Genomic DNA, 553,032 nt, shown 5'->3' with positions numbered 1-553,032 from the left:
GTATCACCCTTCAAACCAAGAAAAAGTAGTTTCGGAACAATTGTAACTTAAGTTTAGTGAATTCATCCCAATTAGAAATGGTTGACTTCATTTCTATGTACCAGTGTACACTTAGATATATGCAGACTATGATAACAAAGAATGCATCTAGTATGTTCACATCCAATTTGTAGCAATCATTATAAAAGAAGATGCCAGTTCTAAAATTCATGGTACTACAAAGGACTGCGTATGATCAAAAGCCAGAATGTCTTTGATTCCAGTACTAGTGGCTCTCTCCTGAGCTGCATGATTTCAGGCAGATCAGTTAACACGTAACTATGAAAACAGGAATGGCTGGACGCTCCAGGGAAATTTAGGTTGCTGACGTAACTGCCAGTATCCTGGCCACAACTACAGGGTCTACTTAGAATTAAAATTATTCCCCTCAGTAATGTGGGAACATCAGCTGAAGGTGGTTTTTCAGCTTTGAGAAGGATCCTTAAGTACAAAAACTTTCTGAATGGCTAAAACATTATTCTTTTGGAACTGCATTTAGGGATATCCTGACGTAAGAGTTCCATTTTTTTTATCCAATGAGACATATCCACACAAGTATACAATTTTGAATATAGGATTTTTTTCTTCCTCTGAATGATCTCTTCAATATGTACATTTAGCAATTTTCAATACGTACAAGTGATTTCTAGTTGGCCACACCTGCTTCAAAAAAAAAAACAACAACAACAACTAGCTACTTTTTTCTTTTTCTCACTGAAGTGCTGCTTCACAAATCCCTGTACAGAAGTTTGCGCTATTATTTTCTGTAGTGGTTTGTTTTTGCAAAAACACAAGAGGATTCCCCCCCACTACCCCTGCCCTGCCTTTTAACCTCAGCAGTGCGTTTTGCTCATCTATTTACAGCTACATAAGATCCCAAGATTTAGTGTCCTAAAGCCTCGTGCTTGCTCTATATTTTTTTGCTTTAAATTTATGTCATTTAAATTGGCAGCCTTTGACTAATAGGTTAGACTAGATGAAAAACAGCCCTTTTTAGTCTTAAGTATCACGTATGAAACTCAGTAATGCCTTTGTTCTCTCTAGCACTTTGACTCATGTATATCACGTTTTTGTCCTCGAGAATTGAGTTTTAAAAAGTTGTTGCAGACTACATGATTGTTTTCACAGCTTAGTGGGTTGAAAGGCTACAAAAAAAGATTCTGTTCCCAACGTACTTAGTGTCCTTCTTCCCTAGCTCAAGGGTCACAAAAAAACCCTGCAAGTCTATGTTCCTTGTTGGTGTTTTACACAAGATAAATTTGCATCCAATTTTACATTATTTGTTCTAACAAATGTGGGTAAAACAATAGAGAACGGTATTTAATGAATCCCTTGGCATATTTGTTTAAACAAGGTACTTAATTTAACAACAACAATGGTCACTGATTATGAGTGTTTCATTTTACAGATAACTGAGAAACCGTATTCTGTTAAAGAATATAGATCATCCAAATCATTCTACCACCTATGTAAAAAAACAAGAGCTTGATTTCTCACCTACAGAGAAGCAAAACAGGTCTTTTGTTCCTATTGAGAGTGTCAAGCTTCTAAACAAAGGGTAAATCAGTTTTTGTTCAGACATAACAGCTAAGTATTAAGTTGCAAAAAATCTTATGTTAAATCTCTGCTGCTTGTAATTAACTAATGTTTAGGAAGTGTCCAATTGTCACTTACACATTAATTACCATGTTATTTAAGCCATCCTCTCTGTAAGCTTCTTCAAGGACTAATTCCTGATTCGTCCCCTCCCACCACCTTAAATATAAACACAACTATCAGCTCTACAACATATTCTTAGGAACAACATCAAGCTTCAATGGCATTTACTTACCAGGAGCATTACAACTGAGGTACAAAATGAAGGTACTCCAGAGTTCCACAGGAACTGCTTTTGAAACACCTGAGGCATACTTGAGCTTTCTCCTTCCCTTAGTTGTTTTTTCAGCTATCCTGCCTCACTGAGTTTGCAGTCATTTTTCTTAGCAGCTACTGTATCTTTCAGATATCTTCCAGAATCTCAACTACTGCTCTTTTCATGACATTTTGAGCACTGTGAATTAGGTTATAAAAAGAAATGAGTTAGAAATGCAAACCTCTTTAAGACACTAATTAATCACCTGATTGATGCCCTCAATATTTTGTACCGATTAGATTTATTTTTCTACTGTGCATTAGCATTTCTAAATACTTTTGCTGATCCCAATGCTATAAATGAACACGAATATCATGCCAACAGGAATTCGTGGGAAAATCTGAGTGATGCCTGCTCACACTATACCCACCCCATTACAAATTTTATTATTCATTTTGGTAAGCTCTAATCTAGGTTATTATGCCACACCTATCACCATGGGAACACGACTTAAAAGTACCAGAAATACGTTGCTATTCAGCTTTTCTCAGACTCTGCAGCGTGATATGATTGCAGTTTCAATATACAAAAACAATTTGAATAGCTGTACCTGAAAGATTAAAGAAACTCAGTAACTATAAACATCTTTAGTGCAGCAACAATATCTACTACTTGGTAAGAACAGCGAAAGTATAGATACATACTTTCAAGATCAAGATGCACTCTTTCCTAATAATGAGAGAAACAGCAGGGGTAACTCCCCATTCCAAATTAACTGTGTCTTATAGCACATAGCTCACTGTTTGCAAAAGGCTAAAGTCTTTCAATATGCTACAAACAAACAAAAAACAACAAAAGACTAAGGTTGTTAAATTAGAACAGTACTAACCGTAGGAATTTCAATTCAAATATGGTGTCTGTATACTTCCCTTTGTATCAGACTACAGGTGGAGAACAATATTTCCTGACTTGAACAACCAGTCAGGCCAGTCACTTTGCAAAAAATTCCAATGGATATAAACACGTGGCACCAAACGGAGTCCATCCCTGTCCCAAGCCTCCCAAGATAACATTTGCTTTAGATACCAGGAGACATCTTCCGAAAATGAAGTAGTTTTTGTCCAGTAACTAAAGGGTGCCCAGAGCAAAGTTCAAAACCTTGTAAAATAAAGCATTTAACATATTTAATCTAAAATTTAGTGTTACATTAAAAGCTGGGTTATCGAAATGACTTTGCTTTATCCTTACTCCAATTCCTTCAAGATAAAACTTGGAAGCAATGAAGTTAACAGCTAGTTTAGGTGTAAGTAAGAATTTGTAGAAACACAGAAGACTTAATTGATCAAAATAGGTAAGTGGAAGGGCAATTTATTATGAATTTATTGTGAACAGGAAGAATTAAGTATAGAACTAGAGAGTTCTATGCATATAATATGGAGATGATTTTCGTCTTGTGTCTGTGAGCTAGGCACAAACATGTAACTATCCCTGTGAAGTCTGTATGCCTTTCTAAAGGAGCATTTCAAAAGGGCTATTAAAAAAAGATCTTCTAAGGTGTGGAGAGAGAACTGCATGTTTAAAATATGAGCACCTCAACACACCCAAAAGGTGTGTACACTTGAAATCATTACCTCATGCCCTGCATCACATTATTACCCGCATGTGAATGATGCGGCACACAGCATATAATAGCTTGTGTCAGCTGTGATTACTGGCTTTTAAATTCTTGGGAGGAGGAGGCATGGAAAAAGCACAAAATCTGTATGTGATTCCCATTAGAGCTTTCTTTATGAAGTGCACAGAAGCTGGAAGCAACACTGCTTTCTGGGCCAGAAATTGAAAATACAATACTCTTAATTTTTCCTAGAAAAACTAAAAAAGCCTATCATTTTAGTTCATATGATAAATATTTTACCTGGACCTCTACTTTCCAAATGCAATGAGATAAACTGAACTGGTATATGCTGCAAACAGAACTTTTTCAGCCTCTCAGAAGACAAGTCGTTCACATATAAAGACACTTCAGGTTTCCCTTCCTGTAAAGTTTAGAGCAACAAAAGGAAAAAAATAAGCACTTTATCTGCAAAAGACTGGGCTTTTCTTAAGCATTCAAATACAGAGTGTAGTGATTTGATGCATTATAAGGACCTTTGGAAAATACCTGCAATCCGTAAAGCTGAGGTTTTTGAAGAATAGTTTGTCTCTGAAGTTATCTTATCAAACACATGCTGCAATGTCACTCCATCACAAGTGTTTTCTTAGATTCTTGAAAATATTTTGTTTTACTGTGCATCTCACATGGCTAGAAATACTTTTTCCCTGCATTTATATACGGACAAACAAATGCTTTACCAGCTTCAATGAATACTGTTAGACCAGACCAGTACTCCCTCTGCTGGCAATGCAAATGTACAGCCATTCCACCTATAAGTCGCTTTGCAGACAGTTGAAAGAAAGAGGAAAAAAAACCATTAAAACAATTAATAAGCAGAATTATAACACTTTTAAGCTTTGTCCTTTCAGAGGTTCTTCAGATAATGAGAACTGAGTGGTATGTGCAAGTTCTATTTTAAGTAGCTAAAATCATTTTAACAGCTTCTTGTTTATAAAAACTTGAACCCAACAGAAGTGACCTTTCCTAAAATAATCAACGCCATCCACCCTCATTTTAATCAGCTTCTTTTTCCTAATTGTCTTGATCAGCTCATTTCCAAAAGTCAGCAGTTTAATGGTTTAGGACTCCAATTAAAAAAATCTTTATAAAACCTCATTTATTAAACCTCTGTACATAAAAATGAACACGTATGTACAGCAAGTTTACATGAAGAAGGATGTTACAAAAGATACAGTGGTAATTAAAACCGACCCACATAAATAAAAACTTATAAAAATACTTGAAATGGTGAAGATAATGCTGGTAATCCCTGATCATTTTCATCCAATTTCCAAGATTTTGATGTGGGAAATCTTAACATTAGCACTTCTTAAAAACATTCTGAATATATTAAACTTATCTACAGGATAATTAGCAAAATCTATAAAGTATAGATTATTATACAAAGAACAGATATAAAAAAAATCACCAATCCACCTGAAACTCAAGGACAATATAATTCTTAGCCAAAGTAATGAACAGCAAAACAACAAATTCCTCTTTTTAGAGTTTCATGTATTGGCAAGAAAATTGTTCTTAACAGATCTATAGTCCTGTTATTTCTTAGTGGAAGGATGCAATTTGGGAAAATTCTTGTGTATTTTCTGGTCGCATTGGACCTGCTCAAGGCGGAAGTCCTGCATTAACTTCAGTTTCAAGGAAGAACGGGGCAGAGCTGTATTTGTTAAGATATTCTCCTTCCTAAAAAAGGATGAGGAAGGTTATCTGAGTTTGTAAAACTCAAGGAGTAGAGAAAAGGGTGCAGGAATTTGGACATAATGAAACAAAGGAAGACCAGTTAAAATCAAGTCTTTTTCTTTTGCTGGTTTCTTGGGGAGTTCTTTAACACACTTCTTATTCGAAGATACACACCTGTTGATTCCGCCATATTTTCAAATTCAAATGGTGTTATACCTACAGCAAACTTGCTCATATCAGGAACAGGACTTGAGTTTTTTGCCGATGATTCAGTGCTTGTCACCACCTTATTACCACCTGTATTTTCTCCATTGTTAACTTCACAGTTGGGAGCAGGTACGGTGTTATCCAGCATGCCTTCAGAGTCTGAATTATCAGGAATTTCCTTTAAATTAAGTAAATTACCTTCTGGATTAGGACCGGTTAAAGAATGTTCATTTTCTGATACCTGTTCGCTGATACTGGAAAGCTTAGTTTCCACTGTAACTATCTTTTCAGATGATCTTACTTCTGCAACAAGATCTATTTCGTTCCTAGATGGTGACGAGGTAACAGAATTTCCAGTTAAAGGTGTATCAACAGGGATATCAGAGTCACTGTTTGTGCTTTCTGCCTGCTCTAGTGCTGCCCAAATTAATCGCTGCTGTTCCTCTAGCTCTTCCAAGGTTAAAGTGTCTTCATCCATGGTTGAATCCACTATTTTTGGTTGAGGAACAACATCACTGGAAGGATTCAATGGTGGAGTAGTCTTAGGAAGAGGAGGGTGGGTGGGTGTTGGAGGTTGAGTTGGTGTAAGACTCTGTGGAGTAAGTGGAGGCGTGCCTTGTGGTAAAGGAGGAGGAGTTGAAATCAGTGGAGGTCCAGGTGGCAGTGGAGGTTGGAACTCAAAACTGTTATGAGCTTGAGATCTTTGAGACGCTTCCACATCTGTAAACAGATTAAAAACAGCTATTAGAATCTGAAACCTGACTAGGGCAAGATTCAAGTGTGCCAATACTCTGAATAACTAGCACAGTAATATAATCTCATATCTGGTTTTCAGCTGAGACAGAATAAACTTTTTGAAGGTTTGAACATCCACTGAAACTACCTGTTTTGGTATTTTAACTCCCAGCCATTCAAGGAAAAAAACAACAAAACATAAAAAGCCTCTTGAATTCATTCAACAAACTCTTTCCCAAACTTAAAACACACTGAAGTACCCTCCCTCATTCATAGGAAATCCAAAAGCAAAGCTAGGAGTTTCTCTACTTATTCTAACATTAAAACAACACCAAGTCCTCCTTTGAATTTGACTTTTTTTTTTTTTTTTTAAGAAGTGAGTTTGAAACTTCCTACAGTATTTCATCCAAATATTTTATGATTTGGAGGTCTTTAGAACAGAACTTTCTTTGGGATACACCAGAAATAGAGAGACCAAAATTGGTAATTCAACATTCAAATTTCTTTGAGCACATTTGAAATCTCCTGGTTGGTGATAGAAGATGTGACAATCACAGCAAAAGAAAACGCTCATTCTTGAAAGGCCCAAATGCAACAATAGTAGGACACTGCTAGCATATGTTAGCTGTTACCTTAAACATCACCATAAAAATACTAGAACATTGATTTCTCGTTATCAATGCTAACATTTCAATTCAGGGAAGTTACTTTGAAAATAAAAATTGAAACTAGGGAAGAAAAAAAAGCAGAATTACTATACCAGAATCTAGGTCCATGTCAGCTACTGTTACTTCCAGGTTGTCTTCTTTTAGTCGTTTTGAATGATGAGAACTTGATTTAGATGCAGGCCTTTTATTGCTAGATTTTGGACTTGGCTGAAAGGAAGTTATCCAGGAAAATTGAAGAAATTAGAATTAGATTATGCAATGTAATATGTCCAGCTATAAGAATGGGTTTAAAGCAACTTTGTAATTCTACAATTATTTGACTGAGTTTGTAAACTAGACACTGAAGTTTGAGAAATTTAATGCAACTGAACAGAACTGTAGTTTTGTTTAGGTTTACGTGGCAAAGGAAACGTTTTGTTTTCTCAAGTCACTATATTAAAATTACTGTATATCATGTCTACAGCAAGTAAGTTCTCTTATTAGGGAAGTCTGGAACTAAGACCATTTTTAAGCTGTAAAAGTTTACAGCTCCTTTTTCTCACAACCATTTTAAAAATACTGCACAACTGTGATCTGCCTATAAACACTGAAAAAACTGAATTTACTCTAAACATGAAGCTCTTTTTTTTTTTATTAGAACAGATAAGCCAAGATACTGACTATCTGACTGGTTCACTGTAGTGAAAAAAATCACTACAGTGTTACTGTAAAACTAACAAAAGTATCAGGATTTCACACCTGGTAGTTTCACTAAGAAAGTCTAAATGAAGACAAAGAGAATCATTGGCCTCACTAAATACGAGACTTTTTTTTTTTAAAATGAATAATATTAAAATATATTTACCGCATGAAAATTAGTCAGGTAGTTAGCAAAAACCTCCTTCTGTTGAGATGGCTGCATGGGAATGGAACCAAATATCTGCCATTCCTACAACAATAGAAGAGAGAAACAAGGCTGAATGTTGCATATGATTGGCTAAGAACATGACAGGAAAAACTTAACAGAAATGCTAAGACATTAAAAAGCCAAGACAAATTCATCATCTTGTCATAAACCTCATTTAGCAGAGGTAAATAGAACTTAAATAGGAACTTTTGGCAAACCAAAGCACTAACTGCAATGACTGTTACTCAGCACACTGTTCAGAAAGCAGGGGACAGTCACTTACATCTGGGATCCCACTTGGAGTGGAGATATTAAAGCCTGGATAGTTTATCAACTTAGAGACATCGTAAGTGACACGTTTTGGTTGACGAGATCCTTCATCTTCTGTTCCACCATCATCTGTAACAAAGTGCAATTATTATTGATGCTAATTAATGTTACTGAGGAAATCTACAGGATTAAGAACCCATGGTTGTTTTTTTTTTTTGGAATACAAGTATTAATAGAAGGCTTTGAAATCCACAGAGGCAGTAACAGAGACCAAACCTATCAGATACATGCGAGAAGCTACCCCATAAACCTGATTGGGTATTCATAATATTACTAACCTTTATCTAACATTACTAGCCTCAGAAACTGGCATCAGGACTGTTCTCCGAGATGTGGCATAATGTTGGTCATTAATAAAAACCTGGTAAATTACTCAGTAAATTGGGTTTTCAAAAACATGTTCTTTGCCTGCTGGTAGGCTTCTTAGACTTGTATCAAGGGTTGATTAAAGAGTGAAAATACATTGACAAAATTTCTTCATCCACTCAATCATTATAGAAGGAGCTGTTTCACTGCTACAGCACAACTAGATGAAAGTGGAGTATTTTTTATATGACTGTAGAAACAATGATTTACAACTTTTTCACTCTTCCATAAGGAAGATGGTGGTTTACAAACAAGGCACTTCGTCTTCTGAAAGGAATGCAGCAAGTATATAGCCCCCATATTGAAAAATGCATTCCCAAAGCACATTCCTTACCTTTACCATCATAAAGTGCAAGTCCTGAGTACTCCATTTCAGCCTCTTTGAGCCAACCTGGTGGATAACCCAGCTGCCGCATGCGATATATAAATGGAGGAAGACTCTTAGCTGTGACACCAAGCGCATCTTGAAGTTCCCCACTGAGTTTAAAATAAAAAAGAAGTCCATAACTGAGTTCTGACAAAAGAAAGTCCATATCCTGTTGAATTTTGAATTACCAAGTTGAAATAATTTAGCTCAAACTATTTTGTCAGTCAATCCCAGAAATAAAAACAAAACTCTAATGTCAAACAAAACATGTAACACGCCCATTTCTCATATGGTTAAATGTTCTATGAGAAGCGATGCTACTCTGAAAACTTAGCTCCTGACTTATTACATCTGGTTCACTGCCTTAACTGTAGCTATCAGGACAGGAAGGGTGGAACTTAATGCAATTCTAAATTTATTGATGATTTCTGTAGAGACTGCTATGGCCAAATTATGACTTTTTTTTTTTTTTAATATTTTGAATAGAGAGAAAAAGAGAGCAAGAGGCACTCCAAACTCAAAATGTTCAGATTCTTACATGTATTTTTAGTTTATCAGGAACCTAGAGTACTTGCAATTCTCCTTGTGAGAAGGAATTTGAATAGCCAAAGGGTAGAATTTGTCTCCCTACCTCAGGGAAAAGGTCATGGCAAAGGTCAGGATTATTAAATTAGCGGTAAGAGTTATGATTTGAAAAATGTGCAATTTGTTGAATAAAATTTTATTGGGCGAAGAAATTCAAACAAAATACCCACAGTTAAATAGGACTCTGGAGAGTAACATCTGACATTCCAAAGGAAGAAAAGTCATTTCAGAAAAGCATTGCAACAGTTAATGAAAGGAAAAGAGATACCTAATGACTCCTGGTTTAAATTTTCCAAACCTCTCTTCTACTTCTTCTGCATGGTAACGCTGCTGAAAATTCTGATTGCTTGCTTCACCACAAGCTTCCATATACTCCTTTCTCTTCTCACTTATACGAGCTGCATTTCGTGGCTTAAAGATAATATAATTGGGAAGTTTAGGTTTGAACAATTTACAATTTTTGTTTGCCTTTCACCCAACATAAAACTGGTACTCCTTGCCCTCAATAAGCTTATTTTTTTCTCCACATGGCTGAGTTATATCAACAGTTGTAATGAAAGCTACGTAACAAACAAAAGAAAGGAGTATTTGCATTTAATCTAATGGCAAACAGGAGGAAAGACTGTTCAAACAGAAAAATGTCCCTAGATAAAAGGAGACATTCAAATCATTATGCTATGAAAAATAACTTACATTCTGATTTAGTGTGTTAGAACTTAGATGTATGAACAGTATAATTTATTCAAAAGAGATGAATAACTATTCCTACATCCTGACCAGTGCATCTAATTTTTTTTTAACGGTACAGTTATACCAAAACATTTCTTGGAGAGAGGCAGTCTTTTCAAATATTGATATAGAGTTTACCTTTGGACAGTCTTTCATTTGATGCTCTTCAGAGCCACAATTGAAACAGTGCGGTTTTGGCCTGCTTAAAAAACGGAGAAGAAATTATTAAACCCCCAGATCATTATTCAATGTTAAATGCACTTAATTCTTTTTTTATTGGATTTTTAGTCTTAGACTTTGAAAGAAAAAAAAAAAGTACTGCTTGTTGATTTCATATGCTGTCTTCTGCTTTTCTTAAATGGACTGCTTAATATCAATCTTCAAAAGAGAGCAACAGAATTTTGTTTCGTGGTCCTAAGAAGAACTCAAGAATTGAGAAAACAGAAATACAGCATTGTAATAAATAATGCATGACAGCGTGTGGAGAAGAAAAAACTAAAATTATAGCAGAAAAGCAGTACTTCCAAGCAGAAATGAAGTTTTTATATTCCATTTAATAGAGATTTATTCCTTTAAGAGGGAATAAAATAGTAATAGAATAATTCAGGTTGGACCCCAGGAGGTCTACAACCCAGGTTCCTACTCAAAGCTAGGTCAGCTATGAGATCAGACCAGGCTGACAAAGGCTTTATCCAATCAGGTCTTGAAAATCTTCAAGAAGGGAGAATGCATAACCTTCCTGGGCTACGTGACCCAGCAGTTTACTCTCCTAATCATGAAAAAAGCTTTTCCTTTCATTATATTACAGATATAACTCACTGATGGTCTTCTGCTTCTGATTAAGTATGTAAACACTGCATTTATTTGCACTATTTAAGCAAACCAAAACATACATACTAAAGCTGATGATATGTCCAGAAGAAGGAAAGAGGATGTTAAAACAATAATTTTAAGTCTAGAATACAGGTAAGGAACCACTGAACTTAATACTATTGTGGTACAGCAATACCTGCATTTCTCTTTTCATTCTGGTATCATCAAAGGTCTGACAGTTTTTACAAAACCAAGAATCAGCATTGTAGAAACAAACAGAAGAGCATGACTACTACTTTGGAACATCCTGGTCCACAGTTTGAACAAGTTACACATATTGTGAAACTGTGCACTGAAAACCTGAAATGGAATTTCAACTGCCTTCAAGATTAATTTTCCTTGTAAATTCATACCATGGAAAATATTTTCCAATGTTATAGGAGGGAAGATCCCAATCTCTAAGATTTTAGAGAAAGACTTTTTACTGAACCTTTGTTTTACCAAATTAGGATGGGAACCAGAAGCAGAGATGAAAGGGTGACACAAGAATGAGCATCCAAAGTGACACCTGCCCTCCCTGTGAAGCACGCCTTCTGCTTCATCTTTACATAGTATTTGAACACAAACATTCTACAACGATTCAAGTATTTTATCACTATTCCGTATCACAAGAACAACCCTTCAATCTGCCTTCCCTTCAGGTGGTAGCATTTCTAAACCAAACACAGTTGAAGTCAACATTCCCCTTTGTCTTTGAAATTCCTGATGAAAGCTTGTATGGTTCTTGTTGCAGCTGAAATCAATGACTTCAGGTGCTACAAAGACCACACAAGCTTTCAAGTGGAAAGTCAGTTAACTTTACTTCTTATCCTCCCACAAAAGCTATGCAATCAACTCTTAGGATCCCTCTGTCTTCATAGCCTATAAACTAGAGTCAGATGGGGAAATTGTTCTACAACATAGTAGGAACAACAATAGTACACCAGTGCAAGGATGACAAAGCAATCGCTAAAGAGTCAAGCAACAGAAGAATAGACCACAAACAACTTTGGAAAGTTTTTGCACATCCATTACAGGCCCTTCCTAAATAAAGGCAGTAAACCACAGATACCCACTGACTGCAAAGCTCAGCACTGGTTTACTTAAATTCATTGCTCAAGTATGTTCAATGGTTTATCATATATGGGAACAAACAGTATACATCTGAACTTTTCAGCTCAAAACTTTATATTTAAGAATAATACAAACCTTTTTGGTTTTACTTGTATTTCTTGTCCATCTAGGGAGAGAATCTGGCTGAAAACTTGATGATATCTTTAGATTTCAATAAGGAACTGCTACTGGATGAAGCAAAATTTCAATCTCATTTAAAGTATCAATGGTAACCTAGTATTGCTTTGCATAGAATACTGACTCTTCTGGATTAAGTTACAGATGGATGCTTAAAGTCAATAATTTAGAAGTATAAACTATAAAGTTATATCCACTTTTAAGATGGGCTCATATTGTTTTCTACTAACCAGTTTCTATCCAACAACCTATTCTGTTCCTTATTAGCACTTGCTAAAACTAGAATCCTTTTGTTTATAGGCAAAAGTATCACACTAATGATTTTGATATACTTTACATCAATCTTATTAGTAATACATTTTAGTAGAGTCTCAAAAATATAACTTCTCAACTACATGTAGACAGGTCATGTCATATGCTACTTGTGTTTGCTTTTTGACTGCAATTTATCAGCTGCTCTGCCTATTTGTCTAGAAAATCATGAGGAGAGAAGAGGCTCCCAAGTGAACCAGCATGGAAAAGACTTAGGAGGTTCACTGAAGTTCAGAGGCATGGCAGTTTCCAGACTCTAACACTTGTTTTAAAAAAAAAAAAAAGCAGATGCTAGGTACTAATCAAACTGACATTAATTAATACTTCCATTATTTAGAACCATGGTACCTGATACACCATGTAACTCAGTATTTAGACTCAATGCCTGCGGGAGTTCTCGAGAAAGATACAGTAAGTACATTTAAGAAGTAACACCAAAGCAAAGCTGGCAGATATGAGAGTTTAGCCAAGCTTAACTTTGCATTTTAGGAGAAATTCCCATTAGGTACTTATTTCCTTGATTTGGAGGTTGGGAGATGGTACAAGTACCACTTGGAGTAGGATTGTCCTAATGCATTACAACAGAGGCAGCTTTCCGAACGTAAAATTATAGCGCAGTGCATACACAGTCAAAGGTAGGCACAAGAAAACCCAGGTTAGCTGGCTTATAAATTTCCAATTTTTGTTCAGGTACAAATAATTTTTTAACACTAGCAAGTGACCTTTATTCCAATTCTTGATTGCAGAAATGAACGGTGAAACTGTCTCCTCTCCTGACACTTTTGGGAGAGGAAGCAATATTGGGAAACTGGGGAGATGAGATTACTTGAACAAGCTATTTCCTCATTTTTAATCAATTACATTTTGTCATTTGACTACAATAAAAAAAATATTTTCTCCAGTATTTCCTTCAATCACACCGTTTAAATATTAGCTCTTGTACACAGCAGAGAACCAACTTTAAAATGGATGCAAGTTAAGAGCATTACATAATTAAATTTTATTTCAAAGACTTTCCCCCAGTTCCCAAGTTTGGCAAAAATCACCTTAGAGAATATTCAAGTTGGCTGAGCCCTTTTCTTCTCCTATAGAGGGAAAATGCTTATTCATATCTGGAATCAGCTTTCATTCCAAACCTGATTGCAGGCCGGCCCAGGAAAGTTCTAAATTCACATTATGTATTTACAGAGATATAGCATTCACTCTTCCCACACATAAGTCTTCTAAAAATCTGCGAGCCAATCATATCAAAATACATATATATTTTGAGAAAAAAATAATCCACTAATTCTTCATTAAACTTTTTCATCTCTAACAACTGATATAGTTTAGATAGCAATGTACTGAAGCGAATTTGAATTCAATTTACCAACTGGCATTCTTTGGCTTTGATAAACAGAAAAACCCCTTGTTTTAGGAAACAGGATACTTAGGTATTTCCCATCCTTCTGTCAGCTGTGGATTCTCATTTAATAAAGGCTGTCCCAGTTTATCGAGACAAAAATTGGTAAAATACAGAACACTTCCTACAACCTGTAGAAAAAAATTCAGAAAATTGTCAGAATGGTGTCAGTATTTAGGTCAGATTATTGGTAGCATTTCTAAAAATTTACACCACTTGAAATTCTTCCAGCTTTTTCACCCGCTCTGTAAGAATTTACAAATAATACACACCCACCTCTGTACAAATCAGCATTTTTTTCCACTGATATGGCCAAAACATGGTGAACTTAACCATTATTAAATAGATAAATGGAATTTAATGATGAGATCTTATTTAATGTCAGTGTATATTAAGTATGTAGAATGAAGACCTACCATTGAAGAGTATATAGTCAAAAACTTACACTAAAAGCTTCCTTAATTTTTTTAACAGAATTAGAGCTTGCTGTTTTATAGTCCTCTTCCAAAAGAACACTGGAGGGCTGACATAAAAAGTAAAAAAATGAAAACAATTAATTAGAAATAACAGTAAGAGAAGAGCTCCTAAATTAATCAAGTATATAATAGGCACAGAAGGTGGAGTACAGCTACTATTTTTTCATGACACATTAGTTAAATAGTAGGATAGAAATATTTATGTTAACGATAATGCTTTCCACAGTCCAAAATACCATACAAATCATTTCTTTGTATCTTTCTCTTAGCTTCTGAGATTAAAAAAAAAAAAGAAAAAGAAGATGAAGCTGGGCCAAACATTATCAGAAGAGTACACGCTTAGCTTGTACCTCAAGAACGTTTCTCAGTTATTTGAACCAACTTATCACCAAGCTTATACACAAATTTCAATGCAAACGACTTTAAGGAAGTTTTTTTTATAGACAGAAAGTTGTTGTTTTTTTTTTTTTGGAAGATCTACTGCACTTATTTGATGGTTACCTGATTTGCAACTATGTAGAAAAAAACATCTAGAATTCAGCTACTTAATATTGCAATTTTGAACTTTTACACTGCTACCACTATAAAGGCGTAACAGAAGGAATGCCTAGTCATAATTTGAGCTTTACAGTACCTGTGGTTTAACATTGAAGTGTGTTTTTTCTTGTTCACCTCTTTGTTGCTCTTCATACTTCTGAACCAAGTTAAAAACAAAATCTTCAATTTCTTGATGATACTGCCTGCGACAGAGTGAAGAATTATAAAAAGGTGAAGAAATAAGCAAGGCAGAAACATATACCAGATATCTTTTTCAAGAACCTGCCATTTACGACTTCTTGAGAATTTAGAATAGGAGCAGTGATCTCTCCCATACTGCTAAATGCCATCAACACAAATGCAATAACCTATTAGGAAGCACATCCTTATGTTAGTGTGGAAAAAATAAAAAAAATGAATACACAGGCAGGAAAAGTTAATTTGCTGTATTTACCAACAACACTCATGACATTCAAATTGTTATTCAGACTCACTTCAAGCTCCTGGAAGTCACACTTCATTTCATGCTACACACATTGCTAGTAAAAGCAGTAGACCTCGTCATATTGTTATCTTTTCTTCCCTGCAAGCTTACCAGGTTTATGTTACTGAATATGACACACATCCTTTGGGCAAACACTAATATACCCAAACAAAAAACAAATGTGGCTTCCTGTCAGGACTTCTTTAAAAGGTAAAAGTACTTACTTAGAAATGACATTGTTCATAAATAAAATCTGCAACAGAGGTCCATCGAGTTTAGAGCTGTCCACTGAAATTCCACTAGAAGAACGGAACAGATAAAAAATAATGGTTACTGTATTAGCTTTACTGGAAAAGTTCTCTATCCTATTATAACAAATACTCTGTATTCCGTACACAGAGGAATGTTTGGCTAATGCAAGTTCTATTATTTTAATAAGTTTCTGTTTTCATAAACAAAAATCCTCCTCCTACTCCAAGCAAATCATGCTACTTGTTGTGAGGTTGGAAAAAAAACAAGACAGAGTGCTAAACTACAGAAATTTTCTTCTAACAGCATGTAGCAATATGGAGTAGACTGCTGCAAGATCCATCCCACAGTGTCATTTAATGACCAGGCACTGCTTTGTAAACAACAAAATAATACTCTTATTTTACTGTTTTAGTGTACTTGTCCTTACTGCTAAACTCTACAAAAACCTGTTTCCCTAAAGGCCACATCAGTTTTATAAACAGACAGATCATAATGGCACGCATAGAAAAAGTTACAGCACTACAGACTAAGTTTTTGATACTAGAGTCTGAAGGACTTTTCAGGGATGACAACAGCATTTTAGAAGCCCAGTGTCTGAGCAGAGAGGGGGACACAGGCACAAGGTTTCCAGGAGATTTTGCAAAACACATTGTTAGCTCTGTGACAGGTAATAGTTTGTCTGAGTAGCACTACTGCAAACGTATACAAGTCATACAAAGCACTGCAAGTCAGCATTAACATACCTGGGACGAGTCAGAATGTTCAGCTTCCTTTTAAGTTCCTGATGTTAATTTCTTGTTAAGGAACACTACTTTCTTCACAAGACACAACCACACCTTAATTTACTGCAGAGTTAAACAAAACACCTAACAAAAAACCCACAGAACAACAAATCTTTCATCTCACTGCACAGAGGATTATTTACAAATCCACCTGTTGCTGAAAAAAAAAACATCATAAAATGCAAATGCAAGAAAATATTCGGTGTCCTGGTTTCGGCTAGGATAGAGTTAATTTTGGAAAATTAAGAAAAAAATGGTCTAGCTGTGTCAACCCAAAGAATTCATTACAGACACTATGCCTGAATTGTCAGATTACCGTTCTGTTTTTAAAATACCTATACTCATGACCAGAGTCAACAGTAAAATACACTCATAAATAGAAAATAAATAACTACATGAACAACTATGAATAACTAATAAAATGAGTATGAAGAAAGCACCTCAGATTCCTACCTGCTATCCTGCATACCTGCTAGCTATGTGACCTATCCTAAGAACCCTTTAAGGAAATAGTCACAAATTAACGGTTTCATATTATTTCTAACTAGGTTAAAAATGGATTTTCAAGGTGAACGTACGACTGTTTTCTCTAGAAAAGCAGGAAGGAGTCCAGCACTAAGTGCTTTAACAGCCATCCCAGAACAAAACTACCTCCTTTGCCAAGGAAAGTGCCGCTGGTATAGAGCTGAGAATCCTGAGGGTAAAAATCAGAAAAAACTCCACAGAAAACTCGGGTGAGAACTCCCTCCTCGGCGCCCTTCGGGAGGCGCAGAGCCCCGGCCCGGAGCAGGCCCAGCCGCTCCCGTCAGGATATTCTCCGCCCGGAGCCGCCGCACCGTCTCCTCACAGCCCTGCAGCCGCTCTCGCAGCTCGGCCAGAGCCCCGCCAGGTCCCTCCTCCTCCTCTTCCTCCTCCTCCGGGCTGAGGCGAGGCGGCGGCGGCCCGTCCTCTCCATCGAGCTGCTCGAACAGCTCGCGGTCGCCGAAATCCACCTCAGCCGCCATCTTGAGCCGCAGCAGGAAGGGCGGGGCTTGGCGGGAGCGATGGGCAAAGGGCAGGGGGAGCCGCCCTAGCGCGGGGCCGGACGACTACAACTCCCGGCATGCAACGGCGCCAGCCCGCCGCCACAGCGCCCAGCCCGGAGCGCTTTGCCTACTGGGAGATGTAGTCTCCCCTCACTTTGCGTTCCCGCGGCGCAGTGCACGCTTGAAGCTGTAGTTCTCCGCAGGGCGGGTTTCCCCAAAATGGGGACTCCGCCACCTGGAACGAGGTGTTGAACCCTTCTTTCGGCCCTGCTTTCCTACCCCGAACCCTTTTTTTTTTTTTTTTTTTTAAAAGGGGTGACTATGTGGAAGGTGTGTAGAGAAAAGAGTGCAGGAGCAGGGCGCAGAAACACATCCTGCCCTGGACCATGCCTTGCATATCTAACTTGCTCAGATTGAGGCATTCTTACAACACGCATTTACGTAACACAAAAAAAATTTATATAAAGTATTTTAAAAAAATTAACACTTCCCAGTACTTTCAAGTACCCTGAGCAGTACATAAAGTATTAGGAAAAGGGCTCCAGCACCTTGGCTTTCTCACCAGTGTTTTTTTGTCCCTTCTCTTTACCAAGAGGAAAGTAGTACCAAACTAACAGAGAACAGAAAAAAATCAGTTCAGCATTAATCACCAGGTTTGTGATCCGTATCACTAATCTCCTTAAGAAAAGTGTACTTCAAAACAGGCAAAGCAGAACAAATGCTCTATTTCTGACCTCTCCTAACTTTTCTGACATCTCTTACCTATAGGTTCCTTAGAATTCGGCCAAAAGACAACTAATTAACATAAAATAAGACCTTAGAGAAAAAACTTCTTTATTATTAACCAGGTTTTTTTTGCTGGATTATGTGCCTATTGGCCTGGACTGCTAAATAACATCTACACAATGTTTCTTTCATGTTTCAAGAATTGAAAATAACTGTACAAGGTTAAAGTACAAAAGTACACAAGACAGTGGACACGAAATATCCATGTATGAGTTCATCCCATCTGCTGCTCGGTTTGAAAAGTAGAACTTTAACTAAAAAATACTGTCCTTCTAAAGTTCTGTCAAGTTTAATGGAAGTGGGTATAACCTGATTACAACACTAACACCAGTATCACTGATCTGATATTTACAAAAAAAATTGTATTTATCAATAAATTAAAGTCAATGCAACACCCATGCAAGCTAGAATGCTAGCTTTTTGGTGAACAAGGACCCAACATTTGAACAAGAACCTTCCAAAGTCCCAAACTTTAAAATTGCTTGTTTTCAAACTGCATCCATTCCTCGCATTGAAGATGTAAACCCCAATCCCATTCCTCTTTGCGTATGCGTCTGTGATCTTGCCATTTCATACTGCGCATCTAGATTTCTGAAAACCTCTTCCTGTTGTTTCAGCGTTTTGTAACTCTCTTCATCAACTGAACTACAGCCAGCTTCATCCTCACTCTAGAAACCAGATAGAAGAAAATAAACATTAGCTTTGTAGAAGTGCTTTTCATACGCTACAGCTGTCCTAAACTCTTAGTAATTTTGTTTTCAAAAGCATAAGAATTCGAGCATCTGATTTTACTGCTGTAACATTCCAGCGTAGCTTTTGCTCTCAGTGACAAAGAAACATGTAGATTCCTTCACTAAATTCCTTTTTCTAACTCCTTCAAAATAAAAATCTCCATTCAACTATCTATACAGAGATAGCTACAAAATACGAACATCCCATTATGAATATTGAACTGGTTACAATTACCACTGTTGTCACAGATCTGAACAGATTCAAGAAACATGACTGAATTCTAAGACTTGAATTTAATTTAGATGTTGCTTGTAAACTTTAATAAGCAATACTGTAAGTATTTATTTATAACCACATACGAATAGGTTAACTTAGAGAGTACCTTAATAAGTAAGGATATACCTGATATCCTACAATTAATAAGTTTAATTATATATTCGTAACTCTTTACCTTAATGCCCATCAGTTTTCTGAACTTGACGTTTTGGTCCTTGTTTCCAAAATTTAATTTTTCCCATATTTCTGCAGACTGTGATTTATCCTGCACAAGATGAAAACAAACATCACCTTTTAACATACTCTGTTAATATCACAATATAATAGCAAACAAAGAAGAGCATCCCCAAAGAAACTTTTTGTGAGGAAAGTCTGCTTAACCACAGGTTTCAAAATGAGGTATAATCTTTTCTTGGACAGATGCACTTATTTTCATCAAGTTTGGGAACCTTGTCAGAACACAGGCCTTCAATTCCCCAGTTTTACCCTGGATGTATTTAATAGGGTAAACTCGTATGAAAGCATTTTAACTGAAAATAATGTTAATAAGCATTCCTGAACTACTGGTAAGATGTTTCCAAACAAGTTTTTATGAAAGTAAGACCTTACCCCTTCCTTTTTGCCTTGCCAAAGCATCTTCCGCTTTTTCTCTTGTTCAGCAAATTTCATGGGATTCACTGCTGCTGGGTTATAATAGCTAGGCACAGCTATTCCAGTCTCTGCTAGTGCTTTTGCTTGTAGTGCTGCCATTTGAGCTGCCATTGCTATTTGAGGAGTTACTTGTGTTCCCGATGCCAGAAGAGCAGCAACATTAATAACAGAACCTCCCGTGGCTGCAGCTGCTAAAGAACAGAACGGTAACTTGCTATCAGACAGTGAATTCACACTTTTTTTTTCCAAAGACAAATACTTCCCTTCATTAGCAATAAGATGAAAATAAGACATGCATGATAATTTATAAATGCCATGTTTATATTTTAATAAACAGTTCTCAAAGAGTTTTAATGAAAGTCAAAATAATGTACCTCATGCTTCCAAATACCCCTGAACTGGTAACAGCTTTCAAATTTTTGCTCAATGACACATACAGGAAGGGTCCAATGGACATCACAAAATTGTTTACCAGCCTAACATACAACATTTTTGACACCAAGTCATCAATACTGTAAGACAGTAAGAAACCCTAGTTTTCCCCCCCCCTCCCCCCTTTCTGTCTGATCCCCACTCCCTTTATTTCCTATTTCTACTTGTCATTCTTGGTGGACCAATTTAACAATTAACCAAAGGAAAGTCACGCTGCGCTCAGCACGTAAGCCTGCATTATGTTCCGCCCATGTTATTCTTCAGGATTTAATATAATAATCATAAGTTACCTGCAGCCATTTCCTGTTGCTTCTGTTTTTCAACCATTTCTTTCTCTCTCTGTTCTTGCAATTTCTTTGCTCTCTCCAACCTAGAAATAAATACATGAGTATAGAAGTATTTAGACATGCAAAAGTCATCAGCAGCAGCATATTTATACTACATTTCATTAAAATCATAACAATTTCTGACCTTCTGGCTAATGCTTCCTGTGCATCCATAGCTGTATTTCGTCCCCGAAAAGGTGGTGGACTTGGACTCCGGCTATGACTCCTGCTGAACCTTCGGGGCTTTTCAATTCTTTTCTTGCGCTCTCTGTAACCAAATTTAAGACATTTACTAGAACAATGAACGTATATATACAAATCTTAACATTACATAAAGTATTCAATTATGTCTCTCAAGAACTGTAGAAAGATTAATTTGCAGAGCTCTCAAAAACAGCTTTCACAGAGATTATACTAGAAGAGTGTAACAGTCACGCTTGCATTGTAACAAAGCAGAGTTAAAACTGAGTGTTTCCAACTGCAAGATCTAACAACATGTAATTCTGGGTATTCATTTACCCTTTTACTTAGTGTAAGATTTTTCATTCCAACTCCTGACAAGCAAAATTGTCATGTAACTTCTGGTGTGTCAACTGCAAGAAAACTAAAATAGATAAAGGCTCAAGAAGGCTTTAAAACAATTAAGACTTAACAGCACTATTATTATGTTAGGAATCAGCATTGTGAATAGGCCCAAGTCAAAAACTGGAATACTACTCAGGGAAATTACTGTTCTCCTCCTCTCTATACTTGTCACTAAATGTTCTCTGCACTACTTTTTGAGGGAGGATATCAAACTAGATGGGAGAGCTTATTTATACACTTAAAAAAAAAAAAGCTCTGAAGGACAGTACCTGTGCAGAGGACTGTGATGCATGCATTATCTGAAGGCTGACAAACTGAAAATAATCCAGCTTAAACTTATTTTTAATCACGACACCAAAACATCCAGTGCATCTATCATTTAGTAACCTCTCCTCCCAAGTATAAGTTGCTGTTATAGGATATAAATCTAGTTTATTTTAAGCAGCAGCTGCTAAAAATATACAAACTACCATTAGCAGTTATTTTTCTTTGCCAGGATGATTAATAACTACTTTACAAGAAATAAAGATTTATCCTTATTTAAGCCTCTGGTTCATGTTTTGAACAAAGTCATCAATTCTAGAAATTTCCAACAAAGCTTGAATTACAAGAGAATCACCAGATTTGCCATCAACAATAAGTTACGATGCACATTTGATGTTTCTGCAATTTGATACTTAAATGTTCTGAACCATCTGAGGTAATGACTAACTTGAGTACAGCCACTTTAAATGGCATTCAACTATTCAGTTTCTTCTGTTTGCAATTTGTGCAGCATCCACAAACATCATGAAATGCAGCCTGAAGTCACAAAACAGGTTCTTGTTTACATGACAAATCTGGTAGAATACAAAGGAGTCAAGACTTATCTTTTAATAGAAGATGGCAAGATGCAGATTCAGGCACTGGGAAGTGACAGATCTGCATTCCTGAGATAAGATGTAATGCATGTTTCAAAGATACCTTCATTTTTGCCGTGCTGACTATTGTAGTTTGGTCTTGTCTTTGGTCTGATGCTTTATTGCACTGGTAAACATCAAGGAAATAAATATTTGAGCTTTTGTATTCAAGTATTTTCATTTGAAATAAGCAGATGGTGTCATGTTTTCCATCTTTCATTTAATCAGAGCAACGCAACAGAAGAAAGGGTGTATGTGCTCACAGAACAAGAAGATTACTTTAAATGCTAGCGAGGACAGATCACTTGGTAACGTGAGTTTGAGGTTATGCAAAATTCACCGTGAGAAGGTCAAGCTCTACTGTTTACAAACACTACTGTCATAGCCTGTGAACTGCAACACAGCAAAACTGCATTTCATAACTAGGGGGAATTTATTAGTTTTAACAAGTTAGGTTTTCACATCTTGCTTATCTGGCTTGTGAAGAGCTTTTCTTGAAGTCTGCATCATAATTATCTTTCCAACAGCTTCACCTGAGCCCAGAAATGATTAACTGTTCTAGCTAGCTACTGTTAAAGACTCATGCCTTATTTACTCTCCCTTCCCTAGCATCTGAGAAACAAACAATACTTAAAAGAAATGAATTCTTGCAGTCTATCTATCACAGTTAAATTCTTAAGCTACGACTATCCCTTACTACTGCTTCCCACAACTGCTGTTCTGTTTCAGGTTATTTGAATTCTACTGCAGAAGTTAAAAAAAAAGGGAAAAAAAAGTTCTGAGACGGGAAGTTTTCATGGAGCCATTACACAAAGTGTTCAAAGTGACTTTTTAAGAACTTTAAATGCACGTAATTTATAATACCTGTGAACAATGGGAAACTGGAACCTTACACACCACACTAAAAGGTGGCTTAAGCAGCAGTAAGCACAAATAACGTGTGTATACCAATTGAAGACCCAGCTCTACTCACCCCAGCTGAAAGTTTGGTAGAAAGCGCATGCCAAAATAAATCGACACAAACCATGTAATTCAACATGTTCTTCAGAAACATAAGTCTTCTTAACAGTTTCTCAAGTGATGCTGTAGCGTTACATTCTTAAGTCTCCAATGGTCCACTGTAATATTGAGTAGTCATACCCAATATCTTCACCATTCAAATATGCAATTTAAAATATGCTAGTGAAAAATATTACTAAATGAACTGAACACTGACAACACTTTCTTGGGAGCTTTGAAGGGACATCAATTTGCATCCTAACTACTTGTTGTTACTTTAGACGAGCAGGGTGGAAAAATACACAGCTGTCCCCAAATGCAGTCATTATATCATATTTCAACCTACTCATTCAGAAAATCCTCCAGGACATTAAGAATGTGACACATGCAAATAGACTGACACATGCAATTAGACTGAGAACTCCACAACAAAACACTGAATGAATCATCGGCTGGAAAACATTAACTCCTGTGCAGGGAGGAAAACCTCAACTCCAGTATATTCCAGGTGAGGCACTGTTCTCAACTCCGTCAGACACACACACACAATAAGCTAGCATTTGTTCACCCGGATAGTTTCAACCTGCGCTTCTGGAATTTAAGTCTGAGGAACAAATGGAAGCACCCAAAATAGTGAGAAAAAGTAGTAATATTCTTTTTTGTAAAGCTCAACATGAAAGCTGGTAATGACTAACAAAGAGTAGTACACAGATCAAAAGTTGTCCATCTGATTCAGTTCATCTCAGCGCTACAACACTTGTGGTAGAAATATTTAAACAAATATTTGAACAGAACGTTGAACAGATCAGATTTAGCAAATGCTCTGTTCAGAAGGTCCACTTTCCTTTTATGATATAAACATAAAAACAGATAGTCTCTGCTAATCATACTACTCTCGCATAGAATACATGAAAATGTCAGTTGCATCTTATTGGGTTTTTTTCCTACATAAATATCCCTAATTTAAGATGGTAAATTCAGCTCTGACACAAGAAGCCCAAAGAGCTTGAACTGTGGTAATCATACCACTCGAAACATTATCTACTTTCCTTCTAAATTATCAGCCAGCTTTTTTAAAGTAGCAGTATTAGACAATACCCTCAAAGTAACCGATTAAGCTTTTCTAATTGCTAACATGAAAACATGCTGTGAAAAGCTGAGAACCTCAGACACGTAACCTGTCTAGCACAACTGTTTCCATCAACAGATGCACTACCCAGCACTTAACACACTGTGTTAATACAGTTAAGGGGACAAAAAAAAGTTATACTGAATAGGCGTTAACTGGCCGAACCCAGCATTCCTTTATACAACAGCACCCCACAGACTATTCAACCATCACCACTACGCGTACGTACACGTTAACACTTACCTGCTTCTACTCCTAGTTCTGCTTCTGCTTCTACTTCTATGTCTGTGTCTAGATCGTGATCTTGAACGAGATCTTACACGGCGCTTTCTCTCTCTGCTGCGAGATCGGGATTTTTTCCTATCACGACTTCTACTACGATGACGTCTGAAACAGAGGTCCCAAATTCCTCATGTTTAAATTCAGATTTTAGTTACGGACTTACATTCAAGTTTGTCACCACAGGCCAAAATGCATCAGGCAAGGTAGGGTGGACTGCAAATATCACTTGGAAAAGTTCATGCCTGAAAGAGCTTAGAACTAGGAGATGAAATGAGATAGGAATGAAACACTACCATCAGCCACCACTGATACGTGACTTAGGCAGAGTTTAAGTAAACTATCATACTGATCAACACAGCTATTTTTATTTGTTCACTGAAGTGCACACCTGCACTTTCAATGCCAGTAGGGAACATATCATATGCTCCATTGATAAATTTTCTACAATCTGTTTGTAAGTTATAAACTTGGGCTAGCATCGACATCACCTATACAAAAAACTTAGAGATACTTAGTAGCTTTACTCAGAAGTAATCTAGAAAAAGCAAGTAGCAAATGCACTATCCAATCAAATCTGGAACATACAATATAAACTGATACTTCAGAGTTAAATTAGGTCAGCAACAAAATTCAGTTGTACATCAAAGTCAACCCAAATTCTAAACACTGTTTTTGTGAATGTGTGTGTTTTTTTTTTTTTAAGAAAAAATAATCGTATAAAACAATTTACCTTTCACGAGACCTGGATCTTGAATGACTCCTCCCCCTTGACGATTTTCTCTCTTTCCGTTTATGTCTATCCTCACCATTTTCAGATGAGTTTAGGCTATCTCTGCCCTTGTCAGAAGAATGTTCTTTGTCATTGTGGTCTTCAGATTTGTGCTTCTTGGAGGACTTCTCTTTGGATTCGTGTCTTCTTGCCTGTTTTAAGAAGAAGTTGGTTCTTTCAGGAAAATAGTGCAACAAAGAGAGTTAGTATGGGTATCAGAAGATAAAAAATGATAAGTTGTGATGCAACATTAGTAACCTTAGGAGTGTGACTCAATCAAGAGTGATGGGCTACTTTACCTAATGCCACCATCTACCCAATGTTGCAAATGCACGCTATCATTTATCCCCATTTTCCCTCCTCCCCACTGTCTAAAGGAGTTTTGAAAACACCCATCAAGGTATCTTTACACAGCTTCCATGAGAGTTCACAGCATTATAACAAAAACAAACTGTCATTCTCAGTTTTTGTCCTAAATTCCAAACACATAGTATGTGCCTATCTGACAACTTACGGATATACATATATACACAATCACATTTCTAGTTAACATTTAAGTATTTGTCTAAGTCTACCATGTAGAAAGAATCATTAAAATCCATTCATACAGTTGCAGACATACACTATTTTGCTTTTGGAACTAAAATACTCCTCTATGCATCACTAGATAATTGTTTTTTAGAGCAAAACTCTCTTCAGTCAGTAACTTCCAACAGTTTGTAAAAAGCAAAATAGGAAGTTCTATGGTTGATCCCATTTTTAGTATATAAAACCAACATGCATTACTCCAGTACCTCCCACAGTAGATTTAAATTAAAGATTTGCTGCTCCACCATACCGCAATTTCTTCCTGCAGTGTCTCTTAAAAAAAGATTCCTTTTTATAGCTGCAATGCTAAAAATACTTAGCAAGGACAGGCCTGATTTTTGCCAGTGTTTTCCTTAGAGACTAAGTCATGACATCAACACCTTTTCTTAATATATCCAGTTTATTTTGTACTCTTTCTAGCATAGCCTGCTTAAGTCCTATACTTAACAATATTTTGCTTCAAGTCAAAATTTTATGATATAACCATTTTAGACTAAAACTCAGTTCTTCATTTTTTTTGCTTATCTGAATCTATTTTATGTTAAATACTCTTAAAATCTGTCCATAACCCTGTGTCAAAACAAACACGTCAGGAGGAGATGCTGTAACTAGCTTATACCCACTTATCCAAACATTTTTAACTCCTTATTAATGTATACCAGGTTCTAAATATATTCAACTATAATTCACGTATATTTGTGATGTGTTAAGATACTTCTTCCTGCTTTTACAGTATTTTAACTCCTTCAAGAATTACTTGGTACATAAAAACACAGTTGAATAGTTTAAGAAATTACTTGTACATTAATTTTAAAAATGCATTTATATAAGTAGCTGTTCTGATATATATATATATATTAAGAAGAATTATCGATATTCAGTATTTAGTCTACAGAAAATGATCTTGACCTTGCAAATTAACAAAAACAGTAAATCTACCATGGGACAGTTCATAATATGCTCACAGTGAAATTTAGAAAATGCTAAATACATTACAATTAGATGTAACAGAATGGTAAGAACACTGGACAATTTTAAGCAAGGAATTTTTTTTTCTGAACATGAAAACGACTTTTTTTTTTTTAATCAGTCTTCCAGGCACACACTTAGTAATAAACACCATTATATCCCATAACGGATTTAAGATACTTTTAAGGGAAATATGAGTTTGAATGACTAATAGTTACCTTATCATGAAGTAGGCTTATAATTTTGCTATCTGAGTCTGCAGCGTCTTCAGTTCAGTCTCTTCGCGCATTAGCACGCTGAGTATGATTTATTATAGAAATGTTATCATGTGAGCTAAACAATATATTCAATTTCACAAAAATTCTCCTAGATTATTTTTCCTTTTCCTTTCCTTTTTTTTTTTAAAAGAAAAAAACCAGAGCTTCCATTGGAATCGGGGAAAAAGTTCCTGACCCAGGTTAAAGTTAGAAGTCCCTCATCTGACCCAGCCTGCTATTGCCCCACATGGCTTAAGCTTCCTTTCTATTTTCATGTTCCTGGATTGTTCATTTCATCTCTTCTCTGGTGTGTAAGCCAGTTATTTCCAAAACATTACTGATGCTGTCTCTTCCACTGCCTTATTTATATATATATATATATATATATAATGAAAAAAAAGAAAGACAGCCTTCTGAAATTTTGCTGCTACTGTCATGTTTCCAGCTGACCTAGCTTGTTTGTCAAGCTATGACAGTCTTTACAATTAATAGATGCAATAGACAGAGCTCAGTCAGGTGGGTAATTGTTTTTAATGTATTTAAGTAGATTGATATGTATTGGAAGTCCTGAACATTGGCCAGGATTAAAGCCACCAAAGGCTTTTGGTTAATGGAAGCTCTGTGAAAGTCATCAAGAACACCATTCTACTTCTCCATATGAATCCTTTCACTTGGCTGTTTCCACAAAAAAAATAGAAAGAAATTAAAAATAAATTAAGTTACTAGTTTCTGAAAGCGATTTTCTATAAAACTATTACCTTGTCAACATGATGGCTGCAATCATGCTTCACTATGAAAGGATCTCCATATCCATTTTTAAGCTTAGAGTTTCCAATTTCTTGTACTTACCATAAAAGTCATTTACATAGGTTTACACATATGTGCATTACTACAAGGTACTTTTAAAGCTGTATTGTACAATTACCTAATCACTACAAAGTGTTAATTACCTCTTTGCTTCTGCTCCGGCTTCTGTGTTTTCTTCCTTCAGCATCTGGAGAAGAAGATATTTATTATCACTTACTAAGCGAAAGGGGAGATTAGCTGACTGATCTTTCAGTTTCTTTTAGTTATTCCACTACACAAAGCCAAGAACAGAGACTTAAAACACAAATGGTATTATTTGAATACATACTGCAGAACATGAACTCTAACCGTGAACAATTCATTCTTTGCATTTGTTTAAGCTCTGACAGCAAAAAATAAGTTTGCCATATTCGAGTCACATTGTACTTTTTCAGACAGTTAGCTTTGTTTTTGTTACAAACCATGCAAAAGTATCTCTTACTAACCAAACCTAATTAAAATAAAGAGAGTAGTATGTTTGTTTTTTCCTGGAACTATTTTTATTATTAGCCTCCCCATCAGATCCTCTGAAGACTAATAATGTAAGTCCTTAACATTTCTAACATTTAAATTGAAAAGAAGTTTAAATATAATGTATTTAAAGCTACTTATTTTGATTTTGCATCCTACTTTTTTCCCGTTTTATCAAGTTACTGGAGTTGTCTATGAAACAGCTTTAAAGACATTTCAGTTCTACAAGCATATACAATTTAATTATATCAAAGTAAAAAAAAAAAACAAACAGAACTTTATTAAGTATCTTTGCTTATATGAAGACCATACCTGATTTCCGTCTTCTTTCCCTTGACCGTGAGCGGGATCTTGAATAATGATGCTTTGATGTTCTGGGAGAACTAGAGGCATCTGATTGTTCCTTTTTCTTTTCTCTTTCTGGAGAGGACTTTTCTGGGGCTACTGCCTCTCGTTCTGTATCACTGCCCTACACATGAAAACAGAACGATTAAGAATCAAAAACTTCAGATTTCAAAACAATAAATAATTATTTACTTAGTACTTCCTTGGATGACACACTTAAAGTTGTTTTCTATGAAGACAAGCCTGTGAGTAGCCATCCCATTATTAGTTAGGCAAGAGCTGGACAGACTTGCAGCAAACTGTGTAACTGCATACAGACTGATTTTTCAAAACCTTATTACAGAACTAATATACAGCAAACATTTTGCTCTCTCATTACGTTAGAATGTGCTTTACTTTTTTTCCATGAGCTTTCAGTAAAAATACACTTTGAACCCCAGTTTTCATTACTTTTTTATTACTTTGAAAATAAGGCAGCTGATTTTTCTTAAACCACAACAGATACTATGAGTACTAGATTAGATCTCTTGATCATTGTGGTTAAAACAAGCGCATTAATGGTATTTTCTTAGTAACACGCTACAGCACATTACAAATACAAATCTATAGATTTATATTTCAGCTACTACCGTTCAGTCTGCCCAATTCTTTATTAATTTGCAAATGTACAGAGATTTATCTGTACATCCTTTAGAACGTAACAGAATCTCTAGAAGTTAGAGAGAAAGCAGATCTTTACCTCTTGTTTCACATAGCATGCCATATCTAGTTCAAACCAGATCAACATCTGGAGCACTAAACACTTCAGACTGCATCTGCAGCATAACTTTAACTACTGTCTCAGTGACCATTCTGAATACTAATACTCCACCCACTATCCTGAAACAGCAGGAACCAACTCCCTGATTTCTGATCTTAGCCATCACAATCCTCAGCATTCCTCATCTATCAGATGCTTCTCTACATTTCTTCCCCTTCTGCTCAGTCCCTCCTCTTTTTAATCTAAGGTTTCCAAAAGACTCAGCTCATAGAAATTTCAAAGAAACTTTGAGATCTATATTAAACAAAATTTTGAAGTTACTTAAGCAGGATAAGGAAAATACCAGCTAACTCTCTAAGTTAAATGTAGTAACCAACTGAATTGAGGACACTGCCACATCTTCCTAGTCCCATTACCCGTACACACTGCTGTTCATTAATGCCCTTGTGCTCTCTCAGCCTTAGAAAGCAAGAAAACTCTGACAGACTTCAGTGAAACTATTTTCAGTTCTTAAATTACTGGTGGATTGGCCATGGACTCAGGATTTACATCTCACCTAGTACTGCAGAAGAACCTCAAAGATAACGCTTGCAATTTAGATATAAAGCAAAAAGTCCATAATTAGTCTTCAAGCCTTTTTTACAGAAAAAAAAGCCTATTCTTAAAGAATTATGTAAACTGAGAAACCATCCTTTCCATGAAGAGAGTAAGTTTTCTCCAAAAGTTCTGTTATGCTACTGGTCAAGTTTCAAAACAAGGATTTACAATAGCAGATTCAACACCAAAAGCTACTTAAAAGTCCACATAAAAAAGCTTTACCATGTTAAGAGACTAGTTCTTCTGCACACTCGAGAGAATTATGCAACTTTTGAAAAAAAATTATTTGCATCAGTTTTAGAGAACGACTTCTGCATCATCCTTATGTGAAGCCCAACAATTTTTAATCAGGAACAAAACTAAACCCTCAGCCCGTGTACGAAGGGTGGTGATTCTTTTTGGACTCTGAGCAAAGATAACTCCAGCAGAGAAGTTTCCCAACAACGTTAACCATAAAAAGGGCCACAGATGCAACTAATTAACCACTAACCTCAACAAGACGGTAAAAATAGCGGGCCTGTGACCAACCACAAAGAAAAGTAAGAGGAAAGGGGGGGCCTGCATCAACGAGAACCGAACACGGCCCAACCGCCGGATCCTTCCCTCAGCTGCCTCGAAGCCTGCGCCCTGGGGAAGAGCCCTCTCCTACAACCCCAGCGCCCCTTTCCCAGCCTTGAAATGACAAGACTGAGGCCACGGGACCTCTCCGCTTCTCTCCAACCCCTGAGAGACGAGACAGAAACTTCTGGAAGCGGGGCGAGAAGCAAAGGGGGAGAGCGGCCCCCCCCTGCCCGCGGCCCATCATGGCGGCGGGGAGCCGCCGGGCGCCATTTTGTCTCTCCGCGCACACGGCTCCCCCGCTCACACCCTCCCGATCCCGCACTGCTCTCCCCTCCCGGCCCACCGCAGCCCCCGTTTCGGCTCCCTCCGCCGCTCCCCGGCGCCCAGCAGCCCCTCACCGCCATCTCCGTGCGCCCGGGCCGCCGCCGCTCCCCTCAGCAGCTCCTCGCCGCGACGCAGCCTCCCTCAGCAGCGAGGCGCCCGGCCCCGCCTCCTCGCCTTAGCCGCCAGGTGCCCGGATGTAACCGCGGGCGGGGCCCGGCGGCGAGCGGCGCTGCATTCTGGGGGGGGGGGGAGGAGGGCGAGGCCGTGTCCTAGCAACGGCGGGGCGGGAGGCGCTCGCGGTTGGCAGAAGCGTGGCCCACGCCGCGACCCGTAGCGGCAGGCAGCGCTCCCGCCAATTTGAAAGCCTGAGGTGGCGGAGGGGGGCGGCGGTGGCTTGGTGAGGGGACAGGGTGACAGGGGGGGTATGGGGACAGGGGGACATGGGGACAGGGGGACATGGGGCTGCTGTGGGGCAGGGGGTCTCTGCCTTTGGATTTTATCCACCTCACGGTGCGAAAACGCCCGTCCTGAGCTGCGTTCTTTGGGCAAGCCAGATCATCAGCTGGGATTCGTGGCTCTTAGCCTTATATTTTGCTCCTTATATTTTAATTCCTCTCACGTTTTAAGTTTTCTTCATTCCGTTTCTTCATTGCTCTCGAGACGCAAATTTTGTTTTTTCTATGCACACCTTTACAAGGTTTATTCCAATTCTCTTCCTCCTACAGGCAAAACAACAATAGAATAATAAAAATTATGATCTATATGTGTTCACGTCTTCTTAAAATTCCACTTTACAGCATGTTGCTTATATGTTTATCGCAGGTAAGAATGTGGAGTGACATTGAAATTCTTGCCAATGATGACACGGGAAGCGAGCAGCTGTCTGTGTGCATAGGGCAGGAATGTGGAAGCGCGTTGTACCAAGTGGATGCGCTACTTCAAATAACGTCTTCAGAAAAGGTAGAGTTCATTAAAACTGCATTTTTCTATTTCTTAATAATTATGACGACTTCTTTGACGTGTTTTGCAAAGTGTTTCAGTTATTATACGTAACAATCTTTTTCTTTTCAGGTCTTAGCTAATCCACAGTTGTACGCATGCAACTCGAGGGATGGCAGTATTATTGTTGTTGACAGATCAGTGGCTCTTCTTGACAGCACTGGGCAGTCTCTTCAGCTGCACATTCAATTTGGTAAGTTCACTACCTATAATTCAACTGAAAGTCAAAACTGACTTTTAAAGACAACTATTTTTGTATAACACAGCAAGTATCTTGCATATCTACCTACCCTGTAAGAGGAGGTATTACTAGTGAATAACTAAATAATAAAACATGATTCTGTATGTCATTAACAAGCTATTTCCTTAACAATTTAATTAGAATGCTTGTTAATTTTTCACTGCAATGGGAATACTGGATAGCAAAGCCACTCACTGTACGTCCTTTCCTGTACTTTGTTTTATCAAAGTAAGTAACTTTGAAGAAATCTGGAATACTGTATTGTCTAATTCCTATGTTTCAGATGTGAATGTCTACTAGTAAAAAAAAAAACTTAATAGTTAACATTCTGATATCTTTTTCAGACACTAATGTGGATGTAGTTGGTATGTGTCAAGAAAGACAATTTCTTGTCGTTGGTGAGAGAAGTGGTAATTTACATCTTATTCATATTCCATCAAAACAAACCTTGCTAACTAAGGTATGGTACTTGTTCTGTCCTAATTTTGCTGAAAGCCTAGAATTTCTTTGGATTTCTTTTTTTTTTTCTTTTTTTTTTCTTTCTCCAATATATCAAAATATAAATATTCCTGTGTTTTGAACACATCTTCTAGTTTGAACAAACAAACAGATTAAAAGGCCACTTTTGTTGCTATAAGTAACAAATTAGCAAATTATATTTAGGAATGGTATATGTAAACAATAAGTTTTTCATGAAAGAAAAAAGCTTAAAGTTTAAATTGATGATCAGTATTTCAAATAAAGGTGTTTTTTTGTTGTTATGGTGAGGTTTTTTTTGGTTGTTGTTTTTATTTTTTTCCCAGATAAGACACAATAATATTCTTTGTGTTGATTCCTTCTTAGATTTTGGTTGAATCATCTTCAAATGAAAAGACTTACTTAAATCTTTTTATTGAAAAAGATAAAGCAGATGCAGGTAAGCATTTGAATAATTTTTTTTCTTGTCTCTGTGTTTGTCATTTTGTTCCCATTTAATATTTCTTAAAGAAAGAAGCTACAAAACAAATCAGATGCAGCTTTAATTTGCATTTCAAACTTCAGATGTACTTTTAGCTCAGTGGGCCTTATCTACAGGTCCTTGAAAATATTGGAAGGACAATCACTTTTGGAAAGCTGAAAATTCAATTGCTTTTTCAGAACACTGTTTTTTGTTTGTTTGTTAACTGATCATTTTGTTTGGAGGTAAATCCAGTTGCCAAATCATCGACAAATCCTGCAATTCAGGTGACCCTGAACTTCATTCTGGCTGTCCATTGTCCCAGTCAATATGGTATTTGAATAGAAGTATCCAGACATTAATAGTTACATTTTATTTCTAGTAACATATTTGGAAAAAGCAAGTTACATTGTCTTTCTTTTTAGGTTTTAACTGCAGAGTACACTGCTTACATTTTCTTTTATTATATTTTATTATTTTATATGAGAGAATTATTTTCTTATTATATTTAGCTCTCATTACTTATTTTATAACTGGTATAAAAACCACCAAACATCCAGAACTCAGTACCTCTTTCTCTTAACTTGCTTTTGAGATTGTGTTAACCCTATGAAAATACTCAAGAAAGCAGGATTCTCTCTGCCTTCCTATCAGACGTCAGATTTTAGTAGTTCCTGTTCTATAAGCTCCCAGTCCCGTCTTTCATAATGTAGTGCATTTCAATGAAGTTTTGACATGAAAACAGAATTTACAGTCTGATGGGTGCATACAAAAATCATGATTTCAAATAAAACTCATAAGATGCATATACTTACTTTTTGAAAGTGACAAAATATTTGTTTCAAAATGTTTGGTCAGATTTTGTTTATTTTTTTCCAATTATTTCAGTTTTCCATCTTTAAGCAAGTAGTCTCCTTACAGTTACTGAATACTCCAGCTCAATATGTCTATTTTGTTGTTGGATTTTTTTTAGGTGTTTATCATATGTTCATTCTCACAAGGAAGGGTTTTTTTTGCATTATGTGTCTCCCACTTGCTAAAACACAAGAAGGTAAGATAACTACAAACCAATCTGGATTTCAATTTGAGAGGAAGAGCTGTGTTAAATAGCTTTTTCATGCATCTTTCTAAGGGATTAAGGTATTGACTTGGGATTTTCTGTGCAGCCTTGGTTGCTTTTTAAAGGGAATCCAATATACAATTAGTTCTATAATAAAATTATTTTTTCACTCTTCCAAAAATTCCTTTCGCTTGTGTTTCTATTATTGAGTGCTTTCGAGAAAGTACTGAATATTATGCAAAGAGGGTTTTAAGTTGCAATATCAATTTGAACTGTACTGAAGAGTATTGGGAATAACTAATTTAATGCTGTCTAGCTAAACATAGTTCAAATTTTCTGGAGCTCCATAATGTGATCAATAGAAGTAGAACCTGTCAAAGATAGTGGCTGAAGATTTTTTTTTTTTTAAATAGTCAAGTTAGGATAAACCATCTTACATGAAGTTTAGTAGTGTTTTTTTCAGTTTAAAAAACATTTAACATTGATTTGGTTTTATTTATGTTTTTTTTTTAATGTAGCAATTGACAAGATGGATATGATTGTGGCAAAGAAGGTAAGATGTACCTGCTAACATATAACATCTGTGTTAAAGTGCAAAGTTTGTAACACAAGTTTGTTCTTTATGTTCTATTGACTACTTACTTGTTCATTATTAACAATTCATAATTGTGGTGATTATTTTTTCTATTCATGGAGAAGCAAGAAGTTCAAAATTCACCCAGATTTTATACATAACTTTTTTCTTCTCTTTTGTTTGCTTTCCCTTCATCTTCTACCCCAATAGTTGCAAGGAGAGATAAAGACAGCTTTCATTGCCACACAAGAATACCATAGCCTTGGCTGTCAGAATTTTGTGATATGTAACTCGGTGAATAAAATCAATTTGATAATTGGGGTAAGTAGTAATAGTACGTTTATAATAATTGTTATGAGATCAATGATGGCATTTATTGATCTGCAACAAAATTTAGGTCTAGCTGGTTCAAAAAGGTCATAATTTTTTTTTTGCACTAAGATTTTTTGTCTTTAATTTCCTTCATTGTACATTTAAAGGTTATCGGTTTTGCAGTCTGTTTTTTCTAGTAAGAAAATAACTGTTATCACTACAGAACTGGCTCAGGTGTGAAGGATGGGGGGAAAACATTTTCACCCTGTCTGCATGACTTCAGTAAATCAGTGTAGTTCCTAGCTCATACAGGGCAGACTATTTACAGTCTTGCCCTTGGACTTAGAGAGAGATCCAAAATTGGCAAGAGGTTCACATTCAACAAAGGTTTGCCAAAATAACAATTAAGGTTATTACCAAATTTAAAAACAAACAAACAACAATAGCAAAAAAGGACACATTTCTAAATATCTGCATTTACTGACAATAAGGTTAATCTTGCAATTTTCAAGAGTTTTATAAGTAAAAGGTAAGCTGGAGAAGTAAACATGTCGATGAACAAATTTCTAACATGTAGCCCCATTTTACTTTCATTTACTAATAGGGTAAAGGTGATTATGTACTCTCCAAATGGGAGGTAGACACCACCAATAACCTGGTGTCTGTTCGAAGTTTTGCTGATTCAAGTCTGATCAAAGGTAAAAAAACAACATTTTTTTTCTTTTTATAGACAAGTGTAGAATTCATATTTAACTGCAGAAAATAAGGCATCTTCAGTTATCTTGCTGGTTTTCAGTGACAGTATACACATATACCAACTGGAATACCTCTTGTAAAGGTACAGCCAAAATTTATTTCAAAATTGTTGAGTTTATACACTTAAATCATGATTCTGTTTAAGCTAAAATGCTAATGGAACTTCTCAGTGAAGTTGTGGAGATAAACAGCTGCATGTTTCCAATGCTTGGTTGTACATTGTAAAATTTTTTTTGCTTCAAATACATTTTTCAAGAAAAATAGTAAATTTATATGAATACGTATTATTTCTTTTAGATGCAGTGAAACTTCAAGTTCTTGACAATCTGCTGTTTGTTTTAGATACAGAGGTATGTGCGACAGTTTGGTTTAGTCTTCATTTTACAATGTTCTTGAAAGAGCTTATAAAAATATTCTTTAAAATAATAACTTTAAATACATATTTCTATTAAATAAAGATGCTTATTTTTTGTGATCTTGATCTTACTGTTTTTGTTAACCTACTCCTAGTCATTATTTAAGCTTTAATATTCTACTCAATAAAGACCAAATATGAACTTCATATCTGATTTTTATTTTTTTTTAAATACAGAATATCTTAAGCATGTGGGATGTTTATTCTCTTACTTTAATTTGGGATTGGTCTTTAATACGTATTGAAGAATTTCTTCTCACTACAGAGTCGGATTCTTCTTCAGTCGTACAGTAAGTGTTATAGCATCAGCTTTGAAAAATCAAAAGTTGTCTATAGTTACAGGAAATGTGCAACAGATGCTTGATTTTCTATGGTAACAGAATTTATAGAAATCTGTGAAATCTTTCTATTCAGGACAAAATGTTGGACTTGTCAGTATTGTTAGCTTTGCTTGGCATTTTCTGCCTTTTTTTTTTTTAATCTATTTTTACTGGTAAGGAAGCTTGTATGTAACCTGTATCATCTTGGAAATGCCCATCTCAAATAAGGTGTAATAAGTTGTATAATATTGCCTGCAAGTCGTCTGATGTTTTGTTTGATGTTTGTCTTTCTTTGGGATGGATAAACAGTAAGATCTCATTCCACAGATGTAAAAATCAAAATCTGGAGGTATGTGTGTTGGATAAAATCCAAAATGAGTTAAAGGCAATCAAGGTTAGAAGACAAGACTCTTGACTTTTTCCATTACTTTGTGCCAATTTAAAAAAAAAGGACTGGATGCATTTGAAAAACTTTAAAACGTCATTAGTTGAATGCGTCCTCTACATTCTAAAAGACTGTTATTTTGGGATGAGCTATATGGTTTTAAAATGTACCAGTTTCAATAGAAAACTAAATTTTAGAAAACTCCCCAGTTTTAAATAAGAGTGATAAAATATTATTTGTTCTCTTCTTTTCCCCCGTCTTCTGTTCTATAGGCAAGGGCTTGCCAATGTTAAACTGATAGCCATGACAACACCCACTAACAAACAGGTAGATTATCTATATTTTGTTCCTCAGTTGTTAAGCACCTGTTCTCAAGAGGCCAAAGTTTAAAAAAAACTGAGATGTAACTAGCTGTTAGGATATAGTGGGGATTGTTGCAACGTCTTACCACGTTGACCAGGGCAAGCTATCCTGCTGGGTTTTTTTGGTGGTGGTGGGTTTTTTGGTGGTGGTATTTTTTTTGGTTTGTTTGTTTGTTTTTAGATAGTTTGGGGTTTTGATTGCTTTTTTAATAGTAGATCTTATTGTCTCATGTACCTTCACAGATTTCTTTAGAATAGTATCACTGCTGTATTCAGTATCTACCTCCATGTACAACTAAGATTGTTAATTGAAGTAGAAGGGCGGGATGAACATTATAGAAGATTTTCAATGAAGCCTAACTATTTATATATGACAAGACCTAAAACTTCATTAAACCTTCTCAAATTGTAGAGACCTGCTTTTTTCTTGCAGAAGTAGTGTCTTTAATTTAACTCCATAAGAATCTAGAAATAATTCTGCAAAAATCACTGTCACCAGTGTCTCAGAATCATTTATTTATGACGTTTTTGTCCTTTTTTTTTTTTTTTTTTCACATATAGATGAGAAGCTTAATGGTTTTTGCATTGCCTGCTATGCAACAGCTCTATTCTTTGGAAATATCTGTTGTTTCTTCACTTATTCAAAGTGGGATTGGTACAGTATGTTTTGATTTTTTGTTGTTGTTGCTTTTCTTTGAAGAAAGACAATTGTTCTAATAGGTAAAAGTATTAAAGAGTGTATTGTGTTATTCTTGTTTAGATTAGAACCAATTTGTGCTAGAAACTGTGCAGGAACTGTGTTTAAAAAAAAAAAAAAGATTAAATGATGTCCCCAAAGGATGAAGAAAAAGATAACACAGCGAACTGAACAGTTTAATTCTACGTCCTAGCCTATTAGAATGTTTAATACTACTGCCAGTTTTTCTTGCTGCTCTTACAGCTAAACACTGTATGAAGCCTTAAATTGTCTCAGCATAGAAAAATGCTCTGGGTTTACTTGGGATTTACCTAAGTTTAGATGACAGAACTACTTAGTTTCTATTTAAACTGCTTTCTTGTGAAAAGTTTAACGAAGCAAGAAGGGTGCAAAAGGACAGTGAGAACTTTATGAATTAGGAATGCTATAAAGACTGCTGAGGTGGAATGAGTTTGTGAGGATACCAAGTTGGAAGTCTAAGCAGTGCCTCTTAATTGGAATTGTGAAAGTGAATCTAGTAAGCTCTGGATCTGATAAGCAATAAAATAGAAAGCTGATGAAAGGCCCTCAGAAATTGTAGATGGTGGAAACCATCCAGGAATTAACGTGATAAACATAAAAGAAAAATACTTTTTCTGAGAGAAAAGCAGTAGGTTATTTCTGGATTAAAAGATTAAAGAACATCTTATGCATTACAGTTTGTTTCTCTCTTTTTTTTTTTTTTTGAGAATTGACTTCTTCTACCACCTAATGATTTCTGTTATTATATTGCTACAGGATACAATATACTTCTTGGAAGGAATTCATAAAAATCATCAGATGTAAGATAATGTTTTGTATATTACCAACTCACTGTTGCATAAAAATGCAGATTACTTCTACATCTAGTTGTTTTAGAGTTGAACTCACATAGTTCCCTCTCATCATCAGATCCACTGAAGGCCCGGTTTCTATTGTTGTGATGAGAAGTTTAACTGAAGCCTTGCCAGAAAACAGGTACTCTTTTCCTCGAAGCTTGTTTTTTCTCATCTGTAGTTTGGCATTTATATGAAATTTGTGTTTTACTTTTATCCCTCCCCCAGATTAAGTCGCTTACTTCACAAACACAAATTCACTGAGGCTGAGAATTTTGCAATTCAGTTCGGACTAGATGTTGAGGTAAGTTGTGCTTGATAAATACATTCGAAAATTGATTAGTGTAACTGAACTTATGAGTAAGTTTCTTACCCAATAGTACATCAGAAAGCACTAATAGATACATTTCTTCATAAGTCTATTGAATGTACCTTGAAGTGGAACATTTTCCTAAGAAATTGCAGATAACCAGAATTTATCTTAAAGCCACCATATTTAATAATAAATTAATGATCAAATAGAATTTAAAGCATTTCTATAGGGTCAACTTCATATTTTTATTTTATATATAGGCATTCTTACTAATTTAAGGTATTCTTTACAGGTTTTTGATCTATTTAAAATAGTATTTTTTTTCTACAGTCTTATAGACACTCAGAGCTGAAGGTAGAAGGTATAACTTTAAAAGATTGTGTATGAAGTATGTGTTCCCTCTGCTTTTAAAAAATTTTCAAAGCATTTAATGCATATGGACACTGAATCTCAAAAACAGTACGGAGGAAAGTGTAGAGTTCTCAGGTTAAGACAGAGGACTCTGCCTAAAGCTGAAGTGCGTCACATTTAAAACTGAGTCTGCTTTTTTGTTTCTGTTTTTATTTTTTTTAAACAGCTTGTATACAAAGTGAAAGCAAGCACTATTTTAGAGAAGCTAGCTTCCGCTTCTGTTGGGAGTTATGGGCAAGAAGTCTGGCTGGATCTTGTGAATGAAGCCAAAGAAAATCTGCATAAAATTCAGGTCTCCTTTAACTTTTATATATATGTATATATATATATATTAACCCTGATCTATTTCCCTAGCAGAGTAATTATAATGGAGCTTGGAATTAATTTCAGTTGTTTCCTTACTCAAACAGGATAGCCAATTTGTTGTGGATTACTGCATAAATGCTCCATGGCCACTATATGAAACCACTCAAGAAATGCTAAACTATGCTAAAGTCAGAGTAAGTGTTTTTTGCTTGTTTAAATTCGATTGCTTACTGTTGCCCATTGCTATTACATTCTCCTGTACATCTTGAGAGGGGGGACACCTTCAAACCAGTTACAGTCATTCAAAAAGCTGCATTATAAATTATGTTACGAAACGTGAAGAAGAATCAAGACTTGTTGCAACTTTATTCTTGCTATTGCTTAAAGGCAAAAAAGGGGTTACAGTTTTATTTTCACACCAGAAAGAGGGTTATAGTTTTGAGTAGTCTTTATAAGTTCCTTTTCAATACTAATTTCTGGAGTAAAATTTCAAAATATATCACATTTTTTGTTTTAATTATTTTAGTCTTTGTTAACTTAACAAACAGAATCAGAGAGGTGCTTGTTATCTGTCTGATCCTGCGTCCGTATTGGAATCCAATCAGAGTCTAACATTGTGGAATAAAGACTCCTGTTTACAGAGGAGTTCACGGATGTACTAAGTTTTTCTTAGTGTCTTCATTAAATTCGTAGTACTGTTTTTGGCATGTTCTGCACCGACAGAGTTGTCAGCCTAGCTACTTCATGTATTTGTTTCAGATCTTGAAGAAAGATGGTAAAACCATTGTTTCACCATCTGATGGGGCTCCAGTATCCATAACTGAGGTGAGGATGAATTTCTTGGCCTTGCACTATGAAATGGTAAACTATTATGATGCAGAGTTTTTAAAAATGTACTACTGTTTAACATTTTAAAAGTCTAAAAAAGATTATATTTTAAAGTATGAAAGAGAACCACAGCACTGACAAACTTCAGGGTTAAGCAATTCCTTCAGTCTTAGATTCATTTATGAGTGCTCTAGAAGACAGGCAGAAGCTTTCGTAGGTTCTTTTTTTAGGTATTTATTTTATTTCTTATTTAGTCCTATTGCATATTGGACAGCAATCATCCACCTTCAAAGAGAATCCATGTAAATTATTTGTGGAATTGAAATTTTGTATTAATGCTTTATTAAACAACCTTACATATGTTACACATGTAATTAACTGAAATTCTTGAGAAGTTGTCATTTTCTTCCATTCTTCCTCATATGGTAGTTATTCTAACCGTGTAATGGTTACTGTTTAGTAAGGCAAATACTGACCTTAAACCTTTTGTCTTCATTCAGGTATTGAGAGCTCAGGCAAGGCTTACAACTTTCTATGGAGCTTTTGGAGTAGAGAAATTCAGGTTTGCTTTTGTTAATTTACTTTAAATCTTAATAAATATATTTTAAATGGCAGATACTTAACCATTAAGATTTTTTTTTTTTTTAATTTGGGTTCATTCAACTTTAAATCCTTCCTTCTCTTCCTGAAGTTTCTAGACCTCCACTGCGGTGAAAGGAGATTGCAGAGAGGTTGAATCAGCCTATATGTTGTAATATATATTGTCTGTTGCACTATTTTGTCTAAATTTTTTTTTCAATTTATGTAGAAGGGGTGTGATTTTATACATGCATGCACACATGCACAATCTAACACTCCTTTTTTCTCTTAGAGCATACACTATGAGCTAGAAAAAGTTTGAGGTTCTCCATATCCTTTAATAGTGATACATAAAAGTAACAGATTTTCTTTTCCTCCTCTTGTTTCTAGCGGTATTGCTTGGACAGAATTCCTAAATAATGAAGACATTTTCAGGAATATCCTTTTTCAGCTAGAAGAAGGAAATTTATCTTGTGCACAGTACCTCTGGCTTAGACATCAGGTGAAATGGCATAAACCTGTCTTTGGTATTTACAGGGAATGTTAGTTACCTTAAGTCTTCCAGCCTTCTTTAACAGAATCCGACCGATGCTGTTACAAAACAGCTCCTCAAAGAAGCAAATTCAGAATCTCATCTGTTGTCACTATGATTCCATTTTCGTCTCACCCATTATAAGGCTGAATTTCCTATTGATTTAAGAATAAACTAGTATATATGATGTCAGAATAATATTTCTAGGTCTGAAGAACGACAGTCCTTGATTTATTCTGTGGCAATTATAATCTTCTATACGCCTTCTTGGGAGCACAGCTCTCATAGAATTTTTCAGTGGACACTTGCTGGCTAGCAAATCACATAGACTGTTACTCTGGATGACACATTCATAACAGTGCCTACATGTTGTTACATTCATTAGTGCAGAACTTTCACATATATATTGTTTTCTTAATAAGACAAAACTATAGGCCATATCTATAGTAAGTAAAAGACATGATCCTTACACCATAATGTGAAGAAAAAAAAAGAAAAAGTTTCAGTTCTTTCTTAAGATGAAACTCTAGTCTGTTTGAACAGCTATTTTTTTTAATCCTATCTGTGACTGCTGAGACTTTTCTTTTTATATTTGTGAATTCTATTGCTTCTTCCTATTAGTGAGGTGGTTTTACAAATTATCTGATTAACATATACTTCATAAATCTATAATTGTTCTGTTCTAAAATTTTAGGCAGATTTTGAAAGCAGCTTTGATGAGAAAATGCTGGAGAATTTACTTAATGCCATCCATGTCACTGTTCCTTTGGATGAACTATGTTTGTGGCTTAAAAATGTTGTGATTCCTTTCTTAAGAAGAGTTGTGCCAAAGGAACAGGTAAAACTCATTTAATAAATGTGAAATGTCATCTTCTCAAACTTATTTCATAGTCAGACTTACAGAAGTTTTATTTTTGAATGTCAGAACCTTGTTCTCCTCTCTTTCTTTACCCTACAGTCTTCCCTACAGTTAAAAATAATTTTAAATTATTTTTAAAACAAATTTATAATAGCAAATTTTGCTTTGGTAGGTGGTATAATTCTACCTGTAACTATATTTATTGCAGAAAATATTAGCAAAATGGCTGGAACAAGGCGCTCGAAACCTTGAATTAACTGATAAGGTAAGTTACGCTGCAGAAAGTTCATATATCTTGTATTTCTGTATGTATAATACAGTTTGCTAATATCAACTTTTTGGACAGGCAAATTGGCCAGAAAATGGACTCCAAATGGCAGAGGTTTTTTTTACAAGTAAAAATCGAGGTGAAATGGGACTGACAACTTTTGGCCAGTGGACTCCTTTGGTAAGAAACGTGGATTAAGGATTTGCTATTCAGAAACCTCAGAACATATGTTCTCTGCAAGAGTTAGAACCGATCAGAATTAGGTCACTATTGCTTTTGGTGAAAAATGAATGACTTCCATGAAAAGAAGGAACTGAGTTTCAATCATCTTCAGTTTAAAGAAGAGAGGGGGAAAAAAAAGTCAGTGCAACACTTATACCCTTTAACAGATGTATTAATAGTTTAAATACGAGTAATATTCTTGAATGTTCTGTAATGTGCTACAAAACACTTAAATTTCTATAAAGATACTTACGAACCTCAGTTAGAAACATGCCTCATTTCTGTCAGAATTTTTGGAAATTGATCACAATTAACTATGCGTTTTGGCCTGGAAAAAACATTAACATCAGCTAGCTCTAAGGTTATGAATACTGCATTTGTGTAAACAGATACAGATTCTGTATGTTGTATATCCTAGGTATACTAGCATCTGTAAAGGTGATACAATGAATGTGGAGAAAGATAAAGCTTTAAGCTAACCAGCTGTGCACTTTAAAAATTGAAAACATTGACATACTGTATTATTTAGATCTGTCTTAAACTTGTGAATCCTAGATTTGAAGCACATAATGGAAAGTAGGAAAGTTTACTCTGTTAAGTCCCACTTTCAACATGTACCTTATTTTTTCATTGCATGCCATACGAAGGTTCGGCATGTAGATCCATAAAATCTCCAAGATTATAAGGCATCAAAATATGGAAATTGGAGCAAGTCTTCTAATGTTTCAATTTCTAAACACTGTTTCAGAGATGTGGTGACTGTGAAGAAGTACATAGGTTAAAGAAGCTGGTAAATGATTTACAAGAACTGATAAATCTGTACAGAAAATACAACTGCAGGCTGGCACTCTGTGATTTTGAAAAGGTAATTCTGCAGACACTTTAAGAAGTGCTTTTGAGTACTGGGTTGTTCTGAGGAGAAAAATCCTATAGCAGACAATTTGAAGTTAGACAAGAGGAACCCTGAAATTTTGGTTGAATTAGTTCATAAGCTGCTAAGGCTATTTGATGTGTTTGTGTTTGTTTTAAATTTTTGTTTCAACAGTAGGTATAAATACATAATGTGACAAGAAACCATGAAAGGGTATGGCTTAAACACGATGATTGGCAGTTCAGTACAGGTCATATACACGGAGTTGTGAAGCAAGCATTAGCAACCAAGAAATTAAAAAGTACAACTGAACCACTACTTTGTAAAAGAAATATACTGGGTGTTTGTTTTTATATGAGTTAAATGGAAATGCTAGGTCCTGAAATCATTCAATTGATTTAAATGGGCACTGGATATTTAATTAGTCATTAGTGATATAAAAGATCATATACTGACATGTGATGTTCTAATATGGCATTTTTCTACTTGCTGCCTAGGAAAATGCAACCACTATTGTGTTTCGCATGTTTGATAAAATTTTGGCACCAGAGCTTGTCCCATCCATTTTGGATAAGTTTATAAAACCCTACCTCTGTGAACACAATCTACAAAAGGATGAACTTCTTTTGCAGTATATAAAGGTACCCGTATTTTCTTCCTTTTGAAGAAAGCTATTTAAAAATGATTAAGCAGAAAACAAATCTCATAGTTGTTTTTACTTATTTATACATGAATTTTAGAATCACTTTTCAAATTAGCTTACTGTCAACAAACTTACTGAAAGTTACTATTTCAGTAATAAGGCATTAACAGATACACAGGAAGATAGCCAAATCTGTCCTTTAATGTCCAAAAATGTTATAATTGTTATATTATAAAATATTCCTATTTTTCTGAATTTAAATATCCTAATAATTTTTATCAAAATCTACAGGATTTGCTTGAACGTTGTCGTACACGGTCTACATCAGTATTTGAAACCGCATGGGAGGCAAAGGCAATAGCTGTCATTGGCTGTATCTCCGATACAGATGTAAGTATCTTTAACAAAATAGGCATCAAGGGGCTGTAATACATCAATTCAGAATGGAACACACAATTTTTACATAAGTACATGAGTACATTTTTACATCAGTGGTATGAGGAGAAAATACTATGCTGTCTTTTTATTCTGTTAGTAATCTGCCATTTGATATTCTTTGCTTGAGAATCTAATTGTAGTTTTGATGTCATCACATAGAAAGCTCACCAACTTTGGTATGTCTGAAGCTGAAGTCCTACAGTGTCACAAATTACTATAACCATTTTCTAATCTAATTTGACACGTCTTATTATGATAATGAATACCCCTTATGCAAGTGGAGATTCAGCTAGGAAATAAAATGCTTACCTAAAGGAATCACGGGTGAACAATACTTCAAGAGATTATCTTGTAACTCGTTTTGAAAACTAAGCTCTTTATAGCTTATTTTTATATTATATTTATTTATTTATATATTTATATATTTATATATATATTATTTATTTATTTATATTTATATTTTATATTTTATTTTTATAGCTGAAATTTGATGCAGTTCTGCAGATAATGCATGGTGCTATGGTACCGTGGAGTGGAGCAGTGGAGCAGCTGGTAAAACAGCATTTGGAAATGGATCACGTCAAGTAAGGCAAAATCCCATAGTCTATGCCTCAGTTTTGTGTGCACGTTTCAGCTAGATTGAAAAATAAATTAAAAAGTGTGTCTGATGTATTAAGGTTATCAAATAATATAGCTGTAGGTAGCAAACACATTAATAGGAGTCTCATTTGTCCACAGAGTAAAGTTATTGCAGGAAAGTTACCGACTGATGGAGATGAAGAAGCTTTTGCGAGCTTATGGAATAAGAGATACTAATCTTTTAAAGGACAAGCAGATGATAATGGTAAATGATCATCACTTCTCTTATTTCTATTAAAGAAAAAAAATCCCTGCACTTACCTGCATGTATTTTTATTAGGTATTAGAAGCTAGATCTTGCAAAAGAGCTTGGAAATGGATAGCTCCCACTTGTTATCAATATCCACTTTTCTTGCTGTGTTCAGACTTTATAACTTCCTTGCACTTTGTTTTTCTTAATGAGGACCTGGATCTAAACTGATCAAAAAATTCTTAAATCCAGTCTCATGTCTATTTTCAAGAATTTTGTGTGATTTTTGGTTTGATTTCTTTCTACTTGAAATACATTCATTTTTTGCTTAGTTACTGCTTTTTTATGTGTTTTTATCTGTTTGTTTTTGTTAAGTTTTAGCAGCTTAGCTCAGACAGCCCAGATCGATTTGTACAGCACTGATAATATAGTTTTATAAAAATAATTTATAAAAATAAGAGAGAAGGGAGCTAACAAAATGGAAAAATAGTTCTCTCAGGTCTTCAGATCTGATTTTTGCTAAGGACATAAGCAATACCTGTTTTTTAGCATCTGCCCCTTTACTAGGTAGAAAACATGATCATTTCTAGAAAATGTCTTTGCCGTCATGTGGAGCCAGATAAGGTCCCTGAATTTTGAGCGTTCCAATGGTAATTCATATATCCATTCTAACTACATGATTCTCTTCCTCAAGCCCAATCTTCTCCCAGTTATGATTTAATCAAGTTTTATCTACAGATAGAATTTTTAAACTTCTAGATAACTTGCTTGGTATGAGCTGTACAATTACAATGTAGAGTGTGTAAGTGATTTCCCTTGTTATTGTATACATCAACAAATTAAATTCCCTATCTCTTCTCACAGAGGCTGGTGAAATACATTCTTAAACAAGATACTCCTACTTCTTTGGAGGATGCTTTGAAAATTGTATCAGCATATATGTTGCCCACCATGGAAGTCTACATTCTGAGGATGATAGACCTGATTGACAAAGAAAGGGTACTAAAACACTTCATGTCATTTGATCTCAATATTTAAAGACAACGCGGCTTATTTTCAAAATAGTACCAACAATTGCACTGCTTAGTGAAACCTTATACATAGCTTACATATTGGTATTTTATTACGGTTCTGTTAATTGCACAAATAGCTGCCTGTACTTAACACTAAAAATGCAACCATTCTCCAGTTTTAAATGAGTTTTAAACATCAAGAGCCATCCCTTATTTGTTGCAAAAAAAAAAAAAAAAAAGAAGACAAAAATAATGTCCCACATAGAGAAGACAAGCTTGGAATTGAAATCTCTACATGTATTTACATAATGTTTTGAAACATCTAACTTTACTTGCTGCATTATTGTAGGTGTAATTAATTTTGTACCCTGTGGTTATCTCTGGTTATTTTATTGGGATCTCCTCTACCCTGCAAAAAGGAGGCTATTTGGTTAAAGGAATCAAATTAACTCCGTTGCAAAGAGTTTCTCACGTTAACACTTCTTCTGTCTTCTTAGGTCATGGTATTCTTGATAACCAAAGCATGTTTTAAAAACACTGCGTAATTGCCAGTGAACAAAACTGCATATTAATTAGCCTGTTACAGCAAGTACCTTAGCAAGTAAACACATAGATTTTACTGAGAGACTTAAAATTTTACTAAAAAAACTACTCAGGGTGTTTAAGTAAATCATGTCATTGTAAATGTATTTTATTTGAAGTTTGTCAGCAGAAGATTAACTAAAGTAAAGAAGTACATAAAACAGCTTTTCCATAAGCAAATGATCTTCTGTTTTGATTATTTCTCTTACATTTTCTTTCTTTTTTGTTTCCAGGGAGAGGAATCTCTGACTTTGTTAAAATCTCTGACTCTTGCTGAAGCTGAGAAAGTTGCAGAGAGATTGACTGTATGGGGAACACTGGTATTACAGAATAAAGCAGATAATTCTGAAGAGGTACTACATCATTTCACACTGTAAAATGTATGCGCTAATTATTTTAAATATCATTCTTACCCAGGTGCTTAAAAAAAAGGTAGGAGATGACAATGTAAAAACTATCTGCCAGCAAAATGGGATCATGAACTGGTTCTGCTTTGAGCAGGAGGTCAGACTAGGTAACCTGTTGAAGTGTCTTCCAGCTTGAATTTATTCTGATTCTGGATATTTTACAATTATGTTATTTTTAAAGACATATCCACAAAGTGGCTTGGCTAACTGAATTCAGTTAATCATTTATAAATCCTGCTGCATTTTTATCCCTCAAATCCTCTGTGTCTTCCAGTTCTTTCTTTGATTGCTTGGAAAATACCTATTTAAAAATTGTAGACGTGGTTTTACCACACACCAAGGTGGTTCAAGGCTTCCAAGTTGACCGTACACATCATTGTCTTGTAACCACAGAAGAACATTTTTGTTAACAGTTGTTTTATGAAGTTATTCTGTTAAGACGGAAGAACAAAAGTAGAGTGGGGATTTCTCAAATCTTCTGTGAGAGCTAACAGAGAGCTTTGAAATATATGCTATTTCTATAAAGGATGCTTATTTACAGTAAATTTCTACTCCCCTGCTTTTCAACTAATAATATTTTAGAGCTGAAAATTGTTGCTAAGACATTGTAGAGCATTACATTACATACTATATTAATAGAGTGGTGGCCTGAGGGTCACCGTCTGTTACTGGCTGAGCAAAGTGTTAACCTCTCCCTTCCTTGCAGCACAAAAAACAAATGTTTATGACAAAAACACTTGTGGAAATCCTTAAATTCCTGTTCAGCATTCAAAAAGGTAAGCCATAACTTAAAAATCTTACGTTTTGTTTGTAAAAAGCAATCAGGAAGTAATGTTTTTTCTTCTCCAACAGACAATCCTCTGAAGAAGGATGAATGTGAAGCAAACCTAAAAATGTTTGAAACACTTGCTACCCTACAGGTAGGTATCTTTATAGTGTCAAACTGCTTTTGATTTAATGTAGTTATTTTTACCTGTTCTTCTAATATGGATAATGTTGAAAATTATTTGTATTCACAATTTATGTGCAAAGGTTGTTTTATTCAAAGAGATTCTGTAGCTTCAATAGACTTCAAAGAGATTCTATAGCCAAATTAAATAGTGCCTGGGAAAGTTCCCAAGCACTGGAACTCAGCTGGTCTCTTAAATTGTTAGCACAGTCTCTGGCATGCTGACTGGTACTGTCTGAGACCATAGCCAGGCACAGGCTGGAGTTGGAGATATTAATGTGAAAGGAGATTGAAGTCTGTGCTTTAAGTCCAGGTTGTCCAATGTACGATTTTTATTTATTTATTTATTTTTGAAATCTCTCTCTCTCCCCCTTTCTTTCATATTACTACATTAAAAGGTGAAGCAGTATCTAGTTGATAAAACACTCTTCATATTACTTTACAATGTTTTCTAACCTTAGTCTTTACCTTATTAGAAAGGTTGTGGCTAAAATTACTTACGTAAGTACATGTTCGTGGCTCTGGCAAGAAACAATAGAACCTCATAGTGTCTGTTTAAAGCAAAAGATTAGATACTCTCCCCAAAGTCTTAATTGTTAACACTTCAAAGTTTTCATGAGAGTACTGTAATATTTTATTAAGGTTTTATTATGGTTTGTAACCTTAATTTTTAATACAGTATTTGAGCAAGAAATATCCTTCAGGGTTTTTTGTTTATCCATTGCCTAGCAAAATTCTCTAATTTACTGCATGAATCAGTAACTGGCAGAAATTAAATAATAATAAGGTCACCTTCTTGCTGAAAATACTCCTCTAAGAATGAAGCAAGAAATAAAAATGTTTTAACAAGAAAAATTCTAAATGAAGTTACATGAATGCAAGTATATCATCTTATTTTTTGTTGCAGGAAGACTTTGATATCTTTCTTTCAGTTGAAGACTTTAGGAATCCTACGCTGATGTCTAGGCTTCTTGAGACGCACATCAAAGCTTATGAAACTGTCAGATCTCTGTCAAAGTCTAGAAAAGAACAGACAATGAATTGTAATTCGGAAGATGGTAAAATAAAGAACCGTTCTACTGAATCAAGGCTGTACAAACTAGCTTTGCTCCTGCAAAGGTCGGAGCAAGAACTGGGAGAAAAACTGGTCTTGAGAGCATTAGATGCTGGAAAAGTTGAAGATGCTGTAAAAATATGCAGGTAAAATTGCAGAGATTTTCAAGAGGCTAACTCTTTAATGGGCTTTTGTGTAGTATTTCTGATATTTTGTAAAAACAAGTAGATGTGTAGAGTAAAGGCAAGGGTTTTGTTTGTTTTGTTTTTCTAAAACTGAGTGTGTAAGCAATATGCTTATATTGCTTGTATGTAATAGGAATGTAAACTTTAGTATCTCAATACTGTCAATGTTTTTTGCCATAACATGTGATTGCTAAGTAAAAGATTCCCTACAGTTCTATGGTGAGATATAAGTAAGGCATAATATTAAAGAACCATTAGGAGAGCTCCTCAGCTTACATAAAAGAAAATTGTACACTGACCATACAGACCACTTCATGGTTTCTAACTGGTCTCTTCATCACGCTTAGGTTGTCAGATAATTTAAACTTACTGTTATCTTCCCCCAAAGAGGTCAGATGAAAATCTTAAATATATTTCTTATTATTATCATGTTATGTATCTCTCAGGATACATCTCTAAGGCAAGCTCCATTGTGTTTTTTTCACTTCAGTCACAGAAGCTTAATTGCAGTGAGTCACGTAGGTGAAATAAGTAAAAGAGAATTAAAGAATTAGAACAGAATGTCGCCTTAAGTAAAAGCCCTAGGGACTATTGGACTTTTTATTATTATTTATTTTTAACATCCATTTTTTAATAGGGACTTCTATGAAAATCACTGTAATGAAGAAACAGGGAAGCTACTGTTTTCAGCATGTCAGAGGCTTTGTCACATGTTGGGAGCTGATGTTCCAATGATCACTCCTAAAGATTTAAATCTTCCTGCAGTGATCTATGAAATGGCTTGTCAAGCAGCTACTGTATGTAGTCCAGGTAATTACTGTAATTACTGAACACTATTTATTTGTGTTCATATTGGAGAACCGACCAAAAGCAAAATTCTGTATAAATTATTTGTCCAAATAGGTGCTGCAAAATATGGTTTGCTTTTAATAGGGTATATGAGCCTTCCATTCATAGTATATTAATAATAATCTTAATATTTTTACAGATTTGCTACTAGATTCTCTGGAACTATGTAAATATACTTTGGCTGCCAAGGAAATTTACAGACAGTGCCAAATAGAAAACTATGGATTTACAGCAAAGGTAATTTCCTCTAATTTAAATTAGAATTTTTGAGTATATGTAATGACCTGATTGACTGAATAGAGTTCATTGTACGTGTATTTTTTCCCATTCCTTCAGCAATACTTAATTAGTTTGTTCAAAAAGAAACAAAGGCAAAACAAAGAAGCCCACAACTCTACAAATTAGGGTTTCCCTGAACATGCACATACTTCAGTGTAAGGAGTAGACGATTTGAGTACTGAAAGCAGTGCAGCAGTGGCACAAGTAATTCTCCACTTGTGTATTAATAAATCCTACTAGTGTGACTGAAAATAGTAGGGCTTTTACTGAGTAACTGCTGCCAAGACTGCCAGAGAGCATAGAAAGCTCTCTCTCTCTCTCTCTATATATATATATAAAAAAAAAAGACCTTTCTTAAAAAAAAAAAAAAAAAAAAAAAAAAACAATGGCAAGGAGGGGGGTGATTATTTATTTTACTTTATTTTATTTTTCTTAAATGCATGTATTATGTGAAAGCATTCCCAGCTATTTTGTAAAACTTAAGATGGATCAAGTTCTTGAATAGCATCTTTGTTTTTTGTTCAGGTCGAGTAATGCTTTGAGCTACTTGAAATGAATGGGCTCTTACAGTTTGAGTGGAATAGATCAAAGTGACTAGGCAAGCATATTTATGCACTGAATGTTATTTTTCTAAAAAATTATCCATTTGAAAAATGTTTGCTAAGAATGTTTATGAAAGCCTCCATTAAATTAATTGAGAATGAGTTTGGGCTGTGCAACTAAATAAATGCCACATGAAAGAGAAATGTGGCTGCTGCATAAGTAGGAAATATATTTAATGCTAGTGGACATTTAACAAAAAGTAGTGCAATAGAATCCATTTTCAAATATAAGATCATTTACTATTCCTGTGTTTATTAACTAATTTTTTGAAACATTTAGTTTGTGAGTAGACATACTCATTAGCTGTTCTTTTTATTGTGTGTAATTTTGACAATGTTTTTATTTAGACAACATCTTTTGGAGGAGATAAAGATCCTTATGAAGAGTGGACTTACAATGACTTCTTTAATGAAGATGGGATAGTCCTTGATCCACAGATAGCTCTTCCAGTTGCATATGAAACTATTTCTTCTCTTCTGCCTGTTTCTGGTAATCTCGCATTCCTGAACACTGAGTCAATATACAAGCTGTATTTCATAGTGATTTTTACCTAGGATAATTTGACACCTGTGCTTGTATAGAAATTAACACCTCAGAAATCTCAGTTAGACAAGCTCCTGGAAGAAATACACACAAAACAGTAACTGAAAACTATTGGTATATATTCCTTCCTGAATTTGAGAAGATATTCCCTTCTATGAAATAACTTCTGATGAAGCACAGTAAAAAATAAAAAAATGCAGTCCTGGCTCTTAGTATACATACGTCTTCTGTTCTTATCCAATTTGTATTTTATGTATTTTAGGTACTTGAAGTGCAGTATTTTTAAGGTACTTCGAGGCTTTACAGTGTTGCTGAGATCTTAGTACATTGCAAATGTGTATTTGTCTGTCTTCCAGAGAACAAGCTCTATCCTTTGGACTCTATCAGCCTGGCAAACTGCGCATTTATTAAAGGTATCATGGTGGCAGATTCACCAATTCAAAATATAAATCAGACAACCAAAAAATGCCAGATTTGAATTAAACCTATGCAGGAATGAATAATTTGTAGTTTTAAAATAGTTGCCTGGGAGTTCCTCTTAAAGCCATATGCTAGGGAGACAGCTTGGTTCAGCACAGATCACGCCTGGCTAGATTGCAATTGCTACCATTCATCCATGTAATTTTGGGCGTGTTGTCAAAGCCTGTACTTCACTATAGTTCTACCACTATGAGCATTAACTAGAGCCTTTCCAAGAAGATGGCAAACTTCTGTTATTTGAACTAAAATGGGAGTCTGAATTAAGTAAAAAACTCTGAAAATTTAAAGTTTCAAAAGAGGCTAAGGCTCATCTTGTGGCATATTAATTTTGATATTCTAAAAATAATATGCATATTTCATATATTCACTTTCTGAGATTATTTTTGTTTTTGAAATATATCAGGGCAGAACCTTTTGCTGCCAGCTAGAACTCCCATCTGCGCAGTGCTACAAAACCTCATGGAGTGCAGTCAGTGCGAGTTAGCTTTGCGGCTAATAGTCTGCTCATTTGGATCCTGTCTTCAACATGGTGTATCAAACAACATGGATTTGTCCCTGAGTGAGAAGGTATGACAAGGGCTATGCTGAATTTTTCTGAGAGTAAATCTTACAAGTATGCCAACTGTAAACAAGTTTAGTTTTATAAGTATTTGATAGGTTAGGGAGAGGCTATTGCCATGACCTTGTAAAAAATTACTACCACCTGATGAAATGTTCAGTCACTTTGTGAAAGGAGCTGGCAGTTTCTTCCCTATTTCTTGTGGTCTTCTGTTTCTCTTTACAAAGTAGATTCAAAACTACACTTCTAGCCCCTGCAGGGAGGCCAGGAGTAAAATGAAGGTTAATAATAGTTTATTATACCCTTTCACATTGTGTTATCATTGGTTAGACTGGGAAGAGTTGCAAGTAGAATATTGAATGTTGCAGAGTAGAATATTGAAGTCATGCTCCTCAGTTCAAAAGCACTGGGAAAATGAAATTCTTTTTCTAACTGGAAGAGATCCTTTTAAGACCTTAATTAAATCTGAAAATACAATTACTGCAGTACCTCTTAATATGCTATAAATGGTAAGAAGTTGAAGACTTGCAATTTATTTTTAAGTGTGTGCTGATTGTCTCTTTTTGTATTAGCTACATGATGTCAGTATGCTAGCTGAAACCAAAAGCTTTCTTATTGCAATGAAACAGAAGTCTACTTCAGTAATTATGACCACTATCCTGACCTTACTACACAAGGTAAGAATGGTCTGAAAGGGGTAAGAAAGAGCCCCTTTCTTCTGCCCTGTCAAAGAAGGGACTACCCTTCATATTACAGAAGCCCATTCTGAAATTGTCATGTGGCCAAATGCCACAAAATGCACGTGTTGGGGAAAAATCATGCACCCTGATGAAGATGAGGGGAAGCAGTGACAGTACTGAAGTGGTGAGAGGGGAGTGGGTGACAAAGCTTCGTGTTTCAGTTGGGCAGGGGTGAGCTGGATGGCCTAACAGGGTTGGCCCCTGCAATCCCAGCTTTCTGGGACTGTATTAAAATAATAATAATAATAAATTGTTATACTTTATACAAACAGACCTATTTAATCAAATTCCTAAAGTTTTGAACTTTTCTTTCCAAAACATAGGTCTTCAACTGTCGTCTGATAGATCAGAACCTGGCACTGGGATATTGCACAATTTTGCCTAAGGAAGATATGTTCAATAAGCTATGGGATGTCATAAACAATACATGGCAAAATTACAAAAAAATTCTGGTAAATTCACAAGCCAATATATTTCTTTAGCATATACAGAATGTTTAGGAATTTCTTCAAGATGTCAGCGATATCATAAAGAAATGCAATAGTTTGCCGTTATTAAGGGTATAGCTGTCTGAACAAGTTCCTTGTTCCAGGGAACCACTAAGAGACACGCTACTACTGTTTGCCAGAGAGTAAGATTGTTAATAAGCATGATGCACATCCAAGCATTTGCTTACCTCATTGTGACTTATTTCAAGGCTTGAAATTGGTTTTTTTTGGTGTTATTTTTTTTGTTTGTTTGCTTTTTCAGATCCCACCATAACTTACACCTACAGTATTTTGGAGAAATTGTTCTCTCATAGCAATTTTCACAAAAAGAATGAATAAATAAATACTCCTATTAAAACATAAAGGAAGCTGGGAAGTAAAGCATAACAAAGAAATAGGGAGGGAAAGTAACATAAATACGGAGAAGAGATGATGTCTAAAAACACCTTTTGTATTAATTGCACTTACGTCAGTGCAGTACTGTTAAAATATTTTTGAGAGAGAAACTGAATTTTAAAGTAGTTTTGAACTGCTAACTGAGCATGTGAGGGAATCCTGATAATATGTTCTGTGAAGATTGTTTCCATCGTACACAGTTGTGCGATCATCTGTGAAATTGTTTTAAGCTCCTCCAGAGATTTAGACCTTACGATTTTCAGTTTTCAGATTATTTACTATACTTTTATTCACTTCCTTTCTCACTTCTTTAAGGCAGTTGCTTTGGTTGGAGTACAGCTTGCTAACCAATGTGGTGAAGCAGAAGAAAAAAGAAAATTCCAAGAATTGGTTACTGATGCAGAATGGGGTATCCAGCTCGGTAAATTTGGCGTGAGTTTGATTTTTATCTACTATTTATTTATGCTAGGTTTTTATTAACTGATTAAATGTCAGTACATTCAGAGGATGTATTGCTTGTTGATTTTAAATAATTTTCCATTCAAACGTAAGGAAAGTTGAGTTTTGTTTTTGTTTTTTTTTTTTGTTCTTAACTTCTCATTCTGCCTACTTACTTAAATGAAGCTCAGAAAATGAGAATGTAATAACTGAGAGTGCTATAAAAGAACTTTGAGTGCTTAAGCATTATTTGGCACAGGGAATAGTCAGCAAATGTACTGCTTTTTCCTGCTCTAAAAATCTCTGGATTTAAACTAAAGAAAAAGGTTAACTATGTAAGGAATTAGTCTTGATATTGTCTGAAAGACTTCTTTGGGAAGAACATAAAATATTTCTTTATTTGTAGATTTCTTTTGAGACTGTGTTTAGACAACCCCCAATAAGAAAGAAGGAACTCATAAGAACACTGGTACAAAATCCAGAAGTAAACACGGATCTCATATTGAATTACTGCAGGTAATAATTGAAGCAAATCAATTGTGTCTAATTGCTGCTGTAATGATAACTGTGCCTATGGAAACCTATTTTTGTTTAAATAGATACTAATTTATGTAATATACAAATTGTTCTTTAAAAAATAGTATGCATCGGAATACATACTGGTCTCTGGTGAAGTTTTTCATAGGGAAATAAGCAGCTTGATGACATCACAGGTCACAAAGAAAATAATATTCTGTCCTCTTCTAGTACTTTCATGCTGGACAGTGATGCCGCACTGCAGCTTTGCATTGAAACACTTCTTCTCCAGAACACTAATACAAATCGTGTTGAAGATGACTCGGCAGAATACAGTGAGAAGCAACCTCATTCCACATTACTGGCTAGAGCACTAGAAATAATTCCTCTACTGAAAAGCACGAAAGAGCTGGTTACTAGCCTCAGTGGAATATTGCTCAAGGTAAAAATAAAATTAAAAAATTTTTAAAAATCCCGGAAGTATGCATTGAGTCTAATGCTGCACAACACTTGAGTGGCAGATTATTAATTCCATAGAAATTTCAAAAGACTATTTTTTCCAGTTGTGCTATAGAATGTAAATTTTCAGCTTTCTACTTTTCTAGAAAAAAAATAGAACAATAAGTCTAATTTTCTTTAAAAATAGTAGAGTTTTTCTTCACAGCTTCTCTTAAAAAAGCAATGGAAAGTAATCAAACAAAAAAGCCACTTCTAAAAATTAACCACACTGGAACTAATTAAAATTGCTACATTAAAGTAGATAGGGGCAAAACCCAATGTATATCTGGGTAGTTTTTCTTTTATCTTTTTAATCACTTAATGCCTGGTCTTTCTGCAATGCCGTGACAATTTATTTTTTTATGGTTATGAAGTACAAGTTTCTTGTTATAGAGATATATGTAGTGACGCTTATACTCTTTCTCCAATGTTATGTCAGTATAGTTGGTATTAAAATTGAAAAAAGTTAACTCAGTTTTATGTTTTGTAAGACAAATCACTATAAAATTGGTCATTATTTTGAACAGCTTGATCCTTATGACTATGAAACTATTGAAATTGTCCTGAAAGTAATGCAGAATGCTGATGAGAAGAACACCAATATCCAGATAAATCAGGTGTGTCCATATCTTGTTAATGGCTTCTGTATTCTGTTTTTTCCTGCTTATTAGTGTAGTTATTCAAGAGTGTTGAAATTAATTGAATAATTCTACTCCTGTCATTCAGAAAATAATATTCAAGAACTAGTGATCTCTAGCTGTTTCTCAGCAATGGTTTGTAAGAGGGATAAAACTCTACAGATATATATAGCAAATCTGCCCCAAAATAGTCTTCAGGCACATTTTATTGCCAGGGGGAGGGAGGCCAAGACAGAGTAGTCCTGTGGCTTTTTTTTTCTTCTTGCTCTTTCTTTTTTTTGTCTAATTATATTTTTCCCCTAGGCTTTAAGCCTTCTCAAACATCTGGAGTCTTATAAAAGAATTTCCCCACCTGTGGACCTGGAACACCAATATGTTGCAGAGCATGTGATTCCCTTATCTCCAGCTGCTGAAACCAGACTGCCTTTTCATTTGATATTCTTCAGAACTGCGCAGTGTTTCTGGAACGTTATATGTAAGTTCAGTATTTTTTCTGGTTATACAAATGTATGATTCCCTTTCTCTGCTATCTATGAACTTTAAAGTTCTACAGTATATATTTTATATTATCTGTATTTCTTTATTAATACAGTTATATTCCCAAGTGCTTCTGAAAGCACTTGTGGTCCCAAATTTCTTTCTAGTGAGGTAGCTGGCTTTCAGTGGAGCTGAGACAATAAATAAAATGCAGAATTCAATCCTCAGATGATTTTTTTTAGGGCCTCTCAAAGACCAAAATAACCCACATATCTGACAAGCTAGGCCAATTTATAATCTTATAAATTAAAATCTTTTGCTCCCAGTGGAGGCCTGCATCTAACAATAGACTGGAAGTGCTTAATTTCATAGAGAAAGCTGCAACTGGACTGTGACACTGTCATAAGCTGCTGTCTTTTTCCTTGCAGCTGCAGAGCTCAGTGAGGAAACCTTTCCAACACTTCTGTTAATTTCCAAACTAATGAAGGTAATGTTGCATCTTGAAAGGATTTATTTCAAAATTTTCCTTTTTTGCCCCTACACAAGAAATAGTACAAGCTTTCTTCTTTCTGTGTGATTTTGGTCTCGCTATAGACATTCTGACAATGTTTAATCTTCTTTAATGCTTTTCTAGGTTTCACTGGATACTTTACACATGTCTGCAGCTCAACATGTCTTTAAAAAAAAATTGAAACCAAAAATATATGAAATGAGAAACACTGGATATACATCAGTTGTTAACAAGGAAACAACTAAAACCGTGCAGACAATTCAGTCATATCTGCTGTCTATAATTAATCCAGAGTGGGCTGTAGCTATGGCTCACAAGATTGCACAAGAATTTCCAACAGGTAAAGTGCATATCTGATGACCTGAGGGGGAAAGTAATAGGAGGAGGAGCATACATTTGAAAAAAGAAAAGCTAGACTGTAACCAAACGTCTGTTCAGTATTCCAAGGTAAAACCTGAGGAAGCTGGAGAACAGAAACCATTTGTCTCCTACATCCAGTTTTGAAAAGTAGGCTAGAATGACACCCATTGTGTAACACTATCACTGTTAAATCCTTTTTTTCCTCTTTTAAGCCATGTTGCCTTGGTAAAAGTTCTTGCATGTTTAGCTTTCCCCAACGTACCATCTTCTGACAGACAAGCTTGCCAGCAAAAGCAAATATTTCAGCCAGATTTAAGCTATCTGCTCCCTTATCAGAATCCAAATAGATACATTTTAGGAACAAGAGCACTCCTAAACTCATTAGTAGCTTTATAAAAATAAAACAAATTAACAAACAAACACATTAAAATAAAATGGATATTCTGTGTAAGTTAGAGGAGATTCATGAAAGCTAACTCTTCACTTTTTCCCCCCCCTTTTTTTTTTCCTTAAAAAAAGGTCCTGACCAGATTCAAGCATTGAAATTTTGTCTCTTTCTGGCCGAGAAATGGTTAAAGAATACTACAGCTAAGGTAATGGCAAACATCTTGCAAAGCTCTTGTTGTATACTCAGGTATTTGCTAGCTCTTTGTCTCTTGGTGCTTTGGGCACTGATACATAAAATGTATCATAACCAACCCTGTTATGGGAAGTACTTTCTTCTGAGGAGTCCCTTCTGTTGTCATTCCCCCAAAGAACTGTCTCTTTCCGTTAACATTCTCCTCTGTTCATGACCTGGCAAAAAATAGGCTTACGGTTCTTGGAGGTTGAACAAATAAGTGTACAACTTGAAGGAAGAAGATGTTCTTTCTCCTCTTATGAGCATTTCTATTGCTGCGGAAGAATCAGATAGAGCCTGTTCCAGATGTTGGATCAGTAGCATTATTAATTTGTGTTTTGAGTTCCAAGACTCTTTAGCTATTTGTAGGAGCATATATATAAAAGTCTGCTTTGACTCTTTATCTTAGGCTGTTTTTTCATGGTTGGTAGGAAAAAGTGAATGAGAATCTCATCATTGCTTATAAATTTCAAATATGCTGTTGAGACATGGTGAACACTAAATAGTTCTCTGACACTTAGTCACACTTTTAAATAGAATTGTGCCAAAACTGAACTATAATTCCAGTAGATAAGATTTAATGTTAAATATTTCTTCTTTTCCATCTTACCTCCAAAATGTTTTAATTTTACATACTGGTGCATGTGGTACATATTTTATCTGACTTTTTCACAACATGACTTTGCTTACAATTTTTTTTTTTAATATTTTCTTGCTAGAGCAGCATGGCTAATATTATTAATACTAGTTCCCCAGTTGAATGTTCTGGACTATAAAAAGTTAATGATTTTTCTAGAGCTTTTGAGTAAAAGGAGATTGTTTTATTTAAAAACTATGTTTTGCTAAAGGATGATTCATGTGAAAAAGCAGAAGTCCTACAGAAGAAATTATGTATACAGTATAAGCGATCAGCAACAGAAAATGTTCTAATAACACACAAGCTGAACACCGCAGAGCATTTAAAGTCTATTGGGAAACCAGCAAATCTTATCATTCTGTTATATGAACACCACAGTATAGACCAAAGAATCCAAAATCCAACTGGCAGAGATTATCCGGGTGAGTATATGCTTAATCTAGTTTCGAAGAACCAAAAAGTAGTTATTTTCAAAAATGCTAAGCAATATAATGCTAGTCTGTAAATCTGTTGTCTCATTCTATTTATGTAGATATCCATACGGCAGCTAAGGAAATAGCTGACATTAACGACTTGGATATGAACAAAATTTGGGATAAGCTGCTGGATAAATGGCTGTGTCCAAGTGTACTGCCCTCAGAAGTAAGTCATCACTGAATATTTGGTTTTGGAGATAAATGGCCAGTTACGTAAAATATATCTATTTTTACCGTTTGCTCAAAAAACTAAGTTTTGTGCACAGTTCACCATTAGTACTTGTGAACCTATTTAAATTGCCTCTGGATTCAGACTACTAACAATTTTAATACTATTCTTATATTGTTGCAAGCCGCTGACTCTAGTGAGAATAATTTGAAATGCTTTCCCGTTTCTCTGTACAGAGATTAAAATCTCATCTTTGGTGCTACACTAATGTTGTGTAGCCAGTCAAAAGGAGTAAATGAGTGTTTAGAGTCACCAAGAGGGTGAATCTTGTCCTGTTGCAGCTTAGGAAATAGAGGGTTAATTGCTGTCTGTGCAGCATACAGCTGGGTGAAAAAGGGCAGAGAGCAGACATTGCTTCAAAATACCAGTTAGCAGGGTGAGAGATTAAAGAGTGGTGTTGACTGCCAAGCATATGGTTAAATAAAGAAAGGAATGATAAAATTAAAATTCCTTTCCTTGGCTGCATTAGCAGGGGTGCCCAGCTTTTACAACAGGGTTTAAGCAAGGATATGACCCAGTTATTTATAACGATTCAGATAACTCTCAAAACTACTCTTTCATGTCTTTTTAAAGAAAACTCAAGAAGTCTTCGGAGATGTACGGGAAGATGAAGAACTCCGAAGGTATATACTTCATCTTGCATATAATACAGCAAATTTTTCTTAACTTGCAAGTTTATCTGGCTTTTTCAAGAAACCTATCATAGTATGTGATTCAGAACTTGCTGCTGCAGCTTTGGATAAAATAAATTTTTTATCAACGGTGATGATAAAACAAGTTTAAGCCAGAAATGCCACGGTTGTCTTTTTGTGCTGATGTTCCTAAACTCAAAATTTTCCTATCATGTAAGTGGTGTTGTCTTTATTGATTATTTCTGCATCTTAACATTTATTAGAGCTGCATAAGAGATAGAGCTGCCCCAAACACAAGTTCTGCTCCTTTGTTAAAAGTGTAAGAGCTACACTTTAACACAATGCTGAAAAATAATTATTTAGAACTTCCACGTGTTGTCAGACATGTCGTTTGTTTCCTTCCCTAGAAGGTAATGGCACTAGATTCTATACAAATATCTTATGTTGCCTTCTGATTTTTATTTTGTGGTGACACCAGTCTTGAATCTTCAAATATTTACGTATACAGTGAAATGCTATTTGCAATAAATTCAAGATAAATGTTTTAACGGTAGTTATTTGAAGGTTTTCTCCTTATTTTCCTTTGAATCTCTTATCCACAAACTCTTTTTGACAGTGAAATATATTTAAATTTGAAGGAAAACTGCACTGTGTTTCAGTAGTTATACTGTACTTGTATTAAAAAGAAATGCGTTCTTGCAGAGTTCTGTATCTACTTCAGTCACGTCCAATGGATTACAGTTCCAGAATGCTTTTCGCAATTACAACATCTGCCACATCTGTAAGTTTCTAAATTTTAGTTTTAGCTTGCTACTTACGAAATTTTTATCTCTTATTAAAATCAAGTGTTGTCTGCTTAACTGTGTTGGTTTCATTCTAAGGGCTCTGCGTCTGTCTTTGGACGGTTTGTATGTCTGTGTGAGCTCTATGCTTCCCTACCTTCTCCCCTCCCTTTTGGAGTAAAATTGCGTTGAATTTTGCTGTTGACTGTCAAGAGCAGCCCTTGAACCCTGGGGTTTCTAAATTTATTATTGATAGTATGTGAAAATAGCTTCACTAAATATTTTCCAGAACATGCTTTAAACTAGTATAATAATATATTGGCTCACTTTGAGTGGAATTGAAACAGAGGGGAAATTATTTTAGCACAAACTTAACCTTCAGCCACTCACCTGTACTAAAGATATTTATGATACTATATATCACAAGTATTTTTCTTGCCTGTATGAATAGCCTTAAATCTATAAAAACAGCTGGTTTAGCAGTGTTCTTTGAAGTTGACATATTTCAACTAGGTAGTATAAAAGTTGGATGTAAACCAGTCTGTTACTTAGCATGTATTTCTGCTAAACGCATTTCTGCCACAAGTCTTAGAAAAAGCCTGCAACATAACCTGCTTTCCAGTTGTTCATCCAGTTATTGCAAACTTTCACTGTGTTTTTGTTGTTTTTTCTCCCCTTTCAGCCAATTGGTGTTAATCAGTTGACATTTGCTCACAGGAGCAGAGCGCTTAAGTGTCTGCTCTACTTGGCAGATACCAACACTGTGGAAACACTCTTCAAGAAACCCATTGAGAAAGTAAAGTAAGAGGAATTTTCCTTAAAGTGTTCCTTAATGATGATGTATTGTTAGTCTTTTAACAGACCTTGGAAAGAAATATGTATTTGCAAAATTATTCTTTTTAATAATTTTTTGAGCTTTTAAAATTTCTGACGAGCATAATTAGCTCTTTTAACTTCACTGTAATGCCGTCCAGTATATCAGATGCCTCATATGTGAACCTGAAAGTAACATAACATGTGGATAATATTTTCCAGATTGCAGTTACTTCTGTTGTAATTGAACGTTTTTACTTCAGTAAGATTTCATTAATTTCTTTCATAAGTATAAATACTGTCTACATTTTTTCCTTTTCTTTTTAAAGCAACAGAAGAATACTTTTCCAATAATCTCCTGAGTTTGATTATGTGAGTTATAATAATCACTATAAATATCATTAGCTTCTGGTTTTTGTGATTTTTTTTTTTCAGGTATTTTCTAAAATGCTGCATTTATCTGGCAGAGTTTGAAATCTTGAATATTCCATATACCTATGAATCATTTCATAAGAGTCCTAAGGAAGGAATGATAAAGGGGCTGTGGAAGAATCACAGCCATGAACCCACGGTATGCTTTTTAAATCCTTTGTGATTTTTTGTTTGTTTGTTATGCATTTGTGTGGAATGTACACCTTTCTACATAGTACATCTATTTCTAAACAGATGTTGCTCCAATATGCTCTGTCCTACTCATACACTACTCATGATACGCTACTCATAATTATTTAAAAGTACTGGTGGATATGTAGGAGTTACCCCAAAGACTCTCCTCTTTCAGAATACTAAAAAAAAAAAAAGGTTAATGTGCTGCATACTGCTCATCACATAATTATTTCCTGCTACTTACCTGAAATACAGACATGCTAGTCTAAAATTTGAAAACCACAGATGATAAAAGCTTTATTTAGCCTTTGTAAAATTAGAAAGTAAGTATCAAGTATAGGTGTTTCTTTGTTGTTGTGTTTGTTTGTTTAATTCTCTTTGCATGTTGAAAATTATTTTCCATGCGGCTTGGTTAAGACCTTTCAGGAGTTAAAGGTCCCTGTAATACCAATAAAATCTTAAATTATGCTGACAAACAGTAAAGATTTGAAGATGATGAATGTGTGTTTATTAAAATAAAGTGTATCCTTACTCTTCTTTAGGCTGTTAGGCTGGTGACAGAACTGAGTCTAGAATACAAAGTATATGATTCCCAGCTGTGGAATGGTCTACTACAGAAACTTATTGGTTTCAATATGGTAAGGAATTTTTAAGCATTAATTTCTGCAGTGATGTGAGGAAAAAGCCTTTTTTTCCATCACTGATTTCTAAAGAATGTGATTGCATAAATAGTAAACCTACTGTGAGCAGCTATCTTTATTTATAGTTCAGGTTGTTTGCATTAAACCGATGAAGCTTTGAGGAATTTGTATTTTACCAGTACTGCGTGAGAATGTTGATCTTAAATTATTATAGTTGTACTTTTTTTTTTTCTTTAAGGCACAAGGCCTTTCAGATGGCAAGACTAAATCCTATGATAACTTGAAAATTGTCTTAATATCATTAAAACTGTGTATTACTTTATAAAATTATAGTTGTATGTTAATGTATATACACAAACGTGCACAAACAGGTGTATATCTGTATGTGTATACATACATGCTCAAAAAATATTACCCCTGTAATTGATTATGATAATAATCCTGATTTTTGTCATTTATAATGTCAATTACCTCTTACTGTCAAACTGTACATTATGTTGCTACAACCTAAGGAGGAAATAGATGTACCTGGCAATATGGTTATATCAGGAGCCAGGTATTCAAGCTAGCTTTAATCTAGTAAGAATTTTGCAACAGTACCAAAGAAGATAGAATTTAAGTTTATGAAGTTTTAACTTTATGAAGTTTTCAGCACATTATATTAAGGCTACTGAAAATCTTGAGTATTTACTGAGACAACATATACTACTACTGCTGGTGATAATTTAATTTACATAAATCCTATTTCTGTGTGCATCAGTTACTCACCTCAAAGGAACAAAGGTGCCTTGAAGAACTGTTAATTTGCATTCTGCAGACAAGAAGAATAATCCAGTTCTGTACATTATTGACAGTTCTTCAAAATCACTGTGGCATTTTATAATGGGATATTTTTGTTTCAGATTCAGTATCTACGAAAAGTTTTGATAGCAATTACTGGGATTCATTCATTATGGGAGGTAAGCAAATATTCTTCAGCTCCTACTCTTCCCTTAGCAAGCGTTTATCGTTCTATTTGTGTGTTAGTGAATGGCAGCAATCTACTAAGAAGAGTGTTACTCATTGAAGAGATGCCTTTTGAATGAGTATTTTTGACACCTGCAATATGCAGATGAGTATAGTTATTAATGAGTAAAATAGTGTATTTTGCTCTTGAGGCTCCTTCAGTAAACACTTATTTGGACGTTTTTGTTGACAGAATAACTTAACCATCAGTCAAAATATAGCAAAATCTTAGATTACGCAATAAGGAAAGCAATGTTAGGGAATAATTCATCCAGTATACAAAAGAAAATCAGGCTTCTTCTACCTACAGTGGGTCAAGTCAAGATGTCTGTGTTTACATTTAGTAATAAGCAAACAAAGTTGTAACTTCTAAAACCTTTCTGTCAACAGATTCCCAACTTCAGTCGAGCTTGGCGAAGTGTGGTTCTGTCACCATTTCTCACAGGTAGGATTGTTATTAATTACCATGCTTGTATAGAAACTTAGTTATGTATTTACTTTATCATGGCTTCTTTATTCCTTAGCTTCATGTCCACCAAGTCCTAAACAGGTAGAGGAATGCTGTGAGTGTTTCGTGATTCTGCTCAAGTAAGTACATAATGCATACTGAATTTGGATTAATTTGAGTGGGAATGCCCTGTTTGTAATTTCTCTTCCAACAACCTGGCCTGGAACACGCAAAGGAGCTCTAAAAAACGGGGAACCTGAGGCGTGGGGAAGAACCTTTTGCCTGTTGTGGAAAGGGCAGAATCAGGGCACGTATTCAAACAGAAATTCTGTGCTTAGACTGTTCGCAGTGTATGCGGTAACTCAGTACCTTGGCTATCTAAACGGTGCTTGGAACAGGGACTTTGCGCAGACTGCTGAAAACCAATTTATCTGCCCCTCTCACTGTCCCCACAAGGGATATCTGTTCTTATCCTGACACTTTAAGACTCATGTTCAACCCAAAAAGCCCAGTTATCTTTTTTTTCTTAATATTTTGGGAAATAGGCTATATTATGGATTAAGCCAGAATATAAGAGAAAAAAATATTCATTTTCCTACAAAGAATAAACCTGACATGGTAAAAAAAAAAATAAAAATCTAGTATGCCTGTACACATGGTTAACCTATATTATATTAAGGTTCCAACCATCCTATACATGCAAACAGTTTTGCATTACCTTTGCAATGTATAAAAGCACAATAACCTTAGATTAGTAGTATTTCAACTAAAGAACAGATTACTCCCATTTCATGGCTATAAATCAAAGGTTGTAATGTTGAGAACTTTCCTCATCTTCTTCTGAAGGTGTCCTGTTTTGGCTGACTTGGACGTCATTGGAATAGCTAAACAATATGCACAGTTGGACCTTCCAGCTCTTGCCTTGGGATGCCTGTTGCTGATTCCTCAGTCTGAGAAGCGAGAGCAGCAAATTCAGGTAACCAAGAAGTTTTGTGTTGCAGCTGTGCAAAGGAAATGTCATTAAGCCTGTTGTATTCAATGGAGGCTGTGCAAGATGACAACTTCTAAACTCCAGCTTGTTTGAATATATCACTGCTGACAGCTGCTAGACATCTCCCACCCTCAGAGGCTACGGCCTCAGACTTCTCCTTCTGAAAGAGATCGTGTGAACACTTCCCTGTTTTTTTAAGTTTTGACTCATTCTCAGCAGCTTTTTGTCACATGACTTCGCCTTTTGTGGGTTAGAGAACATCTTAGGGGATCCCACCCTCAATCAGTTATGAAGTCAGTAATATCCAGCAGGGGGCTTTAGCAGCTGACTCATCCATTTACTTCCTGAAAACATGCACCAAAGTATCAGGTTCCCTGATAACGTGAACAGTCAGTATGCAGGGGGGGAAAACCAACAACCAACCCACACGCAAGTCATATGCCAAAGCAGTGTGTGAAGCTGGTGACAACACAGATAATTGCTGAGGTGCTAGCAGTAGGCCAGTTTAACAGCCGACCGACCATAAAAGTACAGAATCCTGCTCTGGAAAAGTGTTCAGACTTGAAAGCTCATATTTAGAAAAATGCTTGATACACATCACAAGTTCTGATGTAAACCTTCTCTCTTAAAGCCATTTCCTCATTATTTGCGTATCTAGTTTCCTTTCTCTTCTTATCTCTTTCCATTAATTTATGCTCTGCATCATTCTCACAGACGAAGCGTATAGGCTGTTCCCCTATCTGTCCTGAGCAAGCTGGCACTAGTAGAGGCACCTTAAATTCTTAGATTCCCATTCATTTCCATTTGAAGTTAAGCCAGGAACATTTTCCCAACTTACAGCACCAATGTAAGATGTAGTCTGCTGGCAATGAGTCAAAAGAATCTGTAACCACTACAGTGAGATACCTTTTGAAAGTTAACAGCGTTAGTAATTACTACTCTTTCAGTCAAATTGTACAGATCGTGGTTTGAGAATTTCATGTTTATACCTCGAATTTCATAACGTTAATTGTTTCTGAGTAAGTAAAATACTTGTTCTGAAGGGAAAGAGCTTATGCTTTATTCACAGAATGTTAAATTTATTATTTTTTTTTTCAAGGGTTTCTTATCGACATGTAACATGGAAACTGTGCTGCAACAAATAGATGAACATATGAACATTGGAGAAGTGGTGGCTTTTGCTTCTCAGGTAAATAAATAAAATTCACTTAATTTGCCTTTTACTTACAGGCTTTCTCAATGATAACTGTTTACAACCTTTTTTTTGTCTTATAGATTGCCCCTATTTGTAGGACAGCATTGTTTGCAGTAGCACTGTTTTATATTTCTTAACAAATGTTTCAAGCAAAAAGGCCAAATGGCTTATGAAATTGTACTCTCTTGTCTTGCCTTGTATTGCCTTCCTTAAAAGCATGTTTCTTAATTCATTCCTTTATTAGAATCTGAGATTAGTCTTGATAAAAAAGCTGACGTTTTGCAGCACTAAAAAAAAAAAAATAATCATCCTGCTTTTTGGGAGTCCAGTACTGCTCGTTTTATTCAAAGGTCACATTTCTTATTTATAAAGCATTCATATTTTTCCATTACTAAAACTTGAATCTACAGATTAGATCTTTGATTTTGGACAATATCATAAACGAGAAGCTATATGAAAAATTTGTGAGAACTAAGTATTTTCCACTGGTGAAGCAACAACTGATGAATACTCACCGAATGAAAGAACTGGTGGATTACTTTGCCAGCAAGAACTGGTAGGTTAACAAAAAGTAAAACGTGATGCATTGCATATGGAAACTGAATCTCTCCTTTACTTTAGTTTCATTTATTTGAAGTCCTGGAGATTCTCTAGTACTTGCTCTCCAAGTTTTTAAAGCATTGCTAAATTAAAGCAATGCCAATTAATGCCAAAATAGCAGCTTATTGCCCCTGGACTGTCGAGATCAAGCTCAGTTAAAACAGCGGAAATCTTGTCAGAAAAAGCAAACGTTTTTCCTTTGAGTAACTTCACCATACAGTCAGGTGAATTCAGCTCAGTTGCATTATGGAGGGACAGTTTCAGCCACGGTAATGCTCTGAAAACAATAAACAAACTGCCTGTGCTCAGGAATGAGTGGGTTTGCTGCAGTGTTCCAAAAGTTGGAAATACCTATTATATTTCACTTTAAACACCAGTTATCCTGCAGTCAAAATGGGAAACAATAAATAACTATTTAAAGTCTTTTATTTATTTAACAGCTATGGGTTAAATGCTAGGACCTATCTGACTTCAAAAACGTGGAGTTAGACCTGGGTTTATACTTCAGTGTATATAGCCTAAATTCTTGGCTTTTTAAGACAACTTCAGTTGACAAAGTTGATAAACTTTTTCCTCCTACAGCACTGATGATGCAACAGCCCTAATTCAAGAGTATCAAGAGAAATGTGGAAATCTTACTCTCGTAGATAAATCATCATCTGATATTCTGAAGGTAAAACAAAACACTTTGTACCTCATGCAGTATTTTTTCCTCTTTTTATAAACTAGGACTTCCACTCAACTTCTAGCAAAAATACTTGTTAGTGGATTTATTTTAGTAAAATATATTCTATATAATAAAATATCCCTTTAATTGACGCAAGTACATTTTAATTGAATCAAATATGAGCAGTGCTAAACCTTATGCTTTCAAGCTCTTTCACAGGTCTTAAATTATATCCTGTTTTCTAAACCCTTTTAATATTGTCCTCTTGCCCTCCAGGTGTGTATGAATGGACCAGAGGAGACTGGCAAACTAGAACAATCATCAATAAGGTGTTGATTTATCCTTTGTCTTTTCTCCCTCTGCTGGCAAGATAAGTGCTATGCATTAGGAATGTACTTACTGATCAAGTGAACATTGAACTAAAACCTCACTGCTCTTCTTCCAAAAGCTATTGCTAGTTTTCCACATTTTTTTTAACTGTTCTGTGCTGTTTCTACTCCCTACTCTGCCACAATTCATATTTATCGCTTTGATTTTAAGAAGGACTAAAACTGATTTCCTTTACTTTTGTATTATATCTCCGTGTTGAAGTCTGCTGTCAGGATCGCTCTAAGATTTCATTTGCACAAACATAATCTTGCATAACTGTAATAAAATTTTAAATTGGAAGTGTTACACTTCATGTAAAATATACCTTTTAGACAAATTGTAATTTTAATTAAAGCATGAGCACAAATAAACTGACATATCAATATTGACCTTCCAGTATTTTATAAACTTTATGAAGTGGCTGGTAAACTTACTTGTCAAGAAAGGCTATTGACTGAGTAGAACACATTTGGCAAAGTTTCTTTTTAACTTTGTTCTTTATCGTGGTGTAGACATTAAGAAAATGATAGGCATGTATTTCACTGCATAAAATTGCAGTTAGCCAAAGTTTCCTGAGATCCCAAGCTGAAATACTTCCTCTTTTTATAAGGTAAAAATAAGCCTGCTTTAATAGAAATAAGATTATGACACACAAGTAAATATTCTAGCTGATCCTTTAAGTTCTATGGATAACTCGTTAATTTAACTCAAGCCTCTATAACAAATACTACAGAGCTTTTTGCACAGATACTGCACTGAAGAAAATAGTGATACAAAGGACAATATATGCAAAGGAAGCAGGCCATTTTTCTAAATGTTGTACAGAAGACAACAGATAAAGCTCTTTATTTATATTGGAAAATTAGCAGTCATGAGAAGCGGTAGCTGTTAAAATACACGCAGTTCCCTGAGACTAGGGAAAAGTTCCAGTCTTCTTGAACAACCCATTTTTTAGGCTTCAACAGTAGTACAAGTGTTATATGGAATTACACTATTTAAAACCTTTATATGTGGAACAAATTATGTAGACATAATATCAGATATAAGCCATAGATAAAGGAAAGCTTCTCTTTACTGTTTACAGAATTAATGAGACTGTTATTCATTAAAGCATAGCGGTGTTTGGAATGGCTTTGAGTATAAAAAGACTGAAGTTCAACTTAGAATAGTGATTTCACAGTAGGAAGTTATGAAAGTGTTCGTTCTAATTTGTCAAAAATCAATCCAGTTTTTTCTTTTAGCTTAATTAGGAATGAAAAAAAATGCAAATATCAAACGGATTGTGAAGCAAACCTAACACGTCCCCAGTGCCCTTAACTGTTTTGTTCAAACCTTTTACGTTTTTCTTTTAGATGGCACTGAACCAGCACATCAAGCTCTTTGCTAAGCATTAGGTAGACAGTACTGCCAGCCATTAAAAAAAAAAAAAGCTGTTGCTTTTCTTTTTTTTCCAACAACAGTTCATAAAGCTTAGTTTTTCTATGAAGTGAAGTTTATTATAACATTAAGGAACAGTATTTAAACAGTTATTTTAATGGCATATTTTACAAATCAATTCATACAGAGAAAATAAGCAAACACAATGTTGTTTTAAAGTTATTACCAAGAAGCTACATTGTTAAGCTGTTAGCAAGTAAGTGAAGTAGTACTGTAAACTAACAATCAAGTATTGTAGTAACTTGCAGTTCCAGAATGAGATGGTAAAAATGCCAGACAAGCAAATATATTTTAAGATTTTTTGTACTCAATTCTTTCTACTTTCACATCATCTCCAATTAGTTGATAGACATACGTAACTACTGTAGAAGCCTGGATATCCATCAGCACAAATGAAGGAATGATATTGCTAGAAAGAGAGGAAAAAAAATCATATTGTTTGTATATAATAACCTCAGTAGTGTTTCATCATTAGACTTCTTAGCAAGATTCGCTCTCATTGATTCCAGTTTTGTAAGCACAGTACATCAGATCTGAAGCTTTATTCTCTCAGTGTTTCACTCCAGGACACTTAGCAATGACTATAAACCCCTCCTCTGCCTGACATTTAGAATGTAAATATTAACCTTCACAAGGAGTGTTGTTTGTAGTTTAGTTTTGTTATCAGAACAAAAACCCCCACAGGTAGTTCCCATACTCTACTTACTTTTCTAAGGCATGATAAGCTCCTGTAGCTGATCCTGGGTTGATATAGAATTTGTTTTCATGTTCAAATGCCTCAAATTTGTGTGTATGTCCTGAAATGAGGATGTCCACATCAAACTGCCTTTGTAGCAGTGCCAGGCTTGCCATATCACCCCAAGGAATGACCTGATGGCCGTGAATCAGCCCGATTTTGAACTGTCCAACAGTTACAACTTTCTGTTCAGGATAATTCAGGTTCTAAAAATCAAAAGTAAAAAAAAAAAAAACCAACAACACCATATTAGATTTCAGATTTATATTAAAAAGCTACACAAAACACAGAAATGTGGAAAGCCTATCGAAATACCTCGTGATTGGCTCTACCGCTACCAAACGAGAGTTGCAATACTGCTTTTATGAACACTGTCAAGAATTTGGTAAAGACGCAAGGAACTTCAAAGATCTGACAATGGGAGCTCCTCTTGGCTTGAGTCTTAGACTTAGCAGCTAAGTACATAAATTAGGTTTATTCATCCTGATGACAGAAGAGAACTTACTGTGCAATTCATATCAGTTGGAACTCCAACTCTTTTGCTCAGTTTGATTTTCACTCATAGTACTACGTAAGCTCAGTTTGCCAACTTTTACTTAAAGTACAAATAACACAAACATTGCTTTTAGGTAAGAGATTAACCAAATCTCAAGAGAAGCCACTACCTCATCAAAGTCCCCTCTGACAACATGAACATCCCCAGCCAGAGTCTTGAGGTAGTCATAAGTGTCCTTGGTGCAGAGATTTCCCGTGCAGAGAATGTGTTGGATCTTTCCTGGAACCAGCAGCTTTTTGAATTTGGCTGGGAGGCTGTTGCAGCGATGTGGAATGTGAAGATCTCCTAATACTAACACCAACTTACCAGGTGTCACGACAGGGAAGAAAAATCATTACAGATATTTAAGACAAGAATCACTACATAACAGAAAGCACTGCAATGTCATCAGTTTTGTAACTGCATTTTGATATAAAAGCTACTAAAATAAGAATGAAATGGTGATGGAATATTTCTGCATTTGGGTGAAAACAAGGGCCCTTACTAATCTCGAATGGTGTCAAGAGGAGGGCCTTATGAACTTAAGGGTCTACAGAGGTCTTTTTTTATTCTGTTGCTGAAAGCAAGCCACTGCAGAGTATAACAAAAGAACTGTATTAATACTTGATGTAATTTACACAAATTTGGGAACTACCATAAACTATCCCATATTCTGTTTTCACTTAAACATTAAAAAAAGGAAAAGAAAAGATAGAGGACATCTCTACCAGATGTTCTCAAGTACAGACCTGGCTAAACTGTAGTCAATTCCCTTAAACATCCTTCAACCCTGCTTCTTTCTACATTAACTAACTTCTGTGTTTTTATCAAGAAAAAAAAAAATAGCAAATTTGCAATGTGTGTTAATAGTTAACCCGAACAGGAAGCTTGTTCCAAGCCCATACTGTAGGAACCACTGAACAACAGCACAGTAAGACTAACAAAACAATGAAATGAAAAAAAAAAATAACACTGCAGCAGAGAAGGTAAGATAGATTATTGCATACAGTGTTTCTATTACCAGTTTTATCCATTCACAGTTTCATTACAAAATATGCAAGGAAAACAAATTTAATGGCAGCTTCGAAATTATGGGTTCAGATCAAGTAAGGCCATGGTTTGATATTTTAGGCCTTAGGTTGGCTAATAAAGAAGTAATTAATGCAAGCAAAGTAGTGATAAATTAATTTTGCAAGAAGGGCATGGAAAGCTCTATGAAGCATGGGTGTTATGCTTCTACACTGAAACCACTGGATTTAAAGCCAGGCATCCCTGTTAGCCTGATGGACACCTCCCAATTAACTGTGGCAGATTATCCTCCAATCCTAACACTTTGCTGGTAAGACTGTTCCTAAAACGACAGCCATCGAATCTGCGTAAAAGACACAGTCACAAATGTATATACGCCTACATACGTAAGCAATAGTAACCACATCAAGTCACCTTCCTTAATTTTTAGATTTTTAGGCCATGCAGCTATCTTCATGCTTACAGTCACCAGAAAGGCAAAGAGGACTTGGGTGTTTTTCTTTCCCCCTTTTCTAATTAAGAATGTTTTGATGGCCTCATGAAACCCATTCATCTTTAGAGAGCAGATAGTTGAAAATACTGGTAAACAATACAGGAATTCTTCAGTCTACAAACTACCAATTTGAAACCAATCCAGGAAAGAAATACAAAGACACGTCTTTTAATGGCCTTTCAAAAGTTCTCCGAAATACTAACTAGCTCCTTCTTGTGACGATGTACTGGAAAGCAGGTAAAAACGGGTAGCGAGTGATTCTGATCATTAAAGTGGCAATCGATGGGTTCTCTTACTGACACCTCGGGATTCAGGCACGCAGTCCCCGTTCTGCACGTGACGTTTAATCGCACCGCACTGCCGCTTACACGCAGCCCCACTGCAGTCAGCAGAGCTGCACCCAACAGAGATCACCTCCTTCGCTGGTGAGCAGGCAGGGCGCGCTCCCCCAAATCCCACCTGAGCTCCCATTACTTACATTAAAGCTTGGAAAGCCACCGTAACGACGAGTGAAGGCACCCAGGTGTGACTAGGGGCTGGGGTGCAGCCGGGGAGCGAGGAGCAGCGCCTGGGTGCCTCCTGTGTACTGGGGGTGCCTTCTGGGCGCCTCCTGACTTTCTTGGGTACCTCCTGGACGCTTCCTGCCTATCTTGGGTGCCTCCTGGGTGCCTCCTGTGTACTGGGGGTGCCTCTTGGGTGCCTTCTGCCTGCCCTGGGTGCCTCCTGCCTGCCCCTAGGTGGGTCCTGGGTGCCTCCTGCCTGCCCTGGGTGCCTCCTGCCTGCCCTGGGTGCCTCCTGCCTGCCCTGGGTGCCCGCTGGCCGCCCCCCGAGCCCGTTCGGCGCACTTACTCTGTGCCCGGCCTTAGGGGCGGCGGAGTTGATCGCAGACAGGGGAATGGAAAACGGGGTGAGACGCGACCAGCGTTAAACGAAAAGGAAGCAACAGAAAAGAGAAACACAGCCGGATGAACGGGGAGGGGGAAAAAAAAATAAAATAATTAAAATTAAAAAAAAATCACAATTAATGATTTGTCGGCGTTATGAGAGAAGCGTTAAAATAAAAATCATGAGGGGAAAAAATTAAAAACAAGCCGCTCCGAGCGCAGCCCCCCCCGCCCCTTCCCCTTCCCCAGGCCTAGCCTCCCCCCCTCCGCCTCCTCCCCCCCCCCGGGCGCCGGCTGACGGAGCCCCCCGGTAAGAAGCTGCCGGGAGCGGAGCGGAGCGGAGCGCCCCGACCGGGGGACGGGGGACCGGGGGCCGAGCTCCGGGGCCGTGCCCGCCGCCTCTCACCATCCTGCCCGCCGCCGCCCGCGCCTCCCCGCGGAAGCCAAGGCCCCGCCGCCGCTACGGCGCCTCCGCAGGGCCAAGCCGGCCCCGAACGCGTTTCTCCGCCGCCCGCCCCCCTGCGGCTGCATCCGGGGCCCGCCGTGAGGGGAAGGGCGCGGCCATGAGGGGGGTGCTCGGGGGGGCTCCCCTCAGAGGTACCGAGCGCGGGCAGGGTGCGGCGGGGGGGTCCCCTCAGGGCGCTGCCTCAGCGCGGGCACGCGACGAGACCCCCCTGCAGGGCCCTTGGGTGCCCCTCGGGGCGAGGTCCCCGCGCTCGTTGCCGCCGCAAAATGTCTTTTTTCTGACTAAAATGGTGGTCGGTGTGGCCGTGGGGAGCCCTCCGGGGGGACGCCAGGGCATGTCGGCGGCTGCTTGTGCAGGGGGGTGCAACACCTGAGGTGTGCCTCCGTGGGGCAGCCCTGGAAAGCACCGAGGTGCCGCTGCCACGGGAAAGGAAAGAGTAGTTTGCCATCGTGTCTGTTTTCTTGGAAACGTGTGGGAAATGTGGAATGTTCCCCCTTAAATTATCGTGGAGAGGATGCGGTATAACTCGTTTTAACTTAAAATGCACGTTGCACTGTTTTGTTTTGTTTTGTTTCCTGTTAGTGTTTGGAAAAGCAATACACGCCATAGCACGTATTAGCGATGAGTTTTGCTTTGACCCCTTAGAAAAAGGTGTAAGTAAATTTGATTAATTGTCAGTTTAAAATCTTTGTTGGGAATGTGGTTGTTCTGTTGGATATTGCTGTAGCTGTTTTTCTACAGGTACGCTTAAGTCTGAGTTAATTCCCTCTCAGCTCCCTCCACTTTCAACGTGGACAAATGCCATATTTTCTGCAATTGTAATTATGCAGATTATATCCTGGAAGATTCATACCTGCTCTGCACCTAATATTCTTGGAATTTGGTGTTACCCAAGGTGAAGCTTGTCCAGGACATCCGGATTAATACCAAGGGTTTTATTTCTATTGTCACGGGTCAAGAGGTTTATGTTTTGTACCACATCAGAAATTGCGTTTGAACAACATGTTTTTGTATTGGTATGACTCAACAGGAAGAATGCCTCCCATTAATCAAACACCGCTTCCCGCAGAATTAGGGTTTTCTCTAGAGGTTTCTGAGTTAAAAGCGATCGACTCAGCTTGCTGGGTGGCTGGCAGGTCACAAGGGGAGATCCTTTCTTTTCATGCATGAAGTATCCCGTAGGTGATGGTAAAGGCTTTGCTCGTTTGTGTGCCTTGTGTGGATGGGCGTACAGGAAGATTGTTTTAGAACAGGCTCCAGTCCTTCACATAGCTCAAACACAAGCTGGAGCTCTGAGTGATTAGGTAACTCACACTTCAAAGCTTAACTCACACACTTAAATATCCCGAGATTGGATTCCTGTGCCTGCATTACACCTGTGACTTCTGACCAGTAATAATAAAGGTGATAAGTCTGAACATGATAATATGCATGATCCATCTATATTTGTTCTGAGACGGACACATTTAAAGGTTTTGTGGCTTACGTATGTTCCTGAAGCACGGAGGTAGCTTTTTTTCTTTTTTTAAAGATTCAGTATATAGTATAGTATATTCAAACTATTCAGAAATAGTTTGGAGTTAATGATTTTACATTTCTTTTCAGCTTGCCTTAAGATCAGTGAATTCTTCAAGGTCAGCGTATGCGTACATCTTCTTCTCATCTATGTTTTTTCAACATTACTGCTGGACAGCTGTGTCTCAGCCATGTCAGAAAGAAAAACAGTTATCACTTCCATGTAAATTATTCATTAAGGTATGTTTTAACAGTTTGTTATGCCCAGCTTTGAAAGCAGCGAATTAGCTCAATTTCCAAATGAAATTATAGGGGGAGGAGGATCATACAGGCATGCAGATCACTCTGAACTTAAGTGCTTCTGAGCAATTCTGCGAAAGAGAGTATTCGTATTTAACTGTTTAAAAGGTGTACTTCTGAGCTGTGCCCAGCGGTTTCCAAAGCCTGAATCAGTTTAATCTTGGGGTGAAGGAATACTGCGTTTCTGGCTCTTGGGTGTTTCTCCTGTAGCCTTTGAGAACAGTACAGGCCAGGAGAGCTCTGACCAGTTGTTCAGCAAACAGCCCTGTCAGCCACGTACTGCAGTCGTGGGTGAGGCTGGCAAAGATCGGTTTCGGCTGCCTCCACGTCTGCTTACAAAGCAGTCTGGGGAAGCCATAAAAGCTCGAGATGAACTGCATGAGGCTGGGGAATAACGTTGCAAAACTTCTTGGTGAGTAACCTCTGCGCTGATCTTTTTTCTTCCCCAGTCAGTTCTTCCTGTATTTAGATGTGTAAATGTGCTGGAAAGGAATGTAGAGAAATGCAGCATTTATACAAATACTAATGAGCATCACATAACTTTTCAGCTTCTCTGCAGAAATGGTAGGTTACGCAAAAAGTCACTTTCCAGAAACAGAAGCAGTTTAAAACAGCAGGATAACATAATATTTAGTGTAATTACTAACTGAGTGTTGTTGATGGAACATTATGCCAAACACTTTCAGGCTCTTCACATCAAAATTTGTATTCAGCATGTACGTCACCTTGTTAAAAAAAAAAAGTTATGACAGGATTTATCAGACTAACTTTCTTCAGTTCAGTAGTTATGCATACTGTATATTAATTGTCAGTCCACAGCTTACACCATTTAGAATTAGGCTGGATTCAGTTCTGAAAAACACACTTTATGGAATTTAAAAGGTGAGGGAGGGAAGTCCTGCCTTGGCAGGTGTTTGAACTTGAGGATATAGTGGGTCTTTCTGCTAATAACACTGCAGCTCTTTAACGTGGTAGCAGGTCTGATACTCTAATTCCAGCAGAACAGCGTGAATGTCCATTGGCATTAGTCTCTGCAAAACTCATACAGAACCATAGCTTGCTGAGCCTGGCTGTGTTTTATATTATTAAACAAATCTAGCTTATATAAAGAGGTTATATATTGAATGAGGTCTCAAGACAAATAAGCTCACTTAGTTCACACATCAGCTCCTGCTTATCTAGAAACAGAGACCTGTAGGGTTTGCGTTATGTATTCCACCACCATTTATATTACTGTAACAGTTAAATATTGAAGATTTTTTTTTTCCTATGCATTTGTTGGACTTGTTGCTGTTCATTCATTTGCTGTGAATTCTTAAAAAACTCAGATGCTGGAGGGAATAACTAATAGGATGAAGGAAGTGTTAGATGGCATTTTAATTCAGTCTTCTATTTGTGGGTGAGTTACTGCTATAGTCAGTTACTTTCTCTATTGAGATGTCTTAAAAGAACAATTAATACTAAAAAAAAAAAATAGAATTTTAGACCCTTGATTTTTAGACTTTAATGTAAGCATTACAATTCTAACTATTGATTTTTGTTCATATGCTTTATACTTAGGTATTATAAAAACATATAATCTGACTTTCCAAGAATGTGATCCACTGCAGGCTGTTTTTGCAAAGCACATGTGTCCGAACATACTTAAAGTCCACTCCAGGTAATGAATAGAAAAGTATTTTTTCTGAAGAGAAATCATCCAGAAGACAGTACTGCTGTTATAGTTATTAACATAAACAAAATTTGGTTAGGGCCCGCAGTCAAAAATGGTGAGTTGCTAAATCCATTGTTCTAATACTTGATATGTCACATTACAGCTTCAGAAACAGGGATCATTCTGCCATGAATCCTGCTGCAACCTTGAGAAGTGTGTAGTGTATAATTTGAATTCACACCTTTGATCAGCTTCCACCTCCAGCAAATAAAAGGGTGCTTAAATTTTATGGGCAAAGAATCCAGTAATAAAAGTAGAAGGGTTTTTAATTGCCGTATGTACGCATATAGAAAGGTAGCAGCGCTATATGTGTACACGAGGCTGATTGGGCAACATACACAGGTATTAAATGTAAGCAAATCTGATTTCATAATTGCTAGTTGTATTTTTAGATTTCTTACATACCTAGTACTGTATAAATCAGCTTTAAAGCTACAGCATAACTTGAAGGGTTGCACATTTCAAAGGTGTTTTTTCCAACAATATTGCCAAGGAGCAATTTTAATTTCTAATGCCAGTAACAATTGCTAGATAATAACTTGTGTCATGTAAAATTATTTTAATACTAAATTAAATTTTATAGGCTGCTGGCTGATATAATGATCCACTTTCCAACCAGTCAAGAAGAAGTAACTTTATCGGTTACCCCAATGAAGGTTTGTTTCAGGAGTTATTACGCTGAGGAAGACGCTGGTAAGGAAATGCAAAATCCAAAGGGCTATTGGGACTACAGAACGGGTGAACTGCAGGAATAACAACCTGCAACAGAAATGGAAAATGCATTTCATGGCTGAATGAGATGGAGATAATTTTAAGTCTGACTGCCATCCTCTGGCTTAAGAAACGATGGTTTTAATAATATTTTCCTGGTATCGGTGGCAGATAGCAGACTGAGCAGCCAATTGAAATAAATTACACCATTTGCTGTAGGCTTCAACAGAGGTAATTACCATGCTGTAAGAGCAGAAGCATGGAAACAGACAGGGAAAAGGAGATAATATTAGGCTTTAAAATGAACTATTTAAATCAGAGTAACATAATTAGAGAACTGATACTGTTACAGAGTGTATCTAGCATGTTAGCTGGCCTAATACTGTTATGTTGTGTGTTGTTATTTTCGGATCTGAGATGGAGAACAGTCCAGATTCTTGGCGTGTGACTCAGACTAATTTTAATGTTATGATTGTGTTTTTGAAGTACAGGTTCTTGTGTATCATATAATAAAGGGATGCTTTTCATGCTTCTGACCAAAGCTGAGGATAATGACCTGGAAAAAGATGACTGCCTGGAGTGTAGGTGTGGGGATTGTGCTTAGAACAGGCTAAAACAGTGGAGAGCAAGAAGGATTAAGTGGTGGAAACTGACAGAAGTGAAACAGGAAAGAAATTACTGAAAATACTATAAAAAGATTACATTTTGAAGGAAAAAATATTATTTTAAAAACATACTTTTAAAAGCATTATTGTAAGAAGGAGAGTGAAAAAATAGTAGGTAGAAATGCAGTGGGATACCGAAAAAAAACAAACAATCAAACGGGAGAAAAAGAGGAATGACAGGTGCGGTTTTTGTTGCATAGCATGCGATGCAGAGTACTGCCTGCAGCAGATGTTCTGCGTGCTCTGAAACAAAGCGTGTCCTTTGAACATACCAGCTGCTGATGGATTGGGTTTTTCCACATTCAGGTTTAATTTTCAGAGACAGAAATTACAGCTTCTGCCTAGGCTTGTTTTCATTTGCACGTGGTAGGCTCTGCCTTGAAGTTGGCAGGTATGCTGTAAACATTTATTTTTGCAGTTCTAAGGAACTTAACAAGAGTGTATTTGACCATGCAGTAGGGCCTTGGTGAAGGCTGAGAAAAAAACTCTTCAGCAAAGAAAGAGGAGGCTGGGACTAGTTTAATACTTCCCTAGCAGCCTGGCTTTGGAAGAGAACTGCTTAAGCTGGTGTATTTTTCTGAATGCCTCTGAGACTGGGATGCATCATGGTAGTACCCTCTTATTTTCTTTTCACACACCTGATAATAGCTAGCGAGTAGTCAGATGACAGCAAGCAACAATTGAATACCTGATGCTGGAGAGCTTATTTTCCATCGTCATTTGCATAGTATCAGGAAAAGATGACGATTTGGAATAAGTAACCCAAGTCCGCTTTCATGGTCCTCTAATCACAATTGCTGACAACCATCAATCCGTTACAGTCATGCTGCATTTTGGTCTTCCCATCTCTGCAGCAGTAAGAAGCTGGCAATCGCATTTGTGATCAATGCCTGTAGATAAAGCAGATTTACAGGAACGACAGCAGGCATCAGGACTCCATCGCATAGCGGAACATGAAATAAGTTCTGTTAAAAGCTGTGTAAATCCCCATAATATGCTGTAAATAATTTCAGGAGTTTTTTATTTTATTTAAATATAAATTTAGATAAGCTAAACATCTATTATTGTTAGTCACCATTTGTTGAGACAGTGCTAACAAAAGCATCATGATTTAATTGTAGTTTTGAGTTCAAATCTCACTGTTCTGAATTCTCGACTTTATTTCAAACAGACTTTTCAAAGACAATGCTTACTGAAATACAGCTAAATCCAGATGAATTTGACTACTTCCAAGTTGGAGTAGACTCTGAAGTGACGTTTTGCCTTAAAGAATTGAGGGTAAGTTAAGGATTTGTCAATTTCCATTAATTTGCATGACTTGATGTGGGCAATGAAGAACAATTCCTCCTGTAAGTGTTGCACCAGGCCTCCTGGCTGGTAGCAGGATTTCACCAGCTGGTTAAGGATTGGCTTTAAAAACAGGCATCCTTAGGACACTGCAGAGTCCCTCACAGCAGCCTTTGAAAGGCAAAGCTTTTAAACCAGCAGAAAAGTAATTTCAGTGCTGGGCAGACACATAACTACTGGAGAAGGCATCATTGGCACAGTAGTTCTACTGCAGAGGTTTCTTAGGCAAAGCTCCAGGCGGAGAAGGCAGGAAATGCACTCTAGAAGCAGTAGACTTTTACTTTACTTTTTTTGCCAGTAAACAACAGCTGGAATAAACGTGTTCTCTAATGTTAATCTTCGTCTGTGTTTAAAATAGCACTTAACCACGCACCCCTTCTTTTCAGGGACTGCTGGCATTTTCCGAAGCTACCCATGGTCCTGTCTCAATCCATTTTGACGTATCTGGGAAGTACGTTCTGGAACTACCTATCTCGATATAGCACAGTTACAACTCTACAGCTGTTTTTTTTGACTGCAGGTCACTTGATACGTATTTAACTGTAAAAAAATGTTCACTTCAGAATAGAGGCTCTATTTCTAATTAATTTGCAATACAGGGTTAAGTAGTTTGTTACTGCGCATAAAGCATTTAACATGGACACCTGGATTACTAAACTAGCCATGCAGTCTAGCAAGCACCTACAAGCTGCCTGGACACTTCAGGTTCTCAAGCCTAATACATGCAGTTTTATTTAGTGGACAAAAGAAATAACACATTTTTAGTTTAAAATATAACTTTAGCAGTTTTTTTTTAAAACTACAATTTAACTAAGCATAATATTATGTAGTATTTGCTTGTTGATGTATTTATATCTAAAAGGAAGCCATCTTAGGTTCTTAAGCAGCAAATATTAATTTTTTCAGCTGGGTATTTTGTGATCTGCATGTATAGAATTGCACGAGCCGTGTTTCCTCCCAAAATGTAATGATGCATGCTGCTTCATCTCTGGATATTTGTGTTTAGACCAGTTGCTTTCAGCATGGAAGACATGGTGCTGGAAGCCAGCTTTATTTTGGCTACATTGTCTGACATCGACAAGGGGACAGCTTCCCAGGAGCCCCCGTGCTGTTCACGGATTCCAGAAAGGTAACAGTGGGATGAGGGAGGCAGGTTGACTTTGCAGGCTGAAAAGTTGAAGTTTTCCCGCTAAGTCAAAGTGATCTGTGTATTCTTGCAGGGTGTTCGTAAGCATTGTACTGATCCTGTAGCCTTTTTTCAGAGGAAAACTATGAACTAGATACATTCGGAAAAAGGTTGAAGTAGTTTGAGGCCCAGCCAGAGCATGACAGAGAGACCTCAGTCTCTTTCTCCACCTGTGGATTCTTTTCATCAAAGCACACGGCTACGGTGTGCTGTTTGTAAGGCAGTGCCACAGATCAGACAGCCACCGGGTGCTTGAGCAGCCCGAGTCACCTCACGGGTCTCTTACCATTAGCGAGCGTGCAAGGGAATGGTTTTAGCCACACAGACAAGTTCCATTATCTTGTACCACTGAGGAACCGTGGCTGTAGCAAAAGGTGAGCCAGCAGCCAAGCCTTTTGGCATTATTTCTTAATATCGTGAACAGCACTGAAGCTTCTGGCACAAAGGAGAGCATTTCCGCACTAGCCTCTCATTAGCTTTACCTCCATGGAGTTCTGTTGCTGTAAGAGGGGAAGATACTTGCTGAATCTGTTGTAAAGCTGTAATGCCTGCCATTAGCAGGCAAAGACACTTTAACAAAGACACGCAGAGGCCAATTACTAACCTGACCTACACTCTCTGATCTAGCTCAAAGGCGTACGTGGGCAAATCTGAAAACTCCTCCATGGGTAAGGACTGTAATGCAGAAGCAGTTGCTTCCAAAAAGCCACGGCAGAATGAAAACGAACAGAACACAGAGCTAGCAGCACCTGCAAGACCTGTGGCAAAACAGAATACGTGCAACTCGGGGAACGTTTTTAAAGATCTTGAGGGAACAGCCATGCCTGAGCCAGACGACCAAGCAGTGCTGGAAGCAGAGTCAAGAGAAGCTCATTATCACAAGGTAAGGACACTCCCAGTCATATTTATGTTGTATTATAAAACAGTGAAAACCTTAGCTGGCATTTAAAAGCTGGATGCTGTGTGTAGTCCAGGGGCTACAACTACATGGTGGTACTCAGTGTTCCACGTGGCATTTCAATGGAACCAGCTTTCATAGCAGCGTAGCTGACAAAAACACCATGTTTAGCTATAATGCTGAAAATAGTTTACTAGGAAACACCACCACAGACTGACAGAGACTTTAAAATGTATTTTAAAAATGGCAAAAGCATCAGAAATAATTAATTAACCCCCCAAATTCTGTATCACATGCATCACGTCTTACTCTTGTAAACGTTGCATTTTCCAGTTTCAGTTCTTGTTCTTTGGAGCAGTTTCTCCTAAGAAGGATGCCATCAATCACACCTCCCATAGTTTAGCAACAGCTAGTGACACTGAAGAGGATTTTGGCAACATGCAGAGCTCCCAAGTTCTCTAGTAACACGAGGTGTACGAATCCAAGACTAATGTGGACCGCCTTGAAAGACAGAAGCGTATTTGACATGGCGTAGAGCAGTTTCTGGCTTTAGAAAGTTTAATTCTGTTACAAAAATGTCCTGCAGTTCTTAGGCAAGCTGGAACTTCATGGAAGCTACTTGTTTGGTAAATTGCATTTCACTAACATCTATTGGGAAGTGGATGGAAATTCCACTCAAGTGTGTTTGTTTTTTTCCCCTCCAAGGGGAATGTACCAAAAAGGCAGAACTACTTGGTACAGAGTACTCTATCATTTCCTGCCGTGTCAGTACCGGTTAAATGTTTATTCTCTACATTAAGCACCAGTACTAATAATTTTAAAGCCGTAGCTGCTGTCATAATATAAATTTAGGTCGTTTAGATTTGTATATGATGTATTCTGTAGACACATTGCTTTGCATGTTCAGCTTTCCAGTCTCACAAGAGAATTCAAATTGCGTTAGCACTTCAGACAAATTAAGCTACTGTTGTAAAGTCGGAAGCACTGAATAGGAAACCCACCTACTGCAGCACAGCCAAATAAATACATTATTGCTACATAACAGCTGGCATTCTTACAGAAATCTTGTAGAAGTAGTATTTAGCTGAATAAATGCATTTCTATGACAACTTTGGTTAAAGAAATAAAAATTGTGATTAAAAAATGATTTGAAAACACGGCTTACGAGTTCTTGTGTTTCAGCCTTCAGTTGTTCTTTTCCCTTCCCTCACCTCCTCCAGCAGAAGTCAGTGACGGGGCTCTCTGGCCCTGGTCACTACATCTCAACAACAAGCCACAAAACTGCTTGCAGCCACTTTCCTGGGGAGAGAACATCCACAAATGCTTTTTGGTGCAGCAGGATAATGGATCGATGTGATTTATACTGAACAGAGCTGGAGATCTGTACAACAGCAGGGCACACGTTTGCTCACTGCTAAACAAGCTTGCAGAGAAAATTACCGTGTAGTATTTCCAAAGTCGCACTCAAAATACTGACATTTCCAATCTTTGGTTGATTTAAAAGACAGTTATTCTGCTTGCCAAAGCCTTACAGAGGAGTTCTGTGTAGTGGGGCATGGCATCACTTACAGACAGATTTGAGGACACCGCAGAGCTCTGAACGAGAGCCAGACACCTTAAGAAGTGGTGGCTGGGCAGCTCTGTGCTACCAGCAACGTCGCTGCAGCAACGAACAGAATTTTTGCAGTCAACTTTACTTTAAAAAACACATTTTAGTATAAATACTATATTTATTAAATATCTTTACAATTCATTTAAATGTATTTACAGAACTATTCCTGCATAAGTTATACCTCAGACATGAAATTCACATAATTGCCTCTTATGTAAGCATAGATGATAGTCTCATTTTAACAACAACAAAAAAGCATCCTCATTAGATACAGACTCAGATTTGCTTCATTATTTCAGCTATCTTTGCAAGAACTACTTCATACAGTCAGTTTCTACACACACACACAAAGTCCGATTCCTCCCTGGAGAGAGGATGTCCATTACAAGAGATGGAGATTCCATCACAAAATACTTTACAGCTTTGCTAGACCTTCACACCTCTCCCCTCTCCCTTACTCAGTCATAACTGTCTGGTCCCAAAATCTTTTTCTTCCCTTCTATTTATCTGCCGTACCTTCTTTAGAAACGCAAAGAAAGCAAATTTAGAGGGAAACTGTATGCTGTAGGTCTCCCAAAGATAGCCGTAAAAGTAGCGCAGAACCACAGAGTTTTCCAATTCACCACATCTTAGCCCTTTTTCACCCAAATACCCAGTAACACTGCTGCAGAAATCCCAACTCCCGCGAGCACTATTACCTGTCGTGGTACCGTAGGTTACTGGTATCTAAAAATCTCTTCCTTTTCCTTCAGATTACTGCTCCCTACCAACCACCTCCTGACAGCTAACAAAAACCTTCGGCAGCAGCTGCAATCAGCCTGCTCTCCCTTCAAGCGTTTCCATTACGCAGAACACCTTTCTTGTACGTTCCTCTCATGAATAGTCACAATAAACTAATTCCTAGGAAGTGTTACTGCTTCATGCATCATTTAAAGTTATTTTGATAGTATGGGCCCTGTCGTTCCCTCTTCCAAAAATTTGTTGTGCGCAGACAGCTTAAGTTCATAGGAAGAAATTAGGTTTGATATGTTTAGAGTGCACATCTTAAGAACAAAAACAAAAACAAGCATGTGATAAAAATATCGATTCTTTATAATACAGTATTGCTTTATAAACAGATGGAAAAGCTATAAGCTTTACTGGTCTTTGGTGTGTCCAGTGAGGGATAAACTCATGATTTGTAAATTAAAATCCAAATTTGTTCTTTATTAAAAAAAATCATGACGTGATATGAGGCAAATGGCTTTATAGATACTGCTTAGCTAAGAACTGCTTTAACACAGACAGCAAGGCGTAGACTCAAACCCACCAGGCGGCACAGTTTAGCTTCCGAGAAGGTGGCAGAATCTCCCCGATCCAGGGTTCCAGACCCCGGACCAGCAGAGGCAGAGTACAGCGCATGCAACATCTCACTCGGGGGTAAGCACCTTTGCCATACTCATTTATCTGATCCACAAACATTTCTCAATTTGTACTTCTAGAAAGTGAGGGGAAAAAAATAACGAAGGCTGGGCGCGAGCGTACTGAGAGCAAGGGGTCAGAGTGCAAAACGGTCAGGTCTACAAGGGCATTGTTTTAAGGTGAGTTCAAGGGAAAGAATAATTGATCAAATCAGCTCTAATAAAGAAACACGAGAGTAAATACTGGAGAATACAATGTAAAGATACCCAGATTTGAGAGAGCAGCACCCCTCCCAAATGCTAGAAAGAAAGCCCTATACTGCAGCATGAATACATTCCTTCTAACGAGACAGCTAGGTACAGCTTGTTCGGTTTTAGAAAACAAGGACTGACAATTTGTGCAAAGTTATTCACCACTCACTGCTCCGTGTATCGCGAAACTAAGTAATTTTTCTTCATTAATAGAATCCTCCCCGTACCCTCACCAAAATAGTATTTTGGTCAAGTTAGGGTAGTTAAGGCATTTTGACAAGTAATTACAAGGTGATTTAAAATAGAGAGCTAACATTACGCCAATTTAGGAATAGCAGATAAATTACCGAAGAGCTTCCAAATTAATCACTTATTCTTATTATAAATGAAATGCCTGTTACAAGCACGATGCATTGAAATATAGTAAAATGACATGTACATGGTACATGTTAAATGATCTTAAATAAAAGCTTGACATAGTTACGCAAATATACAGTACAAGTCCACAAAAATTCTTTAAACAAGTTGAGGTAACCTCAAACTTAAACAGTTTTAATACAATAAACCAGGTAGTAAAAATCTCCTTTTGAGAGCAGGTAAGATTACTTACTGACCAAGTTTAACTGCACTCACCTAAACATCAACATTACCCGACTTTTTATATATATAAAAACATGGCTTTAATTTATTTCTACATACTCTTCTACCAGCAAAAAAGTTAATGAAAAACTGACCAAAAATATATATATCTTTACAGCTATCAGCTATCTGTATGAACCTCGGAAAAGAAAGGAAAGCTTGCTGGAACAGGGGGAACAATTGTGAGCTACTGTAATTCAAAAGGAAATGTCATATTGCAAAGTGGCTGTTAGATAACTGTAAACATCATTAAGGTTCATTCTGAAAACCCTAAACTTTAGTTACTGAAATGTAAGTTTTGCTGATTATTCATTAATAGTTTCCATTTACGTACTTACTGCTGCTGCCACAGCATAAGCAAAGAGGCGCGTGGTTGAGAGCCAGAAATACAAGGGTCAGCTGGGCTTAGACTGGTCCAGCATGTGCTGTTCTACACAAGCAAGAGTGGCAATATTAACACAAATCACGTTTAGTTAACACCAAAGTTATCCACCAAAAGTGAAGATGTTCAGAGTTGAGGCTGATCTGTTCTTTGTGCAGCCTCCCATTGTAGCATTTACGCCATGTCATCCTGTGCTGGTGAGATGGGTTAAAATGCTCGAAGGATCTCAACTTTGACCATCTTGGCTTCTTGAGACAAGAGTTACAATTTTTCTTTAAAAAAAATAAAGTTATCCACAGCCAAAACATCCAGATATCAGGCCCATTATGGACGAATGATCTGCAGAACTTTTAAGATCACAGTTAAGCACCTGAAATCACAACACATTTGCATCCATATAACTTGACCTAAGTATGTTTTTGAAATTTTGTACTAGAAAAGGCTCCTAGGCTGACACCATGTATGGCAAGAGCAAGAAGTTTACAGCAGTTATAAATCTCCTGAAAACCAGAACTTAGAAACACGAAACCTCAGCTATCACTGTAACAAGACTATGCTTATGAAACTGTGTTCTGTAACATACCCTTTAATGAACAGTGAATGTTTCTAGTAGATAGAATAATATGCCCTCCTGTAGAGGTTTTTATCTATTGAATCTAATTTGAAAGATGATAAACCAATTCTACTCATCTGAAAGTAAGTCACATTTCAAATGCGGTAACAATATGGGATCGATCCTCCCCCTTTTACGGACAATTACTAAGCTCTGAAAGACATGCTTCAAGCCTTGAACTTCTTCATTTCTTGCTGGCAGACAAAGACCAGTGTACTACGAGTGGTTCTTAACAAGGATTTCAGTTGTGTCTCAAGACAGGCAACGAGCTCGAAAACTGGCTGCTGAGATCAGCTGCAAAGGAAGAAAGCAATCCTGCCAGCAGGAAACCGTACGTGTGAAGCGAGGAGCTCGGGGATAATGAAAACATCAGAAGCTGGCACTCGGCTGATCAGTCTGTGTACTCGGCTACAATAGAAAGAAGGACGGTGATGTCGTCTGGTTTTCCCCCTGCAACACGGAAAGAATAAAAACTATTACGTCAAACCACACGGGGTTGTCCTCCTAGAGCCTGTCATGTTCCCCCATAGAAAGGTCTTTTTAAACTGGTTTAAATATGCAAAAAATGTATTGTGCAGACACGAGAACTCTGCTTCCTCTCAGCTGTGCAACTAAGGGTGGCAATAGTGTTTAGTAAAAAAAGCCCTCTCCTTTTAAGCAACAGTGAGATCATAAACTAGTAGAAGTTACACAGAACCCTGAACATCGTTGGTAGCCAGTAGAGCAGAAAGCCTCTTTTTTTAATCATATGTGAGGAAAAAATCTACAAAAAGAAAGTCTTTGTTTTGTTACAGGCAAGCTGCAGTCAGGAAGCATCATCTCAGGAACTGACTGTAAAAATCAAACACCTCTAGCATCTCCTCCAGCCTGATCTCGGAGGTCTTCTCCAACCTTAATGATTCTACATCCTTCTAAAAGCTACTTAACCCTTTTGATAATCACTTCTCAAAACTCAGTAGCCACAGCAGTCAAATTCTACAGAAATAGCTCACAGGGGTATTTTGGTACCCAGAAGGTCAAACAAGGCCTCTGGATTCAGAGGATTCATCACTGAATGACTGGGCTTTGTAGCAACACGGAACCTGAGCTTTAAAACCACTATCTACCTTTATGAAAGATGTTCAGGGTGTTGCAGGAAATCCTACCCTCTTGATACAAAAATGGGAACATCTTATTTAAAAATAAAAATTAAAAAAAAGGTTGACAGGACTCTGAACTCTGCCAGCTGCTCGTATCTTTCTAGAGCACAGGAAATAGAACCAACAGAGATCAGGACTGACACATTAATGGTACAAGGGTCAGAAAGAACAACAAAAATCCAACAAACAGTGGGCAGAATCTCGACTAAAATGCATCAGGAATAGGAAACTTTAAAGAAAACACTAACAACAAAAAAACCCACACCCACACACAAATCCTAAGAACAGGTCAAGTGCAGTTCTGGAAGCCGGGAGAATTTGTATCAGGCTGGGTTCTCGGGCCAAGAGCATACGTATTAGATTAAACCGTAAAAAATAAAAATCAGCGCGCAGAGTTCTCCGCGTTCCAGCTACTTCCCCACAGGAGGCTTCTGATTAGCTGGGGCCTGGGATGACCTGCGTCAGGAGCTGGGGTCCTTGCCAAGCCAGGAGCGCTAGATTGGCGCTCTGCTGCCAACCGCATTTCTGAACGCTCTTCTCTTATCTGATTTGGGAACAGAACTTTGCTTAAGACTTCTTCAAGATAGCAAGAGTGGGAGGAGGAGGGAAAAAAATATCTTACCTCTCACATTCAATCCATTGTCACATGCGAACTGTGCAAACGGTGACATGTAAGTGGGATCATATGCCAGCTCGTGAGCTTGCTCAGCAATGCTTCTCGCAGTCTGCTGTATGCTCTCGTAGTTGGAGTTCTAAATTAATGAGAAACAAAGTTTATTCTTATAAGGAAATCTATCGCTAGTTGTTTCGCTGATGCATGTTGGTTTTGCAGATCCCTGACTGCCCTCTCTCGCAGATTAGGGCTCTGGTTATCACCTTCTGTCCCAAAGGGAAGCCTAACCACGTCTTAGGGTTAATAAACTTGGGTTAAAACTGCAAATCTTCACAACTGAAGCCTAGAGCAGCAGCTGTAAGACTCTCTTTTTTGAATGATTCGTAGCATTTAGAATTCAGAAGACTAATATTTAAAATAGACTAAACAGCCTCACCTTTGGGAACCAGATTTGATAGCTAATGCTAACAGTTCACCCTGAAAGAGCTGTTTTTTCCCCTCACAAAGTAGGCTCAGCTGAATTAAGTACGTTTTACACCTTGACTGGAAAGTCTTAGTTCTGAGTCTCCTGCCCAAATCAACAAGAGCATGCCTGGGGGAGAAGGAGCACTTTGAAAGACAGATGAGAAATAATTTAACGAGAGACAGAACTTTTTACAGATGGCATTTCACGCCTTTTTTTTTTCCCCAGTATCTCTTGCTTTACTCCAGTATTTTTCTTATTCAAGCCAACATGACACGCCATTGTCATTTCAGAAAATCTTCCCTGCAGCCCGGGGACTTAGCAGGCTCTTACACGATTAACTTTTGGCTGAACCTCCTACCCCACAGGGAACTTCGGTGCCTTTCCCGAACACACCAATAGGTGGAGCTCAATTTTTTTTTCCAGAAGAGAATTTAATCTCTAGTGTCTACGAGGCCACCCGGCTGTCTGCGCAGGGAAGGGAAGGTGGGCGTGCTGCAAGCAGAAGTGTGCTGCAGCTACAGCCTAAATAACAGCCCCACAGGTCACAGACAAGCGCACCGGTCCCTTCAAACCACGGCAGCACGCTGACACATCCTCGGCACTGCTGTTACCTTCGCTAACCAGGTTAAAGCCTGCGACAGCTTGTGCTGTGGCACGATCCCACGCTCCGCTCCACAGCACAGCGACACGCTTTTCAATGTCAGACCCGAGCATCGCACCAAGACAGAAAGCAGTAAGGGGCTGCAGAGAGGGGGAAACACAGGAGTCTACCTCGAACGCAGACAGAGGCCGCAGACATTTTGTCTGCAAAGACCCACTCCCTGTCTGACCCCACCTCTCGGTTACGTACCTGCAGGATAAGAGCAGGCAAAGTATTTTTAAAACCACACTGTAATTCTACACAGACTTATTTGCATTTCATAACATCAAAATAGTTTCCCCGGGGAGGTTATACATATTGATACCTCCTAAGTACGCTTTCCTTTCTGTAAGTAAATAGCCTTGAGCTAAATGCTCTCATCCCAACTAAAATAGTTTTATGTATTTTTACTATTTAAAACAAGTATTTGTGGTGACTAATCTGGAAAAGTCGCTGCGAATTTTTGTTATCAGAACGTTCAAAATGTTCCACGCACACACACACACACACAACCCACACTTCGGACAGCTCGGATTACTTTAGAATTGCTGTTTTGTAAGTCCTCAGAAAACCTCCGAATTATTTAAGTACATGCCTCACCCCACCCACCGAACGGCCCGAAAGAGAGAACGCTGTATTTTCACGTATGTAATCTACAACCTGCAAGCACAGATAAAATGCGGCGTGGGAGCAGTTGGCCAAGGGCAGTGCCCGCTGCTGAACACCTCTCCCTGTCCCCCCAGCGTCTCCCTCGCATCGCGCTCATCAGTGCCATGTTCCTGGCTGCTACTCTGGAAACTTCTGCCAACGTTGCTGCTTCTACATTCAGCCCGGGTGCGGGTTCAAGAGACAGCACTTCGGGGCCAACATCCCTGCTCACACGTGGTGTTAGCTGGTGAGCCTCCAAACGGCAGCACTTTGTGGTGGGTCTTTCACGCGTAACACAAAGCTATGCGCTCAGAAAGAACTGGTAGTAACAGCGAGGGACGACGAGGGCAAAAGACCTGAGGTTCAGAATATGCACGCGCACTTACTTTCAGCTTTTTTAATTCCTGCAGGATCATGTAGTCAGGCATGTTGTCAAACAGTCCGTCTGTCGCAGTCAAAATAATGTCTCCGAGTTGGACATCAAAGGAAGTACTATCAGCAGCATCAGGGCTGTGAAAATGACAGGTATGTCAACGAAATGGCCCCCAGCTTTCACTAAGGCACCAAGCAATGTCAGCCCAGCGCATTAACAGCTTCTGTAATTCGCTATTGTTACATGTTTTGCTAGAAAGGAAAGAAATAATCACCAACTGTGGAGCTTTTGCACCAGGATAGCTTGTCAAGAAAGCTACAACAAAAGATCTGTGATTGCAAACAGGTAATGTTCCAGCTATTACACAAAGGATTTGCATTTACAATTCCCAGATGAACAATCCTGCAAACTAAGCCGCTTCACAAGTGTATCTCCATGGAAACCATTAAGTGGAATGGCAGTTGAGGGCTTCCTTCTCGCCCATCTTAAACATGTACGAGGGCTGGACTTGAAAGGACAATTCCTAACAGAAGGGCCAAGCCACTTAAGGATTCTGAATCACTTTCTATTGCAGCGGAACATGAAGCACGTCTGGAAATCGCTACCAGGAGACCACAGCTGCTTGGTCTACTTACGTTTAATACATTACAGCAGAAAATATCCGTACTGGCCATGAATGCTGCTGCAGAGTCCAATTCTCAGAAGCAATGTAACTACAAAACCTTCGTTTTTAAGGATTCTTCACAGATCTTTAAAAGGCAGAAATGACTGCATGCCACGCCATTTGGCTATGCCAGAAATCAGCTGAGGAAAGCAGCCCTTTTGCTGTGCACCTTCAAGAAGGTTAGAGTTGAGATTGCCTGCCTATCCCCATATGTAGCCGAATTTAAGCATTTAACTGGGACAACGAATTAAAAAAAATACTGGAGAAGCATTTAGACAACAAGCACAAGTACTAATTAATGTCAAGAACAGCGCAGAAACTAGCCAGAAAGCTATAATCATGATTCAGAACTGAAGTGTGGGAGCTCATTTATCTTGCACTTTCCTTAATGTGGGATGACTCAGATTACTTTGCTTTCCTGACTTCCACTGGACGTTATCATGTTATCAACTACCCTTGTGCTATTTTTTGAACAAGACACAGAATTTCAGAACTATTAAGATTTTAATAGTTCTGGAACTCCAAACTATCATTTAATTTTAGCCTAATAAAGAGGCTAGATTATTTAAGGGTTCTCATTTCAGGGTTTTACACTGGTTTCCTCCCTGCAGCCTTAGGATGAAGTAACAAAACCACATGCAAGAATGATCAGGTGTTTCAACAGCTTTCAAGCAACATTTTCAAAAAGAGCTATTTTGGCATTAGAACTTACAACCCTTAAGGCATAAGCCTTGAGATTTAAAAATCAAAAATTTAAGTTGCTTTCTCTGTTTACTGTGGTCTCTCTTTTAAGATCCTTTTATCATCTTTCTGTATTTAGAAGAGGGATATCACCTTAATGACTGTATAACCATTGATTTGAGAGCTGTATTTTAATAGGTATTTGAAAGCTGGTTTTTTTTTTCTTCACTGTTATTTTATTTTACTGGTTAGACTTCACACAGTCACAGGATTTTATCAGCCTGACATTCTTAGGGGAAGACACAAGTACAAGCCTGTCTTTGAAACAACTCATTTCTGTGAACAGATTGTCCTTTCCTATTACTCTCATTTCCCAGCTTGGTGTTCCGCCAAACAAGAGTTTTGCTCGTTTTGGTCAAATACAATATGCTGCTGGAAACACGGCGGCTTGGAAACACGAGTTACAGTCACATGTCCCTCTGCTCTATTCTTCAAGCACTTGCTACCTCGCTGCCAAGATATCTAAATTAGCGTACTCCAAACCAGCCTCAAGAGAGCACAGACAGGGACTGGGAAGGAAAGCCGCTGATAAGACAAGCCACTCGTGCAGGACGGTCGGCGCAACCACCGGCTGCAGCCTTCGTTGTAGCAGCTCTATTGTGCAGCGTCGTTCCATGGATCTGAACACGCCTAGTGCACGCCACAAACTGCAGGAACACGCTACATCGAATGAATAAGCACAAACCCAATACATTTTGACTGTTGCAACAGCTTAAAAAATTTATTAAGTACACAGTAAGAAGTGATTACGGTACCTTAAAGACAGGAGGGCAGGTATAAGAACCTTTGCTTGGGCACATTTAAATCCCACATGCTATGCTGCATTACACAAGGAGCTCTGAGGCAGTACAAACACAGCCTTTTGGGAGCTGATCACATCCACAGATTAAAAATGTAAGGTCTTCTCCCTTCTTACCTGTCACTTAAGACAACTCCTTCCGCTTCTGGTGGAGCTATTGACAGTTGGAACGGAGTGTTGAAGTAATGCTGCTGTTCATCAGAACGATGTACTACTTCTCCTCCTCTGACTACCAAAAATCCAGAATCTCCCAAGTTGGCTGTATGTAAACGATGACTTGTTCTGTCCAGAACTACTATACAAGCTGTACTGCTTCCTGAAAGCAAACAGAATATGGTAACTGGAGCGAGCCTTACACACAGCCCATATTCTTTCACTGACTTCAGTCATAGTCCAACTATTCAGATATTTATCAAAGCTTAGAGATCAGGATAAATGGAAATTATTATCATTAATGCAAAAAAAAAAACAACACTAAAAACAACAAAATGCTAGAAATCTTTGCAACAAGCTATGATCTTCTATAGAACTTCCTTTTCTGGCTTTGATTTTGGTAAACACGTCATGCTGACAAATACCTGTTTTGTTCCACTTCATTTACACTTTTCCATCCCAACATATGTCAGCACGCTCTGCTATAAGACTGGATTTATAGAAATCACTTATAATACTGAAATCCTGCAAGCATTAAGAGAACAGAATTCCAGTAGCATCCACACAATGCTAGGTGTTCTCCGCACATCTTCACTCCCCCGCTGTAAATAAAGCACTCCAATTAAATACTTGGTTGCAAGCAGTTTCAGATAGCATTCCATTACTCTTGTCAGAACATGAACACACTTCTCACTACAGTCTGGCTCTGCAGAGCTACCTTCTTTGTTTGAAAAAATAATAATCCCGTCAAGCGTCCAGGACACTAACTCCACAAGTCTAAAGAAAACACGTTTTGGAGACAAATCCTGTTCCAGATTAAAGGAAGAATGGAAACGTGTCTACTTGTCAACCGTACCCCGTGTCACCCCAGCCACGCCTGCAGGCACCACAGCATTCTCAATTCCTTCACGGGGAGGTAGCCGCCAACTTTGGTGGCAAACCACAGAAATAACTGCACAGCAGAGATACCCAAACACTGACTAAGTCCTTCGCAGAAAACAGCGCTTGCTTAATTTCTGCCAACAGGAGCACTAGCACCAGAACTTTAATTCCTGAAGAGTTTGAAATACAGCTACAGCATTTCTTCCTGACTTCAGACTGCCTCCATCAGAAATCCCCATGCCACCTGCTAACAGTTTTCTGGTTCATCTTCTATCCTAATGCTCTTCCAGCAGAAGTTTCCAAGCACATCTGTGTCTTGGACAGACCACAGACTTATGATGAGCTAAACGTATGATCAGGCTTGCCTACAAGACGAGTCCAGCTGGCCCTAGGCATCACCTGTTCTGGATGTTTCACCTCCAGTCCAGGGAGTTCCCCGCAAAACCCTGCACTTAATTTGTTCTCTAGTGAATATACAGGACCTTCTCCACTCTTGGTGAATGGAGAGTCAAAGCAGTATTTAAGGAAAGATTCATATTTTATATATGACACCATCCAAGATTGCTCTGCGATGATAATAGCTTTTAAATAAATGGCACAATTTCCTCCCACTTCAGTCTTATTTTAAAAATAATTGGCTAGATTCAATTCTGATGAACTAAACATGAAGACAAAGCACAACAGGAAGGAAAAGTTCATGCCTAATGAATCCTCCCTAATGAAGTCCTCTCCCTCCACTTTATTTCAAATAAATTCTAACTGCTCGTTGCTGTGGTAGCTCCAGAGATGTGTTTTTTTTTTTCCCTACCTCTAAAAATACCGCACTTGGTAGCGGTACTTTCTTCCAGGAGAAGCACTGAGGATCATTAGTTTCACATTTTAACTGTATTAGCACAGTGTAACTAGGAGGCCACGTGTGGAATGCAGATCTTGTGACTCAGCATACGCCGCGTTTCAGACCTCGAAAGGTCAAGCAACGCGGGGCTGCCTCTGTCTGCAGGGAGCGCTGAGAGCTCTCACCAGCGGCCCGCTTTGGGGGTCGCTTCCAGCTGCGTCTGCCTTGCACAAAAGAGCACCAACAAACACGCAAAATCCTGATGGAATTAACGACCATCGCTATTTTGGTGACACGTAAGGTCACTTCTGAGATTTGAACCTATTCTTTGGGCATATAATGCAAGAACATCTGTTCCTGAGCTCAGCAGAGGAGCTAAATATAGCTCACGCAGCGCTCTTCTGGCGGAGAAGTTTAAGGTCAGGTGAGAAGCATGCATATCACACAGGGTAACACTTTCTTGGTGCGTAAGAGGTCACCCGCCCTTTAGAAACGTGTTCCGTTTTCAAGGTTGTCAGCTGAGGCCACGCTCTGCCTCCTTATCTATTCACCACTCCGAGGCAGCTGGAAGCACTGCCTAAAATCAAGTTTTGACACAGAACACGCTAAGCATCTACTTTTGTTTGCTTTCAGAAAAAATCTGTAATGATTCCCCTGCAGAGAATTATAAGAAATCCAGGGTATCAGTGATGATACGATATAAATTATTTAAGTCAAGCTGTTATGCTTAAAGTTCGTTGGACATAAAAGGCAATGGGAGCAGTAGGGCAAGGAGCGAGTAGAACTGCATCCAGCCATCATCAGAAAACATTTTTACTTGCACAGCTTAAACAAAAAGCCACGAACAACCCTTGCGAGGTTTCAATGGAGAAGAGCTATTTATACAAGGAGTGCGTGCCATAGCATGCTCTACTGCCAAACTCATTTTTCAAACTCTGCAAGCATTGCTGAATTGCCACCCTTCACACGCAAAGACTTTAATATTCTATATTTTATATACACGTATTTATATGCAGATATATTTGTAGATATTTAAGTACATGTCGAGGTAACACACAACACATCCAATTCACGTGTTTCTGCTCTCTTACCAAGCAAAGGTACTTTGTTCTGCAGCAGCTCACAATAACCTGCAGTGAGAATCCCGACAGGATTACTTGGTACAAACCGTCCTTCTTTCACTAAACGTTCACATGTTCGCATTAGAGTCCCTGAGAATTGAGAAGGGTCAACCCCGTAGTCTCTCCAGCCACCGACACCATCTGCTACCCCTAGAAAAACAAAACAAAAACCAGAAAACAGGAGTTACGTGAACAGAAATGGTTTCCAGAACGAGGTTTTTAATTTTTGACATCACTTATGACATCCAACATCTAAAAGGCAGAACACGGCACCTGCCTGAAAAAAATTGTGATTAAGGGAAATAAATTACTGAGCATTTTAAAGATAATTTCTGATGTCAGCTACTAGACAAAACCCTATAAACCGTCAGAATTGCTAAAGAGAAGGTGCAAGTCAAACGATGAGAACTTCACAAGGAGACGGGTGACTTCACTAGAGTTCGAAAACTGATGTGGAATTTTGGAAGGAATTCAAACATATTAACCTTTGGTTAGCCCATTAAAAGGGAAGAAAAGAGCAATGATTAGCTCTAAATGCGAAGGTCATTAAGATTTTTTAATAGGATTGAAACGATAAAGATCTTCCCCGCTATTCAACGCCCCAAAGTTTCTCCTCAAGCTACCGGCCCACAGGAGGAATGTTTTCCTACTTAGTAATATCCATTTCTGCAGAAACTAAATCTCCATTAAAATAAATAAACAAATAAATAAATAAAAGCAACAACAGACAAACCAACACAGTGCTAGGACCTGTGTCTGCAAGGACAGTTTGTAGCTTGAAACTTCAGCCAAGGAAGAGAATGAAAACTGATCGTGGTCCCACCGATTTCCGTTGTCATTCAAAACGGCGCAGACATCACAAAACTCGGCCAATTCTGCCAAAGTTTAGGGAGATTCTGAGCAGCCACGGAGGCAAATATTGAAGATGCACACAACACGGTTAGGATGAACAGTCGGATCGATCACCGTGCTCACGTTCATAGTGGTTTGATGCCATCACCAGTGGAAATAAGAGCAAGCAAAGCGCTTTTGCTGTCTCATACGCAGAGGAAAATGTTTGGGCATCTGTCAGACAAATATTACAACAGATGAAACTCCTGAACCGGGCTGGGAGCAACACAGTAGATGCTGCACATCAGACCCTCAGCACTCTGAGCTCTGTCCAGGCACACACCGCCTGGTTAGAACAACAGCAGTGCCCCCACTGCAGCTTCCTCAAGCACGGTTTAGCAGTTTTTCAGCCAACTGCAAAGTTTCCAGAGAAACTTTGACCCCTGGTGTCTCGGGGGGAATGTGTGCGTGGTGGCACTAACACCTATCAGGCTGCAGTCAGAGATCTTTTCAGGGCATAGCAAAAAAGAACTGGGCAAGCTAATGATAAAGGGCTAGGCAGCAGGAATGAAGAGACACTGATCCCAACAAAAACAGAGGGAAATGGATTTCTAAGCAAAAAGGGGAAAAAAATGCATCTAAAATCCCAATTGAGAAATGCTACAATTAATACGTGATACATTCACAAAGTTAGGAAAATTATCACTGACCTTTAAGTAATGAAAAGAGCTTTTAAATTTATTCTGAAGTAGGTGGGTAACAAAAAATGAAGGTAAGTGGCCATCAGAAAAAAATAGGGTTTAATTAACCTGTTCCAACACTTGTGGCAAGTATCGTGGGCTCGCATGGGGCTTTGTCTTCATTTTTATCTACTGTGACCAGTGACAGTAGATGATATTCTGCTGCCCATGTGGCTTCAAAGTATTTGAACTTCTTCAATCAGCTTTAATGCTAAAGTTAAAACGCCACTTTAAGATAAGTATTATTTATGTGAGCAAAACATTCCTACTCAGAATTCCTTCCAAAAATCTTTTTGATCTCCAGCATGTAAGGGGCTGGCCACTTCCAGCCCAGGTTTCTGCAGGGAAGTAAAGCTAAAACAGTGTGTTCGTGATAAAGGCGCGACGAGCCAGTCTCCGAGCTCAGATTGTGCTGAAGAAAGGTATCAGAAAGAAAACCACAGTTAGCAAAGGCGCAAAAATGTGACCGAAGTGGTCAAACTCAGCTTGCCTCATCTGCAAATGCCCTTCACGTTGGTCACCATCTGAAACTGAGACGGAAGGTTTAGAGCCGCCCTTGGCACGAACTCTGACAGGAGGTTACATCCAGATTCTCAGCAGCCTATCAACATTAATCAGATTTCTCCCAAAAATAGTGCACAACCTTTCGGACACCTGCTTTGTCCGGTCGCTTTCTTAGAAGAACAGAGCAGGGAGGCGGGTCCCTGAGCTCCCCTCTTCAGAGCAGTCCCTGGAACGAAGCCGGTGCTAAAGTTTCCTGGCTTCCCCGCGATGCTCGACCGAACCAGCCTGCCTTCCCTGGTCCCGCAGCTCCAGGTTAACGCTGGATTAAACCTTTGCTTTCTGCCGCCGCTCAAACAAGACTGGAGTAAGAGATCAACAAGAAAAGTGTTTCCTCTCTGACCCGCAACTTGAAATAGCAACCGAGCATCGGTTTGGGTGACAGTGCTTGCTTTACGTTAAGCTACCACACCAGCAGCTTTTTTCCCTTTGAAATGAGCCCAATCCTGCTGTAACTTTGCTGGCTGATTACAGCAAGCGTCGCTTCAGGGACAGGCTTCGCAGGGTTAACCAAAAGGGCAGTGTTTGACAGATACTGTCCAGACGCTGCTTTTGGTTCCTCAGGTGGTTACAGAACGAGCTCATGAGATGTTAGAGAGTCCCCTCAAACGCTCAGTATGCCATCTCGGCTTTAGTCTTCTTGGGAAATACTTCACAGAAACACCAGAGCATTGGTATTCAGAGCGGGGAAGCAAGTCACCAGAGAAAGCACCCGGTCAGGTTAATTACCAAAACCTACTTCAATTTTAAAGTGAAAATAAGAGCACGCCACTTTGTCTTCTTCGCTCACTTCTCACTTCAGGCAGGAAATCTGAATCCATACTCGTGGCAGCACATTTTAAGCTGTCCTGAGCCACGCAGCAGCTCTGCCTGCCTTCCTGCCTGCCTTCTGGAAGCTACCAACAGCCGGCAGAGCATCCTGACGCTGCCTTCCCAAACAGCCCTCCTCTAGGCGGCCCACCAGGAGGTCCTGACTTCGCTTCGCACCACTCTTAGGGGAGCAGAGCGTCCGTGTCAGAAGCACGGAGACAGTCGTGGCCGTGTTCCTTCCCCAGCACGGGAGCAGAGCAGGTCAGCGCTCGAGCTCTCGCCGCCTCCCCAGCACCTCACCGCCGCCATCGACTGCTCGTCCTCGCCCAAGTCGGCCGACGCGGAGTTCCTGCAGGTTGTTTTTTTTTTACTGCACTTCTAAAAGAAGACAGGTCGGTTCCTTTCATTTAAGCTGTGACCTTGCTGGCTCCCGGAGTGCGGTGCACGAACACCGCCCGAGCGGGCAGCTGCTTCCTCCCGCTCGGGCACCGGGCCAGGGATCGCCGCTGCCATCAGGACCTACCTGCAGCACGGTTCTTAAATAAAAAGAGTGTCTTTAAATTCTCAATATGAACTGATCGATTTTATGGGAAAGGAGGATGTGACTTTTAAACGAAGTGCTACCGAAAAACACGTAAATGAAAATACAGTTTGAAAAAAAAACTTTGTGAGATTTGACACACAGCAATCGCGGAGCAGAAGTACATGAGATGTTTCGAGCTCCAGAAACAGCAAAAACAGAAAGTGTGACTCACGAAAATGGACCAATTCCTACATCCTAGCTCGTTCTTTCTCTACCACCCAAGGGGAATTCACGGGTACTGAACACCAGCAGCATCACCAAGAAGAAATAATGCTAAGCTGTACTCATTTAGAGCAGCTTTGTGTTAATAGAAGGAAAAACAAAAAAGGAGAAATTTGAAATAGCTATTATTCTAACAAGTAAAAGAAGTTACTCGGGTTTTGATCTTAGATTTCACCACCAAAAATTAAGTATTGCCCTCCAGTATCCACGTTTAACTTACCCAGCTTAGGAAATACAGATCACCGGGTATTTAAAACAAACTGCATGGCTGACAGAAGAATTACTGAAATTGAACTGTGTAAAATCTTTGATTGTTCTAAGCCATTCGGTAGTCAGAAAATCCTATACAGAATGTATATTTGGATATTCCCTGCTTAAGCCTATGCAGAGAGTAAGTATGCAAACGTCCACATGAGATAGTGAAATGCCTGTGGCTAGATGAACAACCACGGTAAATAAAGCCATTGAAAATTTCACAATAAATTACTTCAAATGAGCTTCTCCAGTAGTTAACTAGATTACAGAGACCTCCCAGAGTCAGTGAGAGTTAACTCTACAACTCCATCGCCTTCTGCTGGAAAATACACAACCACTGCTGCCAGATTAAACACAGGCTGCACGCGTCAGCCCCAAAACCGGCTCCTGAGCCTCCTAAGGAGTCGTACGTGGGGACAGAGAGTTGTAAGGAAGCTTCACGACAAGGCATGCTGACTGATGCTGCAGCGCTGAAACTGAGCACGTGAAGATACCGGCATCGAAATTTGATAAAAAGGCTTTTGAAATGCTAAAAGCACCCGGGATAAAACGCCAGCTGAAATGCAAATTGAATGTTTTGACTGCCAGCCCCGTGCAGGGTTAGCTGCAGGAGCCCAGGAGCGGCCAGCGAGTGCTGAGACTGGCAACACGGGCTCTTCACTGCACGCTGACTTGTTTTATTTTCTGTCAGATCCAGATGTTCTGTCTCATTCAGAGCAAATAAAAACGCCACAAGCTTGCAGTTCAGAACAAAACCCTGACATTAATCAAACGGTTTAACAGAAAGAGCTTTACGAGGGGAAGTTCTGGCTGGCCGGCAAACTAAGCTGCCCACAGCCAGAAGCCAAAAGTTATCACCCTGTCCCAAAAATCTCTCAGAAGATTTCAAAATATTGCCTCTCAGCTAAGAAGAACGGGCACACGGAAGCACCAGGCAGGCACAAGTGTGCCATCGGGAGCTGCCTTTGCATGAAAAGACAATTAACTTTTTAAGATGTTCCACTCATCCTGCTGAACTTTAAGTTTCTTGAGAGCCTTACCTGAATTAGCGATGAATCACTGATAAAAGAACATCAAAAGGGCCTATTTCTGCAACTGGAATGATCTCGCACCAGATACAGAAGACAGACAAAAATGGTAACAAAGCCCAACCTGCTGCACTGCCCAAGTCTGAAATACAGCATCTAATATTTGTCAGCATATCAGAACCGAGATAACCCGGTAAGATTTCTGGTTTGATCGGTGACAGGTAAGTCCTGCAGCCAGACAGGCTCCCCATCCAAAGGCAGTCACACGTCAGACCCGGCGCTAACCTCCCCGGCAGTGTCACTGGCAGCGCGTACGGGATCACCGTGTTACAGCCAAGTGGTTATTCGCATTATATATTTTAAAAGTCATACCAGTCCTTAACCACCCTTGCATTAACTACAGAGGTACTGGAAGAATAAACGGCCCGGCAATTAGGAGGAACAAAAAGCAAGAGGCCAAGTGAGGAGCGTTGAAGCACAGACTGAAGGAGAAACTGAAAGCACTGCATTGTGCACCTATTTCCAAGACAAAGAGGCAGTTCCTTACATCTTTTTTTTTTCCTGCTGCAGTACACAGCTGTTCAGGAAACAGGTTTTTACCAGCCATCTCTCCCACCTGTTGTATTCGAGTCTGAGAAATCTGCTCAGTGGCTTTTGAGCATTGCAGTGGATCTGCTCAGTGGATTTTGAGAGTTAAAAACTTTTTTTTTTAATCTGAGAGTTCTGTAAAAACTTCCCTCCGCAGCCAGAGCTACTCGACCTCTCAGGGTGTTGAGCAACCCCAAAGCACTGCTTTGGAGCTGAAATGCTCCTGGCAGTTTGCATTTAAGTGCTGGAAAGGGACAGGTAGCGCAGCACAGACATCGGCCAGGCTCCAAAGCGCTCACAGCCCCGGTAATTTCAGGCTCACAGTATCAGCGGTGCAGATGAACCAAAGTAAAGTCATGGATTTTTGCAACGTTCGCTGCAGTTAATGCCTCACCTACTGTACTGCGTTCTGCTTTGCTTATTTCCTTCTGTGATCTCTGATAGAGCCTGCTTTTTCTTTCAAGCAGCAACCTCCGAGATCTGCTTTTGAATGGAAAAGTGACCACTATCAACGAGTACCAGGAGCCCTTACAATCAAAGCAAGCGTTCAGCTGTGAATTCCGATGAGAATACATCGTGTCCGAGGCCCATCCAGAAACTGGGGTACATAATCTGTTGGAATAATCGGATTTTCGTTTCATTCTCAGAAAGCGAGCTGCTGCATTTCTAAGAGGTTATGGTAAATGCTACTCAAGAACAGCTCTGCTGACATTTGGATTAGCTGCCCTGACAAGTGAATCAGTACGACTGTTAGTGGGGATGTTTCTCAACAACCTCCAGTTGCTCTACAAATGACAATATTTTTCCTCATGTTAAAAAAACACTTTGGACTATTATGACACATACAATTTTTTTTTCCAAATCACTGATTAAACCCTCTAAAATGTCTCGACTTCTCCCAAGAGAGGAGGTAAAACAGCACTCTGAAACAAGCAGGCCGCTTGCCTCCTTTAGCGTGCTAAGTTCAAGCAGCAATCTCTTTAATAGGTACGACACCAAATAAACCACTTAACGTAGTCTTACGCGACCTTCAGGCACCAGAGGAAGGATCCCTTCCTCCTCTGTAGTCGCCCGGACAACACTGACATTTCATCTACAAATCCTTTTACATTTTGCAGTTTACTTTTCTCAACGAGACTAAAAAAACATTCTGGGGGCTTCATCACTGTAGAGGTTTACATACCTCCCAGGGCAAACAATTTTCAAATACAGTGCCATTCCTTTCAGTTTAGAGTTGCTGCCCTCTATTTCCCCCTTCTCCCCCCCCCCTCCAAAAAAAACAAACTCACGATTTGCAGCAGATAGAACAGCCGCCAAATTTTAACTCGCGGTGGACAAACAGCACCCTGCTGCCAAAGAGTTTTTTTTCCTACTCCTGCAGGACAGAAATAGTTTGGAAGAGTCGTCAAGTCACACAGGCTACACCCAAACTCCTGCCCAGCAGACACTGCAGAAGTGATGCTGTCACGAGATGCACGCCGGTTGCTGTAACGTTTCAGTAATGAGTCACACACTTTGGAAAATCCATTAAAAAATAGTAAAGAGATCGGGAGCCTGATAAGGCAGGAATAAGCAAGAAAAGACAGATCCCAACAACGGAAAGAGATCATCAGCATGAAAGAGCTCAACATTTATTAACTGTCAGAGCTTGTTTTGTTAAGTAAGTGAAATGTTTTTTAAAGTTCATTTTCCAAAGTCACGTTTTACTCCCTGTGCACCAAGAACTCTACTCATACGCTAATTAGAAAGAAACAAAGGTGTCAGTTTCTGAAGAGTTTCGTTTTTCAGCTTTGAAAAACGCTGATATCCTTTGAAGTCACAGAGGCATGGTTCCAGATGTGAACAGGTACATAAATGTCTACCAGGTCAGCAAGATATTTCAATATTTTGATCTTGCCATCCTGTAGCTTTCTGAGGGTCTGGACGAGAAAGACACCAGCAGTGAACAAACAAAAAGGTGCAAGCAGCAGCAGGAAGCAAACACAGGCCTGAATCACGAAGCTCCAGAGATTAACATTAACAGTAAAGCTATTTCCTTTTCTTGGAGTGATCCCAAAGGAAACACCAGGGATTTGAGTTTCTTATTCCTCCCCAAGCTCAGGATGGGAAGAAACATGCAAATTGAGCAGGTACGTACCGGCCAGAAGTCGAAGAGACAAAGACCCAAGGCTTCAAGCACACCCCTAACAGGCCTTATCAAGCCTTTAGCAGCTACAGGAGGGTTGGAAATAACACGCACCTTCGTAAGTCTTCTAGTTTTCTTACAACGAAAGGCTAAGGACAGACTAGAAGACACTTGCATTTTCAACCTTCAGATCATGCAGTATACAGAAGACAAAAGAAGTTCTTGGCATTGTTGTATCTGCTATAAACAGGCTGCCTCTTGAGCCCTAGTCAACTTTTGTTTGACCTAAGAAAATGAATGCCCAAGCAAGCGCTCATGCCAAGTGGCTGGGAGTAGCTCTTTCGCTGGAACACCACACCCATAACCCATCCCACACAGGCATGCTTTCCATATATTGATTCTGGAAAAGACGGGCACAGAAGACTTTTAAATCCATTATCTGGTACAGCGTGGTCACTGATGACTACTAAGGCAGGCTACTCCAAGCGCTACGCCTGACATTTACTTTTCTCTACTGCACACAGCATTCACTTTCGCTAAAGCCACTTGACCTCTTCATTAAACTAATGCTGAAAAAAACGAAGCTTGTAAAGCTTCAGGGAGGTTCAGCCCAGGTAGTTTTGCTGAGGGGCAAAGTTAGGCAAGTATAAAGTTAGTACAGGATTTATGAGGCTCACACATACACACACACAAAAAAAACCTTAAGGAACCTCAGATTTGCAACGAGAGCAAGAGGAATCGAGGGCAGGAAAACACTGGTGCTGAAATTCCTTTGGTTGAAGATTTGGTGAGAAAGGGAGAGCAAAGAGCCGACAGCAATGCAGAAACAAGGGGAAAACTGCTACGTCCACGAGCTTAAGAACTACTGATGAAGAAAAATCATCAAGTTAGACTGCATCAGAAACCATCCTGAGCGTTAATGCTTGCAGAATACACAGTGGTTTGGGTTTAGTGGTACATATTAAGAGCAGAAAAGCAACAAGGAACGTGAAAATAGCTTCACAGGGGGAGGGCAGCTTTTCTGTTTAAACTCTCCTCTTGATACTAGACATCCTCGCCTGAAGCTGTCTTTGCTGTTTGAGCCTTTAGCGGAGTTATAACTGTTTGTTACCAAGTTGCCATGAAAATTAATGCAAAGACAAACTCAGCAATGCAACTCTCCGCTGATTCCAGCGGGAAGACATGACAAGTTGTAGGTCCACATATGGTAATTGCCAAATATGGCCAAAAACCCTAAATACCATGAGATGGATCTAAATCCACTCTCTTAACCATGCAAAGAGTCCATCTATGTGTAAAGCATGCTCTGCATTTCTTTTAAGGGCAGATACCAATTGCTGAGCTATTTATCAGGGCTGGCCTAGTAAGAGCTCTAAGGCAGCCAACCTCGGTCACATGCTGGAGTACGGCTGCCCAACAGCTGATTTTAATGGAAAAAGTTCCTTTGGGACGGGCACGAGAAAAGATGCAGGATGTCTACACGCACCGGGGGTTTCCCACACCTCCTGGAGAGCTGCAGCATCACCCTTAAGAGGATCAGCTCCCTTCAGAATAACCAGCAATACTGTTACCTAGCAGCCAGCTTCCTGACAAAAATGTTTCAGCTACATTAAATGGCAAGCAGGTTACAGTGACAGCACTGGGTTCCAGAGACTCACCAAGCACCCTCACATCAGGAGGCACTGCAGAGCAACCCCACCACTTTTTTAATTTAAAGTGACAGGAAAAAAAAAAAACTTTTTTATTTTAATGTCGAAATTGTGGTAAATTTACTCCTGCCACTGAAAAGCTAGCTTTTCCAGAGTGTCAGCCAAATTCAACCTTGACTACACAGGAGAAAGGTCAAGCACTGTCAAGGGCAACACCGCTCATAAACTACAGATTCCATTGATTATCTACTATTATCCACCACTTGTAAAAATTTGAACTGGTTAGGATTCATTCTACAGATGAGGCCAAACCAGAGCAAGCAATCAGGACACAACAAACACCGAAACTGAAGTTTGACATTTGAAACCAGTCTCAATGTCACTTTGCCTTTCACTTGACAAGGACACGGCACGCGCTGGAATAAGGAAGCTCATGATTCAGTGATCTTTTACATGGAAATGTAAATGCCTCATGGGGCTTGCCGAGGTTTTAGGGAGACAAAGAGAGTGAAAGGCACTGGAAGGAGTTTCTCTGGCCTTGGGAGCCACCAGGCCTGGCAGGCAGCTACAGGTGAAAGGCAGGGCCTAGGCTCCCGGCCTTCGCACCACCCCGTGCCAACGGCATGCTGAGAAAGGGGGCCATATAGCATGAGCCTAGAAAGAGAGAATGGGAAGAAAGGAGCGTGACCAGAAGCCTCATGCTTTCCTACGTTGCAGGATTCAGAAGCAAGCGTCCATTTAGGCAGCTCGATCAGGAGCACCTTTTTGGCAGGAACTGTGCAGACACCAAAGCACCTGATCCAAGCAGAAGAGGCTCGGCTCGCAAAAGGTGAGAGTCAGTAACACAGAGGTGGCAAGCGAGGCCGGGCTGCGTCCCTTTGTCCGCGGCCCGGCTGCGCCACGGCCGCCACGCGTGCGGCCGGGCCCGGTGCCCCCCCGGTACTCACCGAGCACATCGGCCGAGCGGTGCCTGGCCACGAAGCAGGCGTCATCCCCGTAGCACATGCCTTTCTTGAGGATGCCCTTGCGGAAATCTTTGCCGAAGCCGCAGCTGGCCGTCACCAGGCTGTAATCGCGGGAATCGGTCTGCGAGAGGCCGCCCAGCACCGCCCGGGCCACCAGCCTGCCGTAGGACAGCACCGAGAACATGGCGCGGGGCGCCCAGCAGCCCAGGGCCACCACGGCGGGGAGCCACCGGCGGAGCCGCCTCCTGCCCTGCGAGCGGCCGCCGCAGCGAGCCAGCCTGCCTTCCTGCCTTCCTTCCTTCCCCCGGCGGCCGGCTGGGCTCGGCCCGGCTCCGCTTACTCCTCGCTTCTCCTCACGCCGGCTTCTCCTCGCCTCGCCCCGGCTCTCCCGGGCCCGGCCCCTCACCCCCCCCCACCCCCCCCCCGGGGCCGGCCCCCGCCGCCCTCACGCCCCTCACGAGCCGGGGCGGCGCCCTCACGCCTTCCTCTCCTCGCCGTCTAACCCCCCGCGAGGGGGGGGGAGGGGGGGGGGACACACACGGGGACGCGGGCTCCGCCTCCTCCCGGTCAGAGCCGCCGGTGCCCGCAGCGCCGCCCCCGCGCCCCGCCGCCCGCCGCCGCCATCTTCCCTCCCGCGCGTGCTCGGGGCCGGGCGGCCTGAGGAGGGAAGGTCAACCCCGCCCCGCCGCACTGCGCATGCGCAACGCCCCCCCCCCGTCCCTCATTCCAGCTCCCCCCTCCCCTCCCCGTCTTCTTCCTCCTCCTCATTGGCTCCCCGCCGCGCCTCATTTGCATGCTGCGGGGCAATAACACCGCGCGCTTCCCGGCAGCCCCCGCGGCGCATCAGTGCGGGAGGGGGGGGGGCGTGAGGCGGGGGCGCTCCCTGTAATTCCCGTCATTACCTCAGGGCTGTTGTGCAGCCATGGGGCGAGAGGGCAGCTCCTCCTCGCTAAAATGGGCCCCACAAGGGCAGCTCCTCCTGCTTCCCCAGAGCCGCGGTGCCGCAGCACCCGAAATTTGTGATTTTGGGGGGATAATTGGCGAAAATGCGGGGAGCAGGTGCCAACGGAGCGCTGAGGATGAAGGCACAGCACACAGTCACCGCACACACACACACAAATGGGAGGCTTAGGTTGGAAATTAGGAGACATTTCTCCTCAGGAAGAGCAGTCAGGCATTGGGATGGGTTGCCCAGGGAGGTGGTGGAGTCACCGTCCCTGGGGGTGTTCAAGGAAAGGTGCTTAGAGACACGTTACTGGGTGACATCGGTGGTAGGGGAACGGTTGGACCAGATGGTCTCAAAGGTCTTTTCCAACCTCAGTCATTCTGTGATAATTGCACGTGAGAACGTGAGACAAAGGCACGGTCTGTCGGTGTCTCACAGCCTCAGGGATCGACACCTTCAGGAACCCAGGCCTGGGTCCTTACCTGCTGCAGCTCCGTCCTTCCTGAGCCTTTGGGCCTGCAAAATGCCACTTTGGAAGCTCCCAGCAGGCAGCTGTAAAAAACACACGCAAATTTATTTAATGCCTCTGCATGCACACGCATAACGAGGCCGCCACTATATTATATACCCAGATATATGTAAATAGCAAAACAATACACGGGCATACAGCCCGAGCAGGTGTGAAACCTGAATCCCAAGCTGACTCCAGTGAAAGGAAAAGCTGTGCGGTGTACAACACAGCCCAGCCCACTGGGAGCATTGCTGAAGCACTGTCATTATAATAACATTAACACACGCTACGTGTTTCAGCTGCTGTATATCTTGACAAAGACAATATTCCTCTCCTTTGAAGTGCTAAAGGCTGAAACAACACATGAAACATTTCAGCCTAAAGCTCAAATGGTATCCAAACTTATTAAAAAATAATCTGCCCGTTTGTAATTCAAAACGAGGAGAAGGAAAGCGCAGGGACCACAAAGACCGACCCAAGCCCAGCCTTGGTGAGTTAGGAAACTGCCGCATAGCTGATTTTCTAAGCATGCTGGATGGAGGGAAGGGTGTGCTGCTGCCGTGGCCCGTCAGGGTGTGTAAGATGACAAGAGTACTCGCAGGGCGGCTTTTCTCAGCGGCAAACCTTGCTGTCTCACCCCCTTCCATATCTACAGCAGGAAAAGGAAGCGCATATTTTCAGTTTCCTCCAGAGAGTCATTCTTTTCCTTCACTCATTCCTTCTTCCTCCTTCTTGTCCAGGTCCTTTCTAGGCTAAGTCCAATCTGACCTAGGCCCTTCTCCTTTAATGCACCAGATTTCAATACTGCCTACAGTGCTGGGTGCCTCGAGACAGCTCCGGATGGAGCAAGGTGTTCTGTCCTACACTGGCTGAGAGTGCATCCCTTCTCAATCTATAATCCCCCACCTTGCTTCCAACCAAACACGAGCTCCCCACGCCTCAACACGGTGTGTTTCTGAGCAGGATGGGACGCTCTCTGTAGCGCTGTGTCAACCAGCCATGCCTCACAGATTGAGAAACTTAGCGTGAGAGCAAGGCTGTCAAATACCTTGGCAGAGCATGACTCCATGTTTCAGCAAGGGCTCCTAGGCGTGCCATGAGCAGTTCATAATCCCTTGTCCCTGGTCACCCACTCAGGTTGGCCCACACAGCCGAGGAAGACAACATCATTGACGTAATAATTCTTAACATTTGTTGAACTCTTTCACTCCTGTGGTTCATCCAGATGAAAAACTGCTATTGGTTTTCATTCAGAAGATCGCTCAGCTCCTGTGAGGAAAAAAAAAAAAAAGAACCACCGTTTTAAATTAAATATGAGAGGATTGGTGTCTCCCACCGTTCACTAGCAGTGCCGATAGATATCCATGTAAATCCCTCCCAGTATGTGCCCTGCTGTCTCGCTCAGTATTATTCTTGTACCCTGAGGGCCGATATCCTGCCAAGTGGTATTTGTTTAAAATTCTCAAATGCACAAATTTGGCACAAAAACTGGAGCAAAGGGCATTCCCCTGGTTACAGCAGCTGGGTGGAATCTTCCCACCTCAAAGTCCAAGATCAATTTACATCAGTCCGTTTAAGCTGCAAAACAAAATGAACTCTTCCTGCTAGGCTTGCTCAGACAGACTAATAAGTGCAATGGGGAGCACTAAGCAGAAATGCTGTTCAATGTAATCAACTGTTGAAGGCGCAAGCAGTTTTTCAGCTTGTATTAAGACTGATTCACTTGTAGCTGACGTCAATACTCCCTCCCTACTATCTTAGCCTCGGGATTGGAGTATGATAAATATTACCTGTAATGCCATCTGCTGTACAGAGACAGCCCAGAGCTCCAAGGCTTCTCACTATTTATTTAAGAGCTAATGCTGCGCTAAACTAAAATGCAGTTTATTTCAGGCTTATTTGACTTTGTTTTGACTTTAATTAAAAATGCCTGTCCACTTGAATTTTTAAAGCGATCTGTCATAGAGCAAAAGCAATGTTAGCAATGTTTGCCTTGCAAAGAAGTTAAGAAAGCTTAGTTAATATCAAACAGGAAACCACTGTGAAAAGGACAACGTCACCAAACTTGGAAGATGCAGAGACAGAAGACCACCGTCTCCGGGTGGGCAACCAGGGCCTCCCAAATGTTAGCTGTCTGTGATACCTTGGGAGAGCTGATTTATTTTCTGTATCAGTCTCTCCATCAATTCCTTTAGAATCTCATCCAAGTTAACCAGCTTTGCTATAAAATACAGACTGTTGTAGTTTAATGGCGACTGTTGCTTTTCTCAGTGGTAAGATTGCTTTGAATGACGTCAAATTGAAAATACCTATTTAGAGTAGGTGTATTTAAATACATATTTAAAGTAATGCACATACAAAGGTGTTTTCTCAAAGGATTTTCGTCTAATGTTAAGTTTAAAGTACCAGGAATGATACCACTTCCTACAGAAGCTCCTTCACAATACATAGGTCTGTTGAGTAGTTTTTATCACTAAAACTTCCTTACACCAAAACCTAACCGAATCTGTTAAAACTGTAAAAAATTAAAGATTAAAAAATCTGTACATGGTGTGTTCAGAAAGAACAGCCCAGGTTCAGCCAACAGACAGCTTGAACGCTTCATCCTTTGTAATTTATGAAGACCATGGTTTTTAAGCTAATCCTACTCTGAGTTAGTTTAAATGTCCAAAAATAAAATTAAACTGTTTAATCAAAAGGATATGTGTGCATGAGCAGAACTTCTGTCATTGCCTCGCTGCAGAGAAACGTGTTGACTTCGCGGTTTGCTCACTTAGACTTGCATATTTTTAAGTACTTTCAGGACAGATATTGGTACGCTACTCTGAAAGCTCTAGTGTCTTCTTCCAAGGAACAGCAATAATTTTCTATGTGTAAAAGTAATTAAACTATCTAAATCTAAAATAATTTTAAAAGGAAGGGGCTATGGTGAAAGTTACATAGTTAAAAAATAATTTTACTGAATCACTAAAATATGCTTGGATGAGAGAAACTGAAATTTAGGTAATGCTTTTTGCTTCATCTTAGCATTTCATAAAAGATATCTGTGTTAATTTTGTTTGTGTATAATCAGTTATTTCCCCTGATTTTACCATGCTTGATGTGATTTAATTCCGCAACGTTTGGATTGCAAATGCCACACTGTAATGTTTAAACACACATCAAAGTCTTGCTGCTTAAAGTAAAATTAAGATAGTATTACAGTAAATCCCTTAACATGTTTTTTAATAGACAGCAATCTACCACATTTTAAACTGCTTGAATTTTCATTTCATAGGACTTCCCACATGGGTATCACAGTGTCCTTTTTAATTATTAATTAACTCATGTTGATAGGATAAATTAAAATCTCTGTGACGGAGAACATACATTATTTATTAATGTTCTGATCTTGCCCTACACATTTTGGGGTTTGCTTTTTGGAACCTGCTTCAGAAGTTTAATACAAGGGCATTTTTTGTGGTGGTAGGGTTTTTCAAATGGTTTCTCTTATACTTGGCTTTTGCTTTGCACTTTCTATGTCGAATATATATATTTTTTCTGTTTTCCTTATGTTTCTTTCTGCAGGAGCTTACTACATTCTGTTTGTGTGTACGTATTTCTGGAAGATCTTCATGACTATTGAACTATCACATCCCAGAGTCAGGGAATTCAGGGTTTGTCATTTACGCATAAATAAAGGGGAAACTGAAGTGACACAACAGCTGCATTCATCCCATTCTTCTTTTGCAGGCAGTATTGGCGATGGGGTTAGGGGAAATGTTGGTCTGAGTAAAGCCCTAACTTCTGAAGAAAAACATCATGAGAAAAATGGATTAATTACATTATACTTTCCTAATGAACGTTTGCCCAGATCTATTCTGTTTCAGTGGTAGATGCAGTAAGAAATGATAACCTCCTTACTCATCCAGCTCCTACCCACATGCAGTCGGGGTCCAATCTGTGCTTGGGATGAGCCCGCAGATTTCAGCAAGGCTTGGGTTTCACCCAGGAGTCTGGTCCGCTGTACACCATCAGCTTTGCAAAGTAAATCTGGATGCAAAAAGAATGTATTAAATTATATTTTCCCATGTGCGTTATCCATGGTCCTTCTTACTCATTTTAAATCCGTAAGAAATGCGTAAACTAGCAAGTGGAGGTGATTCATTAGTAATTATCTCAACTGATGACAATGCAGATGAACATGTGATACAGAAGACAGAATATGACCACTGATGATAAACAATAAACCACCACTTTCCCTCTAAGACCGCAAACTAAATTCCAAATTTCAAAATTTGCAGGACATACTGGTAGGAGAAACATCTTTATACTTGTTACCGGCCCACACGTCAGGTGGGAGCAGATCAGTCAAGGCAGTTGAGGGGACTGTAAACCCCTGAGTCTGACTCGTCCAAGAGACATCTGATCTCTGCCACATGGCAGTGAAGGAGAGAGCAGCCACGCGGTCAAACTGTTCCTTCCTCCCGGCTTGCCTCTCCCAGCCAGGAGAAGCACCACAGCAATTAGAAGTAAAACTTCAAAATCTGTTTTACTTTCCCTGAAGCAAGAGGATGCGGAAACTTCACTCCCTTAGCAGTGACAAAAGAAAAGAGCTTCACCCGCTTTTTAATAGGCAGGAAAACAACCCTCCTTTACATAGGGGACTGTTCCCTGCCTGAAGCCGCCCGCTTCTTGAAGCTGCAAGTCTTTTAACTCTGCTAGCGGCAAACAGGCCCTTGGCAGACTTCCACAACCTGTGCCCACTTGCTTTGTGAAGCAGGGCCCAAGACAATGGAGTTTTCAGAATAGCTCACCAGCATCTGTCCTGAATGTAGTTACAAACACACGAATCTAAGTGAGTAAACTGGCACGGTCAACATGCTTCTCTGCAGTATGTTTTTTAAAGATCCCGTAATTTCCCCACACCTAGGCAGACAGCCTCCATTATGGCTGCAGGCAGCCCTGGCAAGGCCTTTGTGGGACGCAAAAAGGAGTCCCACAATGTCACTAACAAGGTCGGTCTGCTGCAAGAACAAGTGTTGTTGACAGTTTTGATCAGACAATGTGGAAAACACACTTCAGAAAGTTTTAAAAAGTCCTCTCAGTTGGAAGCTAAGCCTGGATGTTAACATCTGTAAGGTAACTGTAAGGAACTTGGGTCATTTAATCACTCTGATTCAGCCTGTCCTACTGTCAAATCATTACAAAAACGCCTGCGTATATTACAAGCTTACTAACAAGATTAATTAATGAATGTGCACATTGAGCATTAAGAATTGAAAGGACCCATGGCATTTTCAAAAATAAATACTTCAGAAGTTAAAGGAAAGCAGATTATTAGAAAGAAAGTTGCAAAACTATACTAACCACGGGCCTTTATATTTCACAAGGAGCCATTCCCTACTTTTGTTTTTCGCATACAGCCTTCCAGTGGCATTTCTGCACAAATTACGTACATAGCTTATATTTAGTCCATTTACTTTACACCACTGCCCTCGGCTTGGTTCTGGCGGGCTCCCCTCAGGGCCTGACCCCGCCGCCGCCCGCCATAGCGCCCCCTCCCGCCCTGCCCCGGGGCTGCCGGGGCGCTGGCTCCGCCATGCCGCGCCGCTCCCATGATGCCCCGCGCTCCCTAGCAACCGCGCCGTTGCTAGGGGCGGCCTAGCGGCGGCCGCCATGATGGCGGAGCTGAGGCCCGCGGCCTTTCTCCTCCTCCTCCTCCTCCTTTTCCTCTTCTTCCTCCTCCTGCCTCCGCCGCTCCGGGCAGCGGAGCCCAGCCCCGAGCCCCCGGAGATCCGCGCTGCCGCCGGAGAGCGGCTCCGCAGCAGGCCGGCCCCGATCACGGACGGTGGGTGCGCGGCGGGGCGGGGGCCGCTCAGCACCGGCCTCCCAGGCCTGGGCCTGAGGGAAGCCCCGCTCGCGGCCTGGGCCCTTGGCTCCCCTCCGGCCCCCACTGCAGCCTCACGGGGCTGGGAGAAGCCTGCGCGGTGCTTGCCCGGCAGCTTCCCCACTCCACGTTCTCTCAGCATCCCTGTCAGCAGCGCCCCGTTCCAGCCGTGCCTCAGAACCCCCTCAGGGAGGCAGAATCACCAACCCCCTGCACAGTTTTCGGGCGCTGGGCACGCTCATCGCGGCACAGACAGTCCTATGAGCTGGCACTGAGGGCTCAGTGGGCTCGCCTGCCAGCCCAGCACCTTGCTCGGAGCCCCCAGGGCAGAGCCTGACCTCGCAGAGGAGCCCCAAGCTCACCCTGTGCTTGGAGAGCTCCGCGCACACACCAAGCTGGGTGCACCAAGCAGTTTGCACTAAGACTCCAAATTCAGCCCTGGCTGTGTGGATATATGGCGCTGTGACAATATAAATCACATTTTTTTGTAATTGTGCCATCGGAAAGTGTTGCCCACTGTTTTCTGATTGGCAGGTGTACTTTTATTTAACTTTATTTCCCGGTGGTGTTGTCATCAGCTCAGTTTCCCTAGATTACTTGCCAAATTAAACACGTTGTCCCAGTGCGTGCCTCCTTAGGGAAAAGGGACTTAAATCCCTGATCTCAGAGATACAGCCTCACAATCTAATCCATGTTTAAACTTCTCTTGTTTACAAGGTGATACAAAGATTCCAGTGCTAAACTCAGCTGACAGAACAGTCAGAACCTGAGAGGTTCCAGGAACTGCCTGGATACTGTTCAGATGGTCAGAGAGCATCCAGGAAGCTGTAGAGAAATGGGCAACAGTCAAGCTGAAATAGAAGCTGTAATTATGAAAATGAGCATTCTTTTAAAGTCGTGTCTGTGGAGTGCTGGTCTTAGTTTTCTACATTCTCTGCTATTCTTACGTCTAGATTTATTACGGAACAGCAAGTCTCAAAAACATTCAGTAAAAGTAAAGTACAAGTAAAAGTTCAGAGCATCAGATTTTGGTGTGCTCTTTTTTATTTTTTATTTTTATTTTATTTTGCTCCTAATAGATTTGCTAAGTGGCAGAAAAGGATTTTTAAAAATGACTTAACCAAATCAGATGAAGTTGGATGTAGACTTTTGAGCGTTTTCCCAAATAAAGCAAGATGACAAGCGGAAGTGTTAGGGAACGTGCTGTGGTGTGCAAAGTTCCAGACCTATTTCTAATTTAAGTCTTTTCCCCAGTTGCCAAGCTGTGCACTTGTGATCTGTCGGTGGCACAGTGTGATGTAAATTGCTGTTGTGACCCTGACTGCAGCGCAGCAGATTTCAGTCTCTTTACTACGTGTTCAGTTCCTATCGTCACGTAAGTGAATAAGCAGCTATCTGAAATCCAAAATCCTGTTTTATTTGCTGCATGTGTTTGTGCAGGCTCTGTCTTCTCCTCTCATACATTCCCAGGCCCTCTACGCCCCGCTATCCTAACCCCTACCTACCCTTCACCAGTCCCTGCAGCTCTAAGCCCCTAAACTTTTGGTTCCCAGCCAGGTAGAGCAGCAAATTGGCTTCCCAGTCCAGTTTCTTATTCCCTTTTTTCTAAATTCACGCTTCTTGCTTTTTTCTTGCGCTGTCCTATTGTGTGTGTGGGGGGGTGCTTAGCTGTTAAAGCCTTCTGTTAGGGAAAGAATGATGTATCATCAGCCTTTTGTCGATAGAATGCGGTGTCTGGAAGTTAGGAAAGCTGCTGCCGTGCGACCATCTGGCCACCTCCGTACGCCGCCAGCAGCTTCTCAGTAACCTCTTTCGTAAAGGTTTACAATATCAACGAGAAACATGATCAATTCAGGGCTTAATGAAGTAGTGTGAGCATTGCTCCGGTCCTGGTTTTACGGGTCGGTGTCCCAGCCTGCTGCCTCACCGCTGATCTTTAAAACCAGTAAAACGTAGGTAACATTATATCAACAAAGCAATGCTGATGGTGCTTTCCTTGCTGTTTCCAGTTTATTTGAAAACACCTTAGCCCATCTCCATCTTCTCAAAAAGGAACGAAGAAAGCTCACTTTAAAATCTTAACGCGAAATCTCTTGGCGACTTCTCAGAACAATAAGTGCAGCTCTTCAGCCCACCTTCAGCATAAATTATGCCGATCTGAATGCTGCGGTTTATTCTCGGTGCTTTGAAATTTGAATTAGCAGTCATCGCAGACTGCCATTTCTTATTGTTCTCGCACACAATGACTACTTCTACCCATTTATAGACATTTATATATATCAGAAAGGTCTAATCAACGCCTCCCTGAATGACAGTTTAATTGTCTTAGGTGACTGTTCTGTCTTTGTCAGCTAGAAAGGCATAAAATGGAGTTGTGGTTTTCCCCAAAAATTCTTTTCTGTAAAATGTTCATTTTGCATGAAAATTCCCAGTTACTGCAAGTATTGTGATCTCCGTATTTACATCTAGATTTATTTGTGTAATTGTGGTGGTCACCGAAAGGATTTTGGCCGATCACCAGTCAGAGGTTATCTGGTACCTGAAACGCTGAGGAAAACGGGCGTTTGTTGTAGGGTGTGATTCTGCTAACCAGTGCCTCGTAGAAAAATTTAACTCTGTGCTTAAGAGGTCATTTCTAGAAGTCATTTCTCAGTGTCTGCCCTTAACTGCTCTGACTCTGCCTAAGTACCCGTTTCCCATGAAATGCTGTGTTTTTTTAACACGTAGCACACACTGGTACGCTTCAGGGCAGGAACTGGCACATTCATTGCACAGCCTGTTGCAGTTCTGGGATGTTGGTGAACCCACTGCACATCCACAAGTACTTTTCCTGGGCTGCACTGGTTCCTTCACCTTCCTGGTTCTCACACCGCTGCTTCTCACACACGCATGTCAAGTGGGACCTCACCCCAAAGGTGCACATTATTCCAATAGTCATTAGACTAATATTGCTATCAGGCTATTCTCTTCCCTCAGTATGTCTCTTACCTTATTTCTTGTTGCTGCTCAGTTCCTCTGCTAGATAAAACATGTTGGAGAATTCTTTATTATTTAATAATTACTAACCACCCCATATAAAATAATATAAACCTCCTAAGGAGACACAGTTGCTATAAAAATGGTGTTAAAAAAAAATAATGCTTTTTTGATGCTTCCTCAGTACACAAAGATAACTCAAAAATACGGTCAATACCAACTCCAAACGTATCACGGCTTTTTTTATTGCTGTTTGCAGAGGTGATAGCCGCCTTTGTAGTCAGAAAGCTGCCGTGTATTCACTTGATGTTAAAGCAAATCCACCGGAAAGGGTATTTCAATTAATTGACCACGTCAATCCCAGTGTTTTCTGCATTCATGCTACAAACTGTAAGTAGTGTTGTTGCCAATGTTAAGCATTAAGCATTTATTTCTATAAGCTCTTTAGGTACCTGAAATAGACTAAAATTAGAAGTAACTAAACCTGTCAGAAAATTGATTATTCTCTGTGCTTGCAGTCCTTCTGTTGTAGTACTTTTATTTGTGAAACTGTCTCATACTCTAATTCTGTGTGTTTTCTGTTGGAAGTTTTCTGCCTCTAACGAGGCTTAGTTAAGTTTTTTCGTCTAGTTTTTTCTTTTCTTTTGGCAATTCAGAGGTTGAGAAGTGACATTTTCCTTAAAAAATAGAATTAAAAAATTACTGTTCTGTTTTGCTGAGGAATTTACTAACCCCAGTAAATCCCTGTTAAAAACTGTGATTTTGAAAGAAAGAAAGGACTTACTCTTTCCTTAAGTTTAAGTTTGTGCTGTCATGGATCAGGATGAAGCGGTGCGTTAAGACACCTCCTAGCTTTTCTCTTAAAGAAAAGCTGCATTGTTACTTTCTTCTGTCACTGGATTTGTACCAACTCCTGAGGGAAAAATTGTTACTAAATACTGTTCTGTATCTTTTACCCTAAAAGTCGTCTCAATCTTTAACGTGTTTTGGCAGATAAACAAGCACTGTACTTTCCTTCCCCTGAAATGCCTACTCCTGAAAATTTTGACGAACTGTTTAAAAAGTTTGGAAGTGCTGCTTTCAGTGCTGAACCTGAGAGCTGGACTCTGGACTCAGATGCTCCAAATCCTTCTGATGCAAACGAAACTTACAGATATGAGGTACGTAACTATCTGGTTCAATTAGTATTAAATTGCTTCATAAAAGACCAAGTGAGCGTTGTTTGCATTTGCTTGTAAAAAATTGCTGTTCTTCTGAAAACAATGTTTGCTGTTTCTTCTGAAAAAGAAAAACTGTATTTTGGTCTTTAAATACAGAAATGTAAAAATAAATGTAGCGTTTTGTGTTGGCTTACTTCACAAGTGAGCTAGATTTTTAAGATCTGTGAAAAATAAATAGCTGCTTTGCTATTGTAAACAGAAAGCTGTTGGTGGCTTAAGAATTGACGCACAAAGTGTTACACGATGTTGACAGATGCAGTGAAAATAAGGACTTCTGTTACACGGATTTGTTGTTCATCCAAATGCTCTGAAACCTTCAAAGAACCGAAATACATCTATCTGCTTGAACATGTCATTTTATTTGGCAGTACGGTGTTCCTATACAGACAGTGGATGGATTCCTGAGGCTGCCTAGTCCTGTTGTCTCCTCCTGGTGCTCTGATGCGAACCCTGCAGGTTGGAAAATGCATTTGAATTCCAGTTTGTTTGCTCTAGAATATTCTGTCCTGACTTGAGCGCAATCAGTCAGTGAACAGTCACACACACACCAGCATAAGTCAGGTAAAGATTTGTGAATTAATGTATTTCAAATAGCTGCTGTGTCTATGGATGGTTTCTTAGACACAGATTGGAAGTTGTGTTGCATCTAAATTAAACATTCACAGTTAGATACGTAAATCCCTGGTTGTTACGCCTTGCTAATGGGCTGTTTATCCAACAATAAAACATTCAATTTGGCTTAATTGATTTAACAAAATTGTACAAGGGTGACACCGTGAGGGTATTGCACCAAGCACGACCTAACTGGACAACCTTTGTAAGATATCCCTTTGGTAAAATGGTGTTCCTTTCACAGCCTGAATGCAACTCAAGTCAGACTTAAACTCTACATTTTCTTGAGAAATCTATGGAGGAAAAAAATAAAGACAAAAAGAAAAGACTGCATTTTCCAAGTCCCACTGTTATTATTAAATGTAGTATAATAGTGATAACGAGCGTAGGAAAACTGAAGTCTGTGAAAGAAAAGATCTTAAAATCTCAGAAATGACATCATAAATCCTGCAGCTATTATTAAGCTTTTAAGAAGTAATAGTTTGTCTCAGTATTTCAGGAGAACCTGAATGTCATTCTTTATAGCTCCCGTGGAACCTTATCTGCAACAGAAATTACATTTACCCTCACTGTTGCATTCATGTGATGTTCTCATATCGCTTTTTGTGCTTTCCATAATTACTCTTTAATTCCCTTCAGCAATATTTTGTGACTCTTTTCCAGGGTTTTTAGTAAGCCAGGCTACAAAATGCGTTAGATCAGTAAGTGTGGGAAAATGCAGCAACATTCAAGCGGTCAGTATGCTGTTCTATATCAACTCCAGCATTTTAGCAGTAAGTATTTTTTGAAACAATCACACAGCTGACTGTCGATATTACATAGCATTTTGCACCTCCAGAATTACGTAATTTCTATTTCCTAAAAGATAAGCGTGTTTCATCTGGATGTTTAAATTGGGTATTACGAAAAAAATCTTCCTATGCAACAAACTTTTATACAGAAAAATTTTAGAAAAGTTTTTTTTTTTTTTTTTCAAGCTGAGGTAACAGAAACATTTGCTCTTCTTTGCTTAGCCAACAAAAATAATGGTCTTGAAGATCCAAGCTTGTGTCACTGAGCTAACACTTAGTGCAATGGCAGCAGTTTTATGCATTTGTGCATGTTTAAGTTTTTCTAAGGAGCCTATTACAAGGGTTTGTAATTCTAGCAAGTCTGGGTTTTAAACCTTTGTACTTAAAGAACCTACGAGGCTGAATCTTCTGCAGATACAGCTTTCTTACACACCTGAACTTTTAATAGTGGCATTAATACAGAGGTATCACACATGTGGTAGGTCTTCCTGTCTCAAGGACTGTCACCTTATATCCCTCTGAGAGCAGATTTGTTCTTATCCAACCTACTACCAAATCCAGTCTCTAGCTATTTTTCAAAGCTAAGCTTACTTTTTCATTCTTTTTTGAACTGATGGACAATATCTTACTTATACATAAGTCTCCTATGCAGATGTTGAGGAAGACAAAAAAAAACACACAAAAAAACAACAAACGTGCATGCAAAATTGAAATTGAGCTATATAATACCTTAACCTGATAGCTCCTTCCAGAAGCTGGAGGTCATGAAGAAACACCATACTCTCTGCCATTAAAATGTGTTTTTTTTTTTAATTTATGTAATTATTTAAATTCATTTAATTAGTACCCTATATAAGCTTTCAGTCTCCTTTCAGTCTCTTCACTCAACACTGATAGCGGGTTCCCAAGCTATCAATAGTAAGGTGAAGCCCGTTAAGTAGTTCACACTCTCACAGGTGGGATCATTCTCCTGATATTTGAGGACATGATTGAAATCAGCCAAGGATTGCTCACAAATGTTAGCTTTTGATCATTCTACTGTGGAAGAGGTGGATAAAACTCTGCTTCAGAAGGGTGTTCAACGTTTCCACATGCACCCAACATTAGAGTTTTTGGTGGTTGCAGAGCCAGAAAAGAAAAAACATCCATCAGGATAAGCTCCAGGCAGTTGAATGTTTTAAATTAAAAGATTAATTCCCCTTCCTGACTAGAACAGTACATGACGTGTTACCCACATGCTGATTGCCAATTACTGTCCCAGCTTAATATAGTGCAGATTTATGTCTGAAATACATTGGACGTTGAAGGAGGAAGTGCAAGAACTGGAGAAGGTCAAAGAGACACTAAAGCTTGTCTGTAGGCATCTCCCCTTCTGAAAAGGAGCTGAAGATGTCAATAGAAAAGTGATTTTTCTTTGGGGACAGGATGGTCACAGGGCAGAGCAGGGAGCCTTTCCAGTGCCAGCAGGTGGAGCTGCTGGCAAAAGAAATGGCAAACTATTTCAAGCCAGGGAGGCTTGCTGGTGTGAGCCTCTGGTGAGAGGACTCATACAGGTGTTCCTGTCAGAAAAAAAAACAATTATGAGCCCATGCTCACTGCCAGGCCAACTTGAGTGATATGAAGGTCTCAGTAATTGTTGCAGTTCATCCCTGTTCTCTTCCCTGGCGTGTCCAACAGACCCAAGAAGCATTTCAGGTGGTTGGAGATGTCTAGCAAAATGCTCATAACCTTGTGATGCTTCGTGCTGTGGATAGCATGGTCAAAGTGCAATTTTTGGTCTCTTCCCAAGCATGGAAATCAAGCGCTCACTGGGAAGCCACAAAGTAAAACCTTTAACAAAATGGTGCTCTCTGTGAGTAGTTTGTAACCCTGATTGATGACCTGGGTCTGACGTTTCTGCCTTTCCATGAAAATTTGGTGGAAATTTTCCAACAGGGCAACTGCGCATAACCACACACTATAGAACGACACAGGAATACTTGCTTCTCATTTCTCTCCTTAGAGACCATGAAATTATGGACTCGTTACCATCAGAATGAGACAACAAAAGCTCTTCATTTCTTTGGGTATGAACAGCCTGGCAGACTTTCTAAATTGGCAGTCTATGAATAGTTACAAGTGTTTTTGCACAGATCTGTAATAGGAACAGCGTTCTCTGAGGTCCTCAATAGGCCAAACAAAATGATACACAGCAGCAGTCATGCCAAACTGAGATGCTTTTCTCCTTCCTGCTGCAAGCAAACTTTTCAAGTGTTTCTTAGTTCTGAGTTGCCGAGTGTCAAAGGGAACTACTAGATTTGTCTAGTACTTACTGAATGCCCTGCATATTTGTTGGGAGTGTTATCAAAGCTAGGCCTGGTGCAAAACTGATGGTAGTCACTATGAAATTTTCCCGTTACTGTCAGGGGAAGAAGAAGTTTGGACTGTTAAGATTTTTGCCTGTTAGCCCCAAATAGCAGTTATTTTCACACAGTCTGAATGCTGTAGTGTATATCCAGTGACTTGCACTGTGCAAAACTCATTGTAATGATAAACAGGCAAAGCAATTAAGCCTTAACTGCTACTTGCAATAGTTCATACCTTTGCTGTTGTTTGAAATTGTTCTTTTATTGTCCTCTAGGTGCCCAAATCAAGTCAGATGGTAAGTATCTTTCTAACTTAGTTGGAACAGCTGGGGGTAAAATTCTTGTTCTATTATAGTCAGTGGGAGTTTTTCACTGACTTCATCAGAACAGTGACTTTAGCCTTAATCTTTACATCAAAAAATAAAGCAAAAATCCCCTATAAAGACCTTAGGGCACAATTGCTGCATTTTTGAATCAGTAATGATACTGAGCAACTCCAAGATAATATGCTACCAGCAAGATAATATGCTGTCTGCAGACACTTAAGCCTGACGCATTGCCCCCATATACAACTCTATTAGCTAATTTTAGTTGCTTAAAAATAGAATCTTTTGTTGTAGAAACTTCAGCGATACATGTAACATAGCAATTGCTCAAAGGATTTTTGACTGCTGTCCCTGCAGAACAGTCACAAATAAAATGATACAGAAAAGGCCAAAAATAATTACACATAATATTCAGAAATTACATGAATTTGTTTTTCAGGTTAATATTACTGTCCAGTCCGTAGTCATCCAGTCTCTGAATGGAATGCGGACTTTACTTACCAGTAAGGATGTCCTCAGGCACCCCATGATTTTGGATGAACGGTGCATGAATGTAGTTCTTGGGGTGGGTACGACATTTCTTTTTCTCCCTTTTGTTTAATGGAAAGCACGTGTGCATCAAATCACTTCTGATTCACAAATTTCAAGGACATGAGAGAGGCCTTGCAGTTTCCATATATTGTGACATCTCCAAAGCAAATATTCACAGGGGAAACGCTGACTTTGGGATAAAAGAATGTGTTTTGCAACAAAATAATAACTATATGCAACATAATGTGCAGACGATGAAATCCTTTTCTATTACTGCTCTCTGTATATGACATAACAGACAATGAGTTTAGAATCCACGTTATGCTTGGGAGAAGATGACGAGGCACAGTGGTGGCGGAGACAGAGGAGTACACAGTGCAAATTGTCTCACCTTTCATCTTAAGTAGATGAACATTAGGATTCCACCTGGAAGAAGTCAGTTTTGAAGAGGCTCCAACCTTAGATCTGCTTTTGACCATTGCTAATCAGTGGCTTGATTTGGTAACAGTCACGTCCTCTACACTTAAATGTGCCAACACAGCTACTAACTTCTGTGCAAGTTTTGTCATGATCAGACCACAGCTTTTTTCATGGTCTTGAAAATGCCTCCCTTTGCAGGCAGGAAATGAAAAACAGAATAAATAAACAGTATTTCCAACCCATGCTTCTTAACTTTTAGGGGAAAGCTCCTCCTGTTCAGTTCCTCTGGTTTTCTGGGCCCATCCTTATTGCAACTGAGGATATGGTACATCTCTACAATGCGTTTGAGTGTCTCTTAAGCAAGGAAGAAAGAAAACAATACTCACGTGGTTTTAAATTCCTTTATTCTAGTTTCACACTCTTATCTACTTGTTCTAATTAATATCTAAAATGTTTAATTTTCAGGTGAGTTATCATATTACATACACAGATGCAGGAGAAATAATAGAAGCAGCTGCTTCTTTTGTCTTGGGGGCAATTAACAAAGAAGCACTTTCAGTACAACAGAGCTTTGAAATCAGCTTTACTCAGGTAACTGCTAGAGATGTTATGGATGACTTGTTGAAAGACATTTAATTACAAAACTTATTAAACTTCAGTCAGAACAATTGTTAGCAGCAGGGTAAAATGTAACTTGCCTTGGCTACACTGATGAGGCAGCATTTCAGAACTGGGCATTAAAGGCCTCCAAAGTTATTTTTACACTTTTAGAAGAGTCATCTTGTGATTCTGCACAAGTGTATCCAGTGAAAGCAAAGCCTGCCCCAGTATTAGAGAACTGCTGCAATCTTAAAGAGAAGCTACTGTCATTGTTCAAGACAGTTAATAACCCTAAGATAACTGTGATATTTCTGTGTTTTCCAAGCATTCCAGTACAGGATAAGAACTGATACTGTACATCTGTGTTGCAGGTAAATACAAAGCCAGTTCCTCTCAGTGGCAACCCTGGTTATGTTGCTGGACTGCCTGTAAGAGCAGGTTTCAGGCCACAAAGATATCCTTTCCTCATCGCAGTTTTGCTTTCATCACTTGTTCTGGTCTGTCTTCACAAAGACTTATTAGCTCAGACATCTAAAAATTTAATCTGTTCTTTACCGAAAGTGAACGTGTGTTTTGGCTGTGAAGTAGATTTTGATCTTCATTATGTACTCCAGTGCTTCTTCACATTGTAAGAGGAGTCTTAAGCTATTACAGCATTTTCAGATATGTTTTCAGATATATTTTAAGGATCTGACTGTGGATTCTTTCTTCACGATACACATCAAGTATTGAATTTCCCTTTAACTGTGTGTTACATCTGGCATCATTCAGAGTACCAACGCATACGGTCAACTCACCATTCTGCAAAGTGCATCCAACCAGGACTGCCTCACAGCACAGGGGGGCAGAACCCCAGTGCTATTTGGTTACAACATGATATCAGGCTGTAAGTTACGGTAAGAGGACTTTTTTTTTTTGATTCAGTGCTTTTAGCCCCATTAGGATCTGCTCAGATCCTGGGACGTTCATACAGCTGTAGGAGTACTTAATTATAAGAAACGTCATTTAATTAATAGTGTTCTTTCTCTCGAAGAGATTGTGTACATTAGCAACTGTAGCCAGAACGCTTGAACAGTGCGTGACAGCAAGGAGGAATTACTACTGTGCCAAACCAATGGATTTTGCTTTAACATTTTTTTTTTCCTCCTGGAAGAATTACAGCAGCTGTGAAATGCCAGCCCTTGACTCAGGCCCTCCTAGGTTTACTGAAGGGACAAAGCTTTCCTGAATACGTGGCCTCATTTGGAAATTCCCAAGCCCAGAACGTGCATGACTGGGTGCCAATAATTCACCTCCAAAACTCAGAACAGGTGAAAGTTAACTCTTCTCCCCTCTCCATCACTCTTACTGTCCTCTCTCCTAGGATCTGTACCTCTGCTGCACAATCAGCTTTGGCTTCTCAGACCTACAGGAAAAAAATGTAGAAACAAACTAGGGGACGGTCCTCCTGCAATAATCAAAAGTGAGGAATTTTACTCTTGCTGTAAAGGGAGAGTTGAAGTGCTGGTTAGAGTAGGCTGAATACCCCCTACATGACAGCTTGTGTAGAGGTTTCCTGCACGTTTTCGCAGCTAAACAGCAAATGATTTCTGTAAACAGAAACTCGACAGTTCAAAAAGAAGTACCTAAAAATATTTAAGGTTGTAGGCTTCAAAATTGTCTTGGTGGAGTTAAAGGTATTCTCCTGTGCCAACGGCATTACTGAAATGTCATCTCTTTTAGAGAAGCCTTGCTGCTAAAAAGAGCCAGCTCAGCACCGTCACTGAGAGCCAAAGTCCTGCACTGCTGGTGTAGAACAATCCTGCCTAACGTGCAGTTACAGAGTCAGTTGGTCGCCTGTGGCGAAAGTTCAGGGACAACCCTGGGCCAAGGCTGTAAACACCTGCGCTGCCTTCACAGGCAGTGGCTTAGGTGCCCTGGTAACCTCCTGGAGTAGGCTTTCTGGGGGCGTTCTGCCAAATTTAATAAGATGAGTAAGTAATGCGGTTACTCCTGTGCAAGTCAGACAATGAGAGAATTTATAACACTTTTCAGAGCTCCTGCCAAATACCAGTATCGCTTGAAATAGAAGTGAAGTGGACTAAATATGGATCCCTAGTCAATCCACAAGCCAGAATAGTAAATGTTACCGCAACAACCACTACCACCACATTGAAGCAGGTATGTAATTAAATTACAAGATTTAAGATAAAAAGAATGGCTTGTTTTGTTTAGCTATCAGCTGTGCAAGTGACCCAGTTAATCTCTTTATCTAAAAGTAGCACTTCATATTAGAATATTTGTACCTAACAGTTTCTGTTGCAACTCAAACACAACTGTGGGCTGTTTGCCAAATTTCTCAATAAAATTTATATATCAGTCGTGAAAAGAAATGTGGAACTATACATGAAAAAAAAATCTTATTACAAATAACAGCAAAAAAATATGACCCAGTTTCAACAAAGCAGTCACACAAAGAGAAGAGTGAAGCTAATGCCCATTTGTGTTTTCATTGCAGCTTTCCTCAGGAAGGGAAAGGACTATTCCTATACTAAGCTCTGTTGTTTTCACGGATATTTCTTCACCTGCAGAGCCAGGCTATAAAGCTTGGCCCACCATTAATGCCAAATTACCTTTTGATTTTTTCTTTCCATTTGTCTAAGGTAAGTATGCATGAAAAAAAAAAGGCAAAAAAGAAAAAGCTGCATTTCTGCTTTTTCTGATTTTTAATCCATTTCTTAAAGAAGCGAGGTTTATCCAGTCACTGTGTTGGCCCATCAGTTTCTTCCAAATTACAGGCATGCTGGGTCAAAAATGGCCAACAGAGAAAGGGTAAGCACTTGCAAGGGTTCTCAAAAGCTTCTGGGGTTGGGGAGAAAAGGGGAGGAAAAAACCAACAACAAAAAAAGGAATTAGTGCGAAGTTCCCAGTTACGCTTCTGCTGAGAGGGAAAAGGTTGCAGAATGAGCTGATGGCGGCTGCAGGCTGGCCAGTCGGTGCACGTAGAGCCACCAGCCTCCCATCGTGCTGGATGCTCTGACCTAGCGCCGGTCCAAGCTACCTGCCTCACAGCACGTGGGCAGAAGGGGGAAGAGCACAGGGACACAGCACAGCTCCGTAGGAAGCTAGGCTTCATTATTCTGCGAACAGCAGAGCTAAATTGTTAATTAAAGTAATCATGTGCTATTAGATAAGGCCTCTGCTTTATCTATTTCCATAGATGAATAAGCCACATATTTCTAGCTATTTTCCACTAATTAATTGCCTTTCTTTTAAAAATCTGAACAGTTAAGTGATGCTTTCAGAAGAGCTCAGTGACCCTTCCAGCTGGCACTGGCTGGAATCAATTGGAGACGCCTGCTGCAGTCAACACCTTTTGAAATTCCCACTCACTGAATCTCACTCTTCAACTCAAAAATACTCTCACCCCAGGGACTTTCTAGTACCTGAAAAAGTTCACAATGTGTTCAAACATCAGCCTAGTCCTTTAGAATTTGTTTTCTAATTTATTTCTTTTTCTGGAATCTTAACTGTTCCTAGCAGTCTACTTACCTACATCTGTTCTTACTATTCTAATTCTTTTAATGTGTTGATTTATGAGCTGTAGAAGGAGATGACTTTGTAGCTCAGCAGGCTGCAGATGAACACATAAATGGAAGAGGAGATAATACAGTATCAAAATTCAGATCTGCTGTTGAGAATCAGGTATTGTTTGACGTAAGATGGCATGCGCTTGCCTCTATTTTGGTGCTGATTTGACTGTCAGCTAAAGGAGTGGTCTGTTGGTATTTTTGGAAGTGAACGTTTTATAAATAATGAAGTGGCACAAGCATCAACAGAAATGAGGAAACTACCAACAACGTGAAACGAATGGTTGGCAAAGAAGAGACGTAGCGATGACCAGGCAGCTGGTGGAGAAGTGACCTTTTAAGCCCGGATTCATATCACTTGTACTACAAGTTTCTACAAGATGTTACAAACCAAGAACCTTATCACAAAAAAAAAGGAACTACTTGAAATGAGTGGTACTTCCTAGATGTATAGCTTGTAAAGATGTGTCTTTATTAAATTATTTTGCATTTTTTACTGTACAACTGTACAAAAAAGGTCTTATGAAATCATTGTTTACTGGGAGCGTGTGTTTCATTTTCCACTAAAGCTGTTTTTGCAATCCCAACATCTAATCAAAGTGTAGTCAAATAGGAAACGTTTATAGACAGTGCTATACAAGAGAAAGCAAGCAGATAGGAAAACCTTTCAGGTCAAACTGGTACGTTTCAACACTGCGCTCACAGACTTCCCTGCCTGGAAAACTGGCCTCCTATTTTTGTTCACTGATGAGTCCGTGCTGTTTTAGTATCTTGTTAAGCCTCTCGATTTCTCGCTCCTGTTGGAGACAAAAAGTCATGACAATATAGTTCTGACCTTAAAATAGTTTCCCAAGTTCCCACAGATCTTCACATTGCTGAAGCGTGTTTCACTGCAGCAAAACAGGACAACCTGGCTAAAGTAGGACAGAGGTAGCCGTCATTCCTTTGCAACAGAAGCAGCTCAGGGAAGTGCAGGCAGGACGGGCAAGGCTGCGGTTCCTCGGTCCAGCTTACCCCACAACTTGCTGATGAGGAAACCAAGCTGAGAGCAACAGGCTTGCAAAAGGATCCCAGGCCAACTTGTCCTTAAGAGCAGGTAAATCGCGGTTAAATTAAAAATGTTTTCTTACCTTCTCTGCACAGCTGTGCTCAAGTTGTTCCACCTTTGTCACAAGTTTCAGGTTTGCTTGCTTTAGCTTGGACACTTGTTGTTCAGAGCGGGTCTTTACGGATAAAATTATACCTGTGAGACAATTCACAGAGGATTCATTTTACAACGTAAAACAGCCACTAGCAGGAGGTTAGCAGTACACAGGGTCCGTGCTCAAGGAGTTAACCTTGTTCCTCTCAAGCTCTCATTCTGTTGTCTTTAAACCACCTTTCCCAAGTGCTTTCCTTAATGAGGAGGTTTTTAAATTAGCCACCCCAGGGATTCCGATACCGATACCCTGCTGGGAAGAGGCAGGCTGGCCTCAGAGCTGAATTAATCACTCAAACTGTCATTCAAACCCTGAATCTGAATTCGCTCCCTTGGCAGAGCCTGGGGGGGGGAGGGATGTAACCGGCGGCTTTGTTACAGCGAGGGGCCGCATTTTGGCAGCGGGGACCTGCTCCAACAGCAGCACACGGCTCAGCCCGGGGCTGAGGCTCCACCACCCGCGGGGGGCACGGGGACATCGCGCCCCCTCCAACCCACTCCTCACCGGGCCCCTACGGCTTTGGCTTCACCTTGTGCTGCTCTGCAGCAAGGGCAATGCAGCTTCACTGCGGTGAAGGTGTCACTTCTCTACCGCCTTACTGTTAGGTTATTACACGTGAACTCAACTCCCACAGTGAAAGCAATTTCTTCCCACCCTTTTCTGAGTGGGGGGGAAATTGCCTGGAAAGAGCATCGAGAACAGCGCGTTCCTCCTACCTGACAGCTCTCCTCTGGCTGTTTACAGAACAATACGCGTTAAAGCGGGCACCAGAAAGAAAGACCTGCCTGGGCTTCCAGTGCTACAGGCAGCAGGCCTGCGGTTTGGGGGTTCGTTTCTCCAGAGAAAGGGCTCAGGGCTACACTTGGACTGTGCTTTTATGCAGGAATTAGGGATAATCTCATAGCCATGTTATTTTTTTTGAATCCTCAAATAACCTTTTCATAGAAGGTAAGGTATGGTTCCAGCTACAGTAAATTCAGAAATGTCTGAATTTACAACTGCCCACAACCATTCACAATTACAACAGCGAAGCCTGATTTGGGGACATTTTGTATTCCTATTGTTATAGAGAGCGCTTTGAATCCAAGCGAGGAAGACCCAGAGTAAGATCAGGACGTTCCCTCCAGCATCCCTGGGGGGGATGACAGCCGCGGCAGAACGTCAGAGCACTCCAACCCACGCTCTGCCGCAGAAGTTCACCTTGCTCCCTGTTAAAACACAGCCAAGAGGATCCTACGATGCAAGGGCACGGCGTGCGTCATCCCCCTTCCGGAGGGCGCGATGCAAGAAGGGCGTCTGGGGCGCTCGTAGGGGAATGCACTGCTGGGTCAGAGCCGGGGCTCTCCGCGAGCCCGTCACCGAGGCATCGCGCCCACGCAAGCAGCAGGTTGCTGCTGCTCCAGAGAAGTCACAGCCCCACTGAGGCCACGCTCCAGCAATGAAATACGCCCAGGGAAAACCGGGAGTTCGCTGGGAGAACAGGGCCCTGCTCTCTCGCTTTGAGAGGGGAACGGAAAGGCGAGCCCGGGTAATTCAGACAAACCCAGCCCACGCGCCACGGCCGCCGCCGCGCGCCTACCGTTGATAATCCTGGCCACGCGCCACAGCCGCAGCAGTATCAGGAGCCCGACAGCTTCAAACTCGTGCTCCCGAAAGAGGAGGACGAGGTCGAGGATGAACGACACGATGACGACGACGCCGTCCAGCACTTCGAACTTGTGGTGGAAGAACTCCCGGCCGTAGACAAAGACCTTAAAGCCCACCTCGACCAGGAAGATGGTTAAAATGGAAAGGGAGAGGTAGTGAAAGACCTGGGAAGAGAGAGCACGGGTTTAGGGCTAGGAACCCCTTCCCACCTGCCTGTGAGTGGGGGAGGCTGGAAACACCTCTCGAGGGCCCCCAGCAGGCTTTGGACCACCGCAGAGAGGGAAATAGCAGCTCCCATCGCCTCTTCCTTGCGTTTTACCTTCGGGGCTATGTGATGTTTGTCCGGATGGATGATCTTCAAGTCCATAAGCAATTCCCCGAGGACCAGCAAGGCATCCACGATGACCAAGCAGACAACCAGGATCTGTTGGCGAAGAACTGATATGAACCCGTCCCGGTGCAGCAAATCGGCATGAGGAGCTGCCTTCAGCAAAACGTCCCCCAGAGCCACCCTCGCCCTGCACGTGTCTCCCCGGGGGGCCCAGCTGGACCCTGCCCCGTGTCCCTGTGCCACCACGAGGCTCATCGCCGCTCAGGGGACATCTGTGCTCACTCCAGTGCGTGGCACTCATGAGCTCAGCACCATTCCCAGCCCTTGGCCTCGTCCCACATCGGTTCTGCCCTCATGGGCACCTTTGGGCCGAGCCTCACCCTCTTTCCTACACTTGTCCTGCCTCACCTGAAACCTGTGCGAGCTGAAGAGCTTCTTCATCACATCCTGGAAGGAGACGTGGATCCGGGAGGGCTCCAGTTTGATCTCCGAGTCCGTCTGCTTCCCCCCATGCTCCTCTTCCTCCTCCTCCCATTTCTGATAGTCGTTGCTCCACTGCACGGGGTCGTCCCCCACCACCGTGAAGTGCTTCAGGTACCTGGACATGGCTCCGGCTCAAGCGGGCATCCCCCTGCCGGCACCTGCAGGACGAGAGCAGAGCCTTAGCTCCCCGGGGACAGCGGGGCTGGCCGGGGACACGAGATGTCCCCTGTGCCACCGCAGCGAGCGTGACAAGCGAGCGTGACACTTGGCTGAGAAGACGGAGCCCGTGGACTGGCCCTGCTGACGGGAAGTTGCTACATGGTGCTGCCGCTCGCTTTGCATCACCTCCCACGGTGCGAGCCTCCGCCGCCCTCCCCGGGGTGCTGAGCGCTGCGGAGCTTCCTCAGTGGCTATTTGCAAACATCCCCAAAACATCAATTGCAGGACGAAAACGCCGGCCCTTATCTCGCACCTCGTGATGCAAGAGGAGGCGGCTGTCGATTTTCTGTCGGAAGGAGCCGGCATGTTTGTGTTAGACGTGGATCGATGGAGGCTGGAGGCAGGCGGTTTCCCGGCCTCCGTTTGCTTCCTCAGCCACCGTGCTGCTGCTCGCGGCAGCTCCATGACCAACAAACCCCGAGCCACCACCCCACGCCAAGAGGCCTCCATTTCCCTTCCTTAACGTCGCAGCCCCCTGATTACCTCGGCCTTCGCAGCAGGGTTGTCAGGGCCCCCCTACCAGCCCAGCGGCAATGCTCCCCACCTCCTGCAGAAAACATCCCCACGCCCGATCTCCTCTTCCCCAGCTCATCCCCACGGGCACCCAGCGAGGGGCAGCTCCCACCCCAAACCCGCAGACGATTCAGCTGCGGCTCTCTGCTGAGAACAGCTGCGGGCGAGGCTCCATTCGCACCCGCGCTCCCCTTCCACAGCCCCACCGGCTTCCCCCTTCCTCTTCTGGGCAACCCGGCCACAAACCCTGCCCCAAAACCGCTCCCGACGCCAGCAGAGAACCACGGCCCCGTCCCGGCTCTCCCGGCACCGCTGAGCCGAGGCTGCCCAGGGGGCCCAGCTCCAGCCGCCCCCGCTCCTCGCTGCTCCTTCCCCGGCCACCGCTGCCCCCTGCCCGGGCCCCGCTCCCCCCGTGCCGACATTTTGCTGCTTGCGCAGCTTTTTCCCCAGCTCGGCTCCGACGTGTCCGTTAGTGGGAGCTGCCGGAACAGGAGACGCCGGCTGGATGTTAGCTTTGTTATTTTTTTTTATAGGCAAAAATCTGGGTTTGGTCAGTCCCGCACTGGCTTTGCGAGAAGCCGCCGTTCAGGGTGGGCGTGGAAGGGAAGCCTGAGATCAGAGCTCGGCCACGGAGCGGGGCACAGATCAGACCCTGTGAGCAGCAAAGGTCCCGGCTTCAGGATTACAGAGGTGGAAGCCTGAGAAATCAGGCCGCGATTAACCCGTCTCCGTCTATAGGCTCGTGTTCCAGCACAAGGCTTCCTATTCAGGGATCCCCTCCTTCCTTCAGACACGAGCTGTTTTGGGAAGTGCACTGAGCAAACTCCGCTGAAAAAAGGATCGGGGAGCTCTGCGCTGCGAGAAGCCTGAAACGTTTCCTGAAACCTTTCCAGCCCTTCCCTCCCGAAGGGCCGGCTCTTCGTTTTTACGCTTTTAAAGCCTAAAGATACCTGCTTCTTGAAAGGGATTTCCTCCTGGAAACTGCCTAAAACTTTTCCCGGAACAGGAAAGTTTTCTCGCCCCCAGCACCAAGGCCCACCCGCGCGCTCCTCTCGGGGGATGCGTGTGGGCAATGCCCACGCAGAGCCCCAGAGCCCCAACCCCAAAACCTTTCCCCAAGCACCTACTTGCAGAGCTCAGCCGGGCGCGGGCAGCGCGGGACAGCAGAGGAGCAAGGCTGCAGCAGGGCAGGGAGGAGGAGCTTTACGCTGGGAGTTTCCAGCTCATTTGGGCGTTTTGGCCTCAGCTGACTCCCGAAAACACCACCACCACCACCAGCTAGTGGAAGAAGGCACCAGCTCCGGCCTGGAATTGCGAACTGCAGAGCTCCCTGCTGAGAGCTCGGCAGCTTTTAAGCGAGCACGCAGCCAGCTGCTGCTCCCCGTGAGCTGGGTCAACTACGGGGGTGATCACAGATATGAAACCAGAACTCTCATAAATAAATAACCCAGAAACCAGTATGCTTACAAAGAGCTCCGGGGGCTGCACTGGAGGCCCGTCGATGCTGGAGGAGATGCTGCTGGCGGAAGCTCAGGCGAGGAGCCGGCTGGTGCCCATGCGCAGTGGCTTTTGTTGAAGGCAGTCACTCGAATAAATCGTGAGTTTCTTTACTGTTTCTCACGCCTCCTTTTATAGTAACAGAACGCTTTTCCGTAGGTTAATCGCAGTTATGAGCCTCTCAGCGCTGGGATGCTGGCGTCAGGGCGCTGTGTGCCAGCTACAGAAAGCCCAAGGCCCCTGGCAGAGCCGTGCCCCGAGGCAGGAGGCTGGCACCAGCCCCGGGCAGTGGTGTTCCAGCACCTGCAGGGCCGCTGCAGCTGGGTGTCGGCGCTGGCCACTTGCAAAGGGAACAGGGATAGAAAGTGGCCAGGGGAATGAGGAAGCCGCTGCACTGCATCTTACAAAGAAAAAGCTTTCTTAAACTTTAAAAGTAAGGGGCCTGAAAGCTGCTTAAAAATGTTTTCTGAGGACGAGGTGCAAGTCCCTCTTTTCAATAGAGATGGGAAGGTTTTTGTGGTTTTTTTTTTTTCAACCTGAGCAGTTGTAAAGAGCTCAAGCATCACCTTGTGAACCGAACAGCTGCCCCAAGTCCCCAAGGAGAACGTGCTTAGGGTCATACTTTGCAAGCCCCTGCTTTGAATAAGAGCTGCTTTACATGGCGCCTCGTGAGCCAACGGTGCAGCGCACGGGGAGCTCCTGCACCACTTCAGAAAATGAGGAACATCCACCCCACTGTCTAGAACAACATCCACACCAGAAGTGCCTGAGATGTTCCTGATTACCACTTAATTAATTAATGTATTTAAATTAAACTATACTGGCCTACTGCGAAAGGCACAAGCTGAGGATTCAAGAGAGCCTGGGCTCATTACAACTTTCCTGCTACCTTGTGTGATCTTCAGCAAGGTCTGGTACCCACCCTGCTCCAGCTCCCCCCTTGCAGCTTGCTCCAGAGGTAAGGGTGGATGGGCTGTGGGAAGGGCCTCACACGAAGTTTACGTTCTGTTAAATTTGGTGTGTAAACTGGATGTTCATACAAGTATCAATACGAAAAAACAATGGGATAGCAGCAGCTGCTGCTCATTCTCTCCCTCCAGTGATCAAAAAGCCCAGCCTGAACAGCAGGCCCAGAGCAACGGGCACGAAACACCCCGTGCCTGCGAAGTTTTGATCGCAGCCCGTAACAAGACCAGCACATTCTCTCCTCCCTGCCTCATGGCAGCGGTACAGGAACCTCTCTCCACCTCCAGTATCGTGCTGTGGGACTTCCTTTGCTCCGAGCAGCTGCTGAGCCCACGGTGCATGAAGCAGCGCGGAGGAATGCAGTCAAGCAGAAAACAGAGCCCAGAATAGGCAGCCGTGTTACTAAAACCACATCTGAGGGCAGAAAGAGGAAAAAGGTGTGACGCGGTGACACGCAGAATGGGTGGCTAACGAAGGCTGTTGCAGAGATGGGTTAGTGCATTCCTTTAGCTACGAGTCAAGTACGAGACCATAGGGAACCGGTTCTATTAACTAAATCAATAAAAGACATGCAGGTGACTATTTTACAAGGTGGCAGAAGAATATAAAGCTATAAAGAATACCACAAATGTGATTTAGGGGGGGGTGAAAGTAAATCTGTAAGAAAGCCGCGCACCAGGTAATCTGACACCTGATCTAATGAGCTCATCAAAACTTACCATGACATGGTTTGATTAATGTTTTAGAAGAAAAAGATCTGAGTAGAAAAAAGGTTTGGGTTTAGCAGAGAAATAAAATAAATGTAAAAAATCAATGGCTAGAAACTACCCAGATGAATTTTCATCGTGAAAACTCAGCTTACTCCAGAAGGGAAGAGAAAGTCATCTGCTAACTGAAGTGCCAGAACAGAGCTGGTTTATCTGGGCCAGACGTTTCAGTGACACAACTGAACGCTAACCAGACCCCGAGCACCTTGCAGCTCGTTACCGCAGCAGTTTTAGAACAGCCTGGTGATATGAAATAAGCCACTTCACTCACCTTCTAAAAATCTTGGCAGTATTTCCACAAGGTACACGAGAGGAGGTGGCAGGTGAAGGAACGTATACCAGCAGTGTATTCCTACCCAGGGCAGGACAGCCGTGTGCCCACAGCTGGCGTTATACCTTATGCATTCCCTCTAATTGCAAGCCGCTTTAGCTGACATGTATACCAAGTCTTGCTGAAGTAAGAAGAGCAGTGGTAAAGTTTACTGACCTTTCTTCACCAAGAATTTACAGTTCTTGAATTCAAGAACCAGAGGAAATTGGTCTCGTCCTCAACTACAACCTTCGTTAAGTCAATGGTCTCTACAAAACGGTACTTTTGTTCTAGGCTCAACTCACTCCAAACACGCAGCAGGACGATAAACACAAGCCAAGCTGAGCGAGTCCTCCCACGCACGCATCTCTGGGAACCGCTGCCCGGGCGCTTCTCAAAAGTCTTGACCCGCAGCTGCCCTGGTCAGAGGCTGCAAAAACCACAAGCACAGACAGCAGGATCGGTATATACCAGATGCTGAAACGCGGAGTTCTGGCTCGTCTGCTAGACAGTTGTGCAGACCCACAGCAGTGCTCGAAGCAGTCTGGGAGCTGAGTGCCTGTGCCCTCACCTCCCTCTGGTGGAAGGGTGCTGGTGTCTCAGGGCAGCACGCACATAAAAGCTTCGGAACCAGATCTGAATCCAACACTGTTTAAAAAGCACACCTCAAGTGCTTGCAGCTCAGACAAACCCAAACTGAGAATGTGTGGATTTCCAGACCGATTTATTTCTCTAAGTCAGGTCCTCTGATAGCAGGAGTGATAGTAGTTGCGATAAACCGACACAGAAGATTTAACAATTTCTTCATTTAATAAGTGATTTTCACTACATGGTATTGTACACTGTCATCTGTTCAAAAAAGATTAACAGTTTTTAAAAAACAAGATACCGTGAGAGATTTGTATAAACTGGTGCTCAAGATCAATGCCTCTGGTTGGCTCATCAAGCTGTTTTCTAGGCTTCTTTGTAAAACAAAGTCTCTAGGCCAAAATGCACAAAACCATTCAGGCAGATCTTAGAACCATTTCCTTAACTTCCAGCCTTCTGACCCTGGCTGCCACAGGACTGATGCAACTGTAAAAAGGTCCACTTGATAGAACGTACAGAAACTGTACAAAAATGTGTTTACTTTTGCCATGAACAGAACTAACAGCACAGCATTTCTACTTGCTATTTCAAGTCGAGACTTCCTTTTTATCTCCGAGAGGAAGGCATGAATGGAAGGCCCTGCCAGCTCAGAGTGGTGGGTTGTGTACGTACAGTTTTCTAAGCGAACTTTGGCTTCAGGAAGGAAACTTAAAATAATGGCTTTAATTGACATTTAAAGTATATGGAGAGGGAGGTGTGTTTTCATTAAATATACATCATACCAGTGATGCCGGGAAGGTTGAAGGTTATTTCTAATGTTGACAGCAATAAAACTAATGTGTACATGACAAGACATTAAAAGAAAAGCAATCCCTTTAAAACAAATTTCAACGTAAAAAAAGTTCACAGTGGTTTGTATAAACAGTATGTCATTTCCAACAGTAACAAATTTCTACTCTCACAGCACACTAGTGCCCTCTTTAGATCCTAAAGAAAACAAGCATTTACACTACTCATTGTACAGATTCAGAAAGTCAGTTGTACAATTACCCATAATGACAGGATAAGATGCTGCGGAGTGTACAGCTGTAACACCAACGAAAGGAAAGTTTAAAACCTTTTCTGGGAGGGAGAAAAATCTCTCATTTGCTGTTACAACCAGCAAATGCCATTCATCAAATCAAAAGGGAATCCACAAACACATTATCTATTTTGAGCAAGCTGAACGGTACACATTACAGTTTTAAAAATGGAGGTTATATACTATAATACAAGTCCGAACAAGGCAGTGCCACATTGACTATTTCTTTGCTTGTTTTGTGATCATACCCCTGGGAGGCGTTACAGGTCTGCTAGCATTGGGCTTCTTTTTCTCTGCAGGTTTCAAAATCTGAAAGAGATAATTCAGTCATTAAGCAAATAATTTAGTTTTCTTACCCTCAAACAATCCATTCAGTAGGATAAGGCATGACACAGATCAGCTGGACAGGTAATAAGGAAGCCAAGAAATAAATGAGTTTCCTGCTCAGAGCAGCTGATCTGAGAGCCCATGCCAACGGAAGCAGGAAAACAGCTGATAACTTTGCTTGGATGATTTAATTCCAAGGTAAAACAGTTCATCTACTCACATCAGTAAGGGCTTATCACGTTTTTAAAGACATGAATGCAAACAGCTCTGTCTACATTTAATAGCTGTGAAGATCTATTTGAAGCAAGCATTATGGTTTGTAACAGTACAGTATAAATCGAGAACAGGAACTTTAAAGTGTGACTGCACTAAGTAGGAGATAAAGTTGCCAGATACCGTACCTGAAAAGAGCACATTAAAGTTTCATCCACACTCATCATGGCACCTGCATTGTCAAATTCTCCACAGTAATTTGGGGCAGAAAAGAGAGTTACCAATTGCCTTTTTGCAAAAAACTCATATCCATCTTCAACAACCTTTGGAGACAAAAGCAGAAATTACACTGGGCAATTTCTTCCAGACAAGGTACAAAGCAGCTTTAATCGAAGCAGCAGCTGAAAAACTGGTTGCAGCTAAGGAGCACCAGCTCCAAACTTTTACCCCAAAAGAAGGAAGAGCATCACAGGATCCATTTTGGCAACAAGGTCCATTAACAATAAAACAGAATTACACTAAGTTCAAGACAACCTTGTTTAAGAATCAGACCCACGGTTTACACGTATTAAAAACACACGAGGGCTTTTAAACAGTGGGACAAGCTGCCCAGAGACGGTGGAATCTGCCCTTGTGGATATTTAAAGCCTGGCTGGACAAGATCCTAAGTGATTTGGTCTTATATTGGTTTGCCCTGTGTTGAGTACATGCGTAGAGACCAGATGACCACTTCAGGTCCCTTTCAACTTAAAATGTTCCTTGGTTTAAAGCACAAAATTAAAATACCTGATGAGCTCTACATATGAGATCCAAATCATGTTTGTGGAGAAACTTAGCAACCACTTCAGCACCAAATGTGAAGGACACTCCTCTGTCATTTTCACCCCATCCTAGGACATCTTTGTCAGGGTCGGACCACAGGAGATCACAAAGAAGACCTTGATCAGGTACATCAGTGGGGCGCATAATTCGTCTTATCTGTTCCATTGACTGAAGGTCTGGTGACAAACCTGGTCAGAGTAAAGACACACGCAGCTCACATTTCAGTCCAACTTCGCACTGTAAGATTGACACAACTCAAGACAAAAAAAATCCAAACACATTCACCACCACAATTTTATGTAGTACAATGGCAATGTTAACTGGTATTTTTTAATCCAGCACTTATTTTAAAGCTTGTATAAAAGACTTTTTAGAAGGTTTACCGGGAGCAAGATAAGCAAAGCCATTTCCCCGTTTTAGAGGATTACCACCTCAACAATTTGCAAGTGTCTGTTAAAAGAGCTATCAAGTAAAAGAGGCACCAATGCTAGAAATAACTGGACATGTTTATTTTAAAGATCAGGCCTAGTAAGATGAAATACAACATCACATAGATCTCATACCATTTTCTGCATTTCTCCAGTTGTCTGCATACAACTAAATGCAGACAATTTTATCTGCAGTCAAACTGCCAGCCCAACGATTCACAAAACTGACATTGATCAAGCTCTCAACCCTACCTCATACATGAACCGAGGCAGGGGAAAATCCCTAAAGTTTCAAAGCTTTGCTAAAGAAGTGCAAGACAAAAAAAATCAATGTTTTTCAGCAGCTGAAAAGCATACAAGATAAACATGAAATTGCCAATATTTATACCAGAGTGTTACATTTTCTTAAAATATCAACTAAAGAACTTACCTCCATGACAGCAGAATATTTTCTCATCCACAATAGCTGCAATTGGTAAACAGTTAAAACAGTCTGTGAAAGTTTTCCACAGCTTAATATTATATCTTCTCTTACCTAGAACAGATTTGGGGAGAAAAGAACAGTCAGTGTACTTCTCTAACACAACTACAGTCTACCATGGCTGCCTTGAACTTAGACTTGCAAGAACTCAGCAATAAGGCCTATACACATTTTATCTTCCCTGATACCCGCTGATGTACTTTACTGCTGATAAGAAAAGTTGCAAGGTCTTTTTCCATGTGACAGACGCAGCTTTGAAATGGCTCTGAGGATAGCATGCATCTGTTCAAGAGAATGACATTCTACTCTTGGCAGCCAGACCCTCCCGTCTCAACTCCCTTGGAGAATGTGATCCATTTCAGAAAATTATGCCATTTGCTGTTTTCTTCAGGGATAGACAGCATTTCCTGGAAAGCAGCTTTTCCTTAAATTTCTGCAAGTACTTCACTGCAGGCACAGAAACAGGCCTGAAAAAATGAAGCTGCTAGCTTCACTTTCCAAGCAACTCTCCCAACAGATATGAGCCCTGAACGTATCTGCGATATGTGACTAAGCCTGTGATTAATCTTAGAGGAGTCAAGTCAAATGCCGCACATCTTTGTTTCCTTGTTGAAAAAGGAGAATGAGACAGAGTACATTTTGTAAGGTACAAGCCAAGCATGTCCCACAGCAGAACTTGGGAGGATGCTTCAGTGCACAATCAACGTAATAGTTTAATCTCCTCCACACTATCTGGTTTAGCTCACATCCTTTGAAACATACAAACATTACACATCTACTTCACAGCAAAATTACTTATTATGATACTGTAAGGTCTACGTATAGCTTCCATCGCAGACCTTAATGCACTCTGCAGTGACAGAGCTGGTACACTAAGTGCATAGCAACGTTACGTTTGTTCAAAAGGAGCGCTTGTGATGCCAAATAAACACAAGCCTATTTCTTCATTAAAAGGCTGATGCACTGGTTCAAGTCACATTTACAGCTGAAACCACCTACTGAAAGAGCAAGTAGCTGGTATTTAATCCGATCACGTATCATACTGAAGGCTTCACATATGCTTTGCCCCATTTATTAAAGGAAGAAAGGAAATGCTGTTTTTGGCCAAAGCAGCAGGGCAAAATACTGTAGGACTGCATGCAGTCTCAGGTATTCCAGAGAAGGACAAACATTTGCCTCCCCCCCCCTTTTTTTTTAACATTACAAAGTTACAGGACTTAGTATGAACTAGACTGCAAGCACTGTAACAATCACAATAAAGACCAGTACAATCTCTAAGTTATAACACCGGTACACATTGTTACAGATGAAAGAAACATGCAAACTGTAAAGCAGAGTAAAATTCTCATCTGGTAAGACAACCGTAAGAACTTCACAAATGTGTACCAGTGACAACGTAACGCAGTGGCCAGTTAACAAAATTACCCATTTGCAGGCTGCTCTGTGAGGATCAGGCTGTAACAGAGTAAACAAAAACATTCCCCTTGCTAAAATAGGCCACAGGGCCGACTGAAGTGTGCAGAGATAACAGCAAGTTAGGAAAGAGTGATCCAATGCCAGAAGACATCAAACACCTGCTTTCCGAAGCCAAAAGACACTCACATTTGTCAGTAATTACTTACATTCATCATAAAACCCATAAATTCTATTAATGCTGGCACATTCATGGTTCCCTCGGAGAAGGAAAAAATTCTCTGGATATTTAATTTTGTAGGCCAGTAGAAGACAAATTGTTTCTAAAGACTGCTTTCCTCTGTCAACATAATCACCGAGGAACAGGTAGTTGCTTTCTGGTGGAAAGCCTCCGTATTCGAAGAGTCGAAGCAAGTCATAGTATTGTCCGTGGATGTCACCTGCAAAGAGTGTTCAGAAACAACACAAGTGACATTTCACAACATTTTTTGATTAATTCTAGAGAAACGGCAAATAAGTGAAGCATCAGAAAAAAACTGCAGATATTGCCTGCAACATTCTTGAAGATTACATAGTTTGTCTTAATACATACCAAATTATCACTCAAAATCTTGACCTCTATGCAATACAATGACTAAGTATGCATTAAGACTAAGTATCCATCTACTCAAAAATATTCCTACACATGTGAAACAAATCTAAGACTCCAAGGTATCAGCCCTGTGCTCGCACAACAATCTGGCATCCAGTTAATTCCTTTCCTTGACTGGTGGCTGTGACATTAGGGACTTTTACTTCATTCTCGATACCTTCACACATCAGTAGTGACACTGACTGAAAACCAGGGAATTTACTTTCCTCTGCACCAGCTCTGGTATTTTCTTGCCACACCCAGTATTTCAAATTATAACAGTGAAGTTGTACCAAAATAAATTTGTATTTCTGCCTTTGGTTTAAATCACAGTTTTGTTTCTGGCACGCAGAACACAATCTTGCTTTTAGTCTACCACGTTATAAATATTGAACAAACTACTTCAGTCTGAAGTAAATCCTCAGTGTTGGCGCAGGATTTATCGAGGGGTGTATTTTGACATTCTTCATTCTTTTAGCACAACTAGATATGCACATGCATGCAAAATCAGCACCACCACCAAGTGTGGTGAAACCAAACCAGAAAGTCAGTCCTGGGGATGGTACAGAAATTCAAGTTTCCAGCAAGATTTTAAAATGGTGTCAAAACCATGGTTCAACTCTGAATAGCAGCTACAAAAAAGCTACTGTGGTTCTTGGATTCTCCTTGATCAGGCTGAACATTCAATGATACAAAAACTCCTTTCCAAAACTTCTGAACCCTGGTCAAGAGACCTGATGAAACTAGACCAGTTACTTTTTGGTTCGGGATTTTTTGGTCCCAACTCCAATTCCCATGTTCAATGCCCCCTCCCCATTCCTCCACCCAAAACATTCAGCCCAACCTTATTTTCCCTTTCACTACGAACATTTGCCCATTTCATAGTAAGTGAAAGTAGCAACTGGCATTTGTTCTCTGCTTAACATCTGCAGATACTCAAAATCCACCCCCACACCCTGACCAAGCACCAAATCACCGCACTTACCACATATTTTCAGCGGAGCTTCAAGTTCTAGTAGAATAGGCTGACTGAGAAAGATCTCTCTGGATTTCAAGCACAGTCCTCTAATTTCGTTCTCTTGAAGTTGGACATTTTTACCTGGTTTCGATCCTCTCACTGTTGGAAGAAGTTACAAGTCAGTTACCCATGTCAACAGTATTCCTATTGTTACTTTAAGAGCCTGACTAAATGCCACTAACACGGAATTAAACTATAACAATTGTGCTATTAGGACTGAATAATATTTTAAAAGTATTCTGTTTACGCTGAGCTGTTAAACTGCCATTTGCTTTCTCCACCAAATGCCTCTAAACTCTTAAAATAAGTTTAAAGTAAAGCAGGATAAACGTACATGGGAATGTCAGCCACATAAAGACGCTTGTCATCACCTCACCACCACCACCCAGAGGTTAAGCTTATTATATTGACATGCTAAAGCGGTCAGGGCACAGATTAGGCTGAAAAGTAAAACAGCTTGAGCCCCAGAATTCATCAAAAAAAAATCCCTGTTCATCTAGGTGAGAAGTTCTCGGTTACAATGAACCTGAAGGTAGCACAGCATCTGCAGTCCCCTATCTGAAGGTGCCTCCACAAAGCAGGACCTGTCAAAATCTAATGGCCCAGCACATCCTTAACGGCTGTTTTACAACCTAAATAGGACAGTCAGACATACAACCTAAATAGGACAGTCAGACAAATAACTGCGTTCCTAAAAACTGCCTCAAAGTTACAGAGCACGCTGCAGAAATAATTAGTACCACAGAACAGTCACCAACATTTCAAGCCAGTACTTTACCTTTTTACTACTCTTTTTAACACCTCTTACCCCTCCCCGACAAGTTTCAGTTCCTCAGGAACACCCGAGCCAGAGGAACAGCTGAATACATTAAACATTTGACAACCAGAGGGAGAGGTGGGAACCCTCCAAATATACTTCCTATTCCATATGGATCAGGACTGTGACTACATTTATTTTAGAAGGTTCCTGTAAAACCCATCCTCAGGCTCTCCCACCTCTCCGCTATGCCAAATTGATGCTCATGGTGCCAATGAGGGTAAGAGGTGGTGCGGAATGACACGAGGAAAGGAGCGAGGAAAAAGGGGGCTGGAACAGCGACAGAACTTCCTCTCCCACCAGTTACGCTTGCACAGCAGAACTGGGAGCCCAAGTTAGAATGAGGACTCCAGAAGGAGTTCAGGAGAAGGCCCACATTAACACCACCAGGCTCTTTTTTGTCAAGTCTGTAAACAAAACTCAAAGCCTCATTACTAGGACTCTTCTTGGGAAGAATTTTTTAAATGCACTAAAACTGAAGCCACCAAATTGACAAATTTCACAACAAAGCATGTCTAATGTCTAACAATCTCCCCTTGTTCTTTTCTTAAAGCCATTACCCCTTGTCCTATCACTTGTAAAAAGCCGCTCTCCAGGTTCCTTTTAGGTGCCCTTTACAGAGGGAGAAGGACTGTCCCAAAGCTGCAAAGGATTTAATCGGGAAGGAAATCGCTCCTGTATTTCAGAAAGGGAGATTCTAGCTTTTTGTCTATTTTAACTGAGCTGTTTCATAAATTGCTGAGACAGAGCCCAAAGAAATTCACCTTACTAAACCATGTACCACTTTTTCTGGGTCCCTTCTCCACATCTTGTCATCCCCCCCCCGAACACAGCAAAAGACAAGCTGGTAGGAGATTTATCTCCCGGCTCAGACCACATTTCTTCAATCCTTCTCTTCTTCTACCGCCTCCACTGCAACAATTCTCAATGTTTGGTTCCCTTCACATCCTGTCAAAGCTTGGACACAGAACAAGGACACCAGCTTGGCCCAAACAAGTTTCTACAGCCATGGGAAGTTTCCCCTCCGTTCCCCATTTACTTGACACTAACACCCCCTTGCCCCCAATTTCTGTTGCCCAGAAAGACAAAAGGCCATTTCTACGGCAGCAATTCTGTTACTACAGCTAAATTGCACGCAGCAGCATTTGTGAGGGGTAGGTTAAGAGTAAATGGAAAAACCATTACGCTGTTACTGTCCCCGCAGACCCTGCAGTTCATGAAATCAAGAAGTGAGAATTCCAGTAGGGAAGAAGGCTTCGGAAGAGAAAAACAATCGTGTTGCAGAGGGCTCACAATTTCTTATTAGCACTTAAGTGTTCTTTTGTGCCTTTGATCGAGAGTAGACGGCATTGTTTGGTGTAATCTCTAGCCAAGAATAAACAGTGCTTGTGTAATATCCAGCCATAAAACCACGTGCCACTGGACTCCAGCTCCACTAGCACTTGGTGTCATCACCCAGCCAGTTCCCTGCTGCACACCAACTCCCATCGCAGAGACCCGAGCCGTGCTGGCACTGCCCGTACTGCAGAGCCACCGACAGCACCAAAAACCACGCAGCCTTTCTTCAAACAAGCTCCAATTCAAATTACAACCTGCAGTGACAGTGAGGTGCGCTGTCAGATGTCCCAGCTCTAGCACTGTTATCTCTCGGGCAATACTTGCTGCTGTTACCCGCAGCCATGTATTACCGCTCACCCTGGCATTCGTTCTGTGGTGACACAGAAATTACCACCAAACTTCAAGTATTCCATTAAAATATTAGAATTAATGAAGCACATAAATGGGAGTTAAATCTTTGTCACAGCAGTTTATCACGCTTGAGTCTTTTCATCTCTGCAGTCATTTTTTTCAGCCACCCGGTAATTTCCCTCATGCTTGCGAGCAATGAACAAGTTACTGAACACACCAAATATCCAGAAGCAGTAAAGAACAAATTTAGAGAAAAAAGTGATCAGCTGGTTAAATTATAAAGATCAATTTCTCCTCTCTTAAATATCAGAATTAGCTTTTTTTTTTTAAAAGAGGTACTATACTTGTGTTTAACCTTCTCAGATAGCAAAAACTCAACTTTCCGTGATTTGGTCTTGTTGGAAATTGCTAAAAATCAAACCCTGCATCTCACATCCATAAATTAAAAAGTATAAAAAAGTACACGAAATGTAAGCAATGCACTGAGTCACTCGAGCTCATGAATAAAGCATATGCATTCATTTCTGCTGAGGATTAAATGAAAATCTGAGAACCGACTGCTTCAGATTCAAGTTTCCTAGGTTTCTGATATATTTCCATTGAACCAGTATAATCTTCATGCAGTTTTAGTCATTTAGTTGTAGAAAACCTTGACATGATGAAATGATGCTTTGTTGCAGTTTACATAAACTCACTAGCAGGGATGTCAGAAAACAGGAAAATTTGGTTCAGTTCCGTATCACGCTGCCTGCCGGTGACATTTTGGCCACTTTCATCCAACACGGAACCAGCGCAGGAAAAAATGCGTGTTCCATTTCTTCTACCACTGACCTATATCCTGAAAAGCTGGAAAAAAATATTTTCGGCTTCAGAAGAATCAAATATGCAGGAGTGCACGGTGGTTTGAGAAATCTGTATTTTTAGTGCAAGGATTTTCTCATCCACAGTGAAAGAGCTGGCAAAGAAATGCAGGATACTCAGCCTGAATGAACACTTAGGAGGTTTCTCTGAGTCTCCAAATGACTTAGTCCCACTAAGAAGGGCAAAGATACTATGAAAAATGCGGTGTTTACAGTTTCTTTTCTCTGCTTTGGACCGAAACAAGGCAGCTTGTAGAGATCACACAGTACGATATTAATTGGCAGCTTGGTCAAAGTCAAAAGAGCAGCTCGATAGCACCGTACATGCACATTGGTTCTTTCAGTGCATAAAAAATAACCTCTCAGAAATGACAGGCTGGAACTGGCAGCGAAACAAGCTAAAGATTAATCAGTTGAGGGAAGAAGTCAGCCCATTTCAAATAATATTTTATTTATATCTCGTCTCAACATACTGCTGCACTGTTTCCAGACAGTAACATATTCCCTTCCTCCTTTAGGCAGAGCCGCTCTTGTTCTCTATCATTTTGAGAGCTTGAATTTCAACGGCCAGCCCAGACAGCCTTCTAACAAGTAAAACCTTCCTCCAGTGGGCAAGTGTAAGAAGTTTGGGGAAAAAGATTTCCACTGGCTGGAAAAGGCTACAGAAAAGATCTCCCCCTGAGGCCAGGATGATCTCTGAAGAGGTACTCTTCCAAGTCACAATGACCGAGCTAGAAAATATCCCAGCTTCTACAGCTATGCTCTGTAAAACCAGCGCAGGAAGCCTTTAAGGGAGAGCAATCCATCTGTTGTCCAGTCAAAAGCATAAAGCCTTTAGCCAGTATTGACAGAGCTTTTTGTTTTTTAAATACACTGAGCACGGGGCCAAGCCACAGCTCTGAGGCAATGACAACCACATGCTCTTATCTCTTCACGATGTGCTATTCCAGACCTTATTTCCGAGGGTTACAAGCTTCAATACAGATCCTTCACAGCCTGTCCAAAACACAAATCGATAGGTTTCAACTATTAAAATTAAATGCTGCACTTTCCAAGACAAGGAGAACTGCTAGAAAGCACCAACCCCAACCCCAGAGGACGTGAGCGCAGTACGACGGCCGCCCAGCAGAGGGAGAAAAAAGCATACAAGGAAGAGCAAGAATTTACCACCCCCAAATCATTTCGGTGCGAGCAAAAAGCCAGGACAAAGCATAGCTGCGGCTGCCAGGGCTTCCAACACAGCCTGACATTCAGGGTAACTTTCATGCAGTTCTGTCTGAAGGACAGATGGGTCAGAACTGTAGGATCCAGAACGTACAGGCTGTACAGCACGCTCCATCTCTAGCACCTTCCAGCGTTCGGTCTGGTGCAAAGCAACCCTTTCACAAAGGGAAAGGCTCTTACCAAAATGAGTGTATTACCTGTGAAAGGGAGCAACCCTTCCAAAAGGATATTCAGAAATAGAATACTCGAAGTGGTAGAAATTTCAGTGATCCATGCTTCAGTATTACCTTACAAATGCCGTCAGCTGAAGTGCTAGACTTGAGTTCTCGTACAGAAAATATTTTAAAGAAAATAGTCCATTGGCAGCTTGGTTGACTCCTAGCTTATTAAACAAGACTCTCAATTTTACCGTATTTTACGTTAAGATGCCTGCAATCCTAAAGGAGTTTCCAAAAATACCGCAGGTTGTTTTTATCTTGCTTTTGGCAGTTCCCGATGACAGTTTCGCATTCCATTTTACACCATAGACACAAAGGGAATAAATAACTTGGAAGTGGTTGATGTCAAAAAGGTTTTAGTTTACTTCAGGCAGCATCAACTTTGATCAGCTCCTTTCAAATTCAAAATCAAAACCGAAAAGCAACTCCTGAGCTACACTGAGCTACGCTAAGTAACGCTGCGCTACTGGAACGTACGTGGTTTGAGGTCAGTGAGTGCTACTTGTTTATTAGAAACATCCCAGCTCACCAAAAAGTGAAATCCAACCAAATTTCAGATTAGCATTTGTGACAATCAGCTAAACGGAAAGCAATCCTACAGATCCAATCAATGTTGTATTAAGCACAAAGGAATAGAAGTCAGAGAGCTGAATTTTAAGAAATATTTTTTCCTCTTTCCAGCAGCTTTATCTATACTCTTTGGCTTAACTAATTTTGATAACTGGATGATCTTTCACCATTTAATGCAAATTAAAGAGTATCTCCTCATCAGCTATACAACAAGCTTCACCAGGAATAGAAGTCTGTGGGTGTATAAACAGGGAAGTTTGAGGATTTAGAGTCTTTTTGCTGATTTTAGTGCACTAAACAGGATTTCAGCTTTCAAAAAGGCTATCACCACCCTGGCCTTGCATGGCTTTATCCAAAGAAGCCTCTCCTCATTACTCGTTTTCCTTTAATAGCAATTGCAGAGGCTGGAACACAGAAAAGATTTTCAGAAACTTACTTCAACTTGGGCTCCACTAACGTATGCTAGCTGTTATTTTACCCTGTTATTTGTTACCATGGTAAGGCTAGGACATTTCAATCTGCTTTTCCAGAGACATTACTATGCGCTCCAGTTTCAAATCAGACCCTATTTACATTATACACGAAAAGCTGCCAACAGTAGGTGAAGGAAACGGATACGGGGCTCTAGTTACAGGAACATCATCTGACATGGCACAAAAGGGAAGCCACTCTCACACCTGGGAATCTCAGGATTTCTCCTCACTGATCCTTTTTGCCTGGAGCTGAACAGGAATTCTGCCATTTCCTTTCCACGACTATACGGATGACACCGATTTTTCATCTTACAGGGAGCTTTTCCTGCATCTCATCTAGCAGCAGGTTTGGTTTAGCAGATAAAAAGCCCAGAATATTTAGCTATTGCTTACAACATCCCTTCTAGAAGAACAGCTTGCCCCTAAGTTTGCCCCTACTTATTCCTCGGTCAAGTTAGTCCTGTAAATATTTGGGCTTTTACCCACTATCAAATACACTTAGGAAACATCTCAATACTCACTGCAGGATACTGTCATTTGGTATACTTTAAAAGCCTTACTCTTGAGAAAATTGTTGTTAGGAAAATTACTATAAAAGCAACGAAATTAGACAACCTGTTCTCATGAAAATGTACAGCCCTCATTAGTAAAGAAGTCAAGCAAAACATAAGTTACGGAAAAAAAAATGGTATGCTCAATGTTTTCATTGAACTGCTCCCCAAGGTGGAGAACAATGTTACTGGAAAATGGTTTTTGTGACATTTCAAAGCCAAATGGCTCTGTACTATAAACACTTAGAGCAAGAAAGACTCTCCAAATATTTACTTAAGAACAAGAAGCTAAACATACACTTCTAGGCCTTTAAAGAATACTCTAATCATTTCAGCTAACTAGCTTAATGTGGGCTGGATTGCATCAACTCCTTGAGGGAAACAGTACGAATAACGTAATTTGATCAGAGCCATTACCTCAGTTGTCATAAAAGATGTCAAGACAGAAAGCAAGTACAACTCAATCACAATTACTTTACTGATACCCTGTATTAAGAACAAAAGGGAGAACAACTTATTTACCATTTCACCACTTCACCTTGACCATTAGACTAGATCCACTACCAGCACAGCTCACTTGGTCTCCTCCGACAGTGCAATGCTAAGGCTAATATAAAACACAGTTTATGAAATAAATTTGAAATAAATTAGTGTGAGAATATATTTAAAACTATCTCCATAATACCTTTTTTTACCCTTTAAAGGGGAAGAAGGCATAAAGCCATAGTACCAGTTTATATCCTTTGCATTATATTAGATGAATCACCTAAAATTAGCTGTTATAAAAATAAGTATGCATTTTAAAGATGTTTATAATAAAATATCAAATTGCTCTGAAAATTAAAACTTGCACAAAGATTTGGGCAATTCAGTTTGTTATTAAACTGATATTAAAGCAGATTGTGCTGTGTTGTAATGCTTGACTATGATTATAATCTGTGTGCAACCTTGCCTGAAAAGGTTATCACTTGAAACAATTCTGGTACAGACGCTTCAGGCTTCATATAACTAACATCCTGCAGTTGTTCTACCAGCACTGCACTGAAAACAATGCCACATAATGCAGAAATGCATCTTAAATTTCTTTGCTTGTTCCAAATCGGATGGGAAACCTCACACACACTTCGGATTCTACCCCCCAGTTTAATACCATGCAGATCCGCACTTCAGAAGTTCAGTCTTGTCACCTACCTACCTGCACCTTAATAATGCCAGGGAAAGGATGAGTCAAATTTTAAACCACCAGAGAACGGTGCCTGCACAGTAATTCACACAATTTATCACTCCACGCAAAATGCAGCGCTTGCAAAAATGCAGCATTGCTTTGCCCTTTCTGGGGAAAAAAAAAAGTAAAAAGACTACCACAAAGGTCAATCATCACTGTCTGAGAAAGAAGTTTAAAATGGACACTTAATAAGCAATACACAAAATACACCCTAGCACAGGCTACTAACATAGGTAATCATTTTAAAAACTGAAAGACGATCATTGCCTCAAGAAATCTGAAATCCCAGCTGAAATGTCAATAAAAAATTAATTTCAGCTCTGGCAGCTGATGCAACCTGAAGTAATAGCATCTTTAGCTACATGACCATCTCTTAAAAGATCTTGTCAGTAAGCCTTCTGAAGCCTGATTTACGAGCTCCCATCTCCTCCAAACGTGTAATACTGCTATAAGCCGGGTAAGACCATAACATATCAACATTGTACCTCTTATTACTTTCTGAAACTTTAAACAAGAATCGTCATTCAAAATCACTCGGATTTCTTTCCATGCTTACATTGTGCCATGTCTTTAATATTAGCGACTTATGCTGAGAAAACCGCATGAGTTGCACTAGATCTAATCAGGTACGAAATGTATTATCTGCAGTAAAACTGAGCATGTATTAATAAGGCACCAGACATATGACATATAGGACCTGACACCTACAAAGTGTGCTACTAGAGTTTCAGGAAAATCCTGGTCTAAATTTATGAAGGGAAGCCTTTAAATAATTTAAGCCAGGGTAGTTTAAATTGGTAACAGGCAAACCAAAACGGATCAGAGAAAAAGCCCTACTTACTTTTACTTATTCTAGCTCAGTAATCCCATAATACACCTATTGGATTTTTAATTCCGAGTAATTTCTGTGGTAGCACTACTGTCCCTCTGCCTGTCCTTTTGCTATCCAGGCCATTACACCAAGCAAAATTTTATAAGAAGGAAAAAGTGTAACATAGCTGAAAGACATTTCCTTACTGTTTGCTTCAACATCATCTTAGATGACTTTGTGCCAAATGGAAATAACGTTAAACCCCTGATCAACCTCTTCAAGTGCTTAAGAGATGCCTGCCCCAACACACATGAAATTCTGCTGGATCAGGCTAGCTCCCTTCCCTAAATAATTCCTTCCTTGATGCCTTAAGAAAATGTGTCACCAGCTACTTCCAACACGGATCAGATGACAACTGCAGCCTGGTGCTGACCCCTGCAACCAAAAGGAAGATGCTGAAGACACCCCCTGGAACTTGTAGGTTTCCCTTTGATTTAGGGGCTTCCATGCAATCTTTTTCAACCCTAGGTGCTAACATGACAATAAGCCCTTCCACGTACTGTCTGCAACAGCATAACCCAACCCTCAATTGAGACCAAAGTAAGCTACCATATGTTACAAACTCAGAGCCCAATGGTAGTATTAACGCAGCAGCTAATCAATGCTAAAGCCACGATGTCCTAAAGCCCGTGGAATTCCCCTGCAGACTTTCTGAGGAGCTGCCCCGACAGGCTCTTTAAACTCCCCAGCTCCGACTTCCAGAGCCCCACGACTGCCCAGCCAAGCGCAGCCCCCACGTGCGTGCAAGCGAAAAATGGGGGGGGGGGAAAAAAAAACAGAAAGAAAGGCCAGGAGCATCCTGAAACGCTCCCCCACGACGATAAGGAGCAGCCCCCCGCCAGCTGTAAGGGGAGGCCGGCAGGACCCCGCGCTGCTCGGGGGCCGGGGGCAGCGGAGCTCCAGGACCCGTGGGGACCCCCGGGAGGCCTCAGAGCCCCTCGCCCCCCAATTTTGGGTCCCCCCAAACCGCGGTCGTGGCCGAGCGGGGGACCGAGGGGGGCCCCGCCGGAGGCCGCTGCCGGGCGGGCTCGGGGGCCCGGTGCCGGCCGCCCCCCACCTCCTGTCCCCCCCCGCCGCCGCCGCCGCCCCTCACCCTCCAGCAGCCGTTGGATGATGCTGTCGATGTTGAGCTTGTCTATATCCGCCATCGCCTCGCAGCGGCCCGGCGGACCCCTCCCCGCCGCTCCCCTCCCTCCGCTCGCCGCTCGGCAGGGCCCGGCTCCTCCGCTCGCCCCGTGCCGCCGGTCTCTGCCCGCTCCCCCGCCTTCTTCTCCCCTCTCGGCTCCGAGCCCCCCGCCGCCGCCGCCGCCGCCTCCCCCCTCGGCAGAGCCCCGGCGCCCCACAAAATGGCCGCCGTCCCCTCAGCGGGCTCGGCCGGCGCACGGATACCGCGAGCGCGCGGCGGCTCACCGGAAGCCCTTTATAGGCCGGGCGGGAAGAGCGCGGCGGAGGCGGGGCGCGCACTGCGGCTCCGAGCCCGCCCTCGCCGGATCCTTCCGCCGGCGGGCGGGGAAATAGTGCGGGGCTGCAGCCCGTTCCCGGTGCTGTGGGGGCTGCCGTGAGCGGCCCGGCCTCGGTCTGTGGGAACCGGGCCGTGGTGGGGAGCTGCGGGCCGTTCTGTGTGTCCCGGTGGAGGGAGGTTGGGGTGTGTCTCCCGTCAGGGCTGCCGCCTCATGGCGCCACGTGCCCGTGACCCATGAGGGGTGCAGGTGCCTACCACGGACCAGCCGCTCCCGGGCCCTAAAATAGGATGAATGTCACCCAAAACACGCCGGCAGCTGGCATCTCCCCCGGCAGGTGCACCAGCCGACAGCTCTGTGTAACCTCAGACACGCCTCTCCCCATCCAACTCCAAAGTGCACACGTACAGCGCTTGGAAATTCATAGGGAGCCTGGCCGGAGAAATTGGCATGCTCCTTCAAGAGCGTCTGGCCATTTGATTTCACGTTTCTGTTATTATTTTGTCCTGAGTATAGCAAAGGCTTGGCTACAAGCAACTAAATGAGGCTCCTCTCATAAACTGGAATGCATCTGCAAGGGTGATGGGCTGTGCGGGCCTTTCCCCCTGTTTGGGTTGCATCTCTGATGGACTATTGTTTAATTGCTTTATTTCCTCCTGCTTTGACTTGCAGGGATGGCTGCGTCAACCTCTTCTCCCCTCCCTGCGCCAATTGCTGCCACCGTGCATGCCGGATGCCTCATGGTGACAGTTATATAACATCCATAACTGGCTGCCGTGGCGGCGCCGGAGCAGAGTTCAGGTCCCCGAGGGCGATAACACGAAGGAGTCGCCGTCTCAGCACACCTTAGGTCTGGCGGGAGGAAGGAGATAAGAGGACATGGCCAGACACTACCCGAAACTCAGGGGTTTTGTGCGCTGCAAAACGAAGCTTCGAAACGCCCAACTTCCCCGAGCCAACGCTTATCGTAATGAGCACGCCCCAGCCGATACGCTAATCTCAGTCACGCTGGTGTAAGCCCAAAGTAACCCCGTTGAAGACAATAGAGTTACTTCAGATTTACTTCAACGTGACAGCACTTGCAGATTTACATCTATTTTTGTGCTGCACCTTCCCCGGGAACGGCCTCCCAGCTCTTTTGCGCCGAATGCTTTCTTTCTCTTGCAAATCCTTTCAAATTCTGCAGAGCGAGTTATTCCCTTGGATTTAACTAAATTATTCAAAAGGGGAAATTGGTTCTGTGTTTCCCGAGAAACCTTCCCGTCCTTGTTTCCCTTGCTGGAAATGTCTTACATCTTATCGCGTCCGTCAGCTGTTGCCCCCACTCCCCTAGCACCCCTCCAGGGATGAGTCCTGCGAGGACCAGAGCACCTTTTGTGGGGTGCTGAGTCCCCTTCACTCCTGTTAACGCTCTGGGAAACAGGGTGGAGGGGGAGAGCTCAGCACCTTCCAGAATGCCACCCAGGACGTTTGCTCCTATAGGTATGGGAATTCACTGGATCATCATACATCTGAAAGGAGGGATCTGGCCCTTCAAACGAAACTGGTCAGGGCAAGGAATGCGTCTCACTTGACGAACCAAATCAAGCAAGGTCCAAAGCACCGCCAGTTCGCGTTAAAAGAGGCATAGCCGAGGGGAAAGGAGGGAAGTGACAGATGAAGGCAGATCTGTCAAGGCCCTGTCATCACCTCGATAACCAACCCGCCTCCCTGCGGCTCCGCGCCCAGGTCCCAGCGCTCGCTGCGAGTGCTTGGTGTCCTGCTCGGAGGGGGCCTGTGGGTTTTGCACACAGTTTTTTTGCGTTTACATTTTTGCTATGTAGACGTAAAAAATAAGGGCCCTTACCTAACAGCGGTAAACTCCGAGACAAGGCTGAGATGTTAAAATGCCACTGCAGAATTATCGTTTTCATAAGCTAATTTTTCTCTGCTGAAAATAACAAGCCTTGCCCCACAGCAGCTTCTCCGATTAGAAAAGGGACACAGCCAAGGTGTTATAAATAACCTGAAACTATTTTCTTCTCCAGTGTTGCTCACCATAATGATTTATTTCTAGAAGGGGAACAATCAGGGAAATCCCTTTGTCCTTAAACTCTGCGCACAGGCTTGAAGCGTTCAATAATTCTGAAGCTCACAGTTCGCATCTCCCCGCCCTTTCTGTGTTTCTCCACAGTTTGTGTTCTAGTTTGCTAAATACATGATGATGTACGATTTATCTTGCTCGCAGCTCTGAGACCTTTGTGTCTTTTCCTCCCTCCCCCCTGAAATTCCACAAATAAATCACAGCTTGGGTAACATTCCTTGGAAGCCTCAGTGTAAAATATCTTTCCCCACTGATCTGTCCTCACTATCTCTTGCGCATGCCACTTTGTTTATTGTACGGTTGCTCATAATCTGGCTATCTATAAAAATATAGATATCATATATATAATACCCACCTACATACAGTAGCAAAATAAGGAGCATTTCATAATTATTCTGTATATACATACCCATAATACATGCACATGCACATACATATACTATGTGTGTAACATGATGTGGAGACCCTATATATACATGCATATACATGTATATATATACAGCTAATGATGAAAAGCTCCTTATTTTATTCCTGTATGTAGGTGGATCCTAAGAAATGCAAGTCACCCACGCTTCCCCTTCTTTAGATTACATATTTGCTAAGTCCGTGAAATTCAGTGTGTTTGTGTACATTTCAGACAAAGATCTACACGGACTGTTCAACACTGGAAAAACAAAGATGGTGTGACTCGTGGGTCAGATGTTATTTTTCCTAACTAGATGCTCAGCCACGATTTCAATGTTCTCATAACTCCTACTGCGTGCATCCAGATATCAGGCTGTTACAATCAAGATAAACTTTGTACGCATGCTTCTTGCCTCTGATGGCTAAAATATTTTGCTGACCCCCGAATTTCAGCTGCTGCAGAGTTTTGGGGCAGGCAGCGGCGGTTTGTGAGATAAAAGAGCAGAAGGGCAAAGCCACGAGGCGGATCTGGAGACGCAGGGGTGCGTGCCCTGTTCGGCAGGGAGTCGATGACGCAGAGTCAGGTGTTTTCTTAGTGTTATGTTTTATTTACCAAACATGCAGTGCAGCGATCTCCCTTGAGCACCAAAACACGCAGACCGCCGGCAGGCAGCTCCGCCGTGCGGGACGTGGTGAGGAGCTCGGGGCTTTCTGCTGCTCCTCCAAGGACTCCGCCACGTGCGAAGCGCCATGCCCGGAGGGGCAGCGGCCGGACGCCTTCCAGAGAGCTCCTCACGCTCTCTTCTCATCCCCTCTACACCCTGCACGTGGGACCCAGGCCTTGATTTCCACCGAGCCAAACTTTTCACGCTCCCAACAGCTGGTTTCCATCTGCACCTCCCACCCAGGGAACCTATCAGCAACAATGACAAGTCCATCGCAAGTTTGTTAAAATCACTTTTTTTTGTTAAAATACGTTAAAGGATTCTGCTCAGAAAATCTCGAGACAGGCTATTTTGACACGAGAAAAATGTGATTTGCCGTTCTTCCCCTCCTACGTTTCTTCTTTTTTTTTTTTTTTTGGTCAAAGTTGACATACTTCATGGGTTTCTGCTGAAGGGCATTGTTGGACGGAAAAATCTTCAGCTGGTGAGTTTGGGGAGGTTCACAGTGGCAAAAACGCTACCAGTAAAATCCATCCCTTATAAAAATGTCTTAAATCACTTTTTTATTCTGATGTAGCAGAGACCACGGCAGGATTTTCCCTGCTGTAGCCATTCGGATTGAGACAACGCAGCACATTACACCCTGTCCGTGAGTTTTGTATCTGAATCCGACATTTCAGGCTGGGCCAGGCACGAAAGCCACTCGGGGAAGCAGCCGATCATCGGTGTGTCCTACCCGCACTGAGCACCCCTGGGCAAGTGTCTGCTCCATCTATCGCTCAGAAAAAGAGCCGAAACGGGGCTGAAGGAGGATTTGTCCTACTTTTAGCGGAGAGCAGCCGCAGCGGCTCGGTTGACGCTGCTTTGGCAGGGAGCGGAGCCCCTGTCTTCTTCCCTCGCCGGCCAGGAACCTCCACGCTCCGCCAGAGCCTGAGTTTCATAACCGGCTGGGAAGCTCGTGCAGGTCTCCGTGGGGTTCAGCTGAGCCATTCATGGAGGGGGAAAGGGAAAAACGTACGTGGCAGTCGGCTGCACAGCCAGCAAAGGGTTCGCAGCCCTTTATCAGCTGGTCCGTGGTGGGGTGAACACGGTTTGCTTTTTCTCTTCGCTTCCTCTTACCCCGGCAGAACTCGGCTTCATGGATGAGCTGCTTCTCTAATTAAAACCGGTGAGAAAGGAGGACCAGGAGAGCTGCCAGGGGAGCGGGAAAGTGGAAATAAGAAGAGGCTCTGCTGGTTTGTTCTTGGTCAAATGTCGGCTTTGCCTCTGTGGGCGACGCATCGCTGAACACGAGAGGCAGGAGCAAGGAAGAGACCCCCCCATGTCGGGTACCCCGCCTGCCCTGGGGCTTTAGAAACGCAGATGAAACGTGGGACATCCTCCCTGCAGGTGCCCGCAGGCTTCCCAACGGCTGGTGCTCCGAAGCCTCCCCAGGCCCAGGACAAACGACAGTCATTCAGAGGGCAGTCGGGGTACCTGACTTCATTTTCTGCTCTTTTTTGTTTCCCCCGATGGTCCTGAAAATCCCGAGCAGTCCCACTGCCTGCCGCCCTGCACCTGGCCTTTCTGCTTACGTGCGGCGTCTGGAAACGTGGTCTGCTGGGGAGGCAGCTGCCACGTGTGCTTATTTATTTGTTTCTCTTCTCACCTCCTCCTTTCTGCTCGCTTTGAGCGAGGCTGGCAGATTTTCAGGAGCCGGGCTGCTGTTACGTAAGGTTGCGCTAAAACCTGTGCAAAAGGATTTGGAGGAGAAGCGTGGCTGGAGCCAACTTTGATCCCTGGATGCCCTTCTGGTCTGTCCACACCGCTCGGACGTGCTGCTGCGAGCGGCTGCCTTGCCCCGGGGCTTCCTCTGCTGCCAGCATCCCTGGGGACCGGGGATGGACGAGGTCTGCAGCCGAGTGGTCCAGCGGGACGGCCGCTGGGGTGCCACGCAGCATCTCCCACCCCCCGGGCAGTTCAAGCCTGGATAATTAACGGTAATTATCCGGCTGAGGGAGTAGGTATGCATCCGATTTAATTCATTTGAAATCCTCAACTGGAGTTGTGCTGAGCCGTGGTCTTGTTGGCTCAACAGCCCCGCACCCGTGATGCGAGCGGCTCGAGGAATAAAAACCTCCTGCTCCTGGGTGGGAGCTCCGTGGCGTGGGCACCGGAGCTGGGCAGAGCCCCCGGCGCCCTTTGGGGGCTCAGCACCACGGGGAGGATGGAGACCTGGCAGCTCACAGCCCGCTGGCAGTGCTCACTGCAGCACCCACGGCGCTTTTGGTGCTGCTGCGACCTCGCTTTGCAGCCTGGGGAGCTGCGATCCCATCTCCAGCCTGCGGCACAAACCCAAAGCGGTGGAGCCAGGATCCCCCTGGGTTCCTCCGGTGCTAAATCACCGGAGTTTGGGTTCAGGTGAGGTGATAAATCCAAGGGCTGCGGACAGTCGTGTACACAATGGTGGTTGTTAGCCAATAAATCGGGCTTTTACGCAAATGCCTCCGTACAGACGTAGGCTGTGGGGCGGCAAGTGAGACCGGGGAGTCGGAAAAATTAATGTGTGGAGAAAGGGGGGACTTGGAAAGTTGCCACTGTTGTTCCAGTCCCTTCGGGAGCTCACTTTTCCCCTTCTTTCCCTCCGTGTTTTATACTCCACGTGATTTTTGCCTTTTAAAACTGGACGCCTTGTTTGCACTGGGGGCATGCTGTGTGGGTTTGAGCAGCAGGAGAAGCTCAGCCCTGCGCTCGAGGCCAGTTTGAGGCTGTAGCGAGGTGAGGCTTAAGGCTGGGGGTCTGCTTCTGCCCCACGACAAATGGCTCTGGGTGTAGGCAGTTTGTTTCCTGCATTGAAAAAGAAGAAGAAAAAAAGCAGAGGAAAGTGTTCACCCTGCAGCCAGAACAGCTTTGGTTGATTGAGGACGCAACTAAGGTTCAAACGTATCCTGTTCCCAAACTCACGTCCCTCCAGGGGATGCTCTCCGGGGCTCTGAGTTTGGTTGGGTCAGGTTTATTCCTCATGGGGGCTACAGAAATCAAGGTGGGTTTTGGAGAAGGGAGAGGGGCAGGGAGGGGAGGCTGTTGTTGCCTTGGGCAGTCGCGACGTGCTCACACCCGGCGAGGACCAGCCCGGCCTCTCCCCTGGCACCTCCCGGCGCTCGTGGGCTCAGCACTGCCCACGGGGTCGGGGCCGCAGGGCAGCCTTGGGGGAGAAGCAGATTTCGTGGCCAAGGGGCTGCATTTTAGAAGGGAGATGGTTTGTGGGAGGTTGTGCGTGGCTGAAGGTTTTGTCCGGGGGATGTACTCGAACCACCACAGCTTCTGTGGGTCTCCTGGGCAAGCACCTGGAGAAGATGCAAGAACAGAGGTGGAGAAACCCTTGTGGGGTCTGCCAAGCCCATGCACCCCCACGCTGCAGCCTCCAACGTCACTTCTCCCGAGGGTTTGCCCCTCGGTAGCATGTCGGTCAGCGGAGAGCCTCAGGGCCGCCAGCTGACATTCACCCTTCGCTTCGGATCCGTGCCTTCTGGAGGCAGTCGAAGGGCAGCTGCTGGTGGGACCGACCGCCTTTTGTGGTGCCACTTCAGTGAGATGTCTTGCTCAGTGTGGGATTCATGCCAGAGCTTTTTTTCTTTCTTTTTCTTTTTCTTTAAATAAGCGGTTTTATTTAGATATCTGTAGATAAAAAGTCCCACCTGGCCCTTCGGAAGGGTTTCAGCTGAAACGCAGCAGATTCTGGTCTTCTGTAAAAAGGTAAGCCGCGTTTCTCAGCCAGACTTTTCTCCCTTTTGTGGCCGCGGTTTTGGCTTTTCGTGGTCCTGCTCTGGGACCTTTCAGGCTGCGGGAGCACGGAGCGATGCCTTAAATCCTTCGCTGGCTGCAGCCGGGTCCTCTCGAGCACGGAGCGTTGGGCGTGTGATTAATTAATTAATGCTCTCCTGTTTCACCTGCTTGGCGATGCTACTCAGTGACGCGACTGAAACGTAACCTCCCGGGCTGGAGGCAGCCCCCTGCACCATAACGGGCTGGACGTGTATTTTTAGTAAAATGGTGTTTCCAGCTCAGGATTTGAGCTTTCTGGACATTTCCTCGTCCCTCTCTGAGTCACACACCAGCCCCTTCCTGCTGTTTCCTAAGGCTCATAGGAGGTGCTCTCCTTCCCGGGAGGTCACCCCCACGTGCCCAGCGTTGGGGACACTGATTTTTTTCCATAGCTGCGTGCAGGATGCCTTGCGGAGCCCGTAGGGATGCTCTCAACCCCCCCCAGGAGATTTCAGAGCCCATTAGACGGTTTTGCAACCCGAAGAGGATTTTCCACCAGCACGGATGCATCTAGCTACCTCCTTTCCTTCCTATGCAGGAGCAAGAATTTGATGATGAAAATGGAGCTGGCGACAGCGCTAATTGCTGGAGAGATGACGAGCCTCGTGGGGCCGGGGGACCGACGTCCCGTGCGGCCTTACGGCTGCAGGTGAGCGCCCGCTGGAGTATTTTTTCGGCTCCGGGGGAGGCAGGAGAGGGCTCTGTGCGGAACCAGGGAGCACAGGCGGGTTTCTAGAAGCAGCACAAGTTGAGCTGGTAAATTATAAAATGCCACACTCGAGGGCTGTTATATAATGTCCCTTTGCAGAAGCCGGTAGCTAAATATAAAACCGAGTTACATTTCGGGCTGGTGTAAAATGATGCAAGCAAGCGGCTTTGTGTGGGAAGGATGCTCTGCGGCGCTGCGAGAAGCGGAAAAGCTTTCGGGACCCTGGCTTGCTCCCTGCCTTCATCGCCCGCTTTCTCTGCACCCCTGTGAAATGCGTTTACGCCCCGTGTCTCAGTTTCCCCCTCTTTAAACCAGGAACAATAAAATCCCCGTTTCCTTGCAGCTGCGTTGTCAAGATTAATTCATGTTTGCGAAATGACCTGCGAATCTATAGAAACCCAAACAGCATATCATTATCCCCAGCTAAACTTGGCGTGTGATATCAGTGGGCCACATTCCCCTCCCGCCCCGGAGGAGAAGAGCTTGTGTCAGCGCTGCCAAGAGGAAAATTCCAGCCACTGTTCCTAGCGGAAAAAAAAAAAATAAAAAAAAAATCCAGAACAAAGCTTTGTCAGGCTGAGACCGCTTTGTTTTCTTCAAGGAACCTCACCCCTTCATTAGCTGCGAGCAGAACGAGCGGCTCCCACAAGAGTCAGCTAATGCCGAGGCACTGGGGGGGCGATGAGATTTTTGGATGCCTCATCCTGCCCCGACGGTGACGGTGAAGCCGGGCTCCTGCAGGACCTGCTGCCACCGCCACCGGCTCCTGACGCTGACGGGTGATAAAACTGGGAGCATCTCCCGGGGGAAAGGCAGTGCGGGGAGATGTGAGCCTCATCCTGCCTGCCTGGCCCGGCGCCGAGCCCGGTGGTCCTGCTGCGCGAGGGGGGTGCTGCCTCCCGGGGCTGGTCCCTGTGAAATGCCAGGGGCCACCTGGACCCGTCTCCTTTCTTCCTCCTCTCTGCGCACAGGCAAGCTGAGCAGAAGCAGGAATAAATCCTGGTCCCCCAGGTCCACAGCAGAATTGGTGCAGCACCCCCTGCAGCAGCCCCGAATCCAGCATCAGGGCGGGCAGGTCCTGAGCTGGCGTCAGCACCTCGTGGGTCGGGGGGCTGTATGGCCATTGATGGAGCTGTATGGCCACTGATGGGGCTGTATGGCCACTGATGGGGTTTTATGGCCACTGATGGGGCTGTATGGCCACTGATGGGGCTGTGTGGCCACTGATGGGGCTGTATGGCCACTGATGGGGCTGTGTGGCCACTGATGGGGTTTTATGGCCACTGATGGGGCTGTATGGCCACTGATGGGGCTGTGTGGCCACTGATGGGGCTGTATGGCCACTGATGGGGCTGTATGGCCACTGATGGGGTTTTATGGCCACTGATGGGGCTGTATGGCCACTGATGGGGCTGTATGGCCACTGATGGGGGTGTATGGCCACTGGTGGAGCTGTGTGGCCACTGATGGAGCTGTGTGGCCACTGATGGAGAGCTGGGGCTTTTCGGAAAGTGGAAGCGGAGACGTGAAGGAGGAGAAGCCTGGCGATGGAGCCTTCCCTCAAAGACTGCAGGTGCTGGGCAGTCCCAGCAGAGCGAGGTGGATTTTCAGGCCAGGTTTGACCAGTAACTTTGGAGGCTCGAGGAAGCCGGGTGCAGCTGGAAGGGCGGCTGAAGGATGGGGCATCGGTGATGGAGAAAAGGTTTTCTGGCAGGATGGATCTGCAGGGGAGTTGCCAAGCAACTGGTGCAGCTCTGCTGCCTCCTGCTCCTCTCCTCCCACCCGAGCAGGCATGGGGTGGCTGTGTCCTTGTGTCCTCGTGTCCCTGTGTCCCTGCATCCCCGTGTCCCTGTGCCCTGTCCAGCACAGCCCTCCCGGGCCGTGCCACCCTGCTGTCCCTGCGGGTCCCTCCTGGGGAAGGGCTGCTGTGAAAGCAGGGAGCACACGGGGCCGGTGGGGCAGGACGGTCCCGCACGCCCAGCCCAGGCGTGGGCAGGTCACTGTCAGCAGCAGGATGGGAAACCAGCTCTGTCTTCCAGCCTGACAGCAGCGGGATGAAAAACCAGCTCTGTCTTCCAGCCCGGTTCCAAGCTGTGCAGGTTCCTTCTGAACCAGCCCCATCGATGCGCACTAAGACACAAAGCAAAACACCCAGCAGGACTCCCCGTAACCCGGCTTCCATTAGCATCACTTCGGCCTTTCCTCAGGAGACACTCCAGACTTGCACTAGGAGAAATATTCAGCCTGAACCCTTGGGATTTGCTTAATAAAGCTTTGATTTAGACCAACTCTGAAGTAACAACCGCCTGTTACCAAAACCAGCCCATGTCCCACAAAAAGCCTTGGACTTGCGACAAGGGGCATGGAGCAAAGGCTGGCAGGAGGGGAGGCAGCCGATGGCTCCCGTCTTGCAAAAGATCAGCTGCTGAGTGAGCGGCAATAAACAGCAAGCCCAGCCAGCTCGTATAAATGGCAAATGGACCAGACTGTTCAGAACAATCTGTTCCTCCTTCGGGGAAGGGCTGAGGTGCCGGCGGTAGGCTGGGGAAGCGGCTATTCTCAGCGCGCGCGCGCTGCTCTGAAATATCGCCTCGGAAAAATGGAAGGGCTGAGGCAGGGTAATTACTAGGGGACACGTCCTAAATCAAAGCAAAAGGCTGCAGGCAGCTCTGCCGGGATGGTTTCTCTCCAGCGAGGCTTGTGCCGAGGGAGCCCTGCCTTGCCCTGCCACCGACCTGCTGCTGCTCTTGCCCTGGTTTTCTGCTCCTGCCACACGGCCGCCACGCCACGCTCAGGCAGGGGCAGCCCTGGTGATCCGTGGCTGTCGTTTGCCGGCTTTTGGCCACACTAATGCCTCGCACTGCCACCTATTTACATGGGCTTTAGCATCACCGAGCCAGAAGGAGAGCAGTCGGTGCACCCGGTTTCTTTCCTGGTGCCGCGGTTGCTGTCAGAAGGGAACACCCTGGGGTGCGCAAACCTCTCCCGTAAAGCCAAGGTCTTGGAGACAAAAAGGTCTGGGACTGTCCCAAAAAAACACGCCGGGCACGAGCAGGGCTATGGTTCCTCAAGGCAGGTTCACCCTGGCGTCCTGCTTTTTCTGGGGTTTGGGGGTCCCCCAGGATCCTTTCCTCCCGTGCCCATGCCCTACCCAGCAATCAAGCAGTCTTCACTTGATTTTGAAAAAAAATAAAATAAGAGAAACCAAATGCAGATGGTGCAGAACACCCATACAGCAGTTTAATTAATTGCTTTTAAATGTTAATTCAAAATAGTTTCCCTGAGTGATCTGATATAGGCCAATCCTCACTCGCCTTAAGCCACTTCCAGAGCACGCTCAACTAATACCGTGTTCTTAGTCCTGATCCAGAGCACTGCACGGGATGGTGATCAGCGGTGATTAATTGGAAATAGCTCTTCTAAAACCGGCTGTACCCGCTGCCTGCTGCCGGGCTGCCCGGCTCAGCCCCGAGCTGACACAAAGCCACGGGGATGGGCAGGGAACGGGCTTCCCTCTCCGACCCCACAGCAATGTCCTGCCGTCCTCAGACACCTCCTGCCCGTCTTCCTGGTGCTCTCCAGCCGGATCTGGCATCGAGGATTTCCAGATCTGCCGGCGGACTTCTCTGGGGAGACCTGCGAGGTCACGGAGGGGATTTATTAGGCTGAGTGTTTGACCTAGCCAAGCGTCCCGCCGGCATTTCAGAGCTCTTGCAGTGAGCATCCCAAACCCGGAGCAGGACTTGCCTCCTGCTCGGGTTTTATGCTGCAAAACGGCCGTGTCCCTCCGAAGCGGTTAGGGGTTCAGCAGCCCTGCTGAGAACCTTACTTGGTACGGCTTCGCCTGCGTCACAGCCAAAAAAAATCCCTGCAGGGAGAGCCTGGGGCCTGGGCAGGCAGGATCCCAAGCGACAGCAGCTTCTGCAAACCGCTCTGTCCTTGGCCTCTCCGATACCTCTTCTCTCCCACTGCTGCAGCTAAAATTTCCCGCAGCGTGTGAGCGCCTGCTGTGATGCCAGTTTGACCCAAGGGCAGTGAGATTTTCAGAGGGCTTTCACTGCTTTCAGACAGAGGTGGCTCAGACAGCGTGTCCCCAGCTGTTTTTATTCTGTGTCTGCCCACCTGCAGCAGCAGCCCCTGAGCAGCAATTCGGCTCGGCCACCTCTGCAGTCAGAGACGTCTGTAATTCAGCACGGCTGCCGAAGCAAATCCCTGTTATTAGGGCTGAGCCAGTGGTGGGAGAGAGCTTTGGTTTTTCAAAGTCAAGTCCCGGGGAACTAAAATCGCCCTATAAGAGCACGGAGGAATGTCACGAGGGAGTCAGCTCGCTGCTGGAAGCCGCGTTTCGCCCGGTGTCAGCAATTCGGAAGAAGCCCATCTGCAGGAAACGCTCGGTGACCGTTTCCTCCGAGCGGAGAGGGATGACAGCTGTGCGGCTGGCAGCCTCCTCTCCCCTCACTTCACACCGATTCCTCTTCAGACGCGGGGCCATGTGCCCGCACGGGGACGTCTCCCTCCCGTCCTGCTACCTACGTGACGTTTTGGCAGTAATGGACCTTGGGCGTCTGAATTCGGGGCTTGTTCTGCCGGGTTTTGTTATGGGGCTTCTGGCCGAGAAGCTAGCTCCCCATCCCGTGCTGCCTTAGTAATGCCAGCATCTTCCCGGTGCTCCCAGTGCTGCTGCTGGGAGTTTATGATTTAATACAGGCTTTTGGGGGGGGGGGAGGGAAAGAAAGTTTTGACAGTTCCATATATAGACCTCTGACTCACAGATTTCATGTGTCAAACACCGAAGATGGGTTAAGTAGAATTAAGTTCTGGATTTGTTATAAATAGGGATTAAGTAACACGAATATATTACATTTGCATGAAAATACGGGCCTGATTCTGCAGCTCACCCCAGAGATTTGCCCGGGCGTTGTAGGGCCGCCCGCGGGCAGGTGAGCTCAGACGAGAACCGGCCCAGCCTGGCAGCCCCCGCAGCCCCCATTTCACCGGACCGTGTGAAACGGGGAAATCTGTGCAAATAGCACCGAAATCAGGAAGGATTTACGCTGGCTGCACAGGTGAGAATACGGCCCTTAAAACAGTTCCAGCAGGCTTAATTAGACGCCAAATCTGCAGCTGAAGGAGTAATTTCTCCACGTCAGTTAACGCTAAGTGTATCTATTAAGTCAGGGAAGGTGGGTTAAAAGGAAAATTGCACCAAAAGTTACTTTTCTTTGGTTTCTTCCAGAAGATAGAGGTTCGTTGCGTTCAGATGCTACAGCTGATCTCGTCCTGCTCTAATTACCATTCTTCTCAGCCGCAGCCTGAAGGTCCGGCCAGACAATGAAGTCACGCTGGTTCAGAGGAGTCTGACAGCGAGCATTGTTTGGGTGAAAACAGTTCCTTTTAGTAAAACAAATGCTCCTGCAACGAGTGTGACAGATACAGACTCTACCAAATCAGATTGCTCCTCAGTAGTTTAATTTACTGACTTGCTCGTGGCTTAAACAATTGAGAGTTGGTCCATCGAGAAGGACCACGAGGATGGATGATATTTTGGGGCTGTATTTTGGGGCTGTATTTTGGGGCTGTATTTTGGGGCTGTATTTTGGGGCTGTATTTTGAGGCTGGACAAGGCCATGCCAAGGGAAACCAGGCTCTCTAGGACAGCTTTTGAGGCACTCAGCAGTGTTGTTTCGGGGAACATAATGCCCAGCCCTGCAGCTCTGCCTTTGTGCTGAACCAGAGGTTTGACTCTGCTGAGGGTGAAGGGAAACCAGCTGGAGAGAAGGAAGAACTGAGGCCACATGAGTGAGGATCTGATCCCCGAGATGCTGTCGTTACCGCCCCTCGGAGGTGTCCGTCATGCAGAAAGAGCACGAAAAGCTCAGCGAGCTTTCCCCGGACCCAGGGTGGCTGCACAGGCTCTGGTGCCTTCCCAGGGCTGCTCTGCCCGTGGTAGGGATTTTTGTTATCCAGTGCCACATTCTGCTTTCTTCTGTAAAAATAATTTCCAGTTAAACACATCCTCAGAGCCTACCTGTCGGTGAATTAGCCTGGAACTTGGTGGCCGGCTCATTAGCTCATCGAAGTCTCCGGGATGAAGGGCAGGCGCAGCCTCAGGAGCGATGAGCTGCTTGGGGGTTTTGTTCGTCACCTGAACTAACCGCACTGGCTGCAGATGTACGAACTGGGAAGCAGACGCCCTGCGCTCAGCTTCATCCCAGAGCTGAGCAACACCAGGGCTGCAAAAAACAGCGCTGCAATGCCCGGCTGCAGCCTCCGGTGCCATCTCGTGCTTCTGCCCCGGGGATCTGAGCCTCGCGAAGCAACCCAGCCGCCCTGGGAAGGAGCTGACCACGCTCTCCGTCTTACAGGGAAGGGATTTTTATGGTTTTTGTGAGTCAGGCTGTGTGCTTCCCTGCGCGGAAGGGAGAGGAGCAGGTGTGAATCCTGAATTTGTCCCCCGCATTGGCTGCCCCCAAGTCTCTGTCCCCAGGGTCCTTCCCCAGGTGTGTTGGCAGTGCCAGCTGTTGGGCTCTTTGGACAGGGGGTACCTCTGCCTTGGCGAGATGGTGGCTGCTGCCTCTCCAAGCAAAACTGGAAAGAAAAAAAAAAAATCAGGAAGAAAGCCCAGGGAGCTGCTGGGGACGGCCAGGCTCCAGGTGCTGCCCTCTGGTCGGAGCGAAAGGCTTCAAATTCCCAGGTAACGGGATAAAATTAAACACTTCAGAGGGAAACAGAGCAGGTAAATGAAGGTTTCTGCCTGCTGTGGACGCACGATCAGGAAGACATCAGAGCACCCGCTTCAGGGCTGCTTTCAGGGATGGTTTCCAAACCATCCACCTTGCCGGAGTCCCCGCGCGGTCCCCAGCCGCGCTCCGGTGCGGCGATGCCGCCGCGGCAACCAGGCCAGCACCGGTTCCAGGAGGCTCAGAACCGGCTGCTGGCCCTCCCCGCTCCGTGCTGGGTCTCATCCTTCCCGTGCTTCCCACTGGGAGCGAGGGATTTTCCCCAGGAAAACCCCAACTGCTTCCTTGGCTCTGGAGAGGAACCGCAGAGCCCTGCGGCAGGGTGAGCATCCGGGGGGGATGGACGGACAGGGGAGCACCCATGGGTGTCTGCCACAGCTGGGGGGCGAGGGTTTGCAGGATCAGCCCCTTGTGCCCTCCGTGGCAGCAGCCGTGCATGAGCCGATGGCCCCACGGGCTCCCCGGGGGCTCTGCCCACCGGCACGGAGGGGGGGGCCCAGCCTCAGTGGGATTTCTATGGAAACCCAGGTTCGGCTCGGGGTAGAACAGCTCGAACCATCTGTTCTCCCCCTGCTTATCCAGCGGGCGAGAGGAGCGTGTTTGGGGACGACATCAGTACAAAACTCTCCTTTATCCATCGCGCAGCCATCTGCGGCGGTTTCCTGGTGTGCCAAACATGCAAGCGGGTGCTCGGGGCTGGGCAGGGCAGCGCCGCCACGACCCTGAGCCGGCCCGTGGCATCAGTGTGACCGTCCTGTCCCCATCCCTGTCCCCAGGTTTCATTTCTCCCCTTGGAAACCAGGCTGGTCCCCGGGAAGGCTCCCCCGTCCCGCGTCGAGGTCTCTGCAGAGCGAACGGTGGAGTTAGACGGGAAAAATGAAGCGCTCGAAGGTAAAAACCGAAGCGCAACGGACTTTGCTCTGAAGAGGATCAGAAATACTCGCACAGTCTGCCTGGCTCGGGGCTTTGGGTGGCAACGAGTACATTAGGAGGAAGCAGCGGGGGTGTGCCACACCACTGGAGGTGTGGTGGCATTAACCTGCGCCCAGACGAGCTGCAGTGACCAAGCTTTCTTTTTTTTTTTTTATTTACATTTTTCCCTTTCTGTAGCAGCTGAGGGGGTCTGGGTTGAGGCGCACGCTCTCAGACTTCACCGCGAAGGAGAAGGAATGTCGCGTCGAGGCAGAGTTCAGCAGACTGCAGAAGCAGTTTCGGATCTCAGCGGAGAAGAGGAAATGTTTCGGTGCCAACGTGAGGCAGCAGATACACGCCCAGGAGTGAGCACAACCCCGCCGGGCTCCGTGGGGTTCATGCTGAGATCTCCGGTGCTGGGATGGAGAGGGGCGAGGACCTGCCCCAGCACTGCAGGAGGGATGTGCTTCATGCCGTTTGTCCTTCTTCTTCTGTAGGAAAGAAATAGAGTCGCTGAAGGAAGAACACAGGGGGATGTCGTTAACACTGAGCCAGATCAGCTCCCTGAGAAACGTGATGCAGGACGACAGAAATCGTATGGAGCTCAAGTGCCTCTTGCAGACCAAGGATCAGTACGACTGCCTGATCAGAGACAGAAAAGCCCTGCTAGCTGAGCAGGACAGCCAGGTAAGAGCGTCCGAACAGGTCCCCGGCCGAGCACGATACAGCAGAGCAGAGCCATGGAATGAATTTACTCCAGTACGTAAAAAGAATTTAATTCAGGCCCTGGAATATAAAGCTGCCTCTGCGCAAAGGAAACAGGACAGGGATGAGTGGATACAGCCAGGCTCCCACTCGAGTCAGCAGCGCTGGCTGGGAGACTGAGGTCCAGCTCCAGTCCTCGTTGTCCCTCCGGTGTCTGCAGCTCCCCTTGGATGGTCACACAACATCCCTGTGCATTCCCCTGCACTTTTTCCGTCCCCGAAAAAGAGGCAAAAAAAAAAAAGGAAGGGTTGGTTGAGCAGAATCTGAGAAGCCCTACAGCTTCTCCGAAGGACAGACTGCTTTGGTTTGGTCAACACTGGGGGGGGGGCCAGGGAAAATGGGGTGCTACAGAAGTGACAGGTTCCTGCAGCCCTCCGCCCCGAGCTAGTTCCCCGTGACAGAAGTCAGGGAACGCGCTCAGGGGATTCGCAGTTGCTGGAGATGCTGCAGAGCTTTCCATAACGGGGTTAGCTTTCGGTTCGGGACTTCAGGATTTCGTGGCTGAGTCACAGCTCTCCCACCTGCCCCCGGCTTCATTGTTCTCCAGCTGCTTCGTTCGCCTCGCGGATTTATTTCCGCTGGCAGCCCTCCAGTTCTGGCAAACATTTTCCTCCGCTCGTTCCCAGGGAGGACTGCGCAGATCGCTGTGTGGCCAGCATGGGAACCACCACCAAAAATCTGTCCTCGTTGCCTCTTCCACCCTACAAAGAGCGTTGCTGTGCCTTGCTCAACGCCCGCTGAATTTCCCTCTGGAGGCAGCTTCATTTCCTTGGTGACATGAGAATAAAGCGGTTCCCAGTCATTCTGCGTGTGCAGAATGGGATCCTTTGGGATTGTAGATACTTCCATAACTGTGAGCTCATTAATAACGTGGTTGCTGTAGCTCAGGTCAACAGAGGGTATTTTCTTTGGCTGAGTGTCCTGACAAGAATCCAGAATGCAGGGGTGGGGATTACGTATTTATTTTTTCTGTGTGTGTGCAGATCCTGGAGCTGCAAAAAAAGATTGTGAGGCAAAACCTGATAGCAACGAAGGTGAAGCAAGCAAACAGTAGCAAATGGCTGCAAAACCAGATTCAGACCCTGGAGATGCGTCTAAACAATGTAAGCAAACATTTTGCAAGGCTTTGGACACGACGTGGGGCCACGCTAGGGCCTGCGTGCAAAATGCTTCTTGATCAGGACGAAGGGTAACGACACGGATGCATTTGGTTCACGCAAACTGTGCGAAGGACTCGGCTTCTTCCCCTGCCCTGAATAATCCCAGAATATCTCAAAGGCTCCTTCAAGCTCCGTGACCCAAATGTAGCACGTGTTCCAAGCCAAGAAGCCCAAAGGTCTGCACCTGTTTAGTGACAAAACCGAGCTGCCTGGAGCCACTTTGCCCTGGACAATGCCAGCTCCAGCTCTCTGCTGAGATCATCCGTGGGAGGAGAACAGTGCAGGGCCTGCTTCAGATCTCTTGCGCCGTGTCTGTCCTAGCCCCGGTCAAGGTCTTTCAGCGCAGACCCAGCCCTGCACCAGCCGCAAACCTTTTGCTTCCCTCTCCCCAGGTCACCGTCCGTTTTGATACCATCCTGGCCGCCAATAACAAGCTCCGAGAAGAGATCGAAAACCTTCGAATCCAGAAAGCCATCCTGGACAACTTCTACGCGAAGCTCCGTAAGCATCTGGACCAGCAGAAGAGCAGGATGGACGCCGCCGTGGAGCAGTCCACGCAGGCATACGAGCAGCGGTGCGCGGCCTCGCGGGCCCTCTGAGGCCAGGGCAACTTCTGTGACTGGTGTCAGTGGGAAGAGAGATGGGTTACAGCCCCTCTTGTCTGGGACTGGGAGCTGCCTAAGGGCTAGGGGTCTCTGTGAAGGGAGATCGGTACTGCCAGGGTGTTCATTCCACCTACCCCGGATGTTTTTTGGGATGGGGGGCACTGCCCCTGCTTGGGGACCAGGAGCAGAGGTCAACCAGGCTGCGGTCTGAGTGACCCGGCTGCAATAATTTGGGTCAGGTGTACAAATCCTTCTACCCGTGCTGCTTTCCACCTGCGCACGGTGTAACTTAGAGCTCTCCACGTGCAGGGTGGAGGCTCTGGCGAGGATTTCAGCCATGAACGAAAGGCACAGCAAAGACACTGTCCAGTACAACGTCGAGCTGCAGGAGCGGGAGCGCATCTGTCACCAGGAGAACAAGCTGAAAACCTTTGTGCTCGCCAAATTCACGGATCGCTCTGAATTGGAGGAAGAGGCCAAAAAGAAAGAAGGTAGCACATGTGAGAAGCCCCCTGTAACTGAAACCGCAAACCAGGAGTCTGCAGGGTGGAAGGGGGCTGCTTACAGCAGCTCGTAGCACTGCAGCCCAAAGGCACGGCATCTCCCCTCCTCCTTCACCATCCTCAGGGCAGGGAAGCTCAGGGGAACGCTACCAGCCCCAAACGAGGTGAAAAGGATGAAGAGTGATATATGAGCACCGTGGTTTCCACAGCTTTAGGTCTTTTTTTTCCTCCTAGGGAATGTTCCTGATGAGTTTGCCCCATTCCTACACAGACTGTGAGCTCCCTGCTTAATTTCCTGGGGAAATTAGAAATTAGAGGAGCTCGTTGCCCCTCCAGCACTGCTCCCCCTTTGTCCCAAGGTCCCTGTTAAACCACTCCACACCCACAGACAAGAACTATACTGGTAGGGACATGCACGGCTCAGATTTTCTGTCTCCCCTCAGCCTTGAAGGCAGCCCGGAAGGCAAAGCGGAGGCAAGGGGAGAGCTTCGAGAGCCGGGAGGTGGCTTACAAGCGGCTGCTGGAGCTGGCGGAGAACGGGGACATCGACCAGCTGGCGAATGGGTTCATTGAAAAGGAAGGGAAGAACTTTGCCTACTTCAGCTACGCCACCGAGCTGAACAATGAGACGGAGAAGCTGCAGCAGAGGATCAAGGACCTGCAGGTTTGTTTCAGTCCTGCTCCGAGGCCCTTCATGCCTGCTTCGGAGAATACTTGGGGCTGGGGTGGGTTTTTCATCCTCTACGCATCCAGCATCAATCACACCAGGGCCTGGCTCACACGGGTGTGCTTAGGGGAAAGCAAAGGGTAGCCAAAAATACAACTCCAGCAGGCACAAAGCTGCCTGCTCGGAGCTAAAACTGTCTCAATGCTGCCACCGTGCACCCAGCAAAAATATTGCAAAAGAAAAGAGCTCCAGGAGAGCCAAGGGCCGCCTCAGCTGTGTGCAGGGCTGGCTGGAACAAGAAGAAATGCTGCCTGTTGTGGGGCGGTCCCCAGGGGGCTCAGGTGGGATGTCCCTGCTCCCAGGGCACAGGAATGGTCTCCAGCCTCTGTTGTGCACGTCTGTTGGGCCGTCAGCCACTAACCCTACCCTCTCCATGTGCTCGTGTTTACGCAGAACGAAACCATGCTCTTCACAACCGACCAGGACAATGCAGAGAGCAGCAGCCTTCATGTCCTGAAGGAGCTGGAGGTAGGATGGCTGGGTTTTCCCCCTGCAAGGGCGGCAGGCGCCTGTCGGTCCCAGCACGTGTCCTAGGGAGGCTGGTGCTGTCAGTGCTGCTCTGGCAAACGTCTGGAGAGGCATGGGAAGAGAAAGGCTCCTGCCAGCCCTGGTCTTTCAAAGCCTGGGGCCTCATCTGTGACATACGGAGCTTGGGATCCCCTTCATGGGGCCTTTTCCCTACAGGGCAGGAGCATCCCACAGCCACTCCTGGGATGTCTCCAGTGTCCGTACTGGAACTGGCCAGCACTGGGGTGGTGGGAGAGAGGAGGGGGCTGTTGTGACACCTAGCAGAGCCTATGCTGATAGGAGAAGCTAAGTCAAACGACTGAGAAAGCCAACGAGTACGAAGAGAGATGCAAAGAGAGCAGCAAAGTCCTGGGCCGGCTCAAATCTGCCATGGAGGTCCTGTTCAAAGAAATCGACTGTGAGGCCATGAAGATCAAGGAGCAGCTTGGCGATAATGGGCAGATCACGGACCTGAACCTGATGCAGTTTTTTGGTGGGTTGGGGCTGCCTCGCCATGCAGTGTGTGCCTGTTATGTCCACTTTTCCTTGATTTTTTTTAATTTTTAGCTGTTTTTTCCCCCCGACCCATCACGTGTGCGTGTCCCCTGCTGAGTGTGAATTTGGGATGTCAAATTCCCTGCCAATTCAGAAGCCAGCCTGGCTGCACAAACGTCCCCAAGCCCTTGTCTTGGCTCTGGGTATGGGATCCAGCCTTGGGACCCTTGTCCAACACCAGCTGAGGGAAATCCTGTCAGGGGAGCCCCATTTCTTGACACTCTCCTTCATCACCCTGTGCTCCCTCCCGCCCAGCTCTCGTGGAGAAGAAGACCAACGAGCTCCTGCTGAAGGAGTCCGTCCTGCTCTATCTGGAGGCTGACGGCTCGCTGACATCCCAGACCTTCACCAACCCGCTGCTGGGCGGCACCGAGCTCCTGCGGGGCACGGACCTGCCCCGCTTCTGCCCGCAGCCCCCCGCCCTGGAGGGCGCCGCCGATGCCACCGACGCCTGTGAGTGTGTGAGGTGGGGAAGGAGGGACCACGGCCTTGCCGCCAGCCAATCCGCAATGGCCTCCTGGCGGCCCAGCCAATCCCGGCTGACACCTGTGCCGCCCGACCAATCGCGGCCAGCCTGCCCCGCCCCGACAGGTATATAAGCGCCGTGGGGCGGTGTGTGAGGGAGGCGGCCATTTTCTCGGGCAGTCGAGGCGCCGCTGGACCACGCGCGGCTGCGCGAGCTGGTTCTCCAGAGCTGTGAGAGGGAGCGGGGCAGTGCCGGCGGCACGGGCAAGAAGGGACGAAACGACATCCAGGCGTGAAAGCCTGGTGGTGCTGGAATAAATAAAGTCTTGTCCCCAGACTCTGTGCCTGTGCCCATGCGGTGTCTGTCCTGCCACAGCTCCGGCTGCCGTCCCCTCTGGAAGGAACCCAACGCCTTCCGCAGGCTCCCAAAGCTCCACGGGTGATATTTCAGCACGGTTTCACCCACAGCTGGGGGAGGGAGCAGCTGCTCGCCTGCAGCCCACGGCTCCGGCAGCACCGGGGCAGGGCGGGCAGCGTGTGCTGAGGGGGAGCAGAGGCTGGGTCAGGTTCTCCTCACTGCACAACCCAACATGGTTTTGTCATGGGGGGGTTCTGGGTGATGATGTTCTGGATGATCCCGCTTGCTGGGTGCTCCCTGCTGTCCTGGGAGGGCACAGCATCATTCCAGCTCTGTCCACGCACCCATCACACCGCACAGACACACCATACATCCAGGCAAACCCAAGCACTGCTCACACCAGTGATTTCCTCTCACCAAAATACACTTTATTGTGGATGCTGTTCAGCGCTGTTTTCCCCACAATAAGCAAATCTCCGTCATGGAGAGGACCAGGGAGAGGGGCAAAGGGACCCCCGATGTGAGCTGGAGAGAGGTGATCCCGCAGAGCCAACCCCAGCACTGGCCATGTGCGTGGTCTAGTCCTTCTCCTCACCGTGTGTAATGACATGGACGAGGTTTTTGTAATCGAGGTTGCCAGAGACATCTGGAGGGAAGGCAGCGAACATCTGGTCAACCTGCCAGGAAGGAGACAGGGTGGAGAGGCAGCAGAGGAGGGGTTTGTGGCTGGGGCCAGGAGGAGAGCTGGGGCTGATGGGTTGCACAAGCTGTGGTGTGGCTTCAGCGCCGGTCCCCATCCCACAGCTGTGCTGACCGAGGAAATGAGAGGGGCAAAGAAGCCCCAGCTCTCTTGTGCCCTGCTGTGGGGTGAGAGGTGGCCAGTGGGGTTCTGGCAGGACGTCATTGCTTGCTGTAGTGGGATTTCATGGAAACTCGACTTTGCCTGCCCTGCCCTTCAGCTGCGTACCTCTCACACGGGAAACGGATGCGCGAGCAGATCCTGAACCGGGCAGTGGGACCCAGCAGGGAGAGGGAAGAGGACCCAGTACCAACCCACCTCGCTTCAACCCCCTGGGCACAAGCAGGGATTTTTTGGTGCATGGGGCTGGCGGAGGGGTGGCGGGGACACGTACCTCTTCCTGGGAAAACCTCTCGCCCTGCGTCATCAGCATTTCTTTGATGCTGCAAACAAGAGAGTGCAGTGAGCACCGGGCAGGTCTCGGTGCGAGCCATCCGCCCCCCCCCCCCGAGCACCACTGCACTCACTAGGCGGATTTCAGCCCTTTGCCCTCCGGATCAAACACCTTGAATGCGTTCAGGATCGTCTCCTCCGGGTCGGCACCTGAGGGCGACACGGCCGTGACCATTGGAAGCAGTGGAAGAAGCAGCCAGGTGGAGCCTCCTGCTTCCCATAGCCCCCCTGTGGAAACGCTGTGGGATTTGGGAAACGGGGGGGCTCTGCTGGAAAGCTGACGTCCTCCCCCCCCAGCCCTCTTGTGTTGGCCAGGATCCCCTGACACGGGGAGGAGCAGACAGACGCGTGGTCATGGTGTGCCCACCACGCAGGCTGTGTCGCCTCCGCCCCGGCATCCGGCGCATATCTAATCTTTTGGGTGTATTTATAGAGCTCCAGGAGGAGGCCCCTGGGGCCGCAGAGCCTCCAGGAGATCTGGGGGAAGGCTGCATGCCTCAGCTGCCGTAAGTGATAGGGGCTGCAGCCGGGCAGGGCGGGCAGGTCGCAGTCATGCTGTACCCAGTGTCCTTCCCCGCGTGGCCGCTGGTGCCACCTTTGGTGCTAGCAGGCTCGGAGGCACTGCAGGATCTGTCCCCTCTTTCCATGGGGACAAGAACATCACAGCTGCTTGCCTGTTGTAAATGGCTGGGGAAATTAAGGCACGGAGACCTGCTCCTGCCCTCCTGCAGGTGGGGGGAGAGTTGGGGTGAGGCCAGAAGTGCCTTTGCTCTGATCCCCTCTGTCCAGGCTCTGCACCAATATTGAGATCAGCCCCACCTGCCTTTCTTTGGCTGCTCCCACCTGAGACCTCCGAGGAGCCTCCGTGACCCTACAGGGTGATGGAGGCCCCAGGAGCTGGGTGGCCTCCCCAGGTGGGACAGGACGTTGGCGGCGGTGTGAGCCCACCCCCCCCAGCTCCCTGGGCACCCCCTCACCCTTGAGTTTCTCCCCAAACATGGTGAGGAACACGGTGAAGTTGATGGGGCCGGGCGCCTCCTTTATCATCTCGTCGATCTCCTCGTTTTTCACATTCAGGCGCCCTAGGGGAGAGCGGCGCTGGGTGAGCGGCACGTCCGGCTGCGAGCGCGCAGACCTCTGCTCCGCTCTGCGCATCGGGGGCTGAAGGACACCCACAGGAGCCTCTTCCCGGGGGAAAAAGCGGGGCATTCCCCTGCCCCGCTGCCCCACGGATCAGTCTGAGTCCTCATCAGATGTTTTTGGCCAAAGCCACCAGTTCTCCTGGCCCTGGTGACCCTGTCACTGGTGTCACGATCAGGCCAGTGGGAGCTGTACCCAGACAGCTACGTTTGTCAGGAATGAAGGGGACTGAAAGCCTACATCCTTTTGCCTGAGTTCGGGTGATCTTTGGGATTCCCCAGACCCATCGCTGGCTTGTGCTGGCCTCAGCGGTGAGAGAGCCAAGCTTGCGACTTCACAGCTCCCCACAGGTCCTGCAAATCCCCCTCACGCCCATAAACCCAGGGATGCTGCCGGATGGCAACATCCAGGTGCTGCCCAGCAGCGGGGAACAAAGGGAGCATTTGGCTCGGGATAATCCAGGAGCGGGTCCTCTCTAGTACCTATGGGATTAAACACCAGCTGCTCCGTGAGCCGCTCTCATTCACCACACGTATGACCACGCTGTCTGACAGAAGTGGTTTGGGGTCAGGTTTTCAGCAAAGCAGACACGAGGTCCAGTTAACCACTGGAGCCCAAGTGGGGGCTCCCGGCTGGTTTCTCACTTAGCGGGTCTAATGCTGTCAGAGGCGCTGGGGAGGGGATGTTCCTAACGGGGGCTCACCGAGCGCAGCAAACGTATCTCTCAGATCCGCCTTGTCGATGAAGCCGTCCCGGTTCTGGTCCATGATGGTGAACGCCTGGGAGTAGAGGAGGAGGGCAGGGGGCACAGGCAGAGGGAGAGCCGTCAGCCTTGGCAAAGGTGCTAGTGCCCTCCTCCTCCTCCTCCTCCTTCTCCTCCTCCTCCTCCTCCCATCGAGCTGGGTAGGAGCAGGACGCCTTGAGCCCTGCACGGGATGGGGCTCTGGGGGTCATCACCCGGCGAGGGAACAATCCTGGCCCCTGCACCCTGGGGTGATGCCCCCCCGCAGCAGCCCGACCCTGATGCCACGCGCACCCTACACCTTGGCCACAACCCTCTCGCCCCAGGATGAGACCAAGCAGGGAGGAGAGCCTGAGCCACCAGCATGGGACCGGTTATCCCCGTCCCGGGGTGCTGCACGTGCCCGGGTGCCAGCCGGGCAGGGGTAGGTCTCGAAGAGCTCCAGTGGGAGCTAGCTGGAACGATGTCCCCCAGACCCCCTGGATGCCTCCGGCTTCTCTGCGGGGCACGGGCTCCCAGGAAGCTCTGAGACGATCCCACGTTTAACGGTGTCGCTGAGTTGTTTTCTCACTTATAGAAAAAAAACTAAAAACGGGCACGCTGCCTCTCGTTGCAAAGCAGCTGTCACCGAGCTGGAAGCACGCAGGAAGGAGCTGAAGGTCACACCACGTCGAGGCCCCTCGGTCATTTCCACCAAATCCACCTACCTCTTTGAATTCCTGGATCTGGGCCTGCTCGAACATGGAGAAGACGTTGGAATTAGCACCTTCGATCCTCTTCTTGGCTTTCTTGGGTGCCTGCAGGGTTCAAGTATGTCTCACGAACCCGCTGCCTTTTTATGGCGTGGAATAAAAGCCTGAATCTACCCTGTGCTTAGTCACAAGTCCTTCCTGGTAGCTCCGGGCTTTAGTCCCTGGGTGCTCGGTGGTTTCCCCCCGTGCTGCTCAGGAGCTGGGGGCACCTGCAGTTCTCTGAGATGCTGCGGAGCTGTAAGAGTCCTGCTTCAAGTACAGCTCCCTCTTTGCCTTCCTGATGAATTTTGCCAAATAGGTCAGAGCAAAGAGGAGCTGGGAAATCGCTTTCCCAGGAAAGGCAGCAGTGGGTGAACTGGCCGGGATCTGCTCAGGTGCAGGGTCAGGAGCGTGCTGTAATTTTTAGGTGTCTCCTGACCGCTCTGGGCCTCTCACTAAGAACAAAGCACTTATTAACACATTTGCTTATTAAAAAATCCGCCTCCTCCCGCACAGGGGTTTGAGACAACCAGAAATGCCTTTGGCTGGTCCTTTAGGGAGATGAGGACAGAGTTGCTCCCTGCCCGACCCTGCTGGCCCACCGAGCATCCCCTCCCTTTGGTCACGCTCACCCCTGCGGCCTCCCCCTTCCAAAACGAGATTCTGCCAAGAGGGAACGGAGCGGGAGGGATTCGGGGGGCAGAACTGCCCTTCCCCTTGCTGCGCAGAGGAAAGGAAAGAGAAAAGCTGATGCTTGCACCCCCAAAGCCCCGGCTAGAAAGCTCTGCTGCCTGCAGCTGACGTGGGAAGCGCCTCCCTGCCCTCTCCTCTCCCCGCTGATCCCTGCAGGATGCCCCCCTGCTCATCCCCTCGGCGGGGCAGGAGGGATCCTTGGACCCCCGCCGCCTCCACCACTCCCTGCCCCTTGGAGCCATCCCGGTGCAGAGCCAACACCGCAGCTTCTGCCCCTGCCCGCCGCAGCTCGGAGCTCACCATGGCTTCGCCCGGGCGCTGGTGGTGCCGCAGGAGGAACCTCAGAGGCAGTCCCTCCTCTCCCCTGGGCCCAAACAATAAATACGGCTCACTCCAGGCTAAAAATAACCCCCTGCCCACTTTTGGCTGTAATAGGTAAACCAGCCGCCCCCGACCCTCTTGTCTCTGACTTTCTCTCTGCCTCCCTCTCTAATCTGGAGTAACAGCTTGTTGTTGTCACCGCTTGGCGTGACATGCGAGACACGGAGGCTCTCAAGGTTAGCGGGGTGCCGGGAGGCCCCGCAGCTCCCACACTGGGATGCTGACCCGCTGGCGCTCACACGGGGACCGGACCCACCTGTGTTTGTCACTCGGGGAGGGCAGGGGCTCTGCTTTTCCCCTCTGCTGGGCTCTTTTGGGGGGATTTGGCCCGGGGAACGAGGCTCAGTGCTGTGCTCCCATGCCCTGCTAGCACGCCTTCCCTCCGAGGGACATTTTCTTTGGGGTGGAAAGCTGTTGAGGTCCCCATGCTGCTCACAACGGGGGGACCACCTTGGCTACAGCCCCCCCATGCCCAGGGGGTGGAGGATATTTCTGCCAGAAATGGAGCTTTTGTGCCTCGTTAACGCGTCTGCATGGCAAAACCGGGTCCTGCTCGGCAGCTAGAGAAGGAGCAGCGGGGCCCCATCATTTGTGGTGCCCAAAGAGCCAGAAGCAGCAAGACCAGCTGCCCGGCCACCCAGTGTCTCCAGCTCGAGGGGACCCTCCCTGCCACCCTGCCACCTTGCCACCTTGTCACCCTGCGACCCTGCCACCCTGCCAGCTGAGACGCAGCACCCATCCCAAAGGGTCAGGATGAGGCCGGCGGAGGATGCTGAGCTCCCACAGAGCCAGGCAGGAGGAGCGCAGGGCTCCTGGCTGTGTCCCCCCCGCCCCGGGGCACCTGCCCCTCGCTGAAGCCAAACACTTGCTCAGCCCTGACCCCACAACCCATTAACTTTTCCCGTCCCGGCCGCTGGTGGCTTGGGGCCCTGCCTTTTCCTTCGGTATTTTTAGGCACGCTGAGGCCGGTGGGAGGGCTGGGGCACGGCTGGGAACAAAAGGGACTTGTGAAAGCGGATCCCAGATCTGCGGGCTCTGCCCAGACGCTGCCCGTGTTCCCCAGAGGGCGTGAATGCCGCCGCTGATCCCTGGCACTCGCCCCCTCCGATCCGCTCCAGCAGCAATCGTCTGGCCTGGATGAGGCTTCGGCTGAGGCTGAGATGGATTTCAGGGCGGGTTTTTGGGGTCTGTGCGAACCAAAAGGCAAGGGAAAGAGCGGAGAGGGGCCGAGCTGGGTGAGGAGCAGCCCAGGGCACGCAGGCACGGCGGGGACGAGCAGGATCAATCATGGCACGGGCGCTCCCTCCCCTGCCAACTTGAGCTGAATCCATCGGCCAGCCGAGCCCAATTACCTTAATTTGTGGCATTAAGGAAAAATCCATAAGCATCAGGGAAGTGATGCGCAGTGGTTTAACGGGACCGGTCGCCTGCGGAGCCTCCAGCGCCGCTTGGGTGCTGCCCATCCCTGTCTCTGCAACCCTTCTGGGGCATCCCTGGTCAGCCCCAGAGCCACGGAGAGTCCCCAAAATATATTTGGGGTGTGCGTGGGAAGCGCCTTTTGTGCCTGCCCAGCCTGGAAGGGGCCAGACCCCGTCGGGACAGGTGGGGGACATGCTGGTGGGTGTCCAGAGGGTGGCGGGGGGCTTTGAAGGGACACTGCAGGCACAGGGCTGAGCACAGCGCAGAAACCCTGGCTGGGGACGGGGTGCAGATGGCTGGGCACGCTTCTGCCGTGATTTGTAAGACGGTGCATCTGCTCCGCTGCTCACTTCTCGCTGCCAGACGTCGTCCCCTGTGCTGCACGGGCCACATCCTGCCCCGCCAGCGGGGAGCAGGGTCCTGCCTGGGGACGGAGCCAGCTCCAGGCACCTCTGTTCCTTCCCCTGCTGGGGGTATTGGGGGACTTACCAGGAAAAACGGAGTCCTTTAAATATATGTGTATATGCATTTACACATATAGTGCTCTGTTGTGAACAAAAGAGCTACGGGAAAGTGGTTGCAGCCTGTGAATGGGTGTCGGGGAATAATGCACCTATCCGTGCCATGGCAAAATCAAGCATCGCCCCTGCTTATCTGCAAAGGAGCCTGTGTTTTACATGAGAAAGCCTTGCTAATTAATAGGACAGCCCCTCTTGAGCTCGATAAAAAATGGAGTCAAAAGGATTTGATTAACCCCCCGCGCCTCGCACGGCGCGAGCGCCGCCTGAGCGAGACGCGTGCCTGCGCCCCGGCCAAGTCCTGCCCGCGACCGATAACGGGGAGCCCCCGGTCCTGGGGACCCCAGACACCGGGGGAGCCGATTTGGGGGGTGCCCAGAGGCTGAGGGCACCCCGAAGCCAGCCCGTGCCCCGCCGTCGCGGTTCCCTTGTGGATATCTTTTGCTCCAACCGCTATTTTGCTCCTGCAGTCGGATAGATTTGACTAACCTAATACATATGTATACACACCGGTACATTCCCATTCAAACCAATGTAAATTACCTCTGACCAATACATTTTCCTGGGAAATCAATGCATTTTAACACTGGATAATATTTATGAAATTGAATTTTTCATTGAAGCTAATGCAATTCTCTTCTATTTTATGCATTTTTATTAAACTAATGCATTTTAAATTAAACTGTTGTATATTAACTACAATGGCTGTTGGTACTTACAGTAAAATAATATATGCTCGCCGAAATCAATACATATTCCAAACCTAGGATTTTCCAGTTAACAAGGCTATATCAAATATAACAAATGCTTGTAGCTACTTAATTTGATGCTTATATACACCGCCCGGTATGTTTGTTTATTGGTAATGATTATTTTTAAAGGGAGAAAGCTTCTTAAAGGTAGAAAGACGGATTTTTGTGCAGCTCAGTGCTTCAGCGTGAGGCTGTTGGTGGTGGCCACCGCTTGCCTGGTGCTGGCCACCAAAGGGGACAGGGAGGGCGGTGGCCTGTGCGTCCTGGTGCTGGCTGGTGACAGAGCCCAGCTGCTGTGCCACTGAGCGTCCCCATGCCCTTGGCTACCCCCCAGCGTCCTTTGGAGCAGGGCCAAGCAGCCGGAGGTGACGGGGCCAAGGGCGGACGCCGCTGCTGGCCCTCCTGGAGCGCCCCGTGCAGGATGCGGCCCCAGGAGGAGGCAACCATCCCGGCCCCCCCGAGCCGTGGCACCGACAGGGGAAAGCCATAAATAGCAGCACTACACGCCGCGCGCGCGCCGAATGGCGCCACGGTCGAGATAATTTCGGGCGAAGCAATAAAAGAGGGAAATTAATTAAAGAGCATGTGCTAATTGTAGCGGGGATGGGCCTGGAAATAAGGAGCCTTGGCAGAAAGGCGGCCGGCCCCGCTGCGGCAGAGGGGTTGCGGGCACACTCTCCCCGGTGGCACCGGGGGCTGAGGCCGGGCACAGCTCGGTGCAGGCCACGCCGTGTCCCCCCCGTGTCCCTGGGTGCTCCCCGCTGTCCCCCCCCACGTCCCCTTCCCCGTGCCCCCCCCATGTCCCCAGCGGTGTCACAGCCTCACCCCTTCTCTAGGTCTCTTCTCAGCCCCGCACTGTGCAGCCGTGTCCCCCCCGTTGTCCCCTGGGTCCCCCCCGTGTCCCCCCCGTGTCCCCCCCCCCGTGTCCCGGTCCCTGCCCGCGCTGCGGGGCGCGGTGGCCGCCAGGTGTCGCCGGTGTAACGGGAGCGGGGCGGGCGCTGCCCGGGGCCGGGGGCTGCGGGGGGAGGGCGGGGAGGGGACGGGGAGAGGGGCAGGGGCGGGGGAGGGAGGGAGAGGGACGGGGAGAGGGAGAGGAGGAGAGGGGCAGGGAGAGGGGCAGGGGCGGGGGAGGGAGGGAGAGGGGCAGGGAGGGAGGAAGAGGAGGAGAGGGGATGGGAGAGGGATGGGGGAGGAAGGGAGAGGGATGGGGATCTGGGGAGGGAGAGGGACAGGGAGAGGAGGAGAAGGGCAGGGAGAGGGTGAGGAGGAAGGGAGAGGGGCAGGGACGGGGTGAGGAAGGGAGAGGGGCAGGGACGGGGGGAGGAAGGGAGAGGGTAGGGAGAGGATGAGGAGGAGAAGGGCAGGGAGAGGGGCAGGGAGAGGGGTGGGGAGAGGATGAGGAGGAGAAGTGCAGGGAGAGGGGCAGGGACGGGGGGGAGGAAGGGAGAGGGGCAGGGAGAGTGGCAGGGACAGGATGAGGAGGATAAGGGCAAGGAGAGGGGCAGGAAGAGGGGCAGGGAGAAGGACAGGGATGGGGGGAGGAAAGGAGAGGGACGGAGAGTGGCAGGGAGAGGATGAGGAGGAGAAGTGCAGGGAGAGGGGCAGGGACGGGGGGGGAGGAAGGGAGAGGGACAGGGAGAGGGGCAGGGAGAGGATGAGGAGGAGAGGGGTAAGGAGAGGGGCAGGGAGGGGGTGAGGAGGGGTGTAGGGAAGAAAGGGGGTGGGAAGGAGAGGGACAGGCTGCGGGGAGAGGGCGGCTGGCCACAAAGCGGAGGGAATCGCCTCCAGCAGCGGGCCGCCACGCCGTCAAACAACAGCTTAAATCAGTCGGTGTGACCCTGGTGGCACTGGTGGCACCGGTTTGGCTCGGTGCGGGTCCCCGCGCCCCCCTGCCCGCCCTGGGGACGAAGCACCCGCCGCGGGGGGAGGCTGGCGCGTGGCACACGCTGCCCTCGTCGCCTGATGGGGCCGGATCACCGCACAAAGCCTTATCGGGGGGATCACAAACGACAGGAAGGCGAGAATAAATTAACGCCTGAAATGGGAGCGTGCTGAAATCCAACATTTTCTATTTTTTTTTTTTTTTTATTTTTAAGTATGCAGAAAATCTCCTGCCATATTTTAATTAAAAGCCTTTCAGAAGAGGAGGCGAGGGGCTGCCATTTACAACGGGCTATTGTCAGGCGCACAAAGCGAGCCGTTCTGGAGACAAACTGATTTATTAACCTGCGCCCCGCGGCGCTGCCCGGGCCGGGGGGGGCCAGGCGAGGCAGGGGGCGGCAGGGCCGGGTCCCCTCGCTGTCCCCGGGGTGCCCGAGGTGGCTGGGGACACGCTGCTGGCCTCGGGGCACAGCCCCTCTCCTCTTCCTCGCGGCTCCCAACGAGTTATGAATGATTTGGCCGAACAGAAACATTCCTCCGAAGCCCACAATCGAGTTTGCTCGCCGAAGACGCCGCGCTGGTTTTTACTCCTGATTGATGAGTGGGCTCCTCTGTGCCCTTGGCAGGAGAGCGGTGGGCACAGACCAGCTCTGTGGGTACAGGGGAGGGTCCCCTCGCCCAGCACCCATCTCTGCCGGTGCCCAGCAGCGGATAACCAAAGCCTGTGAGCAGACCGAGCCATCCCCGGCCACCTTCACGGAGAGGATGCCAGCGAGGCACTGGTAAAGCAGGAGCCAGCTCTCACCCCAGCAAGAGAGTTTGGGGTCCCCCCAGGGTCCACAGAGCCACCCTGCAAACAACCAAGCCCCGGCGCACAGCCCTGAGGGAGGGATGGAGAGGAAAATTGGGCCTCGACCTGTGTGCACCCAAAAAGGGGTCGCGAGGGGCACCCTGCGCTGGGCCTTGGGCACCTCCGTTCGTTGTGGTGTTGGTGCCATCGGGGTCGTGGTTTCAGCGTGGAGTTTGCCCTCATGGCCAGGGGCTCGCTGGTCCCCTCGTGGCCCGGCACCAGGGGCTGGTGGCAGCCCCTTCCAGGCAGCCCCGGTGAGGGGCTGGCGGTGCTCGTGGGCACCGCCAGGCTCTCCTTAACGCCAACAGCCTCGGCTCCTGCAAATCGTTTTTATTTTTTTGAACTTGGATTTTCTCTTCGCTCCTTCTTCTGCCCCGGGCGTTTCGCGATCGTGGGACTGCAGGCGGCTCTGGGCTTCTCCGAGCACGAGAGAGGAGAAGGACGAGACCGTTTCCTCGCCGCTCACGCTGCAGGATGGTGCCAAGGTCACGTTGGGCGTCTGTCTTCTCCTCTTGGACACCGCTCCTGGCTCAGGGGGACACGGGGGAGCGAGAAAAGAGGGAGCGGGCCTGACCTGCGCCTGCAGGGCAGGGCACGGGCTGCGGGCCGGCCCCATGGCACCTCCTGAGCTCTTGTTGGTGCTCGGGCTCTCGCCGCCAGCTCCTCAGCAGGAATTTATCGAAAGGCCCCGCTTGCCTGGCCAGCATGAACCCGGTGTGAGCCACGTGAAGCTCCCCGTGGGTTTGGTGGGAGCAGAGCGGGATTTAGACGCGAATTTTCCACCCGCTCCAGCACCAAAACCTCACACGCGGGCAGCAGCCTCGGGGCGGGGGGTGTGGGGGGGGGGGGTTGAGGGCGGGCGGGGATTTTCTCCCCCCTCCAGGGGCCAGCTCGGGACCGACACCGCCAAACTTTCCTCCGGGGCCCTGCGGCTCCCCCGGGGGGGGGCAGCAGCGGGGCCTCCCCCCCCCCCCCGCCTTGCCCCGTGAGGAGCGGGGCCGGGCCGGAGCGAGGCGATGCCGGCGGCCGCAGCCGGTGCGGGCGGGCTCGGGGCCCCGGCGCTGTGCCCCAAGATGGCCGCCGAGGTGGGAGCGCGGTGCCGGTGCCGGCCGCGGTTTGATGTCCGCCGGCTCCAGGTCGGTGGCGGCGGAGGCGGCGGCCCCCGAGCGCCTCAGCCCCGGCGAGCGGCGGCGGGAGAAGGGGGGGGGGGGGGCGGGTGTGAGGGGAGGGTGGGGGGGCGGGCGGGCGGCCTCCCCCAGCCCTCCCCCGCTGCTCTGCCGTCCCCTCCCTCCGCCCGCCCTTCCCCATCGATAGGTATCAGGAATTGATCCCCGCCGTCTCCGCCGCCGTCTCCGTCTCCGCTCTTTGTTCGGTGCCGCCGGGAGCACGGAGGAGCAGCAGCAGAAGCAGCAGCGGCGGGCGGCATGGAGCCGCCCGGCCCCCGCCCCGCCGCCAAGGTGACAGCCGGCACCGGGGGAGGTGGGGGGGGGGGGGGGGGGGACGGGGACGGGGACGGGGACGGCCCCGGGGCGGGCGGCAAGTTGGGCGGGCGGCGGCTGAACTTCGGGGAGTAGACGGGGAGAGAAGGGGGGGGGGACGGACGGACGGACGGACACCGGCGGGGAGCCCCCCCCCCCCCCCCCTCCCGGTAGCCCCGCCGCCAAGTTTCGCCCCCCCGCCCCCGGCCCGGCCCGGCCGGGCGGAGCCGCAGGTGCCCGGTGGAGCGGCCGCGGGGCCGGGAAAGGAGGGGGGGGGGGGGCTCGGTTCGCGATCGTAGCACCGGGGAGAGAGGAGGAGGAGGAGGAGGAGGAAGAGGAGGAGGAGGAGGAGGAGGAGACGTGCCCGGGGCCGGCCGGAGCCCCCCCCCCGCTCTCCTATTGTTATTCGGGCGCCGGTGTGGTCGGGGGGGGGGGTAGGGGGTGGGGGCTTTTCCCCGTGTCCCGGTTTACCGGGCCCGGCGTCAGGCTCCGAGGCGCCGGGTGGGGATGCGAGTGCCGGCGAGGCGGGCTCGGGATGGACGCAGCGATCCGGGGGGGGCGCCGCCGGAGAGCTCCTTTGTGGTTCCGTGCAGGTCACGGATGCCGTATCCAGCCGTAGCGCCGGCGGGCTGTGAAATTAACGGGTAAGTCCTTTGTTAACGGGAGCGGGGGGGGGCCGGCTGACCGCCGAGGGACGCGGGGATGCTCGCGGCCGGCCGCCTCGCTGGGCACCCCGGTGGCGGGGAGCCCCGGCCGCTGACACGAAAATCGGGGGGGACGAAACCGAACCCGGATCCGGCTGCGAGAGCCCAAAGGCTCCTCGACGCGGTTATTAATAAAGGGGTTTTGTCCCCCCCGTGGGATGTCACGGAGTTTAAAAACGCAGCACGCTTCACCGGGGGGCTGTGGGGGGTAAACAAACCTAAATGCGGTTTACGGGGGCTCCGGTGCCGTTATCGACAGCGCCAGCGTTTAATGCGTTTCGGCCTTTTAAGCGGCTTACGGGCTGCGCCTGTCACAGCCGACCCTAAAAGTAATGCAGGTAGGACGGAGAGCCGGCTCGCCGCGGCTGCTCGCGTACGGCGGTGTGGTGGGAAGGGGATTAGGGCCGTAGGCGCTCCGGCTACAGAAGCGTTCCTCGGTACATCACGCCGGTGACTTTTTCCCCGGGTGGGTGCAGAACCCGGGATTCCAGGCGAATATGGGCAGCCACTTCTCCATGGGGTCGACGGAGCGGGGCGGGCGGCGGGGGCAACTTTGCGGGGCGGGGAGGTGGGCGCTGAGCGGGGACGGCAGCGGTGCTGGCGGGGGACCTGCGTCCAGGCAGCGGTGCTGCCGCCTCCCCGGGCTCCCGGTGGGAAAGGTGACCTTGTGCCAGCTCGGCCTGATGCCCTCTATTTAAAAGGAAAAAAAAAAAAAAAAGGAAACAATCCATTTATTCTTCTTCTGCAAGCTTTTCTTTTTTTTTTTTTTTCTTTCTCCTTTTTTCTTTCTCTTTAATGCATGTGCCTAAGCAGCTCTGCTGGCCTAGGGCTTGCTGGGAATGGCAGAGTTTGAGCAGCCCTGATGAATGGTGGGCATATGTAAAACATGTAGATAATGTGCTCCCCGGTAGCACTTTGATCGAAACGGCATCGAGCCTTTTTACAGCAAATAGTCTCGGAAATGAGAAGAGATAAAATTCTATCAAAGATAATACCAGACATATTTCACTGGGTTATGAGATTGTTTTATTGTGTACATTACTAATGCAGTATTTTTTTACAGCTTTCTTGTGTGTAATAGTCATAACGGGCTTCATACCTTGTGTTTTTTTCCCGTGCTTTAATTTGTTCTTGTTTTATTATGTTCGGTTTAGCGCTGTACAGATTACACGCGCCGCATTCTGGATGCTGCTTTAATCTAACCCACTCCGTGTTAAAACAGCAAAAAAAAAAAAAAAATGGGAAGAGTTGCGAGCTGCTGATTTGGGATAATAAATACAACGGCAAGTGAGGGGAGAGAGACCTATTATAGCCATCTTTTATAAATGTCTCCACATCTCATTATGCAGATTAGCTCTGGCTACATGGCTCCGGCGTTGGCTTCGTCAAAGAAAACGCTGCTCGCTTTATTCCCTGCAATGCACCCGCTCGCTGCGTGCCTGCGCCGCGCGGAGGAGCAGACTTGGCGGGGACTTGGGCAGAAACTTCGGCGCTGCCCCTGCCGGATCGCAGCGCGCCGGCAGCCTCGCGCGCGCTGCGGTGGCTGGCGTCTTCTCCAAGTTTAGGGGGAGGAAAGAAGAAAAAAAAAAAAAAAAAGATGTGGATGTGATTAAAATATTATAACCTTATGATATTCTGAAGTGCATAAATTTTACATATCAGCTACAGAGGGAGTTTAGACATCCATTAAATGATATGACAGCTTGACTTATCTAAATGTGCTATCATTTAACAATGTGTCAAAATTCTTCTTTATATAGATGACAGCAGTAAATAAGCTATCAGTCCTCTTGGCTGAAGCTTAATTCCCGAAGCTTGGACTGATAAACTTGGCGGCGCTGCTTTGGGCTCTGAGCAGGGGAGCTTCACCTCCTCACCCCCACAGGCCTGCGTGGTTTTGGGGCTATAAAGGAGAGAGCTGCGGGATCTCCCCGGTTCCTCCAGCATCTCCAGAGCCCTGCCAGCAGCCCCAGGCTCTCCGTGCTGCTGAACCAGCTTCTGTTTGTGCTCGTAGCCCGTTGGAGGCCCAGGTCAAAATTCACCTGGGGTATGGCACATTGGTGCCGGTGGGTCTGACCCAGCAATGGGCACCAGTTCCTCGTGGCATGGAGGTAAATCCGTGCTCACCCCACTTGGCAGAGGTGTCCTCTGCAGCGAGAAGCGGGCGATGAATGGTGGGCAGGTGCCGGGGGTCACCGTGCCCAAGGGGTGAGGGGGGAGCCGGGGCACGGAGAGCCCGGGGACGGTGCCGGGGGCCGGGGAAGCCCCCGCTGTGGCTCTTCCCCACCACGCTGTGGTTGCGGTGGGTCTGTCGGGTGCTCAGCTGTGTTGTCAAGGGATGGTAAGCTCCTCGATGGGAAGGGGGACGATGCTTCCCATCCCTCGTAAGCGTCGGCGTTCCTTCCCACGCGGAGATCTCAAGGTTTTGCTGGGTGGGTGAATCCTGTGCCCGTGCGGGGCTGGCTCGGGGCGCTGCCGGGTGGTTGACACATTTGGGGCTTCCCAGCGGCTCCAGCTTCTCCCCGTGCGCCAGGCAGGTGGGACGTGGGCTGGAGAATGACGGTGTTTGGAAAATTAATGCAAATTTAGCAGCAGTGGAAATAACGAAGCCTGGTTCTCTGCAGGCGTCCGTCTTGTGCCTGGGTTCCCTGGTGCCCGATAGCCGTGCGCTCCCCTGGAAACCTTCCCGGTGCCCAGGGCAGTGGTAGCGGTGCTCTCCCGTGGGGGTTCTCTGCTGACTCTGCTGTGCCCTGCAGCCCATCTTTTGCCAGGGACGCTGTTGGCATTTCTCTCTTTCACCCAGAAGCCCTGTTTCCTTGTAGCTCAAGGTGTACAGCAGCCACTGTCCCTGTGGTGTGGCACCGTGGACATCCAGCCGGACATCACAGCCGCCCGTGGGCAGCTGATGCTCCTGCCTGCCCCTCTGAAACCTTGGTGGCCTCGCACCACTCCTGGCCCCACTTGCTGCTGATCCTCGGCCTCGCCACGGGCAGAAAGTCAGAGCCCGGAGTTCCTGAGGTGTAACGTGTATTTTTTTTTATTATTTTTTATTTTTTTTTTACCTTGTGGCTGAATAATTGAGACGCTGCCAGACGAGAAGAGAGCTGCAGAAAATGAGAGTTTATCTTTAGCTCTGCGGCTCTCACTTTAGAAACCGGTGACCCCAATTCCAGCCCGAAGAGTGACTTCTTCCCTAATTAATAAATCCATTAATTAATTGTGTGCGTGCCGCAGCCCATTAGAGATATGTGCGCTGGCCTCCTGATCCAGTTTAGTGGATTGTCTCCGTGGCCTTGGGGGGGAGGGGGGGAGAGATTGTGACCACGAGGCGAATAGGGGACGTGGATTAAAATATAATTTGTTCCTGTGGGATTGCGGAGAAGGGTCGCGGCCCTGCTGGTCACCCGGACTGGTGGCCGTGGGGCTGGACTGGTGGCTGTGGGGCTGGACTGGGAGCACTGGGCACCCGGCCGGGGCGAGCGGCGCGGGCTGGCGGGGCTCTCGGAGCCTGGCGCGGCACGGCAGGGCGGTTGCGTGCAGGTGGAGCTGAATGCTAAAACGTTTGGCGGTCCGAATTATTATTTATGACCAGATTAAGCAAACAGCACACTCCCAGCCTGCGAGTCCTTTAGGAGGTACTTGCTTAACTAGATAACCTCAGCGGAGCATGGAGAACTAGCTATTCATCTCCCTCCATATGTTGGCACAGTAGCGGCTCCCTCCAGTTAATTTTTCTTGCTGTCTGCAGAGACTCCACATAAAAATGCAGGCATAATTGTGCGCTCCGGTCCCAGAGCTGCTGTTTTCTCCGCTGAACGTCAAGTTACCGGTTGGCAAACGAAACGCCATCTCTGAACGCACAAGTCCTGGCGTGGCTCGGCGGTGGGATTGTGGCTCTGGGGCTGGCGTGACCCTCAGTTTTCCCCTCCTGCTGGTTTTGCAATGTGGGGGGAAAGCAGAGGGTGTGGGATCCTGGGGGCAGCCCCATATCCCGTGGGCATCGTGCGGTGACGTTGCTGTACGGCCAAGTCCCCGGTCCTGAATTTCAGGGAATTTCCCTGGGAATTGCCGCTCCAACCCGACAAAGGGAAGCTGTGGGACCGTTGTCCGCAGGGGGCTGAAGCTCCCCAGGGCCGAGCCTTACTCTGACTGAAATTAATTTAGGGTTCAAACGCGGCTTTCCTCAAGGTGCAGAGCGATCAGCGGCGCGGCTGATGGCCGGGAAGGCTCCCTCCGGGATGGTAACAGGCACGTCGAGGGCATCCATTTCCCCAGAAAGGCTCCGGGAAGTTTCTCAGAACATTTTGTACCATCCTGCTCCTATTATAGAAAGATGTAATTCCCCAACTTGGGAGATAATAAGCAGGTATTGACTTCTGCTGGGGTCATTATCAAGATTTATTCAGTCAATATGGCTTCTCCGGTCAATAAATCTTGAGGTTGATAAAGGAGGAATATATACTTGCAGACTTTATTAAAAAGTTTTCCCCTTCCGTAACACTTTCTGGTGCGTGTTGCGTTAGCGCCCATGATGGAGAGTTCTCCAATTACCTGGCTTTGTGGCTCATGCTTTCCTGCACTTTTCGGCACGTCTCGCAGTGGCAGCAAAACCTGGGTGGGAGGAACAAACCCTGCCACCATCAGCACCGTGCTCCATCACCGCCTTGTGCCTTTGTGCCTCAGTTTCCCCACTAACAGGCATGGAGGGTTCCTGCAAGCCAGGGTTTTGGGGTGAGAAGCCCCAGGAGGGTGTATTCAGCCGGGCAGGAGGCTGTGCAGGCGTGGTGGAAATGGGGAATTTCTTCTCAGTCGAGCTTCCCGGTCCCGCGCACGCAGGCGCTGGCGCATACGCACATACCGAAGCCTTGTTCCAGAGTGGTTTCAGTGCTTTTTAATATGGCCTTGCTGTGTAATTATTTTTTTGACTAGTTTGGTGTAACGTTTAATGATTTCCCCAAAGCTGCAACAGGACCCCGGAGCATTGATTTAGCTGCAGTTTAAGTGACTTGCTGCTAATGCGCGGCTGTTTTAATATTAATTGCTCGGTGCGTGCGTGCTAGCTGGTTCTTCTGCAACACGGATTTCTAAAAAAGTAAATAACCAATTTGAACCCCGTGTAAATATTACTCTAGTGGGAACTGCGCCGTGCGTCAGCCGCTCTGAGCATGCTACGGTTGCCTTTGGTAACGCTCCTGCAGTTTTACACTGAAGTCAGGACCTCGGGCTCCCTTTGTTTTCCTCCGTCAGGATAACATCATAAAGTATTACCTGGTGCTGGCAGCGGGTCTCGTAATGTGCAGCGTAAGCACGGCCGCTCGTCTTCGTGGGATCTGGGGAGCCACCCGGCTGCTGCGTTATTGCTGAGGACATTCGGTCTCCATTCATCGTCGTGGTCTTTATTAACGGTCGTTATTAATAATCGTGCCCCTCTGGCGGGGCAGACGGCGTTCGGCCACGGCTCCCGGAGCATTTTGCAAACATTGCTTCATCGCCGGAGCTGGGTAATGATTACCCGGCTCTTCCCCCATCTTCTCGGCAAGGGATGGAGGGACACGGGTCGGAGGAGCAGCGTTGCCAAAATCCCCCCGTGAGACACGTTGGCTTTCCCCACCATGCCTTTGGGGCCGGGGCTGGGAGCGATGCTCCTGGGGGCCACCTGCCCTGCAGCCCCGCGAGCCTCCTGCCTCATTGTCCCCGGCACTTTGGGTTTGCCAAAACACCGCTTTCTGGCCCCAAAAGCAGCAATCGGTGCGGCCGTCCGGGGGACACGGCTTTGCCCTTGCAGTTCCCCGCCGCAATAGCACGGCGCGCGCCGTGGAGGCAGCGGAGCCGGGGCCGCCGCGCCTCTCCTTCAAATAAAAGCAGCTAATTAACATTATTCTTTAATTATTGCCTTTATCAACAAGGGGTCTGGTTTATACCAGCAGGGTAGTCGCTTTGCCTTCCACTACCCAAGTGAATGCTTCAGTTCCTGTTGCTTTTGAAATGAATTTGATGTCATCTGCCCATTGTCACTTAATGGGGACACTTGGGTAATGATTGCGCGCTCCAGCCCTGTTAGCAGCACTGCGAGCGTGTAATTTAGCCCCTTAGGCAGCAGTACTTTTGAAATCTCTGGATAGTTTTGAACTCTCTGTTCTTAATTAAATATGCAATTTTTCACGGTAACCAGGTTAATTCTTTTGTGTTGTGTTGTAATACTGTTAGGAATTTTTCATAGTTCTTATTAAACATTATTCAGGCATTGTGAATTCCATAATTAAAAAAAATGAAAAGAACAAAGCTTGATTCACTTCTTTCTTTTCCCTGGTTAATTTATCAAATGAATTTTGCAAATTTTTCTTTTCGTCCCCAGACAGTGTGCCAAGTGTTTTAAAGGGGAAGGATTTAATTGCTCTGTAGGGATTGGTTGGTTATGAAGGATTTGGCTGTTTGATTAGTAAACCCTACTGGGAATGGTTTAATGCTCCATGATCTTAAAAATTGTCTGATTGTTAGGCTCTCCAAGGATGTTTTCTCTTTTCGTTATGTACAGCAACGGCTTCGCACAAGTGTGATTATTAGGTAGCGAGGAGGGAGCCGAGGGGCCGATCCCGCCTGCCCTGGCAGCAGCGATCGCGGGCGAGCCTTCCTCCCCGGTGGCGATGATGATGGAGCAGAGGACCCGTGGTTTTTCGCACACATCGCTGCAGTGCCCGCGCTGGAGGGCGGCTGTGAAGCCGAGCAGAAGCCCGCGGCCACATCCTGCCCTGGGCTTTTCCCCCAGGCCCTGCTTCCCGACACGATGCGCAATATCGGGGGGGGGTCTCATCGGGGACCCCCCAGCCACGTTTCAGTGGAGGTACCCCATAGCCAGGGGCTGCAGAGCTGCAGGATCACATTCGGAGCGTCCCTCGGAGAGATGCAAAGCTTGGCGATGTCAAGCCGGAAGGCTTTAACCGGGAAGGCTTTAAAAAAAAAAACCCACACAAAACAGCACGAAAACGCTTGTGTTTTTGTACCCACTTGCCACTGCTGCTCTCTGGGTTGGTTTTAGAGCGCTGCTGGACTTGCCTGGGAAAAAAAAAGTCAATACCTGGTGTTTCTCCCGCCCTGTTGAGAGCCGTGGCGCACTCCTTGCGTGCATCTGAGCTTCTGGACGGAGCCGGTCCTTTCCCTGGGCTCTTTCATTGCACCGGGACTGAAATGCCCACATCCAGCAGGTCGCAGGAGAAAGCCCCACGTCTCGTGTGGCTCTGCTGCTGTAGGCAGAATTGCATCCCCCAGGTTTTAGGTGGGGAGAGAGGGGCTCGGCGGGCACTGTTGGAGCCCAGATCAGGGAAGCACGGGACCCTGTTGCCCCTCGTTTACCCAGGGGGCTCCCGAGGGCTTTTCCATGGGGCTGGAGGGGTTTCGATGCTCGCCGCGAGATGGCAGCCAGACAGGATCGATAGTGGCATCTCTGAGGGGGCTCCCCGGGGGTTGTTTTGGCTCTAAGGGGAGGTCAGAGAGTCGTTGAACTTATAAATATATTAGTATTTAAGGGAAGAGTCGCCGGCTTCCAGCTCGGTTTATGCGGCGCCGACTTTTTCCCATTCTGGTCGAAGCCTCCTACGCCGGGTGAATGACGCAGCCGCCTGGCACCGGGGTTGGGACCTCGGCGGGCTGGAGATGGAAAATAAAAAACGTGCAGCGGTGCCGAGGGCAGGGGCTTTGCCCTGGAGAGCATCCCGAGCTGGAGGCATGCGGGCGGCGGTGCCCGGGGCAAGGCACGGCGGCGGAGAAGCGTCACCGCCCCGGAGAGCAACATCTCAGAGCGGGGATGCGAAGCATTTGGTCTTCGTCTCTCGTTGCTTCAGATTTTGCTCCAAAGCAAAGACTTGTGCCAAGACCTGGCTGCGTGGCACGTCCGTGGGACTTTTGGGCTCCCAGCCCTGCAGCACTGCTGCACGAGGCTCTTCCAGCGCTGCGGCCGCTCCCTCCGGTGCCGTGCGGACCCGTAAAGTCATTTTATATGGGGGAAAAAAATTATAAAAAAAAAAAGAGAAGAAGTAGACATTTGAAAGGCGAAGCTGAGCAGACGCCGGTAATGTATTCACAGGCATGACACAGAATGGCAGCGTGTCATGAACCGCGTCCCCGGGGACCCGTGGGGCTGTGATATTGGCTTTAACCCACAAAGGCTCCAGTCAGTGCGTAAATTCATCAGGCTTACGGGATTGCTCTTGGACTACTGAATAATTTACGGTTCCAGAGCCCAGCCAGGTTCAGGTCATTGGGGTTCATGGGTTAATAACAGGTTTGGTTTTTGTTGTCAGCAGCTGCCTTGATAACATATGAAAGAATCCTATTCTGTTGATTAGATTTTGAAATGGATCAATTTTTAATCAGCAGAACATCTGACTCACTCAATAAGGGTAGCATTGTGGAGACAGGGCGGAGGTGCTCTTTATTTACAGGACTGTTTGCTCGCACTCGTACGCAGCTCGGCGCGGGGCTGCCCCCCCTCCCCTCGCCCCCCTGTCCCCAAAAGAAGTCACCTGCATTGCCCACCGTACAGGCTTCGGCTGCCAGCCAGCTCCCAAATCCGTGGTGCTCCTCAGGAGAGGAGAGGGCTTGCCAACAGCTTGGTTTAGCTCTGTTATCGATGGAAAAACACTTCCCAGCGAGCAGATTTTGCCTACCGTAGGAGGGCCCCCGCAGGGACTGTGCCACTCCTTGGGGACGTCCCCAAGGGCTCAGGGGTCTCTCTGCCATTCGAGGAGCAGCAACAAGCCCCAGCCTGAAGGTCTCCAGCCCACACCCTGGGTGCAAGAAGCCTTCAAAGGGAGTCACTCGGCTGATTTCATCACTGCCCTTAATTCTACAAGAGCAGAATTCCCACTCAGAGTTAAATTCGGGGTGGGGATGCTATCTTTACCCTTTTTTTTTTTGGAGTGCTTGAGGCGCAAAAGGCACCCCAAGCTCGGTGTGCTGCATTGCATCGTAACGCTCACGTGCGTTTCCTTTTGTACAGGCATGCATAAAATACATTTTCTCCTAATTTGAAGCTGGTGTGTCAAAATTTTGGCCCGAAGCAAGCATTAACAACAAGCATAATGGGCCTGCCGGAAAATTAAACTCCCACCTCCCTCCCTCCCTCCTTTTCAGTAACCGAAAAGGTAAAAGTCTCGTAAATACAACTTTGCAAGCCGTGCCACTGGATTAAGGATTACTTCGGGGTCGTTTGGTGAGCGCTGACGGATCATTGGGAAGCTCCGCTGCTGGCAGGTATTGATGCAGAGAAGTTGGTCGTAAGGGCGGTTTGCATGGCTTTGCCCTGGGTGCTCTGCGGTTTTACTTTCAAAACTTGTGCCTCCTGGCCGTCTCCTTCACCTGAACAACTATTTCCCCTCTCGCCGTGGATCAGTTAAGATCACAGCTCCGTGGGGATGGAAATACGGCTGCGGGACTTGGGGACAGCCGCGGTGGCAGCGGCCGGGGCGGGCGATGGATGGGTTTCTGCTAAAAACATGAGCAACGTCAGAAGGTTAAATATGCATCTTATATCATCCCCGGCGGGTTTATTTTCGGGAGGGCAATGGGTGTCACGAGTTCACGACTTTCAAATTAAGTTTATTTTGGTGATGGAGGATGTGCTTCTCTGTCGAGTATCCACTGGTTGTTTTCTGAGAATGGTTGAAAGCAAAACATTTTCACAAAGAGTAGGGGGGGCGGCTGGCCTGGGTTTTATGTTTAATAACCGCTCAGAAAGCACGGATTGCGATGATCCATCGTGGGTGCCCTTTGGCAGGTAGCGGGGACGTGCCTGGTTTTTAGGCCCGAGAAAGGCAGCGGCTCCTCTGGTGACTTATTAACTCTCCTAATTGCCTTTGTGTTTAGCAACGAAGTAAGTAAATGAACCGCGGATCAGTGCCTGGGCTTTGCTGTCCTTGCTCGGGCAGGAATGACCCCAAAAACGTGCCGCGGGTGCTGGGGTCCCCCCCGCGAGGGGAGCGGGTGGCAGCGGCGAGGTGGGGAGCGTCGCCGTGCTCCTTGATTTGCAATTTAAGGGAATGAAGGAAGGTTGCTGCTTCGCAGCGCCGGGTTAATTTGGGTCTGCGAAGCCGTGCTGGTGGCAGTCCCGAGGCTGGCCGGTACAACCTCTTGTGTCAGGAGCAGGCTGCACTAATTTCAGCTGGAATCACCGAGACCAGCACGTAATCTTGTCCTCCTTCCCCTGGGAGTTTTAAGCCATTCTTCCAGGGACGAGGCTCCTACAGCTTGGGGTATTCGGGTGTGTTAGGCACAGCCTCGGGGGACACGCAGGTCGCGTTGTGGCAGAAGGCATCTTTTCCTTACCCATCCCTTCCTACCAGCGTGCATTACCTCCGCCTGGAAGGGTTTCTGCATTCGTCCCTTATTTTTGGCTAATAATTACAGAATAACAGAGCCCAGCATCCCTTCCAACACGGAGCAGATGGAGCGTCCTGAGCCTTAGCACGCTCCTGGCTCCGACAGCGCCAGCAGGTCCCGGGGCTGCTACGAGGCTTGTGCGGCACAGCCGCAGCTGCAGAACCACCGTGGGATACGGGATGGGATGTGGGATGTGGGATGTGGGATGCGGGGTGCCACGGCCCCCTCCTCTGCCCTCTGCAAGGGCGAGCTGCTTGGAGAGGCACCGGGGGGTCCCCTTTGGGCTGCACGTCCTTCCCGCTCGGCTGCAAGCCAAGGAGCCGCCGCTTTTAGCGTTACAGCCGGCGTGGGGTTTTTTGGTGACAAATACTCCGTAATGGATAATCCCAGCCCGCTACTTGAAAAAGCCATAAAAGAAAATAGCACGAGTGCTGGCTGCTGAGCCTGCCCGGAGCTGGTTGTTGGCACGCCAGCCGGTAATGCCGCCCGCTGCACGGCTGCAGCGCCGTTCACCCAAAAGTTTTGGGCTGCTGAAGCCTTTGCGGAGGCAAAAGACCCAATCAATTGCCAGCAAAATCTCTGTCTTTCCCCATTTTGTCTCTGAACGGCCACGCTGTCTACAAATGGTGTTGTTTCCTTGCCGTCCCCACGCTGGTTTCTCATTGCAATACCCTATTTTTTATTTTTTTTTTTTAAAGCAGCTACAATTGATAATTTAGCTTTGGATAAAGCAACCTCAGAGCTTTTATTTCTCAGAGGCCAAACATTGATGTTGTGTGAAATGGGAGCTTTGAGAAGTCTTTGTATGGAACTTAGCTTCCTGAAAAATTTATTTACTGCGACTGTGATCTGCAGGAGCGAATTGATGTTTATCTATAGTAGTTCTTGCCAGAAAAAAAAAAAAATGCATAACTGCACTTTCTTCGGAAGCCTTGAAAGGCCTTTTAAATAAGTGTCTAATAGTAGGCTCTCAATAGCAAACAGCCAGCTTGATAGACAGTATACAGTATATTATTAACTATAAGCAGGCTTAATCTTTTTCTCATGTTTTAGAGAATGCTTTATAACCTTGTGGCCAAAGAATTCGTGATCGCCAGGTATTTGAAGCCAAGCAAAATTATACTGGCTGCTACCGCGGGGAGATCGATGCTGCTGGGAAGCGTGCGGGGCCGGGGGCTGCGCTCTGCAGCGTGCTCCTCGCCTTCACTGCTGTGTCTTCCCATGGCGTGTCCTGTCCCCAGCAGATGAAGGAAGGTGTCTCTGAGACCCCCCCCATGACATTTTGGGGTGCTCGGACATCCTCAGCTCGGTGGTGGCCGCATCCCGGCTGGGCTGGGCTTGCTCCTGGTGCTCGAGCATGACCCGGCGGCTCCGTCTCCTCTGCTGCGTGGCTGTCACCCAGGGGAAGAAGGAAGGCTCTTTTTCAAAGACCTTGTGACTTTCTTGGCTGCACGGCTTGGGGTTAGGCAGTGTGCCGGAGGTAGGGTTGTTTTCCTGCAGAATGGGGCTCGGGTGATTTTAGTTTTTATTCTCTGTTGCGATCGTCCCGCGGGAGCTCCCCGGGCTCCCCGCGCTGCATCGCCTCTGCCACAGCCCCATGGGGCTGGGGGTGAGAACGTGTCTGGGGAGCAGCTCGAAAATCCAGGCAACAAATCTATCTTAAAAAGAAGAGCCGAGTGAATGATGTGCATATCTGCCGGTTCGAAACCAACCTCCCAAGCTTCCAGAGCTCGAGGTGGGTAGGAACCAATGCGACTCGGGATTTTTACCTTGAGCTCTCCAAACCCTCGTGTTTCCATCAGCAGAGGTCCCCACGGATAATCCTCCAGCTTCCTCCTTGCGCTCTTTTCCATTTTCCTGGCAAAAGCATAAACGGTTTCCTTTGGCTTTCCTGCCTTCTGTTTTGTTTGCTGTGAAATTTGGGGTTGAGCAGCAGCTGGAGTGGCGCAGGGTGCTGTCGGATCGGGCACACGCCCGCTCTGGCCGCCCGCCCGAGCTTCCCATCGATTTATTGACCGCCTGCAGCCGCCTCAGAGGGCAGGATTTGGCCCAGGGGCCCAGGTGGCAGCGAGATGGGTCATCTGTGCCAGTCCTCGCCCGCTCGTGTCCCCCAGCCCAGCTGCAGGCAGGGTTCCCCCAGGCGAGGGGCGGCCGGAGCGGAGCTGCCCAGAGCGCTCCCTCGCAGCCGTGTTTTTCTGCCTTTCCTCTATCGGATCCTGGGAGCGTTGGCCGGGAGTCAGGGGATCGATAGATGGTTAAGGTGATAAGTGGCTTTGCTAAAAAACAATTTTGCAGGGGGAGGTTGCAGGGAGGAGAGCGCAGAGGCTCTGCAGCCGCACCCCAGAGACTGGGGCAGGAGCTGTCCCCGTCCCCGTCCCCGTCCCCGTCCCCATCCCCGACCCCGTTCCTATCCCCATCCCCACATGCAGCTCTCCTGCCCCAGCCAGACCCCACTGTGCCACTTTCCTCCTCCTCGTCAAAGTCCCAAATGGTCGAGCCTGAGGAATACGGTTCATTTTGGGTGCTAGACAGTGAGTTTGGGAAAATCAGCAGTGAATGTGCCGGAGGCCGCTATGCAATTAAACGGTTAAACGAGCAGCGCTCGCTCAGTGGATAACTCACAGCCAGGCTCGGAGCCGGTGGCCCTGGTGGCATTAGGGTGGCAGCATTGACACGGATGGGACTGGTGGGACAGACAGCGTGGGGACACCAATGCTGCCTCCAGGCATCCCTGGTCCCATGTCCCCGTCCCTGGTCCCACGTCACCTTCCCATCTTTGACCCCCAGCAGCCACTACATGGGTTTGTCAGGGCAGATGGAGGTGATGACATTGGAGATCTTCCTTTCTAACTAAATTTTGCAAATCTTTTTGCTCCGTGGGCATGTCGGTGCCACCTCCCCTGGACGTGGTGGCGATGGCAGGGCTGGGTCCCTGCGTCCTCGCCCCAGCGGCTCTGCTGGGAGCCCCGGCAGCACCCGGCTGCTGCTCTGGGTTCGTAGAGGTGGGATGTCTCAGCGCTTCCAAAAAATGGCATGTTTTTATTTTTTTATTAAACTTTTGGGATTTTCGTTTCAAATTCTGTTTTCTTGGCTTTCGCATTTGTTTTTGTGCCATTCCTCTTTACTGCAGTGCTCCGTTGCGCACCAGCAGCTACAACGCCCCGCGGCCGCGTTGCAAACTCTAGCTAGAACCACCTTATTATTTTATTTTTTTTAATCATAGGGGGAGGCCATTTGTGGATGCTGATTGATTGAAACATCTTATCTCCCGTAGTCAAAGTGTCTCCGGTTGGCGCTGTAATGAAATAGTTTGACGCTTTGACACAAGTGTCAAACACTTTTCCGACAGCACAAACAGCAGAGGCTTTGATCGAGGTGTCAAACCGTTTCCATTACCACAAGCAGCCACCCCTTTGATCTGGGGAAGGAGATAAGGGGTTTCAATCAGGACTAAGTAGCAGCTGCTCTTAACGATTTTAAAAATAAGAAAATATGCAATAATTGAATAGTTAAGCTATTATGTCATGTTATAAAGTAGTCCTCGTGCCGTGGAGCGAAATAATGTAGGCGTAATACTAATGGCAGGAACGATAAACATGAGCTGCTAAACTAAAAAAAATAATGATAAAAAAAGAATGTTTTCTTCTGGGAGGTGTTCAGAATTGGTTTTCCCAGTATTTCAAGTGAGGACATCTTCAGAAATTCCTTTTTCTGGAGGAAATGAATCCTGTTTTTCACGGCTGTGGCATTCTCGGTGAAAGAAGACGTGCAGCGTGGGGGGAGCCGCAGGAGGTGCCGGGGCTGCGTGGGGCCATTTCTTTCCCAATTTGAGTAAAAATGGATCAAATTCCTCCCTGGTGTAGCTACGTTGGCATTAGGCAGGCTGGCGGCAGGTGAATTTGGGCCGAGTGTGTCCAACTAAAAGCCACAGCACCTGTCTGAGCGCCAGCTTCATAAGCAAACGCCGCATGAGCAGCTGAAGAGAATTTACGTGACACACCAAAATTAGCAGGTTACGGCAAATAATCAGGTTTCTGCACCTCCTCCTCTTCCCCCTCCTCTGCATGGACGTTGTCTCTGTATGTTGGTCTTCTCGCTTTGGAAATTGTGCTGTTAGTGGCTGTTTTTAGACAGATTTTCCCTGCAGACATCTGCCCCCCAGGTGTCCCAGCAGCGGGGCGCGGGACGTGCCGTGGGGAGCGCCGTGTCCCCTGTCCCTGTCCCAGTCCCTGTCCCCCCATGGGATGCAGGGGATGTTGAGCCCCCTGCCGCAAGTACTGCACTGGGAGATGATGGGGCCTGGGGCTTGATCTCAGCCAGGACACGCGGCTCCTTCTCACGGCAAATTGCAGCGGCGGCGCCGGTCGAGGAATGCAAAATCCGACCAGCTCGAAAGGCAGCACGTGGGAGATGGTATCTGTCGGCAGAGCAAGTCACCGAATTTAATACAAGGAGGCTCTGAGAGCTGCACGGGCTGCATCAGAGCGCGGCGAGCCTGCGCTGGAGATTAAACCTCACATTTCATTTTTACACACTGCGCTTAATCCAATAATGATCCCGCGTTACAAACGGCAATAATATCTTTCAGCATAGTTAATCAGAATAGACTTAATGCTGTCACTATTTATTAACCTTTGTTGAAAAGCAAGAAGTTTCCGTACTAATCTGTGATTGTTGCTCTTGTCAGGCTCCATCAAGTGCAAACCAGCTTTGGCATTCGTTGCGGCGGGGGGGACTCGGCGCCGAGCGAGACGCGAAGCCCTCGTCCCTGGGATGGTGGGGACACCGGGGGGGGGGAGCTCCCAAAATCCACCCTCGGGGGTCTCTTCCCACATCCCACTGCCGGTTCCTTGTTGGCAGGGCTGAGGGCACACACGGAGGGGTTTCGCCATCCCGTATTCTCCCGCTTGCCTCCCGTCGCAGCGTCCAGCCTGTGCTGGAAGCGGCTCGTAGGAGCACCTGGAATTAATGAGGCAGCTTGGTGCTGGGCAGAAATCGATGCTTCCTGCATTAATTGCGCTGTGTTCCAGCTTTGTCTTCTTATTCTGAGTTATGTAGTTACAGCCAGAGATGTCTCTCTTCGGCGGCAGCCCTCGGTCCTGGGGGTCCTGCTCTCTGTGCCTGCCCTGCCGCGGGACCGGTGGCACGGTGCGGCAGAGGGGAGCACGTTTTGACCATGTTTCTGCCCAATTTGCAACTGCTTTTTGCTGCCCTCGTGGTGGGCGAGGTGCCTGCCCCAGAGGATCCTGGCAAGGAGAGCGGGGAGGACCCACAGGAGCCGTGGCCTCGTGGTGAGCACAGGGGGACGTGGCTCGGGTGGCTGGGTGGGACGTCGCCCTCTTGTCCCTTCTCCCTTGTAGAACAGGGAACCAAAAAGCTCAACACAAATAAACCCCAAAACGCCCACTTTCTCCCCAGTTTCATCATCCCGCGTCCCCAGGAACTTGTGCACATCACCCCCACGGGATGTAGTTGGTGGCGTGTGTTGTGGGGGCATCATGCTCTGTCCCCTGGGCGGGTGACGGACTCGCCGTGGTGGCTTTGGGTTGCAGAGGCACAGGCTTGGGGTCCTTTTGGAAGATTTATTTCAACCTCCCCCCCTCCCACGGTCCTGGGGCTGGTGCCACCGGGCGCAGCGCTGCCGGTCCCAGCTGTGGTTTGTAGCTGGAGGTGGGCGGGAGGACAAGGCTCGGCCTCCGATGGAGACTGATATCTCCTTGCACGTGGGTTTGGGTTTGCACTTTTGACTTTTTAGCAGGATTATTTGGGATTTCTGTAACAGAGCGTTCACGTGGATCAAGAGCACGCCTCCCAGCCCCTCAAGGCTGTGGTCCCACTCCTTCAGCAGAGCGCGTGTTGCCACCGCCTCTTATTTTTAGGCTAGCACCAAGTGTGTTTTGCTCTTTGCTTGGTCACTTGGACAGGTGCAGCTATTTCACATGCAGACACAGGAATCCCGCTTTGCTAACATCATTGAAGCCTAAACATGGTATTTATATTTTTAGCAAATTGTTCTTTATGGTATTGATTTACATGTAATGTAGTCCTTGCATGAATAACTACCATAAATCTGGGAGCATTTATCATCCAAAGGAGCTGCAAACTCAGTCAAATTCTTTATTTGTTAGACACGATTATGGAGCTTGAACTGCAAGGTAGAGAATAAAATGGGAACCATATTTTCTGTAAACAGCTCGGAGTTTCTTGCAGCAAGCTGATTGATGCGTGGTAAGAGGTAAGGGTTAAGATAATTTGGCGAAATGAAAAAGTATGGAATAAATTACAATAAATGGAATCTTTGATCTGGACTGTCGATATCAGCGATGGTGCATGAGTGGGTATTTTCTTCCTAGCCAGAGAAATTAACTTTTGAACTTAATGGCTACAATCTTTTTCTCCTGACTTTCATCCTTTGTGCTGACGGGCAGCGGGGACAGGCGGTTATTTGTTACCCTATTGATAGCCGAGCGCTGGAGAGCCAGGCTTTGTGTGCCCGGGGCTTACAGAAACTACTTCCAGTCTTGTTCAGGTTTTGTGAAGCAGTGGTCATAAAAAATAGAAGGAAAAAAAAAAAATCCCAACCCCTCGTCCCCGTTGAGCCTGGGCTACGTGGAGGTCTGGAGCATTTCTGCTTCTAAATTTAGCCATTTAGGAGACTATGGGCTATCCACTTGGGACTTTTAAAAAGGCTTTCACAATAACTCGTGAGAGCCGGATGCCTTTAGTCCTTAACTTTAATTTAAAATAAAGAAATCTCTTCAACCTGCCCCGTTCCCCTCCCCCTGCCCCATTATTCAGCCTGAGGCGCTTTGCCGCTTGCTTGCGGAGCGAAGATGCGCTAAGCTCTTGTAATTTCTTAGGAAGATAATTATTTATTTTTTAATAGAAGGAAAATCAAGTCAACGCTCGAGAGCGTACGCAGCAGTTTACCGCCATAGGAGGAATTAATCAGTCTATAAAGTTCAAAATGTACAAAGAGGGAAGAAAAAACACCCCGACTGATCAAACACGAGGCTCTTCTCTGAGATGCAAAGATAAAAGCCTTTTCCTCCGCACGCTTCCCCGCTATTGGCAGCCAGTGGGGTCAAGATATTTTTTTTTTGTTATGGAAAGCCAGAGATAATTAATGTTGTTGAAAGAGGACTCTGGGTTCGGCGTCTGGCAGGCGAGCCCCCGAGTCTGGGATCTGGCAAAGCCGCGGCGAGCGGAGGGAAAGTTCCCCGCAGAGGGAGCTGCCGATGTAACGGAGCAATAAATAATAAGGGGAGATAAAAAAAGGCCCTTTGGAAAGCGCCGTGGAGCTGCTGCTGCTCCAGGATGGGGCTCGGGCCACGGGGTCCCCCCTGTGCCACATCTCCATGGGTCCCGTGGGACCAAATTCCTCCGTGTCCTGGCACCGGGAGGTGCCCGAGGAGGCTTCACGGCCCCGTTTGCCACATGCTTGATCTCTCCCGGCTCCTGCAGCTCGTTTGGATGTGTCCTGTTAGGGCGCTTGTGCTAAATCTGCCCTGATAATCGATAGATGTATGGTCACCCAAGCCGTTTATGCATCTCTTCTATCAAAGCCGTGACAACGAGAGATCAAGACGTGAGCGGGCAGGCTCATACATCGAACGCTATTTAAAAAGCAGGATGAATTAATTACCGCCATTAATGACCGGGGATAGACTTCAGGAGGCTGCAGCCAACGTCTGGGAGCCTCGAGCGGGGAGAAAACTGCGTTGGGGAGCCTTCGCCAAGCCTGGTCCCTGAGCATCCCACGGGCACGCCGCCGAGACGTGCCCTCCGCGCGGGGCTGGGTTTGCCCCATCCGGCCGCTTCCTCAGCTCCCGCTAATTAGCATTATTTTTTAATTGCTTGGGGGCGTTGCTGTCCTTTCCCAGCCCCCGTTGGAGGATGCGGCGGAGCTCACGGCCCCGTGTCCGTGCCGGTTATTTGTTATGCAGCAGCACCAGAGCTGCTCTCAGACAGGGCTTGTCAGCTGTAAAAGACACTGGCAGATTTTATTAGTTGACAGAAGGGTTTTTTTTTTTTTTTTCCTCGTGAAAATATTAAAAAGTCATTTTAGTTTAGAAACCTAATTTTAATTTAGTTAGGTTTTAATTTAATTTAGGTTTTAAATTCATTTTCCGGCAGAACTCAATTTTTCAAGTGTAATTTGATGCCGTCAGTGGCCATAATGTTTAATGCCCTACCTATAAATTGCGGGGATGGCTCTGAGATGATTTACAGGATCCGGGCTGATGGGGCCACTGGATGAGGCTGTCCCTGGTCCCGCACGTTGCCTGACATGGGAGAGGACAGGAGGAAGGGGATTTATCGCGGCGACTGCTGCCGTTACTGCCAGGAAGATGGGAGAATTATCGAAGGGATTGAATTATCAGAAAGCAGCACTTGTAGTTACCTGGATCTCCTGCAGCCGGAGGGGATTTGTGTTTTGTTTTTTTTTTTTTCCCCCATTTTTCAAATGAGGAGAGGCCCCCGTGAAACGCAGCGGAGTCGCACAAAACGCCATCCCCATTTAATCCATCCGTCTAAGCGTTCCGTCTAATTACGGTACGAGGGAAGTCTTCAGAGCATGTATCGAACATTATAAATGGGGATAAGATGATTCTGGTAATGGCTTAATGAAACAGGTGAGGTAGTTTGGTCTGTCTGCCCGCGTCCCTGGGCCGCAGCCAGATTGATTTGGCAGGGAGCAGCCCCCCGGGTGCTCGTGTTGTTACACATCGGAGCGCGTGTCCATTAGGAGCCTTTGATTTTCCTCCTGCTTTTGGCTTCTGAGTAGCAGCCACTGGCTCATTTCATTAGCTGCAGGGCACGCCGCACCCCTGAAGTTCTTGCAAGGTGGAATTTGTTTATTTTGGGGGGGAAAGAAATGGCCGCTCGCGACCTCAGACCCACGGCGGGCTGAACCAGGTGGGGAAGGGCTGCGGAGAGCGATGGGCAGCGGGAAGATGGTGGGGACCTCAGCATCCCATAATGGCTGAGGTGTGCAGGGACCTCCGGGTCCCTCTGGTCGCACCCTGCCCCAGCAGGGCCACGCAGAGCAGGGTGCCCAGCACCATGTCCCAGCAGCACTGGGGGATCTCCAGGGAGGAGAACCCACAACCCCTGGGCAGCCGGTCCCAATGCATCCATTTCCACCTCCGTCCTTGGGGGCCTCCAAACCCCAGCGGGATGTGGTTCAAAATGATCCAGCTTGGGGGGTGGCTTGGGCTGGTCCCTCCCGAGCTGCATTTTTCCCTAAATCCGTGATTCTCTTCTCCCGTGGAGCGGGATGCCCGCAGCGGCTCCAAGCGGCCTGGTGGCATTTTGAGCCTGGCTCCCGCGGAGCTGAGGTGCCCGGCATCCCCTCTCCCTCCAAACCATTTGACGCCTTTGGTCAATTTTAACCCAATTACCTCAGGCGTATGCATTGCAGAGAGATTAACTTCTGCAAACTTCCACCAACATCGGCCTCGGGCTGCCAGAGCAAGAGATCTGAGGCTCTCATCCTCCAGGGAGATCGAGGGGCGCGAGCACAGGCGTGCTACGAGACACTGGCGAATCCACAGCTGCCACTGCTATCTCCAGGCTGAGTTTGGGCTCCCGCGGGGTCTGGATGCCAAGAAGGCCCTGCTCAGAGAGGGGCGGCCGTGGCGGCGCCGAGGGTGAGGTCCCTGTGCCCCGCCGGGGTGCCCGTCCCCGCCGGCGAGATGCCACCGCGTCCCCCGGGTTGTCACGGCTACTGACGCATGGGACCCCGGGGAGCGGGCTGGGAATTAATGGCAGCCCCGGATAAAGGATTCCTGTCTCGGCCGGGTTGATGGATTACATTGATGTGCCATTTGTCATACTGTAATTGTTCTGGCAAATGTAATACCCACTAGTATAAACATTGTGCTGCTTTGCTAATAAAACCGAAAATAGGAAGAGAAAGGATGATGCAGTGCTGTGTGCGCTCAAAGAGACGCCGCCCCCTCGCCGCGCCGCCGCGGCGCTCTTCCTCCCCTCCTGCCCTCCTCCTCCTCCTCGTCCTCATCCCATCGGGATGCTGGTGGGCAGGGGGACGCGTCAGGGCCCCCTCCTGCCACCCCCGGGTCCCTCCCTGGCTTGGGATTCTCGGGTCCTTGTCCCCAAAGGCACAGCTCGGGCTGACGGCAGCCGTGCCCATGCTTGGGATGAGGCTGATGGAGCAGAGCCCCAAAATCCCGACCCATCTGGGTCTTCTCCCTTCTCGCTTGGATCATAAGGAAAACCCAAAACCGAGGGAGAAGGAGGAACGGGAACCCCCCCAGCACCTCTGCAAGGCCCCGCAAAGCCTGGGCTGCTTCAGAGGCGTCGCAGTTCCTACGATTGCATCTCCAAATGTTTTTAAAGTTTATGCTTGACCTGATTCATAGAAAAAAAAAAAGATAAACACCCTTTCTGTGTTTGCAGTCATATGTAATTTTTATCTCTTGACCTTTAAACGTAAGCAGCAGTAAAATGAAGAACTATGGCAGTCATTTAACACCCTGCCTGTACTAACTGGTTTCTGCCTGTGAGCCGTGGTTTTAAATTGGCTAATGCAGAATACTTGCAGAGCTAATAATAATTCAGATTACTCCTGTCAGCTATTCCGGTTTCATGGGTAATTTAGTAGTTGAATAAATTTTTAAAAAAATTCATTCGTTCCCATGCACTGTTATGAATCAGTAGATGGTTTACCATTGGCAGCAGTAACTGTAAGAAGATTTAAATTGCTACTGAAAAGGATTTGAGTGAAGGTAATGTTTTATAATGTTCTAAGCCATATGCACTACTTTCAGGCCTCATCAGTTTTACATTGATTCCTAGTGAAGTGTTTAATTGCATCATGAATGCAATATAATTCAGTTCTTTTTGCTAATATGGTATATATCTCAAAGTGATATACAGCACTGACAGTGAAGACTCAGGATTTTCTTAGGGTTTTCGAGCACGCGGGGTGCGCGCGGCTGCGGGCGCTGCACCTCGGCGCCTGGCTGGGAGCTCTTTGCTCCGGGAAACTTCCCGGCTCCGGCACGGGTTTGGGTGCTGGAGTTCACCAGGATGTGTGCATGGGCACCAGCAGGCAGGTGCTGCGCACACACACACGTGTACGACGTGCCCACAGCACACCGGGACTGCTGACCGACACCTAACAACCCTTGTGGTGCCACAGCTCTTTTATTTGTGCGGGGTTTTCTTGCAGGGTTTTCTTTCCTGCAATCTTTGCGACTTTATTAGCAAACCGAGGGCTGCCCTGTCCTAATTCCTAGGTGATGCAGGGGTTTTGCCGTGCGGAAAATTCAGCTTCAGGTGAATTTCAGCCCGCGGATGCTTTTCCCTCCGCCTGGCGGTGCGTCTGCAGCCCTTTTGGGGCACACAGCTGGGATGTTATCTCACAGGGGAGCTGCTGCAAGCTCCAAGCCACCTCCTCGGTAATTCAGCCTTGCCTGGTGCTCCGAGCCCAGCTCAGTTCGATGCAAAAGGGAAAAGCTCCCTGGAGCCCACGGGAACCTCTGGGGCGCTTGGTGCAATTCAGCCCGGGTCCCCGTCCCACGGCGCGGTGCCAGCTCGGAGCTGGGGCAAGGGGCTGGGTGGTCTGTGGGGTGGCTGAGGGCGGCGGCTGGGTGGTGAGGGCAGGATCCGGCCCCACACTCGGAGCCTTCCCACCAGCAGCTCCTCCTTAACCCCAGTACTCCCCTCTGAAAGCCTCTGGGGCAGGGCTGCGCTCCCGTCGCGGAGCCTAATGCGATGCCAAAGTCACCGACGCGATTACGCTTATATATCATATTAGAGGAAATGAATACTAATTCAATACAAACTACTAATTCAGTAGAACAGAAAATTGCCGAGAGAATAGAAAATTGCTGAGCGCGCCGAACCTCGGCATCGCTCGAAGGAAACGCTTTGGCTGCTCCTCCCGTTTCGGGAGCTATTTTCGGTGCTGCCGGTGGCACACTTGGCCGGGGCGGCGCAGGGCGCACCGGTGCCAGGATGGGACCAGCTCCAGCCCTGGAGTCCCCTCGGAGTCCCCAACCCCTCGTCTGCCCCTTCCTTCCTTGGGGAAAATCCTCTTGCCCTTTGCTTTCAAGCCCAGGGCTCGCAGCGAGGGGCTGGGAGACTTGAGGTGGGACCTGCACCCTCAGATGCGGCGTCCGGGGCTGTTTTTGGGAATATCGGTCATGTGCCGTGTTCAGAGCGAGCCGTAACAGGGACTCGTGTGGTTTCTGCACTGAAATGCTAGGGGAGTCTTATTGTATTAGCAATTTCCCATCAGATCCTGTCATATTAGTATTGTATTGTATTAGTATTTGTTTTCACTAATGTGATGTGAAAGTTGCTAATATGATAAGACTCCTGCATTGTATTAGCGAAAACAAATATTAATATGATAGGATGGAAAATAGCTAATAAGAAAGTAAGTTGCTAATCCGACGTGATGGATCTCCGGCAGGAGCTGCCTGCTGCTCTCCTGTACTTTTCCAGGAGCGCCCTGAGCCCGGCTCGGAGGGAGCAGGGAAGGAGCTCGGCCGCACGGGGACGGGGTCGCTCCCGCGGGGACGAGGGCATGGCTGCAGCCAGCGTTGGGGCAAACACGAATTTACGGGGCCAAGAGGCCACGGTGCGCCCGTACCGGCTCCTGCCAGGTTTTTAAGAGCGTGTCCGACTCTGACGCTACGTAACAAACCCTTTCCTAATTACTTTTTTTTTTTTCCAGCCACCTGAGCAAAATATCAATTTCCGACATCAAGAGGCAGGGTAGGTGAGCCAGAGCTAAACGCAAATAAACATTAAACAATTATTGGAATTTGGGTTCGTTTTAAAAAACCAGCGGGGTTGAGGGAACGAGCCACCTATTAGCTGGGAAAAGCGATGGGGCTTTTTAACAACATGCTGTTTCTTGGCGGAGGCTGGGATTTGGGCTGCGCGCGCGGTGGCAGCCCTGGATGTTATTGATTAAAGATGATGGAGCAGCAGCGCAATTATATCCCCGTTTGTGCTCGCTGCGGTGGCACCGCCGGCCTCCCGTTTGTCTGTTTGGTTGCTTGGCTGCCCAGGGTTTCTCCTCCTCCGGTCTCATCCCGGTCAGGATGCTCGGGGTGGGGACGGGGACTTGGCTCGGTCTTGGTGCCAGCCTTCAGTTTCTGGGGGTGGAGATGTTTTTAATTGCTTTTTTTTATTGTGTGTAACGGTGGTTCCAGAAGTGCCTCTCCCTGGTGGCTGGATTGATGCAGATAACAGGGGAGCATTCCAGGAGGACACGAGCAGCCCGTGCCGTGTCCCCGCTCCGAGACCGCAACATTTCCCCCGGCTGGCACGGATCCGGCCCCACGGTTCCCCAGGCAAAAACGCAGGGAATTGGGGCTTTTAGAGCATTTCCAGAAAATTCTGAGCAGGCACCAGGGGGATGGCGCAGAGGTAGCGGGGCCGGGCTGTGCCGCGCGGCGCCGCGCGCAGGAGCGAGAGGATAGCTCGCGGGGAGCGTGCATCTCGGAATCAGTCTATAATGCAATCAATTCTGTATATCCCTAGTGAAACAGCAACATTTATTTAACGTCTTTTATAGAGCAGCTGAGTTTTATCACAAATCACATTCCATTTCTATTCATCAGGGACCCCTTGAAGGCTAAAATGCACTTACTTTCCTCCGAGGAAGTTTACCAATTCTTCAATAAAGACCCATTTGCCTCCGTATGTAAAATTGACACATTTATTGAATATTAAACATTTGTTGGGTTCTCGTGCGCTTCTTTCGACTTTATCTGCTGCCCTTAAAAGTCGTTAGGGGAAGGATACATCAAAGTTGCAATAAAGGCTTGTTTATGGACGGGAAGGAGAGATGCTCCACGTCGCCGCGGAGGCTGGTTTATCCCATTCGTGTGGAAATCGCCGAGGTTTGGGCGTTTTGGATGTCAGTGGTAACGCTGGGTGCTCGGAGCAGCCTGTCTGTCCTTGGCAGACACTTGGCATTGTGTGTCTCTGATTGCTCTAAAGGACTTCTTGTGTATAAAAGCTGTTCCTGGCCGCGTGAAGGTCGGGGTTGTGCCGCGGTGCAAGGCAGGCCGTTCTCCACCGGAGTCACTCCAGCTCATTAGCAGGAGGTCCAATAAAACAAGTTTTTCTTTTATCACTGTTACTAAGTGCCGTTGTAAATCAATTAAAATGTATTCTAGTAATTCTGTTTTTTTTCCCTGCCCACTCCGGGCTCTTGTTTAAGGAAACACGGAGCCATTAGCAGGATCCCGTGTACGTCCGTGCGCCTGCTGGAGGCGGGAGGGGATCGACCCGTTGCGCTCTGGCACGGAGCACACAGTGGCGATACGCGGGAGCACGCCGCTCCCCGTGGTCCTCCGCGAAGCCACCGAGTCTGCTGGGGGAGCTGGGGGAAGGCACGTGGGTCTGGAAGGGTCTCCTCCTCCTGGAAACACCGAGGTTGTTGCCGATGGGGATCCCGGTGGCCACGGTTTTGCGTTGCTGAGGATGGAGCTGCGTCCGTCCAGCACAGTCCTGGAGGTGTTTGGGGGTATTATTGACCCAAGGAGATGCGAGAGGGATGAAAAATGAAGAATGCTCATTAAATTATGGTGTGGGGAAGCCAGCAGCAGCCTCACCCCCAGCTTGTGCCGGGATGGGGCCGAGCTATTGCCTCTTGTTGTTTTGTTAACATGGGAAACTGCAAATGGAAATAAGGAGCATTACGGTTGAGATTTGGGGTTGCTGGCTTGTTGTTAAGGACCTAATGGTGTCTCTCACATGCCTCGGGGTGCAGTTCTGCAGGACAGGTCTGATTTCTGAAATACGGGTTCCCCACGTTGCCACGATCACAGCTCAGTTTCCAGGTGCTGGGTTATAAAGCCAGGCTGGGAAATTAGGCTTTCAGAGCTGAGCCACCCCAAATTGCCCCCAGAGGAAGAGCAAAGGGGTGTGTGGAGGGGCCGGGCACCCCCAGCCTCCCCTCCAGCCCCTCCGTGCAGCGGACGGGTAGGTGACGCCAGCCAATTTTAGGGCCCCCTGTCCGCGTTAATTTATAAAGCAAGCTGGCCTAATAAATGTCACCTAAATAGAGCTCCAGGAATCGTAGCTCATCTTGAGTGCACAATAAACATAATATACGGCTGCCTCTCCGAGCAGGCACCCGGCACCACGGCCGCCTGGCCGGGTGGCTCGGCTCGGCGACGATTTTCCACCCGCCTTTATTTTTCCTCCTCCGCCTTTACGAGAAGCGCTTGGAAAATGCTGGCGTGATGGGAAAATGCCGGCGTGACGGGCTCCTCCTTCCCTGCCCGTGGGAAAGGCACTCGGGGTGCCCTGCAGCTGGCGTGGGCATTGCAAACGAAAGCCATCGATGGCAGAGGGGACGCCAGGGTGGTGGGAGAGGGTTTTGCCCCGCGTTGGGTGGATGTGGGCAGGGGATGGGTTTTGGGGCAGCGCGTGGGCACCGTGCCCCGACGAGTGCCTGGCACCTCGGGGTGCCCCTGGTGGGAGCGATCCGAGGAGGAAACGCCAGAAAATGGCTCTTTGTAAAAAAATAACCTTCCCGGTGCACCGGGAGGCTCTGCTTTATGGGTGAGGGAAAGTGCTTAAAATGCTTAGAGGGAATAAACAGCTTTTAATGAAGTTACATTGCCACATAATGGGTATCATAAAATTGCCTTCATAGTACAGGGTCCCAGGATGGCTTTTATTATTGACTGAGCTGGAATCCTGTCTGTAAAGCTCCGGCAGCTGCGGAGAGGCGAATGCAAAGTCTTCTTAAATTACCTGATTGAAATAACTGGCAAATATTCTGCTTTGCTGCTTTGCGGAAGGCAAAGCTGCCTTTGGGGTGGTCTGTCAGACCTGGTTTGCAGATCCTGAAGAACACAGGAGTTTCATTGCAGCAAAACAGATGTTCATCTTGTTTCTCTATCGGCTGTTTGATGAGAAATTTATTGCTCTTCTGCTGGGCTGGAGCTCCTCTGCTGCGGAGTCTATTAGCCAGCCCGGGAGCTGGCGGGAAGCCAGGCGAGCAGTGTTTTGATGAAACCCATGAAAGCCCCGGTTCGAAGGCGCCAGTAATAATGCATCGGCTAGACTCTTCTGATTGGGCAATTGATTGCTCTGATTTGATTTATTGATCAATACCCTCAAATTTGGCGTCTGAGAAGCTGAACTAATCTTTAACTGCTGCGAACATCTCTGCCTGGTGGAGAATTAGAGCTGATAAGGAATGTATGAAAGGAATCTGAGCTTATCTTAATCACACAGTGCCCCGGCGCTGCCTGTGCTGAGAGGGAGTAGATGTGTGCAGAACACAATCACCAGGCAGAACAGAGCAGATCTATAAATTGATGGAATTCAAAGCCTCCAGCATCGATTACCATTATAACAAACAGTGGCGCACTGAATGTCTGATTATTTTTAGACAAAGATTCTGTGCTCTCAGCAGCAATTTTGCTGATGCTGTCACTGTGTCAGATGTCTGTTGTTGATTGCAATTAGATGCAATACAAAAAAAAAAAATTTAAAACTATCTCTGCCTATAGTTTTATTTCCACTTATTAAATCTCCTCCTTTGTTTGCCTCCTCCTAATGTCTGCAGCTGGATGAAATATTGCATTACCAGAAGAGATCTCTTATATTCAGTTGGGTATAATCACTTTACAGATCATTGGATTATATCTGATATGCTTCAGATAATCCTGGGGAAATGTGGGACATTTACTCTGCCTTGTTTAAATGCGCCCTGCTTTAGGCTTTTGACTACAAATCTGCATAACATTGGGGCGTTGCAAACAGCTCCGCAAACCTCCGAATGATCTAATTCTATTAAAACACCGATCGATTCCCCATGACGTCGTTCATCCTCCCGGGCGGTGCCGGAGGTCCGGCGTGGATCCCCGGTTCTTGTCGCGTTTTGGAGCCATTTGCGGGGGGCTCCTGGGCCAGAAAGGTGAGGCTGTCCGTGGGGCACCCCACTGATGACCCGTGGCCACATTTTGGGACCCATCGGCGCAGATGTGGCTTGCAAGGGATGTCTTTGCCTCGTGCTGAGTCCCCTGGCTTTGTCCTGCAGGGTGCTGGGCTGTCCCCGGGACTCTGCGCCTGCAGGGAGGCGGAGCAGGATTTCGGGGGGGGTTCATGGCTTTATCTCATCCCATCAGGGCTCAGGGGACCCCGGCACAGAGCCTGGCCGTGGCCCTGGCCTGACCCCGGCGAGTGGGAGGTCTCCTCTTGAACCTGACCCCACCTCGCGCAGCCACATGCGGCTCCCGGGCTCGATGGAGAAATGCAGCGCGGCGGAGGAGTTATGCGCTGCTGGCAGCTGGTGTTTTCTTTCTTTGGGAAATCTAATATATTGATTAGCTTTCTTCAGAACAGCATCAATAAAGCGTATAATGGCATGGCTGGTGCCTGCGGCGTCTCCTCCCCTGGTCCGAGTCCCCCTGGAGCCGGGAAGCCTCCGGCGGCGGACCCTGGCCGCTGCTCGCGTGGCTCCGCGGCCCCTTCCTGGCAGCGAAGCTCTGCCCGGCAGGCGTGCTCGGCCGGGCACCCTGCTCCTCAGCCTTCCTCCTCCTCCTCCTCCTCCTTCTTCTCCTGCACTGCTGGGGGTGCTCAGCCCAACCCAGAGCTCTGGGCTCCGGCTGCACCGTGTCCCCGGACAGCCGGTGTCACCGAGCTGCTGTTACACGTGGTGGTGGCACCGGTGGTGGCAGATATCACAGGGGTCTTGTCCCCGGTGGCGTACGGCCTCTGGGTGCAGCTTGTCCCCAGGGATTGGACTTGGATCCCCAAGTCACAGGGACTGCTGCTCCGGGCCGTCCGTCAGCGCCGGTGAGACGGAAGGAGATCCATTTTCCATTAGCGTCTAAGAGAGTTTAGAGGGGTTTTATTGTTGTTTTTGTGGTTTGGTTTCTTTTTTTTTTTAAAGCTGATTGATTGCGATAATGAATGGATCCCAGAAATAGTCCGGAGCGGCGGCGTGGGGCCGGTGGCTGGATTTAAAGTCCTCGTTGGCGCTGAACCCTCTTAACTATTTCTGTCAGGCTGGAACAGCTTTCATCTGTAAAATATGCAGGGGGGAAAGCAGGATCTTATTTAGCACCCTCCTAAGCACCAGGCTGACCTCAGATGCCAGTGTCTTTAGGAACGGATGTCTTGCACTTGTCAGGAGCCGCGTTATATACTGCTGGTTTATTTATTTCTCCTTGGTTCGCTGGACAGCGAATCCTTCCCAGGAACGCGGCCCGAGCCACCACGCCGCGCTTGTCAAGATGCATCACGCGCCAAGACAGCCCGGTCCCAGCCCGATCAATCTCGAGGCTGCTTCTGCTTTGCTTTCCGACTCCCTCAGTTTGCTTTTCCAGGCTCTTTTTGGGACCGTGGGTCCGGCCGGTGGGGTATTTGGGGTGTGCTGGGGGACGCCTCCGGGAGCCCAGCGGGGATGGAGGTGGCCGGGCTGCACTGCGCCGCTGCGCTCCCTCGCTATTGACTCGCTTCGGAGAGAGATTTTGGGGGAAAATTGACAGCTGATGACTATGGGAAGATGTTTTCAAAAGGAGAAACAATTTACAATAATTAGAAATTTATAAAATGTCTTTAAACATGGTGGTAATAGGGATAAGAAAACACTTGCTGCAATGTAATCAGTTATTAGCAGCTGATCATTTATCTGGATGGATAGTTGCTGCTGGTACACGAGACACGTAATAAAAGGACTCTTGATTAACTAATTTGAATATCTTTTGAGAACAAATTCCGAGTTCTCTTTTTTCTCCATTGTAACGGATCCGTACATCTGCGAGATAAACACTGAATGAATATGGAAATGAATATGCTGCTGGAAGTGGAGCCCTCGAACGTCGCCGGCACGGCCGCCCCTGTCCGGCTGCGGGTGGGGACGGAGGTGGCAGCGGGGGCTCGTGGGGACGCTGCGGGGACGGGGCAGGATCCGGCTCCCCACCGGCCCCCATTGCCATACATCCCACCCCAACGTCCCTCCCTGTCTGCCGGGAGGGGAACGGGGTGGCAAAATACCCATCCGGGGGAGCTGCCCACCAGCAGCCACCAGTACAACCCTCTGGATAGCCGCCCTGGATAGATGCGGTTGTTTTTTTTTTTAGCACGGCCTTTTCGTGTCTCCCCGGGAATGGAAACCTACCGCGCATCCCCAATCTCTGCCCTTTCCGAGATCCCGTTACGGCTGTTCTGATAACGCGCTGAGAAGCCCGATCCCGTTTCGGACAGCCACATCTGGCGGCGGGGCTCGCCCATTTCTCCTTTTCGCCAGCCCATTTCTCCTTCGGGCTCCATCCCTGCCCTTGCCCTGGGGACGTGGCTCTGGCTCCGGCCCCGGCAGGTGCCTGGCACAGCTCGGTGATGCTCGGAGCTGCCGGCACCTCTCCTCCCTGCCCTGTGTGCGCCGCAGCGAGGAGCCGAGCCCGCCTGGCTCGAGCTGCAGTTTACAGGTGATTAAACCCCAGCTCGGTGAGGATTCAAGCATTAATATTGACGCTAAAGTTTTTTTATAAAATGTAGGTAGATGGAGAAAGAGCTATCGATTCCGACAGGCCTTGTATTTTTTTTCCTTTCTCCCGCTTTATTGTCACGGGGAAGGGGTGATGTAGCAGCGAGCGTGAGATGAGGACGTGGGGAGAGGAGGCTGCGGGCACGGGGTGCGCCGGGGCCGTGCGCGCTCCCCGGCGGAGCCGCAATCAAGCCCGCGCGGCCGCCCCGCGATGCTGGCCCCAATTGAGCCGTGCTCGGCGCAGATAATTAAGGCATGATTGGCGGCCCCTCCCTAGGCAGCAGGGATGCACAGGGAGGCTTTTTCGGCTCACTCGGCTCCCACCGGCGCTCCCCGGCCCCCCGCAGCCCTGGCTCGCTCGTAAAAGCTGGCTCTGCAGCCCGAGCTCCTGCGCCGCACCGAAAGGCCGTTAAAAAGATGCTGACGGCCGTTTTTCACTCCCTGCTTCTCTGTATACACACAGGACCCGGTTTTATCTGCTTTCTCTCCAATATTTTTTTATATAACAGTGAAATATTTATATTGTCCAATAAAAGGCGGTAAGCTCGCAATCTCTCACGGATTCATTTGAGACCGGGAGCTTCATTGTATGAATTTTACACCCGGCAGTGACCCCTGATAATTGACTCCATACATCTTTAGCATCACGGATTTACATAATACGTAGGGGATGATGGATGGCTCGGGTAACCCCGCCTGCCTGGCAGCACGGCTCCTCCTGCCCGCATCGCATCGCACCGCGGCGCGGCCGGGCGGGATTTTGGTGATGCTGAGCAGCGGTGGCTTCAGCCCCTGCAGTGCTTTGGCTTTGTGCCCACCTTGGTGGGAGCACAGTCATCGTGCTCCTGGGATTTTGGTGGGGGATATGAGGCTGGAGGAAGCTTCGGGTGATGCTTGAGCTTGATCTCGGAGTAGGCGAGCCCCATGCCGGCTGCGGGTCCTGGCGGCTCCGTTTCCATCCTGCACCGTGCTGGGTTCTGGAGCGGGTCGGTCCATGCCCCGCGAGGGCAACCAGGAGGCTCTGCATTGTCTGAGCCTGCTGCGCCGTTCCTTGATGAGCTGATGCACGTGGGAGGGCTGGCACGAGGAATGGGATTTGTGGAACAACATCCTGCCAGAAGGGTGCTCTGGCCCCATGGAGATGGACTGGGAGGGGACGGTTCTCCGGTAACATCCCCCCCTTCCCATAGCTTCTTATCCAGAGGGATCCGAACCTTGATCCGTGTACCTGGTGGCTGTGATCTCAAGCAAAACCAGCACCCTTCTTGTCCCAGCCCACGCATCCCTGCCCGCTGCTTCCCACCTTAGCAGTGCTCCAAGCCCAGTTTGCCCCAAAACGCTCCCTTTTTGGGTGCATCCAGGCAGGGCTGCTCAGGGCAGGCGAGCCCACAGTGGGCGCGTGGCCCGCATCACCCCCTGCCACCCGATTTATCAAAAAGCAGTTAATGGCACACCCCCACACACACCCGCCGCTCCCATTTTACGCTTTCCGTCTCTTCCCGCAGACTGCAGGGCAGTAATTAGAGGCTGGCTAATGAGGTTCTCGTGGCAGGGCCGTATGCTCTCACCGGGTCTGCCCGTCAGACAAAGGCCCCTCTGCTCCGCCACGCTTCATGGCAGCGATGTTTTACGGGTGCTCTCGACACGAGCTGGAGGACGGCGGGGTGTCGGGACGAGGTGGGGACCCGGTGGCCCGGCGGTGGCTGTCCCGTGTCACCCTCGGCGGTGGCACCGTGCGGCGCCGGAGCCGGGGCCGCGATTTACGGTGACAGCACCGAGGGTCAGTTGACTTCATATCAGCCCCGTCATTTTGTTTCAAATCCTGCCGAAATTAAAAAGCCGTATATATCCTGAAAATCTTATTTATGAACACTTAAGTGTAAGTAAGTCACAGTTGGACTGCTTCCCTCCCCGCTGATGTATGTAAGCTGGCAGCAGAGTGGACTCCGAATCAAATCTGGCAATACAATATGCTGTACTTGACTATTTTGACACTAGGAGTGTGATGTTTTTTTACAGTTACTGATGAGCTTATGTCACTGCTCCTTTTGGAAAAGAAAGGAGGAGGGTGGGCTGGGGGAGAGGAGAATATTGATTAACCAGCTCCTGATTATCTCAGCCACCCTCTCGCCTTTGCTTTGCTTTGGCGTCGCATACATAGTTTCTTCAATTATTCATATAAACCCCCCTGTCAATACTGCCAACACGCCTCGGCTGCACGGCAGAGAGCGAGATCATTCCGGGGGAATTACAGTTGTGCAATCTTAAAAACAAATGCTCCTAAACCACCTTTTTTTTTTTTTTACCTCCCTATTTCTTTTTTTTTTTTCCCCCCCCCCCTCTTTTGTTTTTGTTTTGTTCCAGAAGGAGCTTAATTCTGTTGCTTCCGAGCTGGCAGCGCAGCGGGAGGAAAGTGAACAGTCTCATAAACATTTAATTGAACTCAGCCGGGAATTTAAGAAAAATGTACCTGAGGTACAGTATATTTGCCGTTATAGAATTAACTCGGCAGGACGGCGTATTTCCCTCTGTTGAAACTAGATTTGGAGAAGCGTAGACGTAAGTGACTAACAAGAAAGGAAGCTAATTAGCCACAAAGACGAATCGCAGCCCCCAACCTCGGGCTCTTCTCGTTTCTCCCTCGTACGGGCGCTACCGGAGGCTGTGGGGGCCCCGGCGCGGGAGGATGCTCGGGGTCTCGAGGTGCTTATAAAAAGCAAGCGCTGAGCGCTCGGCGCTGAGATGCTGGCGCTGGGATCGCAGCCCAGATGGGGGGAGATGTGTTTTTTTGTTGCCTTTTTTTTTTTTTTTCTAAAAAATGGGAAAAAATAGAAGAGAGAGGATTAAAAAAAAAAAAAAAAAGAGCAACTCCAAAATAGATCTCTGCGGAGGCTGTTTGCTGAGCTTGGGGGGGTGGATTTTCTGCTTTGGACGTGGGATGGAGGAAAAGCAAGAGCATTGCAGGGGATGCTCGGGGGAGAGGCGGGCAGGGTCCCGCGCATCGTGCCTGGGGTTTCTCCACCCAGTGCGACCCCCGGTGCCGGGATGCTCTGCGCCCACCCCGCTGCTCCGTGCCGGGAGCTTCCCCGCGGATTTCGGGTGTGGTGCCCGACCCCAAGAAGGGCAAGGAGGGCGAGGGAGGCTCGGCACCTCGGGGTGCCTCTCCTCCTCCTGGTTCCGTGGTGCTGTCTCGTCGGGGGCCGCTCGCTGCCTTTCTCTAATGTGCTTAGATGGAAACCCCCGGGGAGATGTCGGTACTCCGAGCTTGCCAGCAGCGACACATTAGGATCTGTCATCTGCTGAGCATTACCTTATTTTAAATCTGTCTCTTTGGAGCTACGTAACTGCATAAGAAAATATTAAAGTAAACAATAACTGGATTTACACAAATGCAGCTGATTTCCATATTTTTCATCACTTCATTTTATTACTCAGTTTACTGATATGCTCATTTATTTATAGGGCAATCCAGTATTGATTCATTCCAATGCACTATGCATAAACACATAAAAGAGAGTGATAACAATAGGAATACATTTTCAGTCTTTTAAATACTGCATTTTTTCCGATAGTCTTCATTAGATCTGCTACGCGAAGATGAGCTATGTCCTTCGGGGCGCCTCAGCCCGTCCCTTGCCCAAGTGCCTTCGGATTTATGGTGGCAGAGGTAACACCAGGGTGTGATTCCCAGCTTGGTGCGCCTCCCTTCCTCCCCTCCAGGTGTTTTTCTGGGCAGGTTTTGGGGGAATTGATCCTGAAAGGTGGATTCTGCTCCCTTCAGTTCCATGTTTCTTTGCCAGGCAGGGCAGGATGGACACCAAATTCTCCTTCATCTCCCCATCCATCCCTTGGGCCCCAGCCTGTCCTCGCTGAGGGCAGGAGGGATTATTTCCTTTCCTAGCCCATGGGGATGGATGTTGTCCCCCCGTCACACGGTGTGTCTGGGCTGGTAACCCCAGATGGAGCCAGAGGCACCAAGAGGCCGATGCTCGCTCATCGCACGTGGTCCTCGCGTTGGCATCTCCATGCAGATGGAGGCATGAGCCCACCCCAGGAGCTGACATCCTGGGGCTTGGGGGCCTGGAGGCTTTTTTCCCCTTTTTTTTTCCCCTTTTTATTTTATTTATTTATTTATTTATTTTCAAACTGCGCTTCTCGGCGCGCTCCCCATGAATATTTACCAGGGAGAGTGGAGCGCTACATCATCTGAGTCATGGGAAGGAGCCCATAAAAACGCGGTGATGAATGGCAAGAGTTCCCCCTCTATTCCTTCTTGTAAATGGGAAGAAAAAAATCATTTTGAAATATTAACCTGCGTTGCGTTGGATGGGCTTTTTCTGCTGTTTCCCTCTGCCATTTCCGAACTCAGCTCATATACATTTAGGCTCCTGTACCCTTCCTATATGATTTCTTTCTCAAGGAAGGAGAAGTGGGGGCCAGGAGGGAGAGTGAAAGAAGGAATAAATTGTACCCGCGGAGAATAAAACAGGCTTTTGTTTTTCGTCCTGATTAGATAAAGGCCAGTTTATTTCTCTGGCGGAGAATCACAAAAAGCTGCCCGTGATGGCAGTTTAATGGCAACAGCTTGAAACGGACCAAGTTTGAATATCCTTGCAACGGAGAAAAGAGCAAAGCGAAAGCCCTGCTAATTACAAAAGTTGCTTTATGAAAGATAATTCAAAGCAATAATTTAGCAAACATAATCAAGTAGCGCAGATGGGGATTTTGATGAATAGTTTGCAACATGCAATTAGCAGCTCTTGCAGTTACATATCATTAACCCTCAGAGCACAAAAATTATTTTCTCATTATTAGATGAAAAGGTAAAATTAAGCTGACTAGACAGTAAAGGAACAAACTACAATTAATTACCTTCATTTATTACAGTCATTATTTTAAACTTTTTTTTTTATTATTCTGATAGATAGATGAAAACATCTAAATTAAAAGTTTTGTTCTGCTAAATTGGAGGTGAAACTTCGCGGTGCCCGTGCGGGGGCACGCTGCTCTCCTGCGGGATGGACGCTCCATCCCCAGCCCAGGGTGGTTTGGGGTGAGTGGCACCAAAATCCATCTGGCTGTGAGCAGAAACCCTTGGATCACTGCATTTCTACCCCTATCCTGTGCATCCTGCCTTGCCTGAATGCCCAACGATGCTATTTTAACTCCCCTGGTCCCTCTCCTCCACCAACATGAACCTTGCAAGTGTTTTTTTTTTTTTTTGCAGAGGCAGTTCCTCTCCCCCACCATGAGCTGCCCTGCAAGTTTTGCATATTTTTGCGAGAAAAATATTTCTTGTAAATACGGGAAAAAACCCATTTGGCCACATATTTCTTGCCCGAACTGCTTGGTATCAGCCTGCTCTACGGAGCCGCCTTCGGTTCGCTCTGCAGCCCCTCGCTTCGGCGCGTACGTTGGGAGCAGATGGTTTACAGTCGCCAACTGTCAGTAAACGCGCTGAAAAAATAAATTTGGGAAAAAAAAAATCTAAACTTGGCAGTGAAAAAAAAAAACAACCATATATAAAATTATGTCAGTGAAAATGCAAAACATTTCTGAAATGTTTTCGCTCCTCACTCCGTTGGGAGTAGAGGTTGGGACTCAGCTGGAGATGGCTCGGGGGCTCCGAGCAGCCGATTTGGCACCCCAGGGATGGCGATGGAGCTGCAGGAGATGAAGACCATGGGCAACGTCTCTCGATGAGGTTGCCCGGCCCCTCCAAACACACATGAGGATGGTCGCACCATCCAGTGCACCCACGGCCAGCAGCAGCAAAGGCTGGCATGGGAAAAGGGGGGGAAATAATTCCATTGAGATTAGCGTCCTCTGAGTCCGCTCTCAGGAACTTTGCCAAAGCGTCACTGAACTTGTCAGGAAGTGGTACAACAAAATTAAGAACCAGCAGCAATTTTCTTTCATTCGGTATCCTATGCTTTATAAAGTAAATTATTAATGCATTTTTTTTCTCAGTTAAGCAGTTATTTGCAGCGGTCTCGGTATATTTCTCATTAGAAATAACATCATCTGAAGAACTTATATTGATTCCTTTTTTTTTTTTTTTTAATCTGCGAATCATGAACGTGAACAACATATTTATATGACGTTCCCCATAACTAGAATTCTCGGGCTTTATTTTTATATTATTGATCTTTTTGACGTGAATTGCTTTTCGGCCTTGTGAAAACGTTGTAAGCTTTCCGCCCTTGGAGAAATGGGCTGGAGCAGAGGGAACGATGGCTTGGGTAGGCACACGAGGGGTATGCGTGCGATGAGATCGAGGAGCCCGTCCGACGGCAGCTCCTTACCGCCTCCACCCATCCTCCCGCTCTTCCCATTTTCTCTTGACTTCTTTACCAATCAGCAAAAAAAAAAAAAAAGAAGAAAATAGCTTGAATGTATTTTTTCATCAGTTTTCTTCAATGTTTGGGGTCTCTGCCGCTGCTTTCTCCCCCGACAGCTGTTCCTCCTCGCTTAGAAAGAGCTCATTTGTGTTTTACTGCCATGAGTATTTAGATGGAAATAACCAACTACTTATCCCGCACTTGATCTCGGGGATGCGAGAATGAAGGCGCGCCGGTGCGCTGTAAGCCCCGCGCACGTGGGGAGGAGGCGCGCGGCCGGGCTGGGGAGTTTCGCCGTCGTGTCAGTCAATTATAATAATATTTCTGCTTCCAAATGTTTAAAAAGTTGGCTTCGTAAGGTATAATCATGGCACAGAGGCCAGCCTGACAATAGTAATTAATTAGGCTATTACGCATTCTCCAGTGATAATTGCTTTGCTGGAAAGTCACCAGCCATGAAAAAGAGTCGGCGCGGGAACGTCATCCATCAAGCGCCGCCGCTCCCGCGCCGCGCCTCACCTTGAGCCCGCGTGCTGCCGAGGGAAACGGGGGGAAAAGAGAGAAATTAATGAGAATCGATGCGTGATGCGGAGGCAGAGCTCTCCCGGCCTTGTGCAGGCTGCGGGGCTGAGCATCGCTCCCCTCGTCTCTTTTTTGGAGGGTGCCCTCCGCCTCTGGCATGGGAGGGCAGTTTGACCTCAATGTCTTCCCTGAAGGAGCAGAGATTTGGGGGCTTTTTCTGCAAAACCCAGCAGCTTGATTTGGGGGGCTGATGCCCCCAGGGCTGCTTTTTTGGGAGGGTTTCTTCACGTCCATGTGATGATCATGGGCAGCTTCAGGATTACAGTGAGCTGTTCCCAAGTGGGACCCGGCACGTTGAGCATCTCCGGAGAGGTTCGATCGTGCTGCTAAAATCCCCGCTGCCGCCTGGTATTTTGGGGAATTATCCCTATCTGTGAAAGGCCATGGAAAGTTCTACCAATCGTAGCTGACATTTCCTGAAGTTTAGTGGGACGCCGAAAGAGCAGAGCTGATGCCTGGCTCAAAATCCAGCAGCTGTGGTGGGCTCCTTGCCAGCGAATAACCCCAGTTATCTGAGCTGGAAGGTGCCAGCCCCATCCCAAACCCGGCCCATGGGATGGGAGGGCCCAGGAGGTGATGTGGGTTTTGTGCCCAAAAGCGTCATTTTGGGGCTGATGAAATGAATGCTGAGGTTATTGAGTGGCTGCAGCGCAAATTCAAGATTTCCCTGGAAACTGTCCAAACATTTTGCTTTGACGAAAGCGTTTTCAAGTGGTTTGGGCAGGTTTGGGGTCCCGAAACGATGTTTTGATTGGATGTTTGCCTCCGTGTGGTAGTTTTAGGGAGGAAACCAAACCTGAAATGAAACAAAACGCTCTAATTCAGGGTGAGCAAAACCTCCAAGAGCAGCTGGGCCTTTTTGAACTCCTCATTCCTGCGGCTCCGTCCAAGCTGCTCGGCCCTCCGTGGGGATGCTGAGGCGGTGGCAGCGTGTCAGAGCTCCCCCTTCGCCAACGCTTTGTGTCTATAACGTGACTTCAGGAATAAAATCCCAGTGGGAACAGCCCGAGCTGGCCCATCTCAGCTTCCTGGCGGACCCCTCCATCCTCGAGGTGAGCGCGATGCTCTCCCCTTGCCCTGCTCGACGTCTTCCCCCTGCTCTCCGCAGCTTTATTGTTATGATTTCAAGGCACCCGAAGCCAAGTATTGGAGTGGAATGCTGAAGCGAGCCCCCAGATTCCTCCTCTGCATCAAGCATGGTGATGGGAAAGTCAGTTTTGTGTGTGAGATGCTAAAAAAAGCCGGCCTTATACAATTTTAACAACAGAAAAATGATCTTTGTGCTCCAGTGCTCCGCGAGCTTGGAAGGAGAAGGCAGCTTTGCTCAGGTGGCTGGTGAATTACAAATGAGCGGTTTGCTTTTGTTTTGAATGACAAGCAATTTAAATTCAGCCTGGTGTGGCACGCCGCAAGCTCGGCGAGCAAGAAGGGTGCAAAAAAAGATGCCCTCGGCCTTGGTTGTGGTCGGGAGCCACGTTTGGACTTTGGGGAATTTGGAGCCCCATCTCTGCTGGGGGTCACCTCCATCGTTGGCTCTTGAGGACAGCAGGGACATCGTGGCCGTGGAGATCTCCTGGTCCCACCGGGGCCGTGTCCTGTCCTCTGCTGGACGGGCACAGAGCGGGGCGGGGGAAACTCGGCCAACAAAGAGCACCGGAGCCGGCAGGCAGCGGCGTGTCGGAGCATGGTGAAAAATTAACGGGAGTAAATGACTCGTGCTCAGCAATGTTGGATGGGAGCGCGTGGCAGGTTAATACGTTGCTGGGCTATTAGCAGCGTGCCACCTCCCCGCCGCCCAGCCAGCAGTGGCACCGTGGCCTTGGTGGTGGCAGGGACAGGGGGACGTGGGCGAGGAGATGTCCCGGTCCCGGTCCTGCTGTGCGGGGATGGCACGAGCACCACCCTGTCCCCACCGTGCCAGGGAGGGCTGTGGGCCGGATCCGTCCCAGCAAGCACAATAACAGGCAGAAACCTTATTTCTTATTTAAGCGCCGGCATTAAATTGTAATTTTCATTTACTCAGAGCGCATCAATGATTTAAAGTGGCGTGACATTACAACGGGGCGAGGAGTTTGGCCACGGGCAGCGAGCGGCTGCGCGGTGCGGAGCGGGCGCAGGGCGGGCGTCCCTGGTCCTGCAGCGTGTGCAGGATGCGACCCGGGCACTGTCCCCATCCCTCTCGCTCACAAAGCTTGCCTCTGAGCATGCAGTCTCTTGTCCAGCAGAGCCGTTCCCTCCTCCAGCCCCATCTCTCACCACCTTTTTTCCATCTCCCCGCAGGTGATTGCACTTAGTAAGAGGAGCAAGGAGGCTGAGACGGCTTTCCTGAGTGTTTACAAGCAATTAATCGAAGCTCCAGGTAAGGAACGCGGTGGCGACCTGGCTGCGTAGCGAGTAGCGTGCGACACACCGGCAGCCTCGTGCCCGGAGAGGAGCCAGCGCCGAGGACCGGGACACGGCGCCTGTCCCCGTCCCCATCCCCATCCCCGTCCCCGGGGCGGCTGGCAGCGCAGACGTCCGCTTTTGCATGTTGCTCTGGAAATCCCAGCCGAAGAGACAAGTGGAAACATCTTTTGCCATCGCTGTGTTTCAGCCCCTGAGCCAAATGCATCTTGACATTAGAAAAGGAATACATTTGCTCAGCCCTTGTAATAACACTGCGGCTATCCCCAGTTGTCTTTTCGACGGTAAGTTCGCCGAAACCACGGAGCTCCGGCTCGCGGCGCAGCTCCTGGCACCGTCCGCGCCGCGCCTCCGGCTTTCGGGGGCTGGTGCCCCTCCAGGGGCACCTCCAGCAGCCTTGGGAGGGGGAAACTGAGGTGCAGGGCTTGCGCTGGTAGAGCTGGTGCCATGGCTGGCTGGTGCCAGGAGCCCTCCCCACTGCTGCTCCATGGGCTCTGCCGGCTCTGAGCCGCCCGCGGGCAGCCCTGGGGGCTCGGCTGCGGCACGCACCGTGCGTCCCCGGCACTGGGGGGACCCGCGCCAGCCCTGGTTCCGAGGATGGAGAGCTTCAAACCGCCGAAGATGTGCAGAAGGGCTCCTGCAGGGCCACTAATTCATTTCCCAGACATTTAGGAATAACAAAATGTTTTAATGATTTCTTAGGGGAATTAGGGAGACATATTTTTGTCCTCATTAAATTTTATCCTGTGCTACAAGAACCAAATGTCAGCTCGCTTTCCAGAACCCGGTAATCTCCCCTCCCCGCGCTCACCCACCACGTGCCCAGCACACCCGTGCACACCCGTGCACACCCACACACGCACACCCCGACGCTTCCCCCTGTGGTCCCAGCACCTCCATCTCTCCTGCACCCCTGCCGCTTCCAGCTGCCCCCTGCTCCCTTCTGCCCTCCCTCCATCTCCTGGGCCCCGAGCCCCCCCCCCTGTCATTTTGTCCCCGTCCGTCACATGTCCGCATGTCTCTCGACAGGCGAACTCTTTGTGGAACACTTTACAAGCACCACATAAGTCCTGATTCGACATTTTTTGCCTTGAATGGCTGCTGTCAACACAAATCTCTGGCAGAGACTGTAACGGAGCCTGATTGCTCAGCAAGTATTTTGATAAGTGAGCTGGCTGTGTGTCTGTAATTACGGGAGAAAACCGTAAATCTTTGGGATATTGTTCACACAGATGTGGCGTGAAGGGAAGGGGGGGGAAGCAGTAAAATGTGTTAAAAGCATAATTAATGTCATTGTTGTTGGGGATGATTTGATTTAAGCCTGACTTTGACTCGTGGAGGGTTTCGTAGGGCTCCGCCGGAGCAGGTCGGGACGAGGTGGCGCGAGAGGTGCCACCTTGGGGCGGGAGGTGCTGGCACCGGCGACACACCGCGGGCACACCGTGGGTGGGGAGGCACTGGGGATGCACCCAGACGCGCCGGGGGTGCACCGTGGCTGCACGTGGATGCCCTGGGGTCTTCTCGGTGTCGTGGCAGCTGTGCGGGGCAGATGCCACCCTTTGTCCTCCAGCACAAGACCTCTGCCAGAGGTGGGACAAGCAGCCAGGGCGCAGGGACGGGATGCAGGTCCCTGGGGACGTGGGGGCTGCTGCACCGTGGGGTTGTGCATATGCAGGGGAAGGTGTCGAGCACCTCAGACGCCTCCCAGCACACCCGCCCTGTCCTGTGGGTGCCTTCAGCTGCTGTGGTGGTGGGGTGCTGCGGTGGGACCGGGCTGGGACCCCCCCAGCACCCCCCGAAGGCCCCCCCTGGTGCCAGGGCTGGGCACAGAGGAGAGCCCCCTGCCCACCGCCCCGAATCCCTGCTGCAGCACTGCTGCAGGTGCCAAACAGCATCCAATAACGCCAGCTAGTGGCAAGACTTATTACATATACATCAATTTATATTAATATATAGGGAGTGCGCATAGGGTGGCACCCCAAGCCAGCCTGGGCAGGGGGCTCAGCTTGGTGGCGGGGACTTTGCCGGAGCTGGGTGCCGCAGGGCTCGGCGGGATGGCTGTGCCAATTGTCACCCGCCTGTGCCACCCGTCACCTGTCTGTGCCACCCGGGTGCCACATCAGGGCTGGCCTGTCTGGTGGCACGAGCGTGGCACGAGCTTGGCCTCCGCTGCCGGCAGCCCCGTGCTGATCCCGACGCCTCGCGTGGGGCTGCGAGGTCGGCCCCGTGGGCGAGGGCAGCGCTTTCCCAACGGCTGGGCAGCGGCGCATTAGCGCGATTTAATTAATCCGGGCGGGCATTTTGCATCACGGAGGTCACAGCTGAGGAAAGCAGAGGTGGAGAGCCGCTTGCTCTGCTCCAAGCTCCGCTCCCAGCATGGTCCCGGGGTGGCAGCTCCGAGCGGGGCGCTGGCAGAGCGCGTGGCTTCGTCGCGGCAGGGAAAACGCTGACCCCAGCAAAATTCCCCGGCGCTTTATTGCTCGCCTGAGCTGCTCCGGGATTATTTCTCATTACGGAGGAGAGAGGAGTTGCCGGCACGGATCGCGTTGGGCCCTGCCCCAGCGTTTATCAGCCGCTCGGCGGGCTGGCGCGCGGCCTCCTGCTGGTGCCCCAGCTCGGGGGGAGCCCGGGGGAGGGCCCCCGGCCCTGCCGCTGTGGGTGTAATTACCCAGATCGTTAGCTCGCGTACTTACAGACGTTATTAATGGCTGTGAGAGCATCCAGCAAGGTTCGGGGCTGTGCTGCACAGCCTCACCTGCCATCCTCGGCAGCTCGCGGCGATGGAGGGGCCGTTCCCCAGAGCTCACGGGCAGGTTTTCCCCGGCGCTTGCGGCTCCTCGGACGTCAAAGCAGCTGGAGGGGCACCAAGCCACCGCTCCTGCTCCCATAAAGCATCCCAGGAGGGAGGATGCTGGTGGTGCTGGTCCCACACCCCATGGCAGTGATGGTCGGGGGGGCTCCAAGCACCATCTCGGGGGGCTCATGTTGTGGCACCGTCTGTTTGCGAGGAGCACCCGTGGCGCTTGCTGTCCTGCTGCCTGTGTCCACGCCGGGTGCTGAAAGGGATGATCACAGGCCCAATCCCGTATCTTTGGGGCAAACTCACCCCAAAAACATCTGGTGCCACCCCAGAGCAGCCCAAATCCCATGGCGAGGGGCCCGGCCCCTCTGTCCCGCACCGCTGCCATCTCATCCAGGTCGAGGAGCCACCGTCTGTCCCTGCTCACAGCAGAGGCAGCCACGCGTTGGGATTTTTCCCTCACCGTTATTAGGTTTTACCCTTGGACGCCTGCCACGCGTGTGCACCGTGCGGTAGCACACCCAGCTCCATCCCACTTCCCTGTTTATCTAACTTTCTGACCCTGGAGAATTCCAATCTATTTCCTTTCCTCTCTTTTTCATAAAAAATAAAAAAGCACCCCAAACCTATATTAACCTGGCTCAATAGGAGGCATTTTCTTGAACTTATTAAAAAATCCAGACTTGTAAATTAATTTGTTCATGTTGTACAATGGCAGTGCAGATGGACTCATTAGCATGCACACAACAAATAATTATAGATGAATTTTTAGCTGGCCTGCTTAATGGGCTTGCTGGGTTAATTATGTCAATGTATAATTACATCAGCCCTGGGAGACATAATGGCACACCCTGCTGAGCAGACACTAGCTAATGATGGTGTAATGCTGACAGAGGGAAGACATACAGCTCTGAAAGCACCTGCTTACCTCGGCACAAACTGCCATTGTCTGAGCCCAAACTGGGGGGACCGGGGCCACCAGTGCCGCGGGTGCCACCGTGTTTGGGGATGAGAAGCCCGGATGCGACCCCCAGCGGCGCTTTGTCCCTCGGGGGCTTTGGGGTGGTGATGGGGAGCACGGGGTGGCACATGGGGTGGCACCTGGGGTGGCATGCGAGGGCTCCGTCCCTGTTCGTAAGCAGGCTGCGGATGGCTGCTGCCCTTGGGATGCAGGGACAAAGAGGGTGGCACCCACGTCCCCGTGGCCACAAGGGTGGGATGGGGACAATGGTGGCCGCCCCCCACCCCTGACCGCCAGCCCTGTTGCCCGCAGACCCCGCTCCTGTGCTGGAGGCTGCGCGGAGCCTGGAGGACCGCCTGCAGCAGCTCCAGCGCCTCGAGCCCGAAAATCCGCCCCTGAAGGAGCTCGGCCACCCCTGGAAGAAGCACCCGGCGCTCCTCGGCACCAAAGGTACCCCTGGCACCGGCCAGACATGGGTGGCAACGGTGGTCCCCATCCGTGTCCCCACGTGCCCCTGAGCACCCGCAGGGTGATGGAGGGGGGGTTTCAGGGCTGAACCCCTGTCTCTGCCCCCCCCCGTGCCCACCCCACAGCACTTTGAAACGTGTCCCCCCCTGCAGAGCAGAGAGAAGGGACGTCGCCGGCGGCCGGGCTCGCGGCGGCCGAGACCACGCTCCCCGGTGTCGACAGCAAAGCCCTTTTGGCAGACGCCTGGCTGCAGAGAAATGAGGCAGAAAAACAAAAGTACGTGAGTACCGGCGACGGGCCCCCAGACGGCATTTAGGGGTGCCAGGGGCTCTCCCTGCTGCTGCCCGGGGTGTCCGGCTGTCCTCGCCTCTGCCTTTTTCCCCCCACACCTCCTTCGCTGCCTGGGTAGAGCAAGACGTCCTGCTCGGGCACTCAGCGTGTCCGTGTGTCCGTCCGTCCCCTCTTCCAGGCAGTTGTGGTGTGTGACACGTGGCTGTGCTTGGGCAAACCGCGTAAATCCGGGCCGGCGGGTGAACCTCATTAAAGGGCCTTTTAATTTTGAGGCTCCCGGCTTTCCCGGCAGTGCGTTTAGCGGCGCTTCATTGCTATTCCTTAACACGCCGCACCAGTAACAAACGAGGAATCTTTAAACCCTAAATTGCAGAGCTCTCCGAGTAAGTTCCTGGCAAGTGCAGGCTATAAATAATGCAGAATAACTTTTCCCTGATTGCTTCCCCCCTCAAATTAATGACAGGAGGGGGTGGGTTTCGGCACAGGAGTGTTTCCACCTTCCTCCTGCCTCGGCTCCTCGTCAGGGGACACCGAGCGGGGTCAGCACGGTGCCAGCCCCCACGGGGCTGCGCTCCGATGTGCAGTTTTCCACCCAAAGTGAATTTTTACCACTGGCCCCCTTAAAATGAAACGGCGTGGTGGGCTGGGGCAGGCGCTGACGGCCTTCTCTCCGCAGGGGGCTGCAGGAAGCCCAGCTCACCCTGGCTGCACGCCTGGGGGAAGCAGAGGAGAAGATCAAGGTGCTCCACTCAGGTAGGGAGGATGGGTTGGGGGACCTGGCCGGCCGAGACGTCCTGAAGCCCCCAGCCCACTTCTCACCCCCCCCCATCTCCTCTCTTTTTGCTGTCTGCCAGCGCTGAAGGCGACGCAGACGGAGCTGCTGGAGCTGCGGTGTAAATACGACGAGGAGGCTGCCTCCAAGTGAGTCGCTGGGTGCCGAGGTGCACGAAGTGACCGCAGGAGCACCCCACGTGGCGGTCGCTCCCTGAATCTAAGACACGTGTCCATGCCCGTATCATACAAGGGCTTTGGCTGGCCACGGATTTGATGTCCCTCACCTCTGGGCCGGCATCCATGTGCCAGCTGATGCCTCTTGCTTCTTCCTGCAGGGCAGACGAAGTAGCCATGATCATGACGAACCTTGAAAAAGCCAACCAGGTGAGCCGGGAGCCCTCCCGAATTTCCAGCGAGTGCAGAGCAAATACCCCATTTCCCTCCTGCCGTGCCCACCAATGCACCCCAAAAATCCCAGTGACCTTTATGCTGGTGCCGGAAAATGGCACACGGCTGCCAGGCTCCGGCTGGGCTCCCCAGAACTGGGGGTCCCTGCAAAGAGGGGCTCTGGTTTCCTCTGCACAGCAGCTCCCCCGAACCGGGCTGGACCCACTGCCCCGTTCTGGGGCTCGCCGCCGTGCTTGAGCACCCAGCCAGGGGATGGGAGCAGGATGCGTGGGCGCGGGTTCTGGGACTCTCTTCTGCCCCACGGGTGGGATGAGGCGTGGGGGCGCCCACCCTGATGTGTTTTCTGCTCTCTTGCAGCGTGCGGAGGCTGCGCAGCGGGAGGTGGAGAGCCTGAGGGAGCAGCTGGCGGCCGTCAACAGCTCCCTGCGCCTGGCCTGCTGCTCCCCGCAGGGCGCTGCCGGGGTGAGGAGCACCCATCGCGACCGGGAGCACCCATTGTAGCCAGGAGCATCCCATGTAACCGGGAGCATCCCATGTAGCCACGAGCATCCCATGCAGCCCCAAGCACCCCATGCAGTCCCGAGCACCCCGTTGCACCCAGGAGCACCGTTTTGGGCTCAGGAGCACCCACCATGTGTGGGAGCAGCTCAGGAGCAAAGCAGGAGGGATCCGGGCGTTTTTCCCCCACTGGGGCTGTGGGGTCGTAGTGTTGGCCGTGCCTTATCTGTGGGCCCTGCCTCGCAGGGAGGGGACCTTGCACCCCCATAGCATTGAGCCGAACAAGGGCAACCTTTAGGGGCAGAGGAAGGGTCCGTCCCACCCCACACCAGTGACAGACCCACGTCCCCACGTCGGGTGGCCGGGAGCTGACGGTGTCCCCTCTCCCGGCAGGACAAAGTGAACTATTCCATGTGCTCAGGGTCGAGGCTGGAGGCGGCTCTGGCCGCCAAGGACCGGGAGATCCTGCGGCTCCTGAAGGACGTCCAGCACCTCCAGAGCTCGCTGCAGGAGCTGGAGGAGTCCTCCGCCAACCAGATCGCCGAGCTGGAGGGGCAGCTGGCCGCCAAGAACGAAGCCATCGAGGTGTGTGCGAAGGCCCTTGGGTAGGCATGAGGTGGGTGCCAGCCATGGCCAGCCTTGCACCAGACCCCACTGTGTCTCCTCCGCAGAAGCTGGAGGAGAAGCTGCAGGCGCAGGCGGACTACGAGGAGATCAAGACGGAGCTGAGGTAGGGCTGCTCCTACAGCCGGGCGGCGCGAGGCCACGTCCTCCGCCTCACCGCCCCCCGTGTTTCTCTCCCAGCATCCTGAAGGCCATGAAGGTGGCGTCCGCCAGCTGCAGCCTTCCCCAGGCAAGTGCCGCGGCGCGGTGACGTGTGCCAGTAGGCCGCGGGGCAGCCGCCGGCCCCACCGGAGCCCCGCCGCCCCGTCCCACCGCCGCTTTGCTCCTTGCAGAGCATGTCGAAGCCGGAGGAGGCCCTGCTGCTGGGGAAGGAGGCTTTCTACCCGCCGCAGAAGTACCTGCTGGAGAAGCCCGGCCTGATGGCCAGCGCTGGTAGGGTAACGGCGGCCACGCGATGCCTTGGGTGCCAAAAGTCATGGAATCATGGAGTCACTTAGGTTGGAAAACACCCTGACGCTCACTGAGTCCAACCATCAACTTAACACCACCACATCCACCATGTCCCCACGCGCCACAGCCCCACTTAACTGTGGTTTTCCACTTTGGGGGTCCAGGGGCAGACCATGGCCAGCTGCTTGTTGTGTGTCCTTGTGGACCCAAACGTGGCACAGGCAGGCTGCCATGGCCAAGGAATGATGTTCACCGCAGCTTGCCCACCATGGCACCCCCAGGAATGTGGCCAGTGGGACCAGATCCTGCCCCCAGTGACCAGAAAGAGCCTGGGAATGGGATATCGGGGGGCCATCTGGGGGAACTGAGGCAGGAGCGTGCAGCCGGCCGGCGGGACTATAGTGCGTGTCCGTCTCTCTCGTTCATCTCTAGAGGAGGATCCCTCTGAAGACGAGTCGGGGAAGGACCCGCTGGGCATGGAGCAGCCGTTTCCGTCCCCCCAGCAGCTCCCACAGGCCCCGGCGGACGAGCCGGCCTCCCCTGCTCCCCTCCCACCCCTGCCTGGCCCTGGCCTGGCCCCTGAGGGCCCCCGGACGTTCCCGCTGTCCCCCTTCCCGGGGGGCGAGCGGCTCCCGGGGGACACGCTGCTCCCCAAGGCCCCCCCGCTGCAGCCACCCCCTTACAAGAGCGAGGGTGCCGGCGGGGGGCTGCCCTTCCCCACCGCTTTCTTCGGGGCCAAAAGCAGCGCCGTGCCCCCCGTCCCCGTGCCGCCCGCCGCCAGCCCCCCCGTTGAGCCCTCTGAGGGCGGCGGGGGCAGCTCGGCCGACGAGGAGCAGCTGGATACGGCCGACATCGCCTTCCAGGTGAAGGAGCAGCTGCTGAAGCACAACATCGGGCAGCGGGTCTTCGGGCACTACGTGCTGGGGCTGTCGCAGGGCTCCGTCAGCGAGATCCTGGCCCGGCCCAAGCCCTGGCGCAAGCTGACGGTGAAGGGCAAGGAGCCGTTCATCAAGATGAAGCAGTTCCTCTCCGACGAGCAGAACGTGCTGGCCCTGAGGACTATCCAGGTGCGCCAGAGAGGTGAGTGGTGGGGTGGCCCCGCACACCGGGTTCTGCCCTGCTTGTCCCAGCAGCACCCAAGGGTGCTCCATGCCACTGTGGGATCACCCAGCCCATCTCCCTGGTGAGACAGGCGGCGACACCGCGTGGAGTCACCCCCAGCACACAGGGTTTGTCCCCAGGGGTCCCCAGGTGCTGCTTGCCACGGGATGGGGACCCTCAGGGATTGCCCTGGCAAGTGGCAGCGATGAACAACAACCCGTAGTGGAAGGTGCACCCCCAGACTTGCTTCACTCGTTTATTCTGACAAGTGCCATTTAATTATTCATTAAGCTGTTTCGTGGCATGTGAGTCGATGTGTGGCGGAATATTTTGTTAAAATAATGAAGTTTTAGTGCTGTGGGACTGCGGTACGGTGTCGGCACTGCTGTGAAATAATGGCAGCGGCTCCTCACCCCGTCTCAGCGATGCTCCAGGTGATGGCAGTGGCCTCAGGTCCCTCGGGTCCCCAGCCAGGCGATGCCATGCTGGAGGTGTGAGCTGGTGGCAGGGGCTGGCAACTAATTGGGCCTGGTGTTTTTCTTAAAACCAGCATCCCTAAAAATAACTGAACACGAGTAGCAGTAAATACTTCCTGACGTACGAGCGGAGCTTGTAAAACCAGCGCCGGTGACAAATCTGTTGTCATGCCTCTTTGATCAGGTAGCATCACGCCGCGGATCAGAACACCAGAAACCGGCTCCGACGACGCCATCAAAAACATCCTAGAGCAGGCGAAGAAGGAGATCGAGTCGCAGAAGGGAGGTGGGTTCTGTCTGCTCTAGGAGATGTCTGTAGTGTGCAGGGCACAAAACGTCCAGGCATCCTGCCCCAGACAGGGCTGGGACCCTGGAGTAGGTGCCCTGGGCTTGTGGATGCTTCCTGGCTGCTCCCATCCATACACCCATTGCTGGCAGGGCCAAAAATGAGCTTTTTGGGGCATTTGTCCCGCTGCCATCCATAGAGAAGATTTGGGAGAGGGTGGAAATAAATCCTGGTAAATATTGTCACGAGTGTGCGCTGCGTGTGCCCCTGGTGCCCTGAACGCAGTGGCTTTTGTACATGGGCTTTCAGAAACTTTGGACCTAACCTTTCCCTCCCCCTTCACCAAAACAGATGATTAAATGAGAAAGCACAATCCATATGGCATGAAGAATCATTAAAGCAGCTGTGCTCACAGTCAATTACAAGAAATGAAATACATTAAAACAGGTAGTCTGCTGAGAAAGCAGAATCCTGGAGAATTAAATTAGACAGGAATGGTGGAAAAACAGGCAGGGAAAACAAACATGTTTGTCTATTGCCATCGTTGGTAATGGGATTTATTTTGCAATTGTCAAAATGGAATCCCACGTAGATACAGGAGTGTCACAGCGCTCGCTTCGCTGGGTGCCGCCATCCAGGTTTATAATCTGCGCTTGTAAAGTCCCTTTTCTCACGCGTTTTGAATTCTGGCAGCCTTTTGATACAAAGTCCTACAAGAAAGAGAAGCTGTTGCATTTAGCATCAAATCCAGGTTTGGGTGGGATGGGGGACGTGGCTGGTGGCTGTCCCGGCGCTGGGCCACCAGCCATCCTGTCCCCTCCAGCAAGGTGTCACCTTCCCGCCCAGCCTGACAATTTCCATGCTTGCCATGCTCTGCGAAAGCCGTTCTGTTATTAAGCAAAGGCAGAGGAAGGAAATGTAATTAACAGCCATCCTGCAAGAGTTTTAATGGGATTAAAAAAGCAGCAAGGAAAGAAATCCCACGTAGGCACAGCGCAGTGACAGTGGCCTGGGTGTCGCGGATGCTCTGGTTCAGTTTTCTGAAGCTGCTTTTGCTCGTGCTCTTGTCCAGCCCTGTGACAGTGAGCGGCCAAGCTCTCCAGCTGATGGTGCTCCACCAGCATCTGGTGATGTCCCCATCCCCACAGCTGCTCCCTGAAGAAGGGGAGGGCTCCTCAACCCCCATTACAGCAGGGGAAACTGAGGCAGGAGGGTTCTGAACAGCAGTCAGAACGCAGCCAAGACCTTTTGCATTCCAGAAAGCAACCCTAAAAATTTCAAAGCCCTCCCTCCCTCCCTTGGACCCTAGGCCAGCACCTCCATCTCCCCCATCGAGTGCTGCGCCTTGGGGCCCCCCCTCACTCCCTTTCCTTGCAGGTGAGCCCAAAAACCCATCGGCATCTCAAGCGGTGGCCAACGGGGCGGGCGGCAGCAGCTCGGAGGATGCCATCAAGAGCATCCTGGAGCAGGCGCGGCGGGAGATGCAGGCGCAGCAGCAGGCGCTGCTGGAGATGGAGGCGGGGGGCAGCGGGCGCCCCGGGGGCACGCCGCCCGCCGAGCGCTCCACGCTGGCCGCCGTCAGCCAGAACATCGTCCCGGCATACGTCAAGCAGGAGGAGGGGAGCGGGGCCAGCCCCGGCCCCCCGCAGACGCCCCTCGCCGTCCTCTCGCCCGCCGCCTTCGTGCAGAGCATCATCCGCAAGGTGAAGTCGGAGATCGGCGACGCCGGCTCCTATTTCGACCAGCACTGGGCGTCGGAGCGCAGCCTGCTCAGCCGGCCCTACACCTCCGTCTCGCCTTCGCTCTCCTCCTCCTCCTCGAGCTACTCCGGCATGGCCAACGGCCGGGTCTGGCCGCGGGGAGAGCCCGGTGAGAGCGGTACCAACGAGGACGAGCTGCCGCCGGCTGAGGATGAGCCCCACCGGCTGACGGAGATGAAGGCGGAGGGTGCGGGCGCGGAGCCAGCAGCCGGTGGAAGGCTGTCCTACTACCCCGCCTACGTGCCACGCACCCTGAAGCCCACCGTGCCGCCGCTGACGCCGGAGCAGTACGAGATGTACATGTACAGGGAGGTGGACACGCTGGAGCTGACCCGGCAGGTCAAGGAGAAGTTGGCCAAGAACGGCATCTGCCAGAGGATCTTCGGAGAGAAGGTAGCGGGCCAGGGAATGGGGTCCAGTGTCCCCTCTTTGGGGTGGGGAGTCTCCCCTTCAGTGCCCGGGGGTGGTTGATGTCCTCCAGCACCTCCTGCCAGGGTCCCCGCTGTGCCCCGGTGGGTCCCCTCAGCAGATGCTGAGCCCTCAGTGTCCAACCCAACCCCGAACAATCTCCTGGTGGCCACCACTGTCTGGTTGGTGGCACTACCCACCGGGAGCCTGCTGTCCCCTGCGGGGACCCTCCTCCCGGCCCAGTACCCCCTGGGTATCCCTGAGGGACCCGTGGTGGTCCCAGCACCATCACCCACCACTGGGAACAAGGGGTTTGGACACGCTGGGGTGTGAGTGCATGCCCCAGCCCCTCCACACATCCTGCTCCTTACCCCTGCATGGCCAGGGCGCCCTGTCCCATTCGGTGGGGACGATGGCAGCAGCCCATCAGGTAACGCCTGCGCCGTGCCCAGGTGCTGGGCCTGTCCCAGGGCAGCGTGAGCGACATGCTGTCGCGGCCCAAGCCTTGGAGCAAGCTGACGCAGAAGGGCCGGGAGCCCTTCATCCGCATGCAGCTCTGGCTGACGGACCAGCTGGGACAAGGCATCAGCCAGCAGCCGACCCCCTCCCAGGGTAAGTGCCACCGCCGCCGTGTCCCTTGCTCCTTAAACATCCCTCTGACGTTGGCATCCCAATGCAGCAGGGTTTTGTTGTACCCCCGTCCCGCATGGCATTGCCCCATCCCCAGTGCTGGCGGCTGCCCCGTGCCACCCACAGCCCCCCCAGCACCCACACCCCACATCCCACCAAGCATTGAGGGGGGGACATTCATCTGTGTCTCCAAAGCCGCCCCTCTGACTCATCCAACTCATTCCAAACCCCCTTAATTAGTATGTTAGGCAAGGTAGGGCTGCTGCACAGATCCTGCAAATGTTATTTTGTCAGAAATGGGTTTTGAAAGTCATAAAAAAAAAAATCCTTGGCTTTGTGCCTGTAATAAAGAAGTAGCTGGGTTTTTATTTTAATGTTGTGTTTTCTCTCTTTAATTATTCCACCGTCGCTTCCTACTTGGCCGTAGATGCTGGCGAGGCTCTGCTGGCTTTCCCCCTTTCAGGAACAAGAAATAATAATAATAAATAATAAATGAACAATAAAGATAACCTTTACATTCCCACCGCCGTCCTCTCCCTTGACCCATGCCAATGCCCACTCCATCATCATGGTGGGATGTGGGTTTGGGTAGCGGGGTCCCACCGGTGCCACTAACCCGTCCTCTGCCGGTGCCTCGCAGCCAGCCCCGCCGAGCCCCAGCCATCCCCCTCGCCGCCCCCCAGCCCCACCGAGCACGAGAAGGGCTCGCAGGAGCCCCTCACCCTCGCCCTGGAGAGCAGCAAGGAGAACCAGCAGCCCGAGAGCAGGGCGGCGGCGGGCAAGGCGCACCCCAACAGCCAGGGCCCCGTGGGCATCCAGGAGATCGTCGCCATGTCCCCCGAGCTGGACACCTACTCCATCACCAAGAAGGTCAAGGAGGTGCTGACGGACAACAATTTAGGTGCGGGCGGCGCCGGGTGCAGCACTGCATCCCCTTTTTCTGGCTGTTTCGGGAGATGCCGGCGAGGCCGGGGTGTTCGGGTGCTCGGCAGGGGTGGCGGGGTCCGTCCCGCGCTAACCGCCTCTGCTTCTCCTCCGCCAGGCCAGCGGCTGTTTGGGGAGAGCATCCTGGGCCTGACGCAGGGCTCGGTGTCCGATCTCCTCTCCAGGCCCAAGCCGTGGCACAAGCTGAGCCTGAAGGGGCGGGAGCCCTTCGTCCGCATGCAGCTCTGGCTCAACGACCCCCACAACGTCGAAAAGCTGCGCGACATGAAGAAGCTGGAGAAGAAAGGTGAGCGCGGGGGCCGGGCGGCGGCGGCGGAGCGGGGCGGCTGGGGGCGAGCGGCGCGCAGCTCCCTCTCCTCTCCCGCAGCCTACCTGAAGCGTCGCTACGGGCTGATGAGCGCCGGCTCGGACAGCGAGTCCCCCAGCGCCCGCTCCGAGTGCGCCAGCCCCGGCCTGCAGCCCCAGGACCTCAGCCTCCTGCAGATCAAGAAGCCGCGGGTGGTGCTGGCCCCCGAGGAGAAGGAAGCCTTGAAGAAAGCCTACCAGCTGGAGCCCTACCCGTCCCAGCAGACCATCGAGCTGCTCTCCTTCCAGCTCAACCTCAAGACCAACACCGTCATCAACTGGTTCCACAACTACAGGTAGGGCACCGGACGGGTGCCGGGGGGACGTGGCCGGCAGGACGCGGTGGCACGGTGGCTGCTCCTCTTCCAGGAGAAGAGATGGGGAGACGCGGACCCACGCGGGGTCCCGTGGGTGCAGGATTGCAGCCAAAATGCTGCAGGCACCAGGCTTCGTCCTTGTAATGCCAATGGGTGCAGGGGTCCCGAATCCTCCTCCCCCAGATCCACACCGAGCCGTCTGTGGCCTGGGGGAGGTTTTAGTGCTGCTTGGAGGGGAGCAGCACAGTCAGAGGGGCTGTGCCCCCTGCCACTATATAACACAGCATTAAAAGGCATATAAGCACTCATGTTGAGTCCGCTCAGCCTGCATGTGCTGGTAAATATCTATAGGAGCTGGCTGAAGTTTCTCACACAAAGCCATTGCTCGTTGGGAAGACTCAGAGGAGCACAGAGGAAAGCTTGGAAAATCAGGCTTTTTGGAGAAATACTGACTAACGTGGTTTTTTAAGCCCATGACTTTTCCCCTCGTGTTGTTCCAGGGAAGTCACTCCTGCCCTCGGTAAACAAAAAAAGCCCTGAAATAGGTCTTCAAAAAAATGATAAATATTTAAAAAAAAAAAAAAAAGGTAGTGGAAAATGCGTGCAAAAGTATGTCAGTATGGAAGGCTGCAAGTTGGAAAGAGCCCAAAGTGTTGCAAAATAGTTTCCGCTTTCACGCGGCAGCACCGCGCTGTCACCAGAAGGGGTTGATGCGGGCAGGCGGGCGACGCCGTTTTGGCTTACGAGCCTTTTCACACATCGAGCAATTTGATTGACTCCCCCCCCAGAATGTTTTAAAGAATGACAAGTCAGGGTTTTTACGTGTGCAGCGATGTTGCGTTTTTCAAAGCAAAGTGTTCCTGGCTGGAGATGCTTTTTCCAACCGGAGTGGTTACTGATGCTTCGTGGTCATGTCCCCGCAGGTCGCGGATGCGCCGGGAGATGCTGGTGGAGGGTGCGCAGGACAACGACACGGACCCCGAGCAGGGCAGCGGGGCGGCCGGCCTGGGGCGCAGGGCCCCGCACAGCCCCGACTCGGACACCGAGGACCGAAAACCCCTTTTCGAGGGGAGCGAGCACCCCTGCGCCGGCGAGGTGAAGGTGAAGGAGGAGCAGGGGGAGGCAGGCGGCTGGGGCCACCGACGGGACTCGCGCAGCCCGGCCAGGGCAGCAGAAGGGACTGGGCCCCCGCAGGAGGAGCGAGGAGGAGCCCCCCGCGCCGCCGCCCCCAGCGCCGGCAGCCTCCCGCGGCGGGGAGGCCGTGCCGGGGCCTCCGGGGGTCCCCCGCCACCGCCGTCGCACCCCGACCCCGGTGGCTCCCAGTCGTCGGCCAGTTCATCCCGCTGCAGCCTGGAGGTGTCCCCCAGCTCACCTTCGGCAGCCTCCTCGCCCGGCCTCGCCGGCTCGGCCTCACCGGGGCCGTCCTCCGCCGGGCCGGTCTCACCGGCGTTGCCTCCGGCCCCCGGCCCCCGGCTCAGCACCAGCGTCCAACGGCGCCACGAGAAGATGGCCAACCTCAACAACATCATCCACCGCCTGGAGCGGGCCGCCAACCGCGAGGAGGCCCTCGAGTGGGAGTTTTGAGCCGCCCCGCTGCCTTGGATATATATATACACACACACACATATATATATTTTGATAAATTCAGCGCTCACCGAGAGGCGGACCCAGCGACAGAGGGGAGCGGCCGGTGGAAGGGGGACGCCCGCTACGAAGCTGCCCCCGCTTTTGTTTTAAATGTGAAAAACTGGGAACGATTTTAGAAAAGAAAAAAAAAATATTTATAGACCTCTTTTAGATATTTTAATAAAAGGATACTTTGGAATTTATTAACAGCTTAAGCTGCTTTGATATTAAAGATAGCTATAAAATCAAGATGATGTAGCAGTCGTGTCATTAAATGTACACTGAAGTCTTGTAGTTTGCCACTGGATGAGATTAAAAACAAACAAAAAAAATAAAACACGGAAAAGACTTATTGAGCAAAGCCATCAAGAAGCACTATGAGACTGACCAAATTTAATAAACTTTTGCATAGCGGTTTTCCACATCTGTCTGTAAGACACTGCATCGCTTCGGCCCCATCCAGAGACTGTGTGATAGTCCATGAAGACTCTAAATTGAAAACCTTGACGCCATCGAGTATGTATTTAGTTCTGGTGGTATGTTTTTGAAACCTTTGTAACCCAGAATGTCACGTGCAGTTGTATATGTTGTAGAAATGTCTGCAATAGCCTTCTTGAACAAGATGTAGCATGGTACGAACGCGGGCCCTCGCGCTTCCTCGAGTCAGCAGCCGGTGCCAGCCCCGAGCGAGGACAGCACCTGCCAGCCACTCCAAGAAAAAGGCGGGGGGAATGCAAAAATGACACAAACAAAGCAAGCTGTCTCTAATTTTGGTGGAGAGAGATGGGAAAAGGTACCCGGGGGTGACGCCCAGGGCAGCTCTGGCTGGCTGGGACGGCGCCCGGGGTGCCTGCGCTCTGCCGTCCTCCTTTGGGGAAAGGAAATCAAAGAGGAGCCTCCGAGCCCCGCAGCTCCGGTGCTTGGGGACAAGCACTGAAAAAAGCCAGGACACCCCCTGCTCGGGGGCTCTCCCTGCACAACGTCCAGCTTTGGGGGCTGAAGCACTTTTTTGGTTCGGAGGCTTTAGGGCTGTGGGCAGGAGGCGCGTCCCCTTGCTGTGGCCGTTCCCCAAGCGATGGCTTTTACAGCACGGCTTGGCAAATTGGGACAAGCGCTGGGGTTTCGAGCTGCGCTCCTGCCCTGCGCTTTGCTCGGGGCTGACCCGGTCAAAGCACGACGGTGCCTTGGCTTCCCAGCACTGACCCCGTGCAAAGCTGTAGGAGCGGCACGGTGGCACCCGCCGGCCACGCGCCACCAGATCGCTTCCCCGGGGCGTCTCCAGCCCTCTGTCCCCGCTAACGAAATGCCTTTAAGAGAGGAGGGTGGGTTGCGTTGGGTTGTTCTGTACTGTTTCCTGTCTGTTCAGTCTCTCGATGCATTTTGCAAGCGCCAAAAACCCGGCGTGCCACGCGCCGACCCGTCAGCCGGCACCCGCCGGAGGCACCGGCAAAGCCCCGCGCGCCGTCGGGTGGGAGAGCTCGGCGCCAGGCCCCGAGGCTATGCATTGAATAGTTTTCCACTGTAGACATTTTTATCAGAATAGAAGGTATTTTTATACTCTGGTGGCCGTCAGGGAGCGATTTTAAAAGCAGAACCCACTTGGCTCTCCAAAGGCAAGGCTCTGCAGGCACCGCAGCCCTGCCCGCACCAGCGCGAGCTTGCCCGAGGTGGCTCCTGCTGCTGCCACCGCGCTGCCGACGGTCGAGGCGTACCCATGGCCTACTGTTCTCCGTAGTGTGCTAGTGTTAGCTTTAGTGGAACGGGATTTGATGAAGCACTTAGGGATAGCCTTTCGAACACGGAAATCCTGTTGTACTAAACGCTAGTGGGACATACCGATCACATTTTGTTGGGCTCCTGTACTGTACTTCAAAAGTTTCTATGAGATCGACGATCTTTGTTAAAAATTTTGGAAGGAACAAGTTCTGTAAAGAGCCACTAAATACAGAAGTTGGATAAGACTCTTGGCGTCGCGGTGTGTTTGTTCGTGGGACTGAGATGTGCGGCGTTGGCTCCCTCCGGGTCACATCCCTGCTTCGGGTCTCGTGGCCATCAGTGCCTCCCAGCGCACTGGGAAAAAAGGGGGGTGTTAAATGGGGTCGGCCCAGCTCGGGGTGCAATCCTGCCCTGTGGCAGGACATCCCTGGCAGGGGTTTGCCCTGGCACAGCTCTGTTCCGGACCACGGCTGCTTTAGTTTCCATCAGGAGCCGCCTGACCCTACAGAGCTCAGCACCGCCTGGCGATTTTGTAGCTTCCGCCACGAGGCAGGGGTGTTTGCGTTTGATGAATTAATAAATCCATATGTTGCGTATCTGTTTAAGCTTGTTTGTCGGCTAACACGTCGGGAAGGATTTATTTTTAATGAATATCTGAATGTCTCGAGAAGCTCGGCCGGCTGCCATGGAAACTGCAGCCCTGCTCTGCGGCCGCCTGACGGGGCCACGGTCCCCGGCTGGATGCTGCGGGGGGGGGACATCGCCCTGGATGCCCTCGCAGCACCACTCTGAGCACCAAAACATGCAGCAGGATGATGATGCCCAGCCTGGAGCAGGGCTTGGTGAGCACTTGAGCCTGGCTGGCTTCCTGCCTCGGTTTCCCCAAGAGGACCCCTCCCCAAAGTTGCTGCAAGACCCAACATGAGCAAGGAGCTGGAGATGTGCGTGCGGTTGGGACGGGGACACGGGGTTGTGTTGGCCCCTTGCATGGCAGCAGGTCCTGGTCCCTGCGTGACGCCGCCACCAGCACAGCGAGGGGACAGGCATGGTGTCCCTGGCTGAGTCATCTGGCTGGGGACATCCCCACCAAGGGGACACCCAAACCGGGTGGCGTCACACAGTGTTGGCCACAAGTCAGGGCTCGGAGGGGTTTTAGCATCAGCAATGCACTCTGAGGCAGACAGTGCCTAATGAAGCTAGGAACTAATGGAGATATTTGACTGGGAGGGCTCGGATTATTGGGAAAAAATAAATTCTGCGGCTTGTTTGCAGACAATCTGTCTTCCATCTGATGACGCTTCTGCTTCTGCCCAAGCTGGCAACGCTGCAGTGATTTGTGTGCAAAGATAGCAGTGGGGACGGCTCGCTGGTTCATCCCCATCCTCGCCGGCACACCTGCCAAGCCACAGCCACGTGGATTTACGATCTCCTGGCCTCCACCATGCAAGTCCTGTTGCTCCAAAGGCAATCGCTGCTGCAGCTCGGCTGGGTGAGGCGATGTGCCTGCTTCCAGCAGCTGCTGGGGGCATCCCCTCCCATCCCATCCCCTCCCATCCCCTCCCCTCCCCTCCCCTCCCCTCCCCTCCCCTCCCCTCCCCTCCCCTCCCCTCCCCTCCCCTCCCCATCCCATCCCCATTCCCATCCCCATCCCCATCCCATCCCATCCCATCCCCATCCCATCCCCATCCCCGCCGGCAGGGACCTGGGGCAAGCCCCCCACATTGGCTATGTCCTGCTGGGGTGACAGCATCCCCGCCTGGCCCCGTGGACATGGCAGGGACAGGACTGGGGTTAAACTCACCGGTTAATTCCCACCTGAGCCGAACGCACAAATGAGAATCAGAGTTAGGAGGGAAATTCTGAAACTGTTTATTGTAGGAAAAACATGAGCCAGTTCTGGGAAGGCAGAGGGAGACCGAGACGGAGCCACCCAGCCAAACCCCAGGTGCTGCCAGTGCTTCTTCCCCCAGATCTGGGGGCAGACCCCGAGGGGAGGGATTCAGCAGAGGCAGCACAGGAGGAGCTGGTGCAGCGCCCGGCTGCGGCACCGTCCCTTGTGTCCGAAGCACAGGAAAGGGCTGTGCCCAGAAATTATCGCAAACACACCATCTACATAAACGTACACACCACACCGGGTAGCTGGATACTGGGGTGTCACCCTGCCCCTGTGCCCGTGGTGTCAGTGCTGGTACAAACCGCTGGGGAAAACAGCAGAGAAACGTCTGCAGGAGACCCTTGAACCTCCGGCGGTGGCCGCGCTCTGCTTCGGCACATGAATCACTCGACACCCTCCACCGCTGACACATACGTTCCTCTTCGGCGCCGCGATGCTTCCCCTTTATCAGCCAGCCCACGGACTATGCCCTGCCCTGAAATATCCATCCCGAAGCCCTGAGGGACGTGGCCGGGAGCACGGCGAAGCTGAGCAGCGTGCTGCGGAGGACCCCGGTTCCTGCGGGGCTGCTGGCAGCGCACGGGCCCCCCGGGTGGCACCGGCTGCGTGGTGGCCGCTGCGTGCTGTGCTGTCACTGGGGAAGGCCTGCGTGCGCCCACGTTTTCGTTCTTCAAACCACATCCTGCCGGAGCAGAGGGGTGCAAGGGAGCTCATCTGAGATCAGGGTTGGGAAGGCGGCACAGGCCCCCCCCCAGCAGCGAAACACCCATCCGAACCCTCCCCAAAATCCTCGCGGGTGCATGACCCCCCTGCAGGAGCATCAGGAGCTCACAGCAGGCCTTGTTCAGTGTGTGTTTCCAAACTGAAATCCGCAGGGGCTGCGCATCCCAGGTGGCACCGAGGGTCCGGGACGGGCCGCCAGGGCCCGACCACATCTCAGGGCTGGTGGTCGCGCTGCCTCTTCAGCCATTCCTGCCGCAGCCGGGCCACCTCCCGGCCGTACCGCTCGTGGAGCCGGTAGAAAGAGGAGGAGCTCTCGGTTGTGGCAGCCCCGGTGCTGCCCGGCTCGCCGCCGGACGCCCGCCTGCGCGGTGGCAACGGAGGTGGCCGCGGGTTGGTGTCATCATCGCTGCCGTCACAGCTGGTGGCGTCGGGCAGCCGGTCGGTGCCGGGAGCGTTGTTCCACACCGCGCAGCCGTTCTCCTTCGGCGGCACGGCGGGCAGAGCTGGCAGCCGCTCCGGGGACTGCTCCGGCCCCGAGGGCTGCGGCTTCCAGGCAGCAGGAACGTGCCGGCAGCACGGGCGGCCGGCAGCCGGTCCCCAGCGCATCTCCTCCAGCTGCTTCTCCAGCTCCCGCACCACCAGGCGCATGTAGTCGAAGCTGGCCCGCGACAGCGACTTCACCCACGACTCCATGGCGGCCTGGCTCTCGGCCGCCAGCATGTAGGTGCGGGATTTGGTGCCGCCAAAGCGGATGGCGAAGGCGAACTCCTCGGCCGAGTCGCAGAGCTCCACGGTGCAGCCCTCCAGCACGATGACGCCCACCGGCTCGCGGCTCTCGCGCTCCTCGAAGTAGAAGAGCATGTTGCCCTTCAGCACGAACCAGCGCCGGTGGTAGGCCGTGTGCCGCTCGCCCCGCTTGTAGAGGAAGCCGGCGTTGTCGGCGGGGGAGTCGCAGGTGGCGTAAAACGCCAGGCTCCGCTCGTTCAGCTTCATGGCTCCGCGCCCTGCGGGGAGGAGAGAGCCCGGGGTTGCACATTAATAATCCGCCGGCTTTTTGTTCCTGGTGGCCCTGGCACCCAGGAAATGGAGCCGGAGAAAAAACACCGTGGCCACGTTAACCCCGCTGTGGCCGGGAGGGGCCGCACCAGGCCGCCCCCTCACCAGGGAGGGGTTCCCCCTACCTGAGCGTTTTCCCGTGGATGAGCCCCAGGCAGGGCTGGCCCCGGTGTCCCACGTCCCCCGGCGCAGGTGACCTTATCGCCGTGTTTGCCTTGTGCCGTGGCGCTCCTCCCCACCGCACGCAGGGAGGGTTTATGGCCCGCGCCACAGATCCGGCTCCCCGGGGACCGTGTCACCCAGGGCAAGGCCCCCCCTCCCCACGTCCCCTAAGCAGCGGTGGCCTCACCGTCCACTTCTTTCCACCCACCTGGACCACAAGGGCACGGCTCTGCCTCTAGCTCCGGGCTCTGGCTGCCACCAGCATCAGCAACACATGGGTGGTCGCGGGGGGCACGGGAGCGCTGGGTGTGGGGCCGGCCGCTGGCACGGGGCTGGCACCTCGCTGTCCCCCAAGGATGGACACCCTCGGTGGCACCTCGCTGACCCTCAGGGCTCAGCACCCTCGGAGCAGCCCCCGTGGAGCACCCGGCGGACCCGGGCGAGGATCAGTGCTCGCTTCCACCCGGCCCCACCGTGGGGTTAAGGGAGCGTGGGTGGGTGCCCCTGCCCCGGCTGCTGGGGGTGTCCCTGGGGACCCCAAAGTCCCGGGCACCTTTGGAGGCGGGGGGGCCCTCCCCTGCTCGGCGGCACCGGGACCGCCCCGGCCGAGCCCCACCACGACTTCCCCAGCCCCGGGCGCTCCGGTGCCCGCTCCGGTTCCCGCTCCGGTTCTCGCTCCGGTTCTCGCTCCGGTTCCCGCTCCGGTTCGGTTCGGCGCCGCCCCCGCCTCCAGCCCCGTCCCGGCTCCGCCCGCTCCGGTCCCCCCCGGCCACCTTTTGTCCTCGGCTCCCCGGTCTCCGGCGCGGCTCGGGCCGGCCCCGCGGGCGGAGCGCTGCCTCCCGGCTCCTCCTCCTCCTCCTTCTTCTCCTCTTACTCCTCCTCCTCCTCCACCGCCCCTCGCCAAGGACCTGGCTGGGGACCCGGGTTGGCCCCAGCCCCCGGGGGGCCGCGGCGAGGGGCACAAATGCAGACCTGGGAGGCGCACACCCGGGGGTGGATGCGTGCATGGGTGCATGGATGGATGGATGCATGCATGCAAGTTTGCATGGAGGATGCGTGGGTGGATGCATGCACGGGTGCACGGATGGATAGATGGATGGATGGATGGATGGATGGATGGATGGATGGATGGATGGATGGATGTGTGCATGCAAGTTTGCATGGAGGATGTGTGGATGGATGCATGCACGGGTGCACAGATGAGTTAGTGCATGGATGGATGGAGGGATGTGTGCATGCATGGATGCGTGCATGGATGTGTGGGTCGATGGATGCAGGGGCGCACAGATGCGTGGATGGATGCACAGGTGGAAAACCAGGAGCTCAGTGCCAACAGCAGCTGACAACGCTGAATTTTAGAGTCAGCTCCTTGGTGTCTGTGCCCAGGAGCGCCTGGCGGAGGGCGAGGGATGGCTGGGTGCTACAAGCTCAGCGGGGAGGGCTGGAGGAAAAGGCAGAGGGGAGAGGCTGGTCCTGCGTGGGTGGGAGAGCTGCTTGGTGCAGTGCCAAGCTGCAAGTCCTGGCTGCTCTCCTGCGCTCCGAGCCGTGTCCTTGGGAGAGGACAAAGCAGCCGGAGAGGGGGCTGTGTCCATGTGGGAGGAAAGGAAGCGTTGGGGAAGAAGCTGAGCGGTCTGGCCAGCCGTCTGGGGGCAGGTGATGACCAGTGCGAGGAGCTGGAAAGCAGTGGGCGATGAGTGATGAGCTGGGCTGGTGCAGGCACTGGAGGCACCGGGCGTTGTGCAACTGCGTGGGCAGGGGTTGCGACCCCCCTTGCTGCTTCCTGATGGCAGAAGCCGCGCAGCACTCGAGCCACTGATGTGCTTGGCCAGGCGGCCAGCGCTTGCTCCATCCAGGCCAGGGGTGAGCGGGTCCAGCTGAGACGTCCATGTCCCGGGACAGCCACAAACCTTTGCTGGGAGAAGCCTTCCGTGCTGAAAGCACCACCAGCCCAAGGGCTACCTTGGCAGCGCTCCCATCCTCACCGTGCCCAATAAATACCAGCTTCAAGGCTTTGCTCTCCCTATCTCTGTCCGTTTCCTGCAGTTCCTTCATTCCCCTGTATCAGCAATGTGTATGGTTCAGCAAAAATGGTGCTGGCACTTGTTTTGAAGGACACTGATTAAGAAATCCTGCCGTAGGCAACAACCGTTGCCTGCAGGTTGTGCTCCAGGCTTTGCAACCTCTGCTCGGGGCAGAGGTTTTCAGTTCACCAAGGGGTTCCTCCATCACCTGCAGACTTTCTCTTTCGGTCTGTAAAAAAGGATTTAAAACAGCACTAAAACGATCCGGGCTTTATCTTCCCTCCTGAGCGGAGTGGCTCTGTTCAAGGCCGCCGGTGTGAAGTCGTGGCTCTCTGCAGCGCTTATCTCCCTGCCTCGCTTCGAGGTGCCCTTTCACACACCCAGATTAGGAGGGGGAAGGCCCGTGGGGAGAAGCAAGACCTTTTTTAAACCAGCCTGGGAAACTGAAAAAAAGCAGCCACGGTCCTTTGCCAGGACTCCAAAACCCCGAATGCTTCGTGCAGCCGCTTTAGCAGACATTGTTCCCCCGCTGGGTGCCCGGCCCCTTCCTGGGGAGCCCCTTGGCGGCTGCTTTGGAGAATCACCCAAATTGCTCCAGAATCTCCAGCAAAATTCCCCATGAGTTTTGCTTCCCGTTGGGTCTCCCCTGGGATGGCCACGTGTCTCTGCACGGCCTCCAGCACTTCCCCTTCCGAGCAGCCCCATGATGTTTTCCCTGGTGTCCCCGCAGCGGCCTCCCAGCCGGGGGAGCGGAGCCCCTGCCTCGGTTTCCCCAGGCAGGGCAAGTGGGGTGACTAAACGCCCACCCTGCCCTCGCCTGGCACTTGGGAAAACGGAGAAGAAGAGGGGCTGAGAGGAGAAGAGAGGCTGCTGAGCACCCTTTTTTGGGCACTGCCTTCAGGCTCCTCTTCCCGCTGCTCCCACGAGCGGTGACGGACGGGCGAGCTGGCACCGTGGCTCCACAGCATGCCCGAGGCAGCCCCTGATTCACGGGCAGCGCTGGCTCGGCGGGGCCAAACGAGGAACCGTGGGGTGCTGGGGTGCTCCCAGCCGCAGCAGGGGCGAGCTGGGCCCCCCCCGGGGCTGGGGGAGCCCCGGGGCAGAGCGGGGCCCCGGCGCCGTGCAGTGCCGCGGCCGCCCGGGAGGTGGCACCTGGAGCCCGGCCGTGCGGCGGGGCTGGGGAGGCGCTGGGGGCACGGCTCGAGGCGGCAGCACCGGCACCGGCATCAGCATCACCTCCTTCCCCACCACCAGCACCGGCATCACCTGCATCCCCATCACCGCGTCGTCACCATCACCACCACCGTCACCATCACCGCCATCACCATCACCATCACCCTCACCACCACCGTCACCATCACCACCATCACCCTCACCATCACCCTCACCACCACCGTCACCATCACCACCACCACCCTCACCATCACCCTCACCACCACCGTCACCATCACCACCATCACCCTACCATCACCCTCACCACCACCGTCACCATCACCGCCATCACCATCACCATCCCCCTCACCACCACCGTCACCATCACCACCACCCTCACCATCACCCTCGCCACCATCACCGCCGCTCAGCCTCACCACCATCACCCTCACCACCATCACTCTCACCACCATCCTCACCACCCTTCCCACCTCCCGCCCCGCCCTCTGAAGGAGGAAGCAAAAACCAGCCTGAAGTTTTTGGGGGGCTCAGCCAGCGCACCCCGCAGCCCCCCCCATTTCCAGCTGTCACCCCCCCCCCCCAAAATCGCCTCCAGGCAGAGGGGGGACCTCATCTCAGCCCGGAGTGGCAGAGGTCACCATCACATCCCACCCTGGGAAACAGAGGTGTGCCTTTCCAAAGCACATCCAGAAAACAAAGTGGGTGAGAGCGAGGGAGTTAAAGAGAAGTGGGGAGGATGGTTGGACGTTAGCAAAGGCTTCTGCAGGAGGGGAAAGCTGCAATAGTTAAAAGCTGAGCCCGGCGCACAGCAGAAGGGAAGCGGCGGCGTGTGCCTGCACAAGGGCATCTGCGCAGCTCGGCACAAACAAACAGAAAAAGCAGAAGTCAGTGGGAGTGAATTAGTAGTCGGGGACTGCAAAAAAATCCGTACAGGAAGCAAAACAAAAGAGAAATCGTGAGACGTAGGGGCTGAGAACACTGAGAGGGTGCTTTTGAAATAGCTGGAGATCACCGAGAAAACTGCAAAGCTCCGGGCTGGGACTGGAGGGGCAGGAGGAAGGAGGGCAGGAGCCGGGCTCCACCGCCCGCTTGTCTGTGCTCAGAAACCCAGCCAGAAGGTGCAAGCATGCACGAAGCATCGGCAGGAGGAATTAAAAAGCAGCTTTTAAGGTAAGACCTCTGCACATCGGCCGCTCCCAGCCACTTGCACGTGGCGTTTTTCTGGACCCCGCAGCAGGCGATGCCTTAGGGGACCGTGGGGTCGCAACCCTGCAGCAGAGCTCTGTCTCATCTGGGGGTCAGGGGGGCTGGAGGGGGCTACGGGGCCAGCACAGGGCACAGCACCACATCCTGCTGTCCCACCCCGGCACAGGGTGGGTTTCCCATTGAGGCTTTTTGCCCAGACTGGGCATGAAAGGGGCGAGTGACTGTTTTTAAACACCTCGGGGGACGGACCCTCTGTGCTGGCACACCGACGCCTGCTCCCCGGCAGCCCCACATGCCTCGGCCCGCTCTGTAAGGGCGGCGGTGGTGCTGAGCTCCCGGCAGTCTCCGCCTTCCCGACACCCACATATTGATCGAGTGGCATCTCTAAATCCCCGGCTGCCACGTCCTTGGGTTTCCCCGGTTTGTCATGCTGGGCGAGCCCCTGGGCAGGGCTGCTCTGCGGCGGCTCTGGTGCGCCCTTCGTGGGGGTCCGTGGGGCCGGGAGGGCCCATCCGGCCCCATGCTGCTGCCCCTCGCGTGCGGCACGGGAGGACGAGGCCCCGGAGGAGCCCTCAGGACAGGCGGTGACACGGGTGGGAGATGTCGGTGGGCCAGACGTGACGGTACAGAGCACAAGCCAGCCTTTTCCTGGAAAAAGGTGCAGTGAAAGTTTATCGTCCTCCCGTTTCCCATGCCATGGGGCGGGCAGCCGCAGGTCCACCATGCCGTCCTTCCTCCCCTGGGGCAGGGTGGCACCGGGACGGCACCGGGACAGCCCTGGGGTGGCCACACCTGGCCCATGGGCACCCACCAAGTCCTCACTCCTGCTCAGGGCACGGCACCCCCTGGTCAGGACCGGAGGCACAGAGCCATTTGTCACCCGTGCCGGGGCACGGCGGCTGGCCCCGCTCCTTCCCTTTTTTTCAGCGAGACCATTTCCCCGGCGAAAAGCGGAGGGCAATTATGAGAACCGCGCTTTTCGACGGCCGCTCGCCCACCGCCGCCCCGCGGAGCCCCTCGTGTCCCGCCCGCGTAAACCGAGCCCCATTTCCCTGCACCACCCCGAGCCCCCAGACGCCCCCCCCGGAGACCCCCCCAAGAACTCGCTTAGCCCCCCCCCCCCCCCAAAAAAAACCCCGACCCGACCCGTGCCGGCGCTGTAAGCGAGCAGGGCTCAGCCTCCTGTTTGTCCCGGCCGCTCCGCGGGCGCGGAGGCGATAAGATAAAAGGCTCCGGAGCGGGGCGCACCCGCGGAACGACCGGTGCGGGGCGCCGGGGACCCGGCTCCGGCTCCGGCTCCGCTCGCGGCTCCCGCTCCGGCTCCGGCTCCCGCTCCGCCCCCGCGCAGCCTCCGCCCTCGGCCGCTCCGTTTACATAACGCCCGGGGCCGGGGTCCGCGCCCCGCGCCGCCGCGGCTCCGCACGGCGGAAATGCGGAGCCGCCTGCCCCGGTTTCCTGCCTGAACCTCCGAGCCGTGCCGAGCCGTGCGCCCCGTCCAGCCCAGTCCAGCCCAGTCCAGCCCAGTCCCGGCCCGGCCCGGCCCGCCCCGTCGTCCCCGTTCCCCGGTGCGCCCCGGGCCCGGCGCTCCGTCGCGCTCCGCCATGGGCGAGCGGCCCCCGGACGCCTTCTCCTGCAGGTAACGGCGGGGGGCCGGGGCCGGGAAGCGGCAAAGCGAAAGTGGCGGCGGGGAAGGGAAAGGAGCGGGAGGGGGGGAGCCCCCGCCGTGCCCCGGGCGCGGAGCCTCTGCCCCCGGTTCGCCCCCCCCCACCCACCCGGGGACGCGATCACCCCGCGCCCCCTTCCCCCGGCGCCCCCTTCCCCCTGCTCCCCGGCTTCTGGCACCCCCGGGACCCGCTTTCTCCTTCCCCCCCCATAACCTGGGGGCCCCCTCCTCCCAGCACGCCTTCGCCCCTGGGTCTCCTCTTTTTGGGGTTCCCCGCGGCACTTTGGGGACCCGGCACCCCCGTCCCGGGCCCCCCTGCTCCGTGGGTGCAGCACGCGCCCAACCACCCCCGCGCCTCCCCGGAGCCCTGCAGCACCCCTCGATGGCCCCTTGGGGAGGGTGCAGGACCCTGGGGGCGATGCCCAGCCACCCTCAGGGGGTGCCACGCCACCCACGGGGGCCGTACCCCGCCTGCCCGCCCCGCTGCCCCCTTGTCCTCTGCCCCCTTGGCCGCCGCGGGTGCCGAGCGGAGGTGCCAGCTCCGAGCCTGCCAAGCTGCTCTGCCTTTCTGCTCCCCGTGGACTTTGTTGGCTCCCGGGCTCTGCCCGGGTTTGGCAGGCACGCGGGGGCCGTGAGCACGAGGCCAGTGCCCCGGCAGGCAGCATCCTGCCGGCCTCCCCGTGCCCTGCCGGCGTGCCGAGCGCCGCTCGCGCCAAGCGGGGTCACCCGCGGAGAGCCCCGACCCGCTGGCTCCCGCGCCGGGAGGAACGTGGTCGCCGCTTCCCCGGGCTGGGATTTACTGTCAAGGAAACCGGGGCGAGCTGTCGAGCTGCGATTTCGACATTTGTTGTTGCAAATTGCTTCAAGATGTGCTGGAACCGTGGGCTGGCGGCCCCCGGGGACTTTTCGGGTTGCCGCGTTTAGGTAGTGAAAGCGGCTGGAGGAAGAGGTGGCCGGTGCGGGGACCTCACGCCGCCCGCGTGCCCCGTGTGCCGTCAGGCTGTGCTGGCAGGCTGAGAGCCGGGGTTTAAAGGCCTGTGAAATTACTGGCAGCTTTCGCTTTGACTTGTTTGGGACTAGATCAGCGCCTCTGATTTCTTCTTTTAACTCGCTTGTGGTGCAAGGAGGGCTTTGTCTTCGTGCGTCCCCCCCCCTACCCCGAGTACTGCTTTTTATTTTTTTTTCCTCTTTTGCTTTTATATCTTTATTGTGTCTGAAAAGATCCCTTTTGGTTTCGCCGGAGCCCGCGGGGCGGTGGTTGTGCCCGCGCCGCGTATCGCCCCGGAGAGGGTTGTGAGGCTTTCGAGGGGCTTCGCTGCCGCTGCCCGGGGGCAAACCTCTCGCCTCCCCCCCCCCGGCTGCTCGAGGGAGCCCGTCGGGGCTCTTTGCTGAGGCACCGGGGCACGGCGAAGCCGTTTTGGACAAATCCCAGCAAGTGAGACGAAGCGAAAGTGCAAGAGCTGCGCGCCGGCAGGGTTTGTGGTGCTGCCAGCGCCGCTGCGGCTCGGCGAGGAGGAAGGGCCTGATCCAGCCCCGGGACCGCCGCGGCACGGAGGGGGAGAGCCTGCAGCTGTGTGTCCCACGCCTCTGTGGCTGCGATGCATTTAATATCGCGACACGAAGCCCATCAGGAGGGCAGCCCGCAGGGAGCAGCCGCAGCAGTGCGGTGCGTAGCGGGTGGGAGCCGCCGTGGAGCACCAGGCAGCGCGGTGATGGGTGCACGGGTCCTGCCCGGTGCTCTCATGCAGGCCAAGCGAGCCTGGAGCTCATGTTTGGCCTGAGCTGGGTGGCAGCTGGGACGTCTCCATCCCCTCCGTACCTGGGGGGTGATCGGGGAAGCCAAACCGTCGGATTTCCCCCGGCTTTAAAGTGCTTCGACACGGGCTGCGCTCGCAGGTGCCTGCGGAGCTGCGCAGCCCGGGCAGGAGCACGGTGTGAGTGTCTCCTGCTGGAAAGTGGGGACAGGAGAGCTAAATCCGCCCCGCAAAGCTCCCTGCCACTTGTGGGTTTGTCGCTGCAGTTCAGCAGAAGGGCGGTAGGTCCCTGTGACCCCATGGGGTGGCACAGCGGCGGGTCCCACGCAGGGACAGCGTGGCACTGTTTGGGGATGTCATGTTGCACCGTCAGCCTCTGCCAGACCCCTGGGAATCCCCACCGCCAGCGGGGTCTGGCGTCCCCGTCCCTTCCCAAGCTGCATTTCCAACCCCAGGGGGGAATCGTCCTCCGGGGCTGTGCTTGCCGCCATCCCTGCGTGTCCCTGGCAGCAGCGTGGGCTGGGTGCTGGGACAGGCGGGGCACAGCCGCAGGTGCTGCCGCGCAGAGGGGTGCGAGTGCCAGGGCTGGAGCTCTTTTGGCTGCCGTCGAGCTGTCCCAGGAGTCCTCAGCTACGTTATGGTGACCCTGTGTGTGTGGGTGCCCATTTCTGGGGTGCGGTTGGGGCCCCGAAGCCCTCATCTCCTCCCATGGAGTCTCTTGGGTCGTGCTGCTGGGGCTTTCCGTCCCACGCCGGGGTAAATGGGCAGTGTTTAACCACTGCTGAAACAGGTGGGAGGGAGCGGAGGCTTGGCTGAACTCGAGCTGAAAGGCAGCAATAAAACTGCATGGGGTGGATGTGAGCGCGGAGCCAGGGCCGCTTCCCATGGCTGCGCCCGGCCAAAGGACGCGGTGTGTTGTGACCCGGCTGGGAGGAGGTGACGTGGAGGTGCTCTCCTCCCTTACCTCCTCCGTCCCCCCCTTCCCACACCGGGGGGCTGCATCCAGGGCCCGTCCCCGCCTCTCCCCCTGCCCCAGACCTGCTCCGACCTGGGCTGCAAAGCGTCAGCGTTTCGGTGCCGTCCCCGAACAGCTGCGCCCAGCTGCGCTCTTCGCCCGGGGTCGCATCCAGCTGCCACCCAGTGACGGGACGCAGGGTGGGACCGAGCCAGAGCCGTGTCGGGGGCGGGGGATGCCCCGTGCCTCCTGGCCCTTGCAAGCGCAGCACCCTCGGGACCCGCACCCCCCGAGCCCCCCAGCCGGATGCAGTGGCACAGAAAAGTGCCGTTCATTGTAAGCCGGCCTTTTTACGGCCACCCCGCGAGCGGGGCTGCGGGGCCGTGCCAAGAAAGGCTGCTGCCTGGCTCAGAATAGCTCTTTTCATGGAGGACATCCTGGGAAGGAACAATGTCCCCGCTCGCGGCATTGTGGGAACCGGGTATTTCGGTGACTCGGGAAGCGGGGAGCTGCGGGGCCGGCCGGGGCGTTACCCAGCCCCTCCGGAAAATCGCCCCTAGGGCAAATTTGGAATAGGCTCCAAAAAGGAGGCTGCCCGGGCTAAAAATGCAGAGCTTTTCCTCTGGTCTGGGTACGGTTGTTTCGGGGCGAGCCACGCACTAATCAAATTTCCTATTGACGCTGCTGGCTCGCGTTCCCCTGGCTCGGACGCCGGCGGAGAGGGGCTGCTTTCATTTTCGGATTGCTGCGCTGCCCGGCGTGGGCTTCACTCCGGGAAAAAAACGCTTTTCCTGCAGACACCGAATTTGCCAAAATGCTGCCTGCTGCCCCGTGGCCTGGGGCTGGTTCGTGGTGGGGCCGGATCCTGCAGCTCTGCTGCTGGGATTGCCTGCTTTTGGTAAGGCCTGCCGGCCTCAAAACTGCCCCGTGGCGCAACGAAGCAACGTGCGCGCACCGATCCTTTTGCTACCGTAAAGGAATAAGCAGCCTTGTGCCGGATCCGGCCCTCCCGCAGCCTCGGGGGCCGGGACCCACCGCGACAATCGCCGGGTTGGGTAAGGGGGTTGGTGGTGGAAGCGTTTTAATTAAATCTCCAGGGAGCGCCAGCGGCAGCGCAGCTGCAGGGCCGGATCCTGGCGCAGGCTCGGGCTTGTCGCCGCAGCCTGCATCAAAGCGCGCCCGCGGCCGGTCTGCCCCGTCCCGTCCTGTCACGCCTCGCCCCGTCCCATCCCGCTGTTCCTCGAGAGACGGTGCTGGGCGCTCCTGTCCCTTGCGCCCCAAAGCTGCCCAAACAGCACCGAGCCCTTCCAGCGGCTCCAGGTGGGAGCCTTTGGACACCGCACGCCGGTGCGGTGCCCGGGGAGGGCAGGATTCCCCATCCAGCGCAAAGGAAAGCAGGTAGCCGTCGCAGCTCTGGCTCGGTGGTGACTTGCAGGGCACGAGTGTAAAAATGCCACGATGCCAAAAAAAAAAACCAACAAAACACCCTTGGAGCTGGGTCGAAGCAGAGCGTCCATCCTCGTCCGTCCCCGCCAGGTGGGGATGAAGGTGGTGTCGCGAGCAGGAGGAAGCACCAGGGCCGCTTTTCCCATCGTGGTCCCGTCTGGAAAACGCCCGTCGCTGCTGGAAACGGCCTCGGGCTGCTTCCCACCACGTGGCGCGGGCGAAGCCCGGCGTTCCTGGAGCAAACCTCTCCCGAAGCCGGAGCGTGAAAACTCTGGAGACGTTTCCGCCTTCCCGGCAGCATCCCGGCTGCCCGCGGGCGCTGTCCCCAGGGGCTCCCCGCTTCCCTCGGTGCCTGGGCGCCGCGGCCGGCCGAGTGGTGCCGGCGATCCCCGGGTGCCGGAGGAAGCAGGAGCGCAGGCGGAGGGTGCTGAGTCACGGGCAGGCTGGCGGTGCTGATAGACGGCCCCGCGCGGGGGCCCCGCCGGGGGGCTCGCCTCGGCTCGGCCGCGGGCAGGCGCACGCCCGGCAGCGCCGCCGGCCCCGCGTGGCTCTTCTGAGAAGCCAGGGCTGGCCGGGGGCTGATAACATCTCCCCTCGCCTAGAAACTTCTGAGGACGTACTAGGAAGCCCGGCGGGTCGGCAGAGATAGAGGCTCGCGTTCCCAGCGCAGCGCGGCGTTATCGCCTCCCCGTCTGCAAACCAGATCCGCCGCGCTGCTGCTGTCCAAATCTCCCCGCTCGCTTCCTCCCGGCCCCTTGCGTTTCTATTTTATTTTATTACTTTTCCTCCCCCCCCCGCCCCGAGAAATGCAATCACTTTTCCTCCCCTTCTAGCAGCTCGGGCGCTGCTGTGTGGCAGGGAGGCCGCCGAGCCCGTCCTGCCCCGTCCCGGCAGGATGCGGGCGGGCTGGAGGATGTTTCCTGCCTGAGCAGAATGCACGGCCCCGATAAATGCTGCGTGCCAGCTCAAGGTACGGGGGTAAACAGCGCCACGGAGCCCGGCCGGCTGCGGGGAGCTCCACCGAAGGGCTCGCCGGGGCGGCTTCATGACTCTTGGTGGCCTGAAATGGTCCCCGAGGCTGTCAGAGCGGTGCCACCAGGTCGACGGGCACAACATGGTCCTGCCGGAGCCCTGCGGTCACCCCAAGCAGTGCCACGGCCACGGGGCAGGGCCTTGGGGTGCCTACAGCATCTGGATGTGGCCGTGGAAGGAAAACCCAAATATCCCAAGCCACGTGGAGGGGGATGTGCGCGTTCTGGGGGTCCCTGGCGAGCCCAGGGAGCTGCGCGGTGTTTCCAGCTGGGGTCCCAGCTGACTCCTGAAGCACGTTTCCACTTGCTGAAAGGGTTTAAGCACGGGGCAAGGTCCTGGGTGAAGAGCAGCCGTGGCGCTCTGTGCGGGACCATGGGATGTGGCAGGGACATGGGTGGGGCACAGCCCACCCCGGCACCTGCAGGCAAACAGACAGACGGACAGACGGACCCCTTCGTCCCATCCAAGCGTCCCCCCGGGGAGGCATTTGCTCATCCCCTGCCGTGCCGGCGGCGTGGCCGCGTCTCCAGGTGAACGCCAGGCGAGGCAGCTCCCTCCCTGGATTTCAGCAGCCATTTATTTCGTTTCCTCCCTCCTCCTACTCCCCCCGCCCCCCCCCCCCCCCAGGCATTTTTATCAGCTCAGCTGAAATAGGTCCCTGGAGGAAAACCCATCAGCACTGTTAAGCCTTGGCAGAACGAGAGCGGAAACGGCCGGGCCGCGCGTCCCGCGGGGAGCTGCGGGCGGCTGCGTGAGCAGGAAGCCGCGCAGACGCCTCGTGCCGGCCGGGTGGGGAAACTGAGGCACGGCCACGCTCGGCGTGCTCGGGGATGCCAGGGCACGTGGAGCTGAGTTTGGCACCAGCAGGCTGGGAGCTGTCGCGGTGTCTCGCTCGGGCAGCCGCGCCGGTCACCGGGGCCGGGCTGCACGCGGCGAGCCCCGGGGGTGGGGGGGAAAAATGGGGAGCGGTGCCCAGGGAGGTGGCTACGGGGAGGCGTTGGGGTTGGATCCGTCTGGGGCCGCTGCCCTGACGGCACTGCTGTGCTCTGTCTTGCAGCGCGGCCGCCTCGCTGGAGCCACGGCAATGAATGGGCACGCTCTGCCGGCCGGCACGCCAGCGCATCCCCGGGGCTGGCATGAGTTCTGCGAGCTGCACGCCATCAGCACCGCCAAGGAGCTGGCGCGCCACTACCTGCGCTTCGCCACCGAGCACCCGCACCATGACCTGCTGGCCGCCGAGAACTTCTCGGTGCACTTCACCGACCTCTTCCAGCAGTACTTCTGCAACGAGGTGAAGGAGGGCTTCGCCATGAGCCAGCTCCGCATCCTGCCCGCCGGCCCGGCGCGGGATTACCGGGAGACGCAGCGGCGGCACACGGACGCCTCCTTGGGCACGGTGGCCACCAAAGCCGAGGCGGAGCTGGCCGCTCGCCCCGAGCAGCCCGGCCGAGCCCCCGAGGCGGCCCCCACGGGGCTACGCAAGTCGTGGAGCTCGGAGGAGCTGGCGGGGCCGGCGCGGAGACCCTTCTCGCTCAGCCAGCTGCGCCGGAGCTGGCGCAGCCTCTTCCGACGCCGGTCCTCGGATGCCCTCCCGGCGGAGGCCGACGGGGAGGCGGCGGAGGCTGCTCTCAAGCCGGGACTGAGCAAGCGCATCCTGCCCTGGGGGCTGTCGCGGGAGCAGCCCCCCGAGGTGCGCAAGGAGGGGTTGCTCAAGTACGGGCTGCTGGACGAGAGCTCGCTGGACAGCGGGACGCGCTGGCAGCGCTGCCGCCTGGTGCTGCGCAGAGCGGGGACGCCCGACAGCGAGGAGTACGTCCTGGAGCTCTTCGACCCACCCAAGGTAAGGCTCCGTCGCCTCGTCCCCACTCAGGTTTTGGCTGCACGATGCTGCCCAGGGCTCCCCTCAGGGTGTTCGGAGGGCAGAAGGTCCCCACAACCCCACGGCAAGGGCAACGCGAGCACAAATTACTGCCATCGGTCGCAATGCCTTTTGGATTTTTCTCCTCCGGGGCCCCAAACCCTGCTTTTCCAGCTGGAAGCAGAGCTGGGGAACGGCGCTGGTGTCCTCGCCTGCAAACACCGCTCGTCCCCATCCCCATGGACCCGTTCCCACAAGGTGGATGTCACCAGTGCTGGAACCGGGTGTGGCGAACCCCAAATTCATGCGGTGCCTGACCCCGCGGCGCTGCGGCTTCAGCACCCGGAGCCTCTGGGGAAAACTGGGAAAGGAAAAGAAATGGAGCACGAAATGGGCTCTGAGCCCTCCTCGGTTCCTGTGGGATCCATAGGGAGCTCGGTTTTATTTTTGGAAGCGCTTCCGCAGCCAGAACCTCGGATCCTGGGGGAGCTGCGGGGTGCTGAGAGCAGCGGGAGCGCCGGCGGTGCCGGATCTGCGTGACAGCCACGCGGCGGCCGGGGGGACAGCCGTGGCTTTTAATCTTTAAAAAGCCAGTTCCTCCACATGGCGGGTCTTACGTAGACGGAACAGGCTGGGCTTTTTCTTGTGTGGTTTGTTGGTTTTTTCCTTTTTTTTTTTTTTTTTTTGTTGCTCACTTAACTTCGAGCAATTTGTGCTCTGGAGCAAGGAAGCCTGGCATGGAGGAGCCGGCGCCCGGTGGCTCCCCGCAGCGGGGCTGAATCCCTGCCCTTACAGCCAAACAGCCCCGAAAACACCTGCAGGGAGAGCAGCGTTTTAAAAAAAATTACGAATGTCTAAGTCTGAAAGCAAAAAGCAGCCCAGCTGCTCGCCGGGAGCCGAGGAGCAGAGGTCCCTGTGCCAGCCCCGCGCTGCTGCCGCCGCCGCTTTCGCTTTTCACAGCTCGGCGTCACGTGCGGTGCGGCAACCGCTGCTTTCGGTCCCACGGGGAGGGTGTGCAGGAGCCCGGCTGGGGCTGAGGCTGCGCCCACGAGCCCCAGCACCCTGCTTGGTGCCGAAGGCAGGGGCATCGCCTCATCCCTGCCTCCACCGCCCTGGTTTTGCTCCGTGGGGTTCAGGGTTGCGCGCTCGTCCCCTTGGCAGCGCACGTCCCCAGCTGCAGGGGAGGTGTGGCTCTGGGGAGCATCGCTCTGGGGCTCTGCGAGGCCACGCAGCACCCATGGGTGCCAGCAGGGTCCATACCCTGGCACACCCGACAGGGGCGTTGGTGCTGGAGCTATTTTGGGGCGCTGCCGCCGGCTTTGCTCCTCCTCATCCGTGGTGACCCCTGTCCGGATGCTCCCCGGGGGTTTGGGCAGGTGAAAATGGGCAAAGCCTGAAGAGGTGAAAACAAAGGCATGGGGAGGGCGCCTGCTGTGACCCCTGCCCCTGGAGGATGTGGCGATGCGCTCGAAATCGCATCTGGTGGTGCAGCAGCCTCTGACCACCCTTTAATCTTGAACACCGCTGCTTGTTCCGCTCCCGACGCCCCGCGGAAGGAGAAAAGCGAAGGGAGAGGAGGCAGCGAGGCCAGGGGGCGGCAGGGATGCCCCCTGCCCACAAGAAGCGTTCACAGCCGGGCGTTTTGTGCGCCCTGCAGCCCGGCTCCTGGCCGTTCCCCACCAGCTGGTGGCTGCCCGTCCCATCCCGCGGGGATTTGGCCGGGTCCCCACCACCCCGACCCCCGTGCGTGGGTTTCCCGTCCTGCTGTGCCGTCCCCAAGCCGGGGCCGCTCTTCACCCGGGGTTTCACAAATCTCAGCAGCAAATTGGGTTCCTGCGAAAATATCCTCAGGGCGGGTCCTTCCTTTCTAATGAACTGGCCAGGGGCCAGCTCCTCTCCTCCCCTGCAGCAGGAGGGCCGCAGGCAGCTTCCCAGCCCCCCCTCGGCCCCGTTATTGCGCGGGCCGGAGCCAAGCCGGGCGTCGGGCAGGGCGAGACCCAAAAGGTGCAGGTTGGGGAGCCCCCGGGGGGAGCCCAGCACCATCACCCCGACGCCAGCAAGGAGGCAAAGCCTTGGCCGGGACGAACAGAACAGCTGCCTTGTGTTTTTTCCTCGAAAATAACCAAAAGTCCCCCTGGGGAGGGCTGGGGGCAGCCCCCTCTTTCCCCAGCCCTCGGTGCCGCCTTGGGCTACCTCCAGCCCCGCGGGGCTTTGCCGCTGCCTCGCCCGGGGCCAGCCCGGAGAGACCCCGGGAATGGGCCTGGCACGATGCCCCCTGTGGGCTCTCTGATGTCTAATATGAGGGTTGCGCTCGCCTTCGGTGGAGGCACCAAGGGCTTTCTGCTTTACCCCGCCATGCGTACTCGTAATTGTAGGGGTTTGGTAGCTCTGGAAATCTCAAAGGAAGCGTTTCTGCCCTGGGCCGCCCCGCTGCAGGGACGGAGCTCGCTGGGATTGGGGCTGCCCCGCTCATCCGCCGAGCCCCCACGCACATGTTTTATGGCCGAGCCCTAAACCCCATGAAAATTGGGATTTGCAACGGAAATGTCCCGAGCCGTTTATGTTGACCAGATGTTCGTACAGGAAGGGGAAGGGAAATGGGATTTTCATTTGCGCCGGTCTCTTTATGGCGTTTTAATGAAATCCATCACATCCCGTAAATGATTGCGCTGCGAGACGAGCTGGGAAGACTTTCCGGCGCAGGCTGCGGTGCCTGTGTCACGGCTCTTACGTCCTCGCCGTGGCCGCGGGAGGAGCAGTATTTTTATCTCTGCTCGGTGCGAGACTGCTCTGACTTCCTTTTTTTTTTTTTTTTTTTTTTTTTTTTTGCCTTTTCCCCTTCCTTTCACCTGAAACTTGTTTCTGAGAACTGCGATCCCCTGAGCCAGCAGGTCCCGGTCCGGGTGGCTCCCGTCTGACACTGGCAGGGTCGGGGCCCGATGTGGCACGCGTGGGGACAGCCCGGTGACACCGTTCCCGTTCCCGGAGCAGGGGCTGGAGAGGCTGCGGGAAGCCCTGGCACGGCCGTGCCGGCTGCGTTCGCGCCGCTACCCCGGGAGGGGACTGGAGCAAACCCCTTCCTTCACTGCACGGCGCGTTTCCAGCCATGGCTTCAGAGCCAAAATGAGGTTACCCTTAGCAGTGACCGCCGGAGCAATCACAAATCGTGCTTTCAAAGCCACGTTGGAAGCGCAGATGTCCCCGTCACCCCGCGCAGAGCCCCGGCCACCCGCCTGCCAGCCGCGTCCCCGAGCTCCTCCGCAGGGCGGTGGCAGGCGGTGGCAGGAGGTGTTTCCCTCCCCGGTGTTAGCTCCCACGGGGCTGCGCACGTGAGAAGCAAAACCTGAGCAGGGTGTCGGGGATGGAGGTGTCCTCATGGGGATGGAGGCACCCCCGGTGGGGATGGAGGTGCCTCGGTGGGGACGGAGGTGCCTCGATGGGCATGGAAACGCCCTGGTGGGGATGGAGGTGTCCTCATGGGGATGGAGGCGCCCCAGTTGGGATGGAGGCACCCCAGTGGGGATGGAGGTGCCCCGGTGGGGATGGAGGTGCCCCGGTGAGGGTGGAGGTGCCCCGGTGAGGGTGGAGGTGCCCCGGTGGGGATGGAGGCGCCCCGGTGGGGATGGAGGCGCCTCGGTGGGCATGGAAGCGCCCTGGTGGGGATGGAGGTGCCCTCATGGGGGTGGAGGCACCTCGGTGAGGATAGAGGCGCCCCTGTGGGGATGAAGGTGCCCTGGTGAGGGTAGAGGTGCCCCCAGTGGGGATGGAGGCACCCTGGTGGGCATGGAAGCACCCTGGTGGGGATGGAGGTGCCCCCATGGGGATGGAGGCACCTCAGTGAGGATGGAGGTGCCCCAGTTGGGATGAAGGTGCCCCAGTGGGGATGGAGGTGCCCTGGGGAGGATGGAGGTGCCTTGGTGGGGATGGAGGCACCCCAGTGGGGATGGAGGTGCCCTGGTGAGGATGGAGGTGCCCCCAGTGGGATTGGAGGCACCTCGGTGCCCGTCACCACCCTGGCCCGGCTAGAAGCGCGCCGCAGCCCGGCAGGCTCCCATTCGGTGATCTCTGCATCCCCACACGCTTCCCAGGGGCTCGTGCCTCATTCTTCTCTCTCTTTGCACTAAAACTCTTGACCAACCCCGCGTTGGTGGGGCCGCTCCCTTCCCCTCCCAGCCGGGAGCCGCGTTCCCCCCGCCGCCTCCCGCAGACTTTCCCCGGCGAGCAGGGCAGGGCGGCGCCGCGTCCCCTCGCCGCTGTTCTTCGAAGGCGCGCGCGGGGCTGGGCGTAGCTTGGGCTTCTTGAGATTTCGGCGGCGAGCTTTTTAGATTTTTCTTTTTTTTTTTTTTTTCTCTCGTATTTCAGGGTGAGGGCATGCGGCTGGAGGGGGGGGGCAGGGAGGGTGATGAGACAAAAGGTTATTTGTCATTTATTAACCACAACTTTTTCCATCCTTGGTCATGCACGGAAAAAACACTTTTAGCAACGTAACCACAGCCCCGGCGTTAATTGCTGAAGAGCAGAGTTTCTTATTTTGGAAACTGTGTTGCTGGGATGGAGCCTGCTGGGGCTCGACTGGTGTGTGCCGGGAAGGATGCAGGATGGGGAGCCCCAACCTGCCGCTTCCCCCGGCTCTGGGGTTGTTTGGCCTCGCTTGGAGAGGAGATGGGAGGATTTCCTTTCTTTTTAACCCAATTCCTCAAAATTGACGGGGGTTTTGCCCCACCGCTGCGGTCCCTCTGCTCGTGGCAGCGATCTGCTGCTCGGGGATGGGGACGGGGACGTCTGCCTTGTGGGATGCTCTAAAGCTGCTTGGGTAGGAAAACACCATGTGCAAGCCAAGAAATGAGCAAAAAATGGAGATAATAAGAGAATTACAAGAAAAAGGACTGGGAATGCGCCCAAACCTCGCTGCTTTTCCCTCGTGTGCAAGCTCAGGGTCCCGGCAGGCGTGGGACCCGCTCAGCCCTGGCAGCAGATGTAAGATGCCCGTCGGTGTTTTTGGGTGGCTGTATCTCTCTTTTTTTTTTTTTTCCTTTTTCTTTCTTTCTGCCTTTTTTTTTTTTTTTTTGATGGTCCAGGATGTGGTTGTGTCGAGGCTGAGTGCTGCTTCTTTCAAAGGTAAATATTTATGAGAGGCTGCGCAGGCGGCGCAGGGGCTGGAAGGAGCCCTCGGGGCGGCGGGGGGCCGCAGCCCGCTCCCACCCGGCAGCTCCGGCACGGCGAGGCGATGGCCGAAACGAAGCAGCACCGGGCAGGGGGACCGAAATACCCTCGGGGGAATTACGCTTTCCTCACTCGGGCTCGGGATGCTCTCGCAGTTTTCCAAGGCGCATCCGAGCCCAGCTCGTGCCGGGCCCGTGGGAGCGGACGAGGAGCAGGCACAGCAGCGCCTGGGGTCGTGCCGTCGGCTCTTGCTCACCCGCGGGGCCACCTCGTGCCCTACCCGCTCCCCTCGTGCCCCATTTTGTACCCCTGGGTCTTTGCTCGCAGCCTGGATCGGGGAGAGGCGGGAGCCGCCCAGCCAAGCTGCCAGACCCACAGGACCACAACCGCTGGGCGCATCCCTGGGGTCCCCCGCGCAAGGACAAGAGGTGACAGCGTGGCACGGGGACACGCAGTGACCCCCCCACCTCCCCGGCGGGACCGTGGCCCCCAGCCCCTGCGGCCCCCGGCCCTGGCGGCAGCGCCGGGGGTGACTCAGCCCCGGCTGCGGCCGGCTCCCGCCCGCGTGCGGCCACCTTGTTTACTTTCCGAGCTCTTTATTTATTCCAGGAAATTATTAAAGCAGCCCACGCTGGAAGCGAGTTTGGCTTAAAATAAAAACGGAGCGGCTGGCAAGCGCCGTCTCTTTCAAGATCCTGTTTATAGCCCCGCTTCTCCAAAACGCTGCTCTGGAGGAGGGCAGGGCGCTTGATGTGGCCGGGCTGGCTCGGGGGGTGGCCGCTCAGCCCCCCCCAGTTCTCATGGCCGGGGGGGGGTCCAAGCTCATCCAGCTGCTGGGAAGGGCCATGAGCATCTCCATGCGCCCCGGATCATCCCTGCTGTGTGCCTTCCCCACCGGCCGAGCATCCCTGGTCCACCTCCAGGGCCGCATCCTACGCGGAGGTGCCGCTGTGGCTCTGGATTCGGCCATCCCAGGGCTCTGGATTCGGCCATCCCAGGGCTCTGGATTCGGCCATCCCAGGGCTTTGGGTTTGGCCATCCCAGGGCTTTGGGTTTGGCCATCCCAGGGCTTTGGGTTTGGCCATCCCAGCGCTTTGGGTTTGGCCATCCCAGCGCTTTGGGTTTGGCCGGAGCCGAGCATCCCACCCCGATCCCCCCAAACGGTGCAGAGGCTGAATGGGCGACATTCAGCGCCGGCGGCAGCGAAAGCGCGTGCGGTTTTCAGGGCTTTCAGGAGGGAATATTTACTCGTTCATGCCCTGCCTGCGAAGCAGGCCAGCCTCTGCCTTATTTATTGACGTCCTTATCAATGCACAAAGGGCGCCAGTCAGCCCCGAGGACAGGGCGGGGGGGATCCAGCCAGCCCCCCACGTCCCTCCCAGTGGGGTTGATGCAGCGCTGGGCGTTTTGGGGCGGGGGGGGGGGGGTGCATCTCGCAGCACCCTGCGTGCACCCTGCTGCGAAATCGCCGCGCCGTGGGGCGCCGTGGGGCTGCATTGGCTGGGAGCACCTCGCACCAGCGCTGCTCGTAGGGGAACAGAAGGGGCTTTGTGCCCCCGAGGCAGCCGGCACAACGGGGCCCCTTGTAGCCGCCCAGCCCCGTCCCCTCGGGGACGGCCCCGTCCCCACCGTGCCACCGCGGGATTGCGGGGACGCGCAGAGCTGGGGGTTTCTTTCTGGGAAATCCGTTTTCCCTGCTGGTCTTGCCAGATTGAGGACGCTGGCTGGGGGTTGGAGTTGGCGGTGGGGTCACGGGGGGGGGGTCTTTTGGGTGATGCCTCGAGGGAGGTGATGGGGCCTGGGGGGGGTCCCCAGTTCCCCCACCACAGCAGTAATCACCTTGCTTTGTTCAATAGGGGCAGGAAAGCTCTTACATCCCGTGCAGAACCCCGCAGGAAGATGCCTGGTGCTGATGTCAGTAGGTTTCAGAGTGAACAACCTCCACGTGCCCGTGTGCCAGCCCACCCCTGGCACCCCCCCCCTGCAAACTCTGAGCCTGGCAGCGGGCACGGGGTGCAAGAGGCACCTGGAGCGGGGGGGGGACATGCAGGAAAATGGCCCAAAAACAGGGTGAGGGAAGCGACACCCCGTGTGGGAAATCCCTCTGCAAGTGGGGGAGGAAATGGGGCAGGAGAGGAAGAGGCAGCAGGAGGAGAAGAATTAAAGGAAGAGGGGAGGGCCTGCGGATCAGGGCCCAGCAAACACGGGGAGAAGCTGCGGTCAGCGGGGGAAAGGCTGCCGGGAAATGCCGGGGATGGATGGGAAAGCTGTGACCAGCTGCTGGAGGACCAACGCTGGGATTAGCGGTGCTGCCGGTGCCCGAGGATGAGCGCTGGGATTAACCGGGGTGGAAAACCCCGAGGCCACGTGCTGGGATTATCAATGGTGAAAAATCCCCGAGCACAAGCGCTGGGATTAACCGCAGTGCAGACTCCCAAGGACAAGAGCTGGGATTATCTGCGACGCGAAATCCCCCAGGATGTGTGCTGGGATTAGCCGTGGTGCAAAGTCCCCACGGATGAGCTCTGGGATTAGCCGTGGTGCAAAGTCCCCTGGGATGAGCCCCGGGATTACCCCTGGTGCAAACCCACGAGGACTGAGCCCGACAGACACCCCAAGCCCACCAGTGCGTCCCCCGTTGCCCCCTCCCCAGCTGGCTCGCTGCCCCGCGTGGGGACAACGGGGACGAACCCCGCGCGGGGCTGGGGACGTGGCAGCGTGCCACTGTGCCCCTGGGAAACTTCAGAAAAACTCCCCCGGGGCTGCGAGCGCAGGAAGTGGTTTTGGGGCTGGCATAACCCAGTGCCCGCGCCGCTGCAAATCTCAGTGGCCCGTCCGTCCGTCCGTCCGTCCGTCCGTCTGTCCCTCTGTCCATCGTCAGCCCTACGGGGACCCCGGTGGGGCCGAGCCGTGCCGGCTGAGGTTTTTGTCCCTGCGCAAGGGGACGCGCCGAGCTCCGGGGTTTCCCAGGAGGGCCAAATCTCACCAGTGCCCACCTCCGGCACGGCCGGTCGGTAGCGGGTGCTGCGATTTCGCTCTCGTTCTTGGAAAGCTCGCTGCCTTCCTCTTTCCCCAGGCAGCCAAAGCTCGCCCGCTGCTCGCAGCGGCCCCCGCGCCCCTGCGGGCGGCTTTCCGCCGGCGGGGACGGCCGGGCTGCGGCGGGCACGGGCGCACGGGCGGGGAAGAAAGCGAGAGGAGAAGGAGCTGCGGCAATGGCTGGCGGCGGGGATTGGCGAGGCGGAAGCGCAGCGGCTCCGCTCGGCGCCTGCAACGCCGGGGCGCAGCTGTGACCTTGGCCTGACCTTCAGCCGGTGCTGCTGGCACCGCCGCCGCCCCGCGCCGGCACCCGCTTTCTCCCGGCCAGGTGCGCGGCGGCCACGGGTGCTGCCCGTGGGAACCCTCCCGCATCCCCCCTCCCCCCCCCCCCAAAGGCTGCAGGAGGGTGGAAACTCGGGGCTGGTTTTCTAAGAAATCCACCGAAAAGGTCCCCGGCGCGGGGACGTGGGGCGCAGCGTGGCCCAGGGGCTCCGTGGGACGCCGGGAGCAGGGTTGCGCCCTCGGCGTCTTCCCCTTCGCCGTGTCCCCGGCCCAGCTGGACGCACTCAGCATTTTTTTAAACACTCGAAAATAATCAGCAGCGAGAGCAAACAGCAAAAAATAAAACCGGGCAGGGCTCGGCAGACCACAGGTGGAAGGAAGCCGCTCTCCAGCACTAATTTTAATCAGGCGCTGAGCACTGGCGCTGCTCCCTGTCCCCAGGCAGCAGGACGGGTGTCCCCATTGCCACCCCCTGGTCCCCAGCAGCGCAGCTCCCTGCGGCCGGACGCTGCTGGCGGTGGGGCTGGGAGCGGCAGGAGCAGCGGGATCGCTGAGGGGTGTCCCCAAAAATCCCTGCCGCAGGCAGCGGCGGGTGCCGTGCCCACCCGGCTGCCTGAGAGCGCGGTGACAACGTTTGGGGGGAAAAAAAAATCCTGCTTTTAGTAATATTTGTTCCTTCTGGGAACCAGCCCTTGCAGGGAGAGGGGGATCTGGGGGGGGCCAGGACAGATCCTGCCCTACAAGCTGGAGGTGGCAGCCCAGGGTGGATGGTTTGGGGTGCGGGGACCAGGGGACACTGCAGCAGTGGCACGGCGGGGGCCGTGTGTTTCGTGGGCATTGTGGCCCCCTGCGATTTCAGGGGGTGCTTAGCCAGGCACCGGGGGTTCCCCGCCACATCCACAGGAAGCTTTGGGGTGAATTCACCGTCCGTCCTGTCCCATCCACTGCCGTCGTCCTGTCCCGTGCCATCCTGAGCACCCCGAGCGCCCGCGGGGGTGCTGCGGCACCTCTCTGCCGAGAAGGAGCCCGTGGGCGCCAGGCGGGCACGGGGAGTGTTGAGTGTGCAGTTTTGCTTACCGAGAAAAGGATTTCTCGGTAGGGCCGCCATCGAGCAGGGCATCTTGCGGTCAGGTGCGCCGTTTCGGGGGGCGGGGGCACCGTGCCTGCGGTAGGCACTTCTCCGAAGCCAGACTGCCTTTCGGGCACCGTATCTCACTGCTGCATCATTTCCTTCTCCCTCGCGCGCGCCCCGGCTGCGCTCGCCCCGGGGAGGGATGGAGCTGAGCCCAGGGCTTCGCCGAACTCCCTTTTCCTGGAATTCCCCCTCTGATACTCCCAAGAAAGCAGCAGCGGCGCGGTGGCGGCGCTGCCGGCCGGGCCCTGCGTGCCGATAACGCCCGCGCCACGCTGGAACCGCGCGGCGAGCTCGGGGACGTGCCGGCCGTCACGGCCCAAGCACCCGCAGCCCGGGGAAGGGGGCACGCCGGGCACCGCATGCCCTCGGCACCTTTCCACCTGCGTGGGACACCGCTGAGGACCCTCCGAGGGACCCTCGGGACGCGGTGCGGTGCTGCCCCAGCCCGCAGCAGCGACACTGATTGCGGGCGGGCGCGTGCAGCTGCGGCGGCCCCGGCTCCTCGCAGGGCGCTGCGCCGCGGCGGGCGACTTCTAAGAACTTTCTTTCGGCGGAGCTTGGCGCTGATAAGGGTTGGCCCTTCTCGCGCTGCGTTTCCGGCCCCAAAGTACACCGAGTCCTTGGTCGAGAGTGAGACTGAGAGAGAGGGAGGAAGTGGGGGGCAAAAAAAAAAAAAAAAAAAAGCACTGCCAAACCCAGCCGCCGGCAAGATTTCCAGCGCCGGCAGGCGCCGAGCTCGCTGCAGCCCCGCTCATGGGAATCGCCTTGCAGCAGCGCTGCGGTGGGAGCTGGGCGAGCTCAGAGCAAAGGCCCAGCCCCTTCCCCTGTGCAGCAGCATCGTGCACGGCCCCGGCTGCCGCCCGCAGCCCAGCATCGTGTGCGGGGACGGGTCCCGCGCCGGTGGCCGTGTGCGGGGTCATCTGGGATCAGCCGGGAGCCGGGAACTGGAGGGGACGGCGGTGCCCGGCACGGGCGCGCGTCGACTCAGCCCGTGGGATGCTGAAGCTGTCGCATGAATCACAGCCAGCCAAAAATTTTGTAACGCTGAGCTGGCAGCAAGCCCAGCCCAGGGGAACCAGCGTGCTGAGCTGCGCACCCCGGGCTGGCTGCACCCACGGGGGCTGGCACGAGGGCAGGAGGACCCGGTGCTGTTCCCAGAGCCAGCCCCGCACACGGGGTGCGGGGGGCTTCGCTCCATCCCCGCCGTGGGGGTCCCCAGCTGTGGGGGTCCCCGGTGCCTCAGCATGGAGACGGTCAGCAGCTCGCTCCTGGCGGCAGAGGAACCGAAAGCTGCCGGGAGGGGTATTATTAGAGTTTATGGAAGTGCCTGCTCAGCGTTTTGTCATGTGCCTGTGTCAGAGCGAAACTGGCCGGGTGGCAGCGGGGAGCTCTCGGCACGCCACCGCGGGGGGTGCGGGGCTGCCCAGGGCATCGCGCCCTCCGGCCGGCCGCACGCTGCAGCGGGGACCACCAGGGACCCCCGCAGCCGTAAGGGCGTGCTCGACACCCAGGGCACGTTTTCCTCGCCGGTGGACACAATTTCTCCAGCACGTGCTGGGAAACTCCTCCTCCCTCCCTTCCTCTGCTTCGGGGCACCGCTGGGCTGGGTGCCTGCCCTGGGTGCTGCTCAGCCCCCCGCGGGTGCCCTGCTCCGGCTGTGCCGGCCTCGAAGCAGCAGCCGTGCAGGGTATTTCCTTGCCAGGTGGGGTATTTCCTTGCCCGTAGGGTGTTTCCCCGCAGAGAGGGGTATTTCCTAGCCGCTGCCATGACTCAGGGGACTCCCAGCAGGCTGGATCCCGTCCCCTGGAGCAGCATTTTAGGGCACGGGGGCCACGGGCACAGCTCAGCCGCTCTCGTCTCCGCAGGGCTCCAAGCCGAAGCTGCACACCGCCTGCTCCGCCGTCCAGGAGGTGCGGAGGTGCACGCGCCTCGAGATGCCCGACAACCTCCACACCTTCGTCCTCAAGGTACGGCCCCGCCGGGGGGGTGGGGGGGGTGGGGGCCCCCACAGCTGGTCCCGATGCCTTCCCCACCCCTTGGGGCGCACGTGCTGCTGGAAGCTCCGGTGCCAAATTTCGGTTCCTCTTCCGTGCCGGGGATGGCGGGGACGCAGCCCGCAGGGTGGGGATGCTCTGCTCTGTCCGGTCCCCAAGCGCGGGTTGCGGGGGGGGGGGAATAGGGATGCAGATCCCTCTCTAATGTCCCCGTGTCCCTCTCTGGTGTCCCCCAGGTGACCAATGCCACCGATGTGCTGTTCGAGGCGGGGGACGAGCAGCAGCTCAGCTCCTGGACGGCCGAGATCCGGGAATGCGCGCACAGGGGGTAGGCACCCGGCGGGGGGTCCCCGAGCCCCGCTGCCCCTGGGGATGGGGACAGCTGCTCCGTGTCCCCAAGCACCGTGCCAGCCAGCCACCCCCCAGCGCTCAGCCTGGCTTCTCCCATCCCTGACAGGTCGGACGCGGGCGACCCCGAGCTCCTGGCGTGCCGGCACCCCGACCCCGCGGCCACCAGCCCCACCGCCAGCACCGACTCCCCCAACCAAGGTGAGGACCAGGGGATGCCTGGGGACACCGGGGACAGGGCAGAGGTGCTGGGGACACCCCGCAGGAGGGGGTCCCATGCCTCGTAGGGGCTGGCTAAGGTTAACCCTGGCCCCAAATCGCCTGGCAAGGGCGTAGCCACAGGGGAAGGGGTGAGGGCGACAGAGCGGGGCCGGGCAGGGGTCCCCAGTTCCCGGGGTGCTCACCCCCGCCGGCCTCCCTGTCCGGGCAGGGGCGACGCCAGGGGGGCCGGTGGAGGTGGCGGGGCCGAAGATGGAGCAGTTCCTGTCCTCCTGCCCCTGGTTCCATGGGCCCATCTCCCGCATGAAGGCGGCTCAGCTGGTGCAGCTGGGGGGGCTGGAGGGCCACGGCGTCTTCCTGGTGCGGCAGAGCGAGACGCGCCGCGGCGAGTACGTGCTCACCTTCAACTTCCAGGGCAGAGCAAAGGTATGGGCGGGAGAGGGGCTGGGATGGGGAGGGGAAAAAAAAAAAAAATCACACCGGAGCCCCCTCGGGAGCTGCACACACGTGGGTGGGCACGAGTCCTGTCCCATCCCACCCCCAGTGGATGCTCTTCTTGCCCTCTCCCTGCCCCAGTGCTTGCAGCGGGCTGGTGTCCCCATCCCCATTCCTAGGGGGGAAAAAAATACCATCAGCGGGCCGGGCACCGCGGGCTGGGGATGCAGCACACAACGCTAAGGCCGTTTGTCCCCCCCACCCCACCCCTCCACCCCAAACATCCCTGTGTCCCCCCCCATCATCTCCTCCAGCAAGGGAGCCGGTGGCAGGGTAACGGGTCCGTGCTCCTCCCCGCAGCACCTGCGGCTGTCGCTGACGGAGCGGGGCCAGTGCCGCGTTCAGCACCTGCGCTTCTCCTCCATCGTGGAGATGCTGCACCACTTCCACCGCTTCCCCATCCCGCTGGAGTGCGGGGCCACCTGCGACGTCCGGCTCTCCAGCTACGTCGTCGTCCTGCCCCAGCCGCCAGGTAGGGGCACGGCGGGGCTGAAGGTTGGGGCACGGGGATGGGGAGCTCCCTGTGGGGTGCGGGGACTCGGGGAGGGAGGGGGGTCCTGTCCCTATGGGAGGGTCCCCGGGGCCATGGGCGCAGCTGGAACCTTTTGGGGGAAGCGGAAGCATCCAGGCAGCGCCCCGAAAGGTGACTCCTGAGCTCCCGGCTTCCCCTTCTGAGAAAGGAGAAGCTGCCCCGAACCGACGGCCACGGGACGCATCCCGGTGCGGGCTGCGGGGTGACGGGGCAGGAGCATCCCCCGAGCGGCCGCCTCTCCCTCTGTCCGCAGCTCCCGGCTCCGGCACCGCAGTCCCCGTCCCGCTGCCCGTCCCCGGCTGGAGCCCCGAATTCAGCCTGACCCCCGCCGCCACCACCGCCACCACCACCTCCTCCTCCTCCTCCTCCTGCCCCCGCGGCCCCGCCGAGCCCCCTCCGGAGCAGATCTTCCACCTGGTGCCACCGCCGGCGGAGCTGGCGCAGAGCCTGCGGCACAGCGGGGCGGCCGCGGCCCCCGGCGCTCGGCCCCGCGACTCGGACTACGAGGTGGAAGCCCCGGGCCGGGGCCACGTGCGTGCCATCGACAACCAGTACACGCCGCTCTGACGGGCCCCGGGGTGGGGTGGGGGCGGGGGGGGGACGCACTTTTGGGTGGAGAAGAAGTCCTGGAGCCCCTCTGGGAGTCCCAGCGAGAATGTAACTATTTTCTTCCTTCTGGTTAGGGATTGTTATTTTTTATTTCGCAAGGAAGGGAGTCATTTTTCACTCCAGTACGGGTGTGCTCCCTCTCTTCGGCCTGTTAAAGGGCCTTTTTTTTTTTTTTTTTTGGGTATTATTAGAGCTTTCTCGTTACTGTTTACACACACCGCTCCTGCCTGCATTCCCAGCTGCGTGGCCGGCACGGGGGGCACTGCACAGCCGGGCTCGGTCCCCTCCTCTCCTCGGCACCACGGCGCCCAGAGAAGGACCCGGGGTCTCGCGTCGCACCCGCATCGTTGGAGCAAACAGAAAAAGGAGGAAAAAAAAAAAAAAAAAAGGAAAAAGAGGATTATAAATTCTTTGACACGTTGCTGCTTCGGGCTGCACGCAGGCGACGAAGAGCCACTTCCTCCCGCCCCAGGATGTGCTGCCGCTGCACAAAGCTGCCAGCAAGCCCCGAGCTGCCAGAGCCGAGCTTCGGGTCGTGCAAAGCCGCCAGAGGAGTTTGTTCTTTATTTTAGATAAGGCAAAAGCTGGCTTTTCTTGCTCCTTTTTTTTTTTTTCTTTTTAAGAAAAAAAAAAAAAAAACTAGCACAGTTGCAGTCACTCCCTGCACCAGCCGGGGAACTACTTACCCCGTTAGCTTTGTTAATTAAGACGTGAACACTAACACCGCTCCACCATTAATAATGCAAACAGCCGAGGACTAATGCGGAGACTGACAGGGAAAAAAAAGAAATCCCCCCCGGTGACAGAAGCCTTTCCAGCACGAATCCCAAGGGCGTTTCCCCACCTTTCCTCCTTTACCTCGCCGGCGGCTGCCCCCCTGCTCTCGGCTTTTCCCCCGCGCCCCGGGGGGTGCCGCTGCAGCCACCTATGCAACGGGGCCCCTCGCGGGCTGGGGGGGTCCAGGCTGAGCCCCCCCCCCCAATCCTGCAGTGGGGCCACGCACCCCAATGTGCCTTACAAGAAGAGGATGAGGCTGGTTTGGCGATCCTACAGCTGCGGTGACAAATACAGCAGGCACTTTACCCTCGCTGCCTTCGTGCGTTTTTCCCTAGGGGCGCTGGGCGAGTGTGAGCCGACCCCCCCGGGGGTGCTCGCTGCCCCCCCCCCGTGCCATTTTACCTGCCGGTGCCTCGGGAGAGGAACCACTTCTTCGAATCCGCCGCTATTTTAAGAATAAGGAAGGGGCCAGAGCCGTTGCGACACTCGCGAGGGGATGTTGGCAGCGCTCAACTTCCAGATTTCTCAGCGCCCGGCACTCCCCGGGATTTCTAACGCCGAGTTGGCCTTGAGATCACGTTACAGGAAAGCCCTTTTTTTTTTGGTTCCCCCCTCCTCGCACACTTGAAGTTGCCTGAGAGGTGGGAGCCTCCAGGAGCATTAATTTGGGATCCGATTTGGAAGGAAACAACAACAAAGCCTCGTGGGCCCAAGGCAGGGAGTTGCTGCACGAAGCCGGCCCCGACGCCGCGACTCGAGGCCGAGCCAGCGCCCGCCGTGCCAGGGGGCAAGGGGCCGGAGCTCTGCCCAAGGCCAGGAGCCCGAGGGCGAGGGAATCGCTCTGTTTCGCTGCCAGAGGGCAGGTGGAGCTGGGTGGGAGCCCAAACCTCGGCTCTGAAACATCCCACGGCCAAGCGGCTCCAGGCACGAGGGCGAATCGGTCTCCGTGCGCGAGCGATGTGCGCAGGCAAAGGGGCTGGGAGACTGGGTACGGCGACTTGAGAGCACGTTTGGGATTCCTTGCCTCCCCTCTCCTCCGTCTCTGCCCTCTCCCGGTCTCCAGTTTGTGCACACCAGGCACACGAAGCCTCCCCCCGGCTCCTGCCCCCGGGGGATGGTGCTGAGCTGCGCTCCTGCACCATCGCGGCCAGTCCCGAAACCGGAGCGTTTCAGAGAAAATCGCCCTGGACGGTGTCGCCTCCAGGGCTGCCAAACCCGGAGAGGCTGCAGGGGAAACAAAGCAGCCCCTGTGCTCCGCTAGGGCTTCTCACCCGTATCCGCAGCTCTTTTCTTCCCCCTCCCCGAAGCCGCACAAAGGCTGCAGGCATTAGCAGGGTCCCTCTGCACCGAAACGCAGGAGCGTGCGGACGGGGCTGGCTTCTGCCAGGCGAGTCAGGGCTCTTGGCGGCTAATGTGGGGCAGGGGAAGGGGGGGAAGCGCAGCACAAGCTCTAGCCCTGTTGGTGCATCATTCCCAGATTGCTTTAACTTGGGGGGCGGGGGGGGGAGGCTCCTTAGCAAAGCTCTGCAAGCCTAACAAAACGCCTGCTACATCACCAGGCAGCCACGTTCAACGCGGCTTTCCCCCAAAGATGAGGCAGTGGCACCCGAATCGCCCCAAGATCAGAGCAGCTGTAAAAGAGAGAGGGGTGGGAAGAGGGATCGCTATTCGCAGCCCCCGCCAGATAGATCAGGTGCCGCTGTCGGGCCGGGTTGGCACGCCGAGCCGCGCTGGTCGAGCGCCAGCAGCTCTCCGCGCACGCACGTGGCGTTTTGAACCTGCCAATTAAACAATGGCAAGGGTGGTTTTTTTTTTTCCGTAGCTTACGTGGAAATCGCTGTGCTTGACGAGTAACGCGTACGTCGGGTTCGTTACCAGCCGGCAGCCCCTTTCCCTGTGCAAACAAACTCCGGCGGACGCGACCTCCAGCAGGAGGTGGCTCTGGGTATTTCACGAGGTTGCTGCTGCTGGCACCCCCCCAGGGGCACTTCCACCTCCCCGCTCCTTTCACGCGGGCTTAGAGAAGGTTTCTGTCCTTCTAGTAACTTGAGGAAAGAGCTTAGGACTTGGCGGGCTCAGCTCCCTGCCCCCTGCAGGCTTTTGGCACGTTTATGAAGTCCTGAGGCTCGGCAGCCACAGCTCCATCTCCCGCTGAGCCCCCAGGGAGAGCGGCAGCCCCCCGGGCCCATCTCCGGCTGCACAGCTCGCGCCTTGCCCTGGGGATGCGTGGCACGAGTTGGGGTCCAACGCAGCAAGCTCAGGAGAGGGCCGAGGGCAGGGGGGGGGGGGTTCAGCTGCTCAGGACACCGCGTTTGGCCACAGGGACGGGGCAGCGTCTTCGCTTTGTGACCAGCACGGCAGGGAGCGGGGCTGGCACCTAACCCAACTCGCTAAATCTTAGGTCCAGGCAGAACTTCTGCCCCTCAGCTCCATTTTTGGCTTCGGAAACCACTTGGTGCTTGCTGACAGCCGCTTCCCAGCGGAGGCTTCTGCACGTCCTTGTGCTTGCCAGGCTCAGCAGATGCCCGTGATTTCAGCAGGATTTAATCTCTTCCTTCCCCGCCTCTTGCTGCACCGCGCCAGCCCGGGGCCCAGCAGTGCAGAGCAGGTTACCAAACACTGACGCCGCTGTCGCCTCACGGATCGTTTTTGCATCAAAACTATTTTGTGGCAAAGCTTCTAGAGGAGGGCCAGGGCCAGGGGGAGGCCGAAGCCACCCCCAGGAGCAGATGCCAGCAGCCCAGCCCGTGCCAAAGCGACACCAAGCTGCCTTCTCCTTCCTCGCCTTCTCCGGACCACACGACACTGCCATCGTACGACCCACGCAGTTTTACTCTAACAAGCGTATAAAACCTTGAAATCTTGACTAACAGGTTTGAGTACAGTATTCCGAATTTTAATTTAAGCTCGTTCGATCTGAACAGACCACAACCTTCACCAGCACCGACCCCGGGCGGGGGAGCCGACTGTGCACTCTCCACCTCAGCCTTCAGCAGGATGATTTAAAGCCAACAGGGTTGTTGGGCGAAAAGTGCATTGATTTGAAAAGTTCTACTTCTCACCTGCACAGAAGAGTTCTTCTTGTATAGTAGATTTTCTATATATTGTTTCTGTATGTACTGTACAAGTAACTTATTCTTGAATAATGCAAATTTACCATAATATAAAAAAAAAAATCTGCTCCTAATAAACTGTTTTTAGAACTCGTTTCTCACTTTTAGTATTTCGTCTGATTCCCTGTAGGTGCCGGGGTGCTATTTCAATAGGTGGGGGGTTAACAGCTACTAAAAGACAGAAACCTCCCTTAGAAAGGAGAAAGCCCACGCGAGGAAGCTGTTCCTTCGCAGAAGGCTCATTCAAGGAGTCTTGCTCCAAGTCGCCACCACCGCTTGTGATGTTCTTGTGCCCCCTGCTGCCCACCTGAATTCACTTACATTGATTCTCTCCATTTTACGGCACCGTTCACGTGAACGGAATAGGACAGAAGCTACTCAGTGTTTGTCTTCCCCCGGGTGTTTTTTGCCAAGCCGTGGTGCGATGTGTTACCTGCCGTCCACATAAGCTCGCGCACACAACAGTCTCCTTGACCTGCCTCTGAAACGCAGCTCCATTATAATCCAGTTTAATCAATCAGCATCACCTGTTGGTTAGCCATTTTAGGATGCGTGCACCCTACAAGAGCTGGGAAGACCACAGTATTTCCTAAGCAGCGGTAGTTACCCTGCCTGTTGCCAAAGGATGGGGCAGGCAGTGGCTTTCTCCTATCATTCTCCCCACCTTTCTACACCATTTTGTTAAGCAAAGCTTACCCCGATTTCTTCCTTCGTCTCCAAGCAGCGCCACTGGCTTACACAGCTTTATTTTAAACATCAAGGCCCAGTCGGGGCGTCTTCTGTACACCAACCACAACAGTGTAAAGCCATTAGGGAATGGGTCCGAATGCAAGAAATTCTTTGAAACCTGTATCAAAATTCTGCTTCTGAAGCCTTCAACTTCTTTGTGCAATGACCCTGCAAGTCTGCTACGACTGACTTGGTTTCACAGCAGGAGGTGTGAGGGGGGCACACACACAAGACAGCAGCAGCACACGACAGAAACACATGGTGAAGCTTACCTGATGCTAAATAAAACAGCTTTTGATCCAAAGGGGAACGAATGGAGAAAACATTAGAGAGAGAGACTGGTAAAACAAGACGCAGACGATAAGTAGGTCAGTTTTTAAAACTTTTTTTATTTTTTAATTTTTTTTTAAGTTTTTATTTTATATTATCTACAAAGTAAAAGTTTTCTTAACTTAAAAGTTACATCACTGTCTCACGATAGTGATTATCTCATCAAACGTGATTTATAAATAATAATTCATCAGTTTGACGATTAGAATTTTTTTTTTTTTTACTGAACCTGTTTCAAGTTTAGTTAGAAGTAAAAGGGATCTCCAAGTCTTGATTTTTAGTGATAATAGCAGCAAGAATCACTCTTGTTACTTCTTTTGCTAGCTGATGAGTTCATAACTTTGAAGGGTCATTAAAAAATAAATAACTTCCAGTTTTCAGCAAGCAGAGTTGGGGCACTTGCAGGACTCAGATACAGTGCATGGAATTATGGAATAGCCCACAAGTTCCTAAATGCCTCTACTCAGTCCAAATCTCTCCCACTGCAAGATGAACTGTTAGCATTCCTAGTGGATGTTACAAGAAATCAATTTTTTTTTTTTAAACAAAATAAAATGAAATTCTAGTTTTCTGTGCTTCCAGTTGGCAGAAGCAGTAGAAGGAGGGTATTTGGCCTACAAAAGGTATCCAGCCTTTCAGTTATTCCAGATGAGCCTTACAACTGCTGTTGGTGGTGGGCTTGTACTGTAAAAAAAAAGTTCAAATGTAAATAATAAATTGGCAAGCCACACAACAGTTTGCTAGTAAAGTGGTCACAGGACAACTACTGAGCTGAACTTTTTTTTATTATTTTTTATTTTTATTTTTTAAGAACAAAACAATACTCTGCATATCAAGATGTCCTTTGGATATTTTTTTTTTCCTACCTAAACCCTCAGAAAGCATCTTTGTTCTGCTCACACATTCCCCAAGAAACAAAATCAGGTATCTAGTTCACTAGAAAAGTTTAGAGGCTGTTTGAAAACAAATAATAATAAAGAAACCTAGGCAACGTTTAAATTTAAAGTGGAAAGAAGTCACACAGCATCTACTTTTCCCCCAAAGTAAAGCTGCAGAATGTTACTCTGAATTAAATAGACTTCAATTGTCATTTTACTTCGGTCATTAGAAGTCTAACAGCACTACCCCCGAGCAACATTTTCACTCCTATCCTGAAGTCAAATCGCTATAAATTTAATAAACCCCCAGATCGTTATGAACAGGCTACACAGACAGTCCATCCCCCAAGGCAAAACCACGGCAAAACCTGGAAGAATACAGTCCCACAGCGCCAGTGTCTGCATAGTTATCCATTTCTGTACTCAAGCTACAGAGAAACGAGGTCTTTGCTAAATTAGCTAAATCTCGCATGCTTACCTAGGCATTTGGGCTGGCAAAGTATAAATGCTAAATGCAGAAATAGCCTGCCTTCAGCAGCCTGCCACTCTAAAAGGACATCTTCAGCTTTTTTTTTTTTTTTTTTAACGTTTGTTTGTTTGTTCTTTTCCCCAAATCTGGTTTGTAACAGTCCTCCTCACTACTGTGACCTGGCTCAGTTAAGGTGCAGGTCTCCCGGGCACACACTCCTCACCTGAAGGGTGCGTCATATAGGGGAAATGTGTTGTTGTCGAGACTGGAATGGGCTGTAGTGCACTTTGAGCGATGGCGGCTTGGGGACCACCAGGTGGCTGTGTCGTCATTAGCATCATTGGAGCATGGGCAGTTGGGTGAGAAGGAACCATTCCTGACTGTACATGAGCCTGAAACAAAGAGCTCTTTAGTATAATGGTCACAAGGAGGCATCACTCCTGGCCACATGACTATCAAGTTTTCTCCAGCTGTACCAGTAAATCCAGAGATTTACTCCATTTTAACTAGATTAGCTACTGGGATTAAGTCAGAGATCTTAACACAAAAATAACAGCTAAAAAAAAAAAAAGGGCTCAAATCCTCACTGCTGGCTCTGAGTAACATTCTCAATTTTAGCAATTTGGACAGTGCACACTGGGAGAGACTGACAGCGTTAAACTGTGGGATATTTAAAAAAAAACTCAGCAACAAATCTTCAAAAACATTATTGTTAGTAACCTAGATCAAAGCACTTCCTATGCAGAGAATGCACCGGGTACAGATCTGAACTTCACACGCACTAGAGGTCTGGCATCCCATCCTCGGCTTCTCATTACACAACTCCACATTCTTTCATGGCTCCCTGCCCTAGAAACCACTCTCCGGTGACCTGTGCCTGCACTATCTTTCATCTAAGCAGTCATTCTAAGATGAGTGATTTCATCCCTTTATACTGTTAGGTCAGCTTTGTTCTGTTTCCAGTTAAGCTCATCACAGTTAAGGTCCTTGAGTAATCTAAGCAATCATAGTTAAGTCTCAGCAGAAAAAAGGAGATTAATCTTCGTTATGGCTGATCACCTTCTGGCAAACAAGTTCAGTAACTTGTCAGTTGGCTTCTTTAGCTCAGAGTGGTTCAGAACTCTAGAGATTGTCAATTGTTTTAAAAATCTGGTAAGCACTAGTTTCTTAAAAGCACAAAACATTAAGGAACTCCTAGAGCTTTCGGTCAGTTTGTCTTGGAAAAAAATGTATTTGCATCTAAGGTTTGCTTTGTCCTTCTACCATACCCCATTAACAGGGCACTACGGTGCAATAATCGCAGCCTCACAAGTTTCACAGGCCAGTAAAGACAAATAGCAGGTAGTGGCTATAATTTTATTTCTTAAAGACAAAAGGGTTATTTGACTCATCACAGACATTTCTCAAACTCTTTATCAGACTTACACTCTATTAATAGCACTCGAGAAGCCTTTAAAGGCAGGAACTGCAATTCAAATCTCACTCTTGCTCTAAAAAAAGGCTTAGAAGATAAGGCTGTGAAACAAAAATACCTTTCAGGATCAGCACCATTTTTACTTTGACAAACATGCTATTATAGCAGCCAAAACTATAAAGCAGCTATTCATATAGCAGTTGTATTCAGTACAGACACAAACTGGATAAAAATTTCTGCTGTGGCTCAAACGCTTTACAAATTGGAAGCTGACAGTACTTTGTAATGAATTTTCAAGTACTGTTTCTCAAGTGAGATATATCTAACAGCTCGATTCATCTGATAACCTAAAGGGAAATTCAACTGATCCCCTGTGTTAGCCGAACTGAATTTCCTACTACATATTTCACAATGGTGCTCGGCAGTTGGAAATCGCACTACTGAGAAGCTATTAAATCCAGTGATTAGTTTCCCCACCATGGAATAATTACACGCATTTAAAACTTCTTACAGAACTGTAGTTATTCCTTCATTAGAAAATTTTGAGGGAACTACTTCATTTCAAAAAAAGTCAGCCTGGTACAAATATTGTGGATTATGGATTGTAGTTTTCATCCTAAAAAATTACAGCAGAAAAGACTGCGTAAGTCAAAAATTAAGGATAAAGCAGGCTTTGCCTGTGATTGTTAAAAAACCCTGACTAAGCAGTCAGTTCTGACTAAAAGTTGCATCTGATTTCCTTTAGCAAGGTTTGCTGATGAAGTGCTTGGCACACGGAAGGAAGACAATGGCCGCATCTACAGCGCAGGCAGGGGCCTGGCCACAGTGTGTACAGCACAGTTCCTCTACGGGTTTACCTTCAAGTTGACTTTGAAACAAACATGTTTCACATTTCAAGGCACAGCACTGAATATGCCACTCACCCACAAGCTTCCAAGACCCTTCTGAAGGGCTACATGCGGTATTTCGAGGCATCTTGAGAAGCTCTACAACCTAGGCATTCACACCAGTGCCATCATGCCAGAGCAGAGCAATAGCTCGTTTAAGCAGAGAGTCTTGCTTCTGGCAGAAACCAGAGCCTGGGAGGATGTGGCAAGGTGCTACAATAGCAGTAGTCAAGTTTGGACATCCTCTTTATCCTCCCACAGTACAAAAGCAGAGAAATTAAAAGCCTACTGGAATTAAAAAGCTAAAAACTCAACATCAGTAAAAACAACTCTTAAAACAGCTACTAATTAGTTTGCTTAACTGGCCGTGCCAGGAACCAAAACAAAGGTTTTACCAGAATTCAGTAAGGGACTGCACACCTATCAGACTAACCTCCCTACCCACTAGTTAGTCTTGCTATCCCAAACTACTGTTAGCCTGTATGAGAAGGCGTAAGCCAGATACCAAGTACTTATCTGAAGATGCAATTGTGCAGGCAAATTACTGATGAACTGTCCGCTCCTTGACAAAGCTCACTAAATCCATGAGATTTAGTAAACATCAGAAAATCTTTGTAACGCTGCTTTACATGGAGCTCTTGATTAATCAGTCATGTGCTTCCCTTCCCAAAATCCTTTTTTTCAGTGAGTTGACCACAAGAGAGCAGTTAAGAGAAATGGGTTTCTGATCCTGAAGCAAAGACTGTAGTTAAGTTGCCCGACAATCGCTGGGGTTCTCCTGCAATACATTTAGATCCACACAGACACACACACACACGGTTTTCTCTTTCAGCAAGGATTGTCTTGCAATCATCTGAACTGAATCTCACCTATCTCCCATTGCAGTGCAGCCTTATTACTACCCAGTAATCCTTCGTAATATCCTTTACTGAATGTACTTGTGTGAATTCGGCTACAGCGCAGAGCCTACAACTGCCACCAAAAGCAGCAGTTCAGCTTTCTTCCACTCAGTTCTCGCCTCCGACCCTCCTGCGCGCCAGCTCTTCCTGTGATCATGCAGTGAACCCGAGTAGTGAACTGATTTGACTGAGAAGCAGCCTAAAATAGGGGTAGGGGGGGCACGCTTCAGTTGAATCACGTCCCCAGTCTGGTTTGCTGCATGGCCAAACAGTCCTGTGAGCAGAATGGTGGGGCAGGACAAGAATGGGAGTCGGAACTGGGAAGAGAGCTCAACTTCTTTCGGTAGCAGTGCCAGCTTAAGATGTCTTCATTAAACTACAGTTGTAGATGCACTGGGTGTTGGAAGCTGAGGTCCAAATATCTTGTAAAATTCTAAAAGAAAGGCAATGTACAGACAGAAACCTAAAGTAACACAACAGGTAGGTTTGTGCTGAGAGGTGACAGAATGGAAATCACTTCAGCAGGCCCAACTGTCCTATCTTTGTGGCATTAAGACATTTAGTCTTGAAGGTTGTTAAACTGTGTTTACCTGGGGGACATGGGCCATGTGTGGCGGATTGGTATATGCAGGTTGAACATGGGAGGGATGAATGGTGAAGACTGTTTGTTGTGCTGTAGGAAAACTATTTTGTGGAGACTGCGTATTGGAGCCTGGCGTCATGGAAGGTGGGGTTGGAGCTAGACCTGCGTGGTAAATTGCCGACTGCTGTTGTGGGTTTGCCAGGTGGAGTGCCTGAGCAGCCTGGTGCTGATGATGCTGCAAAAAAAGATAGTACATCAGTGAGGTTTACGTTACGGTCTAGAAGTGAGACATTTATTCTGGAAACTAGTGTAAGAAAGGCTTGCACAACTCCTGATATTCAATCTTTTAAGTGGCAAATCTAAGGATCACCGAATCTATGGTGACAAGAAAACTCACTGCAATTCCTCCAAGCTCATTTTTCTCCTTGCACTAGAGAGTCGTGTGAGCAGGAGCCTGGAAAATACATGTGTTGACCAGAACCGTGGCTGCCAGGTAAAAACAAGGAGACCCTGAAGCCTGGAAGCTGGATATACTTCACAGCTACACTTGGAGCAGCCCAAAGTCATTACCAGTAGGTAGCTATGGCAGGCAGCATTATCACAAGTACTATTTTGTTTTCAGCTGCCTGCCTTTGAGGAAATACAAATCAAACACTTCTCAGCATTATTCTTCTTCTTCTAATTCTGACTCCACTCACATTACGCTGTGACAAAATGATAAGCCTTTCTTAATCGTAACATGAAAACAAGCTGTACATCATCCCCCATGAGGAGGGAGAAATGAAAGGTTAGGCTCAAATGCTGGCCATTGCTAAGGAAAAGGGACTGACAAAAGCTTTCCTCCTAGCTTATCTAACAAATTATGCCATGGGCCTACAACATTTGAGTCCTGGCCGTTGCAAGCAGAGAAGAACGAGATGGTATCTCTCTGCTTCCTCCCTCCTAGAAAGCATGGGAATCTGGACAATTCCTGCACGAGATCCACCACGTGCTGGTGGTTTGGGCAACTGCTCCCATCATTTTTCCTCTCAAGAAATCAATAGATCGATGCGAAGTAACAGATTGATGCGATACCTTCCAGTAGGGTGTGTTAAGTACAATTTAAAGACATTCACTCCATTAAGCTGTTACCTGCACGGGGCTAGGAGCAGGGTGGCTTCCAGCATGTTGGCTTTGCTGCTGGCCAGTTGGTGTGGCAGAAGGCTGAGGATGCGGAGGATGCGGATGCAGGGTAGCATTAGGGTGGGCATACTGCTGAGCAAGTGAGCCAGTGGAAACTAGGATGAAAAAGAAGAATATTTAACAACAGACACAAAATATACACCTCATCAAGTCACCATCTGCACTTGAAGATTTCACTATACCTCTAGCACGCTGCAAGAATATTCCCTCCCCCTTCTAAAAAAAATTTATCTTGCAAATAGCTGAGTATCTTACCTTGTGTTCATGTAGTTTGATTTTGCAGGGAAGTCTATAAATAACCATAATTAGACAGTTCATCTTCCCTAGTTTGACAATGTAACAGATACTACATATAAGAAAAGTGGTATTTCATCTTTTTTTTTTAAATAGGCCAGTTTGAAATATCAATTTTATAATTTCCATACAATTTAGTTTTTTCCTGAAATATACTTTAAAAAGCTGTTACAAGCCATTTTTATTTCCACCATCCAAAAAATTATTTGGCCTTATACCTGGCTAACCTCACCATGCTACTCTTCTGGAAATTGCTCACAGTACAGTCCATGTAAAGTACACGCCTTGCATGTATACTAAAGAGCTACAGGGACACACAGAACATACATAACAGCTGAGACACCGAGACTCCTGGAGTGTCTAATTTTTGCGGAAGCCAGTATCTTGCACTAAAATATCTTTCCTTTCCCCTCTAGGCCAATTACAGCACTTTTCTGGATCACCACCATTCTGTGAGCTTCTCAACACTGCCATGAAATTCTTAATTTCTTGAAACGGTAGCAAATAAGGTATGAAATTCCATAAAAGGGAAAAAATATAAAACTCACACAAGTGAAAAACCATCTGTTGCTATAGCCATACCAGTCTCCAACAACAAACCAGTATCAACAAGCCCCTGTCTGAGGAGTCCTGCCCAGTTTTGCTTCAAAACAGGCCACACTGAATTACACCACCCCCTTTTTTTTTTTTTAATCTGAAGGAATCTAAAAAGGTATGAAAAGCTGTAACAGCAAGACTTCCTTTAAACACAAAGCATGCAACTAGAACGCAAGACCCTGAAAACAAATGAAGATGCGCTGCCTATCCCCTCTGTCACTTTTAGATCTCGTGCAACAACCAGCACACAGCCTGCTCTTACACTTCTGCACAGACAACGTGCACTGCTCTTCCCAGCACCGCAGCTCAGAACAGCGAGGCTAGCTTTGCTGACCATATTGTTGAGACAAATAATCAAAACAAACTATCAACCTGCTCCTGAGCCTGCTCCCTGCACGTGCTCCTTAGTTGATCACGTACGTTTTTGTCTTTCTGACCACAGTTAATCGCTGCTCACTACGGGGTTACAGCTTCTTTCATGGGGATTGTAGTACATGAGAATTTGAGGGCCGATGAAGCGCCTTTCTGCAGAGTACTTTTAGAAGTGCTTTTGTTTGTTGTGTTGTTTGCAAGGTAGAGTGTTTTGGTAGCATTTTCTTCCTTTAGTAAACAAACCCTAAAGGCAGGGCACGGGGAGTAACTTCAAGTGCAACTGGTGTTGCAGCCACCTTGCCTGCATGTTCGTGACTAGGGAGATGTAGTGCCTCACGTTTGCAAGCAGCTCTTTGCTGCAGCTTCTGAAGAGCTTCGCTATGTTGGGTTCTACATTCATGAATGCACAGGACTGCCTGAACACATATAAAGGATGAAAGACAAAACGGGTGGAGAAAATGCACAAAGACGTAGCTGCATCTGAAAGCACAATACCGTGGATCAAAAGCAAGTCTCAGCAACCACGCTGTGCCTTGGCACACCACCATCCCGTGCAAATACTTGCTTTCCTCCAGTCTGGCTTGCTATAAAGCTTACAAATACTACTGCTAAAATATTCAAACTCACTCGAAAGTATGCATACAGTATCTTTTTGCCTAATTGAGATTTTTCTCCTTGTACACGTCATTATGAAGGTTTCTCCTTTTTGAAATAACTGCTTACCACATTTAACTTAATCCCACCCAGCTGTCTTGAAAACTCTACTAAACCTTCACTGAGCCAATAGTCTAACAGCTTCAGGCCATTAATGATGAATTTCATATACATTTGTAACCCTAAATTCTTGCACAGTAGTGTACTTATGCATGACTATACTCATACATTATCAGCATTTCTGATTCAGGGACGTTTTTGGAAACACCTCCATATTTTCAATGGGCACTAGCTGAACTATTCATCTTCTGCCACAAAGATCACTTTGTTACACTTCCAAATGCAAGGAAAGTCATTGTTTTTTCGTATCACTACTAAAATTTATTTTGCAGCAGCATCTGCACCACGTTTGTATTTTATACAGCTTCCAAACACCGCTCCTTCTTACAAGGGCTACATGAAAATTATCAAGAGACACCGATGGTTTTCACATTATGAAGTCTACTGTTTCCTACAGTAAGAAAATTTCTTAACCTCATTAATATTCAACACTCTGAAGAAGGCCAGAAGTTATTATCTCTGTCAAAGTAATAGAAATAAATGCAGAGAGGGATTCACTTGTTTGCCAAAGGGCATGCTACCAGAAATCTGCCTTCCTCAGCTCTCGTTCCGCTGCCTCAGCCACAGAGTTGGCATGCCTGACTATAAACTGCCTTCAACCCCATTCAAGAGGTTTTCAAGTGTACGTGAAAATTAATTTCAAGTCATAAGATATTCGAGGCTTCCCACATCCTGCCACACTACTTGTTAAGAGCCCCAGAATAATGTGGTACTCCCTGAAACCATTACTGCGATTCATCCTTCACTTCTTTATAGCCCAGAGAATAATAAACCAAGTTACTCTGAAGCAGATACATTATACAATGAAACCTCACAAGGAAGAATTTCACGGTCAGGAAACGAGTCAAACCGAGGAACAGTACCCCAAAGAACAGGGGAGGGGGTGAAGTGCCATAGCAGCAGCTTCCATAACCTTCTAATTTCTTCTATCCATAAGCTTTGCACACTGAATTTCAGAATTCATTCCTCTAGCTTCTCCTCCTCTCCCCCATTTTGTTTTTAGTAATTACTCCCCAATTAATATCCTCTCCAAATTCAGTTAAATCAAGTTCAGATGATGCTGCAAATTAAGTTTTAATAGTAATAATAAAAGTAGGTATTTTGACTCCTATCTACATCCTGGACAGATCCTGTATACAAATCAAGAGCGATTCAGGAAGAGCGGCAGCAGGTCTGAAATAGGTGCCCAGATCTATCTGAGCTCAAAACCAGCATTCAAACTTCGACTTTAGAAAAATAGAAGAATTTCCATGTTTAGCTGCTGCAATTAATAGTTCACAACAAATCAGTGAAATCTATGAGCTACTTAGTAAGCCTGTGAAAGAAGCCTTGCAAAACAGTCATGAGAAATTCACCTTCAAAGCCGTAACTAAAACATTTTTACTGCAACATTTTCTCTGTTCATGAAAACAGCTTGCTATGTGTATCAAATACCAAATGGCATGAAAGGAGGGGGGAAAAAAATAATGAATAAAATCACAAATTATCCAACATTTCCCCCAGTGTCAGCACTTTGGAGATTTTCCAAATGGCCATCTTTCAACCACGAAAGCACTGAGAAAGCTCTAGGAGAGGACAACTCAGTTCTGCGTAGCTCCTTGCTGTAAGGAACCCCAGCTCATTCCAGCAGAAACACACTGCTTTGCACCCATTAAGCTGGAAGTTCCTCTCCCCAAGAAATACTCCCTGAGCCACCCTGTTTCACTTCGTCTTTTTGACCAAGTCGTTTCCTGACATGAGATATTTAACTGAACTAACCTTGGGAGGGGACACAGTGAAGGTAAGTCATTCAGTAATGAAGTGAGCAAAAATATCAGATGCATTGAATTAATGAATTCAGCTCTACAAACATGCAGCCTATGTTTCCGAGAGGCAAACAAAAAAAGAAGTCAGCTATCAAACCCAGCAAAAGAGCTGAAATTAAGAGGTCAGAACAGCAGAAATCAAGCAGAACTCCCAGCTGCAAGGGTATATACAGAAACCATATCGTGTAATTTCTTATTTCCCTGGTAGGAATCTCAATGCTGCCAATGGTGGTCATCGTTGGTCATCATCCAAAGATGCACTGAAGAGCCTATTTTCAAGAACTGACCAGTGAACAAAATTCAAAACTATTGCCAGACCCAGTAAGATGGTGAGGATAACTACATTTAAAAGACCTGAATGGTAGGAAGCAAAGAAATAGCAATGTTTCTTTCATAATATAAACATTTACAGAAGGCATTTTACACAGGTATAGTGGACTTCACTCCAAAGATTATCCACTGAAGGAACGAGCTTCTTACAGTTATTTCAGTGCACCAAACCAAGATGCATGAAAACAGTACAGGTCAGCATCCTACAGCACTAGTTCACATAAAACCAGTTCTGCACAAGAAACACACAGGAAATCTTTTCCAGACGAGATTTTTGGAGAACAAATGGTATTTCTCACACCCCTCTTCCATCAGTTAGCTCAAAAAAAAAAAAAACAAACCCCAAACCCACAACCAGAAGAGTGCCTGGCATAGGCTGCAGAGACTTGCAGATGGACCCAAGTCTCACTGCAGGACAGGAGCAAGCCTGAGACAGCAGTGCTCCTTCCCCACGCCTTGGCTGACAACTACAGCTCACCCCGCAGCCCTGCTGAGCTCCCCAGAGGGCTCCCCCGAACACCAGAGGCAGTATTGCCGATGCTGGGGAGGAAGCGCCCGGTGCCACACACCTGCAAGGGGCCCTATCCAGTCACTCGTTGAAATAGCGACCAAGTACGGGGCTCGCTGCACGCCTCCAGTGACACCGCAGTAGCTGTGGGAAGCTTCCTTCGCCCTCGCTGCAGCTCAGGTTAATTCCTCCCAGGGGCTCAGCGCTTGAGCCACAGCTTTTTAAAGTGATGAGGCACAAGACGCTTCTCCTTTTAGGAAGTTCATTAACTCACAAAGTCTTAAAGTCCCATTTGGAACTCCCGAGGGAGTTCACCTCGGTTTTAAGCAAAAGTTGTCCGCACATAGCACTCATTTCTGGTTGCAGATGAAGAGACTGGGTAGTAATGATAAAGATTACTCAGCACATAAAATGCCGTTTAAAAAGAAAATTGACAAAAATCCGTTTCCTGTGGTACATTAAATCCGTTCAGCTTCACCTCCCCCCTCTACTGAAAGGAACTTTCCTGCATTTTCTACATGCTGGTTTGGTGCAAGGAAACTTGTTCCCTCAACACGTCCCATTCCTTTAACATCTGTTCTTTAGATAGTGCTTTTCTGTACAATCAAAATTAGTACAAAAAACCCAACTCACTGGCAAAGTAGAAAGAAGGGCCTGTCTCCTTGCTGTATGGTATTTTGGGACATGCTGAATTTGGGAAATAGAAAGGTAAATTAGCCTCTTGCCGTGTGCATGCTTCCCGTCTTCTGGAAAGGTCAGCGTCTTTTTTTCTTTCCCTTTTTTTTTTTTTTAAATATATTGTAGAATCATGCAGATATTTTTATTTACTTAGTTGATATTAGGGTTGGATATTTAGTTTTTACAACTGAGCGGAGATGAAACAATACAAGTCTCAGGTAAGCCTTCCTTCTAAACTCTGATAACTGAGGTCTTCAGTTCTTAATTTAGTATTAACATGAAAATAAACTTTATGTCAATTCGCAATCTATTACAACACACTGTAACAAGAAGGTTAAAGCGTAATTACATTAAACAACAAATCGCCCCCCTTGCTTTTTCAACTGTGTCACTGTCATTCTTAACAGTTCCAAGACACCTTTGGTGACTGGTTCACTCTTAGTCCCTGGAGAATCCTTTGAAGTTTATATTATATCCACCATTGTACTATCAGGGTAATAGAATTTACTCTACTGCTGAGACAGAAACCAGATAAAGTTAGAGACAATACCAGACCAGTAAAACATATGCAGAAGGGAAAAAAGGAAGGGAGAACGGGGACAGGAATGAGAGCACAAAAAACAGGAAATGCATCTGTATAAAACCAAGGCCTGGTTTTACACAAGTTTCTGTTTGCTTTTGTTTTTAAACACAAACGTAAAGTTTTTCAGAGGACTCCGGTTATCTAAAAACATAGGCAGTTCAGCAGCTACATGGTAAAACTAGCCGGCATTAATTGTCACAGGGAAATATCCACCCTCAGCTTAGATGACCAGGTTTGCTACCAACACCACGGGACAAGTTTGTGTCTGTGCGACATAGAAACGAGCAGTGAAACTGCAAACCGCGGCCAGCGAACTCGACCAGAGCCGCGATACTCGCGTCATGGATCACGCAGAGCCAACGCTTCCCAGAAAGATGTTACGTTCTGAGCCTACGTGCACTTCAGCAGGGTGAGAGCAACAACCCAGTGTTAAGGTACGTGCGTGTGGCAGCTAAAGGTGTGTGTACCGCTCCGCTCCAGCGGAACCTGCAAAGCTTTCCTTGGTAAGGCCATCTAAACGGCTCGCATCTCCAGAAGTTACAAGTCAAGGTGCAATAGGCATTGGTTGGTGGGAAGAGAGATGGTTGTCTGAACACCGTCCTTCCCCACTGTGTTCTGAGGGGGGGGAAAACCAGTGATTTAAACGCTCCTCTGCCGTGCGTTCAGGTGGGTCTGCTGGTGACCACGCTGCTTAGCTACTCTGCTTCTCTGGAGCTCTCGTCAGCAGTTTGGGAAGCAGAAGCAGGCACCGTAATGACTGGCAAAGAAATCCCAGAAGTGCAGAAATATCCCATTAAACAGCATTGGACAAAAATATTTTTCTTGCGACTGGAGAAGTGCAGATCAACAAGTGTAAGTCACTACACGTATTTGGAATTGAGGTATCTCCTCACGAGACAGAAGGGAAAACAAAACCCAAGCTCTTGGCAGTGAGGGCACTTGGCTTAACGGATCAACAAGCATTTCTCTTCACTGACAGGCAGTTACTGCTCGCCACAGACATTCACTTATCCCAAACCATTAAGGGAGATGGAGTTCCAGATCTCATGAGAAAACGCTTCACACCTTCAGAATACCTCATAAGCAGTGCCCCCCAACCCCCGCGTCTCAGTGCGGTTGTCCTTGTAGACATCTTCTTTCTACCACATGCACAGGGAAAAAATTGAGTGAATTTTGCAAGAATTATCTCAAAGGAAGCACCGGTACCTTGAAGGACAAAAGGACACTGTAACCCACTGAATCCTGATATGAACAGGGGGAGGGAAGTCAAAGAATAAAAATAAAAATAGATCAGATTGCTATTTTAAAGAGCCAAAGGGAAATCTGAGAACTTGCTTGAGCCAATGCTCCAGAAATCAAAAGCAGCAGCAGTTGTTATAGGAAGTTGTTATTCTGGATTTTCAAACTGCTTTAACAAGAGGACCAGATTAGATTCAGAATCAGTGTGTGTTGGTATATTTAGTTCAGAGATACCACGGATAAACTCAAGATTCCCAAAATACTGAACGTAAGTTGTGAACACTCCCTCGTATTACCATTCAGAACTACCTGTCGCTCGGTCAGATGGGAACAATTCGAGCACGTTGCTCCTCATTTACTACATAAGCCGCATTCATCTATCGCCTTCGGCAAGTCTACATTTTTTCCAAGCAGTCACATATTGATAAACGGAAGCTGAAGTTAATATCTTCTAGATGGACACATTTTAAGGAGAAAAATCAGCCTAGGCAAGGTCTTCAAGTATTCAGCACATGAAAGCCTTGCAAAAAACTGGGAATTGAGACAGCGATACACTGCACCAGAAGCCATTTCACATGTAGCCAGCCGTAAATTTTGTAGGTTAAGAGTGCATTTGAGCCAATTCATGGTCACTAGGCAATACACATTCACACACGGCAAGAACATACTCTTAAAAAACGTGTCTCGTATGGAGTTCGTGATCCTACTGGGTTGAATATTTTCTATAAACAAGAATTTCAAGCGCTTGATCATTTACTGGGAAGGTGGGAGAACGTTTAGAAGAGCCACCAAGTAGCTATTTGAAAGAACACAGAAGGACATGCAATTTCTGTAAATTGGGTGCTCTTGGAAAAGTAACGTTTAAATTACATGGAAGGAAATACTAAAGAATTCTCAAATTTTGACCCAGCTTAGCTGTGTGTACCAGTAGGTAGTCACCTACCTACAACAGATAAGCTACAAAACCAACACAAAGTGAAAACTGTTGACTTAGAATATCAGTGGGAAAAAAAATATGCAGACATCCGATCAAAGCTAAACAAGGGAATGGGCTTACACTTCAATGCTGCAGAACCCAGTGCTTACAGAAGATAAGGATGGTGCACAATGGGAAATCGCTAGGAAGTAACAAGCAAACATTTTGAATGAAGTCTCACATATTCTCTCATGTCTAGTTTTATTTTAATCATGATTTGAGAGAAGGGTTTTCACCAATAAAGGTCTGAAAGCCTTTGATCATTCACTTAATCAGAATTCTATTTAATCTAATGAAAAAGCAAACAGAAGATCTGTTTACATGGACACCTCAAGCACAAGAGTTGAAAAGATCAAAGTAATACAATTAGCAAGGACCTGTGAGAGAAGGACTTAATCTCTAAGAGTAACTTCCATTTCAGCTTCATCACAAATGAGCTGAAGCGTTCTTTCTCCAAGTGTTAAAACAGGCCTCTGTTATTTTTGTTTCTTAGCTATGAAACCACACTACTGCAGAGACCTGACAGGATGTTTTCAGATGGGTAAGACACCGACTTGTTTAAATCAAAATTAATTTCACGCTAAACTTTAAATTTTGTTTTTAGCCTCGTTCAGTTTTCGTGACACACCATGGACTTCCATTAAGTAGCAGCGTAAAACTAAGCACCGGAAAACATACAAAGATGTCTAAAGGTACAGAAAATCTTTTATTAGAATCTAAGTCAATAATATACGTGACCCAATAAAAGTCTTCCTCAGATGCTGTAACAAGTATTGAAATGCCATGTTTTCAAGAGACCATCTGTCTTTTTGACATTTAATGACAATTTCCAAGCCTTCTAGCAACCTTGATTCTACCTATTTCAATAGCATGTTTTGCAGCGAGGTTTTTCCTCCGAATTGGGCATTACTTTATCACACATTTATAATGCTTTAGAAGTTCTTCACATTATAGTTTGTAACAAGGTAACCCACATTTTCAGCATTTCACTGTAAGTGAAATATGCTCGTCTGATAATGCTGGAGACTAATTTTCAAAGTCAAAGCAACACACGAGTTATTTCATAGACTTAATTCTTGACTTACCAAAAAAGAAAGGTAAGCAACACAAGTTTTATTTTGCTCAGACAGAAGTGTTCATACTGTTAATAATGCTAGTAGTATCATAAAGACAGCATTTCACTAGTTGTCAGAACTAAAGTCAAGTTTTGAAACTGAGGTCATAGCCTTGCGGTAAAACCAGTCCTACTTATAAACAAGAAACAATCAAGGGATGTTGTGTCAAGGGCATCAAGAGAACTTGAACGAACTTCTTTCAGCAGATATTCGTTAGCAGCTCCCAGCTTGAAATTTCATCTTGGTCACTGGCATCCTACTGAAATCAGCATACTTGAGTTTTCATTTTAACCAGGTGGCTCAGTTTTCAACGCTTTGCTCATCACCTTATGATATATAAACCACATCTACTGGTGTAATCTGAATGATACCCATATTTGAAGCTCGAGATTAAATATATCCCTGCACAACATAAGAACTTAAAAAGTTACATATAACACAAAACGTTTCCTACCATACATAGCATGCGTCTGTTCATGCGCACCATACTGTGTTGCAGAAGAAGATACTAAACCAGGCTGTGCATGTGTTGGTGGTGCCATCATTCTAGCGTTGCCCTGTATTACAGGGCTATAAACATGAGGATGCTGCATTCAACAAAAATAAGAAAAACAGACAGTTAATTGGAGGATCATTACAAGAAACTAGTCTGATCTAAACAATAATTGTGTATTTAGAAACAGCAATAGCTTGGCCTTACTAAAACGCAGAGCAAACTAAAGATCTCATATTACAACAATTATCCCTGTTGTTTCTAAAAACGAAAGGACATTTTCTGCAGTGGGCTAGAAACTGACAAAAACCACCAGCATATCTAATTTCTGCCATTCTAATATCATCATTATATATTTACGCAATTACATGTGTGTATTTATAAAAGCCCTTGAAGTATAAATAGTTTGTTTTTAGAGAGCATAACTAGGAGATGCCCTGCCCATGACCTAAAAGGAATTGCCCCAAAAGCTAAAAAGGTAGTACCAATAACAGGTATCAATAACAAGTGACAACTTCTAAACTGACTGTAGAATTTGTTGCAGGCTTTGAAGCACATTACAACAGCAAGTACATGACTGGAGACAATATGGTATTTAGGACTGAGCCACTTAATTATTAGACTTATCGCATCCACTAAACAGACTCTTACCTGAGACTGGTAGTGTGGCACATGCTGCACAAGAGGCTGGTTAGGAAACTGTTGGGGACTATACGCAACATATTGTGTTGAATAAGCAGGTGGCGTAGCTACAATTGGAGGGCCTGCAGCTGAGGCAGGATGCATCATGGTGCTCTGATGATGTTGGTCTTGCCGTTGCTGTGGCATATTTGGTACTACAAAGCAAAGAGCACCTCACATTAGAAACACGGGATGAAGAATGTTAGTCTTCCTGAAAGGTTTTACATTACAGCATCAATGTGACCAAGTAGAACATCCTCGCCCCTCAACCTTAAACCACTTAGAGCTCTAGCATTAGAGCTCTATCAAAAAGAAGTTCATTAAAAAAAAAAAAAAAACAAGACACATTTGATTTTCATCACTGCCTTTTTGCCACGTATATGGCCACAAACTCAGGCCTGCTTTTTTTGTGAAAGAAGGAAGGTGCAGGGAGAAAAAGACTGACAAGAATCAAGAACAGAAGAGAGAGGTTATACCAGGATACCTACATTACTCAGATTTGATCCTGTCCCCTTCAAAAGGCTTAATTTATCCACTATCAGAACTACTCAGCAACTGCTCCGTCAACTGGAAAGCTGAGTCTGTTAAAATTACTTGTGCTCATGGCTGAGGAGAATAGAATAAAGGTCTCCATGCAGCTGCAGTATGAGGTATTTGCATCTTTTAAGCTCTATGCTATCCCTCAGGATAGCCAAAAACATTTAGGTTACAGTCAACACTGAAGGGGACAAATCAACTTATAGGGAGAAAAGGAATAGGAATAATTAGAGGGAGGAGAGATTAAGAGAGCAGAGCACTGCAGTGTGGGACTACCTGAGCTATCCTGGTAAAAAGACCGACTGAACCACAGCGGCGAGGCACTCTCAGAACAGACTAATTTAGCCTACTAAGCAACAGGGCGTGATAGTTCAAGGTGAGCTCCAGCTTGCTGCAGTGAGACTGCAACTAATAACTACGCTAACTCAAGCACCTGTAAAGTCCACTGCAGCGTGCAATGTTGACAGACCCCTTAGAGAGAGGAAAAGAGGGAAACGTTGAAGATGTCAGGAAATTCACTCAATAATGATCATGTTTACGCTGCAAATCAATAGAAAAAAGTAAATACGGGGCGCAACTTGAACAGGGTAAAGGCACTGAACTTTAACACAAGCAGCTCCTTCAGGCCTACGCTGCACACAAAATGGACATATGGAGGAAATAATGACACTCAAGAAAGGAATTCAGAACAGGAGAACAGCCTCACAGAGCAAGCGAGTAGACAGCAATAGACTTTTGATTAAAATAATCAGCATTATCAACCACAAGATTTCATGAGTCAGGCCACAGTAAAGTTAGTGCGTTTCAAAATAGAAATACATTACAAGTTTTTGTCTTCCCTACTTTCATAAAGGCTACTTGTTTATTTCTAAACAGCAGAACTGCTCTTTTAAACAATTTCCTCTTCCAGTGACTGGAGCTGCAGCACTGGAATCTATCATCATGAGACGCTGTGTAATATTGCAAGAAAGCATGCACTGCGTAGAATTAGACCATTATTTGAAACATGACTATAAAAAAAGACCATCATTTTTCTGCTCCTACACTGCACTGCAGAGATGAGAGTGCATCCCACCACACGTTCGCATCAACACGGCCACAGGTGTCACTTGTTAAAAATGCGGTATTGTTAGTCCAGCTGTTCAGCTACTGTTGCAGAAGGAATACAAAAGAACAAACTGGAACCAGCAATAAGCTCTTTGCAGAAGAGTAACAGCACACTCTTTCTGAAGAAAGAGATTTTTCTTGTTGACAAAAATACCCCGTGAAGGCACCATTCAGGGCTCTGCTGCACACCAGTACAAAGCAGTTCCCTTTTTTAACATTTCTGTAACACTTACGAAGTATAGGAGAAATCAGCTTACCCAAGTGTTCCAAGTAACAGACCTTTTCCAGTTTGTCAAATCAAATTCCAAAACAAGCAACGCCACGCTACTCAAACTTATGATTTGAGCTGCGTTAGCTTATCTGGAAATGCCTAAGTATTTCCACTTAGTTGCCTTTATTAAAAATAGTATTTAAAATATCAATCAACATGGATTAGAAAACAATCATTTGTTATTTTATTCATGCTGCATGCAGACTAAGAACCAAACAGGCAGTATTATTCTCACCTTTACCTGCTCTATATGTCTTGGCTTGGTTCACTGGCATGGGCGTCATGGGAATAGGATACAAAGGCTGAAACAGAAGCAGGAGTTTAAGCTATGATATTCTTTTAAAAAGTGTGTGTATGCATGTGGCTGTTTGTTGGGGTGGGGGCCCTGCTCAGCTGTGATATGTTTTACTCTGAGCCAATAAAAAAAAAAATCATTAGCCTCTAATGATATTAGAAGCTATTTTTTCTCTAAACTTTATGGTCATAATTAGGTGACAAACATTACAGAACTTTCTGCTATGCAAGTCTCCCCTGTGAAATGAGTCGCAACAGGAGTTACCATATCCTAGCTTTCAAACTCTTTCCAGAGGCAACTCACACAAATGTAATGCTAGATGTTAAAATATTTACAAGTTCAGTTCTTCACCAATGTCATATACGCTACTAGAAAAGAATCACTGTTACTAAAACCAAGCCAGTAACATTCTAGTGCATCTATTTTAACATTAGGAAAGATGCACAATGGCAGTCTGTAGATATTTGTTGGCTCTTTCAGCGTTTTATCATAAGATTCAAGTCTCACAGAAGTTTCTTTAGGAGGAATTCTTGTGACCTTTTGCAAGCTGATCACTAAATTACTTATTAAAGCATTTTGGACATACTGGGTATTTTCTTAACACATTATGAGAGCAAAGTTAGCACAAGTTTTATCCTTCCCCCAAACCCCAAACCTTCCACCACACAGTTAGGATTGTTAGCCACAAATTTTTAATCACCAGCAACCATTTGGTCCATAAGGAAAGGAAGAAACACTCCAGACTTCAAATAGGGTTTAGTGAACTTTGCCTAACCTATGGTATTTTCTTCTACCACTGTGATTAAGTCTGAATGTACAAACAACCAAGACCATATGGTTTGCAACAACCAGTCGAGTAATGCTAGTATTGCTACTTCAAGCAAAGTATTAAATCAGACAGCTTTATAGCAGAGTTAGATTTGAAATCCTAGTAATCTCTGCAACAACCGGAAATTAGTGGGACGCAGCTGGAAGCTAAGGACAAAAAAATGGTTGCTTAAAACTTAAGAAAGTAAGGCTATGCTTGGAGCACTGGGGAGGAATTCTGCACAGATTCACAACAAATATGAGTAACAGCTGTTGGAATTTACAAGTGTTTGAGACTATTATGCTATGTAGATTGAAAGACCACTGGGAAAAGTCGTTATTTACATAGCTAAAACTGAACAACAATGTAATTGTGCCCAATATTTATGACAGTGATACAGACAGTACTGTGCCACTGTCTTAACTGAGATCTCCTATGTCTCCCCAGTTGGCTGACAATCATCTGAAAAGCGTAAACGAACTGACATTACATGCTGCACTTTACCTGCACGCCTGGACTCACTGGAACTGGGTACATCATATTTGGTGCAAAACAAACAGGCTGAGTGTACACTGGAGTTGGCTGCTGATGACCCACCATGGAAGGGCTAGGTTGAGCTTGCGGACGAGGGGAGGTTGGTGTAGTAGAAGGCTTCGGCTACAAATAGAGTTCAGCAATGCATATGCAAGATTAGCTTGACCATACTCCAAGTAAAAGCCTTTGAGTGGATCTTTATAAGCAGTATGAAATAACTTACTTGAGCAAAAGATCGAGGGTTGAACTCTTTTGCATTAGGATTAAGTGTTGATTTTCTAACTTGCCTAAACATGAAGAACAACAAAAAAAAGATGTTCAGCATTATTCTTTTACGAGCATATCTGCAGAATGCCTAAACAATTAAAAAATTAAGATATGAAATGCCTCATTTCCTTCTGCAAGGCAGATTTTTGAGAACTCAAATATACATATATACAAAAAGTCCTGTTTACTGACAGCATTCTTACTATACTCATCAATAAAGTTTTCCTGCCGTTGGTGTTTCAGCTTACATGAGACAGGAAAACATTTAAATAAGCATTTAGATACCAACTAGGCATTGAGAGAACCAGAGTGCTACATGCACTTCTACCACTGACTCACGAGATGACTTTCTGCACAGGCACATCATTTGTTTTTTTCTCTGTATAACTACGAGAAAACTTACATTGACCATACCAACATTAAGATATTACATGTTCATAACAGCTTTTTTCTACACACAATTAAATGCTAATAACAGATTTGCTTATTCTAAAAGGCAGAGTTACTCACTCAGAAGTATCCTTCTTCTCTTCTTTATCCTCTTTATCTTGTTTACTTCCAGGCCCAGATGTCTGTACACCTTGTGAAGTTACCTCAGGCCCTCGCTTTTGCTCAGAATTATTACTTATTGATGGAGAAATACTTGGACTATTAGGTTTGCTACTGCCACCGTTAGAGTTAGTATTACTGCCAGTTTCTATGCTAGATTCTTTAGGGGTCGATTCTGTCTTTTCCTTAACTACATCTCTTGGTTTTTCACCTTCTCGTGTTTTATTTAGCAGCTGATCCACTGCATCTGAAGAGGAACTCGACTGTAACTGGAAAAAAAAAAAACCCAAGTTGTATATTCATTAGATTGGTATGCAAAACTAGGAGACGATCTAATGCTATCTCAGAGTAAGATACAGTCCCATAGGCCTTAATCACCTGGAAATGACCTTTTCAAACATACATTTCCATTTCTAGTAGGAAAAAAAGGATCTACAAGTACTGATAATGTTTTAAGCCTATACTGTGCAAGAAGCTGAATTATTCAGATTCGACTGACCTAAATGTTGATTAGGAAGTGACAGGAAAGCTTAAGACAACCCCTTGGACTCAGCCCCCCTCCATGTGATTTAACAGCAACTCTTGAAAAGCTGACCTGGTTTAGTAAACAATTATAACCTGGAAATGTGCAATGGATCAGCAGATACTTGTCTTCAATTTTCCTCAGCAAAACCCTCCATTAAACTTTCAAACACGCTCTTCCATACGGAGCATAAATGCATTAATTATTTGTACCTATCAACCACACAGGTTTTGAACAACATCTTCAGTGTACAGTATTTAAGTCAAAATACACACCTGTGCATTAGGCAATTGTACAAACAGGACTTAGCATTGAATTTTAGCATCAATTCTCATGGACATTTTCGTAAATCGAACACAAGTTTTAAGGACCCGTTTTCCATTAACACATGCAATGTATTCATCAAAGTAATCTGCACAAGAGAACTACAATACATTAAGTTAACATACATAGAAACTTACCCTAAAGTCATTCTTAAATTTCTTTAAATCGTCAATCTGTTTTCTATGTTCTGAAACAATTGGAGAGACACCTGCCGAATATAAGACCACAATTGTCCAAGCATTTCTAATTCAGGTTTTTATATACAACCCCCACATCTCTAAATTTGCAAAAACATGGCATTTGCATATCTAGAAGTGAAATACAGCTATACCACTTCATCTGTGAGTTGGTATAATCCCACGAACTACATGTATGAGCACACAAAAATACTCTGAAAACATGGCATTGCATAACTGCCATATCTATAGTTCTAACGCATCACACCAAGACAGAAGCCCTGAGGTACAGGGACTGCAGAACTCAGATGCATACAAAGAGGCACACAATAAAACCCTCAAAACATAACATGCCAGTGTTCCAGTAATATCAATTAAAGGTGAAACACTAAGGTGTCCAGGGTGTATATTAAAAAAAACACTGTGAGAGGAGGAAATAGATAAAATAAATAAATGCAAACATCATCCACATAAGCACCTCTGTACTTCAGGTCAATGAAATGAGTCCATGAGTCCAACACTTAAAATTGCAGCTCTCTGTCTCTTCAGAACTGCATGATCAAATGCTCCTTACAAATTATCAAAACAGATTGCCTCCAAGTCTTCCTTTAAATATTAACTAAACTAGTCAATATAGCAGGTTTAGCACTTGGAATCCTATGTTACTCAAGTACTTACAGAAACTTTTGATACGAACCTTTGCTTTCAGGTTTAGGAAAACTAGGAGAAGTCTCACTTGGTTTTATATTCTCCTTGTTTCCAGTTGCAGAATTTTGCCTCTGGTCCTGAAGCCTAGTATCTTTAGCTAGAAAAGAAATTGCCAAAGTTATTCTCTTATACACAACTCATGCTGATTAAAAAGAGATGACAAGATAGAACAGAAGAGAGACTTAACCATGTTTAGCTTACGTAAGAAAATCCCTGTTACACTTTTTCTGCTACCTAGTTAGGGCCTGGAGGCTTATCCTCCCCCCTTCCCCATCCTACTGTTATTAAGCCCAGTGAAAATGTCACAATCAAACATCCCTCACCACCACATCAAACACATCAAAATGTCCCAATCAAACATCCCTCACCACCACACAGATCCTTAACTAGGCTAACAGGAAAATGTAAAACAAAAGCAAATTATTTTCCATAGTCCAAGCTCTTCATACAGAATGCTACTGAGATTTGAGAGTTAGTTAAGACCTTTATGACTGTGCTCTTGAATTTCTTTTTTTCTCCTTTCATGAGGCTTAAAATATTCTTTGAAAGCAGTGGTCTATGGTTCTTTAAATGAGAGAACAGCCAAGTAACTGTCTGAAAAAAGTCCTCAGTTAGGTCAAACACCTATACATCCATACTCCCCGAAAGGCAGAAGAAATTAAGCATACAGGCTTACTAAAAAGCCTCTCCAATCTTATTTTAAAGCCATCATCATGAGGAAAAAAGGAACTCACTACATAGTGAAATTAAATGTATCAGTCAGAACTCTTCCCACCATTCAGAAAGCAGCTTTGCTCTGGTATAGACATATTCATTTCCAGGGATTAGGCAAGGGTTGCATTTGCCAGCTAGTGAGGGTTACTCACCTTCGCTGGAAGGGGTAACTGCTCTGTTGGAAGCAGGGCTGGCAGGTGTAGGAGAGGCAGCTGGAACAGGCATGGCAACAGATTCAGTGGGAATAGTACCAGGTTGAGGAGAAGGCAGAGCTGGTCCTGTGGGAGTGCTGCTTTGCCTTGGAGACCTAGGCCTGTGTGTTTTAGGGGATAATCTTGGAACTAGAAACAAACAGGAAAAAACAGTTATGGGATAAGTTTCCTCATCCGCTCAGAAGTTTGCTTATTTTAAAAATGACTAGGAACATGCTTCAAAATACTCAGTGGAACATTATATAGTGACTGAAAGCCTGTTTACCTTTCAGGTACATCTCCTAGCTCTTTACAATACAGCATTTCAGATAAGTGGTGCTATTTTCCTGCAGATTGTCCCCTAACATACATCTCTGTCTTATAGTCCCGCCATGAAACTGCAGTATGGTCCCTGGCCCCCCAGCATACAACAGCTCACATTAACACCGTTTCAGGCAGAACAGAAAAGGTGGTCATTATCTCCATATAAACGGATGGAAAACATTTTTTTTAAAAGGCTGAAAAAACACATCCATTTTACAACGTCCTCCTTTGGAGGTTTGTCAGCTGGAAAAAAAACCAGCATATCCTATTGAAAGCAGATTATTTGATGTCCACTTTTGCTCCTGTGTTAAAGCAGCAAGGGAAGTTGTATGTTCTTTACAAGTAAAGTTCTACCTCCTGCTTCCTGCTCACGCCACTGTGGCTAGTTAGTTGCTTTACATCATACATAAACTTCAAGTGAGCAAGAAGAAAGAGAGGTAAGTTGTTTAACAGCCCTGCTTGCATGCCAGTGATAAATAAAGTGCAGGGTAGGGAGGGACGATGAGTCAGAGAGAATGCCAGAACAGAAGAGTTTAAATCTTTTCTGCAAGGCAACAAGATCTATGGGGCTGTCTACGCACTGGAACATAATTCATACCTGCTTTCTGAAAATGCATTCCCACCACTCTTCTCTAGAATTCTAACACCGCTAAAAAGTACCAGACTCCAAACTGTTGCTCATTTGTGCTTTGACTCAAGAAAGCAGCCAGCAGCTGACAACTGACTAGAACATGGTCCCAATCCCAAAAGCTCAAAACCAGGGCCGGTATCATAAGACTGAGCTTTAAATATAAAGTCAAACGTTACAAAAATAACTGATTCAGAAAAGAAGACACTGACTACATCTACTACTACAGCACTTATGACAAACACAAAACAACCACTTTAAAGCCTTCATCATTTTAAAAGAAAGTACATCCAACTTCACTTATTTCATCTTTTTCTTGTAATGCCAGCCTTCCTCTATACAAGCACCTCATTCATTTGTAAACCATAAAAATCCAGTTATATTGCCACTAATCAGCTTCAGTGATGCAGTGGAAAATAACTTTGCCTCCTTCAGTGACTTTCCTGAAGATTATTTCTTTCAACAACTAATTCCCCCTTCCTTTCATACACCAACTGACTTATCCTCTCTGCAATTCAGACAATACTGCACTTTAAGGACTGACTCACCAGCCATTTTACTAAGCTACCTGGCAACATCCTTCTCCCACTTCATCTAAGCAAGCTAAGTTAGCAGACCAGTGTATTCGGAGCCTGAATTGTCTAGGAACACAGTATTCTGCTTAGCATTAACACTCTAAAGTATCCCTGGCAAGCCATCTGCAATAAGCCAAGCTTTACCTACCCCCACTGACAACTGATGACCACGTCCCACCTGAAGGGCTGCCTCGTGCCACTGCAGTAGTAGATGCTTCCCCTGGTGCATTATGAGATACAAATTCTAAGCCACTTGAAATTGTACCCCTACCAGTAGAGACTCTGTGACCTCGAGGGTGCCGTTGTGCCTTAGGAGACATCCGTGGAGGCCCTGGGAAAAAGAAAACAACCCCACACAATAAGTACTTAACATCCGTCACAAAGCATACCCAAACATACTATCTGTTTTTAAAATTGGCTTTCATGTAGTAACTCTCAATAATGCAGTAATACAGTCAAGCAAATTACACTGACATTGACTAGAACCAGGGATCTGTGAGAATAAAAAGGCCATGCCAGCGGTCCAGCCAGACTACCAACATACTCTTCACCTTGCTATGTGAGCTCACGTTCATTGATATTTAGAAGCTTTATCAGAATTGAAACAGCGTGGATTTAAAAAAGTTGAATCCAAGTATCCAATATTGCCTACTGCAAGACAAGTCAAAAAAGTTAGTGGCCCAGCTCCCTCTAGATAAGCACACTTCTGGGCTATCAAACATTTCCAAGAAAAAAAGAATTGCATCACTTTTGTTAGGTGGTCGGTGATACCAAACATTTATTTACAGGGTAGTCACCACTGGCTGACCAATTCTCTCGGGGAATTTCAGCACAGCATTCTGCACAGAGGCTAGATTGCCTGCAGCAGGTCACAATTCATTAACAAGTCAGCAAAATCACAACTAAACAAGTTATTGTTATCCCAAGGTTCCAGTCATGCATGTTTAACATCAGAAGCTGAAGCTGTAAGTGAACAGTAATTCTGAACAGTTTATACAGCTGCCACAGGATAGTTATGCTCAAGTCCAGGCAGCAATACAGTTTCTACCTCCTAACAAACATTTTCTTTACAACAAAATCAGACTCAAATGCTGATATCTCAGAAGGAAAAACTCTGTATGAGCATAGAACAACCTAGCTGATTACAGTTCATTTTTAATGTAGGTCAGTAACAGACAGAAGTTCAGGTAGTGGCTTTCTGGTTTCATGTAAGGTTCAAAAATATCAAGTACCTCTTCCGGTTATATAAATCTTTAAATGTCAGCCTCTATTTTAACCATAAATCTAAAGCACACTTCAATCCAAATTGCATACAGGCAAGTGTTTTAAAGAATACACACTTTCCAGCAATCCTCTTCTTGTACTAGAAGTTAAATGTTGCAGCCAGCAGTTCACTGCATGCCTGACAAATCAATCCCAAGCGCTAAAAAATAACTGCACTGGCATGCGGATTCTTAGGATCTTACATTAAAAAAATCTCACATTGATAAATTTAATTGACAGTAGAACACCGTACAGGCAGGTCTACTATTAGCCATGGGCATGGGCCATCTCGAGCATTTATCAGGCAAGCTGCAGAGCAGCGTTCCTGACTCGATCAGCGGGATGACCGGGCTCTCTCCTGGCTCTAGTGGAGCCTGCTACAGCAGAGAGCGTGCACATTTCCAGTGAGCTTAGGATAATCAGTTTACATTTTTCCAGGATTGCTAGACTGTGCTGCGCAGGCTAGTCTTTGAGTGCACTTAAAATAAAAATACGTTCCTTACTGTACATTCAGAGTACGGATTAATTTAGTCGAGATATTTCTGCATACAACTGTCCAAGACTCATGAGTCAAACTTTCTCTGCATATTACTGACTACCAGGGAGCTAAGTTATTGCTCTGCCTCAATGCAAACGTAAAGTTTTCTACAGATTCACCTTCGAAGCAGCTTCTCCTATCCCATTCCACAGTGTACTTCTTTAAATGTAGCTTTTTTTTGCCTTTTTGTTTAAATAAACAGAAGTTAATTGGAGAATTTTAGTTAGATTTGAGACTGCTTTTTGTGAAACATCTGTATTAACATTTTTTGAGAATCTACATAAATTTGTATTCCTAAAACTGCCCTCCAAAATTAACAGGTCCTGCCATGTTGCTGTTGGTTAAGTTAAGACACTGAGCAGCGTTTACAAAGCTGAGTTTATTTCATACCAATTTGGGAAATTTCACAGCTTTATTTTGTTTTTGTAAAGTTCTTCAAATAAAAAGGTTAATAGAAATAGTCTGATAAACTAAAGTTAAACACAAATTATAGGTTAAGTAATGAAGAGGAAAAACAATTTTGTAATTAAACTCACAAAGGAGTTAAACAAAGACAAACAAAAACATGAACAAATTGTGGTATTGTACCTTCTGAAGACATGCGTTTAGGCATAGTAGAGACAGGAGCTGGAGAACCATGAGCAGAGGGGTGAGACGGGGGCCTGGAGGGCCGCGAGGGGGGCCTGGAGGGCGGCCGTGTAGGGGTGGCTGCCCGAGGTGGAAGAGAGTTGGGACCTGACTGGTAGCGAGAAGGTGGGCGAGAGGAAGGAGATGGGCAAGGCGATGGCCAGGGAACACCTGACAGAACAAATGATATGAAGGAAAGTATAAAAACTAAAGAAAAATTATGGGGAAAAAGGTCAACAGAAAAAAAAAAGTAAAATATGACAAAATGATTTTTCATGTTTAACCCTTTGGGGATAGATTAGTTTATTTCTGCAACCAATAAAAAGTCTCTTTCAAGTTATTTCCTCCGCTTCAAGTCAAATTTAATATCTGAATGTCATAAACTCCCCAAAGGGTTAATTAGGATCTACAAATACTACTAAGGAATAGACAGTAAAGTTTGATCTGTTAGCCTGTCATATATATGTTCTACAGTACGCATCAGTCTTGACAAGGTCCTTAAACAGCTACCAGAGGTTCTCATACAGTGGTTCACATATAGTATTGAACGCACAAACCACTACTTCCAAACCAAATGATGAGCAGTATCAATTCTAGGAACTGTATCTTTACAAAAAACAGCGGTGTTCAGTGTCTGAATCTTGACGTTTATGCCTTTATTGGTTATCTGCAGTATTAATGTAGTATTCTAATCTAGGGTATAGGGTTCATTGTTTTCAAAATAAAGAAATTTAATTCACAAGCCATTTTGAGTATGCTAAGTATATGATGTTGATTCGGCAAAGTAATAGGATGGCACAAACCACAAATACTACCCACGAATTTCAAAGTTTAGCATTGTTTGGGCAAGACTCAGTTGTACGTCCTTTACACAGCTGGCTGTATGTAAGAAGAAAGCTTCACTTACCTTTAAACATTTCTCAGACCTCCCCTCCAGACAGAGGCACTTGAGTATTTTTTTTTTTTTTAAATCACAGCAATCTCTCATAATAGTATTTTTAACCTATACAAATAATGCCTCAAGGATGGGCTACTGCTAAAATCCTTCTCTCAAAAAATGGTATTTGGTTATGAACCACCACCTTCTGCTATACAGTGCCTAGTGATGTCTGTTTACATTACCCATGTGTACAGCAGAAAACACTCAAATAGCTATTTGAAGAGAAGACTCAATTACTTTTCCTGTAATAACTTCTCTTACTTTCCCATCAATGATTTCTCCACCCACGTTGCGGTGAAGTCAGCAAGTTGCTTTATTCTTTTTGATAGGACACTGAATTGATCCATGCTCCAGGAAGGAAGACTGACACTTCCTCCGGTACAGCTGCCACCTCCCTTTCACTAGATGTCAGTATTGCTATTCCTCGACAGAGCTCAGCAGTAGTAAAAAAAAAAAAAATACATAAAGCGATTTTTCATCTTTAAAACTGCAGACTGCACCATCATCTGAGACAAAGGTAGAAACCAAGTGACATTTCTGCTCCGCAAAGCTACGCACAGTGCAGTCAAATGAATGTTTCGTTGTCACTAAGTTAAACCCAAATGAAACTCACCACCTCTGTGTTAAATGATGCATGCTAGCCCAGCCTATGAAATAAACATCCTAAAACCACATCATATGCAGTTTCAACATAATTAAATAAATGACTGCATTTTATAAGGCACATTCATTTAGACTTCAGATACTTGCCTCCGTTAACCACTCTTTGATCTGCTCCAGAGTTAGGACTGAAATCTGAAGTATGGGATCCAGACCGTGAAATTGGTGGGCCTGATCCAGACTGGCCCATCCTTGGTGAGTTTTGTCTTCCACTTCCCCAAGACAAGACATCTCTGTTTCTCTGTCCTGGTGGGACGTACTTATTTTCCCTGAAACAGAGCAGATTTATATCAGCGTTGAGGAAGAACTAGAAGATAAAGAAAAGTACCTGTTCAAGGGCTCTGTTGATACTTTCTTTCTCAAATCAAGCTCGAGGAAAATTTAATTTATAATCAGATGTTGACCTAATGATCACCTCATGAATTTACCCTTTGACACTTACCACACGTTCCACTTCCTATGAGCCCACAGACAGTGAACGATTTAGTACTAATGCCCAAAATTCTCCGTGACATGCTGAAACCACTGCCTTTTCCTGTAATTTGGTATGAATTCACCACAGCGAAATATCAGAATGGAGAAGTCTGTTTCATTACAGATAATACAGGGCCAGGCAGAGGTGTACAAGTCAGCATGAGTGCCAAAAACAGCACGCAATTGTTTACACAAGATTCCTAACCTAATCAGCCCTGCTGAAAAAGCACATTTTCAATGAGTAAATTGCTACTTCACCAAAATATGTACATCATTTAAATAAAAATACTATTCATAGTGTATGCCAGTACCTAGTGTTCACACTATGCCCTTCTCGTTCATTAGCATTTCTCTGAACAGCAGTATATTTTTCTTCTTCTGTTCTTTCATCATTTTCCAAGGCAACCCGAGCTTTGTATTGGGCACTTGATTCAATTTCCTCTGCTAATTGAGTTGCTCTGGCTTCTCGTTTTAAAAACTCTTCTGAATTATCTCTTTCTAATGGCACCCTAAAAGACAATGGAAAGGAAAAGAACCTTAGAAATGCATTCAAAAGCACAAAGAACCTACAAAATTACGGTGTTAATTCTAACCAAGTGAAATTTAAATAAATAAATAAATAAAACACGAACTGCTTTTAAGCCAGGAGACTTGCTGTGTTTTTTAGTATAAGTGTGACAAAATTCCTGGACTGGTCTGGCATTATGTGCAAATTCTGTGTCATTTACCTGTCTAGAGAGCTATGGTCAGGGTGGAGAGATTTTCTATACCACTTGTGGATTCCCCAGTCCCTAAAGCTATGCAAAGGCTCCAACTTTTAACACGGTTGAGTACATTAGCAATAAAAAGCCCTAGTCTATTGTTTAGATAGGAAGCGAATGCAAGAGACCAAATTTGAATTTCTTTAGCCATTTACACATTCACAATAGACGTAAGAGTCCCCAGTCCTACTGAAATTAAGAGTTACATACTTAATCCTTTGATAATTACAGCCGCAGAATCTCGGCTCTTCCTGTTATGAATAACTGCAGAAGAGATGCAATACATCAGAGCATGGGACCAGAAACCCATGACTCATTTGCCATGTCCTAGAACCTCAAAACCATTCATCCCATGTGTTCTGATATTAGGTAATACCATATTGCAAGAAGCATATGTAGCTCTCTTGGGAAAACCATCAAGTAAGAACTCAATACATGAGCAATGAAATACTAAAATAACTAAGTACAGAAGGACATCATAGCTGGCAGTTCCTTCTGTCCATCTGTGGTTTTCCTTGTTTGTTTTTTTTTTGTTTTACCTTTTTTTTTTTTTTTACCTGTTCTAATTTTTGTTCAACCATCAGGTTTTCAAAATTACTAAGCGCTTTGACTCAAATTTTGAGTTCTAAAAGTTGTTTCATCCGACCTTACTTTAGAATAAGCTACACAGGGAACACGGTTGAGGCTTTGACAACGAAATACTTGGTATTAGATAATCACTACTGCGCATATTTTGAATAATACAAAAAAAGAACAAAGGAAGTAATTGGAAATACAGACCAAGTATGAAAATATATGCAAGATTACTCAAGTGTTGGAGGCGGAACTGGGAAAACGAGTGGGTTTGCCAGTTCCAAGCCGGCACTCAGCTACTGCACCACAAGCTTTCCCCCCCCACACACACACACTTTTGGCCAGGTGGGACACCTACTGGCATTATCAATGGTAACTGTAAGAGTATGAAATAAAATCCTTGCCCTTCAGCATGAAGCTTTGGCTCACAAATAAGAGATGCATGAAGAGAGTGCATACAAACCTGGACAAGAAAGGAGAAACCCAACACGTGCTCATTCATTTAAAGTAACTGAAAAAATTAAGGGATGTATGTGGTGGCATTACCGGTAACTTAAACGTAAGAACAATTTTACATTTTCTAAAAGGGAAAATGCGATTAAAGATGAAACAAAGGGAATAGGCAAGATGACGTTGTTCAGAACCCTGCCAATGAGAGAAGCACATACAGCAGCTGATCAGCACGGAATTTATCTCTAGCGATTTAAAGCCACCTTCATGGTTTTGATCTGTTTCCATCAATAACCATAAAATGGATGGAAGACTAAAGTTCAAAAGTATAAAGAGCACTTTAGCATACTTCACCACTCTAACAACAGCTTCCCTAGGATTCAGATATAAGCCAATTAAGACTTTATCATCATATTATAGATCTATTTTAACAAAATAGTAAAAATCAAATTGTTGAACAGGAGACTTGTGGACAAGCGCTCCAATTCTACAGCACATAAAAATCACTGCAATTCCTGGACATTCAAAACCAGTTTATTATTTTGGGGGTAAAAAGAACGGGAAAACATTAAAAACATTTCATGATGGTTGTTCAACATCTGCAACTCGTTTGTTTTCCAGTTGCAGTTAACATGATAGCTGCAGACTACGGGCAGCGTGGATCCGTTCCCAAAGTAACTGCAGCAGACTTTACACTTCTTTTATATTCAGGTTATTATATTGTAACTAAAACTGCAGTTTATATGTTTCCTAAACAAGTTACCACAGCTCGCAAGTCCCCTTAAAATATCAGCAACACTTCAAGATTCCAGTATCTACATAATTGATTGTCACAATCAAATTAGGATTTAGTCAAATTGTTCTGTTAGGTTAAACACAAACTATGGGTATAGCAGCTATGCAAACACAGATTATAGTTTCACTGTTTGGTATTTTCAACCCTATTTGTAAAAGTTTTTTGTAAGAAATAAGCATAATTGCATGCCTAAATTCAGAAAATGTTGCAATGGGAATGAGCTGTGCCCATTTAAGGGAATATATACCGATTAATACATCTAACTATTCACAGAAATCTGGCAAGGTTTCTTAAGCACTATTCATTCATTACTTTTTCAGTTATTTGATTCCACAACCTTAGAAAGCATATAAAATTATCTTGAGAATACAAGTTTTGTCAAACCAGGAAGAACATTAAACATAAGTCCAATAACAAAATATTTTGAAACTTACGTATAAGAAGATAAACTGCTGTCGTAAGTTGATATTACGCCATAATTTTCTTCATTGTAACGAAACATGTCATTGGGATCCCATCCATTAGACTAAAAGAGAATGACGTTTGTTTTTCAAAATGACACTGGAAACACATTCCCTTAAAACTAAGGGCTGATGGCAGAAGTCAAACCTTTTGCCCATTTTCTTGGGCTCATGAATTCACTGTCCACGTAACAAAGTTACTAAAGCCACAATTTATTTCAGGGATCTTTGTTCATCAGATGCATATATTTTAGGCTAAAAAGTCAGGGTGCTTTTTTGTTGTGTTTTTTTTTTTTTGTGGTTGGTTGGCTTCTGGTACTCTGTACTAGATGATTAGAGAAGATCAGTGGCTAACAAGTAATACACACATGAATGCCTTTCCAGAAAGTGCAAACTGACAGTTCTAAACAGTAGAAGTGTCCCTCACTGAGGCAAGTGCTAAAACTATTAAAAAGCACTATTAGTGCAATTACCTGAGATACACACCACAGGCAGAAGACCCCCGTTGATCAGGGCAACTTCCCCCACTTTATGAAGTACGCTATTACAGCACTCAAGAATTTAACCTTCACAAATGCTAAATGTTTTGAATGTTTCATAAAAGCACTGACAGTATTCAGTATTCTAATAAATCTCAGCTGTACGGTACGTACACTGGAATTGACAGGGTAACTGTTCCACCCAGACAAAGTTAATAACCGCACGGTAACATGACTAGATTCTCTTCTTTAACATACTGCAGTCTGAATACCTTCCTAAAAAAAAATGCATGGTTGAGTAAAAGCTGACTGCTATGATATATAAAGAAGCTTCATTTGAGAATATACTCCTCATTTAACAATTCATAATCTACTGGGATTGTATCTGTGCTTATTAAGTCATGGGTCAGACTTCCACCAATTTCCTTCGTGTTAGCCCTGAGACAGTTAGCTAAGCACAATTTCACCATAACTTACAAATGCAACGGAAGTCAGACAGGAATGCTCTGATTAAACATAAGTCACTTCAGTGCATTGCTGAATTTGGAGTCCTTAATAAAAGCTCCTTTTTCAGCCAGTCCTTGAGTCAAACATGTCCCTTACCACAGCAGCTGCCATTTGTCAATATTTGCCCAAAGTGGCATTTGAAATCCAGCTATTCTCATTCAAATTGTAAGAAAGTACTGTGGCAGCTGCTAGCAAAGACTGAACGTACCCCTGTGTAGGCCAGCATTTTTAGCCAGAAGTTCATTAGTAGATTAAAATTAAGGAATGTTGCAATGCATGTCCAGAGAAATAGCTTGCTTTCTAGAGGCTGTCATAACCGATAAAAAAGCAGTACTTACAACATCCGTCTCTAATGCCTCAAGCTCCTCAGTAGCGCTGCTTTCTCCTCCGTCCCATGGTTCAAGATCCTTTTCTTTGTGCTCACCATTTACTTTAGCACTGATGGCTGAATCAGTAAAAGCATCTACAAGGGAGCGGGGAGGGATGGGGGTGAAATCAAGTTGGTTAAGCACAGGAAGACACTGTATGCACTAGTATTTTTGAGGAACGACCAAATACAACTGGTTCACAAGCACATTAACATCGTTCACCTTCACTTGTAGTTGCTGTATTCAGTGGACTACATTAGAGAGCTATCTACTTCATACTTAGAGTAACTAGGAAGTGCAGACAGACTTCAAATACATCTGTTTACAGGGTGCATTTTTTTGCAACTTCAATTATGAGACAAGGCATCAAAGAACAGCAGGAATTACTTTCAATTATTTCAAATTCTTTTACACAAACTACGTGTGCGTTTTTGCTAAAAACAGGACTACCCAAGGATCCCCATTCCTACAGAAAACGCAAGACTTGTACAATATGCTTTTCAAAAAAAGCCTCCACAACCACACACTGACATATTATGCAAATAACAAAAAAGCATGAACGCATCCAATCCCATTCTCTAAATAAGCAGAGTACAAGCTTCCCTTTGAATACCTGAGTTTCTTCTATGTCCCCAATTCCTCAACATACCAACATGCATGCACACACTTTTACTCCCTTTGCAGTATATCTCAATTATCCATTAGCTTGGAACACCCATTCAATGTGACATGAACAGAGAAGTAAGAATAAAGATCCTGAGCTTGTATTTTTATTTGTTCATGTTTCATTCAAACCAGACTAGGAAAATGGCTGAAGGAATAATACTAAAATACTGAAGTACTGTTAAGGAAAAAAAAAAAAAGTACAAAGCCATTCATCAAAGAAGCCAAATTTGTATATTTTATAAGCCACTAAATCTCAGAGTTGCCTGCAAATTCTGAAATTTCTTAAACAGAAGGGATTTTTTTTAAATTAAAATTTTTAAAAATAAAATAAGCGAGCTTTTTAGAGTGCCCTTAGTCCTGAATTTCTCATTATCTTTCTCATCATCATCTCAACATCTACAGAAAAAACAAGGAGCAAACATTTCTGGTCTTTAAAAAAGATGAGGTCAAACCACCGGACAGTGCTAGATAAGAAAGAGTATGGCTTCAATTAATTTTTGGCAAGATCTAAAATCTCATTAAGAGAAATGAATTTTAAAGCCATCATGAAAAGAATTCACAACATAGGATTTGTTGGTCAACAGTGTTACAGATTTTAAACAATCACTGATGATTTCTTTTTAATAGACCGTCAATACAACACATTATTCCTGTTTTCCCCAATTTCACAGTTAAAATATGCACTTATATTGGCATGATCTACCAGAACTGTGCTTAGTCTGTCTAGCAACGTACAGAGCTATCTCATGAAATGCTCGCTCAACTCATACACGGAGACCAAAGAAACTATGGATAAGCAATTAAGCATTGTTAATAAGCGTATGTGAAACAAAATGTTACAGAAGATGGTTGAAAAGAAAGAAGTTTATTAGCTAAACATTCATGTCAAATACAAAGGAATCAGTAAAATAAGAGAAAGAAAGCCAAATGAAAGAAGGCCACCTAATGAGGCAAACCACTGTTAGGGCTCGTGTGAAATTGCAAAAACCTGCATCAATCACCTTGTGAGCCATCATTGCATACTCCGCCAACGAAGCTGCGATACTAGCTACACGGTTGAAGGTTAACACTTTCAAGTGAGATTATTTCAGCTTCTCACTAAGCCTGATGCCTTCAGCAGGCACATTCGAGGATTATATGTAAACTGTTCTGAAACAGAGCCATTATACCATTGTGCTAACTATTAGTGCTGATGCAATATTTCAATCGTTGCATTTTCAACTGTTCAGAAGAGGTAAAAATCAAGGGTGAGAACAGAAGTCATCGACTAACTGCAAGATATTCTACATGATTCCGTGAAGTTACGCATGCATGTTTTATAGTGCCATAGATGTGCGAGCAAAGATATTAAGTTTCCATTATATATTATGGTAACAGAAGCATTATGAAAGGCAAGATGCAGAGACAGAGTGACTGCCAAAAAAGTTACCTGTTTCTGAAGGAACTACAAACAGATATGGAGAGAGAAAAAATTGGAAGACATCAGATATAAATACAGGTGGATTTTTTTCACATTATATGGCTGAATTCAGGCAATGCTAAACTCCTTCAGGCCCTCTAGCAGACATATTCACACTGGTTATACATCTCCCACCTTGCAAAGATCATTTCCATAATAAAACTTCAGCAACATTCCCACTGTTCACAACCCCTTGTGCTACATTACAAACCCTCCAAACAGCCTACAGATCTCTAAGGTACACCAGCTGGACAGAAAACATCTCTCAGTTTCCCTTCATACAAACAGCTTTTAAAATATGCTATAAAAACAGTGTCTGTGCTTAAATGTAAACTGAAACTACATAACAAAGTGCTACCTAAGTCCACAGTTAAGGAGTAATGAGAGCATGTTCAAAAGGAAAGCGAAAGTAAGGAGCTTGTATGTGAAACTCTGTTTACCTTAACAATCCCCTGTAGCTAACACAGCCCTGATCTAGACAGGCCAGTGCTGTTCCTGTGCCCAATCCCATTAATTTGATGTTTCATCCTCTCAGATCAGGTATTTTACACCAAATGCAAGTTGGAGGTTGCTTAAGTAACTTAAACGGCGAAATTTACTTCACTGGGGGCATAGGGAAATCTTCTCCGATGAGACTGGATAAACACGAGGTATGAGGACTGATGACAGCACCTGATGGAGGTCATCTGCTGCATTTTAGAAGGGTGTTTCCTTCATTTCTTTTACATAACTTCAGACAAAAAACCTCCATATGGAATGACGACATTTGGGATACTCCAAATAAAATACTAACTTAATAAGCCTCATACGTTCAACCCACCAATTTTCCTATTTAAAAAGCCACATTAAAAAAAAAATCAGCAGAGTGCTGTCAAAAATTACGATGATACAGATGAACTGGGGGGACAAGTCAGAACAGAAACTCCACTATCTAGTGAATGCTATAGGTCTGAGTAAGATCTGAACAGCCAATGCTAAGTTTCCCAGCAGAATCCAGCATGTCACTGGGCACGGGAAGCTTCTCTGCTCTTCCTTTCTTTTTCATTTTAAGTCACAAGTGAGACTGCAACGTCAGCTTAAGCTCTACAACCCAAAAAAGTCTAGGGTTAGGAAAAATTCAAGCTACAAAGGCAGACTTCTAGTCACACAACACAGTCTCATGAGCATCCAGACAAAGTTTAAGTGTAGCAGAAAGGTACCTCAAGGCACAGGTCGCTATTTTCCTGGAACAAACAGCCAGCCAGACACACGGGACACCAAGATTAAAAACATGGCAAGTCAAACAAGACATTAACAAAGCTGATGAGCAACAAAATCAAGAACACACAAAAATTCTTCCAATCGGTGTTTCCAAAACGAAAACATCGCTCTTAAAATTATTAACAAAGTAGAGGCTGAAACAAACTGCTGCTACAGGCACCAACTGGCAGAGCGCTAGCAGACAAGATACTGACTGCACAGGCTCGCCCTCCCTCCTCCTTGTCTGGTGCCTCCTATCTCTGAACTGTTGAAGGAGCAATCCACGTGACACCCTGATATGGCCAAATTTTTATTCAATTCCTTTTATACATGGTAAAACTCAAATCAAAGGTCAAATGAAAACTGGTCGTACAAAAAGCTTGAGCTTTAACGCTCAGCTAGCCCCCCACTGCCTCTGTACCTGCTTAACATGAAGGCTCCTGAGCAAAGGAGTTTGATATATTGAGACCTCACTTCTGGTTTCAAAGCCTGCTAACTGGAAAAAAAAAAATCCCAAAGACAATTTTACGCAACAGAAATTACATTAAGCAAAAGCGAATTAAATATACACATTCTACGAAAAACTCAGCTTGGGCACATTCATCAAGTGTGTGCTATTAAATGACTTCAAGAAAGGACTGCCAGAATAGAGCAATTAAGAGTCCAGGTTTGATTAATTTCAGCATTTAAAAAGCTTGTTTTCTCAAACATGTTTTGCGCTACTAATGGTAAAGAGCACAAACATGCATTTAAGAGCAACTCTGCAGTTCAAAAGCTATTAAGCCAGGCTGCATTATGTGCCAAAGGTGTTCATGGCGCACAGCAAACTTTGATCAAGTTTAGTATGGCTCAAAGTAAACTGAGGTTTCGGCCTAAATGTTACAAAACAGCTAAGAGTTTATTGTTTAAACTACTCGCTACTGATTTAAAACATAGAAACCAGTTACCACCAGCTCTGCAGACCAACATTTCCTTCCTTTGTTCCTAATATGCCTACTGCTATTCCCCTTGCAACGCTTTCTCTGGAAGGATGCCACTTTCGGTGCTAATTCAAGGAAAAACTCAAATAGACGATTCTCTCTTGCCTTTTTTCATTGGATTTGTAATATTTTTCTCAGAGTGCAGTAACCGTGCCAAAAACCAATAAAAACATTGTAGAAGCCTATTACTTTAACAGTAGTTATGATCTTGAATTGTCTTGTCTTTAAAGAGAAGCCAAGAAGACAACTCAAGCCTTAGTCAAATTTGAATCATATGGAAAGTAGCACGGTGGCCTGATCAGCGCTTAGGACTACAAAAAACACTGCCAGAAGCTGGTTCTGCAGAACGCTGGGGAAACCTACCCTCCTGTTCCCATCATACATACCCTCCTGTTCCAATCATGCAGCCCTAGCTGCTACTAAATCCGAGCGCTTCACCTTTGCTTCAGAAGGCAAAGCAGAGAAGTTACATGTTCATACCCTGCCAAGGACGTCAGCTGGCTCGTTAGGGGAGATTTTTAGCTGACAATTCCCACTGGCACATGCAGAAAACTGCTTGTCTCTCCTTCCATGCAGACAGAATCGTCTGAGGGGGGAAGATGGACGTGATGCACTTTCACCTGAGTGTCCCCATGCATGCTTCCTTCATCAGCCTGCCGGTACTGCAGAAAGCCCTAACAGCGCAGCGAGGGTCCCTCAGATGACCCCTTTTGAAGCCTAGCAGAAAGCTACTTGAGCACAAAGGTCTAGACAGACAGACAGTTGCAAATTAAGGGCCTAGGCAGTAGGGACAGTTTTTGTAGTGTATTTTTTTTAAGCATAAGCTGTCAGAAAGTTCCTATCCACGCAGACCTGCTATTTTTTTCTCCCAGCCCTTCCAATTACTACAGCACGCTTTCTCCACTGATCCATCTGAAGGTGCAATGTCACGCTTGGCATAAGCAAATCTAAGACTGCTGCTTCCAAACGGGGCAGTTTCACCCACCTCAAGCTTATACGGCCATTACCTTCCCTGTCCTCACGCTACTGATGTAGCTGCAGGATGAATTATCAGCTCACTGCTCCAAAGCTGCACACGTAAGATAGCACTGAAAGGTGCTTGGCAGACCACTGCAGATGGCTCTTTCAGAGATAACTGTATTTTCCACTCCTTCTGAAAGGAGAATCCATCCCATTCGCTTTCTCCCTACCCACTGCTCTTTACCACTACTCTTCCAGTCTTTGACAAAAAGGCAGAGACAAGTGAACATCTCTGCTATTCAGGTCTGAGGGTAACTCTGAGGATCAATACCCAGAGTCAGGAGCACCACTTGTCTGCGCTCCTCCAGCTCAGCAGAGAAGCAAATGCCAGAATAAAAATTCATAGAACTCAAGATACTATACTCAACCAGAGAAACAAGATACACTAAAATTTACAAAACCAGTATCTTTTGCAGCACGTAAGTTTACTTCAAGACCTCCTCAACAGTCTAGCATTTGTCTAAGAGTAAGGGGGGATGAAACTACACAAATACCCACACCCCCAACAAACCCTACCCCAGGAAGCTTTTCCTATGGCAAGCGAGTGCTTGTGGAGTGCCCCTTTGCTTGACTACATTTTTTAAGAAGTGACAGCAAGCCACCTTTCCACCAAATATGTCCAAACTGTACACTAACTTGTCTGGGAAACAGCCAGGACATCAATGGCTAAGAAATGTTAAAATATTTGTTCCCGGAGCTATGGAAGCTAACAGTCTTTGTTCTATACAGAGTGCAACACTGTCAAATGGATCTGGGTGCCAGACAGTAACCTTTCCCAAGAGGAATGCCATCTCCTCGCCATCTCCTCACCTAGAAGTTCAGACCCAGTTCTCAGTGTTCCTCTCACACAAGCTTATCTGACTCTGCACCATGAAGGTTTGGGTTTCTTTATAAGAACAAAAGGCCCACCGTTCCTGCATGCATGTTCGTACACTTCCTTTCTTCTGAATCCTTGCTTACTTTATTTCCCAAGAAGCAGAAAGCCCTTCTTTGCTCTAATTTGCAGGTGTGATCAGAGATTGACTTATACTTCCAAGTGTGGTTTCAAGATAATACGTTTTTGAGACAAAATGGAAAGCAGATTAATTTACCCACTACGAGTTATCAAGTTTTGCAGCCTTCTGGTTTATCTTGCTCTGTCTCTACAGTTTTATGTCAGCTCTCCTCTCCAACTACTTAAGAGATTTAGATGCAAAGGCATTCCACCTAAAAATGCAAACCGAGTGACTGTTCAACCCAAAGCAATTGTTTTCTTCTAGAAAACTTCCATTGAGTAATTATTCCTAGAAGAGTAGTGTATTTTTCATTCCATCTGTTTGCTAAAAACCTATAAAAAATGGGTAATAGAGAGCCCAGTTTGCATTTACATTAAAGTGATTCTATGTTCATAGCAGATCCATTATAAAACAGCTCTGGTGTAATTCAAACTCAAAGTCCCATCCGGAACCTGGAACTTCTCTGCATTTAAATGGTACCGCTGCTCTGACATTACGTATCTTCTTCTAGGAAAAGCAAATTCCTTGAAACAAGCATCTTAACCTTCAGCCATAAGTCAGGCAAGAACATACAGATGTACAAACACAAGATGAAAGGAGTGAACATCTCTCTTTAAATGTCCACAGATCCCTACCCCTAAGTCACTGCTACACGGGAATAAAGCATGTGTTACGATAAACACTTAGCTCCCAGTGACAACTGTTGATCAACCTGAAAACGTGCAAAAGTGCAATTTCACTCCATGACATAGAAAGATATGAAAAACATAAAGAAAACTTTGATATAGATAATGTTAGGAACCTTAAAAAAAGTATACCTCTTCTGGCATAATTGGTATCCATATCCTTAAAATGCACCATAACAAAATCTGAAGACTTGAATAAGATACTCTCTAGTATGTCTTCACGTTTTGGCCCCAAACTGGATTCTGCGGTTTTCCGATGAGCAGCATCGAGCACTAAATCACACTATGAGAGATATATAAAGAATATCCTAATTTAATGCACAATAAGCTACTAGGTAACTTCACATAAGTGGAAAAAGCAGACATTTACAATAGTTTGCAAAAATGAATCTGCTTGTGTAAACTTAGACATCAATAGTCAAAATAATTGATAATAAATATTCCCATTTAATGAAGCGTTGATTATTCAGTCTTGAAAGAGAAAAGAGGGAGAGTCAAAACTTTAAAAATTACCTTAGGACTGTAAGTTTTAAAAACTCCTTCATATATACCACCATTTTTCACCTGTACTTCACATTTGGATCCCTAGAATGCAAGAAAGATGAAAATGTAGTTTTCTACCAGCCTGACAAATGTGATTTGAACAATTTTCTCAAAAACGTATCTTTACATAAGTATGAGGTGTAAAAATACAGCTTAGTGTTTATTCAAATCTACTTATTCAACATTTGCCTGTTTACAAATACACTTCTTTGTTCGGTAGATGCAAACACTTAGGTCTGTACCACAATTTGTTCTGAAGGGATTTAAAGATAATCGCAGAAGCATTTTTGGTACACACAAGACTCTTGATCGGTTACGCATGCAAACAAGGTTTAGTGCAAAACCAAATCTGTGCGTGGGTACAAGTAAGGATGAAGTCTTATCCTACATTCTAGCTGCTGTGGGACAGTCTGTGTTACCCAATTTTGGCACATGGGGATTTCCCTTATATAAATTCGTTATTCATCATCTCTCTGAAGACAGAAAATTAAGAATAAGACCAGTGAACGTAAGAAATTTGCCATACCTGTTCAAATACAATTTGTAGTTTTCCAAGCCAAATATACACAAAAGTTATTACTGCGATTGTTTAAATTCCAACCATGGAACATGGTGCATACTGTTGTATTCACTCCATAATATTACAATTAGTGTAATATTAACAATTCTATGTCACTATAGACACAGTTTACCCTACTTTCCAATGAAGACTTACAACAACTGACGTAAGTATGTGAACCATTCTCATGTTTGCATAGATGCCATCGAAAGAAATCTGAAAGATAAAAATGGTGTTGTCATGAATATACGAGAAATAACAATTCAAAGAGCCAATGCTACAAAACCAAGGCCAGCTTTCAGCTGTATGCGCTAGCTCCTAGAAACACACTGCTCCAAAACCTTAGTTGGCCAACACACGTTGAACTTAAGTCACACCAGATTAGCAGAGGACTCTTACGCCTTTCTCTGATCAATTAAACTTCTGAATACCCATCCTCCCAAACAAGAGAAATTTTATAGAGCCCCTAATGTCACTCAGTGTCAATCCCCTTACTGGCTGGGTGAAGCTCCCACAGTGAGAAGCGTAACTGAAGAGCCCGGCCATCATCCCTCACTGGTTTAAGAGCTATCAACAGGGTAAGGTACCTCAACTGCTGGAGAAGTAAAGAGGTGCTTTGGGGCCCCTCTCCAGCTAACGGACCTGATGACATTCATTAACAGAAGCTAAGGTCATCAGATCACAAAGTGCCAAAGAGCTACAAAGCCTATCATAAAACCAGCCCAAAGGAATTCTCTGCAGTTTCAGAATCCGAGCTCCGAGCCCAGGGAGCTGACCACGCATCCCCGGGCTGCCAGGTGAGGCGCTTGCGCACGCATAGGTGATGCGGGGAGGATGACTGTGTTTTGTCAACATCTTGCATCTCTCCCCATCAACCTCATGCTCGTCAAGCAAGAGATGCTGAAACGTGCAAGCATCCCACCATATTTTGAGCTTTTTAACCGGCAACACATCCAGTAAGTGTTTAAGGACACTCCTATGCTCAACACCCGGTGTTGTTCAAAGTGCAGTTCAAAGATCCATTTTTTAAATCAAGATCCAGATCTTTAGCTTTGATAAAATTCTGCTTTACAAGTCAAGCCACATGTATACTTCAACAGTATTGAGCCTTGGAAACGACTAAAGCTACACACTCAGGTAATAATGGGTTAGCTATAACAACACTGGGTTTGCTATTTCATAGGAAAGCTAAACAAAACTGCTGCTTTTATTTAACTAAATACGTTGCCTTGCTATCTTTATTCATCTGTTTAAAGGAGAAACCAATATTAGATAGTTCTCAGATAAAGCAATGCTCTTGAATTTGCTCCTAAGTTAAATTGTATCCACATATTTACAACTATAATCGCAAGAAAATACAGAAGAGATTTATATTAACGTAGTTCAAATGTTTAAGTGTTCCTTCCCTCCTTGCCCTCCCAGGAGATTTAGATGAATGCAAGACGTTATATCTTTAAAAAAGCGTATCTCAGTCTAAAACATTCATCAAGGTATCCAAAATTTGAGAGAATGTTCTGCGATTTTCACATTGTTACTCCAGTTCCTGGTAGAGAAGCTGTTTTGTTGTATCTACAAGAGGTACAACGAGGGGGAAAAAATACTCACCGTAGGCTGAGGCGGTCCTTTGCCACTGCTGCGACCTCTGAAATTAAACACACACATCAGATACAATTAAAAATAAATTGCTGAAATTCATCAATTTTGTAGCAAAGAAGAATTCAAAACCCTGACTTCGTGTAGTGTTGAGAATGGGGGCAAAGGAAAACAGCACTTCCCTAGAGCCGAACGTGGCAGTTACAGGGCCTACAGCATTTCTCCTTCAAATACTGACCTACAAGCAAGTACCTTCAGTTACTAGGTAAGAGGGTTACCTACAAAAAATTAAAGGACAAAACAAAGAAAATGCTAACACTGTTTCATTACAGAACTCCACAAATATTCTCTCTCAAGCACAATCCCGTAGCTGAAACGAATTCCAAAGCTTGCTGGCATGCAAAAGCAAAACCGCCTCATTTGCACTTTTGGGCTCCATCCCCATCCCCGTCACTTCTTTGGGATTACAACCGCGCCGTCGCTGCCTCCCTGACCGAGGGCCACCGACCAACCAGCCCGACCCCAAAACCTGCCAGCCACTGCGAGACCCAGGCAGCTAGCCCACCAGTCCCCCAGCCATAAAAACCAGCAGCTCCTTCCAGTTCAACTCAATGAACGTGTAACATCCACAACGCTTCAAGACGCTTTTAATCAACCTGTAAGCTCTTAACATCAACCTGTAAGCTCTTAACACCTTGCGAAGAGCGATGGAACGGCCTGTGAGCTCCAACTCGGCCATGGCCACCCCAAGAGGGGCCCTGCAGCCAGCAGGTCCCCAGCTACAGCTTCAACGTCACCGGCGTGCCTTCTTCCAAAGCGTTTTCCTTGTACCAGCAAGTTCCAGTCTTAAATATTTCTCTTCGGGATTTAGATTTGTATCACGATGACGACTTAGAGCGCGCACTGTTATGCAAGTAAAGCAAAACAAAGTCTTCGCTTTTATTTCAAAAAATCAATTTCTGAACCAGACCCATCTCACGGATGCACATCCATTTAATTAGAGAGGCCCAAAGAATCATGTTCGTATTTCAAAACATCCAAACAACACTGAAACCTAAATCCAACTGAATGCCAAACACATTCAGCTGCTTTGGAAAACACTGGGCTGTGGATGAACACAACCTTGCTCTCAAAACGGCATGCCCTTATACACGGGACTCGTGAGTTGGTCAAGAAACCAAAGGGTTCTTCCAGATAAGACAAATTGGGCAGAAATCAGCAAGTCCATCAGAGAATCGTGAAAGACTTTAACAGGGAAAAAGAAATGGAAACCCACCAAGCTACCGGCTGACCAGTTTAAGAAAACAACCTCCTGCAACAGAAACAGCATCACGCACGCTGATGACATTTGCTGATTGGTAATAAAGGCAGACTTCAGATGTCAAGCTGACATTTGCAGAATACTCGCGAAGCACTAATCTGACAAAAAAATCCCAATGCAAACAGCCTTTATTTAACTACCTGAACTTCCTAGAAGGTAGCGTCACAACTTCGGGCTTGCCCTGGTGAGGAGCAGCTCTTACCCTTTGACACGTCTGCCGTTTGTCAGGCGGCCACCACCTAGAACAGGGCATTAACGTGAGCCCTTTGAGAACCTGGAACACGCAATATTGAGATGAACCATTCTCTTCTTGGAAAGTCATCCCACCAGACGTGAGACGACCCCAAGAAAAAAGGCACAAGCCAGGTCTGAGTTTTCCTTTTGTCATAATCAAAAGCTTCACCAAAGCCGCCTGCCAAAGAACATGGAGGAAGTGAACAATGTCACCAGTTCCTCCTGTTGGCCTCAGAGACTGGAGAAGACATCCCTTCCGACATCAGCTGTAGAAATGGCCAAAACGAGAGCTTGGTGCCTTCGAAATGGAAAGCACTCCCCCGGCGAGCGGCGTGTATTCTTAGAACTTAAATAACCGGCCTGCTAGGCTGGTCAGCAAGCTCACAGCGGTCTGCTTCAGCACTCAACCTGAAGCACCCTGGATTTTCCATCTCCTACCACGCTTCCAAACTTACTGTCTCGCACAGATATGTGAGTAGGAGCAACGTGATCTTGCGCATCCATGCTGGCGAGAGGCTGCAGGTTCTACATCAGAGCAAGAGTTAAGGCAGTTACACAAACTGTACGCGCTGCTCGGATCTGACTGATCTCTTCGCAGACCTGACCTCGTTTTCTAGCTACAACCGTCAAACGGAAACCCCTAAAGATACTCACCAAGACTTTAAACAATCCTGCCAACGTTACAACTCAATCATACCTGCACGCACCTTCTGCTAGAACCAAGACTTTGACTTGCAGGTCACCTTCCAAGGGTGAAGGCTCAGTTCGGACTACCTTTTGATGCATCTTTGACATGCCAAATGAAGAATAAGCCAGGGCCTTCACCAATGCGAACGGTCTTTGCCAGAAGCAGCTCGCCACAATTTAAAACCGGAGAATGAAAATGGGGGTGTGAGAAATTAGAAGGGTCAGTAGCAATTTTGCGCTGCTACCTACAGCCACATCTTGATTATAACGAGCGGGGTGAATTAAAAATGCATTTTGTGTTGCAGAAATGTGGTTGAATGGGAGCCTTGGAGAAGGCACAGCACCTTGGCAGATCAAACTGGGAAACCCATTCCAGTGCTTCAGGGTAGGAAAGTCACCCAGGCAGCAAAGTGCTGCACCAGACAAAGTAACTTGACCAAGCAATTAATCTTGGTAGCCAACTCACTGCAGGCTGGTACTTGTACCTTGAGAGTGAAAGTCTACGCAAGGGCTTAATCTCAAATGCTGCACAATAAACATTTTTTTTTCCCGGAAGCAACTTGTGATTTTTTTTCTCTTTTTATGAACCCTCACTGCCCTACTCCTCAACAGCCCTCGCTCGCCTCCCGTCCTATGTTTACATGCCGAGCAGAGCGTTTGTATAAGCAAAACAAGGTCACGCATTTCTATTTTTCCAGTTAAGTGAAAACCAGTGCAAGTCTTTCCAGGATGCGAAGTTTTCTTTCCAACAGCATCTTCACTCTGAGACGACGGAGAAGAAACAGAGGCACCCACACTGCAATTAATGTCTGCAGCAGCAGCAGTGCAACTACAAAGACCGTGGAATTTAACAGAGGGTATAGGAGTTTCTGGAGCACTCCCTGCCACTACTACAGCTCTGAGAATGATTTAAGGACACTCTACAGAACTTTCATTACAAGTGCAGAGAGCTGATAAAGCCTTCCTCTAAGGAAGAGAGCACAAGTACAAAGTTCAGACCTCGTTTAAGCGCAGAAATTGCCTATATAGGATTCAAACAGAGCAAAGCTGTCAAATTAAGATCATACGAGTAGTACCGCAGCATTGTTTTCAGTAATTTTTCCCGATGCTGACGTTATTAAATGTCCGCTCTTGTCTTCGTACAAGACAACTTCTGTAGTGCCTGAGCAGATAAGCACGCCTGAATCAAGTGCACACTTGTGCCTGCTGATGGACTTGGTCACCGAGGAACCTCCTTCAGACACCTCACAACGAATCTGTCGTTAAATTAAAACTTACTCAAAAGCGGCTATGTAACATCCCTCCGAAATGAATTAACTGCTGGAAGGAAAGAGACCTGCAGGTTAGCCGTTTATTTTTGCTCAGCAGTTCAGCACAGCTGCATTAAAACCGACACACACAAAGACATCAGAATGAACTAGAAAACCCCTGAATGCCATGTGGGACCAAGCCTCCAGAACAGTCCCTCGCGTTATTTCCAAGCGCCTCGGTCATCAATATCCCCAATTGTTTCTACCCAAACAGAACCGACACCTCCTTTCTGCCCTTTCCTTAAGCCTTTAGTCGGGCTAATAAAGGATGGCAAGAAAAAGGAAAATAAGAGCAGGCAAGAAGCGCCAAGCCTCAAAAGCAAGCTACACAACGTTGGATAATTTCATTTTTAACTTTTTAATGGTTAAACCAACGTATAAAAGACAGAAATTTAGAATATTCATAAAGGGCGCCCAGGTTCGCTTGGGCAAGAAAGTTACCAAGAAGAAAGGAAAAGGGCCTTTTGCCACAATTGTAGCCAGGCGTGTAACCCTCCAAAACCAGAGCTGGGGGTGCTCTGCCTTCAGACAAAAAGCCACCGGGGAAAAAAAAAGGCTGCAGAGTTTGAAGGCAGGCTGAGGCAGATGCGACCTCCAGCCATAGGGCTGCTAGCCTTCTCGTGGTTGTATTAGGGACAAACTGAACTAAACCTCAAAACGAGGATATCAGGTCAGGTTTTGACTGGTGCTTGGGGCAGGTTTGTAGACGAGGCCCTACATTTTCTCCATCTCACATCTATTTCCCAGTCTAGCATCTATTGGCATCCCCCCTCCAGCCCAATTTCCCATCTGCCATATTCCACGTGCTGCCACTACCACGTACAAGCAGAATTATTGCACTTCCTGCCTCTTTTATAAAAATTTATTAATTCTTCACGTTTAAGTTTTGAACACCTGTAAAGAAGCCTCCTTTTGCGATTTCCTTCCCCAGTGTAAAAGGGGAAGGAATAACAATGAAAAGCAAACGCTGGAATTTCCCACTCTTTCCCACAAGCTCTTACCTTTTCTAACACGAAACACGTAAATCCACCGCTCCGAGACCACGGAAACACGCACAGGGAGCAAGGCTGACCCTCGCTCACTACCAGGTGCTTAGCCCAACAAAGTATTACAGTACTAAAACCAGCATAAAATTAAGCCCAGGACAGTTTACTATCAAACAACTTTCTACCCAAATTTAAGCCTTTACGAGCAATATGGCCCTGAAAAGCAACATTCTGTTGCACGTCAAGGAGAAAAACTAGAAAAGAAAAAAGGATACCCGTGCTGCAGAGAACTGAGCTGCAATGCTGCTAAGAAGAAAGCCTGGCAAAAACTGGAGATGTTTAAATTTCTGTTAAACATAACACTTCGAGCTGAAAGCAAGATGCAGGCCAGCTAAAAAGCAATTTGATTTTTCAAACAGGAAAGCCGCTTAGCTCTTCATTTACAGGAAAAAAATTGCAGCGTGAACCACCCTAAAGTTTGAAGTCCAAAAAGAGGCAAGACTTCTCTTTAGGGTAGCGATAGGAAAAGCTCCCTGAAGGTGTCCTCTGGGGCTCCATCAGCGCAGGGACTGGGATTTTACTGACTTGTCATTCAGAGCCAACTTCAAGAATCAATTTTTATTTTTATTTTTTTAAGAAAAAAAGGTATAAACACCACTGTGGGCACACGTTGGTCTTTTAACAGTCTCACGACAACTTCCTAGGAAGTTCTGAAATGGAATCTATCCAACAAAAGCAGAAAGGCAACAACGCTGGGAGGAGAAGCCCAATGGCTTTAATTTTAAAGCTTGACAAAGGAATTGAAGCTCACACCTTTAATCTACCGAGACAAGTGCTTACAGTGATACGGAATTTTGCAAAATAAAAATGTTAAAAAAAGCTGTGGGTTTTGTTGTCCTTCACGTTAACCTCTATAGTGCCACTGTCTGTTGGCAGGGGTAACTGTTCAGCAAGGCACAGTAAACACCATGGGCAACCCAGACAGCCATATGTAAAAACCAGGGAATTATTTCAGTGCTGGGGCACCCGCTGACACTATTTAAGTTCATTTCGTTCTTTTCCGCCCTACCAAGGCTTTTCCCCTTCCAGTTCCCCAGAGCGGTAACAAAGTAAAACTCCATTTTCAGGGATGTGCAACAATGGAGCCGCCGTCAACTCTTTTTATTGCCGACGCACCAAACTGAGGGGGGGGAAAAAAAATTAAAAAATAAAAATAAAAATAAATAAAGGCCAGGTTGAAGGGAACTGCCCGGAGCGTGGTGACCTTCAGCCCGCCACCATCCTCCTCCTCCTCCTCCGATTGTTCGCTGGGACCCCCGGAGCTTGGGGGAAAACCAGGCGAGAGGCAGGGCCTGGCCCCCTCGGGCGGCTCGGCCGGGGCCGGCTGCGGGGCCGGGGGGGGGGGGCGGAGAAGGGGGGCCCGGGAGGGGGAGGACCGGAGGGGGAGGACCGGGAAGGGAAGGGAGGGCCCCGGCCCCTTTGCTTCCCCCCCCCCCCCTTCTCCTCCAGGGCCCGGCCTTGCTACGAGCGAGCGCCCATCGCTGCAGGCCGCCGGGCGCTGCGTTTTGTTGCGATCCGGGGGGGGGGGGGGGGGGGGGGGGCGAATAAATAAATAAATAAATAAATAAATAACAGATTTCAAAAATAGATTTAAAAAAATAAAAATTCAATTTTTTTTAAATGCGATCGGGAGGGATTAAGGCGCAGCGGGAGGATGCCGGGGGGGGGGGGGGGGGGGCTCCCAATCTCTGCCCCCCCCCCATTTTTCTCCCATTTTTCCCCGTTTCCCCCCCCCCCCACGTGCGGCCCCATCGGGCCCCGCCGCCCCCCCCCCCCCCCTTTGCAGGCGGCTCCCGTCGGCCTCGGGGCTGAGGGAGAAGAAGGGGGGGGGGGAAGCGCAGCGGCAGCCCCTCGCCCCCCGCCGCGGCCGCAAAATGGAGGCGGCCCCGGCGCGTCCCCGGCCCTCCGTGAAGGGCACCGGGCCGCGGCCTCGCCCCGGCGGCGGCACTGCGGAACCGGCGGGGCTCCCCCCTTCCCCCCCCCTCCCTCCCTCCCTCCCTCCCTCCCTCTCTCCCCCTCCTCCTCCTCCTCCTCCTCCTTCCCCCCCTCAGCCGTGAGCGGGGCCTTGCGGCCGCCCCGCCCGCCGCCATGCCGGCTCCCCCGCCCCGCCGGGCGGAGCCCCCCGCGCCGCGGCCCCGCTCCCGCTGCTTCCCCCCCCCCCCCCCCCCCCCCCCCCGCTCCGGCCTCCTCCTTCCTTCCCCCCCCCCCCCCCCCCTCCGTCGCCTCAGCCCCGGTCCCGCCGCCGCCCGTGGGGGCCGTTGCGGGGGAGGCAGGGCCGTGAGGGGCCGTGAGGGGCCGTGAGGGCAGCCCCCGCCGCCGCCGCGCACCCACCTGCCCATGTTCTGCCTCCCGCCGCCCGCTGCTGACGGGAGGCCGGGGCCGCCGCCGCCGCCTCCTCCACCACCTCCTCCTCCTCCACCTCCTCCTCCTCCGCCGCCACCACCGGGGGGTTTGCGGTTGTTGCCGGCGGCCTGCGCCGCCGCCGCCGCCTGCTTGAGGGACATGGCGAGGGGCTGAGGGGGAGAGGGAAGGGAGGGAAGGGGAGGGCGAGAGCCGGGGCTGAGGAGAGGGCCGGGCCGCTGGGACGAAGGGAGGGGGGGGGGAGGGAGGGAGGGAGGGGGAGGCCGCGCTGCGCTGACGGGAGCCGGGGGGGGCCGGGGTCGGGGGCCGGGGCTGGGCTCGGCGGGGCTCGGCCGGGAGCTCCCCAACGGCGCGAGCGGGGCGGAGGGAGCGGAGCGGAGCGGAGCGCGGCGCGGAGGGATCCGGCCGCTGAGGGGAGGGGGGGGGCAGCCGGGACTACACGGTGATGGGGGGGGTAAAAGGAGGGGGGGGGGGGTTAACGGGGGTACCGGGCTCGGCTGAGCCCCCCCCTCCCGCCGCTCCCCCGGGATCCCCGCGGAGACGGGGAGGGGGGGGAAGGGAGAAGGGAGGCGGCGGGGGAGGGGATGGATTGGGGGGGAGGCCGCGGACTCTTTACGGGAAGTCGGAGGGAGACGCGGCGGTGCTGCGGCGGGTGAAGGGGCGGAGGCGGGGGAGCGGCGGGACGGGGACACGTGAGGCGGCGCGGGACGGCGCCGGGCTGCGGGGCCCGGCACGGCCCTCACGGCACCCGCCGCCGGCCCCTCACCGCCCCGCGGGGCCCCAACCGCCCCCTTCTCCTCATGCCCAAGCCCCGGAGGAGGAGGAGGCCGAAAGCTGAGGGCCCTGTGGTGCGGCTCGGCCCCGCCGGCAGCCCCTCACGGTTGCAAAATCCTGGGGTCCCCCCCCTCAAAAAAAAAATAAAAAATGCCGCAGTCTGAAGAAAAAAAGCGCTGCGTTGCGCTCACCGGCAGCAGCGAGGAGCCTGGGGTGGCACCAGGGCTCCGGGTGTTGTCACGGCTCCTCAGTGAACGCTGATACATCAAAATAAAACCTCCCCTGTCCCGATAAAAGCCCGTGTACGTACGGGATTAGCGAGAGCAGATGTAACTTCAAGACCCAAGAGCTAAATTGATTTATAGCCATGGTTACTCAAAATGCTCGGAGTCTAATCTATTCATAGAAATGCTCCAGAAATCCCACAGGATTCAAATGTAATAAGCAGGAGCGGTGCTGTTAGGCAGGCATTATTTATACACCTTGCTTGTAAAGCAACAGTTTTCCCGTGCGGTTGAAAGTTGTGGGTGGCAGCACACGGTGGTAAAAAGATAACAATATTTAACAGCTTTCTTAAATTAGCATTTTCCCTATACTTTTGACTGTTAAACTCCTGGTTTTGTTTTACCTTACAGGCCCGAATAACCCTGTGGTTAACGCGTTGTTCGCTAGGTGCCGGGTGCTAGCTGAAATGGGCTCCGCGCTAAGAATTGCTCCGCTGAAAACACTCGCCCAAAACAGAGGCAGAAGTTTCAAGGAAGTTACGTTTTCCCATCGCTTCAGTGAACTTGCTGAACGTTTTGCTACTTCGCGGCCACAGAATTGAGAGAGGAGGATATCGAGGATTTCTGCAGTCCGGGAAGTTCTAGTAAAGGGAAAAACTAACGTTTCCCAAAAGAAAAGCTAAGAAACAACTCTTAAAAATTATATGTATATAAATAAAATAATAAAATCCACTAGCGCACACACAAAAACATACATTTCACCGAATTCCTAAGGTCTTCTGTGCCTTTTGGTTTGTCCCAAAGGACCTCAGACTGAGGGCCTCAAAGTGCTGCCGCAACAGGAGAAACGCAGCAGGTGAGGAACCGGATGGTTCCAAAATGCACCTTGAAATGAATTCGAGTAAGCTACGGGTAGAAAGAGGGCTCCTTACTCAATAGTGATTTCGTCAGTGTGCTTCACATGATAAAAAACATTTCCCAAAAAGCCAAGGAAGTCTGATAAGAGACAAAGTCTAGCACATCCAGGACACTTAAGAGGGCTTTTGTTTTTGTTTTTTTTTTAATGTAAAGGAAGTTATTTCAATGCTTTTTCAGCTAGGAACATTTACGTGCACGGCAATTAGTCACTCTTTGTGGAGTAAAGGTTAAGAACTATTACAGAGCCTCCACTGTGCTGAAGTGGCAGCCATGCTGTGGAGTCCTGCTGGCAAAGACGAAGCCCTTGATATTCAAGGATGTCAGGAACATAAAAAGCAAGTTCCACGGGCAGGGATGGTTTCTAAGACGTGATATGAACACACTAACTTATATTTTGGGGCAACATTACGTACTTTGAAAGTGGCTGTGTGAATAAGGCTCTCGTGTTCGTATCTGCAGTAATGACTCAAGCGCAGTTGCTGTTTGACTTGTTTTCTCCTTCAATGTATTCTTTGTTTTGTTAAGCTCTGTTTGGTTTTCATTGTGCCTCCCGTTTTTGTTTGTCGAGCATCTTCATGCAAACACTTCAAAGCGAACGCAGCAGTGACCGAGCTGAAGTGGCTGGGGCAGCGACGTCCACCAGCGGACCTGCAGTTCGGGCACCGGGCCCGGCCGCAGCCCGACGGAGGCAGCAGGGGCTGCTTGCAGCCTCTCGTCGCGAGTGCGCTTCCACGGCGGACCCAACGTGCCCGTGCAACGGGATCGTGCTCCCGTTACGGCACGCAGCTCCCTTTACCCGTGGCGTTCGCTTCTACCTGCGTACGGCTCTTCTCTTACAGGCAGCGATTCCCAATATTCCGTTTTTATTGCTTTACGATTTGGCTCTATTGACACGCACACAGCTTTTTTTTTTTTTTTTTTTTCCTGGATGCAGTGGTCTGCCTGCAGCAAAACTCCAGACTCAACGTTACATCCTCCGTGGCCAAGAAACAGAAGCAACCGGCTCCAAAGGAGAATCACATCCTATTTTGCCCTTTCTGTCCACGTCCCAGGTTAGAGCTGGTCTTTCTCCGGACTACTACTTTCATTCAGTTCTGCGTCTACATGTGCGAGCTGTATTTGCACATGAAGATTAATGAGCCTGATAACATCGTTACTTACCCGGAAGTGCTGCATGATGCAACGTTTCCTTGATACAACCTGCTCTGAGGTATCGTGCTCTTCCTCGAGCCAGCCAGGGTGATCCTCAGCGGTCTTCAACGTGATGAAACACGCACGCCTGTGGAGGGACAGCCGACACGAGCCCTCAGCATTTATTTTAAGCAAAATCAGCTGTTAGAGCAGCTCGCAGACCTGAGTATTTCTACACGCGTGTTTTCTTTTCCCTGAAGACTTCTCTTATTTATCCATCACCACTAATCCTCTTCTCGGAGGCTGAAGCTTTGTGAACAATGCTATGGGCACGGGGAATCTCCGAACAGACGCTCAGAAAGACGTTAGGAAAACAAATCAGGTACTCTAACAAACGAGAAGCACTTCCCGGAGAGATACGATATCAGCTAGTCACCAGAGCTGCAATCAGTTTTAACTGATGAACGCACCACTGGCCAAACCTGAAAGAGGCATGTGCACATCACTGCGCAAAGCCCCAGCTCCGAGGCGAGACAACCGCTGCCTTCTTCAGCTCTTCCTCCCCGCCCCGGTCGCTGTGCGGAGTCTTTTCAATGCCCGCAGCCCCTCCAAGTCACAGCTCGACTCTGAGAAGAGACCAGCTCCCATCAAACACGTGTTTCGGAGCCGCACGTGCACCTTTATACCGCTGCCTTCCCAATTCCTTTCAGCCCACCAACACCCTCCTCCAGCTCCCTTCGGGCTGCGGATGGCAGACGCGCCGCGGGGCCGCGCACGCCCCGCCGCCTCCCTGCTACCAAGAGGAGGTGAGGGAAAACGCTCATGTCCACAGGGCTTGGGAGAGAGGGGCGCGAGTGCCGGAGCTCCTTTCACCTGTAGCCACCATCTTAACGAACCTCGCTTTCCGTTTCCGTCGGCTGCGGTCACTAAGCGAGGGCTTTCCCTTCCTCGGCAGGCAGGAGCCGTTCGGAGGCGCCCCAGCTTCACCGTGGTTGGTTTGGGATGGGGCTGCAAACGGGGAGCCCCCGGCTCCGCCCTAGCACCAGGAGGTCTTCAACCTAGCCCCGTGCTTTATTCGATAGCTGTTTTATTTATTCGATTTAGCTTTTTCACAAAGGGGAGGGGAGAGCCCAGCCTAACTCCTGCTAAGCAGCAGCAGACAAAGCGATCGTTATGCCAAGATTTAGCTCTTAAATCCCTCAAGATCTGGTGCTCGTAGAGCATAAACAACCTTCGCCTCGCAGCCTCGTCGAGCTGTGCCTCCACATTTCCCGAGCGCTGCTGCGCAGACCCTTCAGTACCCGTCCTCTCCCTCTATCCCTTTGCTGAGACAGGCATGCCAACAAGGAAGCCAGTTGCCATGGCATTTTTTCCCCCTACAGACAGATGTCCATTAAAAACCAAGTCAGCCTCAGGTTTGCTTCACAGAGCAGCTTTCCGTTGTTATTACCAGCGTGCAAGGAATTTCCACCGTGCCCCCTCACCTCAGATGTTTCGGTGCACTTTGGTTTTAATCCCCAGTGATTAGAAGGAAACCACTCCAGAGCAGGCACAGGTAACGTTTAAAGGACAAACCTAGGCTCAGGATCTTGTTTGACGTTTTTTGGCACGTGATCGGGTTTGGAAAGGGCTGAATTTGCTACCTCTGGGGTCCCCCCTCCTGATCTCTAGAAATCCCTGCTAAAATCATCAGAAATATTGGAGCTGTGGAATTTTTCCCCTTGCACCTGAGGCTCGGACCGGTGATTTTGGCTCGGGGTGAGCCCTGGGAGCATCGTCAGCAGCTCCATCGGCGGAGAAAGGGCTCCCACCCCTCCGTGCAGGGACCCCCGGGGCCCAGCCTCTGCTGGCAGCGCTGAGCGCTTCCAGCGTGCGTGCGCGTGTCGAGGAGGGGTGTCTCCTCCTTGGTTCCGAGGCCACGTTTTTGTTTAAGGTTGGAAAAAAGCTTAATGGATTCCATACTCCCCCTCAGCCCATCCTGCCTGCGGTCGGGGCCAAGGGCTCGGCAGCAGTGTCCCCAGGGGAGAGCGGGGGGCGTCCTGCCGAGCACCAGCACCGCCCCACCGGCGTCTCCGCGGGGCTGAGCCGCAGAGGGAACCCGCCGGGTGTTTTTCTTCGGGTGGCAAAGCCCTGAGCGCACGGGAACCTGACGCCGAAGCTTAGCTGTGCGCGGGAACGCAGGGAAATCGGTTTGCACTGCCGAAGCGCCGCAGCGCTGAGACAACGTGGATGATGGCAGCAGAGCTGTTGAAGAAATCCTCGCGCTGACGTCCAGGGAGGGTCTCCCTTCTCGTGCCTGGGTTTCAACCCGGCGTGCTTTCCAACGCGTTCTCCGTTTCGGCTGGGGCACTTGGGAGCCATAGACCTTCTGCGTGGGAGCTGACATTTTGGAGGCATGACTGCAGCTCAGAGCCCTGCATCCGGGCTGGCTCGCACCACGTTTTCCACAAGAGCCTGGGCTTTCAAGGGAGCCAAAACGGCACAATTTCAGCTACGGCCCGCAGGAACTGCGAATACGCGTGGCTCCGTGGAAGAGCGGGGTCTGAGAACATACCCAGATGCGGGGTCCCGAGGGAGGATTCCCTTCCAGACCCACGGAGTCGCTTCCCAAGATGAAGCACTTGGATTTCTCCTCTCGGTTACAGCTAGCGCAGCTGCAAACACGATCAGGAATACCTAATCCTCTTAACCGCTCCTGCAGCACGACTGATCGCTGCGGAGGAAAGCGCTGCGGCCCCGGGCGCGCTGCCTGCGTTGCCACCCAGCCGCGGACAAACCCCGGCAGCCCCGCAGCGGCTCCGTCCCCCCGCGGACCCCTCGGGACCCGGAGGTGGGTCGCCCTTGCCGTGAAGCCGCAGGGGCAGGATGGTGAGGGGGAGGCCAGGAGCTCCTGGGATTTCTGCGTCTCCCCCGGGAAGCCGGAGCGAATTCGGAAGTATCTGGCGAGGAGAATTGTCTGGAGAAAGCCCCCTCTGCCCCTGGCGCATTCCCTGTGCTGGTGGAGCGAAGCAGGCAGGATGGGAGCAGCCGGGTCCCTGCCATCGGTGTCCCCATCTCGCTCGGCCGCGTCTCCCGCTCGGCTCCGCCGGCCCTCACGGATGGTTTTCCGGCTGGGGCTCCAGGCAGGCCGTGGATGCGCGCCAACAGCACTGGGATTTCTCCAGCCTGCGTTAATTCTGCTTGGACCAAGCTTACTGGTAGAGTACAGGAATCGTTCCCAAAGACCTGAGCACGTTTTACACCCCAAACAGATTTGCCGTGGTTTTAGGTTTAGAGCCCAGGCGTGAGCACCGTGAGCTTTCTTGGAACCTCACCCACACCTGCGGGGGGTCTCCCCCGTCCCCAGACAGAGGGAGACCACCGGGGCGGGTTTGTTTCATGTGCCCCTCTGCTTTCCAGGGCATTTCCTCACCTACTGACCCACCAGTAGAAACCAACAGCTATCACGTAAAGCCACACATAAGCAGAGGGGAGAGCAAAGAGGGAGGCAGAGGGGTGCAGACATCTGGCAGGAACATCGCCAGCTTCGAACCCCCGAAACCCCAGCCACGTCCCGCACTGACCTTGTCCCCCAAGTGCGTAGGGACGCTGAAAACAGGAAAGGAAAGCAGCCAGGTTGTAAACTACCTCCAAAAAAGCACTCCTCGAGCGCATCAAGGAGCTGACTGCTCCGCCTGGGGCGGCCGGATGGCTTTTGCAGATGTTTTGCACCCTTTGCACCTGCTCTGGGGGCCTGCCCCACGCCCAGCACCGGCACCAGGGCCCGGCAGCTCACCCAAGTGCCACCTTCGGATAGCGAGGGGCAAGCAGGGCCCACCGGCTGCGTCGCCTCGAGAGGATGCAGCTGCATGGAGCACAGCACCAGCACCCGCGGGGATCTCAGGTTGGGAGCAACGCGCAGAGAGCGCGAACCAGCGGCCGGCTCCTCCTCGCCTCTCCCCCCCTGCCCTCGAGCCCACAAACCCCGCTAACATCCACGACCGCAGAACCATCGCGTGGCGAAACCTGCACGGACGCCCACATCCCCGCCTCGTGGTGTGCTGGCACCGGTGAGCCCCAAAACCTTTACCTGCTGCCCGACCCCCGCGCCGGGAGCCCCTGCCTGCCCCCGAGCCAGCTCCAGCGAGGCTGCAGAGCCTCCAGGAGCTTTATAGGAGCTGCTGGCCCCAAAATAGGCTCAACTGGGACCGATTTCCTGGTGGGGAAGGAAACATTGGTTTCTCCGAGGTGTTTGAAGTTTCTAGCAGCGTGGGACAGGAGGAGCGCGACCCTCCCGCCGTCTGCGCGAAGGTGGCAGGAAAGCACGTGAGCGTCTCGAGGTTTGTTGTCTAACGCAATTAACCAATTACTTCCAGGTCAAGAGGGGGCAAAGCTATAAACGCTGCCTGCTGCTCCGACCGTGTTTGCTCAGGGGTGGCGCGGGAGCAGGAAGAGTTGGGCGCGGGGCTGTAACTCGGACTTTAAGGAAAGCCAACGTCAAGAAGCGCTTCCTGCTTCACGGGGAGCTGTGGCAGCGTGGGCCTGGTCCGTGCTCTCCCTGGGCGCTGCTGGAGGCGTCACCGAGCAGGAAACGCTGGGAGCAGCAGGCAGTTTTACCGCTGAATTGCTGGGATCTGCGTGGAGAGATGCTTCCAAGGAGGGGCCGGGCCCGCATATTTCCCCCCGAATTTTGTGCATCAGGTTTTCCTGATTCTCATAACCCGTGCAGGACTTAACCCGGAGGAGACACGAGCGTTGAGTGTCGCTGCCCTGCTGCAGAACGGCCCCAGGCACTGCTGGCAGGCGTGGGGATGCTTTGGAAGGTGGCAGGGGCTGGGTGGGTTTGCCCTCAGCCCCTGCTGTCAGAGCACACTGCCCGCTTGCTTAAAAAGAGGGGAAGAAAGCGTAGGAGACATCAGCACCGCTTCCTCCGCGCTCCGACGAGAACGGACACGTCGGCCGGTGCGGATCAAGGCAGGAATTTTCCACGGGGCCTTAGGGAATTCGGCTCCGATGGAAAGATAAACAGAGCGCGGAGCGGGTGCCGCTACCCCGGGCCTGGGGCACGGCGGGCAGGATGGCACCCGGCCCCTCGGAGGGACACCGGCAGCAACGTGTGTCTGTCACGCTTGGACAGACAGACGGACGCCCGCGGGGTTCCTCCGTGCCCGCTCCGCTAGTAGCCCTGCGTGGGGCTTTTCCAGGGCACGAACCACGGAGACCACGGAGGCGTCACCTCACCTGGGTCCTCGGCTCCTAAACCAGCAGAGCCGGCGTCATCGAGGGCATTAATTGGCGTTAAGGGACACGCTCTTCCCGAGGGGCGAATTAGCCCACTGAAAAATTAACGAGTCCCTGGCCCCGCAGTCGGAAGGGATGACGAGGAGCTGCGTCAACTCGCCTCCCCGTTTAACTACCTCTCCCCGGGAGCAGCTGCTGGAGCGAATCCCGTCAGCATCCTCAAAGCGAGGGGTGCCCTGCCAAGCTGGGTGCAACTTCTGGCTCCCGCTCCTCTCCGTCTGGGTTTCTCCCTGGCCGTTTTAGATCCCGCAGCCTTTCCTACGGGTCCCTGATGGCCTGGAGCAGGTGGGTGCTCTCGCCCCAGGGGTGTAAGGGCGATGCTGGACGCTCCGGAGCTGCCTTGGACACTTTTGCTGCACGCGGTGAGCTGAGCACTCCTGCCACCACACACAGAATCGCGTCGTTTTGCTGTCCCCCTCCCTCTCTGCCAGCCTGCAATCAGGGACCTCTTACAAAGAGGCCACGACGGGATCCAGCAAGTCTCGCAGAACGCGCTGGCCGCTGGCAGCCCTTCCTGCCTTGTCCGCAGGACAGAGCTCCTCCGTTTGCTGCCCCTGCTGGAGCATCTGCCCCCTCTTACCACCACGCGGAGTGCCGAGGCAGGCTCTGCCCTAGGTGTTGAAGTACCACCCCAGACACCCACCGCAGCACCAGGGGAGGCAGCGTGACCCCTTCGCCGATCAGTAGTGGGGAGTTTTCCTTCATGGTTTTAGAAACATCTACGTAAAATCTATTTTAAGGTTCTTAATCATAGCAGGAGCTTGGCCGCTCTCGGCTGTCCAGCGCTTGGGGGAAGCTTTGTGCTGCTGCAACCTTTTACTGTGGTGATCCTGAGTCACCGGCCACAAATCTGACCAGATGTTTGAGCAGACCGCAGGCGGGAGAGGTCCGAGCCCCGCTGCTTTTTCCAGGCACTTGGGTGTCCAGATGAGGGGTGAGGAAGCCCTGGAGCAGCCTCTGCCTTTCACCACGGGCCATGTGTGGCCTCAAACCACAGCCGCGCCGCCTCTTACCGTGCAGCACGGTCCCACAGGGGGGAAGGTTGGCGAGGGAAGGGGCCGTAAGCCTGGGGGAACCCCGCTCGTCTGCGGCGGTAAGCAGCCAGGCGGACACCCCAGGTTGCCTCGCCACCCAGCACGATTTTAGGAAGCGAAGGGGACTCCTCGAGGACGGGGTAAATCGATTTAACCCAAGTATTCAACAAGCCTTGCTTTTTCTGCCTGAGCTGCCTACTTCTGAGCTGGAGGTAGTTACCCTGCCTTATCTCCTATCAGCTCAGCTGAACGAAACTTCCCCCAAACATCACAAAAAGCTCACTTGGGCAGCTTTGCCTTCAAGTTAGGACTTGAAAAAGAACAGGCCACGCATTTTGCCCTTCTCCCTGCCATCGCCTCCCTCCACGTCCGGTTAGCACACAGACAGACAGACTGCACGCTGCTTTAATTTTTCAATCACATTTTTTGAAAATGAATTCCAAGATAAGAGTACAGCATCTTAGTGTTCTACACAAAGCAAGCTTTCAGCAAAAGTTTGGAGGATCTTAAGGTGGTGTAAAAATATATCTTAAATAAAATAGTTTCTATAGGAGAGCAAGCTGTCTTGCACATCTCTAGGTCCTTAGAATAATTTACAGAAGGCAGAGGCCCGGTTGTACAATCCACACACTAGAAAAGAGTTAGTGTACATTCATGCTACAAAGTTAGAAAAGGTGGAAGTTCCAGAGGATTGGGGCAGAGCTCCGAACCAAAGCAGTGGATGCAACGAGTGCACGAACAAGCGCCGCGTATTCCAACGCGAGGAAGTTTAACACTTCCAGTCAATAAAGTCAGGAAGCGGATTATAAAGACTCACCTTCCGAGAGTCGTTCTACGTATTGTAACTCGTTCCTTTTGCTTGGCCAAAAAGAACAACTTCTATCAATAGAGGACTAGCTGTCTTACTTACTAGCTCCAAACCGGAACAAAGAAGTCAGATCTCCATTTTCAGTGTTACAGACTAAAGATCAAGGCTGTTCCTGCAGTTCTAACCACGCAAGAGGATCACACTGCGGTCCGAAAAGACAACTGCACGACTCCCCGGCCGTTTTTAAAAAAGAATTAGCATTTAAACACTCAGGCTGCTGAGCACAACACAGCAAACAGAACAGTCGCCCCTCCAATCGTGATAAAACTGCGCCGAACCAGAGCATCGAGTCTGGCACAGATTCTCAGTGGAAGGAGGAAAAAAAAAAAAGATTTGTCCACAGATTTCCCTTTGGGGGGTTGGCATACTTTTTGGGAAAGTAACAGAAAAGTCTTGCCAGCCAGGATTTTGGACAGAGCCGTGTTCCAGAGCAGAAGAGGCAGCGCTAGGCTCCCAGTAACTGGATACAACAGCTGCATCTAGTGGCGAGGGTCTGGTCGCAGGGCAGCGCGCTCAGCTCTGCGGGCAAACCCGAGCACGGCAGCCCTGCGGGCTGGGGGCTGGCAGCGGCGCGAAGGCTGAGTGCAGGCATGTAGGAATTGGGCTGTAAAAACGCTGCGTTAAGTTATTTTCCTCACCTCGTTCTGAGGATAGCGCTGGAGCTCATGCCAACCTGCTCCTAGTGCAGCTAGGGAAGGGAAAGCGTACGCACCCCGCTCCGGGAGGATCAGAACACTCTGGCAGCTCTCTGCACACAACACGGACCGGTCTTCGCAAAGACGGCTCCGTTTAATTTGTAGAAGTGCCTGTAAAATAACTACGTTAAACAATTTCCAGAATAAAAAGCCTTTGATACCTTCTGCACCGAAGGCAGTGACCACTGGCCTGTCAAAGGCCCTCTCTAAAATGAAGAAACAGATAGTAGCAAAGTCCCCTGAAGCATTTAATATCCTAGGTTACAAGCCTTAAGGACTCGTTTAGTTTCTTACACCACTGAGATGGTTTCACTTCCACACCTCGCTCCTTTTTATTTCCGAACTACAGTTCTACTCCTGCGCAAACTGTTCTGCAGTGTCTGGTCTGCACATACTACAAGGAGATGCATATAATCTAATTTACACTGTTTCTTAAATAAAAAACAACATTTATTAATCAAGAATACTTTTAAATCCAGGAGTGGGGAGAAGAACTCGAGAAGCCTCACACGCTGGGCCTTAGCCTACTCCGCAGCACCCCTGAGGGAACGCGATGTTGAACACTGCGCACCCACCCCAGAGCAGAATACTCTCCAAGAAGAAAGTCAAACGCATGACAGGAGGGGGCTTGGAAAAGGTAGGAAGGCAAAACGGTCATTAAGATCTGCCTAAAAACAGCTAAATAGTGCAGTGAAATGCTTTTAAATACCACAGACACCTCCAGTGACTGGCAGCCAGTTTTATGAGAAGCTCCGAAGACAATTTCTAGCTGAGCTTTACTGAACTGGGCGTTCCCAGCCGGAGTCCCGAGAGGCGGGCCTGGCCTACCACGAGCACGGCCAGATTCAGTTTGGGAGCAGCGTGTTCCGATCTTCATTTGCCCCTCTTGCCGCGGCCTCTCCTGGAAGAAGGTTTGCCCGTGCCCCCCGCGGAGGAGCTGGCGGAAGATGCCACCGCGATGTTGATCTGTCCTTCCTGAATCTCCTGCCGGGTCTCAGCTGGGAGGTGATTGATTTTCTGTTGCGTCTCTAAGTAGAACATGACATCGCGCAACTGCTCCTGGATCTCCGAGATCTGCAGGTCCTTCTGCTCGCAGGTTTCCTTTAACACTCTCTCCTCTTCCTTGAGCTTGTTCTGGAGCAAGGCTTGATTCGCTCGCAAACACTTGTTCAGTTCTTGTTCCTCCTTCAGCTCGTTGGAAAGTTTAGCCACTTTGTTATTCAGCTGAGAACACCTTGCAAGTAGAAGCACAAGTCAGGAAAAGCAGTGTATTACACTAAATTACACATTCCTGCATCCTTTTTTATTTCCAGTCCTTAGGGAAACTGTCTCCCCAGCTGTCCCCAGCCCCACCATGACCACCCAGAACTTGGTTTGGGCCTTTTGGCAACAGATGGGCAAGGGGAGGAAACACAAAAGGACTGAACCTCCCCCCCCCGGGATATTTCTACCCAGTTTAATGCTTGCTAACACCCGCTTGCCTGCACAGTGCTACCTGCACATAAACCAGGATGCTGTGGGAGCAGAACCACACCTTTGACCCTCAAACAGCATAACCCAGGAGAGCCCTTTCCCTTGCAAGTTGGGCAATTCCACCTCGTACCAAAGACCAAAAGTGCAGGCAACAGACAGGATGCGGGGGGAGCACGGGACTGTAACCTTGAACGTGCATCTGCAATTTCAAGAACAGGTGCCAGAAAGGGCACAGGAATTACATGCGGTCCTGACAGCTAAGGGCAGCCAGGGACTGGAGATAATGGCTCCTACCAAACTGTAAGTACAAGACCCTGGAGATTGCCCTTCACTCAGAAGTGCGATGCTCCCACCAGGATATCAGTACCTTCCCGCTTCACAGACAGTTCTTTCCCGTTCTTAACAACTCAGTGCTTTTCCCCTGAAAGTTTGCTGGCGTCACACAGACCCTGCTTTCCACTCCTCAAGGTGAGGTTCATGAGCCACCACTCCCTAGTTTGAGTCCCTGCTCCCACCAGGGCTGTGGAGAGGCAGCAATGCCGGGAGCCTGGTGAGCTGGGAAGAACAGACCACGCAGCCCCACCTAGGGAGCCGGAACACGCTGATCTGCGCTCTCTCCATGCCTGACATCTTTTATCTAAGCACTTCCTAAGATCTACATTTTTCTCGGTGCCCGGTGAGATGCCTCTGTTGGGCTGCCTTTCTTCTCTTCGGATGCATCCGCCGACTGCAAAACAGACTGGCGTCTACTTCTGAGCAGGCAGAGGAAGGATTACTGAAAGCTAAATACGCAGACCATGTAAAAAGAGCCACGGGCCCAAAAGCTGCATTCCACTCAACAGGCACTTTCAAGTTGGGAACACCTACAGAAATGAGAGCTTTTTATAAATGAGCGGGGTTCTCAGTAAACCAGTTTAAATAGCTCAGAGTTGCCCAAGAATAGCAAGATTTTTTTTTTTTTCTCCTCCTTTTTGGATGTCAGCGTGCAGAGCTTTAATGGCTGCATGGAACTAAACCTGGCAGCGGTACCCACTTCCTTTCGACAGACTGCTTTTCTTTGAGCAAGTCATTCAGCCTCTGTTCCAGACTGTCACACTTCTCAATGGTCTCTTTAAATTTGGTCTTCATGTTGTTAATCTGTAAAAACAAACACACAGGCATTTCAAACAGATCAAAGTCCTGGGCACTTTCATTATGACATTCATTTTTCTGGTGTGGTTTCTAGACTTTGACCAATTACTATATCCAGGTAAGCAAAAGCTCTGAGGCAAGAAAAGGCTTAATTTTGATTAAGACCCTCTGCATTACACGTTGCGGTGCCCGACAAGGAACCACGTTGCCGTGGAAGTTGCTCCTACAGAACAGCAACTCCGGCTGCAGAGCTGTGCCAGGGACCCCATTCAATAACAGCAACAAACCCCACCACCTGTATCAGCTCCTTAACTTCTTAGTGACTGCAGTTCAGCGTTTACACAAAAAGCATCTGAGAGAATGGCTACCGGTAAACTTAAATCTCCACCTGAGAGCTTTACGACGCGGAGCTTTTGCTCATTTTAAACTAAACGTCAAATAAGTATGGTCAAAGTCTGAAAACAAACGCGCTACTCCACTCAGCACTGACTCAGCAGCGCGCTGTCATAAGACAGTGACCTACTGACATGAATATCCTGCTCATGTCAAAGGCAAATGGAAACACGTTGGATTCCTCTCCTCCTCTACTTCAGAACTAGAGGCCACTGCTGCTGAAAAAAGCATGCTCCCATTCTCTAGGCACTACGCAGAACACACCTAAACTTTTAAGGTAAGATTTAGAGGAGATCTATAGACAGAAATACTTGTTTCCCCTCTATAAACGTCAAAAGTATGCTTGCACGTACTGGAGAGAGGAATTTAAAGGAAAAATGCTTTCCTGGAGGAGCAATCTGGATAAATGTCAGTGTCAGCACACACGCTGTCTTTGCTGGTGCCAGAGTCAGTACAGAGCAGGTTTTAAGCCTTCCGGCCTTAATCACCGAATGTTTATGCAGCTGATGGTTAATTTGGGGAAGTAGCGTGAGCCCTGATAATGGAATACACTGCAGAGTGGCACTGATCCAGGCACGACTTACACGGCGTGAGTGCCATGAATAAAACTGTACGGATCTTTAAACGCAAAGCCACATTTAAGGTGTATATCACAGTCGTTTCATCACGGTTGTTTCACTTTGCGGATCATGTTTCCTGGTCACGTGCAACACAATTTTTGCTACACCTTTTCCTTTTCTGGGGATGTCTGTGGGATTTCTGGGTCTGTTCTTTAGACCAAAGTCGCTGACCACTATTTCACTGGTCCTAGTTTCTGCATTTAGGATGCTACATAACCACACGTACTAAATAGTTAATTAGAAGTCATGCAGGAAGTTCAAATAAGGACTCAACCCTAAATCCTGACGCGCTTTAAACCTAGCTGAAAGGATCTACGTAGAGTGAAAAGCATTAAAGTATTCTCTCTGGATTTTTGCTCCTGACATTTTGAAGCAGCCCTGCCTACAGAACGCTTTATGGGAGGAGACTCTGAACTTTTCCCACTGGGTGATGAGGAAAGGTAGGGGATCACAAAGAAAGGGCAAATCAATATGCATTTGGAGCAGAAAGACAGCCGAGCAAATTAAAGTCATACTGTCCATGCTACACTAACCTTCCCCAGAGAAAAACGTCAGTGTGAGACTGATGGCATCAGCGAGCAGGGATCCTGCAGCAGCGCGGACTTGTTTCCACCACTGCTGCAGCTTCCCGAGCAGCACGTTTAAATCAGCCTTAGATCTAGGTGGCAATCTACCTACTTCTGCATCACTGAGCAGCAAATTGCTAGATGTGAGCACTGAGATAAGCGACACATCTCGGAGCCAATTTTCTCAGCTGGTAGCGAAACAGGCTACGCGAGGTCACGTCACGCGACGCGCAGGCTGCGTGAGACGCCGAGCAGCTCCACTTCCCATCCGACTTCCCAGCGGCCAGCACCTCGTTTCAGCGGAGCTCCAAACATCCCCAGAGCAGGGCTCACCTCTTCGGCCGTGTCCTTTTCTATCCGGACGATCTTGTTTTCCCAGTAGATTCGCTGTGATTCCAGCTGGCTCGTTAGCAAATAGGAGTACTACAAACACAGAAGTATGCGCAGAGCCGTCAGCTTCTCCTAAGGGTGGCTACGCCGACTGAGAAGCCCAAAAGGCTCCAGTGTAAAAAAATCAATTGAATCGAATGAGATTGAGCACAGAGGGCAGTCTGAACACACGTGCAATCTGCAGATCCAGCAGATACGCGTTTCACCAATTTGGTTTCAGAATTAAATCACACGATTTTCTGGAATCAAGTGAAGTCCTCGGAGCACAACAGCAAGGACCAGGTGAAAGTGCCACCAAGCCGTACCCACTATCACACCAAACACTTTTTAAAGAGACAGAATTTCTCACTGTAGTAACAACAGGGCTCAAAATCTTACACTCCACAGGAAAATGAAGCATCAATCATCTCTGCCATGAGTCTGAGATCCCAGGGGCCAAGTTCCCCATTTCTAGCCCAAAACCCAAGGGGGAAGGGTAAACGCACACATCTAGCTTCACTGTAAGAGCATCTCTGGCAAAGCATCCCCAGCTGCGCATAGCTATTCGCATTTACTGTTCTCCAACAAGTACAGCCCATCCCAATGTTATTCTGGCATTTGAACAGGGATATGTGCCTTACATCCCCTCTTTTCCCTCCTGGTTCTGCAAATGAGTTACGAGAAGGTTGGAAAACGTGATCGTTTCTTACCATCAGGCTAAGAAGCAGAGCATTAGGCATTCACTGTGGAATTAAACATGTGCAAAAAGCCTTGAATGCTCTCAGTAGTATCAGGGAGCCAAAACACGCTGCCAAATTCGTTCTCTCTGCAAACATTTAGATCTCATAAGCCAGACAGAGAGGTCTTTGACATACTTTAAGCACTGACCTCCTGGCACTAAGGGTTAAAAAATAGCTGGGTTTGCATCTAAATGTTACGCAGAAAACTCAGGGAAAAACGAACAAATATTTATTTGAGCAATAAGCTCACAAAGGCTGGTCTCCACAGGCTTCTCCTCTACAGATAACCTTGTGTCTAATGCGACTGAAATCCTGCTGCAGTGTATCTGCTCGCTGAAGCAGTAATTTGAGTTTCCCTTTAAAATAGATCACTGGCAAGGGAAAACTTGCATGAACCTTTGTTTTACCCTTCTAGTTAGTGTGGGAGAAGCCGGCCAGCAGGCACAAAAAATCATTGTCTGTTGAAGGGACGGGAGCAGAGCAGGGCTGGTGTCAGACAGGGCTGTCAGCTTTCTTTGATAGCCAAAGTAGGCACGCAGCTACGGATTCCTACTTACTTGCTTGGCGTACAAATCAAACGAATCAAATCAACAGCTCCTTACCCATCCTGGGGCCTTATGCCAAGTCACAGTTCCACCAGGAAGGGTCTGGAGAGCGAGTCCGGGCATTTGGACCCATTTCTCTTTGCAGTGACCTCAGTGTTTGTAGCAGCATAAGCAGCTAATCTCCAATCTACTGGTGAACACAGGACGAGACTGCAGCCAGCTTACTCTTAGCTGCATTGGCTCTGCAGAGCCAAAAGGTTTTTTTTTTTTTTAAAAAAAGTAAAAATATCCTGCTTCTGTCTGAAGATGATTGCCTACATGCAGGGAGCAGGTCTGCTGCATAAGCTGATGTCATTTTCTTGTATTCATATCTGATTTGAAACATTTCCACACAGCAGCACAAAGCAGAGCCCGACGAGCCAAAATATTTACCTCTAATTGTAAGGCATCAATTTTCTCCTCCTGACACATATCTCCCTCGCACTCATACTGAACTATCTTCCCATCAGTTTTACTTGCAACCAGCCGGTGGACGTAGTTATCTGAAGAGAGAAAATTCAACCAAAAAGGAGTTTCATGCTTAAGAACACCCAGGTTGACACCAGTGGAAACACTTTATGCAGCACAATTAACCACGCAGACTGCTGCAGCAGCATATTAGCACGGCAGCAAGCCAACAAGAGATGTATTTGTTATTTAGCAGGCTTTGCATAGACACCTTGCAGGGTATTTATTACCACAGCCCATTCTCACACCTGAGGGCAAACTGATGGAAAGGGAGTAACAAACATGTTCCGTGGAGGCTGCAGGACCGCTCCAGTTCATTACGGAATCGTGTTCTCCCTCTCCCATCTGCTACAGACCCACGGAAACTGCTATTAGAGAGGAGATGGATGTTCCCAGAAGAGGAAGGATTAGTACGGATGCAAAGCCCTTAACCTCCAAGCAAACTGTCACTAGCGTTCTTCCTAACACTGCTGGGGTCCCAGAAGCTGTTTTACAACCAAGGTCATCCTACAAGGCGGGGGGAAGACAGAGCGCTCACCTCCAGCGTAGTCCCAGACTCTGTGGTTGGTCAGCTGCATCGCGTAGGTGTGCTGGGTCTCCTCGAAGTGTTTGTAAGCGTGTCGGCTCACGTAGCGGCCGCAGCCTATGTGCCCACATATTAAACAGATCCAGAGGTTCTGCAGGGAGAACGGGAAAGCTCTGTCCTCGCAATACTGCCAAACGGCGGCACCGGCGCCTTGAGAAAGCACCATCTGACACCAACGGCCTGCTGATGCTGCGCACAGCCAGGAACCTCCTTAAAACGCGAACGGTTTGCTTTTTCCCCCCCTCTCTCCAGGAAACCTCGTTCAGGTGGAAGAGTAAGGAGAAGGAGCCTGCAGACGCCGGGCACCTTGACAGACTACCACAGGCATGGATGGGAGAACGGCCTCGATTAATGAAGGTGGCAGCCTGACAGAACCACAAAAACAAGCTCTGAAGAGCACAGACCAGAAGGGAGCACCGAGTTCAGCGTTCGTTTGGCCCCCTGCTATCACACACATCTTATCTCAGGCACCGATCAGTTTACGCATTAACGCTCTCTAAGAACTGGAAACGTTTGTCATGGCAGGAAACCTGGGAGATACCATCCCTTCCCAGTACTGATTCCAGCTCAAAAGGAAAGCAGCTACACCACTGACTGGTGAAGCGAACCCAAAAGGAGCCACAGAATTAACCTCAGAAGCAACTAGAGCAGCTGTGCAGTCAGATCTAGTCTAGATCTCACTCACCATCCACCCACCTACTTACTTCTTGAACTCCACACTCAAAACACTTGTTCTCTTCCACTGGCTCGGGCGTTTGGCAGTATCTGCAGACAGGACACCTAGAGGGCAATAAGCAGCATGATTAGACACACGGTGCTCCAACTTAGTATTAAGGTAATTAAAACCAGAGCCAAAGAGCTCCGAGTGAATGCCTTATGCTGTGGGACACTCCCTATGCGCACGCATCTTTCAGCTCCCATTTAGCCCTCGCAATCTTGCCTCCATTCCACAAAAGGCTCCTGCTTTTAAGCCACTAAGTGACAGAAGAACAAATCAGTTTTTCCAAAGCCATTTCGGTCTCAAGTCAGCACTCTAGTGACGTGAGCGACACGCACAGAGCAACGTTCAGGTCCCAGAATGGCTCTTCCATACCCTCCTCATACGGTGAAGGCAATCAGATTTTATAATAAAGAGACTTCTCTTCTCGTTGTCACTTTATTTCTTGGACATTCTCCATTATTGCAGAGGTTTCCATGCAGCAGCTACACGCTGTTGTGGAAGGATGCTGTAACTACAGAGTGCTGAGGAGAGCTGATTAACAGCGAGGTGCCTGCACTTTGCAATATCACTTAGTGCTGAAACATCCCTAAGGACACGGGGGGGGCTGCTGCCTCGATTTCAGCCCAACCAAAGGGATTCAGGCTCAGCCCTTCTGGAAAAACGTCTAAGTCTACCCTAGAAGAATCCATAGCGGGCACCCTGCTATCATTTCTTCTGAAACACCACCGCTGTGCTGCCGGAAAGACAGAACCAGGACCAGAAAGAACGTTTGTCCAGGCCTCAACCACCACAAGCTCAGCTGGGGAGCGAGGTAACTCAGGCTCGGGATCCCGCTGCCAGGACTGGTTACGTATTCTTCATTAGCTGCTGCATAAGCTACAGAAATATTCAAGAGAGGAGAGCACGGGATTGCAGCGAGCTTTCTATACAAATTCAGGCACTCACAGCCTCTGAGGCGCCTAAGCAAAGCGGACAGGGCTTTTCCTCTACTGTTCTCCTAGACTGGGAGCAGAAGTTCTGCTGAAATTGTACATGAGATATCTAAGTGTCATTCTGAATCTTGATCCTACACTGGCTAAGCTCTACTGCTTCAAATATAAACTGGTTTTGATTTATGGGGCAAAGCAGCCAATAAGCCTTAATAGCTACAAACCTGATTAATCCCACCGAAGTTCTTTTACTTTGCCTCACAAATGATTTCCTCGGCCTACGTTTTTTCCTCGCACTGTATCACAGAATCAGGCAGTCGGTGGTACCAGTATCAGAGAAGAGCACACAGCGAGGAGGAGCAGCCTTCTGCTGCAGCACCCGCGACCGCCCGACGTGCAGTAAAGCAGCAGCGCCCAGAAGAATGCAAGATGTGAGCGACTGACAACACCTGGGCGCCAACCAGGGGCTCAGACACCTGCAATCCTACCTCTGGCGATGCGAAGGATGGCAGCAGCAAGAACAGGAAAGGGTTAGCGGCGGCCAGAAGAGGAGCTGCTTTAAGGACAGAGGCAGCTCCAAGCCCAGCGCTGCCCCGTGGTGGCCCTGACACAGGGCAGCTGCCCCCGCCAGGAGCACAGCCTGCCCTTGCTCAGCCCACACCCCCTTTAACAACGCTGCCTGCCCCGAGCAGCTGCCTCCTCCTCCTCCTGATTTACAGAGTGATTTTTACAGAGTGATCTTGTCCTTATTCTTTCCTCCCTGCCTCCATTTGTCTGGCTTTCCAGCCCTGTCCCCCTGCACAGCCCGCTCCAGCCCAGCTTTTCCTCACCCTCTGAGCATCCAAGTGAGAGGGGCGAGGCTGCTGCCCGGCGTGTTCCCAAAAGTTCCCCAAAGGATTTCCAGGCTCCAGCAAGCAGCGCTCGTCAGTCTGTAGCGCAGCCTCCGCTACGCCAGGGAAACTAACACCCAAAGAGAGGACACAGGAGGCTGCACAAAACAGGGCTGCGTGCGTGCAATGCTGTTTGTCCCGCTATTTTTATCCTACAACATTTTAAGACAATCTGCATTATTTTACAGCTGCCTCGTCGCCTCAGCAGCGAGGCTCACAGGAAACATCGCTCAATTACTTTTGGCTGGGAGATTTCTCCCTGGGAGTCCCTTAATGGAAAGGAAAAGAGCATCAGAACTGGCAGCAATCCCTGCCCCCACACTTTGATGAGAGGAACCGGTCTTGTCAGCACGTAGCCACCACAATGGGAGCAGGGTTTTAGATGTGGAAATAAAAAAAAAAAGCCTCTTACGTGGTGTCCTCCCACCGCTGCAGACACTGGCTGTGAAAGCTGTGGTTACACAGCGTGGTGAGGATCCCGTTCACGGACTCATCCATCCTCTCCAGGCACACCGTGCATTTTGGCAGCTCGGTCAGATCCATCACGGGCAGGCTGGCCCCCTTCGAAAGAAGAAGCGGAGACCAATTGCTCAGCACCCTCCCATCACCATAAACGAAGCACCCACGCAGGAGAAGTCAAACGTCTCTCTCACTACTGTTGGCACTAGGGTACAAAAACAGAACCAAGTGATCCTGCGAGCCTGTGCAGCAGGGAGAAGTTTACCAGAAAAGGAGGCAATTCAGTGCTCCGTGGAGCACAGCCTCACGGCAGCGCAGGGTCAGCGCGGCTGCTGCGGTCCCACCACGTTTTTTGGACCCACCAGACCGCTGCACCTGGCAGGGTTAGGTCAGAGACGCTGCACAAGTGAGGCACGAAGCTTACAGAGCCACCATACAACCCCTCCCAAGTAGAAACAGCACTGGAACGTGAAACGGGCTTCGGATTGAAGCAGCGAAGAGCTTCTTGCGGTGTTCTGTCCGGCATAAATAACCCTGGTAAGTCTCCCAAGTCCGGGGGAAAAGAAAGAAGAAAACAAAAACTTACGTCTTCCGACTTGAAGACCTCGGCGCGCTCCACGTACACCAGCTGGCACACGTCCTCCTCGATGGAGTTGAACTGCCGGCCGTTGCACGCCATGTAGAAGCTGTCTGCGTCAGCCTGTGCACACGGCGAGGGGGGGCGGTTAAAGAGAGAAGGCTCGCCGCTGAGACAGCCATGGAGGAGGAATCGGCTGCGTCCTCTCCTCTCCCCTCCCGAGCGCTCGGCAGGAATAACGGATTTCCCTTCAGCGCGTTTGCGAAGCGAATTCGGTCTCTTTGTGAAAGTTTACGAGGGCCCCGTTGCAGGACACCGATACCGGGGTCGGGGAAGGGGACAGGCTGACTGAGGGCGAGGATCCACTCACCTGTAGCAGCTCGGGTGGGCTCCGAGCTGCTTGTAAAGAGGCAGAACCAAACCCAGCCCTACCAAACGCCACCCGTTCTCAGGGAGTAACCTCCCCCAGCCCTTCGCCTCGCAGACAATCACACACGGTGGGAGCTGAACGCCACGTTCCCTCGCTCCCCGTCACGGGAGGCAGATAAGTAAAAGCCCGCGGGGTTTGCTTTTGCTACCCGCCCGGTGCCACCCGGCCCTCACTTTTGGGGGCAGATCGCCCTTTTCCCGCTGCATTGGCAGGGGCTGGGAAACCACCCAGTTCCTCAGCAGACCGAGTTTTTCCTAGAATAGGAGACAAAACCCCCCTGGCAGGTCTCTTTCTGCTCAGCACAATGCACTGCTCTCTCTGAACGTGCTCTGATGGCAGAGAACAGGGTGTCCAGGTAGGCCTAACAGCTTTTAAATCTCCTGCCGCCAAGAAATTGCATAGACGGACCGTGCAGACGCTTCCCTGCGGGTCAGGGTGTGGGGAAAACCTCAGCGAGCAGCCCCAGGGAGGTGCTGGGCAGTAGGACGGAGCTGTTTCACCGAGGGCAAAGCACGAGGTTGGCCAAGAGCCGGCCAGCAAAGCCACGCAGCAGCCGTACAGCCCTCCCGAGGCACGGGGGCTTCCAGCTCTTACCTGGGAGCTGAACTTGATCAGCACCATGTACTGGTTGGGAGTGGAGTCTCGGATGATTTTCATGTGCTCGATGACTTCGTAGAAGGAAGCCACGAACTTCATCAGGTCGTGGCTGGTCATGGTAGCGGGCACCGTGAGGATGCAGAGCATGGCGCTGCGCCTGACGTCCTCCTTCAGGGAGGTCATCTTGCTGGGAAGGGAACGGTTACACGGCCCCACGTCACTCCAGAGGGGACGGAGGCACGGCTTTTATCACCCCTCCCGCAGCCGCAGCCACTAGGATAGTTTTGTTGTCAATCCGAACGCTCTTTTGCGCGTCTGTAAACGCTTACCAAGAAGCAAGGGGCTGTCGGAGCCTTAAATACCCACACGGAACTCTCACTTTTTATCAAAGGATCAAAACGGCACCTCCAATAAATAACGGCTGCGTCAGGAATAATCCATCACCTGTTTTTCTCTAAGAGCAGTTGAAGCTGGCAAGCCACAGAGGCTCAGAACTACTCGCAGAACAAACGAGCCGCATTTGTTGCCATTTCAAATGCTCATTTTGCGTCTCCTGACAGCTCTTGGGCAGACCCGAGACGGAATTTCTCCTGCAATTGCCGGGGAAGGGAGCAGAATTATAAGCCCTGAAACATGGGACGAAGCTTCCTGCTTCAGCGAGCTCCTCAGGCCCGCCGCCAAGACCTTGCAGACTGAAATTTAACCGCTGGATTCCTTGAAAAACTGCCCTTTTTTTTTCTTTTTTAGGAACCCCATTTCTTAAACCAGCCCCTGGCAGGAGCCCCGAGCCAACCCTGAGCTCCAGCACCACCCCAGGCCCGCGGGTGCCGTGGGTGCGGGGTCACCCTTCCCGCCTGCCGCAGCCCGGGGCGACCAACCCGCCCTTCCTGCTGGCCTCACCGCTCAGGAGCGCGGCTCCCAGAGAGCTGCCGTGAGTCAGGCGCCCTTACTTTGTTTTGTACAGGTGCATGATGCCGTGAACGATTTCAACCGAGGGATTCCCGCTGAAGAAGGAGATCTGGTCAGGGAGCTGCTTGGAAGGCGAGTCTGGAGCGGCCTCGCACTCTTGGCTTTGCTCGTCGGGTTTGGTTTTGTCCTCAGCAGACGCTGCCTCCGAAGATTTCCTTCCTTCCACGGCACCTTTGGTTTCATCTTTTACAAACCAAAAGCTTTCAGATTACTAACCAAGCAACGAGAAATGCTTAACGTTCTCCAAGCGCAGCCTGCACGAACGCAACGAGAGCGAGAAGCCAAACCGTGAGGAGGCAAATCGCGCCCCGGGAAGGCGGCGGAACGAGACCCAGCTCAGCTGTTTTGTCCTGGTGGAAACTCGGGAGCTGCCAAAGGCCCCGTGCAAGCCCCCGGCAGGACCCCAGCGTGCGAGTCAAGCTGGGCAGGTTCTGTTCAGCGCCCGGTTAGACCCTGACTGGTGCCGGTACCAGCAAAGAGCTGCCCGCACAGCTTCACCGAGCACAAGCAAGGCGAGCCCCACATTATTGGCTCCCCCTGTGCTGCTCCGGGGGCAGCGGGGACACCCGGGCACTGCCATGACCGGGCTCTCCTGCCCTTAAACCCCCACCAGGGGGGCACCCCAACCGCTGCAGCCCCCCCCCTCTAGGTGCCAGCCCCTCCCCGCACCCCCACCGGGACCAGCAAGCTCCTGCCGGTACCGGGCACCCCCCCCCGCCCCGTACCTGCCCGCGGCCGGATGGTCTCGATGATGACATCGGTGAGCTCCCTGCGGCCCAGGTGCTGGTGCAGGATGGCCGCCCGCTCTCCGGGACCTTTCCCCTGCAGGCAGGCCGGGGCCGCGCCGCTGCTGTCCGCCGCCATGTCGGGAGCTGTTGGGAGGGGGAGGGGGAGAGGAGGCGTCAAGGCCTAGTTCCCGGTACCGGGCCTACCGGGCCTACCGGGACCAGGCCGCACTCACCGGCCGCGCTGTAGGCGAAGCCGGCGGGCAGCGGCGAGTGCTCGCCCAGCTCGAGGCGGATCACCACCAGCGACACGCTCATCGGTGGGCCCGGCACGGCCCCGCCCGGCCCCGCCGCTGCCGCCGCCGCCCCCGGGAGCTCTGAGGCGCCGCTTCCGCCTCGCGCACCTCTCCCCTCTGACCCCGCCGGGTCACGCCGGCGCGATGACGTCACGAGGGGGAGGGGCTCGGCGGCGCGGGGGAGACAGGGGCTCGCCGCGGGGCTCGCGTGCTCCTCGCGAGAGTTGGCGGTGAGTTCTCGCGAGATTTTGGGGGCGGGGGGAAGCCGTCCCCGGTGCCTGGCAAGGCCCGACCTGGGGGGGGGGGGGGCGGGGGTGAGGGGCCCTGGGGGGGAAGAGCCGCGGTTGTCGCCCCCCGCCCTCGGTCCTGGGGCTTCTGTGACCCCCGGGGGGGTGTGGGTGGGGCAAGGGGGGGGACTGCTCGTTGCGAGAGGTGGAGGTCGTCGTTCTGCTTGGGGAGGCTGCCCCACAGCCGCAGGCCGCGGTAGGCCGCAGGGCCAGGCCTCGTCGCCTTCGCCCAAAGTGCCCCGAAACGCCTTAAAATTTCTCCAAAACGCCCCCAAAGCACCGCAAAGTGTCTCGAAACGGCCCAAAATGCCCCCCAAACGCCCCCCAAAACACCACAAAGCACCCCAAATAGGCCCAAAATACCCCCAAAACACTGCAAAGTGCCTCAAAATGGACCAAAATGCCCCTCAGGGGCCACAAAACACCACAAAGTGCTTCAAAACAGCCCCAAATACCCCTGAAATGCCCCCAAAACACCACAAAGTGCCTCAAAATGGCCCAAAACACCGCAAAATGGCCCCAAACACCTCAAAATGCCCCCCAAATGCCCCGAAACAGCACAAAACGGCCCAAAATGCCCCTAAAATGTCCCCAAAACACCACAAAGTGCCCCAAAATGGCCCCAAGTGCCCCCAAAACACCACGAAGTGCCTCAAAATAGCCCAAAATGACCTCCAAGAGCCACAAAACACCACAAAGTGCCTGAAAACAGCCCAAAACACCGCAAAACGGCCCCAAACACCACAAAACGGCCCCAAACGCCTCAAAATGCCCCCCAAATGCCCCAAAAGAGCACAAAATGGCCCCAAATGCCCCTAAAATGCCCCAAACCACCACAAAACGGACCCAAACGCCCCCAAACGCCTCAAAACGCCCCCAAACACCTCAGTCCCTTCCCCTCCCGCCTGCTCCTTCAGCGCCCCGCCGTCCCCGCCTCAGAGCCACGCTGGGTGTCGGGCGCTGCCCTGGCCGTCGCCGTGACCCCCTCCTGTTTCCACAGGGCCGGGACATGTTCCTGAGGCGTGCTGCCCGCACACCCTGCCCGCGCTGGGCCGGGGCCCCGCCGCACACTGCCGCCGCCTCAGCCCGGCGGAGGCGATCCGGCCGGAGCCCTTACAGAGCCGTGGTCTTGGACGCCAGCGGGGTGCTCCTCCCGGCCCCGCACAGGACAGCCGCGGGTGCGTGCTCTCATTTCTCATCTGGTCTTCTCGTTCCTGTGTATTTAGGCAAAATACATTTCACACGTCTCTGGTGGTCACCTCTGCTGTGGGTGAGATGTTCAAGAAGCTGCAGTGGCTGCCATGGTCACCGCTCGCTGCGCAACGTTCCCAGTTGCGCCATCAGAAGCAGCCGGCAACCGTGTCGACATCTCCAGGCCAGAGCCAGGCCACTTCTGGTGATAAAACGGCCCTGTAGTGGCACTGGTTGATAGCACCTAACGTTGGCACTGCCCCGCAGGACACAAAGAGCTCACCCCAAGGGTACCACACTAAAAGTAAAGATCAGGTTCTTTGGCTGGGGAAATGCTAAACCTCTTATCTCTGTGTCTTGGTAAATTACCTCAGCCCATCACGGCGATTCTCGTTAGTCTTATCTATCAGGTTTTAGGTTTGTAGAGGGATTTCAAGCTAGTTTCCCAGTTCTGATGATGCCATATCTGCTCTTTCCTGGCTTTCTCACTTTTCTTTACATAGACTGGGAGGCCCGGAATTGTATTCCAGCCGGCACCATCCAACGAGCTGTAACCTCTGGAGGGGAAAACAGTCCCTCTCTCAAGTACTCAAGAGGAGAGCTGACGACTGTGGAGTTTTTGCAGGAGCTGGGACAGGAGTGCTTTGAGATTGTAAGCCAACTACCCCTTCCTCTCTTTGTGCTTCCTGACTGCAGGGAAAGGGGATCCTGCAATGTGGGAACCTGGTGGTTCAGTAAGGAGAGAGGAGCTTTTAAAATAAATCCTTCAATGGAAGGGTTTGGATTTACCACCTGGGCAGCATTGCTGTCTGATCGGGGCAGGCTTCTCACTGCCGTTATCATTCTGCTACCCAGGCAGGATGGTGAGCAGAATTTGCCTTCACTTCCACCAGCTTCTTCCTCCGTATTTCATAAATTTCTGATTTGAAGACACCTCTGGGATCACCTGAGATGAGAAATCAGAGAATCAAAGACCAGCTGAAAGGCTTTTGCTGCTAGTTCATGCATGAACGTGCTTGACAGATGGAGACTGGTCTCTGAGTAGGGTTCTTAGGATCAGTAGAAGCCTGATGAGGTCTTTTTGAAACATCTGACTCTGAAATGCAGATTCCTTTCCCTCTTGTTGAACGGTAATCCAGTATTTATCTCTAACCTGCCTCGATTCCATGACAGGATGAGCTTTAGCCTATTCCTCTTTGCCAAAATCAGCTCTTTAGCTCTGCTGCTTCTGTAGAATTAGTAACCTGAGAACCAGATTTGGTCTAAGCAATTTAGCTGGGAGATTCCCTGTCTGCCTTCTGCTGCCAGAGGAAGCGGGGCAGCAAGATAAGATGATCGGGCAATCTACCTACCCAGCCGCTCTCCTTTCCCTTCCTGTTCAAAAACCATTTATGGCTAATTATCATTCTTGGGGGTTTCTCTGGTTTTCTTAGGCAAACGTCTGTGTTCCAGTGGACTCTTTTCTCTCCAACTTAATCAGACGTGAGATGATAAAACAGCTCCCCACAATGGCAGAAGCAGTACAGTGTATCCGTGCGGAAGGCCTTAAGACAGCTCTTCTGAGCAACAGCTTCCGTCTGTCAAACGGAGAGAGCTTTCTGCCCCTCGACCAGCAGCACTTCGATGTGGTAAGCCTGGATGGATTACGAGATGTGTTTCTGAAGCTAGGACTGTAGAGGGCAGTAACTGAAATTCTTTGCGTGCAGGTAGCAAAGGAAAGGCTACCAGCAGCACCAATTAGCAGATGTACAATTAGCAGTCACCTGAATCACGTCCTGCCAGCCCTCTGGTCCCCGTGTCCTTTGTTTCACACATTCCTTCGCCTGTCGGCCTCACCCCCACCCTCCTGTCCTCCGTTTCCAACACTGCACAGACGTTGTGGTCACAGCAGGTGCGTGCATAACCCGTTGCTTGTCGCCACAGGTAGTTGAAGCTCATCGGGAAGGAAAGTGCAAGCCAGATCCTCGTATCTACAAGCTGTGCTTGGAGCGCTTGGACGTTCGGCCTCAGGAATCCATCTTCCTCGACAGCAGCAGCCAGAGCCTCCAAACAGCGGCCCGGCTTGGCATCAAAACAGTGAAGGTACAAAGCAGTGGAACCAGGTCAAGCTGTGGGCACGGTTTCTAAGCCCAGCAGCCGTGTTTGACTTGAGCGGCCCAGGATTTTCAAATGGAAAAGTGGCAGACTCACGTTGGCAAGCCTTTTGTTTCAGCCTGTCCTTATTCCTCCAGGATGTGGCAGGGTTAAAGGGGAGGATTACTGGCAGAATCCTTACTGGCATGTTTCTTTCATAGCTCTAAACCCTACAGCCAGCATAACCTGGGAGAAGTTGCTTCTCTTTCACGGACCTCATTTCCCTGTTAGAGAAACAGCCCTAACGTATGGTTGAGACAACCACATCCATCTGATGTGAGATTGTAAAACATATTTAATAAATTTCTGGGAACTGAAGCTTCAAGAATCTGCCACCTGGGCAATGGTTAACTCTCAGGCTTTGGAGACAGCACAGGGATTTTACTTTGGTGAGGGGACCGCTGGGATAAGGGTAAGTACGGGACTGATGGGAAGAGGGAACTCTGCTCCCCGGGATGGCACGTGAGGAATTCCAGCTTTTATCCCAGCCCAAGCTCACGGTGCCAATGTCCCTGCGAAAGGTACATCGTGGGGACAGAGACCGAGGTGGGAGGCTCAGCAAGTGCTGGTAATGGCACTTGGTGCTGGATGAGGCTGACCAGTGAATTCCTGCACGTCTCTGAATCAGTGCCGTTAGGCTCACGGGTAAATGCATCACAAGCGCGCAGAGCTCCTTTCCTAGGCAAGTTTATCTTCGAACTCCCTCTCTCCTTCTTTCAGGTCGATGATCTAGAAGTAGCACTCAAAGAGCTGGAAACCCATCTGGGCTTTCCTTTGCAAGGCTTTGTGCCGTATACTTGTTCAGTGAGACCAACCGTGGAAATTCCAAAAGATCGTCTGCAGAAGTACCTTGAAAATGTCTTCAGCGAGCGGGCAACAGGTAGTGCAGCACTTTTTGCTCTCCAGCCTGAACGCTCACGTATCCTGGAGCCGTTGGCTCTTTCTGTCATATGGCAGATGGATTGAAAATAATATTAAGGAAAGGTTTCAGTGGTCCGTCACTGCTGGACTGGGAAGCAACATTTTAGGACTTCATTATCTGGGAGGCGCTGAGCACAAGTTGCCAAAGAGACGCCAGGAATATTCCTGACCTGTGTCCGTCTCTGAGCTGCTGCTGTGGCCCCCAGGGGTCTGTGGCTGAGGAGCAAAGTGTAGGTTCCTGATTGCTGCAAATGAGTTTCCAGAACCAAGCACGGGAAGGGAAAGTAAAACCTGGAGAAATGGCGAGAAATAATCCCAGATCTTGCTTGTGTTTCCTGACCCTCTGCTCTGATCTCTCCAGGTCCGCTGGTGTTACGGCAGTTTGGCCGCGGCCGGGCTGCCCGGACCTATTACGTCCGGTTTGGAGACCGCTCGCTGGTGCTGAAGAAGGAGCTCCCTGACGGCCAGCTTCCCCCAGGCCCTGCTGTCGGCAGAGAATACAGGTGAGAAGGCAGCTCCGCTCCTCACACCAGCTGGCTGGCAGAGCCTGTAGTCCCAAACCAGCTTGCTGTGCCGGAGTTCTCTGCCTCGGCAGGACTCCTGCGGAAGGCTGTGACGATATTCCCGTGATTTCCCAGAGTGGATTGGATCGGTCTTGAGGCTTTGGGCCAAAGATTTTGGCGTGCTTCTCTTCCCCCACCTCGAGCCACCTTACTTTAGCGTCTGTAAAACTGAGCACAGGACTCTTTTTAATATTGTGCGTCTGCCTAGCGACAGTGCAGCTCAATTACTGATTCCCTAATGCCTTTCTGTGCTGAAACAACTCTCTGGCTTGCCCTGGCAGGGTACTGAAGGCACTCTCTGAGGCTGGTGTTCCCGTTCCCGCTGTACTTGCTCTCTGTGAGGACAGCAGGTAATCTCGTCCCTCAGCTTTCCCTCTCCACTTGACAGCTTCAGCCAGATTCCCCCAAGAAACGGGGAGAAGGAGTGCTCCTGTCAGGGTGGGTCAGGTGTAAGAACCCAGGCAGGCAAACGTGTGTTTCTGTGGGTTTGCAGAGCGAAGGCACAGCGACAGATCTTGCTGGCCTGCGACTCCTAGGATCGTTTTTGTGAAGCGGTCACAGAGTGATTCTGGCCCTCTCCCTCCCACCTGCCTTCCCGTGGCTGTGCTGGTGTTTGCCATGCTCAGCCGTGTGCCATGCGCAGCCGTGGCATCGCTGCCCGCTGCTAAGCAGCTGTCGGGATCTGCCCCGGGAGCTGCTGTGTCTCCCAGCCCCAATTCCCAAATTGTGCTGATCTGATCAGTGTTTGCCCAGTCTTGGCTCGTTTATCCTTATTTTAGCGCTTAATCAAAATGCTCTCTTCCCCTGAAAAGCAGCTATAAAAATGTTGTAGTGCTTCCCACTGACTCGGTGTGCTCAGGTGAGGAGGTGATTTTTCTAACTGCCAGCTTCGGGGGGCTGGAGGGGCTGCACTGATCACGCCACAGCCACGTGCCCCCGGCTGGCAGCCCGAGGTAGGCTTGAGCCCAGGCCACAGCTGGGCGTGAGCGCCCAGGGAGCAGTGCTCTTGAGGCTGCCCTTCCCCTCGGAGTGCAGGTAAAGTCTGGGGGCTTGCTCCTGGTGCAGGTGAGACCTGCAGGGTGGTAGGCAGCGGGATTAACCTCGGACACACCAGTTCCACCTTGCTTCCCCAGCACCCTTGGCGCGCCCTTCTACCTGATGGAGCACTGCGCCGGCCACATCTACAGCGACGCCGCCCTGGCAGCGCTGCTGCCTAGCCAGCGGGGGGCTGCCTACGCTGCCATGAGCCAAGTCCTCGCCAAGATCCACGGCGTAGACCTCGGAGCAGCCCGGCTGGAGGACTACGGGGAGCGTGGTGAGGGAAGGCTTTGTATCCCTGTCACCGTTTTCTCTTCCTGGGTACCAGCGTTTCAAGGGACAGGCTCAAGTGCGGGACTTGGACCAAACCTGGGGAAACCTGCAAAGGCGTGCGGAAGAGTGCCTGCATCCCCAGGCCTCTTGGGAGGGCGTGGAAAGCTGCTTTAAATTCTCCAGGTCTGTGTTTACTGCTCGTAGCCCCCGGAGCTTCCTGCCATCAGCAAGAGCTGCACTGTGGGTGTAGGAGTGACTCGTTTGCTGCCATCTCTGAGCACACGAAACTCTGCTCAGCTCCTCCAGGTTCTCTGCAGGGCTACCTCAGCTTCTCAGAGCTGGCGGAAAAGTTACGTTTCTGTCCAAGGTTTGACTATTTCCACCAGAATATCAAATCCAGTGCCCAGATACGAATGTATGGGACCCCTGGAAATCACAGTTAAACTCTTGCAGCTTCTCTCAGGGTGCTGGACTGAGACCTGCTTGGCTGTTTGACTGTTTCAGCACGTTTCTTTTATTTATCTCTTCTGAAACCTCCTTGTGCCTGTTCTTGTCCCTGAGAGCCTTCGTTCCTTCGTTACAGGTAATTACATTCAGCAGCAAGTTGATTCCTGGACAAAGCAGTATCGAGCTGTGGAAACTGATGTCATCCCAGCCATGGAGAGGCTCATCAAGTGGCTGCCTCTGCATTTTCCTGACTCTCAGGAGGTGACAGTTGTGCATGGTGACTTCAGGTACTGCTTGGCTGACAGCATTTCTGTGGAACACCTCCGGGTGGTAGAGGGGGAGCAAAAGTGCTCCCGTATCTTCCCCCTACTGGTCCTCTCCCAGGAAAACTGGGGACAGAAACTGGCAGCACAAACACCGGTCTAACGCTGGGGAATCGCAAGCTGTTCCTCAGAACTCAGTGCTGGTGCAGGTAGCAATGCTGTTTGGTGTTCACAGAGCTCGTGAGGCTGCTGAGGTGTTGCAGGAGGTACGGCAAAACCTGCCTGCTGCCAGCCTTAGACATAAAGTCGTCCAGGAGCGGTGTGGCTGGGATCAGAGGTGCTCTCTGCGCCCTGGCAGGATTACTGCCCTCTCTTTTCGTCCTCAGTGGGCTGCTGCCCTCTCCTGGGGGTCAAATTGTTGAAGGCTGTGCTACACACAAAGTGCAGAACATGACAGGGGAGGGCCTCGAGTTACTGCGTGCCCTTAAAGTGACCAGAAGATCTCCCTGGACAGTGACTTGTCAGCTTTGCTTTTTGGCTAGCCTGTCCTGGAACATGTTAATGATCCAAGGCCCCACATAACTGGGTTTCGTTCTTCAAAGTGCAGTTCAGTTCATCATTAACCAGGGAGTTCGCTGTTGAGTAATCTCTGTTCTCCCTGACCTATGCTTGCAGAAATTATATTTCACTTGCATAACCTCTCAGAGGACTCAGCAATTTTTGCACAGAGTGAAGAGCACTGGAAGGTACCTACTGCTGCTGAGCCCTGGGATTTTTTTTTTCTCCCTCTTGAGACTTTTCTGATCTCTTTTTTCCCTCTGATACAGGGTGGACAACCTGGTCTTTCACCCAGAGAGGCCAGAAGTCCTTGCTGTCCTTGGCTGGAAGCTTTCAACTCTAGGAGATCCCATCTCCGATTTGGCGAATAACTGTATGGCCTTCTTCCTGCCACCTCACTTTAACGCACCGAGAGGTACAGAGAGGGGCAAAGGCACGTTTGACACACACACACAGAGGAACCAGAGTTCTGAAACAGATTAGCTCCTGCCCTTAGAGAGCTCAGCTGCAGTCCGGAAGGGCTGTGGATCGTGTACCGTATTCCCTGCTCTGCCCTTTCTCTGAAGAGCCCTACGTTCCTCCAGGGCAGAAGCATTTCTCTGCACTGCACAGGTCCCTGTGCCATGATCACCCCGTCCCCAGTTTGTCTCCTGCCTGCCGCCCGTGTGGTGAGGAATTGCCCCCGCTGTGAGCCCTGCTGCGCGCTCCCTGCCCTGCTTGGTGCTGGCCCCGTGTCCCTGCACACAGATCGCTGTTAGCAAGCAGATCCGTGTTCAAAAATCCGTCTGGATTCTTCTCCCTCTCCCTGCAGCCCCTGCAGGGCTCTGCCACGAGGCTCCTGGTTCCCCTAGGAAGGGCCGAGCTGCCCGGTGCCTGCTGACTCCTTTTGCCCCTCGTGTCTTCCAGGCTCGGCGCGGTGGGGTCTGGGGCACCCGGGGGTCCCCACTGCAGAGGAGTATTGCCAGATGTACTGCGGCCACAGGGGAGTGGAGCGCCCCGAGAACTTTCATTTCTACATGGCCTTTGCCTTCTTCCGACTGGCCGCAGTGCTGCAGGGATGCTACAAACGATCTCTGGCAGGTGAGGAGCCCAACCAACGCGGCCCAGTTCTGCGCAGGTCGCTGGAATTTCGGGCAGTAAAGCAAAGCCTGGCGTGCCTGGGAGGTAGCTGGGTCAGCAGGAGAGCAAGGCAGCCTTGGGCTTTGAGGACAGCACGTTTTGTGGTCCAGTCGTGTCCTGCAAACATTAAAAAGGTCCAAAGGGGGGCACGCAGAGGGCACTTCCCCAGCTGCTGCTTTTTTGGTGGACGTAAGGACTGCGTTTGCCTTTTGTGCTGATCAGAGGTCGGGGGCTCACTTCTTTCTTGTGAGGACTGAGCAGAGCCCAGAGCTCAGAGGCGTGTCCTACAGGCGGAGCTCTCAGACTTCCGAAGTAAGCCCCAGCCTTAGAGCAACTGGGAAGCAGGGAGGTGGGGGGGGCTCTCAGTGCTGTTTATCTGCACACATCAGGTCTGGCCTGGGAGTTTTTATCAGAGAAAAATAAGATGGTATTTGCAAATTCCTTAGAAGAGAGTCTCCCCGAGTCCTTCTGTGCTGGCCTGGACGAGGACACGCGGCTCTGTTTGGGATGTGGCTGTGTCACACGGGTGCTTTATTCTTCTCTCGTCCCCAGGGAGGCCAGCCCCAGGTGAAAGCCGCCCGGAGCACGCAGAGTTCGTGGCAGACCTGGCCTGGGACTTTGCCGTCAAAGAAGGATTCCGCGTGTTTGAGAGCCTCCCTGCTGCAAAGCCTTGTGCACGGCGTTACAGCACCTGGGCCAGGCAGGGGCCGTTCCTCAGCAGGAGCTGCGGCACCTGGCCGTGTCCCGGGGCTGCCTCCGTGCCCCAGGTCCCCCCCGTCACTTCCCTCAGCAGCCTCTTGGGGATGGCCGAGGGTCTTTACTGCAAGCCGGAAAGGATCTTGGATGTCCAGGGGAGTTTTCTGAATTCCCAGCCCAGGGGGACTCTGCCGCCTCTGCTAGAGCTGCAGGTGAGCCGTCTGCCTTCCTAAAGCAGCTTTGCTCCCTTACACCGGGGCGGAGGTCGCGGCATGCCTCTCAGTGCCTTTGCATTCCCAATCACATCAGGCACTTGGCACCCAGAGCCCTGTGACTTGGCGAAATTGCTGGCTGCGGAGTTCGTATTCTAGGAAGCAGCAGTTCCAGAAGCTGGCGCTCCCTTCCCAGATTAGCAGGTTACGGCCAGGCCAGCTGCGATAAATGGGGCTGCTCCCCCAGGGCACTGCCACCGACGCTGACGGAGGCCCAGAAATCGGGACCTTTCAGTCCCGTGCTGCCAGTCCAGCACTCGCTCGCTCCCTTCTCCTGGCAGGGCTCTCTCTGGGAGGGAAAGGCCGAGAGAATATTCTTTGTGACAGTGCCTCCTGGTGCACTGGCTGGGGATGGCCCTTCAGCAGGGCAGGGAGCTGCTGGCGCGCCCCGCATTTCCTCCTTTTTTGTTCTCTCAGCCTGCTCTCCCGGCAGGGGCTGTCCCTGCAGGCTCCCCTGCCAGCAGCCAACTTATCCCTGCCCGGTGAGAAGCGTGGGATCAGACAGAGCAGGCTCTGGGATGCCGCTTGGACTTTGGCCCTGCCACCGTCCTGGGCTCTCCCGAACACAGTGGGTGCTGCTGCAGCCCTGGCCCCTCGGAGCAGAGGGACGTCGCTTCTGTCTGGTGTGGTGGCGAGGAGGCAGAAAGCAGCTACCCAAATGACACACCAGGTCACGTCTGGGGTCAGTGGCAGAGAGGAGGGAGTACCGTCAAGTCCCAAACGGTAGAGTTTTGGAGACGCATCTCTTCTTTCTGCCAGCGCAAGGCAGGGCAGGCCAAAAAACAGCTACGAGGACGCCTGGGTCCCCTGCCCAGGCTCTGCAAACCCATTTCTCGGTGCTGCTGGTGGACGCGGGGTGGCTCAGTGTGCCTGTGGCTCTGGGCTGGCTCCTGTTCCGAAGGGATTTGCTGGGAGTGGTGTCCTAAGTAATCATTCCCAGTGCGTGTCACGAAGGCAAACATCGCTCTCCTCGAGTTGCTGCCGAGATTGGGCTCTTAAATTGGGCCCTTAACATACTCCAGTGACGTTATCGAGTGCAGTGGGTTGCTTAACTGCCTTTTAACTGCCAAAAAAAAAAAAAAAAACACGATCCCATCTGCTGCTGAGCCTTTCAGAAATGTTTCCTTGTGCTCACGCAGCAAAAACCAGCGTGTCAGGGTGCTTAGCAGCTAATCCCGGAGAGAAGCCGGCTGCAGGCAGTTTGGAAGTGCTGAGAGGAGCACATCCCCTCGCCCTTCTTCCAGACGCTCATTTTCAGACTTGGGGGGGAGTCCCCGGGTCTTCAAACACCCGGGCTGCTGCTCCGTCCCTCCTCCGTGCCCTGGGCTTGCGGTGCAGGCACCGCTCCTGGCCTGGGGGAGCAGAGCCCCCTCATCCCTCCGGTCCCTGCCTTCTCCCCGTCCATCGCACCGCTTCTTCCCTTGGCATCGCCCCTGCACCCTCAGCTGTGGAAGCACGTCGTAAAGCTGGGGGGAGGAGGCCAGGGGTGGGGTCCTGCTGCCTGCAGAGGAAAGATAACGGCAGCGGGGCCTTAAACGGCTGAGCAGGCCCGGCCAAGGGCTGTCGCAGCGCTCCCAGGCTGGGCAAGAGCCAAGGGAAAGGGCCAGCTGGCGCTGCGGGGGCAGGGTTTGTCCCTGCGAGATGGAATTCGGCTGTACGAGGCAGCGCCTGGGCTGATCCTGCCATGCCCTGCACGGGAGCGCTCGGGTCCCAGAGGCTGCCCATGCCCCCAGTTCCCCGGGGAGAGCTTCTCGAGGGGAGCACAGCAGAGCTCAGCCTCTCTCTGAGCAAACACGAGCGCCTCCGGCCGAGGCAGCGGGCCCGCGGCCGCACTGTCACGGCCGGGGAAGGGCCAGGGGAGGACGGAGAAGGACGCAATGTGTCTCGTCTTCTTCCAGCAGGCAGAGTGCCAGAGCCAAAGCGGTGTCTCCGATGCTGACTGGGCAGGCCGTGGATCAGGCTAGCCGGGTGAGCAGGCACGTACACCTCACAGCTCATCCTCCTGTGGCCCAGATAAAGCAGTGGGGGGGGGGGGGGGTACACCTGCCTTTTGGGGCCGGGAGGAGCGCACCGGGAATGTCACACAGGCATTGCAGCCCGGGGCCAAAGAGCCCAAGGGGAGATTTGTCCTGTTTGCTCTGGGATCCTGGGCGTTTGGAAGGAGCTGAGGCATTTGCTGTTGGGCTTCCCTGGCCCTGCAGTCCCTTACTTGCCCCGCGTGGGCGTGGATCTCGCTCTCGCACAGGTCTCTGGAGCAGAACATCGCAGCCGTGCAGACCCCAGCCCAGGCCTGAGCCCCACGCCCAGCTGAAGGTCCCACAAAGATCTGGCCGAAGGTCCCGCGTGCCTCACAGGACAGCAGGCTGCAAACCGGAGCTGAGACGGCGCTGGGGAGCCTTGGCTGTGAGGCTAAACCAGCCCCTCTGGCGTGGGAGGGGTCACGGTATCTGCAGCCTGGGAGCTTTTGAATTTCTGTGGTGTTTGCTGTCATCTGGATCAATAGCTGTGGGGCAAATTCCATCCCTGGGTCATGAGGCTGCAGGCACGAGCCTTGCAGCTGGGAGAGCCGGGCCGGGTTTGGGAATGAAGGAGAAGGAGCAGAGCCTCTCGCCTTCAGCACATCCCCAGCACCCCGTGGGTGCTGGGACTCCCGTGGTGGGGGAACTGGATCAGGTCCTGGAGGACTCTGGCTTCTGGCGAGTCCCTGGAGCCGAGGCCCCTGGAACTGGGAGGAACTGGGAGGAACTGGGAGGACTCCACGGCCCCGGGGCTGCAGTGGGTCTCTCTGGGTTTCCCTGGGGCGATGCAGATCAGCGGGGGGCTTCCAGTGCCCCACACGGAGCAGCAGCAGGGAGGACTGGGGGCTTGTGATCGTGGTGATTCCTGGGCTCTTCACGTGCTCTCTGGTATTAATTCAATATTGAAGTGCTGGACGTAATTCTTGGCATTCACCAGCTTAACAAGGTCGTCTCTTCGGTATCCTCCGCCCGTTTTGCTCCCGCTGGAAACTCCGCTGGGGACGGTGGGATGCGGCGGGGTCCTTGCACTAATGTGGGTGGCGACGCCTGGCGCTGGCTCCTCCGGCACAGGAGCGCTCTCGCAGCCCAGGCCCGCAAAACCTCGTTATTTCAGTGCCCCCGCTGCCAGGGGAATGAGGGGTGCTGCGGGAGGGCCCCGGGACGGCCGTGCTGGCTGCTCAGCGCCGGGACTGTGGGGCTGCCGAGGAGCCCTGTAACCTGAGCTGCGCCTTCTGGAGCCGCAGGATGAAACCCGACCTCCCGCAGGCGTTCGACCCTGAAGGAGGGGGGACTCCGGGAGCCTGCAGCCGCCTTGGCGCCTCCGGCCGCCTCGTCCCGCTGGCGAGCGGGATCCTGGGCTGAGCCTCGGAGGCTGGGGCTCCCCGGGGGGCGTCCCCTCGGTGCCCGCGGGGCGAACGCCACGAACGGGGCCGGGTCGGAGGCGCTGAGCCCCCGGGGGGAACGGGCTCGGGGCCGGCACAACCTCGGGGCAGCGGCGCCGCCAGCCTCGGGCTGCCCGTGCGGGCACGCGGGTGGGCGGGGCGAAGCGAGACGGGGGGCGTGGTTATGAATGGAGGGGGGCGTGGCGATGAGCGGCGGGGGCGTGGTCACGAGCGGCGGGGGCGTGGTTATGAATGGAAGGGAGCGCGGTGATGAATGGCGGGGGCGTGGCGCTAAGCCGTGCGGGGGGCGTGGCCACGCGGAAAGGGGGCGTGGCCGCGCGAAAAGGGGCGTGGCGCGGCGGGGGGGGCGTGGCGCGGGTGGCGGCGCCGTGCTGTCGGTGCGGCGATGCTGCGGCTGGCGCTGCGCTCCCCCCGGCTCTGCCGGGGCCCGGCCCGCCCCGGGGCTCCGCTCTCGGCCGCCGCCGCCGCCTCGCCCATCCCCGCTCCCAACCCGCGCCCCGACATCGCCTACAACAAGGTAGGGCCGGCCCCGGGGGGGGGGCGGCGGCAAGGGCTGCGCGGGGCGAGATGGCCGGGGGAAAGCGGGGGGGCTGTCCCGACGCGGCTGGGGGTGTCACGATATGGGTGGGGGGTGTCCCGACGCGGGAGGCTGTCACGACGCAGGCGGGTGTCCCGGTATGGCTGGGTGGGTGTCCCGACACGGCTGGGGGCTGTCCCGACGTAGGCGGGTGTCCCGACATGGCTGGGCCGGCGTCCCGACGCGGGTGAGTGGGTGTGTGTCCCGATATGGGTGGGTGATCCGACACGGGCGGCTGTCGCGACGCGGGCCGGGCGCTCCTTCCCCGCGGCCGTGGCCTGGAGCTCGGCGAGAGCGGGACCCGCCCCGGGCCGGCCCCGCTGCCCTGGCCCCGCTGCCCCGGCCCCGGCCGTGCCCGCAGGTCCCCGCAGGCCCCCGGGCTGCCCGACACCCGCTGCCGGGGCGATGCAGCCCCAGCCCCGCGGGTGAAACGGGGCGCGGCGCCGGCGCCCGGGGCGTTTTCCCCCCTCTCCCGAGGCTCCCCGGGGCTTCGGAAGGACCCGGTGAGAGGGGAGCCGCCGCGGTGCGGCTCCTTTTTGTCGGCTGGCTGCTGCTGGGCCGCCTAGGCCAGAAAATCGCCTTCAGATCCGCACGGTTTTGGAGCCCCCCGCAAGCTGAGTCCCTGGAATTAAACAGCCTGCTAAGCAGCCAGCAAACAAATACAGCTCGTAGCGATTCCTCCTAGGTCTGGCTCCGAGGCGTGACACTGCTTCGCTTTCTTCCTTGCAGATTTTCATAAACAACGAGTGGCACGATGCGGTCAGTAAAAAAACCTTCCCAACTATCAACCCAGCGACAGGAGAAGTTATCTGCCAGGTTGCCGAGGGCGATAAGGTAAATATTCCCTCTGAGATCTGTTTGTTTGCAGCGTGCAGGGATTGCAGAGCGGCTGACCCGCACCGAGGCTGCGTCCAGTGCTGCTGCTGTCCTGCCCGAGCACTGCTCTCACAAAACCCTCCGGCTTTGCCTCTTCCCAGCGGCAAGCTGGGACTGGAAAGGGTGGGGAGGAACAGACGTGGTGTGGAGTGGAGCCTGTGCTGGGAGGAGCAGCCGTGGGTGGAAGCTGCTGGGCCAGGAGGGGGTGAACGCTGAGACCCCTGCTGTGGTGGGAGCGTGACCCAGAGTCATGGCAGGAGAGGAAACAGAAAGCCAGGGTTGCCTGAACGGCCTCCACGTGCTGTACACGTGTAGTGGGAGACCGTCCCCAGCCCAGGGAAGTAAAAAAAAAAAAGAAAGAAAAAGGGTTTGGAGCAGCCGTATAATTGCCCTGTGCTTTATGCAAGGCTCTCCTAGGAGTCTGTGGCACAGCAAGGTTTTATTTCCCAGCAATTTGGGGCTCATCCTCCAGTCTGGAAACTCGTCTGTATTCCCCAGGGGAGGGGTGAGCGAGGGAACCCTTTGTTGTTTGCTTGTCCGTGGCGCAGTGGCTTGTCTTGGCGAGACCATTACAGCAAGGCAGAACAGAAAAACAACTAAAAGCAAATTAATGTCCCGACTGGACAAAATGAGGGATTAGAGATATTTGATCAAGGAAAAAAGTGCTTTAGAATGTGCTAGTGAAATCAAATCCTGAAGGAGTGTCAAAGCAGACTTCTAAAGCTCTTTCCTTGCCTTGTTCTAGGACGCAAACATTAACCCAGCAGATGATATTGCAGAAATAGCGTCAATATTTGCACTCCACATAGCTGAAATAAGAGGCACGGGTGGTGTTTCCTCCTGGAGCCCAGGGAGGGCATCAGCAGCATGGTGAGAGGGAGGCCGGGGCTGGTTGCTCCCTTCTCACCCCCCTTGCTTGGACTCCTCTGCAGGCCGATGTGGACAAGGCTGTTAAGGCTGCCAGGGCAGCTTTCCAGCTGGGCTCGCCTTGGAGGAGGATGGACGCTTCTCACCGCGGGAAGCTGCTGAATCGCCTGGCTGACCTGATTGAGAGGGACCGGGCTTACCTGGCGGTGCGTATCGCGCTCCGTGGTCCCTCGGCCGGGGCAGAGGCGGGTGGTGGGAGCCCATCGGTGTGGTGAGGGCGTCAGCCACAGCTAACTCTGAGCTGCCTGGGAACCTGAAAGTTAAAAAGCCAACATGCAGAACTGACACGAGGAGCAAACTGAGAATCAAATCTAAATCCGTACGTGTGGTATTCCTCGTCTCGTGCTTCAGGCAATCTCAACGTCTTTTGTAGGCGCTGGAAACTCTGGATAATGGCAAACCGTACTCCGTCTCCTACTTGGTGGATCTGGACATGGTAGTCAAATGTCTCAGGTAGGCATGGAGGCTGCAGTGACAGCGCGGTCGCTTCACGCCCCACGCTCCTGCTCAGCTGCCTGTGGAAGCTGAGCCTCTGATGCCTCTGATTCAGGCTGGTTCTGACCCCTTGGTATTATCTGGCCCTTTCAGTCTCTGTTTCCATTTCTTACCCTTTTTTTTTTTCTTTTGGTTAAGAAAACTCCTTTTGTTTCTCCTTCCTGTGACTTTTCCAAAGGGCTCTTGTTGTACGTATGTTGCCCTCTTACCGTATGCAGAACTTGCACAAATCTGTGGTGCAGTGCAGGAGTGACACAACAGATGCCACACAAATTGCTGGCAAATGTGCGAGACGAAAGTTTGCATTTACTGTCCACTCTTAAGATCACCTTCCTGGGAAATACTTCTATTAGTGTGCACTTCATGAAGCGACCGAAGAAGGGAGGAAAGCAAAGAGCTGGAGGAAATCTTCCTTGTTTTCTGTTTTCAGTTCAGTGACCCAAACTTTGTTGTTGCCAGGTACTTTGCAGGCTGGGCTGATAAATTCCACGGCAAAACCATCCCTTTAGACGGAGACTTCTTCTGCTACACCAGACATGAGCCAGTGGGAGTCTGTGGACAGATAATCCCGGTAAGTAAAATGTATCAATAGGTCTTGAAATAGTATTTCAGGAAATGAGTGTTACGACGAGGAGGTATCTTAAAGTGCGAGTCTGTTGTGAAGCGCTGCTTCCTTCCAATGCTAAAAATAAAGTGATCCTGGCTCCAGCCGGGAGGGCTGTTACTTTGCTCTGGCAGCACAGACCTACTTGTTGATTTCATGGGGTATGGGTAAGATTTATTTTGTATCTGCTGCTGCTGCTGCTGCAAAAAAAAGAATATTAGCCCCTTTATTAGTCCAGAGCCACAGTTAAGTTTAAACTTCTGTTTTTAATGCTAGGTAGTAGTTTGTACAATGAGGAAACGGAGAACTAGCATGCAAAATTCAGTTTTATGTAACTGGTCTTATTTCTGTAACTGGTAGCAAGCAGAGCAAAGAGGTTTGTCAACAGCAAGGCCTCAGGTATGCAACGATCCCTAGACGGTGATACCTGCGTGTAGGAGTAGCCACATTCTGGTTGTTGCATGCTGTGTTTGCACGGGTTTTGTGTCTGCATTGCACAAGAGCTGAATGGAAATGCCTCAGCGCTCTGTGAGCACTGCCCTGTCATTACAAAGGTTTCTTGCAAAACATGTAAAAAAAAAAAAACATTTAATGGCTAAACGGAGAGTAAAGATTAATTCCAAAAAAGCTGTGGTTTCGCAGTGGTACTGAGAGGCTTCACACGTCAGTACAGTTTTCCTGGGCAAGCAGAAGACAGTGCTTGAAAAGGAGCCAAAAACCGCAGCTAGGGAAGGATCAGAGGCTGCTTCCATAGGTGCTGCACCTCCAGATTTGAATAAAGCTCGCTCGTTACTTGCTCGGTAATTGGAACTTGCAAGCTCAGACCAGCAAATCTCTCCTTGTTTTCCAGTGGAACTTCCCGCTGCTGATGCAGGCGTGGAAACTGGGGCCTGCCCTGGCTACCGGGAACGTGGTCGTGATGAAAGTGGCGGAGCAAACCCCCCTGAGTGCCCTCTACATAGCCAATCTGATCAAGGAGGTGAGGGGAAGGGCTGGGTTTCCATCGCTGACTCGCTAGCGCTGCTGGAGTTCGGGGTAACGCAGCCAAACTGGAGAGCACGTGACAGGAACAGAGGAGGGCCGTCTGGTCTGGAGAAAGGCTGGATTGTCTTGGATATCTTAGTGTTTGGATATCTTAGCGTTTGGTTCAGCAAAAAAAAAAACACATTCAAACACCATCTTCATAAACGCATATGCAGAGGACATCCTCCTTGATTTAGGGAAGGACTCTGAGGTTCAGCTGAGTAAACTTCAGGGTGATTAGAGAGCTAAAATACGTGCTAAAATAAAAGCTAAAATAATATATAACTCCAAGCCATGTTTAGGGTGCAGGGTGGGGCGAGGAGTTGTCCCGGTTCTTGCAAATTAAACGTTAGAACTGAAGACCTGGGAAATGAAAATGAGCTAGGCAAGGCTCTGTTCTTTGTGGGAGGCGTTTCGGAGGGTTACTAACAGCCGAATGCAGGTGAAAGCCTTGATTCGTGGAAGGAATAACGTTGCCCTCTCCTGCTGTGAACCTGCAGGCCGGATTCCCCCCAGGCGTGGTGAACATCATCCCCGGCTACGGGCCCACTGCGGGTGCTGCCATCTCCTCCCACATGGACGTAGATAAAGTGGCCTTCACTGGCTCCACAGAGGTGAGGGGGGGCCTTTACCTTTAAGCCCTCGGGATGTAAAGATTATCTCGTGTCTGTATTGCTTCTTTTGTACAAAATACTGGAGGTGCATCACCTTCTACAGCTTCCTTCAAGAAATACAGCTGACTTTACAACGTGACATTCAGTTTTCCTTTGTGTAAGACCCTTTTTAGGTGCTTTCTTTAGAGTATTTCCTATTGTTTTCCTTGATCTGCTTTGTTCTAGAGGTGACACTCTAGGCGGACTTCCCTTAAAGCCCTGACAATGAAGGGATTACTGTCAAACTGCTGACTGCCACCTAAAACCAGCCGCCCTGCCGGGTGTTGCTGCGGGCTGGAGGCAGTCCCTAACGCCTCTTCTCCTGGTGCAGGTCGGGCACCTGATCCAGAAGGCTGCAGCAGAGAGTAACCTGAAGCGGGTGACGCTGGAGCTTGGAGGAAAGAGTCCAAATATCATCATGTCCGATGCCGACAGTAAGCACCTGCTAGCGGAGCGTTTGGTCTGTGCGTTTCACGCTGGCTTTCTGCAAGCAGAGCTGGAGGGGAAAAGAAAGCTCTCCTACGTCGTGTGTCCCCAGCTCTGACACCACCTGGCTGTTCTCTCTGCGTGAAGTCTCTGCGCCTCCTGCTGCAGCTGCCGCATTTGTGTATCAGGGCTTCTTCACTCCCACTTCTTTCCCAGTACTGGGAAGAAGCTCAGTTATCAACAAATGAGAATTGTTTCAGTATCTTCCTTCAGCTTTCTCAGTTCTGTTTTTCTTTCTCTCTCTTAGTGCTTACCGCCCTTTTCTGTCCTTATGCAGTTCTGGTTCTCTCATCTCTTGCACATGAGTTCATTTTTGATCTGGATGAGCCAAATGCATTAGTAAGGAAGGAGATTCTACTAGAGCCAAACTAACTCATCTTTAATATCTGTTAATTTCAAATAATAACTATAATCTGCCTCAGATCAGATTTTTTTTTCCTATTATGGGATGCACTAATGGATCTTTATGCTGATTAAATCTGTATCTAACTACCAAAGCATAGAAAATGCCCGTCAGCTGAAAGGACCTCGTGTCACTGATGCTCCAGTAGCTAGCATGATAATAGTTCAAAAAAAGCCACTTACTGACTTGGGCTGGTTTTGTCTTCCTCTTCTCCCCCATCTTAGTGGACTGGGCTGTGGATCAAGCCCACTTTGCCCTCTTCTTCAACCAAGGGCAGTGCTGCTGTGCCGGATCCCGAACGTACGTCCAGGAAGATATATACCATGAGTTTGTGGAGAGGAGCGTTGAGAAGGCCAAGTCCAGGGTGGTCGGAAACCCGTTTGACTCTAAAACGGAGCAGGGACCTCAGGTGAGAGCAGGAAATGTCTGGAACTGTTATTTCATGAAATTATCCCAATCTTGAGTCATTGTGCATCGGTAGGTCAGGATCAGGGGTATGCTCCAGTCTCCCACATAATCTCCTTTGAACTGTGCCCATTACGTCTGTGTGCAGGAGGGAGAAGTTAATTAACCATTCTGGTTATTCCAAAACCTCCACTTGAAACTGGCACTTAAAAACCCTCATCTCCCTTTGAAGCTGGCTTGGCAGCCTATTGAAATGGGGAACTGTGATGGCCCAGTTGCGTGCCGGAGAGGCTGCAGCCAAATCCATTTTTACCCCCTGCAAACATCAAGCTCACCTGTCTGTCCTGGCTCTCAGGTGGACGAAGAGCAGTATAAGAAGATCCTTGGTTACATTAGTGCCGGGAAGCGTGAAGGAGCCAAGCTGCTGTGCGGTGGCAGCCCCGCTGCAGACAGAGGCTACTTCATCCAGCCAACTGTCTTCGGCGAAGTGCAGGACAACATGACGATCGCCAGGGAGGAGGTGAGACCTGCGGCACCTTTCTGTCACCTTCACACTTCTTTGTCGCTTTGCACCCACTGGTGTAACACGAGCCGGGTCTGCAAGCACTGGACATTCACGTAATGAGAATTGAAAGAGAAACTTGGCACTCTTCAGGAAGTTACCGCAGCAAAATTCCCTCCAAATTACATGCTGGGTGCTTCATAATATGGGAAGTGACCACAGTGATACTTTGAATGTAGCGTCCTGTGTAACTTTCAACATACACACACAACTCCGGCATCAACCACAGCCTCTCCTGGGATCACTTTGCAGTTTTTCACTTGATCTGTTTGGATCTTGCAGATATTTGGGCCTGTCATGCAGATTCTGAAGTTCAAAACAATTGAGGAAGTAATTGAGAGAGCAAATGACTCCAAGTATGGTCTAGCAGCAGCAGTCTTTACGAAGGACCTTGACAAAGCTAACTATGTGTCTCAGGCCCTGCGAGCTGGAACAGTTTGGTGAGCCTTGACACTTTTTTTCTCCCTAAACTGCTGGCAGCTTTCATGTGCGCTGTGATCTCTTGTTACACTTGCTCTTTGATAGCCTGTCTCTGCTTTGGATCAAATTTTACAAGTACCTCACTGAATGTAATGTCAGACCTTCAACTGCAGTGCTACTTTCGGTGAAATTTAGGAATATTAAGTTTCCATGCTCTCATTGTGAACTAGTGAGTGGGATGGGGGAGCAGAACTCCAGCACTGCAGTTGGCAATGACAGCAGCTCCTGCAGGGCTCTGGGCTTGTGTGATGCAAGACACGAATTGATTTCATGGTGTTCTGTTTCGTGGCTGATAAAGATGAGGTTCCAGCATTGATTAAATTTGCTGGTTGAGATAACTAACAAATGGGGAAATTGTGACTAGAAATTCATCCGTCCCTCTGCTGTAAACAGCTGAGATGTCCATTTGCTGTGGAAAAAGCTCTTCTGTTAACCTGTTCTGAAGCTGTAGGTGCTTAACTCATGCTTTCCTTTTCAGGGTGAACTGCTATGATGTGTTTGGTGCACAAGCCCCATTTGGTGGCTACAAAGCATCTGGGAATGGGCGAGAGCTGGGAGAGTATGGTCTGGAGGCGTATGTAGAGGTGAAAAATGTGAGTATCCCCTTGTGTGAGTTCTCCTCAAACATCTGCTGTAGTTCCAAATTGTCTCTGTACCTGCTGGTGTGGGCCTGAGAGTTACTGTTCTTTCTAATGCTTGAACCGAACTTGGAGCTGCGCTTCTGAAGTAACCACAAACAAAACTCCGTGCAACTATTTAAATCAGAAAGCTAGTCTTGTTTTGTACAGCTTTAGAAAACAAGGGTATGTGACCTGACTGACTGATTACCAATTGCCTGCACCACTTGGCACCGTTTAGCTGTCTCTCACTGCAAGGAGTGGAAGTGTGCTGGCTTCTCTGCAAGCTTATTTTGTGGAGAGGCTGTGCTGGGGGCGAGCGTCAGTGGGGTGAAAGCTTCTGTATGTACAAAGTGGCAGATGAATACTGGGCACTTATCGCTCAGGAGGAGGAATCTGAGCAGTGACCCCCAGCATTAATGCCGCTCTCTGGAGCAGCATTGCTGGCGTTGGGCAATAACTTCCTGGAAGGCGAGGCAGAAGGGCTGGCACTCGGTCTTCCCCGCAGCTGCGGTGTCTGACAGGTGATGGAGCTCGTGGGCTGCGGTGGTTTGCCTGCGGCTCCCGAGTCGTGACCCAGCACAAGGTGTGGAGCGGCTCAGGGCCTCCAGCGTGTGCCCGGCAGGGAGCTCGTGTGGTGTGGGAGCAGGCATGGTTGGCTGTGCTCTGCTGGGGCTCCTCTCTCCCAGCGAGCAGGGACACCTCTGGAGAGGTGCAGGGACCACCTCTGAGCTTCCCCCTGCCTCTTAGGACAGGTCTCCTGACCCCGGTCAGTGACTGCCGCCGGGGACACGCTGTCCTCTGGCTCGGGTTCCCCTCGGTGCGGTGCTGCTGCCCTTCAGGGGAATGCAACCGGCTGCTGCCTGCAGGAAAGTGACCTGTGACTTTTGTTTGCCCTAGGTAACGATCAAAATCCCACAGAAAAACTCCTAAAGGACAACAGCCCACCCCCCACGTTTGGAGAACACCTATGCAGCTTTGTGAGGAATAAAGCAAAGGAAACCTCTTTAACACGCAAAGCTTAGGTGGCAGCCGTGTAACTCTGCGTTAAGGAATTATGCTTCGGAAGGTGCCCGGAGGAGCTCTGTCTTCAGAATACTGCAGCCACTTGGTAACAGGGCCATACTCCTGTTGCAGCTGATGAAAGCATTGGGTTTATTCCCTCAGAAAATCATTTATTTGCTTGTTTGCGGTAGGCTTTGTAAGCGCTTCACAGCTCCAGTGCAGCGTGGGGGGGGTGCTCCCCTTTTTGTACCTGCGCACAATAAAGTTTTGTCACTAAAACTGCCCCTGCCTTCTGTTGGAGCACGGGGGGGTGGCAGTGAGCTAAGGAGGGACTCGGATTTAGTGCGATTATTGATTCCGTGTGTGCGATTTATTGATTTATTCACTTTTATTTGTGCTTTTCACTCCCGGGGCGGTGCCAGACCCCGCCCCTCAGGGCTTCGCCTCAGAGCCGCGGGCGGCGCCACCTCAGCTCTCGCGAGACTTCGCGTCTGAGTGGGGGGGGGGAGGGGGGAGAAGCGGCTACAGGGGGCGTGGCCTCACGGCGCCCTTGGCCCCGCCCCCGGTGTTCATCAGCCCTTCCCCTCGCGTGACGTCATCAGTTGGCACCGAGCTCCAGTCAGGCCCCCGGGGCCCTCCACAGCCCCTCGGCGCTTCCAGAGCCGCCCGCAGCGCCCGCCTGCGCCCCCCTCTCCCGCCTCAGCGGCGCCCCGGAAAATTCCGAGGAGGCCACGAGCGGCGAGCGGAGACCTCGCGCCTTCCCTCAGCGCCGCCCTTGGCGGCGGAGAGAGCCGCTCGGCGGGCCGCGCCGCCAGGCGGGGCTGCCCGGCGGAGGTGCCGGCGATGCCTGGCTCCCGGGCGGCGGCTCCGGGGCTGAGCGGCGGCGCTGGGCCCGCCCGCGGCCTTCCCTGCGGCGCTGCCGGCCCCCGGCCCGCCCGGCCGGGGATGAGGCGCTGCGGAGCTCGGCCGGGGCTGCCCGTGGCCTAGCGCGGCCCCCGGGCCCTCGCCGCCGCCTCCCGCTGCCGCCTCCGCCGCCCGTTCCCCGGTGCCGGTGCCCGTCCCCTGGGCCCTGCGGGAGGATGTCGGGGGAGCACGACATGGACAGGACGATCAAGGTACGGGGGAGGCGGCGGGGGGGGGCCCGGCTGGGCCTGCGGCTCGGTACCGGGCACCGGGCGGGGGGGGGGGAAGCGGGGCCGGCGTCCCGGTGCCCGGGGCCGTGAGGTGCTGAGCCCCGGGGCCGTGAGGTGCTGAGCCCCGGTGCCGTGAGGTGCGGGCTCCCCGTGTTTGGGCCCCGCGGCTCCGGGCGTTCCGGGGTTAGGGTGAGGCCCCCCGTGGAGCCCGGCGCTTCCCCGGGGCTCCGGTGCCTTCCCGGTGTTCTGGCCCTTTCCCGGGGGGAGCTGAGGGCGGCTCTGAGGTAAAATAAGAGGGAAGCGAGGCGCCGGAGGCTCTCCGGGGGCTCCTTGCCTTGTGCTCAGCGTTCGCTGTCACACAGACTCCAGGAGCCTCAGTAAACGCAAATAAAGTCAATAAACGCTTCCTCTGACGAGGTGGGTTTCGAAAGGACGTACACAAAAACTTCCCACGTATCGGTGTCTGCCTCCTTTCCCTGCCACCTGCCGCTGCGCCTTTATCTGCGCAGAAATAAACAACCCAAAAACCCGGCTCTGCTGCGTGTGCGCAGGCATGGTCCTGTGCCTGCCCCTCTCAGTTCGGAGGGGTCCGGATTGAGATCAGGTCCTGGGAAGTGTTTTGGGGTTTTAGGCGTCGCCTGAGTCCAGAACGCAGTTTAGCCCTTTCAGGCGTAACGCAGAGCTCTCTGCTTCGCAAATACCTGGTTATTATTTGGTTATTATTATACTTTATTTCCAACTTTCCCTCGGTACTCAGTGGAAGCGGGGAGGCGCCTTGGCCTGCTTTCGGGTTGCCGGCGCCCCAGATCGCTGACGGCCTGGGAGGACGCTCGAGACATTGTGCTGGGTGCCCTAAGCTGAACGAGAAGGAGTTGAGCTGTTGAAAAGGGCTCAGCCCTTTTTGCTCCCATTCATTTTTTGGAATCGAATGTATTTTAAATTAGTTTACTCCTTTTGCCCGCTGGAAATTAACGTGAGGGGTGATCTTGGCATGCAACCCGAGGTGTAAAGTTCCCATCCTAAAGGAAACGGCAAGGCGTTTAGGCTTGCTAGATGAAATAAACGTTGACGTTTTCAGAGAGCAGCTTTTAATCCGTACATTTGAAATATTTCATGCAGTTTGAGTGTTGTGAACCCATGCTGATTCGTGTCAACGTACAGCCTTGATGCTAGGTTTGGAGCTCTTGCCTCTGAGGGAGGAGGAGATGTAAGCGATTCTCTACACTGGTGAACAGCAAAGTTCTCAAATAGCGCATTTCACGTCCCTAGGATCGGTGAATAGTGTCTCTTCATTACCAGATCATTCGTTTTTACTGCCGAATTCTAAAGCTACTTTTGAGTGAGGATTGGAATCCTAATAAAAATGCAGGGGAAAAAAAAAAAAAGTTGGCTTTTTACTTAAAACAACGGTGAATGCCCAGAATATGAAAGAGGAAATAAATTATCCTGTACTAAAAATTAACGGATCTGTGGTAATCGAACTTGTCCCTCAGGAGCTGAGAACTGCCCGGTCTTATTCTTGTGTCATTTGACTCAGGGAGCACACGCTTCCCAATTCCCGACCATCGTCTTTGTTCTGCCTCGCTGAAATGGGTAAAACGGTCTCTGTGCCGTCGCAGAAACTGTTTTGCCCAGGTTGGGTTTGTGTGTGGGGACGGGATCTCTTCTTAATCCAACCTGTGCAGCTGAAAAGGTGGATACAGCTGTGGGGCAGGTGGTTTCAAAGCCCTTCTCCTGTTTTGGAACAGGAGCAGCAGACTTCCAAGCCCTGCTATAAAAACCTAACTGGTTAGTGCTTAATGATGGTGTTTCTCCAGAGCACTTAGTATTGCTTCACCCATTCAGCAGGCTGGCTGTCTTCAAAAATTAAGTGAGCCTGAGCTTGAAAACACGTGCATGAGAAAGGACTCGACAGTTTGGAAGAAGCCTTTCTCTGCTCAGTAATGTTTTTCTGAAACTGCTTTTATTCGAACTGTAATGCCTTCAGTTCTGTGTCTGAATAATGGGAAACTTAAATAGGCTTTTCTCTTACATGCCTCTCACGAGTCAGTGAAATTTGTGTTAATTAAATTGATAAGAGAAAGTTTCTTTGTGCTTCTGCTTGGAAACAACAAACCGTGTATGATCCACTTTGCCTTTTCTTCCCCTTTCTTTTAAAAGCCTTCCAAAAATCTCCAGTTAGAAGCAAACCTTAACTTCTTCCTTTCCACCTCTCCCGCTGGTCACTTACGATTTATGCAGTGCCCACTCCAGACTGCATCAAAAACGAATTTCCCCATTCCTCTCTGCCTTTACCCTCTGTAATCCCTTCAGGTACTGCCTTAAATATCAGCTTCCCTCCGAAGGGCTGCAGGTTGGGAAGGAAAGCTAAGGAAAGGGGGAGCGCAGACCTGCAGGAAGTTGCTTTGCGGGCGGGCAACTTCGTTTTTTATCCTTTGCGTCTGGTGCCAGCTCTCGTTACCGCCCGCTCCTGTCGGGATTTAGCAGGCACCTTTCTGAAAGCTGCTTCTCGACACATGTAGCAACGCTGATAGAAGCACGAACATGGAGTTTTGCGGCGTGTGTTACGCCGTGACTCCAGTTCGTGCCGCCGCGGGGACGTGTTGGAGCGTGGCAGCGCCCGGGCTGTGTCGTAACGAAGCCGAGCCCTGTTCGCGTGGATTTGGACGAAAGGATTACGAACAGGAGCTCGGTTCCTTATCAGGCAAGCCAAAACTAGTCACGCGGCGTTGCATTTGCAGTAGGGTGATGCCAAAGGTTTGCAAACCCGAAGAAAGCAGAAAAGTGATTTGCCTTTTTAGTGTATGACCCAAAAGTACGTAAAAATGATGAGATCGGGCCTTGGTATTAATTTGCGATTGCTCATTTATAGGCAGAAAGCTGGTTTTCCCCTTCCCAACTCTTAAAGTGCCCTTTATATGTTTCTGTGTTAAAGCTGCAAGATTTGCTGCTCTCAGTAATCCTGCCTCAAAGTGCTGGGGCGAGCAGTCCCCGCAGCGCAGAGCCTGTTCTGTGCCGAGATACACCGCGTTATTTTGTGAGCATTTGCACTTGTGCTTAATTCCCCTTGGGGAAGCAAAACCCGGGCTCTTTCTGCGCTCTGCTATCTTGCAAATCAGGTCTGCTGAGCTGGTTTTTTTTGGATGGGACTCAGTAATTTATTTTTTTTTTCATTCTCTTCTCCCTCCCTCTTCTCCTTCTCGCATAGGAAACGTCCATTTTAGAGGAGTACAACATTAACTGGACGCAGAAGCTGGGAGCTGGGATCAGCGGTCCCGTTAGGTAAGGCGCCGCAGGTCTCTCCGTGCTCTCAGCCGGAGAGAAGCCAACAGCAGGGTGCTGTGATGGTGCTGAAGGCTCCTTCTGAGCAAATAAACGTCCGTGCACTCCGCGCGGGTCGCGGTGGGTGTGTGAGCGAGGCGTTGGCTTTTACTGGGTATGGCCGAGGAAGGAATTCGGCTTGCTCCCGTCTCGCTGCCGTGCTCCTGAAGCGAGGCAGCCACGGGAATCGGCTGCGAGAGGACGGCGCCAGCAAGCGCTGCTCAGACACCTTTGTCCTCCTGCCGCCCCTGCCAGGGCAGTGCAAAGGTCGGCCCCGGTGTCGTCACTCGGGGCTGCAGCTATTTTTACCGGCTGGTTTATCAGATCATCGCGCGAGGCCCAGGCAGGTAGTGCCACCAGCTCCGCGCCCAGCACCGAGCCTGCCCGCCCTGGGCTTCTAACCACGGCAGGCACCAGGTGCTTTCTGTAAAACAAAACACGTTCCCCTTTTCGACGAGCTCTCTGCCTTCTGGGAGCAGGGATTTGTGCACAAGCTCCGGGAAACAAATGTCTGGGCGCTCGGCAGGGCGATTGTCTGCTGCCACCATTCGTCTTCCTGCCGAGGCAGTTGCTCTCTCCTCATCCATTTTCTGCTGCTGCACTGCCTGTGATCTTTATGAAAATACCCCTTTGTTCTCGGTGCTGCTCGCTGCCCGTTAACGCGTGGGCCCTCCCCACCGACGCAGCTCAATTGTTAGCGTTAAATGGGGGAAAGAGGGGAAAAAACGCGTGCGGCGCAGTTGGCGGCCCCGCCAAAACGAGGATTTCCACTCAGAAACGCTTTGTTTATTGCAGGCTACATCCTCCACCGGGGATGCTCAGGCTGCCACTGTGGGGTTTGAGGTTTTTTTCATCAAAAGTGACTCCACACGTTGAGTGGATGGGGTGCCTTCAGCTCGCCCGCAGTTGCTCTGAGTTCTCTTTTTGTGCTGCTCAAAACAGAGCTTTGTGTCAGGCATAACATGCCTGAGTGCGTGGCGGGCCGAAAGCCGAGGCTTTCAGGCTGGGACGTGGAGGCAGGTGCCCCGTACGTTGCAGACCGTGGGTATTCCTGTTAATTTCCGTGCGCAGAGCAAGCTCATAACTGCAGATCAATTGCTTGAAGTGTTAACACCCCTGCTGACCGAATGATTTTATTGCTGTAATACCAGAGTCTGCGTGAAAAAATCCTCTCAGGAGCGCTTTGCACTGAAAATCCTTCTCGATCGTCCAAAAGCTAGAAATGAGGTACGGTTCCCGGTTGTACTGCCTGCCTTCTGACGCGCCGCGGAGGTTCTCCCTCCGGGGAACGGCTGCAGCGGTTCCAAACCCTGTGCTCTGCGGATCCCGCTGCGCAGGATTCCTCCCCTTTGGTCCTCCAGGCTCGCTGTGCTCGGTCCCTGGAGCACGAGGTGGTGGGTGAGACACGGGGGGGCGGGTTTCTGGCCCTGAATTTGCCATGGGTGTGAGCTGTGTTTGCACACAAAGAACCTACAGAGCTGCATTTTAAAGCTAGAGTTCTCCATGTCCCACGCAACGTAATATCTATAGTTTAGAAGAAATTCTGTTTCCATACATCGCTCTCGGATGCCATTACCGTAAGAATCGTCAAGAGTGCCTCAAGTTGCGCTCTAAATTGTACGGGTTTGGCTGAATGCGAGAAACTAACTAAGCTCCCCGCTGCTGTTTGTGACTTTCTGTGGCTGACGTGCCAAGGCGTCAGCTGTCAGTCCGTTCAGAATGCCAGGCGTTGGTTCAAGTTGTCATGGAAGTGAAGAAATGGTAACTATTATCCTCAAAGTTTGAAGCAATTTCCGCTTCCTGTTAGGGAGCAAGTTCTCATTTAAAATTCCCGTGGGAAAAAAAGTTGGTAGACGAGGAGCATCAGACCTTGCCCTGACCTGGCCGTCCGGGTGGCTTTAAATTGGGTGGAATTCCTGAGGTCCCTGCTTCAGCGAGTCTGAACAGATGAGGCTCCATGTATCGTGAGTGCTAGACTAGTCCTCTTGGCCCTAAAAGCAGCTGGATTATGGAATTTCGGGTTTTATTAATGAATTTCCAGATACTTGTCAGTTTAAATCGTATTTTTATTGCAGCTTTAAGGCTAGTCCTACCTTGAAATGTCTTTCTTAGCCTGAGCAGTGTAATGGCAGCTGGTCACCCATATAAATCCTTGGGGGTGTTTCTTATTTTTCGAATAACTGAAGGGCAGTTTCAAACTGCGCGTGAGCGGTGCTGAGCACAGCAGAGCCACAGGTGGGCTCCTGAGTGCTGGGCAGAGGGGGGCAGAGCCGCTCGGGCGCGCCGCTGCTTACAGTAACGTTTCTTCCCTTCTCTTCAAGGTACGTCTGCACATGATGTGTGCAACACATCCCAATATTGTTCAAATTATTGAAGTTTATGCTAACAGTGTGCAGTTCCCACATGAATCCAGCCCAAGGTAAGATTACATAGGGTGTGATTCACTCCCACAGCTTGCTTTCCATGTTTAGGCTAAGGTATAGTGGAGTTTGCTTTTTTTTTTTTTCTTTTTCCCTGATCACCGTGTAACCAAAATGAACATTTATGGAGCTTTCCAGACATGATATTTGTACTTCAGGCTACGCAACGCTTATTACCCACCACCACCCTTCCCTCTCGATGCCCAAACCTTTGCATATTTAAATGAATTTGCGTCCTTCAGTGCTGGTTTTGAATACATCCTCATTTCTTAGGTCATCCATTGATTCAGTCTGTGATACCTGCATTGTCTTGGAGGACAAAATAGCTTCCAGCTTCTGTCCTGCTTCAATATTACTTTAGTAGCATGAATCGAGTTGTTTGTAACCTTTCAGGGTCCTTCTGCTTTCAAAGCACTGTTAAAGCAGGATTGGAGCTGCAACTTTTGTTGCTACCTGGAATCCTAAGGGAGATCCTTTTATATGATGGTGAGACAGAGGAAAACAGTGCCAGTCTTCCTTTAAAACCAGAACAAAGGAAGAATTGTTTCTAAAAATACCAGGTCCTGCCCTGTAAACCCTAATACATTGTCCTGCTTGAAACAAACATTGCAAAACGTGAACCAGACACGTGATTTTTCATACATTAATATGGCTTGGGTTAAAAAAAAAGTCTTAATATTGGTTGTTAGTTGAGGCAGGGGGGGATAGCTGGGAGAAATAAAGACCTGGGACTTGTCTTAGTCTGATGATTTTGCTGTGTGGTGAGAACTAGAAGTTAGTTTCTTGAGGATCGCCACACTTTCTATTCCCTGTCCTTCACAACGATGGCAGTAGAGCTGCAAATTGAAATCAGGAGGTGCAGCAGAGTGTCCAGACTCAAAAGCATCGAGGATTACTCTCGACCTCCTGCTTCTCAGTTGCCACGAGCACGGGTAGCACCTAGGCAGCTAGCTAGGCGAGCTGGTGCGTCTGCGAGGATGAGCACAGACGGGTGCAGGCTGTGCTCTCAGCCAGCCTGGGTTTGGAAGCTGTTTAACGTGTTTGATGCAAGACGCTGCCTGCCCTGTTATTGTCTGAGGGCAGATGACACACCGATGTGTCTAGATGGCTTCCAGGCCCGGACTGCCTCACCGGTGGAAAGCCTGAGCGGAGCTTGCGTCTGTCTGAATGCATCCACGTAGACGTCCTCGGTGTCCGCTCCAGCTGGAGGTGGGAGCCCAGCACGGAGAGCAAGCTGCAGGCTCCTGGCTGACCATCAGTGAGTCGGATCGTGCTGGGAGCCAGGAAGTCCTGCAGCTTGCGTGGTTAAAGTCAAAACTACTGCCCCAAAATGGCTAGAACGACTGTAGAAGCAGCAAGTGTATGTCTCTCTTTTGGCCTGCATCAGTAGATATGAAGTGTGCATTATTAGCTTAGCAATTATGTTATTTATTTTTTTTTGATTATTTTTAATGTAACGACATGAAATGCTTTTAAACAGGGCTCGGCTCCTAATTGTAATGGAGATGATGGAAGGGGGAGAGCTATTTCACAGAATCAGCCAGCACCGGCACTTTACTGAGAAGCAAGCAAGCCAAGTAACAAAGCAGGCAAGTCATAATCCATGTATAAGCAAATCCATGAATGGTAATGGCTAAAGTATTTAACAATTTCCTGGGGCGGGGGGAGTGGGGAAAAAGGAAGCTAAAATAATCCTCCGTTCTGATCCAACGATCATTGCCTGCTTTGTTATAACCTGACAATGCCAGAGTTTTAATAGAAGCAAAGAATCTGAAGGTGTGGGCTAGCTCCGCTGGGTTGGGACCCTGATGTCTCTGCTGTCCTTAGCTTTGCTTTTCCTAACGTGGTCTGCAGAACGAAGAGAACTCTTTCCCCTCACAATCTTCCTGCTGTTTGCCTCGCTGTTGTTCTCAAAGCGTTGCCTCCGATCCTCCGCAGGCTCTCAGCAGATAACGCGAGGCTCCTGAGCTGCGGTTTGGGAATGGCTCTTGGCCACGCCACGGTCTGAGTGTTTCGTTCGCCCCTCGGGTGGGGTAGTGCAGGCAGTAACGCTCGTGTGCCCCGAGCTGGTGGTTTGGAACCTGGGTGCTGTGTTTGGTTTTGTGGGTTGTTTTTTTGCCTGTCACATCAGGTCCCAAAAGGATCCTATAACTGTAGCTCATGTTTTCTGTGCTCTTCGTTCTGCTTTCCTTCTTCCCTCTCCATTTCTTTAGGCAGCTCATTCTCGAATGCTGTGTTTTTAGAGGCTCTATGATATTTACCGGGTGTCCATAGGCTGTTTGTGGCTTGGCTGTGAGTACCTTAGGCTGCCAGAGCAGGCAGAAGGGCCTCTGGGGGACTCAGTGCGGTGGTTCAGTGTCAGTTTGCCTCAGTTCCAGGCGGGCTTGTTCCCTCTCCCAGCTGTTGGGTGACTTGTGGGGGCCAGCCAGGGAGCCTGGGTTGGTGGGAAGGCTGCAGGAGAGGCGGTGTGGGTGCGTGCTGGGATGGCCTTTCCAGGGAGCCCCGGCAGAGGAGCAGCCTGTTCCTGCAAGGAACCACAAGGCATAAAGATGTTGCTGTCAGAATGGCTGAGCCCTTCCTTCTGCACAGGAATCGGCACCCCAGCATGAACCGAGGGCCCGAGTTGCCTTCGTGTGCTTCTTGCAGAGGTGGTAGTGACGTTCCTAACAAAAGATTTACAAACTGTAGGTGAGAGACTCTATTGCAGGTACGAGGCAGTGAATGGCCTGTTCCCACTCCAGTGGTCACTGCAGGGAATGAAGGAAAGAGAACCTGCAAGGAGATCTCACAGCATTTGAAGTAAATTGACACGATTGTTTATGAACATACCCCTATCCTGATCTCCTGCCTCCCCCTAAGCCGGGGAGATAATGTTTGGTACTGAGGCAAAATGGAGGGCCCCATCATTTCATCTTAATTTTCTGTCCTGTGCTTTGAGTTTTCTAATGAAATGCTAATTGTGCTGTTACCTCTTTGGCTGCATCCAGCAAAGAAATTAGGAGGAATTACCGAATTCTTGATGGTTTATTGCCATGTCTTTTGAGGGATTTGATTTTGGCAGTGCAAGGCAGCTTCTAGGATTAACCTGTTGGAAAAATCTTTTAAAGCTATGTAAAAAGATGAGATTTGAATTGAATGCTGATTTTGTGTGCGCTTAGGTATTCATGTGCCAAGTAACTCTTTGCATTACTGTTTATACAAATCTACTTTGGAAGAGGCATTAAAGCCTTATTCTTTTACCTGGTGATTCTTCACGGCTGTCTTCAACTACAGATCTTAGCTCCTTGTACCCAGTAATAGTTAAAACCTTGTGAGGCAACCTAATTTTACCTGAGAGCATGCTCTCAGTTTGTTCCTGAGCTGCGTTAACACTGGAGTTCTTCCGTCACAGTAATTTGCAGTGTTTTAGGGGCTCAGCGCTTTGCCCAGGGTGCTGTGTGTGGGTACAATCCTCCAGCAGGAATACCTCCAAATAAGGGTCGTGGGGCTCTGCCTCACTTTTCTTTCAGTAATGCTATTTAAGTATTTATGCTTTGTTTTTCTTAAAATTGATTGCACTTTTAAATGTACGGTCTGCAGAGCTTTCACGACTAGGTTACAGGCTTCTAAACCATGGCAGCATAAGCAGTTGTCTTTCAAAGAACCAAGTAATGCATTTCTGTGTCGTACTACGTGAAAGGAATAAACTGCAGGCACTACCTTCCAGAATTAAAGGACAGCGTTGCCTGAATGTTGGCTCATAAGTCAGTGACAAACGCGATAAAGTATTTGCAGAAATATTGGAGCAAGAACTCACTGGTAAACAGAATGTTGTCGCTGGAGAGCGTGCAGGCACATTTAGTGGCCCTGTAGGCCTGGCACAGCTTATAAGGGGACACTGTCGTGATCCATTGCACTTCTGGGGGTTGTGGCAAAGCCCTGAGTCGGTCAAACTAAAGAGGTTGGGAAGCTGAATATAACTTAGCTTTTATTTTCCGTTTGCTTTGAGTGAAATGCAAACTGAGTAGCTCGGTCGGTTTCATTTCCCAGTCCTCACGCTCTCCTGCACTATTGCTCTGTATGGCCGGGGTTGTCTTCACTGAGAATCCTACCCAAGTGGAATTAAAAAGGTTGGGGCCTAAGCGGTGTCGGCAATGTCCTTTTTCAAGCTAAAATAAGTCTCCTGAAGCAGGAGTTCTGCAATTGTAGTTGATTTATTGTGCCCTTTTTCAGATAGCTTTGGCTTTGCAGCATTGCCACTCACTAAACATTGCACATAGAGACCTCAAGCCTGAGAATCTCCTCTTCAAGGATAACTCTTTGGTAAGGTTAAGACTTGATATTCTTTTTGTACCGCTGAATTCTGTAAAATGGCTCAATGTTGATTTTCAGAATAGCTTAAAAATGTAAGCCGTCATTAATGCAATGTTTTGGTGACAAGAAGGAACGATTTCTTTGGCTTCGTGCTTTTCCATACTCTGATCTGCCTGAAGTACAGATCCGAGAACAGTGCCGCTGGTGTTCAGTGTGGGTCGGGTTCTCCACCTCAGCACAGAATCCTGCTGGGATGAGGAGAAAATTCTTTGCCTACTTCTCCCCCTCGTGTCATCAGGATGTTTTACACGTGCAGCGTAGGTGCTTTGACTGAAGCATGCTACCGTGCTGCCTCTTTCTTTCCTCTCTTGCTCATAACCACCCTGCATACGCAGCGACCTCCCTACAATGCACTGAGTGCTCTCCAAAGCTGAGAGGGGGCCGCTTTGACCCAGAGCACCCAGGAAGACAAAAATGATTGTTGCCAAGATCATTTTACCATCTTTTAGCTGCTTTGTGGAATGATAAAGGTATAAATATAAAAGAGGAATACATGTGGCAAAGGGAGGATGAGTAGGAAGCCATAAGGAGGTAGTAGAAAAGCTGATTTTATGCTGAAACCTCTTCTCCTTGTTTTAGGATGCACCTGTTAAATTGTGTGACTTTGGATTTGCCAAAGTAGACCAAGGTGACTTGATGACACCACAGTTCACTCCATATTACGTAGCACCTCAGGTAATGAATGATTACAGTTCTAGGTTACAGGGGGATAATGATCTTTATTGCTTGTATCTTCAAAAAAATGTAATTTATAAACCCTTTGCTGTGTTATTGAAGGCTTCTGGGTGCAGGAATCTTGAGTAGATGTATAGGAGCCACCTTTCAAGGTTGAGTGCTACAGTGATGAGATCACGAGGCAGATTTCCCAGACTGAGTTCTTAGTGTTGGCTTCCTGCTGATGCCTCTCGACTCTCCCAGTCCTGACTCCTACCAGTGAGATTACTCCAGCATTTTAAAAACTGGCTTTTCATAGTGTTAAAGGAATTGGTTTGGAAAATTCCCTGCTTCACAGTCCTCCTTCTAGCTCAGGCTCATACAAGGTTATGAGCTTCAAAATGACCGTGCTGAGACAATAAGGTGCTGTAAAGGCAATTGCTTAGAAGAGGGGCAGTGTCAGAGGGTTACCCTTTGACTTGGCCCCCTTGTCATCATGCATTAGGACATAATTTATAGTTACAGACAGGCTGGTTTTTGTAGTGCTGCTTCACCCACATTTTCTTTTGTGCTTTGTGTTGAAATCCTGAAGAAAAGATAAGAAAACGGCAGATAAATACTTAATTATGGTACTGAGCATGTCGGCAGCCTTAATGACTAGGAAGAGCAGCTGCAAAGATCAGACCGTGCAGCCACAGCTGAGTGCCCTGAACGCTTCCTCAGCTGGAGCTTTGTGGTGAGGGGCATATGCACTACAGATAGGGTTTTTAAAACCAAGTCAGCTACCAAGAGCATATAAAATTTTTCCTAAGTATATTTAACCTGTAGGTTTTTGTAGAAACTCACAGATTTGATCAGGTAGGGGTAAATTTGACTTGATTTGTTCATGGGGGAGGCACAAAGGGACATCTCTGGAGCTAGGGTTACCCGCCAAACACACTTTAAATTCCAGTTCCAAAGCAGGGAGGTGTTAGAACTTCTTGGACAAAACAGGTGAGAGCAATTGCTTTAATTCAGGCACAACCGGGGGCTTCACCTAAAGTAGCAAAATATTTGAGGTGGAGTTTTCCCCCATGTAGTAAGTTTCTGTCTTTCTTAGAACAGTTTGAGTTTGGTAGAATCTTCAGTAGCCAGAATAAATCCACCAGTGGGAAATGACATCTTTGGCACAGGCGTTGTTGTTTGTGGTATCTGTAAATGAGGTGTATTTTGCAATTTTTTTTCTCTCACTGCAACAGGTATTGGAGGCACAAAGACGACATCAGAAAGAAAAATCCGGTATTATCCCCACCTCACCGACACCTTACACTTACAACAAGGTAAGCTATGAAACAGTCTACATGTCAAGGTCTTTAAAGCATATTGTTTTGGCTTTTTTTTCCCTCCACAGGTGTGCCTGCTGTAAATGTAGTTTATAGACACAGTTTATCACCTGAGACAATAAACTTTGTCATCAAATTTCACAGTTATGACCAGGAGCAATAAAGTTTTGATCTCTATGACACAGGTACATTAAAGATACATTAGTATCTTCTCTGTAAACCCATCGCAGAACCTCTCCAGCCCCTCAGCTCCCCAAATCTGCCCTTGGGCAGCTTTCCACCATCACCTGAGCCTGGAGTTCAGGACTCTCTTTGCAATTGGCTGCGTGTTCCTGCCCCTCCTTGCGCTGGCATAAGCCAGCGGGGGTTCCCCTGGAGGACTGATAGGGCTGGAACCCAAGCCAGGAGAGGAGGAAAGATCGGCCGCACAAATGCTGGTGTTGGCAGGAAAGAAATGCTGCGGCTGCTTGAGCAGGGTCAGAGCAAGGCCTTCCAGCCCCAGCCTGCACCGTGCCAAAACCAAGTGATGACAGAGCTGAAGGATGGGGTGCAGTCGAAGTCCGGGCTGCTGCGGCCCTCTTCCCTCCTTCGGTCACGCTGGTGTTGCATGAACACACGGTGAGCCAGATGGGAATGGATCTGGCTTTCAGCTTCTTTTCTGAGGTGCTTTTTGGCTGAATCCACCCCCAGCTGGGCCTGTTCTGTACCACACAGGCAGTAGCTGGTGCGGGGCAGGTGAGGGGAGCGTGGAGGGCAGTTGGGAGCACAGCGTCGGCAGCTGTGCAGCTCCGGACCTTCTGGAGCTTCTTCAGCTCCACAGTTTTTACTACAGACCGCTGTGAACAAGTATTCCTGGCAGCTCATTTGTTTGATGGTGTTTGGTATTTCAGTCACACATTCTTAAAAAAGTGACTGTCTAGTATCCTGGTTCACGTTCTGACGGTCAGAGACAAGGGTTCAGACTACATAGCATTCTTATTCACGTTCTGACGGTCAGAGACAAGGGTTCAGACTACATAGCATTCTTATTCACGTTCTGACGGTCAGAGACAAGGGTTCAGACTACATAGCATTCTTATTCACGTTCTGACGGTCAGAGACAAGGGTTCAGATACCCCAAGAGACGCAGTGAGCACGCAGCTGGTTTGTGCCTGACACGCTGCCTGTTTCCATGCAATTCACTGCTGCACAGCAGAGCGTTACAGGAGTGTGTTCTGTAAACAAGAGAGCTTGGGTGCTGGAAGTAGGTTGGTTTGGCAGCATCTTGTGCTTACATATTTGCCAGAAAGATATTTTAAAATACACTTTTAAAACAAACTACCAGGTAGAAATAGCAAACTGGTACGTTTCTCTTAAAGGAAAGGATAAAACATAAAGTAGCTAATGGGGAGAAAAATAGTTAGTAAAATTTATTTCTGATGTAACTTTGACTTTATGAGAGAGGAGGAGCAAGTCTGTAAAGGTGTTTGGATGGGTCTTTAGGAGGAGGCTGAGCTGTGCTCCTGTTTTTGTAGGGAATTGTGTAAAGCTTTTAACGTAGGTACACCACTGCTTGCTGCAAATTGCGCCCCAAAGTGATCGTTTCCTTGCTTTCAGAGCTGTGACTTGTGGTCCCTGGGTGTCATTATCTACGTGATGCTGTGTGGATACCCTCCGTTCTACTCCAAACACCACAGTCGGACAATCCCAAAGGACATGCGGAAAAAGATCATGACAGGGAGTTTTGAATTTCCAGAGGAAGAGTGGAGCCAGATCTCAGAGATGGCGAAAGACATTGTGCGAAAGTGAGTCGCTTGAGGAAAATGTGGTATTGCTCTTTGCTTGTATTAAGAAACTGGAAAATCACATAAAAGTGCATTGTCACAAAGGGATTATTTTTCCAAAGGCGGGGTAAACTATCTGCAGAACATACAGCTGAAAAAGTTTCTGTGTTCAACATGAAAGAAGTTTGGTATTTTTTTTTTCCCCTCTCTTCTTTTCTCCCTAACTGTTGTGTGCAAATTCTGATGTTTCCCGTGTCTAAAGTTGCTAGAGTACTGTGCATGTAGTCTGTGGAGGGAGTGGGCACGCTGCCTTGCCTCAGAAGAATATAGGCAGCTGGCTGGCACGTCTGCCAGCTCTACGTGGGCATCTCCTGCGGCAATGTCTAAACTCCTGTTAAAATCAAGGCCTAATAGAAACTAGACAACTGAGTACAGTAGATCTGTCCCTTAGAAGCCTGTGCACACACTACATAGCCTAAAAGGAGTCGAGAGGGAGGCATGGGAAGGGAGGTGAAGATCTGTCACGAGGTGTCAGACTACGAGATGAGGTTTTCCACTGATATTTTATTCTAAAAGCTTCTGGGAGCTGTTTTTCATGCAATACACGCCTCTCGATTGCAAACGTTTCACACGTTGTGATCCTGTTTGAAAGCAACGTCCTGACCTCACTTCTTTTTTTTTTTTAAAGCAGGAGGGACTTACTGCCTTTGTTTGCATCACCAGAGGAACTGGGAGGATAAAAGCAATATAAATAGACAAAAAATCAATCCGTTAAACAATTTTAAAACTGTTGCTGTCTTTTCTGGTGTAATGTAAAGCCTCCAAGGACTTAGCACCGTTTGGAAAGGGTGCTGAGACCTGTTTATAGCAGTGCAGGAGAGCCCACAATCTTTCAACACACAAACTGCAGGTTATGCTGCAGTGAAAATCCTGTTTAAACCAAGGTCAACAGTCAAAAGATGTAATTGTGTTTTAAAGTAGCCGTGAAACTCAGCTCGCGGAATGTTGTCACTTGTATTCAGTTAATTCTCTGAATAATGCTGTCAGGGCTCCTTTTCCTGCCCGCCTGTCTTTTCCATCCGGAGTCTGAATTGGAGTTTGCAGTGCAGGAATACATTGAGAATTTTGGAGGGTTTTCCACGTTATTTATGTATGCAGCTATCCTAGTGGAGCCTTGCTTTTGGAGGTCACGTTTTGCATTCAAGTGACCGCTTCCTTTCAGGCGTGTCGAGTTGATTTCTGACCTCAAGCTTTACAAGTTGGAGCGCTTGAGAATGGATTAGGACTTTGAAAGCCGATGCAGAAGGAATGCATGTGTCTTGGGTCCTGGATTAATTCTGAACCGACGACCTGTTTGGCAGCGTGGCTTTGCCAGTGAAATTTATGAGCTAGCCTGTGGTCCTGCTGACATTTTGTAAAAGTTATTTCCACTTCCTTGGTGCATTAAACAATTCTGCTCTGCAGCCAGGAAGCTGATTTAGAGCATTGTCTGGGAAAGCGCGACAAACTCATCAAGTCATTCTGTTTCTAATTTAGACACTTGGAACAACTTGTCAGCGCTCTGTGTGAAATGTTACTTATTTTTACTAAAGAGTTACGATTATCATGAGAACGTGAGGTTATCCACAAAAACTCTTTCCACGTTCTCGTTCCAGTCAAAATTAACTCAGTGGGCTTTTCCGAGGTTTCAGAATAATGTCACTTTTTATTTCGAGTTGCTGTAGCTTGTCGAAGCATCTGTTACTTGAGGCTTTTAGAAAGGAAAAAAGCCAAGGGGTTGCCTGGTGAAAGCAGCTAACTCAGACAACAGGTTTCCAGCTTTGAAACTTTGCCTTACTTCGCCCTGCCCGGACTCCTTGGTATGCATAGAGACTGTCATGCAGAGCGTGTTGTTTCCAGTTTATCTGGAAGGTAATTTCCCACATGGGAGGATGTTAATACAGAGTTCAGCTGAGCACAGTATTACCAAAATGGTCTTCCGTGCCTGTCTTTATGCTGAGTTGCTGAATACAGCTGAGTGAGCTGTGAGAGCATCACAGTATCAACCGCAGCAAGGGGCGGTGAGGCTGACAGAAAGTCAGACTGCCTTGGGGTCAGCTTCGTGTTTTAGTTATTAGGAGTGGTTTCTTTTTTGGTCTCTCTAATGTTTAGAGATTGCTAAGTGCTCTGATCCCAGACAGAGCGGCGTGCTGTAAATCAACAGTGACCGCTTTACGGACTGACTGATTCCTCTCCCAGGCTGCTGAAGGTCAAACCTGAGGAACGGCTGACCATTGAAGGTGTGCTGGACCATCCCTGGCTCAACTCCACCGAGGCACTTGATAACATCCTACCCTCTGCCCAGCTGATGATGGACAAGGTCTAAACAATGTTTTGTTTTATCAGGAATGTTGCACAGAGGAGCTGGATAGCTCCTGGGTGGTTTGAGTGTTTTCTTTCACATAGCATTCTGCAGACAAAGAGCTTCCTTCTGCTTTAATGAGAGCCAGAGATATTTGTAAGAAAATGGAAACTGTTTGGTTTGAGGTTCGTGCTAGGAGGAGAAGCTCCAGGACTGTCAGTAAGGAGCAGCTCTGTGCTAACAAGTGGAAAACAGAGTACAGCAGTAAAAATGACTGCGGACTCTTCTGTAGGTCTTTGCTCTTTTTTCCCCATGTTTTATATCTGACTACAGCTATGACCTCATGAATTAGAAGCAAATGAGTACCCCTCCTTGCTTTTTTTAAATGCTGCACAAATAGGAGTACAGTCAGCTCTCATAAGCGTATGAACATGAGACATAGGGATGATTCTTCGTCCTGTTCAGCCTCTGTGAGGTCGGGGTATATTTTCCTACAGTCAGTGATGGCAGTTCTAAACGTGTCTTGTGTAATGCAAGCCTAATTTTTGTTACACGTCTCTGAAATGGATAGGATAAATGAATAGGATTTTGATGCTTTTTTTTTTTCTTTATTCTTTCTGTCCATGGCTAACATTGTCCATATATTGTCCTTTAATTCCCAAAGGAGCTAATTAAAACATCAAGCACAACTCTTCTCATTCCAGGCGATGGTTGCAGGGATACAACAGGCTCATGCAGAACAACTGGCGAACATGAGGATCCAAGACCTCAAAGTCAGTCTCAAACCCCTTCACTCCGTCAACAACCCCATCCTGCGCAAAAGGAAATTGCTGGGGTAACTCTCTAAAGCTTTTTCTGAAAGACCAAGATGTCGGCAGCTGTGATGCCTGGAGAGTGGCTTAAAGTGTGTTACGGGTTCATTCAATTGTAACCATGCTCCTAAATTTCTGATTTGGTTTACGCGCTCTTCATGCTGAAGTGGATTGTTGGATTCAAGTGATACTAGAATAATGCAGTGCCTCTTTCAAGATCTGCCAGTGCAGGCAGGAAGGAGATGGAGTAGTGTTATTATATTATACAGGCAGTGGAACAGATCCATTATGAGAAGATGAGGCACACGTTGAGTAGGGAAGGGCAAACTGGGAGAAAGAATTAAAAGAATTCCAAGATTTTTTTCAGATCCTGACATCTGACATTTATGTTACCACAAAAAAAAAAAAAAATCAAGTAATCTCTCTTTGGGTTACCTGTCTGAAAAATAGAAAAATATATTTTAGAATTATCCTTCAATTAATTTGAATTAATATTTATTTTTCTTCATATTTAAAGCGGTCTCATAATGCAGCACATTGTAATAATTAATGCTAAATCTGTCTCTCTTTCACAGCTCTCCAGACAGTGAGAGAGCTGTACTGGTACAGTTATGCAATGGGTAACGGACTCGAGTTGCATTCCAATTGTAATTGTTTCCTCCTTGTTCTTCTGCAGCACTAAGCCGAAGGATGGTGTTTACATCCATGACCCGGAGAATGGAAGTAACGATTCCAATGTGGCTCTGGAAAAGCTCAGAGATGTGATTGCTCAGTGCATTCTACCGCAGGCTGGTAAAGGTTGCCACTTTTAAGAAAGTTACATTCGTAAATACGCAAGGCACTGACTTTGTGCTGTGCCTCACGATCAGTCTGGATTAGCAGTGAAGAAGGATAGATGAGCTGTCTTCTTCAAAAAGAAGACAAAGCTCCTGTCGTCCTAATCTGTCTTGTTTCTGTGGACACTAGTTTTAGTGCATGTGTAATAATTAGTGCCAACAGTAACATGTGGAGCTGTTGAAATAACTTTGAGACAGGAGTGTCTGCTTTCAAGCCAACTTCTTAGTTTGCATGAAGCAAGGGGGAGTAACTGTAGGTGGTGTTGTTTACTGAAGCTCTGAGTGTTGCTGAGAGGCAGAATGACAAACCTCCTCATCTTTGTTCTCCTAAACAGGAGAGAATGAAGATGAGAAGCTGAATGAAGTGATGCAGGAGGCATGGAAATATAATCGGGAGTGTAAGTTGCTGCGAGACACTCTTCAGAGCTTCAGCTGGAATGGTGAGGAGCTCCTCTTTCCTGCGGGGTGAAGGAGAGAGAGCAGGGACCTTATTATATGGAAATGAAAACAAACTTGAATGTGCCACACTGATTGAGGTTTCCACAGTTTCAGCCCTTCTCCAACATGGCTATTTTAGAAATGAGGTTTGAAGTTCTGCTTTAAAATTCCTCTTTGAGGTTGAGGGTAGAGTTTTCAAAGGCACCAAGTCATTTGGGAACTTAATAGCACAGATGGATCATCACTTCAGAAACTGCTTTAGCTGATCCGAGCTGGTTTCCTTCCACCTGTTTATTATCCTCTTTCTGTTGGAGGCTGCTGCCCTTATCTATGTCAGCACAACATCTCTTCTATTCAATTTAGAGAGGAAATGGAATTAAACTAGGCCAGCTGCTTTTGGGAGTGTTTGATGGCTCCGTGACAAACCAGGGCAGTGGCACCAGCCAGGTTCACAAGGCTTGGCCATGTCTCTTCCTTATTTTTTTTCTTTTTATTTTTAATTTAAGTTTTTAAGTTCTCTTTTTTTTTTTTTTAATGGAACTAGAGATCTTAACTGGTTTGGTGGCCTTGCAAATGTTGTCCTAAGTGTCTCTGTATTTTGTGTTCAGCCAGCGTACGATGCCAGCCGTAATTACTTTCCTCCTTGTGCCCAGCACCTGCTGACTACCTCTTCTTTTCCTTTCAGGCAGAGGATTCACAGATAAAGTGGATCGGCTAAAACTGGCAGAAATAGTAAAACAAGTTATTGAAGAGCAGACAAACTCCCATGACTCTCAATAGCTGGAGCTTCTTAATCTTATTTTTTTTACCATTTAAGATTTATTCTTTAACTGTAAAAAGTATTTTTATGTAAATTAATAAATCATAATTATTTCATGAAATTTCCATACTGCTTGAAAATGCTGTATAGATGTAGATACAAAAAATCATTGGTACTGTAATATTTTTTTAAAACTCAGTTCCTTGAGGTATATATGATCACTTACGTACTGTTAATCATGAGTCCCCCAGATGGGGCAAATTATATTGTTAAAGACCATTCTTTTTCTTAATAACCAGTTGCAGAAGCTGCCTTCCATCTGCTATACATACAGCCAGCTGCAGTGACTATATATGTGAACAAGACAGCCACAGTTTCTCAACACCCTGCTCAGTAAGTACTTGAAGCAAGTGCTGTGAAATACAAACTTCCTAGCTACCTTTTGCACCTAAATTCTGAGTCTTTATGTAGAGGCAACAAAATAGCCTTCTGTTTCGCTAGATGACCCAAGAGCCGTGCTTGGCCTTGCCAAGGGCACCTGAGTCCATACGCTTGCTGCATTTTTCAGTTCTGATCAGTAGCCCTCTTTCTTTCTTCTGTAACCCATCTTCCTTGGACCTACTTTTAAGGCTTAATGGCCATTCAGCATAAAACTCCTCTTTTTACCATGCCGTTCAATGGCAGAATCAAAGAATGTTCTAGTTACTTATGTACAAGTTATTTTTATTTTCACGATGGGATCTTCTGTAGACAACAGTAAGCGTGGGGTCTATTTGTTTTGTCCCCAGATCAGAAGTTCTGTTTCCACCTTCTTTTTTCCACTCTAGAAGATCCAACTTTTGTTTTCAGACTTGTCCTCTTGTTTGAAAGAGATCATCCTGGCAAGGGTCATAGTGCTGCTGTGTGAATCCACCAGTGATCCTTCTCTTGTGTCACCATCTGGAGTCCAAGCTCCCCGTCTCTTTGCCTTCGAGCTCCTCCTGGCGGAGCAACAGATGCAGGGCTGCTCCTTGACACATGTCCTTATGCTGCCTGGACCATGAGGCTGCCCAGGGCAGATTCTTACACTAGTCTGGAACATTGGCTCCAAAAGCTGCTTTTTTATTTTAATGAAACAAACAAATGAAAAGAATCTGTACATATTTCTAGTTTTCTACCTTCTGACACTTTTCTTTCTTTTGAGACTGGTCGAAGGCTTTTTATAGAGATATTTTGGTACTAAACCTGTGCAGACATTGAATGAGTTTGGTCTGCAGACTGAAGTGCCAATTCAGGGCTATTAGTAACGACTCTTGAACATTATTGTTATATTTCATAGCTCGTTAATTTTGGGTTTACATTTACAAACCTGAGCCATGAATCTCCCAATCTACTCCTATGACAGTCCAGCCTTGTTCTTTTTTGTCTTTTTTCTATAACAGACTTCCTTGTAACCTTTAGCTTGGATGGCAAACCAGTGTCTGACTCTTTCTATGAAATTTTTTAAGCAGTAACTTAGTTTTTCTACATGAAGGAGATGCTTCATTTCCCATTCTTCGTCAGCACCTTGTCAGCTTTCTTTTAATCCTGTTGAGAGTTTTCCAATGCTTGATTTATTCCACAGTAAGAACCACAGTCCCTATTTAACCATCACTTTCTCTGATGGAAATGGGGAGTTTTTTGCGTAAGCCAGAATTGTACTTCTGACACTACATGGAATATTTGTGTACTGACATGCATTGATGACAACTGTAAAGAATTAGCAGGTGACAAGAGTATTTGTCGTTTCTTGGTAGTATCAGCAAGTTTGCAGGCCCTATGTGCGTTTCTGTCCTTGCCCTAAATTCCAGGTCATGTCAACATCCATGCAATCTTGAAATGTATAGATCATTTCCTTTTAAACTTGAAATCTGTGTGGTGTGTGTTTGTTTTTCCTCTGGGAAATCTCAGTGTGTGGGAACTTTTAAGTATGGAAAATAGAGAAATAAGCAAGGAAATCTCCTGTGTTTGAACGGGAGTGCAGAAAACTCCCTACAAAAGCACTTTGCAGCTCTGCCCTCTGAGGAGGAAGATACTCTGGCAGTTTCTGGGGAGCCAGAACTTCTGAGCAGTAAAATGGATCAGATTGTAGCTACTCTCATTGTTAACACAGTGCATTCAGCAGGCTACTGCCACGCCACAGTCTGCTGAGATCCAAGCAGCTTGTGAGCACCGCGGAGTGTAACACACTGGGACTTCTTTTTTCTCTGGCAGGCTGCTCTAGTGTTAAAGATGACAGTAGCAAGGCTTGTACGCTGATGTGTAATGGTCTTTAGGACATGGCTTCAGCCTACTTCTGCAGTACCAAGAGAGGTTTGTACAGTGGGGAGCACCTTGGAGGGAGAGCAGCTGCTGCTCGCTGCCATCCAAGGCAGCTTAGAAATAAGCAGACGGGATCTGACTGTGTGCCTTTTCTCCTGATGCTCTCCGCACGTACACAACAGAGTCATTTCGAGCAGTTACTGGTAGTGAGGTGGGTACACTTGTGATTGACTGTGAGGTGTTTTGGTGTCTGGAGGGAAGTCACATTTCTAAGGGCTTTTGTGATGAGGAACTGCGTTTTATGGGTTTACTGTTGATTTTAGGGTCTGTGAGAAGGAAGAATGGCCTGATCTGAAATGGAGGGAGGGAGGGACAGATTTAAGAAAATCCAATTTGAAAATCCGAGGTCAAATGGTTTTATTTCTATGAGAAAGTTGATTATTTTACTCTTGAAAACAAGTTGTTTTAGATTTCAATATTAAATAGACTTGAATGGATCTAATTGACTTATTTTAAAGTTATATTTTACTTTCTTCTTCCTGTGTCTTGCATTTTTCAGTTGACATAAATGCAAAATAACCTTGTCTTGATTATGTAACATTTTAGTTTGTAATAAATCTACTGATGCTTTACAGCAGACTGTGAATATTGTACATATCTTGAGATGGAAGAGTTGTGTGGGAACAAAGAAGACATTCTTTGTAAAAACACTAATAGGATATGGGAAAGCTATGTAGTTTTTTTTTCTTAGAGTTTTATTTAAGACAAGAATCTCAGAAATCATTTGACCTTTTCAAAATTTTATGTATATCTGACTTCTCCTGTGACTTGATTATTTTAAGGTATATATGTTAAAAGGTTAGGAGAATTTGACTAGGAGAAAGAGTTTTTGATTGGAAATAGCAACATGTCAAAGTTTTGCTGTCATTACTTCAGGTTTTTCTTTAGGAAATCTGAATCTGTCATCATCTGCCATGTTTAACTTCTGTGTATTAAAATGTTTGCATTTCTCCTTTCCAGTGTTACCTGTACCATGTTAGTTTATTTCAGATCAGTATTATATTGTAAATATTACGCATCAATGTATATAAATGATTTTACTAAACTTAAAAGTTACTGGCTTCTTTTTTTTGGTCCCCAAGTCTCTTTAGCACAGAAGGGGAGAGGACGGCGGTGCCCAGAGCCCCGGGGCTGTGCTGCTGTGCTCCCTGCTGCCTCAGCACCACGAGAAACCGCTGCTGGTAGGCATTTGCTTCAGTAACACAATTCTTTGAGGTGAATGAGCAGCCAACAAGATAGGCTGGGTAAAGCCGTAGGAATTCGTGTGCTCTGCCTGGTGACGTAGCTTGAAAAGCGCCTCTAAATGCCATTAGATGGCAGCAGGACATCCCCGCTGCGGCAGGTTAACCTCTGAAGGTCTCTGTTTGTTTTTTTTTTTTCTTGTAGCTACAGCTTCCAGGGAAGGAAATTGTTCTGTGCAGCTCGAGTAGCACTTAGTGTTTATGACATTCCCCCTGTTGAGTGTAACAACTCCTCCGTTCTGCCAAGAGCGTTCCAGGTGACTGTAGGAGAGGAGGACGACCATGGCAGGGCACTGTGGCAGGACTGGCAGCTGGTGAGAAACCGGTAGGTGAGAAGTAGGTTGGCCTTTGTTCGGGCTGGTGGGAAGGGGAGTGAGAGAACAATTTCCAAGCATCCCAGGTGTATTTAAGGCAGCCAAATGCTCTATGAAAGTAGAAGAAAAGACCCTTTTGTACTCACAGAAGAAGGTTGCCTGGCCCAAGGTATGCCTCTCCCTTTCCAGCAAGGAAACTTCCCTTGAACGGTTAAAACGTGTGGTGACAAGCACTCAGCTGAGTGCTGTGCCCTGCAAGGATATCTGTCAACAGCCACTGCAGGCTCTCACCCTGCACCGAACCCATTAGCAACCAAATCCTCATTGTTTTCCTGGTAATCTTCTGTTGCTTTCCACTTAGAAAGGCTTAATCCCCTTTTAAACAAATTGCTGTAGCAGCACTGGTTCATCATGCTCTCAGCAAACAGGGTCAGCCCAAGCAGGGCGCAGCAGGCTCTTAGTGGTGGCATGGGATGGGATTTAACAGGATACTGCTCCTGCTGGTGCCTGGAGCACAGCTCCTGTCCTCCCCGTGGAATGTTTGTGTTCAAAGTGGAGCTGGAGAAACGGCCTCTCCTCAGGCCCTTCCATTCCAGCCGGCCGCCAGCCCCAAGAACGGCTCAGCTTCGCCTCCCACCCCGTGCCAGTGGCCGTGGCTCCAGCCGGACGCAGCCGTGGGTCGTGCCAAGGTATCTCCTGATGGGGAGCAGGGTTCTCCTCGTGCTGGGCTGCTTCCTGCTCCTGGGGCTCCTGCTGCCCTGTGGAGACTGCAGCCCCCAGCCCACCTGGGGCAGCACATCCTACGAGATAGTATTTCCAAGGAAACTTGGCCCCAAGGCAGGGAAGGCCAGCCGGGACAGCGTGTCCTACGTCATCAGCATGCAGGGGGTAAATTATACCATTCACCTCAGGCAGAAGAAAGACTTCATAGTAAAAAACCTCCCGATATTCACTCGTGACTCTCAAGGGAAAATCATGATCGAACAGCCCCGTGTGCTAGCAGATTGCTATTACCGCGGCTACGTGGAAGGCATCCCAGACTCCACGGTGACTCTGACTACCTGCTCTGGGCTCAGAGGACTGCTGCAGATTGGAAACTTGAGCTACAGCATCGAGCCCCTGGCAGCTTCCTCCGCATCTGAGCATCTTCTGTTGCAGAGGGAGGTGGCGGTTCCTGGAACGGTGATCTACAAAACACCCCAGAGAGGCAGACAATTTCCAGGTCGTGGTACAGCAAAAGGGCAGTTCCAGCCCTGGGGGCGCATGCGGTATCTGGAACTCCTTGTCGTGGTGGACAAGGAAGGGTTTGACGCTTTCGGTGGACATATAACTAACGTGACGTTGGAAGTTATTGAAATAATCAATCTGGTGGACGGGCTGTTTTCTTCTTTCCGCCTTCGCGTGTTATTAGCTGTGCTAGAGATTTGGACAGAGAAGAACCCTATCAGCATTACCAAAAACGTAACTGAGGTCCTTCACAATTTTAATCTTTGGCAGATCCAGCAAAGCCCTACGCATGTTGCGCATGATGTGGGGTGTCTGTTTGCCTCGTTGGACTTTGGTCACAGCACGGGAGCATTGTACAGGAGCGGCAAATCGAACTTCGCCAGTGCCTGTGATAGAAAACGTGCTTCTGCTGTTGTTTCATTTGCCAAGCGGACTTACGTGGACACTGCTGTCCATGTCGCCCACGAGTTGGGGTATGTCCTTGGCATGGATCATGATGACAAGTACTGCAGGTGTGGAAATGCCTCTAAATGCATCATGAACGCACAGAGCACAGTGAGCTACGAATTCAGCAACTGCAGCGCAAGGTACTATTTTGATTTTATAGCGTCAGGGCGAGGACACTGTCTGAATAACATCCCAGCATCAGTAACGACGTTTGTGCCGCAGCGCTGTGGGAACGGTGTCCTGGAGCTCGGGGAGGAGTGTGACTGTGGCTCAGAAGCACAGTGTAAATTGGACCCTTGTTGTGATAACAACTGCCAAAAGAAAGAAGGAGCCGTTTGCACTTCTGGACTCTGCTGCAAGAATTGCAAGCCTCTCCCAGAAGGAGAAGTGTGCAGGGAGAGCACCGACCCGTGTGACCTGCCTGAATATTGCAATGGGATATCTGAGCATTGCCCAGCGGATGTGGCCAAGCAAGATGGGACGGTGTGCGCTGAGGATGGCTACTGTTACTCAGGCAAATGCAAATCACGCACGTTACAGTGTAGGAACATCTTTGGCGAGAAAGCAGAGCCTGCTCCACTGAAATGTTACAAGGAGCTGAACATGAAAGGGGATCGGTTTGGTAATTGCTGGGGAGATGGGCTAGATACCAAATTTCAGAAATGTGAGCTAGAAAATGTCCTGTGTGGGAGGGTGCAATGTACTAATGTCAGGCACCTACCTTGGCTGGAAGAGCACTCAACCATCATTCAAACCCCAGTGGACGGTACCTTGTGCTGGGGCACAGACTACCACTTGGGCGTGGACACCTTGGATGCTGGAGCCATTGAGGATGGCACGCAGTGCGGGGTGAAGAAGATCTGCGTTAACCGGACGTGCATCCTCAGGGAGAAGTACTTGGCACCCAGCTGTTCTGCCCAGAGAACGTGCGGAGGAAAAGGCATTTGCAACACCAAAGGAAACTGCCACTGCAACAGTGGCTGGGCGCCTCCCAACTGCCAGTTTGTTGGCTTTGGGGGAAGCATCGACAGTGGGCCTACGCCAGTCACTAAAAAGGGGCTTTTAAAATTCATCGTCAGGCTTACCATGCTAACTGTTACCGGTGTGGTACTCGCAGCACTTGTCATTGACCGTGTGAGAAAGCTCAGAGCATCCCGAGTATTAAGCAGGGCGGTCGGATGCTTTCGGTCTAGAGAACAGGCTCCTGAGGGGATGTGAAGGACTAGGTGGAAGAGGACAGCGCTAAACCAGCTGAGAGGCAAAACTGCCCTGCATAGGACCTCATGTGGCAGCAGTGGAAAGGAGGACTCAGCTTCAGCCTCACAGCTGCAATGGACATATTTAAAATTGATCTACATTCAAGTGTACAGTTAGAATAGCTGTAGAATAGCAAAAAGAAATTGTTTTCATACACCTCAGTAGGAAAAAGAAATTGACTGAAATGACAGAGGGGCTCAGGTTAGTTTGAAATGCTCCTGCACGTTTGCACTGGCGGCCGCGACTGAGACAGGCGTCAGCTGGTGTAGAGGGACAGGTGATGCACTGTGAGGAGTGCTGTTGTGGTTAAGCCTCAGAAACTGCGCTTCACAGGTGATCTTTGGGCAGGGATTCCCCTTTTGGGAGGAGGTAGAGGGGGTAGTGAGGACACCAGGCTCCTCAAATCTCACGGAGCAGCAAGGGAAGAGCGGCGGCAGCTCCCCAGCTGCCTCAGCCCTCAGAGTGCCCCAGAGAGCGAAGCGTAGCAGGGCTGTGTGGCCTTCATCCCTGTCACCTCATGGCATGGCGGCCAGGAGGGCCGCGGCCTTTCCGGAACCTTCTTGAGCAGCGCTGAGGGGCTCAGCTGCAGGGCACCAGCTGTGAGGCGCCAGCTCTGCCACGGCCACCAATTGAGCACCTGAAGGGAGATAGGATCGAGATGGCTGTGCGAGGGTTGGCAGAGCCCTCACCGAGGTGTCTGACCTCCATTTTGAAGGCCGTGGTGGTGAGGTGGCTCCAGGCAGGTCATGGCGGCCGGGCGAAAGCCCTGCTCCTCAGGCTGGCTGTCTGGGCAGCGCTGGCGGCTCCTCTCCTCCCCGGGGCAGGCAGCCATCGCCTGCCACCCGGCTACGCTGTGCATGAGGTAATCCGGCCAAAAAAGCTGTCCCCCGTGGTAGGCCGGGCAGCATCGGGAGAGGTGTCCTATGTCATCAGGGTGGAGGGTGAGAACCGCGTCGTCCACCTCACGCAGACGAGGGGACTTGTGGTGAAAAACCTGCCGGTCATCACCTACAGCCCCCGAGGGAGGAGGGTGGTGGAGCAGCCCCACGTCCCCGAGGAGTGCTACTACCTGGGCTACGTGGAGGGCAGCCCCGGCTCCCTCGTGGCGCTGAGCACCTGCTCGGGTCTGAGGGGACGGCTGAAAATCGGGAACCTGAGCTACGGCATCGAACCTGTGCCGGGGTCCCTGACCTTCCAGCACCTTCTCTATCGACGAAAGATGACCCAGGACAAGTCTTCGACGTGTGGATTGACTGTTGAAGCGATCCAAAAGCAACCGGGCTGGATGGGTGTTAAAATACCTTCAACGAAGCAAGACTTTTCTCAGAGACTGATGCACACCAGGTATGTCGAGATATTTATTGTGGTGGACTACCAGCTGTTTTCTTTCCAAGGGAGCAACGAAACCTCTGTGATGCTTCTGGTTACAGATACAATCAATTTATCAGAAACGTACTATTATCCTCTGAAGGTTCGCATCTGTCTGATTGGGCTGGAGATCTGGACGCATGGCAACTTAATCAGGTACAGCCTGGATATACAAGAAGTTCTTAGAGATTTTAATAACTGGGGAAATATAGATCTTTCTAATAGGATGAAATATGACATTGCACATTTATTTACTTACACAGACTTCGGCCTCGTCGTTGGGCTGGCCTACGTAGGTAGCATCTGCTACCCCGGTTATCAGTCAGGTATTGTGTCTCACATACGAAGAGATTTCGTAACCTTTTCGATTATTTTCACTCACGAGCTGGGTCACAATCTGGGGATGGAGCATGACAAAAAAGAGTGCGTGTGTGGAAAAGCCACCAAGTGCTACATGACAGGCGAGTCGCTCGATGGCGCCACGGCTTTCAGCAACTGCAGCCTTCAGAGCTTTTTAGACCTGCTCAGCAGAGGGGACGGTGAATGCTTGAACAACATCCCCGAGCCCAACAGATTTTTCTATTTTAAGCATTGTGGCAACAAGGTGATAGATGAGGGAGAGCAGTGTGACTGCGGGGGGCCGCAGCACTGCCGAGGTAACCCCTGCTGCTACCACGATTGCAGGCTGAAGCCAGGGGCTGTCTGCTCCGTTGGGCAGTGTTGTCAGAAATGCCACTTTCGTGCTGCAGGATACAAGTGCAGGTCAGAGGTGGACGAGTGTGACTTACCTGAGTATTGCAATGGGACTTCCGAGTGGTGCCCAGAGGATCTGTACATGCACGATGGGACGCGATGCAGCGACGATGGCTACTGCTACCGTGGGAAATGTGCAACCTATGACAAGCTATGCAGAAAAATCTTTGGGAACGAAGCTCGGGGTGCTCCAGAAAGTTGCTTCAAAGAGCAGAACACGAAAGGGGATCGATTTGGCAACTGTGGTGGTGATGGGAATGAAGTTGCTTTTGTGGAATGTAAACCCCAAAATGCTCTGTGCGGAAGGCTGCAGTGTGTGAATGTAAGGAGGATACCCTTTCTGGAGGGGTCTGAAACCATCATTCAGAGGCCAGGGTCTGAGGGTTGGTGCTGGGGCACAGCCCACCGTGCTGGCGTAGATACACCTGATATAGGAGGAGGAGTTGATGGCACCAAATGCGGTCAAGAAAAGATCTGTATTAACAAGACGTGCACAGATGCCGTGGTCAGAACAAAGTGCAATGCAAACGTTTTGTGCCAGGGGAAAGGGGTTTGCAACAACCTTGAACACTGCCACTGCAAAGCTGGCTGGGCCCCCCCTTACTGCCAGTTCCACGGCCTGGGAGGGAGCGTGGACAGTGGCCCCCCACCGCACTTAATAATCTCCACAGCAGAGGCTGTCCAAAATAAAGCTTTTGGGACTGCAATAGGGATCGCTGTTCCCATTGCCATCGTTCTGATCGCTCTCCTCATTGCTGCAATCAAATACATAAACGTAATAGCTGCGTTTTTCACTACAAGTTCATCCACAGAGGTATCTGAGACTCCTGAAGGTGAGGAGCAGAACAAGGAAGAAGATGACGACGATGTTTAAAAGAATGAAAGCAGTGGGAGACCCATCAGCTGAGCTTCGGAAAGGACTGCAGGCCCCGTGGGTATCTCTGAAACCAGACTGCTAGTCCCAGGAGATCTGTACAAAGTATTTTACACAATGTAACTGTGTAAACTGTATAAAAGTTACTTACACAAAACTTGAGTATTTCCTCCTCTTGTACTACCAACTATGTAAATAAATTTGGGTTGGAACCGAAAAGTGAAGCTATGAGAATTTAAAGAGCATAAAAGTTATAGGGTTGTTTTCCTCTCAATGTAGCTAAAAACCTGTTTTATTTTCTATAGAATGGTGGGGCCTTAGTGAGTAATTCACTTGAGCATCTAGCCGAGCACAGACAGATTCATGCAAAGTCCTGCTCTGGTTCATGAGAGATGCTCCGCTGGGTTGGGGAAGCTCACTTTTCTGAGTATTGTAGCTGGGCAGAAGTTGGCCTGAAGACCAGAAAGGAGATGTGGGAAAAGTCAAGGCATGGAAGTGAGTGCTGTTTTTTTCCTGCTACTTTACAACTTTTCATTCCATGCAGTTGGCTATCAGCTGGGTACACGTTCTTGTTTTTATATTGAATCAAAAGTCAGAGATTTAAAAATATTCACCTTTGCTTTAATGATAACTTGTAATGGCAAATACCTGACAAACAGTTAAAAAATTAAAACATCCTTTGAGCATCTGCCCTCAAAGGAGCTGTACTAGATCTCTGAGCTGTTGTACGTAATTCAATGCATTTCTAGAGAGATTTCCATAAGGAGGAATTCTGTAGCACTGAAGAAGATTTACCATGTTTAAAGAATCCCTTTAAAGTCCATACAAATCTTGTAAAATAAATAACTACCTTCACTGAAAGTGCTTTTCTGACAGATCTGCTCAGGCTCTTCCAGCACAACGGTTACCTGTGCTGCTGACAACGGTGCACACCACGACAGCCGCTGCCAGTTCTAGCTGACACTGCTGAAATGAGATGAGGCCCCGCTGGCACGCTGCCTGTTCTCCTTTCGCTGCAGGGACGCATCAGAGCAGGGTGGACGTGGACACCTCTGCGTCTGGAGGGCTGGCGGGGAGCGTGCTGTCGTAGAACTTCTTCTGGGAGCGCAGGAGAGGAGTCTGAGTGTCAACGTCGCGGCAGGCGTTGCGTTTGAGAGAGAGGAAGACGTGCTGCGTCCAGCCGTACACGATGCAGTTCAGAAGTCCCTGGGAAGCTGCTGTCAGTGCCTGGGAGAGACAGCAGCAGAGATCAGGGCTGTCTTGTCAGCCAGCACTGCACAGCACTCACGAGGCTCCCTCCCAGGCTGTCAAACCTGGCACATTTTGTCAGGCCTCCCACTTCCAGCACCATTTTATCTATCTGCATCCCCATACGATACAGAAATCTCGTGGTTATTTTAATAATCTTTGCGAAATGCTGCCTCAGGCACACCAGGCAGCTGGGCAAGTGTTGGGAAGGAATTACACTTAGAGACTTTCACAGAAAGTGAAAAACCTAACTGAATTCTGAGGATCCCTCCCAGTCCTATTTGCTATGATCTCCACGATGCTGTGATTTTGGTTACTGAGACCTTTTTAAGCCTGTGAAAAACATAGCAACTAACAAAGATCTTTGCCGGCCAAAAGCGTAAATCTGACTTAAGCTCATACAGCAGTCATGTTTGTAGCTAGAAAAAAACTTTGTTGAGCAGAGATTAGAAACAGGCAAACATTAACAGACGATAGTTCCAAGTAGAGAAGGTAAAGAAAAAAAACGTAGGAGGTTGCAGATGAAGACTTTACCTGTAGAATGAGAAGAGCCATGTAGATTTTGCTGCTTGTTGAAACCGCCAGCTTCAGAATTCCAAGTAGGACAGCTGTGAAAAGGGAATGTCAAAAGGGTATTGCTTTAACCCCACCTCTTTTGAGTTTCATTGCCAGGCACTACGTCTCCCGAGAATATTGTGAAAGTAACTCAGTTCTTTGCTGACCTGGGGCCCAACAGCAGAAGAAAGCGATGGGGTAGAAAACCACGCGTTGTTCCACCATCTTTATCATCGCCCACTGCTGGTCTCCCAGGAATCCTGTGGAGTTTACAAACCTCTTGTACAGACCTCGGGCTTGAACGAGTACAACCTAAAAAAAAAATAAGCATATATCACTGCTTGAATTTTGGACACATGCTCTGATCTCGCTTGTTTATCTAGGACAGAGTATCCCATGTTTTTTAGCTAAATCCTCATTTCAATCTACGAAACCTTTTCATGCTGTGCAACAGGGTACTCCCGGGGGCAGAGCAGTTGCTTTGCACGTGATCTGTTCTGAACTGAGGACACTTAATTCATTTGCTCTCTTGCACAGGAGCTGGCCTGTGCACTAGGCGATCCCTGCTGCCATTCTCCAAGCCTCCTCTACCTGCTAAATCCTTTCTGAGATGGGCTGACAGAACACAGGGCTGCAGATGGATTTATATGGTGGCACAATGAAATTATCCCTTCCCCCTTCCCCTTCCAAAAGGGAAACAGCACCACGCAGTTCACCCCTGACACTGCCTGGCCGATGGCACCATCCAAGCAAACTTGGGAGACTGATGAACATGCACACAAAGTGACCTCATGTAAAGGTGAGAAGGGGCAAAACTTCTCATCTTTCACACCGCTAGCGTGCAAGGACTACGTTTCTTACCAGAATGGCTACGAAGCTGATCAGAAAGGAAACGAGGAAGACCCCCACACCATAGAAATGCATCACACGGCAAACAGAGCCATTCAGTGTCAGTGGCTCGCTGGTGGGCACAGCTACATCTGTGTGCATCAGGAGACATCTGCGGGGAGAAAGCAAACTGACCGAGCTCTTGCTGTGCCTCAGAAGTGGTGAGGCTCTTTCAGAGAGAGGCCTGAAGCTTACCCGTGCTTCTGACTGAAGTTCTGGTAGCAATTGCTGTTGTTGCCCAGGCAAAACACAGGCACCATGAGAAGAAAAGGGAGCAGGCTGGGAGGAGAGAGGACAACAGCGCAGTTACTGCATTGCAATGCTGCCCCCAGCCAAACACTCCTTGTTCTGTCTCCCGTCAGTACGGAGGACTTGGAAATTGTTTTTATTGATGCTGCTCTGGAGGAGTATTTTACCAGCTTTGCTAACTTCCACACTTTCACTCATATAGGCAATTAGTAAAGGGAGCACTTTCTGAAAAAAGATATATATATATATATATATACACACACACATATATATATATATTTTATACAGTTATAACTAACTTGGCTGGAGAAAGGCCCTTACATCCAAAGACTCTTGCTCTGAGTTTGTTAGGTCACTGCTGTCATTGATGAGCTAACTGACAAACACGGGTTTTAGTGAAATTTGCTCCAGAACGAGCAGGAAGCAGGGATCAGGACGCTGCAGTTTACCAAACCGGCACCGTTCTGCCAGAAATGAATCTTACCTGGACAAGATCGTTGCTACTCGGCCAATGTAACTCGCATAATCTACAACCTGCAAAGTCCAAAGAGCTTAATTAAACGATCGTTTCCGTACAGCCACTGGCTCCCAGGAACCAGCTCCCGGGGAGTGCTTCAGCAGCTCTGGATCCTACAGGTGCTGGTTAATCCCCAGACCGAGTACAAATGCTTCTTCCCACTTTGCTCTGAATTAACACCGCCAAGCTCAGTGCGCGCTGATGTGCCAAAGGAACAACGGACACCTCCACCAGCTCGCTGACGTGTTCCCCTTCAAAGGCAGGGCTGAGAAGGGCACTTTGAGCCAGACAAGTAGCAGACGCTTGGTGAGCTCCCTGGTGCAACTTACTCATTCTTTGCACTGCCCGTTCATTCAACCCAACCCTGTTCTCAGAAACTTCATGTTCTGATGAAGAAATGCAGGCAGCCTGGAGTGCCCTGGCCTCAGCTCACCAGGAAATACTCTGGTAGCCGGCATCCACACACCAGCCGTGACAATACAGCTGTAGTGTCGGGGAACTTACTGTAGGTGCTGCGTTTCGAATGGGAGTCAGGAAGGAAACCAATCCTACAAGCGGATCCAAAGCCTACAGACAAGAGCCCTTGAAACAGAGCGATCTGCCCAGCCTGCTGCTCCTGCACAGAGACGTGGAGGATCTGGGACATGGTTTGCTGCCCACAGCAAAGGTCTGGGGAAGAGAAAAGCTATATACAGGGATGGGGCTGATGTGTTCAGTGGGAAGAGTCTGCTATCTTGCAGTAACACAGCAGGAGGAACTGCAGTTAGAGCAGCGGCGGTGCCTCACTGTTTAGCCAGGTGTGAGCAATGAAACGACTGCAGGCTGAGATTTTGATCACATGGCAAGTGAAGTGTTTGTTTAGCCTGTAAGTCAACGAGTATTTTTTGAGCACTACGTCCTTGTTCCTCGGTTCCCAGCGATCGCACCGGCTCCCAGATGGGCTTTCGTAAAGGTCAGCGACGATGAAGGCAGGACCGCCTGTTGTTCATGGAGCCAACCCCTCCTTTTATCACTAGCTCCCTTCCGTCACACCTCCCATCTCAAGCTCTTACAGTACACTGCTGGTGCTCTCAAAGCCTGTACGACACCCGGGGAGGCCAGAAATTGCCAGTTCTCAGTTCCGGACTCTCCAGGCTCCCCCTGCTTTCCTGTCCCCTAGCGAGTCATTGCTCTGCCATGCACTGGCAGAAGGCAGTGACAGCAACAAACCAGCTACTCGACTGGTGCAAACTGCTCTGCTGTGGGAGGACTTCGCCGATCCTGAGCTTTCTCTGCTCTGAGATGTGCGCTGCTGTTTGCTTTTGCCTGTTTTGGCCTTTTCAAGCCCAATCCTTCACTGAGATCCCAGAGCAGCCCGAGCTGTAACTCTGCTGACCTCAGTGGCACGGCAAGATACGCCAATTCATCCAGCCGGCCTTCAGCACCCCTGTGGCAAGGTCTGCTGCCTTGTATGCACCTCCCGAACCCCAGCAGAACCCCCCAGGTAGGTCTCGGTCCCCAGCGGCTGCTGTACATCAGTCCTACTCACCGTGGGGGGCATCCTGTTAAGGTTCTGATTGTATTTCATCTTCAGGTCCCTGTACAGGTGCCAGGTGTAGTTGACAGTGTACAGAAAAGAGGCCACGTAGAACACCTGAGGAACACAAACAGCCAGGATTTCAGGCCTCGAACAAGAGCTCCTGCAGCAGCTTTGGTTCATCGCTGATGAGCCACGGGCCAAAGGCAGGGTATTAAACAGCGTGGCGGGCTGCTGAAGGTGCGAGTCCCACACAGCGCCGGTGCAGGATGGATGTGCACCCACAGCCCTCCCGAGCCCCTGTGCTCGTCTGCTGGGCTGCAGAGGGACACAGCCTGGGAAGAGCCAGGCAGAGGAGGGGGGCTCGCCTCGTCCTGCACAAAGGGGGCTCCACTTTGGCCCCAAATCAGGGACAGGAGGACTCTTACAAATACACGTCTTTGTGACTTGGGTCATTTTTTGCCCCAAATTCTGACAACGCAAAAAGGTTCAAAGGCACTTCGACCTGCTCTGCGCTTCATCCGCTGGAAAACACAACACAGACACGGCAATGAGATTTTTTTTTCCTCATGCGGTGAGCTCACTGCCCAGTGAATTCACGGAAATTGAAAACAATAGTATACGCGAAGAGGAAAGCGGGGGCAGAGACTACAACAATTGCACAGTGAGCCAGACTTAACATGCTAAGAATCCTTTTCCCTCCATGGAAAAAAAAAAGAGGAAAGAAAAGCTATAAAACAGTTTCCTACAACGAGTTTTCCAGCCCTTAATTGCAGCTTGAGGTAAAACCAAATGTCTAAAATCTCCTGTAAAGAGAAGAAATCTTTCTTGCGTTTTTTTCTGGATCCCCAGCCATGGTTGCTTGAGGCAGCCAAGTACAAACAGAGCCACCTAACCTTACTATATATATGCGTGTGCTGGGCTTGTTACAGGAAACACATGCCTCAGTGGCAAAGGCAAAGAGGAAGGGCTAGACAAGTGAATTTCTTCTGTGGAGTCGCTACCCTCTGCCAAAGAAGCAAGGAGCCCAGGTTTGTCAGCCTGGTATCACCAAAGTCCAGGAATAAGTCACTAAATAAACTCGGTCTCCTTCACTGAGGGTGCAAACGCTCTTGGCTGGTTCTCAAGAGGCTGAGTCCGAGGGACTGCAACGCTGCAGCACGAACGTTACGGTGACTTCCCAGCTCATTAGAGGAGGTTTAATGAGGGTTTGTTGCCCTTCTTCAATTACTTCCAGAGAAGGTCATCAAAGCAGCCCACAAAGATCATTCTCTTGCACTTCAAACCGCCTCGGAGAGCTCACAAAGTGCCAGCGCTACATTTTTTGTTGGGAGAGGGAACCCAAAACCACTTGTGAAGCTGCCCAAGGGCAGGAGGAGCAGGGAGTTCTGCTCCCCCGAGCCCCACCTCGGGGGCTGCGGACGGTCCTGCAGCGCTCACCCGGAGGAGATAAAGGGAGACACGAGAGCCCTTCATTATAACACTTCTGTGGCTCCCCATTGTGCTCAGCGGCGTGAGCGGAGCTTGCCAGGACATTATTAGGCCACTGGAACTGAACTGGAAGAATGTGGGGGAACCGTGCAATTATAACCACAATCTCTGTTCTGGGCTTCACCATCGCAACGCAAAGGCAAAGCAGGGAGAAGGAAAGAGCAAAGGCAAGGGATGGCGGAAGGCACTATTTACATTTAATAGCATGAGTTCAACCAAGAGCCTGGGGCCAAAACAGGAAAAGTCCATGAAATAAAGCCACCTCCTCCTTCACGACACAGTACGGATGCTAGGGGAGTTGCCCTGGCAGTAGCTTCAGCCCTTGGTGACGACGTGATGATCAACAGCTTGCATAAGCCAAAACACTGCCCCGATCCTAAGGCGATCCCTTGAGACCACCAAACCACACGGAGCGTGGTGTGGGTCTGCAAACACCAGCGCTGAGCCTGTCCCACCCCTGTCACTCAGCGCGTTTTACAGCTTTTAGGTGTTTGTGTGCAAACCAGCCAGGTGAATTTACGAGACGCCCGGGAACGCAACCCTTGCAAGACTTCTCTGCGCACAGGCTGGACAGGGCCGGGAGCCATTTGTTCATTTCCTTTGGTTACAGATCACTTATATTCTTCAGAAGGCGCTGGTCAAACCTGTTGCTGGCTCCTACTTACGCACGAGATGTTCCCACCACACACGGGCACTGCTTGGGTTGAGCAAGGAGGTGTCCTGCGCCGCGTCACGTGCGCCGTGCGGGCCCTGTTGCTATGGCAAGTGCTCCGTTTGTTTTAATTTCTCCCAGAGCAAACAGCAGCCAGAGCTCTTGCCAGACACAAGCCGGCTCGGCTGTCCCCGTGGCTGAGCTCGGGATGGGGGCAGGCACCCCGCACACCGCCCCACAGCACCCTGACCGTCCCCGTGGGGCTGGGACAAAGGCAGGTCCTGCAAGGATTCACCTGGGGCCAGCTCTGCCTACTCACACTGCTGTTCCCAGCGTGGAAATAAAGCTCCTGCATTGCCCCTTCCCTTAGAAGCTCGGACACAGGCTGGAAAAGCAAGAGCAGGAAAGAGCCAGAAGTGCACAAGGTCGCAGCATGCTCTCCATGTCTGCACTGAGAAATGATGCTGTGTTGTCTATATCCAAGCTGCTTCTCCTCCAGCACTGCAGTCTGTCTCCTCCGGGCCATAAGAAACTCACTCCAGCACCGAACTTCAAGAGCTGTCCCCCAGGCAAAGCTGCGAGGGAAACATCTCTTACAACCCCTCTGCAACCTCCTCGGTCCTGCCGGCTCCTTCTGCTCTCAGGCTCTGAAAAGCCTCTCCCGAGCTGTTCTCACTTTCCCCTGTACCATCATCTAAGAGCCATCTTTGATACCGTTCTGCTTCATTCCCAGATAACCAAATCACCCTGCGGTGAACATACTGCGCTGCTTCCCCAGCAGCACAGCTTGAGAAAGCAGAGAGAAGCCAGAAGCGGAGCAGCTGCTCTCTAAGCTCTACTCACCATCACAATACAACTTCACCCAGACACAGCTGTGAAATAACGCCGGGCTGCAGGCACCCGTCCCCAGACACACACGGTGTGAGCACTTCCACGGCCACTTGCTCTTCCCAGCCACGTTTTTGTGGGCGCTTTAAAAGGAAACTGTTAAGGCCAGAGGTCGCCGCTCACAAACCACTGCCCCGGCCCCGGCTCAGCTGTGCCCCGCAGCTTTTCAAGAGCAGTGATTTGCAGGGCCTGAAGTCGAAGCAGGAACTTGGTGAGACAAGAGCAAACCGTCAGGAAAACGGCATTTCCCTCATTCCACTCCAATTAGTCTCAGAAATCATCCCGAAGTGCTGGAAAGCATCCGAAATCGCTGGGGCATGGGGCTGAGGTGGCACAGATAAAGCAGCCCCCGAACATCCTCAGGACTTGAGGGAGCACAGGGCCAGGTCAGTGAGACCAGGAAGGGCATGGCTCTCTGAGAAATGTGGTCAGTCCGAGCCCAAGCGAATGGCAGAACGCATCTGCTCCTGCCCAGGGTGGAGGAAGCACGAAGAGGAATAGGAAAGCTGCAGCATGGGAGGCACAGAGATAATCTTTGGCGCGGGACCAACAGGAAATAGATAAAGCCCCATCTACTCGCTTTGCAGAAGTAACCCAAACACTGCAACCACAAAATCCCATGCTCTCTTTGCCTTCCTTATTGCCCCTCGCGAGCCAGCCGTACCTAAAACCAAGCACTGTTATCTCTGTCGTACAAATGAGGCGAAGAGATCTGATAAGCTGAGTTCACACAGGGAGCCTCTGCCAAAGCCCGTCTGGAAACAGCCCCCCACGGCCACGCTCTGATCACGGGCGGGGCTAAGTACAGTAATGGGCTCAAAATCGTGAATTGTGATGCCAAGGCTACTCACCTGTCCCGTGGCTTGCAGGTTGTAGCAGATGAGATCGTGCTTGGAGGTCGGTGTGCTATAGAGCAGCGCCCCGGTGAGCCAGCACATGCCCAGGAACAGGTCGGAGAGGCTCAGGTAGAAAAGAGGGCGAACCTGGGGAAAGCGAAATTGGTCAGCAGGTCCAGGCGGTGCCCACAACAGCCCGCCCCGCGACCGCCGACAGCAGCGGCTTGTCCCCCTTGCCTAGATGTGCTGTCACTTCTGGCAGGGCGGCAATCCCGGCAGAGAAAAGCCCTGCTCGTTCTTGCTCTTGTATCTGCTTCCGTGCCGACACCCTGCCCTAATCACCCTCTCTGCCGTAGCAATGCCCCCGGATCCAAGAGCAGCATCAAACCTCACAGAAGGGATTTCAAAGGCCTACGGTGCTACGGCTTGGCAGAATGAGGCAGGTGTGCAGGGAGAAGCGATGTTGTCTAGGAAATCAATTGATAGAGAAACTTCTGGGAAACACAAACCCTCCTTCAGGTCTGAAATAACCTGAAAAGGGCATTTTTCCTGTGTGTTTCGTGGCATTTCAGCTGGTGACTAAGGCTGAACCTATTTTACACGCCAGTGCAGCAAAGAAACTTTTCAGGAGGCCTCGATTTTGAGATTTTTTTTCAGGGAACTGAGCCTTTGGGTGAAATTTGCCCCAGTATTGTCCTTTAAGTAAATGCCTGCCGAGAGCACATTGAGTTCTGGAGCTAGCCTGGACATCATTGCATTTATGAACGTCTCTTTGAGCAGCGATAAATCCAGGCTTTTCCTCGGTGGCGCAGAGCTGGAGCACCAGCAGGCAGGGGCACGACAGGCTGGGGACACTTCCAGGTTGCGAGCACAGCACGTTAGGGCCGAGCAGCTCTCAAATAAGCAAAGCAGCAACCTTCTCACCCAAACACGAGACCCCTTTCTCTAGCACTACGCGTCCTTGGAGGGAAGCACCACTGCTGGCTGAGGAGCTCTTTTGGCACGGACCTGAGTGAAGTAGGTGGCACAGGCGTAAGCAAAAGGCAGCAGGGTTCTTACAGAAGGGAAAAGAAGAAACAAACGGTATTTATAAAATAGAGGAAGGGAATGTAAAGACGTAATCATTCAGAGGAGCTGCCAGGCTGGAGCTGCCAGGCTGGAGCACAGCTGTTGATCTTGCTCTGCCTGGTCATCGCCCAGGGACATCTGCCTGCAGAGAACCTGTTGACATGACAGAGGAAATTCCGTGTTCATCGCTTGCCATCATCTCTTCTCAATGATTTAGCTCATGCTGAAGTTTTATTGACTCCGTAGAGACCGAAAGCAAGTTTCAAGAACGCAATATTTGATTTCCTCAGCTGGGGGTAGGAGGGGAAGTGTTTATAATATTTTTCTCCTCCCAGCCTCCAGAGCTGTTTATTTCTTACTCTGGAGTCTTATGACACGGGGAATAAACTATTTGTGGCAAGCTTTGATATGGATTTCTTCCAGCCCCTTTGTTTACAAATTTGCCCACAGGACCAGAAATGTGGCGACGAGAGAATGGGGAAGTTACTGAAGATTTTGCTGCTTTTGAAACACCACCAATGGATCCCGCTGGCAGCAGAACAGCCTGGAAGCCTGATGCCGACGGGTCACTCTGGCTGGGATCCATCCTTCCTATCCAGATTTGCAATAATCTGAGCAGAAACATCTGGACTCCTTCGAGCAGGAACGGTCCATCTGCGACTTAGAGCCATGTGCAACTCATAAACAGCAAGAGCGCAGCTCCCGGGCCGCAGCCACATCATATGACTGATAGCACAAGGGCTCCCAAGTGATGCGGGCTTGTAGCCATGGAAGTCAACGGGCTGAGGCTGCTGAGTCACAGCGGGACCCCTGCCAAGCCCAGCTCCACGCCGCACCAGAGGGGAGGACCCCAGGGGAGAACCGGGCCTGGTGCTGTGCAGGTGCAGGCGATGTGGTCTGTGGATCTTGAGCACAGGGTTCTTGACCACTTCTGGTAAGCACCTTGTGCAGCACGAGCTCAGGAAGGTGTCCGTCCCAGCACCGAGGCGAAGTCCCAGCTTTCCTTCCTTCCCGGGAATGCAGCGAGATCTCCGCAGCTTGTTCTGGATGTGCTGTTTCCATGAAGCTCTGGCTACCCGGGAGCAAAACTGCCCTGCACGCTGCAAGCAGTGCAAATTTGCCCTGGAAACCTGGACGCGGGTTCTCCAGCCCACACTGCTTCAACCGGCAAAGTCTCGGTGTTAGCCTGACTGCATGACTTCCTTCTCTGAGGATAATTTACTGCATCCCCTGGTCTGTGGGCTGCAGATCAAACCCACGATGTATGATGGACATTGAAGGCAAGGGAAGTACAAAGACAGCTTTGTTATGACATAGCTGCCAGCTTCACCGTCCCACTGCTCTTAGCAGCAACCTGTTATCTGCGTGGTCCACAGACCGGGCTGCCAGACGTCTGCAAATCCCAGACAAAGAACCGCAGCTTCACACAGCTCTGCGCACTGCCTCCAATAGTCCCGGGCAGACAGACGGGCTGTGCATGGACAGCAAGAGCCCTGCAAGCTTGGGCTGGAGGTCTGTGATTACCAGCACGCCCGATGCATCCCAGATGTGCTGGATTCCCTGCACACATGACCTGCACGTGTGATGCGCTTGGGATGTGCCAGGCGCTGCTGCAGGAGCAATGTTAACTGTTCCTGTGCACGGCCGAGGGGAATCTTTCAGGGCCTCCCTGCGGAGCTCAGCACAACAAACCGGTCTGGTTTTGTCTGAACCTTGCAGCACCTCTGCCAAGCACCAGTTTTAGCTGCACGCCTGCCTGTCAAAAAGCCTCGGACATACCCGAAGACATACCCCCTGTGCGCGCATTTCCTACGGGGGCATCCCCACCCACTGCGCACCTCCCCAGCCCCAAAACCAAATCCACGGGACGCCGGCGGGAGCTGCAGGACGGCGCCAAGGGACCTGCTCCTCCCCGCGCAGGTACAGCCCAAGGTCAGCCTCACACGTGTGTCAGCACGGACACAGGCTCTTGGCCAGCCCTTTGCCTCCTGGCTCTAATAAACAAGGTTTAATTAACCACAGCGCCCGCGGCCCACGCGGCCCCGGCTCCTCGCCGCGGCTCCGAGGAGGCGCAGTCCTTACCTCGGGGGACCTCACCGCATTCTGGAAGACGGCGTAGGCAATGATTGAGCTGGAACCTGTAACGCTGACAAAACAAAGCCCACGTTGGCACGGGGGGCTCGCCGGGACGAGCAGTTTTATGGTTTTTTTCTTTTTTTTTTTCTTTTTTTTTTTTCCCCCCCAAAAAAAGCCGTCGCGGCACCACCACCTCCATGAAGCCGGTTACCTGAGCATGGCCATGGTGAACTGGATCCACTGCAGAGCCGAGTACACCTGGGGGACACGGAGCGCCGTCAGGGACCTCCTGCGGGCACCCCACGGCCCCACGACCGCGGGGAGCCCCCGGGGGCCACGACCGAGCCCACGGGGAGCCCACGGGGGGACCGGGACCGAGCCCACGGGGCCCGACCGTGAGGGGACGGAGGGGACGGGGCTCGCTCACCTCCTGCCAGCCCCCGTCCAGCCGGGACGATGTCGCCGGGAGGGCCATGGGCAGCCACCGGGCACCCACCGGGAACCCACGCCCGCCGCCGCCGCCTCGCCGCTCCCGGGGCTCCGCGCCCCGCCCGCGCTCCGCCCCGGGGCCACACCGCGCCCGGCCCGCCCCGCGGGTCCGGCCCCCAGCGCTCGGGGCCGGCCGAGGGGGGAGCGAAACGGGGGCGGGCGGCGGCGGCGGCATGGGGGGCCCCGCAACCCCCGCGGGAGCTTCGGCTCCGGCCGCGGTAACGGCGCGGGGCTCCCGGAGCGGGAGGTGTTGGCGGCGCCACCCCTCCAGCGGCCGACCCGAGGCGACCCTGCTTAGCTTCGCCACGCTGCCGCGCCGCGGAGCGCCCACCTGCGGGCGGCCGTGGGCGGGAACGGCTGAGAGGGGCGGCGGGCGGCGCTGAGGGGCCGGGGGCGGCCGCCGCGGTCTCCTCAGGAGCCTTCCCCCCGCTCCCGCTCTGCTCGGGGCCCTTGCTCAGCATTTGCCTTCCCACTGACCCCAAAGATCACCAGCAGTTTCTCTAGAAAGCAGCTTAAACGGCAGCTGTTAACTGGAACCGGTTTATTATTATTATTATTATTACAGCATTTTTCAATACATTTCACCTTGCAGCAACGTCTGCTCCTTGTACCCACCCCGAGATTCAAAAGGCAGCAAAGCTCCCTCCGAAATGAGTTTCGCCCAGCTGGAAGCGTGGCCTCGAGGCAGAAGGCACAGCAGGTGTTCCTCTCAGCCCGTGACCCTGACCAGCAGCGCAGCGTCCCGCAGCAGCCCTCTGAGCTCCCCAGGGCGCGGGCAGCACCCGCTTGCCTGATCCCCTGGGCTAGGTACCTCCATGAAAGCAGGTGGGGCTTTTAAGGAATTAATACTTTTGCTTCCTGTCACAAGACCTCGTTTTCAAACACTTAAAACTCTGCCAAATGCTGTTGAAGCTTTAGTTTGAGTGCTGTTCGCTCCTGAGGACCAGGCTGGAGAAGATATTTTGTTCACGTTGACTACTGCTTGGAACTCTTCAGTGTCTGTATTTGTCTCCCTCTCTTCCGAATCGAGAAGATGAAGACTGGACGGGAAGGACGGGCAAAAAGCACAGCGCCGGATGTCCTTTTCACGGGGAAGCTCACCCGAATTTACCTCATCAGCCTCTGAAAAAAAGCACGTTTTTGCACCGGCGAGTCTACTTGTGATAGCACCTCGAGGCGACCTGCCCTTGCGCCGCACTCGCATCGCTCGCTCGGCCGGGACATCGCAACGGGGTTCAGGAGGACGCTTGCTGAAAACGGCTGCTCCGGCCGGGAGATGCAGGGCAAGCTCTGAGAGCAGAGGACCTGGCTTCACCGCGCCCGCCAGCAGCTGGCTGCTGCCCAAGGCAAACAGAGACAGGAGCCGCTGGAGGAGATGGCAGAAAGAGGAAACTCCGGGTCTCTTGGTCAACAACAGGTAAGAAAAGCAAGACTCGGATAAGAAGCCCTATTGGGAAGGCAAAAGGTAGGATGAGGGGTAAAGGGAATAAAACCCCAGGGCACTAAAACCAGGGGAAGGTGGGGACAGGGGCATCAAGTCTGTACCTTTTAAAACAGGTAAGATAGAACGTGAGACTGAATTTTGTTATTTGTTTGCCAGGGAACATCTGTAAAAAACACCAGGAATGTGCTTCAGGCCAATCTAGTATTATTTTTTTTGTCTACTTTAACACTGTTATTTAATAACGTTACACAATACTGGGAGCTTGCTTTAAGGTGATTTTTCCAACATTTAGAATACTGTATTTTTAAGGAATGTCTTGATTTTATAACTGACAATATCAGAAGGAAATCTGCTGCTCTCTTGAAGACAGCGGGAAGTTTTCTTGCATAAGGAGAACTGGTTAGGACTCTCGACAGTGTTTCACAGCTTGTACAAAGTTATCCAACATATTAGAGCTCATCTTTTTCGTTATTCTTCTTCAGGAAAGAAGCAAGGATATTGAGGCTTTTCTGGAGCTCCTCCTTTTTTCCATCACTCATTTTGTTCTTCTCGATCAGTTTCGTGATTCGGACGACTTCATTAGCAGCAAACTCTTCTCCCTGCTCCAGTATCTTGCTCATAATTTTCAAGTATTGCTCAGCTGACTTCTTCTCAGTTTCTTTTGCTTTTTCTAAACTTTGTTGCCCCTTTTTCAGGAGGGACTGCCGCTCTGATTTTTCAGTGGTACTCACAAACTTGCTGGCCAGCATGTCATATTCTTTCAGGCAGCCCGGCATCCCCAGATAGATACCATTACTCTTCAGCCAGCGCTGAATAGCCCCGGCTTTAATTTGGCCAGTGTAAGGTAAAGGATTGTCAAAGTCACCATCCTGGAACAAGTAAAAAATGGGGAACTTTTCCTTATCCATCTTGTACTTTTCACCCAGCTCAGTGTTCAATTTATCACCGTAATCTGTCAGGAGAAAACAAAACACAGGAAAACACAATATATTAAGCTAATGAAAAAATTAATTTAGGATTCTCTTGTATACAAACTGACAAATATTTGTCTCCAGAGTTTCAACAATTCCTAACAACCTCTTTGCCAGGAAATGCCATACGCTGGAAAAAAAAAAAAAAAAACCACTCCAGAAAATCATTTGGGCAAGGCAGACCATCATTAGGTTTTCCCAAGAAAAATAAAAGATTCTAATCATGTTTGTCTTTGACTATGTTAGCACAAGACATCGCCAAAACCTCCAGGAACAAACCCAGCCATCATTAGGGGAAATTAATGGTGGTTTTTTTCTTGTTTTGTTCTATCCTTTCATATTACAGTTAAATGGATTTTTTTTTTTGCTGGTCTATGTGCAGAGAGCACACCCTTGTATTTTAGTTCCAACAGCATTCCAAGCAACAGGATGTTTTTACTTCTCACATAAATTCCATTTATTTTTGAGGACAAAAACCATAACTTAAGGGATGTCAACCACGCTGCTTAGGTAAATCAACGTGCGCTTAGCAATGCCAGTGCGGTTCAGCTTTCCAGTTAGGCAATTTCTGGAGGCTTAAATCCTTAATTCTACCTGCAAAGCAAGAACAGGTAAGGTGGCAATGATCCTTTCCTCATTGCTTTCCCAATGAAGTCAACAACAAGAACACTGACTTGCGCCAGCCACAGTGCAACAACCGCTTTCTGAGCCTTGTCAGCAGTAATGAGTTAGCAGCAGTAATGAATGCTACAATGAATTAATCATATCGCTTTGATTTGCTTGACCAGGCTTATGGCTAAAACCCAGTTCCTGTAAGGTCTGTTCCCTGAAAATGGACGAAAAGGTTTATTTCAGGAAAAACAGAAAAAAAGGAAGGGAGAAAAGCGCTGTGGATGAGGAGGGTGGCACCCACTCGAGCCGTGGGCTGACTTGCTTCATTAACCAGACGACAGCAGAGCGCAGCGCTCCCACGCTCGCTGCAGGAGGCACGACGGCGGAGCTCTGCTACCAGCCAGAGCGGGGACACTTTGGTGTTTCGGTCTGACAGCGCCGTGCCAATCTCGTCTCCCACTACCAGAATTACCTCAGAGCCTATTTTGATCAGAAACTGCAGCGGATTTTACTTCCTCGCCACCAACCTGTAGCGTACGAATCTGTTCAGAGCTCCTCACCTGATATTCCCACTTCAGCCACCAGAAGATCTTCACTGGAGCCTGAGCTCTCCGCCAGCTTCTTGAACTCATCTTGTTTCTCGCCGTAAGGATATTGTGTATCAAATTTCACCAGGACAAACTTATGCTTCGGAATTACCTAAAATAATAAGAAAGAGAGGAGAAAAAAAAAAAAGACAAAACTTAATTTCAGGTTTGAGCAATCTACAAGCCACCTAAGGTTGTTTTAGCTTTTTCATATTTTCCTGTGCAACGAGTAGGTGCAGAGGGAGATGGAAATTTTTTAATTATAGCCTTTGAAAAGTGACTCACTGCAGCGTGAGCGAAAACTGCATGTACGTATCCCTATAGCAGATGATAAAGACGGCACACGATAGGTTCGGGGGATCTGATAACGATTTTAATTATACATGATTTGCTTATTGTAAACCTGATCAGCGCCTTGGAAGGAAGACAGTGAAAAGACTTCCAGTGGGACTTTAGGAGGATAGAGGACAAATCTAAGGCCATTCTGAAGCGTCCCAGCACGAGAACCGCGGCTCAGAGAGGAGGTACAGGCAGGAGCGGAAACGTTGTTCTGGTTCAGTACACGGGGTTGGTGTTTAATCGATTCCTCTCCACTTGTGCCGTTGCTTTTGAATTTCGCTCTGCTAAATGAGCTCGGACGTGAATCTGCCACCTGGTTTGGGCTCTGTTCTCCCTCCAGGAGAAGACTTTGCAACATCTTTCCTCTAGTGAACACAATCAGCTTGCAGCGCGGGTCCCCACCTACGCAGCACCCTGCGAGTGCTGCTCAAGCAGGGACACAGCAGCTGCTTGCAACACTTCCCGAGCCTCCAGCTCAGGGCCTGTTGATTTCACAGCTTATTTACTGTCCTTGTAAGAAGTGAACACAGCATGTGTTACAGCTTTGACATTTCTGCTGGTCTCTTAAAGCTCCTCTTGCAGCATGCTGCCAATTACTTCAAATTCTCCTCCTAAGGAGCTAAGGGCTGTAGAATGCAGTAGCCTTAAAACACCAAAAATGGTTTGTCACAGCAGAAAAATCAGGAGGGGGCTGCTGGCATGTGGCAAGAGCTATTTGCTCGTGTCAGAGCAGTTTGTTTAGGGCAGACGCTTTTTAAACAGCTCAGCTGATCGTTGTCTCTCCTGCCCACATTGCTAAAGAAGCGCCCGCGTTGATCCTGCAATACGACGGCTCCCTTTCGATGGGCTCCTCTCCATCCCCCTAGCACCCAGCTGTGCCATCCCTCACAGCACTGGTCACCGCTGACTTAAAAACCCTTCCAGGCTCTTGGAAGACACTTTCATCAGAGCGATTTTTTTGGGGAAAAAAAAAAAAAAAATAAAGACCCCCAACCGAGCGTGCAACCGCCTGCCAGCAGCCCGGCCCCACCTGCTCCATCCACACAAACCCCAGGGAAATGGCTCAGAGCGGGGACAGCCCGCGGCCCCGAGGAGCTGCCTCGCCGCGGGACCCCGGCACGGGGGGGAGCAGGGCAGGGGCCGGGTGGCGGCGGCGCTGCTCCGCCCGCAGGGAGCCGACCCCCGCCGGGCGCCGAACCCCGCACGGAGCCGCCGGCCGCGCTGAGCCTCCCCGCGGCCCCGGCTCCACTTGGAGCGCTCCCATTGGCCGCCCGCCTCCTCTGCCGCTCTCCCATTGGCTACCCGCCGCCACTACCGCTCTCCCATTGGCTGCGCCCGGATCCTCGGCCACCCCGCGAGCCCCGCGCCGCGCCGGCTCTGCCCCGGCTGCCCCCTCTCCGCGCCCCCGGCTCCCCGGCCCCCCAACCCCGGCTCCTTCCCCCGGGCCCCCCGCGGCGCTCGGGGCCGGAGCGCGGCTCTCCCCGCACGGTCTCGCCCCCTTCCACCCCCCCCCCCCCCCCCTTTCCCAATCCCCGACCCTTGCGGGCCCGGCAGCCCCCCCCCGGCGGTACCTTGTAGAAGGTGAGCGAGTCGAGGGGCACGGAGCCCTTGGTGTGCAGGGCGCGGCCGCCGGGCAGCGCCAGGCCCAGCAGGCAGCCGAGGAGCAGGGAGCCGGCGGCGGCCGCCGCAGCCATGGCGGAGAGCGGAGGGAGTGGGGCGGCGGTCACGTGGCCGTGCGGAGCGCCCGCCGCCGCCACCGGGGCCCGGCCCCCCCCCCCCGCCCCCGGGCTGCCAAGAGGGGAGCGGGGGTACGGGGGTGGGGGGGGGTGTCGGGTGCAGGCAGCCGGCAGCGGGTCCTGAGCGGCCCCGGGGGGGTTACAGCGCTTTGAAGGGAGCCCCGGTGCTTTCCCGTGCTCTCACCCAGAGGCAGGATAAAAAAAAAGCTTCAGCAGCAGCGACAGCGGGGCACGGCCCAGAGGAACCATGAAGACCCCCCCCCCTCCTCCCTCGAGCAGGCAGCGCTTTGAACCCCAGCCGCACGCAGCAGAAAGCAAGGTGCATTTTTCTCCCCCCTGCTTTCCTCTTCGTTCAGCCCAGGTAACTTGGTTTCCCACTCGCCCAGCGCCACAACCTGGGGCTTCACCAAGAAGCTAACAGGGAGAAGAGCGCAGATGAGTGCTGCGGTTACTTCCCGACCAGCCAGATGGAAAAATGAAAGAGGCAGCAAGACTGATTCGTAACGAAACTGACTTTTATATAAATTATAAACCCATCCAGTTTAAAGCAGATCGTTTGCAGTTGTGTCACTTAAGTCCGTAGAAGGCTGAGGCATACGTATCTTCTACAGTCATAAATTACAATGAATAATCAAGGAAGAGAAAGTTGAGATAAGGCTGCAGATACAACAAAAAAATCCCATTTAAGATTACTAACGGTTAAAATAACATCATGATTATCAATGATTGCAAAATATAAATGCAACTCTCGAACAGTTAAAATTGATAAAAAGTACAAAAATGATGGGGAACACAAACAGGCATTGTACATTTTCTTCGGTATGTAGACAAAGCAGGGTAAGAGATTTCTGACCTTCATCTACATTAGATACCGACTTAAAGCAAAGAAGAGGTGAGGAAATCTGTAAAAGGATCGTGGCTCATGATCCCAGTAGTATAAAAGCAGTATTTTTTTTCAGTCTGTAAACAGTAGTCTTGGTAGCTTTTTCTAAGTGTTTTTCAATTCATCATCAAAACCAAACCAAAAACAAACAAAAAACCAAACCCCAAGAGTGGAAAAGGGTGAACAGCAGCAATGGTTTATAGCTTGAACTTCTTACCAAGTCCCAGTGGGACACGTTCTGGAAGGGAAATGCTCTTTTGTAAGAAATATATAATATATTTAACTGTACACAATTTATAAGGAGAGAGAAATTCTCCCTCTCCCTCAAGCAAGCCCCCAGATAATCGGTACACAGTCATTTTTGCACCCCCACTGACTCCTCCCAGAGAGGAGTTACAGCGTGTGACGAGGTGGCATCTGGTTTATAAAACACTGAGTAATCCAAGTTGCATTTGACAAGTTTATCATTCACCTGTGGCCAGACCTGGAAGCAGGACAGCAGGCAACACACACGCAGTCAGCATTCCCCCCGTGCTGCCCTGTGGAAGGTCTGAGGGAGCAGCCACCAGAGCTGAGCCCCGCCGAGCGCTGCGAGAGGTGAGCCCTGCTGTCATCTCAGGCAACACACATCCCCTCCCTCACCTCCCCCCAGCAGTTTCAATTCTGCTTTTAAGGGAGCTGATGCAGAAAACGTTTTTTTTTTTTTTTTAAAGCAAGTTCTGCTTTCCGGCCCACAGGGTTTTAAAGGCTTGGTTTTGTTAACCCTGCTTCGCTTTTGTCGCCGTTGCTTATTGATACAACTGGTCGAGTTCAACCTGTCGCGGCAGCAGCGCAAGGAAACTCCAGCGTAAGTCAGCCCCTGGACGAGGATGCTGTGCCAACTGCGTTCAGTGCTGGTGTTTGCAAGAAGCCCTACCTACGTTTGCACTGCCACGGGGAGGGGATGGGACAGGAATATCAGCAATGGCAATGTCTCCTTTAACGAAAACGGGCAGTGCAGATTTCTGGCTCAGTGCTTCTCTGTAAGTTGCATAATCTCAGCACGTACCCTACACATTTCAAAGCATCAGTGTCAGTCATCAGTCTTGCTTTAATTTAAGGAACACACCCTTCTTTCAAAAATGGTATTTCTATACAATGTATAAGACAGTTCAGCTTGTTCAGGAAAAGGATTACTCTAAAACAGACTTAACACGTTTTGGCATTCCTCCAGCCCAGAGCACTTACCAGACATCGCAGTTAAACCATCAGGACATCCCTTACAATTTCGACGACCTGCAGGCAGCCTTCTTTCCCTTTCAGGATGGGGCAAAAGCAAAACTAAATCCAGCAAGAGCAGCAATGTGATTTTTTTTTTTTTTACACAGGGGATTTATTTTAAAAAAATACTCTCATCAACATTCTAGCATTTCTAACAAAACGTATTCGGAAGAGATGACAAAAGTAGGATTGTCAGCTCTCTTAGAACTTTAAATATAGACTTCAGTTACTAGCTGCTTTAGATCAGAAGATGAGGAATCTGTTGAAGTCCGACCTGTCCCTCGGATTGTAGGTGCAACGTGTACTTTTTTGCTTACCAGTTTTAGGCTGCATTGCTCCTTTAAAATGAAAAAACGAACAAACAAACAGCAGAAATGCAGATTCGGAAGGAGCAGATGATGCAATTGCACTTTCTAAGAGAATGCCTAATGAGCTAGTACTCAAATAATCAAAGATCAACGGCAAAAAGCAAGCATACAGTTATAAAAAGTATTCTCAGCCTCATACCACAGCGGAAGCAAAAGTTACCTCTGCCAACTTAAAACCAAAGCCAACAGGATTTAATTTCTATGAAAATATTTAAGTCTTAAAGTTTCAGTAATCTAAATACACTTCTTTAGAAGTCATGATGATTGCTGCTTTACATTAAATTGACATGAAATTAGAACGCAGTGTCAGACTTCACTGCACCTATTATATACACGGTCTCTGGTTTTGTCTTTTTTTTTTTTCCTGAAACACTAATTCCCATCTTTTTCTAGAGCTTAACGGCCAAGTTTGTTCCTCATCAGCTTTGCAGTTTTTCTGAACACAACCCCACCCCTTTCCTCCAGCAGCTGGCTCCACGCTCGGCCCTTAGCACAAGGTGCTCACTCCCACCCTACAGCAGAGGGCTGGGCAATGCGGGATGGCTGCGTGCAGGGGGTGTTCCCCCAGCACGGCCTCGCACCTCCCTGCTGGACCAACACCCCGAATTCGGCAGGACCAGGCAGCTTGTGGACAAAATAGGCAGCTCCAAAACTGGCTCGTTTCATTGGGGGTGGCTGAATGCGGGCATCTACGAATTCTGCATTTCTAAGGCAAGGACCATACAAAAATTATAAACACTGTATGGTGATGAAAATACAACTCCTTTGAGATATATACTTTACACTGGATTTCTATTGCTGCTTCTAAAGACCATCTCCAGTTGCTTCTAGAGATCAAAAGGGAAGAAAGTTAAATTTTCTCCTGTTGTAATATGCTTATGAACATGTATAAAAAGTGGTCAAACCCCGAGAAGGGTCCCTGCTTCTTGTTTATATACAATAATTTAAGTCAGCTGAATACATCTGTAATACCTAGAAAAACTGTTTTATGATTTTAAGTCCTTCATGCATTATGAGGAAGTTCTGGATTAAAGTGATGGTATATCGGATGTTGCTTCTGTCTGGGACTCTGGTGTCACTCCCCTGTGGAGTCTGTCAAGGATCTCTCAAATCTTTAGTTTTTTAATAGTGTCAAGTCTCTTTTTCAGCAGCTCTCCAATTTCCTGAACTGAGTGATGGTAACTGCTCTGGACCTTTCCTTGCACAGTCTTTGTAAACTTTTTTTCTTCCTGCAAAATGCAAAAGAGAAACCATTCACTCAATAGCAATTGTTTGAATTCTACGATTAAACATCCCACACCATCTCAGCAAACATCAGTAAGAATTTCATTAGGATCACAGTAAGTTTACAAAGGGAATATCATCAGGAAAGAGTAAGCAGCACCTGGTCAGCACCAGTAATTCCTGCGGATACTGGGATTCCCCAGACAGGTCTGGTAACATTATCATTTCTTCAACAGCTCTGGAAACAATCTCACGTGAAATTTATGGCTGAAATTCAGGGTGCATATAGCACTTTGAGTCAGTACGTATTAAAGTAGAGAATTCCTTATACAGAGAGCTGAAATCACACAGCAAAGGGATGCTGACCACCTAGCACTCTTACACCAAATTCCAGAAGCATGGCGAGATGCACTGGATCCACGTATCACCCATTCAGCAGCACTGGTGTACCCTGTCCTTCCCAAAGGGATTAAATTCCCTTCCACATGCAGTTTTCTATTACCCCAAACTAAGGGGCTTTTGGGAGGGTCACCATCACAAGACACTGTTTGCACTGCTCCTGCACGGGCAGCAAAGTTAATCACTGACCTAGCATGAACGATGGTGTTTCTGTATGCAGAAAGAGCAAATCTTGGTACTCAGGGCAGCAGCCAAAATGGCTGTTCTGTCAAGAGGTGACTTGCTACCCCAGGATGCCTTCGGATGCATGAAAAGTCTCACATCAGCAGCAAGTTTTGGCAGGCACATCGCCAGTAACACTCCACTTCTGAATCACAGCAGAATTTTCACTAACACTTGAACCCAAGTACTTTTTGAAAGTGCTTTCTAAACACACAGGGCTGCAAACACAGCTCTGGCTTTGATAAGAGCTACACAGATGGCCTGTACCTGGGTTTACTGCGACAACATCAAAAACCAAATGGAATAGGAACCATTATTAAACACAGGAAAAGTCACAGACTCCCACAGATTCTTCTGCTCAAACTTACATGAATCTAATCTGTGGATTTTGCGAGTCTGCCTTGTGTAGCAATTTGATGCCTTGCATGACGAAGGGAACATGGAGGAATTTGCTGACTCAAAGAACCAGAATAATCACAAAGATCTCAACAATTACCTGAAAACAATCTAGCCCTCTAAAGCTTAAACTTTTGATATTAAGAACATGTACTTTTTACTTTTGATTCAAATTTACAAGAAGTACAGTCTAAGGAATTCCCTTGCTTTATCAGTTTTTGTTTGTTTAAGTATATATATATTATATATTTTTTATTTTTATATATATTTAAGATACTTCTACATCAGTCTATAACAAGACAAGGGAAATCATCATAAGAAGCCAATCTTTCTCGCTAGGCCTATGTTTCACATGTTTAAATTTGGCATGTGGCTTGGCACGCACACTGCCTATTTCCCCTGCTTTTGGTTTTCCCTACATAGCCAGAAGTGGGAAAAAAAAGTTGCCACTCATTTTTCCATAAAGATCAACTAAGTGTTACCAGGGAAGTGACTAATCTGCAGTATGTGAATCTCAAAAGTTTCCCGGAATAAGTATTTTGCATCCCTTATGGCATACTAAAAGACAGATGAACAGAGTAAGTCACATCACAGACAAAAATAATGTTAAAAACTTAGGATTTTCTTCACTCTCATATAAAATGAAACTAATTAAAAACCCCTGTGCTTAAATCCCATTTGTTAAGATTATTCTGCATAGGGAGCAAGAGTTGATCAGCTGAGGAAAAGTCACTTTGCCGGATGACAGTCTATAAAAAACTAATTTACCACTCCAAAACTCAGTGTGGTTCCTCATATCTGGTTAACAGCCATCAAGTCAATCCTAACAGGTTTCTATCTGTCACACAAGTACACAGAGCACTCCACAGCGATGCAAGTTCTTACCTGTAAAAGCAGAGTGTCCTTGAGGGACAACTCTTCAAGTTTTAGTGCAGTCAGAATTATTTCAAGCCCTTTGATGTGATCTATTACATTGGAAGTTAACGTCTGTAGTTCGGTAACATAGTCCAGAAAGTGTGTAAATACAGGTGGCTAGAAAAACAAATACATCCTTTTAATTTATAAACACATGTTAATGCCTCTTCAAATGACTATTCTGTATTACAACTCACTTTGTAACACCTACCTCATTTTACTCCTCCCCCACAACATTGCTAAGCTTAAACCTACCTACCCAGAGAAACGCTACTAGTTAACTACCTTACTGTAACACATTCAGGAAGGAAGGCCTGTGATAATTTAAGCTGTATTTTTAATTAAAAAGCTCTCGTGACGTCAGAGATGTGGCACACTTGCTATTTGATTTTAAACAGAAAAGGAATTTTAAAAAAATCAGTAAACTATTTAAACTCTTAACCTACATCAGACTCTACAAGGCAAAAAGTTTATGCAAAACAGTTAATGTCATCTATCCTGATTTTTCTTTCAGTGTAAATTACTGGATTGAGGGATGGGGGTAGAAGAGAAAAAGGTATGTTGTCTACCATAGCTACACTGCTTTCTTTTTTTTTCTTCTTCTTTTTTTGCAGGTTGGATTTAAAAGGTCGGAGGACACTGTCACAGTAACTTGATACCCACAGGGTGATGGAGATCGTCTGGAAAAAGAGGTACAAGTATGTTACGAGTTGCATTTACTTTAGAAACTGGCTTCTAAACTTATTTTACCGTACCTAGTGAAAAGACTCAGAGTAGTTAGAATAAGAGTGGTTAGAATACACAAGAGCTCCACTTTCATGACTGACTGACACCAAAGAACTTCCACTGTGTTAAGTCCCAACATTTCCACTCTAAAGTACTCCAAAATTTCCATTTTCCAACAAAGAAAATTATACCTCAACAAAGAAGACTAAGTTTTCTAACAGGTTTGGCTGAGTTTTCAAGGTGCCATCTCTGACTTCAATCAAGTCACCTTTACATTTATTGAACAAGTCTGAAAAGAAAAAAGAGAAGCCTTATTCAGGACATGCAGATCAACTTAAATACTCATTTTCTGTGCAGCACGCATCTCAGTGTAGTTATCAGTCCTCTGATAGCTTTGCACGGATAGTGATAAATTTGGCCAAAGCCTCTCAGGAAGGTCTAGATGTAAAGCTTCCTCTAAACTGTATTTCATTACAAATGGTATCTCCACACCACGCTTGGACCAAGTACCAGGGAGACAACAGTTGCTACGACTAAGCTGTAAGGTAATGAAGTGACAGAGCGTAATGACATCTCTGGCATGCAACAACTTCACGATCAAACAAGCCACGGGGATGCTCAGCCTTGCTTTCAAGCACATTTCAAGAGGGTCTGCAGATGCATTAACGCATTTTTACATATTTGCAGCACACTCAGGACCTTTTAACATGAAGCAGTATCTACCACTACTTATTCTTGGGTTACTACTTACCTGTTAGTCGTTCTATTAAAGATTTGAAACTATTCCCTATCCTCTCCTGGATTTCTGCTGAATCTTCTGAAAGAAAATAAAAACAAATAAGTGAATAAAAGTAGTTCTAAACTACAAGTTCTGTATTTTCTGCTTTCAGAAAACCAAGAGGCATTTAAATGTAATTTAGTGTTAGCAGTGAAAAGCCAATGCAACTGCTTTCAAAGAATATCTTATATCAACATACACTGTACAAAAATGAAGAGTCCGATAAAACATTAAATTAAGGTGTCATCTCCAAGGTAAGTGTCATTCAAAAATTAACACGCAAGTAACAGTTTGGGTCCACATGATCCAATGCCTAGCAGTTTTCAAACCAAGCGGAGACATATCACACCCTCCCACCACACATCGTGACAATCTGGTTACACCCCTGCCCCTCAAACACTTACCTAAGCCATTGGTATCTAGTTCATAAATATCACTAACAAGATAAAACAAGCTAGTCTGGCATTGACAGCTGCCATTACTGAAGAAGCCAGCCATTCGGGTAGGAGGAGGGCCAAGGACAGGATACTAGGCAAGAAGCAAAGAAAAAGATAAAGGTGTTGCAGCTTTTCCTTATCCAGAACACAGTGTTTGCCTCTGGCACATCTCTCAGTCAGATTCATACACTACAAACTCAGGGTCAGTTAAGTGCATTCTGCAGCCTGCTGGACGTTACCAGATGCATTCAGTTTCTCTGCTTGCATTCACGTTCATTTAATATTTGAGGATAGCTTTTTCCTTAATGGGTACCTGAATTTTTTGTTCTAGAAACTTCTTCCCTGAATCCACTGCCGCTTCCAGCTGCTGAAGCAGAGATCGAATTGTATCAATCTTGGATGAGACGCCGTTCTCTGCAGTCTTTTCAGAGTTCTTTGGTTGAATAGTGTGACTAAGAGTTGGGAGTCCGCTTACTAGCCTTAAAGTTAAAGACCGGATTCGCAACCACATGGTTTCTTCTTCCAGTGAGAGTTTCCTATGTTCTTCAGAAATGTCCCTAGAGAAAGGCACCAAACGTTTTCAGGAAAATGCAAAGTTTGCACTCAGGTACAAAAGCCTATCCCAAAGTTACTGAATAATGCATTAAGAGGAAGAAGTGGTCAGAAATTCAGAAAATTGTATTAATATGTAAAAAGGCAGCACTGCTAGAAGTGATGAATGAATGTTAAGTTTGCAGTTAGCCAGCCTAGAGAACATTTAAGTACGGGTGTTGCCCTGAAAGGACCTCTTTCACCATATGCTGTAGGAAAAGGTGCAAGACTGCAGCTGAGAGTATTTCTACTCACCTGTCTTTTGGATCCCAGTTAAACAAGACTGTCAGGTCTCTGTTGTCACGCAAATCTTTCCACGGAATGTCATCCTCTTCTGGACTCAGGCTCATGGACTTTATACTTTCTTCTAAACTGGTTGATCTGGTAAGGGCAAGTAACACGAAATCAAACATCTGATCACCGGAAACAAAAATAACAGCTAGCAGACCGCATTCTCTCCACTGAGAGAATCTCAACTCTTCAGATGTCAGCAATGTTACACACCGTACAGAAAAGGATGCTCAAGGAGACAGCAACTAAGAGCAGCTTTCACTTTCTGCCAAAGAGCCGCAAGCACAACTTACTACAGTCTCATCTGGCCAACGTTTACTTATGCATCAATCTTCATTTTTCCCTGTGCAAGGTATTACACTCACTGCTGCTGTACTTACATATTTGCTTCAAGTAAGAGGTCTAACAACATCCGTTCTGTGCGAACTTGCGCAAAGTGAAGGGAGGAATTCAGCCGGTTTCTAAATGCAATGAACTCCGGGATCTTCTCAAACGCGCCGTACTTGTAGGCTTGAATGATGTATTCTGAGGTCTACAAGAAAACACACACCAGCTCTGTATTAGTTACTTCTATAAATTCAAGACAAGAGTTTAACAAGGTCACTGCCAAGAAATTGCATTTCTGTGGCTTTCATTAACCCCGAGGTACAGAATCTGGAGATATTCAGACCCTGGGAGAAGCCTGTAGTTTTGCTGCTTTAATTTAATAATGCTCAGCCACTCCACTAGGTAGTCTTATTTGGTAACCAGACCAACACTGAACAAGATCAGGTTCCTGTAGCCACAAACTGAAAGATACTTATAGATGGGGAAGGATGATTTTAGAAGGCTCTTTTATTTTTTATTTTTTAAAGAAAGATGCATTTTTCAAATCATTTTTTCATTTTAAGAAGTACTTTCAGACAAAGTAAATACATCCCAGATTTCCTGGAATTGACTTGGATGTGCATCACACATTACCACAACACAGATTAAAAAAATTACTCACACATTTTTTTGTTTCTTTTTTTTATTAGATTTTTAATACAATATCACAAAATAACATCACGAAGCACATACATATTACAATACAGTCTAAGCACCAAAGGAAACTATCAGGGTCCGTAAGATAGATTGCTTCCCTTCTGATGAAATGCAGCTATACAAGGCACGCAACTAATATTTCACATACGTCCAAGCAATCTCCAGAAGGAGATTTATGTGATGAAGGAGCCCCAAACAAGCACCATATTTCAACAAAAATTTCTAACCGCATAGACAGAGTGAACAATTTATGCTCCCAGTCAAGACAGATGGCTGTCTTTTTAAATCAGAATTACTCCACAGGTGAGGAATTCTGGCAAATCAAATATTTTCTTACGAATATGACTATGGAATGCACCGAAGATGAGAGGCACCAAAAAGACCCCTGGATAGTGGAAATCTGTACTGTACTAGCAGACTCAACCTGTCGGAAAGGCTCACAGACTAGAAGCCAGCACTCACAAATAAAAACCACCTTTTTTTTTTCCTCCCTCCAAAATACAAGATGTCCTCTAGGTAGCTCTGTCTTTTTCCTAAGCAATTTGGTTACTTGTACTGTATGAAAAAAATATGCCAAATATTCAGCAACATACCCTCTGATATACAGCCTTGCAGAGTTCATTGTCAGGCTACGGGATTGCGCTATGGTAGCTAATTCAACTGCATCGACGTGGTTTTTAAATCCCCATAGGACACGTTGGTGCTCTGTTTGCCTGCAGTATCTGGAGAAATTAAAGACGGACGGACACAAGAAAATTAGAGAGATTACTTGTGATTCTGCATATTTAAAGGAGGACTATCTTGAGAAGGATGAAATTGCCTTTTTAGCATCGGCCAAATATAGCAATACCGTCTTCTCTCTCCTCCCTGTCCTTGGCATCCTCTCCCAGAGCAGGAATATTATGTCAGGATTGCACAGCAGCTTAGATGGCTGCTACTTATGGGACCCACTCTTAAACAGGATTCACTTCAGACTGTTAAGTTCACCAAGTCAGAAGGAAAACCTACTTATCCAAAGCAATCACTTTGAATCAGTAGCCATATTTTTTTTTATATCAGATTTGTTCACACCCCATCCTTCCTGTTCTAAGCAGAGCCCCATGCACAGAACACAAGGGACACGCTCTCTACCTTGTAGCAGACATTCCAGCTAGCATAAACACCCTAGAGAGGGGCAGGCAGCAGCCGAACTCAGGCAAGAAGGTAACCTTGAAAGGACAGTCCTCCGTTAACACTGCAGTTAGATACTGTTACGGGACCTGAATGGGAAGCTGATTATCAGGACCCTGAGCGTGAAGTGGCAACCCCAGCAGAACCCCTGGAGCACGGAAACTGGTGGCATATTCTGACCTTGTGATACCAGAGACACATCTTACGGTACAGACCCTGTTTTTTCCTCTCCGTTCTTGACACACCATCACCTTAGATGAGCAGTGCCCTGCACTGAGCATTCTCCTTCTCCACAATTTGTACCTTATGTTTGTTTTTAGACACTTGCTATTTGCAAACAAACATGGCTTTTGATGAGTTTCCCACCAAAAAGATGATTCTGAATTCTGGAATCGTCCAGAACACGACAGATTTGGCTCCTCAAGAACAACAACGGCTCACAGTCCTCCGGTTGCAATACTGTCTCCAAGAAGAGACACGACACGAGTGGATTCCAGAGACGCATCCCTGTTGTGTAGCATGAAGCATTACATGATGCTTATTGCGTCATTTTCCCTGCTCTTGCAATTTCAGCCTTTTAAGGTGTGGTAGCGAGGCAGGTCGAACAATTCAGGCACCGCTTTTTCAGCATTTCTCAGTTGTTTGTTGAGTAGTATTTTCCTGGTGACAGCACTTGGCACGTGGCTCGGTGGGTCTCTCAGCGTACGTATGCTGAGCTGCTGGAGTCAGCCAGCTTGTGCTCCGCTAGCATCTTCAGCATTCATGCCGAAAAGAATAACCTTCTTCTACTTCAGTCAGAGGGTTTTCCCCGGAGAGATGATTTCTTGCTGCTTTACAACACTGCGTTCCCAAGCAGACAAATCACATCTGGTAGTTTTTTCAGTTCACTTTTTTTTCACCTGGCACACTGCAGTGAAACATTTTATTTGGACAGTTGGTTCCAGGTACGCTTTTCGTTAAAAAGTCACTCGGTGGATGTTAAATGAGACTGAACAAGTCACTCCTCGTTAAAAAAAAAAAGCTGCCAGTACCAACAACAGACATTTAGGAGAAAGCTGGTTGGATCCAGAGCTTCACTCCAGCACAACACATCGCACCCAGGAACCCCGAGAATCTTAGCAAGTAGAATCAGTGCTTAAACAATCAGCAAGTGAGGGAAGCAGACGAGAGCAAGCTCCAACCTCATGATCCATGTGCGTCCCCTTCCCTACAGTGAAATTTGTGTCAGACAGGTCACAGTAACTCAGCAGCTACCTTTCAGGCACCGGTAAATGGCAACTGGTAGTTTGTACCTAGGAATAACCCGGGCTGCAGCAGCACAAGGATACTGTTCTGAGGGATTACTGCCTAAGCATCTTTAGGCATCTTTACTATTCAGTACAGACAGCTCCTGTATGTTATCTACTGCTGGGATGGTGCAAAAGCAAGTTGTACGACCAGTGGCTAAGCTGCCTGCAAAGGCTCTGTAGCTGGAAGAGTTACAATTAGATCACACCTTTGTTTCTTACAACATAAACTGAATATTTTCTTCACCTACCTCTCACAGAGGATCAGACTGTATAACATAAATACAGGGACATATTCCCACTCCTCAGAACGGGACTGCCTTGCAAGGTTTAGGGAGGTGGACTAGCATTGTGCATGTAGTTCCCTACCGCTGTTCTGGACTACAGCTGGTTCTATTTGCCTGATGCATTTCCATTGAGATTTCAGAAATGAGTTATTCCATTGTTCCCCTACCCAGCCCGTTTTTCATAATTCCATGGGAATGCTGAAACAGAATTGATTTTTCTTGTCAGTGTAGCTCACAGTGTTCTTTTCAAGCAAGACTAATGACAAGCACAGCTACTAAGCAGCAAGCTACGAGTATGACAGATGCTTCGCTCATGGCACGCATCTTAGGAAGCACCTGATCTCCTGGAGGAATTCAGCTACTCTCCTCCCTTGTCTCCTCCATTCCAGTACCAAGGTTCTCATTCAAGACCACTTTCTTTTAATCCACACCACTTTCTGGGGGCAAATTGAACAAAGCAGGTCACTCCCGTTAGTACAAGACCAGGCTTTGCAATTTGATCCTACCACTTGAAAATAATGCAGTTAGTTGTCGGTTCAAAAGTCAGTTTTTCTCCTCTGAAATTCTCCCACTTCGTTCTTTGCACTTTTACTACGTTTTATGACGGTGTGCGTTGCCCACACCGCTGCGTGCCCAGGACAGTCATCCCTAAGACATTCTGCTTCAGTGAGTGCGATACAAAGGACTCGCACGTATGCCATCAACGTCCTGACCCACCATCCCCGAGGCTGCTGTACGACTTTCCAAAGTCCTGCTGTCATAGGACTTCTGGCACTTATTTACCACATTACATTTCACTTACTTTCTTAAATCACAATCCATTCATTTAGAAGTAATCATGCCTTTTTTTTTTGAGAAGCGTTCAAAAAAAACTCCAAAAAACTCCATCAAACAGTAAATTACAAATTCTTGCAAAAACACGAAGTTGCATGAACTATTCCTGTGTTACTACTCACTACAGTTCTGTAAGCCCTTACATAGGACACAGGCTTCTGTTAAGGCATTCTCAACATAACCGCTCTGTTACAAGGATGCAGAAGTTTCATTCAACTTACATCTTTCTGGTTGGAGTGGAAAAACCTGAGTGCAAAATTGCAGGATTGGGATGCAGCAGCGTAATGGCCCAGCGACTCTGCATAGCGTGTCAGAAGATAGCTGCAACACAACACAACGCAAGTCAAACATCAGCACACGTGCTGGGGAATCCTTAATTTCAAATCCAGCTCTCAGAGACCTGCAGCCTACTTCAGCTTTATTGAAGACTCCGGAGACTTAACAGGGGAGCATTCACAACATTCGTGTTAGGATTTAAGCTTTTAACAGTAAAGAAAGGAATTTATTTTTTCCTAACACAAACAAAAAAGACTTCCTCCATCCAGCTTAAGTGAGCACGAACTTTACTTATTTAGACACTAACCAAGGCAAGGACATTTGGTGTGTTTGCTTTAACTAGCACTCCCACACTTTGCTGAGCAATGACACAAGCAGGAACACCTAGCTACAACTGACATCAAGATATACACATTTCACAAGTTTCAGACAGTTTAGTTAATATTCTCAAGATCCAGAACTGACCAAAATCACCCAGGAAAGATACTCCACTAGAGGCGGACCACACCGTAGCAGATGTGTCTCACATAATTCCAGAATATTTTACAGAACACTGTGAAAATCTGACAATCTGCTAACTTTCAGCAGCATAGACAACGGAAGATCTCAGGACTTGTTAGTGGAAATGACCACCACCAATTATTCTCAGTATATACTACCCACCCGATGGTGTCGTGCTGTATGTGTTTTGCATCAAGGCTGGAGTAGAGCTCCGCAACAGGTTCAAATGCACCAAGCCTGCAGTAGATTCGAATTAGCAGCAATTTAAACTGAGCATTAGAAGGACTATGAGATAACCCTTCTTCTAAGAAAGTGAGGCACTGCCACACAGCTGTTTCTTCACCTGGTGACAAAGATAAAACACATGCAGGTATGATCAGGGAGGAACACTTAACGCTGACAGCACAATTCACCTTGGCATCAAAGCTTCTTTCCTTATTTTACACTTCTCTCAGCATTTAAACATGGGGATGACATTCATCTGTCATGTTGCTGCCCTTAAAACGTAGCACCCACCCCAGCATCATAGCTGTTCTCTGAAAGAAAGGTGAAGTAACTCTGCACAGGGAATAGCCAGCTCAAATCTGCAGAGCACAACCCTCACACGCTGGGGACAGACTCTGGAATTAACGGGCAGAGCAGATGTGGCATCTAGGAATACTGAAGACAGAGCAGCACATCCCAGCAAACGTTTAGAAGCCAGGGATCCAGAAGACAAAGTATGTCAGGGAGGGAAAGAAATACTCTCAAAACATCTCCGGTATCAGAAGGGAGTTGTCAGCATAACTCGTGCAAAGGGACAGAAAAAAAACAGTATCTACGTGGGAAACTCAGAACAAACTCCTGGGGACAGCACTGAGCTGCAGGAGTCAGCAGCAAAGCTCTGCCAGGACCTACACAAATTAATCAAAAAAATTCCTTTAGAGGTCAGTGATATTAAGCTCAAATGCCAGCTGAACAAAGAAGCTCCTGAAATACCCCAGAGTGAAAAACAAAATACAGAAAGCTACGGGACTAACAAGGCACGCCAGGTACACGCCGGCCACAGGGACCCAAGTCTCCCTACCACAACCGCCCCAGGTAGCATTAAGCAATTTTACAAACATACCTTCCTCTAGCCACAGATCAAGCAGCAGGTGAACTGCAAGCAGACAGTAATAATCTGAAAACTGCAACTCAGTTTTCAAACATGTTTTCCCTAAAAAGAAAAACAAAAGTCACCCTGAGTTGCATAGTTAAAATATTTGTCACTACAGTGCTGTCAGCTGTTTCTCACGTTGCCAGCATTATCAAGTGACACAGCCATCTGGCAGATGATAACCACTGCTTAATTTCTAAAGAAAACTCCAGATTTTATAACTGAAACAGCTGTACACATGCTATATCTCTTCATACATTTTTTCCAATTCATTCTGCTTGAAATGCGAAAGCAGCACATTTTTTTGTCTCCCATTGTAGCTCTTTTGTTCTTGGATTCAAACTCCAGATAGAAGCACTGAAAGAAAACAGCTCTTCAAACAAACTCTGTTATTTTTTCTGGTAATGATGAAATTTCTGCTCATGACTTTGAAAAATAATTCTGGCCACCTCATATGTTGACACTTGATGGAACAAGAAAGGACTTTGACAACTGCAAGATTTAAAAATAAATATTAACGCCTATATTTTTGTCCTACATACACCAGTGATAAAACCTGGCTTTGCTTAAAGGCACACGCAACTTTGCGAGCATACAAATGGACCATCTGAGCTACACAGGAATGCCTCATTTACTTTACAATTGAAAAGAAAGAAAATTAAAAGGAAATATATTTATTCAAGTACACCAAGGTTGTAGCCAGAAAGGAGGGAACACAGTATTATCTAGCTGCACGACGGCTGCTATACACCAGCGATACAGGCCAGAGCTTGTGTTGTTCTGTTCCCCTGGAAAAACTGAATTTTTACTCACAAAGAGTTGCGAGCGAACTGCAACCACTAGTTTCAAGATTTTTTCCTCACCGAACTCCAATCCATGGCGGTATCTTAACATCAACTCCCGGACCGCAGTCAGCTTTTCCTTCTTATCCATGGCGTGATAGATCCCGAGCAACCTGGTGAGCTGCACCACACACAAGTGCTGCTGGAGGGCTTTGATATCAGCTGGCAGCGCGACTTCGCTCTCTGCTGTCACTGACAGGGGGATTACTTCCAGCAGTTGACTGATGAACTGAAAGAGAAACACAGTTGTTAAATTCTGCAGGGTCTCTGGGACTGCATGAACAGAAGACGACATTTCCTCCCTCGAACCAAGAAAAGAAATGAGGTGGAAGTGTGGGTATAAACCCTGACATCACACTGACGTCAGTGGTTTTCTGGGGGCCTGCGTGGAGGAGGTGACGAGCACCTTAGGGTTTTGCTTAACAGCCTAGTGAGCTTCATCAAGCAGAGGGGGAAAAAAAAACTCAGGAAAGTTTCCAATACATTGACACACAGGGATCTCAAGCACTTGTTAACGCTCACACTAATAACCTACGCAATTAAAAGAATTAGTTACCAAAAGGCTTTACAGCATGCTTACAGGAAATGGTGGTTGTGCACTAGCTATATTTTCTCTCAACTCTGAAGCAATGCAGTGCGCCCAGTGAAGTCATCATCTTTGATTAATGACTTTTTCAAATTAAGTTGTAAGAAAAGCAGCCTCTTGTTTACAACTTTATTTAATGGGAGACAGCAGACTTCTCACAACAACGAGAAGTGAGCAGTTTTTTTTTTCCTTGCTTTAAAATTCAGTCGTGTTTACAGACTTAAAAATGAGTTAAAGCCAATGAATTCAGCCTTACTACATTTGGTCTTGAAACACAAGAACTGCAAATACATGCTCTGGGGAAAACAAAAATAAAGCAAAACATTCATGACATCTAGGTAGAAGCAACAGATGGCCATGCACAAAAATTCTAGTTTTCCCATAGATTTTGATGAAGATTTTGTTGAAAATATTTTCAGTTTGAGATTTTACTGAGGTGGGCAAGGGCAAGCAAATCACTACATTGCATACTTCAGTTTATGCCTCCAAAAATTCAAGATTGATATTATGGCAATTATTTTTGGAGTACCTGCATATTGGCCCAGCAAGATCACCACATCCTCAGCTACTGAACTGTAACTTTGTTAAGAACTCTTAAAAAAAACAAATAACACTCGTTCAATGCTTTCAGACTCACAGGTTACCTTGCAATGGTACCCCCACTTCTGGAACTGTGAATTAATTATACTACTGACCGCATCTGTTGCCAGTGGGGTAAGGACACACCTTCTGACTTAAAATATCAGCAGAAACACATAGAGGCCAAGGCCATCTTTCTCCTTATTAGTAAGGCTGTACGAAGAGCTTACATTACCAGTCAAAAAAATATTTTAATAAGCTATGAAAACCAACAACACTCCCTGCACTTTGTTTACAAACATTTTATCAACAGCTGTCTAGCCTTAGCCAGTACTACTTTTTATACAATAGCTTAGAGAAACAATGGGAAGAGTGACGGGATTCCCAGCTGCTGAAGTCATTAAACGAGCTGCTCATGACCCTGCACAAACGGGCTTTTCAATTAAAGGGAGCTCGTTTCAGAAAGATTCTGGGTAAGTTGCAATAGGTCCCTTGGTCTCCCCTTGATCAGCATCAGTGTGCCAATTCTTCAGCACCGCAGCAGAGCCAAGCAAGACACCTAAGTAGCACCCTACCTGCATCGATAAGAAGGTGGATCTTTCCAATTCAATATACAACTTTAATAGGAAAAGCATGGCATTGGTAGGAAGGGAAAGGAGAAGGATGCTCTGTGTAACAGCAAATACATCTCTCCTATTCGCTATTCCAAACAGACCCAAATTCAGCTTTTCTCTATCTCTTAATATGACCCAGAGGTGTCTCAAGAGAAAGGTGCAAGAGGGCAAACAAGTGCTGCAGTTCCTGCCACCATCTTAGTCTTTACTTACTTTCGTGTATTGGCTGGATGGGAGGAGATCCACAAATACTTTGAGATCAGTAAAACAGCAGGGTTTGTCCCCGAATTTTTTGAAGTATTGGAACATTAGTTCTTCCGGATCACCTAGGAAAAAGGCCAGTTCATCTTTTTAACATGCTCCATTAAAAGCTGAACCTATGAAATCACTGTGAGAAACCTTTAACTCATTTTTTTCTTTGAGATCACAAACAGTTACAGAACAAATAGCTGCACTACTGTGGATTTTAACCAGAGGCTCAACGTCTTTGATAACCAAGGAGAGAGAGACAAAATCCTAAGAGTTTCATTCAAGCTACTTTGGCCGATAAGAGCTCAGCATAACGGACATGCATACAGTGTCTCTGCTTATCTCGTTAGTTATTTTTGGATGGAAATGCAGAAGGAACCAGTAAGCACAGATGTTGCTGTAATCATACTCTCTCCTTCACCGACTCCTTAACTGCAGTTTTTAAATGCAAGTTGTTAAGAAAACAAATCCTGGTATTATCGGGAAAAAAAAAAAGAAAGAACACCCAGAGATTATTACAGCTAAACAGCATGACTTTCTACAAAAGCAGTGCATCAGGAATGCACTTTTCATCAAAACGTAATGGATCTTATGCTCTTAAAATCCAATAGGTCCTTTTAAACGTTTCCCTGATTGCTTTTACAAGCCTGGAGTAGTCTGAACTACCTTCCTTTCTTCAAGCCTTGTCTTCTAATGCTTTCAAAATTCTTTACATACTGAAAGCAGCACAGAGATTTTAATACCACGTTGCTGAATTAAATTCACACTGAATACAAAGAGCTTGTTTTGAGTTCTCCCCCAAAGATTAATTTATCATCCAGTTAGTGGCTCTTACCTAGTTTATATTCATCATTACAACCTCTGCAACGCAAACGTCTAATCAGCTCCAGTTTAGCTAAATATGGTCCCCGAAGTGGCCGAGCGCTCTTGGATTCTTCTGTTATCCTCTCTTCTATAAATTTCACAGCTTGCTCTATAGAATAGTGTACCTCTCCTTCCAAAGACCTGCGCAATTACAGAAACAAAAGATTCCTTGATTTTTTTTCCCCATTCCTAGGGCACTGAAAACACGTGCTCAGCATATTCCCAGAACACTCTTAAGGAAATCTGGCATGATGGATTCTCTAATTCAATCACCGTGAAAAATACGAACTGGAAGAGCTCTACAGCATACAAACCACTTTATACAGCTGTTTCCAACAGACTATTGCCAGCCTCCAAAATAAAACAGGGAGAAGACATCATTTGGAGCCTGACACCAGGAAGTCACCCAAAGACAGGGACAACACTATACTCAGTACATGAAGGCAAGAAGTCCTCTGTATCACAAAGGAAAAACAAATCCACTGCAGAACTGTTAACTTACTGTTCTTCTTCCAGCGGAGGTGCCCAGGATTCATCTATGAGTTGAAACACTGAATCAAAGTAAGTTATATAGAACTGCCAATCATCTGAGCTGAAACAAAAAGCACGCACAGAACAAAAAGTTTAGGGAACTGCCAAAACAGTAATTCACTTCTAAAACTGCATTCCTTGCAAAAACTGAATTTAAGGAATAGCATACTTGTATTACAGAACACACAAGTGTACCAAGAATCATTTCTCCTTTAAAAGGTCTCACATCTGAGAAGAATGCCATTATTCGGAGTTTCTTAAAATGTATTAAAGGAGACAATTTCCATAAAGAATTGAGACAAGTTACAAATTCTCAGCTTAATATTTACATTCCAACCAGAGGACTCAACTCATGAATATCTCCACAAAATGCTAAACCATAAGTTTCACCTCCCTGTGTTCAGAACAATTCCAGAGTACAGAACAGGAGATGTCACGTACAAAGAGGTAAAGCTGCAAATAAAATGTCCTTATACTAACTAATTCTACTCATTGTCAGTGTGGCGAGATGGTTTCTCCCCTTACTACTTTCAAGTGTCTAAAAAACAGACTCTTATTTTCCTCCAGTTCTGCCTTCTGCAAGTATATCTATCAAACATTAGTACCAAGAACAACTTCTCTGGAATAAACATTTTGCCGTCTCTTTGGACAGTGGATACAGGACCTTCTAATCTTCAAGACTCTGTATTTAACTTGTAGTTAAGCTTAGGACGTAGCTAAATACAAAGACCAAACGACAAATCTCTCCTGACAGTTCCAAGAGACAGATTTGGTCTATTAGCATGCTCTCTTCTGATGCATCTGTTCAAAGCATTGCATGCATTTCCCAAGATAAAGTGTGGCCAAAGTGAGAGAAACGAAGTACCAGAAAATTAGACACAAATGCAGTTGTTCTCCTCTCCCACCATAAAAAAAAAGAGCTGGACAGCCAGCACAGCCTTCAGAAATAAGAAGGGAAAACACAAGTTTATTGCATGAACACGTCGCTGAACTCAGCCTTCAGTCAAAGAGAAGCAACTACGCTACCGACACAGACTCCCCCTGCGACCTTCACCACTGTCCTTTAGCATTCTCTTTTGTTGCCTTCTTCCTCAGGCTTTGGAGTGTAAATGTTTGGAAATGCTTTGAGAACCTGATATTCTTCTGCTTTAACAACCATTTATAAGAACCACTAAACAACGCAATTCAGAGCCAGCCGGGATTTTTCCTTCAGCTCTCTCAGTAGGATTGCAAAATCATCATCTCACTTTTTCAGCAGCAGCCTTCTCGACAGCGCGTTGCACTCTGGCCACCTACACAGCTTCTTGTACATTGCCATACACTTGTTTTCGCGGCTTTGGAGCTCACTTGTTAACTTCTCTAAATTAAAAACAGAAGGGCAAATTTAATTAATCAATGCATTTCCTTCTCTACGTTCTGAATAAAGCATCTTCTTACAGCCAAGGACACAAAGCAGTAATGCAACAGAATAAAGGCCCTCAGAGTAAGGCCAAGTTTCCTATGGGAATCTTCACATCCCAATTCCTTAAAACTTCAAAAGCATTTTAATCACCAGAAAGAAAGAGTCCATAAAAACGTAGTATAAAATTCATCACTGAATGTAACACTTAGGTACCATAAGCAGTTTGGTAAAAGCAAACTGCACAAGATCACCTCCAGAGTTTGCTTCAATGTTTGAAACTGATGCTGAGAGTCAGGCTTGCTTACAGCTTTTTTGTAGCCAGCGGACAAACCCGAAGCAAAAGAGAACTACTGTTCCACCACACAACTGTGATAATTAATTGACAGAAAAAGTTACCTCCTAGTTTTCCTCTCACAACATCTAAGGCTTCCTGATACTTCTCCAAACGTTCCAGAATCATGTAGTAAAGTTCGACCTTAAAAGAAAGCTCAGGATGCAATGAAATTTGCCAGTAAAACAAATACAGGTATGCCAAGAAATAAAGTGACTCTTGTTACTGTCATTAGGAGATAGCAAGGACTGCAAAGCTATCTTTAGCATCCCAGAGGGTGGAGCACTCAGGAATTTAGGTCTTTTTTCCATTCTCAGTCCTAAAGTTTCTCTTGGGGCCTCCCAGGGAGCAAAAACAAGTACTTCATCTGTCAAATTAAATGCCAAAAAAATTCCTTGGCCACACTCTTACGCATCTCTCCCAGCCCTCTGCTCTGTTTTCCTTCTGTCCCACCACATTCACATTACTTCCAGAACACTACTGATTATCATCTCAGAGAATTGTTAAAATAATCAGCTTCCTTTAACGCTGCATTCCTTGTCTCAGTAACATTCAAGTCAAGCTGAAAATATCTGCAAGCCTTACTTCAGCCTCAGCTTCGATCTTATCTTCTTTCACCATTTTTTCCACCATTCTTTCAGCTAGTGGCAAAAACATCGTCTTTGAGAGGTTTTCATCCTGCGCTGAAATAGACTAAAGAGAGGAAGAATTACTGTAACAGTTCCAACTGCCCCACTAGAAGAGGAAAGAAGGTAAATCAGATGCTTTAACCCCATATCCCCAACCCACGCCTTCAGAACAACCACCTACAACGTGCAGAGAGCAACCCTGCTCTCTCTGCCTTAAACAAGCACCCTGAAACCCTCGCTCTCGATTACATTGTATAGAGAATCCAGACAAGCAAGATGCCCAGCAAATAACATGTAGCACGATCATGCTTCTATTTTCCATGGTATGGTATTTTAGAGAATGTAACTAACTCCTCTGTGCTTATTTTTTTTTTTTGCTTGCCCAGCACATTGTCAAGCACATTCAAGCAGCAGTCGACCAACCTAACAGCAGCACAGCTGAGCTGCTGTTCCTGCACGCTTTCTGCAGTCTGAAAGACGTGCTACGTCCAGAACTCCTAGAACCTTTATAGCCTAGTGACAGAGAAGAACAGTTCTGTCTACGGGGGTACAGATGCTATTCGTTACCTTCCTAACTTAAGAGACAGTAGGGTACCAGTCCAGATAAGAGAAGAACTCAAATTGTATAACCATGTTTATACAGACCCGTTAAGCTGCATTAAAAAACACTGCATTTGTTTTTGACCATTTCAGTAATGCGGTTTCAGGAGGGTTCCATCCTCCCAGCATCACACAGAAATGGTTAAAACAGACATTTTACTTAAAATATCTCTATATTTTCACTCAAAGTGTTTCTGTTTGCACTATACCTGCAGTGAAAGTCAAACTCATTTGCAACGCTGTACATACCTGCATGATCAGGCTCATCACGGACCAAAAATAGTAAGGATTTTTGGGTACAATCTTATAAAGTGCCATTCCAGCCTGAAAAATAGAAGATGGAATAATTAATCCTAAACCACATCTGTTTATGAACTCTCATGACAGACAACGCAAGTTAAGCAGCAATGACGGCAAGAAATAACTCAGAATTAGCAGCTAGAGCAGAGGATTTTTATTAACCCATAAGCCCTTCCAATACCTAACTTACTGCTGAGGAAGAAAGAAGGTGAAACCATTTCAAAGATCAAATACTTCGTGCAAGTCTGACAAGGAACAGCAGTGAGCATGTGCACGTCTGACTGCCTGAACAGATGACAGCTTTAATTAGAAATGGTAACTGCACCAGGAAGCCGAAGACTTATTCTTTAAGAGCAAGGGAGATGTTTCCAGCGTGGATTGTCACTAGCACGCTCGGTTAGTGCTAAAAGGCACGCTAAAAATCACACGCCTTCCTCAGGTAATCAACTGCCCTTCACTCATTTCAGACACACACACACACACACACCAAGATACCGGAGATACGAGGTGACCTGTACAGGCAGAGCAGCACTTACACGAAGGTCACGCTGAAAGCCTGGCTGCATCAAAGCAGAACTAAAGTATTCCAGATTTTCTAGCCTAGCATAGAAACAGTTGTTCTGGCGTTTCTCTCACAGATTTCCAGTGTCTGTATAGAATGACAGACAATGCTTTTTCCCCAACAAAATTAATTGTAAGAAATTATACATAATAGTATACTATTCCTTCCATAGGACTTCTCTGCTCATTTTCTGACTGTATTCTCAGTTTGCACTTCCCATTATTTTCAGCTGAAATACCCCACAACACAGGCAACTGAGGGTTATTTTCACTCTCCAATCAGTTAGCATCCCTGTGCTACATCCTTTACCACAGCTAAAGCAAGGCTCTGGTGATATTCAGTCTTACACAGCCTAGTGCTGATATACCAGTGATCTCAGGTTCCTAGGAAATTCTGAACCTTAAAATATAAGGAAAGGAAAGCGCATGTTCTGCTTGAAGCTAATAAAGCCTTTAAAATAGAATATACGGACAGGAATACCTACAATTAGTTTTTAATCAGAAAAAAATCACAGTATAATTTGCTCAGATTTTTGGAAACACTCCCCCCACCCCCCAAACACATTATTAGTATTAGGTTTGCTATAACCAACATATATAAAGTTCTTATTTGAGCTACTATAACTCAGGCTGATCAGTAAAAGAGTATTTAAAGCCTACACATAATAACAAACTGAAACAAGCAAAAAATTGAGACCAAAACTAACTCCATACAGGCATTTATCACAGCATCTCTGAAAATTTCTGGTTATGGATAAGCGGACTATCAGATATAATGTAGCTCCACTTGGAGAGGAGCTGGAATATGCTTTAAATTAACCTTGACTTTTTGGATATTCAGCTACACAATATATGTCAAGCAGGAAGAACCTTGGCAAATTTCACTTACATCAATAACTTTGTCCCTGTCTATAGCTTGATCTCAAGCAGCATTCTTAGAATGGAGAACACCACTACTGCTCAATATATCCTTTTAGGTATTTAAACCACTCTTGCACAAAAATTCAAGTCACCTTAACACAGTGGGAGCAACAGGAAGTTTAGGAGTCATTTACTTGGCTCTGTGCTTTTTTATACAGAAGAGTGAGCACACATGCTCTGAAAAGAATCTTCCATTTATAGGCATTCTCCAGGCACCTAATTCGGAAGGGCTGAAAACAAAGCTAACCAGTACGACAATGTTCTGCCAGCTGAGACGGTGTACTTAAAGAAAGCACTTTTAAGTTTCTCTTCACTGAGTTATGACCTATACAAGCCTACTTTTATGTAGGATTTCAGAGGCAAGAGCACGGGCAAGATAGTTCTTCCTACACAGGGTAGCAAATTAAGGAAGAAATCAAGTTTGAAAACATGGATCAGGCTATCTTGCTAGACCTTCTTGTACCTACTCCCTAACTCCTTCATAATACGCTGCCTCATAGGTAACTACCGTACTGTGCAACCCAAATTGACAAAAACCTCCCATCCCCAAATCGTCAGCATATCCTGTCAGTTCAGATATGCACGCGAAAGGCACAATTATCACACCTCTTGTGAGGAAAAGGAAGCGTTTGTCTTCATGTAATCTTTTCCCTAAGATAACGGCTTTCTCAGCCCTTCCGTAAAAACTAGCAGACTAACTCCTGCACCAGCTCAGCCTTAGCTTTCTGGATGATTACATGCAGCTTGAAGAGGCCTTACCAGTATGATAAAGACTTCAAGTGACACCTCAGAACAACCAGAACACAAATCGTTGATCGTACCTGTTGCATCTTCTTGTATTCTCCAACCCTGGCATAGGCCATGAAGAGATGAGAGTGATACTCTTCGCTGTTGGGGACCTTCTTCACAGCTGCCTCATACAGTTTAGTTACCAGCTCCGCTAAACCAAAACCACAGGTTTGAGTTGAGACACATTTGGGATTAAATTTAAAGCATGGCTACCTAAAATTAGCATCAGTGATACTCTGAAGAGTAATCTAATTATGCTCATCGACCACAGAAATTGTACTCTCTCCCGGAAGACCCCATGCACTACAAACAGGGGAAGTGCTCAAAGAAACAAAAATAGTTTAACAGCAACAACTGATCAGAAATACTTCTAAGTCTTGCCTTAAGCAAGTTTATCTATTTTGGACCATTAAACTGAATCAAGACTTCCAGTCCTGGCAGAACGATGCCTCCACGTGAATTATGTATCAAAACACAAAGCATTTTCAGAGCCTAATATCCAATTATTTACTCTTACCACAGGTTTGTCCATGTTAGTCATATCCTGTTCTTTCTCAATTGCCTGTTTTAATACCTTTAACAAGTGAAATACTTCACACCCTACTTCTTAACAATAGGCCTATCATGACACAATACTTACGATACTATGATATTTAAAACTTTAAGAAAAAAACAGAAGGATGAAAAACAATCACATCTCAGTGTAGTATTAAAAACCAAAATATAGTTTGTCTTTCACTGTTTTCACATGGTTTACATATCACTGACATACATATGTAAGATATCTAATTTCAATTTTCTCACACAACCAGAAGTGGAAGTACTTAACAACCACTTTTCCCTTTCTGAGCTATAAACCTCAAAGTTAAAGACCTGAGCTTAATGTTTAAGTGAGCTGCTTAGAATCACAGGAAGGCTTCTGACATTTTCTAGGTCTTCTCTATTTTGAAGTCACAGCACACAAAAATTTCGTAGTGTTTAAAACATAACACTTTAACTACACAGAAAGAAATAGAGTAGAAGGGCATAAGCAGTTGCTATACATCAAAAAATGGTTGCAGATTGATACAACACATCTATTTCTCCAAAAGTTGTTTCACCCCGTTGTTATTTGCTCCAGTGATTCAACAGTAAACATTGCTACCACCACCAAGACCCGCAAGAAGCTGCCAGAAACAACAACTGTTTACAGATGCAGATAAGCAGCATGTGAGCTCTGGCTTCTCTCAGAAGACATGCAGTTTTACTCAGTCATCCACAGTTTACTATTTTAAAATAACATACTGCTATGAGGATCTGCATTCAAAAAGATAACAGAGTCAAACGAGAGGCCAGGATTTCCCTTCTGTTACACAGCTTCTCAGGACCTGGACCCCTCAACTACAGCCTAACAGCATTAAGCACACTCCAAATCATAGCCCGCAGGATTTGTCATCTCTATGACACATAATGACAAAAAAATTATAACAGGCATCATTTACATCCCCTGAACCTCTTAATAATACGCCCATACTTGAACTCCGGATTTTGCACATTTCTCAAAAAACGGTGGGTCACATATACTTTAGAAAAATGTAAATAACTACGATTTTTAAAGAGAGGCAAAGGAAAAAGCTTACGTCTATGCATTTCCCGGTAAAGAATTGTTAGTGCTTGCAAGGAATTGTCATCTGTGGGCTCAAGTGCTGCTACTTCTTGTGCCAGAGCATACGCTTCATCCTGCTTGCCAGTTCTCTGCAAGCCAATTGCCTTTAGAACCTATTGATACAACACAGAGACAGCTGTTAAAAACACAGTTGGCAGTTACCAGTGAAAATCCTCTCATTCCTCATGAGGAGAGGGTTTGCCCAAGCACCTAATTACTTCTACAGAACTCAAGTTTTTATGGAGCTTCTAATCCATATGGCTGCGGAGGAAAATTTCCAAATGCAAGCTGCATCAAAGTGTGGCTTTGCATTTCTTAACACGCGTGCAGGCCACTAAGGCATCAGCTGCGACTCAGATTTTCCTACCTGCAGGCTGAAAACTGACCAGTCCTGCCAATTTTCATTTTTTTTTTTCTTCTAATAACTGCCCAGAGACAAGTGACAGAAATGAGATTCAGGTCAATGACACTCACTTCAGCTTGGGAAGCTTCGAAAATGTAGAAGTGGTATGAACTGCAGAGGAAAACCCACAGGGAAAAGAGAAAGGTAGAAAGATACTCAAACGTTCAGGAAAGCGAGGAACCAAACTCCTTTCCCTTCAGCAGGGGCACAAGGAGGGCAGCAACCGAGACAGAAGAGCGGATGCCTCAGAAACCTCCTTGCTAGGATTCACTAAGGAATACTCCTTCCAAGTGAAAGCTTTGCTGCAAACTACTGCAAAGAAGCACCTCAACCTCATGTCTAAAAGAGGCATTTTTAAGGCACAGCTCATCTGCCCTGGTTGCTTGCAGAGGCTCTGGCAGGGCTCTAGACAATCAGCACAGGCGTAGCCACACACACCAGTCATCAGGGGCACCTCCCTAGGAGGATCTGTATGATTTTTCAAACACAAAATTGAGAGAATTCTGTGTTCCTGAGGGTTCGGAACGCACTGTGGTCTCTAGAAGCTCACAGGCACGGCAAGAAAAGCCCAGCGAAACGCTCCAGGTCTCAAACCACACTCAGCAAACAAGCTCAGCGAACACCAATCCCGCTTACCTTGGCGCAGTGAAGATCCTTGTGTTTTTTGAGCAGCTTATCTGCTTGCTGGATTGCCATTTTATTATTGCCATTATCAAGATAATCTGCGTAAGAAGAACATACACAGAATTACAACAGACCACCGGACCGTTCGGGGAGTCTACCTCTAACTTTATCACACGGTACGTGCTGTCAGGCTGGCAGTGCAAAACCCATTTTCCTTGCACAATTACTACTAAGCCAAACATTCAGGAAACATGTCACTTTGCAGCCCGAGTATTCATCTCTAGTCATTCACACAAACAAGCTTTTGTAATTACTCCACGTAGCTCATTACACCAACAAAAGAGCTGTACAATAGAACGAGTTGTGCTGCAATAGCTCTTCACTAGCGAGGGAGCTTACGCTCTTTGCTTCAGTAAAAGTAGAAATTAATTCGGTGTGCCTTTGGGAGACTCTGAATGACTTCTAACACACAGCAAGTTAGGAATCACGCACTCACAGTCTATCAAAGTGCTGTGAGAAGACCTACTCGTCCACATGGCCTGTGTTTCAGCAGAACGAGCCTGTCCCCTAACAGAGGATCACCGTGCTTTAACCAGAGAAGTTTTAAAACCAAAAAAGTGGAGTGAGGACATCCCACTACCCAGTAACGCTTCAGCTGTAGAAAAGCTCTGCCTCAGGACCACTTCCTTCTTCTTTCAGCTTTGTATTATAAATTTCAGCTCCATCTACAACGTGTTATCATGTTTCAGACAATGACAAACCAGCAATTTTAGATTAGAACATGTACCCTCCGTGCTTCCCCTCCTTCCAAAATTCATGCGTACCAACCTAAACCTTCAGGAAAGCTGAGCTGCACCTGACATGCCAACAGGGACGGGTCTGCTCACGCTGTTCTGGCCTCTCCCCGACAGGTTATGAGCAGAGAGAATGCTAGACCATTGAAGTTACATCACACACCTTTTTTTCTTCGAGATCGTGGTTCTTATGAGAGAGCTCTCACTAAGTCAAGAGGCGGCCTTTAGTAATGCCTTGGTATATTGTACGAAACGTGCATCTACCCTAATGAGATTTACATATCCAGCAGCTTTAACATTTGCTTCCATAGCCAAGCGGTACAAATTTGAAGTAGAGCTAATTGGACTCCTGAGACCATCCAGACAAAACCTCAAATGAGGCAGCCTGCCTGCACTAACCAAGAGAAAATGTTGATGTATAAAATATACAGATGGTTTGAAACCCTAATGTTCTGCCTTCACACGGGTTAGTTGGCCATTTTAACTTACTGAAGCCTGTGCGTCACCTTTTAACATTAAAAGGTAAGCACAGACTTCTCAGTGAGAAAGTTTTAAAAACTCTGCAACAGAGCATCCTGGTGATCAATCCATACACAGGCAGAGATGTCTTGCTTTAAGGATCTGTGTTGCATGGCTCACTTACACACAGATTACCCACCAGTCTCCGTTGCCTGTCTTGGAGTTGTCTAACAACGAGCTGAACCGATAAGATCTCTGCTTTAGGTCTTCTGAAGTAAATCAAATAAACCACAAACCTCTCTAAACTGCAGCAGAATAAAAAGACTGTGTTTTGCTAACAACAAGTAACTTTGTTGGAAGCCAAAGGAGCTGGCAACTTCCAAAGAAATTCAAAGTAAAGGAAAATATTTAAGTCCACATTGGTTGCAGGTCTGTAGGTGGATACGTTCGATGGTTGCAAACGCAACACATGAACCTCCAGGTGAAGGCAGACAAATTAAGATGAAAGATAAACATACCTGTCAAGGAACCCCAAGCAATCAAGGCACAAGGCGCAACCTTAAAAGCGCTTTTTAAAGTAAAGAATCAGACTTTTAACCTCATGCCGTATATCTCCGGTTTACGACTTTTGTGAAATCACGTATGAATGATTCCAACCTGAATTCCAACCCTACGGTGCACTTAATGCTTTCCAGACCTAGGAGGAAGCACTTCTAAAGCTCCCTCAGTAAAACCCACGCTCTGTGAAGTCAATATAGTGAAATATATCTCAACATCGTCTGCTTTAATCTCAGTTAAATTTAACACGATTTTAAGAACATTTCAGACGTTGCCGTATTTATTAGCGTGCAATTCCTTGTGTAATCACAGAACGTACAAGAAAGTTAGGGAAAAAAACGTTAAATACACTGCACAACTGCAATCATAATCACGCAACAAACTTAAAAACAACAATTTTGTTTGACTAAAAGTGCAATCATACAGCCTTCCTTGATTTCACTGGGACCCAACACAGATGTGAATCTAAACTGAAAGGTTCTGACTGCGAGAGCAGTGCCGGGCAGCAAAGGACGGTCCCAAAGCACGCTCACCCCAAATCAAGCGCAGCTCTTCGCATTTTTATAGGGAGAGTTTTCTTCCGATACTGGGGGGGAAGAACATTTTCTGAAATCTCTATCCATTCTCGTATTTTTGAAGGAATGACACCGTAGCCTGGGGAATTGTTTTTTCTTTTCTTTCCCTGCATTTGCATAAACAGAAACTTGCCCACGATTCCTTAAGCAATCCCAACTGCCTGCAACAACCTCGGGAATATCCAGGGACGGCTTCGCACAAGAGGTTTCCTAACAATACCGTCTCCTTGCAGCTACCTCACCCCCGTCTTCAAATTCATTTTTGCAGTAATATAGATAGCCCCGTGCCGCTACACCCCAACGCACAACCTCAACGCATCTGCCCGGCTGCGTCTGAAGGAAGAATTAATTTCCAGCTGCCGAAGCAGCCCGATGCGCCAGGACGGAGCTCGGGCCCCGCTCACCGCCCGCTCTCCCCTCAGCGGGAGGCGAAAGGACCGGGGTCCCCCCCAACAAAGCGGTGAGACCCAGCCCTGCCCCGCAGCGAGCCGGGACCCCCGCTGCAACCCCCCGGGGGAGCCGCGACCCTCCCCGGCAGCCGCGGCCGTCCCCGGGCCGCGGGGCTCCGCCGAGCGGGGCGGCGGGGAAGGGAAGGGAAGAGAAGAGAAGGGGCTGCCCGGAGGCCCCGCCGGCTGCCCCGCGAGGCCTCCTCGCAAGGCCGGGAGCCGCCGGGGGAAGGGGCGGCGGGGGCCGTACCGTAGATGGGCCGCAGGCGCCGGTCGTTGGGGTCCTGCACATGGCCCCGCGCCGCCATGATGAGAGCGCAGAACCGCAGTGCGCAGCCGCCGCGCCGGGCCGGGGGCGGGGGGAAGGGGCCGGGCCGGGCCCCGAGGGCTGCCCGCGCGCAGCGCCGCCACACGGCGGCTCCTCGGGGGGGCTCCCGAGCCGCCGGGGGTGCCTCGGCCTTCCCTTCCCGTCCGTTCCCTTCCCTTCCCTGCCGCCAGCACGAGTGGGCAGAGGCAGGTGGCTCCCCCGGGACCGCCCTGGCGTGCCCCCTGTAGCCGCCCGCTCTCCGTTGCCTGTGGGTTTTTTTGCCCCTTGGTTTTTTTTTTTTTTTTTTCGGTCGCAAAATTGCCGTGCCCTTTGGTTTTGGGGCGTGTAGGTAGGGCTCGTGGAGGCTGCCCGGTGACCTGAGTGAAAATTCACCCGGACTGCGCCGAACCGCGAGCCTCTGTGGGAGCAGGGGGGGGTCAGGCTGGATTTTATTTAGTTCGTTTTGTTTAGTTCGTGTGCCCCGGCTGGTCCCGCTGCGCTCGGCAGCGCTTTTTGCACGCTTGCTGCGCGCCTCGTGGCTTCAAGTTGCTCCCTGCCAGGCCGAGTGTTGGTGGGAGAAGCTGAGAACAAGCAGCACGTGTGTCCTTTGTGAGCAGCACTCGGCCACGCTATGCACAGACCCTAGCATGCGTCTTGGCAAGGAGTCAGCAATTCCTAAGATAGCAGGCATACTTTTCCTTTAGTAGGAACCTATGGGAATAATTTAATACTGTATTGCAAGATGTGTCTAACTAGTGCCGGAAGAACAGGAGTGATAGATACCAACTGGACACCAAAAACCTGTAAAACATTGTGTAAGTGGAGTTGTAATTTGGCTTCATAACTTAAACTCTCTGTGGTATTTACAGCTGATTGGGTCTATTAGTCATTACTCATCTTCTATCTGCCTGCATCTTGAATGCGGCGAAGACAAAGTATGTGTTCTTTCACATAGGGAGAAAGGAGTGTAAAGACGGATGTCATCCTCTAGGTAATCTTTTTTCCCTTACCTATTACAAGTTTGACTGACAGCTGAGAACAAACACCGAATTAGATAAACTCTCTGCATCTGTGCTCATTAGGTAGTATTTGTGGATGCAAAAATACATGGTTAGCTTTGCGTGAGCGCCCATTTCTTGATGGATGCAGTGACAATGTATACAAGTAGAACTACTGTCAGGAGTTATTGTTCTGTTCAATTTAATGTTCAATCCTTAGTTTCTTGCGAAACTCATTTTGTAATTTTTACTTGATGTAATTATCATTTCTCGAAAAAATTATAGTGACTATTTGCTTCTTTTTCGTTCTTCTGTATTAACTGCCTGTAGATTGCAAAGCTCGCTTTTGCAGAGACCTTTTCCAGCACAGATCACCAGCTCCCTTTCTTCCTGCTGTTACTCACAGAAACTCAGCACCGTTCTTTTGGGAGCTCAGGCTCGTGTTTGCTTTAGGCTTTAGAAAAGGCAAGGTGAGGCATTACTCGGGGAGCAATGACTGATCCTGGCTGGGTTATTAATGTGATTAACTTGCATCTGCTTGTCAGTGCTGAAATTTGTGCCATCTGCAGCTGCGTGTCGCACCCTCCCAGCACGTCCCATGTCCCCGAACGCAGAGCCTGGGGGGCCGCGCTCTCCTGATGGCCTCTGCCAGGCTCCCTGAAGAACCTGGCACAGATGTGGTATACCTGTGAGACAGTGCCAAAACTGATGCTTTTTGTTTTTCTTGAAATTTCAAGAACGCTGGCCTATCTTGAGGCCATAGTAAAGATGTTGGACTTTTTCCTTTGTAAATATGGGAGGTATTTTTTTTGAAACCAGAAACTCAGTTTCACAGAGGGGTCCAACTTTTCCACTGAGGAGAATGTGATGTGGGAGATTAGGATGCCCTAAGTGTTTACCAACATTCTTTCCTGCTAATTTTTAATGGAATTAATAGAGAAATTCACCATTTAGTCAAGAGACTGGTAATCGGAAGTCAAACATTGACAATCAAGTCATAGGAACGACACTCTGTGAGAAATTCATCCAGTCTGGGGAATTTTGGTAAGAGTCCGTGATGTGGACTTGCTTAGTTTAAAGCACTTTTCAGAAAACAGATGTTTTACTTGGGGAAGGAAAAACAAATAATACACAGAAATCTGCACAAGCCAGTTCCTTTATTTCAAGGGCTTATAATGCCTCGGTGACCTTTTGTTCTCAAGACAGTGCCTCATCAGATGAGGGCTGCAAGCAGGAGCAGGGAAGTTTGTCAGTGGTTGCACTTGTTTGGGGAAGTTGGATTCCTTTTAGATGATTACACAATTAGCAGCACTTGTTAGCAAGCATTTTTAAGTTAAAGCTGGGTTTGACCAGAGGTTGCTTCACTTCCCTATTGAAGGCAAGTCTTGCAGGGGATTAACTTGTGCTGGCGGGGTGGCTCCCACGGTGCTTTCCCCCAGGCACCCATCCACAAGATCCTTTCCTGGCCTCCCAAAACCTTGTGCCCGCAAAGTTCAGCTGTGTGCTTACCCTCCAGACATCGCACCTTGCGTGCTGTGTGGGAGAGGGATTTTCCTCGATAACTTCATGTGGAAAAAACACTTCTGGATGCCTTCTGACAAAATGCAGAACTTCAATGCCCAAACATGTGTGGTGTTCACGTGGTCTGCTCATCTCTTCCTTGTGCCTTGAGACAGAGGCATTGGTTTGCTTGAGGATATGCTTTGAAAACACTCTCTTGATGCATCTTAAATGCAGTTAGCTTCCCTTGTGAGGTACAGATTCCCTCCCAAACCCAGTACAGGAGGGAATAGAATAAAAAAGCGAGAAAATACATTGTTAAGGTTTATTGGCATCTAAAAAGGCATCAAAGTGAAAAATCGGGGCTTCAAAGTAGTGAAGGTTATGAATTTTATAGCGTAGCCTTTTTCAAAATTGTCACTGCACCCTTTTAAGTGCTGTGCTGTATTTTGCTCCGTAGCCTGTTACACAGTCATGCTTGGTTACCTGCAATTTTCCTGAAGCTTAACATGAAGACCTGTCAAGGAGTTTGATTTCTTTTGCTCAGCGTTTGATCCTGGAATTCAGAATATGCTACGGTGCTGCGATTGATTAGGTGAGGTACCACCGGCCTTTTCACAGCCCTTTGGCCTATCGGGGACAGGTCCGGTTTTTATGCATTTTGCTCAAGAATGAGGCGCTCGGTTTGGAGAGGCGCCAGGAGAGGCCGCAGGAACGGCTCCGCAGCAGATATTAGATGTGAGAGGAGCCAGGGTTTAGGTTTAGGAAGGCAAAACCTCTGGAAGCAATGAACTCCTGCTGCACCGCCACTGAGGTGGCTGGGGAGCCGTGGTGGGGCTGGCTTTGGTACAAGAGCGAGCTGGTTTTGGAAGGGGCACGTGTGTAAACATGTATTTTGTTTATACATATGTTTATATGTTTATATATATTTATTTATTTATACACAGAGCCGGATTGCTCGAGGCGCGAGGCCCGCGGGCTCTGAGGTAAGGTAAGGTGAGGTGAGGTGAGGTCCCCCCCCCCGCAATCCCTTCAGGCCGGGGCCCGGCGGGGCGGGGCCAAACTTCAAATCCCCACGGGGGGGCGGAGCCCTCAGCCCGGTGACGTCTACGCCAGCCAATCAGCACCGAGGGCCGTTCGAGTAGTGACCGGCACCCAAATAAACCAATCAGCTGGCGGCGGGGGCTTGCAGCCAGCCAATGGGAAGGCGGGAGGCGGGCGCGGCGGGGCCGGTCGGAAGCGCGGGGCCGGGCCCGGTAGCGGCGGCTGGCGGAGGAGCCGGGTGAGGGGCGGGGGGCGCCGGGCCCTGAGGGGCTGGGGGGGGGGTCGGGGGTCTCGCCCCCCGCTGAGGGCAAGGAGCCGTCGGGGGCCGCTGAGGCGCTTTGGGGAGCGGGGACGAAGCCCCCAGCACCCGGCGGGCTCGGGGCCGGCGGCTGTGGGGGGCACCGGGGGCTGCGGGGGGCAGCGGGGCCTGAGGGGAGCGGGCGGCGGTGGCGGCCCCGGGGCGCGGTGCGGGCCGCTGGGTTGTGTGGGGGCCGCTGACCGAGCCTCTCCTTCAGCTCTCGCCCCCAAAATGGCCACGACTGCGGTGCCGGAGGGGGAAACCCGGCTGTGCGGCAACTGGTAAGAAACGGAACCGGGCGGCGGGGTGCCGGGAGGCAGCGGGCAGCCCAGGCTGGGAGAGGTGCCGGGCTTCGGGTTCTCTCTTCAGGCGTTAACGTGTCACAGAGCGGTTTGCCCAGCCGTTACTTACCCTCCTGATGCACCTGGGCAGAAACCGAGGCCTTCGGGTAAAAAGGGAGGCTTGGTTGGCAGTGAGGTGTTTGTGAAGTGCGTGGCCTGAAGTTTTTCTTAACAGTTGTGTGGCTCAGAAGCAAAGATGTAAAAAAAATAAATAAATCAGTAGGTGCATGTGAAGCGGCAGTTGTTTTGCTTTGATAAGTTATCTTTCCTTACAAGCTCCAGCGTTGGTAATACATTTATTGATAACGGTGCCATTTCAGAAGTTGCATCTTAAATGCCAGCAAATAAACATCACGTTTTTTTTTCCGAAGAGGACATTGAAATCTGCACAGTTTCTTGCAGTGTCCATCTGGTTTGGTTGCCAGAAGTTATGTGCAGCTTAGGCACCGCTGCTGGACTTTGTTGCTTTGCCAGGCTGTTTGCTTCCTGGGGCCTGGCAGGGGAGAAGAGTGATCAGATGTAGCGTTTTGTCCTCGTGGCAGGGAAAGGTACAAAGCAGTAGGCTGTAAAGGTAAAGATCCAGCACAACAGAATCAGTTACTGAATTTTTTTTCAGTGTTGGACTTCTCGTTGCCGAGCTATGAGAAGCTATGCCTTTCTTTTCAGGAAGAAACTTTTATTTTCTCAGATAAATCTATTAACTCAAACGCGGTGGTAACTTCTATATGCTGTAAAATTTATCTTTCACGTACAGAAACTAGTCCGCCATGAATTTTCACGCGTAAGATAAGTTGTGACGTTTGCATGTTAAATACATTCGTATCCTGATTATGTAGGAACCTGGAAGTCTGGTTGGGCTCATCTTTCTTTTTAGTAGCTTGGTTCTATAAACTATGAAATCTTATAAAGAAAAAATTGTACGACAGCTTTTTGAATAAAAGCTTAAAGTTGTTGTCAGTGTGTTTTCTGAAACCTAACCTCTGTGATCCTTCTCACAGCAAAAAGGACATTCCCGTTCCTAATTTCACCATTCATGAAATCCACTGTAGCAGAAACCTCGAAGTGTGCCGCTACTGCAGTGACTCGATCCCCAAGTCTGAAATGAAGAACCACATCGAGTCGGAACACGTGCAGGTGACGAACGCAGTTCTCCCCTAAAGCTGCTGATTTCTGCGGCAGTTAATGTAATGAGATCTCTTTATTGCAGGTTACCTGCAAGTGTAGCATGAAGGTAGAAAAAAGCCTCTTGGAGGATCATGAGGTTGGTGCACTTTATAATTACGGACACTTGGAACTATACTCTGGTATTTCCAAGCAGTGGAAAGCAAAGACCTGGATTCCAACCGGCGATTTATGCATCACTTTTATTTAACCATGCTTTCTAAATTCACGCGCTTTGAAAGAATGTGGTGGGAAACGGCTTAAGCCTTCCTATCAAAGTGGTATTTTTGTCCTTTTTAGTGATTAAGATGAAAAATGGCGTGATACTTCAGAAGTACAGGCTACAACTAACTTATTTTTTTCATTCCATTTACGTTAGGCATTTCTGTCTCTATTGCTGTCACTGTGTGAGTTTTGATACGTTGTTGTGTCCAAACAGACTTTTAAAAAACTTGCAAAATAAACTGAAATAGGACACAGCAGTATTTTCGAGTTACTGAATCCAGTTCTCTGCTGCCACAGTCAATCTTGGTATATATTTTGGTATTTCACCTTCCTGTGGGCTCATTTAAAGATAATTCTGGAAGTGTCCTGCAGGTCTGCTTATTGGTGAGGAAGAAATTACTTTCTTTGAAGATGCGTCCAGTCCAGAGGACTGGAAGTAGTTCATCCCGCAAGTGTGCGTGTAGTAAACGTGCTGTAAATCTGCTCCCCAGTATAACACAATAACACGTTTTGTTTTAGCTGTCCTCAGTGAAATGTGGCTAGTGCTGGTTGTCAATACCACGTCTAACTCTAGCTTCAAGAAGCACTGTGCGAATCTGCTGTTCAGGCATTACAGATTTAGGCAATATTCTGAATATTCAGAGTGCTTCAGCTGGCATCTTTATGAGTACACAGGTTATACAACGTGCTGTTCTTTTATTTCTCACGTAGTATCTTATTTCAGGCCGCTCTTCGGTGTAGCTTTGTATCTGGATAAAGAAACAATAGGCTGCTCAGCTCTCCGGCGAACTGAGAACCTCCCCCAGCTCTGCCTCAGTTTTCCACGTGTGAAGAATAATCTCTCTTTCTTTTTTTAGGCATCAGCGTGCCCTTTGCGTCCTGCAGTCTGCCAGCATTGTGACATCCAGCTAACTTTCAATAAGCTTCAGGATCATGAAAGTTACTGTGGAGCTAGGACTGAGATATGTAGTGGGTGCGGTCTTAACGTAATGGTAAAAGATCTGAAAGAGCACCCTCGAGTCTGTGGGAAGGAGGTGAAACAAGCAAGAGTAAGCAGAACAGTGCCTCGCTTTGAGGACGAGGATGCGGACGCGCATTTGCGTGCCCTTCGAGACATTAGAAACCAGCTAAGATCAGATAACTACCCCGGGCCTTTGTGGAGAATGCCCAGGGTGCTGGAAAGGCAGATCTATAGCAGCTGTGTAGGAGACAAAACAATTAAGGACATGAGGAGAAGAAATGTTTCAGCAGTACAAAGAAGTCAAAGTCAAGGTAAGGTGTAGATGGGAGTAACCGTTTGCTTCTAATTTGACAGCTGACCCAAGTAAAAAGTTTTGTAACTGATTCATGAGAAAATACTTAGTCATGGAAGCTGCGGAGGCAATGTGACGCTACTGTTTTGCTGTGGAACAGAACTGCAAATGTGTAAGCCTCCTGGACGGAGGAGTGCTGAGATACCTGGTGTGAAAGCCCAATGTGCTGCCTCTTCTATTGCTCAGAAAGTATCTAGCTTAAAAAATGAAATCGGAGTTGTTTGCTCACTGCAAATTCTGTCAATTTTTATTTAGCAGCTGCCTCTTCTTCACTTAAGTAGAAGGGTAGGTAAGATCTGTGTGCGGGTTCACACACCTAGTGCGCAGCGTCTCTGCGGTAACAGCCTGTCTGGACGTAGCTGAGACTGGTAGAAATGCCTCTGCTCGCTCCTAAGCCTCTAATCTCCTACCTCCACGTGCCGAGGGGCCTGTCACGTTTCAGACATGCCCCTTCCACGAGCTCTCTGCTGAATGCGCGCTCTGCTTTGTGTCGTGGGCCGCTCGGAGGGTTTAACGCTGCAGAACACTAAATTACAGTCGGCTGTAGAGGGCTGCCTGGCTTGTAGAAATAACTTCTGGGCTTAGTTCATGAAGCTAAAGGCGTGGAGCGCTGTAGCTTGTCAACTCGTGTTGAATCCCAAGCTGTGCTCACAACTAGGATTTTTATGCACGTGTAAGCTTTGTGTAAAATTCTGGTGTAATCAGGACGAGTGAAATGCCAGCGATATTGGAAATATGGTGGTGTAGGGGAGGAGCGTAGCCTTTCTTTGGACACCATCAGCTCTGTCTTGGGTGCTGTTCTGAACACGGCTGTTTTCAGCGTAACTTTACTAGCAGGAAACATTTTGGGGATTTTTATTTTGTACGTGTATAATCCCCCCTGCTGTCAAATGCAGTATCAGGAGGAGTTAGTTTCCCCACCCGTATCTTGAAGAAAAGGCCTGGACCGCAGCGTTACAACTGAGGGTAGGTTACAGAGCTTTCCCCAGTGACCTCATTTAGCTCCCATCACGCCTAGGCTCAGGCCTTACCTGAGCTCTTGATGTAAGAGGAACAGCTTCCTTTTGCCCCCCTTTATCTGCTTGTTACGAACAAAAATAGGATGGCTGTTTTCCTTCCTCCTTCCAGTTGATACAAGGAGTGTCCTAGGCTTTGAAGCCTTGAGTGTCCACATGCGAAACGCTCTTGGTAGAACTAGTCTAACGTACTTAAGTGACCTGCTTGTTGCAGGCTTAATGTTCTCTAAAATTTATGATATTTATGTTTTGAAGAGCATGAACTGGAGCAGTGGGAGAGAAATAAAAACACTAACTCACTCTGTGGCGAGCGGAACGCCAATTTAGACTACATGCTGGCCCTTAGCCTACAAAATGAGAATCCTCACAACGATGCTGCTGCGGAAATCCACAGTGACTTCCGGGAACACTACTACACCAAAGAGTCTGTGCCACCTGCCTGCCCTGATGAAACAGACAACTCAAATATCTTTTCTTGTGACTCTTTATTGTCTCTTAGCACTTCAAACCACATAAAAAGTAAGTATAAATGCTGTTTGTTTTTTCCCTTAAAGTTTGAGGGAGGGGAGAGAGAGTTCTTGGGTTCAGTGTCAAAGATTGTCTATTGACGTCTTTAAAACATCAAAATGAGTCTTTGAGACTCCCTCTAAATCATTTTTAGATATCTAATGCATAGGAGATTAGATGCTCCATGAAGACCGTATTCTAGACTTTTTTTCTTCCTTAGATTTTCTCTTCTGCTTCCTCAAAAATAGTAATGCCTCTTTGAAAGAAACTAAAGACAGCAAGGGAAGAAGAAATAAAAGCTGTACTGGACCTTTGGTCTTGCTATGTTCAGCCAGAAATTCTTTTCAAATCAGAACAGTTTGGAACAGTAAAGGGAAAGGGGGTGATGCTATTCCAGGGATGCAGAAGCGCCTTCAGTTCCAAATGAAGCGCTTGTGTACCCAACTCGATGTTGTTCTCAGGTGACTTTTAGAAACAGAAAGTGGTGAGAGATTTATAGCAATTTTAGGTGACAGGGAAGGGAGACCTGGGCGAGTCCTGAAGTGCTGATTTATTTTGAAAGGAAAAATGGTGCTGAAGGATTTACCCGAGGTGGTAATACGCTTTTGTACCAAACCATTTGACATATTTCTGACCCCAAAAGATTGTTCTGACTCTGGGCGATGCGAAACTTGCTCGTGAAATTCAGCAAGTGGGACTAGAGCAACGTTTTCCTTAGCGTTTGCTCTGGCTGCCGTCCTGTGGCACAACGGAGCTCAGGGATTCTGAAGTTGAGTTGATCAGACTACAGCTGACTTTTTTGTGGCAGAGGATATAACTGTCGTTACTTTGCAGGTGACGAGATCATGTTGCCGTGTGAGTTTTGTGAGGAGCTCTACCCTGCTGAAGATCTGATCCTTCATCAGGTGTAGTACTTCTCTCTGTGCTGTATCCAGGGACTTGCAGCTGAGCCTTTTGTCTGTTACTGTGACCGAACAAGGGCGCAGTGTTCGCTCGGTGATACTCTCAGAAGCCTAGCAATTTTATCTTCGCATAGCATGATTTTTAAAACCCGTATATGCTAAGCGTGGTAGCTAACTTTTCTGTTTTCATTGCCTAACAGACAGGTTGTAACCCAGCAAGTGCCTTTGCCTCGTTCAGTAAAAGAAGTTCCTCTCCAAACCCACGGAAATGCGACGGGCTGCAAGATCTTGGTTCCAAAAGCTGTAGGTCTGTTTATTCGCCCCAGCACCAAGCTGTCCAGGCAGAAGCAAACATCATCATTCCCTGTGAGTTTTGTGGCATCCAACTAGAAGAGGAGATCCTCTTCCATCATCAGGTAACAAACAGAACTCGATCCGTTCTGCTGCGTGTAGTCGTTCAAGAAGTATTCCAAGTGCTGTGCCTCTGGGGGTGGGACGTTTCAGGAATCAGTGCAACTGTGCCCTGTATCAGGTCTTCCCGAAGCCTCTTGGTTCCGTCTGATCTGTTGTGGTGTGCTGGGGCTCTTACTGAAAAAGGAACAATCACTTTGAAAGCTCATATGGAAACGGAAGAAAAGGCCCTGAAATTGCACAGCATGTTTGGCTTGTGTGTAGAAGTTGGGCTGAAACCAGGACGTGTGGATCGAAGCTAAGGGGGGAGAGGCGTGCAAGCCTACCCGTGGGGTAGGTAAGAGAGGAAGGAGACGACACAGACTGCAAGTCTGGGAAGTGGAGAAATGCCTTGGAGGGTAAGATGTAGAGAGTAAGGGTGAAAGCAGGAATGTGGCTGAAGCTGGGCCTGAGAGAAAAGCGGTGCCTTTATGAAGTGGTGGGTGCCGCCGATTGCTTTTCAGGGTATTCTGCTTCCTCCGTACGTTGCTGCCTGATGCTTCTACTACAGAAAGAATACCGGCTCTTGGTACTGCTGGAACTGCTGCTGCTTTTTAAGAATGATGGACAGGTGCCAAGTAGGCCGCTCGGTGCTTTAGTGCTCATTCAGAAGGCCCAGTAACAGGCCAGATGGTCACCGGTCGGTTGGCAGCGAGGCCCCGCGTTGCGGGGTGGTTCTGTTCAGCAGGGCTGGCTGGTGCTGCCAGGTCCATTTTTCCTCAGGTCCGACGGTAGTGAGCAGCTTTTCCTACGCTGTATGACCCCCACACCTCTCCCACAACAAGCCAGCGTGTGCCTCTTCCTAAAGCCAACCCCCTGACAGCCTTAGTGCTTTTGGAGGGTGATGCGTTGCGATGTTTTTACAAGAATAAATTTGAACGAGCCGTCATTTAAATCCCTGTGGTTTGCTCCAGGATCAATGTGACTTGCGCCCAGCCACAGCCAGCCCAGCAGACAGCTTTCCGTCGCAGCAGTCGGCCTCTCCTCAAGACAACAGAGAGAGAAGGGAATCGCCAGAGCTGGTTCGGAGGCCAATCAGGCATCAAGGTGTGGGTGACACACAGATCTTTATGCATGTTGCTTTCCTTTATACTTGCAGGAGCGCTGTTTGTGTTCCGAGCTGAGTAGACGTTATCTTTTTCTGTCTCCAAAGCGTTAAAGTCTTCAATCACCTCCCATTGTTCTAGTTTTATGCAGGAAGGATTAAATCTCTGAAATTCAGTATCCTCGCAGCTCTTGAGCCTTAAGCTGCTGGACTGGAAGTTGGGCCTCATTTTGCTATCTGGATGAATGTTGCATTTCCTGTTCCTAAAGCGCTCTCTTGCTGTCCTCTCAGGAGATGTTTCTCCTCAGTGCATAGAAGGCTTCAGGCAGCAGAGGCTCAGTTACCCTGCGCGAGGGACCAGGTCGCTGAGTAACGCGGCAAACGCCAGGAACGCGCCACCGACCTTGTCGGGAACGGCGAGAGGCAGCGAGGCTCTGAACGCGAGGGGGAAGCCGAGGAAGGTGGCTGGGAACGAGGGGAGGCAGAAGAGCAGAGGTGCAGGCGAACCTGGCGGGACAGCGCCACGCGTGAGGCCGAGCCCGAATTTCCGTTCGGAAGCCTTCACGTCCGGCTTCTCCGGTACTTCTCCAACCCGCCCCAGGTAACGCCTTTGTTTGCTGAGGTGCTGAAAACTGCTTCAAGCAGCTGCCATAAATATAAAAAAATTTTGTGATGCCTTCATGGATGCCTACTTTCTTTGCTGCTTAATCCAGCTTGTTTTATAAGTAGCCTGAGTGGTTTTTCTTATGTTTTTGTTAGTTTTTTCTTGCAGCGCATGTGTATCACTGAGGTGCTTAAAGGCAATTGAATAGAGGGCTTGGGTCTTCTGCTACAGAAATAACTGTTAAGATACAGGAGGATTAAGGGCTTCTCCTTAGAGCTTCTAGATGCCCTGGTGGGAAGAGACTGTGCTTATTTGGCAGTGAGAGCACAAGTCAGTAAGCTTGCTTCCTCTGAAAGTGTCCGTGTTGTTCCTCTGCAGCATCAGAAATGAAGGAGGGAGGAGTCTGGGGCTGTCGGATGTGCCGGGCGGCTTGAGGAGCAGGAATGTGAAGGTAAGGCGGCCAGGGCGAGTGGTGCTCTGCTCTGTGCTCCCGATGCTTCTGTTTCAGAGTACCTCAGCAGCCAGCTCTTCAGTCTTTCAGTGTACGGATGTGTTAACGTGCTGGTGATTTGCTTGCGGCATGCTTGGCTCATCCCGTTGGGTGGGACTGGTTAGGAAGAGAGGATGTTTCCTGGTGGTTATGCCCCAGGTTGGTGCCGAGGGGAGCCATCCACCTGCCTCCTGCTGTGGGGATTGTGCCAGGCTGAGGAGCTACTCGCAGTCCTTTCTGCTGCAGGGAGGGTTTTATCCATTGCTTTTTATCCAGTACTCTTTGAAAATAGCATATTTTTTTTCACCTCTCCTTTAGGCAAAGCCCCAAAGCCCTGAGTTTGGTTATCTGGAGGACAAGTGATCTACCGCGTATGAAAACCATGCCTAGCACTCTACGCACTCTTACTATGCACTATAGTACTTATTTATCTGAGCGCAAGTAATTGCTATGTTGCCATGTCATTGAAGACTTTATATGAATTTAAATTTTTATGGGCAGTGATCATTTTATATGTATTTTTAATTTGTGAGAGTATACTACAGGTTTTTACTTCTGTGATCTACACTAAGCAACATCCCAAGCTGCGTGTTTGCTGACGGGCTTCTGCCTAGGGAACCCCGTCGTCCGTGTTTCCATAGGGCTTTTTGCAACACCTTCTGAAGGAGAATTTCTTCGCCCTTTCTGTAAGCGTGTTTCCTGCCGCTCGCGTGCTCGTTATTCCGCAGACAGCAGCGCTGTACGAAGACAACCACAGCGAGCTCCCAGCCAGGATGCGGTAGGGGACGAGGGGGGCTTAGGGCTGAGAGCCCCTTGTCCGAAAGGCGCGGGGGATGGCGCACAGCAGCTTCCTGCTGGGGCCTTGTGCTGTGGTGGGGGCTGTGTGGGGTCCCAGTTCGTTAGCGAAGGTTCGTTAGCTGGGGGAACCCCGAGTTCTGGGGCGGCTGAGCTCTGATCCCGGGCTGGCGCAGTGAAGTGCTTTTTAATGCTGTATTAGTCAGTGCTTTTTAAACTCCTTGTAATAAATTTTATCTAATGATATCCTGAAATGTTGTGCGGTAAAATCTGTTGCATGAAGTGCTGTCACACAGCAGAAGGGTGCGCAAATGCTCTGTGAGGGTAGGTTTTTTATCACCGCAGCCTTAATGATAGCCTATTCAGAATCATGGTGCGCAGGCTTCGTTAATTTGTGTTCCATTATTACCTGCACTAGGTCTTTGTTAATGTGCTTTCTGAGAGCTGTTAGCAGCCCCTGTGCTTTGGCACAGCGTAAGGGAAGGAGTAGTGCACAGGCTGGAGCAGGCAGGGCTTAGATAATGACTGTGGGCATCAGCCTCAGACTATTAATTGGGTACAGCAGATGGGTATTAGCAGGGCTAATTAGCCAGTCACTCTTGTAGGGCAAGGCTGGCATTAAGAGGCCTCACTGTGTGCTGAGGGCCAGGGCTCTGCTGCCAGCGGTGTCACACAAGCTGCAGCATGGAACAAGGCTAACGATGGCTGCAGTGAGCCTGGTTCTGCAATAAAGACATCTTACGGATGCTTCCACCAAAACAGAAGTGTTTATTTATACAAGAAAGGCAGAATAAAGGTATTAAAAAACAGGTGGTAACCAACCTTGCAATGGCGTTTCTGGGGAAAACTGGCAAGATAAAGGAACCTACGCTGGCTCTGCTATTTTACGAGAAGGTAGCAGGATGGCTTGGTTAGTATGGAAAACTACTGAGCTGATGCCATGGCTTAGTTTGCATTATTTCTCACGCCTAAGAAATAGTGCACTTTCTCCATTAAGAGAAGTATTAGCAATCATTTTACTTGCTTTTCCTTTTGTACAAAATATTTACAGTTCTCTTGCAAGTAAATATAAATTACAGTCTATTAACCCATAAAAGCAGGATCTGCAACTTCAGTTCTAGTAGTTCTAATCTTCTGCATCGATACAGCTTCATCATTGGAGGATTTTTTTAATTATTATTTCCAGCCCCAAATAAGGACACAATACATCTAAAGGGATGTTAAGAATCTCCTTTATGCAGTGTACACTGTATGGCCAAGAGCACTTAACAGGTTAATGCTGTGTACGGTACCGAGATGGACACACGCCAAGCTAGAACTAATACCCAGCTTCAGAGTTTTTCCATTGTTGAGTATAATTTTACATTCTGAATGAGTATATATAAAAAGTCACAAACCATCTTTGTTTTGACAAACAAGCCTATTACAGACACTGTCAAGTTCATTTAAAGCACAAGTAATGATGATTAGAAAAGCTTTTAATTGAAAGGCCATTTGTGCTGCAGTCCAAACCACTGCAGCACGTCCTTCCTCGTAACTTAAAAAACAAAACAAAACCAATCAAACACTACAACTTATCCTCTTACCAGGATCATAGTATTCTTCAGGACAAAAAAAAAGTCAATGAAGGTTATTTATTAGTGTGACAATTTTCCTGTACAAGGAGCTTAATTTACACAGCAAGGTGTAAACAGCATTGACTAAGTTTGTTATTTGTAATCATAAATAATTAATTGTAATAAATACGTATCAAGTAATTTTACAGCACACTTTCCAGGGCCAAGATGCAGATATGGTTCTCTCAAACGCGCCCTCTGGAAGGAGAAGCCAGACATAAGCAGCAGTTACCTTACAGCTGTAATCATTGCCTTGGAACCATTGGCATACCGAGTTCTCAAACCCCTGCGCGTGAGGTATTTGACTGCACTGCAAGTCCCCCCAAAGGCTTAAGGGCTTGAAAAGAGAGAGTTAATTGAAAACCGACACAACAATTGCAATTCCATCACCAGAAAGAAACCCCAACCACCTCGTTGTCAGCAGCACCAGTTCTGCCACGAAATGCAGTTGATGCTCTTCACTTTTCCTTGCAGCACCTGTTTGAGAATGCGCATCCGAGATGGGAATAAAGTGGCCCCAAGCCCTTCCTTCTGCTCAGTTTTCCCCTTTGTCATTGTGAACGTTACCTGTGTTTGCACTTACTCTGAATGATTTCTCAGCTACATATATGCTTCTACCAGGAAATGGACAAGATTCAAGAGTAAATATTCTTCCTACATGTATCTGTTCCTGTGAAAGGAAGGGACATACGCAATAGAAGGGTAACAGCTTTCCTAACCACAGGATTTGGAGACTCTGTATGCCAACACCTATCTCTACAACTGTTGCACACACTTTTTTCCATTCACTCACAGAAGAACAAGAATATACACACTTGTTTAGGCTTTTCTCTTTCGTACTCACATTTTATCTTCCAAGTACCACACACTCATAATTCCCAATATTCACAATAATATACAATAAATACAGGTTTTTCAGTTCCCATGACCACTGACAAGCCAAATTAGTGTATGCTGTCTTCTAACGAGACATAAAATACCAACCTTAAAGTACAGTTACACGCACACCATCATAAACCTCTCGTGTGGCTGATGTGCACCAAACACATCAGACGAAAAATAAATAACTCGTGGCTCAGTACTGGCACTTAACTTACATATAGTACCGAGCCGAGGAGCACAGCAGTAGCTTCAGTATGTTTTCAGTTCTTTAGCACGCAGGCCATTCTCACTCGTGTCTGGCTCTACGAGATTAACAAAGCAACGCCTTACATTTAAATGCACCCACTACCATGAGACGTGTCTACAGGAGCGAAGGAAGACGCACATGTCGATGTGCTCTTTTGAAACCACCGCAGAACATACTTTGAAACAAGTTAAACTTGGAGAACTGCTCTCTCCCCACAGTCTTCCATTATCTTTCCGTACAAAATAGAAGCTTTATCTTCAAACAAGTAACCTTGTGCCTTCCCCCTCACCTCACTCTCCTTTTAGGTGTCACTTTTCTAGGATAATTTACTCTTAGATCAAAGATCAATCATTTTTGAGTACAAATACGAGTTACAGGTGTTTTACTCAGCACTTGTCAGGCCACCCCTGCAGCACTGTGTCCAGCTCTGGTCCTCACAATCCACAAAGATGAGAACAGAATGGAGCGGGTCCACAGGAGGGCCACAACGATCAAAGTGCTGGAGAACCTGCCCTGTGAGGAAAGCCTGAAAGTATTAAGTCTGTTCACCCTGGAGAAGACTCTGATGGGACCTCAGCACCGTATTCCAGTACTTAAAGGGTGGCCACAGAGAACGGGAGGCTCTCTCCTCTCAGGGAGCCACATGGAAAAGAGACAGGGCAACAGGTACAAGCTGCACTGGGAAAGGTTTCACCTTGGTATAAAAAAAGAAGGATTTTAGAGTGAGAACAATCAATCCCTGGAACAGCCTCCCCAGGGACGGTGGTAGAATCCCCATCACCGGAGGTTTTCAAGATGCGACTGGACTGGGTGTTGGATGAGCTCATCCAGGCTCCCTTTGCCCAGGAACGGTTGGACCTGGAGATCTTTCCAGGTCCCTTCCAACCTGGGCAGCCCTGGGATCCTACAGCTGTGATTATTCTGAAAGCTCGTTTGGAAACGGGGTGAAGTCACAGATCATAAGCTTGAACTGTGCTATCTTACACTATACAGAGAGAAGCCGTTTTGTTTCTGCTAATATTTTAATTACAATAAATTATTTTAGTGCTAAGCCAAGCAGACATTTAAGAACACCTAGGGCAAGAACCCCACTGAATTATGGCCCTTTTCACTGTTCTCTCGGTTATAAACTTTCCTAATCAAAAGTGTCTGGCTGAAAGCCCACGTTAATTGTGGCAGCTACCCGTGTGCTTGCTTATAATTAAAAAGTTACAAGAAAATGGTGGAAACATAAACATGCAGCTTGGCAGCCTTTCGTGCTCTAAAACTCAAGCAAGTGCTGGAAGCCCTGCACGTTCTCTGACTGCAGAAAGAAAAGGTACTGTGCTCAGCTCCGCAGGCACCCAGCGGTGATTCCCTCCCCACGTCTGGTTCCTTCCCCTTTGTACTCAGAAATGTTTCGAGGGAGAGCGATCCATGAGCCTTTACCCCTGAGTTCTCCCAAACTCAGAACATCCTCACTTTTGTTGTGTTGGCATGGGTAATACCATCCTAAATTACAAAATTAGAAATGTACATGTTTAAAGGTTTTTCAAAATTAAATTATACACAAACTGGTCTTTACTAAACTATCCTACAAATATTCCACAAACAAGGCAGCAAAATAACCAGTCCACCACAAAATCTACAAATACAAAATGTAAGTCTTCCAGTAATTATCGTAACGGGAACAAAAGTTCAGAAAATAAATTAACCTCCAGCTTGTCACACAGTGTTACAGGAGGTATTTTTTAAGTGAATTGAGGGGTTCCGACATTAGCAGTTATGAAACAATCCAGAGTCACCTCTAGGCGTTCCCTTCTTCTCTCAGCCGCTGAGTGGGTCCTCCCGGTAGTGGATGGCGTATCGGAGCTTCTCCAGCATTATGTCCAGCGAGGAGTACTGAGGGAGCTTGATCATAAACATGCACGTTTCGACACGGATGTACCGCGAGTCTGGGGAACCTGCAGGGGAAGGAGCACCAGCTGGTTGAATACATCCTCTGCTTCTCACCTTATTCTGCAAAAACATCTTTCCCCACCCCAATGCTTGTTAGGAACAAATATCAAAAGAATAAAGTTCTCTGTAATTCTCCGAACCCTAAATAGTGCTGTCCCTTTTGCCCAGTTCTAAGGCCAATTTCCGTTAGTTCCATCGTTTTAAAAAGCATGCAAGACAAATACAGAAAATCTTACCGTCTCCAGAAGGCAATGTGTTAAGTAGTTAAAATTAAATATTTTTACAGAATTACATGGTTTAAAAACAGGTTTTCTTTTCTTATTTGCAGCCATAACTACCTGCCTCTTGTTTCATTTTTTTTCTTGTACTTTAAATCCATGTTTAAATTAAAAAGGGAGAACTGAAGACTAGGACCATCATGTGAGCAGAGCTGATTTTCTGTGCCTTCAAAGACAGCAAACACACCTGCAGCTCCATCGGGGGGTGCAATTTTCATGGGGTAAGGAGGGACGTGGGCAGTGTCGGGACCTCCATCCTTGCAAGGACACGTGAAGGGGATTCGTTCCTGGTTACAGGCAAACTTTATGAACTTGCAGAGCTCCTCCTGGGTGAACATCTCCAACGCACTCCAGAAAAACTCGATGTGCTGATCAGTTTCCATCAGTCCCACCTGGTACATGGTGTGCGCCTAACAGAGAGAAGAGCAAAATGTCCACCGCTGCTTTCTCCTCCCTTGGTAGATCCTCCTCACTTAGACTAAGAGGATAAAAGGCGATGGTAACTGCACCTCCCTCCCCAAAGTCTTCTGCCTTCTCAAAATCATGAAGAAATCCAACCACGGTAGACCATTAATATACACAGTTTTGTATTTTTTCAGCCCATCAGCTTTTGTTACAGGCTCATCCTAGCCTGTCTCCCCTGTAGTGCTGGTGGAATACATTGCTTTTTTGTTTAATATGCAGGGCTGGTGCAGTTCATCATTGCTGCTGCTTAAGGAAAATAAAACAAGACTAATACTCTTTGTTGAGAATATTCTACGCATAAAAAACTTTTTTAATGGCATATTTCTTATGGTATTGAAATAAAAGTATTTAGAACCAGAAATTGTCTGTTGAACATTAATTTTAGATTTTCAGAGGTTAATTGCCATTTGAAATAGGGGCAGCAGCTCGTTCAGCCCTTAAGTTCAATGACAAATGTTGAGTAAAGCTCAATAAAACAGAGATGGAATTAAGATTTGATATATAAGGAAAAAAAGTAAACTCATTTAACTTTTATAACAACAGCCCCACCGCTGTTATTCTCTGAAACCTGTGAAATCTTAAAAACTTCTTTGGGGACAGGGGGGTGTCCAAGTACAGTGTGCCATACAGACCGTCACGGTGTAACACAAGCAGAAGGTTCTCCTCTGACACCTTCCATGGGGAAAGATCCACCTCTGCTTGTCAGTCTGGCAGCTTTTGCCAAAGCAGCTGCAGTTCTTCATACCTTGAGAAACTCCAGGTTGATGTATGGAAGCCCACACGTCCTCAGCTCCATCTCAAGAGGGGTCAGCGTAGTCAGAAGCTGCAGGGGAATGATTGACCCGAGTCCAGCACGCACTGCAGTCATGCACTCCGGAGTCTGCAGCTCACGCATCCTCAAGCTCCTGATTGCAGTTGCATAAACATCCTTGTTCTCCCATCTGTAAGGGCAGAGATTCGAGACAAGAAAGGAGGGTGCTTAGGAACCCACCTGCGCTACCCCCGAACCGTTACTTACAGGAGGGTTTTATGGGGAGGTTGTTTTTGAATAACTGACTCTGAGCATTTAGTTATTTACATTCTGATGCCTTCCAATTCAAGTCCACTTCAGCTTTCTCCTCCTCTCTCACACTCATGTCACCCATTTCTCACAGGCCTTGTAACTGTGGGAGTTTACTCAAGCCAGCAGGCAGTCGATAAGCACTGCTCCTCAACCATCTATTTCTTACAGAACAAAAAACAAGTAGTGCCAGAGATCCCAAGTTCCTGCCAACAAATGTGAAGTGTTCCCAGCTTGTTCTAGCCTTCAGCTAGTTACAAAAGCTTCTTGGGAGAGCTTGGCTCTTGGAAAATTATTCCAGAGATGCTTTTCTTGCACGTAACCCACTGCAACATCCTGCCAAGGAAGCTGTTACTCACCCCACTGGAACGTGCCTGCCTCTGGGACAAAGCTCCACTTCTTCCCCTGTCATGGTCAGGTAGGTGAATTTGCAGCATGGCTTATTAGGGCAGTCAGGGCTCTCTGTCGCTAGATGCTGCGAAGCTATTTCTGCACACAGAGCTTCCAGTTCAGTCTCATCATTTATCTACCACAAAACACAAGAACAGCACCTGATGACCAACATGTCGCAGCATCTCATCCCTGTGAGTCAGGCAAGGCATCACCACGGTGTACGAAGTGCATTGATTATATCACCTGGAGACATCACGGACACCAACAGGCAGTAACTGCTTTGGTAGTTACTGTCTGGTTTAGTGGTGTAGTTTCAGCAAACATTTCAGAAGCCTTCATCCCACTGCTCCTGGCAGCACATGAGATTGGCTTGGAAAAACCTCTCACCAGGATGTAAAATCCTGCACACACAAAATAAACACTTTGTGACCCTGCTCAATGACTACTAGCAACGAAGTTGACCGTTACCAGTCAGTAAACGTAGCTGCTGTTAGAACACAGTGCTTATGGGCAAAGCCCTGAAGAAGAGAATAAAATTGCTTACGTTTTCAAATTTTTTTACATAGTTGTAGGTGAGGATGTCAGCTTCCTGGAGATCAACATCAGGATCCAGTGGCTCTCCTACCAGGGTCTTCCAGAATGAGGGCAGGAGGTCAAGTGGCAGGGGAACATCTGCTCGTATTGCAATACCCAAAAGCTGCCCAAAGAAGTGAAATAGCTGCTCCTCTGCATAGGTTATAGGGCTTGGCGTCAAAATGTACTTCCCCTTTAGGGAAAAAATAAAAAGTGAGTATACAAACCAACATTTAACAATTGATGTTACCCTGCAGGTCCACAAATTAACGTGATTGTGAAAATATTGATTTGAACAAGATGAATACCACTGAATTGTCTGAGAGAGAATTTGCTCAATTGGAAGGGACCTTAAAGATCACCTAACTCCACCCCCCTGCCATGGACAGGGATGCCACCGACTAGATCACGTTGGCCAAGGCCCCATTCAACCTGGCCTCGAACACACACATTCACGGAAGGAAAGGCAACTTCTTGTCTTGCACTGAGACACCACACCTTGTTCTTATTGACTGCAGAGCTTGGGCACAGCAGGAGAAGGGAGAGCGAGGAGCTCTGCAACTCTTTACAAACTTGCCAAAGGAAGTGACGGAAAGATCCACCTGCAAGAGAGAGGCAAAATAATGAAGTGAAATAATGAAATCATGTTTCAAACCTTAGATTACATGCTTAACCTCTCTGACTGCACAGACACGTGGCTTAAACAATGGTGGCGTAGATGCCAGCCCTGCCAGCCTATTATTCATGCCCAAGTTCACATTTTAATAGTTTAATTACATGCAAAGATATTCATTGAATTGCCTCCTGCTGAATCCCTAAATGCTGCTTTGTCTTCCAGCACTCTATGTGTAAGACTAGCACGAACACTTGTTACACCAGTTGGCCTGCAAATGGAATTCATAACTTGATTAGAAGATGACGGGTGCTATCTTCATAACAACAGGGTCCTGCAGGCAGTGTGTTTCCCCAGCTAAAAGCAGTGAGGCAATGTATTAGAAGTCATAAAGACTAAGCCGTGGAAAGCAGCATTTATCTCTTCAGAGATACTGTCAGTAACAACCATGGACCTTCAAAAGAAAATTCCCCTTGAGAGAAGGCATCAGGCAGCCCTTTGTTCAGTAATAGGTACCAAAAGTTCGCAAAGTTGCATGCTCACACAATTCCCTGTTTTATTAAGTAAAAGATGAAAATAAACCGGCTTGCTTAATTACTGGAAGATTTTTTTTTCCCCATTTTTTTTCCATCTGCAGGACTAAAAATACCTTAAAGGTAATGCTGCTCCTTAAAGTTAAGGAGCCACATTCTGGTAGAAACTGGGGATCCACTTGGAGTAAATTCTCACAACTGTTCCCAATGTCACCCACGCTGGTAACTCTTTAATCCCGACTTACTTGTACCATGAACCTCCTCCCCTGTGAACCGAATGTTGAAAGCATACGTAGGGTCTCCACCACTGGCGAGTTTAACACAGAGCTGCGAGGATGGCACGCAGGCGAGCTGTCTTGCTGCCTGACAGAAATAGGAATTTTCTGAAGAACGGATCTCCCCTATTGAAAAACAAATAAAAGAAAGATAAAATCCTCATACTCAGGGTATTTTGCATTAACAACGTATCTGAGCTTTGTTAAGACAGATTTGACATGCTACACTGGATTAAAATGACTTTTGAGGAGGATAAACATTTCCCATACCTCCAACTATTTCCAGGGGATCCAGGGTGATTTCTGGGGCCGCATGATCTGCAGTTCTTTGGACAGTGGCATTCAGCACTCTGTTCATTACAGTTACTTTTGTGTCATAAAAGATTAAACCTACATAAAGAAATGCATATTCCAATTAATTCAATTTTAATCCACCCTTCTACAACCCTGTTTTCTGAAAATCTTCAGTAGCCAATGATCTTCATTAGGTAGATAAGAAATGGCTAATACACATTTTCAAATTTATTTGGAAGTATTTGCTACTGATGCTTACTAGAAGAAGTGCACTGGATTAGGACACTGATGAACACAACTCTACTGTTATATAAATAGATCCTAGCAGCTCCACCAGAAATTCTGTTAATCAGAAACACTGCCAAATAGCTTTCAGAAATCAGAGATGTTTTGACAGTAATGCTGGAGGAAATGAAACAAGATAAAAAGTAGTGCTGTCACATTGTCTTTATGGAGAGCCCAGATTTATGGGGGAAAGAACTCTGATGAACACTCCTCACTTCTCCATACTAGGCTCCCAAGCTTTTTTTTTTTAGCTGGGCCAAAACAAAAGCCTTTGCACGCTAACACCCTCTGGTGAATTCTGTATCTTCTCCTTTTTCAGATTAAAACAAACTATAGCAAGTTCTTGCAAGAATCATCCCCCCTACACCACTTCCCACCTTTAAAAACACAAAACCAATAAAAAACTAAGAAGTACCCTTGGGTTAATGCCATTTTGGACATGTGACAGCTTATCAGGCTAAGAATACGGCCAATAAGCCAGCATTAGTGCACCAAAATCACCATCTTGCGTTCCCTCTCCCCTCCATATTGTCATTTCTGTCACACATTTACATGCATTAAAGTTTTTTTGCAAAATATATTAAGTTGTTCAACATGGTGCATAGCACAGCCTTTCAGGCAACTGCCATTCTCCCTGAGAAACTGACCTTTGGCCTCTTGCAGCAACGCAGCAATACTGTTACTGTACATCTCAGTCTGCCGAAGCTCCACCAGCGGTAAGAAGAACGTCTCTAACGTTGTATTGAGAGACTGCAGCAGTGCAAACCGTAGGCGTAGACTTTCAACGGGAACATCTGAAGTGGAAAAAATTCGGTCAGAGATAAAGACTCCCCCTACCTGCTGGAACGCCCATCCTTCCAGTGGATTCAATCCAGGAGCCACAGGAGCTTCCTTCGAGAGCAGCCCCTCCTGACCCCTGCACATCAACAAAGAGGGCTGGCAACACAAGAACAGCAGTGAACCATGACTTCCCTTCCTGGATGTTAAACTCCTGGGTATCTGAGTCCACTGTCTTTCATCATCATTAAATTTGCATTCATGTAGAAATGCTCTTAAAAGCAACTTCATGCTTCGAACAGATTTAGGTGACTAAAGTCTCCCTAGGTCCAGAATTGAAATCCAACCTTTTTTCCTCCTTCAAGCTAAACTCAGATATCTTCCTGTAATAGCCTGGAAGGTATGCTTGGAGAGCACAGAACAGCTGCAGTGCATTTCTAGGGACCTGGACTCAGTGTTCCCCATAGCTCATAGTCTGCATCTCCAAAGAATGTCCCAGCTGTCTGGGACAAAAGCACCAAAGCAAAAGGTCAGTTGTAACCCTGTGTTCAGTCACTTCAAGCTTGGAATCTCTCTCTGCTCAGTAAACAGACCTGAGAAAACTAATCTCTCGTGTGAAACCAGGGAGCCTGGATATCCCTGGGAGCTTCTCTTCAAAAGATTCAGCAGTTCCAGCAGGTGCCTTTCCTGACAAACCCATAAACAGCATAGGAATAAGAACAACAACACTACAAAGCAATTCTAAATGCTATAATCTGTACATACTTAACAGACAGGAAATTCTGGGATCTGCTGCATCAGCTGGATCCAAATAGACTTCATGGGGATGGAGCCGTGCTGGTGTAATCGCAAGGTGGCGACAAAGCCTGTTAATGTACTGAACCAGGGCCACGTCCATCTCCAGAGTCCATTTCCGGGACGCTTTCTGAGCATGTCTCGCATCAATGCAGGCGCACCTGAAACGTAAGAGGCAATACACCTGTTGAAATGCAAAGGCAATACTGCTTACTAAGAGCATGTTGAGCACAATACCAGGTAGGGTGCTCTACTTCTCTCTCCCTTTTCTTAAGGGGAGTCGTTTTGTTACAAGAATTCCAGTGTGAGAACAAGAACTGATTTATCACCTGCTTTGCCCCAGTATTATTAAATAAGAAAAAAAGAAAAGCATATTAAACTTATCTGCTGCACTAACCACTTCAGGTTTAGAAGGAGATATAGGGAAAGGGAATGGATGCAGTTAGCTTGTGTACTGACACAGGAAGATAAGGAGGACTCATTTAAGGGACTTTTTTCCTGTACAACATTAACAAGGAAGTAACAGTTCCCTCTCTGACATTATTACTGATCCAGTAAGAATGCTGCCAGTTTAAATAAATACCCAACAACAGAACAGAAAGCCATTGCAGAAGGAGACCAGAGACTGCTGCCAGATCAGTTTACAATTCTCATTAGCCCCATTTATTATGCAATGTGGAAGTAATAAGGACAGTGTGGCATATGATTTTTTGTTAGCTTTAGTGTGTACAAGTCAGGAACCTGCACTTTTACATCACAGTGACTCTTTGAATGGATGTTTTAAGAATCTCACCAACAATTTTCTCTACACGTCTTGCAGCCATGCATAGAAGTTTGCTTGTTACTAACACACTGGTTAAAGCTACGTGGAATAGGAACACTTGGGATCAATTAGTTTAAAGCAAGCACAATTAATCAGTATCACCTTTCCATAACGGTTTCCAAAACTTACCGTTCAAAGTGTAGATCATATCCACAGGACAGAATAGCTCTCCACACACTACGGATATCCTGTTTAGATCGGTCAACGACAAATCTGTGAAATCCATCCAGTGTCAAATACTTCTCCTCAGGAACTGAACATAGAGATACAACCATCAGAGAGTTAATGACTTTCTATAGAGTCTACACACCACACAGGAAAATGATTGGTGTACATGATTGGTGTACAAGATGACTTCCTCCTGGTTTTACCCAGCCCACCATGCCTCACTTCTCAAGTAGTTCTAAACACTGTGCTACTCACAGGTCCAATCTAGCCTGGAATCTAACCCAAGAAAAAAACAACTAAATTAGCCCAATCCAAAACAATTAGAAGCAAAGACAAACCAAATCATTACTTTGTTTAAGCATGCCAATCCAAAATGTATTTTCTTTTTAAGATGTAACACTATAGAAAAGTTGTATAGGGCTACTACCTTCCTGTTTCTTTGTGGGAGACTTTTCAGGGTCCTTCTCTTCAGGTTTGCTCTTCTCAGGAGATTTTGGCTTTACAGTAGGTTTCTTCTCACTTAAAGCTGTTCGGCTAAGGGACAAAATTAATATTAGAATTAAAGTTTCCCTATGCCTGTTCAAAAAATCCCAAACATTACTCAAACGTCTTTTTCGCTCTCAAAGACACATTTTCCTCTTACAATCAGTACAAGGAAATACATAGGGAGGGCAAAAAGCCTAGATCCTAAAGAGAAATCAAAAACTGCCAGTAGGCAGAAGACACTAACCTGACACTATTGAGCACAGACTTCTCTTTTGTAGGTGGTTTGGTAACTGGACGCTTGGTGCTCACAACTTTCACTGGATGCTGCTCTTTGCCCGCCTTGTTGTACTTGCTCTTGTCAAATTTCGGCTTGGGCACACCATATTTCCTTAAAATCTTCCAACACAGAAAAATGAATAATTAACTGACACTTTGGAGTTACACAAAAAGATGCTGAAAACAGTTTTCAAAGCACTACCTGAGTAAGCTGGTCCTCCAGCACCTTCTTTGGAGGGCGGACGTTTGTGAAGAACACATGAAGAAGGTTTCCAGGAGTTTGAGAATTTATCTGCTCTTTACTAAGATAGATATCAGCAACCTTAATTGGTTTTGTTGGAGTTAGGCTCAGCATTTGCTCAGAATGGACGCAGCTTTTAAATATTTCTGTGAGGACTTCCCGAGCACCTGGGACCAGTTTTTCACCTAATACAAAAATGCAATAGAGTACAAAATACCGTAGCAACTCTTTAGGATTTGGAACACAAGAAAACATTTTACATTCAGCTAGAATATTACATTACACACCACCTGCTCTGAGAAAAAATCACTTAGAAAAATTCTACTAGCAGATCTGACCTCTCTGCACTTTAATACCCCATTCATAATAGAGAATCGAATGCCTTCTCCTCTTTTGGCCCAATACTGTAATTATTATGAGCGATCAGATAATCTGACACTTGTATATCATAGTGTGAGATATTTGCCTGTATGAAAAACACATACCTTTTATTGACTTATCATTGAAATAGTCTTCTAGTGCTGGGCTCCCCTGTGTGTCAAATAAACTCTGATTTACTGTAGAAACCGTTAGAATCTCTTCAGTTGACATTTCCATCAGTTCATCTTCACCATCCAGACTTGACAAACCAATGAGGTCACTACTGTTAAACAGACTGGCTCGGATTTTCTCTATTTTAGCTCTTGACCTTATCTGTAAAAAAAATATCAAAATTAATTAATAGGAATTCTGACAGAACAAATTAACTTTCATTTATATTAGCTTGGATCTTAAGCTTTCTCCCCTCCCCATGTAAATAACCACTGTTGAATTTCTTTTACTATTCTTCTACATTAATCACTTGATAAGAGAATTCAGGTTCTACCTAGAAGACATCCCTTCTAAGAACACCTGGCCACTCAAACCATTATGCTGTGATTAATCATGCTCAGCTGAAACAGCTGTTGCTTGGTTCTTAGTCTGGAGACAGCCCTCAGAGATATCAGATAAGGAGCTGAAAGTTTCACAGAGGTAACCTGTTGTTATTTCCAACTCCGCTGTCTTTGCTTTGATTCTCCATTTGGAAAAATATTTACATTAGCACAGACCTTGAATTCTCAGCTACACAGAATCGGGAGCAGGAGCAATAATTTCCTTTGATTCTGAGAATAACCACCACACATCATTGTCAGCGCAGCTACAGACTTGGAGTAGGTTTCAATACGAATATGCTGACAACTTTCCATATGCATTTTATGGTTTACTTCAAAGCTGGTGTCTTTACGTCAATTAATAACTTAAAAATAGCAATTGAAGGTTCTCTCTTTGAATAAGCTGATTTTCTTCTACAATGGAAACCGATATAATCCCAGACTATGCAAAAATGTCTCTCTCAATTCACCAACTATCAGAAATGGCGGTGCTTTGGTAAGCTGCTGATAAATCTGCAGCATGCTGTTAGTGGAAGAGTTCTTGCGCATAGCTGAAAACCTGGAATGACCTGACGTCAATGACAACCACCTACAATGTTTTTAAAAATTAATTTTGAATCACACATCAACAGAATTTATCATCTCTTCTACAGTAACTCTGTAGAGGAATCTGTAGATGGCTTAAAATTTGTGAAAACGTAGTCATTAAAGAATTGCCTTGTGGGTCAAACCTATCTCAGAATTAATCTCCAGCAGTGGCCAGTAGCAAATCTTTGAAGAAATTTATATGAAAGAGGAACTGAATAGATCTCCGCCTTTACATATTCTCTCAGCCTCCAGAAACCAGTGGTTAAAACACTTCCTAAGTTGAAGGCTGCAGACTGCTGTGCTTTATAGCTACTGATCTGCACGTCCTCCATGAACTTTATCCCTTATCGGTTCATTTCTGCTCTCGGCCTCCACAACACCTTCTGGCAACGAACTCTACAACTTGGAACACGGAAGAGTACTTCCTTCTGTTTTAAACTTGCTACTTGCTAAACCCCATGCCCCATCTTCTGATAGATAGCGAGTAAGTCTGTGAACGGTACACAGAAAGCCAGTGGAGAAGAAAACTATGTTCCTCAGTCCTCCTGTCCAAGCTGAGGACTCCCAGTCTCCTTAGTCTTGCATGCACACTGACATACCTGTATTCTGCACCTGTGCTGAGCTACACCGTACTAACAGTACCTTCCACTCTCCATCATTCAAGTCACGGCCTCAGTTAAGCAGAAGAATTTTTACAAAAGGAAACATACAACACACTTTTCTTAATAGTCAGATCACGGTGTTATACATAAACCAAGTTAATACTACTTTTTGCTAAAGACAAACAAGAAAACGAACCCATGACCAAAGAAGTACCCCTCCTGATTGAAGGCTATTACCTCCACCACAGCAAAACCTTTGATTGGCCGTGACAGAAGCGGCTGGTTGTCCAGGGATGTGACTGTGTACATCGATCCGACGTCAGACACAGATGCTGTTTCCACATTGTCGAGCGGCTCCCCGAGACTGCCAAGGCTGCCAAGGCTTCCGGTACTGCAGTGTGAAAGATCCAGACTCTCCTGGCTGGAAACAACGTGTGGTTCTAGCAGTCCTGGTGGGATGGCCAGCTCCAGTCCTGCTTGAAACTGGTCAACTGAGATGTCACTAACGGTCCGCGAAATGCCCTGCGAGCTGCAGAGGGAAGCCTGGCTTGTAGACGCTGAAGCACTAACACTCATAGCAGGCGTGACGCTGCTAGAGCTGCTGATATCCAAACTGTCAGCACTGCTGGAGACGGTTGGCTTTTCCAGTTCAGTTCTGCATTCTCCTCCTTCTGCTTTGTCCTTGATTTTTTTGGGATCCTCTTCTTGCAAAGGGATGTAGATTTCATCCTTGAAGACTCCACCGTGTGCGTTACACGCCTTTCTGATTGCATTTCTGACGGTACTCTCCTCCAAGTGAGTTGGTATTCCAGAAATGACAAGCAAGCGGCTATGAGCTGTCGGACCTACTAGTGCTTGACATGCATCTGCCACAGCATCGTTTGTCACACCCAGCCCCTGTGGATCCTTTTTAGTTAGGTGTCTGAGAATTATAAGCAGAGTCAGTGCTCTATGAAACCATAACATATCCTCAGGCTTGCTTCCTCCTATACTGAGGATTGCAGCGTCTGTTTCAGCCGCTCTGGATGAAGACCGTTTGCCTGAAGATGATGTCTTTTCCCGCTTCATTTTGACTTTTTTCCTCTTTGACAGCAGGCTTGGACTCTGTGGCGTCTGTCCTGGAGAAGACGACGATGAGGAAGAAGAGTCGCTCAGATTTGGTGCACTTGTTGAAGACATCACGTTAGCTGTTACACTCATATTGATGGGTAAGGTTACTTCTGCTACAGCAAGGCAGACTTCCATCAGAGCATGAAAGTAGGTAGAAAATCTTCCTTGGTCAGCTGCTCCAACACCAGAACCACCACATGCATTTCCAGACACCCAATTTTGTGTTTCTTCATCATATAACTTGTGAAGTTCTGACTGCAGGGCCATGAGCATTGCTAGACAGGGATTTAGCTGAAGGGCGATAGAAGATGACAATCCTGCTGGATTTTTTTTCTGCTCCAGGTTGTGAATTTTGCGAAGCAGCTCAGCCAAGAGATGAAATATCAATTCCTTCACGCATGCTGCCATGTCGGTTGTCCAGAGAAAGTTCCCTGTGTGTAGAAGGTAAGGCACTGGAGTCAGCGCTGTTTCAATGGGAGTAGCTTTAATGTTACTGCTACAACTCACATAATAAGAAAAGGTCACCCCAATGGATGTGCGTCAGTTGTAAGAAAACCTGAATGGCTAATTCAAGAAGTACACAGAAACATGAAAATTCAATATAACGGAAGACATCAGAAACACTACTGTCATTTTTCTTTTCTTCCCCTAAAGTCTCCAGCTGAATCAGCACATTATTCGTGTCGTTGTTAAGTAAATACCGCGTTCTCACCTAAAAATTCCACTACTTGTAAGAGAACCGAAGCAGGAATAGTATCCAGTTCATCTTCTGATTTCCCATCTCCATCTTCCAACTTCCAAGTTAACAGCTGTTCTGTGAATGCCATTGCCAGGGGGAACTCAAGGGGAAGAGAATGCAGGACGAGCACAGCTCCAGGAGGAGGAGATACTCCTAAGCAAAAAGGTCAGTGAAAACACCATGACTACAGACACTGCAAAAGTAATACTGTATCTGTTAAGATTATTTTTTGAAGCTAAATTTATGCTAAATAAGAACCTTCCTTACTAAGTAGTGGCAATATAGGAAGTTCCTACAGAGGTAATGATTATATTTGCCTCAATTTTAAGAATACAGTTAAAAATTTTTTAAAATATATTTATTTTTACCTAGTTTGATGTGGACCTTGTCTGTAGGGGTGATCACTGAAGGGTACTGATTGGTTGTCGGGGGAGGTGTTAGGCCTGTGTTGGTTGGAGATGCATCTCGAGGATAACACACTGCTTCGATTAGGTTTAACTGGCCGTTCCTCTTCACTTTATGCCCAAGCCCGTAGACGAGCACTCGAGCCCAAGGAGCTTTATACAGGGAAGAGCTAAGAAAAGAGAAAGAACAATGCAGCTGGAATGTAACTACTAAAAATCCCAACTCAGTCAAGAAGAAACACTGCAATATTTATCCCACCTCCCAGAAAATGACTCTCTGAGAAGAGAAAAATCTGCAAAATGAGCACCTATGTACTCAGGGTTCACAGAGGCTCAGCAGCATGGGCAGCATTACTTTCATCTTGGCCACTCAGCCCCTCGATTACTTACTCTTTGCGGAATCCAGACTGACTTTCCTTACAGGACACAATTACAAATGCAGCCCCAGGAAAATTAACATCCATATTGACTTTGGATTCTGAAATCGGGAATTCTTCAGCAGGAAACTGTTCAGGTGCAGTCTGTAATGTAACATTTCATAATGAAAGCCCCCAAGCAGCAGCAGCAAACCATCCCCCTCTTTTTCAAATAAAATATAGCACCACAAATAACGATATAGGGTGAAACTGCTTCATTTTAATATGATCCAGTGTATTGCTACTGCTTGTGTTTTCAGTGTGTCCAGTATGATCAGAATAGCAATATAATCCAGAGAAACAATTCGGTGCGACAGACAGTATTATGGAAATTAGAATCACATGTAAATGTTGCTACTAAGGCAGGCCTTGAAAACAACACTGCTCACAAAACTTTACTAAATATTTTACCTGCAAAAAAGAGCAGATCTGTTTAGTAAGGTCTAACAAGCTCTCCTCTCCTTGATGCAGTGTCCGAGTAATGGCTACAGTAAGCCACTCTCTGATGGCCTGCGAATTGCCCTGGTAGAAGAGGTCCGTGGCAGCACAGTTCTGGGAATGTATGCAGTGTTGCAGAGACTGGGCCAAAAGAATAGAACTTGAACTGATTGTTCCATCTGTAATAACAAGTAAAATATGACAAATTTGGAGATCACCTCAAAATGTTTATGCAGCCTGTGAGACAGTGAAAAGAAGTTTTTAAACAAGCTGCTAACTTTCACTCCTGAGCAAGTTCAAACCTCCTCCTCCCAAAGGTCAGCAGGAGAATGCATCCTTCAAAGACCAAACCTACTCCCTGACGCCGTTGCTTCCAGATGGGATAGCCCTCTAAATGCCAGCTGTATTCTTCACCTGCCTTAAACCTTAGGCCCTTAGGGAGGCCTGTCAGACACACACCGAGCTGTACGGGTTCACAGCTGACTCATTTTGTCCCATATACAAAAGCAGGCACATTTCCATTAACTGCGTAAGTACAGCAAGGACAAATGATCAGAAGTGCTTTCTTCCCCACTCATTCTAGATGAGGTGAAAGCAGCTTTATCTGTCCTCAGGCTTTCCCCACATACAGACAGGACTGCTGTTGGGTGGCCCCAAGTGGGTCTCAAACCAACATCCCACTGTTGTTGTTCTGGGAGAAGCTGAAGAAAGTCAAAGTGCAGCGCACAAAGTTGTGGGCAATTCATGAAAACCCCAGTTTGGAAACTGTATGTATTAGCAAGACTTAGACTAAAACTATTTTTAAACCAGGGGGAAAAAAGAAAAGAAAAAGAAAAGCTTGTAAAATTATTCTCCAAGCCATGCAAAGTAATGCTGTTCTTTGCAAGAGGATCTTTTACAATGCAGCATCTGTTAGAAGTAGCCAAGTTTCAAAGACATTGGAGGAGGGAACAGCACTCTTTCAATGGTAATTATTTACTTCCAAATTTTAATAGCCTATTATTTAGCAATTCATACTTCCTCCTTATGCGCCAGCCATGTTACACACATCTTTCTGCATGCAGAATAGCTTTGTCACAATAATTGCCTTTATTAACACTCACTTGAATTAGCCCAAGATCCTTTTCCATGATTCAGCACATATATTTTCTAATGAGATCTGTGATTCCAGTAGGAAAAGGACAAACCACTTTGTAAAATGAAGAAGAGTTGAATTTTGAAAACTGTGAGACCCAACTGGCATTTAGTTTCCTTACAGGTATCCCGTACGGGTACTTTCCTCACCCCCACCCCACCCTACTCCCTAAACAGAAGGCCACTGATGACAAAGGGACAGGAGCACACTGAACGGAATCTTTGGAGGGTCTCTGAACTTTCTTGAGCACTTATAAATTAGATCACGAGCAAGAACTTCACTTTAACACCATATCACTAAGGTAATTACTTCAGGAGTCCATTGAGACATCTATTCAAATGCTATCATTAACAGTTAACTAACAAGTGCCAAACTTTAGTGTTTTTTTTTTTTTTTTTTTTTTTTTTGCCCCAGAAGACTATTGTACCAAAAAACTGCTGTGACAAAAATTAGTGCTTACCAGGAAGAGGTGGTGCAAGAAGTTGGTTGGATAGCAACTGCAGGTGCTCCAGAGTGATATCACGAATAGCGGGAATATGAAACAGACGGGTAAACATATGTGGAGATTTGGGGGCAAAAATATTGAGAAGAGCCATGCGGCAGTAGAGCTTGGCCAGCGCAGCTTCACTTCGCAGAAGTTCTCTAGAAAACAGAAATATCAAAATACTTGATCGCTTCAACACACTTAAAGTATGAGCCGTATCCAGCAAACTGCCTTTGTATCCAAATATATATACTTGATTTATTTTGACTTAAATGGTTGAAGTAAACCCAAATCTTTCTTACTTATATAGCCCATCTAATTATTGTACCCAATTAAGGCATCTGAATAAGTCAACTCTCCACAAAGTCAGTAGAGTGTTCTTAAGCTTTCAGATAGCAACTGATTGATGGTACAAGAAGCGTAGGCTTCAGGAAAAATACCTGTTAGACAGAAATACATAAAAATGCTTTCATGTGGCAAAGTATCACTTTGCATTAAACAAAATATGCCGTTTTCTATGCTATTGCTCTCAGACTCCATTACAGTCTTCCTGCAAATCTAAGCCCCAGGAGACTGCTCAGTTTGTGTAAAAACAGCTGCATGTCACTGATGACAAAAATCAAGGTCCTTTACTGTTTCATGTCTTTAAAATCTTTGGGAGAAAAATACTCATAAAATCTATTCCAGGAAGAAAAAAAATCTCATCTGTAAACAAATCAGACAACATGCTTTGAGTTTGAAGTAATTTTTCCTATCAAATTCCTGTGTAATTTCTATTTAATATTGGCAACTTTTACATTAAAATCTTAGTCCTGCAAATGAGAAACACAATCTAAAGAGGTCAAAAGAGTCCTGTATTTAATGGTGAAATTCAGGTTTCTACAGTTATGCAAGAATGAACCCACAATAACTGAATGCACTACATAAGCTTTCTGCAAAGCTAAATTGCTTAGGTTTAGCGTTTATACAGAAAGATTGTTTTCTTTATTAAAATGCTTCCATCAAGACCATTATAATCAATTTCTTTTATTTACAAAAACCAACTCACTACATACTAAAACATGAAGCTTTAATTAATCTTTTTTAGCTTTAACCCAAGAACTACAATAAGATTCAGAAACTTACTATTGCGCAAAGCAAGGCTGCAGTAGAGACTTGTATTATCTGACTCAGTCTACAGAATTTCATATAATGCAAATGCTTTCGAAATTTATTTTTCTTTTTTACCTGTGAATTTGGATATTGGTATTATCCAGGGTAACCAATCCATTTGTTGCAGTCCTCCTATAGCCAGCAGGTGGCCTTTCTAACATGTCAATAGGATACCAGTATCTAACCAGAACTCCTTCACTTCTGAGATACGTCTCTACTTGTACCAATTCATTTACCTGGAACACCAAAAACAGCACTGTCAAACACAGTAATGATGATATTTTCTCCGAAAAAGAGCACCAAATCAGCATTGTAAGCAGTTCAGTATAGCTAATCATATTTGCTCATAGATGTGTGATGCCGATCTTTCAAGTGCCTGCCCAACGTATCTTTATGTTGAGGACTGGCTCGCTGTGCGTAATCACATTGATATCATGCAGCTGCAAGATAAGGAAATGGCGGATTACCGCACCCAGCTGGTCTAGAGAAACAAGAGCAAAGACACGTACGCAAGGCTTGTCTGGGAACTCTTGTGAGAAATCCCAGGCAATCAGAAACAATGATAGTAGAGGGCATACTGCCCTGGGAGTTATAGTTAGATTAGAAAGGGGAACTAGCGGATAGAAGAATGCGGAACTAACAGATAGGGCAGTAGATGACGCTTACCAATAAGGAGCTTGGCTTTTGCAATATGTATGAGCTAATTATCCTGTACACGATAAAAGACAATTGAGCTATCCATTAAAGCTGAAGCATACTTAACACTCATATTGAGCGTTTGTGTCTTCCCTCCGTCGACAACAAATGGCGCCCGAACAGGGACCCTTGCTGGACGAGAACCCTGAACGAGTAAGCCGGTATTAGGCGACGGAGTACAAGGGGAAAGCCGGTTCTGACTACGTAACCCGGAATCCGCGGAACATAAGATTGGGGCGAGCAGAAGGCGACTCGGGAAGAGCGCCCGGGACGAACCCATAGCGGGTCCCGCCGGAACGCCGCGAACGGAAGCTTTGTACGGGGGCAACGGCACCGTGAGTAAGCATGGAGAAACAAGCGGCAATTAATTTACTTAAGTGCTTTTTAGAAAAGCGTAAGACGCCAGATATAGATTGTCGTAAAGAGTTACCGGGGCAGACTGCCAAGGCTTTACCACCTGGCATATTCCTGATCTGTGGAGATCGAGCCTGGCAGGGAATCCCAGCAAATGCGCACGGGGGGCCATGCTATTTGGGACGCTTGACTTTGTTTGCCCCTGACCTACACAGTCAAGAATTGCGAAACATTACTCAGCAATGGAAACGCCGAACGAGACGCAGTCTCAAAACTTTGGGGAAACAAGACTAGAAAATTGAAGACTGTTTTTCACCTGTACAAAGAAATATTAAAGGGTGGTCTTAAAATTTGAACATTGGTCTGGAGAAAAACCATGGTGTTTGTTATGGACAATTAACTGTTAAAGTTATTGTAAGTTATCTGTATTTAGCAGAGTATTTTCAACGAGTGATCTGAGCTGAAATTGGAGACTATTAGTAAGTTATGTTTGGAAGTTTTAACTTCAATGAAGTAATTATTTACTGTGAAAGAGACAAACATTGAATAACTGAACAAAGAGGGTGCAATATCTTTGTTTTTTATGAGGCTCCTGAGAATAAAACCAACTGAAGCATTTCAATTCACTTGAATGAGAAACGTGTTTAATTAAAAGAGCCCAAGAAGACACTGGTATGAAAGGTAAAATCTCAGAGGTTGGTCAGTTAATGTGGCACACTTGCTGGTCACTTTGTAAAATGTAGATTTGAAGTACAGTGGTGAAAACATTAAATGTGACTACGCAGATACTCACAGAAATGGCCCAGGACCTGGACAGCCTGCGACACGCTGTATTACAGAACAGAGCGGCGATTGATTTTCTACTGCTGGCACAGGGCCACGGGTGTGAAGAGCCCGAAGGAATGTGCTGTTTTAATCTCTCGGACCATGGCGAGTCGATCCACGAGCAGCTGAAATGGCTGAGAGACCACACCAAGAAGATAGTGGTCCGGAATAATTGGCTTGATAGACTATTTGCAAGTTGGTTTGGGAACATGGGAGGTTGGATATTGGGTCTGATAAAAGAAGGGCTACGCTTACTGCTAATAATTGTCCTAATTATAGTAGCGGCGCGAGTAGTATTTAGTTGCCTAATAAAAAGGCTCGAGCAGTTAACTAGTAGGGTTTTTCTAGCAACAGTAATAGCATGTGTAAGGTGTAATTGCTCGAAAAAAAAAAAAAGGTCAATGCCACACGTGCTCCTTATTGCAATGCATCTCTTTGCTGTCATTATACAAACTATAATAGCATCCTTCCTTGCGCCAGGAGCCGCTCTGCTCGGCTGTGGGATCGACTGTGGAACGGACGCCCCTAGGTGCACCCCGAGCATTTTTTCCTCGGAGGGGTCTCCACTCTCAGCCGCTCACCACGGGAGCAGACAAGGACCTCCTGAAGCTGCACACAAATTATTTTAAGTGATATTGTCTTGTGGTATGAATGAGAAGTGCAAGAGGCCTCTCTGCGTGATTGTGTGATTGTGTGATTGTGCTGTGCGAGTAAGAAGCAGTATCGCTGCGAAGCAACATTCCTAGCGCTTAGTGGCTTGTTGACTGATGTAGATTCTAGTAGGCACACTACTTTACAATCGTAGTTCTGCATGAGATTTTTGACCCTGTTGCTTATTGTACCTTGCTTATTGCAGTGTGTGCGGTGATTGATAGAAAAATCTATAGAAAGCTTTTGGTTCAAAATAAAAACGGGGGAATTGTTGAGGACTGGCTCGCTGCGCGTAATCACATTGATATCATGCAGCTGCAAGATAAGGAAATGGCGGATTACCGCACCCAGCTGGTCTAGAGAAACAAGAGCAAAGACACGTACGCAAGGCTTGTCTGGGAACTCTTGTGAGAAATCCCAGGCAATCAGAAACAATGATAGTAGAGGGCATACTGCCCTGGGAGTTATAGTTAGATTAGAAAGGGGAACTAGCGGATAGAAGAATGCGGAACTAACAGATAGGGCAGTAGATGACGCTTACCAATAAGGAGCTTGGCTTTTGCAATATGTATGAGCTAATTATCCTGTACACGATAAAAGACAATTGAGCTATCCATTAAAGCTGAAGCATACTTAACACTCATATTGAGCGTTTGTGTCTTCCCTCCGTCGACAACATCTTTACTCACTGAATCAACATCCAGAACAACGCCATGAAGACCAAATGTCTTCAGCATCCCACGAATAGCAAACTTGGGTAAAGCTGTTCCAACAGCACTGCTGGTGACATTGTTGCTGTCAGGAGAGCGAGTCACTACTGTGAGACCTGGACAGAAAAGAACACAACAAAGGCTCAGCACTTGCCTCAGGCAAACAATTTGTACAGCAAATCCCTAGTACCAGAGCCCCTTAGCATTTTAAGACACTTTTGCTGACCTTACCTTTTCGTACTTTATCAATTGTAAATTTGTTTGCTTCATCTTTGATATCCTCAATGGTAGGAAGGTAGAGGTCTCTTGGGATGCCACCATTTTCCTCGTAGAGAAATTCTACAGTTTGTCGTGCTATATCAACCATTCCTGGCAGACAGAAGGGAGTGCGAGTTATTTTCCCCATCGACTTGGCATAAGTGCTCCCGATGGACTAAGAATTCTTGTTGTCATTGACATTATAGGCAACTGAGGTACTTAATCACTTAAATATTCTTTCAGTCAGGATGACAGACAGGGAGTGGAGCTTTTGTGACAGAGACCCATATGTTCTTCACCAACGTTCAGAATTCTCACTTTGCTTTTACTGTGACTTTCTCAAAAAACAGCCATCTTGGCAGAACAGTATTCACTTACAAACCCCTCCTTATTAAAGTTTCTCAAAAGACTGGCATTGATGTAGCCATAGACAGAAAATGCATGTAGATAATCTCTTCCCAAATGATTATTCTGAAGTACTTCTGCATTCACATATGATTTCACAACAAATTCCTCCACAATTTCTAAAAACATTTTCCCTATTTAAAGGTTAATTCAAGTAAAAGGGTTAAGTAAGGAAAAATCATGATCTCAAAATAAATTCTGAACACTTCAAAAACAGCAAGTGAAGGCATTTATTTTCCAGCCTCAAATACAGTAAAGACATACAAAATGCAGATGTTATCTTGCACATCACATGAAACTATGTGCACAGAAAGAAACTTAGCCATACCTAACTGCAAAGCTCCTTTAATCTGATCCAAACCAGACTTCCTCTCAGCCTCATTACGGAATCTTCTTCTAATTGTAGGGAAAACTTTAGTTTCCCAGGCTTTAACCAACAGGGCATAGTGATCCTCCTACAAGGACAAAAGTTATTTAGTGTACAAAAAGGAAAAGGAAAGTTATTAACAATTCTACTTTCCTTAAGGAAGCAGGGTAAACACTTCTGTAGCAAAACTTAAAAAAATCTGATTACAAGATCCACATTCAGACTACAGGTTAGAGCAGGCAGGTCTTGCCACATTGCTCACCCTGGGAATATCATCATCGTCATCATCATCGCTTTCATCATCTGCAATAGGAGGGGGATGAGGATCAGGCCCTGATGTGATGAAGTTCTCGTAGCTTAGTTCCATTTTATAGTGGCAAGATGTGTCACTGTCATATTCTGTAAAGTACACATGGAAATCATCAGACCATAGCAAACTGGAAGGCACGTGAAAGTATTCAATGAGATTTTCGAAATATATTGCATCCATGTAACACAAGGCTAAAGTAACATTTGTTTTTTAAATTGCTTTGTCTTAAATGAAATAAGCATGCATTTTCCAATATTTATTGTACTGCTTTTGTATTGTACTGCTTTACCTAAATAGGCAGTACCTACAAAATGCAGTCAGGATGTGCTTAAATCCTATTTAATTGATTGTAATTTTTTCTCTAACTAACTTTTTTAAAAAAACATTAATCGTCACTTTACGTTGTTGAGCTGTAGCAACAGCAGCAATTCTACAGGGAGGTCCATGGGTCCCGGGATCAGAAGCTATACTGGTGCCAGCATCATTATCGCTATCAGAGGCCATGGCAAAAGGCAGTGCTTCAAAGTTGGCGCTTATTTCTTCAGCTAGGTCAATACACAGATCAGCAGCATTCCTGTGAGCTTGTCCTTCAGCATAGGCAAATTGGCGAGATCCAAAGTTAGCACGGACTTTCGTGTTCTGGAATGAGACGCAGGTAAAGAATTAAAATTACCCGTGGGTTTTTTCTGGTCCTTCTCTTTGTTCTTTAAGAGCTCAGCCAAAAGGATAAGCTGATCACACCTCCATGACACATTTTGCCAGCATTGTTAGCTATAAACTAGATGCAGCAGGGAGAGCATTAAGCTGCCAACCACAACTTTGAACTTTCTCTTTTATCTAGCTTCCTGATACAGCATACTTCGTGGCAAGGTCACTGCTGGGAAGGAATAATAATAGGAAGGCTACTAGCACAGAACAGTGCAGTCTCATCAAGCCAGCTGCATGTTTAGTGTCCTCAAGGACAAAAAGTTCCAAACAGTAATAAAACAAACATGCACACTGGGAAGGGAATTAGAACTCAACCTAAGTTAGTAAAGGTAAAAACTATCACTCTACTATTTTATAGATGGAAATACTACAAAGGAAGTATTGAGCCTGCTTTACCTAATACTTGTGGAAGGGTTATTATATATTCAGCACTATGTATTGGGTTAGTTTTATCTCAGCCTCTTTAGTGAGGATGTATCAATGCATCAAAATAGATACTGAGATATTTATATATCAACCCATATATTTATGTTCAAAACTTACCTTTTTCTGTATGTGGACAACCGGCCACATTCCACCTGAGACATCTTCTAGGTATGGCCCAAGTCGCTGCCCACAATACGTAAAATAAACTCTGCCTTTAGCTGGCTGTCCTGGCGGGGGTGGAGTTCCTTCTGTTCTTTCCCATCCAATTCCAGCCACATCACCTATCAAAATATATAATCACCAAAAGAACAGCATGGATTTATCTGTTTTCTCATCCAGGTTCTCTTACATTTAGGAGATTTTTTGATATACCAGTTAAAAAGAAATTAGCTGTACCGTTACATACCAGGAGAAAGAGTCACATCCAATCTAACACTCTTCCACTGTAGCAAGCTGGACCCATTGTAATGCACTGCTCGCCCATTGCTAAGAATTAATACAAGAAGATGATTATTAAAAAGAGCACTGAAACAAATAAGGATTACAACTCAATAGCAACTGAAGTCTACATACCTACAATACTGGCAAAAGGCAACTCAACATTCGTTATTTTGATAAAGGAATATTCCAGTTCATCACTTCAGTATTTCATTTAAATTGTACATGCTGCCTACCACAATGTGCTTACAATATTCTCTCTAAGGAGCACATGAATTTACTGAGCAAAACTGATTTTTGATGTACATCTCTAACATACTTGTGAAAAAGACAGGTGCCCACTGGATTTGTCCAAGCCCCGTCCCGTTTCTCTGCTTCTGTAGCAAATCCAAACGAAACTATTGGACCAGTGTCATCATCTGTATCTCCATAGGAAACTATTTCAATTTCCCAGTAGAATGATGGTGCCTAAAAATAATCGAAAAAAAGTTAATTACAAGATAGAGGCAAAATAGAAAAATTTCTGTCTGTCTTATCATGCACGACTGAATATTAAGTAAACCAAGCTGTTGTATGGTTGTGAATTCTTACCTGTACTGGAACTGGTGAAGTGGCATAAATAAATGTGCCCCGAGGAAGTCCCCCACCAGCACTAGGATCAGCTAAAAATGTCACAGCTGTGAGATGTGATGAAAACATGCATGCTCGTACAGGGGGAAACACTCTTGATGGGCTCCAAGTGATTTCTTTGGGCTGTAAACAAGAACAGAACATCTGACTCTTACCACAGTTGAAGTCATTTTGCAAAATCCAATGATACGTTATTTTATGAAATTCACATTTAAGACAGCACATGCAACTACCGAAACTACAATCACAAGAAATCACACATCCCATTACACAAATTCATATTAAAATATTTAAATAAAATCCAACCGCTTTGGCTCCAACACCACAAGCAGACCCTCTGCACTCAGTGGCTGACTTCATTTGCAAGGGGCAGAATACTCATCACTGCTTCTGTGCTCACCTGTCTTCTGTCTGCTTGGAGTGGAGGAGGTGGAGGTCGAGCACAGTCACGATACAACATTCTTAACCGTTCACACTGCATTTCTACAACAAGGAGCCTCTCCCCTGTAACAACAAGCCAAGTCATGAGGTTCCAAGCAAAACTAGTAACTTCAAGTCCAATAATTCCATATTAATAACTGTAATAGAAACAAACATGCCATTTACGCTTTAAGATATGTAATTAAACAGTGTCTCTCGCCTAATTAACAAAATTAACAACAAAATCCAATTTTATACAAGCAATGGTTTTCATCTTGCTTAATTTCTATTTTGTAAGTAAAGACATTATTATGTGAGATCTTAAATAGAAAGCAATGATATTATCAAAGAATAAAGAGTAGCTTAAAATAGAGGCAAGAGCAGTAGAGAGACTTCAGAAGCATAGCACTAAAGAGCTAGTCCTAGGACTCGCATCTCCTGTGACAACAGCATAATCGTATTCTGGCCTGAATTTTATGCCTAATGTTTAAATGATTTAGCCTGATTATTAGCTACCCTTATATTACTCTTACAACACATCAGTCACTGACAAGACAGCTGTACTGTGCTAGCTATTATAAACTAAGTAGCTGGAGGACAAAATATGGAAGTGATTTTAAAAACAGTTACGTCTCTGAACTGAACTGGACAAAGCTGCAAGGATATGTTGAATACCTACCAGGGCTGCACTCCTGTGCTACTAAATTAAGAACTTCTACAGCAGCTGGACACTGTTGAATGAATTCTTCACAGAACGAGCTGTCTTCTAACAGCTGAGCCATCACCAGGCATGCTCTTAATGGAAAAACAGTACGTTTAAAGTATTACAAAAGAGTACAATACATGTAAAGACAACTTTGAATTCTGTGAACTCAGGACTGTTTTTAAAAAAAGGCAGAATGTTTGCTGATCTATTTTTTTTTATCTGGATGCTTAGCTATCCATTGGAACTTCCAGTGACAGCTTTTGTCTGCTTCCTATCATTTACTTGCATAAAGCATTTGCTCAGTACATTGCCAGTGTTACAGAGGACACTTCATTTTTGATGCTCCTTTTAAGAGCATCCAGGCACTAAATGTACTTAAAGAAGCAAACAGGAATTCTCACATCGTCCCCTGATGTCATATGTCAGTACCAACAGAGGAAGAAAACAAGAGCCCGTGCAATTTGCTTGAACGTTTTTTGTATGGCAACAAAACAGACTGGAGTGCTTCAGAAAAACAACAACTCACCTGGTTCTTATTTCAGCAAGAAGCCGGACCACTGCCATTACTGGAGTTGAGCCATCTCCTGTTGCAGGAAGTGAGGTGTGAATAGATAGACTTCCCTCCTGAGGGAGCAACATGGACTGGACTGCCTGTACTACCTTCTCAGTAATGGACAGTTTATGAAGAGGCAATGCCTGATGGTGGGGGGGCACGGTAAAAAGTTAAATTCAAGTAGTTAGTTTCTAAGAAATGAGGGCGTTTTATTACCTGGAGTTAATTCTCATTTTGTACTATCACAAAAACAGCACCAAACCACCAACCAAAGAAAGCAAAAAAAAAAAAAAAAATCACACACAAAACCCACCACAGCATGCAATGGAACATCTTTAAGCACCAAAAGGTGAATATTCATGTTACTTGCATGAAAACTTAAATATAGATATTAAGAGATGGTTAAAATGAGGCAAACTTCACAAGCCATCTTTAATCAAAGATGAAAAAGACATTTTACATGCTGCGGATTAATTGCCAGTATGCTGTGACAAAATAAAAACCAAAACACAACTGATATTATACTTTATATTGGATTCTTAAAGCTACCGTACCTCAGATCTTGGAACACAGAGCCTAGACAATGGAATAGTTAGTGTGTCTGATGCTTGTGAGGTCTTTCTACTGTCTATACTGGTAGGTGGAAATTTGACCGTTGCTATACCTTCTTGTTCATTAATAGATGCCACAACTCCAATGCTTCCTGCTATTCCTTTACCTAAAACCTACAACCAAAGAATGTTTACATAAGATTTACGGTTTCACAAACAAGAAACACTGAGTGCTTAACACCACGCAGAAACTCAACACACAGCTGCAGTCACCACATAAGTGTTACTGAAACTGCTTCACAATTGCAGGCAATCTGCACGCTGCTTCAGTTATACCAATGCAGGCAAAACATGGTCAAAAGCATCAATTGTCATTTAAAGGTACAAAATGCGAAAGGCAGCAGATTACCTGAACTTCAGAACCTATTTTAATTGTCTCCTTAAAGCCACCCAGAGCACAAAGGGCAGCTACTGCCTGTCGAGCAATTCTTTGAAGTTTAGCAAGTTTCCTTCCACTGCTACTCCCATTCTCCAAAATACTCTCTGCGTATTTCCCAAGTTGTGGAATGTACATCAGAGCCCGAGACAGAACCTGAAGACAGAAGCAGAAATACCAGATAATGACTTCAAAGCACAATTCAAACAAAACCCAACACCCCAAGCCTCCAGCCCACACAGTCTCAGAAGAATTATTTTTGTTCTCAAAGAGAATTATATAACTCAGAATATTCTAAGTCCTCTGAAGTGTGAATACCATCAAAGCTAGCTCTGTTCCCTAATAACTTTTAGAATCACAGAGATATACATACAAACTTAGCAAAAGTCTTCACTTACGGAGTTAGCCTAAGCAACGGATTACATGCTAGAGCTTTTAGAGGAACATAAAAGCAATACACCATATACTTTCTGGCCAACGCTGTAGACCTTCAGAGGTCATGCCAGAGGGGACTCCATAGCAAAGGCAGAGTAGCTACCTAGCAAAGGCAAGATAACTACATTTATGCAAGTGACACATCCTGGTTTAATATGTTACAAAATGGCAGTTTCCTGAACTATTCCAGTTTGCTGGTAATTAAGTTCTCTTAATTACTGAATGTATTCTTGGTGTACAATTTGGTATCTGATCTTCCGTTTGCTTACTTTTTCAGCAGTTGTTGTCCATATCTGAGCTGCATTTGATTCTGGTGCCATCAACAAGCTATGTAGCAAAGCGATCACCTCTGCTGCCATGCTGTTTGCAACATGACCACTGATGAATGGTCTTACAGGGTCCGTCCTATACACAAAGAAAAGAAAAATTTACAAAACAATAGAAGGAAAGAACACTCAGCTATCAGCAACAATATACAGCACAAAAAAGGGCAGTTTATGAACCTCCGAGCTATTTTTGAGTGCTACAAATATCAGAATATATAAAAAAGTAGAATGTATACTAAGTATAGAATCAAAGTGACCTACCTGGCAAGCTCAGAATTTCTTTCTCTGCAAATAGATGTCTGTGCAGTCTTCTTTTTGTCCCCAGTGGACATCCCACTAGTTGTTTCCGGATTGACAGCTTCTACGGGTGGCCCAACACTAACTATCAGACCGGACTGTGCCCACTTAGTTGCCTTGCGAAGAGCTGCAGCAGCTTCTTCTGTAATAACTTCACAGCAGCCACTCTGAAAATAGTTGTCATAAGAGAAATAACGTTAGCTCTATTTAGCTACAGTGCATTGGCATTTAACTCTACTCCTTCTGAATACATAAAAGCACTGTGAACAAATCAAAACATCCTCCTCTGTATGCATTATCAGCCATTAGACAAACTCTTTTTTCTCCCCCATGTACAAAGATCAGGTATTAATGTGGAGTCAGTGAGTTTAGATGTTCTATTCTTAGCATAATAGTTTTTCTTCTCTGACCAGAAAACAATACACAAAAAACAGCAAATAAGTACTCATGAATATTTCTGTAAAAATACTCAAGAGAATGTCTGAAAATATATATAAAAACTGAGTTTAAATAGATAGCTTAAAGTTCACACCAAGAACAGGCATTAAACACTTATGGAAAGCGAACATTAAAGGAGCTTAAACATGACCTACAACAGTTAAAGAAAGTATTAGCTGAACTTTTTCAGCATTTGTTACTATTTACATCAACAACTATCTAAAGCTAACATTATATATAGTTTTCCTTCTAAACTGTTTTGCAAGCTAAAAAAAGAAAAAAACACGTAACAGGGGATTTAACATCAGTGAAAACAGAGCTCTGTCTGGTCACCAATTTTTAAGACTGAGTAATTCTTTATCTTTTCTTACTTTAGTCATGTCACGATCCATTTTCACCACTTTCTCCATATTGGCTCCAGTTCCAAGTCTAAATGGACGACCTTCTGAGCTACTATTAGAGTGAAAACGAAAACACATTAGCTTTACTTGCATTGGTGGAAAAAAAAAGTCTCAATTATACAGCCCAATTTAATGTACTACACTTATTCAAATCAACCCTTGCAACTGCACTGCTCAACAGCAACGCTTGATAAATTAGAACATACCCAATTGCACTGTAATTTACAACAGGAATTAACTGCTATTGAATGCAGTTATTTGCTAGCAATTTAACCCTTCTCTCCTCAAAAAGAAGCCTAATGAAATTGATTTTTACTGAACACAAATGCCTAAGGGTGCTGAGCTAAACTTTTGTCTAAGAGTATCCAACAACTGTATCTTTTAGTGTCATTTTAAAGCATGGGTACAAAACTGACAGAGTGGGAGGAGATGAGACAAACAGTGCAAAACGCAGAAGGTGATAATGTTGGTTATTTGACAAATCTAGGCGGATATGACTGCATACTAAGAATACCGAAGAAGCTATTGAAGAATATTGAAGAAGCTAGCAAGTTATTATCCAAAGTATGCATTATTAAAAGCAAAACTTTTAAAGCCATTTTTTCCCCATAGTTCTGTGAGTCCTACATAATCTAATATTATAACAAGATACGCTCAATTTTTCTGATGGAATATCATTTAAGTAGCTAATTTTTCATGTGATCTTTTACAGATACATCAAAATGTTTTTATGTTCTTCTGCTAGTGTTTTACATAGCTTGTAAGCAAGACAAAAAGAAAACATGTCAAGCTCCATCACAACCTCCTCTTTCTTTTACATATCTGTATACACTGGTCCGTTTTAGCTTTGCTGCTCTAATCAATAGTCTTCTACAAAAGAGACAAGATCAGGAAACATTTAGATCCTTTCTGCTGCTGCCTTTCCAGAAATTCAGTATAGTGATGTACATTTTAATCCAGGTAAGAGCATACCCTGCATAAGCCCTATAAACAATTTTTGCATTGTGTTATTATTTGCCAGGAAATACAATACATTGGGAAGACATTTTGCTTTCCCATTTACTGCTATGTCTAGGATGCATTTTTTCCTACAGCTGTAGCACTTAGAGAAAAAAGGAGAAAAAGAAATGGAATTGGCTGTTAACTCCAATCCAATGAGTTAAGATTACCTCAGTAATGGCTGAAGCACTTCATGGGATGACTGATCTTCCCGCTTATGAATAAAAATAGAAAGTTTGCCATCCACTGCCTCACTTTCTTCTCCAGGATCTTTATCGCCTTTTATGGAATTCTTAGGGCTGGTTTTTGCTAAGGCAGTATCTGGTTCAGAGGCAGTTGGAGAAAGAACTGTCTGGCATCCTTGAATTAGAAAGGAATAAACAAATAGATAGATAGTATGAGTGCCATTAACAAACTTTCTTGGCCTGGAAGCTAATGCTAAAAAAACCCTTGAGATGCATCTGTCACTGACATAGATCCTAGTCAGAAAACAGTTAAAAGTGGCAGATAGAAGTGTTAGAGAAATATCATAATCTTTGAACACCAACATATCATATACCTTTTCCTACGCAAGCCTTCTGTCAACACAGAAGCTCTTTGCAGAAACAGGACTTGCTTGGCAATTTCCCAAATTAGCATGACACCAAAAGATGCTGGTACCTGGTACTACATAATCTGCCAGCTTCGCTAAGAGCAGAGATGCGATCTTGGAGGCTGGGTCGCTTGGATCATCCTGTTCACTGTTCAGTGAGGGTACAGAGTAACTCCAGGGAGGCAGTTCCACATTTCCACAGTCTTCAACACTCATGAGAGGTAGTGCAGCACGACACAACTGGAGGATTATAAGAACCAATTTTGGAGAAGGACGTTGATCCAAGAGAAGTGACAGAAGTTTGGACACGCAGGCTGGCTGGCTCAGGATTGCTTTACCTATGTGACTCCTGAAAGGGGGAGGAAAAAAAATCTGAATAACTGCTGTTAAAAAAAAAAAAGGAATGCTTGATTGTGATCTTAAAATGATAAACAAATGAATTTATTATTTACAAGATATATTTAAAAATCCACATCTGACAAGACTTGACCTGCAAAAGTTCTTACATAACACTCAATAGCACTGATTAAACACTAAGACTGAAAAAGTGTCAGTTTATAGTCAGCTTTCAGAATGGTTTGAAAGTTACCTTACTTTCACTTCTGTCAGAAACAAACAAGAACCCCCACCTGCTTTCTTACATAGAAAAATATATGTATATTCCAGAAACAAAGGCCTAGTACCTTGACAGGTCATTAAGAAGACTGAGAACATCTTGAAGTGCATCATTTCCTGCAGCTTGATTACCACAACACTCTGTAGCTCGTGCAAGGTGATTGGTAAGAAGGCTGGAGACCTGACGAGCCAGACCAGAGTGAACAGCTTCTGTGGAACCACCTTTAAAAGTAATGCAAGGACACACAATTATAAGTAACAAAGAGGGATGTACGTATCTACAGGTTCCTTCCCCCCCCAAAACTGAAAAAGTCAAAAATATTTTTGTTTTGTTCTAGCACATTTAAACATAAAATGTTATGTTTTGAATTAAAAATAAAGCCTAATACAACATCTATATCCAATCAGGCAGCAGCCATAGGTCTATACGTTTAAGCATGTTTTAAGGTGAATCCTAACATAGGAGAAATACACAAGTGATTATTCAAGGCCTTTAGGTTCTCTGCTTATACCAGAGCCAAGTAAGTGGCAGAACTAAAATTATCTGCAGCACTTATACATTCCTCTGAGTGCAGTTACAGCATGTTTCTCTCTAAGCAGAAAGAATGGATAATGTTCCACTGCATAAGGAATTCTTTGTTCACGTGCGAAGAAAAGCACTCAAAGAAAGTGAAAATCAGAACCAACCGAACCCAAAGGCCACAGAAGTTTCAGGTATCTCTAAGTGCCAAGTACCGATTTCTTACAGTATGGAAGTTGACATATAGCTACTAAGAATTGCTGGAATGAGAAGAAAAACATTCTAGTGGCATTACCCACTAGAACAATCAGAACTACTACATTCAACTAATTTTCTCAATACCAAGTCTTTGTCATTTAAATAAATCTGGAACAGACACAAGGTGAGGTGATGGTGGGGAAGCTAGAATTAAAAACAAAAAAAAAACACAAAACACCACACAACAAGAAAACTTCTTTTGTATCCATTTGCATGTTCTAAGGAACCCAAACACTACTGAAGTCAGCGAACGAATGCCTTATTTTACATACATGTTTAAACCATGTCTTATGCACTTGCACAGTTCTCAAGCACACAACAGAAGTACAACTGGCAGTGTTCCTACCTTCCTCTTTCTCCCATTCAACGCATCGATTGGCTAGCACCTGAAAGGCAGCCCAAGCCATGGTGGCCACCTTCTGTTTCTTAGTCTGTTTTTCATTCGAACCGGATTCCGTCTGGCTGCTTAAACTGCAGAGCCGGTCCATAAGCTGTACCAGGCCACTACGTACCAAACATTTCTCTTCGCTCCTGTATCAGAAGAGAAATTCAGATTTTACCAAAGTAACTTTTCAGTCAATAACAACAGACTCAAAGGTAATCAAGAACTTGCAAAGTAATTAATTGCTGAGTTAACAGCGGAATTAGATGGTTTTGCCTCTCCCTTCCCCTCCCCAGATGAAATTCTGCATGCTGGGACAATTTAACAGGATGTTCTCAGATACTCCTCATTACGAAAAAAGGAAGTATACTTATACTATTCAATGCTTCTCCTTGTGGGAAAACCAAATAAGGACAACTGCAGATCCTTTCCTTCCCTTTCTGTAGGAAATACTTTCGTACCTTGTGTAAGGTATAGTGCATAGGAGGCCAATGCTATTTGCACAAGCAATGGGGTAGCGAGCACACAGTGAGACCACGGACGTCATAGTCTCTCCAAAAGCTTCCTGGACTTGTTCCACCATCCCACCACACGTGAGCTCTTCAATTCTGTTAGCAGCAAGACATTTGAAATCATAATTTTCTAGGTTAAATAAAATGAGCTTCCAAATATAGCTTTAAAAGAGTTACCATATATTAAGAATTACCCAAGGAAGATTTAAAAGCAAAACAGCAGGTCATTTATTTAATGTTTTAATACGAAATACATGTAAACAAGGTAGTAAGGAAGTTTTACCTGAGACATAACTGAAACTTGATTACAAACAAAATACTTGCAAAATATTCATCAAATCTAGATGATAGTGTTAGTATTGGCTATATCTACACTAATGCCTAATTGAAGTGAATTTAGTATCTGCCAAGATAATAAGATACCCTATAAACCCACCTGTGAACATCACATCAGTATGAAAGGAAAAGTTCACCTGCTGTCAAATAAAAGCATTTCCTTAAAAGCTTCTGCCTTTTCACCCCAGAAAGTCTAATATAAGTTGGTTGTTAAAAGCTTAGTTCTGCAAACTTGAGCCCACACAACTAATCACTTCTCACAGTTGGTTTTATGCAATACAACTTGCTACTTTCTACAGAGACCAAAACATTATTTTTAGAGAAAAACAAACAAACCTTGGTCCTCCTTGAAGTACCATGGTCACTGGGCCTACAAGATGTGTCACACCACCAACCCGAACAGCTGCTGTCAGCAACTCTCTCATGTGCACTAGGGCTTGCTTCCTTGTGTTCCCACGACGCCACCTGGTCTGAGCAGCTAGCAGAAAACTGCTGCTGGATACCTATGAGATATTATATTTATTTATTTTTCTTGTTAAATGACACACAAACAAGACACCTCCCTTCAGCATGGAAGTTTGAATTTGAAAATATAATGGATTTAGAACATTTTAAATGACTCACCGCTTGGTCAGGATTTGTTCCAATGAAAGCAAACAGTTGCCCCAGTAAGACACTGTATGTAGGTTTATCTCTGCTATCCTCAATGGTCAGTGACTGCAGAAGAGTGAAAGAGCTACTTCTATGGCTGGTAACATGGCGTCTCCTATGAGAACATATGATAATTAGGCATGGTTGCAGTTACGTTGACCCAATTAAAACAACAAAAATAATGGGAAACTTTGCAAGCATATCACTTAACAACACAGGCCACATCATTGTAAAGCAGCTTAGTAGAATAAAGCCTTGTATACCTTTGACTTGATCTAGCAAACTCAATATCTTCGTTACCAATCATTTCTAAGTCAGATGGTGCTGACATACTGCGAAGGAAGACGGGCTGGCGGACTGCATGAGATATCACTTTTGTTTCAGATGCCGATTTACAGGCTGCAACATTATACAATATGAAAGAACATTACTCCTGGTGTAGTAGGTTATTTACTAACTGCTTTTAAAAATCACTGTGGACATTCCAGTAAAAAATGGATGGGGACAACACCCTTGCACTTGCAACTCAGTTCAGAGATTCTTATTCTACGTTTTCAGATATTGTTTCAAGTTAATTATGTTTTGATCAGGTTGAACTTCCTCCTCCTCCAATAAAGCAGGAGACTAACATTTAAATTCAACATATTATTACTCAGATCTTAATTTACCATCATATGGCAATCAGGAAAACAAAGATTCAACTTAATTTACTGCAAAAGAGTTTATTTAATTTGAAAAGGTAAAAAAAGTTTAATTTTAAGGGAAAGCAAGAGAAGGAATAAATTATATCTTTGGCTATATCTTGGGGGGTGAAGAAAAAAAAAGTACAATGCTGGTAATGAGATGTTTACCTGGAGTTTCTGCAGGGGTACCAGATATACTTCTTGTGATGCCAGACTGTGCTGCAATAGTGACATGTAATAACAACTCTGCTCTGTTCATCAAGCTCTTAACTAATGTTTTTGTTTTTGCCAGGGGATGATAGGTCCTCTGAATCAGTGAATTCACCTCTTGAAAAAACTTCTCCCTGAGATTGTGAAAAAGAAAAACAGAAGAAAACTCAGTTACATTGTACTGCCTTCTGGAAAACTGTGAGACAAGTTATTTTAAAAAAGACACAGCATCAAACTACTTTTTATGCCAAAGTAGAAAGAACAAAAATTAAAGAACTAACTAGATGATTTGTTAAATAAGTATTCCCAGCTGTAGGTACTAATATTAATTACTTAGGCCAAGTGTTTTCTAAAATTTTAATCATATTGCTAGACAGACAGAAAAATTAAGTTTATAAGTATCTGTATCCCTGATTAGAAGTTCATCTGAACGTTTACAATTCCAAAAATTGTTTTTTCTCCATAGGTTTACAAGCTTTTTAATGCATCAGAAATGTTTTGAAAACATTTAGTGCCAGCTTCTATTTCACACCATTAAGTGTCAGATGGTATAATGAGATTGGAGGGCCAACGTCAGTATGTATTTTATGTACACATGCAACCTTAATCCTGCATACCTTCTTACAGAACTCACAAATTCCACAGCTGCTTAAAACGGTACACTCAACATCCAGCTACTAACCTTAATGCCAGGACCACATTCTCGAGATCACTTCCATCAAAAGAAACTTCTTTCATTGAACACAGAAGTTCCAGTTCTTTCATCTTGCTCTAATCAAAGCAAAGGAAAGGGATGAACATGTATTGAAAGAGCAGCCTAAAGCATGAGCACATACAGCAGCTGCAATGCTTACCTCATTGAAGTGATAATCATAAAAGAACGGAACATTGTTCTCCAGCTTTCCATGCATGGCATCATCTACCTCATTCTGCCATTTCTGTTCCAGCTCAGCCACACTCTAATAAAGAAACAAAAATAAGACTTACTGCACTTGTTCATCTTAATAAATAGAAGAGATCTCTAAAGAAAAATATATATTTTGTATTTTTAGGTTTCTACAATGTTCTTAATGCACCTTTATTCCCAAACAAATAAGAAGACTTATGTTTTATCTGTGTAATTTTGTTTTTACCTGTAGTTGTCTCTCCATGGCATTTAACTTCTTAAAAGTCTCTCCCATAATTTTACAAAGTAAATCATATTCCTCAGCATGTTCTTCCTGATACTGGAAGTTTATCAGGGACTGGAGTGCATCAACCAAATTCAAATGTTTAATCACACACGAAACTACCATCTCCTCCATTACTTCAGGCTGAATCACTTCCCTAGGGTTATAGGTAAATCCAAGCTGATTAAGCAAGAATAATGAACAAACTTCGACAAATCGTATTTGCAACTTGCTAGACATTGCATTCACAAACAGGTATTTACAGCACATTAAATGCATATCATCAAGCTGGCAGGCATGCTGCATCCTTACCATTGCTTTTTACCTCACTTTGGCACCAAACATTTCAAACAATAAAAATCAAGTTAGCAAAAACAGAGCAAAACAATGACTACTTACTTTATACTAGGTCTAAATTGAGGCCGAGCACGTCCAGAAATTTCCCTGAGTTTTATCATGATTCCTGGAGGCAGCCTAATCCTAGGCAGATCAAAATAGTGTCCAACGGGAGGCACTAGAACATCAGAAGGATATGTGAATTCTCTGTCTTCATCTATAGTAAGAGGCAGTGGAGAAGGACTTGGTGTAAGGGCTGGAGATATTACGCCATTAGCTTCCACCTGCCACTGGCACCTGGAAAAATAAGATAAATAGATGAAAAGGATATATATAGATAGATAGATAGACAATAACCTTAAAACATGGGACTTGAGCAGAGATACAAACGCCATACTCCTTTAGAAAAGTACATGGGAACTCAGACAAAATTTTTGTTTGTTTACCTTTGTAATAGTTTAGATCTGAGAAGCTCTTGACAGGTTTCTTCATCTTTGGTAATTTCTGGTCCATTGTATAAAATTCGAAGCATAGAACAAGCTAACACAGAAAGGCCAAGTGCCAGGTCAACTAAGAATGGCAAGCCTCCTGACACATCCTCTGAAGACTCCTGTAGAAGGAATAGCAATAAGTTGCACTAGTCAATCGACCATGAAGTCCTTCCCTAACATATTTCAAAACAGGATATCTATATATCTTGTGTAGAGGTATACTGAAAAAATGCTTTAACAATTAAAAGCAATATATAAGAACAACTCAAGACAACAATGAAAAGATTTGAGCAATATTTTTTCCTGAACCAAGATAAAAAAGTGGTAAAGTTATTTTTGGTTCAATCAGTCCTTGGCCTGCATATCTTTCATCTCAGACCTAGTCCTAGCTCCTCAGGAGTGGGATTCAAGTTCCCCCCACCCCCCATTTGGAAATGGAGTTATTCCATCAACCATCTCTTCAGAGAAATGCTCATCTACAAGCAGCAACAGATGTTAGTGACTTCATCCAAGTCCAGTGTCAATGACAAGAGATAGATAAGACATCTTCATAAAGCACTAAGCATGCTACAGACCATGCTGCAGGGCATCTCTAGCCAAGGATGCTAAATGTCTAAAACAGAGATCTTTTACACTGTAGAAACGTCTTGTTTTACAACCAAAACCAGTAAGCTGTTACTGTTTTAAATCTTAATACTAAGCCTCATTTTTGAAGCGTACTTCTATTAGATTTAACGTATGTAACAGAAGATAAGTTTAAGCTGAACTCGTCCCATGGAATCTGTCACGTTTGAGTACCTGTGCTCGAACAGTGCAAGCAAAGCCCCACATAGCTTTGTCTGGAGTGTTGTGCTCACGACCACTCCGCATTTCAAAGGAGAAGGTGACCGTATCTCCTTCCACCTTAAAATTTTGAAGGGGAGGAGGAGGGAAAACAAAACAAAACAAAAACAAAGAGATACATTTAAGAATTGAAGCAAACAGAGGCTTTTCATAAAAGTGCCTTAATTTATGGAATAATATTTTCCATGACAGTTATCTAAGTACTGTTTTTTATCTTCAATTATATACTTTGATTTAAATTTCTTCTCTTTTTGTAAGAGTATCTTTTAGTGGACAAATAATACTTTAACTTTGCTGATGGCTAGTTATAGTGAAAAAACAAAAAGGTCGTAGAGTCACAAGTAGAATTTACCAAGTCAACCCATGTTACGTGGCCTTAGTTTTCATCAAAACACTTCATTTGTCTGCAAAAAACAGGCAATAATCAATAACTCCCTTCCTTAAGGCAGGAAGGCAGACAAGCTCCTCAAGACGAACGTCTACGTGTTAATAGAAGATTTTGCTAAATGAACAATATGAAATCTAGGTCTGAAAATTCACCAAAATTCCATTAATTACTAACAATGGAGTGCCTGTCCGAAGTTGCCTTCCAGTTCATTACTTCTTATTCTTCTTTTTGGAATTACGTTTTGTTATGTATACAAGCTCAGATTTAGCAGGGACAATGTAGCAGCACAAACACAATAAAAAAACACTGAACACAATCTGAGGAAATGTAGTGCAAAATTCTTGAAATACTGAAGTTTTGACAAGTTTGAGATATTTTTCAATCTTAGTTTTACTGAAAAAAGTATCCAATATAATTTTAAAACATTACACAAATGGTCAGAGAGTTGCTACATTTGCAACTTGTTATATTTGTGGGCTATCACGAGAATAAAAAAGCAATCATGCCCATGGGCCTTGAGAATATATGCACAGCCTCAGACTGGGCAAGAATTCCTCCTAGGAGGATAGACTTATGAGAACAGTAATGCCATTAGAGACTCCAGGACTCGGAACACACTACTAGTGAATTCCAGTAAGAGGTAACAGAACAAGGTAAACTCAAAGAGAAGAATCACACATGGGTAAGATAAAAGTTGTTCCTCAAGGACATAACAGCCCACTTAAGAAGCAATCTCATCATGGACAACCATACACTTAAAAGCTTGGACTTCATTGCTCTAAGGTTTAAAACAGACTTGACAGGGTTTCCAAACAGGATTTTTCTATGTGAAATATTGTTGGATATAATACTGTACCTTTACTAAGTCTTTCGGCCAACCAGTTCCTAAGACACTACGGCTGCCATATCCCAGTGTATTGCCTCCATACTCAGCAACCTTCCTACTGTTTGTGTTAGGACCAGCATAGATCACCAACTTCAAAACATAAAATACACTGTTAGACTGTAAGAGAAAAACAAGAAAATCTAATAATAATAATAATACTTAGCACTTACACCGCGCTTCATATTTTCAAAGCGCTTTATCTACATTAACAAATCCTCACAACAGCCCTGTGAGGTGAGTTGGCAAGTATTATTATCCCCATTTTACAGATGGGGAAACTGAGGCAGAGAGGAAGTTCAATGACTTGCCCCCAAGGTCACATAGCAAGTCAGCAGCATAACTGGGAGCAGAAAAATCAGGAGAAATCCTAACCTCCAGTCCTCATGCTGAGCTAACTAGCATATACTGCCTCTAAAAATAAAGGGCTCCCATTGAAGTTGGTATTTTATCAGTGACTTCACTGGGAGCACAATAAGACCCAAAGATTTCTGGAGGAGTTTAACCAGTAGTGAGTGACATTAATGACAGTCAGTATCACAGGACTTGCTCTATAATGTCGAGGAATATATGGCAACAATTAATAAGCAGTACAAGTAGCTCTCTGATTATACAAAGAAAAATGGGTGCTATTAGCCGTGCTCTTGAAATTGAAGATTGTTTACATGGAGTAATAGGAACAACTAACTATTAATCTAAAAAAGTAACCTTTCTAGTTCTGCCCAGTTTACACAAACTGTGCTGATCTACAAAGTATGCAGCCAGATTAAAATTTGAGAAATAACAAAAAAATGATCAACAGCAATAATGAGAAGGAAATCAAACTTTGAGAATCTGAGCCATCATGAAATGAGCTTAAAGAAGTGGAAGAGTTATGAGTTCATGGAGAAAAACAAAAAAGCCCACACCTCTGGAGCTAGCAGGTGTTTCAATATTTTATCTATTTAATAACTACCACTACTTCTGACATCTGTGGCAAAAACTTTTCTAATTATAGAGTCTAACTCTTAACAAAGAGATCCACACTATTGATAGGTTTTAAACAGTGAAACAACCACTGGATATTGTGTTCTGAAACAACATACCAGAGGAATTAGGCACATACTATTTTTGGATTGTTTCTTCAAGAATAATAGAAATGAAACAGGAATTGCATATCTTCCCTTCCCTGCCTTTTCATGTCAACAACTTGTACGTTTTCTATCACTCAGTCTAGTCTTCTTTGTGCTGAGAACTCAAGGACTCCTTTAAAAAGTTAGTGAATAACTAACTTGTGAAAAGTGTGAAACTTGTGCAATGCAATAAATAACCTCTCTGCATTGTGTACTTTACAACCCTGAAGCAAGTAGACCGTAACGTTAGTGCACACTAATATCTTATCAGTTAAAACCTCCTTCATTACCCTGACCGCTGGCAGTAAGGTGCCAAGAAAGCCAAGGGGCAGAAAAGATGAAAATGAGAAGTGCTGCTCACAGAAATATATATGAAAGAAGGAATTTCTGAATTGGCCCTGGCTTACCTTGTCATAATCATATTGTGAAGAGCATCTGTTGTCAAATCTAAGATATAAACAGCGGGCTCCTGGTATATGTACAGTTTCTTTAAACTTATAGTTATCCCTGACAGGATGAACTGTTTCTACAGTCTTCCCAGCAGCCCAGGGAGCAGGGATCTTCAAGCCTGTAAGAAAACCTGGTTCTTCCTTCTCTTCCAGCATTCTGAAATAACAGCGAAAAATCAGTTTCTGAAATTCAACACACAGAATTGTACTATATATTCAAACATCAAATTATAAAATACTTCCTAACACCTCTCAGTATTGATACATAGAGACACAGAATAGTGACTCCTTATTTTATGCGTAGTTGTACTGAAGGAACATGCAAAATTTAAACAGCATGAACTCCCTACAGTACAGATAACTATGCCAATCTCTAACTTGTCAAATCTGAACTTTTCCCTACACTTGCAAATTTCCAAATTATGGTAAACAAGTTAAACATACCATAAAAAAAGAGTAAATAGTATTATGTAGGGACTAAAACATATGATTGGTAATGCTAAAAAAAATCATTCTGGGACAGTACTCAAAATTGATTACATTGTCATAAAAGAATATGCTTATTATTTCACTGAAGCTTATAATTTGGAGGAGGAACGAAAATAAACTCTGAGTTTTCACACAGCATATTATATGTAATCACAAGTTGTTCAATACTACAGATTCTGCAATACTACAAATAGATATGATGAGCATGTTTTATCTAATTTAGATGAGCTTTTCTGTTTCTAAGCAGAGACTGCTCAGATTTGAGTTGAGACAGGATTTTAATGCAGAACTTAAAATTGCTGTATTACTCTATGTAAATTAAACCACTTAATCTTTCCAATATTGTTTTAATATTGTATTTCATGACCCTAGAGTAATTTACACCTTCTCATGATGGTTTTCCTTAGTCTAATTTCTTAGACTAGAACTTAGACTAGACTTAGAAGAGGAGCATCTAGAATTAATACATAATGCTTGAGGTAAAGGAAAAGGCAAAATAAATCAAACTGTGGAAACCTGTGGAAACACCCTGAAGAGATAAAACACTTAATTCCATATGCCAAACAATTTTAGAATGAACCACCTTTTATAAAGACTTCTATATCTCTCAGACAGCCTTATATAAAAAAAATCAAAGCTCTAATAATTTTATTTTTTTAATTTTTAAGAATGCTGCCTTAAGATTTATTACATAACAATGGTCATATGAATATTACAGTTAATGTTGTTCCATGAACAGACCCAAATGTGAAAAGAAAATCACCTCTCATCAGGTAACAACTTCCCTTTCTGTTCTGACACACCACTGGGCGAACTGTTTAGTTCTGAGAAAACTGGAGACTGAGTTTTAAGCAGCAGTGCAGTCTGTAGGACAAAATATACAATATTAGAAATGTGCAAATAGCATACTATTTTAAGACTGAGTTATTGAAATGTTATGAATTATACTGTATGCTGTTATTGGCAATTAATGATTACTTGGTACTACAGCTACTAGTGCTTTTGGCACTGCTGAACAATTCTTAAACTATGACCTGTGCATCACTTACTGCAGAAAGCTGACCAAGATCTACAGCATTTTAGAATACCTACAGTGGAAAAGATGTCGCATGTGATTGCTGACACAAAGGCCATACCTGACTTGTGTAAAGAACCAGCTGCACCAGCTGAGGCATCAAGGCATCAGCCATAGTTAAAGTTTGCAAATTTGGATGCATCAGAGATGTCAGAAGGACAGGAAGCAGGTGACCAAGCATTGTAGCCTTTGTAATTTGTTCCAGGCCTTTTAATCTGTAAAAATCAAGGTTTACATAGTAACAACTATTTTCATAATATATAGTATCTCTACTATTCTTAGTAATCTGTTTAACTTTGTAACTGTACAACCAAATAATTCAAAATTAGTAGAAAACATTTACATTGTATTTAAAAAAACTTTTATCTTGAAGACAGTTTCTCTGAAGTGTTAGCATCCCAGTTTTTGCTGTCAATTCTTATCAAACAATGACAGAGCAGAAAACGGTAAATCAAGAGTTTAATAATTACTCAGCAAACGATAAAGTCCCATGTGGATGGGATGAAAGTCCACATCAAACAAATATTTGTTCAGTATGTATACTAAGTTCCTAGCACATGTAGCTCAAAGTACTGTAAAAGAATCTCCATCTGCAAAACAATATTTGAGCATGAAACCCATCTGAAAAAATCTCATAGAACTTTTATTGTCAATTAATAAAAAAACATGTCCAGCTACTAGGAGTGTAAACAATTTTAAAAAGAGAAATTTGAAAATTGCCCTAGCTTATAGGAATATTCTCAGCTGACAAATTAGTTTCCAGTTACCCTGCTCATAAACACCATTGTCAGACTGAAAACTTACAAATTTGAAGAGTTCCTACTACAATCTAGTAAGCTAGCAGTACCAACATGGAGAGTCTGATTCTAAATTCTTCAAAACGTAAGCGCTAAGCAAATGCTTTATTAACAAACACTTCCTATACATTCAAAGATCAAGTACGAAGTTATAACAATGAATAAGTAATGCTAAATGCACTTGCACAGTAAGCCACAAAAGCCAGTAACTTACTGTTTTCAAGTTAGCTTGTCTTACCTTTGCTCTCTATCAACAATGTCACTGTTAATTAGTGCTGTAGTGACTTGCTGCAGCATTTCTAAGACTTCATCACATCCCGTCAGAATTTGCGTAGCAAGAGACAAAATGCTGGTCTTTAGCTCCTATGTGCAAGAAGAGTTAAGATACTTAAATTCTTAGAGCATAGAAAAAAACAATGACTGAACAAAATGATGGATTTCCAAATTAAAATAATGATAATGTGACCTGGCAGGCCTGCAGCAGTAGATTCATCCAAGACTTAAATTTGATTAATGCTAAGCCCCAAAGTGCTGGGAGAAACTAGGTGCATATTACAGCATGCACATCCAGTTTCTAGAGGGAAGGAATCCCCAAGTCCAGCATAGGAAAGAGAGCTGTTAGCCAGCCAAGGTAGAGCATTGGTGAGAGAATGTCCTAGCAGGTATGAGGATCACTGTAGAAAGAGAAGCTGAACAATGAAAACATGGGTGAATAGTGAAACAAGAAAAGTACTACAATATTTAGCATTTACTCAACGAGCCCAAACAAATAACTTTCAACTGCTATGGATTACAAAAACACAGTCTCAAAGAGTAGCAAGACAAAAGCAGCTCAACAAACAATACCAGAAATTCAGAAGTCAATGCTTTTACAGAGGAATTATTACTGTTACAAAAACTACTATTATAAGACAGTCTGCACAATAGGACAAACCTGGCTTCTGTGAGTTCAAGACTATTCCAGCAGTAATATGAAACGACAGTATTTTAACAAACCTTATACCATCAAAGCAACCAACCCTTGTCCTCTAACAGTCTCTTTGGCACAGACACTGATGGATGATGGTTTACATAGAGACAAAAGACGGTTCTGCATAAACTTTGTAATTACAACTATGAAAAAGTCAGAAGCCAGGTAAGAGAAACGAGAAAACCCTTTCCTACGTAATCCTGAAAAATACTTTTTCAGGTTGCATAATGATGATGGAGAGAAGGCAAGATGTGGGGGTAATATGATTAGAAATGATTCCTGGCACGTGAATTTCCTGACTAGCACATATCTATTAAAATGCATTTTTAACCTCATGAAACATATATTAAAGAAATATTTGCTCTCACTAACATTACAGAGCACAAGCTGAAATTTCAAACATAGAAGAACTGCAGGCCTTAGCTCAAGAACAGGAAAAAAATGCCTACGGTAATTTAACTATACCAAGAGTAAAAGAACTGACAAAACAGCTTAAGAATGCATAACAGAAACAAGAGGTGTCAGAGGAATATTGACTGTAGAGAGCCATGCTGGAATAAAACTTGGTGTTTACCTGTACCTTCAATGTCTCTCCCTGCAAGGAGCTGTCACTGTCATCATTTTCATCAGGTTTAATCAAAATAGTGTTACTGAGGAGGTGGTTCTGTACAGCCATCAGATACCGCAAGCATGAAGATGCAGCCTTTAACATAAATAAGTACACTGTACATTATCTAAACACTTTAATCAATCTTGACACAGGCAATCCCTTTACTTAGGAATAGGAAAGAGGGAAAAAAAGTATAGGAAAAGGACAAGAAAAAACAAAATGCTATTTCCTTTGTACAGCTTTTTTTTGCTGATTTACTACAAGCTTTTTAATTCATGTGTAAGAAAAACTAGTTGCAAAATACTGAATGTTGTGAGATAGCATGCAAAGCATATAAAGGATTAACATTGTAGTTAAATACACAGTACTAGTAGTAATGCTAATTAGTAGTAATACATAGTATCATTATAGTAATACTCTAGTACAGTAATTTTAATGCCACTATACAGCTAAATTTTGTTCACATTGCTGAGGGCGATGGTTCTATGCTACTACTCTTCCCAGCCTGCTGCAGTATAGGCCATGACTTTCTGTCCCACCCCACATTTGCTTGCGAGCTCCCTTGCCTTTGCAAGCAGCCAGACCAGGGAGCTGATCCCACTGAAAACATGTATGCATAGTACGTATAAAAAACACAACTTCCATTCATTTTTCATCTATAAATGATAGTCTTTTCTGCTTGTGTGAATCATTATTCAAAACAGCAAAGTTTATTTTCAAGTTGTTGTGAAGCTTTGAAGATTGAGACACATAAGATTCCTTTAAACTGAGAAAGCTAGTGAAGCAACAGGGAAATATGCCCATACATAAACCAGTTTTAGCATTACTGAACAATTTACTTTGCCATAAGAAATTCTTTCTTTCTTCTCTGCATAGGGTAAGCAAAATACATTCTTAAACCATATTTGTTAAGACACATAACTATGAAAGTTACACCCTTATACACTCAGTAAAGATGATGGATTTGAGGAGGAAAAGAAGCCAACTGCAATTTTTAATTTTTTTTTTAAATCAAAACACATCTTACTTACAGGCACAGTTGAAAGAAGCTTTTGAAAATCATCTTTAGATACAGTTTGGCACTTGGTGATTAAGACACAAGATTCTCGGACAACAATCTTGAGAATGTAGTGCAACAGCTCATCATTTAGTCTTTAAAAATGCAGGAAAAATGCAAAAATATTAATAAACTAATTATTGTATATTTTGTATAGCTCATTTCAAAAGTCTCTGGAATCTGCATCATAAATCATGTTAAACTAAAACAGGTATCTGTTCAATTTCAGAGATTCAGACTCAAAGAAAACCAAGCCCAAAATGTTTAAACGCCAATGTAAAAGAATATTATTGACTTTCTGCACTGCACTGTTAGAAGTCTATGACTTGCTGGGCCAAGTCTTTTTTAGGAGTTGTTACTTGAGGTACTAGAGATTGACAGTTTTACTGCTGAAAAGCGACCTAACAGTGATACGGAAAGCAGTACCATAATGTCGTACTTATGAATTATCACCTACATTTACTACATGCATGGTAAACATCAGGGAATCCAAGCCTAGGTTCACACACAGAGGTTCCCAAAGTTTACCCTAAAACCTCAAACCTCTCTCTCTCTCTCATTCGAATGAAATCCTACCCGCCATGGACACAAAGATAGCATTTGAGGTCACACTGCTCTTAAGATAACAAGCAACTTCAGCAGAATTTTATTCCAAGTTTATCTAAACCAAATAACAGAGATACCCAACGTATAAACCAAGGGGGGGAAGGAAGCATATTGTTTCATTTTACCTATAGTGATCATCATCTTCACTTCCAAATCTGTTGTTCTGAAGCTGTTCAGCTAAATTAGTCAGGATAACATCGCGAAGTTGAGAGAGACCACTATTTCTCTCTCCTAAAACAGAATGCAAAAAACTTTTGCAGAACAGAACTTTACAGAGTTTATTTATTTCTATTTCTTCAAATATCGTGCTGAATGTACGCTGCTTCTCAGAAATAGCTCTATTTACAGTGTAACCCAATCCCCTGTTGATATTATAAACTATTAAAACTTACTGTGCACATAGTACTATTTTAAATCCCAAAGATGCTGATGCCTGAACATGTTGCTATTAGGTAACAAATTACCGCGCATTAACTGCTTCTGTGTCCAGACAAACATTTCACAGTGAACATAAGCAGATTCTCACTCTTTTCACTGAGGACTAAAATTACTTCTGGTTACTATAGAATTGCCAGGTATCATTAACTGCTAACTAGGTGTCCTAAAATATAAGCTAGACCAGAAAAATCATTAATACTGACAGAAGAAAGCTTTAATCCTTTTAAATTTCAAACAGCTTCCTTGCAAGTGAAATTTCCTTTTCTACAACTAACACGCACTTGTCCATGTAGCCATTCAGAAGGCAGCTTCAGGTTTTGAAGCATTCCATAATTTTTCCTAGGAGAGGCTGGATTTAAAAACAGACTGTACTCAGTATTCTGAACTGGCCTTCCTCCAAAGGAGAAGTATTTTCATATTTTATTTTCAATTAGAAATTCTCACCTTCAGTTAAGACCAATTTCAATAAATTATTGATTTCTGCTTCTCCAGGATACAGGATATTTAAACCAGAGCTAAAAGAAAAAACAAAAGTAGTATCATTTAACATACATAAGAACGAACAAGATCTCAACGGACTTGTGAAAATAGCATCACGGAATCCCAGCTCAGTATCTGATGTACCATTTAGAATTACTAGGCAATAGCTTCTTCCAGCTTAGAAAGAAATGAAGTGTCATGAAATAAGCACCCGCTTTCTCTCAGAAATTCTGGTAATCAACTATGTTTTATTGTTAATTTAGGTCCAAAAGCTTCTCTAAGAGCTAATTGCTTCCCTCTGAGAAATTCCACATTAATAACTTGTATATATGACAGCACAAACATTTCTCAATAAATAGACACATCAGAAAAAAATGGATGCTGGCTTAGAGAGTGAGTCAAACAACTCTGGTGATGGGACAAGAGAACAACAGAAAATACAACAGCCAGTAATCAGGAACTCACTACTGTTGAAGTTTTATATAAGGAGCCAATCTTTAAGTATAAGTTTTCATCTAAACTAAGCAGAAAATCCTAGAACTAGCAACTCAGGAATGGCACAGCTATGTTTGAATACTCTTTGTGGAGATGTTTTACCCCTCTCACTTGTGATGAACTTCATCCTTTCTACATGAATTACCACATCAAGGTAGAAAAGTCACAGTAACTTATCTGGAGTACTTCGCAGCAGTCTGAAGTGTTGAAACTATTATGCAGGCTTTTTTCCTTCTACAATTTCCCCCTGTCCCCACACCCTTTTAAAAGTATTTCTTTTATAGAGAAGAAAACTGGTATGCTTTTCAGCTTCGTACTGAGAGTAAAGATTATTGCAGCTCCCCACCCTCTGGCTCATGCTGACCAACTTGTGATTCAAACACCAGGAAAAGTTATCATACACTGCAAACTAAGTATGAGGTTTTTATTGGTATCTTAATCCCACAGTCAGAAGACAAGAGGAAGACAGATATTACCTACTCCCTCACTTCTGATTCTGTATAATTAAGTCTTCGGAATACACGGAATTAAACAACAAAAATGCAGCTGCTGTCCATAAAGTTGATGCAATACACTTCCCCCACCCAAGAAGGGAGAACCTAAAAAAAGCTACATAATGATACCAAAGATGTGCTATTATTATTCTTCACTCATTCACATAGTTGCATAAAGCCACAGAAATTTGGGATGTCATGATTCATACCCCCCCAAAAAAAAAAATCAAAAAACAAAAAACCTCAAGCAGGTTGATTTTCAGAAGATTTAGTTCTCAACCTCTGGACAGCTTCCCACTTGAAAGCAGATTATATTCGTGCTTGGGACATTTGAAACAGCATTCCCTGCCCTTGAGTTTTTCATTATCTCATTTTTGTGATATACAATCACGATTTTTACTGGTTTTCAATAAGCATTGAAGAAAAGCATTCTAAAGATATTCAATAAAAAGCAACAAATTAAAAGAAGTATGTCAATAAAGTAATTACTGTTATTTGACTGTCATCAGGGCAAACATACTGCATTCGCCTTCTTCCACAAATATAGACTGAAATAATTTTAATCACACTAAATTAATCTAAATTGTATTATATAAAAATGTAACCGCTGAATACAACTTGAAAGTTTATCTGTTGTAACATTATTTGACAAAAAATATTTACCTAATAGCTAGGCAAACCTCCTTCTGAATTTCAGAGCAAATCTGGTCCCTCGGTGCCATCAACAACTGCCAAAGTAAAAGGCCCGACCTTCTAACAATATCTCTGTTTCTTTCAGTTTGTGGGCTGAAGAAGAATTTAAAAACCACCTAAGAAAAATTAAACACAACAACAGTAAAAACCATGCAAACAACATTCAAGTTCTCATTTTCTGCAGTTTCTCAAACTATTTGCCTAGGTCGCTAAAAATCTCAGTCAGAAATTGCAGTTTGATTCCCAAAATTCAGTACTTTAGCAACCAGACAAGCTATTTTTCTTCTTCCATCTCCTGGCAGAAGAAAGAAATTAAGTAGTAAATATGTAACTTATCTGTATTCCACCTTTAACTGGAAAGGTGGCAGTTATGTTTAAACTAGCACTCTCAAGTGGGTGCATAAGATACTGCAAAGCCTCTGCTAGGTGAATCTACGTTAAATTGGATGCAATTGGATGGAGTTGGGGAGATGTTCTTGTACCTGAAAGACAACAAGGATGCAGCGTATTATACAAGTATCTCCATTCACCATAGCTTTCTCCATAATGTCACAGATACTGCTGAGATGATGTGCTTCAATTGGATGCTGCTTCCCCAAAAAATTTGTTATGGGAAGATTGTTGCTGGCTGCAAGCAGATTGAGTTGGTGGATACACATGGCACCAACATGGTGCAGTAACTGGTTAATAACCTCATTTGTGGTTGTTGCATCCCCTAGAAGAAGAAAAGCAGTTTAAACACTGGCTACAAATAGATTATAGGATTAGAATTTGCTTCTAAAATGCATTATATCATCAACATCTTTAACTTCAGGACTCCCGCCCACATTATAAACAAAAGAGAATTACATGCATCTTTTTTTAAATGAGCTAAAGGTAACAATAATCTGGAAACTTCCAACTTTTTTAAAAAAAATTTTATTAAAGCAATGACCAAGTAACTGTGATCAAGGAACTTTTCAAGGATGAGCTCAATTTTTAATATAAATTCTCAGAAGGTAGTTTCTGTATATTTATTTTATGATAATCACACATTTCACTTCCACTTTACACAAAATGCTGACTTGTATGTTTGCCTCACCTTTGGGCTCTGTAATGATATGGCTAACTCCCAGCCTCTGACAGACACAATGGAATGCCTGGTTCCCAGGATTACACCACTGATCGATGTAATCATTAGAGCACGTCCATATCATGTTATTCATAGTATCGTAACAGGCACCTAAGGAAAATATTTTGCACAGCAAACTTCAGAACATAAAAAAGACTGAAGTATTTCATAGCAGATATAAATCTAATTATTAAGCTTTAAAAATTCTGTTATGTGTCACAGTAATTTAATAATAATGCATTAGAATGAAAAACATTAATGGAAATCTTTTAAGAAAGGAATGAAGTAAATACACATCCTTTTTGATGTCTCCAGTAAACATACAACCCCATCCTTTTCAGGTAAATACTCCAGTGCTTATTATTTAAAATAAGTATGTAACATATATTATTCCTCCACAAACTTATCACACATTGCCACAAGTGCATAAACTGAAAATAGCTGAGGTCATCAGACACCAGCAACTTTAAGAAAAAGTGTGCATGTGTGGGGGAATTTTACTACTACTATCGACTACTAAGCATCTTACAATTTGTTTGAAAAGCCTTGTGGTTAATACATAATATTTTTAATAAAACTGACAGTTTGCACAGTGCAAGTTTGTCAGTCAGTCACAGGGAAATCAGAAAGAAATACAATGTCTTTCTGGCTACGTTGCATTTAAGTATTTTAAAACATAGAGATAAGATGAGAGAAGAGATAAGACGTTTTTTTTAACCTGCTTAAGATTCTTTTCTGCTACAGTTAACATTTTTCTGGAGATTGTATGCAGCTGAAACTGCAAAGAAAAACACTGAAAATTTCCTCAGGGAATTCTGAACATTCAAAAATGTAAAGTTTACAAAATTTTACAACAAGCACAAAACCTCACCATCTGCAAAATCTATTACTGTAAATTGAAATCCAACTAGCTTAAGGGTTGGATATGTCTAGTTCCTAAAAACAGATCATCTTCTTACCAAGTCCTGGTACTAGAGCACCACGTCCAAGTGAACTTCCTGCAGCATCAATGAGATCTGCTCGGCTTGTGAACTGCCCGTCCGAGATATTGAACACCAAGCTCGAAGCAAGAACTACACAGAAAAAAGTCTCCAATAAATTTCTGAGAAGTTTATTGCATTTCAGAAAAGCAAGGACTTAAAGCCTGCCACAAATGTATCTGACTTACTTTTTAAAGATGACAAAGCACTCGTTCCTCCAAAGAGCGAACGTGTTGCAGAACTGCCTGATCCACCTGGGGGTGGGACCAACATCACCAAGTATGTTCCACATGTGTATATTGGAGTCTTTCTCAACATTTTCAGTGGCAGCCCACAACTAGTGTTAGCAGCTGAAACGTCAAACAAAAATCAACATGTCTTCATAACCTGAAAAACTTACAATAACAGGCAAACAAGGAAGATTTATATTTGAAGTTTTAAATAAAAAAATATGGAAATTCACATAAGCTATATTTTGCAGCATTCAGAAGATGAGTGTGGGGGTGGCCTCATAATCCCACATATTGGTGTCAATACCCAGAAGGATACAAACAATTTCACAGGTTATTTAACTAAAGAGAACAACTTAAAAATTAATAAAGGTAACGATCCCTTGTTTGCAAACCAGGAAAATTAGGAGGCTAAAATACAAGTTTAAAGAAAACTGTTTTTAAGACCTATGTGGTGATAAACATATTGAAAGCAGTTTCAGAGCTTCTTCTAGAGTTTTTCTAAACATAAAGAGACAATTTAAGATTCACTACGCACTTACTATTTTAAGTTCTCCTGCTCAACATGAAATGTATAGTCATAACGATCTAGCTCCTGCCACAGCTGATCCACACTTTTCTGAGCACTGACTAAAGAACTGGCCAAGAATAACTGCTGATTCTTCTTCTGCACCACACTAGTTAACTAGCAAAATACAGTCTTCAAATTATCTCTTCAAGCTAACTCTTTGCCAATTTCCCTATAAGAATATATATTTCCTGCTGAGGTATTTTCATTAAAATTAATTATAATTGTTTAAAATTGAAGAAAGTAAGCTCATTTAGTTTCAGACGTGTGTGTGAATGAAAGAGGAAGAAAAGGAACTAAGGATAAACCGAATAAAATCTTGAGATAAATGTTAGAGCTCCAGATCATCCTGAAAGCTAGCACTCTTCATCCATAATTCCCTAACTTGTGTAGTTTCAACAGGTCTGTAAAAGAACATCCAGACATTCTGCAAATTTTAATCAAAAAAGCAAAACTACCTCTAACAGTCAACTTGCTTATGAAGCAAGAGTTTCATTTTCTAAATTGCGGTCCATTTTCATACATCAATTCAAAGCCCAGTTGTACTTGCATCACAAAGTGCAATTATTGATCTGATCAAGTGTGGCATAAACCCGTCCTATAACTGAATAGGTCACCAAAAAGGAAGCTATGTATACAAGCATTTCCTCCAGTTCTTTGTTCTTTTTTCTTTGTTCTTTTCCCACAATCAGTGACTAATTTAGCAAAGGAACTTGTAATTCAAACATTAACCAAATACTGCATATATATTTCTAATACTTATCATGGAAAGAAATGCAAGTTTTTTTTTTTTTTAACATGTTGTAAGAGATTAGTAATTACTAGAACTGATTATATGTTAAGAACCAAAATATGAAAAATTACTGAGTCAGTACAATCTCTTCTGACCTGCTTGGTCCTCTTTCAAGGTATTAGAGATGGTAGAGCCAGTGAGAGCAGCCAATGTTGCTGACGGGGAAGCTCTGTACCTAGACAGCCTACTGAGAAGCATCTCATTTATACTCTTTGCGGATTCACCCTCTTTTCTCATTAATATAATGCGTTCTTGTAGAGGATTTGCTATACATATGCCATTTTCTACCTATTAAATAGAGAAAGAAAAAAAATACTTTTAGACACTAAAGTCCATAGGAGACCAATTAACAATAAATAAGTGAACAATAAACCAGAACAATATTATATATTGAGTAGGAATAGGAATATACACTTAAACCTTAGTGTCAAATTTCTTGGGGGGAAAAAAGTTATGAAAACTACACAGATGTATATTTATTTCACTGGTGACTTGAAGATTCAGAAAAATATCTTCCACTTGTTCTGCTCTTGAAGACAGAACTACTTGCCACAGTTTTAAGTTTATTTATAGAACTTACTTTAAAATATTTAAGTCTCTGTAAGCTTAATATTGTTTCACTGGCAAGTTTTTGTAAAGAGAGGACTTAAATCATTTACTAATCATTTACTAGCCAGGAAGTATACGTGATGATTTTCTTAAACCACATCTCTTAATGAAGAGAAGATCTGATTTGCAGCATTAGATATTTTCCATAAACGTTCTGCTCCCAAAGCGTATCACTTTCAGCTCTATCACCCCACGAAGTACAGAGGCTGTATAACAGCTACTGCGTACAAGTACAGATATTGCTCCCAAAGTACTCCATGAAAGCTAAGGCCCTGTATAATTCTAATTTTCAAAACTAGATGTTTATGAATTGCTCTAAGCTCTTCTCTGTAAATAAATCTTTAGACTGAGGTGCTTCATTGTCAAATTAAAATACCCACAGAAATGTATGCACATGTGTATACATACACATCTATATACACATGCATATACATATGAGCTGTTGAGAGAAAAGGGTGTTCAAACTACTGATACATTTCTCCAGGTTTATTTTGCATTTGGTTTTACAGTAACATCAATGATTGCCATACAACGTAAAAACATTACAGGTCATAAAATGCAGAGTAGACTAAACAATTCTATTTGTAACTCATGGGAACTGACTAGCTTTTAACACAATGAAGCAGATCCACAGTAAACAACTCTTTAAATCTTAGTACACTGAATTACTGTCTCAGCATAAAACTTAATTACTAATTATAATAAAGTATGTTTTACATTACAAGACAATTCATATTGTGAGTGTGATAGTCGTATGCCCTCTGAAGATAGAGCTGAACAATACACCTTCTGTTCTGCTATTTTGTAAACACATTACAAAGAGCTATTCAAATTACTTATCAATATTCAAACCTATTACGTTTATTTGAAAATACTGATATTTAATTAAGCAGTAGTCACGCTACCAACTTCAGGGTCACAGAAGACAACTAAATTTGCTTACTATAAGTTCAAAAACGTCCATAAAGACCGAGTGGCCTTTTGGTGTTTTTTCGTTGAGGCTTGCAGGAGACCAAATCCAGTAGAAGTATGTACCATCTGAAGAAAGATGCACGGTAGTCATAGTACTGCCAACTGGAAAGTGATTTACTGGCATTGGGATTATTTGACATACCTACAAGACAGAAAGAGCACCTTAATAGTTCTGATTTTGAAGTCTGTTCTTCTGAATATGAGCAGCATACTTAGATACATAAGATCAAATGAAGTTAGTCCACAAGAGGCTTTTTAATGGACATAACATTACATGAATTTGTTTTGAAGAGCTGCTGTGCAACATTTGCCAAATTGATCTATTGCATATAAAACAGCTTGCACACCTAAACATCTGACATGCTTAAAAATAAAAGGATTAGCTCTTTTCACTCAAGTGACTGAAAGCATACTCACAGTACCAAAAGGAAAATGCACATACTAAAAATTTATCTACTTTCTGCAACTTCTCTGAAGCATTACTTGTAACTTTGGAAGAGGATGAGAATCCAAACAGTTTCAGGGAATACACTGGACATGAATATGTAAATCCATCCTTAAAACCAAGACAAGGAAAAACAAAAAAGCAAACTACAAAGTAAAAAACTATCCATTTTTACAAAGGATGACAGTTGGTTGTCTACAAAACCCAATTAAATCAGAAACAAAACCTGAATAACGGCTGTTCAGGAAGAACATGTTTTCAGTTGAAGTCAATTTTTGCTATTGTTTATAATACGATCATACTATACTCTCTCTTACAATACTACCATAACATAATACAGCTAACGTCTATGTGCATAGATGCGTATACATACACACGTGTGCAGAAAGTAGTGTCTATAGTATAACTTACAAGTTCTACAAGGCAATTTTTTAACTGGGGTTTATAAAAGGCAATTTCACAAAGTAAAATGAAGAAACTTCAAGCGCAACACTACTTAAGAGTTAGAAGTGACTGTGATAACTTAAGAATGTTTTCTTACACTAACTCTGCAATGAACATACTAGCTGTTCCTTTTACCTGAAGGGTATGCTGATCCACAACCTGGAAAAGGGAGTGAGGCTTATTATCAAAAGAGACGGGCCGATGAAGAAGTTTGTTGTTGCCAAAAGCAACCCACCCAGTCTCCAGCTCCTCGTTACGGCAGTACACAAAACCACTGACAAAAAAAGCAGTACATTAAAACTCTTTAAAACTCTGCAGGTTTCTTGTTTGCTCATTCTTCTAAGAAGAATTCACAACCACATTCCTGAACTTTGACTGAACTTAAATTCAAGTCAATTTAGGTCAGCAATTTCCATTGCAAAGGTTTTAAGTGTAAGAAGTCTCATGACTTCTAAGCAATAAAGAAGCAAGGAGGTACAGTTAGTCAAATCTACACTAATTTATACAGTGAATTACATAATTAGAAAACAAATACTTACAAATCCAGCAATCATACAGCTATACATAAAAATAGTCTATAGTAACTCTCCCTCAGAGAAAAATGAACCAACTTAACATACATTCAAAAACAGAAATTTGAAATACCAGCTATTCTGCTACTATACTTCTCCACAGAAGACTAGACTACGTGGCCTCCAGAGGTCCCTTTAAACCTATATTATTCTATGATTCTAGAGAAAACACTCAAGATGACTTTCAGATAAGACCAAAACATTAAAATAACTCTTAATGAAAACGTGTAACATACTCTAATCTTGATACTCCTAACATTTGAGAAAGGTTTACCAAAATAACAATTTACATTTTTCCACAAACAGACCTGCGACTAGCAAATATTCAACAATACTGTCACTTACCGCAAAGTACCATGTAATCCAGATCCCAATTTGCTTATTCCTCTGCCCACTGAATTAGTTGTATAAAGATAGAGCCCATCTGCTGCAAGACAGCGTCCTAAGTCTGCATCTGAATCAGGAAGAAAGAATAGAGCAGAGACCTTTGATATAACACAAAACTAGAAATTCTCCATGCTCATTACACTTCTGCTGTAGCTACAAGAGCTACTGAAAACCAACAGATGTTCAAGACAGGTCAAAACTGACAAGTCAGAACCATTTTTTAAAATATTGAATTTATTATTCAGTGTTCTAAGAGATACCATAACCTAGTCAAAACTTATTCTTTTTTACTGCAGCTTCTTTACCTTTCATTCAACCTTTAAAGTGGTGTCTGGATTGCACACAACTTGCACAAACACTGTAAGGCTAATTTAAATTTCCAAGTGTTGCCAAATAAAAGGAATTAGGTACTAGTCACCCAACTTCCCTTCTGAGACAATAAATGACATTAGTTCATTTGACTCATAAAAAAAGTGTATCATCTATTTCTGATCAATTTTCTTTTCCTGTGTATTACGCTCTCATTTTAGTGTTAAAGACCAGTCTTCTGGTATTGCTGAAATATATAACATTAAGATATTAATTTATATATAAACAAGATATGTTTATATATATTTAACAGAAGCTTGGGCCATAAGTTTAAACTGGCTCTTCTGCACACTATTCAGAACCGTAAGTACTGTAGGAACCAGACTAGCATATCCAACTGTGCATAGAAACACAGGACTAAACAACAGAACTCATGTTGAGTGGAAAATTCCTTTACCTAAGTATAAAATAATTTGGGCATTTGCTATTAAAACGCTTTCAGAATGCCCCAAAGGAGCAGAAGATCATTCTCTTCTGGTTTTGCAACAGGTAATGTTCAGAACCCAGAACTAGAAGCAAGATAAAATAGAAGCAAGATTTATGACTACACAAGCTCAGGACAACCGCCGCTGCTCTAACATACTGTTTGCGTGGAAGAAGTAATCTAATCTTGAGCCTTGATCTAATTTCTCGTGCAACACCATGCTTCTCTTACAGCAGCCCCTTCCACCTCTGAACTTTGCTAAATTGAGACAAAATGTATTTCTACCACAGCTCAGTCACTCACAAAGTAGTAATTATTAACAATCAAGAACAGACAAACAGGACAAAGCCTTGTAACAGGGCTGTCAACAAACCATTTCAGTCAACCTACTTAAGTTCACATAATCCGAACAGTCATCTATGGGAAGAAAAAATATCTAGTCATTCTCACAGCAAAAAAACTTCTTCAAGATATAGATGTCTTCATTTTAGGTTATGTGCAAATTCAATGAAAACTCAGATTTGTAATTTCCTACAGCTTGCATTAAACTTAATGAGATGTCATCAAAGCTTGACCTAATATTTCAAAAGCTACATGAACTCTCTTATTTATTGCAAATACAGTAAGCAGGCAAAGCAGAAAAACTGAAAATTAATTCAGGGAAAGAAATACAAAGGAAAACATTAAAAATATCCATACAAGACCGATTCAATGGAAACAAAAGGAAAACAGGGAAGGTGGGAAAAAAAACAATGAACTTGTACTTCTAAAAATAAACATGCTCTGCCAGCGATAGCTATTGAATACAGTGATACTGCACAGGACAAATAAATTACACTTACTGAAAGACTAATGAGTGGATAATATCCATAAATCAGTTTGACCTCTCTGTAAAATTCCCACTGAAGTCAGAGAGGGTCACTATAACTACAGCTTTTGAATGTTTGCTCCAACTTGAGTACTGGACAGTTCAAAAGGGAAGCTGATCTTCAGAAACCAAAAAGTAACGCTTTTCTGAACCCTAATAACTTGTATTTGAAAAAAATGATAAGCTACACTAACATAACTAATGTTAACACACCAGACTTAGGATTTACCCTCTTCATTTTAATATAAAACTATAAAAAGGATACTTTTTTCTATCTGATCCCCAAATCAATTTACAAAAAGTCATTTATGTATCTAGCTAGATTAGCTTAATAAGAATGGGTATAACAAGCCAAACAACGTACATCACTTAGTACGCCTGAAACATCAGGTCCATGTTTTCAAAACTTCAGTTTTGTATATTCACACTATGACAACAAAGTGCCCAAGCCACTGCTGCTCTCCCCCCTCATTATATCTTGGGCTTCGGGACACTCTTGTGATGTCCAGCTCTCCCCCCAGATGGCCTTTCTAAGCCCTTCAGCTTTCAGTTATTTGACACGTACTGTAGTTGCTTTAACGTGACTTCCAGCAGAAAAGAAGAAATCCTTTTCAACTCTAAAGCCTTAGATTTTTTTTTTATTTTTTAAATTATCACCACAAAAAGTATTCTTGTCCTCCTCTGCTGATACTGACAAACATAAAATAATTTACCTTTATTTTCACCGCTGGAACTACTGTTAGCATCCGGTGCAGGTAACATGTCTTCGAAGCCCCAAGACACTATATGCTTTCCTCCAAGCAAACAAGAGGGCGATCCAGGTCCCCCCTCCAAAAGCAACAACCTTAAAGCACAAAAAATAAGTTGCACAGAAAACAGTGATAGCAAAAATTACCTACATCAAAAGTTAAGATGAAGATTTTTAAAAAAAAACTTTAAGTAATTTTTCCTCTGTCAGAGTTCATAAGATGCTTAAAAGAATCATCAATATTTCATTAAAAAAATAGTGGATCCTTTTAGATTTTACTTCCTAATGTTTTCCTTCTGCAACTGAGTAAACTTCAATCTTTCCTAGAGCTTTCAAAAACCCTAAAGCCTTTTAATCACATTTAAAGACATTAATCCGTAAATGCATTTACACATTTTCAGAGCTGGTGCAAAAGTGCTACAATCAGAAAAAGTCACTACAAACCTGTATAATACATCAGCCACAGGCAAGGATCCTAGATCAGTCTGTTTCTGTAATAGATGCACTGTATGAACAAAGGTTTTCAGCGACCCTCTAAAAGGATAAGAAAAACATGAATAAAAGATGTCTATTGAAACAAGACTGAATGCACACAAACAGCATCTACGTAGAATATAATATCCAGCACCATAAAGAGAGAATATCCGAGATATTTCATCAAGATTCTTTTCTAATTTGCATTTCTTTTCTGGATGATTTTCATCCTTTTGTGGAGGAAGTGAAAAGAGGAAGAGGGTAACATAAAGGCAGCGTGCTGGCAAACCGCCCCTCTGAGTCACCCTGTCTTTTTGGAAGAAGATGAAGCCCCATGCAGGTAGGGAGAGCAGCAGCTGTGTCATAAACAATACGTGCAGAAAAAGCAATCTAGGCACATGATAAAAAGGCCTCAGGTTTGCATCTACTACAGGCAGCTACTTCCAATATTTCTTGTAGCTGATTAACCGTTTTCGGATCTTCCAACCTAATCTGCGGGTCTTCTTGGGGCTGAGCCAAAAGGATTAGTAAGAGCTGTTGCAGACATACTCAGAGATGGCTTTCTTGAATAAAACTGAAAATACCAAACTAATTAGTTTATTATTGAGAGTCTGATTACTTTGCTTCCAAACACAAAGTTGGAAGCTTTTCCCCTTCTGAAGCGATAGATTTAAGTGTATACAAGGACCAGATATTTCAGAAAACAAAACTAAACCTAAGTAAAAGTCATTTCTGATCCTGCCTAAAAATGTGCTGCTTTAAAATTTTACTGTGGTATTTACAAACAGATGGAGTTTGTAACTCTAATTGTAGTGCTTGCTCATTCATAAGATTAATTCTTTTTTTGAGAGGGGGGTGGGGGGGATAACTTATGGAATCTGTATGTTAACATGGAGGAAAACACTATTTCTGTAGAAATAAGGAGATACAGAGGTGTTTAAAAATTTGTTCTACAGTTTCTACTTGAAAGATCAACATATTAGGAAGAAGTTACATTTTCTGAAAGAAGTGGTTGGCTTTATTTCCAGGCACAACAGCCTAGCTAAATACAAGGTTCTTGACTGCGTCTTGGATATAATAGACGGTTATGAATTGATTTCTCCAGAAGCATGACTGATGAATTGAAGAGATCCCTACCAAGCACTCTGCTGAACACAGCCTTTTGCTTTCTGCCACACACGGTCGGCCTTGGCTCTTTAACTCTCTAACGGCCATTGTTTCCTCCTGCACCTCCAAGAATGTGTTTTCCCCACTTTTATCTTCAGCCTAATGCTTTCACTGATAAAACTCAGCTTGAAGAAAATGACACTGAATACTTCAAAGCACCTTAATTCATTATTTAAATCAATATTCATCCTGTTCTATTTTTAGTAATATGAAGCACCCAAAACTGCAACTAGGAATCTCAATAATCATCCCATTTTGAAGGCTTTTTCCTTTATAAAAAGTACCCAACACACAACATTCACATTTAAAGGAAAAATGCAGGGCTTTCACAGGTAACAAAACATGTTAGGATGTTACAACTCTGTAAGCAACGCAAGGCAGATTTGCAAGGAAAATACAAGATCATCTTTCATTTGAAAAGCTGCATCTGAAATGTAGGTCTTTTACAGAGTCACCCAGAAAAGAACAGGCCTTAGCTTCTCAAAACTGACATCTAGGAGAAGAAGAAAAAAAAAGATCCTGTTTACCAAATCCAAACTCAACTTATTTATCTGAGCTACATTCATATGCTTTGCTTTTCAGATAAGGTAGCTGCCAGTGCTCAAGCGTTTGCTGCATACAGTAGATTTCTTCAACTTCGCTAGAACAAGTACAATAGAAATTGTTTTTCATTTGAAGAAACGCTTCTTAAAGTAAATTGTGACAACTCCGGAGAACTTCAACATCTTAAAACAGAGTTAAACTTGACAGAGAAGGATGCAATCTAAGAAACATTAAACATTAAGGCCGAGATTTGCAAAAGGCAACTCGTGACTGTAGACCCACCTTCACATGGCTGAATTTTGTGGTGCTATCTGTTTCCCCAGGCCCCATCCCCTAAAACCAGAAGGATCTAGAAGGACGTCAATAATGTCAATAAACCATTTCAGACAACCTATATTAAAGGCTGTAATGGCCATTTTGTCCTAGATTGCCTAATGCTGTGCTAAACCCATACAGGACACAGGACAGTTCAACCTACAGTAGCTGAATTCCTCACTGGCAACCAAATGAAAAAATGCCTCTGTATGTTTCAGAGGGCAACAGTGAAATCTGAAATGAATTGTCCTGCATCTTGGCAGCGATGCTTTCTACTTCTTCATCTGAAGAAAGATGCATAAGCTACAGGACTAATGGGGCAGTGCAAAGGGAAAAGAGAGACAACTTCCCTCCATGATAAGAAACACTTGGAACCATTCCTAGAAGAGATCATTGAAGTAGAAGCAGCAATATGCACAAGAGACATTTCTAATGTAGATCCTTCTGTTTTTACATATGCTAAACACACGCAAAAAATAAATGCTTAGTTTACCAGTTTTACCTTTTTCAAACAAGTATTTAAATATTAGAGAGAAAAACACTAACGTAAACCAAAAATGAACATCAACAGTGCAGTCACATCATTTTTGATTCCTACCTTGAAATATAAACACTTACTATCCACATCAACCACAACTTCATCTCAATCCAGTTTCCTTACCTTGCACAAGCCAAGGCAACTAGGGCGGCAGCAGCATTTTCTTTTTGCTTATACGGAATTTGATGGCCCGAAGCAGAAGTCTCTTCCAGCCAGGAGCACAGCAAAGACTCTATCCCATTGAGACAGTCAGCTGGTTCCTTAGTCAAGCTCAAAGGCTGGCAGTCTCGAAGGCAATTCAATAGCACCTCAGCAGTTATGTTACAGAGGGAAGGGTCTGTTCTACTTTGAGACTGAATGAGGGGAAAGACCAGGAGAAGCCCCATTCGGGAAGTGAAGGGCGCCTGTTCGGGCTGTTGTAACAAGCCTTGACGCTTGAGCAAGGCCAGGGCTTCTTCGTCCCCCGAGCTCTCCCGGTCATGCTGCTCTTCCAAGGCCAGCTGGCGCTGGGCATTCCAGAGTCCGCGCAGGGCGTTCAGCCGGTACTCCAGCAGGCGAGCGTAAGCATTGCTCTGGTTCCCACACACGGAGCGTAACCGCTCAGCTAGCTCGGTCGGGTTCTTGGTCTCAAACGTCAGGATCTGGAAGGAGGGAAAACATTGGCATTTAGGCCAGTTCTGTAAGGAAAAAAAAATTAACATGCCTCTAGTATATCTAGACAAGCTGTCCTCTACAAGAGGCCATAGGATTTTTATTTATTTATTTAAAATTAAAAAATTCTGCGCATTAAGAAAAGTTAAATTGGAGGACAAAGAACAGGCGAGTGGTGTGCAGTCTTATCGCTGAGTCGGCGCTGCTGCTGAAGCCGGGGATTGAGGTTTTTAAGCTTTCAAACATGGTGCTAAAACAACAATAATACAGATTTTAAAAGAAAAACACGTGACATATCTTAAAAGCTCCAGTGTGACAGGGTTTTGGGACAATTTTGCTAGGAAATTCAAGGACTGAGCGGTGGTGGTAAGTTTAGAACCCCTCTATGAAAAACAGTAGGTGAAGGTATTTTGTAATAGGAATCTGTATGTTCTAGTTCTAGAGCTTTTCAAACCAAAACACCATCTGTTCTGTAAACCAAATTAACAGTCTAGTTACATGCTCTCCCTACCCTGTTTTTTTTCCCTCCCCAATCTGATCATATTGCACTCAGCTATCTTCTTCAAAATATTTCCAGTTGCTGCCATAGTTTAAAAACCCGAAAGCCTCATCATCATTTCAGACAGGAAAAAAAAAGGAGGTCTTTTTGGCACTTCTAAGCAGAATTGGAAACAAAGCTGCAACAGAAAATAAGCAAGCGGTGACAGAAAAACATATTTATGGGTTAGTACCCAGCCTGGTACTTGAGGGAACTCACAATTTTGGGTGATTTACAGACAAATTCTCCTTACAGAATACACCAGAGATCAGCAAAGTCACTTTAGCTCTGGCAACCTCAAGGAGAGCAACGAGCTCCACATTTCCTGATACTTTGGATCCAGCGTCCAAAGGGCTCCTGCCTGCATGCCTCGCTGCCCTCAGCCACCCCAAACACACTTCTCAGCCCATCTGCACACTCTGAGCCTTTCCTTCCCTCCCCCTGCTTACACGTTAAGGGAAGGAAAATGTGATAGATGAAGAAGTGCAATGGGTAACTTCATGCAGTTTTTATTATTATAGGCAGCAGTTATACAGAATATGAAATAGATGTTTGCCTAATTCTACAATTTCGAACAGCTTGATAAAATGCTTCAGGACAAATCACATCTGCCATTTCTACAAACACCCTTGCTAAAGTCAATTAAACAGCTTTTCAGTACAGCCCAAACACTTTCCATTGGAGTCATGAAAAGTTCACTTTAAAGTGCAATTCTAAAGTGCAATTAACATAATAATTACATTTGAATAGACGTTAGGATTGAGCTTCTGAAAACTCAATCTCTTTTTATTAATTTCTTCAAAGAGATTAAGAATACTAATCCCTAAATGATATATTATGTATTTAAAATAACTACCTCCTGTTAATTTGTATGTTCTATTGTCTCAAAAATAAGCTTAATTGTTTTCTATTATAGATGCAATTGCATTCTAGAACGGTTTGCATTTGACTTCCTTGAACTGAACTAAGTATGTGACAGGTCCTCAGCTAAGCAGTAACAAGCTGCGGCAGAGGAGGAAAGAACCAACGTTTTCAACTTGAGTGAAACGCTGAAGAAGAGAAGTCTATGGTCCTTAGCTGAACTAATAACAAAGACACCCCAAAAAACAAGTCCTGATGCGCCTGCCTGGCTTTGCCTTTAGATCACAACAAGCACTACAGCTACGGATTGGAAGGGGTCGCCCGTGTCTTGTCCCCTTTCTGTAAGGTAGTGGAACTCCACAATCCATGCCAGGTAATATTGCATAATTTAGGTGGGCACGAGTTTTTTTTTGTTGTTTTTTTTTTTGTTTTAAGTCCCTCTATATCACTGTATTAATTCATGAACTTTGTGCAACCTCGTTTGGACTTTGAGCCAAATCTGTGCCTAGCATGCAATAATAAACGGAGGGTTTAAATATTCAAACACTCAGACGTGTTAGAATTGAGTTGTTTCAGTCAAATTGCAAAGTCAACCAAAGAGAGAGTTCCAGCTGGAACTCAAACATTTTTCAATTTCCACTAAGTTACCAATGTTACATCTGATAGGTTCCCTTCAATAAGACTGTAACCAAACTGTTACAGAAAGTTATGCATTTGGGATATTAACCCTGAAATTTTGTCACTTCCTAGCATCCAGCTGAAGGCACACTTACGAGAAGTGGTCACTCTGGGTTCCACTCTCTTATTTCTCAGGTCCCACGGTTTAGCTGAGTCTTCATTGTATTGACTAGAGGTAAATCCTCAGAGACATCCTCAAAAAGAGCTTCAAGACTAAAATTTCCAGTGACTGGCTCCAACCAACAATTTGGGAACTTTCAGGGTTCAGAGGTACACACCAGGGAACCATCCCACTTCTCTCTGGGTATCAAAACACCCCTCCTCCTGACCTGACACTGAGGGAGCTTCAGCTGCTCTGTGCTATCCATACTGCTTCCCTTTGCACAGTCTGAAGGCTTCACAAGGGAACCACGGCCCTTACTGAGGTTTTCTTGGCACACTGACTAGTTTCTCGCATCTTCAGGCAAAGCTCATTATCTTGAAGTCAAAGCAGGTTAAAGTAAAAGTGGAAAAAAAATATTCACAAATTCCAAAGCACACAATGCAACTACCAGTGTTTACAAAAGACAGATGAAGAAAGGAAATAGCATAAATTATTTTAGAATAGATTTTCCAGGATTCATTCAGAGAGGTCTGTCCCTTCCTTTACCCAGCTGATTCACTGCAGCTCTCCCTAGGACACGGCTCCCAGAGGCTGCCATTCTAAACACTTCTAGCCCCAGGCTGCATCACTAAAGAGGTTTTCTTCTGGCTATGAAACCTGGCGTACTCTGCCAAACCTCCCTTTTACCCACCCCTCCAGCAAAATTAATCCTTCTCCCCCAAATTAGGTTATTCTTTTCCTATCCAGAGATGATCTGAACATTCTCATTGTTAAAAGAGGCAGAGATTCATTTCCCTGCGGATGCACACGGCTGTTACCCAAGCTGTCCTCCCTGATACTCCACTGAACAGCGATTACTCATCCAAAAAGGGGTAAAAGTCCCCTTCCCCGCCTCTTGGGTGCCTCAATACTTACACCTGAGTTCAGGCTCTGGTTTAGGACTGCTTTCCAGCATCCTTTTATTAGTGCTATTTGGGCACCTTGGCTCTGCATTTACCTTTGCAACACCTGGGGAGATCTCAGAAGCAAAGAGAGCCAAACACCAGCACAGCACAAGCAGTCACCTGAACCAGTAAATCAGTCACCTCGCAGCACCGCTCGTTTCTGAGTAACCAGGCTTAAACAGAATCTAAAAGCTTGGAAAGGAGGGAACAAATCACTTCACTTTGCCATAAAACAAGTTACCCAAGCACCTACATCTCAAAAGGCAGCCTCTAACAGAAATAGCAGCTCAGCAGTAACACCATCGCACTGGCATAAATAAAGGAAAGAACCATACATATGTGCAAAGGAAGAACTCTAAATAAAATGTGAACAGACAGATTATATTCAGAATTGGCAAATGATAGAAGAAAACTCAGAAGATAAATAGCCAAGCTACAAAAATAATGCACATTAACGTGCTAAGGAAATAAGAACCCAAAAAAAGCAAAGATGCTGTTTAGCAGTTAGTACACCGTAGTCATTTAAGAAAGACAAATACAAAGAGAATTGAGGAAAATAAATTTAAAATCTGTCTACCTTAAGTACATTGGTAGAGTTAAAATAGTTCAATTTCTGCTTTTAGAGAAGACGAATTCACATTTTCCATAGGAACAATCAATAATATTAAGCAAACAAAAGAAACTGCACTATAATAGAAATGGAAAGTTTTATAGAATAGCTTCTGGTGAAAAAAAAAAAAACAACTCAAAACTTTATCACTTACCTTGCAAACATTCAATAACCAAGGCACTAGAATTAGGGGAAGAAATAAAACATTTCTCAAGAGGATCTTTGTCTAAATCTGATTTTGTAAGTAGGGTAAACATCACGTTGATAATTTTTGCAAATAACAACTCTATTCTTCAGTCACTTTGAAAACACAGTGACTACCCTGTGACTGTGACCACCACATTTTGCAACTTTAAGCCTACTTTGTTAGCAAAACTACCTTTGAAAAGTTTTGATTTTGAAAGTCTCAGGCTTAATAGCCTGAAGTCACATGTAGTTAAACACTGCGTTAATAAAAACTTAATTGTCACTACTTTCACAGTATCTTGTCCTTAAATATTATTTCTTTATTCAATTTATTACATCAATTTTAATAAATATTTTAAGAAGAAAATGAATGATCGAAGAGTTCATTGACACCTTCAACATTGAGAGGCATGAGACAGATCAAATTCTAGATGACCAGCTACGGGGTGGCTGTCATCTGTCCTGCTGTATCCAATTATTGTCCCATTTCACCCGGGACAAGACTTTAACCAGAGACTTCTTCCCATTAAACATTTTTTTTTGTCGGTGCTGTTCCAGAAAGCAGTCAGTGGCACCCACAACTGTTAGGGTGAAGAGCTTCTCTACCAACAGCGAGCACGGGACATGCTACAATTAAGACACACTAATCTACACGAAGAGCTTTAGCCTGAGGTTTTATGACCACATTAAGTAAATTTAGAAGTGAGCTGCCACTAAAAGGCAGCTTTTTCCTCCAGCTACGATTCCTGTCCCCTCTTGCTGTCCCTGGTGCTGGCAGTAGCGCTGTGCTTTCACAACCAGCCCCCCTCCCCTACTGTTTTTGTTTTGTTTGATTCTTTTATTTTCTCTTTTTAAGCTAGATTTTTGGCATAGCCCAGTTACCAGCTGCGGAGCGGTAGGCAGAATGGAAAGAAATAGAATGGAAATGGAAGAAGAAAATGCATGGCCAAAGACAGGTGTGAACACTTTTTTTTAAATCAGTCTCATGCTGAATATGCTGCTTTCATTCAGTGTTAATTCTCTCACATACGGAATTGATGAACAATGACGCTGCTCACAAAGGTGTACTTTCTCCTCAAGTTATAAGAGCTTTCACTTGCAATGTATCTCTAAAACAGCATTTAGTTCTTTCTCTATGTAATCAAATTGGCTGAACTTTGCACATAAAGAGAGCAACTCTCTAAAAATGGTGGCACATTGACCAATATCATTTACATTCATAATACCCCCCGAGCATTAAATACGCATTATCCCAATCTCACAGAAGGGGGAACAAACCATAGAGAAAGGCAGAAACAACCCCAAAATCATAAGATATCGTTAACAGAGGCATAATAAGAGTTAAGTGCAATACTTCCAACACCATGCTACAGCTATAAGGTCATTACTTGTGCACCACAGCATTAACGTACAGGGAGCACCGCTTGCTTACTTGGCTCTTTTGACCCTACAACTAAAATCACATAGGGAGGACTGAATTCCAAGATTTATAGAATGTTCTATAAAAGAAATACCAGAATCGACAGTTTTAAGATAGCCTGAAAATTGAAATACACATCAGAATGTAAGCTGCTTCCATAAACTACGTTGTATACATACTTTTAGTCCTCCACTTTCTGTTGTTCTGCCAGGTAACAGCATTTCTGCTCACAGCAATTTCTGGAGACACACAGTGGGAAGCTGTCTTACTGAAAAACACTGCCTTGATTTCTTTTAAATCATTTTTCTCAACCCTCTATAGGGCTTGTTTGTTATGACTGTGTGTTTATATTTATATATGCGCAAACACTTTCATCCTGATGTTTTATATACTGAAATTCTGCAGTTGCTTAGGAGCTGCTACATACTTCCATTATGCAGTTAGTGTTGCAATGGAGAACTCCAATGTCACAAAGATGCACTTGCCATTTAAAATCAGAAGTTTCAAGACCATTCTGTTTTTTTTTTTTTTTCCTGCTCCAAGGAATTTTAACTGTATCACCTTGCTCAAGGCCTCTATCCATTCATAAGCCTGGATATAGCAGCACAGCTTTTTAACAACTCAGCTAAAAGCATGTACTATTCTCCCTTGTGAAAGCATTAGAAACCTAATTGCTTGCTCTGAAATAAGCACGAAAAATCCGTAGCTTTTTACTGCACACACAATATTGTGCCAGACCATCTTTTTGTACCTGTACAAATTCATTAAACAACCTCGATATCTGAGACGAATTGCAGCATTTGAAGTATTTGAAGGGGATGCCAAAGGCAGGAGCAGGAACGCGACCAGCCCGACAGACACGCCTGGATCAGCGGTTCCCCAGCGAAAGGCCGTAACCCCAAGAAGGGTCACCCACCTTGTAAAAAGCCAATTGTTTATGTTGGCATTAGAGACTTTTAGCTTGACAGAAGTGAAGCTCGGAGATGGAAGTAGGGTCGCAACCAGAAAGGTTTGGGAAGCACTGACCTAGATAATTACCCTCTCCTTCAGCAGTCAGGGAAAAGCAACAAAACGTTTCTGCTAATCCACGAGGGAAGCGGGTGAAAGTTTCAAGACTGGCAGACACCTCCAAGACGAAATCATTTTGACCAAAAACACGGGTTGTCACAGGATTGGCATGTTCTGCCCAAATAGCGCTGGACTTCTCGCTACGTGGCTAGCCCAGACCTTACTGGGCAGCAGAAGAAAAACCACCACCTTATTTTTAATTAAATGTAGGTGTGGAAAAATAATCTGTCAACAGCACAGAGAGACAACTGCCCACTGCCCAGCGGCATCTCATATTCTGTCCTACAATAACGGAGATCGATATGAATCAAAATATTAAATGAGGACAGGAATACAGGATCCAGACAGCTACTGGTGCTAGAAATGCACCCCCTACCTCACGTTAGAGCAAACAAAGGAAAACCAGATCTCCAAATGACTATTATTTCTGTTAGGCTGTTACGTAAAACAGAGAGCTTACAAGTTACAGGAGTGGAGTGGCACATAAGGTTGTTCTACTTTACACTGTGCCTAGGTATTAAAATTTGTCTTTTCCCCACCTACTACCTTGAGGAAAAATATAACTGAACATATTGCTAATTAAGCTGAAAAACTGTTGACGCTGCTCTTCTAAAACTAATGAAGTACTGGGCACAAATGGAAGAGCAGAAACAAGTCCTCCTTAAACTGCAGGATGACAACAGTAACGTATGGCAGCCAAATGAAACTGTCTAGAAACAAGTTTATCACCTGGAGGCTATGTAACAGCCTCTATGAACAACCACTGTTCAGTAATGCCCTTCTTATTACATTAGCAAGGGTTAGCATTTATACAATTAACAATTTATATTGCTGGCATTCTTGTAAGACATAGCACATTGACTCTTGCACAATGGCAGATTAAACTACGTGTTTTAAGGGACTGCTACCTTCAGACATACCTCCTGGCCCTGTCCCAAGGGGTACTGGCTCTGCGAAAGACATTTGACCGGGAGGATTCTGAAAGCGGTGCAGATTCCCTCGTGGCACATGAAAGAACGGCTCACCTTCCATTAAGCTGCCCCTCCTGCGCAGGCATCGACATCTGAGGCAGAGACTGGGCAAAATGTCATGGCAACATCTTCAGCTGCTGGCCACATACGGCTGTCTCCAAGAAGCAGAAGACCTTATGCACTTTGAAAGTCATTCCTCTGTACAAAAGGCTTGTATCGCTAACTAATCTAGGTCTCTTCCTAGCAAGAGGGCCTGATCGGGAAACCCTTACCAGAAGTGGTTTCTGACATTACAGAGATCCATCAACATTAAAAACAAATCAACTTTTTTTTTTTTTTTAAAAGCACTCTTTTTCTTTTTGGTAATACATCTTTGCAAATATGCTGACAGTCGGTCTGAAGAGTTGGTATACATGATTTATAGCACAAAAATTAAAAATAAAAAACAAATGACGCTTGGAATTAAAAGGTACCCCTAGAACAAATTACCTTCACATGAAAGAATGCTAACACTTTTGGAACCTACTATTAATGGGAAAATTTTATATATGTGTGTGTTTATATGTATATATATATATATATAAATACATACACACACTGAGCTAAATAGATATAAGAAGAATCATTTGGGAGTTGAAAGGGGTCTAAATTTTCATAAACCCTTTTTGGTATAATGCCAGTACTGTAACATGTTTTCCCTGCTTTTCATTTCATAAGTAGACAAAACCTTTGAACAGAAGGACAAAGGAAGCACGTGCAAGTACACTGACATTACTCACCAATATGCTCTTTAAAAGGATATTTAAGCAAAACAGACCAGAATGATACTTTCAAAACAAAACAAAGAGTATCCATTTAAATGTAAACCATTTTTAATTAACCACTTCATATAGAAGAGTCAATCAGGGTTCTCACTGCCACTGACAAAGCACAAGAAGTGTATCAAAGAAGTTTACTGATCAAAGCAGCAGCTGCAGCATCTCCTACCCTTGTCCAATAACGCATCCCAAGAGATTTCCATTTGGACCGTTTTCAATTATATTTATTACATTGCAGCTATGAGTAGGAACAGTGCAAATGAGCTGCTCATTGTATTAGCCAATAATATGACCACACTTCAATAAGATGCATGCACCTATTTCCACAAAATGGCTCCTCAAAGCCATTCCAGTTTACCAAGGTAACCCTTCATCTAAAAAGATACACACACAAAAAGAAAAGTTACAAGCAAATTAACTTATATTACTTGAAATTTCAAGTCTTTTTTTTTTAAAAACACCCCCAACCAGCGTCAAAAACTATAAACCACTTTACAAACAAGCCTTGAAAAATAAGCCACTTGTAGCCATCTATTCTCTCATTGAAAGGAGAGAAAATGCTTCAATATTTTTAAGCCCACAGATCAAAATGAGAACTGTAGCAAAAAGTAATGCTTATTTATTTTAAAGTTTTATGCTGCAAGCATGCGTAACAGGAAAAAAAAATGCAACAGAAAGGATTCTGTTAATCAATGACACTGGACTGCTGAAACACTCATCATAAAAGTGTCATAAAGGCCGAGGCACAGACCCTCCCCAGCCCTAACAAAAGATTCTTCAGTGCTCAAGTGTTTGTCAAGTTTCATGCTGGAACATATTCCTGGTGTAGACTGTAAGATCTTAAAAGCTAAGGTGTTTTTGTTTGTTTTTAACGGGAATCCTCCTTTATTACCATCTAGCCCTAACAATGCTGTTTTCCTCACACATTTATCAGACTCGATGCTGTAATGGAACGGAATCGAAATACATTCTTGAATAGGAGCTGCGCTGAATGCCAGAGGGGACTCTGATCACAAGGGAGACTCGTTTCCCGTTTGTGCACAGGGATGTCATCCACCTTAAAATCCCGTCCCGCTCATGTGACGCTCGCCAACATCCATTTCACGGGAGCAGCTAGCGCTCCCATCCCAGTCCCCGCTGCCACACGGCGCAGAAAAGAAAACGCGCTCTCAGCAAGAAATATCTTCCCTTCGGTAAGGCAGTTGGAAGTTCTCACAAACGCCGTCGAGGCCGCACGTCACGAGCTGAACAAGGAGGCTGTCGGAGCTGCCAGCCCCTGCACCTGGCCTGGCACGGGGCTCCCCCTCCGCAACACCCCCGTGTCGGCGGCCAAAGCCTCGTGAAGGGTTTTGAGGCCTAAACGCTCGCGACCAAGCGGAGGCCAGAGATAAAGCTGCCGCTGAACCATCCCCTGGCTCCAGCACGCAGCTCCTCTGACAAAGACCCTGTGTCATTGCAAGCCACCCTGCTGGAGAGGAGGGCGGGGTGAAAGCAGAGAAGGGAGGCACGCAGCGAAAAAAAATGCAGCCTGCAAAACAGAGGCAACCTACAAGCCATGACATTCAGCCCTTCGCCGTCTCCTCGTCAGATAAAACGGCCGTATGATCTGCCGCCAGCGGTTCTGAGAAAGCAAAAAGCTGGAAGGAAAATCCCAGCCGCCCTCCTGGGTCTTTAGTGGCAATCTCTGGCAGCCTAACCCCCTGACACCCCAGTATCCCCAGCACCCGACTGTAAAACTGGCTGATTACCAACCACCTCACAGCAAAAAGACACAGAGCTGTAAACAACGGAGCCGAAGGCCACCTCAGAAAGACACGAGCGCGGCTCTTATTGCCTAACCCGGCGTTCACAGCCGGGCGATGCTTCACCCTCCATCTTCGCCAGCTCCTCTCCACCGTCCTGCCCAGGTCACCATCACTGAGAGGAACCGGGCAAAAAAAACTCTGCCCCGGTGCCAGGCGGCTGCAGAGCCCTCCCTGAGCGCTCTCCCCCCTCACCACCATCATCACCCTCCTCCTCCTCCTCATCCTCGCCGCCCCCTGCCCGTCCCCTCCCGTTTTTCTCGGGCACCCCCCCCCCCCTCACCTCCAGCTCCGTGTCGCCGGGCTCGGCCACCCCGATGATCTCGCTGGGCAGCTCGGCCAGGTCGGTGACGCGGATGAGCCCGTCGTGCAGGAAGATGGTCTCCTCCTTCACCGACAGCCACTGCGCCGAGTCGCTGGCCGCCGCCGCCGCCGCTGAGGCGGCCGCCGGGGACCCCATGGCGCGGCCGGCGGGGGGGCTCGGCAGGGCTGAGGCGAGGCGGCTGCCGCTACCCCCCCATGACGGGGGCAGGGCGGGGGCAGCGGGACGCCCAGCGGCCGGGGCACCGGGCAGCCGGAGGGCGGCGAGCAGCGGCGGCGGCGGCGGGGGAGGCAGCAGCAGCGAAGCGCGGCGAGGTGCCGCCAGCGGGCCGGGGGGGCGTCCGGGAGCCGCCGGGAGCCGCCCGCAGACCGCCGCGTCCCGCTCCCTCCTCACAGACACAGGTGACAGCGCGACGCCATGTTGGGGGCTGAGGCGGGCCCGGCATGCACCGCGCGGGGAACAATACACCCTCCCCGGGCTCCCCCCCCCACACCTCTGGGTCCGCCCCCGGCACCCTTGGGTGCCGCCCCGAGGGCTCGGGAGACGCCCCCGGTACCCCGCCTCCGGGGCGGCCGGTACGCCTCGACCCGCTGCCGGCACGGTCCGGCGGCTCCCCTCAGTGCCTCGCCCCGCCCCGAGGGCCGCTCCCCTCAGCCCTGCCCCGCTCCCCTCAGCCCTGCCCCGCTCCCCTCAGCCCAGCCCCGCTCCCCTCAGCCCAGCCCCGCTCCCCTCAGCCCCGCTCCAGCCCCTTCAACGCCCGGCTCCCTCAGCGCCCTGCCCCGGGAGTGGCTCCCCTCACAGCTTCCCCCCCTCTCTCGGCCGCTCAAAGGCTCTCAGAAACCCGCAGGACTCGCCGGCAAGCAGCTGCGTGCCCTCCGGTCCGTTCCTCCACATTTATCTGTGTTCACCACACCGCCATACGTGTGGAGAGAAGGGAGATCTAAAGAAAAAAATCGAGCCTTTTCTCTCTTCTGAGCACCGTTGTGTAACCTTGCCTATTTTCCATCGGTCTAATTTCACACACAGTTGGCTCAGCCCCCACCCGAGCCTGTTCAGTGTGTGTCACAGGCGGGTGTACCTGGCTGTTCAGCAGGGTAGCAGGGACAAATCCTGTTAACGAGGGAAATAGGATGATAAATGATAAATATTTTGGTGTATAATTGCTGAGGGGATTCCCATTGCGAGTGGCTGCTTTTCATCAAACAGTGGCTGCACAACTGAACAGAGATGGAGTGCAACACATTCACTTACCTGTTTGATCAGATTAAACTGTTTAATAGATTAGTGCACCATAACAAACATACCGTGGTGTTTGGGTAAAAACAAATTAAAAGCCGAAGTAAGGTGAGGTCTGCTGGTGGTGGTGGATGACCCATTAAATCTCGCTGAGAAGAAGCTTTTTGGCACGTGATGGCCGAGCACACGACCTACAGCCCACACAGAGACTTTTGTGCTGCTGATTCAGCAGCAGGAGCACGCACCCAGCTGCCTGCTCTGCCGATGAGGTCAGGTCAGAGTCAGAGCCGGGTAAATTCATGTGAGCCATGGGTTACTCATCTGTGTGGTATCCCACATCATTTGGTCGCATATCACTGCCATTCAGCTATCGGAGAGCAAAAGGGTCTTCAGGCTTGGCTTTATTATCTAATTATTTTCCTCTGCACTGGAGAGTCTCGCTTTGGAATGAGAAAGGAGACTATGGAGAGTGGGGATCAACAGTTTTTGTAAGAGACTGTTCGTGGGCATCTGTTATTTTTGGTCAAGACCTGACACAGGGAGCAACGGCTGCAGATGGGCACAGCCGTAGATAGGAAATCCACCCTGATCCTCCCTCGGGAGCCTGCCTGGTACTCAGAAGAGAGAGAATGCTGAGCTCTGAAGATTTTATGGCAGGTGGGACGTGGCAGCTGAGTTCTGGCTGTTGAGATAAGCTGTGCTCACAAGGTCTCCTTGGAGGAATGGGAAAGCTGCTGAGGTTAGATTAGTCACAATATTTCATTGCAAGATAGTGACTAGTGTTATTGTTTTGTTGCCAGAGTGGGAGTTTTATATTGTTTTCATTCATTCATATGAGACAGAAATAGAGGAAGAGAAAAGAAAAGTGTGTATACATTTCAGTGTTATACTGAAAAAAATTCTCTTTACATTTTCTAATACCATCATGGTACCAGTTGGAACATCTACTGCAAAATCAATACAAATAGCAAGGTTGGGAGTAAAATGTGATGTTCACAAGCAACACTCATGCCAGAAAGGCTTGTCAACAAAAAAGATTTGCAACGTTTTCTAGAGGTGGCCTGGTTTTGGATGCGTCTGTTGTTCTCTAGAAGTCTGTCTCATAGCTGGGTAACCCCAGGCGGAAAATTCTTTGTCTCCAGCTCTCACAGGCTCCTTCCAGGGCTTTATGGACTGCTCTATCCCAGAGGAATATGGCTGTCACAGCAGCTCCCAGATGGAGAATCGGGGTTTGATATAGCTGTCGATTCAATCCACTAATTGCTTTGAAATATAATCCAAGGCCTTGTCTTTGAATAGAGAGCTGACTTGGAGCTAGAAGAAAGCCACGTGTAACTCTGGCCGCGTTCATGCCAGGCTAAGCACAGAAGGAGGTGTGTGGCTGAATTATGTACTGGCCAGAGGCTGTGCTTTGTCACTTGCTTGGGGCTTGGCAGACGGTTTCTCGCAGCACAGGCGGGCTCTGAGGATCCCGATCCACCCGTTTCTGTGTGAGGTAAGTAACCTGAGCTGCCCCGAGTGAAACGCAGGCCGCTTAACTGCGAACTGCAGAGAGTGCAGGCGTTTTAGACATCCCTTTTAGGTGTATTTGTGGGAAGATATCCCAAGCTGAACAAAAGCTATGTTTACCATTTCATAGTTACTCATTTATTTGGAGTTCTTCTGAATTTTAGAGTTTTTGCTTTGACAATTTAAAGTTAAAAAACAGTTACTGAATTAATCTAATGCCATAAAATTGAGAACCATGTCCTGTCCCGCCTCAGCACAGCTTAATAAAATAATCACTGGCTAGTGTAAGATTTACTAAATTGTCTTGCATGGTCACCATTCAGGAGCTAACAGCATATTGTATGATCTACGAGCTTACAAAGCATGGAATGCTGACGTCGGTTTACACATGAAATTTTCAGTATTAAGGCCCTGATCCTGTAATAAATTCTGCAAATCCAGTGCTATTTGTCTAGCATCTGGTGCAGAAGATCTTGTATAATATAATGAAAAAAAAATATGATTTTTGTTCTGCATGTCACCAGAAAATGTCAGCCGCTGTAACTTCACTGTAGCATTCAGAGGCATACTGCAACAACTACAAAGAAGTCTGGTACTACGTTATGGGAGATGGTATGACTTCTAAAAAAGACTAGAATAACTTTGTGACGTAAATCCTCAAGGCGAGGATATAAAATCCTTGCGCTGTTAAATAGACTTGCACAGAAAATCAGTCTTTTGCTCTGTTTTTGAGCAGATGGGGCAGCTGCCTACGGCTGGGGCTGCAGTCCTGCCTGGAGGCTGGGCTCCAGAGCGAGCTTCCTTTTGCACTGGTCCCAATCCTACAGCTGAATACGTCCTTGGGCTTCTCTGCATCACGGTGGCTGAGGTTTAGAAGGAGAGGCTCGTGGTCTATTCAGCCCTGTGAGCTGAAAATGGAAATTCACTCTTCTTGCCTCAAAACGACTATTTCTTATTACGCAGTGGAATTTAAAGGAGCATTGTCTTGGCCTCCAGTTTAATTTTACTTTGACACAATTGTAATATATATGGTGGAAATTCTTTTCATCCTAAGGCTTTGCCGTACATCTTTCTGTTCATTTAGAAATGGCCATTTTAGTTTTAATTTCCATTGTGGCACTAAGAAATGTGTGAACGAGAAGAAGTAGTTGCTATTTTAATGTGATCTGCAATAACCAGATTTCCATACCCGGAATCCTGGCTCCTCTGCCTCGTATATGCTATTTAGAGAGCCCGAATGCCATCATTAATAATGCCACTATGCAAGGAATACTGGCGCTTCTTGGCACCCTAACTGTGGTTAGAAAATATAGTTTCTTCATTTGTTTCCTTGTAAAACTTAGAAAGGATTGAAATGGAAAAAGTCAGTATTTGACAGAGGAGAAAGGACAAACTAGACAGTGAAATGAAACAATCTCAAACTTCAAAAATGTATTTTAATTGCAAAGAAAAAAATACATTTTTCTCATTTTGGTATATTAACAATAATCTCTGAAGCAGACTCTGACTGATGGCAAGGAAGAACAAATAACAAAATGAGAAAAGGCAGTTGTAATACAGGAAATGAGTATGATACCTACATACAAACATAGCCTTGGTGAAATTGGGCATGAAATAAATGTAAATGTAAATTAGAGAGTCATAATAAAAATGCTAGAATGTTTTCTTAGAGGTCATCTAATCCAGTGCTGTGACCCAAGCGGTAACTACTCTGTTTGTGACATTTGTCCCATCCAGAGTCCAACTGCAATCTCTTCCATTGTTCAATTGTCATTACTTTTAGGGAGTTTCCTAATGCTTAATTGATTTTCTGCTACTGTAATTTAAACCTTTTTGGTTTTGTTCCAACAGTTGTAGTCACGGAGAACAGCTTATTTCCTTCCCCATATGTGCAGTCTTTTTCACGTGCGAAGGCTGTGACCACAACTCCTCTGTCGTCTCCGCATTGATAGATCCACTTCTCTTAGACTTTGTAGGCTGTGTATTCTGGAATTCTTGTCGTTCTTCCAATAGTTCTTTAGATAAGGCGTTTCCAGCACAAAATGCTCTGGACGGATTACTACTTTCTGTGTTTTCCATGCAGTGCTCACGTCAAGTGTTTCAATATCATATTGGCTTTCTCTGCAGCTGTGTGATGTTGACTCATATCGGGCTTGTAAATGAAATAGCAGCTTACACTTAAATTCTGTTTGTGGTATTTCACATGCAGAACACAAGAAAGCCAGCATTTAATATTACTCTTAGTAATCCTATGTCTCATTTTCTTATTCAAAAATTTAATGCAAGTAGCCTTTTGTGATGGGAAGTATTCAAATGCTGCCCATCAGTGAGGAAGAGTGGCTGGAAGATGAACAGATCCCTTTGCGGTTGTCCTGAATTTCTGAATCTCTAATGTCTCAGAAGACTCATTATTAATATCCAAAAATAGGTAGGTTTTAAATACAGCTATTCTGTACTGTTTTAAAATTCAACCTCCCTGAAAACTGGTGCAGTAAAATGAGGAAAAAAGTAAGTGAAAAAAATCTGCTACAATATTCTGTTTAACATTGTAAAAATACAAACGTAACGAGGTGGTTTTATATAATTCATACAAATTACTACAAGGTCCTCTTTATAAAGCATTTCTCAGTGTTTGTAATGTTAAATTGTCAGTATCCCAAACAAACTGAGTGTGATCTGAGGATTTTAATATCAGTTTTCAAGAACTGGTTACGAAAATGTTAGTTTTTTTGATCAAGGTAGGCTGCAAGATCTGCAGTGTTTACTTCTTGTAGAGGAGAGGAGGGCTGCTTGGCAATGTTATTGTAATGCTGAAAGTGGTCTGCATAGAGGTGGGGCTAATACACACAAAGCCAAAATAAACCTTCTTCAGAAGTTTCTCTAGTTTCATTCATATTTACAGCTTATTTTACAAGTTTTATATAAAACTCTTGGGAAGAAAAAGTGTTATAAGCTAATTTTCAATTATAGTCTCAAGAAATAGTTTGTGTTTCTACGTTTGAATTTCAATATTTTTCTATAATTTTCCATGTAAACTGGTTGAAATATTAATCCTTCAAATCTCTGTGTTTGAGAGTTATTCACTGATAACAAGAAAGAATTTCATTTACCAATACAGAACATACAGACTTTTGTTTTTTCTTCTAGGAGCATTGCCTGGTTACTCAAAGATGTCCTTTGTCCCAAGGCTGACATCTAAAATGTCCATTTTTTTTGCTATTTTGTCTTAAGAAACATCAGCTTTAATTTTAGCAAAATCAGTATTAGTTCCACTTGGAGTTACGGGCTGATATTGTAACTTAAAATCTTTGATAGCTAAAAAATGAGAATGGATCCGTTAAACATGTAAAAGCTCTTGTCTTTAAATGCAGTATATTTTCCTCCTCTACACAAACTGTTTTACTTCACACTTGTATTTTAAAGGGACTTGCAACGTAAAGTCATCCTCAGGAGGTCACGCAGCAAATGGGACGCGTTAACCCCTGGATCATGGTGCTGTCACAGCGCCCCTGCGTACGGACAGGCAAACAGGATGTTAACTCCCTGTCCACGACTCCTGCAGGAGATGGGTGCGGTGATCTCCAAGGTTTGTGTCTGATTCATGAGACTCCCTGAAATGTTCACTCAGCGCTGATTGAAGCCTGTTGTCAAACCTGCCATCAGGCTTCCCGGGGGGGGAGGAGAAGGATGTTCGCATCGCCAAAGCCTGGTGGAAATGTGAAGCATGGGGACAGCAGCTGTATCGCCAAGTGTGGAAGCATCAAGGGGTGTACTTGTGGGTGCTAAGGGGTGCGAGCGCTCCCCACAGCCAGGCCATGAAGCTGTGCCCTGGGAGGTCTGCGCCTGCTGGGCACGTGGCTGGCTAGCTTCATTGTGTGGCTGGCGAGGCAAAGTTCTTGTCACTTCACGTTGAACAAGAGCTGTGTTTTACAAAACTTACATCCCTGGGAGAAAGGAGTTCTCTTTCCCCTTCAGGATGCCCCCACGCAGGCACTTATTTTAGCTGACTGAGAAATGGACGGAATTTTTACAGAATATTTAACAAAAAATGTTTTAAAAGCTGAAATTCTGGCTTTTGCAATGTAACAATACAGAGATAAAGTACATTTTTCCTTTCGCTCTCCCCTGGGGATGGGTGGTCTTCACTGCTACAAAGTCCCGAGTACAAAGAGGATTGTGTCTGCCTGTGAAGGTACCTATCCTACCTGAATTTGCCTAATCCTGACAGACACTAGGCAGGTCTGCCACCTTTTATTTTTCTTTTAAACCTTAGCACTTGTACAGCTTGTCATGCTAACAGTGCTTCACTGAACTGAAATTAACTGGTAATTAGAATTAAAGTCTGGAGAAAGGATATGTGGCCCAATGTGCTCATGTTCTTTGTATTCTGTAATGAAAATATATTTCCCATGAACTGTAGAGGTCAGGTCAAGAAACATCTAAATTAACTACCATCCCATCAATATCCTGTTTGTCTCTTGTCTAATATTTTCACCAGGCTTTGGCATTTTTCTACTACCCTAATGATCTTCCTATCCTAGCCAAAAATGCTAACTATTCCAATTCAGGAGCTACTCTTTACAAATAAGGTTGCTTAGTTTTCCTGTGTGACAAAGCAGAACTAATCAAAAAATTGAAACAAATGCATGTTGGGTGTTTCATTTTTGTTGATAAATGTCTTGCTATCTTACAGGAAACACTTTAGGAGTAAAATAAATGGTAAGTTTTCATGGCTTTTTGGAGTGCCAGAGAGTCAAATTATCTAGGAAAACTTGTAAATATTAGGCTGGTTTAATTTCATTCATATATCTCAGTCTAAATCCATCATATGGTAAGGTTAGGAATATTTTGACACTGAGAATTTAACGTACATATAATAAATAGAGCAAAATGAAATGTATGAATGGGTAAGTGGGTGGAAAGCTGGGACTACTATTACTGGCAAGAATTTGTCTATACTGCTTATTTTTTATTATTATCTGTCCTTCTGTAGCAGCTGTAAAGTTCATTCAAATACAAAATCTTCCTGTAATGTTTTACAGACACAGAGCAGAACTGCTTAAAAGTAAAACATGAAGCGTGCCCTGGAGAGCTGAATTTGGAATTGGCCACTGCTTTTCAAGAAGTCCACTGATGGGCTGGAGAAAGTCTTGATGAGAGCAATCAGGCAACTTGAAAGCCTATGGGGAAAGCCTGAAAGGGATTGGTATGTTTAGTCTGGATAAGAGAAGACAGAGAGGAGACATGGCAATACGTGAAAGAGTGAAGCAAAGAGAGAAGAAATAAGCTGCTATTGACAGGACAAGAAGTTATGGGCTTAAACTGTAGCTGAGGAGATATAGAGGGAAGCCGTTCCCATTTGTATGGTAAGGTAAAGGACTAGATCGCCTTCTGAGGCTGTGGGATCTCTGCTAGCAGAGGGCTTCAGCAATGCACTAGACAAGTATCTGTTGGGCCTGATGTGGGCGTGATCTCGTGGTACAGGACAAGATGGTTTCTCATAGTCCATTTGCTGTTTTCTCTAGTCAAAGTAATTTTCATACCTGTGGCAGGGAGAAAGCAGAAGGATCTGTAGGAAGGAGAAAGAAAAAAAGAAAAAAGTAGCTTTGGGAATGTCATGTAGTAGCTTGTACGCAGGGAGAAACAGTAAAGGAGGGAATGATGGAGGAATTACTCGGTGATGGCAAGAAGAAGCAGTTTGCCAGCTTGTTTCCATCAAAAAAGCCTTGTTTTGTAGGTGTCATCCAGACAGAAAGGCCTGAGGCAGACATTTACTGCAAAAGGCAAGAGCTCGGTCTTTGTAAGTTTTGGATAAATGTATGCCGACCCTGTCGCAAAATCTATTCAGTCGCCCGTGTCAGGACAGCAATATTGAGAATAAACTCCCAAATTCATTACATTTTATTCATCTAAAAATGATTTGCCTTCCATGAGCACACCTCTAAGGAGGTACAATAGGTATAACTTGCAAGAGTGTTAGAAAACAGTGACTCGAAAGTCTGAAACAACAGGACACAAAAGAAAAAGCCAAAACTCAATTTTAAGCGAGGAGTTTTAATGAGGTGGCTTTTGAGCATTTATTATCATTGTCTTCTACTTGAAATTCACTAATCAGTTCCAAGATCCTGTGAAGACTTAATTAGCAGGTTTTTACAGGCATTGCAGCACTAACTACCCTTCTTCCTAAGAAAAGGAAGCCAGGTCAGTGAATCCCTGGCCTGAGCAAATGCTATACACTGTACTGATTTTCTCTTCAGTGGTGACAGGCATTCAAAACAAACTAAAATTGAAAGCCACTAATTGAGAACTGAAGCCATGCAGCGCAAATTCGAATGCCTTCTCCTCTGGGGAGAACAATTTTGCTCTCTGTGTGGTGTTGTTTTGCAGCTGTAAGTGCCCACAATTCCAAAGGTGCTCTTCCCTTAGTGCCGGCCTCCCCTTCCTTTCTTTCTTGAAGGACTTTGCTCTTTTCCTGTATTTTCCAGCCAATAATCTACTTTTAAAGGAAGAGTAAGAACTATTGTGCAATAAAGTCACAGCAGGTGAGCAACTTACATTGAGTATAAATATGAGAGACAAACAAAAAAGGGTAGAGATGTCTACGGTGGTTTTGTTAGTGAAGGGATGTTGCTGATTTCTGTGAGAGGTGCAGTCTTGCTCCGCTCACTATGACTCACCTGTTTTTCCTTCTGTTCCTTACAGACAGATGGCATAAGCCAGTAAAGGCCAAATAAATCATCATTTCACAGACTTGTGATGGACTGGCCCCCAGATGAGGCCAGGATGGCTGGAAATATTTTCATGCTGCTAGAGGTAGGACGGTTTCTTTGTAATATTGTAGAGTTGAGTTTATTAATGCTGCATTTGAATGTCAACTGTTAATAAAATTCTGGTCTTGACAGGTAAAATCACGCTTCTGAAATTGTTTTATAAACCCTTGGCTTTATGCTTAACAACATAGCAGCATTTGTTTAAAAAGAGCATCACAAGTAGCCTGCAGATAAACCATGAAGAACAGTTAATTACCCTTCAAGTAAAATAACTTCCTGAGCAATCAGGCAATGGAAGAACTGAGAGCAGCACTATCTGTCAGTCTTCAGGGCCAACCAGCTCTTTGGAGGACTGTACCAGCATCACTGCCGTCATTAGATTATCGGTTCACAAATAGACATCAGCTCAGCCTTTCGCACCCAATACGGTGGCCATATTACGTGCGTTGTGCTCATCATTCCATTCTTCCATTGCTGTCATAGGGCTATGGATTGTGCATGACAAATTC

General features: G+C 46.8%; 26 protein-coding genes and 3 long non-coding RNA genes across 72 annotated transcripts; 13 read left to right on the top strand and 16 right to left on the bottom strand.

Annotated features, from left to right (window-relative positions):
• Window positions 1-4,636: 4,636 nt before the first annotated feature.
• Window positions 4,637-18,151, bottom strand: ZCCHC8 (zinc finger CCHC-type containing 8). 2 transcript variants are annotated; one of them, XM_083804202.1, is made up of 14 exons: window positions 17,279-18,151; window positions 16,426-16,468; window positions 15,655-15,729; window positions 15,044-15,149; window positions 14,379-14,456; window positions 13,961-14,064; window positions 12,178-12,243; window positions 10,255-10,318; window positions 9,656-9,798; window positions 8,770-8,912; window positions 8,023-8,138; window positions 7,698-7,781; window positions 6,946-7,060; window positions 4,637-6,170 (listed from the first exon to the last, which is right to left on the bottom strand). In XM_083804202.1, the coding sequence occupies exons 1-14, from the start codon at window positions 17,466-17,468 to the stop codon at window positions 5,350-5,352; spliced, it is 2,148 nt and encodes a 715-aa protein (XP_083660328.1). In that variant the 5' UTR covers window positions 17,469-18,151; the 3' UTR covers window positions 4,637-5,349. The 2 variants fall into 2 exon arrangements, with proteins under 2 accessions (XP_083660328.1, XP_083660329.1); XM_083804203.1 differs by having other exon boundaries at window positions 10,255-10,315.
• A 155-nt stretch (window positions 18,152-18,306) lies between these two features.
• Window positions 18,307-31,284, bottom strand: RSRC2 (arginine and serine rich coiled-coil 2). Of its 5 annotated transcripts, XM_083804241.1 has the most exons (11): window positions 31,148-31,261; window positions 28,799-28,955; window positions 28,120-28,163; window positions 27,131-27,208; window positions 25,317-25,529; window positions 24,548-24,691; window positions 20,838-20,960; window positions 20,657-20,736; window positions 19,893-20,125; window positions 19,459-19,548; window positions 18,307-18,943 (listed from the first exon to the last, which is right to left on the bottom strand). In XM_083804241.1, exons 4-11 carry the CDS (start codon window positions 27,136-27,138, stop codon window positions 18,764-18,766), a joined length of 1,071 nt encoding a protein of 356 aa, XP_083660367.1. In that variant the 5' UTR covers window positions 27,139-27,208; window positions 28,120-28,163; window positions 28,799-28,955; window positions 31,148-31,261; the 3' UTR covers window positions 18,307-18,763. The 5 variants fall into 5 exon arrangements, with proteins under 5 accessions (XP_083660367.1, XP_083660365.1, XP_083660366.1 ...); XM_083804239.1 differs by lacking the exon at window positions 27,131-27,208 and having other exon boundaries at window positions 31,148-31,284; XM_083804240.1 differs by lacking the exon at window positions 27,131-27,208 and having other exon boundaries at window positions 19,893-20,122; window positions 31,148-31,284.
• Window positions 31,285-31,325: 41 nt separating this feature from the next.
• Window positions 31,326-69,742, top strand: KNTC1 (kinetochore associated 1). The gene is made up of 64 exons (XM_083804172.1): window positions 31,326-31,470; window positions 31,896-32,033; window positions 32,145-32,265; window positions 32,658-32,773; window positions 33,157-33,229; window positions 34,224-34,301; window positions 34,829-34,863; window positions 35,095-35,205; window positions 35,801-35,894; window positions 36,250-36,302; window positions 36,545-36,657; window positions 37,345-37,399; window positions 37,996-38,094; window positions 38,909-38,952; window positions 39,062-39,127; window positions 39,214-39,289; window positions 39,876-40,001; window positions 40,120-40,209; window positions 40,775-40,840; window positions 41,344-41,405; window positions 41,813-41,924; window positions 42,649-42,792; window positions 43,022-43,078; window positions 43,160-43,261; window positions 44,052-44,168; window positions 44,672-44,815; window positions 45,109-45,207; window positions 45,736-45,839; window positions 45,994-46,099; window positions 46,949-47,083; window positions 47,913-48,032; window positions 48,793-48,862; window positions 48,939-49,006; window positions 49,943-50,235; window positions 50,912-51,084; window positions 51,263-51,360; window positions 52,353-52,494; window positions 52,905-52,961; window positions 53,432-53,595; window positions 54,160-54,264; window positions 54,651-54,779; window positions 55,527-55,643; window positions 56,056-56,165; window positions 56,397-56,607; window positions 57,191-57,280; window positions 57,605-57,776; window positions 58,207-58,265; window positions 58,413-58,629; window positions 59,169-59,242; window positions 60,117-60,327; window positions 60,438-60,547; window positions 61,184-61,233; window positions 61,945-62,023; window positions 62,707-62,825; window positions 63,273-63,408; window positions 63,986-64,081; window positions 64,987-65,043; window positions 65,480-65,534; window positions 65,614-65,677; window positions 66,384-66,513; window positions 67,628-67,717; window positions 68,134-68,279; window positions 68,906-68,996; window positions 69,267-69,742. Exons 2-64 carry the CDS (start codon window positions 31,902-31,904, stop codon window positions 69,324-69,326), a joined length of 6,693 nt encoding a protein of 2,230 aa, XP_083660298.1. The 5' UTR covers window positions 31,326-31,470; window positions 31,896-31,901; the 3' UTR covers window positions 69,327-69,742.
• A 1,091-nt stretch (window positions 69,743-70,833) lies between these two features.
• On the bottom strand, window positions 70,834-75,019 carry VPS29 (VPS29 retromer complex component). The gene is made up of 4 exons (XM_083804254.1): window positions 74,880-75,019; window positions 72,198-72,389; window positions 71,503-71,738; window positions 70,834-71,205 (listed from the first exon to the last, which is right to left on the bottom strand). The coding sequence occupies exons 1-4, from the start codon at window positions 74,880-74,882 to the stop codon at window positions 71,088-71,090; spliced, it is 549 nt and encodes a 182-aa protein (XP_083660380.1). The 5' UTR covers window positions 74,883-75,019; the 3' UTR covers window positions 70,834-71,087.
• On the top strand, window positions 74,903-84,433 carry RAD9B (RAD9 checkpoint clamp component B). Of its 6 annotated transcripts, XM_083804230.1 has the most exons (11): window positions 74,903-75,070; window positions 75,522-75,592; window positions 76,545-76,694; window positions 77,204-77,318; window positions 78,315-78,414; window positions 79,052-79,161; window positions 81,016-81,122; window positions 81,578-81,642; window positions 82,198-82,320; window positions 83,005-83,260; window positions 83,609-84,433. In XM_083804230.1, the coding sequence occupies exons 1-11, from the start codon at window positions 75,037-75,039 to the stop codon at window positions 83,735-83,737; spliced, it is 1,260 nt and encodes a 419-aa protein (XP_083660356.1). In that variant the 5' UTR covers window positions 74,903-75,036; the 3' UTR covers window positions 83,738-84,433. The 6 variants fall into 6 exon arrangements, with proteins under 6 accessions (XP_083660356.1, XP_083660357.1, XP_083660359.1 ...); XM_083804231.1 differs by lacking the exon at window positions 75,522-75,592 and having other exon boundaries at window positions 74,933-75,070; XM_083804233.1 differs by lacking the exons at window positions 74,903-75,070; window positions 75,522-75,592 and adding an exon at window positions 75,077-75,458.
• A 552-nt stretch (window positions 84,434-84,985) lies between these two features.
• PPTC7 (protein phosphatase targeting COQ7) lies at window positions 84,986-108,270 on the bottom strand. Its single transcript, XM_083804244.1, has 6 exons — window positions 107,587-108,270; window positions 97,218-97,397; window positions 94,374-94,572; window positions 92,066-92,189; window positions 89,935-90,064; window positions 84,986-88,623 (listed from the first exon to the last, which is right to left on the bottom strand). The coding sequence occupies exons 1-6, from the start codon at window positions 107,786-107,788 to the stop codon at window positions 88,565-88,567; spliced, it is 894 nt and encodes a 297-aa protein (XP_083660370.1). The 5' UTR covers window positions 107,789-108,270; the 3' UTR covers window positions 84,986-88,564.
• Window positions 108,271-114,684: 6,414 nt separating this feature from the next.
• On the top strand, window positions 114,685-128,856 carry TCTN1 (tectonic family member 1). Its single transcript, XM_083804223.1, has 15 exons — window positions 114,685-114,891; window positions 116,185-116,305; window positions 118,166-118,296; window positions 118,900-119,066; window positions 119,495-119,582; window positions 120,402-120,511; window positions 123,150-123,170; window positions 123,640-123,765; window positions 124,617-124,742; window positions 125,123-125,207; window positions 125,509-125,647; window positions 125,905-126,061; window positions 126,786-126,911; window positions 127,249-127,393; window positions 128,019-128,856. Exons 1-14 carry the CDS (start codon window positions 114,720-114,722, stop codon window positions 127,390-127,392), a joined length of 1,713 nt encoding a protein of 570 aa, XP_083660349.1. The 5' UTR covers window positions 114,685-114,719; the 3' UTR covers window position 127,393; window positions 128,019-128,856.
• Window positions 128,772-134,396, bottom strand: HVCN1 (hydrogen voltage gated channel 1). 2 transcript variants are annotated; one of them, XM_083804253.1, is made up of 6 exons: window positions 134,180-134,396; window positions 131,906-132,138; window positions 131,486-131,590; window positions 131,099-131,330; window positions 129,451-129,563; window positions 128,772-129,117 (listed from the first exon to the last, which is right to left on the bottom strand). In XM_083804253.1, exons 2-6 carry the CDS (start codon window positions 132,101-132,103, stop codon window positions 129,052-129,054), a joined length of 714 nt encoding a protein of 237 aa, XP_083660379.1. In that variant the 5' UTR covers window positions 132,104-132,138; window positions 134,180-134,396; the 3' UTR covers window positions 128,772-129,051. The 2 variants fall into 2 exon arrangements, with proteins under 2 accessions (XP_083660379.1, XP_083660378.1); XM_083804252.1 differs by lacking the exon at window positions 134,180-134,396 and adding an exon at window positions 133,840-134,112.
• Window positions 134,397-136,959: 2,563 nt separating this feature from the next.
• On the bottom strand, window positions 136,960-153,130 carry PPP1CC (protein phosphatase 1 catalytic subunit gamma). Its single transcript, XM_083804243.1, has 7 exons — window positions 152,846-153,130; window positions 143,222-143,353; window positions 141,815-142,045; window positions 140,142-140,246; window positions 139,248-139,471; window positions 138,650-138,784; window positions 136,960-138,230 (listed from the first exon to the last, which is right to left on the bottom strand). Exons 1-7 carry the CDS (start codon window positions 152,898-152,900, stop codon window positions 138,141-138,143), a joined length of 972 nt encoding a protein of 323 aa, XP_083660369.1. The 5' UTR covers window positions 152,901-153,130; the 3' UTR covers window positions 136,960-138,140.
• Window positions 153,131-165,546: 12,416 nt separating this feature from the next.
• On the top strand, window positions 165,547-174,854 carry CCDC63 (coiled-coil domain containing 63). Its single transcript, XM_083804224.1, has 11 exons — window positions 165,547-168,509; window positions 168,732-168,895; window positions 169,028-169,217; window positions 170,279-170,398; window positions 170,848-171,029; window positions 171,370-171,551; window positions 172,007-172,227; window positions 172,684-172,758; window positions 173,098-173,290; window positions 173,608-173,805; window positions 173,998-174,854. The coding sequence occupies exons 1-11, from the start codon at window positions 168,495-168,497 to the stop codon at window positions 174,111-174,113; spliced, it is 1,656 nt and encodes a 551-aa protein (XP_083660350.1). The 5' UTR covers window positions 165,547-168,494; the 3' UTR covers window positions 174,114-174,854.
• On the bottom strand, window positions 174,582-179,043 carry MYL2 (myosin light chain 2). The gene is made up of 7 exons (XM_083804255.1): window positions 178,974-179,043; window positions 177,957-178,046; window positions 177,211-177,286; window positions 176,345-176,449; window positions 175,442-175,517; window positions 175,309-175,357; window positions 174,582-174,852 (listed from the first exon to the last, which is right to left on the bottom strand). Exons 1-7 carry the CDS (start codon window positions 178,974-178,976, stop codon window positions 174,754-174,756), a joined length of 498 nt encoding a protein of 165 aa, XP_083660381.1. The 5' UTR covers window positions 178,977-179,043; the 3' UTR covers window positions 174,582-174,753.
• Window positions 179,044-183,398: 4,355 nt separating this feature from the next.
• Window positions 183,399-242,983, top strand: CUX2 (cut like homeobox 2). The gene is given in 22 exon segments (XM_083804175.1): window positions 183,399-185,610; window positions 185,789-185,931; window positions 225,732-225,810; window positions 229,928-230,065; window positions 230,236-230,359; window positions 231,051-231,127; window positions 231,229-231,295; window positions 231,484-231,532; window positions 231,914-232,018; window positions 232,448-232,639; window positions 232,726-232,784; window positions 232,859-232,925; window positions 232,928-232,939; window positions 232,942-233,110; window positions 233,561-234,208; window positions 234,890-234,991; window positions 236,369-237,144; window positions 237,612-237,771; window positions 238,430-238,690; window positions 238,832-239,020; window positions 239,102-239,375; window positions 240,320-242,983. Coding segments are annotated over 21 exon segments (4,242 nt in total). The 5' UTR covers window positions 183,399-185,610; window positions 185,789-185,898; the 3' UTR covers window positions 240,981-242,983.
• Window positions 242,984-245,568: 2,585 nt separating this feature from the next.
• On the bottom strand, window positions 245,569-249,676 carry PHETA1 (PH domain containing endocytic trafficking adaptor 1; the record flags this gene model as incomplete). Of its 4 annotated transcripts, XM_083804246.1 has the most annotated exons (3): window positions 246,910-249,676; window positions 246,782-246,879; window positions 245,569-246,359 (listed from the first exon to the last, which is right to left on the bottom strand). In XM_083804246.1, exon 3 carries the CDS (start codon window positions 246,346-246,348, stop codon window positions 245,569-245,571), a length of 780 nt encoding a protein of 259 aa, XP_083660372.1. In that variant the 5' UTR covers window positions 246,349-246,359; window positions 246,782-246,879; window positions 246,910-249,676. The 4 variants fall into 4 exon arrangements, with proteins under 4 accessions (XP_083660372.1, XP_083660373.1, XP_083660375.1 ...); XM_083804247.1 differs by having other exon boundaries at window positions 246,782-249,676; XM_083804249.1 differs by lacking the exon at window positions 246,782-246,879 and having other exon boundaries at window positions 247,347-249,676.
• Window positions 249,677-250,471: 795 nt separating this feature from the next.
• Window positions 250,472-277,474, top strand: SH2B3 (SH2B adaptor protein 3). 3 transcript variants are annotated; one of them, XM_083804214.1, is made up of 8 exons: window positions 250,472-250,937; window positions 258,881-259,663; window positions 271,163-271,264; window positions 271,528-271,619; window positions 271,749-271,840; window positions 272,070-272,284; window positions 272,608-272,825; window positions 273,139-277,474. In XM_083804214.1, the coding sequence occupies exons 2-8, from the start codon at window positions 258,908-258,910 to the stop codon at window positions 273,566-273,568; spliced, it is 1,905 nt and encodes a 634-aa protein (XP_083660340.1). In that variant the 5' UTR covers window positions 250,472-250,937; window positions 258,881-258,907; the 3' UTR covers window positions 273,569-277,474. The 3 variants fall into 3 exon arrangements, with proteins under 3 accessions (XP_083660340.1, XP_083660342.1, XP_083660341.1); XM_083804216.1 differs by lacking the exon at window positions 250,472-250,937 and adding an exon at window positions 252,193-252,609 and having other exon boundaries at window positions 272,654-272,825; XM_083804215.1 differs by lacking the exon at window positions 250,472-250,937 and adding an exon at window positions 254,375-257,761.
• On the bottom strand, window positions 251,175-252,256 carry LOC310883614. The gene is made up of 2 exons (XR_014573608.1): window positions 252,120-252,256; window positions 251,175-251,621 (listed from the first exon to the last, which is right to left on the bottom strand). It is a non-coding gene; the product is annotated as an uncharacterized lncRNA (long non-coding RNA).
• Window positions 277,475-278,485: 1,011 nt separating the features above from the next.
• On the bottom strand, window positions 278,486-329,725 carry ATXN2 (ataxin 2). Of its 16 annotated transcripts, none has more exons than XM_083804184.1 (25): window positions 329,298-329,725; window positions 322,381-322,417; window positions 320,932-320,991; window positions 320,187-320,258; window positions 319,806-319,956; window positions 312,599-312,723; window positions 311,248-311,339; window positions 308,545-308,742; window positions 307,850-308,028; window positions 306,121-306,330; window positions 303,880-304,062; window positions 302,166-302,354; window positions 301,289-301,396; window positions 300,553-300,623; window positions 299,530-299,837; window positions 298,976-299,039; window positions 298,723-298,875; window positions 297,351-297,417; window positions 295,171-295,355; window positions 294,481-294,613; window positions 290,069-290,122; window positions 284,705-284,850; window positions 283,581-283,808; window positions 280,014-280,182; window positions 278,486-279,127 (listed from the first exon to the last, which is right to left on the bottom strand). In XM_083804184.1, exons 1-25 carry the CDS (start codon window positions 329,468-329,470, stop codon window positions 279,099-279,101), a joined length of 3,384 nt encoding a protein of 1,127 aa, XP_083660310.1. In that variant the 5' UTR covers window positions 329,471-329,725; the 3' UTR covers window positions 278,486-279,098. The 16 variants fall into 16 exon arrangements, with proteins under 16 accessions (XP_083660310.1, XP_083660312.1, XP_083660302.1 ...); XM_083804186.1 differs by having other exon boundaries at window positions 297,357-297,417; XM_083804176.1 differs by having other exon boundaries at window positions 278,486-280,182.
• A 62-nt stretch (window positions 329,726-329,787) lies between these two features.
• LOC310883613 lies at window positions 329,788-340,634 on the top strand. Its single transcript, XR_014573607.1, has 2 exons — window positions 329,788-330,403; window positions 330,737-340,634. It is a non-coding gene; the product is annotated as an uncharacterized lncRNA (long non-coding RNA).
• BRAP (BRCA1 associated protein) lies at window positions 339,093-353,850 on the bottom strand. The gene is made up of 12 exons (XM_083804221.1): window positions 353,715-353,850; window positions 353,479-353,625; window positions 352,735-352,936; window positions 351,782-351,971; window positions 350,767-350,880; window positions 350,134-350,282; window positions 347,886-347,961; window positions 347,134-347,272; window positions 346,521-346,630; window positions 344,768-344,857; window positions 342,758-342,861; window positions 339,093-341,485 (listed from the first exon to the last, which is right to left on the bottom strand). The coding sequence occupies exons 1-12, from the start codon at window positions 353,794-353,796 to the stop codon at window positions 341,125-341,127; spliced, it is 1,764 nt and encodes a 587-aa protein (XP_083660347.1). The 5' UTR covers window positions 353,797-353,850; the 3' UTR covers window positions 339,093-341,124.
• Window positions 353,851-353,880: 30 nt separating this feature from the next.
• ACAD10 (acyl-CoA dehydrogenase family member 10) lies at window positions 353,881-366,457 on the top strand. 8 transcript variants are annotated; one of them, XM_083804208.1, is made up of 15 exons: window positions 353,881-354,004; window positions 355,062-355,239; window positions 355,756-355,904; window positions 356,686-356,880; window positions 357,176-357,334; window positions 358,106-358,265; window positions 358,668-358,809; window positions 359,151-359,219; window positions 360,003-360,184; window positions 360,764-360,914; window positions 361,718-361,863; window positions 362,355-362,528; window positions 363,120-363,475; window positions 365,434-365,503; window positions 365,781-366,457. In XM_083804208.1, exons 2-14 carry the CDS (start codon window positions 355,071-355,073, stop codon window positions 365,497-365,499), a joined length of 2,118 nt encoding a protein of 705 aa, XP_083660334.1. In that variant the 5' UTR covers window positions 353,881-354,004; window positions 355,062-355,070; the 3' UTR covers window positions 365,500-365,503; window positions 365,781-366,457. The 8 variants fall into 8 exon arrangements, with proteins under 8 accessions (XP_083660334.1, XP_083660333.1, XP_083660331.1 ...); XM_083804207.1 differs by having other exon boundaries at window positions 365,434-365,511; XM_083804205.1 differs by having other exon boundaries at window positions 361,718-361,881.
• Window positions 366,458-366,705: 248 nt separating this feature from the next.
• On the top strand, window positions 366,706-376,348 carry ALDH2 (aldehyde dehydrogenase 2 family member). Of its 2 annotated transcripts, none has more exons than XM_083804226.1 (13): window positions 366,706-366,734; window positions 368,011-368,367; window positions 369,342-369,482; window positions 369,710-369,789; window positions 370,291-370,402; window positions 371,286-371,414; window positions 371,959-372,072; window positions 372,443-372,545; window positions 373,225-373,409; window positions 373,761-373,925; window positions 374,250-374,407; window positions 374,926-375,040; window positions 375,965-376,348. In XM_083804226.1, exons 3-13 carry the CDS (start codon window positions 369,408-369,410, stop codon window positions 375,995-375,997), a joined length of 1,269 nt encoding a protein of 422 aa, XP_083660352.1. In that variant the 5' UTR covers window positions 366,706-366,734; window positions 368,011-368,367; window positions 369,342-369,407; the 3' UTR covers window positions 375,998-376,348. The 2 variants fall into 2 exon arrangements, with proteins under 2 accessions (XP_083660352.1, XP_083660351.1); XM_083804225.1 differs by lacking the exon at window positions 366,706-366,734 and adding an exon at window positions 367,283-367,473 and having other exon boundaries at window positions 368,263-368,367.
• Window positions 376,349-376,634: 286 nt separating this feature from the next.
• Window positions 376,635-396,343, top strand: MAPKAPK5 (MAPK activated protein kinase 5). Of its 2 annotated transcripts, none has more exons than XM_083804227.1 (14): window positions 376,635-377,184; window positions 380,411-380,484; window positions 381,675-381,750; window positions 382,845-382,942; window positions 384,424-384,532; window positions 387,156-387,245; window positions 387,876-387,971; window positions 389,189-389,269; window positions 390,869-391,056; window positions 393,274-393,394; window positions 394,081-394,211; window positions 394,865-394,986; window positions 395,360-395,464; window positions 396,148-396,343. In XM_083804227.1, the coding sequence occupies exons 1-14, from the start codon at window positions 377,149-377,151 to the stop codon at window positions 396,240-396,242; spliced, it is 1,422 nt and encodes a 473-aa protein (XP_083660353.1). In that variant the 5' UTR covers window positions 376,635-377,148; the 3' UTR covers window positions 396,243-396,343. The 2 variants fall into 2 exon arrangements, with proteins under 2 accessions (XP_083660353.1, XP_083660354.1); XM_083804228.1 differs by having other exon boundaries at window positions 376,646-377,184; window positions 394,865-394,980.
• Window positions 396,344-396,479: 136 nt separating this feature from the next.
• On the top strand, window positions 396,480-403,009 carry LOC310883581 (disintegrin and metalloproteinase domain-containing protein 21-like; the record flags this gene model as incomplete). Its single annotated transcript, XM_083804200.1, has 3 exons — window positions 396,480-396,615; window positions 399,645-399,743; window positions 399,949-403,009. Exon 3 carries the CDS (start codon window positions 400,529-400,531, stop codon window positions 403,007-403,009), a length of 2,481 nt encoding a protein of 826 aa, XP_083660326.1. The 5' UTR covers window positions 396,480-396,615; window positions 399,645-399,743; window positions 399,949-400,528.
• Window positions 403,010-403,706: 697 nt separating this feature from the next.
• On the top strand, window positions 403,707-406,755 carry LOC310883582 (disintegrin and metalloproteinase domain-containing protein 20-like; the record flags this gene model as incomplete). Its single annotated transcript, XM_083804201.1, has 1 exon — window positions 403,707-406,755. The coding sequence occupies one exon, from the start codon at window positions 403,707-403,709 to the stop codon at window positions 406,041-406,043; it is 2,337 nt and encodes a 778-aa protein (XP_083660327.1). The 3' UTR covers window positions 406,044-406,755.
• On the bottom strand, window positions 406,643-418,830 carry TMEM116 (transmembrane protein 116). 2 transcript variants are annotated; one of them, XM_083804235.1, is made up of 11 exons: window positions 418,455-418,830; window positions 418,239-418,285; window positions 418,034-418,097; window positions 414,899-415,030; window positions 411,029-411,133; window positions 409,468-409,517; window positions 408,930-409,013; window positions 408,708-408,846; window positions 408,014-408,158; window positions 407,826-407,899; window positions 406,643-407,270 (listed from the first exon to the last, which is right to left on the bottom strand). In XM_083804235.1, the coding sequence occupies exons 1-11, from the start codon at window positions 418,689-418,691 to the stop codon at window positions 407,070-407,072; spliced, it is 1,278 nt and encodes a 425-aa protein (XP_083660361.1). In that variant the 5' UTR covers window positions 418,692-418,830; the 3' UTR covers window positions 406,643-407,069. The 2 variants fall into 2 exon arrangements, with proteins under 2 accessions (XP_083660361.1, XP_083660362.1); XM_083804236.1 differs by lacking the exon at window positions 414,899-415,030.
• A 212-nt stretch (window positions 418,831-419,042) lies between these two features.
• On the bottom strand, window positions 419,043-424,239 carry ERP29 (endoplasmic reticulum protein 29). The gene is made up of 3 exons (XM_083804250.1): window positions 424,041-424,239; window positions 422,104-422,242; window positions 419,043-420,912 (listed from the first exon to the last, which is right to left on the bottom strand). Exons 1-3 carry the CDS (start codon window positions 424,161-424,163, stop codon window positions 420,410-420,412), a joined length of 765 nt encoding a protein of 254 aa, XP_083660376.1. The 5' UTR covers window positions 424,164-424,239; the 3' UTR covers window positions 419,043-420,409.
• Window positions 424,240-424,705: 466 nt separating this feature from the next.
• NAA25 (N-alpha-acetyltransferase 25, NatB auxiliary subunit) lies at window positions 424,706-454,916 on the bottom strand. The gene is made up of 24 exons (XM_083804195.1): window positions 454,763-454,916; window positions 451,693-451,778; window positions 450,628-450,766; window positions 449,041-449,159; window positions 446,687-446,761; window positions 445,794-445,901; window positions 445,274-445,352; window positions 444,723-444,834; window positions 443,447-443,536; window positions 442,916-443,085; window positions 442,045-442,157; window positions 440,074-440,281; window positions 439,181-439,270; window positions 438,235-438,415; window positions 437,517-437,616; window positions 433,076-433,227; window positions 432,660-432,785; window positions 432,127-432,370; window positions 431,781-431,904; window positions 431,350-431,415; window positions 430,790-430,887; window positions 430,442-430,552; window positions 429,843-429,989; window positions 424,706-427,945 (listed from the first exon to the last, which is right to left on the bottom strand). Exons 1-24 carry the CDS (start codon window positions 454,818-454,820, stop codon window positions 427,823-427,825), a joined length of 2,919 nt encoding a protein of 972 aa, XP_083660321.1. The 5' UTR covers window positions 454,821-454,916; the 3' UTR covers window positions 424,706-427,822.
• A 2,041-nt stretch (window positions 454,917-456,957) lies between these two features.
• Window positions 456,958-459,990, bottom strand: LOC310883615. The gene is made up of 2 exons (XR_014573609.1): window positions 459,071-459,990; window positions 456,958-457,483 (listed from the first exon to the last, which is right to left on the bottom strand). It is a non-coding gene; the product is annotated as an uncharacterized lncRNA (long non-coding RNA).
• On the top strand, window positions 458,497-467,762 carry TRAFD1 (TRAF-type zinc finger domain containing 1). The gene is made up of 12 exons (XM_083804220.1): window positions 458,497-458,599; window positions 458,877-458,940; window positions 459,999-460,134; window positions 460,208-460,261; window positions 461,244-461,658; window positions 462,971-463,234; window positions 464,057-464,127; window positions 464,325-464,540; window positions 465,489-465,621; window positions 465,911-466,220; window positions 466,602-466,674; window positions 467,032-467,762. The coding sequence occupies exons 2-12, from the start codon at window positions 458,891-458,893 to the stop codon at window positions 467,074-467,076; spliced, it is 1,767 nt and encodes a 588-aa protein (XP_083660346.1). The 5' UTR covers window positions 458,497-458,599; window positions 458,877-458,890; the 3' UTR covers window positions 467,077-467,762.
• Window positions 467,763-468,256: 494 nt separating this feature from the next.
• HECTD4 (HECT domain E3 ubiquitin protein ligase 4) lies at window positions 468,257-543,610 on the bottom strand. Of its 3 annotated transcripts, none has more exons than XM_083804169.1 (76): window positions 542,970-543,610; window positions 532,160-532,677; window positions 529,444-529,533; window positions 528,965-529,095; window positions 526,549-526,657; window positions 525,767-525,905; window positions 524,714-524,884; window positions 523,257-523,449; window positions 521,759-521,920; window positions 521,550-521,663; window positions 520,561-520,701; window positions 519,962-520,194; window positions 519,450-519,595; window positions 517,762-517,832; window positions 517,005-517,110; window positions 516,248-516,368; window positions 515,181-515,309; window positions 513,875-513,999; window positions 512,901-513,054; window positions 512,528-512,628; window positions 511,234-511,432; window positions 509,688-509,834; window positions 508,399-508,503; window positions 507,556-507,719; window positions 507,173-507,406; window positions 506,738-506,930; window positions 506,459-506,563; window positions 506,287-506,375; window positions 505,563-505,738; window positions 504,975-505,110; window positions 504,685-504,826; window positions 504,397-504,563; window positions 503,674-503,820; window positions 503,177-503,361; window positions 502,121-502,274; window positions 501,506-501,786; window positions 501,016-501,205; window positions 499,817-499,898; window positions 498,972-499,174; window positions 498,654-498,789; window positions 497,923-498,105; window positions 497,517-497,687; window positions 496,936-497,105; window positions 496,383-496,498; window positions 495,684-495,787; window positions 495,245-495,406; window positions 494,973-495,121; window positions 494,622-494,701; window positions 494,333-494,496; window positions 493,483-493,720; window positions 493,034-493,170; window positions 492,733-492,859; window positions 491,973-492,110; window positions 491,721-491,857; window positions 488,581-488,741; window positions 487,330-487,511; window positions 485,708-485,913; window positions 485,271-485,401; window positions 484,845-485,050; window positions 484,450-484,629; window positions 482,865-484,168; window positions 481,012-481,219; window positions 480,488-480,711; window positions 480,254-480,405; window positions 479,951-480,057; window positions 479,485-479,608; window positions 478,503-478,693; window positions 477,608-477,754; window positions 476,652-476,771; window positions 476,352-476,507; window positions 475,459-475,562; window positions 474,932-475,153; window positions 474,354-474,520; window positions 473,680-473,875; window positions 472,657-472,879; window positions 468,257-472,196 (listed from the first exon to the last, which is right to left on the bottom strand). In XM_083804169.1, exons 1-76 carry the CDS (start codon window positions 543,144-543,146, stop codon window positions 472,060-472,062), a joined length of 13,290 nt encoding a protein of 4,429 aa, XP_083660295.1. In that variant the 5' UTR covers window positions 543,147-543,610; the 3' UTR covers window positions 468,257-472,059. The 3 variants fall into 3 exon arrangements, with proteins under 3 accessions (XP_083660295.1, XP_083660296.1, XP_083660297.1); XM_083804170.1 differs by having other exon boundaries at window positions 515,187-515,309; XM_083804171.1 differs by having other exon boundaries at window positions 509,688-509,807; window positions 542,970-543,609.
• Window positions 543,611-553,032: the final 9,422 nt, after the last annotated feature.

Source organism: Anser anser, assembly GCF_964211835.1.
Source record: "Anser anser genome assembly, chromosome: 18".
Lineage (NCBI taxonomy): Eukaryota > Metazoa > Chordata > Aves > Anseriformes > Anatidae > Anser > Anser anser.
This window is presented reverse-complemented; position numbering and strand designations above follow the sequence as displayed.

Coding starts and splice junctions, on each gene's coding strand:
- ZCCHC8 (XM_083804202.1), bottom strand. CDS start 17,468: ATGGCGGCTGAGGTGGATTTCGGCGACCGCGAGCTGTTCGAGCAGCTC. Junction 15,150..15,654: donor ATGAACAATGTCATTTCTAA/GTAAGTACTTTT, acceptor ACTCTGTCGCAG/GCAGTATCATCAAGAAATTG. Junction 6,171..6,945: donor TGACATGGACCTAGATTCTG/GTATAGTAATTC, acceptor ATCTGTTTACAG/ATGTGGAAGCGTCTCAAAGA.
- RSRC2 (XM_083804237.1), bottom strand. Junction 20,737..20,837: donor CAGGAAGCATTAGCCAGAAG/GTCAGAAATTGT, acceptor ATTTATTTCTAG/GTTGGAGAGAGCAAAGAAAT. Junction 18,944..19,458: donor GAAAACTGATGGGCATTAAG/GTAAAGAGTTAC, acceptor TCTGGTTTCTAG/AGTGAGGATGAAGCTGGCTG.
- KNTC1 (XM_083804172.1), top strand. CDS start 31,902: ATGTGGAGTGACATTGAAATTCTTGCCAATGATGACACGGGAAGCGAG. Junction 41,925..42,648: donor ACCTCTGGCTTAGACATCAG/GTGAAATGGCAT, acceptor CTAAAATTTTAG/GCAGATTTTGAAAGCAGCTT. Junction 52,495..52,904: donor TTCTCTTCTGCCTGTTTCTG/GTAATCTCGCAT, acceptor TCTGTCTTCCAG/AGAACAAGCTCTATCCTTTG.
- VPS29 (XM_083804254.1), bottom strand. Junction 71,739..72,197: donor TCAGAGGGGACTTTGATGAG/GTAGTGGCTTCT, acceptor TTTGATTTTTAG/AACCTGAATTATCCTGAACA. Junction 71,206..71,502: donor GCTTATCATGCCTTAGAAAA/GTAAGTAGAGTA, acceptor CTCTCTTTCTAG/CAATATCATTCCTTCATTTG.
- RAD9B (XM_083804229.1), top strand. CDS start 75,425: ATGTTCCCCCTTAAATTATCGTGGAGAGGATGCGGTATAACTCGTTTT. Junction 75,593..76,544: donor TTGACCCCTTAGAAAAAGGT/GTAAGTAAATTT, acceptor ATTTCTTTTCAG/CTTGCCTTAAGATCAGTGAA. Junction 81,123..81,577: donor TTTGCCTTAAAGAATTGAGG/GTAAGTTAAGGA, acceptor CCTTCTTTTCAG/GGACTGCTGGCATTTTCCGA.
- PPTC7 (XM_083804244.1), bottom strand. CDS start 107,788: ATGTTCTCGGTGCTGTCCTACGGCAGGCTGGTGGCCCGGGCGGTGCTG. Junction 97,398..107,586: donor CCGCTCGGCCGATGTGCTCG/GTGAGTACCGGG, acceptor TTGTTTTTCTAG/GGGTAGCAGATGGTGTCGGT. Junction 92,190..94,373: donor GGAGTTGTCTTAAGTGACAG/GTAAGAAGGGAG, acceptor TCATTTTCACAG/CCCTGATGCTGCTGATAGTA.
- TCTN1 (XM_083804223.1), top strand. CDS start 114,720: ATGATGGCGGAGCTGAGGCCCGCGGCCTTTCTCCTCCTCCTCCTCCTC. Junction 119,583..120,401: donor CTCTGATGCGAACCCTGCAG/GTTGGAAAATGC, acceptor ACTCTTTTCCAG/GGTTTTTAGTAAGCCAGGCT. Junction 120,512..123,149: donor TCAACTCCAGCATTTTAGCA/GTAAGTATTTTT, acceptor ATTGTCCTCTAG/GTGCCCAAATCAAGTCAGAT.
- HVCN1 (XM_083804253.1), bottom strand. CDS start 132,103: ATGTCCAGGTACCTGAAGCACTTCACGGTGGTGGGGGACGACCCCGTG. Junction 131,331..131,485: donor AACATCACATAGCCCCGAAG/GTAAAACGCAAG, acceptor CTCTCTTCCCAG/GTCTTTCACTACCTCTCCCT. Junction 129,564..131,098: donor CGTGGCCAGGATTATCAACG/GTAGGCGCGCGG, acceptor ATTGTCTCACAG/GTATAATTTTATCCGTAAAG.
- PPP1CC (XM_083804243.1), bottom strand. CDS start 152,900: ATGGCGGATATAGACAAGCTCAACATCGACAGCATCATCCAACGGCTG. Junction 143,354..152,845: donor CATCCAACGGCTGCTGGAGG/GTGAGGGGCGGC, acceptor TTCTTCCAACAG/TGAGAGGATCGAAACCAGGT. Junction 138,231..138,649: donor CTTTAATGTGCTCTTTTCAG/GTACGGTATCTG, acceptor TATCTCTTTCAG/ATTTTGAAACCTGCAGAGAA.
- CCDC63 (XM_083804224.1), top strand. Junction 172,228..172,683: donor AGAGGATCAAGGACCTGCAG/GTTTGTTTCAGT, acceptor GTGTTTACGCAG/AACGAAACCATGCTCTTCAC. Junction 173,291..173,607: donor GAACCTGATGCAGTTTTTTG/GTGGGTTGGGGC, acceptor CCTCCCGCCCAG/CTCTCGTGGAGAAGAAGACC.
- MYL2 (XM_083804255.1), bottom strand. Junction 175,518..176,344: donor GTTTGGGGAGAAACTCAAGG/GTGAGGGGGTGC, acceptor TGTCGCCCTCAG/GTGCCGACCCGGAGGAGACG. Junction 174,853..175,308: donor AGAGGTTTTCCCAGGAAGAG/GTACGTGTCCCC, acceptor CCTTCCTGGCAG/GTTGACCAGATGTTCGCTGC.
- SH2B3 (XM_083804214.1), top strand. CDS start 258,908: ATGAATGGGCACGCTCTGCCGGCCGGCACGCCAGCGCATCCCCGGGGC. Junction 259,664..271,162: donor AGCTCTTCGACCCACCCAAG/GTAAGGCTCCGT, acceptor TCGTCTCCGCAG/GGCTCCAAGCCGAAGCTGCA. Junction 272,826..273,138: donor CGTCCTGCCCCAGCCGCCAG/GTAGGGGCACGG, acceptor CTCTGTCCGCAG/CTCCCGGCTCCGGCACCGCA.
- ATXN2 (XM_083804176.1), bottom strand. CDS start 329,470: ATGTCCCTCAAGCAGGCGGCGGCGGCGGCGCAGGCCGCCGGCAACAAC. Junction 311,340..312,598: donor AGGCATTAGAGACGGATGTT/GTAAGTACTGCT, acceptor ATTCTCTTTTAG/TCTAATGGATGGGATCCCAA. Junction 308,743..311,247: donor AGCAGTTTATCTTCTTATAC/GTAAGTTTCAAA, acceptor ATTGTCTTTTAG/GGTGCCATTAGAAAGAGATA.
- BRAP (XM_083804221.1), bottom strand. CDS start 353,796: ATGAGCGTGTCGCTGGTGGTGATCCGCCTCGAGCTGGGCGAGCACTCG. Junction 351,972..352,734: donor ATGCACCTGTACAAAACAAA/GTAAGGGCGCCT, acceptor TTCCCTTCCCAG/CAAGATGACCTCCCTGAAGG. Junction 346,631..347,133: donor AGTCTGGGACTACGCTGGAG/GTGAGCGCTCTG, acceptor TTCTCTCTTCAG/ATAACTACGTCCACCGGCTG.
- ACAD10 (XM_083804206.1), top strand. CDS start 355,071: ATGTTCCTGAGGCGTGCTGCCCGCACACCCTGCCCGCGCTGGGCCGGG. Junction 355,240..355,755: donor CCCGCACAGGACAGCCGCGG/GTGCGTGCTCTC, acceptor TTCTTTACATAG/ACTGGGAGGCCCGGAATTGT. Junction 361,882..362,354: donor AGGTACAGAGAGGGGCAAAG/GCACGTTTGACA, acceptor CGTGTCTTCCAG/GCTCGGCGCGGTGGGGTCTG.
- ALDH2 (XM_083804225.1), top strand. CDS start 367,342: ATGCTGCGGCTGGCGCTGCGCTCCCCCCGGCTCTGCCGGGGCCCGGCC. Junction 372,546..373,224: donor CATCATGTCCGATGCCGACA/GTAAGCACCTGC, acceptor CCCCCATCTTAG/TGGACTGGGCTGTGGATCAA. Junction 373,410..373,760: donor AAACGGAGCAGGGACCTCAG/GTGAGAGCAGGA, acceptor CCTGGCTCTCAG/GTGGACGAAGAGCAGTATAA.
- MAPKAPK5 (XM_083804227.1), top strand. CDS start 377,149: ATGTCGGGGGAGCACGACATGGACAGGACGATCAAG. Junction 391,057..393,273: donor GCGAAAGACATTGTGCGAAA/GTGAGTCGCTTG, acceptor TTCCTCTCCCAG/GCTGCTGAAGGTCAAACCTG. Junction 393,395..394,080: donor CCCAGCTGATGATGGACAAG/GTCTAAACAATG, acceptor TTCTCATTCCAG/GCGATGGTTGCAGGGATACA.
- TMEM116 (XM_083804235.1), bottom strand. CDS start 418,691: ATGCCGCCGCCGCCGCCCGCCCCCGTTTCGCTCCCCCCTCGGCCGGCC. Junction 411,134..414,898: donor ACCTGCAAGCCACGGGACAG/GTGAGTAGCCTT, acceptor TGTGTTCCTCAG/GTGTTCTACGTGGCCTCTTT. Junction 408,847..408,929: donor AACTTCAGTCAGAAGCACGG/GTAAGCTTCAGG, acceptor TTCTCCCCGCAG/ATGTCTCCTGATGCACACAG.
- ERP29 (XM_083804250.1), bottom strand. CDS start 424,163: ATGGCTGCGGCGGCCGCCGCCGGCTCCCTGCTCCTCGGCTGCCTGCTG. Junction 422,243..424,040: donor ACTCGCTCACCTTCTACAAG/GTACCGCCGGGG, acceptor TTATTATTTTAG/GTAATTCCGAAGCATAAGTT. Junction 420,913..422,103: donor GGCTGAAGTGGGAATATCAG/GTGAGGAGCTCT, acceptor TTCTCCTGACAG/ATTACGGTGATAAATTGAAC.
- NAA25 (XM_083804195.1), bottom strand. CDS start 454,820: ATGGCGGCGCGGGGCCATGTGCAGGACCCCAACGACCGGCGCCTGCGG. Junction 444,835..445,273: donor TGTGAGAGGAAAACTAGGAG/GTAACTTTTTCT, acceptor TTTTTAATTTAG/AGAAGTTAACAAGTGAGCTC. Junction 438,416..439,180: donor TGATCTGTGGCTAGAGGAAG/GTATGTTTGTAA, acceptor CTTTGTCACCAG/GTGAAGAAACAGCTGTGTGG.
- TRAFD1 (XM_083804220.1), top strand. CDS start 458,891: ATGGCCACGACTGCGGTGCCGGAGGGGGAAACCCGGCTGTGCGGCAAC. Junction 464,128..464,324: donor AAGATCTGATCCTTCATCAG/GTGTAGTACTTC, acceptor ATTGCCTAACAG/ACAGGTTGTAACCCAGCAAG. Junction 464,541..465,488: donor AGATCCTCTTCCATCATCAG/GTAACAAACAGA, acceptor GGTTTGCTCCAG/GATCAATGTGACTTGCGCCC.
- HECTD4 (XM_083804169.1), bottom strand. CDS start 543,146: ATGGGGTCCCCGGCGGCCGCCTCAGCGGCGGCGGCGGCGGCCAGCGAC. Junction 515,310..516,247: donor AGCTTCTTTCAACTGTGCCT/GTAAGTAAGATG, acceptor TTTATGTTAAAG/GCTGCATCTTCATGCTTGCG. Junction 502,275..503,176: donor TGAATGGGAGAAAGAGGAAG/GTAGGAACACTG, acceptor TTACTTTTAAAG/GTGGTTCCACAGAAGCTGTT.